Source organism: Bacillus rossius, chromosome 1 (genome assembly GCF_032445375.1).
Source record: "Bacillus rossius redtenbacheri isolate Brsri chromosome 1, Brsri_v3, whole genome shotgun sequence".
NCBI classification, from domain to species: Eukaryota; Metazoa; Arthropoda; class Insecta; order Phasmatodea; family Bacillidae; genus Bacillus; species Bacillus rossius.
Window position 1 is genome coordinate 354,571,186 of NC_086330.1, and position 576,716 is coordinate 355,147,901.

The 576,716-nt window shown below is 38.8% G+C and overlaps 6 protein-coding genes and 1 long non-coding RNA gene across 15 annotated transcripts in view; 5 read left to right on the top strand and 2 right to left on the bottom strand.

Moving 5' to 3' along the window:
* The first annotated feature begins 9,535 nt into the window (after positions 1–9,535).
* On the top strand, positions 9,536–18,473 carry LOC134528256 (uncharacterized). Its single transcript, XR_010074374.1, has 2 exons — positions 9,536–9,846; positions 17,405–18,473. It is a non-coding gene; the product is annotated as an uncharacterized LOC134528256 (long non-coding RNA).
* A 9,927-nt stretch (positions 18,474–28,400) lies between these two features.
* On the bottom strand, positions 28,401–346,093 carry LOC134528257 (uncharacterized). The gene is made up of 3 exons (XM_063361713.1): positions 344,930–346,093; positions 197,002–197,136; positions 28,401–41,821 (listed from the first exon to the last, which is right to left on the bottom strand). The coding sequence occupies exons 1-3, from the start codon at positions 345,653–345,655 to the stop codon at positions 41,753–41,755; spliced, it is 930 nt and encodes a 309-aa protein (XP_063217783.1). The 5' UTR covers positions 345,656–346,093; the 3' UTR covers positions 28,401–41,752.
* A 28,025-nt stretch (positions 346,094–374,118) lies between these two features.
* Positions 374,119–384,996, top strand: LOC134528258 (serine/threonine/tyrosine-interacting protein-like). Of its 2 annotated transcripts, none has more exons than XM_063361714.1 (4): positions 374,119–374,290; positions 376,362–376,609; positions 377,989–378,177; positions 378,577–384,996. In XM_063361714.1, exons 1-4 carry the CDS (start codon positions 374,231–374,233, stop codon positions 378,797–378,799), a joined length of 720 nt encoding a protein of 239 aa, XP_063217784.1. In that variant the 5' UTR covers positions 374,119–374,230; the 3' UTR covers positions 378,800–384,996. The 2 variants fall into 2 exon arrangements, with proteins under 2 accessions (XP_063217784.1, XP_063217785.1); XM_063361715.1 differs by lacking the exon at positions 374,119–374,290 and adding an exon at positions 374,297–374,566.
* Positions 384,997–386,245: 1,249 nt separating this feature from the next.
* On the bottom strand, positions 386,246–409,957 carry LOC134528260 (ecdysteroid-regulated 16 kDa protein). Its single transcript, XM_063361716.1, has 5 exons — positions 409,758–409,957; positions 409,483–409,572; positions 401,735–401,848; positions 398,674–398,846; positions 386,246–393,532 (listed from the first exon to the last, which is right to left on the bottom strand). Exons 2-5 carry the CDS (start codon positions 409,559–409,561, stop codon positions 393,449–393,451), a joined length of 450 nt encoding a protein of 149 aa, XP_063217786.1. The 5' UTR covers positions 409,562–409,572; positions 409,758–409,957; the 3' UTR covers positions 386,246–393,448.
* A 43,377-nt stretch (positions 409,958–453,334) lies between these two features.
* Positions 453,335–491,724, top strand: LOC134528261 (protein suppressor of forked). 5 transcript variants are annotated; one of them, XM_063361717.1, is made up of 4 exons: positions 468,912–469,098; positions 478,494–478,774; positions 485,146–485,227; positions 489,149–491,724. In XM_063361717.1, exon 4 carries the CDS (start codon positions 489,171–489,173, stop codon positions 491,358–491,360), a length of 2,190 nt encoding a protein of 729 aa, XP_063217787.1. In that variant the 5' UTR covers positions 468,912–469,098; positions 478,494–478,774; positions 485,146–485,227; positions 489,149–489,170; the 3' UTR covers positions 491,361–491,724. The 5 variants fall into 5 exon arrangements, with proteins under 5 accessions (XP_063217792.1, XP_063217787.1, XP_063217791.1 ...); XM_063361721.1 differs by having other exon boundaries at positions 478,494–478,678; XM_063361722.1 differs by lacking the exons at positions 468,912–469,098; positions 478,494–478,774 and adding an exon at positions 453,335–453,353.
* A 30,608-nt stretch (positions 491,725–522,332) lies between these two features.
* Positions 522,333–525,451, top strand: LOC134528264 (glutaredoxin-related protein 5, mitochondrial). The gene is made up of 2 exons (XM_063361739.1): positions 522,333–522,718; positions 523,629–525,451. The coding sequence occupies exons 1-2, from the start codon at positions 522,454–522,456 to the stop codon at positions 523,826–523,828; spliced, it is 465 nt and encodes a 154-aa protein (XP_063217809.1). The 5' UTR covers positions 522,333–522,453; the 3' UTR covers positions 523,829–525,451.
* A 2,286-nt stretch (positions 525,452–527,737) lies between these two features.
* LOC134528262 (echinoderm microtubule-associated protein-like 2) overlaps positions 527,738–576,716 on the top strand; it is a 253,916-nt gene continuing 204,937 nt past the window's right edge. For 2 of the 4 annotated variants that reach the window (XM_063361727.1, XM_063361724.1), the window contains exons 1-2: positions 527,738–527,870; positions 562,921–563,068. In XM_063361727.1, the coding sequence (XP_063217797.1) occupies positions 562,987–563,068 (82 nt within the window). In that variant the 5' untranslated portion in view covers positions 527,738–527,870; positions 562,921–562,986. The remainder of the gene's footprint in view (positions 527,871–562,920; positions 563,069–576,716) is intronic. The other 2 variants (XM_063361729.1, XM_063361731.1) reach the window with 2 other exon arrangements.

The following is a 576,716-nucleotide window of genomic DNA, read 5'->3' on the forward strand; positions in this document are numbered from 1 at the left end:
TCCGCGCTGCTCATGAGGCGCGTTTTCTCATCTCGCACTTCGCCGACAGTGAAACGTCACGGGTCGTCTCTGCAGTTGAGCTGCATTAGTTGTATCGCTGGACGTATTCAGTTTTACGAGTTTTTCTGGGACTTCACCAGCCAAACGTCATAGGCCGTGTAAGCGCATCTCCGGACCGCCGAACCTCACAGTCAGTACGAATACTCATAGGAACTTATTCCTCTTACGTGACGGACCGCGCACGCGCTGTACATCATTACAGAACAATCGTAACCGGAACCATAGCTACGGGATTACCTCCCCTGTTCGTGTCGGGACGTATTCTAAAGACGAGACTTATTTTCAGGAGTCCGGGTCGCGGCGGGGAGGGCGCTCATTCCGCGACGTGCCAGCCAGGCTGCGGCAGGTTCTCTATGCGAAAATAAAAGGGGCTCGTGGAAACGGACATCACCGAGTTATCCTTGGAGCTGCCTACCGTTCCTCCTTCCCACCTAAAATTCCCTCCAGGTCCCGTATTTCCGGTCCCGGCCACGTTGGCTTGAACTCACTCCTCACCGACGAGTGCTACACGGGCAAAACAGGACCATTTCGCAAACAGGAAATCAGGGACATAAAGCAGAGGGACGTCAACGTTATTGAACCTCACCAATCTAGTTAGGGATCAGCGTCCTATGCTGTGTAGGGCCAGTGGTACAGCAGGCCTTAGAGACCCCTAACATCATCACCACCACCGCCGTTCCTAGTGGGCCACGCAGGGGCTTTCGGACCTCACGACCCACCTCGTGGCTAACCACTGCGTTAGCCTGGCGCCCTCCCGGACATGTTTCTCCGCAAGAAAACAGCCTTCCCGCTAGGAACACCGCCGAGTCTCGAACACGAGAACCCGGGCGACGGCAATACCATGCTTTATGTTATTGGTTCAACAATGTTTTATGTTTTTAAATGACAAATTTGTTTTCATTATCATAGATCGACAAATTAAAATTATATGGTACTTAGAACATAACAAGAGTTCATTAACAGTTTTACAGCAATTGTAGTAATTCCCAAAAAATATTAAATACCAAAGTTTTTACGAGTTTAGCTAAAGGAGATTAACTCTTTATAGAAGCCAGGCATTACTAACATCAAATATTACATAATTTTTTATAATATGTTATAACCAAACCGAATTTTGATAATCAAACTACACACATTGTTGTTGCTTAAAGTTTGATTTAAAATTTAATTCTTAATAATTATATACTTACCCTGCACACCAATGAGCACACAGTTATATAATACCGCAAATATCCAGTTTCAGATTGGATTAGTGGACAAAATATCAGCAAATGTAAATAGGTAAAATGTTATTTAACCTAAATTGTTGTACTGGTGGATATTGTTCTGCATTTTGAAGTGCAGTTCGGTTAAGAATCTTTGCCTATATATTTAAAATAACAAACATATAGATACGATTGAACCTAAAAATTGTAACACTTCAGCTCATAACCTAGAATTAATTCATAAATTTAAAATTGTATTGCAAATTTTAAAAATTGTCATGGGTCCATCTCCAACAGGGTGGTGGATATGTGGCAGACATCGCTCGGTCACTTCACTGAAGATGAGATGGTTGCTTGTACTGCGCCAGCTATGTGGAAGAACAATCTTTAACTCTGTAGTTGGAGTGGACAGTCCGGCTAACTGGGGATGCATTCACGTCTGAGAACTCTTCAGCAGCAACTTTCAGAACTACTCATTGGTCCACATTTTTTTTTTGGGCTCTTGGATACACCCCTCCAATGACCAGCTTCGTTGCTCTAATACTAGGCGATTACTAGGACAGGATCGCTAGGTTATAAGACACAGCTCACAGTTCAGTTACTAACTGGCCAGCCTTTATTGCTGGCAAGGGTGCTGCGGAGTGCCACTACAGAACACAAACACACTATACAAAAAACACTAAAGGATTTGTTGACCAAAACTAACAACATCTACAAAATGAAATGGCTACGTTATGGTAAGATAACACAGATACAATTGATGGTGAATCGCCTCCTGACCGAGTCTGCCTTCGGTGGTGGCACATGTATGACTGACCAGAATGCTAATTCTGCACACATGGAGCGTTAATATGTGACATCACGAACACAGCTGCAGTGTGCTGCAGACAGGTTTAGGACCTCGCCTTTAATTAAGGGGCAAGAAGGTACAATAAAAACTAATATATAAATAATATCTCGTGTAATGCTAATAATATATATTCCTTGCCACCATAAAAGTCTGTAATTTGCCATGGACCATTCGATCTGTGTACTTACTGAAGGACATCACCTGAGCTGGAGAACGAAACTTTGCAGCCTAGATTGAACACTCACTGATCCACATGTTATGGGTTAGTGGGTATGGCGTAGCTAGGCTACACTCTCTCTCGTGTGAAGGCTTACTGGGAAAATATAATGACTGGGTAAAAACAGGATGTCAAGCTGGCCGAGCATCTAGTCACTGCGCGCCACCATGAGCTGGCTTCCTGGACAAGCATTCAGTGAACTGTAGAGAAGTTAAAGCTATGTTTTAAAGCTTAGTTGTGCAAAGTCAAAAAAATGTTTTATTTTATTCAATGTCTGTTGCTGCAAAAATATTATTTATAATAACTTGCTTAATAATGTGCGAACTGCGAGAGAGTACGTCGGTGCTTCACGCTGCCGTCACCCGACCTCTGTGAAAGGTCCGGGGGGTACCTGACGGGCGCTACGGGCGTCGCGATGCTCTTGTTGTCCGGAGGGGCGCCAGGCTAGCGGGTTGCTAGGCCGTTGATGTTGGGTCGTGGGTACTCTGCCCCCGCGTGCCCCGCCAGGTACACGGCTTGAATGTAACCTGAATGGTTCTCCCTTGGTTGTGAAGGCCGCTCGGCCGTGTGGAGGACGGGAGATTACGGAAAATGATCATATACAAGTTGGTGAGAATACATTTAATTTGGGAGTTTCACCAGGGGTCCATGTGGGTACACGGTACACTCTACAAGTCCGCTCCGCGCTTCAGTCCCGCTACAAAAATTCTCACCAACACTTGGCGACGTCTTGCGGTTACACAGTTAACAAGGGAAAAAAACACAACACTACGTGACAATGGTTACCGTGGCAGTCTCGCGGGACGTGGGTCGATGCTTGCTGGAGACGGCCAGCGCCGAAAGTTAACGGGTGCAAGGGGGGGGGGGGGTCGTCGATGAGCGCGGCTCCTAAGTTCGGCGAAACACTTACGTGAGTGATACGATACGCAGCGCAGTATCACGATGAAGACGGTCGGGATAGGCCCGGTTCCGCAAAATACGCACCGAGTCGACGTGGGCAGCGGTGAATTAACAAAAGGTTTTAAATTTAAAGATTTAGTACAGAATAAAAAATAATCAATGAAAGAAACTTGGATGCTGCCCACGGACACACGTCTGTTCCCGGCGCGGAGTGGTTGGAGACTGCCGAACATGGCCGCCTCGCAAGGAAGAGAAACTTTCTCTTCTTTGTGAGTCGGCACCAAAAAACTTATATTAATTGAATTTACTCTATTACCAGTTAAAACATGTTCCAGGTGCCCAATTAAAATGTAGCACCTGGTAATTGGGTGCTTAAGGCTTAACAATGGTTTTAATGTATTTAATTATTTAAATTGTGACATCAAGTTGGTGACTGTAAATTTACTAACATATTGCCCCACTGCGAATTGTTTTAGAGGGATTTCTCCTATTCTGACTTGATCATAGTCTCGGGCATTTTAATTAAGGCCAGTGGCCGCAGTGACATTTAATGAGGTTTGTTGTCTGCTCCGTGCGTGGTGTACTCACCCGGAGTGGCTACGACGCACTTATTACATGTCGGGTAATTAGTAATTTCGTACTAATGGCTTTTCGCTTAATTGATTTTGGGTTCGAGCCTCCGGAGTTCCGTACCTTTAAGTTTCATTACGTCTATTGGGGTCACCCCCGAGGCGCTCGCCTGACTCATTCCGGCTGGGCAAAGGGGCGCGCTCCGAAAACGGGATACGGTACTGGGGGTGCGGAGCACGGGCTTAACGGCCATGGTCAGTACGACGTCAAACCGATATCCTAGCCAATCGACTAATTAGTTTCAGCCCGCACGGGGCAGCCAGTAGGCAACACGTAACAAACAATCTTACTAACGCATCAATTTCTGGGACAGTCCTAAGATTCATGTAGCGTCGCCGGAATTATGGGTTCTGAGCCCAGCGTACTACTTAATTATAATTGTGAAGTGTAATTTTGCTCAGGATTCTAGTAGCTTATGTTAGGGTTTGTTTTTGTAATCATCGCATCATGTCCAAAGTGAATGACGTTACCGGGTAATAAAATCGTGAGTCGCCACTGAGTGAGTAGTCGCATGTGTGATGATTCGATTCGGGACAACCGTTACAGCCAGGACGGGCAGCACTATGTATAGGGCTGTGCCAGAATATATTAATAAGAAATCAGCCTTTTTTTCTTGTTCTTTTCAGGCGTCCCGAGTGGCCTAAACAGCTCGGGGAGCCCTACTGTGTCAAACCACTGCCTCCAGCCACAAGGCCGAACCTACCCAGCATGCAGAAGTGGCACACCTAATGTCTCCTTAGTTCCGCTTTGCTCCACCAGCTGACCTGTAGCGCTGCTTGTTCTGCGGTGGTATTTTAAGCTTTGTTGTTATGAACAACTCAACATAATAATCATTAAAATTTTCATTTAAATGTTAAAAATGCATTAATCTCCAGATATCGATACAGTATTAAATTGGATGTGTTTTTGTTGTATACGTTTGGGAATTATTTCATAAATTAGGTAAATTAGGTTACATAGTATTGTTTCCAAATTGGCATTGGTGGGAAGCCGGGAACTTCACTGTGAGCAAGGAGCATTGATTGTTAGTAAAGATAATAAGCGTATATTATTGTAATAGTGAAAATGCCTTACCATGTGTTGCACCTCGGTGCAAAACAAATTATCAGGCAAAGACGGACGAGAAAGTTGCGATATTCCGAGTTCCCAATGATGACAATGTTAGGCAATTGTGGCAGAAAGCAATTCCACGAGACAAGTTTGTCCTTAAAATATCCCATTATGTATGCGAAAACATTTTGTGGAAGACGACATTCTCACAAAAAAGGAACACAAAGATCAGTTCGGAAACATTGGAATAGTAAGTTGACGCCGACCGCCAATGCTCCTCTGTCGCATAGACCGCTATGCCTCATCAACGTCTTGCAAAAGCGTGTGCACCGAACGCGCCCGTGCGCGCAGCAAAGGGTAGTGCGTGCGACGAGGCGAACGCCATGCAACGAGTGCTGCGCCGGTGGAAGGATCCGGCCGGGTGTGGCATATTCTTCCGCCGCACTACAACAAATTATTTTAATTGTATTTTTCCACAGGGTTTTATTAAACATTATTTTTCATTAATTAATAAATCAGTCCTGTCAAAATTATGTCTCACTGTGCATTTTGTTCCGAACCTGGCCGGTTCAGTTTCCCACGAAATTCACACGTTTCCGTGGGAGGGCTGGCGGGGGAGGGGGGTCGCGCGCGGCGACACCGAGAGTGTCCTTCGAGAGCTCAACCAGGCCGGCAGCCTGCGCGCAACGCGGAACCATCAACCTTTGCTTTCACCGACATGTAGTTTTCAATAGTGTAATATCTTTTCAATCTTTTACGTACAGTTCCGCGGTCGGCCTCAATTTACCATGAGGTATTTAACTTAATTAAATCAGTGCTCCAAGATGAGTGTTCTACGTCATACGTAAGTACTGTGGGAAGTTTTCGTGAATTTACGTCGGCGCTTCACGCCCCAACTTAGCCTACAGGCTACTTAGTTTTGGCCCGCACGGGGCAGCCAGCAGGCGACGCGTGCCGTCGAATATAATAACGATTCAGTCCCTGGGACACATCTAGACATCACGTAGAGTCGCCGGAGACAAGGGCCTACGTGCCGCTAGCCCAGTTTATTAAGGGTTATGTATTAGTGAAATAGTTGCTCGTCAAAGTGTTATCTGTCACGTTAGGGTTTATGTATCACCGTTGTACGGCATTGTGCCGCCAAACATAATAACGATTCAGTCCCTGGGACACATCTAGGTATCACGCAGAGTCGCCGGAGACTCAGGCCTACGTGCCACTAGCCCAGTTTATTACGTGTTAGGTAATAATGAAGTGTATTGTTCGTCAAGATATTGTGCGCCATGTCAGAGTGTATTTTTGTAACTATCGCATCACGTGTACAAGTCCGCCCCTCACGCGCATTAAAATCGTGAGCGGCCATTGAGGAAGTGAGCTGCGCGTGTGACTAGTCGCGTCGGGCAAACCGTTACGGCCAGAACGGGCAGCACCATGTATTGGGCTCTGCTGTATTAAATTCACCAACTATCTTTCAGAAACTTTGTGTTATTCTTCAGGTGTCCCGAGTGGCCATAACAGCTCGGGGGGCCCTACTGCATTAACCCCTACCTCTAGCCACAAGGCCGAACCTTCCCTGAGATCACGAACCCGAGCAAAAATCACGTCTAAATAGTCAGAGGTAGCGGGGACGGCGTCAAAGTTAAAATTTATTATTTTTATGAATGTAGTCTAAAGATTAGTTATTTTTGTATAGGCCCGACTTTTTTAAAAATGGAATGTATGATGTCGAATTTTATTAATGACTAGCACAACCCTGATAATACCTGTTTTTAAGTAGTTCGACAATACACCATTATTTATTCAATACAAAATTTGCAAAACGAGTGCGGTCTCTTCCTTAAAAAAAATAATAAAAATCCCAAAATACTTTTATTCAGTGCTCTAAACTTTCCTTTGTTATTTGAAAAGGCGGAGATACGAAATTCCAACTCGTTTAGGAGTAATCGCCGTTTGTAATTTACATTACAATACCTGTGCATTCATGCGGTCGTAGCGTTATTTTGGCTTGCTGTGTATGTGCGTGTTTTTTTTGTTTTCGTCAACTTATAAAAATGTATATATTTTTTATTTGGATATTGTAATGCAATGTAAATAAAAATTTTAAAAAAGATTACGTCCCTACTATGCACCCAAGCTGAAGCGTCAACATTTGACAGGTTTTTTCCCCCCTTTCAGTATGTAGGTGTGTAGTGCCGACAAGTTACGTGCAATAACACGTAATTATGGAGTAGAGGGCCACCATGGAAATAAAAAAAGTAAAAAAAAAACAACATATTTTTACTTACATGATTTCTGATCATTCTGCAAAAACGGCATTGCGATATTTCCAGTAATTTGCATATAATTACCTTTTTTAAACGAGTGTTAATTTTAAGTTTTATAGATATTAACATATTAGGTTGCGGAAATGTGGCCCTATGCCCGATTATCACGTTACCTTGCGTCCTCCGGCGATGATTTTAAACTATTGTTTTAACGTTTATTATTTACCTCTTGTTTGTTTTTCACGAGAATTGACAAATTCATAATAACGCCTAGTGATATATCTACACCGCAAGACACCTAGCGCTAGAGTTGAATAGCGGACGTCGAACGAACTATGGAGACAGTAAGTTGTCACTTTTATCTGGCGAGTGTCCAGACCTCCCCTTCTTAGGGCCGGTATTATGACCTCCGGCTAAAGGTGGGTTTACGATAAAATTAAGAATTAAGACATAAGACTTGGTCGTGTACTTACCATATGACTCTATGTGAACTAGTGGAATGGTTTATGATTGTCCTGTGTGAATTTTGACGGGTCGTGTGCGAACCATATGACTTAAGATGCCGTCACCCGACCTCTGTGAAAGGTCCGGGGGGTACCTGACGGGCGCTACGGGCGTCGCGATGCTCTTTTTGTCCGGAGGGGCGCCAGGCTAGCGGGTTGCTAGGCCGTTGATGTTGGGTCGTGGGTACTCTGCCCCCGCGTGCCCCGCCAGGTACACGGCTTGAATGTAACCTGAATGGTTCTCCCTTGGTTGTGAAGGCCGCTCGGCCGTGTGGAGGACGGGAGATTATGGAAAATGATCGTATACGATTTGGTGAGAATACATTTAATTTGGGAGTTTCACCGGGGGTCCATGTGGGTACACGGTATGCTCCGCGGTTCAGTCCCGCAACAAAAATTCTCACCAACACTTGGCGACGTCTAGCAATTACACAGTTAATAAGAAAAAAACACAACACTACGTGACACTGAAATGGTTACCGTGGCAGTTTCGCGGGACGTGGGTCGATGCTCGCTGGAGACGGCCAGCGCCGAAAGTTAACGTGTGCAGGGGGGAAGGTGCTTGATGAGCGGGCTCCTAAGTTCGGCGAAACACTTACGTGAGTGATACGATACGCAGCGCAGTATCACGATGAAGACGGTCGGGATAGTCCCGGTTCCGCGAAATACGCGCGGAGTCGACGTGGGCAGCGATGAATTAATAAAAGGATTAAAATTTGAAGTTGTGGTGCAGAATAAAAATAATCAATGAAACAAACTTGAATGCTGCCCACGGACACACGTCTGTTCCCGGCGCGGAGTGGTTGGAGACTGCCGAACATGGCCGCCTCGCAAGGAAGAGAAACTTTCTCTTCTTTGTGAGTCGGCACCAAAAACTTATAATAATTTAATTGGTTACATGATAAGTAAAAAACATGCTCCAGGTGCTTGATTAAAATGTAGCACCTGGTAATTGGGTGCTTAAGGCTTAACAATGGTTTTAATGTATTTAATTATTCAAATTGTGACATCAAGTTGGCGACTAAATTTACTAACATATTGTCCCACTGCGAATTGTTTTAGAGGGATTTTTCCTAGTCTGACTTGATCATAGTCTCGGGCATTTTAATTAAGGCCAGTGGCCGCAGGGACTGTTAATGAGGTTTGTTGTCTGCTCCGTTCGTGGTGTACTCGTCCGGAGTGGCTACGACGCACTTATTACATGTCGGGTAATTAGTAATTTCGTACTAATGGCTTTTCGCTTAATTGAATTATGGGTATGAGCCTCCGGGGTTCCGTACTTTTAAGTTTCATTACGTTTATTGGGGTCACGCCCGAGGCGCTCGCCTGACTCATTCCGGCTGGGCAAAGGGGCGCGCTCCGAAAACGGGATACGGTACTGGGGGTGCGGAGCACGGGCTTAACGGCCATGGTCGGTACGACGTCAAAGACTTAACAGAAATGGTTATATTTTAATTTTTCGTTAAGACTTAAGGGAAGCGACCAATCACAACAAACCGGAACCTTTCAACCGGAAGTTTATGTCTTATTATTGGACCGAGCGAGGCAGTATTTTGGGTTAGAATTCGTATATTTGTCATTTTTAATCATCATCCATTTCGAAAATAGATATCCCATTTGTCAATAACCTATTTCAAACCTACTTCTTCCTTTCGAACAATGGCCGACCATGTGTTTTGTGTTGTGATTGGTTAGAAATAACGACTTCTATGTCAATCTTAAACTGGAAAATGTAGTTTTGACTTAATCGTGTGCTTGATGTTAAGTTATAATTCTTAAGGAAATCAATCGTAAACCCAGCTTAAGACCGTGGTTGGTAGCCAACAGATGCCAGATAGTTTCCGAAATTTCATAGGCTGAAATTAACATTAAGATTTAAATTGTGAACCGATTTCGTACAGATCGTGTGAATAGTCGTGCGCTCACTTTTTTTTTTAAATTATAAACACAGCCTTAAGGCTTTTGAAAGCCTTTGATCCTTTGAAACATAAAATCTTATATGTAAAACGGGTTAGGGATCATGGAATTGTTAGGAACATGCTCTAACACGCCCGAATTATCACAATCGTGCTACTTCGGCTTTTTTTAAGACCTATATATGCTCGTTGACCTATATCAACATGGCGATGACTATGGTTATCAAAAACACATAATTAAATGTTTTATGGTATGTACTTAATTTTCTATTTTTTTTTGTTAGTAGTCTTATGTTAGAGTTTAAGATGCTGTTTTTCTGTTCATAATACACAGGTTCTAAAATAATTTTGTTATTAAGCTGAGCACGGGAAACTAAGGTCCGTTAGTTTATCATTAATTTTTACAGTTAAATTAGGTGATGCTTATGAATCTAATTCAGTAATTATAAATAAGGTAAATCTGTATTGTACGGATTAGCGCCAAAAAAAATCGTACAAATATGAAATAACTTTCATTATATGCTCTTTTACGTCCTATTTTCAAAACTGCCTGCGGAGATTAAAAATTCCAATTACTTTTGGAGATATCGCCGTTCTTATTTTGCAATCGCCGTTCTTATTTTGCAATACAAGCCCTATGTAATCATTCAACAGACGCCATTTTATATTTTGCCGTGTGTGCGTGAATGCCTAAATAACAGAAATTTTCCATTAGGTAAGGTTAGTTACATGATAAATACTTCAAAATAAACGGAAATTAATAATAATATCAATTAATTTTACTTGTATAGTTTTAAGTATTTATAATGTAACTGACCTGACATAACAAAACGGGACAAAGGTAGATTAGGTCAGGTCAGCTACAGTATAAATACTTTGAATTTGAAACTGAACGGTCATTAAAAATAATAAAAATTAATTTTAATGGTTGTTTAGTTTTAAAGTATTTATAATGTAGCTGACCTGACCTAACAAACCGGGAAAAAGGATGAACAGTAGGAACTCACGTAATTTTCTTTTTACGTGATGTAGTCGTTCAACTACGTCGCGAAAAAAAAAAAAAAAATCATTCTTGTAAACAAGCAACAATGGTGAAACGCGGGAAGCCTACGATTCACTCATCCTTCTGGACATACCCGAATACTCACGTTGGCAAGCCTTTCAACAGACGAGAGGCGAACGCCCGATCGTGCATCTTCGGTTTTTTTTTTTTTTTTTTTGTTTATTGTAAATAAATATGCAACTCATGAAAACTAATGGTCAATTAGGTTGTTAGCTACATTATAAATACTTCAAAACATTGTGGATGGTTGATTTGGTTAGGATAGCTACATTAAAAATACTGTGAAATCATGTAAACGGTTTCCTAGCCCTGGATAGCTACATATTAAAATGTTATTTGCTAAGCAACCATAAAATGATTTTACAGTTTTTTTAATGTAGCTATACTTACCTAATATAACCAACCATATACAATGTTTTAAAGTATTTTTAATAACTTCTTGCTAATTTTAAGAAAAGAAGGCTTGCCAACGTGAGTATTCGGGTATGTCCAGAAAGATGTGTGAATCGTAGGCTTCCCGCTAAACGCCGCAGCAGTGCACAAAAGGAAATTAAAAAATTCAATATCTCCTAAAGTATTTGGAATTTCTGATCTCCGCCGGGTTTAATGAAAAGAGGATGTTAAAGAGCACAGAATAAAGGTATTTTCGGATTTTTAAATTTTTTTTAAAAAAAATCGCCAAAAAATGAATATTAAAAAATTCGATATCTCCAAAAGTAATTGGAATTTTTTATCTCCGCAGGCGGTTCTGAAAAGAGGACGTAAGATAGCATATAATGAAAGTTATTTCATATTTGTACGATTTTTTTTGGCGCTAATCCGTACAATACAGATTTACCATAAAGGATATTCATTTATTGCTTGAGCTTAATATTTTAGGAATTTTAGAATATTTTAGCTCAACATATATGTGGCTGCCCTTTAAATTTCTGTTGTAGGTACCCGCCACACTGGCTTGGGTAAGGTAATTCATTTTAAGTTCATAAATATATATATTTTTCAGGTAGCAATGTTTATATATGTTCACGTTAGCACACTGTTTCTTATTATGTGGTAGCAATTTACTTCAATTAAGAACATTTAAACTTTAAATATGCAAGAGCTGAATTATTTAGTTAAGTGGACTTACCAAAATTTTTAGTAATGTGTACAATGTATGCAAAATTGCATTTTCGGGACATTGTTTGCTTCACGATACCCTAATATTAACATCAACATGGCATTGTTTACATCACTGTCACCCCAGCATCCGGTAAATATGTAGAGTAGCGGTATTTGCGAAAACAAAATGCTAAAACTCCGAAAATACTTTTATTATATGCTCTTTCACTTCCTCTTTTCAAAACAACCGGCGGATATAAGAAATTCGAAATACTTTAGGAGATATTGAATTTTTTAATTTTGCAATACAAGACCTGTGCAACCATTCGACCAACGACATTTTTGTTATTTTGCCGTGTGTTCGTGAATGCGTAATTAATAAAATGGTCGATTAGGTCAGGTCAGTTACATTATTAATACTTTCAAACTAAGCCGACATTAAAAATAATGTGAATTAATTTTAATGGCTGTTTAGTTTTAAAATATTTATAATGTAACTGACCTGACCAAACAAACCGGGACAAAGGATGAACAGTAGGAACTAAAATGGTCGATTAGGTCAGGTCAGTTACATTATAAATACTTTTAAACTAAGCGGACATTAAAAATAATGTGAATTCATTTAAATGGTTGTTTATTTTAAAGTATTTATTCTGTAACTGACCAGACCAAACAAACCGGGACAAAGGATAAACAGTAGGAACTCACGTAATTTTTTTTTTTTACTTATTACTTGCACAAAAATATCCAAATAACAAAAATAAAACATTAACATTTGAAACGTTAAAAACTCACCTAAGTTAGAGGCGGGTACAATTCCTTTGCCATTAGTAGAAAATGATGTAGTCGTTCACCTACGTCGCGAAAAAAAAAAAATCATACTCGTAAACAAGAAACAATGGTGGCCGCATGAATGCACAGGTATTGTGATGAAAATTTAAAAATTTGATATCTCCTAAAGTATTTGGAATTTCTTATCTCCGCCGGGTTTAATGAAAAGAGGAAGTTAAAGAGCATAGAATAAAAGTATTTTTGGAATTTTTAATTTTTTTTAACAAATATCGCCCAACTATGAAAATTAAAAAATACATATGTAGAGTAGCGGTATTTGCGGAAAAAAGTGCTACAAATCCGAAAATACTTTTCTTATATGCTCTTTCACTTCCTGTTTTTAAAACAACAGGCGGAGATAAGAAATTCGAAATACTTTAGGAGATATCGAATTTTTTAATTTTGCAATAAAAGACCTGTGCAACCATTCGATCGCCGAAATTTTTGTTATTTTGCCGTGTGTAAGTTTTATTCCCCAGTGTTTGTACGCTAAGAATGTACAGGTCTTAATTACTTCAACACTTCCTTTTTGAAGACTTTAACCACATCTGTACTATATCACAGTGTAAACCTATAAAATATAATGTATTTAGCTGTCTCATCTCCATGCTTTATTATTTGGCGTGCAAAACTAACCTTCCCTTGGAAAATGAGACTTTTTATATTACCTTATAAATTGTTTTGACGTCAGCCGGGGCTTCGCCCCACGAGCCTGATCAACCTCCGTTCCCTTTCCCACCACCTTTCCTACCCGGCATTTGTATCGTGACGTACGTAGCCGTGTGAGATTCAAACTGTGCGCCACGAACTACAGCAAGAGGGCGCTTAGCTGCAGTGCGCCGCACCCCTATATGTATTAATAATTATTGTAATTCTTTTCGCCCCAAAATAGTGTCACGACGGCTATGCATGTGAGTGTCTTTTGTTTAATTAATTTATGATGTTTTGGTAATAAAATACGTGCAAGCATGGACAAGTATGCTCCCTAGGGGGCGATGGAGGAACTAGCATACAACATGATTTAAACTATTTTCTACCACATAAGTACTTAATAATTAAAGACGGTCTGGTCATGGATGTGATGTGCTAATTTTTATAAAGAGTTTATGTTATTTTCCATAATAACCCGGGGCACGCAATAGCTAAGATTTCAACGGTAATTGTGTTCGGCGCGAAGGGCGCCATGTTGCCTGCTGCAAGCCCTTGTCTCAGCCCAGTCTCCTTCTTCAGCCGGCCGAGAGCGGACGTCTCTGCAGACACCCTGAGGACATCACCGTTGTTTCACTGATAAGTAGTTCTGTTAAGTAATTTATTCAAATCGTTTTCATTCTATCCTCGGGGCCTCTCTCGGTCGGAGAGACTGTTTAGTTAATAATTCTTTACTCTCCGGAGTTTTTAGTCATCCGTGTAAGAAGTAGCTACTTGAGACGACCACGTGCGTGGTTCGCCTCCTCACCTAAATCGATTCGTGCCTCGGGCGTTTTATAACAGTATCAAGGAAGGATTGTGTAAGGGCGTTTAACGTGAGTAAATAAAAACCAACTTAATTGAGTCATGTGTCTTTGTTCGGGGGGGGGCCACGTGGGTCCTTAACCAGTCAGCGGCGTGTGGGATGCCCTAAGAGCCCACTGCGGTTAATTAGAAGCGTGCCCGACGCTGAGAGTGGGCTCGGTCAGAAACAGGTGCTGGATTAAACATCAGGAGGGCTAATATCTCGCCGCACACGGGCCACGTAACGCCCTGGGTTAGAGTTTCAAGCCGGGTCCACGTGCCCACTCACGTGGTGGCGCCCATTATTTTAACCAGTAATTTGAACCTTAACACCGGTACGCCCTCAGTTTTATACCAAAGAAAAGAAACTATTTCACCTGACATCGCAATGAATGCACACAACACATTCACCTAAGAGTAAACAAAATGTTCTCTGTAATTTTATAGTTCAGCAGCTTTTACAAATGAGTAGAATAAAAATACCAAAATACTTTTTTTTTTTCACTTCCTGACTTCACTTCCTACTTTACAAGATTTTATCAAGTATATTTTATTAACAAAATAATACATTTTATTTAATATAATGTTAAAATTCTTAGGTTTCAGATTTTCCAAAAATTAATAGTAAAATTACGAAAATACTTTTCTCGAACACTAGAAATGTTTCTGTATTCACCCAGAAAATAGCATTCATAAATTCCTATTTTTTTTCTGAGAAATCACAGGTTATAGCTTACATTACAATATCTGCATTGATGCAGTCGCTGCCATGTTTGGCTTTCCTGTGTGGGTCTGCAAATGTATGTTTTCGAGACTTTATTCAAATCATGAGAATGATCAATTAGATTAGGTTAGCTACAATCAAATATTTTCAAACACTGTGAATGGTTTGTTAGGTTAGTATAGCTTCATTAAAAACATTTTAAATAGTTGCTTAGGAATTACAAACTTGAGATTTAGCTTTTACAGAACTATTTTTAATGTAGCTATCTTAACCTAATCAACCATCGAAAATATTTCTAAATATTTTTTAATTGTTGGTTGACTATTCTCTAATTTCTCCATCACTTAATTCAATGAAAGATGATATGGACATCTTTCATTCACATTTTTGTCTTATAATATGTGCTGATGAAGTTGCTCCTGCATGAGGTGAACTTCGCAAAAATATTTTACAGTATTTTTAATGTAGCTATACTGACCTAACAAACTATCCACAATGTTGCTAAAAATATTATTAATGTAGATAACTCAATCTAATCGACTATTCTAACAATACCACAAATTTGTAATATTTACACCGAACATGCATGGACACAGCCTCAGAATAAACTCTTGTGAATGTTAGGTTTGCTGATCCTGTAATGCTCCATGTATAACAACATTTAAAAAAAGTGATTTCTGTGTATTACATGTATTGTAATGTTAACTATAAACAGTGATTACTCAGAAACCAGTTCGGAATTTGGAAAAACTGTTTACAGGGTAAATAGAAGACGTCTTTAGTGTTCAAAAAAGTATTTTCCTAATTATATTAATATTTTATGAAAAAGATACGATGTAAGAATATTGCCCATGATTAATTTATTGGCGACTAATATTATTCTTTCAGGGTGATTGAAAATGCTGGTTCTGGAGTTGTATGATAGGACTGTTTTGATAAAAGTACTGCAAATGAGAAGAATAAAAATTATGTGATATGTTTATTTAATCAGTACCATAGAGGGCAATAAGTACTTGCAGCAAGTACATCACTTGATATGTGACAAGTTCTGATTTTAAGATCCCTGACATTATTGAAGAAAGCTGTTTGCCAGCACAGTGCGATACCGCACTGATGAACGACAACGTTAAAAATATTGTAAACTTTAAGGTTCACAATTCTGTCTTACAAAATTCTTAGAAAACTGTAATGAAGTGAAAATGAGTATTTCTGAACGTCTTTTCATTTTATTTGCATAATATTATAATATTACAATGCACACAAAACCACTACTACAAACTGCTAGAACATTTAAAAACTATAAAGAACCACTTACATTCCTGATTATAAGACAGTAATCATTTACTTTCAATATTTCTCTTGTATATATGTTATTTAATTTACACCAAAAAAATTAGTTCTACCATTAATCTAGTGCAATATCAAAACATGCAGTACCGCAAAACACTAACCGTCACTTCTACAATAACAACAACACATTAATAATTCTTCACAATTTATAATTAAATTAACTGAATATAAAGAAACACAAACTTTCTTTCCCTTATAACCACTACACTCATTATAAAACATATCCAATGGATTTTTTTACTACTGAATAGGCTACCTATTCTAAACTTATTTAAACACTTATTATCAAGATATTCCATTCCACTTATTTTCAGTTAGTTACAATTATGTTAAAATTCTATTACCCCTCTACTACTCACACCACAAATAATATTTTCACTTCAAAACTCACAATATAATTTGATTTATTTTCATGAAAATATTCATAATTTACTAGTACCAATATTACATACTATATATATAGTTTAAGGTTGTTGTCATTGGCCAATTACAGTGATGTAATTCATATCTTGCCCCTGCATTTTTTTTCCGCCAAAAAAATCTCGCCCTGCTTAACAGTATAAGGATGTCTACTTGACCTGCACTATCAAATTACTGTTTTTGCTAGAATTCTCTGAACAAGTAATTTCACAAAAAATCATAACAGTATTCATCCCAGGAGTGACCAATTGTAGATACAACATTGCAGGGGGGCAGGTGTGCCCTCCATGCCGGGAGTGGAGCAATTTTGAGATAAAAACTAGGGTCAAATTCACAGTAAATGAACATACATTACTTTTTTCATAATTTTTTGAAATGGGTTTTTTAAAAGCCTTACAACCTCTGCATACCTTAGAAACATAATTCGCATAACTATTTTGTTATTTATTGTAATAATAATAAGGTTTTTGAGAATTAATTTGTATAGGTGCATTTTTTTGCCATTACATTAATTTTAATGAAACACTAAATTCTCTTTTGTGATGCTTAATTTGATATTGTGTGCATAACTGAATGTTCAGCAAAATTTATTTGAGAAAACATGTCGAAAGATTTGAATGGATAATGTAGATAGTACATTTAAAAGTAATATAGCAAAAGTATTTAGCATATACAGTGTGAAATGTAGTGTTGACCATCTGGTATGCATTGCTGTAAATATTAATTTTTTTTTTTTACATTTTTTGTCATTCACTTTGTCTCCAGAGTGCAATATGTAAGACACATTACTACATCTCCTGTACTTGTAAATTGCTTCTGTTTGTTGCAGGCATGTGAAGAAATTAGAACATTACCTTACAGTGAACTCCTTAGATACTCCATGGAAATGAAGAATTATTTTATCAATCTTGATTGTAACTGTGTATTTACATAGAATGTTATTTTATTGCAGTTTAAGTGATACATAGTAATTTAGAAAGATTAAATAAAAGTAAATTTCTGAAGGATAAAAAGAGTATGTTTTAAATAACATTACATTCCAGCAAGAAATGTCAATAATAAATAGCATCTCCGATGCTATTTATGAGAAAATATTATGCTTTTACATTTTTATATCATAGATATCTTTCAAATGCATTGGCAGTACGGTGTACAAGAAAGTGTAATATTTGATGCTTTGAAAAATAGTGTTTACATATTCAATGTGTCAATGTGCCACAGCACGTAATTGAAATTCGTTATAAACTATAAACATATATTTTAATCAAATAACATGTTTATTTTTATGTGGCATAGGCTGGAAGAAAAAATTCCACATTACTATGTACTATATATAAACTAAACTGACAAACGGGAAAGATATATAAATAACTCTTAAAAATGGCTAAACATGTACTTTGTTCAAACTGGCTTCAAGCAATTTATCTCCTTGTATGCAGTATGTATAATGAAATAAGAAAATATATACAACAATATTTTCATAAGCTACATAGCTGCTGACTTGGCATGTGGGAAGGTCTCACACCTGAATTATTGAATTTCTACAACTCTGTAATTTTTTCTGTGTGGTAATTCACTACCAATCTTCACATTTAACATAAATGCAACATCCTGTGTGTAATATAATTGTACAGAAGAAATGTTTTAGAATCATTTGAGTGTGATGGAGTAAATGTATTCTATATTATTCATACTGCTTCTAAGTAGAGGCTCTTGAAAGCCTGGGTGGTTTTACCATAGTATGTATTGACTTCCCTTAACTTATGCAATGAAAATTCACTTTTGATCTAGGTTTTATCAAAATTTAAGAAAATGCTAGCTTAGATGTGTGCTTGTGCTGAATTAAAAGGATTTTTGTTTACCATGTGTTTTGAGGAATTAAAAACCTGTTAACTTTATTTTAGTATGCCACACTTAGTTTGATTATATTTGCTTGATGTTAGTTAAAACAGTAATATTTATGACTTGATGTAGGCTTTTGGACATACGCCATTGCTTAGCACATGTATGTCTGCAGAAGAAAACTACAAAAAAACACAAATGACAAAAAACACAAATTAAGCAAAAATTGCTGTTGTCAGGATTTAACGCCACACAATATTCCACAACAGGAATATGGTCAACAACAAGGAAAAAACAATGAAAAATGGACTAACAGAAAAAAAAAACCACAAATGATGGCAGCACAAAAATTCCGAACCCAAAAAAAAATCAACACAACAGTTGAAACGAGACAAAAAACACAGCAAAACGAAAAGATGAAACAAACACAATATTTTTCCAAAAAAAAAAAAAAAAAAAGAGAAACGAAAAATCCCCCACAAATGATGACAGCACAAAAAATATTGAACCCAAAAAATTCAGCACAACAGTCAAAACGAGACAAAAACACGACCAAACGAAAAGACGAAACAAACACAACAGTTTTCTAAAACAGAAACAAGCGACGTTTCGGGAACTGCTATCTGCTCCCGTCCTCAGGCAGAGACGCACATGGTACGGAAACACAGGTGCGACTGAGAAGGGGCTGGAAAAATGAGGGTATTTATTAGAAAATGGACTACATCTTGCTCAGCCAATGGCAGACAAGCTGACTCATCATTGGCTGTGCACCATGGAGTTAAAGCGGATTGGTTATTGTAGGTTGAGTATTGGCTATTGTTTTGTGCTGCAGGGATGTTTCTCTCTTAATCAAAGGGATCCACATATTTTTTAATTCAATGCTCTGCTGGCTGAAAATATTTTTATTGCTAATAATGAAAGCTCATTCTTTGATTTTCCTTTTTATTTTATCGGGTTCCTGTATGAGTGGTGTGGAGTCTTCCCAGAGAATTTTGTGGCTATTTTCCCATGTATGTTCAGCAAGTCTGGATTTTAGGGTTTCACCCTTCTTGCAGTTGTTTTTGTGTTCTTTGATTCGGGTGGATAGAGCTCTGCCAGTTTCACCTATGTACACATGGCCACATTCACAGGGGATCTGATACACACAGTTGTGGGTTTGTAATTTTTCTGTGGCTGGTTTCACCTTTGTAACAATGCTTTTAATAGTAGATTTAGAACGGAAAGCTGTTTTGAGTCCATATTTGTTTCCCAGGCGTCTTATTTTTTCTGAAAGCCCTTGAACATACGGAATGACTAGAGTTCCTGCCGGTTTATCGGTTTCTGTGGGTTTGAGTGTTTTGTTGGATTTCATATGCTGTTTGATGGTGTTAGCAGGGTAACCATTGGCTATGAGTTCCTTTTTTATATGATTGTGTTCAACCGCAATAGTAAGTAATATTTATAGCACCTATAAATATCTTTGATTATAGTTCTTGTAAGATGTTTACAAAAATGTTCCTATACCCTAACAATACTTCTTTTGCCTTGAATTTGTAAAATATGAGATATGCTTACCCTGAATTGTAATAGGAAGTAATAAATGGTAGTGGAACTTCCACGGGTTATAAGTGTGGATATATTTGTTTTTTTGATATTAATATCAATTTATTTGTCATTAAAATATCAGATTTTTATAGGTATACACATAAAACATTACAGACATCACATGAAAGATTGTGTTGTCACTAAATAAAATTAACACAAACACCATTTACATGGATAGATTTTAACCACTTTTTTAGCTTAAGGCGGCCGCCTAGCTGGGAGTTCACCGTGGGCAGATGACAGTGGCTGAGGCTGGAACTTGTCCGCAGCTGTGGTCATGCCGCGGGGGTCCCAGCCATCCCCCCCCCTCCTCCTTCTTTTCCGAGATGAGTCACAGCCCGTAATAGGATGTTTCTAAACCTCCCACTACTGCGGCTCTCAAGCCACATGTTTTCTTCAACCTGCAGGCCATTGCTCTCACTTAGAGACATATCAGAGTCACGAAAAGTCCTAAACCTATTCAGTTTTTAAAGTTTGGGCACGTATTATGATAAATGTAATTTAGAGAATAAAATAAATTCCTAAAATTTCACCTCGCGAATCACTAAAAATTCATCAATCTAAATCTGTACGCTGTGCTCTATGACAGCAAAAATAAAAGTTTTATAAAACTGTCTCACACAGCCCTACCAAACGTTTGGTTCATATCACGACTCTTTTATTTTGGATATTAACCCACTGATCTTCAACCTGTCTTGGGTGTTCCCGTTCATGAAATCTAGACTGTTCGGTACCATTTTACCTCATCGTAATGTGAGATTGACCTACAGAACATTACCGACATTTCATAGAACTGTTCGAAATAAAGAATGAGAGAAACGCTTAATGTTTATCTGAAACTTAATATATTAGTTGTTTGTACAGTTATTTTACATTTTATTCATCCATGATTTGAAAATTTCTCTTGTAATAATTGTATAGATTTTATTTATTCTTAATACAAATTTAATCTATTAGGTAATTTAAGACATTTATTAAGTGAATTCATGTGTTAGTTATCCTAAATAAGTACACATTTAAAGACAAATTCAGTTCCTTTATAAATACAAAAAGCTGGTACATTTTTCTGTACTAATTCAACAAACGCACAAATATTCACATTTTATTCAAAGTTCCATTAAGAAAAATTTATGCATCATGATTATAATTATAACTTTTCACACAAAAGATTTAAATAAAATAAGGTTAATTAAATATGAAAACAAAACTAGAATAAAACCAAACTAAGAAATATCAACCTCGCCTTCACTTTAATTGTATCATAGTACATAACATGCAATTATAACCAGATAAAAACATATATTTCTATAATTTTGTATGTGCTGACATGACAATTTATATGCATCAATGGTACACATGTTGTACCAGTATAATAAATAGTTTTTAAAACAACGAGTCCTTTCAACAAGATAGCACAGAAATAAAACGAGTCCTTTCAACAAGATAGCACAGAAATAAAACGCGGCATTTAGCGAAGATATAAAATATTGCAATACATGACAATTTACTTTGGAAATTACTTAGATTGATTCAAATACCAAAGGAGACTGTAAAATGTTTTATATTCAAGCCATAAATAACATTAAAAAGCCATGCACTACAATCATGTAGGTTCTTGATGTGCACATGTACTGTTGATCCTTTAAACAATATGCAGATGATCACCCTCCATGTAAGGTAAAATGCAGTTTTAAATAAACTAATCCACCAAATGCACATTAACATGAGTTACAATCATTTGACAAAAAGGATCCCAAATTATCTAACTACAATACAACTTTGGTGGCTTGGTAGCAGCACTCGTATGGTTAGTTTTTATATTTTAATCTAGATATAAGCTCAAATATTGCTATATGTATAAACTTTTTGTTATGTGTAAACATCTTAGCTCTCGTATACAGCATTTGGTAGGAGTAATTCCGTGAAAATGGAACGGAAGTCAATGAACGAAAATGTGACACAAAGATGGCGGACCCAAGTGTAGCAACATAAACCCATATGGCGTATGTAGTCACTTTCGTAAACATTAGGGGAAACACCAAGCGCATTGGTGTTTCAAATGAAACTTTATGAAAGTGAAAATACCCTGGAAAATATTTGGTAAACTAAAATAGTCATAGTAAAAAGTGCTCTCAAGTTTAAAAATACCTAAGAAGACTGGCGTTACAATCATTATCATATTATAAATACACTCATCACTGACTAACTGACTGACTCTATAACGCTGTAAGAATTCTGTTTTCATGCGCTTACAGTGTAACATTTTTATCGCTTTTTGCTAACCTGTTCTTCGTATCATTGCTGATGAGTCCACGGCGCAAAGATAATATGCATGGTGGCATAGTGTCATATTCTGACGAAGCCAAAGATTTCAGCATTTTTCAGTGATAAACTAGAGAGCCATTACTTAGTTTGCCATGCTGACGAGTCTCGGTGTTAAAAGTATATTTATTGCATTAAAAAACAGATAATTAAGCCAATAGAAAGTTTAACTTCAATGACTACATTTTGGTGATGGGTAGGTAAGCCATTCCTGCTCATTATCGGTGAGTTAAGTATCTTAAATATAAATATACTTATCACTGAGTGACTGTGTTGACTGAATGAGTTTATTTGTATGATTCTGTTTGTGAGTTGATTTGTATAATTCTGTGCATAAATGATTGTGTGTTTTTCAAGGGCGCAACAACAGAGGGGGGGCAAGGGTATTTTGCCCCCCCTCTGAAACCTTGAAGTGGGGGCAAACGGGGGCAAAGAAAGTGCTGTGTAATCAATTTTTAGATAATAAAACTGCTTAAATAGCACCATTTTCCACCTTGAAATACAAATTTTCCCGGGGGAGAACCCCCGGACCCCCCGCTTCAATAGGGGGGATCGATGATTCTTTATAAAAAAGGTATATTGCCCCCCCTTTGGAAATTTAGTTGTTGCTCCCCTGGTGTTTTTATAAGTATGTATATTTATTATATCTTTTATTTTCTTTTTATAATTCAATGCATTTGATCTTCACTTATGTATGCCCATTATCTTCCCATGGTTCTTCCTTGATGGTTGGTATGACCTTTATACGCAATAAAATATTAAATATATTTTCAACATAATTTTTTTTTTACAAATTATTATAATCAATGAGAATGAAGATCCTGCTTCTAGAAAGCATCACTCAGCTTACAAAAGAAGAGGTGGCGGGCAAATCAAAGTCAGGAATCAGGGCGAAAATTTGTGTGTTAGATGCTGCCTCTCATCAATAATGCATCAATCAAATGACACCTAAACTATCAGTCACACATCATGTTGCTAATAGCGCATGACAGCAATGACATTTTGATGGACTTACGCCTCAACAATTGGAAGCTCTTCATACTGCCAACACTGTCTCACAGCAATGGGTCGAGCGAATGCCACCTAAAGAATACTGAGAATAAGTTAGATTCGAATCTGAGATTCGAAACTGAAAAATTACCGGATTGAACCATAATTATCGTACAAACCTTAAAAACACAGAAATTCGTTAGTGCAACAACGGCCTAAGTGAATTCCTAAAATTAATGCGTATAAAACCGGAAAAAAAATTATTTATGCATGTTCATGAACTTATACGTGTTAATAAAATGGTTTGCAAGACTGTTCTTCAAAATTAAATAAAGATATAAATGTATAATTAGGATAAGTAATATTCGAAAAAGATTCGAATTTGAAAACAAGCATAATTTTGATGTATAAAAATAAACTAGGCTATAGTGAAACATTCGGCTTGGTGCAAACATTTAAGGATTCCCTTGGTTACACCACACAACCTTCAGAATTGAGGGATATACCACCATTGTCCAGTTTTTTTGTTATTGATTTTTTTATAGACAAGTCTGGTCAAAATACACACATTTACCACAAAGGGGGGCTCGTGGTAAAACATGGTGCCATATCCCTCAATTCTGAAGGTTGTGTGGTGTAACTAAGGGTCTCCTTAAACATTTGCACCAAGCCGAATGTTGCTCTATAGCCTAGCATATTTTTATATAACAAAATTATGCTTGTTTTCAAATTCGAATCTCAGTTTAGAATATTACTTATCCTAATTAAACATTTATATATATATTTTTTTTTAATTTTGAAGAACGGTATTGCAAACCATTTTTTTAACACGTATAAGTTCATGAACACGCATATATAATTTTTTTCCCGGTCTTATACGCATTAATTTAAGGAATTTACTTAGGCTGTTGTTGCACGAAGGAATTTCAGGTATGTACGATAATTATGGTACGATCAGGTAATTTTTCAGATTCGAATCTAAATTATCCTCACTCTAAAGAATTAGTTGTTCATCATATTGCTCATGCTCATACAAAATTACCTTTCTTATTAAAATGACTATAATTTCTGGTAATTCCTACGTACGCTATTACAATAAACAAGGTGAAAGGCCAGTCATTTTATCTCATTGGCATCAATTTGGAGACCCTAGTATTTTAACACGGCCAAACTGTATGTGACTTTGTCATGACCAAGAGTGTTGTAAGACAAGTGAAGGTGTAAATTGAATCCACAGCAAAGGAGATTATTGAATGACCAGAGACAATTAACACATAATGCATTTCAATAGGTTCTTCACAGGGGCGCAACAATTAAATTTCCAAAGGTGGGGCAATATACCTTTATATAAAGAATCATCGATCCGCCCTATTGAAGCGGGGGGTCCGGGGGTCCTCCCCCGAGAAAATTTGTATTTCAAGGTGGAAAATGGTGCTATTTAAGCAGTTATATTATCTAAAAATTGATTACACAGCACTTTCTTTGCCCCCATTTGCCCCCACTTCAAGGTTTCAGAGGGGGGGCAAAATACCCTTGCCTCCTCCCCCCCCCCCCCCTGTTGTTGCGCCCCTGGTTGTTCATCAAAAACAAATTTCTCTCAAATATATTTTTATTTCATATATATCTCCAAAATTATTTTCAATGCACATTATTAAAATAAATTGAATTTTTAATAAATATTTTGTGTACTTATATTAAAGTCTCTTTATAGTCATCTTTTTTCAACGAACGCCATAGGCGCCTTACAACTAAGTAGTAGTAGTAGTGCGCTCGCTTTTTAACCTCTAGGAATGTGGTTATAATATCATCATTGGGAGGATTATGTTTTTTTTTACTTTTTAATAACATTTTAATATAATAATGTTGAATCAACTCTGTGAGGTGAAGGTTTATAGGAAGTATTTACAGACTGATTTAATTTGTTCAAGAATTTTTTTTATACAAACATATACTTAGTGTTATGAGTTTTAAAATGTTTCAAGTGAATATTTTAGTTATCCCATAAAAGTATAACTGCTAAAAGTGTGCGGAAACTTTAGAGCATTCACCTTTTCAGTGGATTTTTACAAGATGGGTAGGTAGTATTTTAATAAAATTCCTTGTCAAAAATTAGGTCGAAAGCTGGGGTTTTATCGAAGCTGTTTCTAATAGTTAAAAATTTCCGGTTGTTTAATGCTGCTATTAGAGATGAGTGGTATTAATGATAACCAGTATATACATCAATTATGAAACAATAACTGTTTCGGTATGCTTCAGAGTTTCTGATAAATGGTTATTAAAGAAAGAGAATCTAATTCTCAACTGTGCGGTAGCACACATAGCCCAATCTAGCGAGCAAATACAATTCTATAACTTGAACTCTTGTGTTGCCCCTAGGTATCGTGATATGTGCATTTCATTAGTGAAAGATTAGTTCTCTCTATCGACAGTATCGATTCTCAAACAGCAACAACTATTTTCTGAAATAAACTATACGTACCATGTGTTCCCTTCACTCATTTCTTGGTTATAAAATAATCGTTAAGTTCTTCAAGTAGCCTAATTAGTTTTTGAATTCAAGTTATAGCAAATCTTCAAAGTAACGTATTATACCAGCGTTCTCTGCCCTCGATCAACAGAAACAGTTCTATCTAGAGTTCTCTGCTCTCAATTAATAGAAGCAGTTCTGTGCACTCAATTGAAAGAAAAAGTTCTCTGCTCGCGATCAACATTTTAAACGATTCTCAGTTATTTAGCAACCATCAGGAGTGACAGTTTTTAGTTATTTCATAATGGCTTGGTTTTAACAGATAAAGAGTTTAAAGTTGTTTCATGTGTGCGTGAATAGGCTATAGCGTCTTCAAGTGAAAGTTAAGCGGAATATGAGCTAAATTAAATAAAATGCCAGTAGAAATTTCTTTGTAATTGTGCAAATAAATAAGGTGTTTGGATCAAATTATTTGTATTATCTGCAACTAAGACAAAATATTTTCTTTTGAATGAAAAAAAATATAGAAAAATGCAATCTCAGCCATAATTAAGTTTGCTGAAATGGTTTTGTAGACGCTCTTTGTAATTTAAATAGTGGATAATTGAAAACAGACCTTCATGCACAATAACTGATAACGTTAACCATCTAAATAAACAGTTTTACAATTGGAACCATAACTGCCATGACTGGTATTGTAAAATAATCATTTAGCTCATCTCTACCCCACATGAGGGGTAAATAAAAAAAAATTCAAGAAACAATTAATATTTATGAAAATGATTTGTGTAAACCCCTGCGTAATAACACTTGAAACAAAGTTTATTTATATATTTGTTCATAATTATAATTTGTTCTTTCCTTTTATACAAAATATTTCCATTTTATATTCTATTGAAATTTTCTTTCAAGCTTTATTATCAGTAGTAAATTATATGAAATTCTTTAAATACTGTTTTAATATGATTATATTCCTTAATCAGTTCATTAAAGAAACCTTTTAATCAGCTGTAAGAACCACTCTTCATTTTTTAAAATCTTTTTATGCTCGAACAACCTTCAGTATTGATATACGACGAAATAACCAACCTAACAGACAAAAAAAAATACGTTACAAGGCGGAGAACTCAGAGAGAAATGTTTTTCCCTGTGTGCGTGTGGTAGCAATTCAATTCAGCTTTGAGAAATCTGGATTCGATGACTCTGCAAATCGTTGAGAAATCTCGCGAAATCACAACTACTTCTATCTAACTAAACTCGAACTCCACTCCATATAATTAAGAGGTTCTGGATGAAGAGTTGTGCAGAGTACAAAAGAGTCTACCATGCGGGGGTTTCTACACCTAGGACTCGTGGTCCGCTTCATATTGTGATCCAGGTCTGGTTTGATGGCCTGGAACGCAAGCGCCCCTGGCGGCGAATGGATACCAACCACTCACAAAGGCTCCAGCAGCACCTAGGTACAATGAAAGCTCTTGACCGTCTTTCAAGTATCTGTATACAGGCTTGAAACTCGGCAGAGATATTCTTTATTACATACACATTAACTGAGCACGGGTTCCCCCCCCCCCCCCCCCCCCTAAAATCAGCCTCCAAGGCGGGTTACGGGACCGTTAAAGATTTTAGGGCTTTTCCACCACAACCCTACCTATTGGATCGGAAACACTCCAAAGTGAAAGAAGCATGGATTTTTAAAATTTTCAAAATTTTGTGTATTTAACCCCTTACCCCCTTTCCCCCCCCCCCCCCCCCCCAGGAACAAAGTGGACCCCGGAGCAAATTCCCACCATGCCCTGACCTCATGGACACACAAAAAGCATGGTTTTTACCCATAGCTCGAAATTAGTGGTTTTTTGACCCTCTGACACCCTCGCTCCCCCCATACCCGTAACACTAAGGTCTTAAGTTATTAAAATAATGTATTGTCATAGGTTCTTAATATGTATGCAAAATTTCAACACGTTCGGAAGTCTAACAGTGGGTAAAAATTTAATGGAAATATTTTATTACCTAGTCCATTCATATATACATACTGGTGAAACTAATAAAAGCGTGGTAAAAATAGAAAATTTTGTAGAATATTACAACGAATGCGATTCTTCTTTAATCATGTTATTAAATATATATGTTTGTTGCAGTTTTAACTGACTTCTTTTTGACGTGTAGCAGGAGGATGCAGGTTTGGTTGAAAGATGAAACTGTGTAAATATTTCAAATATGTTCATATTATTTTGAAATAACTACAGATGAGCCACAAATTTATTAATCAGTTAGCAGGAAAGAGCTTAATTATTCCTCGGTAGTTTAGTGTCCGTCCATTTGTTTCTGGGATATCTTGTCATTTATACCAGACTTACGAAATTTTCAGAAAAATTCAGGCATTACATTGGGGAGGAAAATGTTTTAACAAGGGTTTCAAACAATGAAAAAACCTTCAGAGATTTCAAAAATTACATCTTTGAAGGAAAATGCATACACAGTTTAGATGAATTTTCTAAAGAGTTTTATTTAATTTTTTTTAATTATTTACGAGATTCATAACCAGTTTCAAGCTATCAAAAAAACTTATAACAAATGCTTTAGGAGCCATGAAAGAGGGTTTTTAAAATTTCGAGGAAGGTTTAGTTGGTTTACACAAGTCTTTATTTCCATATATTACGATACAATCATTTTGTCAATAATCAAGTATAACAACACTGCATTGGCGAAGTCACGTGGAGCTAACGTACATTTAGGTGGATGATATGCTAAACCATATTGCATATTTATCATCAACGAAAGTGTACCAACCAAATTTACATAGAGTTACAGAAACAGTGAAGTACAATACAGCCAAATGTTTTTACGAGTGCAACATACAACCTACCACATTAACTTATTGTATTTGGTTCTTAGTAATATCGTGAAGTTGTTTCTTAGCAATAAAGATGACTCAAGAAGAGATGACAGTACGTAATTTATGTATCTTATCAAAGCAGTGCATGACATAAAACAGTTCACACAGACTGAATCCTTCACTAAAAAACTATGTAAGTTCACATCTTAACGCATTCATTCATTTTTGTGTCACAATAAGTCACAAGCATGGCTTAAACCATTGAGCTATCAAAAAGTATTTACATATTTTGCACACAATGACTTTATAAATAGTGCTTAGTACAACTGTGCAATACAGAAGCGTTTCTTTCAATTACACCTACTGATTAAAACTTTTTACAGTGGAATTAATATACGAGTTCGAAATAAAAATAAAAATTTAAACTCTTACTACTTTATAGTAATTTGTAAAAAATTATGGACCATTTCACGTAAAGTAGTACTTAAATTTTTTTTTATCTCAAATGAAAACTGTATTAATAATAATAAGCATCACTGCAATAAATCAAAAGACAATTTAAATATCTAGATAATTAATTACATTGAAATAAGGTCTCGATATGTCGTTTTATTATTAATTTCATAATTATTTCTCAAATGAATAACAACTGTTTCCGAGAAATTTTTATCTTCCAAACTTAATAAAAAAACGATTTTATTTAGCTGAGTTAGAAAAAAATGTACCAAACAGAAAGCAATATAAAATTTTTACACTATTGTACAATTTTCTTTAGAAGTGATTCCATAACCAATTAAAAATAATACAACTTTCCAATTTTCTTGTAAGTTATTACTGAATCGACTTTTTAAATAATACAATATATTTTTTTTTGGTTATGTACAAGATACGTCCATTAGGACGTATCCAAATCTATTATTTAGAATACAAAAATAAAAATTCTGAATTTTCAGTCGTTTGAAGTTATTGTTTATACAGATGAACCCTGCGTGGTACGGAAAAACTAAAGTCCGGAAGCGAATAAACTAATGAACCTATAACGAAGAAAATGTAACACGTGTAAGAATTAGATCTAGTTGAATTTATAACACTTGATTCTACGGGAACACGTGTTTAGTCAGTTTTCAAATACTTTGTGATGGCTTGATTTAGCTATACAATGTAAAATAAATTTTTACACCATCATTCACACATGAATATGAAGCATTTATTATTTGCAGTTTCAATCACTCGCTTATTGTTTCTTTGTGGCTCAAGTCACTGTACAAAGCTTTAACTAAACATACTCTTTTTAATACCACAGCTGAAAGCTACTTATACTTAAATACTAAGTAATAGTAACTATTAACATTTAAACAGTTATTCTGACATAGCTTTAGGGAAAATGTGGGCATCTCCATTACTCTATATAAAATAAATCTCAGCTATTTTTAGAACAAAAATAATTATTTATTAAGATATGACACGAAATCACAGATGGCAACCTAGTTTTCTTCAACATATTTCACAACACACACCGTAATATTTTTAATATGATATTTTTCGATTTATATATCAGGAATGCTCGCCCCAAGAAATTTTTGTGTGCATTTTTAACATGTAAGTCTTAACACTGGCTGCTATAATACTTAAAACGATTTAGGCTTGCGAGCAAAAGTTATTTACGTACATACATGTTTATAAGTAGCAGCAGAATAGTATAATTAAAACCAATTGCATAAAAAAATGGGAAAATTATAGTGTTTTAAATTTAAATAACTAAACAGTTTGGAACACGTAGCTATATCGAAACAAATAAGTACTATGAATATTTGTTACGTTTGTGAATGATTTTGAGGTTGTAGCTAGAATTAATAAATTACTCACATAATGCAATAATAAATACCAAATTTAGTGTTGCCTGTATTAAACAAGCTAATTTAAAGTTTGTGCAAGAAGTGTTCTGACCACATCATACAACACAGCACAACTAAATGCACCGAGGCATTCGCAAGAGAGAAAATACTCAAGCAAGGAAATAAGCTGCTACTTCATTAGAAACGCAAAATAATTACAAAGTTCACGGTTTTTTTTTTTGCCAGCAATAATAACTATTTTGAATCAACTCGCCCTAAATACCAGCACTGAAAAATAAATTTCCTGATCGTGATACCTGTAACTTCTATATCCTCTATTCTGAAGGCACCAGCATGTTTCTACAGTTCTGTTCGCTACTCAAAACAGTTACACGTTTTCTGATCCGCATATGAAAAGGCACGTTATCTAAAACAAAGTATCTAATGATTTTGCTGACACTAATGAGAGAGCACAAAATTCGCGAAAAACAAACATTAATAATCTAAATCGCGTGCATTTAAGCTATTCTCATTTTCGCCCATTTGGAATCATCTTGTTGATTTTACTCTGTCTATATTTTTTCTGTATGTTTCATTCTTTTTTCATAATATTTATAAAGTAAAAGTTTGATGAGTGTTTCAACACGTTATTTGTAGTTAACTTATTAAAAATAAATCACGTTTAAACTTGTGCGCGCATGATATTGAAGCGCCGGCAATGAATGGAAATTAAAAAACGAAATAAATGTATCACACATGTATAGGGCATATCATACGGCAAACTGTTTGCCTAAATTAACGACAGCACAAACTTCTAACTACATAACAAAATAACTGACGCTCATGAAACGTCAACAACATATAGGATTGCGCAGTTACATATGAATATATCTATAACATTGGCCTAAGTGCGACAAACAATTTGGGAGATTAAATTGTTTTTTTCAACCATCTTAGCTGTTAATTACTTTTAAGTTCATTAACGTTGGGATACGCTTCAAGAATTCACTCCGTTCAGCGTTTGTGTGTTTTAAATTGTCATTTATCAATTTATTTTACTTTTAGAATAACGTTTTCTCTTTATTATGGCCAAAAGATTACTAGGTTCTAGAAACTGAAAAAAATTATGTCGCATGTAATTAAATTATAACGCATTCCTGTAGTTACACACCAACGTATTTATAACAAATATTTCCCAGAAGTTAATGAATTCTCGACGGTGAGTACAGCACGTGTATTCTGAGATTATACATTATTGTACAAGCAATGCTGTTTTTTTTTTTATTGGATTCACTTAGATGTCAGGAGTACAACAGAAAGTTTATACATTTTTACTGGATGTAGTTATAGAGTTTTTCAGCAACATTTCCCGAATGCACACTTCTTAACGGGTTTTCACATACACACACACATACAGAACCACACGAATAGAATAAGCTGATTTGTTCTCGTGGCCTCGCGTTTGACGTCAAGCAGATAAGTAAGATGCTTTGCCAGCGCCACAAGCATTGGGACAGCGGGATGAGACACGACCTCAGCATCCAAGCATTGGTACATACTAAGAAACATGATCTATGTATGAATAGCACACGCACTTTCAAACGCAAGAGCCCAGCGCACCAGTGAACAGCACAGGTGTACATTTCAATAAACTGTCTATTTAGAGGGCGTCGCCGATTCTCACAGTATTGTCAACACCTTAGCACAGATGTACATTTCAATAAACCGTCCATTTAGAGGGCGTCGCCGATTCTCACAGTATTGTCAACGCCTTAGCACGGATGTACATTTCAATAAACCGTCCATTTAGAGTGCGTCGCCGATTCTCACAGTATTGTCAATGCCTTTTTTTTTCCTTCTCTCCTATGGCCCAGTTTCACACAGTTTGTAGAGTCTTGGAACGTTGGTAATTGTTAACTCGACGGTGTTGCGTCTCTGGGAAATAGATTGTTTCAGTCAATGGCGATCCTGGCCAGTCGCACGCGCCTTCATGCCGTTTGCGACGATGCGGCGCCAATGCGACACTGGCCTTGTAGAAAGATTAGTCCACGCCATCTTGAATTTTTTTTTGAAATGTCTCTTTTAGTTGAAGGGGTTGGGTGACGGGTTTATTTTATTCATACATTTATTAAGCGCCGGCCAACATACATAGTTCAAAATAGGCTGGCACTACACAAGTATAAAACAAAAAGAAATACAAACAATATAAGTACTAGAAAATAAATAAGGGGGAAGATAAGTGAAGTGTACACTTGGATTTCCAAGTAATCATTCACAACATAGTGAAAAGTGAATACAGTCAAAACAAAATAACCATTACAAAATATTACTCCTGAATTCACATTCATAATACATGTACTCATACGATATAAACTACGTAAATAAATAATTTATATTACTACAAGTGAATTACAATAGTTTTTACTACTAATAAGCAACTAAGGCTGCACTAATGCTCCAAGTATGATTCTTAAGGCTCGCCCTCACGAGCCAAATTGGTTGTTTCATTTTCTTGTCGTTACTATTAATAAAGGGTTTCTTCTCCGTAAATTTGTTACGATATATGTCTTGTATTTTTGTTGTTGTTGTTGTTGGGGCACAAATTTTCTCACCAGATACTTACAAATAGTAATTTTCAAGCTGGAAAATATCACGCTAGTTATCATAATTATGCGTGACGTTTTACAGACGAAACATAATGTTCAAGAGCGCTATCGTGATAGATGTACACGAAAAAAACCTCCTTCCCCCTCCATCCCTCCCCCCCCCCCCAAAAAAAAATTGTAATGACAAGAAAACACAACAGCCAAAATTAAAATATTCTTAAAATAACTCCCTTAAATCCATCGTGTCTCTTGGTATTTCTTGAAACACCACTTGCAAAACTGAAGTGCCATCACATTTCACCTTCATCCAATAGAATAAAATAAAAATTACATTTCGGCAAATTGATCACATAGCGATTTCATTCGCCAACTCTTTCCGCGTTATTTTATTTATTTATTTTAGTTTTACATCGCAGCCTGCAGTCGCCAGAAGAAAATAATTTGTTTCCAGCAGGCGGATAACGGTTGCGGGAAAGAAATGTATAATTTCCCCTCCCATCTAAATTCCACTCGTCCTGCTGCACGACGCAGTTCCGACGGCTATTTGATGGGGGAAGCCTGCTATCCACAGATAAGCCACACACACCCCCCTCCTTTCCGAACAGTTCCGAAAATATCCGAAGTCCGCCGCTCTCAACATCCAGACGAGGACAAACTATGAAAGCGGAACTCGCGTGCAAGTGCCGAAATCCCGGCACTTGGTGGACTCGTGTTTCACCCCGAACAACTCTCCTTTCGGACCATTCCTCTTTGTCCTGTATCATCCTGCTTGCTCAATGCACGGCTTGTTGCATCCCGCGCGTGTGTGTTCACGGGTATTCCCCTGCGTCTATGCAGGTTTCACCTGGGCCCAACTTAAGATACCTGTAATTTTAAGATAGGGGAGTTAGTCATGGCTCCCTTCAGTCGCTTCCGATCCTTGCACGAAGCACACTGTGCATGCGACCCTCTCCCTGCATGGCTTATCCCAGCACGACTAGTCGTATGGGCACACCTAGGTCCCTCCTTGACGCAGACTCCTCCAGGTTAGGAAAGAAAAAAAAAGAGTGATTTCACGTATTTTTCACGAGTTTTAGAGTATTGTAAGTGTTGCTTACCTTACGACTTTCCACTTTAGTCACGACCATCAATACGAGCTAAAAAAAAAATATATATATAACCTCCCTGGAGAAAACTGCATCAATAACGAAAATTTTATTCATGTACCACTCCTAACCTGACCTAAGTATTTCTTCTACAAAAAAAAGTTTATTTCCGAAGATGCACGAACGCGGATAATTCGGGATCGGTGCATGGGCATAGCCAAGAATTGATGAAAAAAAAAAGGGGGGGGGGGGGGGGAGTAAGTGATTTATAACAATATATTTTTGATAGACCTGTTTTGTGGTTCTGAGGGTTATGGAATGCATCCCCCGAAAATATTAAAAAAAAAACTATGCTTGAAATTTTTTTTAAAGACTATCTGATAACCCTTAAGTGCTTTTCCGAAATTTGAAATTATTACATAACATTTTTTCACTTACGGAAACATAATTCGTACATTAAGTACCATTGTTTATGATTTTGTGTCCTAATACGTGTTCAAAGACACGACTACTCTCATTTTGGATAGCCAATGGCCAAAAATGAGTACATACTTTGAGTCATAATGAGTTGCATTTATTATTGAAAATAAAATCTGGCTTTGGATGGGGTGCCACGGCCCCGCCCTGCCCCTCCCTAAATACTCCCTTGGCTAAGGCGAATAGTTGGTTTTCCCATGTGATGGCTTGGTGTTTGAAGAACCCCAAGATGGCGGGGGCACTAATCACTCAAGTCGTCTGCAACCATCTTTGTTTCCCGCGCGGTACAGCGGCGACCAAGTACGGGTCGCGCTTGGCTGTCCGCGCAGGTGGAAAGAACAACCCTCACGGCCGACCGGGTGGGGGGGGGGGGGGGGGGGAGGTGCAGTGCACCACCTGGCGCCTTGACGGCTGCAGGGTGGTGAGTGACGGCAACCCGACCATCGATCGGCTCCGTGCCTTGTCCAGTGCGGAGTACAGGCGGCATTCTGAGAGCGCTCAGTAGCGTTTCCTCTCGTCTAACCACCCTTGCCTACTCACTCCTCCCCGAACAGCTACCTGTTCACAGGAAATCGGGGACGCACCTCAACGCCGAAATACCATAACGCCGAAAACCATAACGCCGACAGCTAGAAAACTGCTGTGTACCACAACGCCGAAATACATTAACCCCGAAAAAATGTCATTGCAGGACTGCCACAAAGATTAGGTTAGGTAAGGTTAGCACACAAATTCATTCAGTTGTTTTTCATTTTGCTCCTGTGCCCCCCCCCCCCCCTCCCGCAGAAACATTTATCGGCGTTACTGTATTTCGGCGTTGTGGTACACAGCAGTTTTCTGGCTGTCGGCGTTGCGGTCAATTTGGCATTCGGCGTTATGGTATTCGGCGTTATTGTACGTTCGGCGTTGTGGTAACGACCCGCGCAAATCTGTAGGATTCGCAAGCGGGGCTCACAGAAATTCGGCGACCCCGAGATGGCGACCCCGAGAGATGTGCAAGTGGGTTTTACCCGACACAAGTCACCTCCTGATAGGGTGCTTGTCCGTTGTATACTGTCCATATTTTGGCCTATACCTATGCATGCAATAAACAGAAAACTTAAGCACATACACAAAATGTTTTCTATAAAACATAAGTTTTGACGTTTACGTTTTATCAACTCCGTTTCGCAAGCGTAAGCGAGCACACCCAGTGAGAGGCTTCTTAATTTCAAGAAGGAGGGGGGGTCCGGGTAAACCGGGTCAGCATGGAGCTGATTAACACAGAAACGTCACCACAGGAAAAATAAATCCAATGCAAACAACACACTGCATGGCGGAGATACACAAGAGTTCGGCGTTCAAGCAAAGAATTCGACACGCGTTCTGTCGCGAAGACGTGAATTTACTTCTTTCGATTTCGTCTCGTACAACACTCATTGACAGAAGTGACATTATTTAAGCTATTTGTGCTATAAATAATGTGTGTCACATGTGGTGTCAATTTTAAGCACTGGTAGAATCGAACCGTCAATTTGTGATCTGCTTTTAAATTAGTATATAAGTTAAATATATATATATAAGTTTTGGCAACTAAATTTATGTTTCGAGTGCTCATCATATTATCAAATCGAAATTTTTGTTTTGCAAAATTCCTATGAAGGTATACGTGGAACACAATAGTAATTTAAACCCATAGAGATTAACACTAAACAAATAGGAAATTTTGCTAAATCGAATTATTAAAAAAGATCCCTTTTAGCACAACCTACAGAAGTAGGTAGATTTCGAATTACCTATATCTTCTGGAAACTTCTGTAACCTTCTGAAACATTTTAAGAACTTAATGTACATAATATCTTTGTGTTCTCCATATTACAAAATTATTTAATAAAAAAATTTCCATTTTACACGCAGCGAAAATATGATTGTTTTCAACTCAATTCATCCAGCATCGAATAGCTTAGAACGGATTTCATATTATGCCAACTAAGGTAGTTATTAATTTTTTTTTTACCTTCTAATACTATTTTTCATACCTTGCACTAATAATGTAGTCGTATAAAATTTTGCTTTGCACCAGTTTATTTTATAGATAATATTAAGATGTTTTAAAGTAAATACGAACAAGAGTGCGTGTATTCCACGCGCAACATAAGTGAAACTTCTTGCTTATTATATATAGAGTTAAATTATTAGTAGTTTTTTATTGAACAAGAGATAATAATCGAGAATAGTAAGAATGCTGGTATGATCTCAAATGACCAATAAATTACTCTCGTACACGTTCACTGGTACTTTTTGGCGCCTCTTTTGGCGGTTTATTCCCACGTTTCCTTTAATACCTCTTATCTGCTTATGAATTTTTATAATTTTTAGGCATGATGTTAAATTAAGATCTCCAGCTGAATGAAATGAAAGAACAAATGAACATAAATTACACTTATAAAGCTAACCTCTTGAATCCACACGTCTTTCTTACATTTTCAATCACACTATTCACAAAAACAAAATAATAACACTTATAAAGTTAATTGTACGAATAAATAACTCTTTTACACACGAATAAAGGTAAATATGTATTGTACGGATTAGCGCCAAAAAAAATCGTACAAATATGAAATAACTTTCATTATATGCTATCTTACGTCCTCTTTTCAGAACCGCCTGCGGAGATAAAAAATTCCAAATACTTTTGGAGATATGGCCGTTCTTATTTTGCTATACCAGACGTGTGTAATAATTTGACCGTCGCCATTTTATATTTTGCCGTGTGCGCGTGAATGTCTAAATAACAGAAATTTTCCATTAGGTAAGGTTAGTTACATTATAAATACTTCAAAATAAACCGAAATTAAAAATAATATCAATTTATTTTACATGTTGTATAGTTTTAAGTATTTATAATGTAACTGACCTGACCTAACAAAATGGGACAAAGGTAGATTAGGTCAGGTCAGCTACATTATAAATACTTTGAAACTGAACAGACATTAAAAATAATAAAATTAATTTTATTGGTTGTTTAGTTTTAAAGTATTTATAATGTAGCTGACCTGACCTAACAAACCGGGAAAAAGGATGAACAGAATAAACTCACGTAAGTTTCTTTTTACATGATGTATTCGTTCGCGTGAGAGTCCTAAGATCCACATAAAGTTCTGCCATTCCCGATTACACCCGAATATTCACCTTCGGCCAACCTCGGGATTTATTTATTTTTGCGCAGGAAAAATGAATTGAAATATTAAAAGTGGTCGGATAGGTTAGCTACATTAAAAAAAAAAACTTTAAAACCATTTGGATGGTTAGTTAGGTTAGTATAGCTACATTAAAATAAACAGAGAAATATTAATAAATAAACCCGAGGTTGGCCGAAGGTGAATTGTTCGGGTGTAATCGGGAATGGCAGAACTTTATGTGCATCTTAGGTTTCTCCGTTCGGGAACATCGCAAAAAAAAAAAAAAAATGATACTTGTAAACAAGCAATCGTTATCGCCGCACGAGTGCACAGGATGAAAATTAAAAAATTCGATATCTCCAAAAGTATTTGGAATTTCTTATCTCAGCCGGATTTAATGAAAAGAGGAAGTTTAAGAGCACAGAATAAAGGTATTTTCGGATTTTTAAATTTTTTTTTAAAAAAAATCGCCAAAAAATGAAGATTAAAAAATTCGATATCTCCTAAAGTAATTGGAATTTTTTATCTCCGCAGGCGGTTCTGAAGAGAGGACGTAAGATAGCATATAATGAAAGTTATTTCATATTTGTACGATTTTTTTTGGCGCTAATCCGTACAATACATATTTACCCGAATAAATAGATTGTAGATACTTAAAATTAAATAAAATACTTATGGTTGCGTCAATCGTTAGCCGTTATGAAAACTGAGGACTAGACAAATACAAGCAGCGTTATATTACGAGAGTTCCGTGGCATCACTGCTGCGTCATTTCTACCTCTCTCCTGCCGTCTCCCCTTTCGGTCGTTACAACTGGCATGTAGCATGCTACGCTACGTGTCTAATTCCCCCCCCCTTTTTTTTTTCCCATTCCCATTCGACCGCTAGTGAATGCGTTGGAGTGGCGTCGTCACTGACTCACCCATCCTCCTCTCATTTCCCCCACCACGTATCTAACTATTCCCCTCATGCGATCGGAATTTTCGTAACCCTTGAAAATTGTAGCCCCCTCAGCAAAGAAGTTTCACTCCAAATTTTTTTAAAAAAATAATTTAAACCCTGGTTGTTACGGTAATAATTATTTTCATTAAAAATTGTTTCAGACATAGTTTTAGATAAAGTTTAGGAATCATACAATAAATTACAACTAATTTGATAGTACATCTATAAAAAAAAAAGAATGATTATTTTTTTTAACTTTCAAACCGTGTTATTTCCACACCTTACAGTAATGTTTGGTTACATAAAAAATTATTTGAACAAAAGTTTTAGGCATTATTTAGAACTGTTAAACAAAAATAAGAATGGATTGGATTGTGCACATGGTAGGGAAGTTTTATTAAATTTCTTATTTCAACCCCAGGTTTTTTCAATCCCTTGCAGTTATGGTTGATTGTGTCAAAAATATATTTAGACAAAAGTTTTTATTATTACACCTACGAGTTATAAAACGTTCAAAATAATGTGAGATTCGTCATATTATAGGAGTTAGATCGATTTTTCTGTTTTTCAAAAAATTGCCTCCATTTCTAGCCCTTTAGGCGGATATTGCCTATTAACGAACTGAACCGAGATTTTCTATTCCCATTTTTTTAATGTATCAGTTTGGAAGTATTTGTGAAAAATTACGGGAGTTATCGTGTCCATAAAAACGTTATATATATATATATATATATATATATATATATATATATATAAACATTTTAAGTTGACGATGGTTTTGGGGTCTATGGACCATGAAACGAAAAACAATATAAAAAGTTTCCGAAAGTCGCCCCATGGTAACGGCTATCAATGGGGCATAAAAAAAAACTTGGTTTCCCTAGGACTTAATTTAAGCTCTATTGTTTTTGTATCGCGTTTCGTTAAGTTAGGAATTTTTATAAATACACTATTAGGCTACTAAAAAATTCACGTACCGCAGCATGACAATTTAATTAAGATCAGAAAATAATTATTCTCTTTCACTTATATTTCATTCGCCTGTTCAGAAGATTGTAAAATTCACACACAAAAAATTGTTCACATTTACGTATGATATATTCCTCAAATATGTACAGCATTATAATGTAAATGAAACAGTTAAAGTTAGCGAAAAAATAAACGTTAATATATTTCCCTCATCAGTAATGAAATCAAATAACACATTCGTAAATGAACATATCTCTTAAAGAGATTTCTGCCAGTTTTTTTAAAAAATAATAAACCGTTCTATTCGACACAACACGAAGCACGATTTTGAGACTTTACTCGTTTTTGAGTCAGGCACCTCGATCCATGTTAGTCCTTCGCTCCCCCGAATTTCAGCAGTCAGCCGTTCTGCAAACTGGCAACCTCGTGCCAACCCCTCGTATTTCCGGCTCACAACAAAGCCTGCGTGCACTTTTTACATTTTCATCACGTACTAATTTAGAGCGCAGATTCCGTATGTAAATATGTAACTTCGGGTGGGCTAGTGGTTTTTTTATTGTTGTTTCCAGAGGAAATTATTTATTTTTATTTTTCATTTTTCTCGTTTCGAAACCCAAACACGTTCCGTTAGCCTGCCAAAACTGTTCTGGAATTTAGTGGGGTGTAGGGTGTGGTAGGGGGAAAAATGACAAATGATTCTCAGAGAATAAGTCATACAATATTTTTCAGCGTGTAGCTGACTATCGTATAGAAATAGAAAACAATTATTTTTTATGCGGTGAAGAAATTAACACTTAGATCCTGTTATATTTGGTTTAACTGACAAAATATTAGGCATTTAAGTTTTTATTTTTATTTTGTGATCTAATCGTAACACGCATAGTCACTTGTTTGTTACTCGCAAGCTCCCCAAAACCTAATTATAAACGCGATACTTAAATACTAAATGTAAGATAAAAACATCTTCATTTATTTTTTCAAAAATCGTTAGTTTTCCTGGGAATTGATTTTGGACATGTCCAAGGGACGTGACTAGAGGGGGGCAGACAGAGTTTGTACCCCGGGCTCCGCAAATGAGGGGGGGGGGGGAGGGAGGGGGCGCTAGACTGGCAGAGCAATTTTTACTATATATTTTAACTTGACTATCGTAGTGTTACAACACAAAACAAAATGTTGGACAGCAGATTAACTTAATTATTTGTATTGAAAGATACACATACGCGTGTTTGTCAAATATTTAAAAGCTGATAGTTTTCTTGCGATGTATTAAAAATGAAATGACTGCAAATAGCCTACATTTATTTGTTCACCATCTAAGTTGAATTAAAAATATTTTGAATTGTGAGATTAATATGTGTTGGCGATATGAAATATTTTTTTGGAAACGTTTGTAGTTTAATTGGTTTTAAGAAACGGCGGGAAAAGGGGGGGGGGGGCCGCTAACGCGAGTTCTTGTCCCAGATGGAAATAAGTCTAGTTACGTCCCTGCACATGTCCAATCTGAAATAATCCCGACCAATCACGAGATGCAGGCGATGCTGCGGTGGTTTCAACACGCTGCTATAGTATCAAAATCTTTTCACAAAAAAAAAAAATTACACGTCTATATTGATGACGGCTAGTAGGGGTAAGTGGGTGTGTCTACGTTGTCTGGCCAATCTCGAGAATAATTAAGAAAACATTAAAAGTGCTAAGCAGTGAAGCATATGGTGACCGAATGATTGTTCACATGCATGCTTTCAAAGACTCTACAGAAGTATTAGGTTATTTTTGAGGAATTTTCCGATTAAAAAAAAAGGGTCACACATGGAATGTCACGATAGGCCGAGGTGCGTGGCAGCATTATAATCGTGCAAACTTCCCCCCCCCATTCGCTTTCTTTCAACAACAGGCTACAAGTCTCGTTACAGGTGATGTCAGAATAATAAATGTGTTTTATTTTTCAATCGCGCGTGGTTTTCTTTCTTGAAGCTTCTGGCAGTAGGCAAGGCTTGAATTTGCGAGGGCGTTTTGTGAGGGGGGGGGGGGGGGGGGATAATTTTCTCAGGCGGTCGCTGGTTTTCACTCTTCTTCGGAGCCGTCAGGCAGCAAGGTAGCTTTGTCGCCACTCTGCAGGTCCGTGGTGATCTTCTGCAACAAACAAACGAACAAACAATCAACTTTTTTTAAAAATTAATAAAGATTTACGTATAGTCAAGATGAGGTCAATCACGACACAGTGGCGGACGCTGCAGAATAAGAGGGGGAGGAGAATAGTGGTATATATCCCCATACCCGATGTTAGAAAAATGTTTGACGTTACAACGTCTAATAAATCGATGAACGCCGGCTGCACGCACGAAAAAGTGTCCCGTTTCGCACATTGTACCGTTACGCGGTGTCCCGTTACGCCCATTGTTCCGTTACTCTGTGTACCGTTACGCACATTGTTCCGTTACGCTGTCGGCTAGTACAGTAATAATAGGTTATGTTACAATTGACTAAAAAACTATGGTGATTCATATAATTGATGATAGATATTTAGTAGTATAGGAAAGTATTTTCTGCGCCAGGATTCAGGATGTAGATTGTGATTGTCTCTCCGCCATCTTGGATTTTGACGTTACGGCAGCAATCTTTGACTCAAAATTCCTCAAAATTCCTCAAAATTCCTCAAAATTGACTCAAAATGACTCAAAATTTCCCGTTTTCGAGGGAAAATTTCCCGTTTTCAAGGGAAAATTTCCCGTTTTCGAGGGAAAAATTCCCGTTTCGAGGAAAAATTAGGATTTCGAAAAACCACAAATGTCTTTTGCCTTAGAAAGAACACAAATTCCTGATATAGGCTTAAGCATCCTTAACTACAGCCTCCGATAAGCCTCTTTTAGGATTATGACGTCACCGTTGCAATTTTCGTTACGCCCGCCATCTTGAAAATCCGCAATTTTTATGTTAGAAAATCGGGAAAATTTTTAAAAATCATTAAAAAAATAATTTGATCGAATTAAATAAAAATCTTAACAACCACTGTTGCAGTTATCGTCACGGTAGCCATCTTAGATTATAAAATTTTACATATTTCGTTACACCCGCCATCTTGGTTGAGTACCATGTCATTCTTACACTTTGTTACGACCACCATATTGGATCCTATTAATGTTGAAATTATCGTTATGGTCGCCATCTTAAAATGTAGACGCCATCTTGAAAATCCGTAATTTTAATGCTAGAGATTCGCGAAAAAATTTAAAAATCATTAAAAATTAATCAACATAATTAAATAATAAAAAATCCTTAAAACCACCGTTGCACTTTTTCGTGATGGCCGCCATCTTGAAATATCCCGCTTGAGATCACCATCTTGTTTTCGTCCGCTAGAGTAAGCTGATACCATGTTAGTATAATTATCTGGTCACCATACCTTTGTCCTCAACTGTTGACCTTGAACTTTGACCTTGACCTTGAAATTTGATTTTGACCTTGATATTTGCCCTTGACCTTGAAATTTGACCTTGACCTTGAAATTTGACTTTTGACCTTGATGAACATCATGGATCCGTCATTGTATGTTCAGTACATGCTACCAGGAGCTACCACATGCTAGCGGTCATTGCCATCATCATGATTTCGTCTGCTGGAGGACACCATCTTGTGTGTACTCGTCTTACCATCATGCTAGTTTTATTATAACCTGCTACAGTGCAGTAATCATTTATTACTGAGGTGCCCGACATCTTGAAATTTGGCCGCCATCTTGAAATCATGTAATTATTTAGCTAGAAATGCGGGGGAAATTCCAAAAGTCACCGAAAAAATCAATTATTAATTTTCAAATTGAATCGATGGATTCCTGTCCACGGTTCGATTCCTGACCAGTGACAGTTGTAACTAAATATTAAATAAATTTTAGATTCTGTTTTCCATTACCTTTCGCGGAGTTGATTAATCATTTGCTCTACGAAAATCAACTCAACTCAATATTCCTTACCAAAGAATTAATACAGTACCGCTATGCATTACATGAAAGTCTAATTTTTCAATAATCTGAATAACCTATAAGCTGTTCATGTACAAAGCCACACATATAGATCAATTGTCTTCAGTCCATGACACCGAGTCATATCATTATCAGACGTATAGGCTAGACATTTCAGGACCACATGACCTTCGCCGTTATCTAATTATATTCAATTAATCCATCGTGACATTTTTTATACATACTAAAGGACCAAGTGACCTTGAAATATATTTTAGTAACACCAAGAGGTTTTAAACTAGTAAATATTCAATCACTACATTTTGTACTACGCGCAATCAACAAAAGGAAAGCACCGACAACGAAAAGGCAGCACCGCCAACGAACAGACACCACATTTGGAAGCACCGACAACGAAAACACAACACCGCCAACAAAAAGGCAGCACATTTGGAAGCACCGTCAACAAAAATGCAGCACCGCCAACGAAAAGGCAGCTCAATTGGAAGCACCGACAACGTAAAGGCAGCACCAACAACGAAAAGGCAGCACCGCCAACAAAAAGGCAGCTCATTTGGAAGCACCGCCAACTAAAAGGCAGCACCGCCAACAAAAAGGCAGCACATTTGGAAGCACCGTCAACAAAAATGCAGCACCGCCAACGAAAAAGCAGCTCAATTGGAAGCACCGACAACGTAAAGGCAGCACCAACAACGAAAAGGCAGCACCGCCAGCAAAAAGGCAACTCAATTGGAAGCACCGACAACGAAAAGGCAGCTCATTTATCATTGGCTCCAATATTCATTGGCTTCAATATTCATTGGCACCAATATTAATTGGCTCCAATATTCATTGGCTCCAATATTCATTGACTCCAATATTCATTGGCTCTAATATTCATTGACTCCAATATTCATTGACTCCAATATTCATTGACACCAATATTCATTGACTCCAATATTCATTGGCTTCAATATTCATTGACTCCAATATTCATTGACTCCAATATTCATTGGCTCCAATATTCATTGGCTCCTATATTCATTGACGCCAATATTCATTTTCTCCAATAGTCATAGTCTCCAATATTCATTGGCTCCAATATTCATTGTCTCCATCAGTTATTGTCAACATCAGTCTTTTGGTTCCAAAAGTCTTTTCAAAAGGCTCCATCAGTCTTTTGGCTCCAACTGTCTGTTGGTTCCTATAGTCATTGACTCCAATAGTCATTGGCTCCAAAAGTCATTTGCTCCAATATTCATTGGCTACAATATTCATTGCTACAATATTCATTGGCATCATTATTAATGGGCTCCAATCGCTCCAAATGCTCCAAAAAGGCTCCAAAAGGCTCCAAAGTCTCCAAAATTTTCTAAATGGCTCCAAATTCTCCAAAGGCTCCAAAATGCTCCAAATGCTCCAAAAGGCTCCAAATGCTCCAAAAGGCTCCAAATGCTCTAAAGGCTCCAAATGCTTCAACAGCTTCAAATGGCTCCAAATGCTCCAAAAAGGCTCCAAATGCTCCAAAAGGCTCCAATACTTGTTGTCTCCAATATTCATTGGCTCCAATTTTCGCTGGCTCCAATATTCGTTGACTCCAATATTCGTTGGCTCCAATATTTATTGGCTCCAATATTCATTGGCTCCAATATTAATGGGCTCTAATATCAATTGGCTAAAATTGCTCCAAATGCTCCAACTGGCTCCAAATGGCTCCATCAGTCTTTTGACTCCAACAGTCTTTTGGCTCCAATATTCGTTGGCACCAATATTCATTGGCTCCAATATTCATTGACTCCAATATTCATTGACTCCAATATTCATTGACTCCAATAATCTTTGGCTCCAATAGACATTGGCTCCAATACACATAGACTCCAATAGTCATTGGCTCCAATATTCATTGTCTCCAACAGTCTTTTGGCTCCAAAAGTCATTGGCTCCAACAGTATTTTTGCTCCAAAAGTCATTGGCTTCTAAACTCATAGGCTCCAACTGCTTTTTGTCTCGTCAGCGCCAAATATATTTGGCTAGAATGCTACGAGTCTAAGAGACTATGAGCCGCAAGGCTACAAGTCTAAAATGATCTAGCTGGTTACGAGTTATACATGCATGCGAGGCTACAGAGCTACGAAGCTTCTAGAAATCAAGTTTAAGTGACTGCGAGGATACAGGACTACAAGTCTGCATGAGTACTTGACTACGAAGCTACTCATCTACAAGGCTCCAATTGACGCATCTGTCTTCGTCGGAATTTTCTCTTTTGCTCCATCTGCTCCAACAGCATTATGTTATAAGATTACAAGGCTACTTGATTACGTAGCTTCAAGTCTACGAGGCTCCATTGCATCATTACTACGAGACTACGAGCCATGAGGTTACGAGACTATGCGATTGCAAGTCTTAAAGGTTACGTGATCACGTGGCTATAGGACTACGAAGCTTCCAGAACGCATGGTCACGAGACTGCATGACTAATTGGTCGCGTGGCTACTTAAGAGGATTCATCATAGGGAAAATAATTCTGCTCTGCCTTTTCGGTAGTCTTCGTACGTGAAGTGGTGGGTGGAAGGTTGAGAAAGTCAGTGGGGAGCAAGGCAGGCGAGGATGAGCTGTAAAATCAGCGGGTGGTCTGGGATGCAGGGGGGTTTGAAAAGGTCTTACAATGGCTTGGGTAAAGTGGTTGAGGATGACCATGAAGTAGTAGTCGATGGGGGGGGGGGGGGGGAAGGTCCCAATGTTTCTATTTCCTTCGTCAGATTGTAGTTTTCTGTATCATCTGTAGTTACCGCCGCACAAAAAATAAATCTGTGAATCATTCAAAGCTTTCCATAAGGTATCTGTAATGCATGATGAAGTGATCAATAAAAAATAATCACATAAAATTTAAAAATTATATTCAAAATTTAAAAAAAATGTCAAAACATTGTTTTATAACATATTATTTAGATTAAATACATTTGCAGACCTTTTATAATAGAAACGGGTACAACACTTATCTTACAGATATACTTAAAAATCGGCTACACAGTTGTGAAAGTAAAAAATGCATATAAATAGATATAAAATTTTGTTGACTAAACAATTTTTAATAAAATCCATAGCTAGTGAAAAAAAACTTTGTGTACAATATACAAACCATACACTTTACATAACAATAACACAATCTATAGTTGTTCAAATTATCTGTGTTAAAGAATGTTTGTAAAAAATATGTCATTAACTTTTATTAAAATACCAGACACTTTTGCAATAAACCAAATAAAAATTAATCAATTATAATTATTTTGTAAACTTATTACCCTTTATTTTATTTGTTGAGAGATAAACATGAAACGGTAAATTATAAAACCATTACAGAATGGAAATTTTAACTGTTAAAGATATTAACATTATCAAACAACACTTTAAAATAAATTTCGCGCGCTTTCACGGTCATTGCTTTGCCTTTGGGTTCTAGCCGCGTCACATTGGAAGTTATTTCGGCGTTGCGGAGTGCATTGCAGCCTCTATCTTTAGGGAAGCAGCAGCAGTCGTTTCTTACCTACTGACAGTGACAGTAAGTAGTAGGTTACTGACGAACAGTAGGTAGTAGGTTACTGAGAGTAACAGTAGGTAAGAAGCGACTTCTACTGCTGCCCTGAAGATGGAGGCAGCAACGCACTCCGAAACGTCGGAAAGAACTTCCATTGTGACGCGGCTAGAACCCAGAAGACAATAACATTTATTAAAATGTTTCTAGTTGATTTGATTACTTAATTTATTTTAGTAAATTCTTGCTTATTACCATAATGTTCCTGATTTGTTATGAAGTCGCTATAAGTCTCGATTATCAATGACACCGACATCTTATCATGTTTATCATCTGCGAAACATTATAACATTTGCAAGAGGAATTACCTCACAAAATGTGCCAGCCAATTTCAAACTTACCATACATAGTTTATCAAATACAGACACAAATGCAGACTTATTAGTACCTAAAAATTAACACATGATCTTTATAAAAACATTCATTTTTCAATTATTGTTTTTATACATTCTAGATAAAATGGCTTCTTACATTAAGTACTGGTTGAAATACACTCAGCCGAGTTCACCGATGAAGAATATATCCCCCTAAATGCTTGATACAAAAATAAAAATGTTAACACTGACATTGGAATTATCTTTTATTAAAATGTAAATACGAATAATGTTAAAGGAATATATCGCACATATCTATCGAATATTGGATTATTTCATATATACAATTTTGAGACTGAATCTCTCCCCACACAATGCTGAAATATTAAGTTAGAACACATCAAACGTATACTTATTGCAAAATGAAACCTTTCTTACAAGCAGAAACACTTTCCCAAAATGTACATGTTAATAATTTATGCAAAACTTAATACAACGATTTTATATTTAGTGAAATTCTATCACATGCAATGTAGTAAGCACATAACTAATAATTTACACTATCGCACTGAAAATGTATGTATGTAGTTAAGAACTGAACAATGCAAAATATGACATACCCAAAAACAATACAGCAATATCATGCGTTTGTACTAAAGTATCAAATGCAAACGTCTTGTAAAGTTCAGGTGAGCGTAACATGTGGTATATTTATAATGACTTACATGAGACGATTTCATTATGAATGGTGATAAATCAAATTCAAAAACACAAATTTCTTCTTGTCTTCTTTGATTCGGGTTCATCATTGTTGGCAATAGCTTGTACACTTTTATTTCTTCTGGAATTTGATGGTTTCTTGACACTAAGTTTGTGTTGTCTTGCAGCAAATTCGTACATAGCCTTTGTAATATAGTCAGGATCTCGTATGGGCAACGACCGCGGTCGTCGCGGGTCTACAAGTTCTGGCAGCATACAGTTTAAGTAAAACTTTGTCAATTGCTGATCCATTTGATCCTTCCAGAACAGATCATCTCTGTTAATACGTGTGGTTTTAATTCAATTTGGATTCCAGAGCCCGAAGATACAGTAATTACGCCTTGTCACATGAATTTGCCCTTGAACTTGGTAGAAAAAATAGTGATTCTTATTAATGTTTGTAACAGTTTTTTTTGTCTCGAGATATGTTCCAAAATGTGCATTTTCTTTTAAGAATTAACTCATCAGGACTTAGAACTTCTGGCTTTACTTCAGAAGATGGACATTTTACTTCCACAATACCATCTCTTTCAATCAGTCCATCTGGGCTGGCCCCTAGAAATTGTATTTCTTCATCAACAAACAGTCCACATGCCTTTACTTGTAAATCACAAGTCTCTTCCAGCTTTTTCACTGCCACTTTTTCGTGATCTCTACCCCATATCATAGCATGTGTATCGAAATCCTCATACAACAATGTAGCCACCAATTTTTGGCATGAAGTATGTGGTTTACGCTTACAAATAGTGCCAAAATTAGAAGCTGTCAACAATTTTCTCCTAGTTTCTTTCCACAGACCGCACTCCCTTTGTAAAAGGGTACCATTCTGCAGTTTCTCACGCTCTTCAAATGTATAGGGTAAGGATTTTAAAAATCCTTCCTTAGCTAGGTTGTAACCTTCGTAAGTCATGTCTGGCTTTTGAGATTGGGCACATTCAAAGGGAAACCTTGAGGATTTAGAGCTGTAGGTGGTAATCTTGCGCACATACTGGTTATTAACATTTTGAGATTACAAGTGAATATAATGTCATATGTTGAGCGGACATAGGATTGAATTGTATATTTAGTTGTGAAGCCCTTTCTTAGCAAACATTATATAAAAGCTAGATTCAAGTTGAAATCTGTTAAATATGCTTTTATGGTATTAAAATGACATTAATTTGTGTAGCATAGGGTAGTAACATGTTATTATTATTGGTGACTATAAGATATGGATGGACGCTGTGATAGTGTGAGTATGCGGAATTCCCCCGACCTCATATAAATATTTACTACACCTTCACGGTTGTACTGAAATAAGCTAAATTAGTATAGTTTCAGGTACATTGCGTATCTATCACATTAATTTATAAGTTCTTTATTTATATAAAGTTCTCCGACTTTTCCACGTTTTCCTTGTTTATCTTGATGATGGACACAATGATTCAGCCACCTTGAAATAATTTTTTCTGTGTTTTGTTTTCAGATAGAATTCCTGAATAACATTTCATTGAAAACCAAATTTTTTTAGCAGCCACTTGCTCTGATTTTTGTAATGACTCCCAACATAGATATTGGTGGAAAATGTGTCTCATATTGTACATGTACACATGAGCAAGTGTGTGTTCTCTATCTCTCTCTAAAGCTATCAAATGTACATAATAGCAAAATAATAAATGTCAGCTGATATAATTTAAATATTTTTTATATAGATGTGTGTAAATAATGGTATTGTATTAACTTATAACAGTGGTAATATCTGATATTATTTTTTGCTAGCAAAATTATACTTGGTTGCAAATATGATGGTATTAACTTGTGCTATACATCTATATTTTTATAAGTATGACATGCGAACAACAAAAGAACACACATGTGTACAACCATAGAAACATATTATTAATTTTTAGTAATACCGGCATTAATATCAGGCCCATTATAGTTGCACAGATAATTTTTATAATTGATACGTCTCTGTATTTGTGTTTTACTGTGTTTACACGTAATACCGAGTACACACGCGTTAACATAAAATTATTCTGGTAAATGCAGTAATATCTATATGCAACAATTTATATCACTCTAACGTATGACAGTTCGATTTATCTTGTAAATAAGGTTTGTAGTTATTTTGAGCATTTAATTTAATATGAATTAATTTTGTTACCCTCGACTATTAATCTCATGGATGAACATGAAAATCAGTGTCTCTAGTTCTGCTGGTTTGCTACGAGTTACGGAAAAATAATAATGTGAAAAATATACTTTTTTCCAATGTGCCTTAGTAATGTTTTCATTTAAGTCAATAGTAATAATGATAATAATGAACTAAAGACATGAACACATATTTTAGTCTTCTGGTCTCTTAATTTTCAAGTCACTTTCATGGCATCCAAAAAGCCTCCTTTGAAATTCCAGGCTTACCTCATGAAAATGCAGATTGTAGAAACTTCACAATTCTGACTAATATAACATCAGACATCTACCTGAATAATAATACTCGAGCTTCTGAATCATCAACATCGTAAAATCAAAATAAAATGTCTTGCTGAACTACTCCTGAATTTATTGCAAATATATAAATATTGCGTGCACTAACCAAACTAGACCAGGTCATTTTTATAAAGTTCCTTTTCTTCTCCACATTCAAATTAAGTTAGCTTTCCAACAATGCTATATTGTGACGTCATTCTCTGAATAGATTTTCTCATGCATACTTGCAAAATTGGATGAAAAAATAGCCGTTATTAAAATAGCAGATTAAATGACTTAATCATGACATACCACATCTTCAAATTACATTTCCTATTGAAATTAGTGCCAAACAAAAACAATAAAATGTTAAATATGAATAACTATTGCTATGCTTAGTGGTAAATCAATGTAACAAGACGTGTACTAATTTAATGTTCGTATCATCTGTTTTATGAATCACATTATGTTTTATTTAAATTTTTGATAACTATGAAATATTTGCATTCAGGCCATATTTTCGGACTTATCTGTACGTCTACCCCGAACAGTACATTAAATAAGAAAGTATTATTCCTATCTTTTGTAAGAAGTATTAAATATTTCTAACATTAAAATTAACAAACTGATATATGTATTAATAATTATATGAGAGTGTATTTTAGTAACCTATGTTGTGTGAACCGCATGGGAAAGAGATCTAATAATTTAATGTAGGCTAGTATTCCAAGACACAAAAAAAGGGTTCAGGTGTTAAATCTGCTACATCTGTACACCAGCTTTATTCCTTATGCACATTGCCACTCCAGAACCCTTATTTTCAGGGGACGGATTTTGGTGTCCTATCCATGACATATATGTTGCACAAACTTCTGCGCAATCGCAGAGCTCATTTTTTTGATGATTTGGCGGGCCCGCGTCAGGCGGTATACACTCGATTTCGTTAATGTTGGGGGACATACCAAGCGTATTGGTTTGTCAGATGAATCTTTATGATAACAAAAATTTCCTAGAAAACATTTTATATACTTTAATATTGATAACAATCAATAATCCTTACTTATAACATACTTGAGAAAATTACAATACAAATCTTCAATACCCCCAGTTTCTTTTACGTTCAGGCCTATATATCTTGTCTCAGTAGCAGAGTGGTAACGTGCAAGACACACAGAAGCAAGAGTGATTGGTAAAACGTTGCAAACTCGACAGTGGGAAAATATTTTAATTGTTTTATAAAACGTATTACAAAATTTTGTACACTATAGTGCATGTAAAATAAATTTAATAATATTTTTTAAGTAATTGCTATTACATATATCACAGTCCATCGACGGGTTTTGTTACTTCACATAAGAAAGGTCTATGGCCCTTAGTTTTTTACTTTATGTATATATATATATATATATATATATATATATAATCAAAATAAAAATCATCACATGTATTTGTGCGCGTAAATAATTAATTTTGCATCTTCTGTGCTGTGAAATATTTTTCAGTTACGAAATGTTGATAAGAATTAAAATACTACAATAATACCAATCATCCTGTGTAAACCAGACACACTGATTTTTGTTTTCTTCCATTACTCTCATGTACCGTAAACACGAAACAAAATGCTGTAAAAAGACACGTCAAGTAGCGTGCTCGTTCTGCAATGCGTACGTAACTGTTTCTAGCCTCACGCAAGGCACCGTTTATTAAAACGGCTGCGATCTGTACTTTTACTGTTTACTGTAATTGTAATGTGTTTTGGGCACATTCTGTAATACGGCCTGGAGTTAGGTTATGGTTGCATCTCGACCTGGCAGTGATTATTTTACACAACCGAGAAAAACAAATAATAATGCTCTTTAATTTAATACATAATATTATAAACACACATTTTATAATCTTTTCTACCATAGTTGTCTCGAAAGTTTATTGTTCCAGCGAGCTGAGCTATGGGAGTAATTTGTCAAAACGCAAATTCCTTCACTCACTAGCATATTGATTGAATACTTAAAATTTAAGAAGTGTTTCCATACGTAGTACCTCTGGCCTGCACCTCTTTTTCCTGTATGCTGATAAAAACAATCTGGCTTTGCTAGACTTCCGAGCCATTGATAGCTACACTTCCTTCTTCTGACGAGTTGCGAACCTCATAGCCCAGGAAACAAAGGTTTCAACCTGTGAAAAATTTGTCCAAAGCTGAATTTTTGCACAGTGGTAGAGTCGACTATGCTTAATAACATACCGAAAGTTTACCGCTGTAGACCTTGTGCGTAACACTGAAAATTTGCAGTTAAGTCCTAGATGACAGCGATTTGCCGCAGGTCATTAAAATGCTTCCAATTTTCGCACTTTTAACCGTAGACTCTCGATAGCTATATGAAAATAATCTTAAAGCACTACTACTCACATTTATAATGAATAAAGTTCTAAAAGTTAATATTAAAGGTAAGAAAAAAATGTTAAATTAATCAAATAAGTTTTTTAACATCAGTCAAGGCAATAAAAAGACAATTCACTTAAACATAAAGGGTCTTACGCAAATATTTCTTTTACAAAAGTTGTTGTATAGTTCTTAAGCTTTACAGGGACATATCTCTCAAAAGTCTAGCTTAATTTATAGGATCACTAGAGACTCCCGAGCTTATCAATGTCGTCTACGCACTGCGACAGAGCCACAGCCGCAAGCGCTGTGGCCACTCTCACTCCCACGAAATCGAAGATTTTTAATCTTTGTAAAATTTGCTCCTAACTGAAATTTAAAACAGTGGTAACATTCAAGTTTTCTATCAACATTTGAAATGTTTACCTCCGCAAACCTTGCGCGGAACACCGAAAACGAGAAGTTAAGTCCTAAATAATACTTTATTGACCACTCAACAATATGGCACTATAACGTAATTACTATAGTATACTTTCAGAATAGCAAACCAAAACTTACTCAAAACATTATACTCAATGATTAAATTTAAAAATCTTTCACTACGTTTGACTAAATATGATATTTATTCAATAATATTAGAAGAGAGGTGTTCTGAAAAAAGGGCACAGATGAAAATACGTATTACAAAAAAACGTAGAGCCCGATGTGAAAACATTAAATAAAAGAAGTTGCAAAGTTCTTAAACTTTAAATTAGTTTATTTGTTGAGAGCCTGGTACAATGTGTCTGACCGCTAAAGCGATCCGAGCCGCGTAGTGTATACTACTGCGAGGTTGTCGAAGTAGGCTCGGGTCGGGACGAATTTCGCTGTAAAGAAACAAAGGTTTTTAATACATGGAAAATTATCCCAAAGAAGAAACTTTGTACAGTTGTAGAATGAACGTTTCTTAGTAACATATCAAAAGTTTACCGATGCAAACCTTGTGCGTCACGCCAAAAACGAGCAGTTAAGCCCAAAATGTCAATTTTTTGTAATGATCCACAATAATGGATATTGCAAATGCAGTTTATGGAGTAGACTAACAGTATGGAACCCAAAATAATCTAGAAACATTGCCCTATCTGAGGATAGTGATAAAAAGTACAAAGTTTAAACATCTTTCTATAAAATAGACAATTTAAATCATTAAAGTTAACGAATTCACTTTCATTCAATTTTTAGGAAATATAAATACATTTTACATAAACTTAAAGAGCCCAAAATGAAAATCGCTTAAAGTAAACGTTGTTGCATATTTATTCATCTTTAAATTGGTATATTTTTTAAGTGTCTTATACAATTAGTCTGACCGCTGAAGCGATCCGAGCCGCGTAGTGTATACTACTGCGATGTTGTCGAAGTAGGCTCGGGTCGGGACGAATTTCGCTGTAAAGAAACAAAGGTTTTTAATACATGGAAAATTATCCCAAAGAAGAAACTTTGTACAGTGTTAGAATGAACTTTTCTTAGTAACATATCAAAAGTTTACCGTTGCAAACCTTGTGCGTCACGCAAAAAACGAGCAGTTAAGCCCAAAATGTCAATTTTTTGCAACGATCCACAATAATGGATATTGCAAATGCAGTTTATGGAGTAGACTGACAGTATGGAACCCAAAATAATCTAGAAACATTGCCCTATCTGAGGATAGTAATAAAAAGTACACAGTTTTAACATCTTTATATAAAATAGACAATTTAAATCATTAAAGTTGATAAATTCATTTTCATTCAATTTTACGGAAAAGTTAATACATCTTACATAAATATAAAGAGCCCTACGTGAAAATCGCTTTCAATAAACGTTGTTGCATATTTATTCTTCTTTAAATTGGTATATTTGTTAAGGGATTCATACAATTTGTTTGACCCCTGAAGCTATCCGAGCCGTGTAGTGTGTACTGTGAGGTTGCCGAAGTCGGCTTGGGGTCGGGACGAATTTCGCTGTTAAGAAACATGGAAAATTATCCCAAAGCAGAAACTTTGTACAGTTTTAGAATAAACGTTTCTTAGTAACATGTCAAAAGTTTACCGATGATCCCTTGTGATTACACCAATAACGAGCAGTTAAGTCCTAAATGATAATTTCCCAAACGATCCACAAAATTGTGTTTCGTAAATAATTTAATAATTCTATTAATACTTTTTTTAAGTAGGCTCCCAGTATACAGCAAACTTGGTTTGTCCTCAAACGCCATACTACTACGGTAATAGGAATATGAAATCACTACAGACAAGATTTTGTTCCGTTTACTATGGTGAAACCAGAGCTAACCGAGAAATGACCGAACGTCCCGGAAAGTTGTGATATTTGACGATATTGCGCGAGTAGCACACCCGTACGTGACTACAGAGAATGGATAGTTTCCTTAACCGTTAGGATTTCTGGTACGAACACCCTCTCACAGGTAGGGTCATAAAATACGGTCAAACTCTTGCAAAAACACCCACTAGCAATCCAACAACGTCAGCTAGGCGCAGCACTCAAATACATTAACTTATTAAAAAAAACTGAATATGTAATGCTACCTATACGTTTTACAACACAACTCGTGTTTTATTTATTTTCTGGAAAAAAAACCTATTATTATAGGAATTATGTTGTAAAAGTGAAAAAAAAACTTAGAGTACATTTACGATGTATCGTTTTATTCAATTTTTATGTAGTAAACAGATTTTAAAGAAGTAAATATATAATTTTTCATTTTGTCGAATACAGGCTACATTAAAATTTTGCATTGTTCTGATCGAAAATAAAACAATGTATCAGAAATTAAAAAAAATTTGTTGCTAAAAAAATAATTTTTAATAATAAAATTTTTGAAACAATAAATCCATGCAGATATAAAACCAGAGGTCCTCTAGAGTTTTTCATTTACAAGTTCCAAGCATAAATCGTTTATTGTTAATTTTATTGTATCAAAAAACATTCATATAAGAAAAAAAAATGCATATCTCATTACATGTAACATACACCCTCTCATATGAATTAGCTATGTTTTAAGTAATCCCTAAATAAGACCCAGTTGAATGAGTGTCGCAGTACGCAGTGTGTCGCAATGCCGCGCTGGAACGGCGCGGCGGTGGCCGTGAGAGATCAGTACGGCCGCAGTACACTGCAACGCTCGGGCCGCTTTAATGAGCCAACTAATTACGTTAGACTCTTTATAAATATACTGTCTTAAAGCTAAAGGTATAACCAAAAATATTTATTTGGACATTTTTCGCATTGGGCTCTTCAAATTGGTGTAAATCGTATTTTTATCTGAGTGGCAAAGATAAAAAATAATATGTCATGAATTAATCGCTTAATATCACATCTTTAATATTAACAATTTATGCTTTTTACAACATTAATAGCTGTATTAGAGTCTCAAGATTATTTTGGTAGTTTTATGGACAGTCTAAATTAAAGACTGTACAAATGGGTAGCATTTTAATGGACTGATGTAAGTCGCTGTCATCTAGGACTTAAATGCAAATTTTCGGTGATACGCACAAGGTCTACAGCGGTAAACTTTCGGTATGTTATTAAGCATAGTCAAATCTAAAACTGTGCAAAAATTCAGCTTTGGACAAATTTTTCACAGGTTTGTGGCTTTTTAAGTCTTGGTTTCCTGGACTATCAGTTTTGGGACAGCTTCACAGCAGGTAGTAACCCCCACCCCCTGCACTCTTCCCTATTGTTGTTGTCAGGCTCGGGCAGAGTCCTGCGCCCAGCAGGGGTCAGCTTAGCAGCTCCACAGGGGGGAGGGCTCTCGCTGTCTACACCTCTTCTTCTCTTCTCTGCCTCCCACCATGTTTCCTGCGCGACGATCATCTTTTTCGCCCAGCAATGTGTGCATTACTTTAGAAATATATAATTTTCATCAAATATCTCAATTTCGACAGCGAAGACACAGAAAGAAATTTATTTTACAAGGTTAACACTATGTTTCCAATGAAAAATATTTATGAAATATTCCATTAGAACTTCTGAAAATCACCTTGAAAACAGCTCAGAAACCGTACTTTCAATGCGGGATAAAACTTATTTAATCCAAAAAATTTAAAAAAATTATTCACTAGGAACATTCTTTATACCTTTCTATATTTATCAAAATTTTTATTTCTTTTCAGTATTAAAATGACGCCATTGAGACTTGGAATCGCGAGACCCTGTAGCACACAATTTTAGCAGCTGTGATGAATCCTCTTAACGTCTTGTCTCTGACTACAATAGCAATATTCAGTGGTGAGAGTTAATTTATCTCATGCAAAGGTACTTGGTACAAGTAGTTCCGCTTTTCAACATCAGATAACGTCACGTGTTGCTTGCAGGTAAATAATATTTATTTCCTTTATGCGGGATGCGGGATGCTCACTATCGATCGCAAAAGAAGGATGACTTCGATAGTCTCCAAGGAGAAGGAAGTTCATCCTTCCTGCTAGTGCTTCTCAGATTTCTAATGGTCCGCCATCTTGGAATGCAACGTCACGGCGGACATCTTGGATGGGTGTGACCTTGACCTTTGACCGAAACCGCAGGATTGATCGCAAGCACACGGATTAACCATCAAAATATTGATAGGAATAACCAGGAGCACACGGAGAAAACCACTAAAATATTGACAAGAATAATCAGAAGCACACGGAGAAAAACGACACACGTTTTCTTTGATATCATAAAATTACAGGAAAAAAATATTTAATAAATAACAAATAAATTAATAAAAAATTTAAAATGGCAAAAAAATACAAAAAATACATAAAATTCTGGCTTGTACTAGAACTATATCTTTGCTTAACAATGAGAAGTTCACAAGCTAGCAGAATCTGTTTATGTATTTTTTGTATTTTTTTGCCATTTTAAATTTTTTTATTAATTTATTTGTTATTTATTAAATATTTTTTCCTGTAATTTTATGATATCAAAGAAAACGTGTGTCGTTTTTCTCCGTGTGCTTCTGATTATTCTTGTCAATATTTTAGTGGTTTTCTCCATGTGCTCCTGGTTATTCTTATCAATATTTTGATGGTTAATCCGTGTGCTTGCGATCAATCCTGCGGTTTCGGTCAAAGGTCAAGGTCACACCCATCCAAGATGTCCGCCGTGACGTTGCATTCCAAGATGGCGGACCATTAGAAATCTGAGAAGCACTAGCAGGAAGGATGAACTTCCTTCTCCTTGGAGACTATCGAAGCCATCCTTCTTTTGCGATCGATAGTGAGCATCCCGCATCCCGCATAAAGGAAATAAATATTATTTACCTGCAAGCAACACGTGACGTTATCTGATGTTAAAAACCGGAACTACTTGTACCAAGTACCTTTGCATGAGATAAATTAACTCTCACCACTGAATATTGCTATTGTAGTCAGAGACAAGACGTTAAGTAGCCACGCGACCAATTAGTCATGCAGTCTCGTGACCATGCGTTCTGGAAGCTTCGTAGTCCTATAGCCACGTGATCACGTAACCTTTAAGACTTGCAATCGCATAGTCTCGTAACCTCATGGCTCGTAGTCTCGTAGTAATGATGCAATGGAGCCTCGTAGACTTGAAGCTACGTAATCAAGTAGCCTTGTAATCTTATAACATAATGCTGTTGGAGCAGATGGAGCAAAAGAGAAAATTCCGACGAAGACAGATGCGTCAATTGGAGCCTTGTAGATGAGTAGCTTCGTAGTCAGGTACTCATGCAGACTTGTAGTCCTGTATCCTCGCAGTCACTTAAACTTGATTTCTAGAAGCTTCGTAGCTCTGTAGCCTCGCATGCATGTATAACTCGTAACCAGCTAGATCATTTTAGACTTGTAGCCTTGCGGCTCATAGTCTCTTAGACTCGTAGCATTCTAGCCAAATATATTTGGCGCCGACGAGACAAAAAGCAGTTGGAGCCTATGAGTTTAGAAGCCAATGACTTTTGGAGCAAAAATACTGTTGGAGCCAATGACTTTTGGAGCCAAAAGACTGTTGGAGACAATGAATATTGGAGCCAATGACTATTGGAGTCAATGTGTATTGGAGCCAATGTCTATTGGTGCCAAATACTATTGGAGTCAATGAATATTGGAGTCAATAAATATTGGAGTCAATGAATATTGGAGCCAATGAATATTGGTGCCAACGAATATTGGAGCCAAAAGACTGTTGGAGCCAAAAGACTGATGGAGCCTTTTGGAGCCAGTTGGAGCATTTGGAGCAATTTAGGCCAATTGATATTGGAGCCCATGAATATTGGAGCCAATGAATATTGGAGCCAATAAATATTGGAGCCAATAAATATTGGAGCCAACGAATATTGGAGTCAACGAATATTGGAGCCAGCAAAAATTGGAGCCAATGAATATTGGAGACAACGAGTATTGGAGCCTTTTGGAGCATTCAGAGCCTTTTGGAGCATTTGGAGCCTTTTTGGAGCATTTGGAGCATTTGGAGCCTTTTGGAGCATTTGGAGCATTTTGGAGCATTTGAAGCTGTTGAAGCATTTGGAGTCTATGGAGAATTTGGAGCCATTTAGAAAATTTTGGAGACTTTGGAGTCTTTTGGAGCCTTTTTGGAGCATTTGGAGCGATTGGAGCCCATTAATAATGAAGCCAATGAATATTGTAGCCAATGAATATTGTAGCCAATGAATATTAGAGCAAATGACTTTTGGAGCCAATGACTATTGGAGTCAATGACTATAGGAACCAACAGACAGTTGGAGCCAAAAGACTGATGGAGCCTTTTGAAAAGACTTTTGGAACCAAAAGACTGATGTTGACAATAACTGATGGAGACAATGAATATTGGAGACGATGACTATTGGAGGCAATGAATATTGGCGTCAATGAATATAGGAGCCAATGAATATTGGAGCCAATGAATATTGGAGTCAATGAATATTGGAGTCAATGAATATTGAAGCCAATGAATATTGGAGTCAATGAATATTGGAGCCAATGAATATTGGAGCCAAATAATATTGGAGCCAAGAATATTGGAGCCAATGAATATTGGTGCCAATGAATATTGAAGCCAATGAATATTGGAGCCAATGAATATTGGAGCCAATGATAAATGAGCTGCCTTTTCGTTGTCGGTGCTTCCAATTGAGTTGCCTTTTCGATGGCGGTGCTGCCTTTTAGTTGTCAGTGCTTCCAAATGAGCTGCCTTTTTGCTGGCGGTGCTGCCTTTTCGTTGTTGGTGCTGCCTTTACGTTGTCGGTGCTTCAAATTGAGCTGCCTTTTTGTTGGCGGTGCTGCCTTTTAGTTGTCGGTGCTTCCAAATGAGCTGCCTTTTTGTTGGCGGTGCTGCCTTTTCGTTGTTGGTGCTGCCTTTACGTTGTCGGTGCTTCCAATTGAGCTGCCTTTTCGTTGGCGGTGCTGCATTTTTGTTGACGGTGCTTCCAAATGTGCTGCCTTTTTGTTGGCGGTGTTGTGTTTTCGTTGTCGGTGCTTCCAAATGTGGTGTCTGTTCGTTGGCGGTGCTGCCTTTTCGTTGTCGGTGCTTTCCTTTTGTTGATTGCGCGTAGTACAAAATGTAGTGATTGAATATTTACTAGTTTAAAACCTCTTGGTGTTACTAAAATATATTTCAAGGTCACTTGGTCCTTTAGTATGTATAAAAAATGTCACGATGGATTAATTGAATATAATTAGATAACGGCGAAGGTCATGCGGTCCTGAAATGTCTAGCCTATACGTCTGATAATGATATGACTCGGTCTCATGGACTGAAGACAATTGATTTATATGTGTGGCTTTGTACATGAACAGCTTATAGGTTATTCAGATTATTGAAAAATTAGACTTTCATGTAATGCATAGCGGTACTGTATTAATTCGTTGGTAAGGAATATTGAGTTGAGTTGATTTTCGTAGAGCAAATGATTATAATTAACTCCGCGAAAGGTAATGGAAAACAGAATCTAAAATTTATTTAATATTTAGTTACAACTGTCACTGGTCAGGAATCGAACCGTGGACAGGAATCCATCGATTCAATTTGAAAATAATAATTGATTTTTTCGGTGACTTTTGGAATTTCCCCTGCATTTCTAGCTAAATAATTACATGATTTCAAGATGGCGGCCAAATTTCAAGATGTCGGGCACCTCAGTAATAAATGATTACTGCACTGTAGCAGGTTATAATAAAACTAGCATGATGGTAAGACGAGTACACACAAGATGGTGTCCTCCAGCAGACGAAATCATGATGATGGCAATGACCGCTAGCATGTGGTAGCTCCTGGTAGCATGTACTGAACATAAAATGACGGATCCATGATGTTCATCAAGGTCAAAAGTCATATTTCAAGGTCAAGGTCAAAGTTCAAGGTCAAGGTCAAATTTCAAGGTCAAGGTCAAAGTTCAAGGTCAAGGTCAAAGTTCAAGGTCAACAGTTGAGGACAAAGGTATGGTGACCAGATAAATATACTAACATGGTATCAGCATACTCTAGCGGACGAAAACAAGATGGTGATCTCCAGCGGGTGATTTCAAGATGGCGGCCGTCACGAAAAAGTGCAACGGTGGTTTTAAGGATTTTTTATTATTCAATTATGTTGATTAATTTTTAATGATTTTAAATTTTTTCGCGAATCTCTAGCATTAAAATTACGGATTTTCAAGATGGCGTCTACATTTTAAGATGGCGACCATAACGATAATTGCAACTATAATAGGATCCAATATGGTGGTCGTAACATATAGTGTAAGAATGACATGGTACTCAACCAAGATGGCGGGTGTAACGAAATATGTAAAATTTATATAATCCAAGATGGCTACCGTAACGATAACTGCAACAGTGGTTTTTAAGATTTTTATTTAATTCGATCAAATAATTTTTTTTAAGATTTTTAAAATTTTTCCCGATTTTCTAACATAAAAATTGCGGATTTTCAAGATGGCGGGCGTACCGAAAATTGCAACGGTGACGTCATAATCCTAAAAGAGGTTTATCGGAGGCTGTAGTTAAGGATGCTTAAGCCTATATCAGGAATTTGTGTTCTTTCTAAGGCAAAAGACATTTGTGGTTTTTCGAAATCCTAATTTTTCCTCGAAACGGGAATTTTTCCCTCGAAAACGGGAAATTTTGAGTCATTTTGAGTCAATTTTGAGGAATTTTGAGGAATTTTGAGTCAAAGATGGCCGCCGTGACGTCACAATCCAAGATGGCGGAGAGACAATCACAATCCACATCCTGAATCCTGGCGCAGAAAATACTTTCCTATACTACTATATTTGATTACAATTTATTTATATGAAAACTTGTTTATTATTATATTTAAACTTTATAGCTAAACGCCAGTTTTTAAAATTAATTACAAGTCATCTACACGTGAACTGTTTCGTCGACTATTTATAAAGTAAAGTGAAAAGTAAATGTGGTTTTCATTGCTTATCACAACAACAATTTCGGCAAAACAGGTTAATTATATTTGCATTTTAAAAATCTGATTACTAGTATAATTGAAAGTATTTATTCTTTTATTATTAAAATAAAAATGATTCAATTTTATTCATAAAGTATGCAATCATTTCATCAATGTTTTGTTATGACGTCACGTTAAACTATCGTCCGTAAACCGACTTTACAGACAACCAATTTTTTTAAATTAATAAAGATTTACGTATAGTCAAGATGAGGTCAATCACGACACAGTGGCGGACGCTGCAGAATAAGAGGGGGAGGAGAATAGTGGTATGTGTCCCCCTACCCGATATTAGAAAAAGAAAGTTTTTTGCAATACATCACTGAAGGAAATGTGTTAATTTGGGTGATTACAATACATGTAATTTCAACTGTGTGAGAACCAACCGTTGCCTACGGCTACTTCTATAGGTTTCATATGTATTTGTGTTTGTGCCGACAGTAATGTGAGTTTTTTTTAATACACGTGTTAAAAATTAGAAATTTTTTTTTTCACGTTATTTTCTTCATCACCCCTCCCCCCCCCCCCCCCACCAAAAACTTTTCTGTAACCGCCACTGTCAGGACAGGGACAGGTACACACACACACACACACACACACACACACACACACACACACACCAACACACACACTCACACACACAACGAGCACGGCGAAGAGAAACTACGCAAGGTAATCGACCTGAAAAATTAGCGATATTTCCTGTTACCAGCACAAACTACATTCACACTTGTGTACACAAGCAAGTCGGCTGGAGTGCACGTGATCGGGGTTATTGTTAAGTTTATTATTTGATTTTTTACGTTCACTGTTTCTTATAAATTTAGACATATTTTTGTGGGTTAAAATACATTTTTGATGACTGATGCAATGGTTTGAATTAGAAAGTTAGTGTTGATTCTTTGTATGTTTTTGTTCTATAATTTAATGTATAAATTATATATTAATTTCTATTCATAGTCAGAAAAAAAACATGAATTTTTGAAAGATGGGAACTAATAATATTGAAATAAAATTATTAATAGAATATTAGTTGAGTTATTTATATTTAGGTTCATTTGTTTTGTAATATTATTTGATGGTATCCTGTCAATCGGGGAGTATAAAGACTCTTTCTATATATACACACTTATGGTACAACGAGAACCCAGTTCAAGGGTATAATGGTGGGCAGTCCAGTCTTTCTCCGAATAGTAGCGCGAATTACCTAGGTCTCTGCCGATGACTTATGACAGGGCTATTCAATTAGTTAGTTCATCGAGGCATTTCGAAAAATAATTACAATGCTTCGTGGAATACACTTATATAAGATGGGTCTGAATTCAGCACCCCCTACCACCCCCCCCCCCCAAAAAAAAAAGTTGGGTGTCATTTATTGAGGAAAAAGAGTTGAGAACATACACACGACTTGTTTTTCCCGTGGCTGATACAGAGAAAGAAGTATTAAAAATGGACCATTCAGAGGTTTAATATATTTTTTTTAATTCAAAAAATTCTGTAGCCACGGTAAAACTTGTTTATTTTGTAAACTGATTTAACTGAAATCCTTTGGGGTAGCAAAAAGTCACAAATATGCATGAGAAACACGGAAGTAACGCACAATTATTTAATTGAAATCATTTTACGATAGCAGCGAGTTTTTGTCATGGTTGTGGAACTTCTTCAAATAAACATTACCCAGACGCTAAGAGTTTCAACGTAAATAATGTTTTATACTATTTGCAATAAATCAGCTATACCAGCTTTGGGAAGCACTTTGGACCATAAGTAGTATGCATCTTCTCAACTTATCTTTTCTTTATGAACCTGCAGAATTTTCTAGAAAAATACAAAATTATAGCTTAGATGAATGATTCTTGGTAGACTTTAAAAAAAAAAAAAAATTAATAGAATATGAGACCACGTAGTTTTGAGAAATATAGTTACCCTGATGTTAAGTCTGAAGAAAATAATACATATCATACACGTAACAATCTCACGCAAATTTGTCGAAAAATCTCTGTTGTAGAACTTTATAGCCTATACATATATGTCATTATTACTTTTAAGAAACCTTCTTACTGCTATAACACAAGCGAAAGTAAAACTTCAAGTTTTTGAAATCCTGCCATTGGAATCTGAGAAAAAATGTTCTCCATTGTCATAAATTTCAATCAAAATTACTTAGTTTGGCGTTGCGAAAAAGTTAATCAAAACCACCTCAGTAATTACTACACAGTTGCCGTCATACGGAACGGTATTGAAATGAAAAAAACTTGACGTTCATTGCAGCGAGACTGCGATGGAGGATCACGCAATTAGTTCCGCGGACGACCATCACAAGAACTCCCGTCTTCGGGAGGGAAAAGTTTCCGTTCGATCCCTCGGCGAATTTTATCGGCCACAAGGTCACCGCTCGTGCAGAGACGATGGAAATTACGTAAGAGGCTTATCTTTGCATTTCATCTGCGGGGAGAAATTTATTCAAAACAGCGCTAAGTGTGGAATTCCGCGCCTGGTTAATGGAACGTAGAATTTAACCTTCTTATCTGTTCCAACAGGCTAGCGGCAGCTAAATGGCTGGCAAAACAAGAGAGAGAGAGAGAGAGAGAGAGAGAGAGAGAGAGCAAAACTTCAGAGGATATCGGAATCCTCGATGAAAATGCTCGCAGCAGTAGCTAGAGGCCAGAATGATTTGCTGATTTAAATTAGGCTAAAGTTCAAATACTCATAACTACACAGAAAATATTTTTCTTCTGTACTACAAAAGATTTCTTTGGAAACCAGTTGCCAAGAAATAGTTTGTAATATTAAAAAAAAATACTGTAAATATTGACAGTTCCTATGGCTGTGGTTATTTTTGCATATGTATATGAAATGCGAAAATTGGCACATAATTTTATATTTTAACTGATGTTTCATTTAAGCATTATATTTTTAAACCATGGAAAAGATAATCGAATATTCAAAAATTTGATTTGATTGTGTTTAACCGGGCTTATTATTCAGGGAACGGTTTACAAAATAACTTTATTTATTGGAGGTACTGGGACAACACAAAGCATAAATGCCCGATTAAGAATCCGAACCCAGTATTACTGCGAACACTATTTTTTACTGATACAATAGTTTTCATGAAAATGTATATATTTACAAATATCTGTATGTTTACGTAAATATTTATGTTCCATTTACAAAAAAAAAAATTTAAATTACACTGTATAGAGAAGATTATTTATGGCGAGAAAACCAAACTTTGTATTTATTTGCAACATGGCTTTTCTTGTTGGCTCTGATCGGCAAAATAGTCTCGTTCAGAATAGCGCCAAGGACGCGATGCGATGAACTCGAATATTTTTATAACGTTCGACCATGATGACGTCACCGCGACATAAATGGTGGACGCGACAGACTCCTCAATTACAAATAGATTCCATTGCCATCTCGTCGCGGGCGCGACGTTACTGAAATGTGCGTCACAATTAAGTTTTCGGAAGAGGGTAAACTGGTGAGTTGGTAATAATATTATTTGCGTATTTATTAAGATTTTGTTTATTAAATTGATTTGCGGATTATCTAAAATGTGTTTACGCACAGTTATTTTTTTTTTCCAAATTACTATTACATTTGAATTAAACATGTTTCTAACAGACATGTCTAATAAATAAAATAAAAAAAACTTGCAATCGTTTATAGCTGTCTTATGTTTGTTTCGTATGTAAATGGCCCAATCTGTTATATATTTAATGATTTTTGTTTGTTACGCTACGAGGGTGTGAACCGCATGCTCACTATAAAGCTGGACTCACAACGATCCGTCACCTGTCCGTCCGTTAATCAGCCAATTAGATTTCCCGGAAACTTCTAACCATCCGTCCGTCAAAACCCTACCAAGCTTCAACATAAATACGCTTAAATTAGGAATAAGTTTGCAAGTGCTCCATCAATGTGTCATTCAGATTTACAAATTGTATATAGTAGCTACTATCACTGAAAGGTCTACTCATCACTAAAGCCAAAACAAAAAAAAAGGGTACTCATACCTATACATTTAATATTGTCCTCAAAAATATTAAAAAAATAAAAAAATAATAAAACTGCGGTGAAAAATTAAACTCATTTCATCCGAAGCACTGACAGCTTCTACAATTACTGAGATAACGAACTGTTTCATTCCACTGTGCTTAACCGTCGCTTTCAGCGGGTATCCCAGTATCCCAACTTACATTTGCCTTCGTTAACCCCCCCCCCCCCCAGTCCTATTTCCAAACGATAAATACCGACTGCAGGATTATGAGCACACAGATAAAACACGATTTATTGTTCCCAGCGGATACACTTTTTTTCGGTCCATAATTTAGAAGTGGAACCAGCGGATGAGACCGAGGAAGTATAGATTGGGATCAAAAAAAAAAAAATAATTTTCAGATGAATGCAAAATTGCTATCCATTTTCAAGAGTGAAATTGCATAATTAAAAAAATTGGTTGTCTGTAAGGTCGGTTTACGGACGATAGTTTAACGTGACAACGTCATAACAAAACATTGATGAAATGACTGCATACTTTTATGAATAAAATTGAATCATTTTTATTGAATTATCACTATTTTGTATGGATACAAAGAAAGAGTGAAATGAAATCTACAATTAAATATATAAATTTACTTTTATTTGCACTCATTAATTAAAATATGTTTATTACTTTAACGAACATATTATTTTAACTATAACTTTTATACATGTTTGCTACTTAACTTCTTCCAATCTGTGTTATTCTGTTAAGGATAGGACGATGATAGGAAAAGTAGAAAACGAATGGGAGTGTTTCAAGTTAAATGCGCCTCAAAAAAGTCAAATCGATGGTTGTTCCAATCGAGTGGAAAAGAGATAGATGTGGCGCAAGCGTACAATGTGCGTAACGGGACAATGAGTCATCCTTTTTCGTGCGTGCAGCCGGCGTTCATCGATTTATTAGACGTTGTCACGTCAAACAATTTAAAAAGTAAAAAAAAAAAAACTGTTTTAAAACATTCTTAAACGTCTTCAAGCATTCTTATGAAATTTACTGAAAATTATAAACTGCGTTCTATGTTTTCGGTCTTAACTGGAATGAGTGGGTGGTGGAGATGAAATTTATTGTTTACTGGATGTGCCCGTTTAATCATTCGCGTGGTCAGAAAAATTCACAGATAATTTAGATTTAAAAAAATAAACAACCATTTTTTTAATATGTACAATAACGTTTAAGTTATATCAAAGGAGAAAGTAGGAGAAAGTACAAAAACCAAGGGTAATTACTCGAGAATATGTTGCGTATAGCTGTCCATAGCTGAAAATCTTAGGTTGAAGTTGTAATTCCGCGTTGTAATATCTCACAGAAATAAATAATTGGTAAAATTATTGTTATATAATTATTTATATATCCTCGGAACGTTTGAGATATCACAATCAAATAAACACTAAATCAATCCTCTACTATCTAAATCTTATTTGAATTTCAAGTCATTTACATCAGCAGTTTTTTTGTAGAATAATTTCGTACAGACAGAGCAGCAATTTTTTTTTAACGTTAGACATCTATTTTGCTAACCGGGTACTATTTAATATGCAATGGTTCGGAAATCACAGACAGACACTTCGATTCCAGCTCTTCCGTTTGCATTACTCCTTGCGACCAAAAGAAGCCAAAGTATTTAGCTGCGGTGGTTAGCAATGAATGGTTATGTTTCTAAATACGTTAAAAATTGTTTAAAGTACAATATATAGTGTTCTATCAGCACTATAGAGCTTATTGTTATGATATATGTGAATTTTGACCATGTTATGTTTTTCGTATCTCAATATTTTTTGAAGTGACAACGTCTAATAAATCGATGAACGCCGGCTGCACGCACGAAAAAGGATGACTCATTGTCCCGTTACGCACATTTTCCCGTTACGCTTTGTCCCGTTACGCTCATATTACGCTTGCGCTGCATCTATCTCTCTTCCACTCGATTGGAACAACCATCGATATGACTTTTTCGAGGCACATTAAACTTGAAACACTCCCATTCGTTTCCTACTTTTCCTATCATCGTCCTCTCCTTAACAGAATAACACAGATTGGAAGAAGTTAAATAGCAAACATTTATAATAGTTATAGTTAAAATAATCTGATCGTCAAAATAATAAACATATTTGAATTAACGAGTGCAAATAAAAGTAAATTTATCGATTAAATTGTAGATTTCATTTCTCTCCTTCTTTCTATCCATACAAAAGAGTGATAATTCAATAAAAATGATACAATTTTATTCATAAAAGTATGCAATCATTTCATCAATGTTTTGTTATAACGTCACGTTAAACTATCGTCCGTAAACCGACTTTCAGACAACCAATTTTTTTCTTCAAATAACTTAATTTTATCGTAATCGTGAAATTCAATCTCATTGGTTGCCATTTGTTACGTTTTCATGCAACGTGGGAAACGTGAATATCTTGTGGGTCCGGATCCGTTTCCGTTTTTCCGTTTCGCGTCATATTAGAACGGTCGTCCAAAAAGCGCGGTTGAGACGCAACAAACTCCAGATACGCTATGCTTTCGTTGAAGCCTGCTTGAAGCCAACAGGAAAGCTTAAAATGAGGAGGCTCTTCTGATTATTTCCCCCCCTTACCAAAACGCTGTCTAGTTTAATTTACTTGAGATGCATTTATTGTTATCTAGGTGCACTCGAGTGTAAGCGATTCACAAGCGCGTGTTAACATTCTGAGATAGCTACAATGGCTTCGATCTGGGAACAGGAAGCTTAGCTCAGCGGGATTTATGGGGGATGAAGGAAGAGAAGGGGTTGGGGGTGGGGGGTTGCTAGCCCGTTATAGAGGTACAAAAGGAAGTTGTTTATAGCCCCCACCTTGCCCTATATTCGGGTACCAATCGATAGATGCATGCCAGACTTCACTGTGTTATCTCTCGCTTTGCAGGCTCTGCTGCGATATAAAGATACCAAAAAAAATAGACTGGCTGAGTTTGCATTTATTTTCTTATATTATTCCCCTGAACAGATACAGTGTTATATGTTTAGATATTCACAATAATTTTACTTTATTAGGTAGTGAAATTATGCCTCATTCATTGCCTTTTCTTACACTTCACCACTGTACTACCATACCTAGAAAGAAAACACAAATAAAACAAGTACAAAATGTAGGATGTTTTATAATCTAAAAAATATAAAATAACAAAATAAATAAATTGCTTCTGATAACACAAAAACATAATTAAACATAACTAACTATATTAAAAATTATGTTCACAGGCTTTCACGGCCATTGTCTGAAGTAGCTTGGCTTCTGGGTTGTAGCCGTGTTCTTGGCGTATAATTCACCGACGTTTCGGTCGACATTGCAGTCGCCATCATCAGGGCCTACTGTAGGTAATGCTCCCTGATGATGGCGACTGCAATGTCTACCGAAACGTCGTCGAATTATTCGCCAAGGACACGGCTAAACCCCAGAAGCCTAACTATATTAAGTTAGTTAAATAAAACTGCATGCTCGCTCACTGTTACATAGGCTAAGAAAATCCCAAATTTCAGGAAAACCACATTAAAAATTTTTCATTTGGTAGATTGCATTGAATTATTTTAATAACATTCAGTTACACATTTTAAAGATTCAAAAATTAAAATCAAAGTTATGCTTAATGGATCTAACGAAGTTGGTTTATTGGTTGCCTCCCATTTACTTTTCATGCCAGATAAACCGATAAAATAATAAATAATAAATTACTTTTGGAAATGTTTATTGCTCACATGAGGGTGGAATAGGTGTCCCTCTGGTTTACAATTGGATTGCAGACAAAACCGTAGCTGTGTGAAGGCTAACGCTAGTAGTTTGTTGAATAACTTGAAAGTACCTCGCTATTAAAAATCGTAAAGGAAGGCCATCATGAAATGAGAATGGTTAAACACATAAGCAAGAAAGAGATTAGTGTTGAAATTCAGTATAGGAACAATTGTTTAAATTTTTTACAACACTTTTTTTTAATACAACAATTATTTTAATATCCAAATGAAAAAGAAACTGAGGGGAAGGGGGAAAGGGTGCGTACAGGATCATTCTCATTTTTACTTCCGACTATTAACGTGGCAAAGATTGCACCCACCAACTACCAAACTTCTTACCTCCATTGTTGCTGTGGTAACACAAACATTTGCTAAAATTGATGGATGTCTAAAGAAGTGTCCTATTGAAACTTCCCAAATTAAATAAGGTACAACCTAGTCAAAAATATATTAAAAATACGACCAAAAGTACTTACATATACGGTTTGTGTTGGTCGTTTGTCTTATGTTCGTACATATCAGAGTCCCCCCACCAGTGGTGGTGTTAGCAAACATGGGCGAGAGGGGGAGGGGCTATAGGAAATCTCCATCCTTGGAGTTATGACAAAATTTGCGAGCTCTCGGTGAAGGCAGTATATTATTTTGGGTGCTACAAGGTGAACTGTAAGGAAGTGATGGATGTGGATAAAGATAACATAACGGTCCCAACTTCGTGTTGTTGAGGTAAGTTTTATTTTACTACAATTTTTTGAAGTGTAACATCTTAGCTCTCGGTATACGGTATTTGACAGGAGTAATTTCGTGAATGGAACGGAAGTTGGATGGAACGGAAGTGGGTAACCACGGTGCCACCATATCTGTGTCAGATGGCGCGAACCAAGTTCACAAAGCCAACGGGAAACTTTATAGTATTAACTGTTTAGTTAATTTTAACAAGATTGGCAGCATTTTAACTAAAATTACTTTTCGAAAATTAAGTCCAAAGCTGGTTTAATATAATTATATATATATATATATGTATGTATATATATATATATTTCCAAACCTTTTTCACTTTTACCGGAGCCGTTTCATTATATAGTTAAACAAATTTAGCAATACAAATCGAATGATTCAATAGTCGACATAGCTGCTCCGGCAGCGAATTCTACCGGTGGGTGAGGAAACTACTTACATGTGATTCGCGTCAAGAAAAGTAGGCACTTGAAAACACAATTTGCGTATATATTTACCATGCTCGGATTTATATGAAAGAATTTGACTTTGAATTTCGTGTCCGAGTTTCGTATTATAAGTTGACGTATTTGCAACATCCCCTCCCAAAATAAATCCCTGTACCCACCTCTTTGCTTTTTTTTTGTCGTGTGGGGGGGGGGGGGGAAAGAGGGGGGGAGCACGCATGGTGGTCAGGTGGTCTGATCACTCTTCTCCCACTAAAGGCGATCAGGGTTCGATTCCTGTCGTGGTCTAAAACTGGATGATTTTTCCTCCAGTGGTGAGCGTGGTGGAAGGCGACGGGAGCAATTTGGGTGGTTTTTTTTCCCTCGTGGTTCTCCCGTTTTACCTTGCCAATGCATTCCGCCCAATTCTGTGCATCTATTTTTCATCCAGCATCGGTAGAGGTCGGCCGAAATTCGCGTTATTTTCTAGCACGAGGATGAACTGCACACACTTCAACACGAATAATTTGGTGTCTATCGTCCATTCGCTCCTTATCGCATTTTATCTTTCTGCCAGATTGAATGTCATTGCACAGGGGGAAAAAAATTCTGTACTTTTACAAAATATTCCTTTGGAAACCAGTTTCCAAGAAATAGTTTGTAATACTACAAGAAATATATTGTATATTTGTACAACACCTGGCTATGGTTATTTTTGCATGTATGAAATACGTTTTCTCGATATAATACCGAGCATTTATTACGAAAATTGGCGTATAATTTTATATTTAAATTGGTGTTTCGATTAAGCATAAAATTTTAACTATGTAAAAGATAATAGATTATTCAAAAATTTGACTTCATTTGTTATATCATGTGTTATGTGCTTGTTCAGTTAATACTGGAAAACTATTCAGGGAACGTTTTACAAATAACTTTAATATTGGAGGTACTGGAAAAACACAATATTTTGTAGTTATACAGCTGTTTTCATTTGAATATACACATGTACAATATCTGTCATTTAAATGAATATTATTGTTCCATTTACAAAAAAAAAAAGCGAGATTCGTTTAAATTTCGTTAAGTTATTATTTTCTAGTTCTTTGAGTAGTTTCTAAACCAGCTATGATCTAATTAGAGACCGAACAAATTTACGTATAATTTCACGATAGGCTAAATTTTAAATATATAAACCTACTTTTAAGCTGCTTTTGCTATTGGCTCACTGTTCATATTGTCGACTCTGGGCCAATGAGAAACCCTGAACCAAAGAAGTATCGAACCACAGGCAAACAGTTGAGATTACTCACAAGTAGAGATCCGGAAATTTCGCGGATTCGTCTGGCCTCAGGATAGAATTCAAAGTCACAGGTGTGCTCAACCCATGTTTTTTTCCCATTGGTTTATTTCTTAGCGAGGACATTTATATCATTTTTATTTGGCACTACCTGATTCGCTTACTTCTCTCCTAGCCGGGCATCGTTGGCTCACGGTCGTAGAGGGGCGTGTCCAAATAACTGCCGTCCAATCACGAACACACAGCGAGAGTGTGAAGGTCTGCATTCTAACCTGCGATTAATGAATTCGCGAAATTACCGTATCTCTGCTCACAAGTCAGTAGCCAAATAACTGGAGTTATTTGCCCGAGTATATAGAGGAATGTGTAGTCTATCATTAAGGCCATCGAAACCGCGAATTTTTCAAGCCCCTTCTAATGATAGGATTCCCAGAAATTACGCGGATTGTTTTGGTCGCACGGGAGACTCCAAACATTTATAAGTTTGCATTTTCTTTGATGACTGGATCGCAAAATTGTTTGAAAATTCCCCTCTACTACTGTGGGCCAGCCAAGTAGCAGCTAGCAGCAGAGTGACCCAATCACATCAACCCATTCAAACTCCACGGTTAAGAATCAGCAACTAGTAAAGCTAATGTGGCTGGAATATACGCATGACCACGAATTTCAGTCTGACGCAAAAAAAAATCCGCTATATTTCCGGGCCTCTGTCTAATGGAATTTATTTCAGCCACTCTCCAAATTGTAACGCTATAACTATGCAGGCGTCTCTTCATTGGTCTCTAATGACTGTGATGTCGACGAGACATGAAAAAACTAATGCGTTCGTTCGTTCGTTCCTATTTTTGTCGTCGAGTGTTGTTGATTTCGCTACGCCGCGTTTGCAAATGGCCCTCCCATTGCGTGTTTCGCGTATGCAAATTAAACGCGCCACGCAATTTTACGTGCCTTTTGCGTTCGGCATCCCGCGCTCCGACCAACGATGGACGCTAATTGCCCTGTCGACGTCCGCCCCCGGAAATCCAGACACGTCACAATTACGTGAGCGAGAACCGTGCCAGTTCGTGTTAGCTGTGTCGACTACAGCTCCTGCCTCGCGATGTGACTGCGTCATGAAGAAGTCGGGAAGCCTTCTTTTCACAGACGAGAGAGCCAAACACCCGATCGTGCATCTTCGTTTTTTTTTTGTTCATTGCAACTCATGATGACTGCTACATTATAAATACTTTAAAACATGTGGACGGTTGATTTGGTTAGGATAGCTACATTAAAGATAACTGTGAAATCATGTAAACGGTTTCCTAGCCCTGGATAGCTACATATTAAAAAGTTATTTGGTAAACAACCATAAAATGATTTTACAGTATTTTTAATGTAGCTATACTTACCTAACATAACCGACCATCCACAACGTTTTAAAGTATTTATAATGTAGCTAACCTATCCTAATCGACCGCAAAATTTAATGCCACACCGGTTTATACAATGAGTAGGGACCGGAAAAATTCGCGGGTTCAATGACCTGCAGGATGAACTTCATAGTTCTACGTACACTCGGTCAAATGTCACCCACTCATTGGCTGCTGTCTTGTGAGGCGTCCCAACGTAGCAGCCTGTGATTCGATAAAGCTTTGGTTGGGTGTTTCTCATTGGCCCAGAGTCATCCAGGTGAGTTGTGAGCCAATAGCATAGGCAGCACTGAGGTATAACTATTTGTATTTTAGCCTATCGCGAAATGAATTCGCGAATTTTTCCGGTCTCTAACAATGAGTAGGGACCGGAAAAATTCGCGGGTTCAATAACCTGCAGGATGAACTCCATAGTTCTACGTACACTCGGTCAAATGTCACCCACTCATTGGCTGCTGTCGTGCGAGACGTCCCAGCGTAGCAGCCTGTGATTCGATTTAGCTTTGGTTGGGTGTTTCTCATTGGCCCCGCGTCATCCAGGTGAGTTATAAGCTAATAGCAGAGGCAGCACTGAGGTATAACTATCTATATTTTAGCCTATCGCGAAATGAATTCGCGAATTTTTCTGGTCTCTAACAATGAGATAGAACGGAAAAAAAGCGAGCATGAACTTCAGGGAACTTCGGGTGTGGCTCTCTCGTCTGTGAAATGAAGGCTTCCCTGAAGAAAGTCCCACCCGTCCGGGCACACATGCGTGTGAAGAGCTTCGGTAAAACCAACGCGATTTGAAAATGCTCAAGCTATCCCGAGTGTTGCCTGTTTACTGAACGTATTTAAGAATAAGCTGAGGCCCGATAAATAGTTCTGTTTTCGTAATTCGTTTCAAAACCCGTTTTTTTTATGAGTGAAAAGTTTTAAAAACGCGTGTAACTTTTAGCTATGAGACACTCAATGGATTTGCATGACACCTTTATCTTCATTTCTCCGCCATATAATGTAGGTAGTGTTTACCGCTCAAATCTCATAGTTGGCCTACGCATGACGAGAAGCCTTGCGCCTAGAGGCGACACCACGCTAGAAGCACCTGCGAGCGTCGCTCTTATCATCCCGCCTCATTAAAACAAGTACAACCCCCGACTAGACGGGCCGCTTGCTCGATCTCGCACGGCTGTTTTTTTTTCTTTTTCCTTTTTTGTCATTACAATAATTTAAATGTTATTTCTGAAATGTTGGCACGATAGCGCCCTTGCATTTGATTTTCTGTCACAAACATCTAAAACAGATGTTCATTAAGTGTATTACAATGGGCACAAATGCTCGAAATAATTATCACTCGCGCGACTGTGGAAAAATTTTGGGAGATGTGCTTTTGACTCCCCCCTCTCTTCTAAACTTTCGGTGTACGAATTTCGCCGCTAGATCGTTCTACTTGTCGAGCTATTCCAGTCCTGCGTGTTATTGTTTCTGCCCCGTCCAACACTCATTAGAGACAATCCTCTTGTCTCGTGTATTCTCCTGCGATATTGATGATGATGATGATGATGAGTCGTTATACCCATTACTGGGTGTCGTGCGCACGGACAAAGCCACGGCCTTCGATATTAATGCATGCAAATTGCGTGAATTGGGGGGGGGGGGGGGGGGCTGAATTGTATCCCCTTGGAAAGGATACCTTTCAGACTTATGGTGGCGGTAGTGTAGCTGGGTAGGAACTGGAAAGGTACCCTTTCCGATTTCTTAAAATGTTTCGGTTTTAATGCAAATATGCACTGGAAAGGTATCCCCTCGGAAAGGGTACCTTTCTGGATTTTCTGTACAATGACACAGCAGAAAATATACTGGAAAGGTACCCTTTCCGATTTCTTAAAATGTTTTAGTTTTAATGCTAATATGTACTGGAAAGGTATCCCCTCTGAAAGGGTACCTTTCAGGATTTTTTGTACAATGCCACAGCAGAAAATAAACTGGAAAGGTACCCTTTCCGATTTCTTAAAATGCATATTATTTTCTGCTTTAAAATCCTGAAAGTTATCCCCTTGGAAAGGTAACATTTCCAGTTTGCGACATGTTTGTGCTCGGAATGGTTAGGTTAGTTTAGTTTAGGTTAGGTTAGTTTAGTTTAGTTTAGGTTAGGTTAGTTTAGTTTAGGTTTGTTTAGGTTAGGTTAGTTTAGTTTAGGTTAGTTTAGGTTAGGTTAGTTTAGGTTAAGTTAGGTTAGATTAGGTTAGGTTAGTTTAGGTAAGGTTAGGTTAGAGGGGATAACTTTCACGATTTTAAAGCAGAAAATAATATGAATTTTAAGAAATCGGAAAGGGTACCTTTCCAGTTTATTTTCTGCTGTGTCATTGTACAGAAAATCCTGAAAGGTACCCTTTCTGAGGGATACCTTTCCAGTATATATTTGCATTAAAACTAAAACATTTTAAGAAATCGGAAAGGGTAACTTTCCAGTTTATTTTCTGCTGTGTCATTGCACAGAAAATCCTGAAAGGTACCCTTTCCAAGGGGATACAATTCTGTCGCCCCCAAATTGCAACCCGCAAGTCCGTGTCCAGGGTCTTACCTAGGCCCATCTCAACATATAGTTTTGAACTAAATTTAGGATAGGGTAGATATTCGTGGCATAAATCGCTGCCACGGCTGGCCGATTCCTGCACAAATCACACGATGCATGCGACACTCTCCCTGCATGGCTGATCCCAGCATGACCAGGCGTTATAGACGCACCAGGTGCCTCCCTAACCCAGACCCCTCCTACAAATACAATTAGTTTTAGTTAGTTCAGGAAGGGAAAACGTGTTAGTGTAATAGTTGATAGTGTACAAAGTTCGCCTGACTATTTTTACTGTAAAATCTGTTAGTTTGTTGACTCGCAGTAAACAAAGTGTCTTCAGTTCATCTAAATAATTTATGCGTATTTCATTGCTATTTTTAAAGCAATATTAGCCAAAGACACACCCTACATACCGACAATATGAACAAATATGTTAGTTTACAATGCTAATGTAATGAAAACAATACAATTACATTACAGAGCATTAAGTACTATAACTGCACTCAGTGAAAAAAAAAAAATGATATGCTTGGCTCGTGCGTTTAAATACAGTCCCGAGATGGAACACGTTTCGAAGTAGAAAAGAATCATTGAACGAGTAAAACGAGGTGTTGATGGGTTCCGCTGCTTTCTGTCACAACGATGCATTCGTGACGCTTTCATGTTGCCAAAATGTTTGTTGTATAACAGACAGCACACATGTTCCATCATTTAAATTTTTGACAGCTGAGGATCCATTAATCTCAGTTATGATCAGAGAATTGTTTTTCTTTTTTTTTGTTATGGTGTTTTCCCATCAGTATTGTTTCAAAGTTTGGAGGGGAGAGAAAGGGGGACAAGAGAATTGTGTTGTTTTGACGAGTCTAAAGCAAGAGGGCGAATAACTGAATGTTCTCTTTGTGTGGACGATGAAATCCGTGTGTTGTAAATGATGTAAATGACTGAACCTTCTTTTCCTTTGTGCAGCAATTAAATTTTTTAATTTTTTCCTCGGCTTGTCTTGATAATAAACGATTTAATTTGACTGACTTTGGGCTCTATATTACGTAAAATTACGGAATATTCATTTGATTATTTATACTTATTTTCTGTAAATTAATAACGTTTTGTCAGTTATTCGCAGGCTTAAACCCCATTCATTTTACTTCCTTGCATTTTGGCGGTATTTAGAGAGAAAACAACACTTGAATTACCCTAAATTTAAACTTAGATGGTTTATTACAATTAAAAAAAACCTATTATGTAGTGGGATTCTCAATAAACAATTTTCTGGAATGTCTCAATCATTTTTCATGCTCTTTCAGACGTTTTTAAACACGGATTACCTACTTTTTAACTAATAGGAAAAATTAGTTTCTTCATCATTTTGATAGTGAAAATTCATTTTTATATATACATACGTATATATAAGATATAGTTTATTTAAATACAAACATAGATATATAAAAATCTTATCTAGGTATAAAAAATGTGATTTATTTTACTTCCTATAATTATGTTTGTTTATTTCGTACCGCGTTGCAATCTCTGGAAGTTGATCCGATATTCTCGGTAATTGTTTTAATTTATTATATTTCTATACTTTGTAATATTTGTGTAACCAAGTGGTAGACTTCGTCACGTAAAATAAGTCCTTAAAATAACACAAATATAACAACTGTGCAAAACAAAGAGTATGTCTGCAACAAAAAAGAATTTTTAATACACCATTTACACATTCCATATCTAATATCATAAACGACTTTTTTTTTTTTTTAGCTCCCCTTGCCATTTATCCATTCCTTGCTTTAACGCATTAAATTTCATCTGATGGCCGTGACATAAAAACGCGCATATAAATGGCCTAAAAAGTTTTATTTTTGCAGTAAAACTCTGCGGCAATGTTAGCATTATTTTACACGCGGTGCTATTCCAGACACACTGTGAAACACAAAGAGATTCCTAACAGTTCCCAGAAATCCAATGGTACAAACACTCACAATTTACCGTTTCATTTGACTAAAAGCGGAAAAGGGAATTCTGTATAAACTGGGTTGGAAGATGGGGGAATAAGTAAACTGCGTGAACGAATCAGAGAGCACGTACGTACATGAAACTGTTTCGTGTATTCGAATCAAAACTTTTAACGATGGTGAAAAACGTTACAACAGTAAAAAAAAATGGACAGTGTAAAGCAAATGCTATGTTGCTGCAATAAAACTAAGGCGAAATTTAACAGTGTTATTTCGTGAAAGCTTTAACAGAGCTGATTTTATTTTTAATACCCTACAAATCACCATATTAAATAATTTTTTTAAAATATATTTGTCGTAGTCATTTGTGACTTTACCGATGTTGTTTTTATCACTACTCACTCTACAATTTCTCCCCAAACAACACTTCAGAACTTTTTTAAAATAGGGCAATACCAGCCAACAAAGTGGGTAGTGGTGCGGTCAGTAATAATGAGGAAAAAATAGTGAGCGAATCTTTCAGAACTAACCAGAGATGGACAACATATAACCTCGGTAACGAGAAAATTCACGTGTCCTCATGTTGGAAATACACTTGTAATACGAAACTCGTAACACGAAATTTACCTTAGAATTCTTTAAAATAATGCTGAGCGTGATTTCAACTAAAATTTCCTGACGCGATTCACACGTAGTTTCCACGCCCGCCGCTAGAATTCGCTTCCGGAACAGCTACGTGGGCGGGCGGTAGCGGCGCGGCGGTGTTGCTTCTCAGTTGTTGAGGCCGGTACTCCTCCTTCGCTCTGCTGCGAGGGGTTTACATACCCCCTCCGTCAGCTGCCGTTGCCATCAAGAATATATATATATATATATATATATAAAGCGCTAGTGCTGCCGGAATTCCGGCCAACATGACCGTCAGAACAGTCTGAAGTGTTCTAAGCGAAAGTCGGTGGAATTAACACTGGTCGGTATACTTCCCACGGATGAACGAAGCATTTAGGTGTGTGTCGGGTGGCGAACCCACCAGGGATAAAGACAGTTACCAGATTAGGAGGAAAAACTCCGTTAACAAATATGCAGAATGCACAATTATTGCAGAATATAGGCCCTACACGTTAAAATGTTTCATTTATATATTATTTGATGGTTTTGTTTACCGTCTTTATTGAGACTATTCAATAAGGAGGTTTCGCCAACATGGGAGCGACGTCTCTGTCATTCTTTACTTACTCTGTAGAGCTGGGCGCGTGCCTAATGGGGTAAAGCGCCTCGACGCGGCTCCAACTACAGAAAAGATGTATATGAAAGGCTGGGGGCACAGACTCTAAAAGCGCTAAGAGCGACAATGGCTTGCGCATCACACGACTCTTCGCCTCTACGCGCCAGATACCGAACTGGCGTGCAGTCCGTGTATCCTGGAATATTACACTTCCCTATACGACTTACAATACTGTGTTTATAACGTCAGTGAAAACACCCGTTTCAGCCTTTTCAGCTGACGATATCATGAAACGAAACTTGTCCAGACAAGTGGAACAGCTCTTAAATGATATTCGTAATCATAAATCTTGAACGTTTAGTAAGTTAGCGTGTTAATGCTTCGAGCTCTAAGCGACGTTTGGTGGCCCGGCCAGGCGGCCATCTTGAATAAATCTCAATGAATAATGTCAAAAAGAAATATACAATACTAATAACATACATATTAATAATATAATATGTAAAAATAATGTTGATTAAGTTCATTAAGGTTAAGATTTGTTTTCTAGGAGGTATTTACAGACATTTTAGTCGTTTGATAAAAAAATATATATATACGCTCATATACTTAGTGTTATTATGTGTGTTTTAAAATGTTTCGGGTTAGTATTTTAGCACTGCAACATAAGTATACCTTCTAACGATTGCATAACCTTTATAGTATTAACTAATTACTATATTTTAAAATATGTGCTGTATTTTAATAAAATTCCTGGTAGAAAAAGGTCCAATTAGAATTTTTTTCAAGTATTTTTCACTTTCATCCGGGCTGTTTCTAATAATTTAAAATTACCGGTTGTTTCGTGCTGATACGTGCACGTGATGGTGACAAGCAATTTTTTTACAATTCAAGCAGCGAAATTTAGCGGCGGTCGCAGAAGTAAGTGTGTAATTGGCATACAGAATTTTTGGTATTTTAAAAGTGAACATTTTATTTTTCTGTAAATTTATCACGCTCGGAATTAAAAAAAAATAATAATTCTAAGTTGAAATTCGTCTCCGAGTTGCGTATTATAGTGTTTATTTTGCAACTTGAACAAAACGAGAACACATTAATTTGCTCGTTTCCGAGGTTAGATGTTTACCTACACATCACTGGTGAGTATTGAAAGACTCGCATATTTATATCATAATATAAATCCAGTGTCCTGATGTTTGATTCAAGTCAACCGATTTAGATGAAAATTGGCATTTATGTGTAATTTTTTCCGACTTGAGAGATAGGATAGTTTTTATTTCGATTAATGGTCTTAATAATTTATAATTAATAATAAACTGATTACCAATGTTGATTGGTGTTTAAGCCCGGGAAACAGTGGGTACTTCGTCTCCATGACAACGTTGCGTGCTCGAGAGTCGGGAAACCATCGGTGCTATTCGTTTTTTCTTCGGTACATTACAAAGCATTGTATTAAGTTTTTGTCAAAATTAATTAATTTTTATTTTATTTCATTTATTATAACTGCAAATAAGAGATTTGGTCTCATTTTCCCCCCATTAATACAACTGTGCGAAGCCGGGTCAGGCAGCTAGTAAATATATATAGGCCTATATATATAGAGGCTATATATATACATAATTTCATCAATCCAGATAACAGTTTCTTAAGATATTCCCTTTAAAATCGAATTGACGTTCGATAACCCGATAAAGTCGCGTGACACGGAACGTGCAGAGAAATAAAGAGCTATACTGTTTAGTATGGTTCTCACGCGATGGTCAGCTGTTGAATGACAAGGAGGGGTGGGGTGATGGGGGCGGGGGTGGGGTTTACATCTAAACCCAAAAGCATCGCCGGTGGCATGCCCGCGGACCGGACAGGGCACGCTAATGAGCCGGGAATGGAGGGGAGGGGTGGGGGTAGGGAGGAGCGACAGCCCCTACTGCGTGTCACAACCCCAATTACCACCCTAATTAGCGACCGCGAGTGTGTCTCTCTCTCTCTCTTCCCTGGACAGTGGGCGGCGGGCCGCGAGACTCCAGAGAGACCACTGCTCTGTCCAGCGGCCCACCCCCTTCCCCCGCCCCTTGACGAGGTTGCAAATTGCGCTGCGCCTCACCCCTCCCTGGCCACGGAGGACGGAAGCCAGCGCTATCGGCGAGGGTCGCTGAGGAAGGTGGACGGGTCGCAAAGCCCTCTGATCAGCGCCAGACCAGAGCGGAGCCCACTTCAGGGACCCGCGCAGAGCTTCAGAGAATCCAGCGTGTTGTTAACAACTTGCTCGAGGTATCCAGGCGGTGTCTCTCCGCACGGAAAACATTCAAGGATTTTCTAAGGGCTCGATGAGTAGTTCAGTTTCAGTACTTCGTTTCTAAACTGTCTTATTAAAAATTTTTGACGTGACAACGTCTAATAAATCGATGAACGCCGGCTGCACGTACGAAAGGGATGACTCATTCTCCCGTTACACACATTGTCCCGTTACGTTGTGTCCCGTTACGCTCATTGTACGCTTGCGCCGCATCTATCTCTCTTCCACTCGATTGGAACAACCATCGATTTGACTTTTTCGAGGCACATTAAACTTGAAACACTCCCATTCGTTTCCTACTTTTCCTATCATCGTCCTATCCTTAACAGAATAACACAGACTGGAAGAAGTTAAATAGCAAACATGTATAGAAGTTATAGTTAAAATAATCTGTTCGTTAAAGTAATAAACATATTTGAATTAATGAGTGCAAAAAAAATTATCAATTAAATTGTAATTAGATTTCATTTCACTCATTCTTTGTATCCATACAAAATAGTGATAATTCAATAAAAATAATTCAATTTTATTCATAAAAGTATGCAATCATTTCATAAATGTTTTGTTATGACGTTGTCACGTTAAACTATCGTCCGTAAACCGACTTTACAGACAACCAATTTTTTTTGCTTGATTTCAGAGTACATTTTAGGCATGAAAACACTCCTTCCAGATTATTGAAAACACTCCGTAAACTTTCATTACTCCTGTATTTCAATTTCTCCGCCGTATAGTGCTGTCGATAGTTATCCTATGCACGAAGAGAAGAAGTCTGCGCCAGATACCGCGCTAGAAGCACCGGCGAGCGTCGCACTTCTTATCATACCGCCGCACCGACACAGACACACCCCATGACTAGGCGGGGCCATTTTGAATGCGCGGGCGAATGGACGACCAGATAGATACTTTCCATCCCCCACATCCTTCACCCCAACGTTAACTTAGATTAAATATTATTTATTATTTTAAAGCGTTTAAAGTCTTGTTGGCAGAGAGTTCATTAGAGATGTGGAGAAAAAACACAAAAGTAAACATCTAACGCTAATTTTGGAAGAATTGGCAATGGATCGCGTGGACCAAACGACGCAACCTGGATCCCGAGTCTCATGTTACCATGTTAGTGCCGCATCTTCGGATTTTTTTCTTTCGGAAGGGTAAATTTTCGCACGACTAGATGACTGTAAATAAAACAAAAGATGTTTTGGACATACGTAATTGTTGAGTGCACCGTATGTATTTACAAACCCCAATAACACACAAAGATAAATATACAAAAGCACAGAAATAAAGGCAAAATCAGACGATGTCAAAGTGTAAAAAAAAAAAAATTACAGCACAGACAGACACATTGGTCAAACAAAGACGAAACAGTAGCAGCAATAAGAGCAAATAAAGGGGAAAAAAAGACCATGGCTAACACAACGATTTTCTGTGCTTTCACAGGTCAATGCACATAATTTAACTTTTGTAACTATTTACAAAAATTTAAAGTAGCAATTTATTCAAGATATTAAAGTAAGGTTTTTATTGCTCCTTTTAAAGCTCACGTAAAATATTGAGCTGTTTGTGCGATAACTTTGTTACTAGCATCTAGCTGTGTATATTTATTTATTTTTCTTGTGTTGGTTTTCACGTGTGATTCGTATGATTTTTTTTTAACTTAGAAGAGTCGGGAGGAGTGCATATACGACATCCCTTCTCTCCCCTCTGAAGCACTCTCCCCCCTCCCACCCCATGGTTGTTGAACATCGACTCGGCCGAGCGCTGCTGCAGGCAGGTCCTAAAACGTCCGGCGCCGAAGGTCATGCAGTCAAAACGTGCGCCCGGCGCCGTTACTAGGCGTCGCGTCATGTCGCCCGCACTTAACCACCCTTCCCCCTCCCTTCCAACCACTCTCCCACCCACTCCTACATGGCTGCCGTGACGTCACACCCAGCCGGGAGAGGGGGGAAACCCCCTACCCCTCCTTCTCCACCGAGCGATAAATGGTCCATTACCAGCATCAGCACGGCGGCCGCGAGGAGGTAATCCAAGGATTAGAAGCATCTCCCTCTATACCCCTCCTCCCCCTAACCCAAACCGGCCTTGTTGCTGTCCGCACCGTGAACGTAAAGCAGAATTAGGTAAATAATAACATTCTGCGGGGTGTGGAGGGTGGGTAGCGCGCGTTCAGCCAATGGGGCTCGTACCAACCCCTCCTTGCCGCGGCACCTTATTTCCATAATGAAAGAGAGATGTAAAAAAAAAAAACAGGCAGTGGCTTAGCACGCACGGGTGCTCGTGCGACCATATAGCGGTCTCTAAAGTCCCTAAGTCAACCACGTGAATATGACACGGAATATTATATTTTCAAGAGTATATATACATTTTTTTTTTGGCTGACATCAAAAAGCTTATTAAAAGCTCAAATATCTCGGCAAATTTCATCTGCTAGAGTTTACTTGTATTTCCCAGCTAATTCGATTCGAATAAAACATTAACAATAATGACTGAAAAATTTATTATGTAGCACCTAAGTGTTAACACGTTATTAAGTTTTTTTCGAATAAACTAGTTATGGTGACCGGCTTCACACAGGTTGATACAGGTATTTAACAGACCAAGTTCTTTTTTTAAGAATAACTATATGAAACCTTTAACCTAAAATAATGTTATGTTCAAGCTAATATTTCCTTACCTGGCCTTTAATTTCCTTTAATGTCGATTTTTAACTATTTTCTTATTACACATACCAGGTATTTCCTCACTTTTTTGAGCTGTTAATTAAATTTCATCAACAATTAATATAAAATTTCCAGGCATAACACTTGAATAAATTTAATTATTTGTATCACCAGTAGTAATTACTACGGCATTACTATTTTTATCACTACATGATTTAGCAAACCATTTATTTTGTCGCAAACAAGTTAAACGCCATTACCATGCTGAAGTGCTGTTGATATCTTGGTTTAACAACACTTACTTCGTGATAACATTCTTACGATTCTTTCTAGTGAGTTCTTTTCAAGCTATTAAACAAACCTACAGCGCTTTCCTTTATTTATCTACGGTTTGTTTTTTGTTATCTAAGTGCTAACCCGAGTGACTCCAACTTTAGAGCAGACACTCACTCCGTATAATTATACAGCTACTAGATAAAACTCTCACACAGACTGACTGCCAGACAAAGCACAGCTTAAACCGGTGTGTCTAGAAGCATGACATTTTGCATAGGAGTTCCTTACATAATGTAGGTGAGTCCTAAGAAAGGATTTTTGAAAATTCATCCCCTAGAGGGTTAAATAAGGGATGCAAGTTTGCATGGAAGTTTGTCATTTTTCAAGTTATAAATATGGAAATTGTTGTTTCGGCTTCTGTTTATAAATAAAAGTCAATCGTATTAGCGTTTTCGGCAATTCATCAGAAATGAGGATCAAATACTTTCCCGTCGGGCACAAGGCTAGTTCATGCATAAAACATGAAGAGGTGAAACTTTAAGTGTTTTGAGGTGGTGAGTAACACTGAAGCGGAAATACTTATTTTTGCGTCATTCTAACTCGACTTTCCACACTAGATGAGCCATAGGAACACACTTATCAACTGGAGTGCATATGCGCTTACGAAAGGCTTTTTGTTTTGTGCCAATTGAGGGAAGAGTATAGAGAGTACAAGCATTGCGGTTGTACGAAGAGGTAAAATCAATTGCAAGTGGAAGAAGCGAGTTCTGTGGCTACTGACATTGGTTTAGCAGAGCTCTCAGCGGGTTTTACCCCACCCTCCTGCTTCCCACTCACTGAAATAAAATTTTCTGAGATTTACAAAGCTAATTTGTGGGTGCAATAAGAATGTCACTCCGTCAGACTTTGGCTTCCAACACCTTCCAATATTGTTGTGTCAAAGTTGGAGGGTTATGACGTCATCGAAAACACAGCCATGCTTGTTTGACAAGTTGGATGACTTGAGTTTCCATCGAATATTTAGCATATTTGACAGGTTTTAAAATATGTTTTGGATGATGGATGCGATTGCCGCATCAAAAATTTGCCTACCGAAAACGGAAATGACAATACTTTTTCCGTCAAAACGAATCTTAAAATGACGAAGAAAGCACGGGCAATTGAAGAGGTTATAACAGTAAAATTGATGAAATAATGATGATATGAACTTGTAAGCGAAATAAATCTTTGTGTAAAAAGTAAATCATTGACCTATAACTTAAAAAAAGGGTTGTCTGTAAAGTCGGTTTACGGACGATAATTTTACGTGATAACGTCATTATAGAAAACATTGATGAAAAATTGAATACTTTTTAATTGTCAAATATTATTTACAGTTTTTGCAAATTTAATATAAATAATTTGTTTAAATATAATCACGAACAATAAGTTAAAAAACCCGCCTAAACCTATTTAATATTATAGAAGATTTTCTCGCACGGTGGTTGGCCGGCTCGGCTCAGGCGGAACGTTACAATTTTTCGTGCGTGGAGCCGGCGTTCATCAATTTATAAGACGTTATCACGTCAAAAAATCACTGAACATTTATTGTATTATGGAACGAATATTATTGAAAGTTAAATGTATATATGTTTTAAAAACATGTATGCACAAATAACGTAACATGTTGCAAAATTCCATTCAAGCACTGTGATGAATTATTCAATTTCAAAATGATACAAAAAATTCACAGTTTGAAAAAGCTTGGACCAAAAATAAAATTTTATAGTGTGACACGATTTAAAACATATTTTAGGTTATCTGTTCCAATTTATTTGATGGAGAATATTTGAAGCTTTTTTCCTTCTAATACTTCTCTTTTAACTCAATTGTCAAATATATTTGGAGATAAATATTTGACAGTGTGTCAGGGCCATTAAGAATGTTTCCCAGAATCCACGGTATCTCTCCAATGTTTGGTTATGAAACTTACCATGGTTGTAAGGTATTTTTTATTTCATACATACAAGTATGAGTACCTATAGAATTCGTCATGTAACTTGTATAAAACTTTACCGTGCTCGAAAGAAGTACCACACTGTTAAAAAATACAGTAAATTTACAGACGTTTTAACGAAGGGTTTCGCCTCAAATAAAAGAACAGTTCATCGCAATTTCAGATAACCATTTCTTAGTATAAACCGTGTTTAAACTTTTGAGCTCTGTTTTTCTTTGTAAACAGGACAAACATTCACGTGGAAGACGTAAGCCTTACAAGTTTTTGAAGTTTTGCTAATGTACCAAGATTATTCTTGTAGATTCACGCTCAAAGTAAATGAACTTAGTATTCACAAATTTACGAAGATAACGTTAAATTTACTAAGATTCCTGGATAATTTGTAACCAGCGTGCTTCGTAAGTTTAAGGTGAACATTTTTAACAGTGCTGTGGTCAACAGTATTTGTGCACAACTATACTAGGTCTTCAAGAGTTTGTGAACAAGCATCACGTGTTGCTTTGAAGTCGAGGTTTGGAAAATTGGGTACTACTGGAACTGCTTTTGGCAACTGTCATAGCTGAGATAAAGCACACAACTCAAACTGTAAGTCTGCCGTTAGTTGGGTGGATAAACAGTTGTTTTGCAGTTAAAGCCTACACATTCATTATCGTCATCTGTGTCGTCCCGCTTTTTGTCTCCTCGTGTTTCTTACTTACCCCCTCCTTCCTTCGGTCCAGTTCTCCAGCACTTATTTCTTCTCCCTCGTATCTTCCTCTGTTGCCCACCGATCTACTCCACCTGTCCCCTTTCATCCATTATCCCAGCCTCAAGCTGTGTCCGATCTAATTCATCTTTCTTTTCGTGGTTTTTCCAAAAGTACTGCCCTTCCTGCTCTGTTCTTTTCAACGCCGTTACAACAATACAACACTTATTATCAACCTATCTAAACTCCACTCACTCATTTCCTCTTCCTTAAAAAAAATCATTTTGTAAGCAATAGTTTATATTCTGATTTATTCTTATTTTTTTATTAATGTCCAACTAGTTCAAGGAAGTTATTAGACCTACATTTAAAGGGATACGCTGATTAATAATAATAATAATAATTACTAATTTATAAGACAACTTTATTTTATTAAATGTGAGCTGTTCTTTCATTTTAGTTTTTTTAAAAAAAATCACTAGTATCATATCTGCATTAAAAAAAATAAAAGTAGGCTAGTTTTATTTTCTTGTGGTTAAGTGTTGGACAAAGTTAGGCAGTGCCAATACTTCAACACACATTGAAATAAGAAAAATTAATAATTAAGAAATAAAACTAATAATTATTTCTTGCACATATAAGTATAATCAACTTATACAATTTATGTTTACAAATATTTTGTATTATAAATTAAATCATAGTGGCAGTTCATTCCTATCCTTGAAACTCTATCTCACACACCAAGTTTGCTATTTAATTTTCTAGATTTGTCTAATTTTAGATGTAGTTTCGTATAAATATAAGTATCACTATAGCTATTTTGAATTTTATGTTTCATCTCAAATTTTTTTATCGGATATTCACTAAATATCATCGACCATAAAGGCACTCGAGTGTTCATATTCATGATCTCTTGCATGACCTTTCACAGCTCGGAATTAACGTTTAGTAAATATCTGGTGAGAAAAATTGTGGACCAACAAGAAATGCAAGAGAACTTATAAATGAACTTACAGGAAATTTAAAAATTCATAAAAAAATTACTTCCTAAAATTTTGATGATAGAATTGATAAAAAAATACTAGTTTCGGAACCGGCGAAGTCATTTGATTAATAATGACGACAGATCCTTCCTCCCGGAAGCCTCCAGCAGACTGACCTCCCACCACTAATTTCAAGTCAGATATTACATCAGCCAGTATTATGTCACGGCGGCCATTTTGTTTTCGTCTGATGGATGCCATCATCTTGGATATGAATTATTATTTTCGTTTGATAGAGGGCACTGCGACCATATTAGTTTAATTTTTACCCACCAGAGTGCAGTCTTTATTTATTGCCTTGACATTCGCCATCTTGTAGGCCGTCTTGGCCGCTATCTTGAAAATCTGTAATTTTTAAGGTAGAAATTCAGGATTTTTTTTTTAAAAACCAACGCATATATTACTTGTTAAAATAATGATTAATTCAATCCCATACAGTGCTTGGTGAGATCCTTGACTGATCCAAATAAAAGATAATTTCAGGTTAAAAACACTTATTTAATCAGTCATGTTAAAAATCCTAAAAGTGGCTTAAGGTCCTCATCTACCAACCTCCAGTAAGCTGATGATGATATAATGGCCACCATCTTGGAAATTTGTAATAATTAACCTAGAAATTCTGAAAATATTCCAAAATTCATCAAAAAACACTTATTAAAAAAATTATTGATTCGATCGATATCCATACTTGTTTTTGATTCTCAACCAGTGATGAGAGTAACTAGAGCTTAATATAAAATACAGTTTCCTATTACCTTTCGTGGGAAAATGACTCTATACAGGATACCTGTCCAACGAAAAAAAAATACATTGTTGCTGTGCCTAGCATGGAAGTCTAATTTTTCGATACTTGGAATATCTTCCAACCAGTTCATTCACAATGTTACGCGTATAGGCCAAGGGTCTTCGGACCACAAGGCCAGGCAATGTAAAATGTCAGGCGTATAGACCAGACATCTTCGAACCACAAGGACTTCTTTGTCGATAGCATATATAACATATTACAAGCACTTGAGACACAGGCTCCGAACTGTCTGAATTAAAGTATCGATAAAATCAATTACAAGACAATTAGATCAATGGAACATGTTTTATGCTTATTAAAGAACCAAGAATTCTGACAAATGTTTTATCAAGACCAAGAGGTTTTGAACCAGTAAATATTCAGAGCTGACTGCGGACTTAACTACACACATTTAACGAAAAGACACAATTACAACAAAAGAAAAGGACATACAATGGACACACAATACATGCAATGAACATGTAATACACACACTGGACATGCAATGGGCATGCAATAGACACACTGAACATGCAATGGACACACAATACACACACTGTATATGCAATGAACATACAATGCACACACTGTCACGCAATGATCACGCAATGCACACACTGGACACACATGCCGGACATGCTTTTTGACGAACATTCTTCTTGATAAGAGGGATACAATCTCATCTGAGGGATACGATACTACAGACTTGAATACGCGCATGTAACGAAAAGGGCGTACATTTACACGAAAATTCAACTCAGTAAGATGCATTCCTATCAGTAGGATACGATCGCCAATAAACGGTAAGCTCCAACTCCACAAACAGTCTTTGGCGCTAACTGCTTCAACGAAATTTGACTACAAGACTACAAGTCTACATGGCTACGAAGATACAATTCGACGAGGCTACAAGGCTATAAGACTTCGAGTCTAGATGGCTCCAACTGGCTACACGGCTATTAGGCTACTATTCTTCTTGGCTACGAAGCTACAAGTCTACGAGACTGCAAGGCTGCGAGACTACAAGTCAGCAAGGCTCCAACTGGCTACGAGACTACATGGCTATAAAGCTACTTGACTACGAAGCTATAAGTCTATGAGGCTACATGACTACAAGGTATTCGACTGAGTAATGAATCTTTTATTCAATGTATTGTACAGACAGTCTCTCTTTCATGTGAGATGTGGAATACTCACGACCGAAAGAGAAGTAGGGCTTTGTTAGACATCAAGGAGAATGAAGTTCGTCTTGCATGCCAGAGTTTCTCAGCTGTCTCAAGGCATGGTAATAGTCAGTAAATAAATATATTTGGTTTGATGTCCACCCGATAAAAAAAATTATTGTAAGTGCTGATATAATAACAGGAATTAGCTAAGTAAGGAAAACTCTGAATTAATTTGTTTTTACGAAAAAAATTACACGTAGAGATTTGTTTTCTCAGGAATAACCGGAAAACTTCGGAGAAAACAAACAGAAGTCTCGCTAGGAATGACCAGAAGCACTTGGAGAAACCAATAAAATATGGAAAGGAATAATCAGGAGCACACGGAGAAAACCAACAAAATACTGGCAAGAATAATCAGGAGCACACGGAGAAAACCAACAAAATACTGGCAAGAATAATCAGGAGCACACGGAAAACATTTCTGCCGTTTTTACTCCCTGGCTGCCAAGGTTGTATCGTGGATCTCTGGCTTCCGGGTCTTGATAACTGCAGCATTAAGGGGCCTCCCTAGTAGCATCAGAAGTTAGCGGAACACTATGTTTTTAAAATAATGATGGGACTTTATTAATCGACACTACGAATCTGAAAATTTTTCACCCACGAGAAGATAATACACGAATTGTCTGTATACTTTTACATTTTTGTTTTTTCTATCAAAATATGAAATAAAAAATCACCAACTTGTCCAACTTTGGGGCCATTTTATACTGCTTAGGAGAATGACAGAAAAAAAGTACAAGTCTAGAAAAAAAGATAATTTTTTTCTGAAGAAATTCATGTATTTAAAACATATAGTCATCGCTTTGAATTCCGAGATATCTTTTCCACAATTTCCGCAAATCCTGAAAGTTTTCCACCGTCTCGTGCTGCCGCTCGGCGAAGCCAGCTCGCAGGCCACAGCTCAGGTAGCGTGGTGGGGGAACCCGTGCCCGGAGGGGAGTCAGGTTACCTGTGTGTGTGTGCGTGCGTGAGAGGGAGACAACCCACAACTGGCACCGGTAAAAGATAATCCCCTGACCGAAAGAAATTCTCAGAATTGCTTTTAGTGTGCCTCGCCACAGTACCATGTGCTCGACTTACTCTGTGACTATATTCGTGTATCTCTAAAACATTGCTTTTGTTTAAACTACAAATATCCTAAAGCTTACCATACTAGATCATGTATTACTAAATAAAGTATTGAAACTAATCAATCAACACATTGAAAGTTGTCCTACAAACTATTTATTGGTGGCTTTACAGTCTCGCTAGCTAATTCGACAAAATTTATATTTAATTTTTAACATGAAAATACACTTCATTGTTTTTCCTTTTATTTTTAATAAAAATTCAAGAAACAATTATTATACCACCCAATATTTTTTAAAATTATTTTAGTTTTCCAAAATAATTTTACACATCTTACAATGCCGGGGAAAAATTTTATACTGGTATTAACCAAATGGTTAACTATTTACAAAAGTTTTGATACTTAAAAATGTAGGTTTTATATAAAATGTATTTTAAATTAAAAGAAAAATCGTATTTTGAAAACTAAATGTCATTTTGCTATGCTTTATGGTTAGATAGATATCTGATTGCCTGCACTGTTTTAAAAATGTTCATGGGATGATATATAAAAAAATAAAAACTAGGGAAGTTCTATATTAAATAAGCTAGTCAGAATTATGTAAATGTTCCTCCTGGCGCAGGAATCACGAGGAGGATTGAAGATGAGGTCAGTGACCGATCGCTCACATATGTAGTTATGGATGGTACGTTATTAATTACAAAATTCAAAAACCATTTTGAAGTTAAAAAGTATAATTAGTGGCAATGTTTAATAAAGATGACGTAAATTTTCAGATAAACTTATTTCTACAGCTCAATTAATTAATAAGGGCAGGAAATAATTTTTTTACAGCAATTATACAAAATTATTAAAAAAATTTAAACCACAATTAATTTATCCAAAAACCAAAATTAAGTAAATATTGCCCACACATTACAACATCCACGAAAGAACCTTGCAAATTATTTTTGTTATATGCATTATTTTGCATTCAAGTTCTTTATTTTTTTATACTTCACCTACTTATAATTGTTACATATTTGGCACATGGTCCGTCACGCCCAATTAAAGGGCCTGAATAAGTAGAACGCGTTTCTGATCAAATTGCACGCCTGTTACTTTACCTGCAACCCGGAGCGGTGTGAAATAAATTATTGTACATTCGTGACGTTGGCAATCAACTTAAATATTTATGAGTTAAAACCAAACATAACTATAACGGATAATCAAAGAAATTTTGAAATTTTGAAAGCTTGTTCTGTTTTTATATAGTACACAAAGCAGTTAAACCATAAATTATTTGTTGTTGAAAAAAAATAATCCTTAACCTTTCATGCTTTTTTTCATTAATTTTTATTACCAGATATTTCCGTTTAAGTAATACTTATATATATAACAATATAGCAATCTAGAAAAAAAATTAAGGTAGCCTTATTCCAAATATGTTATGATAGACGTTAGTTAACTAAGAATATAAATTCGCTTTACAACCACAGCTTGTACACAAGTAAAAAAAAACATGGTTCTACTTACAGGCCGTATTGAACGTAGGGTAGGTTTATGACAAATACAACAGCAATACACATATGGCTGAGTCTGCTTTCATGTACACTTTTTTTTTAAGTTATCACTTTTAAAGCGGGTAAAGGGTACCTATCAAGTAGCTTAGCACTACCCAAAGTGAATGTCGTGCTCCAGAAAATGTTCGAACTATGTAATATTTGTATCACTGTTGTGTTACAGACCTGCAACTTTGTTCAGTGCGCGATGTCACTCTCATGTAAAAATATGTCGTGTTTAGCGCAAACGTGTTCGAATGAATCCACATCGAGCTGCCAAAGAATACCTATCGATGTCGGCAACATACATAAGTATACAAACCAACGTTTACAAGTGTATTCATACGTAAGTATAAAACTGGCGGCGGGCCATGATGCAGTTGGTTCTTCGCGTTCAGTCCACTGACGGGATAAGAAGCGTCAAAGATCTTATATGGCTATTCTGTAAACTTGTATGTCATTTCACTGCCTGCTTTAGACAAACAACATCCATTACTTTTAGCTTTGGCTTGAAAAGAATTACTCCGGCCGGCTTTCTTATATTACTTATTTCAGCTCCTCGTGCGACCAGTGTGTATACCTAATTTGTCCGCGGCCTTATCTTTGGGTGAAAGTTATTTGTAAGGGAAGTTGTATCGGTAATGTTCATCATGTATTACATAACAATTCGACTTAGATACGCACATGTGTTTTTAAAATATATGTTTAATAACTTGCAATACAAAGTATGTGTTGAATTTCATGTATTGAATTTTTTTTTACATTATGTACGAACATAATAATCACAATATTTCATGAGAAATTTTTAAAACATTTTACAAAGTAATCTCTAATTTCTTCCACACCTCATGGTTAACCTTACTATTTTATTTCATGTTTCAGTTGATTTAAACTGTTTGGAATCATAATATGACGGACAATGAAGAATATTAGTTTCAGTAAATTTTATGAGAGGATTTACTTATTACATTAAATATACCTCAATTTTTACCTCAAAGGAAAATAGTTGCATATAATTAAATGATAAATATTTGTTTCCCATTAATATAGTTTATGAACATAACTTATTGTTATAATACCTACATTAGTTAAATTGTGTTTTTGTAATGCTCTCCTATTTCAGTAAAATTTTTGGGCAAATTGAATAGCATATAGTCGATCTTTAACATAAGCTTTTGGAATACATAAATATAATAAATTATGTTCTCGTGATTTTAACAATTAAATATTTCTTCGCATGAAAAAATTAATTAACTAAAAATATTTCAGTAATTTATACTTAAGGACTAAAAAATTTTATTTTTATAATATAATAATATTGTATGTATGTATACTTTTCTGAAAAAAGTAGATTCAAGAAAACAAATTTTCTTTTTTTTAATTTTGTTCTTGAACTTACTTGACAAGCGATATTGAACTTCAACTTTATACTTTCGGTATAGTACTTTTCGATTTATTTTCTCCAAACGGGAATTAAAAGTAAAGAATAAATAACATTTTCCTCTATAATTATTGCAGCCGTATACTGAAAAGTTTAACTTTCCTTTATTTGCATGACGCGGAGCTCCTAACTACACAAAATTTTTGTTATTTATTTTGAACGTTGTATTTATGATTCCTTACAAACTTAAATGAACCTCTTAACATTTAATTTCATCAAAAGTTATACAATATAAGTATCAAGTTAAAATATTTTTAAGTGTAGTTGTGGCTATTTTGTTGTTGAAAATGACACTCTTAAGAGTCAGTAATACCCCTGGAGAAGAAGTTATGCGAGAGGTGATGTAACTTCCATAATAACAGAAAAACGAAGCTACCTGAAATTGTATAAATTTTTGTGTGTGTGCATGCATGCCCAATAAACGCTTCCATTTTGAAAATATATATTTATTTTTTAAATTGTGCTTTAAAAAAATTAATAAAGTTCCCTTAAATCGACAATTTTGAGTAAAATAATTTTGCACTTCTGCAACTGGTAGATAAATTTTGCCAAACAAAGAGCAAAGTCAGTGAATTTTAAATAATGAATTACTTAACGGGAACTCTTAATTTTTTTTGTTAAGTCGTAATGATGGAAGGAGTAAAGTTCAACACCACCACTAGTGTCATGCTGATGTTCGTGGGCTACTCTCCGTCTGCATTCCTGAGTGTTGGTCAGACAGGGTGGTTGGGGGCGGGGGAAAGAGGAAGAGGGCACAGAGACAGGACAATAATAGCTGTCAGCTTTGAAGCGGAGGGAGGCTAGAGGTCTTTCCAGGTAGCAGCTTTGAATATTGAAAGGTAGCAGTAAAGGGCGGAATCATTGGTGTTAGATGTGCCAGTGTCTTGGTACACTTACAAGTTTTCAAGGTGTCGAACTAGCGTAAAGATACTTTCATCATAGTATGCAAAAATACCACTTGTAATAAAAAGCATCACCCCTTTAGTTTCAGATCAGCGTGCTGACCACTTGACTCCATGATGCGAAAGATTTTGTAAATTCTAATTACTAGGCGGAGTTATAAAGCAAATTTGGGAAAGGGGTGAATTTGGGGAGATGAGATTTATTAGATCATTAACAAATAATAATTAGCGGCGAAATGTACCACTTTTTATAATACATTATCTGTACGCTTCATAATAAAAAATAATAAAAATAATAAAAAACTAATTCCAATTTCATTTGCAAAATTTTCCTCTTAAATTACTATTGGTACTTTTTTTTTTTACATGACTAAGTATTCTGTATTATTTATAAAATCATTAACAAATAATAATTAGCGGAGAAATGTACCACTTTTTATAATAATAATAAAGGATAAAAACTAATTCCAATTTCATTTGCAATATTTTCCTCTTAAATGACTATTAGTACTTTGGTTGGGAAAAGACTGCGCATCACGAGATGCAGAAGCTGCCAAGCTAGAAATACAAGAAGCCATCAAAAGAGGACATGTTGATGAAAATGGAATTGCACTGTTGACGGTGGTTGTTGACGGCAGTTGGCCCAAACTTTCATATCGCACTAACTACAACTCTCTTTCAGGAATGGTAAGATATATCAAATTACGTCTTTACATTCTCATTTCAGTATTTTAGTCTCGACTTCAGTGTATTTCAGACGACGCCGCTGATTGGCGTGTTTTCTGGGAGATTTTCGCATACATTTTCCCCCCTTAATTTTGGAGCTGCTTTATTAACACATTTCACCTATATGGGTTTTCAAGCCTTAGATATCAAAACATACCCAAATATCTTCACTCTAGAGTATTATGACAAAACTATGAAGTTCTTATTGAACCTATGTATTAAAGTTATGATAAAACTATATGTAGTATGGTTGTTGCGGTACCAACTGTAGACATATTTTTCTGCAAAGTTCATTGTTGAAACTTTACATCTAATAAAAACATAATGTAAGTAATTGGATACCGGTATGAAATGCACACTGAGAGAAAGGTTTCATTAAGCGTACTAAATATGCGTTTGTATATGATGAAACGAATACATACATTGTTGCTCTAATAAAATATTTAATTGAGCACTACAATTACCAACTCAATGCTCAGCACTCATATGCTCTTGCCTCAGACTACATGTTAAAATGTTTATTGTCTCGTATCAATGAAATATAATATGCAAATAATATGTTTTGTTTCAGTATTCTTATGCATTTGATATTTTTCATTTTAAAAATATATTCGTATTAAAGTTTCCGGCAATTCTTTCACATATATCTATAAATATTAACATAAGAGTTATATCATGCGTTTTATGATTTTCTTATGTACTTAACAGTCTACAAGTATACTTATGGTTTCATTTTTGAAGATACTTTGATTACCATTCGAGATAACATAATGTTTCATAAATCCTAATTATTATTAAGTACAGGGCATTCTGCTAAAAATAAACCAACTATTTTTCTTCGTTTGATTTTTCAGGCAGCTTTCGTGGGTTTTTACATCAAAAAAGGAATACTTATAGGTGTCAAAAATAATTATTGCTCATTCTGTCACCGTGCAGAGGTGCGCAGTGAAACACCAAAGGAACATACCTGTTTCAAAAACTGGAATTCTAACCAGAGCTCTAGTAGTATGGAGGCAGCAATTATCGCCGAGGGGTTCCTTTCTAGTATGGACATGTACGGATGCATATATGCTAAAGTAATTGCAGATGGAGACTGTAGTATATACAAGTTGTCACACAAGTTGTGAGCGTCTAGTGAAACAAATGTATGGCTATTCGCCCAATACACCTCCTATACAGCATGGGAAGGTTAACGAAGAACGTGCACTCAGGGAGGTAGAAAATGAAACCGGGCTGAAAATAAGTCAGAGTGGACTTTTTGTACATGCTGATATTCCGTTCCTAGGAGCCACACCCGACGGATTACTGGACAACAGTTCAGGAATAGTAAAAGTGAAGCGTCAGTATGGTATAATGTCTGCGCACCCTACCGATGCCATAATGGCGGGAAAATTTAAAGCTGTGAAATTTTTGGAAGGAAATTACAGTATGAACCAATAACATAACTATTACTATCAAGTTCAAAGACAACTTCAGATCACAAAAAAATATTATTGTATTTTTTCCATTTGGACTCCTCTCGGGTTGCAAACCATTCCCGTAGAACGTGATGACAATTTCTGGGAGAACGAAATGAATGAAAAACTTTGTACATTTTACATGGAATGCCTTCTCCCCGAGATTGTTGATCCCCGCTTTCCACGCTCAATGCGAATTAGGAATCCCCAGAGCATCGAGGAAGCACAGAGAAATCGTTTGGCCAAAACTGCAAGAAAAAAATAATGAAAATCAAATGTCTTTGTAGAAGCCACGTGATTTTGTTTCATTGTATTTTAAATATGAAATTAGCTTACTTTTATTAAAAATAATAATAAATAAAATGTGCTCATCAAATACTACTGTATTCTGCATATCTTTTTAATGCATTATATGAACAACCACTTGTGTGTATAGCCACACAAACGCATTTCAGTTTTTTTTATGTCAGTTATTGTTAATATGCACTAGGAATAAATAATTATTATTCGTAGTTGTAGTATTGTTGCGGTTAACTGATGTAGAATAGCATTTCTTTTCTCATTGTGTGTTATATGTTTGTAAAATTGGCATAGCTTAATACTTTTAATTTAAACTTTTGCCAAGTGCTGGAAGCAAAGCGACCAATTTATTTGTCTATTAAGATATTAATTACTAGCTGCAGTACCCGGCGTTGCCCGGGCTGAACACAGGGTGAAGGGGACATTTTTCGAAATCAGATGTAGTTAGTAATTGTCTTCTTAATTTGAATGTCAAGTGTGCAACATAATTTATATCACTTTCAGATCTCGACAGACGTTCTGCCAGTGTATAATTATTTACCTGTATATAATCTGTATGTAATCTAGACTCTATAAAGCACTATAGAAAAAAACTGAAAAATAAGAGATTACTAATATTGAAAAGATTCCATTATCTAGCTAATGCTCGGCATGCATTGCAATGCCTCAATCAGTTTTGTTTCGTAATATGTTTGAAGTAGTTACACATATACAAATCATCTATCCATCTCTCTAAACATATATTTATCTCTATCTACATCTTTATATATCTATGTATCTCTCTATCGCTATTTATCTCTTTATATCTACATATATACATATATACCTCACACTATCTTTATCTTTTATGTATATATAAATCTCTATATAGCTCTATACATCTATATATCTCTTTATCTAACCCATTTAATTCTCTATAGCTCACTCTATCTCAACTTATCTCTGTCTCTCTCTATCTAACTATAAATATATATAGGATATATCTCTCTATCTCTGTCTATCTTTTATATTTAAATAAATTGTGTCATGCGTGCGCACTTATAAAACAAACAGACGAAGTGTTGTACAGGAATTAGCCTGTATATGAAGTGGTAATTGAAAAATCATAAAAAATTCAAAATATTTTCAAGGATAAATATATGAAATCGCACACAACCGCTGCGTAGGGAGCCGACCGCGCGCGGCATTTTATTTTGTGACATTGACTCCCCTCCCGCACCGCAGTGACGCCTAGCTAGCCGAGCGGGGTGTGGGCGGGGCGCGGGAGCAGTGGCAGGCGGTGGTGGGACCGCGAGCGTCAAGGGAGACACGACGACGACGGACAGTTGCTAGTTACTGAATTACAAAGAAAGAAAAATTAAAATATGTTGCTTAAATAATGTGGTTAATAAATAACGCGGTAAAAAGTAGCCCATGTTCATCAGGGATAATGTCGGCTTCTAATGGAAAAATAATTTTTCAAATTGGTCCAGTAGTTTCGGAGCCTATTCAATACAAACAAACAAATCTTTCCTCTTTATAATATTAGTATATATGTGGTTATGGTACTCAAAATTACCTGTTTTATATAACAGAAAATTTGCTATTTTCGTCTACGAGAACGTTCATTATGCTGAAAACTAACAGTACTCGTATTGGACATATTTTATTTGTGTTTTGTTTGTGACATTGCTTTTTATGACTCCTACATTTATAAGATTTTTTCCCGTTTATTTTGGTTGTGCCATACACATTTCTTACTCCTAGTATATAACTATTACAAAGGATTTACGAATTTGCCAACTTTACTACAAGATGTGGTTATTCTAACAATGATATGTATTTGTTTTACTGTGTACAGTTTAAATATTTGATCTATGAATTAACTATATTATGACTTCAAGATTTGTTTACTGTCAAAATAGGGTACCTATGTAATGTTTGGCAGATTTTTTGGGAATTTATATGGAAATGGATATGCTGACTTGTTTTTTTATTGTTAGGCTAAATTAATTTAAAGTGGCTATTACAATATTTAAAGTACTTTATATCAATACAAAAAATAAAATTTTTGCGATTGTGTTAACACGTTTCTATGTATAGGTTACTTAGATAGCCAATTCCTACCCTCTTTTTTTTAATATGGTATTCTTAGTGCGTACTCTTTATCCAAATAATTCTTTATAAAATAATTAATGATGCAATTAAATAACGAAGGTGAACGTAAAAAAAGGCAGTCAATGAAGTAAAGTTTATTGGCGTAAAGCTGGAAATAAATAAAATTTAAAAAATGTTTTCAAGTAAGCTAATGAGGGCTAGAAGTTTTTAGAAATCTCCCAGAGATCCTTTCGGTTAGGTAAGGTGCATAAGCTCATGGCGTGAACTGGGTTAAAAGCTGGTTTTCAAAATCTCAAAGAACACTAACTATAATAAAGCATTGCTACTCTAAAAATAAATATAGTCTTACAATTTATCAATGTTTTCTTTTGCACACACTGCTTTATTATTGAAAAACACATACCTCAACGACGAAGTTATTCAGACGTTTATTAATAGCAACACATACCACACTAAACTCAAAGAACGCTGATTTACATAGCGCCATGTAAGCTACAATGAAAATTATTAAAAATAAAATCAATATCATAAGAAAATAGCATTGCTTTTAGAAAAAAAATGTGTACATTACTAATTTTTAGAGTCACATATTATGGAATTTTTAAATAAATAAGCATAACATTCCATCAAAATAAAAAAAAGGACTAGCAATTTATGAAAATTTTAAGTTCTGTCAGTTTATATTTAACGTTTAGCAAATCATAAAATAAGAGCAATTTTTATGAGTAGGCTTTACGTCGTCTCGTTGACGGTGAGGTGATTATAGATGGTTACGCACAACTCTAATCAAGAACAGGGTTTGGAGAAATAATCGGCCACGGCTTGTGCTAAGGAATCAACCCAACATTTGTCTAGAGTAATTTATGGAAACCATGGAAAACTTAAAGCAGGATGGCTAGACTGAGAATCGAACCCGAGTCTCCCTAAATGCGAGTCAAATGTGTTACCGTTTGGACATCTCTCTCGGTATATAAATCCCTTCATCAATGTCTCACGCTGTGTCCAGCCCCTGCCCCTAGCTCCCGGCAGGACGACAACTGTCATTCATAATGGCCACTCAAGTTTGTAGGGGCAGACAACCGGTTTGAGGATGGCTGGTCAAGGAAGAAGTGGAGAGAAAGAAACAGAAGAAGCAAGTCTGCAAACTAGGTCCCCACCACCCCCTACCCCCCTGTCACATTCCAGTCCGCCACCCAGCCAGCCATACAGCCACGCTTCGGAGTTTACCTGAGTAGTGTTACTGACTCTTAAGTTTGAATGAAAGTGAGATATGATAAAATTATATTTGTAGTTAAAAACAGATAATTCATTTCAAATTCAATATTTTGTTACATGCATATTTCCAAATAAATTTGACAATATATTAAATTCTATGCATTTGAATCTATTCGTATATTCTGCAGCATTAATTCCTATAAGCAAATACTTATTACGTACAATGTACTTTTAGTCCTGTCGTATAGTTATGCAAAAAATTGTATCAAAAGTATTGTTTCTTCTATGCGGTTATGGTTTAAAAAGAAAAAAAAGTAATTTAATTTATTTTTAAATTCGGTTGTCAGTAAGAACACGTATTTAGTGTAATACGACATATATTATTCTGTTTATTAAAACATTACTATCGATAACTCCATTTTAGATTTATCTGTCTATGTTATATTTCAAATTGATTCTTTTTCTTCGGCTTATGACAGCAGCAAATTTTGTTTTATCGCATATGTAATGTTTTTATGTTTTGCATATTATAATTAATGAGTTAGTATTGTTGGCGGGTGAGGCTTTTTCACAAATGGACGCGTTCTTGGCGGCTAGCAGGTAGGACGCGTGTATTACGCAGGCTGGATAGGGAAGTACGACTGCGGGCGAGCTCCATGATAGAAGCAACGGGAGAAGTAGCACTCGGCTATTTGTATAGGTTGGGATAGCTGTGCGAATGGTAGAACAGATCACGGGACTATGGTGAGGAAAAAGGTCCCAAGCTCGACATCCCGACGATGAGACCGTTTACGAACTGTCGATGGATCATCAGGAAAGTTAACAACTTCTTCAGAAACTTGAGTCCCTCTTTCAAAATTCAGTTTAATACCTGGAGATGACTATATTCGGTGTTCTACCAAGCGAAGCATACTCTTAATTCATTACTAGTTGATGTTTAATATTTTGACGCAAAATAAAATTGTGAATCAGCTTACTTTGCTCATGCCAGGTTTTACAAGTTTTGTCAAAGTTAATTAAATGAATAAAAATTGTGTCCCTTTGTTACTGGCTACCCGCAAGAAATTATCATGGTGAATAATAATAATTTTAAGTCGACATGTAATATTTTGATTTTTATGGGATTGTGTTTTGGTAATGGTGTGTGTAACTGTCTTGTGTATTTTATTACATTCACTTCACGTAACGAATTGTCTGAACGTAATGTTATTGTTTGTTTGTTTTAATATTTCGTTTTATTGAACAAAGATACATAGTTTGCCACTTCGAGCGACTACAGAAATGACAATACAATTAGTTTACAGTGTTCCAAACATTTTAGTTTCCTCTACTGTACATGGGAATATTTTTTATGTTATGTTTACTGAAACAATTTTACGCGCTAAGTGAGATGTTGCGATTGAGTAGAAGGGAATATATGTCATAAAACCCTGCGTAATGTTATGAATTCCATTCATTCGTTTACTCTGTGATCCGGAGGGTCTAATGTTAAGGGGCCTCCCTAGTAAAAATGTTTAGCGCGGTGGGCCACTGGCCACGTGCTAATGCCAGTGGTTGGGCGTGGCGATATACCTGAGCCTGTCGCCTGCGCCGCGGTGGAGGGGGGAGAGGGCGTTTCAGCGAGGGGGGCGGAATAATGGGAGGGTTGTCATTGTGTGGACTTATACCTGCGTTATCTGCGAACAAGATCGTGGTAAGAAAGGTGACTGTTTTTCCCTTTCGCTACATTCAACCAAAAGATAATGTTCTCATATTGCCTTGCTTGCTTCCTGACAGTGTTTATTAACTTGAAACATTAAATTAGTGTTGCGATCCAGTCCATATCCATTAAATGCAAACAATCGTCAATTCTGTTTAAAACATTTATTTTTATTTTTTAATTATGTTCTACATAATTAATAGATTTACATACATTACAAAAAATTGTCACCAAAAATTGATGCGTTAGCTTGTGTTTTCAGAAAAAAAATTGTAAAAATTGTTATAATTAAAAAAAAATTTACAACGTTATACTTTAGAACTGACATTTGTGTGATGAATGGTTTTGCACGAACATTATGCTTTCATTCATAAAAGTCTTCCGCACCGCGACGAGAAATCACGTCCTACTAATAGATTGAGTAATAAAACTGGGAATAAAATGATGAAAATAATATTAAATATTTTTACTCTTAGACACAAATCAACTTTTGAAATCGCAATAACGACAAACAAATTTTTAACTTACTTCCTGAAGAAAAAGTGCATGTCAAACTCACTTTAAAATTCTGTAGAGAAAAAAATGTCAGGAACAAACAAGTGATCCCACCAACGACACATCGTCAACTTTGTATTCTAGGGTTCACGTCGTATTTAGTTACACTAAATATTACAGCATATTATTATTTTCTGGCACTTATTACATGTTTAGCATTTTATTTTTTTAATATTTTTTAATGACTTTAACGTTGCATAATATGATGAATAAATATACACGAATGAACTGGAATCCCGTTCCGAGTTACATACAGACTGTTTACGAGCAGTGTAAATTTCTTAGCTGTTGCAACAGCGGCCTACAGGTGGATTCAGACTGCAGGCTTAGTCAGTCATGCTGAATCCACCTGAGTTCAGATTTTATCGAAGACAAGTGCGGGTGGTATGTAAGAACTCAGTGTGCACTGACTGTTGTGCTCAAGGTGTCAGTGAAATGTATAGCTGGAATCACGGGCGAAAATCTGTAGGATTCCCTTGAGGCCCGCGCGATAACGTGAAGATTTTGCAAATCCAAGCGGGCCCCCTCCGATGGGCTTTTTTTTTATTTCAGGGAGGTTCGGGCCACCCTGAGATTCTCCCCTCCTCTCGGAATGTACACATGCAGCTGGAATTAATTTTTAGCCAAGTACGTCATTTGGTGCTGAATTTAGGCTGTCAAAGAAGATACGAAACATGGCTGCTTTGATAATTGACGATAACTCCTTTTTATTGTGAAATAGTACCCATCTACAACGAAATCCCTACATATACCACCACTACTGTTGGGGATTTTCTATACAAACTATCAAAATAATTTTGGTTTCGTCACTGTCACTAGCTGTTATTGTATCATACGAAAACATGTTTGTTTTGTGTATTAATTTACGGTATTCATCTCTGTCAAAAAAAATCCTTTTCGATAATAAAGTGTAAGCAAGGTAGAATATAAGGCTAATTTTAAAATAAAAATTTAATAAAGTATTTTTTGCTTGCAGTAGTTCAAATTTTTGAATTAATTTTGTTGTTTGTTAAAAAAACCCTTCTAAAATCAAAGAAACTACCTACTTCCTAAATAGTTAAATAGCGCTTTAAGAGTTCACACGCTTTTATAAATATTTAAACGCCAACATTTCAAATGTAGGTTTCACATAATGATAAAATCTTATCTATTTTCATGGTTACGCCTAATGGAAATAATACACAACAATTCGTCATAAATGTGTTTTATGCTTTTAATAACTACTCTACACATGAGCAAATTTCGATATACATAAAACTAAGGAACTCTGCATTACATTTTAAATCTGTGTACGACACTAACAGAAATTGAAGCATAAAATAACATTTTTATTTTTTAATTAATAAGTATTTCATCAACGTGAGCTATGCTTTCATCTCAATGAAGCCACGCTACATAGAGGAAGTGCACATGTATTCAGTCATAACAACAGACCCTGCGGATCACCGAGTAAACTAATGAATAGAATTCATAGCATTACCAGGGTTTTAAGACATATTTTCGCTTCTACTCAATCGCAACATCTCACTTAGCATGTATAATGATATTGTTTCAGTAAACATAACATAAGACATATTCGCCCCATGTACAGTAGAGGAAACTAAAATGTTTGGAACACTGTAAACTAATTGTATTGTCATTTCTGTAGTCGCTCGAAGCGGCAAACTATGTATTATTGTTCAATAAAACGAAATATTGAAACAAACAAACAATAACATTACGTTCAGACAATTCGTTTCGTGAAGTGAATGTAATAAAATACACAAGACAGTTTCTTATAAATACACACACCATTACCAACACACAATCCCATAAAAATCATATAATATTCCATGTCGACTTAAAATTATTATCTATTATTCACCATGATAATTTCTTGCGGGTAGCCAGCAGCAAAGGGACACAATTTTTATTCATTTAATTAACTTTGACCAATCTTGTAAAACCTGGCATGAGCAAAGTAAGCTAATTCACAATTTTATTTTGCGTCACAATATTAAACATCAACTAGTAATGAATTAAGAGTTTGCTTCGCTTGGTAGAACATCGAATATAGTCATCTCCAGGTATTAAACTGAATTTTGAAAGAGGGACTCAAGTTTCTGAACAAGTTGTTGACTTTCCTGATGATCCATCGACAGTTCGTAAACGGTCTCATCGTCGGGATGTCGATCTTGGGACCTTTTTCCTCACCATAGACCCGTGGTCTGTTCTACCATTCGCACAGCTATCCCAACCTATACAAATAGCCGAGTGCTACTACTCCCGTTGCTTCTATCATGGAGCTCGCCCGCAGTCGTACTTCCCTATCCAGCCTGCGTAATACACGCGTCCTACCTGCTAGCCGCCAAGAACGCGTCCATTTGTGAAAAAGCCTCACCCGCTAACAAATACTAACTCATTAATTATAATATGCAAAACATAAAAACATTACATATGCGATAAAACAAAATTTGCTGCTGTCATAAGCCGAAGAAAAAGAATCAAGTTGAAATACCTATAACATAGACAGATAAATCTAAAATAGAGTTATCGATAGTAATGTATGTCATATTACACTAAATACGTGTTCTTACTAACAACCGAATTTAAAAATAATATAAATTACTTTTTTTTCTTTTTCAACCATAACCGCATAGACGAAACAATAATTTTGATAAAACATTTTGTATAATTATACGACAGGACTAAAAGTACATTGTACGTAATAAGTATTTGCTTATAGGAATTAATGCTGCAGAATATACTAATAGATTCAAATGCATAGAATTTAATATATTTTGGAATTTATTTGGCAATATGCATGTACAAAAGATTGAATTTGAAATGAATTATCTATTTTTAACTACAAATATAATTTTATCATTTCTCACTTTCATTCAAACTTCAGAGTGTCATTTTCAACAACAAAATAGCCACAACTTCACTTAAAAATATTTTAACTTGATACTTATATTGTATAACTTTTGATGAAATTAAATGTTAAGAGTTTCATTTAAGTTCGAAAGGAAACATAAATATTACGTTCAAAATAAATAACAAACGTTTTGTCTAGTTAGGAGTTCCGCGTCATGCAAATAAAGGAAAGTTAAACTTTTCAGTATACGGCTGCAATAATTATAGAGGAAAATGCTATTTATTCATTACATTTAATTCCCGTTTGAAGAAGAATAAATCGAAAAGTGCTATACCGAAAGTATAAAGTTGAAGTTCAATATTGCTTGTCAAGTAAGTTCAAGATCAAAATAAAAAAGAAGAAAATTTGTTTTCTTGAATATATTTTTTTCAGAAAAGTATACATACATACAATATTTTTTAAAACTAAAATAAACGTTTTTAGTCCTTGAGTATAAATTTACTGAAATATTTTTTTAGTTAATTAATTTTTTCATGCGAAGAAATATTTAATTGTTAAAATCACGAGAACATAATTTATTACGTTTATGTATTCTAAAGCTTATGTTAAAGATTGACTATATGCTTTTCAATTTGCCCAAGAATTTTACTGCAATAGGAGAGCATTGCAAAAACACAATTTAACTAATAGGTAGGCCTATTATCACAATAAGTTATGTTCATAAACTATATTAAAGCGAAACAAATATTTATCATTTAATGATATGCAACTTTTTCCTTTGAGGTAAAAATTGAGGTATATTTAATGTAATAAGTAAATCCTCTCATAAAATTTACTGAAACTAATATTCTTCATTGTCCGTCATATTATGATTCCAAACAGTTCAAATCAACTGAAACATGAAATAAAATAGTAAGGTTAACCATGAGGTGTGGAAGAAATTAGAGAGTGCTTTGTAAAAAGTGTTAAAAATTTCTTATGAAATATTGTAATTATTATGTTCGTACATAATGTAATAAAAAATTCAATACATGAAATTCAACACATGGGTACTTTGTATTGCAAGTTATTAAACATACCTATATTTTAAAAACACATGTGCGTATCTAAGTCGAATTGTTATGTAATACATGATGAACAATAACATTACCAACACAACTTCCCTTCCAAATAACTTTCACACAAAGATAAGGCCGCGGACAAATTATACACACTGGTCGCACGAGGAGCTGAAATAAGTCTTATAAGAAAGCCGGCCGGAGTAATTCTTTTCAAGCCAAAGCTGAAAGTAATGGATGTTGTTTGTCTAAAGCAGGCAGTGAAATTACATACAAGTTTACAGAATAGCCATATAAGATCTTTGACGCTTCTTATCCCGTCAGTGGACTGTACGCGAAGAACCAACTGCATCATGGCCCGCCGCCAGTTATATACTTACGTATGAATACACTTGTAAACGATGGTTTGTATACTTATGTAGGTTGCCGACATCGATAGGTATTCTTTGGCAGCTCGATGTGGATTCATTCGAACACGTTTGCGCTAAACACGACATATTTTAACATAAGAGTGACATCGCGCACTGAAAAAAGTTGCAGGTCTGTAACGCAACAGTGATGCAAATATTACATAGTTCGAACATTTTCTGGAGCACGACATTCACTTTGGGTAATGCTAAGCTACTTGATAGGTACACTTTACCCGCTTTAAAAGTGATAGCTTAAAAAAAAGTGTACATGGAAGCAGACTCAGCCATATGTTTATTGCTGTTGTGTTTGTCATAAACCTAATAAGTTCAATACGGCCTGTAAGTAGAACCCATGTTTTTTTACGACTTGTGTACAAGCTGTGGTTGTAAAGCGAATTTATATTCTTAGTTAACAAACGTCTATCATAACAAATTTGGAATTAGGCTACCTTAATTTTTTTCTAGAACGAAAATATCTGGAAATAAAAATCAAGGAAAAAAGCATGAAAGATTACGGATTTTTTTTCCAACAACAAATAATTTATGGTTTAACTGCTTTGTGTACTATATAAAAACATAACAAGATTTCAAAATTTTACATTTTTTTTTTACTATCCGTTATAGTTATGTTTTGTTTTAACTCATAAATATTTAAGTTGATTGCCAACGTCACGAGTGTACAATAATTTATGTCACACTGCTCCGGGTTGCAGGTAAAGTAACAGGCGTGAAATTTGATTAGAAACGCGTTCATTTAATTCAGGCCCTTTAATTGGGCGTGACGGACAATGTGCCAAATATGTAACAATTATAAGTAGGTGAAGTATTAAACAAAAAGAACTTGAATGCAAAATAATGCATCTAAAAAAAATAATTTGCAAGGTTCTTTCATGGATGTTGTAATGTATGGGCAATATTTACTTAATTTTTGTTTTTGGATAAATTAATTGTGGTTTGTAAAATTTTAATAATTTTGAATAATTGCTGTAAAAAATTTATTTCCTGTCCTTATTAATTAATCGAGCTGTAGAAATAAGTTTATCTGAAAATTTACGTCATCTTCATTAAACATTGCCACTATTTATACTTTTTAACTTCCAAATGGTTTTTGAATTTTGTAATTAATAACGTACCATCCATTATTACATATGTGAGCGATCGGTCACTGACCTCATCTTCAATACTCCTCGTGACTCCTGCGCCAGGAGGAACATATATATACTCCTGACTAGCTTATTTAATATAGATCTTCCCTTGTTTTTATTTTTTATTTATCATTCCATGAACATTTTTAAAACAGAGAAGACCATCAGATATCTATCTAACCAAAAAGCATAGAAAAATAACATTTAGTTTTCAAAATATGATTTTTCTTTTAGTTTAAGATACATTTTATATAAACCTACATTTTTAAGTATGAAAACTTTTGTAAATAGTTAACCATTTGGTTAATACCAGTATAAATTTTTCTTCAGCGTTGTAAGATGTGTAAGATCATTTTGGAAAACTAAAATAATTAAAAAAAATATTGGGTAGTATAATAATTGTTTTTTGAATATTTATTAAAAATAGAAGGAAAACACTGAAGTGTATGTTCATGTTAAAAGTTAAATAAAATTTTTGTCGAATTAGCTAGCGAGACTGTAAAGCCACCAATAAATAGTTTGTAGGACAACTTTCAATGTGTTGATTGATTAGTTTCAATACTTTATTTCGTAATACATGATCTAGTATGGTAAGCTTTAGGATATTTGTAGTTTAAACAAAAGCAATGTTTTAGAGATACACGAATATAGTCACAGAGTAAGTCGAGCACATGGTACTGTGGCGAGGCACACTAAAAGCAATTCTGAGAATTTCTTTCGGTCATGGGATTATCTTTTACCGGTGCCGGTTGTGGGTTGTCTCCCTCTCACGCACGCACGCACACACAGGTAGCCTGCCTCCCCCCCCGGGCCAGGGTCCACCACCACGCTACCTGTGCTGTGGCTGCGAGCTGGCTTCGCCGAGCGGCAGCACGAGACGGTGGAAAACTTTCAAGATTTGCAGAAATTGCGGAAAAGATATCTCGGAATTCAAAGCGATGACTATATGTTTTAAATACATGAATTTCTTCAGAAAAAAATTACATTTTTTTCTAGACTTGTACTTTTTTTCTGTCATTCTCCTAAGCAGTATAAAATGGCCCCAAAGTTGGACAAGTTGGTGATTTTTTATTTCATATTTTGATAGAAAAAAACATAAATGTAAAAGTATACAGACATTTCGTGTAGTATCTTCTCGTGGGTGAAAAATTTTCAGATTCGTAGTGTCGATCAATAAAGTCCCATCATTATTTAAAAAACATAGTGTTCCGCTAACTTCTGAAGCTACTAGGGAGGCCCCTTAAGACTGAATACATGTGAACTTCCTCTATGTAGAGTGGCTTCATTGAGATGAAAGTAAAGCTCACGTTGATGAAATACTTATTAATTAAAAAATTAAAATGTTGTTTTATGCTTCAATTTCTGTTAGTGTCGTACACAGATTAAAAATGTAATGCAGAGTTCCTCAGTTTTATGTATATTGAAATTTGCTCATGTGTAGAGTAGTTATTAAAAGCATAAAAAACATATATGACGAATTATTGTGTATTATTTCCATTAGGCGTGACCATGAAAATAGATAAGATTTTATCATTATGTGAAATCTACATTTTAAATGTTGGCGTTTAAATATTTATGAAAGCGTGTGATCTTAAAGCACTATTTATCTATTAAGGAAGTAGGTAGTTTCTTTGATTTTAGAAGGGTTTTTTAAACAAACAACTAAATTAATTCAACAATTTGAACTACTGCAAGCAAAAAATACTTTATTCCATTTTTATTTTAAAATTAGCCATTGTATTCTACCTTGCTTACACTCTATTATCGAAAAATATATTTTTTTGACAGAGATGAATACCGTAAATTAATACACAAAACATACATGTTTTCGTATGATACAATAATAGCTAGTGACAGTGACGAAACCAAAATTATTTTGATAGTTTGTATAGAAAATCCCCAACAGTAGTGGTGGTATATTTAGGGATTTATTTGTAGATGGGTAAGTACTATTCCACAATAAAAAGGAGTTATCGTCAATTATCAAAGCAGCCATATTTCTTATCTTCTTTGACAGCCTAAATGCAGCACCAAATGACGTACTTGGCTAAAAATTAATTCCAGCTGCATGCGTAGATTCCGGGAGGAGGGGAGAATCTCGGGGTGGCCCGAACCTCCCTGAAATAAAAAAGTCCGTCTGAGGGGGCCCCGCTTGCATTTGCAAAATCTTCACGTTATCCCGTGGGCCTCATGGGAATCCTACAAATTTTCGCCCGTGATTCCAGCTATACATTTCACTGACACCTTGAGCACAACAGTCAGTGCACACTGAGTTCTTCCATACCACCCGCACTTGTCTTCGATAAAATCTGAACTCAGGTGGATTCAGCATGACTGACTAAGCCTGCAGTCTGAATCCACCTGTAGGCCGCTGTTGCAACAGCTTAGAAATTTACACTGCTCGTAGTGAACAGTCTGTATGTAACTCGAAACGTGATTCCAGTTCATTCGTGTATACTTATTCATCATATTATGCAACGTTAAAGTCATTAAAAAAATATGCAAAAATAAAATAAACTGCTAAACGTGTAATAAGAGCCAGAAAATAATAATATGCAGTAATATTTAGTGTAACTAAATACGACGTGAACCCTAGAATACAAAGTTGACGATGTGTCGTTGGTGGGAACACTTGTTTGTTCCTGACATTTTTTTTCTTTACAGAATTTAAAAGTAAGTTTGACATGCACTTTTTATTCAGGAAGTAAGTTAAAAATTTATTTGTCGTTATTGCGATTTAAAAAGTTGATTTGTGTCTAACATTAAAAATAATTAATATTATTTTCATCATTTTATTCCCAGTTTTATTACTCAATTATTAGTAGGACGTGATTTCTCGTCGCGGTGCGGAATACTTTTATGAATGAAAGCATAACTGTTCGTGCAAAACCATTCATCACACAAATGTCAGTTCGAAAGTATAATGTTGGAAATTTTTTTAATGATATAATTTTTGCATTTTTTCCCCCCTGAAAACACAAGCTAACACATCGATTGTTGGTGACAGCATTTTTTGTAATGTATGTAAATCTCTTAATTATGTAGAACGTTAATTAAAATAAAAATACATGTTTTAAACAGAATTGACGATTGTTTGCATTTCATGGATATGGACTGGATCGCAACACTAATTTAATGTTTCAAGTTAATAAACACTGTCAGGAAGCAAGCAAGGCAATATGACAACATTATCTTTTGGTTGAATGTAGCGAAAGGGAAAAACAGTCACCTTTCTTGCCACGATCTTGTTCGCAGATAACGCAGGTATAAGTAGCAAATGGACTCCACACAATGACAACCCTCCCATTATTCCGCCCCCCCTCGCTGAAACGCCCTCTCCCCCCTCCCCCGCGGCGCAGGCGACAGGCTCAGGTATATCGCCCCGCCCAACCACTGGCAGTAGCACGTGGCCAGTGGCCCACCGCGCTAAACATTTTTACTAGGGAGGCCCCTTAAGTTTAAGTTATTTTTCCTGCTAAGAAATAAATATTTTAGTTTTTTTTAAATACCTATACTTCTTAATTTTTTTACTGCAAATGGCACAATACTAAAAATCACAACAAAAATCGTATGAATGTTTTGGCTTTTGCATATTTGTCCAATTTGTTATTAATTCTGTGAAGTGAACAGAAACAGTTTTACCAGTTTCATTAACTCTAAAATAATAACTAAGATTTTTTAAATATAAAATGTATACAGTAACTCACTTTGCCTGACAGCATTTGTCATGTTAACAGTAATTCTTGCACTCCGGAAGTTATTTCTTTTTGCTTGAAGGCTGAAGTGGAATATTGATAGGCTCTGGTTTTCCAATTCTTTATCGACATTGTTTGCATTAGGTTTAGTTTTATTACTGCGTATAAATTGACTATTCAGTGCCAAATATAAATCCTATAAAGTTAAAACATATATACTTTTGATATTTAGATATTAAATCTAACATTTCCCACGAAAACTGTATGAGCGTAGCTTTCGAGAGAGCAGAGAGAAATACTAACAAACATTATATACCTTGACTGTCAGGGGCCAAAGCGTTTATTTGCCCCACCAACAACTCCCTCATTTATTGTCAAGAGGGAGTTCAGACCATTTGAACTAATAAGTAAAAGGTGCATTAAATATCATAAACATACAAATAATCTGTTTGGTCCTAATGGAGACTGACAACCTAACGAAAACTGCACTGTTTGTATGTAAAATTATTTTTCAAACTACAGATCATATTTCCAACCTACAGAGTTAAAATAAACTTTTCAATATGCGACTGTGTGTATATCTAAGGTAACTCAACACGGCTAAAACCCAGAAGCCAAGCTACTTCAACACAACATTAGGTTGGGGTAGGGGATTGGAGGCACGTAATTATTGACTACGTGGGCCAATGAACATCATCTAAATGTTTTATGAAATATTACTACAAAACAAACTGACTTTTTACTTCAGTACACTTTGAGATAAGTAGCTTAATGTTTCTTTGTTTTAGCAGAAACATAAAGATGTTTCACCTTTTCTTTTCTCCTGTTTCCCCCCCCCCCCCCACTCATTCTTGAGAGAAAAAAATCTTGATACATACAAAAAAAACTATCTATCTGACAAGTGGTAAAAATTACAATCACTCAACTAATTCCCGCTTGCCTCCGAGTGCGCCGAACTCTGCCTTCTCACCGCGCAGGAAGCGTGGGCGTGGAATGTTGAAGTTTCCTTTGGGAATAAGTATGTTACGGTGTGATTTTTCACCCCGAACGATTTCTCCTATAGTGCGCAACACCCGCACCACATACAAGACAAGCGGGTGGCAGGACGACTAGGCGATGCCATCACGCAATGGGGCCCCTGCCCCGCATAGCAACAGCCTTTAGCGACGGGGCGCACTGGGATTGGCTAACGATGATGACATTTTCCCAGCGCCTGGTATAAATAGGGGCCGCCCGGCGCGATACGACGATGATGGCTGGCTGACAGCCTGGCGGGAAACGACTAAAGTCGCCCCCGAAACAACCAGTGCCACCCAAAACCAATGCGCACAGCAATGTGCAAGCCCCCAACCCCCCGCATTGTAGACTCTTTTCTACTCTGTCCAACTCTTCTTCCGGAACCATCCTTCTGTTTCCCGTATTCAACCTGCTTGCCAATAATGCATGCATTTTTGCATCCCGCATGTAAGTGCCCAGGGTTTTCCCTATGTCTATGCAGGTTTTACCTGGACCCAACTTATCTAGTTTATAGTCTAGAATAGTCAGTGAGGGGAGTTAGTTATAGCGCCAATTTCTGCCATGGCTGGCCAATCCCCCTCCTAGCACACGATGCATGATACCCCTTCTGCATGGCTAACACCCTGCATGATTAGAGCGTATAGGCTTCGGCCTGAGACGCACTTAGAGTCTCTACCTAACCCAGACCCCTCCCAAAAACACTTAGTTTTAATTTAGGTTAGGGAAAAAAATTCGATACGACGAGAACTCCGCCTCCAACCCAAGAAGGAGGTGCTCCGCAGAAGGTTCCTGCCATCTCTGTCCGAGGCGGAAACTACTCACCGGAATCGAGCACGCCGTCACGCTGCCCAAAGAAGCTCCAACTACCAACTCCGACGCTATGTCCGAAGGTGGATCTCGGACTTAGAGCAGCGACCCAAATGTAGGTTGGACTCTGTTTTATTTAGGAAGAAAGGAACTTAGCCGCTGACAACGCAACGAGGTTGGGACTTAGCCGCAGAATAAGGTAAAGGTAAAACTCGCTAAGAAATTCGTCGAGAGCGAGTAGGAACTCGCTTGACGAGTTTTCTGTAAAAGTCGTACATTGGTCTTGTATTCCTTGGGAGAAGGTAATATCCCCTTGAAGGTTTAAAATGACGACTGAAGACTGTGTGTCTGACACACTCGCTGCCGAGTTGGAAATAGCGAGTGAGTGGGAGAGTCCGCTCAACCCACCGAAAATAAGTAAAACGTCGTCACGAAGTTAAACTAGTAGTGGGGCAGCGTTGACAAAAGGCAGAATACACAACGGGACTTAGACGGGTCAAACAACATCAAACTAACAACCTCTAAGGAAACACCCAAACATTACACAGAGATTTCTACACCGCTCCTTGGGCATTTCAGAGACGTTACTCTAACATAATAATACCAAGTGTTAGCAGGAGACATCAACAGCACGGAGTACCAGTCACCCTGAAGCCTGTTGGAGCCGGCATCACGCACGCAGTCCGATCCATTTCAAGGTCCGTTGCTTCCTACGCCAAAGGGGCGAGACGGAAGCCGGGAAAAAGACTTCGCCAACACTTCGGCAGCCATCCTGGGAGTCCTGGTGTGGAGCCCGAGTGACGAGGCGATTAGAAATACAAGTTCAAACACGATCACTCGCAGGGGTTTATAATCGTCAGTCACCAGTTGAGACTTGAATTAGACAAAGTAAAAAGTAAAAGTAATAGTCCTGAAATAGTGATGATTTTCTTGAGAAGTTATGGTTAAACAGGATTTCTGTTTAAAGCTGTATAAAACATTTGTACGAAATAAGAATTTGCTTGGTGGGCACAGCCAGTTCTATTTTGATTGTAGGCGTTTCGCCATTAAAATAATATTTCTAGTAGGCTGTGTGACCTGTTTAACTTTAAAACAATTTTCCATGTTGTAACATATTGGAAAGTAAAGCTAATAGAAATAATTTAAAAATACTTTTGTGAGATAAATCAGTGAGTTAATTTGGACAGAGGTCAAAGTAATTAAAGCTTGTAAATAAGATATAATCGTGTAAATATTATGTTATTGATAATTGGTTTTATTCTGTTTTCAGTATTTCCGCCAGGGGAGTGGAATAACTGTTGAACGACTGTGTCCAGTCTTCACTAAAAATGTTACCAAGTGCTTATGTTTGTTAATTGAAAGTTTTTTTTTTTTTTAAAAATAAAAACGTGCTTCACACAATACTTTTTAAGTTATACTCGCAATTCTTAAGCCTTCTCCTATTGCATCCTTAAACAGATGCCACAAGTATTTGCCTAACACTCAACATGTATTACTGCGAGACCACGTGTCCTCCGCTGTGGCTACTCTCAGCGGACACGCATGCTTACCGCACTATCCGAGGGGGCGCGGAAGACTACCATACTGGAAGACTAACATAAAAAAGGCGGAAAAGTACCATAACGGAAAACTGCCATAATTTAAAAAGGATGAGACGGAATTCTGCCATATTTTCTTATACACTCCATGGAATGAGTACAGCGGCATTGCTCTCGGAGTAGTGTATAGAATACTCGGTAGGTAGCGCTGTCAACCCTCTAGCTGTTTCTTAGGTTAACTTTTTCGAAGATGCCAGGTTGGAATACTACCATTATGGTAGTTTTCCAGTATGGTAGTCTTCCGTCGCCCCCTATCCGACACCGCGACGCACCAGTGAGACCGAGCTGGTGGCAGACGAACTTCCCCTCCGCCCTCTGCACAGGCGCTCCTCCACCCCCCCCCCCCCCCCCCCCTTTCTCACAAAGGCTTAGTCGATCGGCTGAAGAACACGTCGCGCGAGGGAGGGAGTCACCTATCGGCAGAATAAATGCGCACAAATGTGTTTCGTCATGAGACAATTCTGGGAGATTTTCCGCAGTGACCTATGTATTTCTTTATACCATTTTTAGCTGTATTATTATTTTTTTTCCTTATGAATTACCCATGAACCATAAAACAGCTGTGTAAAATCATACGTTCGGGATTTTTTTTTACCTATGTCCCGGACGGACTTTAAAAACCATTGTAATATTTGGAAACAGAATCATTCACTCTTTCTCTATCAGCACAAAAAAAATGATTTTTATGTGTTATGGGAAGCTGTACATTTTCATAAGCAAAAAGGCTTTGCAATTACGTCCTGAAGACAGACAGTCTTTATAGGCCTCTTAACTCCCTTACAGGATATTCATATTTTGAAAATTCCTTTCTTAGTGCTCACCTAAGTTAACATTAAGGAATTTCTATGACAATTTCATGCTTCTAGACTCACCGGTTTAAGCTGTGCGTTGTCTGTCAGTCTGTGTTAGAGTTTTACTAAGTAGATAATATGCAATAACACATAATATTAGAAGCAAAATAGTTTAGGATTCTGCCCCATTAAGCTCCACCTTTTAAAATCTCCTTCCTGCAAGAGCGACTTTGAGGGAGGCTTCCTGCTGGACTCACTATCTCCATGTTCCGACAAACGCAATTCCGACTCGCCGCCGCAGCAGCCGTGGCACGAACGTGGGTTTCCTTCCCACACCCGCCCTCCTCTTTGCCCTCGACCAGTTTGATTGAAATACCGGCCGCTAGGGGAGCCCCGGTGCCCGCGCCACGATGTGTACTCTGGTCTACCCCGCTGCCAACCCCTGTTCCCCCCTGCCGCACTTCCCCACTACCCCTTGCCAGTCCGAGCGAGCCCTGGTTGACGAGGGTCAACATTAATCTGCTTTACGCCCCCCCCCCCCTCCTTCCAACCCTGCCTCCACACCGTGACGGAGTACTGCCAGGAATTAGAGATCCCTGCCTGGGTGGACTTTTTCCTCACTCAATTCCTTCTTGCAAGCCGAGGTGCTTACACAAGACTCGACAGTCTAGACTCCCACAAAATGTCACGGGTTCAACGACCTGCCTGGGGAAACTTCCTCACTGCTGGTAGGTCAAGTCACGGCGATGCCTCATCGAGGCGTAACGACAAGTGCAGCGTTCAGGAATGAAATGCCCGATGATGGAGAGCAGCACCCCACTCACTCTTCACTCTTGGGCAAGCGTTCGTGAAACGATTCCACAGTTGCAGCATTTCTTTTTTTCTCTCGCAAAGTTGGAAACGACTAAGGGCGCGGTCACACTTAACGCCGAACTACTCCAGGTGAGCCATGTTTACGAACGCGAAAGTGTACGATCACTTGGCAGTTGGTATAAAATGTGTGCAACTCCCAAAACCGACTGTCTGCTGTAATAAAATGAATGTTTTGTGGATCATATTTATTTGCGCACCTGTACCTCTTTCAGGGAATAACCGTCAGCATAAATTTTAAAACAATAAAATATATACCTGTTAATTTTTTTTGTTGAATTATAATATTACACTTTCTCCATCTTGCCTTATTCGCATAGGACTGTTTATACTCTCAACGCTCAACAGCCAATCAGAGGCTTATGCTACTTTGTCAACCTGTTCAGGTTGAATGGGAAATTGCCTCGAACGAAACATGTTCAGACTGTGCGTAACCGCACGCAAAATTTGAACATGTTTACCTTAAGTAGTTCAGAGACCCGTGTAACCGCGCCCTACGAGTTCTCTATAAAAAAAACTTGAATCGTACTCAATTAGAATTTATTTTGAAAAATTTGTAAAGACATCGCCAATAGTGTTCGTGCGATTTTTTTAAAATGTATTGTGTACTTTTTGAATTAAAAAATAATTCGTTTCATTGAATTAATAAGTATGTACACTATTTTAAATAATAGTGCACTGCAGAGCAGCTTCGTTGTAGTTATCAAATAAATACCAAACCTAAAAGAGGATAGGTCTGTAGAACGCATCTGAGATACACTCGTTCTGCTGACCGCTACTCCTTGTGGACACAGGACGCCTCGGAAATGCGTACTTAATGTACACGATGGTGTTTGATGTGCTATTCTGCGCTTTATTGTTTAGCTTTATCATTCACGCGAATGACTCAATACTTCGTTTTTATCTTTCAGGTGGATTAGTGAACTGTGAAGTTTCACCTTTCAACGCGTTGACGGCCACTCACCTATTTCTTCAAAATAGAAACTTAATAATTTTGTCACGGAATGATAAAAATAATGGGTGCGTGTACTTATGTATGCGCGTTAGAAGTTATACTTACTTGGCGTAATAAAAAACTAACTTTAATTTTGCATGCGCGCGCACACACACACTATATATATATATATATATATATATATATATATATGTGTGTGTATATATAATAAACGGACTGGTGTGATATTATAAATACGGTTGTTAAAGAATATATTCAAAGAAATTAACAATTTTAAATAAATATTCAGTATTCAATACTGATGTAAACATGTGTATATTATTTTTTTAAATTAGTAAAACAATAAGGATAAATTTCAACTAATAATGAAAATCAATAAATATCCTGAATGTTTATTCTAATTTATCAATTTTAATTATATCTTAAATAATAAAATAATATACATAATAAATGGTTCTTGGTATATATATAACGTTGGTAAACTCCGACATAGTTTGACCATGAAAGTTGGCACCTATGAGTGCTTTTTTTTTTCTTCACAGAGAAGGTTTTTATGCTATCCGTTTTTCTATAGCTCGCCACTAAATGGCGCTGCAGAGCATTAATTTTTATTCCGTGCAACCGATCGCCATGAAAATTTGTATATTGTGATTTTTACTGTCCTTAATCCTCAATTACAACAAATAGTGATTGTGACTAATATTCACAATAAATAAATGTTTTTGACGACATGGACCAGTATTCAACGTCAATCACTGAAGTGTATGATTTAAAAGCACATTTATGATTTTTATTTATGTTACTTTTTTTTATCCTGTCAATTTTTGTTGCATGCTGCGCGCGCATCGTAAAAATTTATTCTCATCATTTTTTTCATAATTCACCGAAAAGGAGTATAACTTCAAAAAAATAATCTCATGTTATTAGATATGGTATCAAGTTTTCCGCGGATTCAAAGCAGTCTTGAAACAACGACGACGTCAGCCCTAGATATTTCGCACGTGGGGAAACTAGGCGGACGGTTCCTTGAGTCCTGTGCAGGATTTTCCAGGGGTAGCCTACTCTCCCTCTGCCCCAACCACCTAATTAATTTCTTCACCTCGGCACCTCTTATCGTCTGTAATAATCCCGAGGTGGAAGAAGGATAAACCCTGATTCATTCAATCAATTTTAATCTTCTTCACTGAGATATAGTTTCAGTCAGGGGCGGCTCCGGAACAGGCAGTCCAGGCAAATAATGCCCAAGGGCTCCACGCTGAACCGCTTTACTGATTATATTTTCTCGTGCAATGACGCGAATTCAACAGATCTGTAGCAACAATTTATTGTTCTTTAGAATTTTTTTAAAAAACTAACCCGAGTACTATTTTATCAGGAAAGAATATTTAAAATTCCCAAGCAAAAATGAGCAAACCCATAATCGAAATTCAAGTCAGCAGGTTGGCTTAAAATTGTTGTTTCAAAGAGATTAGATTAATCTTCAGTTTTTTCAGGGGAGAGCCACCGAAATTCTTTTTTCTGTGTGGGCTTCTCCTTTCGCCTCCCAGGCCCCTGATAGGGCCCCTCTCCAAAGTATTACAACTTCATAAGTATATGGGTCTAGGGCCGCTTTCAGTCCTCTGATTCAATTGGGTACACCTCCAAAGCACTGGACAGTTTGTTTCTCAGCAGAAGTAGATGAAGAATCTGGGCCAAACTAAGAAAACATAGGCATGGTGATAGTGGCCGGCTTGCTCGCTGCAAAGGAATCTCATTCAGTGGTCGGGATTTTTATTCTCAGGCAACCAACTTCTATCGGACGTACACTAACGTAAAAAAAAACTGTTGTAAACGCGTTATGAATCCTTTTTACGTGTAACATCTTAGCTCTCGGTATACGGTATTTGGTGGGAGTAATTTCGTGAATACGACGGAAGTAATGGAACGGAAATGTGTAACCACGGTGCTGCCATCTGTGGCGGATGGCGAGAACCAAAGTTCACAAAGCCAAATAGAAACTTTATACTTAGTATTAATTATTTAATTCAGTGGGAAGTAGTTTGATATTTTATGTCGATAATTAGCTCCAAAGACGGGATTTCGTAATTTTTCGTCGTTTTTAGCTTTTATTGGATCTGTTTCGTTATATAGTTTAAAATTTCTCTATGCAACATCGAATTATTCAATAAGTAGTCGAATGTAGCTGCTCCGTCAACGAATTCCAGCGACGGATGCGGAAAATACGCGTTATTCACGTAGTTGAAAACACAATGTGCGTATGTATTTACACTCTCGGAATTATGTGAAACCATTCTACGTAAAATTTCGTGTCCGAGATTCGTGTTATAAGTTTTAATGGCAACATGAGAACACGTGAATTAGCTTGTTACCGAGGTTAAATGGTAAAGATATCTCACAAGTGTGCTGAAAGTTTCGCTCGTTTTTTTATCTGTTACTTTAGGGAATATATCAAATTAAATAAGAAAAAAAAATATAACAGGAAGACTCAAACGTTACTGTATTTTCCGGTTTCTCCGCTGGTCTACCCGTGCTGTTAGGTTTGACTTTAATCCCGCTGGAGTTGTCGTCAAACTTTCATCGTGCTTGGAGACTCTGGCCCAGTTTTCTGGAGGTGTCGGGGCGAAACAACACGTGGCAGCAATACATGGGGCTTCGCTCCCAGAAACTTCTCGGTGACGCGGAGGCTGGTCGTGGAAGCCTCCCCCTTAAGGCTAAGATCCTGAGTTTCTCGCGAGCGGGCAAAGACACGCGTAGTTATCTACGTCCTCAACAGAGCGCACTAGCAGTACGGCTGAACGATGTAGCGACGCGCGGAAAACTGGAGGGGGGTGGGAAAGAGGATGCTGTTCTCAGAATTCTTATCGCCCAGCGGGGTGTCATGTTTACGACCAGAAGAGAAGAGGGGGGTGGGGGAAGGGTGTACTCTGCCTCGGCGAGCATTTAGATTTCCAATCCCTTTGCCTCTCTGGACTCTTGCAAGCAGGCTCGTTTACAGCTAACCACTATATTCAAATAAGTTGGCCAGTAATGAAATAATTTTTAACTGTTTACTACAACGGTTTTGCGCTTCTACAAATTTTCTTTCTTTACACATTTTGTCACAGGTGTTTGCATATGTGTATTACACAAACAGTTGAACGTTGACCATCTGATCTAATAGCATGACGTTATGTTGCAAAGCGGTATTATTTCTATATTTGATATCTGATTAGGACTATATTTTTCTGTCCAACTATATATATATATATATATATATATAGTTTGCAACCTTGCGTACTTCACTTGCCTTTGACGAATCCGGATAGGTTCAATGTTTAGCCAGCCGAAAAGGATGTTTAAATTTTATTTTTAAACGCATGTGAAATTAGTCCTTTTTTTTAACACTTCATCGCTGTCACGTGAATTTACGGCAACTTACATTATTATTGTACTTTTGTTTTGTAGTAACGATCGGTAGGCTAAATATGTACATGTGTTTGTTTAAACTTCGTTTTAAACATCCATAAATTAATTTTGACAATTTATTTATTGATACCAGTAAAATACAAAATAAATGATATTTATTTTACGACCTCTTGAATTATTTAAATGATATATAAAATATGACCAATAATTTTTCAAATGAAGACATATTTTCAACTTGAAGGACGCGAGAATTACACAGAATAATTTACTTGCGTATTGCATAGCATACTTCACGTCCATTTCTGACAGTCTTGCGAAGTCACTTCTAAAGTATGTACAAGTAGGCCTATATTCTTCAGACGAATTCGGACACGGCATTATAATCTTCCATTATATGTAGAAGACGTGTTCTTACATTTGCTTGGAGTTTAAAAATTATTTTTTTGAAATAATAAAGGCAATTTTAAAGTTTAACTCCATTGCAGAAACACGCAATATATTTGGTGGTTCTCTGCAAATGTATTTTGTGTTTTATTCTAGTTCGATAATGAAGTCAATCTGAATTTATTGCTTTTTTTAAGATTTGTTTATACATTAGATGTGTATAAATATAAAAATTTATGTAACAGGATGAATCTTAAATGGTTTGAACAGTTGTTGGTTTGTTCATTAGAAGCCTTTCTTTTTTACTGTTCAAGTTGGATTTCTTTATAACTGAAAAAAAATTATCACGTAACTAAAAAAAATGAATAAAAGAGCAAACTTCTGTTCGTATGTAGGTGTTAATTTTGCTACCGTTTAAATCATGTAAATAATGTAATACAATTTGTTCGATAAGTAGATTTAGAAGTAAGGCTACATATTTCAGTCGTTACCATGGTACGACTTCCGGAAAAGTCTTACATATATTTTTTTTACAGAAGGTACCGGAGCTTGCAGGTTGCGCAGAAAGGAATGGTATTGTTTGTGAGAGTTCTCTGTTGGCAGTAACACCTATGATATATGTTTGATGTTCTGTTTCCAACTCATCGTTAAAACTAAATTTTACAGACTGATTATTATCCTTTGATTTAAAATCTAAGTTATTTACAGTGTTTAAAATATGCTTTCTTGCGTTTAAGAATATTTTGTTTTGGTTGTATGATATTTGAGTCACCTGCAAAGATAATGAGATAGTTATTTTATACTGCTTCTTTCGCGGTTTTTTTTTTAATTTTAGTCTTGACAATGGGGAATCATAGATTATGCTTTATGTCATTAAGATCAAACTCTTCTATTTTTGTGCATTTTATAGTATTCCTAGTTTAGTTAATTTATCCAACAATATATTTATACAATCAAGGCCTTAGATGCTTTATAAAAAAAACTCAAGTGTTTCATAATCAGTTGCCGTGTATAGATTTATTTTGTAGAAAATAAGCAGTATGTGTTTTAGTGCTTAGAGTTGATGTAAAACCATGTATTAATTTTGAAAGTATTTTGTACTTTTCATGCTTAAAATTATCATACAATGTTCAAATATTTTTAGATATAAATAAGGACACCTGTATTTCGCGAATACATCACACATAACCGTAGCTTTTTTCTTAGAGGTTTGGTGAATTGCGGGCGTGCAGCAGTACGGTAACTACGTCCTCATTGGCCCCGTCGAGTGCGGGAAAACAGCCTTCACCGACCACAGCCAATAATTACAAGAAAAATCTACAGTGTTTTGTAAAATACCTTGACAAGAAATGTATTCGCGAAATACAGGTGTCCCTAGATATAAGACGTAATTGCCCTCGGACGATAATTTTATTTACTGGTATTATCACCTTTCTTATGCAGGAGAATAGTTTTTGTAGTCTTGTGATACTCATTCTGAAAGAATTCCAATAATGGAATATGTGTTTATTATAATAAATGGAGAAGTGTATATACAATTAGCAAATGGATCATTAAAAATATGAAAAGAAATTATAAAAAATTACAAATTACTCTACTGCACATAAATCCAGATTTTAAAAAGCCAAAATTACTATAACATTCAAAATATTACAGAGCGTGAAATGTATAAAACACGGACGCACGTTGTTGTCTAAATAAAATAAATAAAATACAAGTCTGCGGCCTTAAAAACCAAAGAAATAAAATGTTTCATAAATATTCAACGCTTGTAAGGGTACAACTATTAAACTGATAGGACAAAGTTTTTCTAGTAAGTATATCATACAGATTCCTAACCAGACACACGCGCGCGCGCGCACACACACACATACATATACATATACATATACATATACATATAAATATATATATAATTTGTGTTACACTTCAATAAATGTGGCCATGATTTACACCTAATAAATAAACAATGCAAACAAGCGAAACTCTACAGAGTATCGTCAAATACAATCTGGGCCAAAAGTAAATCAATATTTTAGTGCTCAATACAATTCGAAGGAAATTGAAGATTTTTTGTAGTATTATAAATGATCATACAAGGATTGATGATTTGGTTTTGTATTAATTTTGAGCGTAAAAATACCCCGAAAATATTGAATAAATTTTTCAGTTAAGCTGCATATAAACTGAACTGGTTTGCTAGCTATCTTGCCATCGTAAACATGACTATGAGTCTGATTGGCCATGTTGGTGATATGCACGATTTTCAAGGCTGTCTCCCGATATTATATATGTGTTTTATTTTTTATACAGAATGAAGCACGAATATGTTTTATATTTCTTGTGTGAGATACCAGTTGCAAAGACTTTGCAGTTTGATTTTATGGATAGTGAATCAGGGGTATAAAATAACTTCATTAATTTTTTCCCGATATCATATTTTTGACATTAGTATAATTTAATCACTCGCCAGGCAGAGAACCTTATTTGTTGTAATCATGAAAAAAATTATTTGTATTCAATATCAGCTAATAACTTACTATTGCTTATGTCATCAAATACATTTACAGTACTGTTCAATTTGTAAAAGCATGAGAAGTAAACAATAATTCGAATTTTTTATCAGATATAAAGCATCACTGTATCAAATTAAAAAAAAAAAAAGAGTTCTCGTCAGCCACACAATTTCTATCTCTCAAAATTCACACATCTGAAATTTTGCGTTTCTTTGAATGACTTTCTTGTGCCTGTATAATATATTCTGGCTCACGAATCGGTTGTCCCCTGGGACGACATGGATCAGCAAGCTCTAGCAACAAGCAGTTGTTAAAAAACCGCAACAATTTTGACTCCATTTTCTCAAGCCAGAAACAATCATTTCTCACAATTCTTTCTATTGAAATGCCTTTTGTTGTCCAAACGACATAATCACACCACTTTCTTCGTGTGATGTGCAATTGCCCTTGCACTTGATAGTTGTAATTGTGAGAGCGATTTATTACGTTAACTTCCTTTATTAAAATTAAAATATTAATGCAGGGGAAGATAAAAAAAAGAATGTACAATATTTACAGATAATATTTACACTTAATTATATACCGTACAGTCAAGTCATTTCAATGAAATAACGTTATTGATTGTAACTCCAACACTATATGTACAAGAAGAAGAAATATAGAGTATAAACAATCTACATCTAAAGATAATAACGCCGTTAGATATAAATCAATACATATATATTTTAAAATTTGAAAATATTAAACTGCTAAATTCTTCAAAAGCCTTCATGTTTGACGATAATTAAAGGCTCAGTTTACTTCTACGGAGGGAACATTAATTAATACTATATAGAACATAGGCGTCAATTAGCTTCTTTCCATTTCTTCGTGATCTTCATCTTCAAAACACAATAATTTACCGTCTCACACACTAGTTTTATCAATGACTGCTTCGAAGCAATTTTAATTCCCGCCAAAAATCCTCCGTGATAGTTGGGGCATCTAGCGCCCAATCTACAAACTCATCAGTAAAGTTTGGGCCTGACATCTAGCGGCGGAATGCTGAACTCACACATCATACGTTCGTTGGTTCAGCTACACGCGTCGGTTAAATCACAAGTTTTAAACTTCAGTAATTTAAATTCTGTGCGTTATGTCAACACTAACACTTGGATGATTTATTCAGTATACTTCATTTAAGTTGTGTGCAAAGCAAAAACCGCGTACTGTATTTATAAATACCTTATTTTTAGTTTTGAAACTTTCTTAATTCCAATTTAATAAGAAATAATGTTTTAAAAATATTTTTATCATTATATTTGCAAAATTCAAAGCTTCATTTACCAAACACCCAGCTACTTTTTTTTTAAATACAATACTTTTCGTAGGAGAATTAATTTCCCTGGTGGCTGCAAAACTACGGATCTTAGCCTTAAGCGCCGCCTATTTGGGACGAAGTTCCGGCTTCATCCGGCGGCTCCGGGCTCCCCTGAGCGCACTCCCGCCCGGACTGCTCTCGCTCTCGGGAGCTGACGCTAAATGAACTGGAACCAAGTTCTTGCCTCTTCGTCGAGATTCTCTTCGGCCGAGAAACGACAAGACGAGACGTCATCTCCTTCAAGGGGCCTGTCGTCCCTTCAAAAGTAAATTAATTGTACTAATTGACGTCGTCTCTCAAGCACAGTCAGGGCGAGGGGGTTACCGGTTCGCGTCCCTGGCAGGTCATTGATGTATGTGTTTTTTTTTTTTCAATTGTGAGGTCAGGTTAATTTTAAATTGTAAAACGTCAAATGGAGCAATTTTCGGGTAATTTTTATGGAAAATTATCATTTCTATATTTTTTTTCATGGAGTTTAATCTTTTTTTTTTTTTTAGTTTTAAAAAAGATAAATCTCATAATTTTGTGTTTACATTTTTCATCCTTCAAGGCCTTTCGGTCTGGAGTTTTATATCGTTAACACGTCTATAGCTCATGTTCATTTTGTCAGTGTTTTTCCCAGCATTCCGCGAGTTTCGCGACCCCTGTGGTCGCACCCCGCAGGCGAGAGTATCCTGCCAGTTCGCTCCGCACACCTGCACGGTTTCTGATGTGTGACATCTTGGCTCTCGGTATGCGGCGTTTGGTAGGAGTGCTTCCGTGGATGGAACGGAAGTCCCATGGAACGGAAACGTGCAATCACGGGTGCTGCCATCCGTGGCGGATCGCACGAACCAAATTTCACAAAGCCAAAGGGAAACATTATGGTATTAATAATAATCGCAGGCTTTCACGACCATTGTCTGAAGCAGGCTTGGCTTCTGGGTTGTATCCGCGGCCTTGGCGAATAATTCACTGACGTTTCGGTCGACATTGCAGTCGCCATCATCAGGGAGCAGTTACCTACTACAGTACTATAGTAGGTGACTGCTCCCTGATGATGGCAACTGCAATGTCGACCGAAACGTCGGTGAATTACGTATTCGCCAAGGACGCGGCTACAACCCAGAAGCCAAGCTACTTCATTATGGTATTAACCATTTAATTTAACATATGGGAATTGTTTCAATAAGATTTATTGTCGATTTTCAGGTCCAAAGCCGGGGTTTAGTATTTTACCAAGTTTTTTTTTCTTTCGCTTCTATCGGAGCCTTTTCAATAAATAGTTTAGAATTTCGTCTGCAAATGTAATGATTCGACAGTCGAAGTAGCTGCTCCGGCAGCGATTGTAGCGGCGGGTGCGGAAACTACGCGTGATTCGCGTCAAGAAATGTAGTTGAAAACACAATTTGCGTAGATATTTATCACGCTCGGAATTATTTCAAATAACCATAACTTAAGTCTAGTATCCGAGATTCGTGCTATAACTTTATTTGCAACGTGAGAACACATAAATTTGCTCATTACCGAGGTTAGATGTTACACATATCTGGCAAGTATACTGGAAGACTCGCTATATGTTTTGTTTTTCAAGATCTATTTTCAGCCAATTGCTGTTCTCCCGCTTGTGGCCGTTAGGGCCTATTTATAAACTACGCACGAACTCAAAATGCTAAATGTTTGACAATCGCTTTTTAGAGTACCAGTTTGTAAACTACGCAATGCACAGTAACACAACGCGGCCATATTCTAAGAGAAATGCTCTTTTTTTTTATTACATACATCACGTTTACACCTGTTAGAATTTCACACAGTGAAAGAAAATAACGGGTTTAAATAAAATTATTGACAATCTGTTTTGTTTTCTTGATGAATATGAATTATCAGAGATGCTCTGAGGTAAATATTTGTTTCCTACTTTGTTGTAATGTTAAGTTACAGGGTTGGCAGCTGTTGAGTAGTTGAGAAGAACCAGCGTGAAGCTTGGAAAGTGAAGTCGCGAGTGTGATTCCACGGCGACCTCCAGGTCAGTGCCTGTCGGGTCATCCTCACTGCGGGTCGGATATTCCTCACTGCGCGTCGGATATTCCTCACTGCGCGTCGGATATTCCTCACTGCCTGTCGGGTCATCCTCACTGCGCGTCGGATATTCCTCACTGCGCGTCGGATATTCCTCACTGCCTGTCGGGTCATCCTCACTGCGCGTCGGATATTCCTCACTGTGCGTCGGATATTCCTCACTGTCGGTTTCCCGTCTGTGGTTCGGCGCAGGGGGCTGTCTCTAGAAAGAAACTACGATGCGCTTATTGTACACTAAGGATTCTGTCTTGTGCCAACGTCAGAACGCCATTCACGTTCAGAGCCGACTTAAAAATAAATTCTAATAATGAGAATTGCGAATAAACTGTGATTTTACTCTCTTGTTATAATTATTTCGACTCGTAAAACATTTTAGTGTTGAGGAAAACACTTAACAATTTTTTTTTTTTTTAAATAAAGGTGCGAATCAAAAAATGTAACGTTCTAAGGTTTAAGTCCTTGTTTTTTTTAATCGCGCTCGTTAAAAGATCATAGTGTTTTGCACATGCTTGTCTAATACGAACGTATGTTAAAAATAATAAATAGGATGCATAACTGTCAAATAATGTGTAGCGCCTAAGTGTAAAGGAATGAAAGACCCCGGTAAAAGTTTATGTTTAAATACCAACATTTATGTTCATTTTTGTGTGACCAAGTGTGTTTGAATGTATCAGTTGATTCTTGAAGTTAATTGTACATTCCTATTTGAGTATTTGCGGTATTTGTAACCACCACTTCAAATAAAGATAATTTTTATGTATTGCATTAGATAGGCATTTATGTAAATTAATATCCCGATTTTACGAGCCAAAGAAGGTTATACACTTTTCTAGACCACCAACGAATACACCTTATGTCTCCAATGAAATCTTATGAAAATCCTTAATTATTATGTCATGAATATCAAGACACTAAAATACAAGTAAGACGTTACTTTATCAAAACGTATAAATGTATTAAAGAAACCTAGATCCTGCACCCGGAGAATTCTATTAACAATCTTGATCCTGAAATAATTCGGGAAAAACTAAATATCTTTGGTTTCATGCTGTGTGTTTGGTAGAGTGAGAATCATTAGTAACCGATTTCAGAACGAAAAAAAAAAAAGGAATATTTATCAGTTTAGTTCTATACGCCTTGGTTCGGCACACAAACTGTGGCGCGCGATATAGTCGCTCAATAGTTCCCACAAAATTATTCAAAACCATCATGTAGTGTTAGTTACTGGTTTTATAGTCTATTTTCTTCGACTGGATACTGTTACTGCTCTGCGCCAAAATGCCCATTTCTACCTATCTTCGCCATCTTCGTCATCATGTCTTGAGTACATGATATACTAAACCCAAGAAAATGACAAGTAAAATCCATCATTTTTAATTTAAATTCTACCCCTTGAACGTTAACGACTTTATTTCGGATTCTGTGTTGTTTCTTTTTTGCTTCTAACAATGTATTTTTTTATCATGCATTGGTGTTTTACGCCGGAGATCGGATTGCCACTGTACTCTAACAATCGAGTTCTAGGGTAAACTGCGCATGCATTCTCCGCCATGTTCCGTGCCAACCTGATTTTCATCTACAGCTCAATAAATAATAATCTACTCCAAGTCTACTCAGAAATACTGAAAAAAATATATAATGATTGGAAAGAACTATTTTAAATAAACCATATATAATACGTAACAATGCTGATTAATATCCAAATTCTTCGTGAGCGATCCCGTTTTATTTATTTTAAATTATCCTATCTTGTTCTCAGTCCGTATTCAAAATTTATATATCTATACATATTGCATGTACAGTTATGTGACCTGTGAAATGAATAGTAACAAAGTCTGCTTACTGTTCATTGGTTAGTCTGCTTAAAGTGCATTAATTCAATCCACTAAGAGTTTCAGGAAGAAACTAATATATTTATGTGGGATTTCAACGCCCTTTCCATTACTGAAAATTTAACGTGGCAGTGGTTTTCAGCACGAATCCAAAATCTTGAATTTTTAATAGTTGTCAATTAATATATGCATAAATACATTAAATGTAACCGTGGTTTGTCCTACGTGCCACTATGACCACACACACATACACAAACACACACACACACAATACCTTGAAATTGCGCGAGAGAAGTAGCAGGTCATTAGCTATTTATGTATAAAACAAAGAGAGACGTTACAAAACTGCATAAAAGCTCAATGTAATAGTCAACCAAAATAAAATTATCTTAAAATTACTTCATGACAAATGTACAGTAATATTCAAAGCTGAAAATTAATATAACATTGGCAGGTAGAGAAGTTATTCAAAATGTTATTTTTTTTTAAAAAAAAGAGCAATGATTTTGTCCTTATATGACGAATGCATATCGGACTCATTGTGTGTGCACTAAAAACCATGATTAATGACTATGCATGCGTACCCCTTAGGTACCACACAAAAATTATTTACAGTTTATGAAATTGTTTAACTAAAAAAAAAAACATATAAATTATACCTACATGAACAGGAAGATCGATAAGTCACGCTGAAGAAATCACAGACATTACTCTGAATCACAAAAATTTACATATAATTATACATACATTCTAATAATTCTGTCAAACATTCCGGCTACGCCATTGTTTGTGATTCAAAGTAATTATTGATTTCAGGGGAAACGTGTGTGATTTACGCAACGTGACTTTTCGAATTTTCCTGTTGATGCGCTACAAGCGAGTATATTTAAGCATCTTAACAGACTCCCTTTTCCCTTTCAACTCTCTGCGCCTCTCCGCACAGACAAACAGAAACCGGTAATGAATGCCGAGAAGTCTGGAGAAGCACTCATTTCAAGCCTGAGGAAATGCGAATCTGCGTCAGAACCCGATCCAGGGCGGAAAGGAATTACTCATTCGGAAAATTAACGAGCACGGGTCTTTCGCAAATATTCTACATAATTTCGGCGGTGCTGTTTGAGGAACAGAGGAAGCTGTTCCGGGAACAAACACAATGAATCTAGATGCTACAGAAAAAGTACAGATACAAACGGTAAAGATACCTAATTTTGTAATTCGATCGTTGACAAGATGAGTTCGAAGGTGCTCGAAACTATATAAAGTGTTAACACAGTAAATAAATACGGACTAATAAAACCCGGTGAATATAAATATATCAATATTACTCATTACTAGACTTTCGCAAAATGTTTTTCTTTAACTATAGAAATTAGATAATCTATGTTGCCAAATTAAAAAAATGTAAATTTCAACAATGGAATTTAATATTTTGCAAAAAACTAATTGAGTCCTATCCTTTTTTTTTTGTAACAAACTTACGTGAGGACAGTTACTGGACACAAACATCTGAACACTTGCTTTTTTTAATGTTTATTTTATTTTGATATTATAAACTATATTTGTTCAGTCAATGACGTATCTACAAAACATATAAAAAACAAACACTTGTTTTGCACTATTTGAACAAGACATTTTTCCTGGGTGCAGAGGAATTTTGTGATGTTTGAAGACGTTCAATATTTTAGAGCTGCTCTCTGGTCTCGACAGCTCCACCTGGCTTATTCGCTCCTCCCTTACTTCTCTCCCAACTTATCTCTTTCCTCCGCCCCTCCTTCCCTTTCCTTCGGATCCAAGGAGGCACACCATCGCATCACGTGTGGCCGTTCCTTTGGGAACGCAGCCATGCGAGGTTGGCAGCCGTGTGAAGCGCCGACGCGGCAGAAAGTCGATACCTTGACTCGACTCGATTATCGTCGACTCGGCAGGGCACGCCCATAGGAACAGGGAAACCAACTGCCTACTTTTTTTTTTTTTTTTGAGTTTTACATGCATAACTCAAAACATTCATTTAGGAAAGAAACACTTTAATATATATGTTGGCATGTAGTAAATTTTATAAATTAAAACAATTTAACGTAATATGGTTTTCCTTTACTCTTGAAAGTTTGATGTCACTTACGGTGAACAGAGTTAAACACTTAGCTGATGACGTTTTCGAGTTATCGCCCTAGCCGACGTATGTTTTTGTTTATCTTTACACGCTCCACGGTGCTTAAAAATTTAAATATAAATATATGTGCGTTTAATTTGTCGTATATTTGAACCATAAATTATTTTTGAGACGTCTCTTTGGGGCTCTTTCTCTTTGTGCACAATTTACTTTTTATTTGAATTACAAACAATATAATATCAAACAAATAATTGAAATAAATTTCCAAACACTGGAATGGTACAAAAAATTTACAAAACTTATTTGTCAACGCTACTACAAAGACATTACAATAATTTTATACACAGTTTTTGGGAAACGAATGAAATAATCCATAAAAACTTGTCAATATCAATATATTACATTTGAAAACATTTTGTCAACTTATATATTTTATTTATTTATAGTTTAATCTTTGCATTGATTACGTTCTTTTCCAACCATTTTTGAAATACGTTTGTGCAAAAACAAACATGTATGGCAAAAATTCTACAGATTCAAATATTGCTCTTTAATACATTTAAAGATAGAAGTAATCTTCCTAGTTCACTGCATATATGGCAGGTCGTACATTGAGACAACGTTTAAGACGAAATATGATTATAAACGTGCCTGAGTAATGGGAAATGCAATTTAATGCAATTTAACTATCCCGAGGGAAAGCAAACTACAGTCTCTGGGTTCACAGCGTCTTCATTTTACACGCAAACCGAATTCTTTGCTTGTTTCCGCCCCGTCGTCTCAACAGAACAAATGCGAATGGGTGTACAAACTTCACTCGCTCTTTTGTATCGCAATTTGAAAACAACCCCCACCCCTCTCCCTCTCACCTAAACCCCGGGAGCACATTGTAAGTTGACTCGCCTTGAAAGTGTTAACGCAAGCAGGATTGTTCTCCTAGCAGAATCTTTTCAGTGCGGAAGATTTCAAATTGCATTCACGACTTTATTTAGACAAATAAAAACAAGGAGTTTAGTTTTAAGTGTGGGAGGCAGAGAACACGCAACAAGAAAATGTTTGAGTTTTTAAAAGAGTAAATATTGAAAAACAATTTTTTTTGAAGTTGTAGTCATTCTTAAAAAAAAAAAAAAAATCATTTAAATCTCCAATGATTTTTACACTGAAAACAATTTGTTGCAACCATTCATTGTGAACTTCAGGCATTCATTTATATAACATATCAAAACGAGGAAAAAAATTAAAAAAAATACTATAATAAACTGTTATGACTGAAAATTTGGTTTAATTCACTATAGAAACATTTTTTGTTTAAATCTCTCTCACTCTTAGGCTAATACACCACGATGAAACATTTCTGCTTAATTCTTACGCATCCCTCATTTTGTAAGAGCGCTTAATAGCTACACCCTAAAAAAAATTAGTGTAAGTTTACGTTTCAGAGAAGAATGCACCAAGAATAAACAAAGGGTGCATGCAGTTCTGGATTGCGACTTCCGAGTTATGTGTTCCGTTGTGAACATGCTCACGGAAGGAAGAAGAGCGTGTTTGGCGTAGACTTAAAAAAATTGGTTGTCTGTAAAGTCGGTTTACGGACGATAGTTTAACGTGACAACGTCATAACACAACATTGATGAAATGATTTCATACTTTTATGAATAAAAATGAACCATTTTTATTAAATTATCTCTATTTTGTATTGATACAAAGACGGAGTGAATGAAATCTACAATTTAAGAGATAAATTTACTTTTATTTGCACTCATTAATTCAAATATGTTTATTACTTTAACGAACAGATTATTTTAACTATAACTTTTATACATGTTTGCTATTTAACTTCTTCCAGTCTGTGTTATTCTGTTAAGGATAGGACGATGATGGGAAAAGTAGGAAACTAATGGGAGTGTTGCAAGTTGAATGTGCCTCGAAAAAGTCAAATCGATAGTTGTTCCAATCGAGTGGAAGAGAGATAGATGCGGCGCAAGCGTACAATTAGCGTAACGGGACAATGTGCGTAACGGGACACTTTTTCATGCGTGCAGCCGGCGTTCATCGATTTATTAGACGTTGTCACGTCAAAAGTTTTTGAGAGATCAACTTCAAAGTAGTAAACTCATTTCCCGCAATTTTACAAAGATATCCGTAAACTTACGAAGATACCTGGATTATTTTGTAAGTAGTATTCTTCGTTTGGTTGGAGTTAAAATTTCTAACAATTGACGTTAAACGTGAAGGCAGGAGCGTACGTAAATTTAAATATCGTAGGGGAGGGGGAGGGGGAAGGCAATATACTTGTTTGCCTGTGTTTGCTTTCAAATTATTTCCTTTTGTTGTTGGCGGGAATTATTTAGTTTTTTTGATGTGTAACATCTTAGCCCTCGGTAGGAGTAGTTTCGTTCAAATGGAATGGAAGTCGATGAACGGAAATGTGACACAAAGATGGCGGACCTCCGTGTAGCAACATAAATCTAGAGACTGGAAAAATTCGCGCTTTGGATGACCTCTAGGATAGACTCCACAACCCCCTACACACTCAGGCAAATGCCACCTGCTCATTGGCTATTGACTCGTGACACCTGTCAACTGGGACGCTTGCGATTCGATACTTTTTTGGTTGAAGGTTTTTCATTGGCTCAAAGTCCTTCAGATAAACTGTGAGCCAATCAGAGAAGCAATATAAAGGTACAGTTGTTTGGATTATAGCATATCGTGAAATGAATCCGCGAATTTTTCCGGTCTCTACATAAAACCGTATGTAGTAACTTCAGTAAAAATTAGGGTACATGCCAAACGTATTGGTGTGCCAAATAAAAATTTATTTTAGTGGAAATACCCTGGAATATATTTGATAAACTAAATTAGTCATATAGTAAAAAGAAATCGCAGATTTAAAAATAACGTAGAAAAACTGGCATTACTGTAAAATTATAAGAATACATATGCTACCAACAAATCTCTTAGTACTGATGTCACAGTGGTATTACGAGCGATTGTTGATTTCAAGGAACATGGTTGAAGGCTCGTCACTATAATAATGTTGAATCAGATCAATAAGATTAAGGTTTTTGTAGGATGTATTTACATACTGGTTTCAGTCATTTAAGAAAAATCAAACATACAGATATATACGTGTTTTAAAATGTTTCAGGTTAATGTTGTAACCATAAAAACGTGACCACGGGGTCCCCATGTCTTGGTTACTTATTTTAATTAAGGTTATATAAATGCAAGTAGTTCACACCCTATGCATGTGAAAGATTTTAGTGGTCAATTGCAATATTATTTCTACTGCTTGAGAATTTACTATATCACGTTGCAAGCGAGATTGTTCAACTGATTTATTCCACAGCGAATGCGACTTCGTCCGACCGCTACAGCTCTGTCGTGCAAAGTCTCGTAGACAGCGTATACATTACCTAAGAATCTCGGTCTTATTTTCATCGCCTTGCGCATGCGCGGGTTGCAATGCCCCTATGAGTAAGCGTTATTCACGAGGTCTTTGAAAAAAAATTGGTTGTCTGTAAAGTCAGTTTACGGATGATAGTTTAACGTGACAACGTCATAACAAAACATTGATGAAATAATTGCATACTTTTATGAATAAAATTGAATCATTTTTATTGAATTATCACTATTTTGTATGGATACAAAGAAGGACTGAAATGAAATCTACAATTTAATTGATAAATTTACTTTTATTTGCACTCATTAATTCAAGTATGTTTATTAATTTAACGAAGAGATTATTTTAACTATAATTTTATACGTGTTTGCTATTTAACTTCTTCCAATCTGTGTTATTCTGTTAAGGATAGGACGATAATAGGAAAAATAGGAAACGAATGGGAGTGTTTCAAGGATGATGTGAAGGAAAATGGCTTACCCAACACCAAAATGCAGTCAAAAATAATATATTTGCGCCACGGACTCTGCAGCAATGCTAGGAGGAACGGGTTAGCAAAGAGCAATGAAAATGTTACATTGAAATGCATGAAAACAGAATTACGCCACGGACTCGGTCACAATGCTAGGAGGTTCAGGTAAGCAAATAGCAATATAAAATGAGCGTAAAGGGACACAGCGAAACGGGACAATGTGCGTAACGGGACACTTTTTCGTGCGTGCAGCCGGCGTTCATCGATTTATTAGACCTTGTTACGTCAAAAAAAAAAAACTAAAATTCGAGCCGTTGATCATCTGAAAGCCCGCGCCTCCATTTTTGGACGTGTCTCGTGGGTAGGAAGCGTAATTTCCGTTTCAGCTGCGTTCAGAACGTCAGCGCACGTAAGCCACGAGTTCTATTTCCACTTCGGCGAAGCACTTAAGCCGACCTGGATCAATTTAGCGCGGTTGAGGATCCGGGAGCTGGGCGGCGATAAGGGCCACACCTTCACGCACATTCAATGCCACGTCGTCTCTACGCGCAGGCAGGACACTGAACAGACATGCAATTGCTGCGATACGAATTATTTTTTCTCTTTTTTTTCTTCATTATTTACTCAGCCACACTATTTGTCCAGGAAATTTAACACCGTTCCTAGTCTCTTTATGCATTATACCGGCGGCATTTTAACTTAATTATTCATTATATATTAGACGTAATAAAATAAGAGTAGGGAGAGCGTAGGGGTACTGGATCAATGTAAACATAGAAATGTAAACACAGCGCCAGTACCCCTATGGGCGCCGCCATCTTGTTTCATGGGCGCCGCCATTGTTGTTGACATTGGTTACCAGGGCGCGCCACCGTCGCCGCCACTGGGCGCCGCCATTGTTGTTGACAGTGGTTACCAGGGCGCATCGGTAGGCCGCCATCTTAGTTCAGCCTTTAGTTACCGGAGCGCGCCACCATCGCTCCGAAGGCGGGAATTGTATACAAAAAACCTGGGCGCTGGGTGGATTCGATCCCGGGGACGCACCAACGTCGGGAGGCGTGCGCCTTGACCACTAGACCACGAAACCATATGAAGTATGGGGAATTAAATAACGAACATATGCCTTAAAGAAGCTATGCTTAAACCGCCATGTTTAAATGTCAAAAAACACGCTTAAAAGCCCCGCCACTCCACAACCGCCGCCAAGTTGTATGCTTAAAACAAATGACGCCATGATGTATGCTTAAAGCAAACCCCACACCATTAAGCTTAACCGCCATGTCTTAATAAAATATATGTCTATAACCCCCCACCCCAAGTATGCCTAAAACCCCCGCCATTATGCCAACCCGACATGTCTTAAAAAATGCAACCATACTAGCTATGCCTATAGACCCCACCACTCCACAATCGCTGCCATGTTTAAATTACAAAAAGCAACCCCCACCACTCCACAACCGTCATGTCTTTAAAAAATGCTTAAAGGCCCCGCCATACCAGCTATGCCTAAACAGTTAAATATCGAAAAAAAAAAACCAACCCCATACTAGCTATGTCTAAAGCACCATGTTTTTTTAAATTACAAAAAGTATGCTAAAACCAATTACCGCCATATTAGCTATGACTAAAACCCTTCACTCCGAGTATGCTTAATCACCATATTTAATTTTTAAAAAAATACCCGCCATACTAGATACGCCTAAACAGTTAACTTTCGAAAACAAGCCGCAATACCAGCTATGACTAAAGAAACATAACCTCAAAAATCCCGCGCAGAGAGAGCGAGATGTTGCCTGCTGGAGCGTCACTCGTAAACTGCGCAATTATAATCCCCACATCATATTATAAGCATAATAATGTCTTTAAAAACAACAGTGTGTGTGTGCAACATGCCAAGTAATAAGCATAGTTACTATTACGTAGAGTAAAATATATAATATTGCGTAAACATATTTAAATTTAATAATATTTTTACAGGTCAATGAGTTAGCGCCTTAGCGTTAAGTAATAAACATATTTAAAATAAGGGGCGAAGACCCAGAAAAAACAACACCGGAACACACCCCACCTACCCCGGCGACATGTAACAAAATAAATGTCGTGTAGGGAAGCATGTTCTCACACCGGGGGCCGCGATGCGTCTGCTGATGACTTGTTGACAAAACGCCGCTAGGGAAAGTGTTGACCGATGAGGCGCGGACCGGAGGGAAAATGAAATCTCCACTCCCGATCTCGCCCGCGAACGCTCCAGGGGGCAAAACAAAAGCCGGAGGGAAACCTACCGGATAACATCACGGTAATTAACCCAAGTCTTTACGGAAACGGGAAAACCTTTCCACGACACTAGGAAACGGTTGCCACACTTTTTATGAATTTTATTCACTAAATAAGTATCGGGGTACGCAGTTACCTGAATCTCAGGACCATAAAACCCGCCTTTAATTTCATTACCGTCCAAATCACTCAAATGAAACACACGTGGAAAAATATTCATAACTCTGACCACTCTGAAAACTTCGTGCGACCACCTGGGTTTGAATCCCTTCTCAAACACTGTCTTGTGTTTTGATATACGTACGTACGAACCCACGCGAGCCTTTAACCGTCTAGAATCTATTTTCTTAACATATCTGTAAACTGTTTGTATCAAAGAGTTATCCCTCACAGCATTCGGAGCCATGCCTATAGTGCGGTGGAACCTATTATTGTAGACAGAAAGTAATTTCGGTAAAAGTGTAAGCCACTTATAATTTCCTTGCGCCGAGAACTCACGGTAAAGCATATCCTTTAAAGTCCTATTAAAACGTTCTACAACAGACGCTTTGACTTCGCTATAACTAGAGTAGTGATTAATTGCATACTTTTGCATTAAGGCTTGAAAATGTTTATTGTAAAATTCCGCTCCAGCGACGCTTTGAATATTCTTAAAACTTCCCGCCTCATTTAAAATACTCTTCATGGCCGCGGTGACTAATATTCCCGTCTTTCGTTTAACTGGAACCGCATATGCACGTTTGCTATAGACATCTATAGCAGTAAGGATGTACTTGAAACCGCTATTTATCCTGCTGTACGGAATCATCTCCACCAAATCAATCTGTAATAAATCGCGAAGCCCATATGTCAACACAGGTCTACGAGGAAAAATTCTGCGAACACCGCGATGCAGTTCATTAGAAATCCCACGTTGCGCGACACTCATTTTACGATATATCCAGCTTCCTTCAACTCTTCAAGAATAGATATCACCTCGTTGCTATGTCCGGTATGGCCAGCAGCTTGCGAGGCCATTAGTAATCTGAGGCGAGCAATAAGTTGGTTCGGGTTGTCCCAATAGATAAATTGCTTTGTGCGTTGCAAATCCAATGTTTTTTGTAACAAGCCACTTCCTCGCTGAGATGAGTCAATATTCGGAAACAATCCTTTAATGATATCAAACTTTGCATGCGTTTCGCTTTTATAACGTTTTGTCGTAGGATCATTTTTTTTAAAATAAGCATTTGTAATATCTAGTAAATGTCCGTATTGTTTTAAGGCAGAATCGGAGTAGGTGTGCGGAACTCGGCGGAACAATAATTCGAATAAGCCGGGAGCAGGCTGTATCAATTCTTCGTTTACGCGAATTAAATTATTATCGTGAAAAAATACTTCCGTATCCCCTAAGAACCAATGGTTGTTGCGTTTATAGAGACCATAGGTCCCATCACCCGAGCGAAGGTTGTAGCTCCGTAAGTAAGACTGTAATTCACCCAATGAATCATTCATAACATTGCGACGTATACTAGTGTCAGAATCATAACCATCACTCATTACCGGTTCCGGCTTCACATCTGAAGACTCTTGTTTCGGAACAATATCACGTTGCGGGATCACAAACGACTGTCCAAGACTATCCAAACGCGAATTAACAGACTTGAACATTTCCTGATTAATCGCATCCCTCTCCATTCGCGCTCGCTTAGCCAAAATATATTTGGCACGTATGTTCCGTATGACATGATCTAATGCGTTTGCCTCGGCAGACATGACTGAAGATAACCATACGGCATAAAGCCTTTTTATATACAAAATGTCTAAGTTTTAGGAGGCGGCCTCTGAGGTGTGGGCCGCTTAGCAACAGTCCTCACAGTCGATGCAGAAACCAATCCATCAACACCATTCTTAACAACACCAATAGTACGAGCCAATTGAGAAACACGTTGCGAAATGTCAGCGCCACTAGCGGTAAGTTTCAATATCAGTTCCGCCAAGATACCGTTTACCTTTTCTATAATCGCATTCTCAAATAGATCGAGTTTATTCTCCAACAAAGTAACATACATATCACCCAACTTTGTTGGCAGTACCGACAGACGTGAATTGATTTGGTCCACAGACCGCTGCTCCTTCAACTCCATATTACGTAAAAACTCGATAATACCAACCTGCACATCCCGTACATTGACTAACGATGAATTGAGCTCCGTAAACCGACGCAACAGCTCCTCCGTCACCGTGCGAGTGATTACACTCGCGACAGAGTCGATATATTGTTTACTCGCGCCATCCCCAGCATCCTTTGGCATACCCACACGCTTTAAACGTTTTCCGCCCAAATCGCAATTCCCATCAAGATCGCGAGATATACACGAGTCAAGCTGACGTTTCAGAGGACCACCTCCAAACTTTGATACGCTGTAGGACATCCTTCAATGACTCGCAACAATAAAATGATCAAAACCACAACGATACCTGCCATTAAGTAAAGGATAATCCTTTACGATAACAAGAAAACCATGTTCATTTTTCCAACACAAGAAGCACATATCCATAAATGCGCGAAACTCCATATCACTGTTTACATGATCATCGTAGGCATGTCGCAAATTAAGCATATCCATGCGGAAAAGCACGATAACATTCGCATTATCACGAAGCAAATGTTTAGGTATTCTGCCATAAGTTTGACCTAGGTAAAAACAATCAACATGTGCGTGTCGACCCATAGAAAAATACTGTTGTATGATTCCTTGTTTCTCACACATTATATCGTCAAACACAAACACTGAATTGGCCCTGGCCTCGCTAGGAGGTACCACATCAGCATTTTCCGTATACGGGAAAAATCCCAAACCTTCCACCGCTCTAAGAACCGTAGCCAGCCGTTTATACTTTGGTTGGTGCAGCGATTTTGAATATAGATACACATTCTCGAACCGAAGACCGTTCGGTTCCTCGAGTAAACTAAGTAGGACACACGTTTTTCCGCATTCGGACGGACCGACAATTAAACATCTTATTGTCGACGGTAATAAAGAACCATGCCGCGACTCGCGAGCACTGGCTTCATCAGCCTGTGTAAGCCGCACAGGCAGCGACTCACGCTGTGGCACTACTTCCATTACGCAACTAAACAAAAAACTATAAAAACAGCATACTTATACCAACTGGAATCAGTATAGCGTTATGCGTTGTACACGAAAGAAGGTACAAAGAGGTGGAGGAATAATAAACTCTGTTATTAACAAGCTGCCAGTAGAAGTACATCTGCCAGGATATAATTACTGCGGTCCGGGAACGAAACTCGCCAAGAGGCTAGCACGCGGCGATACAGGAGTCAACTCCCTTGACGAGGCGTGTCGTCTGCACGATATTAGCTATTCTAAAAGTAATAACCAAAGTGACAGACATATAGCCGACGGTATATTAGCGAACCAAGCCGCACAAATAGCAAAGAACCCCGCAACGAAATTCGGTGAAAAGATTGCAGCGTGGGGAGTCAATAAGATAATGAGAGTAAAACGTAAGATTGGCGGCGGTGTTTCAACAAAGAAAAACCGCGCGAAAAAAGGCGGGCTACTACCTTTCATTTTCCCAGCGCTGGCAGCGCTAGGCAGTCTGATTGGCGGAGCGGCGGGTATAGCCAAGACCGTAAACAACGCACAGCACAATAGTAAAATGCGGGCGCTTGCAAAAAACGGTTCGGGCCTATACCTGCGTCCCTACCCAAAGTCAGGGGGAGGGGTCAAGCGGAGAAGAAGAAGGAAGAGGGGCGGGAAAAGGAAATGAGGATACTGAGTAACCTGCCAAAGTGAGCCCTTACCACCACAGACATAAAGACAGCAATTAGGAAATTAAAAATTCCACATTTTAGAAATGTGTTTATGAAGGATAAATTACCCACAAAACCATATCACAACGAGAGCGGTATTATTAATTTAGATACGAGTAAGGGGCCAGGAACGCATTGGGTAGCGTATGCCAAGGCCGGTCGTACGGTTCGGTACTACGATAGTTTTGGAGACCTGCCACCCCCTTTAGAAATGCAGCGATACCTGAGAGGCTGCAAAATAACATATAATTACGATAGACAGCAAAAGTTAAACTCATTCAACTGCGGACACTTGTGCATAAAGTTTCTCATCTCGGTATATAAGAGAACCGGCTTCGAAAGAACATGTCCATCACGCTAATACTAAGTGGAAACACATCGGAACTGTGTTCAACACAGTTCCCACCGATCGACGTAAGTGATGGGTTATGGCAGCTCGCTCTCGTGGATTTTACCGTATACAATTCCATCCCGAACGTGGACGAAAACAACCGAATGTTTAGGTACAAGCTGAAGAACGAAGAGATGACGCGAGAAATTAAATTACCAATAGGTTCCTACGAAGTCTTAGACATTGAAACATATATTAAACAACACCTACCCACAGACGTAATGTTTTCGTTGAAAGGTAATCCAAACACTCTACAATGCGTATTGCACAGCAATGCACAAATCGACTGCACCGGCGACTGTTCCCTAGCCCCGATGCTTGGATTCGAACCGGAAGTCTACGAGGCGAATAAAATTCACGAGTCGACCCAGCCCGTAAACGTGATGCCGGTAAACGTGATTAGAATCACGGCGAATATTATTGGCCACAGCTTCCTTAATGGAAAACCAAACAGTACGATACACGAATTTTCCCCGAACGTTCCTCCAGGATATAAGCTCAGTGATACGCCTCAAACACTCATTTACAGTCCGGTTACCGTGCAACAAATACGAGAGTTGGTTATTAGAGTGGTAGACCAGAACGGTAAATTAATCAACTTTAGAAACGAGGTGATTACACTACGCTTACATTTGAAAAAAGTATGGGCGTAAGATACTTTGGTTTGCATAAAGGGGCGGGGGTGAGCAAGCATAGAGCCAGTACGAAAGCAAACATCAAGCGGTTAACACCTGCCAACGTGAGGTTCCTAGAAAAATTAGGTTTCAAAGTATTTCCAAATGGAATATAGTATACTCGATGTGCAACATTCACCGCAGTTTGACGATGCAGTCTCAAAATGTGAAATGCACACGTACAAACCATACATTGCGGGACCGTACGAGCCAAGCTCCGAGATAGTTATAGCAATACAAAACTCTGACGTGTATACGCACATTGCTAAATCGTTTCTGCGAATTCGCGGTGCATTCACGAAACCAAACGGGCAGAAACCAGACAATGCAAAAATCGTAAACAATGGTATACTGCATATGATAAATCGAATATCATTCGAACTTAACGGTGTGACAATCGACGAGGTACGTGAAGTTGGAATTGTGACAACTGTGAAAAACTATTTATCGCGCACGCGTGATGAAAAATCCGTAAATAAGATGGCGGGATGGTGTCCGGACGGCGACTACAGTTTACCTCTTACAGCGCAAGGCGAGTTTGAAATATGCGTTCCGTTGAACCAGTTGCTAGGCTTTGCAGAAGACTATAAACAAATATTAATAAATTGTAAACAAACGCTCGTTATAATTACCGCAAACAGTTATATTAACGCTATAATGGACACAAGCGATCAGCCACAGCAAGTGACATTAAGTTTGCAATCTATCGACTGGCTTGTTCCGCATGTAACGGCAAGCCCCGCCCAGCGCACACGGCTGTTGAAAATGATTGAAAAAGGCCGCGACATAGATATGGCTTTCAGATCGTGGGGAGTAGAAGTTTACCCGAGTTTACAACCATCACAGAGCGTCAGTTGGGCTGTAAAATCTAGTTTCTCTAGCGAACGCCCTCGTTATATAATAGTGGCATTTCAAACCGGCAGGCATAATGTTCTAGCCGCAAACAAATCTAAATTCGACCATTGTAATTTACAAAATATCAAGGTCTATCTTAATTCCGAGGCGTATCCATATTCGGACCTAGCAATAAACTTTACGAATGGATACTACCTACTTGCATATAACATGTACTCGGACTTTCAAGCGAGCTACTACGGTAGACTAAATACGCCTCTACTTGACCCGGAGGGATTTAAAGATAAGGCCCCTCTCTTTGTATTCGACGTGTCACGTCAAAACGAAAAACTGACCTCAACCGTCATAGATTGTAAAATAGACATTACCGCAGCAAACAATATACCGCCGCTAACACAGGCATACGCAATTATTCTACACGATAGATTAGTATCGTACAACCCGAGGGATCAAAGTATTAAAATAATGAGCTAAACGCGATGTATGTTCAGTCGTGTCTCAGCCGCCATGGCGAAGTGTGTTAACCTCCAAGGCTTCTTCTCACAGCACGGGTTTATCGTTAAGGAAGTTAGCATCGCAGACGCGGAAGGGAACGTGATTACGCGCTCGTTTCAACCACCATTTGCGTGGGAACATTTAATTAGCAAACATCAACAAACAAACACGTGGCTCACCAACACCTTCCACAATCTGAAATGGGAAGACGGAATATTTCCCTACACAAGCCTGCCAAACATATTGACGGCACACCTGAGTGGAACTATAATGGTCGCCGGGGCTGAACAGAAACGTTGGCTAGCTAAACATTGTCGCAAACATGTGCGCATAGTGAACGTTCAAAGTGAATATGGCTGCCCATCATTAAAATTATTAGATAAAACGTACAGCAACAACCGCAGAGGCACAAGACCGGTATCGTCGCGCCACAACGCAGCGCTGCTCAGAGCATGGATGGTTGAAAACATTGCCGAGAGCAATGATAAGGCGGAAATGTCGGAGGAGGAGGGGTAGGCTTCAAGGTCACCGCAAGCGGCGAGATGTCGGTATAAATATAGCTCGGTGGTCCAGAGTAAACAACATCCCAATGTCTTCGTATCTAAATACCCAAGTAACAGATCATGCAATGAACTGTTCCGAATGCCGTGATTGCATAATACATTTAATTATTCATCTGGTAAATATTGTTTTAAATAGACACGCAGGTCCGTGCGTGAACAGTCGTGCAGAAACAGTGACGGTGTAAAGATGGCTAGCTTTAATCCCCGGAACACGTATCCAGATGTAACTCCAAGCGTAGGCAGTGTAGAGTATAGCGAGTGGAGTCAGGGCGCATTGAGACATGTTACGGAAGAATGTGACTCTACCGTGCACTCGAAACATATACACAACCCAAGACCGGAAGACCTGCCTCTAGAAGTGATTCCCTGCCCCGGCTTCGGCGAGTGCTGCATTAGTATGCTACGCACCGATACAACTCTACCCGCAACAAGTGAAGAGGTCTACGCACACGCCTTCGAGACGCAGCCGCCATTGCCCGCCTGCAGCCAGACTTCACCGCCGCCGCCGGTAGCGCCGAGACGCCGACGCCGCCCTTCCGCTCGCAGAGCGCGGGGCCTCGATGAGGGCGACCTGGGTCCAGCGGTGAGCAGTGACGAAAGAGTGTTAGACATTGCCAGAACCGCACTGCGCAAAGTACTTACAGACCTTTTAAAGAAAATATAATTTATTTCAATGTAATATCAATTATGCGTAATGCCATTTATGCGTTCAATTGTTTTCAATGTAACTTTTAATTTATACGTAAATTGATTTCAGTGAATTTTTTTTAATTTGCGTGTAATATCATTTAAACGTAAACACGTCTTCAATGTAATATCTTTATACGTAAATTGTTTTCACGTTTTGTATTATTTTATACGTAGTATTGTTTTATTTTATACGTCAACATTGTCTTCAGTGTAATAACTTTATACGTAAAATTGTTTATACATAAAAATTGTTTTCAATGTAATGTAATAAGTTTGTAACTCTATTCCAACAGGTGTGGGCTATTAAAAACAGAAAAAAAATTGTCTCGATATATTTTTCTTTCTACTTGACCCTGACAACCACACTAATGTGTTCACTCGTAACCATGCAAACCACATAATTAACTAATGTGTTTACTCGTGACCTTGCAAACCACATAAATATTTTTTTGAAAATGTCTTCACACTTGACCTTGCAAACCACACTAATGTGTTTACTCGTGACCTTGCAATGACCTTGCAAACAACTAATGTGTTCACACTAAATTTTGTCTTAAGACGGAAAAACGTGCGTGTGACGTACGTGTGGTGAAAGTGTGTCCAACCCGGACTGACATAGCTGGGCATGTATAAATACCGCCGTCGGGAGGTGAATGCTTGCATTTGATGTCGGCGCATGCTACGTGAGGTAAGTCTCCTCCGCTAGTGTTAATTCTACGTCTCTACACGGTCACTCCCGCTGGCTGGGCTGGGCGGACTCCCCTCCCCGACTGCCGGTTGGGCGGACTCCCACCCGACCGCGGGGCGGGCTCCCCTCCCTGACCGCGGGGCGGGGAAAGGCTCGTTGTCATGACAACACGGAGCGGAGGGGTGTGCGCTCAGTCGCGTTTACGGCGCGCGCAGAGTAACAAGTTCACAGTCATGTTTACAGCGACACATAGTTTGCGCTCAGTCACGCTTAAGGGCTTCACTCAAGACCCTTTCCTTTAATATTAACAAATGTTGTTTATGTTTCCAGACCATTATTTGTACCGCTGAACGTAACTTCCCGTCTATCCCCTCCTCGCCATGTCTACTCCCCCCGAGGCGAAGCGACCCCGTCCCAGTGAGGCTTCCACGTCGGGCGCTCGCGACAGCGCGCGGGCGTCCGGGGTGGAGCCGCGTGAAGCTGGCGACTTGCCTCCCCTGGAAAGTGTTATCCTGGACTCTGCTTTTGCTAACCGGATAGTGGACTTTCGGATCGGAAATGATGTTGAGTCTATTGATCCCGATTTGGACCGGTTTCTACAGAGATGTAGGGTTCCCTTTCTGGCCTTAACTTCCGTCTTGGTACGCCCTTTTAAAGTCTACATTTCACTCTCGGCTTCATTTGTTAAGGAATCTGTGGAGGGAGGCGAGAGTGAGACATTTCATTTTACAACACACTCAGCCGCGGTAATGCTCTCTGATGAGGTAGGGGAAATCTATGATTCAGTATTCATTCCGGAAGTCAATAGGAACGTTAGCGAATTCGCTGCTCGTGGCAGTGGGTGGGCTCTACAGCGATTGATTAACATGGATGTACATGTTTCAAGCTATAGGGCTTTCACCGTTGGCGCGCCGCACACGAAATTACCAACGTTTTTATCCAATAGGAAAGCTTGTGTCAATATTGTTTGTCCCGAGCAGCATTGCTTTCTGTATGCCGTTATGGCAGGTGTGATACCGGCGGAAGTCAATGTTAGCCGAGCCAGTTCGTATCCGGATCCACTTGTGGCTTTCAATACGTCTGGTTTGAGTTTCCCGTCCACTCTCCATCAGATTAAGACATTCGAGAGGAACAATAATATTTCCGTTAACGTTTATGCTTGCGCAGACAGTAAGGGGAGTATTGTTGATGAATGTTTTAGTGGCAAATCTGTATCCTCTATCCAGCCTCTTCGCGTATCCTCTGAGCGAAGAGCGAGACATGTGAACATTTTAGCGATTCGTTCTAGTGGCGCGGCAGAGCACCTACACTTTGTAACAATTAAGAGTCTGTCCAGATTATTGTATTCACAACTGTCTCGAGGTAATTGTAAGAAATGGATTTGCGAGCGCTGTCTTCAATACTTTACAAGTGAAGACAGGTTAACTTCACACACTATTCTCTGCAGCCAGCATCAAGCAGTGCGTTCCTGTTTCCCTACAGAGGAGAACAAATATTTACAGTTTACAAATATTGCAAAACAGGATCGCCTCGGCTTTATTGCGTACTGTGACACCGAGTCATACCTTAAGCCGATATCCACCTGTTTACCCGGTGATGAGACATCTAATACCACACGGGTAAACGAACATGTACCATACGCATGCAGCATTTTGTTAGTGTGTGGATACGATAGCTCTTTGACCAGGTATGTGCAATTCGAGGGTGATAGTTGTATTGCTGAAATGGTCGCCGAATTAGTTTCAATGACAAAGTGGGTATGTGATATATATTCAAAGGCTGTTCCTATTAAGACGCCGACTCCAGCCGTTTCTGCAAGGCTTGCGAGTCAAACACATTGCCATATCTGTAAGAAGGTATTGGCTGGGCAGAAGGTGCTCGATCACTGCCATTTGACTGGTGAAATACGTGGTTATGCCCATTCGAAATGCAACCTGGCTTACAGGATGCAAAAGAAACAGCTTGTCGCGGTATTCCATAATTTGCAAAATTATGATGCCCACTTTTTAATGAAGCATTTAGTTTCGCGGCGGATTGCACAGCCGGACGGCTCCTTTGTTGTGGAGAATCCCGGCGAGGTCAAAGTATTAGGCGTAACTCTAGAGAGTTACAAATGTATTACTAAATACATACCCGTCTCAGATAATGCGCAAGGGGGCGTGCGCGCTGTGCGTCTTCGATTTATTGATTCACTTAACTTTTTAAATTCATCTCTGGAAACTCTCGCTGGCAATCTCACGCCGGATCAGTTGAAACTCACCCGTTCAATGTTTCCAGATGACGCACAGTTTCAGTTAGCTACGCGTAAAGGTGTGTTTCCCTATGACTTTGTTAAGTCTAGTGGACATTTGCAGACTGCCTCGCTACCACCAAAGGATGCGTTCCATAACGTAATGAGTGGCACGGACGTGAGTGATCTGGACTATACTCACGCTCAAAAGGCTTGGGACGTATTCCATTGTGACACTTTGAAAGAGTACGCACTTAGTTACCTTAAGGTGGATACTTGTTTGCTGGCCGATATATTCGAATCTTTCCGTTTCGTTTGCCTACAACATTATTTGCTTGATCCCGCACATTACATTACCGCTCCCTCGCTCGCATGGGATGCACTATTAATTAAGACCGGTGTGCGTCTTGAACTTGTGACCGACCCGGACATATACCTCTTCCTAGAGTCTGCCGTTCGTGGAGGTATTACAAACGTAAGTCGACGTCACGCGAAAGCTAACAATGTGTACATGTCCAGTCACGACCCGAGCCTTCCGTCTTCATACATTTGTTATTTCGATGTTAACGCACTGTATGCTCACACAATGTTGGATAAGCTTCCTGTGGGTAATTTCCAATGGGTTCCCAGGGATGAGTATACGAGTTGGGATTTCAACACCATTGACATCGATGGTGATACATCATTTTTCGCGGAAGTAGATTTGACCTTTCCCGATGATTGTCACGATCGCCTATCAGAACTGCCTCTGGCCCCTGTGAATGGCGTACCGCCAAACGGGCGTATGAGTAAATTACTGTTAACTCTCGCGCCGCGTACTAAATATATTGTTCATGCCAAAACACTGCGGCACTACGTTCAGTATGGGGCGGTCATCGGCCAGGTTCACCGCGTGCTGCGGTTTGCGCAGGCGGCCTGGATGAGGGACTATATAGCCTTTAATGCTGAGCGTCGTGCCCAGGCTGCAAACCTCTTTGAGAAATCGTTTTTTAAATTACTGTCGAACTCTGTGTACGGAAAAAGTTTGGAAAATACGCGAAAGCATAAGGATATACGCATTGTTTCCCGATACGATTCCATTTATGGGGCGGCTGAGCTGATTGGTCGTCCGACATTCAAGGCTCGGCGAATCATCGATGAGAGTTTAGTCCTCATAGAGATGCTTAAAGGGACGATTACCTTTGATAAACCCTTGTACACAGGTGTCGCCATTTTAGATTTATCAAAATTAGTTCTCTACGATTTCCATTATAATTACATGCAAAAGAAATTCCCTCCACAGTCTCTGCATCTCCTGTACACGGATACGGATTCGTTAATTTACCATGTTGTGTGTGACGATATTTACGATTCGATTCGCCCCGATTTAGCTTCCCGTTTCGATACATCCAATTATGCTCCAGGTAATGAGCAACGCTTCCCCTTGGTTAATAAGGGTGTAACGGGGGTGATGAAGGATGAGGCCGCTGGCAATGTCATCACGGAGTTTGTTGGTTTTCGCCCGAAGCTTTACACGTTTAAGATGGAGGACGGTTCTTCTACGCGTAAGGCCAAGGGAGTCAAGGCCAGCGCACTGCGTTCACTCCTGTTTCCTCAATACCTGGAATGCTTGCTTCAAAATTCACGGGTTCTCGCGACCCAACACCATTTCCGATCGCGAGGCCACACTGTGTTTACGGAGCGAGTGACCAAGGTAGCATTGTCTTCAGGAGATGATAAGCGTTGGCTTTCTGAAGACGGTGTCAGCACTCTGCCTTGGGGACATAAGGACCTACGCATTTCCCCGGACCATGATTAGCCCTTTCCTATTGTTACGTTCAGCTATGCTGTCGTCTCCGAGTGATGGGGTGGCCTAGCGCTTCGATCCTCCCACCATTGCACGTGGAGAATAACCTATTGGTATGTCACAATACACAAGTAATTTAATTTACAAAAGTAATTTTATTTTATAAAAAGATATGTTAACGTAATTGTTTACGTGTTTTTTTAATGCTAGAATGGACTTAACGTAATTTTTTATCTGTTTATATATTTTAATTTTAAAGTTAGAATGTCTTTAACATAATTTATATAATTATTTTTTTAAAGTTAGAATGATCTTAACGTAATCTCTTTTACACAAGTAATTTGTTTAAGCTAGAATGGTTTTAACGTATTTTATACACACGTGATTTTAACGTATTTTATATAATATTTTTTAAAGTTAGAATGGTCTTAACGTATTTTGTTTTAAACATGTAATTTAATTTTACAAAGGTTGATGTAATTTATTTTATTTACGAATCTTACGTAATTTTTTATCTACACATGTTTATATATTTTAATTTACACAAGTAATTTATACAATTCTTGACGTAATTTATTTAAAAAAAGAAATGTTAACATATTTTATACAAACGTTAACGTATTTTCTGTTTACATATCTTGACGTATTCTCTTTTACACAAGTAATTATTTTCATGCATTTTACATTTATTTCTTTTACACAAGTAATTTATTTAAAAAATTTTTTAACATATTTTCTATTTCCAGTTCTTAACGTAATTCATTTCACCCCATATTTATTTTCTCTCTTTATACGCTTGGGGTATGCTGTAGCTACTGCGTATGTATTGTTCTGCAGATCTCCCCAACACGAGATGGCTGTATCGACATGTGATGTTTGTCAGCCATTATACCGAGAGAGCTATCTGAGCTGTTCTTTACGGAGGAGGGTGGGCCACAGCCACCGCGGGAACGTGAAGGCCGCAGCGATTGCTCGACCGAACGTCGAGGGATTTGTAGAGTTGGCGGGGCCTTCTGGGTTGGAGTTGTCCGCCACACATGTTTTAGAGCAAAAGTATAATAAAACCAACATTCTTTTTTACCCGTGTGTTGTCTACATTATTTCTTTTTTCCACCTCTGTGTATTCCTTGTGCTTGCTCCTTTCCTGTACGCAGCGATAGCCTGACCTTGTTTCTCTGTGGTAAACACTTTCACTCTCACCCAGCAGGTAAACACGTTCCTGGTCGCCAGCGCACGCTTCCAGCACGGTGTTTTTAATGCTTATCACATTGGCCTGTAAAATTTAAATATGGTTAACTCATTGTTTACGCAATATTTTAACTATGCTTATTTTACTCGACGTAATAGTAACTATGCTTATTACTTGGCATGTTGCACACACACACTGTTGTTTTTAAAGACATTATTATGCTTATAATATGATGTGGGGATTATAATTGCGCAGTTTACGAGTGACGCTCCAGCAGGCAACATCTCGCTCTCTCTGCGCGGGATTTTTGAGGTTATGTTTCTTTAGTCATAGCTGGTATTGCGGCTTGTTTTAGAAAGTTAACTGTTTAGGCGTATCTAGTATGGCGGGTATTTTTTTAAAAATTAAATATGGTGATTAAGCATACTCGGAGTGAAGGGTTTTAGTCATAGCTAATATGGCGGTAATTGGTTTTAACATACTTTTTGTAATTTAAAAAAACATAGTGCTTTAGACATAGCTAGTATGGGGTTGGTTTTTTTTTTTCGATATTTAACTGTTTAGGCATAGCTGGTATGGCGGGCCCTTTAAGCATTTTTTAAAGACATGACGGTTGTGGAGTGGTGGGGGTTGCTTTTTGTAATTTAAACATGGCAGCGATTGTGGAGTGGTGGGGTCTATAGGCATAGCTAGTATGGTTGCATTTTTTAAGACATGTCGGGTTGGCATAATGGCGGGGGTTTTAGGCATACTTGGGGTGGGGGTTATAGACATATATTTTATTAAGACATGGCGGTTAAGCTTAATGGTGTGGGGTTTGCTTTAAGCATACATCATGGCGTCATTTGTTTTAAGCATACAACTTGGCGGCGGTTGTGGAGTGGCGGGGCTTTTAAGCGTGTTTTTTGACATTTAAACATGGCGGTTTAAGCATAGCTTCTTTAAGGCATATGTTCGTTATTTAATTCCCCATACTTCATATGGTTTCGTGGTCTAGTGGTCAAGGCGCACGCCTCCCGACGTTGGTGCGTCCCTGGGATCGAATCCACCCAGCGCCCAGGTTTTTTGTATACAATTCCCGCCTTCGGAGCGATGGTGGCGCGCTCCGGTAACTAAAGGCTGAACTAAGATGGCGGCCTACCGATGCGCCCTGGTAACCACTGTCAACAACAATGGCGGCGCCCAGTGGCGGCGACGGTGGCGCGCCCTGGTAACCAATGTCAACAACAATGGCGGCGCCCATGAAACAAGATGGTGGCGCCCATAGGGGTACTGGCGCTGTGTTTACATTTCTATGTTTACATTGATCCAGTACCCCTACGCTCTCCCTACTAATAAGTACCGTGACTATTTTAAAGTCTTTTTTATAGAGCAAATAAATTTTAAGTAATTTAAGTTATTAAATTGATACGACTATATTTAAATTCATTACTAAGATTGAGAAAAAAAATTGCCTGGACATATCATACCAGAGCAAGAAAATCCCTTCCTTAATATTAGATAAATCTCAACATCAGTTAAATTACCCAAACAAAAAGTTGATATGGCGATGGTTCCGTTCTGAGCAGGATTCGAAATCTCTGTTCAGAAATGCATCAGTTACGATTAAATTATATTTTTTCCCGTCAATTTATTATTGTTACACATAGTAAAATAATAAACTGTTACATGTAATAAATAATAATATTTATAAAACTGGTGTAATTATTATTTTTCCAAATGCACGTGTCCAAAATATATGTGAGGCGGTTCCTCGACACGCATGTCCGAGCACCGTGACCCCAAGTAACGCCGTGGCGGAGAAAGCATTGGTGCACCTGGGGTCGTCATGGCGGAGGAAGTCCTGTATCGGGGAAATAAAATTTTTAACTCAAAAGGTTCTAATATATGATGAAGATTAATTACAAAAATATAATAACAAGCATAATGCTACAATTTTTGACGTGACAACGTCTAATAAATCGATGAACGCCGGCTGCACGCAAGAAAAAGTGTCCCGTTACGCACATTGTTCCGTTACGCTGTGTCCCGTTGGGCTCATTGTTCCGTTACGCTGTGTTCCTTTACGCTGTCGGTGAGTGCAGTAATAATAGGTTATGTTACAATTGACTAAAAAATTATGGTGATTCATATAATTGATTACAGTTTATTTATATGAAAACTTGTTCATAATTATATTTTAACTTCATAGCTAAACGCCAGTTTTTAAAATTAATTACAAGTCATCTACACGTGAACTGTTTCGTCGACTGTTTATTAAGTGAAGTGAAAAGTTAATGTGGTTTTCATTGGTTATTACAACAACAATTTCGGCAATAAAGGTTAATTATTCTTGCATTTTAAAAATCAGATTACTAGTATAATTTCAAGTATTTATTCTTCTATTATTAAAATAAAAATGATTCAATTTTATTCATAAAAGTATGCAATCATTTCATCAATGTTTTGTTATGACGTTGTCACGTTAAACTATCGTCCGTAAACCGACTTTACAGACAATCAATTTTTTAAGTTGTACTTATTTAGGTGCGTCATGAAAAAAATTATGAGAGTGAATTTTTACGATGCGCGCGAACCATGCAATTAAATTTTCATAGGATGAAAAAAAGGGTTACATAAAAATAAAAATACACTTATACGTTAGTTATTGATATTGAATTATGGTAAATATCATTAAAGCATTTATTTTTTGTGTGAATATTAGTGATAAAATTATGTTTATGAACTTGTTCAAATGTATTTATATAAATGAGGTTATGTTCCCGTATGTGCAATTTATTTTTACAGTAAATTATTACTTTATTATTAAAATAATAAATAAGAATAGACATTCAATACGTTTATAGATTTTCATTACTTATTAATATTTATCTAGATTTTTAAATTATATAATTAATTTTATAAATTGTTATATTAATACTGATTATATTTAGTTCTTAAATTTTACCAATTTTTTTAATATCCTTCCAGTTATTTTATTTACATTAATTGCATGCAAAATTAACGTTAGTTTTTTTATTGCGCCAAGTAAGCATAACTTTAAATCGCGTACATAAGTACACGCAACCATTATTTTTGTAAAGTTAAAACAGATTTTTTTTAATTGATAAATAACTCCCAGGAAATAGTTAAAACAAGTAAAAAAGTTAAATAAATAAACCCATGCAATTACCTGAGTGATTGAAGGCAATACAGATGTATTAATAATTAGTTTTTTTAATTAGTTCAGTGATGTCATCAACTTGGGAGTAAGTATGTGAAAAATCAGGTAAATCCACTAAATTGTTTGTACTTACACCTGGACGTAAAACAAGATAGACGTAGTTAACAGGGAAGCTTCAACGTTACCTTAACTTTGGTATGCATAATAATAGAAAATAATGTTCATTTCCTGACCGCACGAACTAAGTTACAGGGACAGTGGACATGAATGTCTGATGCGATGTGTATTTGGTGACAATTAGCTTACACGATATTTCCAACCACAAAGGCTGTATGGGTGCATGTAGAGTACTTGCACCTCAATATTCGTCCCAGTTGTTCGATACAAACAAATAATTGAGGCCATTGCTATTTATCCAGGAAAAGAAGGATCTACTGAAGATGCAAAAGTGAACATGAACCAAAAGTACCACAAATTGTATCATAATATGACAAAATAAGTCCGTGGTAGTGTATTTATACTCATTTGCCCCCCCCCCCCCAAAAAAAAGCATTAATGGCACTTGCCTCCTTTTCATGGCGAAACCAATATTTTACGTGCTTTAACAAAGTCATTTCTTGGTCTAGCCCTATTTTACGTGTAAAAAAATTAATTATACAAAATGCACAGTCGAGTTGTCGAAACCAAACTGTTAGGAAAAAAATCTTGCCTGCGACAAAAATTTTGTTTAAATAAACTGTACATGTTCGTCTAAGAAAGAAAAAAAAACTTTTCTGTCAGTGTGAATCATGATGGCGCAACAGCAGACTTGCTCTGGCAATCATCTAAAAATTGTGTAAGTTATTTTTTGGTTGCTTTAACACTTTTTTTCATAATTTTATTAATAAAAGATTAGCAAGTATAAAATGTAAGTGCTACATGCATAACTAGGCAATTGTCATTTGTATCACACAGTAAATACTGGCAATTATTATAAAATAAATATACACATGAATTTGTTCGTTACCGAGGTTAGAAGTTACACATCACTGACGAGTACTAGAAGACTCGCTGACGTAGGTACATATTTGCTTCCCAAATCAACTGCCAGAAAGGCTTGCCGTCTTTCAAAAATAAAATCTCTTAAAATTATAGTATTTTTTCTATTAGAAAATAAAAAGAATATATATTGCTATGCGTAGCATATTATTATGCTTCTTTAACACCGCCAGATCAAATAGATATTCAGTTTTTTGTGCCTTACAACTCTTATAAACATACATTTAAAAATAGGTACCATATAATCACATAGAATAACAACCAAAAACACATTTACACAAGATCTACACTGATACATATCAAAAACTTTACGACAGAACACTACATACAGATAGATAAAGATTCATATTAACTAATTGATACTTAGGTTTTTACAAAAATCTTAAACAGAAACTGAAATGGTGCATATAAAAAAAATATGTAAATTTAATAGTTTTAAATAACCTTTTTCTTAAGTTTTTTATCAATGAATGTTTCTATATTATTCAAAAAGAGTATAGTTACAAATGGTTTTAAAAGTGTCACTAATTCTATGATTGCAAGTTTTAATTCTTGATCCAACCCAGATATTATATTTGAAGTATCAAAAATGGTAATAATATAATAAAAACTGCATCACTGATTGAACGTCTAGTAAATACAAATTCAAATTAAATTTACATAGGAATTTAGCATATCAAAAATAATATAAATGCCTGAAATTTTTAAATAATAATTTAAGAACTTTATTCTTCATACTTTCAATTATATTCTAATTAAAATTAGTTGATGCAGAGAAAGTTATACATTAAATAAGACCTAAAGATCTTCATGTGTTGCTAATAGTATTATCTACATGTTGGTAAACAAAATCTTGGCATCCAATATAACTATAAGGACACCAAGTTTAATGTCATTACTTACTATGTGATAATTCTGATTAATTAAATTAGTTTTTTGACTAAAGGTTAAACAATAAATGCTATAGTATTTAGAGACGTTTGTTAACTTGAAAATCATATCCGGACAGCTGAAATATCTTGCTCAATAGTTTCACAAACATATTTCCCAATTATATTTTTTTTCATCAACATCTTAAACATATTAAAGAGTAGTTGAGATAAACTACTACTTTGCGGAACACCTAATACCATGAAATTGCATTTGCAAATTTGACTGCAAAGCGTCTATTTGTAAGATAATTAAAACATATGTACCACGCATTGCTTGACGAGGCGTAAAATTGACAATTTTTTAATCAGAAGATTATGTTGGAAAGTATCAAGAAAATATATACAGATATTTGGTTAAACACACAACCACCAATTGACTGATGCACACTTAATTAAAATATTTTTGTACAAAAGCAAATGTTTTAAATGTTTGTTTGAGCTTTATTTATAATATATTGAAATGATAATGCTACAGTTACTAAAAACTAAAACGCTACAAAACTACAAAAAAAAATATTTTTGCAAAACTCCGTTCCCCCGGAGAAACCCCCGGAATGGCCACCGCATGGGGAGCCCAAGAAAAGAAACGGGCTCCCCATTTGGAAGCCACCTGGAAGGTTTTTTTCTGTTCCACCCACCGTTTCTTTGGTAGCCTGACTTGTTACAAGGAATTGTATTCCTACCAGAGAAAATGCCACCATTTTGTCTGGGCAATCCGCCTTGGAGGAGCCGGGGCGCGAACCCGGGTCCTACAAGTCACAAGGCAGGCGCTCTACCCCAGAACCAGAGTGGTAGAGCGGTTACTAGCAGTCTTCTTAACACTGACATGATGTTATTCCACGAGTTTACTGTAGTGTCGTGTGTCATTCATTAACACGTGCAGTACGTGCAGTAACATCTAACCTCGGTAACGAACAAATTTATGTGTTCTTATGTTCTTCGTTCAGCATGAATTATGCAATTTCATAACAGTGAAATATAATTTGTATAACTAGTCTGGCATTTTTTTAGTTGATTTCCTGCAAACAAACTTATAGTCCCGCTGTACAATAATTATAAAGAAATATAGAATAGTAAAAAAATACGTAAGAGATTGCACTGTCGATGGTAAAGTTATTTTGAAATAAATGTTAGATATTAAAAGAGTGTGTTTAGTTAAAATATGTGTGTGCTTACAAGCATGAAGTTATTGTATAACATTTTATTTATTTGTTTTAAAGCCACAGAAAAGTTAACCTTGTTATATAACTTTTGGCTTCTTTTTTTTGTTTTGTTTTACCGTGCTTAATATGCGCAGCTAATACTAGAAAGCTATTCAAACTACTGTTTGCAAATAGGCATTTTCAAAATATAAAATTAAGTACTAAGTTCAAAGTAAAAGATACATTTTCAGACTGACATCGCCAGAATTTCAGGTAATGATATCTAGTATTGTCCTTTAATCGATCAGTTTGTGAAGACTAAGAATTTAGATTACATTTGTTTTATGAAATCTGCTTACTTTTTAATAAATATACACATTATTTGAATACAACTATATTTTATTGTAACTTGCAGTACTCCTGAGTACATACTTCTTGGTAATAGCTTACCTCAGGGTTAAGCAGGAGCATAAATCAGAGTTTAGCAGGAGCATTAATATTTTATTTTATACAATGAAACCTTCAGAAACTTAATTAAATCATAGGTATTATTAAACATGAACTTATTTGAGTACACAACCACAGAAAGTTTTTTTTTTTAATATTTGTGAACATCGCAGTGAAATCGCTATTTAATTATTTGTAATTTTAATTGTAACAAAAGTTGGAATACGGTATTTTATATATATTTTGGTTGTGCAATATTTATCTGTGTAATAGTATAAAAAATGTATTATATTTTAACTGTTACAGTGTCAAAAGTTAATTTAATGGTTGTGTATGTTTATTTCCGTCCAAAAAATATTTTGTACAAAGTAAAATATCCTTCAACAAGAGATTTCACTTTTCTTAAAATGTTTTTTTTTATTATTATGTTTGAACCTTTTCTTAGTTTAACAACTTCAGTAGATATAATATGAAATTAAATACTCCATATTATTAAGAAAAAAATGGGTGCGTGTACTTATGTAAGCGCGTGAGAAGTTATAATTCTTTGGCATCATTAAAAATAGTTTTTAATTGCATGCAAATAATTAATTACAATAAAATAATAAAAGGGCTGGAAAAATATAGTCAACACAGTCAATGAAGTACAGTTTAAATTTGAAAAATTAAATAAATAAATTTTAGAGAATAATAAATATATAAGACATAATTTGTACTAATATTATAAGGTTCTTAATTTTAAATATTTATTATTGATTATTTCATATTTTAAAAGAAAATAAATAAATTTAATAAAAAATTCAATAATTTAATTTATGTTTATTCATTTTTTTAATATTATATATTCTATTAATTTAATATTCACTTTTCATTTTTATCAAAAAGTTTTCATTAAATTTGTTCATTTATTTTTATAAATATTTATTATTTATCATATTTAATAATAAATATTAAAAATTAATATTTTAATTTAATATTTATTTTAATTTTTATAAAAAAAAATATTAAATGTTTTATTTAATTTACTTTTTTATTTTGTAAATATTAAATAACCAAAAATAAATATTTAACATTAATAATATTTAGTATTATTATATCAATAAATAATACGGATAGTTAACCTCAATTATATTGGATCACTTAAAAAGTATATAAGCACAATTTTTTTACTAATATTTACCAATAGTAAATTATATTAATCAAAATATTCAATTTAAATCACTACTGAATATAATTTATTAGCACATATATAATTCGCACTTGTATGAAACTAAAACACGTGTTGTAAATGTAGAAACTAGAAACATGTGGATAAACATTATAAATATGAAAACAGTGATCAGAGGCGACGGGCGTGCCAACATGCGCGACTAATAGAGGTTCTATTTCTATTTTGTTGGTAGCTTTTTTTCGAGACTTAATGAGCGCTTTAGCGGGCAGCTTCAACCTGTTAATTTTGTGTTACAGTGATGCGCGCGCATCTTAAAATTTCACTCTCATCACTTTTTTCATAACGCGCCTAAAGAAGTATAACTTCAAAATATGTACTTTTATTTTAAATACTTTTTTTTAAACGTACAGGTTTCAAATACCAAATAAAACAATAATTTGTTAATTTTTTTTAATGGTTCTTGCAATAGGGGAGATTAATTTTATATATATAGTAATCAGCAATGGTGTATGTCCTAAACTATATATATATATATATATATATATATATATATATATATATATAGGAAGCCTCAATAACAGACAAGAATACGAGCGAAAATCAGATAACATTTAAACATATAAAACATAGACAGCACAGAAAATTACGTAGAAAGAATTGGTAAAAAAAAAAATTATTACAGCACAGACGGACACAGTGTTCTAACAACGACGAGACATTAGCAACAAGAACAGTAAAGACGAAAAATACTTTGGACAACTCACAAAATCGAATTTTCAGTATTTTTACAAAAGATTATATTGGAAACCAGTTGCCAAGGAATTGTTTGCAATACTTAAAGAAAGATATTATAACTTTGTACATCACATGGAAATTGGTTATTTTTGCATATATGATTTGCATATGTGATTCATCACGATATACCTGAGTATTTCTTACAAAAATTAACTAATAATTTTATACTTTAATTAATATGTTCATTCGGCATAGTTTTTTTAACCATGGAAAAGATAATCGATAGAATATTAAACAATTTGGCTTTCTTTTGTTTTACCATCCTTAATATTCGCAGCTAATACTGGAAAGCTATTCAAACAACTCTTTGCAAATAACTTTAAATATTGGAGGTACTGGGGTAACACTATTTTGTAGTGATACAGTTATTTTCATGTAAATGTACAAATTAACAAAACCACAACCATGATAGCACAGACTAACACGGTATGTGTTTCCTAAGACAACCGTGGCGACGTTTCGGGAGAGATCTATTTAAGGCACAAACGTACGGAGGTTTCTTATGACATACAGTTTAATGAGTAATAGTGTAAGTCCGAAATTACACCTTAAATTTATTTACATATTATTTAAAATGTTGTTTGTCAGTTGAAATTTTATCCAATGAACTACACGGTTTTTGAAATTCACTTAGATACTAACTTTCTTTAAACAGATTTGTGTTTTGTTTTACGGGTATATTTGTTTTTAGTTCTGTTAACAAGGCACAGATATAAGTGCAGAGAAGCTTACTCAAAAGAGGAACTAGTTTCTGTAACAATAAGTGTCAAGAGCGTAGTAAAAAAAAAGGGGGGGGGGGGGGAGGTTACCAGATTTGCTTATACAAAAATATTTAATTTTACAAAAATTAAAATGCCAGGACTTTCAAAACCACTTAAGGGATCATCATCTAGCCTAAAAATGTATTTTCAAGCATTATCTTTGTAAAAGAGTTTCCGGAGGAGGGACTGGCTTCTGCCCTCCCCTTCCACAAATACTGGCTACAACCATGGTAAATGTGTAAACAAAATCACATGTAGTTACACGCACTACTACACGATATACTCAAAAGACGTGAATTAAAATTTTTGTGACGGTAATTTTTGATAGCTGTACTTATAATATTAGGTGTCAATAAATTTTCAAGACATGTGATGATAGCCTGCATGGAGTACTACAGACTGAAACTATGTAGATATTTGTACAGTTATCCAATGATCGTACACTCACGCCTGTAGCACGAGGCATCATTACTAGGCAAAATGAAGATGAGAAAAGTAAGTACACTATTGAAGTTTATGGACTGACTCGTAAGACACTATATTCGTATTCTAGAAAAAAACAGGTTCTAATCCCGGCTGGCCATTGTCATGCCGTTTGAACGTGAAACGTCTTAAAACTCACGCTGAAACATATGGGTACCAAAACAGATGAAAAGGTCTGTACCATCTTTTTTTTTAACATTTTCCTAACTATATAGGCTTCGTCCTGAGACGCTCTTAAGAGTCTTCCCTACCTAGACATCCCAATACACTTAATTTTAATTTAGGTTAGGAAAAAAATTTCTGTTCAGTGTAGCTCACGACTCGAACGTGATAGTGCGGTGATTCGTGTGTTTGTGTACAGAGAACCGATAACATTGGGAAATACAAACTGTACGTTCACCAAAAAACATTAATTTTGATATTATGCCTTTGGTATCTCATTTATCATATCACAGGCCAATGTTAAGCAAATTTTCCGTCAAATATTAATTTAAATGAATAGTAAGCTACCATTTAGTGTCTGTTTTGAATGAAAATATTTAGTATGTAGACAATGTATCGTTTTTATTGTTTTTATTTTTAATCATTACACTAAAAGCGACTCGCTGACATAGAAGTTTCACTTGAAAGCAACGGCCGTGAGTCTCGATACAGCCCCAAGTTTTTTTTCTACAAAATTTGTAGGATGGTTTCTTACTGTAGGTCATGGCTAATTCCTTTCACATTGTTACTCTACTGTGGCGTTGTGTTTTGCCGTCTGCATTGACCTCGCTATTACCCTAATCTGTTTGCGGACAAGCAAGCATTTCAGAATAAGAAGGAAAATAATATCGGAAATATGCTATTCCCCTGGTAAACCTACATAAAAATGATTTCAAGGCTTTCATAAATTAATATTCTGAAATGTTTTCACTTAACCAGCTCATTACAGTATTTCTAAATGATTTCGTAGTCATTGACGTAGTTAAAATATAGGCCTAATTTCACAACTACTTAATCAAAAAAACTTAAACAGCAAACGTAAATCGTTCTCAAGTAAAGTATTACAAATATTCCGTATTCACAGTACACAGGTTGGAAATACTGTGATTTTTTTATCCATTCTTAATTGCAATTGTTTTTTTCTGTACATCTATATGTTAAAATACTCTTCTAATAGTTTTCACAGCACATGCTAAAAACATAATGCTGGAATCACAATACCCTGTAAATGCCCCGACATGACAAAAGCACCACAGCCATTAAGAAGTAAAGTCGTAGTGAAGCCAGCCCACGAAATTTGAAACCCAACAGCCCATCAAAAACATAATGTGGGTATTATTAATGATATAGTAACGTAAACATTTTTTGTGATATAATTCATGCTTAAGTTTAGTTTATCGTTCGTTTGATAGACATTACATAAAAAAACTCAATTTAATTGCCACCTTAGTACTATAGATGGCTCTACACCTGATGGTGACAATATGTCGTGGCATTTTAAACATATGATATAATTCATGTAATTTTTTACTTACTCAATCGTCTGTTGTCAGGGAATTGTCATTTTCGGTCACTAGATTGCATTTCATTTCAACTAGTGACCTGGACTTAAAACATTTATTAGAATCACAAGACTTTGTATTCTGCTTATTTATACAAATTCTTTCTAAGATAATAGACATAATTTACTCATGTCGTTCAAATATTAGAACTGTATGGTCGCGTTTTAACTTATGGTTGTTTTCCATTAAGGCACTTTTGCGTCGCCCCCGGCGAAATATGATCATTATGGTAGTCATTCATTATGGCAGTCTTCCGTCGCAACTTTCCCAAACAGGAGGAACAGTGCCATAATGGAAAACTATCATAGTTTTATTTTTACAGAGCGTGGTTATAAGTATACAGTGCTGCTTCCTATACCTATTTTGGAAACGTTTGTATTAGTGCGCGATCTGTTGAGTTGATTTATGACTAGAACTACAGAAAGTCACCGTCAGAATCGCTATCTGTAACTTTTTAAGTTAACCTAAGGAACAGCTAGGGGGTTTACAACGCTACCTAGCGACGTATTCTATACATTACTTCGAGAGCAAAGCAGCTGTACTCATTCCATGGAGTGTATAAGAAAATTTGGCAGAAATCCGCCTCGCCCTTTGAACTTATGATACTTTTCCGCCTTTTTCAAAGAAGCCAGGGGAATTTTTTCAATAATGTTTTTTTTTTCAGTATGTTAGTCTTCCGTCACCCCCATCATGACGTGGCTAAGAAACATAAAGCCAGAGTCAGCTTGGGAAAAAAATAAACGCAAGCTAACATATAGGCGACGGCGAGCATGTGTACTGCTGCAGATCCTGAAAATACGTGTTTATAACTTCAGATTATTTCATAATATTCCGACCAGTGTTGCCAGGTCTACTGTTTTTGCAGTAGATCTCCTGCATTTTAAAAAATCTACTGTTCTACTGCTAAAAAGCGAAAAGTCAAGCAAATCTACTGCTTTTTCCTGCCTCAACAATTTTTTTATTAAAATTAACAAAAATGGCTTGAATTTTAACTAAAAAGTGTATATTTTTATGTTCTTGAGTTTTCTAGCCTGCAACAGTTCAAATTTTAGTGTCACACTGCGATATATCGATTTACTGCGAGATACATTTAAATCGAATCTCTGATAGTTACCTAAGGGACTTTCCCCTCGTTAGTGGTGTGTGGCTGTGGCATGAGCGTATCGTTTTCCGGGAGTTCCCTACCCCAGGCGCCCTTTTAAGTTGAGATAAAGCTGTCGTCACTCGTGACTCGTCTCGTCCGTCTGTTGTGTCGTCATCGTGTCGTGTCACTGTCGCCTGTCGGTACTCTGTTTATCAGTCATCAGATTTGTGTGCTTTGAAGTGAAACAGTTTATGTTACTGTTATTGTCTCGCGGTCGCCTGTAATAATTTCGGACGATGTGGTGTCACGGACATAGTGTGCCGTTGTTTATTACGAATGGATTTTGATATCGCTGAATTGATTATTAATTATTTGTTATGAGTAAAAAGGTGAAGTATTCTCAGAAGTACAAACGTGAGTGGGAAAACGAAGAGTTGTTTAAGGGTTGGTTACAGTCTAGCAAGAAAGGATGCGGTTTTGCATATTGTAAGTCATGTAACTGTGATATTAGCATTGCTTCTGGAGGTAAAGGTACATTAATTAGACATGTAGAGTCTGATAAACATGTGCAATGTGGAAAGGAACTTATTGGTCAAAAAACATTAACTTCATTTGCATCTCAAGCAACCAATTTAAGTAATAAAGTCAAAGAAGCTGAAATTCGTCTTTCTGCATTTGTAGCAGAACACAACATTTCATTTAATATAATGTCACTTGACACTCCTTATGAGATCAGTTTTCCCTGATTCTGAAATTGCAAAAAAAAAAAAAAAAAAAAATCAAGTGTGGCCGAACTAAAGCAACTGCCATTGTTAAACATGTTTTAGGGCAGGAAAGTAAGGAATTACTTTGCAATATATTGAGGGAAAATAAATTCTCGGTGATTGTTGATGAATCAACTGACACAAGTTCTACCAAACATTTATGTGTAGTCGTACGAGTGCATTCTGGAGAAGGGGTTGTAGTTGACACATTTTACGATCTCATTCCTGTGAGTGAAGCAAATGCTGTTAACTTGCTTAACAGCTTGGTACAGTCATTTGAGAAGGAAAATATTCCTTACAAAGAAAACCTAATCGGTTTCGCTGCTGATAACGCTAGTGTAATGATGGGTAAAAGACATTCATTATCTATTCTTTTGAAAAACGACATGCCCGACCTTTTTATAATGAGGTGTATTTGCCACTCATTCCATTTGTGTTCATCATATGCTTGTGCGAAGCTTCCAAGGGAACCGGAAGATTTGGTCCGTGATATTTTCAATTATTTTCATTCAAGTTCTAAACGTATTGAATCCTTCAAAGAATTTCAAAGTTTTGTGAATGTAAAGCCACATAAGCTGTTGCATCCAAGTCAGACAAGATGGTTATCCCTTGAGTTAGTTGTATCTCGGGTTTTGGAGCATTATGATGCCCTCATACTTTTTTTCACCCAGACTGCCTTTGAAGATAAGTTATTAGCATCAGATGCCATTCTTCAAAAATTAAAATCACCCTTCAACAAATTGTATCTTGAGTTTCTTCAGTTTGTTTTGCCTATGTTCAATATCCTGAACAAGCAAATGCAGAGTGAGCAACCACAAATTCAAAATTTGAGGCCGAGTGTAGTTTCTGTATTAAAAACTATCCTCGAGTGCTATGTTAAACCAGAAATTGTAAGATCCATAGATGTAGATAAAGTTGATTATAAAGATCCTAGAGTTTTTCTGCCATTGGAAAATGTCTATTTTGGGGCAAAATTTAATATTTCTTTGTCAAAAAAAAACTTTCTGAGCAGCATGTGAAACTGATCAAATTGCGTTGCCTAGATTTCTACATTGAATCTGTGAAACAGATTACAGATCGTTTTCCTTTCAATGATCCTATTTTCACTATGCTTGAAGTGCTAGATCCTACTAAAATATCAACTTGTCAATCTATTGCTCCACTGGCTTCCCTGTTTCCAAGATTAATAAAAGAAAATGAGATCCAACAACTCGATACAGAATAGCGATTGCTACGTAATACGGAAATTGGTGGTAGTAGTGGCAGTAAAGACACAGTACAAGATTTCTGGGATAGTGTCCGTAAAAAATCATACGCAGACTCCAACCAGGTATTTCCTCTACTAGCCAAATTTATTTGGAGTCTTTTGAGTCTACCCCATTCGAGTGCTACAGCGGAACGAGTGTTTTCAGCAGTGAATTTGATGAAAACGAAAACCAGGAACAGGCTATCTTCAAAGACAGTATGCGGTCTGTTACACACCAAGAGACTAGTTTCTAAATCCGAATGCTTTTCTTTTGATGTAACTAGTACAATAATTAAGAGAGTTCAAAACAAATGTATGACAGTGATGATGATGATGATGATGATGATAATAATGATGACGGACATTTTGGTAATTGAAGAAGGAGCAGGCTACAAACAACTTTTTGTTTTCATCACTTTTTTATAAGGTCAGTGAAAATAAAAAAAAATTCTTGTGGTTTGTGTATCTTAATATGTAATGTGTGTGAAACAAGTTTTTTTTTACTAATTTAAAAGTAAATGTGTGTAAAAATAGGTTTACTAAATTAATTGTAAAGGAAAGCTATATGTTTAGGATATCTACTTCTTTCTACTGTTTTTTCACGGTTCAATCTCCTGCTTTGGTGAATGGTAGACCTGGCAACACTGATTCCGACAGTGCACAACTCAAAATGAACAGTGAAGGTTTTAGTGCTATTTACTATACTGAGGTAAATTAAATGCGACGAAGAGTTGAAGTGAGAAATGTGATTATTTGTTGAAGAGATTCACAGACGTTACTAAAACAAATCGTAGCTACTATTTTAATATAAAAAAATTGCAATCATCTAAATTTTGTGTAAGGTATATTTCGGTTGATATGAAAACTTATTTTCATAATTTAATTAATAAATGGTTAGCAAGCATAACATGTAAGTGCTACATGAATAACTATGCATTTACACTTGTATCACACATATTATAAAATATAATTTTTTATATATAATATATTATAAAATATATATACACAGGTAGGACGTCAAAAAAATGCCCAGATTCGTATTATTTAGTGTATTTACAAAAAGAGAAAATATGAATTTGTTCGGTACAGAGGTTAGATGTTACACATCACTGACTAGTAATAAAACACTTGCTCACGTGTTTTTTTTAAATATCCTACACAGGTACATACTTGCGTACAAAATCAACTGCTAGAAATTAAAACGTTTTAATAACTACAGTCAACTCGTGGAATAGCATCATGTCAGTGTTAAGATGACTATAGATTGCCGCTCTACCCCTCTGGCTCTGGGGTAGAGCGCCTGACTTGTGACTTGTAGGACCCGGGTTCGCGGCTCGACTCCTCCAAGGCGGATTGCCTCAGGCAGATGGCGGCATCTGTCTGAAGGAACACAATCCCTTGCAACAAGTCACGCTACCAAAGAGACGGTGGGTGATAACAAAAAACCTTGCAGGGTGGCTTCCAAATGGAGAGCCAGTTTTTTTTCTTCTAGGGCTCCCCATCGGTGGTAATTCCGGGGGTTTCTCCGGGGTAGCGGAGTTTTGCAAAAATATTTATTAGTTTTGTACATTACATTAATTAGATTAATTTAATATAAACATAAGTATAATTTAGTATAATAATTGAGATAATTTTTAATCAGTAAATATGCTGAATGTTTATTGTAATTGTTAGTTTTCTTTTATTAATTTTCAATTGCAAATATTATACAATTTATATCACTAAAAATAGAAACTTTTTTATTTTTGCTAAATTTATCAAATTAGTAAGGTCCATGCAGTCATGACTACCTCCTGACAGTGACAAACAGACGAACACTACGATGAAACTAGAGAGATAATCTGGACATCACAACGACCACAGCGCAGATGAACACTGAATGCTTCCTAAGACCATACAGCTGCGAAGTTTCGGGACTGATATCCATGTACAAACTGTTTTTTTTTTAGAATGTAAACCTGCAATGACGTAGGTACGTCCAAACCAATGTTTTATGTCAATCTTCCCCATTGCAAAAAAAAAATCACTCAAAAGAAAAAAAAAGTCTTAACGTTCCGCCACTTTGCTCGGTATTTAAAATACCACAAATAAGAAATTATTAAGGCAATATTTGTCCACCTATTTCGTGAATAACATTTTTTTTTAAATTTTCTGCTTTGTGAGGAAAATAAGGTGGGGGTGAGTAAAGCCATTAATTATCTCTGCTAAATAAACGGGCGTGGGGGTGATTTATTGCTTTCTCCCGACCGGCCAGGCGAGCGTGCTAGCGAGCGTGTTTCCTCGAGCGTGAACTATTGGACATCGGGCACCGCGCCTGCGCAGTTGCGAGACCTTGATAATTTACAACGCCACGTTACATCCTGCGATAACACCAGAGGTCGATCGTGTGGAAGACTCGATTTATCGGGCTCAGAATGTAGTTATGAACTAGCTGTCAGGAGACGGCATCCTGCGAAGTTGTGGAAGTCACTTACTACTTACTAGTGGTGTTGAGTAGCGGCAAATTTTATTCCTGTGTCAAGCGGTGACCATAGACATGAAGTCGCGGCGACTTAGTCGCTCATAGTGACATCGTTATCCCGAAGTTTCGCAAACGGCATGTTATGGAGGGACATCAAAACAGAACCTCGTTTGTAATGTAGGTATGTGGGTGTGAGAGATTTAAGAAAACAATTTATTTCATTATTATGTTTTCGTTCTTGGAACTGGATGAACTAAGATTTTTAAGTTTTGTAATAAATTAAAAATTTTAAATTTAAATGAAGTATGCTCAGATAAACCTAATTAACTCATACTTTATTGCCACGATCAGTATAAGTTTTTCTAAACTGTCTTCTGTGATATTTCAGTAATTTATTGAAAAAAATTTAAAAAATAAAATATGTATCTTGGATATTTTATAATATATTCTTCACATTAATATAACAGTGTTTAACACATAGAAACTTTGTCATTTCGTGGTAGACGATAACGTTTAGGTTAAATTCACATGTTATTTTTGCAGAGAGTACGTCTATAGAGCGGCACCGTTACTCGTAGTGACAAGCGACCCGCGACACGCCTAGTGCTGCTCGAGTAGAGGGTGAAAGTGATATTTTCGCTGTCGCTTGTTGTGGCCAGGGGGTGCTGTCATAACTTAGAAACACATAACTTAGAATTTTCTAAGTTATGACAGTTATAAGTTATGACTTTCTACGTTATGACGTTTCTAAGTTGTGTGGTTCTGCGTTGTGTGTTTCTAAGTTATGATAGTTCTAAGTTGTGTGTTTATAAGTTGTGATAGTTCTAAGTTATGAGTTTCTACGTTATGACGTTTCTAAGTTGTGTGGTTCTGCGTTGCGTGTTTCTAAGTTGTGTGTTTCTAAGTTATGATCTTTCTAAGTTGTGTGTTTCCAAGTTACATGGATTTTTCCAAGTTTTCTAAGTTATGACAGTTCTAAGTTGTGACTTTCTAAGTTATGTGGTATTCCCTGTGGCCAGGACCTGCGACTTACAGTTGCGAGTCGCGACCGCTATACGTGACATGGCTGTCCGTACACCTTCCCGGCGTCATACTGCAACACCCGAAACATTGCGGAAATTGAGCTTGCCCACACTTGATGATGTTTAATAAGTATGAATTATAAATTATGTACTTAAGGACACTCGCTTCCATAAAATACTGCCATTTGAACCTATTTCCACAATGCAAACACTGTACTCCAACGTCTAACATGGCACCTTCACGCATTATCCATGTAATAATACAACAATAATAGCCACCGCCTGGGGTTTAGTCTATTTCTGAGTCTACGACTCATCTCTGTTCGAAAATAAAATACCAAACTCTGCACCATTTAGCAGGTAAACACTTTTCGTGAATTATTGACTCGAAAGTTTTAACCATTTTTTTTTTCAGAATATGTTTTTAGTACAGGATTGCACATTTGAAAAACTTCAGCTGAGTGTTTATTTAAGAGAAATAGACGATGTTTGTGCATATAGCGACTGCCAAGTTTTTAAAATTTCAGTTGTAATGTTAATTAATAGTTAAAACAATACATAAAACTACGTTGCTCGAAATATAAAAAAAAGAAGGCCAAAATTGACAGTTCTGTATTTACAATAGAAATTTCAAACTTGGTTTGTGAGAGTTTCGCTGAAAATAAAAGTGTACCTATCCGTATTCCTGTGAAGCGCGCGTGCAGCTGTTGAGATGCACTCTGCGACTACAAGACTTCATGACGGGGGTAACTCGCCACGGCCCGAGGAATGTGCGTTATTTCGGAAAGCGCCCTGCCAGGCAGGAGTGGCGGGCGGGCAAACTCTCGTCGCTTCCCCGGAGAACAAAAGCTTCGCGAGTGAAGAAGCGGGGAAGGGAAAACCGCAGATGTTCGCAGTTGTTCCAGCTGTCGCCCGCAGCGGGAGACAAGTGATCCCGTACAGTGTTGCCAAAACAGTTTCCAGAGATCACGCTCTTATAGTGCAGTTGGAACAGCTATTGTAATGAATCTGGACGTGATTTTGTTGGTGTTATGTTTTTTTTCAGGTAAATAAACGGCTGTGTTTACTGCCTCAGACCAACACCGGTTACAAAGGCCAGAGTCTTGCAACATCGTAGGAGCCTTCTTCTCAATGATGGTTCTGTTAACCTGCTCTAAAGTATATTATTTTGTTCTAAAGTATATTCAACTGCAAGTTGATGCTGTATGCCATTTCCAAGGCGAAATTTCTTCAAGATGTGATTAACATAATATTTCCTATTGTCAGAGTGGAGAATTTTTATTTTTATTTCTGTCTCTTTTCCACAAGTGCCTTGATTTCTTTAAGCTTATTTGTGACTTCAATTTTTGACCTTAGGAAGTAGCCAAATGTTTTCCTAGTCCTAGCCTGCACTAATAAATGTTGTTTATTCCACTGGATCACACAAGTCTGAGTGCATGAGCTCTAGTATGTAGGGCTCTCCTTGCTTATTTTGTGTTGAAAGGTTTTCTAGACTGTTTTCCTTTAAAACAGGAAATGCATTGTCCCTTTTCACTGGAAAAAGCTACATTTGTGGCCAAACCATTTTTAAGACGTTTCATGTTGAACTCACTGAAATGTCCCAGCTTTCGGTGATCGGTGCCAAAGTTCCTGCGTGGGTTTTTCAGTTATGAGATTTGCTTTCTCTGGTTTTAAAGGTATCATATCCGAATTGTAGATTCCTTCGATTTCTGATGCATTCAATTTTACATCACCTATGATTTTACAGCTTTATTCACGATATATTCGACAACCTTCTGCAGTAAATGCAACTACCATACCTTTATTAATCACTGAACTAACATACAGCGAATTTGTTGATAAATCTGGTACGTATGTAACATTTTTTATAGTCTGAGGCTTTTTTTTATTTCTCAGGCGCACATTTACATTTCCTATACCAAAGGCTAAATAATTTTTCATTAGTTGCACACGAAATATCTTGATATGGAAGTCTTTGTGATAACTAGCACCCAAGTATACATACCATTCACCACCACTTCTGTTCGCAGATAATGTTTTCAGAAATGACCTGTCACATCCTCTTGACTTATCCTTGCCTCATCTCTTTGGGCATTTTAAATGTAACCTTATTTTTGTTTTTGTTCACATATGTATCACCTATGGTAATCCGAAAAGCTATATTAAATTTATTACTTGACAAGTATGATGCATCACTGGAATGTCAATGGTCCCATGCAGGATACTTATATCCTATTGAAGAAGCTTGCTTTTCACAAACTCACTTGTTATGTCAGCTCCCGAGCTTTCCCATGCCATCACCATTGGGTCATACTCTGATGGTAAACCACTTAACATAATCTCACCATTAAACTCATCATCGATCGGCGAACTGATGTTTGCCAACTGCTGTGCAGGTAACCTAATAACTGTGACACACTCTTCCATGCTTTTGTAGCCCTCCATTTTTATCCCACACAATTGTCGCAACAGACCTAACCTCCGCGTGAGACACTTGTCTTCGCAGGCTCTCTGCAGTTTGTCCCAAGCTTCTCTAGAAGTCCTCGAAGAGCGTACATGTATGAGACGGCGTGATTGTGCCATAAGACAGAGTTTAGCCCTTGCATTTTGGTTCATTTGTCGCATCGATGTCCGGTGCACTTTCAGTTCAGGTACAAAAACCCCCTCTCCCACAAGTTCTCATGCGTCAAGTACAATTTCATCAAGAACTTCTATGTGCTGTAGTTGTTCGCGTCTTCTAATTTTTCAATTGATGGCAACGAACCGGAGCTTGTAATGCTGGTGGTTGTATGTCGCATAAAACAAGAGCTAACTTTAAATTTTGTTCCTTAAAACCAACAAAACATTGCAGATTACATATTTTTATTTGTTAATACAATTTATTGGTCTGAGCAAAGACACATTATAGTTCCTAACTTTAATTCAGCACTCATCAGAAAGTAATTAGCTCCATTCCTTTCCTATCAGCTGAAGGGAAAAAAACAGCCATATACAGTTACAATCATGCAAACATGGCCTCTCCCTGTGTATTCCAATATATTTATTTCCATAGAGCGTTACAACGTGGAGTTATAACTATAAAAGTTTGTGTGTGTAACTATACTGGGGAACGTGTTACTACCTCAACGCTAACAAACACAAAATTATATAAAAGAGCTATGATCGTTAAATGGATAAACAGGTTTGCATCAAACATAGCTACGAACCGTCCCGATTAAACAAGCATTCAAATAAAAAAAAACCGGATTGAAATCTGCCCATCCGTTTGGGAGCTACGATGCTACAGACACACAGACAGACAAAAACTTCAAACTTACAACGCCCCTCTTTTTGCGTCGGGGTTGATAACATACACTTGCTATAGACGGCATTTACGACACAACACAACATAACACAGCACAGTACAGTATAACACTTCGATAGGTATAATGCTTATACGGAGCTGGGTCATGTATACAGTACGTAATGCAACAAATTAAAATTCTTAAATTTAATGGTGAACACATCCTTCACAGACATTTTGACATAAGATCACATATGCATTCCATATGAAAATTTATACACTATATAAATAATCCAGCAACTAAGCTTAATTAGATATTTACTCATTCGTGAAAGTTGTATTTTTACACTTTTTATAGTAATTTTTAGCTAAACAAAAAAGAAAAATAATTATCATACATATATGTGGTAAAAATACACTTACAAGAGAGAAGATACTGCTGCCAAATATAATTTTGTGAAATTACACTTTTTTTTGCAGGTTAGGTTCCAAAAAAAAATTCTTAACTAGAGTTGTGGTTAGAAACGTGTTGAAGATAGTTGGTCACAAGATCGAATCGTGCCGATGGATTATTGGATCGAACCCGCGACTCTCGGCATCGGTGCTTCGGAAAGAGGGGGGGGGGGGGGGGGGGGAAGAACGTTGGCGCCGGGACGCCGAGGCGTTTAACCACCCCTCGGAGATGCGACGGCGGCGGCGGCTGTCCCAGCAAGTCTCTCGCGCTGATTGGTGGCATTGTACACACCCACAATGCATTGCGCGGCCGCAAGCAGCGAGAAACCAAGATTCATTGACTCCGAGTCAGACGCCCGAATAATCCCCATTTGTGCATCATATATATATATATATATATATATATATATATATATCACAAATGAGAATTATATATTTTTTTGAAGTGAAACTTCTTTGGGCGAGATAAGAGTAACATTTCAAGGCCGAATTTTAATGCAACGTTTTAGCGAAACATTGTTGTGAAACGTTTCTGACGCGAAAAGGAACACAGACCATCGCGTTCGCATTCCTCCTGTTCAACCAGCAGCGTAGAGAGCGCTGTTGAGACAATTCTTGCATTTCTCACATAGATAGCGCTACAATTCTACCATTTGGAACACGCCAAATTTTTGAACGAAATATGAAATCTTATGAATTTCAAATTTCGTTCAGAGATTTGGCGTGTTCCAAATGGCAGAATTGTTTGAAGAAACAGTAATACAGTTTTTTTTGGTGTATTTCAACAGTGAGTAATATTTATTGTTAGTTAATCATTATTGATTGATATCCTGAGCATCTATTTACGTGGGTAATCATTTTGTTAATTCATGTTTATTTACAAAATTGACTTCTTTCTTTCTCTCTTTCTCTCTTTCTCTCTCTGTCGTTTTATCCCTTAGATATACGTACGAGTCGAGGTGTGAATTGCCAAATAAGTTTTACTTCTATCACGTTGACTAACATTTTGCTGTTATAAAACTAACAGTTTTATTTTTGTAGCTCTGATACATAAATAAAATTACCCCAAAATTACGTATTTATTTATTTATTTTTGTTCTGAGTGGATAAGTTTTCACACTTCCAGGTGATACAAATTAAAATAAATGTTGTTTAGTTAAGCAACATTTAAAATACATTAATATTTTTAATGTGTATGAATTTTTGCAGAATATTTTTATATACAACTCAAAAAAACCTTTTATTGGGCGTACAGAATTAATTTTGTTAGACTTGAAATTTGGTTCGGCCAACAAAATATTATGCTCCAGAAAGTAAATATTTATTTCACATACATAGGCCCTACATACACACATGTATATTCACTCACACATACACACACAACAAACTTGTTTCGATCAAATCAAATCGCGGAGGACGGAGTTATGATGGAACGCTTCGGTGGAAGAAACTGAAACAGGCGTGAGTAAAAACCCACCAGCTTCAGGGGAAATTTCACATCGTCTTCAAATCGCAAAGCAAATATATAAAAACAAATTACGGGGATTTTCGCCCCCGTCGAGAAACGCCTTTGATGGGATACGAGTAGAGACCTGCAAAATTCGCGGATCCATTGACCTCTAGGATAGACTCCACAGTCCTTTAAATACTCGCGGAAATGACACCTGTTCATTGGCTACTGACGCGTGAGACGTCTCAACTATAGACTGTCCGTAATTCGGCACATTCTTGGTTTAGTGTTTCCCATTGGCTCACAGTTCCCCGGATAAAATGTGGGCCAATCGCAGAAGCGGTACGAAGGCATAGTTGTTTTGATGCTAGCCTATCGCGAAATGAATCCGCGAATTTTGCATGTCTCTATATACGAGTAATAAACCACTTGACCTTGCCATGGCCACTGGGAAAGTCTCTAAATTTATGGTAATTTGAATGAAAGCGTACTTATTATAAACGGAAACTTGGTCCGTAATAAAAAAAATATGAGAAAATCTTTCAGCACTCGCCAGTGATATGTAACATCTAACCTCGGAAACGAGGAAATTCATGTGTTCTCAGGTCTTAAATACACTTATAATACGAAACTCGGACACAAAATTTAACAAAAAATCCTTTAAAATAATGCCGAGCGTGATAAATATGCGGAAATTGTGTTTCAAACTATATTTTTCTTGATGCGAAACTCACGTAGTTTCCGCCCCCGCCGCTAGAATTCGCTGCTGAAGTAGCTACGTTGACTGTCGAGTCATTCCATTTGCAAGCAAAAATTTGAAACTAGTTAATGAAAAGTATCCGATAAAAACGATAAAAACGATAAAAACGAAAAAGACTTGAAAAAATAATTAAACCCCGACTTTGGGTCTGATTTTAGACAAGGAATTTTATTTAAATACCACCCATCTTGTTAAAACTACTATAATGTTTACTTTTGTATTTGTGACCTTTGGTTAGCGCCATCCGCCACAGATGGCAGCGCTGTGGTTACACATTTCCGTTCAATGCGACTTCCGTTCCATCCACGAAATTACTCCTACCAAATGCCGAATATCGAGAGATAAGATGTTACATGTCAAAAAAATTATCTGTTCCCTGGATTTTCGAAATATTTTAGGGAACAAATTTCTGTAACCGAAGCATTCTTTTGTGGTCTCAGTGGTTAGCGTACCTACCTCAATTATAGTTCTTAAGACGTGAGATCGACTCTCACTTAGGGCATGGTTGTATATTTTTTATAAAAACAATTTTAAAGACTCATTCTTAACTAATTATGCTACATGGCGTAAGGCGGAAAAGTAAATGCAATAATAAAAATAATGGCACTAAGGTACAGGAAAATTCAGTTTTCGTATTCCCAAGAGGTTATGTTAAAAGAAAAATTCCTTCAGAAACCCAGAATCAAAAGGAAAAAAAAAACTGAAAAAAGAAAGAAAGACCGAACTTATTAAATTAATTTAATCAGCACAACTAGAAGAAAAAAAAAGAATACAGCTCTACCGCAAAGAGGGTTTACGTTCCTCCTTCAGCCAGCGAGCTAACAAGCGTCCGCCGCAGGTTTACCCCGTTTAATTTGCTGTCCCGGCGTCCCTGGCGGGAGTATCGCGAAGTTCTTTCCCCCTCCCCTGCACTTCCATCCCACAACCCACCGTCTCCCGCTAATGCGCATGCGTGGGAGGTCGCTCCCCCGACCCTCCCCCCTCTCTCCTATCGACGCGTGTGCCAACCCCGCGCGGGATAATGAGCTCCGGAGAGACTGCCGTCTAATTGCGACTGCGCAGTTCCCGACAAAGCAGTTCTTCGCGGCGGTTGATGAGGACGACGCCTTGGGGCGACTCTCGCGGGAGCGGGAACAACGAAGCTGTTTCAAAAAATACAAAAAAAAAAAAAAAAAAAAAACAATTACAGGTAAACAGTTAACGCGGGAAGTCCCACAAAAGAGAATCGCATTCAGACGTTTCAAACTTCATTTTGATTCCATAACTTCGTGTTTGTGCTCATTTTTTTTTTAAAATAAATTTACAGTACGACTATCGTTAGTTGTTTATAAAGTGATTTGATATTTTTAATAAATATTAATTTAATAATTTTTAAAATAACTTAAAGGCCAATTTTTTTTTATGTCAACCCTAGCATGAAAAATCTTCATGCAGTCGTGCTCCATACAGTTTTAAATTAATCGTTTGTGAGTAGATTTTGTCGTGTATTACTTAAAAATTAGTAATTATGATTCACAAATCAACAAATTTACGGATTTCCCAAAAACCTGAAAAACTTATGTTTTTTTATTATTGTGGGAGGACCTATATTTTATTTATGAAACACTTAATAAACTATTAACGATAGTTATATTAAGAATTTACTAAAAAAAAAAATAATAATGAGCCGAAACACGACGCTATGGAAGCAAAATAATTTAGGATAGGTAGGTACCGCCCCCTTAAAGTCGGCGGATCGGAGCACACCCGGCGAGCGACGCTGGTTCTCCGGAGAATTGCGACCGGAGAGATTGATCCCCGATGTCATCTGTAGGCAGAAATTGAAAAATCCCTCTCTGTCGGCTCGGTGGAACGCGCCTCCTCAGGTAACCGACACCCCACGGGACGATTCCACCAGAATTGAAGATGACGCAGTTTTCTAAAACCTTTTTTTTTTTCGCTGCTAAAATTTTTTTTCACCTTACATACACGAAGGAGTCTGGTTAAAACAACCCAGAGCTCTTATTACTGATGCATACGTGGATTTACGAGTCATAAGTAGAGACCGGAAAAATTCGCGAATTCATTTCGCGATAGGCTAAAATACAAATAGTTATACCTCAGTGCTGCCTATGCTATTGGCTCACAACTCACCTGGATGACTCTGGGCCAATGAGAAACACCCAACCAAAGCTTTATCGAATCACAGGCTGCTACGTTGGGACGCCTCACAAGACAGCAGCCAATGAGTGGGTGACATTTGACCGAGTGTACGTAGAACTATGAAGTTCATCCCGCAGGTCATTGAACCCGCGAATTTTTCCGGTCCCTAGTCATAAGTTCACCTCACCAGAATAATTTTGGCTTAACTGTGGTATCAGCGACGTTTGAATGTAATGCGCGAATGTTTGTCTTTTTTTGAAGTGAAAACATCTTCAGCCGCGTTGAGCGATTTTTGGTAGGGGCAAAACTAATGGGTTCGCGTCACCGACATGCTAGTGACGTGTTGCGACAGACTGGCGAATCGCAGCGGCCTGTGTACATGTATACGCATATATACACTAATACATTGTATATACTCGACTGTATCATGTGCGTGTTGGACTCTTTTTTTACATGCTTTATATTAGCTTCACCTGTATGTTTGTCTGTCCGTCTGTAACTCTTTCGACTAAGAGTGAGTGGCTGATCACTGTCAAATGTCCCACCTATTTAATTACGTTCATTAGCCGAATGGTCTAAGGCGCGCGACTTCTGTGACGTCAGCTTTCGGATTCAGCGATCGTGGGTTCTACTCCCGGCCACGCCGAAAAAAAAAATTTTTTTTTTTCCCGGTTAATTCTAAGATTATATCCATACATCTAACTGTAAATGATTCGGAGAGACTTTACCATTTCTTTGTGACGTTGCAACTCCAAATAGTTACCTCAGATGGTAATAGGTAGTGTCGGTAACTCATTTCCCTATGATAATTATACATAAATATAGTTTAAAAAACTAAAAAAAACATGCTCTTAAAGAATATCAAACTAAAAAGTTAAAAATAAATATAGTTTAAAAAACTCAAAAAACATGCTTTTAAAGAATATCAAACTAAAAAGTTAAAAATAAATATAGTTTAAAAAACTAAAGAAAAATACTTTTAAAGATTATCAAACTAAAAAGTAAAAAATAATTTTAAAATTTAATTTATGACAATAGTATATAAGCAATACTAGTATAAATGAGAAAAAAGCATGGGGCGCTTAATATACAAAAAATATGGCACAAAGCGCCTCAAGCTTTTTTCTCATTTACGGTCTTCCAAAGATTCATAAACCCGACATGCCTCTGCGCCCGATCATCAGTTGTTGTAATTCCCCATGCCAGAAACTATCAAAATATCTCCTGAAAATTGTTGAGCCACTAGCAGGACAGACAGATACATTTGTCAAAGATTCTAATCATTTTATTTCTATAGTCAAAACACTGAAAATAGAAAACAATGATACCCTGGTGAGTTTTGATGTCCAAAGCCTCTTCACTAATGTGCCAGTAGCCGAAACACTCAGCATTGTCAAGGCGAAATTGGAAGCTGATCCAACCCTAAAGGACAGAACTATAATACCAATCCCATCCATCATGGAAATGATTACCCTCTGTGTCACCACAACATATTTCCAGTTCAAGGATATTTTCTACAAACAGACCGATGGCATGGCAATGGGCTCTTCTCTTTCACCATTTATGGCCAATATATTTATGGAAAACTTTGAGCAAGAAGCACTTAGCAAAAGTAATAGCCCTCCAAAAATCTGGCTCCGTTATGTGGATGATACCTTCACTGTCTGGCAACATGGACCTGAAACTTTGGAGGAATTTGTGAACCACCTCAACTCTCTGAGGCCATCAATAAAATTCACATATGAAAAAGAAACCAAAGGTAGCATTCCTTTCCTGGATGTACTAGTCAGCAGAAAAAACAACAGCCTGGAAACAAAAGTATACAGGAAACCTACGCACACAGGCCAATACCTTAATTTTGCATCCAACCATCCCAAAACAACAAAAACTGGCATAATTCACACACTAACCAACCGAGCTGAGATTATTTGTTCTGATGAGAAATCTATTGCGGTTGAACACAATCATATAAAAAAAGAACTCATAGCCAATGGTTACCCTGTCAACACCATCAAACAGCATTTGAAATCCAACAAAACACTCAAATCCACAGAAACTGAGAAACCTGCAGGAACCCTAGTTATTCCATATGTTCAAGGGCTTTCAGAAAAATAAGACGCCTAGGAAATAAATATGGACTTCAAACAGCATTCCGTTCTAAATCTACTATTAAAAGTATTGTTACCAAGGTGAAACCAGCCACAGAAAAATTAAAAACTCACAACTGTGTGTATCAAATCCCCTGTGAATGTGGCCACATGTACATAGGTGAAACTGGCAGAGCTCTATCCACCCGAATCAAAGAACACAAAAACAACTGCAAGAAGGGTGAAACCCTAAAATCCAGACTTGCTGAACATACATGGGAAAATAGCCACAAAATTCTCTGGGAAGACTCCACACCACTCATACAGGAATCCGATAAAATTAAAAGGAAAATCAAAGAATCAGCCTTCATTATTAGCAATAAAAATATTTTCAGCCAGCAGAGCATTGAATTAAAAAATATGTGGATCCCTTTGATAAAGAGAGAAACATCCCTGCAGCACAAAACAATAGCCAATACTCAACCCACCATAACCAATCCGCTTTAACTACATGGTGCACAGCCAATGGGGAGTCAGCTCGTCTGTCATTGGCTGAGCAAGATGTAGCCCTTTCTCTGATAAATACCCTCATTTTCCAGCCCCTATTGCATTCTTTACCGCGTGCTGGTCGGAGAAGGGTCAGCCTCTCTCTTTGCCTAGCCTGGCGTTCCTAAAAAGGAAGCTCAGGTCAGTGGCCAGTGCGTAAGGTGCTAGGTCGTTAGCTAGTTAGGACGCGGCGAACAGATAGGAATACCACGCTAGTTAGGTCGGACGATACGCCTGTTGTGTGCCCTGCTTTTTTCAAGGCGGGGCACCTACTTGCGATGAGTAGCAGCGACGAGGAGATGGAGGTCGGCACCGCGACGAAGCGCACGCATGAGGGCAGCGACTCAGAGACTGAACACTCTGTTCAGTCTAAAAAACCGTCAGGGCTCCAGCCCACCACAACCGAGGACGACAACAGTGGCTTCACCACTGTTGAGCGTAGACAACGCAGGCGTAATAGCGATGCGTCACAAGCGGTACCGACACCGCAACAACGGACACCGACTGACGAGGCTCCGCGCTACAAACGCGTACCATTCGTAATCCGCAACAGTCAGGCAATCGGCAGCTTGGGCCCTGCCTTCGCGCGACTCGGCATCAAAAATCGAATGACGCTGACGAAGCGTCAAGAAGTGCGCATAACTTTTGATGGCAAATTGGACCAAGACAAAGCGACCGCTTGGTTTAAGGCAAACGATGTGCCTTTCCACACTTTCTCCCAGCCCAGCGAGCGAGGGGAAAAAGTAGTGATAAAGAATTTGAGTAAATTCACGCCGGTTGATGCGATTTCTGAGGAGCTCACCGCGCTCGGGTTTAAAGTAAATTTCATCAAACAGCTCAGTCGGCGGCTAACAGACCGCAACTCAGGGCAAGAGTTTTTCGAGCCAACACCGTCATTCGTGGTGTGCGTGGCACCTAGCGCGCACGACATCTACGCCGTCAAACAACTATACTACACAAGTGGTATAAAGATTGAGCGGTACACGACTCGCGCGGAAGACGTCCCGCTCTGTAAGAGGTGTAGTTCCTTCGGACACACCACCGGAAACTGTTCAGAAGTACCTAAATGCATCAGGTGCGCGGGTTCGCATCCCCGCAGCGAATGCCCAGTCCCAGAGGAGGCACCAAAGGTGTGCTCGAACTGTAAAGAGACAGGCCACACCGCGGCCTGGCGACAGTGCCCCGCGTTTTTGAAGATCGTAGAGTCGCGGAGACAGGCCGCCGCGGAACAGGCAGCACAGAAAGCTGCGCGCACAGCCTCGCGAGCACAGCCGGCCGCACCGACGCGGGAAAGTTTCCCCCCTCCCCCCGCGCCCACCAGGGAACACGTGCACCGGGCAACAACAACAACAACAGAGCGCAGTCCGCGAAACGCACGGCCCAGCGAGCAGGCCAGCCAACCGGGCATAAATCAAACACAGGCAGTAGCTTCCACGTCATACGCGGCAGCTACGTCAGGCGTAAGCGCACCGCGGCGCACGGCAACGGAAATCGTGCAGGCTCGCGTCGAGAAGAGCCAGCAGCATAGAACAGAAACCGCGCCAGAAGCACAGCCAAATAATAATATCACTAGCCTCGCGGAACTCGCAGAGATCTTGCGCATGTGCGATTATTGGAATTTAGTGAAGGCACTCGAACCGTATTACGCACGCATCCGCTCCACCGAGAGCATTAAATACCGCCAAACCATTCTATTGGAAGCACTCGCGACAGTGCTCCAGTAAATGGCAGTAAACATGGGGAAAACACTACAACTCCTAAACTTTAATGCATGTGGTCTCCGCCTTCGGTCGTACGAGTTGGAACAGTGCCTTGTAATATATGGGATTGATGTGGCATTCATTACCGAGACTCACCTATCACCGCATCATCGATTTAATATTTGTGGTTACACCACTTACCGCACTGACCGCGCCACTCGTGGGGGCGGCACAGCCATATTAATTAAACACGGGATTCATCACCATCCGATAGAAATAACTGGCTTAGAGCACCTAGAGGCCACCAGCATAAATATTCGTAATAAAAATGCGCATGTGTGCATGTCGGCAGTATATAAACCCCCAGATAAGCCACTACTTTCTAGGGATTTAAATAAATTAATTAATCCACAGCAACACTTTTTCATCGCAGGCGATTTAAACAGCAAAAACGAAGACTGGGGATGCAAAAATACTAACCCAGCAGGCAGAAAATTATTAGATCATTCGGTAGCAAATAATTACGAAATTTTTGCTCCAGGCTCGCCAACTTGCTATCCAACGAATGGTGGCATGCCTGACATATTAGATATAGCTCTTACAAACATACCAGGTGCGCAGGTTATTTCAGAAAAATTAGATGAGCTTGACTCAGACCATTTTCCGGTACTTATTCAATTAACTTTTAATGCTCAATTTTGCGCAGCGATATTTAGCCGCACTTTTGGTATTCCCGACTGGGACAAATTTCGCGAAGACCTGGAATTAACTTTTACAGAAACTCCAGCGATAGACACAGCAGATGAGCTCGAAACTCACGTAAAACTTTTCACCGACACAATTACAGACGTGCGCAAAAAACACACGAAAATCGTGAATAAAAGAGAATTTACGCGACTAAATTACCCAGATGTAGACATGCTAATCGTTTTAAAACGGCAGGCGCGCAACACTTATCAACGAACGAGAACACCGCAAGCTAGGACTGAATACAATCGCCTTAAAGCTCAAGTCTCGCGAAAACTTAAAGATTTAAAAATAGAAAAATACGAAAACTTAATAACAGAGTGCGCAACTCAACCTCGGCAAATGTGGCGGCTCACACGCAATTTACGAGGGAAAAATAAATTTATCTCCACACCGGCCATTGTTACAAACGCGGGCATTAAATATGACGCGATAGATAAAGCAAATGCTATAGCAGACATTTTTGAAAAACAATTTTCACCAAACGAGGACATAAACGAGCCTCAGTTTACTAGGACCACGACAGTAGCTGTTAATAACTATTTACAAATCGTTCCACAAGCCGAGCCGGAACTCGTAACAATTAAAGAGCTCTTAGAAGCTATTCACTCGCGACCAAAAAATAAAGCAGGCGGACCTGACGGAATAAATTTTGATACTTTAAAGAAATTATCATTTCAGGCTATACAATACTTTCTTAAAATAATAAATGCTATTTTTATTCTTAAATCCTACCCAGCGTCATGGAAACTAGCTAAAGTTATCACCATTCCGAAACCGGGAAAAAATGCGTCACTACCACAAAACAGGCGACCTATTAGCCTCCTAAATAGCATGAGTAAAATTTTCGAAAAAATTTTACTCAAACGACTTCAACACCATTCGGACGAACACGAAGTCATTCCAGATAACCAATTTGGTTTTAGAAGGGGCTACTCTACCTCTCACCCCCTAATTAAGCTCATTGAAGAGGCCACTGACGGTTTTAACTCACGAGCGAAATTTACTGTCGCAACGATGCTAGACGCGGAAAAAGCTTTCGACAAAGTTTGGATACCTGGCTTAATTCAAAAATTAATTACATTTAACTTTCCAGACACGTATATTCATCTGGTGGCCCACTATTTATGGCGTCGAAAATTTTTTGTATCAATAGAGGGGGCGAAATCATCCACTCGGGAGCTGACAGCAGGTGTGCCGCAGGGGTCCCCACTCTCACCCTTTTTCTATAATGTTTACACAGCCGACATCCCGCGGGAACATGCCCACGTGCAATTATATGCAGACGACACTGCAATAATATATCAATCCCCGAATTTGAAGTTTGCTTTAACCAAAGTTCAGAGGCAGCTTACCTCACTCGAACAATGGTACACTCGCTGGCGCATTAAAATAAATGGAGCCAAGTCCACAACTTTAATTTTAACTAAAAAATACACCGCCCCCGACCGCGAATTAAAAATTTTTAATCAAGCCATACCATTTGTTAAATCGGCTAGATATTTAGGTTTAACTCTAGATACCAGGCTCACCTGGAAAGTTCACACCACTAAGGTGACACAGTTTGCGCGAGGCACTTTGCGCAGCCTATACTCAATGTTTAAGGCCCCCCAATTTCCTAGAAAGAAAAAATTACAGCTGTATTTACAAATAGTTCGCCCTCAATTATTATATGCTTGCGAAATCTGGGGCTATGCAGCAAAATGCCATATCGATAAAGTACAGGTCACTCAAAATAAATTTCTTAGAGCCATTGCAGATTGCGGCTGGTACACCAGCACACTAGAAATACACCAGCTACTCAAAGTAGAATATGTAGAGGAATATATAAAACGGCAAAACAGGTCTTTTTATGGCCAGCTCCCTGAACATGCCAATACTTATATGAATTCACTTCCGGACTACGACCCAGCTGCACAGCGACAGTTTAAAAAACCGCGACTTGCCTAAGCCAGGTTATACTAGAATCCACACATCCCATGTACGCAGGGCAACTTAGCAAACATAGCAGACGTTTCCCTCTGGCCCCGATGTGCCTGTCTACGTCCTGCGGTGCAAATAATCAACATTGGACTAGCCAATGATTGACATGCCCAGGACTCGTAAATATTGCGTCAACACTACTTTTGGCCCAGCGGGGCTCTATTTTATTGCGTCAACACTACCTTTGACCCAGCGGGGCTCTAATTATAAACCAGCGACAACTCGACCGCAGGCCCAAATTCCTTTAATTACCAAATCTTTCCTTCCCCCACCTCCTCCACTAGTCCTTGCTAGTTGTTTTCCCCAGCCATTATTAATTAATTCATTAATGTAACTTTCATTTTCTTGCTAATTTGAAATGGTCCGAAGCATGCAGGTGTAGGTTTTGACCCATGCAGCGGTCCACTGCCTGTGTGTTAGGGCTGACTCCGTATGCCTGAAGGGCGAGACCCGCCTGGCAGGCTTCACCTCCAGTGCCGGCCGCGTTTCGGAAGGCATGGGTTTTTGAATTGCGACAAAAAAAAAAAAAAAAAAAAACTGGACGAGGGCATCTCTCTGCTCGAACAATAATAGAATAGGATGACATTCATTTACTAATTTCACTCTCTATTTTTCAGGTTTAGACGACAACAGCCTGGGGGCTAACTACAGCAATACTGGTTTAGCCTAACTTTGACCGAACTATACTGGAACGCAATAGTTCGGTCCTTAAGGCGGCCAGGTGTTTACTAATCTATGTAATTTCTCCTACACATCGGTAAACTTACACGATGATATGCCTGCTTGGTCAGCCGGGTATGTGCGGCCTTGGAGCTATACACTACACTCACACAACGAGATTAATTAGGCCATTTTTGCGCACACTCCACACGCCTCTAAATACAGACATCACGACACTCTCATGCATCAGTTAGCCAACTAACTGAGGGGAAAGGGTGACCTCCCCCCGCCTGACACCTACACTATTAAAAATAGAGCCAAGCAACATGCGACAGCTATTTTACTTTTTCTGGACCGTGAGCCACCTTTAATCTTAAAATCACACACATCGCGCCCCGCCGACGTTTCCAATGATTCGATCAAAGTGACGGGGTTGCACTATTTATATTGGCGACCACATAGCGAGTTATGGGAACGTAATAGTTCCCGGTATCGCTGTCACACGCTCCCGGCCGAGCATATGAGGAAACGGCGAGCCCCTTCTCATTCTTTACCGCGTGCTGGTCGGAGAAGGGTCAGCCTCTCTCTTTGCCTAGCCTGGCGTTCCTAAAAAGGAAGCTCAGGTCAGTGGCCAGTGCGTAAGGTGCTAGGTTCGATAGGTAGCTAGGACGCGGCGAACAGATAGGAATACCACGCTAGTTAGGTCGGACGATACGCCTGTTGTGTGCCCTGCTTTTTTCAAGGCGGGGCACCTACTTGCGATGAGTAGTAGCGACGAGGAGATGGAGGTCGGCACCGCGACGAAGCGCACGCATGAGGGCAGCGACTCAGAGACTGAACACTCTGTTCAGTCTAAAAAACCGTCAGGGCTCCAGCCCACCACAACCGAGGACGACAACAGTGGCTTCACCACTGTTGAGCGTAGACAACGCAGGCGTAATAGCGATGCGTCACAAGCGGTACCGACACCGCAACAACGGACACCGACTGACGAGGCTCCGCGCTACAAACGCGTACCATTCGTAATCCGCAACAGTCAGGCAATCGGCAGCTTGGGCCCTGCCTTCGCGCGACTCGGCATCAAAAACCGAATGACGCTGACGAAGCGTCAAGAAGTGCGCATAACATTTGATGGCAAATTGGACCAAGACAAAGCGACCGCTTGGTTTAAAGCAAACGATGTGCCTTTCCACACTTTCTCCCAGCCCAGCGAGCGAGGGGAAAAAGTAGTGATAAAGAATTTGAGTAAATTCACGCCGGTTGATGCGATTTCTGAGGAGCTCACCGCGCTCGGGTTTAAAGTAAATTTCATCAAACAGCTCAGTCGGCGGCTAACAGACCGCAACTCAGGGCAAGAGTTTTTCGAGCCAACACCGTCATTCGTAGTGTGCGTGGCACCTAGCGCGCACGACATCTACGCCGTCAAACAACTATACTACACAAGTGGTATAAAGATTGAGCGGTACACGACTCGCGCGGAAGACGTCCCGCTCTGTAAGAGGTGTAGTTCCTTCGGACACACCACCGGAAACTGTTCAGAAGTACCTAAATGCATCAGGTGCGCGGGTTCGCATCCCCGCAGCGAATGCCCAGTCCCAGAGGAGGCACCAAAGGTGTGCTCGAACTGTAAAGAGACAGGCCACACCGCGGCCTGGCGACAGTGCCCCGCGTTTTTGAAGATTGTAGAGTCGCGTAGACAGGCCGCCGCGGAACAGGCAGCACAAAAAGCTGCGCGCACAGCCTCGCGAGCACAGCCGGCCGCACCGACGCGGGAAAGTTTCCCCCCTCCCCCCGCGCCCACCAGGGAACACGTGCACCGGGCAACAACAACAACAACAGAGCGCAGTCCGCGAAACGCACGGCCCAGCGAGCAGGCCAGCCAACCGGGCATAAATCAAACACAGGCAGTAGCTTCGACGTCATACGCGGCAGCTACGTCAGGCGTAAGCGCACCACGGCGCACGGCAACGGAAATCGTGCAGGCTCGCGTCGAGAAGAGCCAGCAGCATAGAACAGAAACCGCGCCAGAAGCACAGCCAAATAATAATATCACTAGCCTCGCGGAACTCGCAGAGATCTTGCGCATGTGCGATTATTGGAATTTAGTGAAGGCACTCGAACCGTATTACGCACGCATCCGCTCCACCGAGAGCATTAAATACCGCCAAACCATTCTATTGGAAGCACTTGCGACAGTGCTCCAGTAAATGGCAGTAAACATGGGGAAAACACTACAACTCCTAAACTTTAATGCATGTGGTCTCCGCCTTCGGTCGTACGAGTTGGAACAGTGCCTTGTAATATATGGGATTGATGTGGCATTCATTACCGAGACTCACCTATCACCGCATCATCGATTTAATATTTGTGGTTACACCACTTACCGCACTGACCGCGCCACTCGTGGGGGCGGCACAGCCATATTAATTAAACACGGGATTCATCACCATCCGATAGAAATAACTGGCTTAGAGCACCTAGAGGCCACCAGCATAAATATTCGTAATAAAAATGCGCATGTTTGCATGTCGGCAGTATATAAACCCCCAGATAAGCCACTACTTTCTAGGGATTTAAATAAATTAATTAATCCACAGCAACACTTTTTCATCGCAGGCGATTTAAACAGCAAAAACGAAGACTGGGGATGCAAAAATACTAACCCAGCAGGCAGAAAATTATTAGATCATTCGGTAGCAAATAATTACGAAATTTTTGCTCCAGGCTCGCCAACTTGCTATCCAACGAATGGTGGCATGCCTGACATATTAGATATAGCTCTTACAAACATACCAGGTGCGCAGGTTATTTCAGAAAAATTAGATGAGCTTGACTCAGACCATTTTCCGGTACTAATTCAATTAACTTTTAATGCTCAATTTTGCGCAGCGATATTTAGCCGCACTTTTGGTATTCCCGACTGGGACAAATTTCGCGAAGACCTGGAATTAACTTTTACAGAAACTCCAGCGATAGACACAGCAGATGAGCTCGAAACTCACGTAAAACTTTTCACCGACACAATTACAGACGTGCGCAAAAAACACACGACAATCGTGAATAAAAGAGAATTTACGCGAATAAATTACCCAGATGTAGACATGCTAATCGTTTTAAAACGGCAGGCGCGCAACACTTATCAACGAACGAGAACACCGCAAGCTAGGACTGAATACAATCGCCTTAAAGCTCAAGTCTCGCGAAAACTTAAAGATTTAAAAATAGAAAAATACGGAAACTTAATAACAGAGTGCGCAACTCAACCTCGGCAAATGTGGCGGCTCACACGCAATTTACGAGGGAAAAATAAATTTATCTCCACACCGGCCATTGTTACAAACGCGGGCATTAAATATGACGCGATAGATAAAGCAAATGCTATAGCAGACATTTTTGAAAAACAATTTTCACCAAACGAGGACATAAACGAGCCTCAGTTTACTAGGACCACGACAGTAGCTGTTAATAACTATTTACAAATCGTTCCACAAGCCGAGCCGGAACTCGTAACAATTAAAGAGCTCTTAGAAGCTATTCACTCGCGACCAAAAAATAAAGCAGGCGGACCTGACGGAATAAATTTTGATACTTTAAAGAAATTATCATTTCAGGCTATACAATACTTTCTTAAAATAATAAATGCTATTTTTATTCTTAAATCCTACCCAGCGTCATGGAAACTAGCTAAAGTTATCACCATTCCGAAACCGGGAAAAAATGCGTCACTACCACAAAACAGGCGACCTATTAGCCTCCTAAATAGCATGAGTAAAATTTTCGAAAAAATTTTACTCAAACGACTTCAACACCATTCGGACGAACACGAAGTCATTCCAGATAACCAATTTGGTTTTAGAAGGGGCCACTCTACCTCTCACCCCCTAATTAAGCTCATTGAAGAGGCCACTGACGGTTTTAACTCACGAGCGAAATTTACTGTCGCAACGATGCTAGACGCGGAAAAAGCTTTCGACAAAGTTTGGATACCTGGCTTAATTCAAAAATTAATTACATTTAACTTTCCAGACACGTATATTCATCTGGTGGCCCACTATTTATGGCGTCGAAAATTTTTTGTATCAATAGAGGGGGCGAAATCATCCACTCGGGAGCTGACAGCAGGTGTGCCGCAGGGGTCCCCACTCTCACCCTTTTTCTATAATGTTTACACAGCCGACATCCCGCGGGAACATGCCCACGTGCAATTATATGCAGACGACACTGCAATAATATATCAATCCCCGAATTTGAAGTTTGCTTTAACCAAAGTTCAGAGGCAGCTTACCTCACTCGAACAATGGTACACTCGCTGGCGCATTAAAATAAATGGAGCCAAGTCCACAACTTTAATTTTAACTAAAAAATACACCGCCCCCGACCGCGAATTAAAAATTTTTAATCAAGCCATACCATTTGTTAAATCGGCTAGATATTTAGGTTTAACTCTAGATACCAGGCTCACCTGGAAAGTTCACACCACTAAGGTGACACAGTTTGCGCGAGGCCCTTTGCGCAGCCTATACTCAATGTTTAAGGCCCCCCAATTTCCTAGAAAGAAAAAATTACAGCTGTATTTACAAATAGTTCGCCCACAATTATTATATGCTTGCGAAATCTGGGGCTATGCAGCAAAATGCCATATCGATAAAGTACAGGTCACTCAAAATAAATTTCTTAGAGCCATTGCAGATTGCGGCTGGTACACCAGCACACTAGAAGTACACCAGCTACTCAAAGTAGAATATGTAGAGGAATATATAAAACGGCAAAACAGGTCTTTTTATGGCCAGCTCCCTGAACATGCCAATACTTATATGAATTCACTTCCGGACTACGACCCAGCTGCACAGCGACAGTTTAAAAAACCGCGACTTGCCTAAGCCAGGTTATACTAGAATCCACACATCCCATGTACGCAGGGCAACTTAGCAAACATAGCAGACGTTTCTCTCTGGCCCCGATGTGCCTGTCTACGTCCTGCGGTGCAAATAATCAACATTGGACTAGCCAATGATTGACATGCCCAGGACTCGTAAATATTGCGTCAACACTACTTTTGGCCCAGTGGGGCTCTATTTTATTGCGTCAACACTACCTTTGTCCCAGCGGGGCTCTAATTATAAACCAGCGACAACTCGACCGCAGGCCCAAATTCCTTTAATTACCAAATCTTTCCTTCCCCCACCTCCTCCACTAGTCCTTGCTAGTTGTTTTCCCCAGCCATTATTAATTAATTCATTAATGTAACTTTCATTTTCTTGCTAATTCGAAATGGTCCGAAGCATGCAGGTGTAGGTTTTGACCCATGCAGCGGTCCACTGCCTGTGTGTTAGGGCTGACTCCGTATGCCTGAAGGGCGAGACCCGCCTGGCAGGCTTCACCTTCAGTGCCGGCCGCGTTTCGGAAGGCATGGGTTTTTGAATTGCGACAAAAAAAAAAAAAAAAAACTGGACGAGGGCATCTCTCTGCTCGAACAATAATAGAATAGGATGACATTCATTCACTAATTTCACTCTCTATTTTTCAGGTTTAGACGACAACAGCCTGGGGGCTAACTACAGCAATACTGGTTTAGCCTAACTTTGACCGAACTATACTGGAACGCAATAGTTCGGTCCTTAAGGCGGCCAGGTGTTTACTAATCTATGTAATTTCTCCTACACATCGGTAAACTTACACGATGATATGCCTGCTTGGTCAGCCGGGTATGTGCGGCCTTGGAGCTATACACTACACTCACACAACGAAATTAATTAGGCCTTTTTTGCGCACACTCCACACGCCTCTAAATACAGACATCACGACACTCTCATGCATCAGTTAGCCAACTAACTGAGGGGAAAGGGTGACCTCCCCCCGCCTGACACCTACACTATTAAAAATAGAGCCAAGCAACATGCGACAGCTATTTTACTTCTTCTGGACCGTGAGCCACCTTTAATCTTAAAATCACACACATCGGGCCCCGCCGACGTTTCCAATGATTCGATCAAAGTGACGGGGTTGCACTATTTATATTGGCGACCACATAGCGAGTTATGGGAACGTAATAGTTCCCGGTATCGCTGTCACACGCTCCCGGCCGAGCATATGAGGAAACGGCGGCAGCCCCTTCTCAGTCGCACCTGTGTTTCCGTACCATGTGCGTCTCTGCCTGAGGACGGGAGCAGATAGCAGTTCCCGAAACGTCGCTTGTTTCTGTTTAGGTAAAACTATTGTATTTGTTTGTTTTTTCGTTTTGTCATGTTTTTTTGTCTCGCTTCAACTGTTGTGCTGAATTATTTTGGGTTTCAATATTTTTGTGTTGTCATCATTTGTGGGGATTTTTTCGTTCTCTTAGTACATTTTTCTTTGTTTTTTCTTTGTTTGCTGACCATATTCCTGTTTCGGAATATTTTGTGGTGTTCATATCCTTGTTGACAACAGCAATTGTTTGCTTAATTTTGTGTGTTTTTTGTATCTTTTTTTGAGTATTTTTATTTTTATTTTTATTTATTTATTTTATTTATTAGTTTTTCTTCAACAGAAAAAGTTCTTAGCAATGGCGTATGTCCAAAAACTTACATCAAGTCACTAGTATACCTAGTTTCACTGGTTTTTTTCTCTCTCTCTTTCAAACGAGCAAAATCACGCTATCGTGGCTGAAGATGTTTTGCTTCCAAAACCTCGTTCATAGGTACTTCCCAGATAAGTAAAAGTTACTGGTATCGTCCATCCAGCACGAAACCACTCGCTAAAAATAATTTCCGAAGCGCGTAAAGAACAAGGCGTGAGGAGTGTGTGGGGGGTTGAATATTCCTCGGCCGAGGATGTGAGATATGGTCCTCGTGGCGCGTGACAGAGGGTAATCGAGAGGCGGTGTGTTCGCCTCGTCTCCCATTACGGCCCGCAGTTTAAGCCCCGGGCCGCATTAGCAGGCATGAATAGTTAATGCGAACCGCTCCGCACCCGTACGCACGAAAATAATTCCTCGGGAACGTTTCTCCCGCTGCACTTTAAAGCTCTTCCTTTCACATCGCATGCGCCGAAATGGAAGAAAATGGTTGAGGAGGGGAGGGGAGGATGGGAAAGCTTCTTGCCTACGCCATCTTTTGAATTCGTAATCTCACTAAGAACAGGCACAGAAGGGGGGGGGGGGGGGAGATATCATCGGAAGTCCGTTGCGACAGGGCGAGGGCCGAACCAAAATATTCAGATTAGTCGGAATAAATGCACGTCTCTAAGGGGCCCGCCTCGTCAGGGGTGTGTGTGTGTTAGTGAGGCGGGGCGATAAGTGCGACGCTCGCTGGTGCTTCTAGCGCGGTATAGCCTCTAAGCGCAAGGCTCTGAACTGCCGCGGGCAGTATTCTAGTCGTCACAGGATAACTGTGAAATTTGAGCGGTGACCGTAACATTATATTGCGAGGAAATTAATATAAAGGTGTAATGCAAGTCCCTTAAGTGCTTTCAAGAATCTGTACTAAGTTTTTTTACGCCTAAAAATTACTCTGAAAACATGCGTTTTATCAATTTTAACTTTTCTAAAAATACAGTTTAAAAACTTAATCCGAAATCAAAAGTACTTTTCGGCCCTCAGCGGACTCTTAAATGCTTTTCGTAAGCAGACCCCACTCGGATATATTGAGTAGTTTTGAAATCGCTTTGTTTTACCTGGAGCTCTGCACACCGTGTTTGTGCCAGGGTAGGCGAAGCCCTTAAGGCCCCCGCTTACCCGGGCGCGCATAGGGTGTGCAGAGTTTTAGGGTTTGAAAAATGCTCGAGATATCTGAGCGGGGTCTGTTTGCGAAAAGCATTTGAGAATTCGCTGAGGGCCGATAAGTAGTTTGAACTGTATTTTAAGAAGAGTTAAAATGGCTGAAAGACTTGTTATCGGAGTAATTTTCAGGCATAAACCAACCGATACAGATTCTTGAAAGCACTCAAGGGGACTTGCATTAGGCTACACGCTTATCTTCATTTCTCCGCCATATAATGTTACGGTAACCGCCTAATTCTCATAGTTGCCCTGTGCACAACGAGAAGACTGCGTGCCAGTTCACAGCCTTGCGCTTAGAGGCGGTACCGCTCTAGAAGCACCAGCGAGCTTCGTACTTATCAACCCGTCGCACTGAAACAGATACACCCCCTGACTAGGAGGGCCCCTTAAAGACATGCGTTTATTCCGACTAATCTGAATATTTTGGTTTCCACTTCTGACTATCAATCTTGCCTTCTTTGAATGATTCTTGCTATAAAGAAGATTGATTTAAATCATCATTTTGGACACACGCCACTCCTAGTTTGCCCAGCACAGATAATTTCCGTGGACGGGGTTAATCAGAACAGCATCGCAGCACAGACGAGCACAGTCGACGTCGACAAGAAAGTTGCCACGGAAACAGTGAATACAGACAAACAACAAATTTGGTCAACACAGAGACAGACAGAGGAATCCAATGATGATGCTAAACAGATCATCTGGTCAACGGACCGACAATTGTAGAAACGCACGTGCGAACCCAGCGGTGAATTAAAAAAAATTGGTTGCCTGTAAAGTCGGTTTACGGACGATATTTTAACGTGACAACGTCATAACAAAACATTGATGAAATGATTGCATACTTTTATGAATAAAATTGAATCAGTTTTATTGAATTATCACTATTTTGTATGGATACAAAGAAGGAGTGAAATGTAATCTACAATTTAATTGATAAATTTACTTTTATTTGCACTCATTAATTTAAATATGTTTATTACTTTAACGAAGAGATTATTTTAACTATAACTTTTATGCATGTTTGCTATTTAACTTCTTCCAATCTGTGTTATTCTGTTAAGGATAGGACGATGATAGGAAAAGTAGGAAACGAATGGGAGTGTTTCAAGTTTAATGTGCCTCGAAAAAGTCAAATCGATGGTTGTTCCAATCGAGTGGAAGAGAGATAGATGCGGCGCAAGCGTACAATGAGCGTAACGGGACACCGCGTAACGGTACAATGTGCGTAACGGGACACATTTTCGTCAAAAAAATGTATTGTGACAACACAACGACGACAACACCGACGATAACAACAAACGGTTTTTTTTCCCCCTGGGAAGCATACTGTGTTCTACATACAGGTAGATCAGCTACGACGGCGTGATTGTTTTAACGTGCTGGATTCGACGGCAACTACTCCCTGGTGGAGGGCTGGATCGCCAACACAGGCTCCCATAGCCGTTGGGGGAAATGGATCCGCCGTTTTAACGCGACTTGGAGGTTCGCGAGGAGGAGCTAGTCAGAGGCCGAGGCGACCCATCCCAGCATCGTTGCCGCACACCCCGGGCATCCGGCTAACCCGTGGCTGACTCAAAGGTACCTCCCCCCCCCCCCCCCCCCAAACCAGAGAGTATCACACGACGCTTTACCAAGTCCCTCACATCTCTGGGACGCCTCAGAAGACCCAGAGAGCCTGTGATCCGGCCGACGTGCGTAAATTCGTGAAAATGGAACTGAAATCACTGAACGGAAATGCGTGACCAAGATGATGGGCCCGCGTGTAGCAACGCAAAACCCGTATAAAGTCACTTTCGTAAACGTTTTGTGTGCCAAATGTAACTTAATGATATTGGAAATACCCTGGAATGTATTTAGCAAACTAAAATAGTCACAGTAAAACATGTATTACAAGTTTTAAAATACTTAAGAAAACTGGCATTACAACGATTGTAGTACATATTCTTCTTATAATTTCCAATAGGCTTAGTAGCACAGTGTAGAGTGTGCGTTTGTTCACCTCAAGAGGACGTGGTTCAAATCCATTACTTAGAAAAACTTTATTTTACTTTTTAAATAATATTATAAAATTATATATTAATGAATCAGCTCAAATATGTTTATTTTTGTTTGTAGGAAGTATTTAAAGACTCATTTCAGTCGTTCAAGCAAAAACAAATATACAATCATATACTTAGTGTTATAATATATGTGTTAGAAAATGTTTTAGGAAAATATTTATAAATTCTATAGAAGAATCACTTCTAATGTGTGCAGAAATTTTATATTATTAAATGTTTAAAGAATTTTAACAAGAAGAGCTTTTATCGGAGCCGTTTATGACAGTTAGAAATTTTTGGCTGTTTTGTGCTGCTTCGTTTACGATTCAGGCAGAAAATTATAGCGACTAAGCAGAAAGTAAGTGTGTGATTCGGACCCAGAAATTCTGGTAATTGAAATGCGGATATTTTATTGATCAGTATATTTATCATACTCGGTATAATCTTAAAAAAATCTACAATGAATTGCGTTTCCGGGTTGCGTGTTATAATTTTATTTGCAAAATGAACAACGCGAGAACACATGAGTTAGCTCGTTACCGAGGTTAGATGTTTACACATAAATGACGAGTACTGAGAGACTAGCTCTTTAATACTCTCATTTATGTTATGGGCAAAACAAACTTTCACAGAAGTTACACATAACCCTTGCAATACGGTATTAATACGGAACGTTTTTGAGGTTTGTATTGGACTATCGTCACTCACTCTCTGAGGTTATTTTGTATATTTATTATGAGTTAACTGCTGAAGTACCATGTTTCTGGCATAGATAAAAAAAAATATGAACACTAATTAATCGTTGATAGTTTGTTTTAAGGTGTCCAGGCATTTATTTCAAATCAACTAAAAATATGTTCAGCGCTTGAGTATCATCTCTACAGGTTATTAGCTCGGAATGGTTCCGCAGTTTGAACGTTGGCCACCCCTGCTGTAGGAAGAGCGCGTGGCCGGGGAAGTGAGTAGAGGAACACGGGCGGTTCGGACTCACCCCGATGGTCTGGCGCCGCAGCGTCTTCTGGCGGCGGCGCTTGACGGCGTAGCAGGCGCACACCGCGAACAGCAGCAGCAGCGTCACGGCGCCCAGGATCAGCGGCAGGATGAGGCTGTCCCGGCCGGCGTACCCCTGCGCACACGCAATCACGCCCGGCCTCACGAGAGCGCCCAAGAACAAGATGGCTGCCGACCGACCAAGATGGCGTCGTGTTCGTTAAGAAGTACGGGAGTCGTTGCGTGCAATCTTTACCACGTTGAAGGCTCCGTCACTCTGTCAAATATTTGTCTACGGCTATATTTGAAAATGCAGTTGGTGGGGTAGTATTGGACGGAAAATGGCTTTCAATTTCCACCATCAAATAAATTTGGACAGATATACTCAAATATGTTTTCAACCGTGTCTCACCATCAAAGTTTATTATTGGTCTCAGCTACCTCAAAACATTTCATTATCAGTGTCATTTTGAAATTCCATAATTATTTACAGTGGTTGATAGAATTTTTTTTAACTTGTCATGCTAATTGAGCTTTATAAAAAATTTTGAGCTATATAAATTTATTACATAATGACAATTCATGTTCGATGACTTTTTAAAGTTATAGGAACATAATTTCCCTTTCCACACATTAAATTATTTCGCACACGACGTTCATATATTAACATTAATTTAGTTATTTTACCTTTACGGGCATGTGTTCAACATTTTTAAAGATTCGTTGTGACGGAAACGTATGTCGTTTCCAATTTCGATAGGCATGATTCTGATTGACTGATTCCGTCCAACATCCAACATATTTTAGAACCCGTCCTTTATGCAAACTATTTATAGTCATGCAGCTCGTCAAACAAATATGACTGCGCTGGTGACCTTTCCCGTGAAATCTTAACCCTCCAACTTATATTGACACAACATACTGGAAGGTGTTGCAAGCGAAGATTTTACAGCGTGACAGGGCCTTAATACCTTCATTCAAAATCAGAACGACCCCCCCCCCCCCCTCCTTCTTCGAGGCATCTTTTTCCTACCGGGACAGCAAAACAGTTTTTGTTTATAATGAAGTTTAACGCTTATTCCTTGCAGATGTGTTGCTATGGTGCGTTTTCGACAGTACTCACTAAATGATGACATTCTTACGACCGTTTCAAGCGAATTATTTTCAAGCTATTACACAATTATCTTGCATATTAATCTTTATACATCTGCGGTTTGTTTTGCTATCTAATTTCTAACCAGATTACTTCAACTTCAGAACAGACACACACAACATAGATATACATCCATAATCATGCTCACGTGCTCATTATTGTAATAATCACACTATTGGAAAATATTCTTACTCTTCAATACGTTAAATGGGCAACATGTTCATACAATTCATTATCTAATTTAGTCGTAGTAACAGTTAAAATTATTAATTACAATTACAATGTACTTCAAAAAATGTTCTTACAAATATGTATTTTTTGATAAAATGAAATATTATATTCCAAATTATTGCTGAAACGCTTCATTTCAACTTTGGTGATACATAAAATAAGCTTTTGACGACACCATGAGGTTAAATACCGTGAACTGTATTTGGTATTAATTTATCCACATTTTTTATTATCTTTTTCATTTAAATCCTGACATAAAACGATACAATTAGTAAATACCTAAATTATTATTTATTATCTCATTAGATTATATTAGCAATTTTAGCAACTAAATACAATAATTCATTTCGAATTTTCATTAATTTTTTTTGAACGCTTTGGCATTTGATGTATGCGGTGTGTGATTTAATTTTCGACTTTACAAACTATTCGAACAAACGACGCTGACAGAACATTGCGTCCCAGTCATTTTACACAGTAAATAGGTATTTGATTACCAGAAAATTTTGTGACACCATTTCAACAAATTTTACTAGATGAATAGGTCAATTATGAAAGTGTTTCAGTTTTCAGTCTGAAAAAAAAAAAAAGGTCTGTGCACTAGCGTACGCGCGTGGCATGTGATTACAAAAATTCGAGTATGGCTTTTGAAAATATTTTCATTTCTAGATATTTGAACGCTTTGGTCGCGAGTGACGTAAACATGAAAATAATTGTGTGTATTTTTACAAAAGATTCTTTTGGAAACCAGTTAGAAGAAATAGTTTTTAATACTACAAGAAAAGTATTGTAACTTTACACAACACATGGCGATGGTTATTTTTAAATGTATTAAATACTTTTTTCAAATTAGACCCAGTATTTTTTTTCCGCAAATTGGTGAATAATATTATATTTCAATTGATTTTTCATTCAAGCTTAATACTTGAACCATGGAAAAGATAATCAAACATTCAACAATATGACTTTATTTTGACTTATCATGCTTATTAATGTGCGCAGTTAATACCGTGAAGCTATTCAGTGAACGATTTACAAATAACTTTAACCACTGGAGGTACAGGGACAACACAAACCATAAATGCCCGGGGTTAGTATCCGAACCCAGTATTACTGCGAACACTTTTTTTTTTAGTAACGATACAGTTGTTTCAATGTAAGTGTACAAATTTACAAACATCTGTCGTTTTACATTAATATTTCTGTTTCGTTTTAAAAATAATGAGGGGGGAGGAACTACAATGTAGGCTGGCGAGTGGTGCCAACGTGACGGCGAGAAGTCACGTGCCACGCCGCTAGTTCCAGCGGGCGCCTCGAGCTCTTTGCAGTTTAACGACTCGTCCTCGTTATCTGCGAGCGAATCCTGTGGGGGGGGGGGGGGGGGGGGGGGAGGGAACGCAGCAATGCCCCGCCTCTCATCCCTCCACCCCCCCCCCCCCCAACCCGTCGAAAAAACTGAGTTATGGATTGTCAGGGGGGTTGCCAGCTTCGAGGAGGGGACGCACCACAACGCCGAAAAGCCAAATTGACCACAACGCCGACAGCTAGAAAACTGCTGTGTACCACAACGCCGAATTACACAACGCCGAAATACGCTAACGTCGAAAAATGTCATTGCAGGACTGCCACAAAGGTTAGGTTAGGTTAGACTAGGTTAGGTTAGGTTAGGCTAGGCTAGGATAGGCTAGGTTAAGTTAGGTTAGGTTATATTACGCTAGGTTAGGTTAGGTAAGGTTCATTTAAGAAACACACACAAATTCATTCAGTTGTTATTTTGGCGTTGTGGTACACATCAGTTTTCTAGCAGTCGGCGTTGTGGTCAATTTTGACATTCGGCGTTATAGTATTTCGGCGTTGTGGTAACGACCCCTTCGAGGACGGTTGAAGTCACTTCCCGCACCTCCGCCACCCAACGCACAAAACGCTGCTCAAAAAAATTGTGCTTGATCACGCGTCATGATGGTTAAGTGCGATTAGGCCCCGCCATCTTGGATATTTGGATTTTTTTCCATCTTTTTTTTTTTTTTGTAATTATAATTTTGAAATATTTACCCCAATTTTTAGCATGTCAAGGCGTAGATCATATCTCCCAGGCCTTCTATACCTCGTTGGAACGAGTACACGTCGTTTTGCCTAAAGTAATTTAGCCTAAAATGTTCTTTAGGCAAAATGACTTTAGGCAAAACGACTTTAGGCAAAACGACTTTAGGCAAACTAACTTTAGCCCAAATGACTTTAGGCAAAACGACTTTAGGCAAAACGTTTTTTAGGCATTACAATTTTAGGCAAACCGAGAGAGACTATGCATTGCAAGGCGGTGGTTCTCTGCGGCGGTAGGAGTGGTGGAGGGGGGAGCTGAAGGGTAGTGACCTGGGTGCTGCGTCGACAATTGTACACACCCAGACGCCTTCAAAAACCTAATTGCGAAATAAAACTTCTAATCTCAAGTTCTCTTATATTTCATTCAATGTTTTGAACTTACGTTTGAACACATTTTGAATTTTTGATACAGAAATTTATCGAGAGATAGAAGTGTGATTAAGTGTGGTGAAACTGAAAATGTATTAATAAATATAAGAGTGATAAAAAAAATTGAGTTCAACGATATATAAGTGCTTAACTTCCATGGTCGTCAACCTAATCTACCTACATAAGAGACATTTCCACCACTGTTTAGGTCTTCTATGTAGTCTGCTGGCAGCGTCAGTATTCGACTCACGTGCGGTCGACTTGCTGACGGGCGGAAGCGACGCATCATTGTGTTCCGGGGGGGGGGGGGGGATGTCCGGGAGACTTGTGCCGCTGTTGCGCCCGAAGAGGAGAACATGCCGGCGCCAGCATAAAGCGCCGCTGCCAATATTTGCGAGGGCCGGTGTCGGACTGCGCTCGAGGGACTGCGCAGATAGCGCAGCGGTCGTCATTAAAGCCCTGGCATTCACACGATGACGCGCGCATCCAGTCCATTCCTCCTCCCCCTCCCCCCCCCCCTCAAACCAACCAGAGCAGACTTGTATTTTTGAGGTTATGACGTCCCCGGCGGGAATGATGAAGTCATATTCCCCTCACCCGCTCCGCCCCCTCTTCCCAATCGCCATTCAGCGTTCCCAGACTTCTGTGCGGCATTTGGAATGGATATTCAGTTTCTACAACCTACTTTCGGGAGGGTTTGGAGTCGAGCGATGATGACAAAAAAAAAATCGTCTGCTTTTCATTTTGAACCAAACGCCGACCGACATGAGCAAACTTGGGTTCTTTTTTTATTATTTTCCTCCCTCTCCTCACTTCTGTGAACCCCCACCACCCAGCTTAAATGTAAAAGGTCCGTCTGAACTCGCACGAACACCGCCTCTTCTGTGATCCGAGTTCTCGTTTGTCGGGAAGCCGCGAGGCCGCGCGACAGACGCAGGAAACTGTCCGTGCGTGCGGGAGGAAGAAAGAAACGTGTCTCCATTTCTTTACATCAGTTTGCTCGCGGTGCGTCGCCATTTTTTTCCCCCTGCCACTTCCGGTCTCGACTCCAAAGTAAAATGGCTGAGGGGGGTGGGGGTGGGGGGAGGAATACAACGCTGCTCACGTGATTAGATTTCCACCGAGCGCTCTGCGTGAGTGTTATAAAAATAAAATTCCGACAACACAAGAACTTCTATTAAATTGCGTTTGCAGCCAACTTTTTTTTTTTTTTTTTTTTTTTACGAATTTTCATGTTAATATATTTTGTTTGCAGTAGGCCCAAACGTGATAAAGAATGTGTTAATTCTAGTATTTCAAAAGACATGGTATCTTAAGACATGTTTTGAAAATCAATATGTTTATATACTTAATAGTATAAAAAAATTAAACTAGTCAGGGTTGAAGATGATGAAGCTGATTATGAAGATGAGTATGAAGATGATTGGGTGATCCCTTCCAGAAAATGACGTGGATCCCCAACCTTGGCCATGGAATGGTGGCCAATGTGTGGGCAGGACGGCCTAGGCGAGATGATTCTGCGATGGAATCGACATCCGCGGCACGGGATGTATGGGACAACATACCACCCAGCCCTGGGCCCGGGAAGTGAATTTCCAAATCCTAGGTTGACTCGCGTGCTGGCCCTTGAAGCGCGCTGGGATTGGTCACGTCACTGGCGGGGGAGGAGGAGGAGGGTGTTCACGGCTAGGGTCACCGTGGAAAGGGAGTCACGCTCTGGAGAATTTTTATGATGGTAACGTTGTTTTGATCTTGGAGGGGGAAGGGAAATAAATTTGTCATCATGACGTGGCTAAGGGACTCAAAGACAGAGTCTGCTTGAAAAAAAAAATGCAAGCTAACAAATGGGCGAGCGCGAGCATATATACTGCTGCAGATTCCGAAATAGACTTAGAAAAAGGTTATTTCAAGAGACTCCGATGATGCAAAATTCAAAAAGGTTAACAATGAAATGAACAGTTAAGGTTTTAGTTTAGTGATATTTAAAAGACTGAGGACACTAAATGCGACGGAGATTTTGAGTGAGAAATACAATTGTTAGGTGAATAGTTGCTCAGACGTTACTAAACAAGATTGTATCAGAAAAAAAATTTAAAAAAAAATTGTTGTCTGTAAAGTCGGTTTACGGACGATAGTTTAACGTGACAACATCATAACAAAACATTGATGAAATTATTGCATACTGTTATGAATAAAATTGAATAATTTTTATTGAATTATCACTATTTTGTATGGATACAAAGAAGGAGTGAATTGAAATCTACAATTTAATTGATAATTGATAAATTTACTTTTATTTGCACTCATTAATTCAAATATGTTTATAACTTTAACGAACAGATTATTTTACCTATAACTTTTATAAATATTTGCTATTTAACTTCTTCCAATCTGTGTTATTCTGTTAAGGATAGGACGATGATATGATGTAGTAGGAAACGAATGGGAGTGTTTCAAGGATGATGTAAAGGAAAATGGCTTACCCAACACCAAGATGCAGTCAAAAATAATATATTTGCGCCACGGGTTCTGCAGCAATGCTAGGAGGAACGGGTTAGCAAAGAGCAATGAAAATATTAGATTGAAATGCATGAAAACAGAATTACGCCACGGACTAGGTCGCAATGCTAGGAGGTTCAGGTTAGCAAAGAGCAATATAAAATGAGCGTAACGGGACACAGCGAAACGGGACAATGTGTGTAACGGGACATTTTTTCGTGCGTGCAGCCGGCGTTCATCGATTTATTATACGTTGTCACGTCAATAATCTCATCATGCATTTTTTTTTATAATTCGTGGTTTATTTTATATATAATTGATTCAAACTAATAATTAGTTTATTATCTGTCTTTTGATGTGTAAATGATTGAAAAACAAATGTTACATAAATCTGCATGAAAAACACAATATTCACAACGACTTTTATGACAGACATTTCATATAAAATTTCCCCTTTCATTTAGGTATGTTTGTAGTCAGAGTGGTAAATATTACCTTTGAATCACATGCTACATTGCAGTAGATATCTATAAAAACTCTTTTTTAACTAGTTATATTTCTGCTGCCATGTGTGACAGAAAATTTTGGGATGAAGGCAACTTACAGAAATTAATGAAATTATAATTTGTATACATATACACATAAAACCTCCTGTGTGTCATTACCATGGGCCAAGTAATTCATCACAGCTTAACATACATCAATTTTAGCCAGTGTAATCGTTAATTAATGTCTAAAAATAATTTTAGCAATTGTTGCTCATTGAGATGATTTTAAAATGTTGCATTATTTTACCCTGGGCTTGAACTGAGGGAACTCGCCTCAAGCGAGCCTCAGCAGCCACAGGCGATGAGGAGCCTGCGGCAAAACAATTATTTGAAAATGGGAATTTATGCGTTAAAATACTAAGTTTAGTATTAGTTATTCTAGAGTTTTGAACCCCGCATCTAACCATATAACATTCCTATTACTGTTAAAATTGAGTAGATGACTAACAATATGTTCTGTAAATAAGTACATGCATATATACAAACACACACATGTATATAGTTCAGGGAAGGAAAATTTGTACAAGAGTGAAAAAAAAGTCCCCTAACTGGGAGGAAATCCAACCCGTTAACTTCGGTTGATCAGCCAGCAGTTCTATGTAGGTTGTCCATACAAATTTTAAAATGATTTAAACATTTTGCAATTTTCTGAAATAAATAATGGAATGCTAGCCTCAACCACCCCCATTGCTGGCCTGGTTCTTGCTAGACTTTCTTTAGTTCAAACCGAATCTCGCATCCAATTTCAAGTAAATTCTCTGAATTTCCCTGACTAATTCCAGTTTTACTGACTTTACAGTACGTAAAATCGCTGCCCCTGTGACGTCCAGGGTTCGATTCCCGGCGAGCTGCATTTTGGATTATTGCGCCACGGACAAAATTTTTTATGTGTAATGTCTTAGCTCTCTCGGAGTACGGCATTTGGTAGGAGTAATTTCGTGAATGGAACGGAAGTAGCATGGAACGGAAATGTGTAACCACAGCGCTGCCATCTGTGGCTAATGGCGAGAGCCAAAGTTCACAAAGCAGAAACTGCGTGTGATTCGCGTCCAGAAAGTGTATTTGAAAACAGAATTAGCGTATATATTTATAACGCTCGGGATTATTTTAAAAATTCTGCGTTAAATGTTGCGTCAGTTTTTCGTATTATGAGTGTATTTTCAGCATGAAAACTCGTTACTGAGGTAAGAAGTTAGACATCACTAGCGAGTACTAAAAGATTAGCTCTAATTATTTTGTATGTTTTCTCGGGATGCTTTTGTTTCCCGCACATTTTCACTCTGTCGCTGTTCCACTGTAACCCCTATGTTCACCCTTATATTAGATTGTTATTACTCTCAGGAAATTACATAAAAAAAAACTTTGATACAACAACCGGAAAAAGGGGAGGAGTGAACTAGTCCTATAATGGAAAAAGACTCAGTACTCCAAGACTACAGAAATACAAATATTTATTTTATCAAACTCTTTGCAATTTCAGTCGGTTTCTTGACTGATTAACCGTTTGTAGTTACAAACTAGCGTTTCTTCGTTTGTTTATATTTTCTCCTTATTCAAAGGAAATTTTAATTTTATCCAGCACTGCCAAATTTTCATTGCTGATAACGAAGTATTCCATCTTAGGAAACATTAGAATTTTTCCCAATTATTCCCCCCCCCCCCCCTCCTCTTTTGAGCATTATACGCGACAAAACGTGACGCAAATTCTTCCTCCCATTTACAAAATGAAAACTTAATTTGCGTGTTGACACGACATGAATCATAACTACGACATTGAAGTAGAAACTCTGAATAAATTTCGATTATCGATTCCTTGGGTCCGACCTAATTTATTGGCTGGGAGTGGCGGTGGTCTTTGATGGAAGAGTTTCCCAGCCTCTCCAACTCGACAGAGAGCTCAGAGGCAAGAAGAGGAAATAAAAAAGTGGGAAAAAATAACTCGTAGAACATCGTAACAAGAGAAGGGAGAAAGTTCGAGAAAATAATACTTTCGGAAGTTGGCCGATATCGCTACACACTTATTTTGAAAGCTTTCACTTGTTTCCTTTAAGGACCCCATACACGTTCTGTTTGGACTGGATTGAGGATTTCTGCAATTACGACCAGTCCAGGTGTAACCTCCGGTTGAACAGCCTCTGCATGAAATATATATTAAAAAAATTAATGAGACTTTTTTGGTAATTTATCTCTCTCGGTTTGTTGCATTTTACAGTTTGTTTGGGGCGCCGTTTTGGTTAGGATATAATTACTTCAATAACTTTACTCGTAAGTTGGTACTATCACTTGTGTACGTATTTATCAGTAATTTTTATTATGTATTTTACTGGTAGTTTTAATTAAGTTTATAGTATTTTTTTATATTTGTGATATTATTTAGAACAAGGTCTTTGATTTTCATTTCACGCCATTGCCTTTTTTTGATTTTACGCTGGTGCCAATATTTTTGCGTGTGTTTACGATGTATGCCGCCCCGCTTCGTGAAGGAACGGAGGGGAAGTGAGCTGAATCGAACGAGAAGCCTAAGATGTACATCAAGTTCTGTCCCTGCCCAAACACGCCCGAATATTCACCTTCGGCCAACCTCGGGATTTGTTTTATTTGTGCGCAGGAAAAATGAATTCAAATATTAAAAGTGGTCGGTTTGGTTAGCTACATTAAAACACTTGAAAACACTATGGTCGGTTAGTTAGGTTAGTGTAGCTACATTATAATAAACAGAGAAATATAAATATATATATATATAAATAAACCCGAGGTTGGCCGAAGGTGAATATTCGGGCGTGTTCGGGCATGGACAGAACTTGATGTACATCTTAGGCTTCCCGAATCGAACAGCTGAACGAGCGGGGGAGGGGGAGGAGAGACTAAAAGAGTGCCGACCTAGATGCTGCCTGACGTGTGTGTGTTAACGCCCTTTGCAAGTCTGGACACGTCGAAGACAGACACGCCGACATCACCTCAAAGCAACAGGACACGGGTTCGCCAGGGTACTATGCACGCGGTGGGCAACGTGTAGAGACCGGAAAAATTCGCGGATTCATTTCACGATATGCTATAATCCAAACAACTGTACCTTTACATTGCTTCTCTGATTTGCTCACAGTTTATCTGAAGGACTTTGAGCCAATGAAAAACCTTCAACCAAAAAAGTATCGAATCACAAGCGTCCCAGTTGACAGGTGTCACGAGTCAATAGCCAATGAGCAGGTGGCATTTGCCTGAATGTGTAGGGGATTGTGGAGTCTATCCTAGAGGTCATCCAAAGCGCGAATTTTTCCAGTCTCTAGCAACGTGAAATGAAGACTTCGGCCAAGTAAGTGTCCAGCTGAGTCATCTCCTTGCCCGGATTCGAGTTTTTCAAGTAACTATGTACGTTTTCGACGGGAAGTTTACTGCTTATAAACAGTGACGTTTACGCTTTTCCAAGCCAAACTTTCAGTTCCATGTTTTTGAGTATGAAAGGCCTCGCCAGATATATACAGATACATAGATATAATAAACCCACAAGGACTTTCATGCAAAAACCATTGTTAAAATGGGAACTGATTTAATAGGGTTAAGTATAGAAAATTTAATATTTTGCTTGTAAGTATATTTTGTATCGTGGCCACATTAAAGATAAACTGGTGTTTGTAGTTTTTTTTAAATTAAGTATGATAAGCGTCGAATCTTATGTGCAGTTTTGCGCCCTTTTTGAAATTAAGATTATGAACAGTTTCAGCAATGTCATTTCTACAAAGAGAGTGGAAATTTTTTGCTGTTTGAGTAAAATTGAAACTTACTTAGAAATGGAGTTTTTTTTAATTAATATGCTTATTGACCGCTTCCTCGTCTTTCAGTCTATTTGGCCACTGTAGTGGACATAATGGTCAAAGTGTAGACACTGTAGTGGCTATAAGATGGATGTTAAATCTCTAGCAATTTTAGTTTTTGATTTTTTTTATCTATTATCAACTTTTTTGATAATTTTAGTTTTGATATTAACAGTTTTATTTTTAAAATTCATAGCACTTTTCTTAATACGACTGGTAAGCCACAGAACACACAATAATGGTACTACACGAGAATATTTGAAGTCTGCACATCTAGTTACAATTTGGCATTGATGCCAAAAATAGTGGACGATTCATATCTCCGGTCAGTTGAAACCTACTAAGATTTTAATTACATGACAAAATTACAAAAAATAAAAATAAAGTTTAGTTGATGTATCAAACATGAAAATTATATTTAAAGAAATGATGAATTGTGACTGAAAGGGTTAACGTAAGCTCTGATTTTTGGTTCAATCAATTTTCCCTACAACCTTTTTAACATCCTTCTGAGAGTACTGTAGGTGTCGCCGACCACGCGTTTGTATTTTGTTGTCAAATTTAGTAAATTTTTAGTAATGGTGTGGTTGTCGAGGCTCCCAGAGAGCTGCGGATGATGTGTGCTGGTATAGGTACAGTCACGACAAGCCACACGGGTGCTCGGTCCGAACTGACAGTTTGGACACAGGATCAGTCTTCTGGTCGCTGTTGATGTAGGATGTATCGTTCCATCGTAGGATATGATGGAAGAAACTTTGAATGTTGCAATTTCAGTTGTACTTTTAGTTAGAAAAAATGAAAAAAAAAAATAGCAACGCAACCAAAGAGTATAACAAAGATGTCTGCCACGACACTCAGCTGATGTACTGAGTTTTTTGGACTGACGGTGACGGTTTGGACTGGCGAGACGTGGTTCCTCCACATGGCAGTTCGGACGGACTGAGAGCTTTCGAGCCAACAGACCGATTTGAAGGGAAACCATCAGTTCGTCAGTCCATCAGTTCCTTACACACACACGGCAGTTCCAAATGTGCAGTTCCAACTGGTAAGTCCAAACTGACAGTTCAGACTGATCATGTGTGTGTTTGTGTGTGTGTGTATGGGGGGGGGGGGGGTATTTAGACCATTACCCTACTTCACACATGCCAGTTTCAATGTTACGCAGGCCAACAGTTACTATTAGATAGAAAATGCTACACTTAAAATATTTATTAAAGTTTTAAGGTATGGATTCGAGTCACAGTCATTTACAAAAAAAAAGTTCAACTCTCGTTGGTAATAAACAAGGGCTTAAAGTGGTTTTAAATCGCTTTTATTAGTGTCATGCCACCTCTATGTGATCTTATGAAAATAATATGTTTAACATTGTTTCAAATAAGAAAACATTTTTTTTTAACTTCGATGTTAACTTGACTGTTGTGTAATTTTATACCGCAGTTATGGTGGGTGAGGATTTTTTTTTTATTTTTAATTTTTTGTTGGATCAGGTATCGATAGATCAGGGAATGGCCACATTACATCTGCATGATTACACGGCAAGTGAGTATAAAGCTGTTTTTCCCCCCTTTATGTTGATTGAAAGCCGAAAAAATTGGCTGGAAGTGTAGTGTGTTTGCAATGGGAAGTCATTTTAGATTACTTTTATGGAAGTTATTGTTTTTAACGACGGATATTCTAATTCATGCTTACTAAACATCATCTGACGTTATCAAGCACCAATTGGCAATGTTTTGGGAAGAACAATGTGGCGAATACGAGTTATAAAAAGTGACTTCAAGTACGTCATTGTCTCCTGACAATTAACTCCGTGCGATAGATGATGCGCTTTTCAATTGTGATATAGTGATAGTATATTTAGTTTGGTTTATGGGGCTGTGTAGGCTGAGGTTTCAATAAGACCCCAATTTTATGGTTTTTATTGACGTGGCAACGTCTAATAAATCTATGAACGCCGGCTGCACGCACGAAAAAGTGTCCCGTTACGCACATTGTCCTGTTACGCTGTGTCCCGTTACGCTCATTGTACGCTTGCGCCGCATCTATCTCTCTTCCACTCAATTGGAACAACCATCGATTTGAATTTTTCGAGGTACATTTAACTTGAAACACTCCCATTCGTTCCCTACTTTTCCTATCATCGTCCTATCCTTAACAGAATAACACAGATTGGAAGAAGTTAAATAGCAAACATGTATAAAAGTTATAGTTAAAATAATCTCTTCGTTAAAGTAATAAACATGTTTGAATTAATGAGTGAAAATAAAAGTAAATTTAACAATTAAATTGTAGATTTCATTTCACGCCTTCTTTGTATCCATACAAACTACTGATAATTCAATAAAAATGATTCAATTTTATTCATAAAACTATGCAATCATTTCATCAATGTTTTGTTATGACGTTGTCACGTTAAACTATCGTCCGTAAACCGACATTACAGAAAACCAATTTTTTATTAAGGGTTGTACAAAAATAAATTTCAAAATCAGATAACTTGGCGTTAAAATGTGGCATCTGACGCACTGGATCGCGTCAAATCATTACGCTCGCCCCGTTCACAACACAAGCGCCGTAGCGAAAGCTAACCAACCCACGGAATAAACAGGTCGCCCGTCCCTGTAATTAGTTTAGGATTCCCAGCGATGATTTGATTGCTTCCGCCATTACGGCGCCCCGCCGCTGCCGATAAACCGTTTACAGTCGAAGCGGCGCGCTCGTGTGTGCTCGCGTTTTTCCGCGTGTGTTCGTGTGTTTTCGAGTGTGGTATCGGAACCGTGCTCATTCAAAATGTTCCGAAGCACGCAGGTGTACGGTCGGTCCCCTAGGAGTCTCTTCCTGTTGTGTTAGGTCTGATTCAGGTACGTCCGAGGGTCATGACACGCCTGGTAGGCCTCACCACCAGGACCGGTTGTGTTTCTGAAAGGCATGACATTTTGTATGGCACATTTAAAAAAAAGCTAATTAATATAAATGCTTGTTTCCCTATTTGCCTGTGACTTTTATACGCCGACATTTACTCTAATACCGTTATAATTAAAGTGGTAATTAGAGTAACTTATAACAGTATCTAAGTCCTAGTTACTAAGTAATAGTCTTCAGGAAAATATATAAAAATTATAAAAACCAAACAAAAAAATACAAAAACAAAGACAAAAATAATAAATTTTATTTTTAGTGTGCCCACGCCTTGGCTGTGAGCAGTGCATATCATAGAAACTTTATGTAAGTTTGTCTGCTTCACTTTATTCTCTAGTTCTAGGTTCTGACTGGCAGCGGAGTGAGTGGCCAGTGCGGACCACGCGTCCAAGCTCCCAACCCCTTGCATGGTAGAATCTCTTCTACTCTGTCCAACTCTTCATACACACCGTCCTCCATATCTGTATGACTTGATGTAAGCTTTTGGACATACACCATTGCTAAGCACATGTATGTCTGTTGAAGAAAACTACAAAAAACCCAAAAGACAAAAACACAAATTAAGAAAAAAATTGCTGTTGTCAACAGGATATAAACACCAATAATATTTCATAATAGGAATATGGTCAACAAACAAAGAAAAACAAACAAAATGGACTAAGAGAACGAAAAGAACAACACAAATGATGACAGAACAAAAATTTTGAACCCAAAAAAAAAATTCAGCACAACAGTTGAAACGAGACAAAAAATCGACAAAACGAAAAGACGAAACAAATACAATAGTTTTCCAAAACAGAAGAGAGCGATAAAACCCCCACTAATGATGACAGCACAAAAATATTGAACCCAAAAAAAAAATTCAGCACAACAGTTGAAATGAAACAAAAACACGACAAAACGAAAAGACGACACAAAGACAATAGTTTTCCAAAACAGAACCAAACGACGTTTCGGGAACTGCTATCTGCTCCCGTCCTCAGGCATAGACGCTCATGGTACGATTTTTCTTTGTTTTTCTTTGTTTGTTGACCATATTCCTATTATGAAATATTATGTAGTGTTTATATCTTGTTGACAAGAGAATTTTTTTGCTTAATTTGTGTTTTTGTCTTTTGGGTTTTTTGTAGTTTTCTTCTACAGACATACATGTGCTTAGCAATGGCGTATGTCCAAAAGCTTACATCAAGCCATCCACTCCCATTGCACAAATCTTTCAAAGATAATATCCATATCTGTATACTCCTACGCTGCGAATGCATGCCCTTGCATTCCGCATGTCTGTGCCCAGGGTTTTCCCTGTGTCTATGCAGGGTTGACCTGGGCCCAGCTTAGCATAGTTTTACGCTAGTTATAAGAAATGGCGCCAATTGCTGCCATGGCTGGCCAAACCCCGCACAGAGCACTCGATGCATGGGACCCTCTTCTAGCATTGCTAATCCCAGCATTATTAGGCGTATTATTAGATTATTTCCCGCATACTCTAGTTTGGCGGTGGTTATTCCAGGCGTGGGTTCGTTATTCCGATTACGTGCAATCGGTGGCTTGTTGGACAAAAAAAATCAGCCTCTAGTAAATTGCAGTACAGTGCTTGAAATGGAACTACCATCGAGATGTAAGACCATCAAACGTTAACGCTCTTTTGGTTTTTAAATAGTTATTTGGAAACTGGTTGCCCAAGTCATTATATGTTGCATCAGTACACCACATAATTTAATGATTTCAGTACATGCTAGGACTGGCATTAAACTTTCCTTTCGGCCATAAAAACCACGAAGCAAGGACTTGTTTAGTAGGGGAAAAAAATTTATAAACAATTAAATATGGTAATATTATGAATTTGTTAAACATACTATTCAAAACAAGGAATATTAGAAGCAAAATAATCTAGGATGCCTTCCCCTGAAAAAAATTAGGTTTTCCCAAAACCATACAAACGTGAGTTCATCAGGGTTTTGAAAACCTAATCGATAATAATATATACATAATATATAAATACATAAATAGTTTCAACACGAAGGCTACATACACACTGTTTTCCACAACTGCACACGAAATAATTTCATGCGTTCGGTACATACTAGGACTGACTTAAAAATGCGCGTTTAAGTTGATAAAAAAAATTAAATAAGGACTTTTTTTTAGTACAAAAAGGCCTTTTATAATCAATTAAATGATGCTATGTAATGAAGTTATGCAAAATCATGTGCAAAACCACGACATATTTTATACTTAAGGATACAATTCGCTAAGTGAAGCGGCTATATGTACCAATATGTTTTACCAGTCTACGTTGTTGCCGAATGAATCGGTGGAGTCCTCGTGTCACCATTAATAGTGTCCACCAGATGAGTCTGCATCCCGCAGTGGTCGGTTGGGGAATTAAGTTGAATGAAGGTGGAGGGGGGGGGAGGCGAAAGGACAAAGCCCGTCAACCAGCGACCCACGCCGCGAGTGGTCGATAGCGCGCCGCCTGTTGCCTGGCGGACCGCCGACTATCGATCAGTCGAGAGACCGCGCCAAGACGTCTGCGGTAGGCGCGTCGCGTCCTTCCCCCCACCACCCCCTCCAATTCCCCTATTTTACCCCTTCTCCCCTCCGCGGCCAAGGGTGCTGAATATTCATAGCTTCCGCCGCTCGAAAGGTGGTGCAGGAATAATGCCGCGAAGAGAGGGTGTGGAGGGTGATGAACTACGTCAGGGGAAATTATGGAGGGTTTGTTAAACGAAAAGGAAAAGAACAAAGGGGTGCAGGTTGGGGGGCTCGAGACACCAAAATAAAGAGCCCTTCGTGAATGGGACTGCGGACTGCGTGAAGTTGTTTTGATGGTCGAGCGGAGGGAACGCTAAGTGAGGACCGGAAGGGGTACGAGAGGGCGCAAGTGCGCGACACTGTAGCACTAATTATTCGCCTCCCTCCACATACTCCCACCTTTTCCTTCCTCTCCTCCTTTCTCCTTTTCGTTCGTGCCTTCAGGGAAAGCACTCCCGCGACTGCAACGAAACTCCATTAGGCGTTAAACGCGCCCGCGTCACTGCGAATTAACATCGGCGGACAAGTTTTTTTAAACTATACTTGGAGATGGAGTTTTGAGTAGATAATATCCAAAATTGAAGAGCTCTTGGCAAAAAAAAAACCGTAGTCAAAAAAATAATATATGTATATATATATTTTTAGGTAAAGCAACAAATGTTCATCCTTTGCTCATTGTTATTTAAGTGATGTGAAACTTATCCTGTAACACAAATTAACACTTCCTTACTGACCGTTGATATTTTAATCAACATTAATATGCCAATATACAATTAGACTTGAAATTTTCTTGGTTTTAGACTAAGGTTGGTTTATGCTAAAACAAATTCGTCAGTGTGTACAAAAATGAAAAGAATATTCTTTATTTATTGGTGATTACTGATAAAGGAAATCAGTTTAAAACCAACAAGTAAACAATATAGCTGTAAAACAAAGGATTGCCGATATGATAGGACAGCATATTTACTAATATTAAGGACAGTGTTTTTCTTTGTTAAAATACTGTTTACAATGGTTGAATTTGCTTATAATACCATGAACGAAGGTTATTTTTGCTGTAAACATGTGGACAATGTGTGTTTTTGCTGAACGCACCATATTTCAGAACCTTGTATCGTACATAATAGGGATGTTTTTACTTTTAAAAGTTGGTTACATGCATGCCCACAAGGGATCACAACATGATGGACCAATGAACGCACAATTGAATTTTTGTAACTATAGTTGTTTTTACCAAAAGCTCTACAGTTATTTTGCATCAATAATTATGAATTTTTGCAGATGATTATAATTTCATAAAAAAAAGTGGGTTCGTGCACTTATGTACGCAAGTTAGAAGTGATACTTACTTGACGTAATAAAAAACTAACTTCAATTTTGCATGAAAACGGTTTACAGAAATGAAATTAAAAAAAAAGGAAGAAAATAAAAGAAAGTAAATACGGTTTATAAAATATAAATTTAATTAAATTTTAAAAATTTAATGAATACTCAATAATCAAAATTAATATAAAAATGAGTATAAAATTAACTATTTAATTTAGTGAAATAATCGAGATAAATTTTAATTTCTATTAAAAATCAATAAATATGCTGAATATTAATCCATATATATTCATTTTAATTATCTACATTATTAATATAGGCTATTGTTATAATTTATAATTCAAATAAATTATATATAAGAGAAAATAACCTAATCTATATAAATACACTTGAAAAAGTAATTTCTATCACTGTTATTCACAATAAATATATGTTTTTAATTATTTAGACCAGTACTCAATATCAATCACTAAAGTATGTGATTGAAAATCACATACATAAGTTTGATTTGTATGCAGCTTTTTTATTCATCCTATAAAAATTTCGTTCAATGGTGCGCGAGCATCAAAAAAATCCACTCATCATTTTTTTTCATAACGCACCTAAAGAATAATTACCTCAAAAATTAGACGTTAAACTTCACAGGTAGAGGGATAAGATACTTTATAGGGTACATAAATATTTTAAACACACGTGCAAGTACACAAGCGCGCGGGCAATTGTACATGTGTGTGAGTACACAAGAGCACAGGCAAGTGTACATGTGTGTGAGTACACAAGCGCACAGACAAGTGTACAAGTGTGCGAGTACACAAGCGCACGGGAAAGTGTACAAGTGCGTGAGTACACAAGAGCACAGGCAAGTGTACAAGTGTGCGAGTACACAAGCGCACAGGCAAGTGTACAAGTGTGCGAGTACACAAGCGTACGGGAAAGTGTACAAGTGTGCGAGTACACAAGCGCACAGGCAAGTGCACAAGTGTGATAGTGTATAAGAATCATGCAAGTATCCGAGCGCGGATGTACGCGTGTTTTCAAACACGACATATAGCCCTACTGCCGCCGCCATCTGTGTGTTCGGCAGAATAATTTGATAACTGAAATAAGCTACAGAAATTCGCATTGCACTATTCGCTACCCTCTGAGCGTTACAGTTTCCGTTATGCTCTGATGACGTCATGGCCTCGACTTGTTCTACCTGTTGTAAAGTAAATATGACCATGGTTTATATTTATTAATGATTTTATCACTTCAGCAAGTGTTATTTAATGGTTTTAATAACCTTAAGGATCCCGTTCAGGTCATTATTTTATTTTTACGTTTAACACGGTTAAACTTGTAGACTTTTTGAGTGGCTTTACGCCCGTGGCTTTACGCCCGTGTCTCTGAATATTGGTCAGATACGAGCTTCAACTATCTTTATACCACACACACCCACCAACCCCCACATAAAATGAAAACATACACACGTTAAAAAAAAGTGAGTGAGGTTTTTCAGTACTCGCCAGTGATGCGTAAACCTCTAACTTCGTTAACGAGCAAACTCATGATTTCTCATTTTGTTCATGTTTCAAATAAACTGACACGCAAAATTTAAAGTAGAATTCTTTAAAACAATGCTGAGCGTGTTAAACAACCTGATAAATAAAATATTAGCTTTTAAAGTACACACACACATTTATAGACGCGAATAACACATTTACTTTCTGCGCCCGCCACTAGATTTCACTGCCTGAAACGTAAACGTTTTTTGCCACCAGCACGCGCAAATGACAGCACGAAAGCAACGGAAATTTTTAAACTATTTACAAACGGCATTGATAAAAGCGAGAAAATAAAACTTGAAAAATTCCTGATCCTCGGCTTTGGACCTGTTTTTCGACAAAAAATAATTATTACAATAATGTCCATATTTTAAAAATTCACTAAACCGTTAAAACTCTGATGTTTACAAACACGTTAGACGTTATGCATCTACAGAATTGTTAAAATATTAACTTGAAACATTTTAAAAAACATATTATAACACTAAGTATATGTTTAAGTTTTTTTCCTTACACAAGTGAAATACACTTGTAAATAATTACTACAAACAAATATTGACCTTAAGAGGCTGATTCACGTTATTATTATATAATATGCTATAATATCATAATGATATTAAAAAAGAAATTAGTTTACCTTTTACGTTCCTTATGGTGAACAAGCGCGCGCTCTAACACTGTGCTACCAAACCCGTTGACAGTTTTTAAGGAAAATATGTAATGCCAGATTTTTTTAATGTATTTTAAAACTTGAGATTACTTTTTACTATGACTATTTTAATATAATGTAAACATTTATAATTTATATGAAAATAAATTATAAATACGGGAACATAACCTCAATTACTTGAATACACTTGAAAAAGTTTTAAAAACAAAGTATTTCCCTGATATTCAGAAAAAAATATATACCGGTATATATTTTTAAATTATATGGGCTAGTATTCCCTGACAAGTTTTGTTCGCATGTGGCGTGCGCCTTCTTAAACGTTCCCTCTCATCATTTTTTTCCCCCGTAAAGTGCCTAAAGAAGTATTACTTCAATAACCAAAAGTGCTGAGCATGGTACGTTGCATGCCGCATGGCTCGTAAGGTAATACTCGATTTGCAGGAGCGTGGACCATCACTCTGCGACGATGATTTATGCCGGTGGCGCGGGGCGGAAAAATAAAAGCCGCAACGGCCAGGGAGGGATCCGCCATGGACGATTTATCACGTGACGACCAGACCGCGGTGACCCTCGACCTCCTCCTCCCCCGCACCCCCCACCCAACAACATCCCTCCGCCCCCTAGTTGCAACGACCGCAAGGATCAAACTGTCGGATCAACCGGGGATTTCACAAGAGACCGTCTCGTGTAGCAGCACATTCCCCCCTCCCCCCCTCCAAACCACCCCAAGAAACCGGAGCCGAGCGGAACACGCACGACCAAAAATTCAAACGTGCAAAAAAAGTTTTATTCGTTGTCGATCGCTAACATAGTTCTCGAAAGCATACACTGAGTGAAAGGTCTGTTTGCCTCAACAAAATATTTGTTTGTATATGGCGAAACAAAAATATATTTTGTTGATTCAAACAAATATTTTGTAGTAGGAAAGATTCTGTTGACCTAACCAAATGATTTTGTCAACTCAAATGTATGTTTGGTTAGGTGTAACAAATTATTTTTGTTACTTACCGATGTAAAGCCCCTCGTGCCTCAAAATTAGATTATTTTAAATTAATTAAAAGGAGCCTTGGAAACTGCTGGGTAAAAAAAAAAGTAAGAAAAATTAAGTTATTGACCAGAGGTGGCACGAGGTGGAGAACAAGATAATTTGGAACTCCCCGACACAAGCAACAGGGGAGCTGGTGGATCGTTTAAGGGACGAAGGTATATCATAAATAAATTAACACTACACAAGTAGCTTGGTCTATAGGTTCCCTGGTTTATTATTAAGGAATTTTGTGTTCGTATTATTCAAACCTGACACTAAAAATCTTAGTAATTAACAAAGTTAAAAAAGGGGGGGGGCAGGATTATTTAAAATAATACATATTACACCTTAACAAAAATTATTACATAATCAAAAATTTAAAAATTGCACCAAATTTGAATGTCCCAACAATTACATATATATATGAGTTTCCTCGATTTTACAGATTCTTGAGGGAAGCACTGTTCGCTGGTAGGCTATTCATTCAATTGATGTAGTTCGTAGCTAGAAGGTGGGGGGGGATGTTGATTTTACATTACCACCCGGGTCTTCAACAGATAACCTTGGGTCGCGGAAACATTTCTTCTGACGTGACCCGCAGTGGAGGTGCAGGACCACGAGCTGGGAGAAATTTGTCTCTCCAGCACTTCGACCCTGTCTGAAACCCAAATCAAATTCAAAACGAATTAGACTTGTTTCCAGACAGTCCTACACCGTCGGCGCAAAAGGCCAACAAACGGGAATGTGGGGGAAAAGGCCGGATCGTCACTCACCAGACAGGGAAGTTGACTTCTATTCACAGATGCGTCGCCAGCCAGGAACTGGATCCCGCGAATACGCGGCTGGGCGCGGTTGTTTTCTAATTTCAAAAAAAATTAAAAGACAAAAAATAACTATTACATTTTATACTACGCAGACGGACTAAACTACTTGAAAAAGATTATAGGGATAGCATCCCTCATTTAGGTGACTACATAGTCGGTTGCGGCCGGATGGACGTCTTGCAGAGGCTCGTCGACTCGCCGATAATCAAACGGTCCGTCTGCAGTCGCGGCGCGAAGTGTCCCGCGGAGAACCGCGTCTCGTAATTAAAAGTAAATCTTGAATCAAAAGTGGAGGGGAGGACTGGGAGTCCGGACCGAAAGGTCCCGAAGTTCCCCGAGTGAGGGCCATAAAAAAAACTCGGATTGAAATCTCCAAGTTGGTACCATTGGCCGACTTTAGCGCTCCCTGTGGAGGGCTGTCTGAAATTAAAAAAAAGGATCGACTCGCCCAAGGCGTCTGCTTAAACCAAGGGTTAAAGGGCGCAGTCTAGTGCTACACTCTGGCGGCCTACAGGGTAAGTTGGCTGGGTGGTTAGCGAGTTTGCCGCTAGGTGTCGCGGGGTGGTCCATCTTGGCACACACATTTTTTTTATGCAAGGCATCCTGGGAGACGGTCGCTGTCTGCTGGGGTTTCTGACCTGTCATTGGCCTTAGGCGAATTCTTAGAACCGAAAGAGGAGGGGGGGAGCAAAAGTGCAACGACGCTGAGAACAAGCGTCCATGACGTGCTTTTCGAGGAGAGAACCTAATACGTATTCGTGACCAGACTTACTTCTCTCAGCAGCTCTCTGAGAAGTAGCAGCTTGCAGCCCAGAAGCTGCTCTATGCAGTTTTGGTCATGCAGGGAATTAAAATTACAAACTCGGGACGTGACTGCAGGCGAGAGAAATTTCAACCGGGCTGACCATGTCCACATTAGACAGCAAAATATCAGAATGGCCCCCTGGGAAGGGGCGTCGGTCCACTGGCACAAAGTTTAAATCCGTGGCGTACACCGGCCTAACAAAAGTAAATCACCCCCATTAACAACCAGATAAATTTAAAAAAATAGAAACCCCAAAAAATTTTAAAATTATAGAAAAAATTAAAAAAAGTGACGAAACGCCTAATTTCCGGCACACCGAGTTTGGTTAAACTAACGAAATATTTTGTTCTACCAAGTAAATATTTGTTTTCGCCATATATAAACAAATATTTGTTTGATTCAAACAAACCTTTTTCTCTCTGTATGTTGTTCTGTCAACGGTAGTTTGCTAACACATCTTCATGAAACTGTAGGTGTTCGTAAACAAAATAATAATAATCATAATAATAATAATCCCCTTTGCAAGCGATATATGGTAAAAGGTGTAACCACTGGAACTACCGCGTTTACCATTGAGAACAGTTACTACTGAGAACTGTCGCATTTGAGACAAGTTAGATGACACGCACTTTACCAGAAATTAATAGAATCGCATGTAAAATGTAAATATCTTCACTCCCAAATTAATCACCTTTCTCCTGCTGCCAAAGGGATGAGTTTTCCCTCCTAATGAAAAACTGGTTCTTTCTCCGATAGTGAAAGCTGCTATTTGATAGCATTTCCTTAACGTTAATGAAAGTGTGGTACATATTTACCTTAACGAACAAACGATATAATTTTCTATCATCAGTGGATATAATTTTATTTCTCTAATTATGTTGATCTAAAAAAAAATGCTTTATGATTTGTTTTGAAAAGGCAGTCTTACGTGTATGTACTCCAACTTATTTACATAGCTTTACATAGCTTGTTCTGTAAGTAATTTTTTTTCTGAATTAATGCAATTTTAATTTCATCCTAAATTAGGGTAATAATGTAACTATAAAATTACTAACCGTAAATTGTGAAAATCCTTACTTTAATAATAGTTTTAGAAAATAATTATCTTTACGCTGGAAAATTAATTTCAATTTACTGAAAGTATAAATGACCGTGATCTTTAACACCAGTGCTTTTAATTTTTTTTTGTGCTAACAAAGATGTCTGCAGCAACGATGGGGCCAGTACTCGGAAATTAATGACGCCACTCTGACCCCTCTACAATCAACGAGCCCGTGATATCCGGCGAAAGACTTAATTTTCTCGTGATAAACCATCACTGTCATGTGCAAACCAAGTCTCCCCCTCCGCTTAAATCACCCTCCCACACACACACACGCGCGCGCGCACACACACACCCTCGGTCCAAATTACTCCTCCTCCCAATTACAACCCTTCCCTCTTGTGGTTGCGCTGCGATCGATTTCTTCGTTCGAACGATGGGCTTTAGTGGCGACGGACAAAACTCACTGATTAAAAAAAAAAAAAAAAGGCAGGCGTTTGAGCGAAATCAGCGTTACGATAAAGGTTACCGGTTGACAAGAAAAAAAATGAGGCTTGTTCCACCTTTTGTAACCCACCACAAGGTTCCAGGTTTATAAACTATATGTAAGTCGCAAAAAAAAAAAAAAAAAAAAGCAACGCAAGCGTCAGCCAACTTTCAACTTCTTGCGTTTTTCCACATTCCGTATTTAAGGATAAGTGTTCCGAAAACTTTTAAAACTTCGGATGTAATATATTTTATCACCTGCATCACTTTTTCACTTGCTAATATATCACACAGTGAACAAAAAAAAAAAAAAAAAAAAAAAAACGATTTTAACTCTAATCATCAAGAAATTCACATGTTTTCGTGAAAAAAAAAAATATTTATTAGAAACGAAGGTTTTTTTATACAGTTTTGCAGTTCAAGTTGTAGGTTTTCAGTGTCTTGCCAAATTGCGTGTCGAGTAAACAACCGCAGTTTTCTTGCGTGTGTTGCGTGTTGCATTTCTTGTTAAGTTTATAAACCCAACCTAATTTGTTATACATCCTCTTGAGCATCAAAAAGATATTCGCAAGTTACCACACAGTATAAACTTTATGACTTTTCAGAGAATAACACGCTTCAAATAAACTAAAGGTTTCTTCGTAGTTCCAAATAACTTGAATCTTAGTGGATACTATGCCGGATTCTGACTTCTTAGTTCTGTTTTCTGTTGTTAACAAGGTAACCACGCAACTGGAGTTAAGGAAGAATTTTTTTCGCTGTAGAATTAACAAGTTTATGATATTTTATCGCGAATTCATGTTCAAAATAATTTATCTCAAAGCCCGTAAATCTACGAAGATATCTGTAAATTTACAAAAAAATATTATGTAAGGTGTCACAATACGAGTTCGTTGTTTCATTTTTTTTTCTTGCGATTACCATTAATTAAAAGCTTTTCCTGTTAATTTATTTTGTTTGCACTCTTGCATTTTATGTTTCGTTACAAATTTTCTCACCAGGTACTTACCAAACGTTATTTTCTAGTTCAAAAATGTTTTGCAGTTGATCATTGTTCAGAACACTTGCCGTAACATTCTTACCGCTATTGTGTACTTTATTTAGTAAATAACTGTTGAGAAAATGGGAAACAATACATAAAATGTATTAGAGCTAACTATGATAATGTTACAGGAAAAGCTCCCCAAAAAAACTGAAAATGCAAGAAAATAAAAAAAAGTACTGTGTGATACAAGGTCTTAAAGCTGAAATTTTTCAATCAGATTAGCCTTGGTATTAAAAAAAGCACATTAGCGCACTCTCTGTGCAGGCATAGCTTATTAATCACTGAGCAGTAATTTTAATTTCAGTTTCCTGCTATATTCCGGGATGTTTCCTTACTATGTATGGCCTCACCCAAAATTCTTAATTTCTTTTGTTGTTGTATTATATGTCTCTATTGCCCCGTTGTCTAAGAGGTGTTATGAGGAATTGTCTCCACCGCTATCTTTAATTATTAATTTTCAAATCCACATCATGCTGTAGAGCTTCCGTATTGCATATTATGGCGTAGCATGTCGTGGAATTTCGATTCGAGCACTCGATGACGTCAACATTCGAGGACTAGGGTGATGATTATAACCATTGTATTTACCTTCATGAAACACTTCTTTATTTCTCCCAGCCATTCAATAGATTTTATATATACTCACACACACACGCACACAGAGAGAGAAAAAGGAATGGTATTTTATTCTGCTCACTAATGTCGATAAAATAACTCAAACTTAAATTTATACCAAAGAATTTAAAGCCTTTAGACATTATACAATTGCCTCATATAGTAAAAGGTTCGGTATCGTGAATTACTATAATTTTAATATAACTAGTAGTAATTTAATAGTTTTAAAAAACTATAGGTCAGATAATATCTCAATACCAGCAATAAAATAGAGCATGTAATCGTGCGGTATGAAGTTTTGAATAAAACCTTGGTCTGTAACTTTTTTTTTTTGTAAAACTTTTAGGATATAATACGTATAAAATAAATATTAGGATTCCAAAAAAAAAACCAAAAAAAACTAGAAACCTGAAGTGATAAAACCCATTTATAAAACATCACATGTTATTACATAATTGATTCAATTTACATCACCAGCATAAGCAAGATATTACAGATGCAAGATAATACCGGCAACTAACTTAAGGGGCGTATCTGTATTAGTGAAGCGGGTTGACAAGTGCGACGCTCTCTGGTGCTTCTAGCGCGTTGTCGCCTCTGAACTGGGGCGCAACTGTGAGATCTGAGCGGTGACCATAACATTGTGTGACGGATAAATGAAGATAAAGGTGTAATGCAAGGCCCTTGGGTGCTTTCAGGAATCTATACCAGACGTTTCATGTTAAAAATCATCTTGAAAACACGTGTTTTACACATTTTCCCTCTCCTAAAACTACGTAAATTTAAAAAAATGTGTGCGTATATTTATGTACGAGCGTTAGAAATTATGGTTTCTGGCATAATAAAAAACTAACTTTAATTTTGCATGAAAATAATTAAATCAATATATATGATGGAAGTTTATTCTAATTCGTTAATTTTAATTAGTTATTAAATAATAATGTAATTATTTATAATGCAAAGAAATAATACATACGGGAACAAAAACTCACTTATATAAATACATGTGGAAGTACACTTTAAAAAGTTTATAAACACAATTCATATAATTAATATTCCCAATATATAAATGTATTTTAATGAAACGGACCAGTATTCAATATCAATCACTAAAGAATAAGATTTAAAAGCACATTTATAAGTGTGATTTGTATGCAGCTTTTTTTTTATCATGTGAACATTTCGTTGCGTGTTGCGCGCGCATCGTAAAAAATTCACACTCATAATTGTTTTTCATAAAGTGCCTAAAGAATTTCAACTTCAAGGAAAAACAACTAAAGCATGGGAGAAGAACTACTCAACCACGAGGATATCTTGAGCAGATTTAAATCGAGTTTTCTTGACGTGACAACGTCTAATAAATCGATGAACGCCGGCTGCACGCACGAAAAAGTGTCCCGTTACGTACATTGTTCCGTTACGCTGTGTCCCGTTACGCTCATTGTTCCATTACGCTGAGTCCCGTTACGCTCATTGATCCGTTACGCTGTGTTCCGTTACGCTGTCGGCGAGTGCAGTAATAATAGGTTATGTTACAATTGACTAAAAAATTATGGTGATTCATATAATTGATGATAGATATTTAATTACAGTTTATTTGTATGAAAACTTGTTCATAATTATATTTAAACTTTATAGCTAAACGCCAGTTTTTAAAATTAATTACAAGTCATCTACACGTGAACTGTTTCGTCGACTGTTTATAAAGTGAAGTGAAAAGTTAATGTGGTTTTCATTGCTTATTACAACAACAATTTCGGCAATAAAGGTTAATTATTCTTGCATTTTAAAAATCTGATTACTAGTATAATTTCAAGTATTTATTCTTTTATTATTAAAATAAAAATGATTCAATTTTATTCATAAAAGGTATGCAATCATTTCATCAATGTATTGTTATGACGTTGTCACGTTAAACTATCGTCCGTAAACCGACTTTAAAGACAACCAATTCTTTTTCCCCCCTGAAGCCCTGCCCAGCGCGCGTCCAAGCAAGCGGCGACCTGCCGAAGGAGGGAAGGGGACAGTGACAGTATCAGTAACTGTGTTACGAGCTCGCCCCGGCGGCAAGACACGAGACGCGACACTTGTCACTCCGACGTAGCGCGAGCCGAGGCCGAGCCTGGTTTCAGAAACTTGGGAGGCGGGGCTCCGTAGTAGAGGATGGAGTTAATTACGTTATCGGGCGAGCTGCAGGCGGACGCCCCGTGAATCCTGTACACCCCTTGTCTTCCGGAAGAATGGGCTGCGTTCGGCGGCACTGCGTCACTTCCATCCCCTCCGCTCCACCCTTCACGAAGCTGTCGTGAGTTATTAACTCGCTCTCTCTCAGCCCTGCTGACGAACCACCCGTCTACGGGAAGAGCCTGTAGCATTGAGTTGACGTCAGTCCGCCGAGGGGGGAGTAAATGACGGAACAGGTACACCAAACCGGCTTTTTCCCGCGACTTCCTCCGCGTGGATGATGGGTATAAATACTGAATCTTACTGGATGGAAACAGTGTTCCTGAATGATGATACTTCTTAGTGTGTGAAATTTCCCTGTAAACTAAGAGGATGGTATCGTGCAAACATTAGAACTTATTTCCACTCCTTTAGGGCCGTAATTTCAAAAAATAATAATATATATATTCCTCCTCAGTGCGCACCCTTAGGGTACTCAGGGAATATTTCCTCCAAATTAAACATCTCTAGGCCTACCGGGTTAGGCTATGCGCTGTCAGTCAGTCACTGTTTAGACTGTTTAGAGGTATAAGAGATAACAAAAGAGCCAATTTTTACCATTAAATTTACATATCACGTTTGGCGTATTACTGTATATTAACATCCTTGGTTAGTTTTTATTCATATATTTCAAAATTTATTACTATACAAAATTACGATGTAAAAATAATATTCCCTAATTCAAAGATAATGAAGCGTGGCCGTCTGGTACATTGGAAATGAAATTACATTCTTCAATAGTTCACTTCAACGATTTGACTAAACAACGAAGTACATACTGAAGGTTCACAATTGAAACAAAAACGTTAACTTAATACCTACAGAGAGTCCTGCCGTTGTCTGAATCTCTATTTTATTCGTTATTCCCCCTCCCCTTCTACACCACATTAAAAAATATTAAATGACATTAATCAGGACTCATAGTACCAAAGAAAGAAATTTTTTATGCAATTACAATATTTTTCTATTTTAGTGGAGCACCTTCTCTAAGAAATTACCATTATTTAAATAGGAATACGAGCTGAAGGTAGATAAGTCTAAAGTGTGTTAGGTAATTTCAGGGGAGATGGTTGGCAGATTTGCAGTCAAAACTGCAGGAAGATAAAATGTCAGAATTTTTGAACACTTAAAAAAATTAAATATTTAAATATTTGTATAATGATCAATTAATAAACATGAAACTTTTTTATGGTGTTTTATATCGCAAGGATGACCGAGTATTAATTTTCTAACCTTAGTTTTTAAAAGAAGTGGCTTTTTCAATGTGGTAAACTAATTTTTCCCCACCCAGCATTTACAATCACCGCTTAATTTTTCTACCCAGTAGTTTCTTACTACAGTTATTCTTATTTATACAAAATATTTTATTACGAAAGTATTCATCGACAATTTGCACTCGTCATGGTGGTAGCAAACAATTAATTGGAGTCACTGGTACAAATATATAGTTGTTTTTTTGGCCAAACTTTTGCATATGTATATTTTAAATAACACTCCGAGCTATATTAAAAACTGAGCAAAGCTAAATGCTCTCGTCCGTTTATATCCTAGGACGGACGGAGAAAGAGAAAACCACAGATAAGAAACCTATTTATACATAAATGAGGCAATTAAACTAATTACAGTTATCAAATGTATTTTCTAATTTACTTTGACGGAAATCAAACTGTCATACATTTCAACATTTGTCGATAATCGCCGTTTCAACAACACGTGAACACAGTTTAACGTACATTTCCCTATACCTAGGGTGACCAAATCATAAACTTGTAAAAACGGGACACATCCAAGGAGGGTTTGGGGGCGATACCCTCCAGCTAAAGGGGGTCCGATGGGCCTCCATCGAGACGTAATCATTAATTTGAGACCTATAAATATGTTTCAATTTACCTATGAATATGTAATTTAATTTAAATTGTGAGGCGTATAATAAATAAAAACAACAATTTTGCAGTGAATACGTATTTATTATAAGTATTATGACATACTTCAAAACATAACTAAACAAGAACAAGATAACTAAAATTGTTAGTCAAAGTTATGTAAAAAATCTTTAGGATTTCAATTGGGGATATTTTCTTTCGTTCCAGCCAATTTTAAAACCTCTTTCTTTTCCAATATAAAGTTGTAAAAACTATCAGTCCATTTTTAAATTGTAGAGTACCTGCAAGATTGCAGAAATGGTATCCACTCCCATCTTGTTCCTTTCATCCGTCCATTGAACGTCCATAAGCGAAAAGATTCTTTCAGTATTACCATTATGGGCAGAGATCTCAAACACATACTGGCATATCTTCAAAAATTCAACTGTCGAGAAGAGGGGAAGACGGCCCGAGGAGAGGCGCGACAAAAGTGTATCATCAACCTAACGTAAATACTGGACATTTAGGCGTCCCGGGAGACTTTTTCGGTACCCCGTGTACTATCGTTAAAAAACGGGACAATCCCGTTTTTACGGGACGTTTGGTCACCCTATCTATACCTGACTGAACAAATTATCTCCAGAGTGATGTCACAAATTGTTAGGCAGAGATCGATGCGCACAAGCACACCGTTATAGTTTCACGATGACGGACGCGAGTGTGAAGGCAGTGTGCATGTCCCTCCCCTCTCCGTAAACCCGCCACAGCTGCGCTCTCGCCACACTGCTTGAGTCGAACGAACCGAATTCCAGTTTTCCTCGTATGACGGGCGTGCGGAGTGTTGCGATTTGGTCGGCAAGTTGACGGGTGAATGAATGGCGGACGGACGGACGCGACGGATTAACTGAGAGGGGTCGTTACCACAACGCCGAAATACCACAACGCCGAACGTACATAACACCGAATACCATAACGCCGAATGCCAAATTGACCGCAACGCCGACAGCTATAAAAATGCTGTGTACCACAACGCCGAAAAATGTTGCTGCGGGGAGGGGGGGCCACGGGAGCAAAATGAAAAACAACTGAATGAATTTGTGTGCTAACCTTACCTAACCTAACCTTTGTGGCAGTCCTGCAATGACATTTTTCGGGCGTTAATGTATTTCGGCGTTGTGGTACACAGCAGTTTTCTAGCTGTCAGCGTTGTTGTAGTCAATTTGGCATTCGGCGTTATGGTTTTCGGCGTTATTGTACGTTCGGCGTTGTGGTGCGTCCCAAACTGAAAGTCCATCTCAAGATGGCGCCGAAACTGCGTCCTGCTCTCGTTGCGTGTGCACGAGGCTCTCGAGTTGGGCGACAGCGGCACGGGTCGCACGCGTTGTTCCTTCCGTCGTCGCGTGACGCATGCCTCGCCAGAAATCGTTAACCGGAAGGTTGGGTCGGCGGAGGGGGCAGACGCTTGCTGGGGAGTGGGAGGGAGGGAGGAGGGGCTGCGGGCAAGCCGGCGACGGACGGCGGCACGCGTCACGGAGCCGTTGTGGCGCAGTGCACAGAAAAAAGCAGTGAGATGTAGTAGTGCGACTCTTGCAGTGGAAAACTGAAACCATGTTTCGCGCGACATGTGACGCTATCTGTTGGGTGGGCCCTGAAAACTATCAAACCCCCTCCTCCTCCCGCCCCCCTTGTGCGAGAGGTTTAAATCCAAAGTGTTACATTTATAATGATAATTTAACATATTGACGATTGATTGCTTAGTAAAATTGATTTAAAATGTACATTCCCCCCCCCCCTAACCTAACTAAAAACTAAGTGTGTTTGGGAGGGGTCCGGGTTAGGGAGGGACCTAAGTGCGTCTCAGGCCGAAACCTATCACGCCTTAGTCATGCTGGGAATAGCCATGCAGGGAGAGGGTCGCATGCATCGTGTGCTAGGAGGGGATTGGCCAGCCATGGCAGCGATTGTTGCCATGACTAACTCCCCTCACTCTTATCTCTAGTCTAAGCTACTAGTTAAGTTGGGCCCAGGTAAAACCTGCACAGACACATGGAAAACCCTGAAACTGTACATAATAACTTAATACTGTATTGTATTTTTAAATAAAAAAAAATGTTCTACGTAAATTAGTAGGAGATACAGTATTTCTGGTATGCCACAGCGCAAAATACGTAGGTTGCCAAAATAAAGTTAATTTATTTTCACTGGTTTGTTTGTCTGATTAACAGCTGATGCATTACTTCCCGCAACAAACGTAGCAAAGAGCTATGTTAGTATGTAGTATATTATGAAAGCTGCTATCTGGCGGGTGGGCCCGAGACTACTTCAGAGATGCTATGTCCCGGTCTCGGCAGCTGGGGTTTCTCCCCGCACGGCGCAGCGGCCGGCTCGATACGCCACGGCTGCTACTGCAAGCGTCGCACCATGCCCGAAGGGACTGCGGCGGTCGCCCAGGGCCGCCAATAGCAGGGGGTGACGAGGGGTAGGGAATCAACTTTGGGTCCCTAGCTTGTGTTTACCCTAACAGCAGAGAAAATCTTACAATTCTGTTATTTGAAAGCTCTGTCATACTGTAAAATATTATGCATCCAACCAGTGGCGTAGCCAGGATTTGTGTATGGGGGGGTGTTAAGAAGCATGCTCCCCCCCCCCCCGTATTAAAGCGGGGGGTCCGGGGGTCCTCCCCCGGGAAAATTTGGATTTTAAGGTGTAAAATAGTGGTATTTTAGCTGTTTTCGGTACTTAAATTTAAATATTGTAATGGTAAAATTCTTATTAATTTTAATATGAAATTTTTTGAGTGATGAATTAGAAATTTAATTAAATATTTAGGGCTAAGGGGGGGGGGGTTTGAACCCCTAAACCTCCCCCCCCCCTTGTCTACGCCCCTGCATCCGACCATATATATTTGACAATAGCATTTCTTGACGCGCATCACATGTATTATCCGCACCCACCGCTAGAATTCGCTACCAGAGCAGCTACATCGACTATCAAATCATTCGATTTGCACAGCGAACTTTTAAATTATATAATGAAAAAGGCTCATTTTAAGGCGACAAAAGATTTGAAAAAAAAAACTTAGCCCCGGCTTTATACCTGATTTCCGAAAAGCAATTTTATTGAAATGCTGCTACCCGTCTGGTTAAAACTCTTTAAACGGTTAATACGTTTGTATCCCTTTAAATTTGTCAACTTGGGTACGTGCCATCCGCCACAGATAGCAGCACCTTCTGTTAAACATTTCCGTTCCTTTAATTCCGTTCCATTCACGAAATTAGTCCTCAGCCAAAGGCCGTATAGCGAGAGCTAAGACGTTACGCATCAATAATTTAGTTATTTCTTTCGATGTTTCGAAGCAGAAGTTGCCTTCCCTGCCCATTGCTTGCGGGCAGAAAAGCGGAGTCCGTGGTATTCGCCGCCCGCACACGTCCAGTCATCCCTTCTTCTACTTCTTCTTCTGTCATAGCGAAATCGCCTTGCGCCGATTTTTCAGCTGTTCGCCTAATGACATCATCGTGGGCACTCGCAACTATTCGGCGCGGGAACGGAAAACTACACCAAGTGGACAGTCTTTCCTTCTCTTAATCTAAAACAATATCTAAAAATAAATGTATTTAAAAAAAAATATTAAAAGAAGTTAAAATATTTCAAATTCTTTCCAAAGAAAATTTTGTTAAAAAAAATGAAACACTTTTAAATTAAAATACTTACAAACAAACTGAAATTGGCTACAAGTTTAAGAAATAAATTTTATTTTTTTTTTCAATAAAATTATTTTGTTTATATTAAGTTATAAAAATAATTTTAAAAAAAACAAGTAACTAGAGATACTGGTTACAAATTATCAAATATGCAGTTTAGCCATGAATAATGAATGTCCATTTTTGGTTTGAGTAAATTTGTTTGGCAGTATTGACTGTCAACTACGGTTCTAAGTCACTCGGCTAAGAACAGAGGCTTAAGTAGACCGGAGCTGCAATATGACAATGGGCTGCGAAACATTTAGATACCGTTACGTGGTGCTCATATAAATCTGTGAAAGGTTGGAAGATCCGGGGGGGGGGGGGGGGGGTGGATGTGTTTGGAATCGAACGCACGACCCTCGCCGCATGAGCTAAGGCGTCCGCCTTAGTCATCACGGACACCAACAACATTTTTTTTTAGAAGTAATAATTTAAATACGACGTTTTACTACATATACTGAATAGAACATTTCAAGCCGAGAATTCATTACTTGGTGGACTGCAATTTTATTTTATATTCCCGGAGTTTAAGCTGGTACGTCCAGATCCCGAAATATGTCTTCTGCCGGGCGTCTATTATGTGCTCTCATAGATTTTTTTTATTAATGTTTATAAGAGATACAATATGTTAAATGGGAAAAGTTTATACCTCTGACAAACCGAATATTACATATGAATATTGGCTTTTTAAATTTTTATTGATCTGAATAAACTTCTCAGGATAAATATTCATTAGTATATTTACAAATAAATAACTAATTAACATCTTTTCGCGTTTCAAATCAAGTTTTTGATTGAAGAGAATAATGTAATACTTCTGATGTAGTACCTAATTAGTAAATATTTGTCTTGTTAAATCTCGGTTATTTTCTGTTTTAGCTTTATTTCAATGTAGGCTATTTTTAAACGATTTCAATATAGTCTAACCAACATAGCAAATTACCGTTATCTGGAGGTCCGATTCCGTTGTGCGATTAAAAAATTTGTCAGATCTGACGGACGAAAATATTTTTTTTTAAAAAGTTAAGTCACAGTAACCATGGTGACGCTAATTGCAGAGAACGACTGAAAGAAAACGAATTGGGAAACGTTGCCCAGACATCAACGGCGAATATTCGAGAGGAAATATGTAAATTTATTAGAGCTTTTTACGACCGTGATTTTTTTTACGAAGGGAAAGAGAACAGCCTCGCTCTTCGCCCTGATTCAAACGTGCTAAAATTGGAACCCCAATTTCGGACGTCATCCAAGGGCTTCCTGCTTCGCCAGTGACGTTCTAGTCCTGTTTTTTTTTTCTCTCTCCGCTCCAGAACTATTTTTTTCCCCTCCCACCTATCATCACATTTCCCTGAACCTCCCTGAGAGGGAAAAAAAAATTCTCATCACTGACACGTTTGTTACTCTACATAAAGAGTTGCCCTTGAAATGAGTAGTTGATGTTGGGAGGTTTCCGTATGCGTGTTTTTTTTTTTTTTTCATGTGATATGTCCTGTAGCAAGGATTTTATTTAGGGTAAAATGAGTGAGAGGAGTTGATTCAGGAGCATGTTCTGTAATCCCACCTCAGCCTATTGAAAATTCTCTTTTGGTAACACTTCTGTACTGAAAAATAAAATAAAAAGTGTATACTTTTACAATTATAAAAATACACAAGTTTATCAAGAAATTACGTGGTAAACTATAGTATAGTCTTTATTGTATAACAGTTTTAGTATTTCCGTAATATTACGGTGAAAGAGCCCCTCCTTTCCCCTAATTTACCAGAATATTACGGATTCCACTTACAACCCTTCCCCTCTAGCCATGACCCGGGTGTGATGAAACAAGGAACTTAGTTGCATCCGTATTAATGTTTATCGTCTCACCACATCGCATAATGAATACATTCATCCATTCGAACAGTCTTTCGATTGTATAAACGGTTGCATGCTGGGACCTGTTAGCTAATAGCAAACTATAACTTAGTTCAAGGAGGAGGGAAGGGGAAATGGGTGATTGGCTGCAACGTGTCTTAGAAGTGAAATTTCGCAGATAAGAGTGATATGAAATAGCCCAATGTAAGGTAAACAAGTATTTGAAACACATGTAACCATGCGTTGACTTTTTGTCCTTTAATCCACTTTTTTTTACCCCTTGCAGCAATTAATGACTTATGGTATCGACAATTGTTCCCTACAAAAGAATTAGACAGAATTTGGAAGGTTTGCAACAACTTTGTAATGTATTTTATACTGTCCCTTTTAAGGATGTGCCTATGTTATTTTCTCCTTCAGCCTCTTATTTTTTTTTACTCGAACTAATTTGTTGGTGTTATCAAAAAATAAAAACTTTCAAACAAACGTACGTACTTCAAATTAAAGGAGTTATAAAAATTTAACAGTTTCCCATTTATACTCCGGTGGTATGATTCTGCCCATTACCTAAATGGCCACACACATAATTTTTTATGTTTTAGTCTGGAAGTAATTTGTGCAAAATTACGGCAGTTAACGTGTCCGTAAAAATGGTTTTTATGTATATTATATGTGTACAAACTTTTGAGTTGAAGGTTTTGAGGTCTAGGGACCATGGAAATAAAAACCTTGAGGACGTTTTCTAGAAGTTGCTCCGTGGTAACGACAACAAAATGACGAGGACAGATTCGGGGGTGGTATTCTGAATGGTTTTGCTTCTAGTATTTCGTGTATTTGCACACGATATTAAGTAAGTTTACAATAACACTACATTCAATTGTTTAAAGCTTTTTATACTGAACAAGTTCTCATTAAATGTTTTTTTATGAAATTAAAGGCAAATTGTTTTAAGTTCAAGCATGAACTGAAAATATGGTATCATGTCGTATATAGTTTTGGGCTAATCGTTTGTAAAACAGCCTTCATCTTCAAACACTTTATTTTTAGTAATATCATCAGTAAATCAATAAAAATTATTTTTTCCCCAAAAACCACAGAAAACTTAGTTTTTCAGGGTTTCTGGAAAACCTAATTTGTATTGATTTATTAACGATATACTACAAATACATTGTTTGAAGTCGAAGGCTACATATGAAAGATTTATTCAAAACTATATACCACGCGATTTCATGCTTTCAGTGCATGTTAGGATTGGAATTAAAATTTTTAATTAAAATAATTTAAAAAAATAAATAAGGACTTGTTTTTTTTAAAGGCTTTTTATAAACCTTTTAACATGGTTGTTTTATGGATTTATATAAAATCGTGTGCAAATAGAATAAAAATATTAGCATCAAAATGATTTCGGATTACCATCGGCTTGTTTCCCTGCAAGTCGGAAAGCTTGCCGGACACGTCCATTTACCCCCTCCCTCCTACCCTGGAGAGGGTGGGTGTGAACGCGGTCGAGAGCACTGTTGAAATGGAGTTCTGCGCGGAAGGATATGGTTAGGGATGCTTGGGAAGGGGGGGGGGGGTAACTCCCCGACATTAAACAGTTAAATTCTCGCTACTCCCTCTCCCGCGTGTGGTCCCGGCGAAACACACTTCCCGAGACTATCTCGCCTCCGTCCATGTGTGTGCGTGTGCATCCTCGAGAGAGTGTGCATGTATGTGTCCGGGGAGAAGGGGGAAGGAGGACGTTTGGATTGCGGAGGAGTGTCTGGAAGACGAGGTTACTACTTAGCATCGGCCGCTATCTCTCTCTCTCTCTCTCTCTCTCTCTCTCTCTTCCCCACTCTCGCGCATGCCATGTGATCTCTTCAAACCAGCGCCAGCGGTCTCCCAAACGGCGGGTCGCGACCCCACCTGTAAACCTTTCCGCCGACCCACTAGTGGGGTCGCGACTCGATCCTAAAACTATCGGAAACCATCGAATAAACCGTCAGAAAAAAAAAATTCGAAACAAATCGAATTGTGTGCAAACACATATATATTTGTTAAATAAATAACTGTTTTGCTACAAAGTGCTTATATTTTGTCAACCATTTTCAAATCAGAACAAACACTGTTTATCAATAATCAATCGGTAGGCCTATCTTAAAAAAAAGCATATATATATATATATGCAATATTTGATGGTAAATTATATATATACAAGGAAGGGATACGATACAAATAAGGTTTTTTACTACGCTATGGAACGATAGACCGTGTAGGTATTCCTAAAAGGAAAGGTGGGTCGACAGCTAAAAAAAAGTTTGGGAACCACTGCTTAAAACAGTTTCCTTCTTTTACGATGCGCTCCCGCTAAGCTGAATGCTATTTGATCAGGTTTTCAAAAACGATGCTGGCCCTTGGTGGCATAAACTTAACACAGCACGACTTAAGGCACACATCCAGCCCGAGTGCCGAATATTTCTCCCACCCCCACCCCCACATTGCATGCACCATACCTGTTGATCCGCATGATTCTACACACGTTGTGAGGTGCATCCTGAAAAAAAAACACGTTAGAATGACTTTCAGTACTCTCCAGGTACGTGTAACATCTGACCTCGGTAACGAGTAGGTCCGCGTGTTCTCGTGTTGCAAATACACTTATAATACAAAAAAAAATTGGTTGTCTGTAAAGTCGGTTTACAGACGATAGTTTAACGTGACAACGTCATAACAAAACATTGATGAAATGATTGCATACTTTTATGAATAAAATTGAATAATTTTTATTGAATTGTGGCTATTTTGTATGGATACAAAGAAGGAGTGAAATGAAATCTACAATTGAATTGAAAAATTTACTTTTTTTTGCACTCATTATTTCAAATATGTTCATTACTTTAAATAACAGATTATTTTAACTATAACTTTAATACGTGTTTGCTATTTAACTTCTTCCAATTTGTGTTATTCTGTTAAATATAGGACGATGTTAGGAAAAGTAGGAAACGAATGGGAGTGTTTCAAGTTTAATGTGCCTCGATAAAGTCGAATCGATGGTTGTTCCAATCGAGTGGAAGAGAGATAGATGCGGTGCAAGCGTAAAATGAGCGTAACGGGACACCGCGTAACGGGACACTTTTTCGTCCGTGTAGCCGGCGTTCATCGATTTATTAGACGTTGTCACGTCAACAATTGGATACGAGTTTTAACGTGAAATTCTTTACAATAATGCCGAACGTGATACGTATAAGAACAACTACATTTCTTAACGCGAACCATAAGCAGTTTTCGGACCCACTGCTAGAATTCGTTGCCGGCGAAACTACGTCGACTATCGAATCATTAGATTTGCAGAGCGAAATGTTAAACTATTTAATGAAATTGCTCAGATAAAAGCGGAAAAGGCTTTAAAAAAACTAAACCCCGGCTATTTCAATAAAACTCCTTGAAAATCGTGTCCAAAGCCGAGGTTTAGTATTTTTTTTAAGTGTTTTTTTTCTCGCTTTTATCGGGTTATTTTAATTATATAGTTTATAATTTCGGTCTGCTGCCCCGGCAACGAATTCTAGCGGCTGTTGCGGAAACTACGTGTGATTCGCTTCAAGAAAGGTAGTTGAAAACACAATTTTGTTATTTTTGTCACGCTTGACATTATTTTTTTAAGAATTCTACATAAAGTTTCGTGTCCCAGTTACGAATAAGTTCATTTGCAACGTAAAATTTGCTCGTTACCGAGGTTAGAATGCTACACACCTTTCTCTCGCGAGTAGCAAAAGACTGGGTCATCTATATCTATTTTTTTTATTGACGCGACAACGTCTAATAAATCGATGAACGCTGGCTGCACGCACGAAAAAGTGTCCCGTTACACAAATTGTACCGTTGCGCTGTGTCCCGTTACGCTCATTGTACGCTTGCTACGCATTTATATCTCTTCCAATCGATTGGAACAACCATCGATTTGACTTTTTCGAGGCACGTTAAACTTGAAACACTCCCATTCGTTTCCTACTTTTCCTATCATCGTCCTATCCTTAACAGAATAACACAAATTGGAAGAAGTTAAATAGCAAACATGTATAAAAGTTATAGTTAAAATAATCTGTTCGTTAAATGAGTGCAAATAAAAGTAATTGTATCAATTAAATTGTAGATTTCATTTAAATCCTTCTTTGTATCCATACAAAATAGTGATAATTCAATAAAAATGATTCAATTTTATTCATAAAAGTATGCAATAATTTCATCAATGTTTTGTTATGACGTTGTCACGTTAAACTATCGTCCGTAAACCGACTTTACAGGTAACCAATTTTTTTCATGAAAATTTCGTCGTTAGAAACAGAGGAGAAGTTCACTCACTCCTCGGGTCTCTGCGAGCTCTGGTCGCAAGGACACGCCTCACGCCGCGACCAGAGTCGCCATATGTCGAGTCTCTTTGACGCGCCGCGCGCAAGTGTGTCCGCGGTGAAAACGTGACAGACGGTTTTTTTTTTTTTTTTTACCGCAGTTCAGTTCGTTCGCTGTGCGTCTCGGACCGCTCAGATGCCTCGATGCTGATGAATTAATAAAAAATTTCCTTTCTTGGCCGGTGGTTCGGAATCGGGGCATCCATCTGTCCAACTCACCGTGCCTCAGCTCCCAAGACCAGCGACGTTACGTCAAAAGAGCGACTTTTTTTTTTTTTTTTAATTTTGAAAAGGGTAACTTTTAGGGCCCCTGCTTACACTGTTATAAATGGCAGTAAAAATTCAACGGATATTTTTAACGAATAAGTATTTAACTCAAACGAAGAGTTCTTCGTGATTTCTTTATAACTGAGTATTCGTGGAAACTGCGCCGTATTTCGACTTCCGAGTTGTGGGTTTCATTCTAAACAGAGATAAAATCTCACGTAGAAAAAAAAAAGGATAGTATTCTTTCTGTAAACCGATTTTTGAATGTTTTGCTAATATACCTAGATTATTCTTCTGGATTCATGGTAAAAGAAAGTGAACTCCTGTGTCCGCAAGTTAGCGAAGATAGCCAGCCATAAATTTAAGTAGATCCCTAGATAATTTGTATTTTGCTTAACATTATTTCGTATTTTTTTTTCCACGTGATACTAAATGAATTCAAAATAAAACAATATGTAATCGTTTATAACAGTTTATTTTTACGAAACAAGTTCCTGTTGTTATGTCAGTCCTAGCACGTATTTAAATCCATAAATCATGTTGTATACCGTTTTTGAATCAGCGGTTTATATATTTACCATTCATTTTCTTTAAATCAATAGCTTATAATTAATTTTTTTATGAAAAAATAGAAACCTGACATTTTAGGAGTTTTGTGAAAACCTTTATTAGTTTAATGAATGGTATACTAGAAATAGTTTCAGGACGAAAACTACATACAGAGGGGAAAAAATATTTCTGTACTTTTACAAAACACTCATTTGGAAACCAGTCGCCAAGAAATGGTTTGTAATACTACAAGAAATATACTGTAGCTTTGTACAACATACGGCTATGTTTATTTTTGCATGTATGAATTACGAAAATTGGCACATAATTTTGTATTTTAATTATGTTTCATTCAAGCATAATTTTTTTGAAACCATGGAAAAGATAATAGAATCTTCAATAATTGGACTATTTTGTTTTATTAAGCTTATTAACGTGCGCAGTTAATACTGAAACGTGAGAAGATAATCAGTTGCGGTAGTATCAACAAATGAGTATTTTAATTATGATTTTCCGCGAAAGCTGTCCGGTAGCCTGTAAATCCTATTTCCCGCTCATAATTGAATTAAGTTATGATAGGTTACGCAAAATTTTTTGTGAACAATATTTAAGGAACCTAAAAACATGTTTTTAGTAATTTTTTGTGCATTTATAACGAGTGACTTATCTAGATATTTACTATGATTTATTTTTAAAGCAGGAATAACCTGCCTATAACAATTTTTTTGCCACTTTCTCATAGATAAATATATAAAGTTCCCAACTCGCTCTTTGGTTGATTTTTGCGTCCATAACTTTAAAGTATATAATCATTCCCTCATATACGCACGACCTCCACCTCATGCTAACGAGTCGCGAGTGTACTATGCGTTAGTTGTGAATCTGTAGTTTCGAAAACATGTAGGGCAAACGACCAATAGTCTATGTTACAACAGTTTTAATGTGGAACATCTTAGCTCTCGGCATAGGCATTGGTAGGAGTAATTTCGTGAATGCGACGGAAGTAATGGAACGGAAATGTGTAACAGACTACGCTGCTATGTATGGCTTATGACGCGAACAAAAGTTCACAAATCCAAAACCAAACTTTAAATATCACTGAACTGCCAAATGAATTATAACAAGATGGGCAGTATTTTAAAAACAATTCCTTATCGAAACTCAGGTCCAACGTCTTTTATTTTTTTGCTCTTATCGGAGTCGTTTTATAAAGTTTAAAATTTCGGCCTGCTATTCAAATGATTTGATAGTCGAATTAGCTGCTCCGGCAACGAATTCTAGCAGCGGGTGCGGAAAGTGCGTGTGATTTTCGTCAAGATATGTAGTTGGAAACACAATTGGCGTATAATATATTTATCACGTTCGGCATCATTTTTAAAGAATTCTAGGTTAATTTGCGTGACCGATTTTTCGTATTATCAGTGTATTTGCAACATGAGAACAGTACTGAGAGACTTGCTCACTTTTTTATTTGAATTATTATTTTTTTTTTATGTTGAACGCACAAGAACCCTGAAGTAAACCTGAGTTCCTGCTTCTTGAAACTGGTGGTCGATGGAATACAAGTCTGGGTTACATTGCGCGGTGATATTTCGATATTCATGTCCCGCCTTCCTCCAAAGGGATAAAAACAAAACAAAAACAAAATCTGAACTTCCTGCCTCGCTCGAGCTGTCAAGCCATAGATCGTTATCCCACCACGCGACAGCATCTGTCCACGTGATGCAGCTGTCTGGCTACGTGATGCAGCTGTCTGGCTCGCGCAAGCCGCCAGTGTTGCCATCCTAGTCGTTACCGAACTAAATATGGTTGTTTCAAAAAACAAATTAATCGGGAATATAATCACTTTATCGTCCGGTGGAATTTAGTGGTACTGCAACAAATCTTGATCGAAGGCTTTCGTGGCCTGAGTTCAATAACTGCTGTTTGTTTGTTTTTTTAGGCTGGGTTTTCCCCGACGTTTCGGGTTGCCTTTTTTCTACAATCTTCAAGGGTGGTTTATAATGATAAATAGTTTTTATTTTTATGAATTCACTTGTGCGTTTTTGTGTGTGTAGTCAGAGAAGCTGAAGAGATAGAGAGAGAATAGTAAATTTTCACTCTCTTATTAAATGTAAAAGGGAAACAGAGCATCACAAATAGATTTATTTAATAAGCATTTATTATTTGTTAGCGGGAGACGGTGAAGTGGGAAACCCCAAAACCGGGTGGTCAGCGCAATGTTGGTTAGACGTCCAAAACATTGGCTGAAGTGTAGTGTTTTCATTGTGAAAACATTTTCAAATGCCTATTTTTTTATTTATGAAAATTACTCTTTTTTTGACGACAATGATTCCAGTTCATACTTACTTAACTAGCCATCATTAGACGTTGCCAAGCACAATTTCCGCAATGTTTTGGGGGAACAATATGGAATTAAATTCACATTCACAGCATGCCTTCTCCTGAAAATTCCTAACTATAAATGCAGTAATAAAACGTTACAGAGTAAAGCTATAGAATTTATAATAAGAGATTACACACAGTTTGCTTATTTGTCGGCCAGCAAAACTTATTGAATCAGACTACTTTATATCTGTGATTTCTAAGATAGTAAAAGGCAATTGATTTCTTTCAAAACGTCCAGTGTTACACTCTGGTTGCCGGCAAAGTGTTTCGAAAACAACTAAAATCATGAAGGCTTCATCAACTCGAATACTCCTGAGTAAACCTGCATTACGTAAATCTTGTCATTTATCCAAGACTAAAATGATTTTTTTTTGATAATACGCATACAGCTGAATTAAATTAATTATGCTACTTTTAAATGCGAGACTTGTTCTTCGAATGTATAGCCTCGAAATAAATGTTGTTTAGGATATCACAAAATATTAGCCTGAAACCAATGCAAACTTATTTTTCGTTTGACAAACATACTATAAGCTATTATACTGGCATGTAAACCAATCTGCGTATCATTGCGTCCTGCCTGCAGATACTGCGGTGGCCAAACATGGAAATTAATCTGGTACATTTTATTTTCTTCCTGTCATATTTTTTTTAGGGTAAAATTTTCTGAATTAATTTTATTATAATTTTAGTTGGTTATAAAAAACAAGTGTAAATACGTGTGTGCAAACCTGATCTCTGTATTATCAGCTAAAGAAACTTACTTGTGTGGTGCGTACTCTGTACTTCTCAATGCTGGGAATATACTTATCATTAGTGAATTAACAACTCTCAATCGTGAGACAACGCCTTTCAATGTTGGTATTATGTATTTCTCTCAATTATGAGATAATACATCACAGGACTGTGAATAATTATAGCTTTTAGTGTTTCAGATAGATTCCCGATACTGTAGATATTATACGTATATACCTCTCAATACTACCACAATGGCAGGAATCTACTTCTCATTGCTGAGACTAAGGCTAGCTTGCAGAGTCGTGACTTAAGGCAATGTGAAATGTTCTTCCATTTGATTTACCTGCAAAGCTGGCGCCCTTAAAACCTCTTTATTATATTTCTTAAGAGCCCCGCCTGCATGAGCACGAATTCTATGAGCAAAACCTCCAGGAAAAAAAAATACGCGTGTTCAAGATATCCGAGCGGTGTTTGTTTACGAAACGTATTTAAGTCTATACTGAAGGCGGATGAGTAGTTCTGTTCCTGTATTTTGTTTTAAAATTGCATTTTTATAGGAGTGAACATGGCTTGAACGCGTGTTTTCAAAATCATTTATAGACATGAAACTCCCGGTACAGAATCTTGAAACCACTCGAGGGACTTTCATCGTCATTTCGCTATCATTTCATGTTACAGTTACCACTGAAATCATGGTTGTCCTCCGCATGACGAGAAGCCTGTGCGTGAGTTCATAGTCTTGCACTTAGAGGCGATAACGCGGCTCACTAACCTAATACACCCCTAACAAGGTGGACCATACTCACACTGCCGGAGACGTACCTAGTTCTGAACATGGAGGAGAAACTCTAATTGCCAACACTGAGACCTATATTTTTGAAGTAGTTTTTGGGCTATCCGCTAGATAGTAGCTTTCATAATATATTACTAACATATCTACATTGCGAGAAGTAATGCATAACCATGCATAAGGCAAACAAAACCAGAGAAAATTAATTCGCTTTAGCTTGGCATTCACATATTTTGTGGTGTGGCATACCAAAATATTTTGCATCTCCTACTCATTTATATAGAACATTCTTTATTATTACAAAACATCATTGTTTTTCGCAAAATTTAAATATATTTTAATACGCAATTAATCGCCAAGTAGTTAAATTAAAATTATAAACTTAAAACTTAACCACTATCCCGAGGTTTTTTTTTTTTTTTCGCTAGTAGCTATGAACCCATCCAACAGATAGCGTCACATGTCGCGCGAAACATGGATTCAGTTTCCACTGTAAGAGTCGCACTTCTAAGTCTCCTTCCTTGTTCTGTGGTTCTGAACGTTGCATCTTTGCACCTTTTTAATCTCCTCCATAGAGCAAGAAGGGAGATATAGAAGAAGTGCGACTATTGCAGTGGAAAATGAGACCATGTTTCGCACTACGTGTGACGCTATCTGTTGGGTGGGTCCGTAACTACTAGAAAAAAAAATTGTGCCAGATGTTGAAATCCAAAGTTTTAGTTTAATAAAGTTAATTTAACTACTTGATTAACTAATTGCTTAGTAAAAGAGATTTAAACTGTGCGAAAAAAAAACTTAATGGTGTTTCGTAATAAAAAAAAAAAGAATGTTCCATATAAATGAGTAGGAAATGCAAAATTTCTGGTATGCTCCACCACAAAATATGTGGCAACCATAATAAAGAGAATTAATTTTTCACTGGTTCGTGTACCTGATAAGCCTGCATTAATGTTCATAGTAAATACAGCCACGTGATAAATATATTATGAAAGCTACTATCTAGCGGGTGGGATCAAAAGTACTTAAAAAAAAATCTAGATCTCAGTCTCGGCAACTAAGAGTTTCTCCCCCCATAATCTCCTCGCTGGAGACTGTACCTCGCGAACGCAAGTGCGTGGAACTGAGCCGAGGCGGGACCTGCCCGCAAGAAGGACCCTGGTGCTATCGACCCCCCTACCACTACACAACCGCCAATACGCGCTCCCTCAGCTTGGTTCGGGCCGGGCCGAGCGAGGCGACTCCAACCCCCCCCCCCCCCCTTTTCCAATTCTCCGCGGCCCGCTAGTAATGTCAGAGTTCAGATGCGCGTGGCCTCTCGCAGGCTCGCCGGCATTTTGCACCCCGCGTTCCACATTGCACAGATGAAAATAAAAGTTATTCTGTAATTTAAAAAAAAAAGATTCCTCTGGAAACCAGTTCGCAAAAAAAAAATAGTTTTGTAATTCTACAAGAAAGATATTGTAAACTTTGTACAACACATGGATATTATCATGGGCGTAGTTCCGGGGGGGAAAAAAAGGGGGGGGGGGGGGGGGAGACAGAGGAGAACTGATTTCTGTCCGTTTAAGCAAAAACTAATATACATACAAATATTTAGTGTTATAATAGGTGTTTTAAGTTGTTTCAATTTTGTTTTAATGTAGCTATTGGACTATTAATTTTAGTTTGTAAAAAAAATACTTAAAATATAGTTCCGCTTTCGTAATGATATATGGATGCGTGTTGCCACACGTGGATCCGCCATTTTGAAGACTTTGGCCGTGTCTATAGCAGTTTCTGCAAGCACGCACATTAAATTTTAACTCAGCTAAAATTCCGTATATGCAATACTCGCTATTTTCATTGCATTTTTGGCGCATACTCAAATTTCACCCTCAATGCCCTTAAAAAGTATAACTTAAAAAAAACGAAGGCGATGATAATTCCGGTCTAGAGGAAAATGTCACAGGTTCAGTGTTGAGGCATTTACATTCGACGTGTTTGTTACTCTTATTGTTCTGGCTATCCCTGATAAATCAATAGTATCATCTTGTTTAACAGAATTATAGTAAGGTTTTTTAAAAAAGAAACGCTTTTACCTTTTTTTTTTCCATAAATGAATACTTTTTGTATGCTTATCACGCTCGGCATTATTTTAAAGAATTGTACGTTAAATTTAGGGTCCGAGATTTTTTTATAAGTTTATTTGCAACATGAGAACACGTATATATAGTCAAATACGGCATTACATATTAATTATGTATTCTAATATATTGGCCAGGAAAAGGCTCGATGGTTTTTATGCGTGATAATTATTCTTATCTCCGGACAAAGTGAAGTCTAGTTGTTATTATAACTCAGATGAAAGATACGTATACGGCGAAAATGATACCGAATCAAGTTTAGTTTGGTAATTGCATGAATTTTAAACGTCTCATCCCCATAAAGGTCATTAGAAAGGAATGAGGAATGAAACAGGGAGATGGCTGGGTAAGATAATAAATGAAAAGGTGAAGGCAGGGATGGGAAAGGAATACCTCTAGAAATACCCACGAGTTCACGGCAATTTCGGCTACGTTACCAGGATGTGCGATTTCAGCCTTTGGTTTAAGGTTAAGTCATCCAATCACTCGACCACCATAGCCCCACGGGTTAGAATGATTACTGTTCTCAAGACATGTTGGATTATTATATTTTCATGCAATTGAACGACCGCCTTAATCCTAACTTTCGAACCAGGGTTATTGAAGCGACGCTCTATTGCTGCATTTTTCGATACGCTTAAAAACGATAAAAAAAAATGTGAGCTGGTCTTTCGCCTGTGATGTGTAAACATACAACCTCGGTAACGAGCAAATTCATGTGTTTTCCTGTTGCAAATAAACTTATAAAACAAAACTCGGACGCTAAATTTAACGTAGAATTATTAAAAAAATAATGCCGAGCGTGATAAATATACAAAAAGTATTAATTTTAGGGAAAAAATTGTTAAAACGTTTCCTTTTTTTAATCCTTACTATAATTCTGATTTTTCTCAGGGCTAGCCAAACAATAGGAGTACCGAACACGTTAAATGTTAATGCCTCAACGCTGAACCCGTAACTTTTCCTCCTAGACCGGAATTACCATATCCTGCGTTTTTGAGGTTATACCTTTCTAGGCGCATTGAAAATGAAATTTTAGTATGCACCAGAAATGAAATGAAATAAGCTCGTATTACACAATGTAACGGGTTGGAAGTCTAATTGTACTTGCATGCAGAAACTGCTATGGACACGAGCCGAAGTTGTCAAGATGGCTAATCCATGTGTGACCTAATAAACCAGATGTATTTATTAACTTTCGTGAGCATTGGGGGATTCACTAAGCGTATTGGTGTGCCAAAGTAAACTATCCTGGAATATATTTTGTAAACTTGATTAGAAATAATAAGATATAATCGTGACTTTAAAAATACCTATAATTAATTAGCCAGGAAAATTGTGTTGAAACGAACTTGTCATCAAATGTATTTAACATTTAGTTGGTTCTCTAAAGCATTACGAACGTAGCGCTATCTTTAAAAAGCTTTTTTCTTCATTAAAAGTAGTATTTAAATAACTGCATTAAAAAAAGATTACATTAAACATATTAAAACGCACATTAAAACACGAAATTTATATTTGTGTATTTGGTTTTGCTTAAACTACGGAAATCAGTCTGTAAATACTTCCTACAAACAAACATTAACCTTTTAGAGCTGATTCAACATTTAAGATTTAACACTAAAAATTTAATCATGAAATTCTTTTATTCGACATGAGTAGTATATAATAGGGGCGCCGAGGACATGGCGCTGGCGCGTGGTGCCGGTGCCGGTGTCCGCCATCTTGGATTGTGACGTCACGGCGGCCATCTTGGAGGAGTGTAACGGGACATAGCGTAACGGGACAAGTTTGACCTTGACCTTTGACCCTCAAAATTCGCCAAAATTGGGCAAAAATTGCCCAAAATTCCTCAAAATTCGTCAAAATTTACATTTCTGTGAAAAAAAATTCCGCCAAAAATTCTCAAAAAATTCCACAATCCAAAAATTAGAATTTCTAAAAATCCACAAAAGTCGTTTTGCCCTAGAAAGAACCCAAATTCCTAAAAGCGGCTTAAAACTCCTAAGTGCTAGCCGCTCTAAGCCGCCGAGGTCATGACCTTGAAAACTAGGATGCCATGACAGCCATATTGGATGGTTGTGACCTTGACCTTGACCCCGGCGGCCATTTTGGATCCGCCATCTTGGATCCGCCATTTTGGATGACGTAATTGTGTGTTCTCGAAAATTCCGGTGATGTGATTGCCGCCATATTGGATGATGACGTCACCGGTGCAATTTTCGTTACGGCCGCCATCTTTAACTTTTTTATTTATTATCCCATTTTAATGAAATTTTTTTTTAAATTATAAAAAAATTCAAATAATAAAATTTTAATAAAAAATAAACTTTTACGACACGGAGTTCGAAATCCTCGGTTCGAACCCGGTGAGGGCAAAAAAAAATGGCGACCGATCCTTCCCTCACAGTGACTGCTGGCATACTGACTCCCACCACTTTTTTCATAGCATATATATCATCCGGCAGTATGACGTCATGTACGCCATCTTGAAATTTGGACGCCATCTTGAAAATCTTTATTTATTATCCGATTTTAATGAAAAAAATTCCAAAATTCATCAAAAAATTAACGTATTTGAATTCTGTTTGATTATATCGATGTACGTTTTTGGTTCGATTCCCGGCGAGATAAACGGTCGATCCTTCCTCCATGAAAGCTACCTAGACTGATCTACCACCACCAGTACCAAGGTACATATCATCAACTGGTATGACATCATGTCCGCCATCTTGTCTTCATCCGCTGGAGACTACCATCTTGTTTTCGTCTGCTAGAGTGTGCCGATACCATGTAGTATAATTATCTGGTCACTATACTTGTGTCCTCAACTGTTGACATTGAACATTGACCTTGAAATTTGACCTTGACCTTGAAATTTGACTTTGTCCTGGAAATTTGACTCTGTCCTTGTCGACCATCATGGATCCGACATTTTATGTTCAGTACATGCTACCAGAGGATACCACCTGCTAGAGTACGCCATCTTGTGTGTGTGTGTACTTGTATTATAGAGTACATTTCCATCTGGATAATTTTATTCTAACCCGCTACAGTGCAGTAATCATTTATTACCGAGGTGCCCCCGCCATCTTGAAATTTGACCGCCATCTTGAAATCATGTAATAATGTAGCTAGAAAAGCGGGAAAAAATCCAAAATTCATTAAATAAATCACTCATTAACTTACATATCGATTCGATCCGCTCCAGTCCTTGGTTCGATCCTCGATCGATGCAAAACATTTAATTTTATGAAAAAAAAGTAATAATTCCAATAAACCATGTTCAACATTCTTAAAGAGACTTTAAATCATCTACTACCATCATCCTATCAGACATCAAGACCACCATATTGGTAATTCATAATTGTAATGCTAGAGATTCGGGAAAAAATCCAAAATTCATTAAATAAATTTGTAATCCATATAATGATTGATTGGATCGACTAAGGTCCTTGGTTCGATCCCTAGCCGATACAAAACAACTTTAATTAAAAAAATACTAAAAAAGTGTTAGGTTTGAGAAAATAAAAACACCACAAGTTCTTTTAAAAAAATTTTATTACATAAATTCAATACACTACTACAAGTACAAAAAAACACTGACAAATTAGCAAAGCCTTTTGGATTCCTCGATTCAAACAGTCTTCTTATTGTACGGACTAAGCCTTTTACATGACTTTAAATGTCTATCCGATCCGGTCATCACCACAGCCACAGACGGACTGAAGTCCATATCACCAGGGTCTCACTTATATAGACTCATCAGCCGGTACAACACAAGAGTCAAAACAATAACCATGTTCATTATACGCGCACTTAACTTTCTCGGAGCATTTTTTATAATGAAGATGTAAGCTATCAAGACGTGAAATTAGTTTTTTGCACTTATTGCACTGAAATTGTATTCTTTTAACATTACTAGAACAACTGCTTCTTTCATGTCTGCGAGCATTTGAGGTGATAGTAAATGATGCGTCACAGTATTTGCACTGACGCAATGTACGCTCTTCATTAGTTGAAGAATCCATTGCTGATGATGAAACTTCGGATGATGGTGGAACAGCACATATCGAAGTCTCCTCCAGTGTTGTCAGAGGCGTTGCCAACGGGATCTGCTCCAACATCGTCGGCGCTGGCGTCATGGTTCCCGTAGTCGATGGTACATCCTCCATCGAGTTCGACGTTAAAGTCGGTAAAGATGCCATCGAAGTCTCAATAACAGGCAATTATACGACTTATGCACCAGAAGAAACAAACTAGGTGATCCGTACACCGTCGACGGCAGTAACAAACTGAGCGTCCTGCTGTCTAGGACTCGCTTATATACATGCACCGGATGGAATAATACGCTAGTCAAATCAAGAACAATTTATTATAATACTAGAGTCAAAACAACATTAAAAAAATAGAAGCACCATCAACAAAAAAAAGGCAGCACATTTGGAAGCACCGACAACGAAAAAGGCAGCACCATCATCGAAAAGGCCGCACATTTGTCATTGGCTCCAATATTCATTGGCTCCAATATTCATTGGTTCCAACAGTCTATTGATTCTATCAGTCTAGTGACTCCAATAGTCATTGACACCAACAGCCTTTTTCTTCATCAGCTCCAATGATATTTGGCTAGAATGCTACGAGTCTAAGAGACTATGAGGCTACAATTCTACGAGTGTACAAGACTCCTCCAACTACCTTCAAGTGTATAAAGCTCCAAATGCTCCAACAGCTCCAACACGCAATGTACGCAATGTACGCGCAATACACACAGTACACACACAGGAAACGGAACGTACACACAGTACACACAGGAAACGGAACGTACACACAGTACACACAGGAAACGGAACATACACACAGTACACACAGGAAACGGAACGTACACACAGTACACACAGGAAACGGAACGTACACACAGTACACACAGGAAACGGAACGTACACACAGTACACACAGGAAACGGAACGTACACACAGTACACACAGGAAACGGAACGTACACACAGTACACACAGGAAACGAAACGTACACACAGTACACACAGGAAACAGAACGTACACACAGTACACACAGGAAACGGAACGTACACACAATGACTACACTTCGTTCGCGCAGTATAAGCATTTAATGAGAACGAAGCACGTTTGGACGGAAATTCTATAAAACTAAAGCTCATTTAACGAAAAGGAGGCGCATTCTCTCGTTCATTCAACTTGGTAGGATGCAATCGTCAATGATAAGTTAGGATATAATCTCTCCAACAGTCTATGAATCCAACAGTTTATATTTCCATTAGCCATCGACTCCAACAGTCATTGACTCCAACAGTCATTGGCTCCAACAGTCATTTCCTTCAACAGCTCCAAATGGCTCCAACAGCTCCAAATGGATCCAAATGCTCCAAACGACCTCCAAATGCTTGACAGCTCCAAATGGCTCCAAATGCTCCAAACGGCCTCCAAATGGCTCCAACAGCCTCCAAATGCTTAACACATCTCCAAATGGCACCAAATGCTCCAAACGGCCTCCAAATGCTTGACAGCTCCAAATGTCTCCAGCAGCTCCAAATGCTCCAAATGTCTCCAGCAGCTCCAAATGCTCCAAATGGCTCCAACAGCTCCAACAGCTCCAAATGGCTCCAACAGCTCCAACAGCCTCCAAATGCTTAACTCAGCTCCAAATGGCTCCAAATGTTCCAAACGGCCTTCAAATGCTTGACAGCTCCAAATGCTCCAAATGGCTCCAACAGCTCCAAAAGGCTCCAAATGCTTCAAAAGACTCCAAATGCTCCAACAGCTCCAAATGGCTCCATCAGCTCCAACAGCTCCAAAAAAAAGGCTCCAAATGCTCCAACAGCCTCCAAATGCTTAACACAGCGCCAGATGCTTCAAAAGGCTCCAATTATCGCATCTGTCTTCGTCGGCATTTTCTCTTTTGCTCCCACTGCTCCAACAGCATTATGTTATATGATTCCATGGATACTTTGTTACGTAGCTACAGGTCTACGAGGTTCCAATGCATCATGTTTACGAAGCTTCCAGGACACGTGGCTACATCTGTTGATGACAGTCAGAACTACTTACATCAATTTGCTTTGCATTAGATAACCTAACTCTCACCACTGTGTGGTGCTATTGTAATCAGTTAGAGTCATGTAGTCTCGTAGTCATTAAAATAGGATAATAAATAAAAAAGATGGCGGCCGTAACGAAAATTGCACCGGTGACGTCATCATCCAATATGGCGGCAATCACATCACCGGAATTTTCGAGAACACACAATTACGTCATCCAAAATGGCGGATCCAAGATGGCGGATCCAAAATGGCCGCCGGGGTCAAGGTCAAGGTCACAACCATCCAAGATGGCGGTCATAATCCTAGATGACGTCAGAGGCTTATCGGAGGCTGTAGACAAGGATGCTTAAGCCTCTTTTAGGAATTTGGGTTCTTTCTAGGGCAAAACGACTTTTGATGATTTTTCGAAATTCTAATTTTTGGATTGTGGAATTTTTTGAGAATTTTTGGCGGAATTTTTTTCACAGAAATGTAAATTTTGACGAATTTTGAGGAATTTTGGGCAATTTTTGCCCAATTTTGGCGAAATTTGAGGGTCAAAGTTCAAGGTCAAACTTGTCCCGTTACGCTATGTCCCGTTACACTCCTCCAAGATGGCCGCCGTGACGTCACAATCCAATATGGCGGACACAGGCACCGGCACCACGCGCCAGCGCCATGTCCTCGGCGCCCCTATTATATACTACTGACATGACGTCGAAATATGTAGGCTAACAGTTTGTTGTGTCTCTACAGTATGATAAACGTTGCACAAGCTCTACATTTAAGTGATATTAAGGATTTTCAAAATTGTAATGCGAATTTTTAAAGTTGTAATTTTTTATGACTATATATTATAACGTAAAGTATTAAAGGGTAGTTGTATTATTAAAAAGTTTACTTTTGCACATCACTACGGTTAGTACATCCCCCTAAATTATAGGGAGTCAATAAAAACAGATGAATTATCATCTTTTCGAGAGTTCTAAGACTTCCACAGATGGTAGCATCGTGTTTAGGGACACATTTACGTTCCAATGGACTTCCGTCACATTCTCGAAATGCCGTACACCGAGAGATAAGATGTTTAATTATAAAAATTTCACATATAATTTAAAATTTTATATATATTTCCAATGGTGGAAGCGTGTTTTTGAAAAGCAATTTATTATGTATTTTTATAAAAAAATATTTTCTTCGAATTAAGATGTGCAAAATGGCGAATAATAGTTCACTGCTGAGACAGCTTATTATTGCCTTTATCACATACCAAACATGAAAGAGGACACGTACGTACGTACGTATAACATCTCGTCGGCAACGAAGTCGTCCTTACATGTGGATATACATAACATACAATTCAGGAAAATCGGGGGATGGAATCGTCCACGGCCTAGTGTAAGGAACAGTCCCTGCATTTGCCTGGAGAGATGTTAACATATATTCATCACACTCGGCATTATTTTAAAGAATTATGTGTTAAATTGCGTTTCAGAGTTTCGTGTTATAAGTGTATTTGTGACCTGAGAACACATGAATACGCTCGTTACCGAGGTTAGATGTCACACATCACTGGAGAGTACTGAAAGGATATCGCTTACTTTTTTTTAATTTAGGAAAATAACTTACGTTTTATTAAGGTGGTGAGTTATTTTCGTTAAGAAAATACATTACTTGCTATGATTTAAAAAAAAAAAAATCCTCTTTTTGACTGTCGGCACACCCAGCAAACCCATTCCGTAAGGTATAGAGACTGTATTTTTACTGGCCCTTTCGAATGCTTAAATGTATTTCGGTGTAAGCAACAGCCTATGACGAGTATAAAAAATTAAACTTAACGTGTGCTCAAGTTGTTTAGATATTCGTATTCGGGATAATTTATTAATTTCTCAGTCTGGATGCAGTAATAAAAATGTGAGAGAAAGTTTTACCATCTCTAGAAGAAAAAAACCAAAAGAAGAGAGACTGCAGACTGAATTCAGATCATTATCTGGTATCGTTAATGGAAATCATATCCACAGAATATTACCGTTCAACTTGCAAGTAAGGAACTTGTAGAAGCACTTTAAGTTCAATGCCCTGAGAAATATCTTCCTTCGTCACCTCAGAACATGCTCCATTCTTCCTCTAACTCTTTTTATTTAGCCACCAAAGTTTTTCTGGGTTTCACGGATTCATGGTAAGGGTCTTCGCGGTAATGAAAGGGCGTGGGATTATCGTCGCTCTTCCGCCGAGTAATGTGTCTGCTGCTTGGCGGGGAAGTTGGGGCGCGTAGTTCGAAGCTAGATGGATGAAGTTTCTTTTTCTACAGTAGTTTAGCACGGGGAGAAATAGCGTCTGCACCTAACCATCCTTAAGGCTTCTCGTCTCACCATCTGTAAGGGTCCTCGCCTCACACTCCTTAAAACTCCTTACCCCCCCCCCCCCTCCTTAAGGCTCCACACCTCACCCTCCTTAAGGCTCCTCACCTCACCCTCCTTAAGGCTCCTCACCTCACCCTCCTTAAGGCTCCTCGCATCACCCTCCTTAAGGCTCTTCGCATCACCCTCCTTAAGGCTCTTCGAATCACCCCCCTTAAGGCTCCTCACCTCACCCTCCTTAAGGCTCCTCACCTCACCCCCCTTAAGGCTCCTCACCTCACCCTCCTTAAGGCTCCTCACCTCACCCTCCTTAAGGCTCCTCGCCTCACCATTAAAAATGCTCCTCGTCTCACCCTCCTTAAGGCTCCTCGTCTCACCTTCCTTAAGGCTCCTCGCCTCACCCTCCTTAAGGCTCCTCGCCTCACCCTCCTTAAGGCTCTTCGCATCACTCTCCTTAAGGCTCTTCGAATCACCCCCCTTAAGGCTCCTCACCTCACCCTCCTTAAGGCTCCTCACCTCACCCCCCTTAAGGCTCCTCACCTCACCCTCCTTAAGGCTCCTCACCTCACCTCCTTAAGGCTCCTCGCCTCACCATTAAAAATGCTCCTCGTCTCACCCTCCTTAAGGCTCCTCGTCTCACCTTCCTTAAGGCTCCTCGCCTCACCCTCCTTAAGGCTCCTCGCCTCACCCTCCTTAAGGCTCCTCGCCTCACCCTCCTTAAGGCTCCTCGTCTCACCCTCCTTAAGGCTCCTCGCCTCACCCTCCTTAAGGCTCCTCGCCTCACCCTCCTTAAGGCTCCTCGCCTCACCCTCCTTAAGGCTCCTCGCCTCACCCTCCTTAAGGCTCCTCGCCTCACCCTCCTTAAGGCTCCTCGTCTCACCTTCCTTAAGGCTCCTCGCCTCACCCTCCTTAAGGCTCCTCGCCTCACCCTCCTTAAGGCTCCTCGCCTCACCCTCCTTAAGGCTCCTCGTCTCACCTTCCTTAAGGCTCCTCGCCTCACCCTCCTTAAGGCTCCTCGCCTCACCCTCCTTAAGGCTCCTCGCATCACCCTCCTTAAGGCTCTTCGCATCACCCTCCTTAAGGCTCTTCGAATCACCCCCCTTAAGGCTCCTCACCTCACCCTCCTTAAGGCTCCTCACCTCACCCCCCTTAAGGCTCCTCACCTCACCCTCCTTAAGGCTCCTCACCTCACCCTCCTTAAGGCTCCTCGCCTCACCATTAAAAATGCTCCTCGTCTCACCCTCCTTAAGGCTCCTCGTCTCACCTTCCTTAAGGCTCCTCGCCTCACCCTCCTTAAGGCTCCTCGCCTCACCCTCCTTAAGGCTCCTCGCCTCACCCTCCTTAAGGCTCCTCGCCTCACCATTTAAAATGCTCCTCGTCTCACCCTCCTTAAGGCTCCTCACCTCACCCTCCTTAAGGCTCCTCACCTCACCCTCCTTAAGGCTCCTCACCTCACCCCCCTTAAGGCTCCTCACCTCACCCTCCTTAAGGCTCCTTACCTCACCCTCCTTAAGGCTCCTCGCCTCGCCATTAAAAATGCTCCTCGTCTCACCCTCCTTAAGGCTCCTCGTCTCACCTTCCTTAAGGCTCCTCGCCTCACCCTCCTTAAGGCTCCTCGCCTCACCCTCCTTAAGGCTCCTCGCCTTACCATTAAAAATGCTCCTCGTCTCACCCTCCTTAAGGCTCCTCACCTCACCCTCCTTAAGGCTCCTCGCCTCACCCTCCTTAAGGCTCCTCGCCTCACCATTTAAAATGCTCCTCGTCTCACCCTCCTTAAGGCTCCTCGTCTCACCTTCCTTAAGGCTCCTCGCCTCACCCTCCTTAAGGCTCCTCGCCTCACCCTCCTTAAGGCTCCTCGCCTCACCCTCCTTAAGGCTCCTCGCCTCACCATTTAAAATGCTCCTCGTCTCACCCTCCTTAAGGCTCCTCGTCTCACCCTCCTTAAGGCTCCTCGCCTCACCCTCCTTAAGGCTCCTCGTCTCACCCTCCTTAAGGCTCCTCGCCTCACCCTCCTTAAGGCTCCTCGCCTCACCCTCCTTAAGGCTCCTCGCCTCACCCTCCTTAAGGCTCCTCGCCTCACCCTCCTTAAGGCTCCTCGCCTCACCATTTAAAATGCTCCTCGCCTCACCCTCCTTAAGGCTCCTCGCCTCACCCTCCTTAAGGCTCCTCGCCTCACCCTCCTTAAAGCTCCTCGCCTCACCATTTAAAATGCTCCTCGTCTCACCCTCCTTAAGGCTCCTCGCCTCACCCTCCGTAAGGCTCCTCGCCTCACCCTCCTTAAGGCTCCTCGCCTCACCCTCCTTAAGGCTCCTCGCCTCACCATTTAAAATGCTCCTCGTCTCACCCTCCTTAAGGCTCCTCACCTCAACCTCCTTAAGGCTCCTCGCCTCACCATTTAAAATGCTCCTCGCCTCACCCTCCTTAAGGCTCCTCGCCTCACCATTAAAAATGCTCCTCGTCTCACCCTCCTTAAGGCTCCTCGTCTCACCTTCCTTAAGGCTCCTCGCCTCACCCTCCTTAAGGCTCCTCGCCTCACCCTCCTTAAGGCTCCTCGCCTCACCCTCCTTAAGGCTCCTCGCCTCACCATTTAAAATGCTCCTCGTCTCACCCTCCTTAAGGCTCCTCGCCTCACCCTCCTTAAGGCTCCTCGCCTCACCATTTAAAATGCTCCTCGTCTCACCCTCCTTAAGGCTCCTCACCTCACCCTCCTTAAGGCTCCTCGCCTCACCCTCCTTAAGGCTCCTCGCCTCACCATTTAAAATGCTCCTCGTCTCACCCTCCTTAAGGCTCCTCGTCTCACCTTCCTTAAGGCTCCTCGCCTCACCCTCCTTAAGGCTCCTCGCCTCACCCTCCTTAAGGCTCCTCGCCTCACCCTCCTTAAGGCTCCTCGCCTCACCGTCCTTAAGGCTCCTCGCCTCACCCTCCTTAAGGCTCCTCGCCTCACCCTCCTTAAGGCTCCTCGCCTCACCCTCCTTAAGGCTCCTCGCCTCACCCTCCTTAAGGCTCCTCGCCTCACCCTCCTTAAGGCTCCTCGCCTCACCCTCCTTAAGGCTCCTCGTCTCACCCTCCTTAAGGCTCCTCGTCTCACCCTCCTTAAGGCTCCTCGTCTCACCCTCCTTAAGGCTCCTCGCCTCACCCTCCTTAAGGCTCCTCACCTCACCCCCCTTAAGGCTCCTCACCTCACCCTCCTTAAGGCTCCTCACCTCACCCTCCTTAAGGCTCCTCGCCTCACCATTTAAAATGCTCCTCGTCTCACCCTCCTTAAGGCTCCTCGTCTCACCTTCCTTAAGGCTCCTCGCCTCACCCTCCTTAAGGCTCCTCGCCTCACCCTCCTTAAGGCTCCTCGCCTCACCCTCCTTAAGGCTCCTCGCCTCACCATTTAAAATGCTCCTCGTCTCACCCTCCTTAAGGCTCCTCACCTCACCCTCCTTAAGGCTCCTCACCTCACCCTCCTTAAGGCTCCTCACCTCACCCCCCTTAAGGCTCCTCACCTCACCCTCCTTAAGGCTCCTTACCTCACCCTCCTTAAGGCTCCTCGCCTCACCATTAAAATGCTCCTCGTCTCACCCTCCTTAAGGCTCCTCGTCTCACCTTCCTTAAGGCTCCTCGCCTCACCCTCCTTAAGGCTCCTCGCCTCACCCTCCTTAAGGCTCCTCGCCTCACCCTCCTTAAGGCTCCTCGCCTCACCCTCCTTAAGGCTCCTCGCCTCACCCTCCTTAAGGCTCCTCGCCTCACCCTCCTTAAGGCTCCTCGCCTCACCATTTAAAATGCTCCTCGTCTCACCCTCCTTAAGGCTCCTCACCTCACCCTCCTTAAGGCTCCTCGCCTCACCCTCCTTAAGGCTCCTCGCCTCACCATTTAAAATGCTCCTCGTCTCACCCTCCTTAAGGCTCCTCGTCTCACCTTCCTTAAGGCTCCTCGCCTCACCCTCCTTAAGGCTCCTCGCCTCACCCTCCTTAAGGCTCCTCGCCTCACCCTCCTTAAGGCTCCTCGCCTCACCCTCCTTAAGGCTCCTCGCCTCACCCTCCTTAAGGCTCCTCGCCTCACCCTCCTTAAGGCTCCTCGCCTCACCCTCCTTAAGGCTCCTCGTCTCACCCTCCTTAAGGCTTCTCGCCTCACCCTCCTTAAGGCTCCTCGCCTCACCCTCCTTAAGGCTCCTCGTCTCACCCTCCTTAAGGCTCCTCGTCTCACCCTCCTTAAGGCTCCTCGTCTCACCCTCCTTAAGGCTCCTCGCCTCACCCTCCTTAAGGCTCCTCACCTCACCCCCCTTAAGGCTCCTCACCTCACCCTCCTTAAGGCTCCTCGCCTCACCATTTAAAATGCTCCTCGTCTCACCCTCCTTAAGGCTCCTCGTCTCACCTTCCTTAAGGCTCCTCGCCTCACCCTCCTAAAGGCTCCTCGCCTCACCCTCCTTAAGGCTCCTCGCCTCACCCTCCTTAAGGCTCCTCGCCTCACCCTCCTTAAGGCTCCTCGCCTCACCCTCCTTAAGGCTCCTCGTCTCACCCTCCTTAAGGCTCCTCGTCTCACCCTCCTTAAGGCTCCTCGCCTCACCCTCCTTAAGGCTCCTCGCCTCAACCTCCTTAAGGCTCCTCGCATCACCCTCCTTAAGGCTACTTGCATCACCCTCCTTAAGGCTTCTCACCTCACCATCCTTAAGGTTTCTTACCCGCCATGTTGAAGTTGGTCGGATACTTTTCTAATTGCAGATTTTTATGAATAAATCGTTATTGTGATTTGAAAGCTTTTCCAGCTGTGTAAACACAGAAAATTATCTTATAGAGGTAGAGGATGGTGATTACACAATATTTCATATAAAAATTATAACCATCAATGCTTGCTTCACTTGTTACAAATGTGTAACGTGTAGCGTATAGGACTATATCGTTTTTAAGTGTATCGAAAAATGCAGCAATAGAACGTCGCTTCAATAACCCTTGTTCGAGAGTGAGGATTAAGGCGGTCGTTCAATGCCAACATCTACTCCCCTTTGCCTTTTGAGTACTTCACTCCTGAGAGTTGCACTTTTCGTTACGCTCTGATGAATCAACGCTCGATTATTTAACTTCAGAGATAACCGTAACGTTGGCGCACGTGGATGTTTTCCGAGCCCGTCGCGGAAATAAGGCCATCGTCCTGTTCCGCAGATTGTAGAGGACGGCCCAACTCGTTTCAGGACACGAGTGTGTGTGTTTGTTGGGGGTGGGAGAGTGGAGGGTGTGACGCGTCGGTCAACATTTTGAGGTTATGGTGGCGCGCGCATTTATTTGCACGAGGGGAGAGGCTACCACGGGACGAGTTTCCGGCAGGAGCGTGGGGGGGGGGGGGGAAGGAGGGATTAGCTGGTTATCCCCGGGGGAGGGGAAGACGGGAAGTAGCTCCAACGGTCGTCGTTGTTTGAAGAGAGCAGCGCGCGCGGCTGATGGAAGAGAGCCGCGCGGACACACGTTCGGCCGGAAATCGAACAGCTGATTGTGTGTCCGGATTGGGTTGGGAACCCTGCGCGCATCACCTCGCCACACCTGGTTCGTTCCCGGTCCGCCCGAGCGCGCGCGCGACGCACGCGCCGCGTTCCGCGTTCCGCGTTCGGAATGGAGCAGGGGAGAGGTAGGTTTGTTTGCGCGGTGGTTAATGCGCGCTGCGCAAACGTCCGCCGTTTGGTTATGTTTCTGAACACACGATGTAATGGGAAATTTGCCATGCTGGTGAGTTCGCTCCAGCCCGTGGCCCCCATAAGGGTGGGGCTGGGTGGACCCCTGGGTCCAGGGCCCGGGCCTGAGAAAGGGGGGGGGGGGAGGGTCCGAGCCCAGCCCTGTTTATTTTTCTCAGTGTATAAAATAAATATGCATACTCGCTGTGGTTATTTCAAAGTAAAATAATTTTATAAATAAAGCTTGGTTTGGACTTATAAAATACTATCCATAATTTTACCCTGTATTTTCAGGTTAAATAACATTCTAAAAAAGAGTGTGAGTAATAAATAACCATGCAATTATAATGTAGCGCGTGACTGTAAAATTGTGGGGGAGGGGGAGGGGGGGTTGTCTCCGTTCCTGGGTCCATCAGGGCCCGTAATCGAATGTAGAGGCCATGCTAGAGCCGCGTCGAAGGTGAAAGAGTTCGCTGAAGTTTCGGTTGACACTGCAAGTTGCCATCTTCGCGGTAGCAGCCCTGAACGGGTAATGTAGACCGAAACGTCGATAAAACTCTTTAACCTCCAACACGGCTAGAACCAACAAACCAAAACAACTTTGAGACGAATGGCCGCGAATGCATTCGATCCACGCCAGGGTGATTTCCCAAACAAATAAAAGAGGACTAAGAGCTGTTGGAGCCTACCGTATATTGGCGAGATCGTATCACACCACATCAAATTTAGTCCATATGTGTTCCTTTTTTTCAAATACATGTCCTGTGTGTGTATTGCATCTTCGTTGATTGTGCTTCCGTTTTCGTTGAATGTGCTTCCAAGTGTGCTTCCTTTTCGATGATTGTGCTTCCAAATGTGCTTCCTTTTTGTATGTTTGTCCGCAAATGGGGTGAAAAGGCGGTTCGTTTTGTTTTATTATAAAAGTCATATCTCTGCAGCTAAATAATCGGAATGTAAGTAATTTTTATAAACAACAAAATCTACCAACTCTTTCTTACTACTTGCTGAAGTTCTACTTCTAAAGAGGTGGAAAATTTATAAATATAGATTTAACATTAAAAAAATACCTACAGATCAAATGAAACTTAATTTAAGACATGGAAAAATATTAAAAGCATGCCTTAAGCTACGTTCTCTTGTTACACGTTTTCCAAAATATCTCTTAATTTGTAACAGGGGTGAACCAAATGTTTTACATCACTTAATTATTAATAAAAAGATAAATTTAAATTATATTTAAACGTTGGTTGATTTTGAATATTTTAAGTTTCACACATGCGGTAAAAAAAAAGGGATGAATATGGCTGTATTTGGCTAACGGATATAGCCATACTTACAAAATCTATAGTTCTGAATTTTCACATAGGCATCCCTGCTGGAAAAGAGGAAAATTTTGGGGACTTTGTTCAAGTTGGCCTAATACTAAGATAAAGATAAGAAATATGATACATGTAATATACATTTCAATTAAAATTGCACTTGTTTCAAAAAATCTTAAAAGTTTGTAGTCATCTGAAATGAAGTGGAACTATTAAATTATTCTGAGAAAAACCAAAATTAATGAAAGTGTAATTGTAAACTATGGCATAATCTTAATTAAAACTATAAACGGAAGGTGTTTCATAACTTTTTTAAAATAGGTTACCTCATAAAATGAAAAGGAGTTGATTGAGATTTCATCACGGTAAAATATATCCTCGAATACACTAAAACGGTAGGTACAAAATCGCATACTTAATCTATATAAAAAAAAATTAAACAGACTTATGCATTAAAACTTCATAAAATATAATTTTTTATAGTTTTCGTTACAAATTAAATTTTATGTACACCTAAAAATGTACTCTGTCTATTTCTTTAGTAAAAACGTTTGGGATTAATTACAAGCTTTCTTACAACTGTAAAATATCAGTAGTGCCCTGACATTGCGTGAACAAAACAGCGGGTTATTAGCTAGTTACAAATAAAGTAGTTTGGTCAATGATGGGCCAAAATTTACCCTGGGAAGTAACTCATAATTTATATCATACAAAATAAATTATTTATTGGAAAATTTCAGTAACTTAAATATCAGCTAGTGTTTCATTCTTAATGTTAATGTTTACTCAATAAAAATGGTCGTCAAAATTTGTTTTTTTTTAAATGATTACCATGTGAACGAAAATAATGCCAAGTTAGATCGTTTTTAAAACCAAAATAATTGCAGTGATTTACGCGAATTGTTATCAGCGAAATCTGTAAAGACTAAAACGAATTACAACAATCATAAATAACGGCGCTGGCAGTGAAATGTACGTAAGCGGTTTTTAATTAAATTTGGTCAACGCGGCAGCGCCTTTTAAATCACTCCATAAATATAAACAGCGTCCTGTATTGCGAAATAGAGGGATTTTGTTTCGAGGACGAGAACCATATTTTTTAACAGCTTCATGTTTTATTAAGCATTATTTCCGACATTTTCTTCTTATATGTATTACAGACCACGTATTATAGTCATACATATTAAAGGTCACAATTATAAATCTTGGTTTGTTAAAACTCATAAATATATTTGAACTACTTTATTTATGAATTAAAAAAACCACACATTGGCAAAATAAAAAATATATTCCAAACACGCTTTACATTTAATGGCCTTCAGAGCGCAGATGTACGAAATCTTTAGGGGTTGAAACCGAAATAGTATTTCAGTTAACTAAAGGAACCTAATTGATTCAAGTAGGCCAAAGTGTGAATTAATTTATAAGGTATCTTACAAGTGTTAAATTTTCGTATTTCTGCTTATTAGACTTAACTGTTTTTATTTTTATTTTCATTGAACCATACAATTAAAATAATCTTTAAAAATAGTTCTGATCAACTTATAATTCTGTTTGAAAAATAAATTTAAAAATTACAGTTAATTTAAGAAATATTAACGCATATACATAATGTGTATAAAAAATTCAAAGAATATGAGTTCAAACTCATAAATCAGTAGGAAAATGCGAGTTATATAAAAAAAAGATTGGGGTGAATCCCTCGAAATTTATAACCAATTTTATATATATATTACAATGAAAAATACTACCTTTTTGGACATTTAATAACAGTCAAAATAATTAATGGCTTAATAAAGAAAATGAATATTCACTTTCCTTTCAAAATCGTTGGTTCAACCCAAAGGAAATATTTTTCAAGTGGATATTGCAGAGTATTAGAAATCAAAAGCACATGTATTTGTAGTAATTTATACTCAATTTTCGTGTTTTCCCAGCCAACTGTATTACGACTAGCAGCATTCCTCGAGGCCCATTCAGAGTCCACCCCAACGGTCCACGGCTGGACAAATAGCTGTTCTTTTCACTAAGCAACTAACTTGCACCGAACTGGGTACCTTTTTACTTAACCATACTGTACCGCAGTGCAGGTCTGTTGAGCGGGTAACCACTCTTAAAGGGGCAAAGCCATGAGCGAAGTCTTTTAAGGGTTTTACTTGCAAATTTATAAATGGCTCTCTTGCGTTTTACGTTCCGTCTAACAGCGGTAAAAAAAATGTCACGTGATCATTTTGTGAGAGCTTTTACAGGCTGGTAAATAATGTTTAGTAAAATATCTAGTGAGAAAATTCGTGACCCAAAAACAAATCCAAGAGATCTGTCGAAATAAATGTACAGGAACATCCCTTAATAATTATTATAAACGACAAAATAATGAACTAAACAAATAAAGTGTGTCTATTCGTATGTCACTTACACGTGGATACAGATTGTGATACGTGTATTTTGTCCACAATTGAACATATTTTAAAAAAAAAATCTACATTTAAAGAGAACTATCCTTGAAAGCAATTAAATTCAGTGTAACTCAAACATTGGCTGGAAAACTTTTGTTTATGAGGTGCAGAGTTTCAAGGTTATGTACAGAGGGTTAAATTTTGATCTCACCCACTGAGTTAGTTATTTAATTTTCTTGTGATCAGGTACTAGATATTAATTACGGGGCATTAGATCTCGCCATCTTGCAATTTCAAATATGTTGATACCGTTTGCAATAAATCTTCCGTGCTAAATTTTCTGAGTTGATATGGTGTTACACACTTGTTAAAGTCAACGTTTGTGAACTGGTGTGACTATCACGATAGTTGTAGTCACACGCTTTCCTCGCGGCGCTTACAGACTAGAGCTGGTTAGTTAATACATATTTGTAAAAAGGTGTAGTAGATCTAGAAGATATGATTTATTACTCTACAGGCTAAAACATTGGGATAGGTATTTAAAAAATCATAACTATAGCCAAAAGATGAAAAAATTCCGAGATAACGGATTTCAATTTCCCTTGAGGCATTTTCTCCTCATTTATTCTGATAACTCTCTTGCATTTTCTGTTGGTTAACAATTTTTTTTTCACCCCTGTTATATAATAAACGTTATTTTATAATTTTTTCCCGCCCCTTGCAGTAATTATTGGACGTTTAAAAACTTATTTCAGACGAAAGTTGTACATAATATTTTAAGGTTTTACAATAATAAAAAGCGGATTTAATAGTGTACATGGTACAGAAATTAATTTGTTTTATTTCTACACCATTTTTTTTCCAACATCTTGCAGGAAAAATTTTTCAAACAAAAGTTTTAGATTAAATTTATAACATTAACAAACAATATGAGAAAGACAGTTAAACATCTAAATATTACTAACACAGTACACCCTTAAGTCTGTATTTACTAACTTTCTTCAATTGTGAGGCCTTTATTTCATGTAGGACCACTGAACACTTTATGTTGAGGTCATATTACGTGAAACATTATTTGATGCAAGAAAGTGATGACAAGAAAATTAAATAAGCAACATGACATGCAAGAGAAGCGAGTCTTCCCGGTCATTATTTAATATTTACGTTGAACACGGCTAAACTTGTAGATTTTCTGAGTGGCTCAACTTTCGTAAAATAAAAATATATATTGCTTACTTTTCCCATAATTAGCTTCCAGAGTTGCGTTTTTAACGTTTTTGTGAAGTATGGATAAGGAGACCCAAATGAAATAAATAGTTGAAACTCTTAGGTTTAAAGTACCTCGTTATGCAGTTTAAAATTTATGGAGCCTTTTGAAATCCTAACAGTTTGGACAATTTTAAAACCAAACTATATCACAATCAAATTACCCAATCACATTTTCTTTAACATAAAAAGTTTCAGTTTTACATTCCATTTGGTTCTCTTTATCCATGCTGCACAAAAACATTAAAAATGCAACTTTGGCAACTTAATTTGCAAAAAAGGATGCGATTTTTTCCTTTTCATTTTGTGGAAGTTGGACCACGCAAAAAGTCTACAAGTTTAACCGTATTCAACTATTTAATATAAAATAATGACCTGGAAGGCAACCTCCAAGAGTCTAAAAGACCCCGAACCAATTGGAGACTGACAAGTCGAGTCATATGAAAGCTGGGATCGTTAGAAAATGTTGCGTCCCAAGTACCGTGCTGAATGGGACACCTCTGGATAATTTGACTGCGAATCCTTTCACCGATACCAAGACATATTTTCATGTACTTATTTTTTGGCGCAGTAACTCCAAATATGAAGCTAGGGGGCGCAGTGGTAAAATATTTTTAAAAAGCTGGACTCTGGTCACTGAAGTCCCGGATTTTAATCTTGGCCCGGCTTTCCTGATTTCTGTGTTCCGTTCTTTTCCCGGATTGACTCCAGCCAAATTATGGGAATTTTTTGTTAAAGGGGACGACATCATAAATTATTTTTCTTATTAAACTTTGTATTTTTAAGCATGGTTTCAAACAAATTCATAATATAACCATTTTTAATTATTTATGAAAGGTTCTTAATAAACGTATTTAAATAACTTAAAGAACTATGCCAGTCCTAGCATGAATTTAAAGCATGGAATCATGTAGTATACTGTTTTGGATTAACTTTTCGTATGAAGTCCTTTGTCATAAAACTCTTCATTTTAGTTAAATATCTGTACCTCTTAGGCATAAGACACTATGTCACATTAACAATATTTTTCATCACAGCGCTTAAAGAATTTTAAATAGTACCTCACTTATTTACTGAAATATATTTTCTACCCCAAATATATTAAATTTTGACGTATCGTAGATATTAGTGTTGTATGTCATTAGAAAGAACGTCATACGATGGTTAAAAAGTTAATTTTGCCCAAAGAGTGGACATAGTGTCTCATGCCTCCGAGGTACAGAATATCGTTTGTAAATAAATTAAAATTACGTTTTTTTAACTATGAGACATCCAGGTTCCTATGGTTTTGGGGAATCTGTGTTGTATCGTCGTGTGTTCCCGTCTCTGTAATGACCAAGCTGCCTACGGGGCATTTAACCCCCAAGTGGAAAGTAATGACCCTGGCCTCTCCAGGGTCATCGGACGTGACCTCGCTGTCCACGGACCTTGGGTGAAGGGAGGTTGAATGGAGCAGGGCCCTCCCTCCTCCCCTTGACGAAACCACGTCGCGTTGGACACGGGGGTTCAAGAATTTAATCTAGAAAGGAAAGAGAGTTTGTTGATGACGGAGGAGGGGGGGGGGGGCGGAGCGTCTTATAAGCCACAGCGTCGATCTGGGCTACTACCCACGGAGAAATACAGATTGAGGAGCTGTCTCCCAACATATTTTACCCGTTCTCAGGTCGTTAGGATGTGCACAGACGCATGCTAATGCCCTCCAGAGAAATAATATTGTTTTCTGTGATATGTAAAAGTTTGAGTGTATTAAGGGCAAGTGCACATATAAATTTATTTGTTTTTGTTGTTGTAATTTTGCAAAAACATACCCTAGAAACTAGGCACCACTATATTTTATTTTCAACCTATAAATATACCAGTAGGTATTTTGCAAAATACATTCCTATAAAATAAGTTATAAATATGAAGTTACAGGGTACGTTTTTCAAGCTCCAAAGAAATGTGTTAGAAGATACAGTTTTTTTTCATTGTAATTTAGTTTCCTGTGATGGACGAGCGCTTGATTTCTCACCAAATTAATTTTTTTTTTCTTCGCGTAACTTTAATTGTGCTTGTTTGAAACAGTTATATTTTTCTACTGTTTCGTTTGTGAACTTGGTTTTTGAAGAGTCGTTAACTAACATTCTGTTCACATCTGGAAACTGTAGGGGTTAAACATGCCGTAGCGAAGTCCAACATCTTTCATTCGAACAACGCTTGCCGACACCTGGAATCCGGGTTCTTGGATCTACAAAATTCACGTAACGAAAGCAACAAAACCAAAAACGAAAGCTCACGTAAGCTGGCGGTAACTTCACTTGTGGATGGGAACAATATTTACGTAAAAATGAACACCCAAGCTCGTCAAAATGTAGTTTTTAATCAACTGTCTGAATCCCTATAATTTTTATTCCAGATACGCAACGATATCACGTGATTAATTTCACCAACCAGGGTGGGCACGAAGACAGATGCATCAGTAAAATATTTTTTCAAAACTAATTTTTTTTTTGTTTTCAGTTTTTAGGCACTAATGGAGTGACTGGCAAACGCCCCAGATGGCCTCATCTCCTCTAAGGGCCGTATTCCAAGACATTCGGGTAAGGTAGCGAATAACCACTAAACCTTGTTGGGATACAATTAAAACCTAACTCGCGGATCGTATTCCAGAACGTGTCCAAACCCAATCCCTGTTAGGTAACGGAAAAGCAACCGTTTTAATAATCTGAGCCCTGCACTAGGCTAGAAACTGATTTCAATGCATTCTAGCGGACGTTTGGCAACCATCCATACATTTGCTATGCAAAATATCCCGCAGAAAGCAGCACTATCGTGGGAATTAAATTGTGTTATATTGATTTTCTCAAGTACTTTTAAAGTTGCGATATTTCTTGTTATAACCATTAAAGCGTACAAAATTTATTCCAGAATATAGTTTTCATGTCATCAAGTTTCATTTGGTACACCAGCACGCTTGCTACGTCTCCCGATGATCATAAAAATGACTATATACGAGTTAATGGCGCCAGATGCGATTCAGCCATCTGGAAAATCAACGAAAGAGTGTGCTCTGCGCATGCACGTATTTTGGCAACAGAACGGCAACGGATAGGACACCAAAATCGGTTGCTTAAAAATAAGGGACTGGCCGTGTCCTATCGAGCACTAGAAATATGGTTAGGGTACAGGTGTAGTGTATTTAACACCTAAACAATTATTTGTGTGTCTTGGAATACCGACCTAAGTGTAAGACACCAAACAACAAATTGGCACATGCAGTGGTTTCCTTGCAAACTAGATACTACGCATAATAAACGTAAAGTATTCTCCACGTCTCTTCATTACGTTAAAACAATCCTGTACCCATAGGTTCGAAGTATTGGTGCAAAGACAATTTAAATTATTTTTTTAATCCACATTTTACCTAAGTGCTCAATGAGGGACGGCCTGCAGATAATCCTAATATTACCCATTCCATAGACGTGTCTCCAAATTGAGACCAAAGATGGGCTGTGAAATGGCATTTTATAAATTTTAACAGGTATGTGAAAGAAGTAATAGCAACTTCTTGAGAGATATCGAATATAACCGTTATTGTGAAACGGCACATTGAAACGTTGATACTTTTCCCTCGTGAAATAAATTATCAGAATGTCGTTAACGGTAATTTATTAACGACTTCACAGCATCGCGTTAGTGAAAATAATGTTTGTATTTTTTATTAAGGTTGTGTATCTACAGCAGTTCCAGGTCATTATTTTATTTTTACATTTTGCACTTTTAAGCTTTTAGACGTTTTGAGTGGCCGAAATTCAAAAAAATAAAATATAAAGTGCATACTTTTTTCTTAATTAGATGGAAAAACTGAATTTTTATCGATTTTTTTTGCAGTATAAATATGAAAAACCGAATTAAATAAATTAATGCAGATATTTGGGTTTAAAGGCTTTTCTTTCAGAAAAATGTATTTCAATATGCTTAGCCATTAAAATCATAAAAATTTTGATGATTTTAAAAAGCTAGGTAAAATTATTTTTTTAAAGAAACTAAACCATATCACATAGCAGCCAGAAAATTTGACTTAAAACTTTAAAAGTTCTAGTTTAATATTCCTATTTATTCTCCTTATCAATGCTGCACAAAAGTTTTGTAATATGCAACGTTGCCAGCTAGTTATATTCATTTTGTGAAAGTTCTACCACTCAAAAAGTCGGCAAGTTTAACCGTGTGGAACATAAATATGAAATAACAACCTGGAACATACGCTCTTAACTAGTATCATAAACACAGTTATTGAAACTGGTATCCTGTCATGGAACGAACTGTGATATATTTAAATTTTTATTTTAAATTTCAACGCAATATATGTGTGCCAAAACAGTCTAAAATGTTTTTTTTCTGAAACAGCACAAACTATTTTGATGAAAATCACACAGTGGGAGATTTCAGGCTCGCAAAATTGATCTTCATATTTTCTTCCAAAAGAATAGCGCTTTGTTTTCCATTTTATTTTTTAACAATATATAATTTATAATATACAATAATCAATAAATGTAAGACCTTATCGTCAAATATTCTGTATCGTTTCAAGCCGCAATCTGTTAAAAATAACAAGCATATTTCACAAGTAGGAATCGGCAGCAAAAATAATAACAGACTGGTTCTTGGGAATCAGAGTTTTGCGCATCTCAGAGACCAAAAAAAAGTTGATTTTATTAGCATTGATTACTACACAGCCAATATCCACTATAATATAATAAACTTTATGAAGTATCTAGAAAACAACACCATTTTAAAAAAATGTAATATTAATTTTCTTTTGTTTTTAAGTTAACTGATAAATGAATTTTAATGTACGTTTACCAATCATTATATAATAAGAGGATTTGGTTCACTCATATTAGTCAGTGGGAAACGTACATTCAACAAGAAAAAATTAAGAAATCTGTAGCACATTTAAAAAATACTTAATTTTTTAATGTTTACCTAACCAAAGATGTGCTATCTATGGTGGATGGTGCGAATACACCAATACAAAAGGAAACGTTATACGTAGTATTAACTGTTTAATGATTTAAACAAAATGGGCAGTATTTTAATAAAATTCCTTGCAGAAAATTATGTCCAAAGCAGGGGTTTGGTATTTTTTTTTCAAGTCTTTTTCGCATTTATCGGAGCCGTTTCATTATATAGTTTAAAACTAAGGTCTGAAAGCAGAAGGATTCATAAGTCAACGTAGCTGCTCCGGCAGCGAATTCTAGTGGTTGGTGTGAAAACTACGTGAGATTCAAAAAAACAATTTGCTTATATTTATCACGTGTAACATTATTAAAAAATAAATTGTTTGTCTGTAAAGTCGGTTTACGGACGATAGTTTAACGTGACAACGTCATAACAAAACATTGATGAAATTATTGCATACTTTTATGAATAAAATTGAATCATTTTTACTGAATTATCACTATTTTGTATGGATACAAAAAAGGAGTGAAATGAAATCTACAATTTAATTGCACTCATTAATTCAAATATGTTTATTACTTTAACGAAGAGATTATTTTAACTATAACTTTTATACATGTTTGCTATTTAACTTCTTCCAATCTGTGTTATTCTGTTAAGGATAGGACGATGATAGGAAAAGTAGGAAACGAATGGGAGTGTTTCAAGTTTAAATGTGCCTCGAAAAAGTCAAATCGATGGTTGTTCCAATCGAGTGGAAGAGAGATAGATGCGACGCAAGCATACAATGAGCGTAACGGGACACAGCGTAACGGGACAATGTGCGTAACGGGACACTTTTTCGTGCGTGCAGCCGGCGTTCATCGATTTATTAGACGTTGTCACGTCAAAAAAAAAATTGTGCGCGTTAAATTTCCGTGTCTTGTGTTTCGTATTGTAGGAGAGTATTTGCAACGTGAGGAAGGCGTGGATTCGCTCGTTAGCGAGGTTAGATGTCACCGCATCCCTGGCGCGCATTATTTTCGGTCTCTTCTCGCCGTTTCAGCGGCCAGATGCTCGCGTCTCTTAAGACCCCGACACCCGCCGTTTAAACAGTCTGTCCCTCAAGTGTAGTTGCGGGCAGTGGTGAGAGGGTTGGTGGTGGAGGGGATGAAGGGGGGGGGTGAGTGGTGAGAGGGTACGGAAGGGCGTGGGTTGGGAAGGGGGAAGGGGGTGCCGCGAGGTAATTACAATGTTGTAACACGCCGCCGCCGAGTTAATTAAGCAGCGCGCGGTGAGGGTTGATGTCGGGTCGCTGGCTGCGAAGCTGTGGGGCGGTCCGCGGCCCTTTTAAGGGGCGGATACAAAATAAAAATATTTTTTTGGGGAGGGGATCTAGAAAAAAATTTTTAGAACTTTTCGTGTTAAAAAAAAAATTCACGTCAACATTAAAGGTTTTGAACAGTTTCATTATTATCATTCTCAACAACTGCCTTTGCGGTTTTGTGATGCCAGGTGTTGAAACGGTTAATCTTGCATCACCCAAAATAACATATGTACTGCTTTCACTTATTCAAATCTTCCCCTTCCCAACCCTCTTACGTTCGCCAATGACTGCCGTCCACCGGCGTGTGACAGCGTACAGCTAACACTTGGGTTGGAAATTTTTTCTTTCCCCCATTTATTTCATTGGGTTGTATTGTAATACGGCAACATGGGAAACACTGACCAATTATCATTGGCAAAGACAATTTACTGCATTGCTTTCAAGTTATTTTCACTCCACGCCGCTATAATTCATTCTTATCACGTAGGCCCTACTTAAAACTCAATGTAAAAAAAACGTAGTTACACTCCACGCCGCCAGGTTCGCTGACATCATTTCTCTCGCGTATTTCTTACGAGTAATTACTTTATATTAGTTTTAATTTAAATGGGAAATACAGGAACCGAGAGTCACCGTATTTTTTAATAGTTTTTTGGCCGTAACAATTGTTTTTGTATTTGTTTTAATTTGCTTCGTTAAAGCTCAGTATATAATATAAATAAAATAAAGTAAATAGTGACTGGTTGCTAAAAAAAAGAATTCTCTGTGAAGTTATTGGCGTTGAATATCGTATTTAATTTGAGTACGACTAATTCTGTCAATAGACGCTATGCTGTGCGTCTTTGAAAGGGTCTGATTGTGTTGTTATATCTGCATTAACAAAAGGAAAATTTTTGTATATTAAACAGTAAACAAAAATGGTTATGACTGAATAACTAATGCAACCAACATGGCGTATTTCTTTTCCTATGTCTCCCCCTTAGTTTAAGGTTTACTTGTGAGCAAATATTTATGACACACTTCCCCTGTGAAACTAACAATTTTTTCTTTCTGAATCCTTGCCGCAGAAATATGGGAATACGTTACGGAATCGCAGATAAAAGCCTAAGTGTATTGGCTCATGAGATTATCTCGTTCCTTTGATGTTCAGCTGTTCGTGCTGGTTAGTCGTGTGACCGTCCTCTCTCTCTTTCTATTTCTCTTTCTCTCTCTCTCTCTCTCTCTCTCTCTCTCTCTCGCGTTAGGCGCCGCTCCTTTGTGCCGTGAACACGATTTCCTTTTCCCTCCTCTTCCTCGCTCTGTTTGAGACGTCGCTCAAACAAAAGATAAAGAAAAAAAAAGAAGGATGAAACCAAATTCATTATCGTCCTTGGAGAGGGATCTCAAGAGCCGTGTCTTTCCGCAAGGACATATGAGCAACCTGTGTCAGTCGTGGGCAGTACTTGTAATGGTAGAGGATTTTAAATAACGATCCCTTAGTGCTTGTTACAATATAAAAACAATGTGAAAACACCTGAAAATCTGTTTAGGACCGTTTAGATTCCTGACAAACGTGAAACCATCTCATTAGTAGCTATATCAAATCTTCAAACTCAAATTTGTCTAAAATTTTAAAGTAATATGACATTAAATCTAAAGTTTTAACATCCCTCGAATTAACTCACTTTTGTATTTTTTTTTTGCAGCTGCCGAAAACAATATTTCACACGTGATGTATTGTAAGGCTGGCGAAAAAGTCCCGCTTTCACCTTCTACAGAGCACATTCCATTTCTCTTTCTCTTTTGAACTTCTCCCGATATCTCAAGGGTTTCCTTCTAAAATAGTTGTCTTTGGGATGGTGTTCGAAGCATCATACACATATGTACCTTTTCAAAGTTCCAACACATTTGAATGGATTAATGACGACCCACCATTATTAATTGTTTCCTCTTTACAAAACCGGTAGGATATGCAGAGTAAAATATGGTATTAAACTTCAAGAGTAAATATTAATATTGCAAGCCCATGATTGTAACCAAAATGGGACAAAACTTATAGCTGTGGTGATTGTGAGTTTATTTTAAGAAGTGATTATTGCTCGCTGGCTCTTTCTCTGCTTTTTTCTGCGTGTGGATTTGAACCACGCAGAAACTAAAAGTTCAGTACTTTTGCAAAAGATTACTTTAGAAACCAGTTTCCAATAAATAATATGTAATACTACAATAAATCTATTGTATTTTCGGACAACACATGGTTATGGTTATTTTTTGTATAAACGAAATACGTTTTCGAGATAATCAATGAATATTTCTTACGAAAATTGGAGCATAAATTTATAATTTTTATTGATGTTTCATTCAGTCTAGAATTTTGAAAAAATGGACAAGATAATCGAATATTAAACTATTGGACTTAATTTGTTGTATCGTGCATATTAATGTGCGTAGTTCATAATGGAAATCTATTTAGGGAATAGTTTACGAATAACTTTTTAACTATTGCAGGTACTGGGACTACGCAAAGAATAAATTCCTGGGTGATAATTGGAACCCAGTATCACTGCAAACACTATTTTGTAGTGATGCCGTTTTTTTCATGTCAATGTACTTTACAAATATCTGTTTTTTTACATGAATATTTTTGTTGCATTAAAAAAATATTACCGAGCAGTGATCTTCTGTATATTTTTGAGGTGCGCATGCAATAAATAGTGCACTATCAGTCTGTATAAAGAAACTATGGAATTTTTTTTCCTCGTGTGGAAATGGCAACTCTGAATTTTCCAGAAAATTTAATTAGCTAATGTAACGATGGTCTTCCGTCAATGTGAAATCACACACAATTCACATAAAATTCATGCGTATTTCACAAAAAATAAATCCCGACCACTGTAAGAGATTCCTTGCAGCAAGCATGCCGATCACTGTCACCACTCCATATTGTCTTCTTCGTGTGTATCACGTGGTAGTAAATTGAAACAAAACAAAAGTGTGCGTATACGTTATGTAAGAGTGTTCTAAGTTGTACTTAGAATTTTTTTATCTGATACACTGAATTATTTTTCAATTAATAGTTACAAAAATTATCTTTTTTTTTTGTAACTCTCAAAACAGAAAAAAATAATAATTACAGCACGATGTATACCGAGTAAACTACATGTGTGTATGTATTATATATATATGTAGGTATATATAAGCTGAAGTACCTGGTATTGCCCGAACTTTACGCAGAGTATAAAGACTTCTTTTTAGAGAGAGTAATTCAAATACAAAATGGTAATGTTTTATGAAAGAATTTTACTATAAGTTTTTTCCGGTATCAGATATACAATATTATGGAGAATATACGGGTTATCAATGTTGTAATCCCAGGATCATAACGTATTTTTAAACAAGTGATTATTTCTTTTTTTTTTCTATTACAGTTTAAAGTATGTATGCATTCTAGAATAGTTTTGCTACCACAAAGATTTATTTGGCACATCTATACGTTTGGTACGTCCCCTGATGTTCACGTAAGTTAATACATCCAGGTTATAGCCATATGTACGACTTCGGTGCGTGGGTATAGCAGAAAAGCGCATGCGCTTTAGATTTCATGATGTTGAACTTCCGTCCGTGGGGCGCGCGCACGTCATTGCGTTTACGCTACTTGCTAAACTTTCACCCTCGACGCGCCTAAACATGTATAATGTAAATAACATTTCTCATATTCAAAAGTAATAACAATATGAAGAGTTCATAAAGAAGAAAAAATGTAATAAAATACTTCATTTAAATTATAAGTGAGATATTAAAATGGCTTGGAATTTTTTTCTAAAGTACTACGTTCTATGTAGAGTATGGTGAACGTAAAAGCCGGCTCATAGCCTCTGGAGCGCTGGCTAGGCCTGCTGGAAGGAGATATACTCTAACCCTTCCGCTGCCCACTCTCTTGGAAGGGCGATGTTTATGCCCTGCGTCTTGCTGGGAGCCCGTCAATCTCCCCTCCCTTTTCCCTTCCCCCTTCCAAAAGTCCCATGCAAGGGAAGAATGGGTATGATGGGGAGAGGGCTATACCTCCTGCCGCTCGCTTCCTCCCCTTATACACAAACCCTTCGGGCATGCAATTAGAACACCCGGAAGAGACAAGGCTGGGGGATTTATAAGCCGGGAGACCACCCCCCCCCCCCCCTTTTTCCACGAGATGAAAGTGGCGCGTGGTAAGGGGGAGGGGTTCACATCACAGGACGTCCAGGCTACGAATGTCCAGGGATGAGGACCCAGCGTTGCCAACCGTACGGAAATTCCCATGCCAGCACGGAAATATTACGGTTTCAAGAAGCATGTGCCGAGTATTTATATTTGTACGGTCCGTGCATCAGAAGCACGGAAGTTTATATGCTACATGCGAATGGTAAATATTCACGAAGTTTAATGCAGAAACCTCGGGAGGGTAGTTTGTTTTACATTTAAACTGTCATTTTGTCAGTGTTAATGAAATAAATTCAGGTTTATTTAGTTGGTACTTAAGATGCGCGTGTGTTTATATAGCCATTTATTTTACAATTTTTTAATCATTTTTGTTTAGACAACTGTTTTACCGATACTTGCTTTTCTTGTCTAGTTTTAATCATTGAAATATTGTAACTAGAAAAGTTATTTACTCTTTTATTTTTATTTTAACCAACCTAGTTAGCTTAAAAAAAACTGTATATATAAACATTTATACACACACATTGGTGTTAGTATTCATTTTAAGGTGTGGAATATCGCAAAGTCGTAATTGTACATGTACATTTTATTTTTTGATTACATTTTTTTCCCAGCAGTTTTGTGAATTTACGTAAGTTTGGGAGTCGGCGCGGTAAATTTTACATGTTGAATACGGAACTTTCACAGTATGATGGTAACACTGGCGGACCATGAGGTCCAAGTTTCCAGACCGCTGCATGGTAGAGACATTCTGTCCCGTCCAACTCTTCCGCAAACCATCCTCTTGACCCTTTTTTTTCGCTCGCTCAATGCGTAGTATATCGCACCCCGCATGACTGCGCGCGGCTTTTCTCCTGGGTCCTTATGGCCTAACTTAACTAGTCGTGATCTTGGATCACTGAACACCTGGCGGTCCACGGCATCGTTCAACACGGCCCGCTTAAACAATCTCTCAAACAAGAAATATTATCCGGTTTATATACTATCGTTTGTAAGACATCCTTGTTTGCATATTATGTAGACTAACTTGTTAGCAAACACTTTTAGAGAGCTATAACTCTATCAAAGAACATATTGAGTACGATGATATCGTAAAGTAAGCTCCTTTTGATCGTTAAAAAAAATTAGTTGTCTGTAAAGTTGGTTTACGGACGATAGTTTAACGTGACAACGTCTAACATAACGTTGATGAAATTATTGCATACTTTTATGAATAAAATTAAATCATTTTTATTTTAATAATAAAAGAATAAATACTTGAAATAATACTAGTAATCAGATTTTTAAAATGCAAGAATAATTAACCTTTATTGCCGAAATTGTTGTAATAAGCAATGAAAACCACATTAACTTTTCACTTCACTTTATAAACAGTCGACGAAACAGTTCACGTGTAGACGACTTGTAATTAATTTTAAAAATTGGCGTTTAGCTATAAAGTTTAAATATAATTATGAACAATTTTTCATATAAATAAACTGTAATCAAATATCTATCATCAATTATATGACTCACCATAATTTTTTAGTCAACTGTAACATAACCTATTATTACTGCACTCGCCGCCAGCGTAACGGAACACAGCGTAACGGAACAATGTGCGTAACGGGACGCTTTTTCGTGCGTGCAGCCGGCGTTCATCAATTTATTAGACGTTGTCACGTCAATAAATAAACTCGTGAGAAAATGTTTTTTAATGACAGTTTTAGTTTACTTACATATCTACTTCACATTTTTCGCCATTCGGTTTCAAACACTTTTCGTAACGCGGCACCAGTTCAGTTTCTTTAACGCCTCTGCAAAGAGGTTCGCCTGTGAAGGCGCGGCGGTCGAGTGGTCAGAACACTCCCCCCACCAAGGGTTCGATTACCGGCGGGGTCGAACCCTTATTTTCACAAGTGGGGAAACGTGGCGGACGTTTGCCGTAGCCCCCAACAATTAATTCCGTAGCTGCTCCAGACCCCGTACCATCTCACCTCGCGCAATATCCAGACTGGCCGGATGGACAGGTCTGTCCCTCTGGTAGGGCAGCCGGCTCCTGCGAGAGTCAGCCCCTTTCCATCCATGCAGACCCTGCCTCAGGCGCGGAAACTAGATGTTTATTTTCATTTTCATTTTGTATCTGGCTCTTGGACTAGTTTCAAATACGATAACTGGCCCTCAAAAAGAGTAAAGTTGGCTATCACTTTTTGTCTCAGGTAGGAGAGCCTAGTTATGGCAATCGCCGCCATTGCTGGTCAATCCCCAATGAGCACACGGTGAATGCTACCCTCGAAGCCCCGCATGTTATGGCGCATAGACTTCGGCTGACACGCATGCAGAATGACATCCTTTAACTTGGAACCCTCCCAGCCCTTACTGTATCTCACCCTAAAAGTTTCGTCGGTAACGAGGTTTTTAATGAAGGAACAAATCCAGCATTTTCGTTCCAGGAAATTGGTGAACAATTCGACCATGGCTCACGGTAAGGGTTTTGACCAGAGAGAAAAAAATATTTTTCATATACGTGTATCTTGGAGGTAAATAATTCCATGCTCATTTTTTTTTTTGTGATATATAGTTGGCACCGTGTCCATGATGTAAATTTTTCGCTCAATGTATTTCAATAGAGCACTCATAGTATTATATCCGAAGTGCAGTTTTATAACTGCACTTTTTTTTTACAGATAACTTATTATTTCGAATTTTTTTTTTTGCCTAGTGAGGAAGTCCAAGAACAATGTATTTAATTTTCATAAAGAAATTCCTACTAATAGTGAAAAATATATATATTCTTTTTTTAATTCTAACACAATAATAAAGAGTGCAGTGCACATTTATCATTGGTCTTTAAAACGATATATGTCCACAAGTTAAGCCCCAAAGAGCTCAAGTGTCTTACGAAGATAGTTAACACTAGTCCAATTCTCTTGCGTAGAACTGAAGAAATATTTTTTGTACATAAACGTGCATATTTTGGAACCATATATGTACCTAGGAGGCATAAGACACTATGTTAAGAAACATAATTTTTATTAGAGCATTTAAAGAATTGTAGATGGTGCCTCACTTATTTACTCAACTATTTTATACTCAAAAAATTGTGAATTTTTGACATGTCGTAGATCTTAGTGTTGTACGCCACTAGAAAAAAAAACGTCAAACGGTGGTCGAGTTTATGGTTAAAAGTGTATTCCCCCAATAAAGGATACATTATACGTACGATGTACAGTCATATTTCATTTAAGAACACTAGCGATGTGTGTGAGAGAGAAAAAAAATCGCTTTGCGGAGTCGGCGTTAATTAATTGCCCCATCCGTGACAAGTTGATTCTCTTGTGCATGGAGCGGTCTGTACGCAGAAAAAGAGAGAACGATTTTTGACTCGCAGTCCGAGCCAGTCCTGTGTCGTTCACAGCTGTGACGTATCTGCCCTATGGTTGGTCGAGGGTCTCTGCTCTGTGGTTGGTCGAGGGTCCTCTCGTGGAGATATATCCACATCCGGGACAAGAACTGCAACTGACGCGCTGGAGTCAGTGTAGGTGTGTGTGTGTGTGTGTTTTGTGTGTGTTTAAGGGGGGAGGGGGGGGGTCCAGTAACAAATGACGTGGATAATCTGAGCGGGTCTGCACATAGCACTGGAAGTTAAATATTAATTTTTTTTTCTGACAGTAATTTTTAATTTAAAGTGAATATTTCTTAAAGCCAGCTGTAATGCTTTACGAATTGCCGATTCAGGATTCAATAATGTGGAGAATAGTGGAAGGAGGGGGGGGGGGTTACTTCCGATTCGTCTCATGATGCTGGCAATAACTTCAGAACTTTCGAACCCTCTTCTTCTATTTCGCTATTTCCCTTTCTCTTCCCCTCTCTTTCACTCTCTCTTTCTCTCTCTCTCTCTCTCTCTCTCTCTCTTCCTCTACCTTCCTCTTGAGCGTTTGAGATTTCCTCCTGTGGGGTTACCGCAAGGAAAAGTTTTTCAAACATCGTCCTCACACCTTGGAAGAACTGAAGATACGAATACGGGAGGAAATCCCCGCTATACCGTTCGAAAGGTGTCGAAAAGCGGTCGAAGAGTTCCGAAATCGCCTTCATTGATACATCGCAGCTGATGGCCACCATCTTACTGATGTGAACTTCAGAACTTGATTTTTAAAAAAAAACTGGGAATGTATACTGATTCCAATAAAATAAACCTCATTTCTGTAAGTTGCTCCTCTTTTTTTTTTAATTGTTCTTCAAAAACAATTACACAAATAGTTTCCCCACATTGAAAAACACGTGTCATGTAACTTGTTTATAATTTGACACTTCTCAGTAGTAGCACCAGTGGTCCCCATTTTCCCAAACGTCACTCGCAGCGTAACACGTGATCTTTGTGTATACGAACACTGACAGACAGTAAATTTACGGACTTTCCGACAAAGAACTCACCTCAAACAGACAAAGATTTCTTGTTATTTTAGATAACTTGATCTTCCTAAAAACTACGTCGTATATTGACTGCCGAATTCTGTTGACGTGACAACGTCAAATAAATCGATGAACGCCGGCTGCACGCACGAAACAGTGTCCCGTTACGCACATTGTCCCGTTAAGCTGTGTCCCGTTACGCTCATTGTACACTTGCGTAGCATCTATCTTTCTTCCACTAGATTGGAACAACCATCGATTTGACTTTTTCGAGGCACATTAAACTTTAAACACTCCCATTCGTTTCCTACTTTTTACATGCTTTATATTAACTTCACCTGTATGTTTGTTTGTCTGTCCGTCTGTAACTCTTTCGACTAAGAGTGAGTGGCTTATCACTGTAAAATGTCCCACCAATTTCATTACGTTCGTTAGCCGAGCGGTCTAAGGCGCGCGACTTCTGTGACGTCAGCTTTCGGATTCAGCGATTGTGGATTCTACTCCCGGCCACGCCGAAAAAAAAAATGTTTTTTTTTCCCCGGTAAATTCTAAGATTATATCCATACATCTAACTGTAAATGATTCGGAGAGACTTTACCATTTATTTGTGACGTTGCAACTCCAAATAGTTATCTAAGATGGTAATAGGTAGTGTCGGTAACTCATTTCCCTATGATAATTATACATAAATATAGTTTAAAAAACTAAAAAAACATGCTTTTAAAGAATATCAAAATAAAAAGTTAAAAATAAATATAGTTTAAAAAACTAAAAAAAAACATGCTTTTAAAGAATATCAAACTAAAAAGTTAAAAATTAATATAGTTAAAAAAAACTAAAGAAACATGCTTTTAAAGATTATCAAACTAAAAAGTAAAAAATAATTTTAAAATTTAATTTATGACAATAGTATATAAGCAATACTAGTATAAATGAGAAAAAAGCATGGGGCGCTTAATATACAAAAAATATGGCACAAAGCGCCTCAAGCTTTTTTCTCATTTATACTAGTATTGCTTATATACTATTGTCATAAATTAAATTTTAAAATTATTTTTTACTTTTTAGTTTGATAATCTTTAAAAGCATGTTTCTTTAGTTTTTTAAACTATATTTATCCTATAATCGTCCTATCCTTAACAGAATAACACAGATTGGAAGAAGTTAAATAGCAAACACGTATAAAAGTTATAGTTAAAATAATCTCTTCGTTAAAGTAATAAACATATTTGAATTAATGAGTGCAAATAAAAGTAAATTTATCAATTAAATTGTAGATTTAATTTCACTCCTTCTTTGTATCCATACAAAATAGTGATAATTCAATAAAAATGATTCAATTTTATTAATAAAAGTATGCAATCATTTTATTAATGTTTTGTTATGACGTTGTCACGTTAAACTATCGTCCGTAAACCGACTTTACAGACAACCAATTCTTTTTATAAGGTAAACACAAACGTAAAAAAAAAGGGGGGGGGTGTTGTTGCACGAGTCTAAACAAGTTATTGAATGTTTTGCTAATATACCATGAATATTCTTGTGGATTCATGTTTAACTTAAGTGAAATTAGTATCCGTAGAGTCACGAAGATCACTGGATAATTTGTAACCAGCTTTCTTCGTAAATCTAGGGTGAAATATTTTTTTAACAGTGTGCAAACAACGGCTTTCAGAACAACACTGGCGGAATGTTACGTAAGCCGCTGGTACTAATTTCGAGAACAGTTAAATTTTGATACAAATCACATGACTCAGACTATACATATATGAACACTTTATTTGTTTCCAAGGGGGTCTTGGAGCACTGAATGATGTTCATGTGCGGTGTATTTAAGAGAGGCAACCATCAGTGAATCTGGCGGGTTTTGAGGCTACGCCGGGGGGTTTCGAGCAGTTTTGAATAATTTTAGACCCCGAGCCCCCCCCCCCCCCCCCCTAGTGTCTTGTCCCGGCGATCGAGGCCTCTCCTAGGGGTCTGGGCCTCTGAAAAATTTCCGTGTGTGCTTTACTAAAAAAGGAGGCAGTAAAAGGTGAATCTGGCGGGAGTTGAGGCATCACCGTGGGTTCAATGTGATATTCGTTATTGTTTGTATACAAACATCAGAGTAATAAAACCCAGAAATACTTCTGCGGACTGCAGCTTAGGACCAGTAAGAAGGGTCCAGGGGGGGGGGGGAAGACAAAATCCCTGGGACCTGTATTTCCTCGGGGAGCCCAAACTACGACGTATCCTAGCTTCCGAGTTCTGTGTTCCGTTGTAAACACCATAAACATTCACGTGGGAAGAAGAAAAATAAAAAAAAGCCTAATTTTATTGTAGACTTGAAAAGTTGAGATGATCCTTATGAGTTTACTTTTGACAAAAGATAACAACACAGTATCGTAAAATAACGTGGATCCCTGGATAGTGTGTAACCAGTGTTCTTAAAATTAAGGTGAAAGTTTTTTTAGCAATGTAGGACGAAATTACAAGTCTATTGCTAATATACTGGAAACCATACAAGTTATACAAAACGCACAGGCACATTTAAAGTTATGACCATTGTAACTATTACAGTCTCAGGTTTTTTTTTTAATGGGGGAGAGGGAGGTTCGACAACATTTTCTTGCCTCCGGGCCCTTGATTTCTCTCGACGGCCCTGTGCAGGATTATTATTTCTTCTGGGGAATCAGGCCCTTTACGACAGGTTACTAGAGGGTCGATGACCCTCTGCCCCTCTCGTGACCACTAGTTGCAGGAAGCGCTTTTTTTCTTTCTTTTTATTATTTATCGTGTACGCTTCCCCGACCCCTCCCCCCTGCCGCGAACGACGCGCGATCGAACGATGGCTTCGCCGTCGGATCAGCTCGCCGGGCCGTGTTTCCTCGAACGCAAAAAAAAAAATAGGGGCATCATCGGGTCGCCGGTCGGCCGTCCATCACACGGCTGATCCGAGCCGTGCGCGACCGCGAGGACCTATCAGCGCGCGCCGTCATCCCGCGTGGGCGAAGCAGCCCGGCGACAGCTGGCGGGGTCCCTCGCGCGCGGAGGGGAGGTTCCAGCTCGGAGGTTGTCGCCCTGCCGTCGCGTCGGCGCCGCTCCGGCGACAGGGTGCGTGGCCGCCACGCTGGAAGAATCTGTTATTTGAAATTCGAAGAACAATTCATTCATTTCAGTTTAATTCTTCGTTGAAAACTCCGTAGATTTACTGTAATAGCTAACAGTACCAGTACAGTACCAGGCTGCGGAATGCTGCCATAACGTCCGGTTCTGAAGCTAGACTATTTAGTTCCTGAAGGTTTCATAATGGCTCGCGTCAACAAGCGTTCGAATATCTTGTCGTGTGCCACAATGATCTCAACAACATCGATGGAACAAAAGTTTCGTTAAATAGATCGCGATAGTAAAGTTTATCCTTCCTACTTATCCAATACAACAATAGAGATTGTAAAAATGAAAAAAAAAATATTGGGTGTATCTAGAGGACAATCCTGCATTTCAGAAAAATCAATTACGTTCTAGGAACTACGTCGTCAATTAAATGTTATCATTAATCCAGGGGCGTAGCCAGGGGGGGGGGGGTTAGGGGTTAAAACCCCCCCTTAACACCAAATCATTAATTAATTTCTTATTCGTCAATCTAACAAATTTCATATTAAAATTAATAAAATTTTTACCATTACTATATTTAAATTTAAGTACCGAAAACTGCTAAACTAGCACTATTTTACACCTAAAAATCCTAATTTTCCCGGGGGAGGACCCCCGGACCCCCCGCTTTAATACGGGGGGGGGGGGGGGGGGGCATGCTTCTTAACACCCCCCATACTCAAATCCTGGCTACGCCATTGCATTAATCTATATAAGAAGCAGCAATGGCTTAAATTTGGGTGTACATAAAAATTACTATAAAAATTTTAATTTACCATTTTTGGCATTGTTCTTCTCTCACGCGTTGTCATTGGATATCTCATATAAACTGAGTTCCACCTTGCGATAAGAAAGGGGGGGAAAAAAAATGGACCGGGATTGTATGTGTCGAAAAGAAAACTGGGATGTTTTTGACAATCTCATCTCATTTCACGGGAGCTTTCGGAAGGACGTAAAGGAGAGAGAGAGAGAGAGAGAGGAGAGGTCCAACGAGGATGTCGAGATGTAACGAAGGTGGAGATGAGAAACCACAACTGGGCTCCAAACAATACAATGACGCTTTTCCGCCCACATCGTCCATCCCCAAAATCCTTAAACACAACACCTTTTTTTTTTTTTTTTGTGAACTATGCGTTTCTCTTTTGTTCCCTTTTACTTCGAAAGAGGGGGTGGGGGGGAGGTTTATATCGTCACGAGAGGCCTTCGCGTGAACGACGCGATATGGGGATTGCAATTGCGACAAAGGATATCATCGCAGCCCGAGATATCGTTCTCGTCGCGGATATGAAAATAAATGTTTTATAACCCTCCTCTTCCTTCCCGATCATCAACGGCGGTCGTTGTCTTTCCCGCTCTGCCCTTTTACAACAAACTATCTCTCTCTCTCTCTCTCTCTCTCTCTTTCACTTACTCGCTGTTTATCTCTCTCTTGTTTTACAACCCCCCCCCCCCCCCCCCAAATCCTCTATTGAACAAAAAGATATCGGAGAGAGTCCGGTTGGAGCGCATGTGCCAAATAAGCCGGACTGTTGCCAGGCAACGACCGGACGATTTATCTTCCCAATATGGCGGTCATAATATCCAGTCAATGTTTTCTTATGTACAAAATAAAACTGTGTGTTTTTTTATTGTGGAGTAACATCTGTGATAAAGTATCTCCTTTTGGCTTTAACTCATTTTCCGACACCTCCACTCCCCACCCTCCTTTTCCAGTGCATAAAAAATAATTTCTTTATTGCTTCCCTCGTGCCTGAACGTTACACGTAGAAAAAATAAAATCTCACAACTAAAAATAAAAATTGAGAATAGATTTACAAAAAGTATTACATTGGCTAGCTCGTTGAGATTCGACGAAATACTTTGTAAAATCGTTCGTTCATAAATGCGTGTGTTTCAAAATCTCCTGTAAAGAATATATTTCACGCACATGTTAATTATATATATATATATATATATGCATTCTTTATTAGCTATGTTCATGACATTCTTTGCGTGGAATTTAGCAATCCCGACGAATGGTTTCGAAGCGACGCGTGCGAAAACAAAGGCGTTGGTCCTGCGTAAACGATGTGATTTATCGATATGAAAAGTCCCTGCTTACCCGGGCACACACACGAAAATTTTTCAGACGATGTGTGTTAACTATCACTCCTGGTAGCGAGTATTCAAAAATAAAATATTACAGCTCAGTCTCGACCTGGTGATGCTATTATTCCATAAAAATAAAGTAAAAAATAAATACTAGTCCGATTATGTGTTAATATTTTACATAGCTTATTTAATTATCAGTTTGGTAAATGTCTCGATGGCCGAGCGGTTTTCGGTTCCAATGTAATTTGTATAAAAAATTTAATTTAGCCAAGATGGAGGCCTCCGGAAGAACAGAAAAATCCAAGATGCTGTCGTAACGTCATCCAAGATGGCGGACACCAGCAGACGACAACAAAATGGCGGAAAATTCAAGAATTCAAAATGGCGGAAAAAAGGATGGCTACTGAGGTCAAGGTAAAGATCAAAGGTAAGTTCAAAGTCAAAGTCAATGTCAATGTCATCCTATATGGCTGCCTAACTATCTCCACATGCTCCTAAACTTGGAACATGTGCCAGTAATTACATTTGCGTACTAGTTATTATTATTTTTAAGTAAAATGTAGCTCATGTCCATCTGAAATAATGTAGTTTTTTAATAGTGAAAGAATTCTTGAAACCGGTCTAGTAGTTTTCGAGATTAGTTCAGAAAAAAAACTCACACACTATAATATTAGTATATATTATGTAATAACACAGTATTTTTTGACATACAAACTTTATTTTAAAAGTAAATGACTATATTATAGTACGTCAGAATATTTTTTTACCCGCCTAAATTGAATCGGTATTAAACTAGTTTATACTCGTAAATTAAGTAGACATGCGTACATACAGATGATAAAATTTTACTGATACTAAGAAAATTTGTAGATTTTAAGAACTTAAAAACCATTTAATTTTAGTTTTTAGTTCTAATAAATTAATACATTCTTGAATAATCGTTTGCTGAAGTTACATGTTTGATATCTTAACTAACAGATAAAGAAAGATAAGAGTTACTTGTTATGTAAAATTTAAAACTATTTAATACCTATCTAAAAGTTCATATAGTTTCTATTCAATTAAAATAAATAAAAAACGAAATAAAATAAAATTAAAAGTCGCTTTCGCAGTTGATAAAAAAAAGGTGGATCCAACTTCAAAGAATTTTTGCTACATAAAGAGCTTCATTTCTTTTTCCTCCTCTTTATTTCTCATATCTCTCACCTTCGCAGTCACTTTTTTTGCTACCCTTCGTTCTCTTGGTCTTCTTTTTTTTTTTTACTCTAGCGCAACCACTCAGCTACATTTCTCTCTGTGCCACATTTTACCCCCCTCCCCACTAAAAACTTACAGCACTACACTGCTCCTGCTTCTAGTTTTTGAATGCTGTTATTCTCTCATTCCATCGACTTCTCCGTTCGCGATGTTGGACTTAGCGCCACGCTGCTCGTAAAGATGGAGCAAACCACACGTTATGTTCGTTCTTTTAAAACGAATATTGTTGTTGAGTGCACTACGCAATATTCGTAGTTAAAACAAAAATACGTGTTCCCAACTTTAACGATTTGCTTGCTATTACAACGGTAAAACCATGAGTCATTGCTTGGGACAAGATTTTTATATTGTATTGAAATAAATTCGAAATAACAGCGAAAAGCTGGCGTGAAATTTGTAAAAAAATATATGTACGCAACGGATACGTAAAAATTTAACTTTCATTGGTTTCATGTTACGTATTTTTTCAACTCGGTTTTAATTTACTGAAGTTTGTTCTTTTTCCAATATACAAATGGTTGACAATTTATTATACTGTAAAAATGTATGATGTAGGTATCACAATCAAAATAAAATTTTGATTAAATAACCATTCTGAAACATGCAAGTCCCATATTTGCTGATTGGATAAAAAGAAAAAGAAGTTATGAAGGAAAACTAATGTTCGTGTGAATGTCGTCTGCAAATAAAGTCATCTGGAAAAAAGTGAATAATTTATCTATATCTTTTAGCGATTTCAAATCATTAATTTTACCACAATTATATAAATAACCTCAAAATCAAGCTTTGCATTCAACAAAAGTCAGACATCAGAAGAGAAGAGGCCACTGATTGGCCAGCAGCCCAAGCCACTCACAGAGGTCCAGCACCTATTGGCGAAACCAACCAGCCAACCAGAGAAAGGAAGGCTCTGATTGGTTCAAAGCTGCAGCCAATCATGTAACATTCCCCTCTCAGGTGAGAGTAATCAAAGGCAGGAGAATTTCCAAGGACCTTAGTAGGTGACTGCTCCCCTGATTATGGCGACTACAAAGTAGACCGAAACGTTGTTGAAATCTACGTCTTCGACGAGGCTACCACCCAGAAGCCAAGCAACTCGAGCATTTAAATAATTTTAAATTCACTATAATTTCAAATATTTCATCCAACAGTGTGATGCATTATTTCAACTTAAAGTTACAATTGCTCAGTTTGAGCAGGCTTAGTCCAATAGTAGACTTTGATAGCGTGATATTTGCTGCCAATTGTATTGTTAGCGACGAAACTTTGACAGGGTAACAGGGCCTTGAGCGTGGTGTCCAAAAACGCGATGCCACCGACGAACCAGAAGAACACGCAATTGCTCATCCAAGGAGCGAGGCGCACGCAGTGGTGGGAAAAAAAAAAAAAAAGAGACTTTGGCCTCGTACTCCATCATGGAGTTCGAGTCGATTGTCCTTGGTTTCCCGAAATAAATCCAGACAAGTTTTTGGAGTTATTTAAGGACGGTATTACAATACGTTCGGGTAAAGTAGCGAATAAGCACTGCTTCGTCGGGATACAACCGTAACCTAACTCACTAACTAACTCCCAGTAAGGAAACAAATCGCAAACGTTATAACAAACAGGGCCCTACGCGAGGCTAGAAACAAGTTTTAACGCATTCTAGCGGACACTTCACAACCATCGATACAATTGTTGCGGCAAAAATACTATAGATAGCATCACCATCGTACAAACATTTAACCGTATTTCTAATTTTCTCAAATACTTTTCAAGTTGCGATTAATTCTTGTTATGGTCATAAAAGTGTACATAATGTATTCCAAAATAGTTTCGCTATCATTGCATTTCATTTGGCACACCAACGCGCTTAGTACGTCCTCCGATGATCAAAAAATTGACTATATAAGAGTTAATGGCACGAGACTCGGGTTCCCCATCTGGATGAAATAAACGAAAAAAGTAAGTTTAGCTCATGCGCGGAATTTGGGCAACAGATCGGCAACGGATATGACACCAAAATCGGTTCCCTAAAAATAAGGGACTGGCCGTGTCCTATCGTGCACTAGAAATACGGTTAGGATACAGGTGTAGCATAATATACAACACCTGAACACTTATTTTTGTGTCTTGGAATACCGGCCTGAATGGATCACAACCGATTCCTGCCGCAATGTCCCTTGTCTTTGTCGTTGGGGGGGGGGGGGGGTTGCCGCCTATAATGACCTTGTTGAAAATAAAATAATATAAGCTTGATTTAAATAAAAACAAATTAACTAAATTAAGTACTGAGAAAACGTCAAGTTAAAAAATAATAACATAACTTTACATCGCATTTCCTTCTGTCCTTTTTTTTTTTTTTTTTTATAAAATGGATACAATCTAAGATCGAAAATGTATTTTGAAATGAATAGTTTCTCTGCGTGGAAATAAAAAAAAGTTCTTCTCCATGGTTTCTGCATCTTCCCCCCCCCCCCCCCCCCATGCGAGCTGGCGTGGAAAGCCTTCATTTCACAGACGAGAGAGCCACGCCCGAAGTTCCCCGAAGTTCATGCTCGCTTTTTTTTCCGTGCCACAACAGGTGTATTTATTTTGAGGAGGGGGGGGGGGGGTATATCCCGGGCATTTATTCTCCAAATGCGCGGGTTTATCTTATATGTCATTCTTAAAATTAGCAAGAAGTAATTAAAAAAATTATTCAGTAAATGAAGATAAAACGTTATCTGGTTACTTTGAGTCAAAAGAAGCATATGATAGGTTAGCTACATTATAAATACTTTAAAACATTGTGGATGGTTGGTTATATTTGGTAACTATAGCTACATTAAAAATACTGTAAATTCATTTTATGGTTGCTTAGCATATAACTTTTTAATATGTAGCTATCCAGCGCTAGGAAACCGTTTACATGATTTCACAGTATCTTTAATGTAGCTATCCTAATCAAATCAACCGTCCACAATGTTTTAACGTATTTATAATGTAGCTAACCTTCTCTAATTGACCGTTAGTATAGAGGCTTCGTAATTGTTATAAACATGTTAGATACAAAACGATTCAGTACTCTAAAAATCAATCAGAAATATTATAATTCCTTACCTGAAAATTACAAGTTGCGTAAAATTGCAAGGGGCCATTTTTATTTACAATGAACAAAAAAAAAAAAATCCGAAGATGCACGATTGGGCGTTTGGCTCTCTCGTCTGTGAAAAGAAGGCTTCCCGAGCTGGCGTTGCCAAGGCTGCTCAGCCCCGTGCGAAATTAAGGCCCTTGTCTACCTTCCTACCTCACTTTTCTCCCGGGGGGGCTTTCCAAATGTGAAAGGGTTAATGGCCTGCGCAGACTCGCCGGGCGCGCGAAGCACTTCGACTGCCGGGCATGCCGGAGAATGACTGGAGGGAGGGGGGTGGGGTGGTGAGTGGGGGGAGACGCGCGCGCGGTAAACACGCCGAGAGGCAAGGCTTTCATGATGAACCGTAGCATGATATTGTTTTGTGAAACAAGCGGGCAAGGAAGGGGGGGGGGGGGGGGGAGTTAGATCAGCCTCAAGACTTGCGGGAGCAAAAAAAAAAAAAACACTTTCCAACCTCCCCGTACCCTTTCCACAAGCGTTGTAAACTTCTCAATTTATCTTCATCACATCACATCACTTTTTTTTTAGTTTTCACACTTACTGCGGGCTGTTTACCGTGAAGTGCACTCTGCTTACCTCCGCGGATTACCTCATACTCGTTATTATTTATCCTCGTTGTTGCGTTGGTAACACATGCGTCGCAGCAGGGTCAGGCGGCCGAGGGGTGTGAGGGGGTTTCCTGTAAAATGGTCATTTTAATTTTTCAACAAAAAAAAGTTTTTTTTTTTAACAACTTCTGTTTGAGTTCATAATATTATGCAACATGTATGTTGATCGTTCAAGAAAAACTATCTAACTTATTACTGGAGACCGAGAAATTTCGCGGATTCGGTGACCTTGAAGATAGTATATATGAGCACTCGGACAAATGCCACGTGTTCATTGGCTTGTGGGTCGTTTCAACTGAGTCCCTGTGATACGCTACTTCTATGACTGAAATGTCTCTAATTGGCCCACAGTTCTCAAGATTTAGAGTTTAACAATGACAGAAGCAGCACAAAGGTATAATTATTTGAATTTTAGCATATCATGAAATGAATCCGCGAATTTTAATACAGATTTATTTTAATTTTATTTTTTCATGATTCAATGAACATTACTCGAAATGTATATTTGCCTAGTTTTGCAGTTATTTTCCGCGTACTCCACTTACCCTTGTGGTATTCTATAGGAATTGGGATGGATACAGTGCTTTGCCTCTTCAAGTGGTATTTGCCAGCCAAACAAATATTTTTCTTCTTTTTTTTTCACACGAATTTACGGCTATTTACTTTATTATTGTATCTCTGTTTCGTAGCTATGATCAATATGTAAGTGCATGTATTTGAAAAAGAAACTTAGTTTGAACCATGTTTACATTATTTCATATAAATATATTAATAACAGTAAAATTAAAAGTGAAAATGATTCTACAAGTCTTGAAATTACTTTTATTAAGTATCAAATTATCACAGAACAAAACTTTTTTTTTTTTTCCATCGTGGCAGCTTTTCAAGTACGCGAGAAGTATAAAGATTCGTTTTACTTGCTTTGCATTCATAATTCACGTCCTGTTTAATAAAGACCGATACCGAAGTCTGAGACTTGTCATCCTTTGGGCGGGTTTGGACACGATTGGGTCAACACTTCCTCGTGTTGATTGCTATTGGCTCAGCGTCGTCCAAGACTTTGCCAAGCGAGCTGCTGTCCAGTGACGATAGTAAAGCAGATGTGCGTGTAACAAACCACTGAACACAGACAATGCTACAGAATTGTAACTACGCAGCTAGTATGGAATTCGATTAGCAAAAGACACATGGCCATGCTGGTGAACTAGAAAAATCCTCGCGAATCATACATATTTGCAGTTTCTCGGAGAGGGGGGATTGGAATTTTTGTTGTGTTTGATGTTATTAATTTTGACAAGTTGCAGCTGTCCGTCGCAAAATGTGAACCAAGACACATGCGGTACGTGAATGTCAAGCGCCATGCTAAACAAGGGAGAGGGGGAGGGTGTGTGTGTGTGTGTGTGTGAGAGAGAGAGAGAGAATGATGGTGGGTAGAAGATAGAGTGATGAGAGATTGTCGTTTGAACTGGACGCCAACACCACGGCAACATGACATGAATTTTTTAAACATGTGCGAATATGTTCTACAGCGGGATTTTATTTTTCACATTTCCACCAAATGTGTGCACTCGGCTATTTTTACGCATTGCAAAAGAAAAAAAGAAGAAGAAAAAACGAGTAGGTGCTACAGAGTGGAAAGACCGGATAAATAATAAAAGCAAGTTCACTCACTCTTTAACAGATTATTCGGGCTCTAAAAAAAATGTACAAAGTAATATTAATAATTGATTACGGAAATACGCACAATGCTTTAGGCAAAGAGTAGCTGTCCTTTTTCAGTAGTACCCTGTACTTCAATTTGTTTTGTAAGTGGAACATAAATATCCATGTAGACTTACAGATATTTGTAAATTTGTACATTTAAATGAAAACTTACGTATCCCTACGAAATAGTGTTCGCAGTTATGCTGGGTTCAGATTCTTATCCGAGCATTAGCGATTTGTGTTTATCCAGTTCCTCACAAAGTTAAAGTTATTTGTAAACAGTTCCTTGAATAGGTTTCCAACGTTAACTGCGGACATTAATGAAGATAAAAAATAAATAAAATAAAATAAATTAACATTCAATTACCTTTAACATGGTCTCATCAACGGTTTACAAAAAAAAAACTTTAACTATTGGAGGCACTGGGACAACACAAAGCATAAATTCCTAGATAAGAATCCGAACCAAGTGTTACTGCGAACAATATTTTGTGGTGATACAAATGTTTACATGTAAATGTTAAAATTTAATTTCTGTAATTTTACATGAAAATTTTTGTTCCATTTACAAAGAAATTACAGTGAATAAATAAGGAAAAATTTTAATAAAAGGTAATGAATTTGATATTTAAAATTACAATATTATTGTTTGTGATTTTAATGGATTTTTATGTATTGTGTTTGTAGATTGGTTTATGTGGGGGTTAACTCGAGACTTGTCACTATCCGCGCAGGGAAATCGTTCAGCAGATTCTGCGGCCAATCAGAGGGCACGGAACCACGGCGAATAATCCGATCAAGGCCGTGCGGGACTGAATGGGGGAGGGGGGAGATGTAACAAAAGGTCCTGGTGCTATCGGCCCCGCGCCGGCAGCCGGCCCAACCGCGGGCGGGAGGGCTTTCAAAAGCGCGATCACGCTTCGATAACAAATGCTTGGATTCAGAAAAAACTTTGGATTTAGCACGAGATGTTTTTTTGAAGTGGGCATTCTATTACAGTCAATAGCGCGATCACTCTTCGATCAAAAAGCTTGGATTCAGAAAAAACTTTGGATTTACCGCGAGATGTTTTTTTGAGGTGGGCATTCTATTACAGTCAAAAGCGTGATCACGCTTCGATCACAAATGCTTGGATCCAGAAAAAACTTTGGATTTATCACGAGATGTTTTTTGAAGTGGGCATTCTATTACAGTCAATAGCGCGATCACTCTTCGATCAAAAAGCTTGGATTCAGAAAAAACTTTGGATTTACCGCGAGATGTTTTTTTGAAGTGGGCATTCTATTACAGTCAATAGCGCGATCACGCTTCGATCACAAATACTTGGATCCAGAAAAAACTTTGGTTTTACCACGAGATGTTTTTTGAAGTGGGCATTCTATTACAGTCAAAAGCGTGATCACGCTTCGATCACAAATGCTTGGATTCAGAAAAAACTTTGGATTTACCACGATATGTTTTTTTGAAGTGGGCATTCTATTACAGTCAATAGCGCGATCACGCTTCGGTGAAAACGCTTGGATTCAGAAAAAACTTTGGATTTAACACGAGATGTTTTTTTTTTTGAAATGGGCATTCTATTACAGTCAAACGCGATATCACGCTTCGATCACAAATGCTTGGATTCAGAAAAAACTTTGGATATACCATGAGATTTTTTTTGAAGTGGGCATTCTATTACAGTCAATAGCGCGATCACGCTTCGATCACAAATGCTTGGATTCAGAAAAAACTTTGGATTTATCACGAGATGTTTTTTTGAAGTGGGCATTCTCTACAGTCATTTAAGGAGACCGTTTTAAGTTTTATTACACGGCCGCCCGGGGATCGTCCTCGCGATTAAGAAACATGAGGGGCCCAACTGTTTGCGGACAGGTGCTGGCTCGTCTCTCGGTGCTCCCCGTTTCCCTTCTTCGCCGCCATCATTATAGATCCCCCCTTTCGTCGTTTCACCTTTCAAAAGGTCTCGAATGGCCTCGGTGTCGATGAAACTTTAAACTAGTAAACTGGTTGAATCCCAATTTTCTCTGCTCCAAATATCGAATTCGAATCCCAGAGAGTAGCTACCTCGAATACACCCCTCGAATCTGAATTAAGGCGTCAAGGGTTTAAAATAAAATAATTGATTATAAATTAAAAATATGAAGTATGGGATTGAATAATTCTACCCTTTAAACTATTGTTTCACAAACAAAGTTTCCAGAATCAATACATATTTCAATTTTGTTTATATGAGTACATGTTAAAAGTACAATATCTTAGGAAATGGTAACAGGAAATGTACGAAGAAAAAAATTGTCCTAGTAATCTTCGGAGGTTATCAATATTGAATTTTTAAATTTACTATATTTACCCACGGCGGAACGGAGGTGTATGCGTTTAGGGTGAGAGGTTGTTTGTGTGTGCAAAACACGTATTATCCTATTTATCTCCAAAAGGTTTGAACGATTTAGATACAGTTTTCTGTAAAAGTTTTGTGATTCATCGGCGATGGCTCTTAGATAGGTGTTGTGGTGTTAACTCGCCAGAGGGCGCTGTAATAAACATTTTTCTTCTTGCTTCTGTATATGAACAGCTGACAGTCTGATGATAGAGCAGAAGAACTTCGTCGGAAACTATGTGGAAGCATGTAGTTAGTAAATCATGTTTGAGATCTTCTTTTTTCATTTGAATCAAATAGTAAATAAATTCATAAAAAATTATACTTTAATAAATACATACACGGGGGTGCAATAAAAATCCAGTAAATTGAGAAGTACGGTGGTAAAATATAGGGGTATCATATTTTGTATAGGACACCAAACATACAGAATTACATAAATATACAGATATTTAGACAATAACCTAGGAATTCTCTAAAATGTTTAAAATAAAAAGCAAAATTTAAATTTTTGGAAAAAAAAAAACACGACGGATGTAAATACTGTAATCAAAAAGGATTAAATAATTTAAAAAAACTCTACTAAAAGGAAGTAACGAAAGATAAAAATAAAAATCATTTTAAAAGGGTTGATATGTTGCGAAAACTGTCATATAAACAACTATTTATGACTTTTCTTAGTGCTTCCTATCTTTAGGAACTTTTTTTTTTAACCCCACGCCATCAAGCAATATCACACGTTAACTCCGTCACCTACTCACTTCAGTTAGCCTGTGATCCCAACATTACTACTCTGCCGGCTGCAAAGAAAGGTTTCACAGAACTTGGAACCCTTTTTCGTCCGTCGAGGCTCCTGACTGTTCTACGGGGTGGGGGGGTGGAGAGGGTCGCGCATTATTCCCGCGCCAGATCTCTCGCCGCTCGAGTGGACCGCTAATTCTGGATTCCGTCCAGGGAATTGGATATCTCTTCGCCGCGAGTTTCCCCCCTCCCCTTGCCACACCCACCGATCATCACGCCGTCCCCCCTCCTCCTCCACGGACGACTGGAACTGCGGAGCGTCGAGTCACATCGTGACGACACCGGCCCGAGGCTAAAACCCCGCGAAGGATCAGCACGCGGACCAATGGGAGTCTCCCCTTGTGGTTCTTGCCCCAGCGCTCCCAGCCAGGGGTGCGTCTGAGTCAGCGAGGCTCGCTGGTGCTTCTAGCACGGGTTGGGAGGGGGGGGGGGGGGGTCGCCAGGCACTGTCAGGCTGCCAGCGCCTTCTCGATATGTTGTGCCAGATGAAGTTGGAGGCTTATAACTACAGACCCGGAAAATTCGCAGGTTCATTTCGTGTTATGCTAAAATTCAAATAATTATACCTTAGTGCTGCTTCTGTCATTGGTTCACTGTTAATCTGGAGGACTGAGGGCCAATTAGAGACCCTCACACATAGAAGTGTCGAATCGCAGGCCACCCAGTCGAGACGACTCACAAGTCAGCAGCCAATGAACAGTTGGCATTTGCCCGAGTGTGTAGAGGATATTGGAGTCTATCCTGGAGGTCATTGAACCCACGAATTTTCCGGGTCTCTACTTATAACGTCACCAGCGCAGCCATGCTTGTCTGACAAAAGTTTGAATGAACTCGAGTTTTCGTAAAATTTATATTGCACGTAGAACGGGTTCTAAAATATTTTTTTGGAAATTTTGGATGCAATCGGCCACTCTAGATCGTGCCCAGTGCAAACGGAAATGACATCATTTTCCATCACAACGATTTTTTTTTTTAAGGCGAAGTACAAATGGACGATTAAGGAGGTTATAAAAGTGAAATATTTTAAACCGTCGCAAATGTTCTCATTGGAAATCTTCTGTGTTCGTCAGTGTCATCGTCGTCGTGTTGTACATAATACTTGTTTATCTTCATCGTTGTTTTTATATGTTTGCTGCGTTGTACATATATGTTGTCGGCCTGCATTTAATGTCTCGTCGTTGTTAGCTCATTGTGTTCGTCTGTGTTGTTATATATTTTTATCCATGACTTAGTTCCTTCAACGGAATCCTCGTGCTGTATAATATTATATGTTGAATTTTTTTTGTCTATACTGTCATCGTTGTGTTATCCATAATACTTGTGTAGATTCATCGTTGGTTTTGTTTGTCCGACATCAGCTGATTCAGTCTTGTTTTCTGTGATTTTTTTATGATTGTATTTTTATTTATTTTTGATTTTCGAAATTTTTCCACGACAAACAGTGCAAAACTGCAATGGAGAATGGCCAAAAAAACTCCATCAAAACTAAATTTCCCATTGCGTGAATCATTTAAAAAAACGTATCTAAAGTGATGTTAATATTGTTACGATTTTCCAGCGGGTTCGTAAAGGATAGCCCAATTAAAGATTTTTATCACACACAGTTTTATTTATTACCACTACTTGTCACTTACAAATAATCTTCTAAATTGGCAGATAATTAATTACACGTAAAAAAAAGTCAATTCCCCAGTCACTCGTTTCACACACCTCGCTGGACCGCACTTCCGGCGCAACTCTGACCGCAGCACCCCTCGTGGGTCTCCGCCGCGGGACTCCGTCGCCGCACTTCGCCGCCGCCGTCACACCCTTCGCCGAGATCCCACACGACGACTCGCTCGCAACTTCACTCGGGACTCCGCCGCGCCCGCGACTCTATCGCCCGGAAACTCCACCGCGGGAAAACTCCCGACTCCACTGAACTCTCACTCCCTGCCCTGGAACCCTCGTCCAAGGACTTCGCCACTCTGCCGCACCTGCGGCACTATCGCCCGGAAACTCCGCCGCGGGAGAACTCCCCACTGAACTGCCTGACTCGAAGGTCGGCCCAACCTCTTTATATAGCCCTTGGGTTCCTGTCCAGAACAATCGGGCATGTCTCCGAGATATCGCGCGACCTTCGCCGTCGAAATGTCCAGAAACGCGTCGTAAGTCCTGTCGAAGGACGTGGCGGCTGCTCAAAGAACGCCGATAAACGCAACAAGCATCGGGTTCCCACAAAACGCGCCGATAAACATGTCTGAGTCCTTTTATTCTGCAGTGCGGCCTCTTTTAAGTAACTCGATCTGAGGCAGGTGCGCGCTGCGACGGTCAGGATGTCGCGCGATAATATGACACGAGATACCAGGGAGAGGATGCGGGTGGAAGGGGGGCGCAGACAGGCCGTACGAGCGCGGCGATGCCAAGCACTGCAGCCAAGCGCGATCGTAACAATATTAATGACGTATGTGAAATAATCGTATGTGTGGAAAGGAGAATATGGTTTTATAACATTAAAATATCACTGAAAGATTATTCTAAAATGTTGGGATGCGAAAGTTTGACAAAGTATGACAGAAGCTTCAAAGGTACAACCACCTGGCTATTGCACACTCGCGAGGCCACAACTTCTTCGTCGTCAGCAGCTGTGAAGATGGCTGTTGAGAGGTGAAAAAGGGAAGGGGGAATCCCCGGGGCTTGTGTTTACCCTGATAGTAGTTCAAAAATTAAAAGTATAACGTAATTCATTAGAAACCTTAACGTTAATACATCACACAATTAAAAAAATGTTTGCACCTTCAATTTACGAAGAACGTTGGTTACAGATTATCCAGGGATCTTCGTAAATTCACGGCTGTCTTCGTTATTTTGCGGACGCTGAGTTCACTTACGTTGAACATCAGTCCAAAAGAATATTATTGGTATGTTAAGAAAACATTCAAAAACTGGTTAAGTCTAAGTAAGATCAATCTTCTTTTGTACAAGTGTGTGTGTGTGTGTGTGTGTGTTCACTTTTTTTTTTTTTTTTTTTTTTTTTTTTAGAGCGAAACACACAACTCGAAAGTCGAAATTCGGTGTGAACACTGTTATTAGAAATTGCAGTAAATTGACGAAATTCAACGAATAATTTAACTCACATAAACGTAGAGTTCTCCGTGATTTAAAATAACTAAATCTTCGTGGAAACAGATCATGTTCACAGTTACAGCCAAGGTAACGTTTAGTCTTTAGACTTTAATTATTCGTGTGGTTTAAAATGTTGTAGGTTAAACAATAGGGAGGGGGCCCAAAAAAAATAGTGCGTGGAGTCCCTCCGCGCGGAAGAAGTGAAACTTTGTAATGTGGAAATGAAAATAGGAAGGGGTAGAAATTGATTTTTAGTGAAATCATATTGTTTCTTTAAGACAAACTTTATTAACATTAGCATTGTAAATGTATTTTCGACGATTTTAACGAAGATAGGAAATGGAGATCGATCGGATGATGTTGAACTTGCACTAGAAATATTGAAAAAAATAGAACTCGTTGCTAACGCTCGCGCTGGCCTGTTGACGTGGTTGGCACCCCCTGTGTCACACCACCACAAGTCAGACACCCGTCTGGGAACAGCCTTAAACACTCCACGTAAATTCTTAATCTTTTTCAAATTATTATTTTGCGGGCTGCTCCAATAAACCGGTGCCCCAAAATTCTTAAGTAAATTATTCAAAGACCTTTTGGAAAAGGAAGAGAACAGAGTAATAGTATTTAAAACGAAAAACACGTAATTACTTGAAATGCCAAAAACTTTAATAGGACTACTTGCGCATGAACATGGCAGGCAATTTAATTGAAGACAAAATCTCAAAAAGATTACAATAATACCTATACCTTTTGCCCTATAGAGCTACAGAGGCTTTTAATAGAGCCATTTTTTAGTATATACCAATAAATAAATACTGTAATAAACCCATAAATAAAATCAGACATTGATGAAAAGCTGCTCCAAAAATATATATATGTATATAAATAATGAATTACAATTATTTTTAAATAAAAGTTAATAAAAATAAATGTCACTCTAAAATGTCTTAATTACACCCGGGTGATTTTTAATTTTCGACGCTTCGCTTCGCATGATACAAGGTTCGTTAAAATTGGTACCACGATGGAACATACACTCGAAGTTGTGGGCAGGGTCTTTTTGCAGAAGTTATTTTTGAATTATTTACTCTTATTTTGGCAAAGTCCAAATCAACGCCCAGGGATTACAGGGGCAAAATTTCAGGGCCGGAATCACTTACTTGGACGAACGATGTACGTTGAATCACAACCCGGACCTCCTGGCCCGGAGTTTAGCGGGCTGTAATTTAGCAGAGGTGCTAAATGCTTCATATTAACTCTGCAATCAACGGAAAATGTAGCGTGAACTCTTCTTCTTCTTGGCGGCACCCGTGACGACGTAAGTATTCCCCAATGCTCAATACACGTCAGCTGATTTTATTGAAAAAGTATTCGCGAGCTTGCCCAGGCCCAATACCACGAGCCATCGCGCGCGTTACGCTCGAAGCGCACACCCGCCACACGGCGATCAGCTGACGACACTCCGCCTACAGCTCATTCTGTCTTTTTCTTTTTTCTTGACGTATTTCCCCCACCACCTTATAGCCTTGGAACAGTCCATTTGCATGCTCACAGCGGGGGAGCGTCGCACACAGTATTTTGATTGAAAGTCCAAAGCGTTATTATTAAACATTAAGAAACTAAACCATTAAAGTAAAAAATAACATAATATAAAAACATATTTAAAAATAAGATTTACAAAACTTATAACAAACCAAAAAAGGAAAGGGGCAAATATTAAAACTAAAATTACGTAACAGCCATAATTCAAAATTAATTAAAATAAATCTAAACTCAAGTGGCCATGCCGCCTATGGCCACACTGTAACAGGTATACTACGCGCATGCATTGGAGTGCCACGCATTCACTCTCGCTCTGTCTCTTTCTATTCTCCCTCCCCAGGAGCGTTGAACGTTTAACGCAACAGTGCTTTCATACCCCCTCCATGGTAGCGTTAAACGTTTAACGCAACCTTGTTGGAAGTCGCATTAGAAGCAGGGCCGGTCCTAGGTATAAGCAAGCTACGCGGCCGTGTAGGGCGCTGGTCAAAGGGGGGCGCCGAGCCGCCGAAGGCGGCAAACCCCCGGCCTTTCCATGGTACGTATTAGTACCTAGTTTACGTGACCTGGCCGGGAATTGAACCCGGATCGCCTTGGTGGAAGGCGATCGATCCAACCGCTCGGCCGCCGCGGCCCCAAATATAAAATAATAAGCACTAATATCAACAAGCAGTTAGAGTAGAGTGTTTCTTCATGGCATTACTTATTTTTTCTTGTTTAGTTTGCACATTCTCGTGACATACTACGAAGGTGTTTATGGTTTATCATTAACTTATGTACTACGCCCTCTAAAGTGTGACGTCTCGTCGGAACGAATTTGATGGGCCCAACTTCACATCACGCAAGACGCATGACGCAGCAGAGCACTGTAGAGCAGACGATATCTCTCTTTCTCACACATCTACACACACACCGCCAGGTGCCACACCCCTTTTCCAACGTGTCTGTTAGGTAATATGAACTCGTCCGTAAATAATACCTCGGCACGGCAGCGTGGGAATAGGATGATATTGACGTGAAATGGAAATGCCATTCCCGAATTTGTTGTGTCAACGGAGTTGTACGAATTGGTTGTGTGATGTTATATTTTATTGTGTTGCCTATAAACTAATAATGCTGTGCAGCTGTGGTTTTCGTGTTGATGTTCTTGTAATTATTTTTAATTAACATAATGTCGAGTAGTAAAAAAACATCTGGGTCATTCAACCGCAAAAGGAAATTACAACATGCGAAAGAAGATGAGAAGCAATAGAAAGCTTTACAGAGATTTTTTTCGGCTTCAACTTCCGTAAAGGAATTGGACAAACAAATTTTAGCCAAGCATGTTGGTGTCGGTGAAGAGTCGTCAGTGTCGGAGGCTGTCGCAAAAAACCGCCACTGCAGTCTGAAAGTTCTCCAGTTAAAGTGTTGTCGTTCATAACCAAAAATGGTTATATGGACACCTTCCCAAACATTTTTGTTGCGCTGAGAATTCTTCTGACTCTTCCGGTTTCAGTGGCCAGTGGTGAAAGAAGTTTTTCTAAGTTAAAACTGATAAAAACTTATTTAAGATATACTTTGTCTCAAGAGCGTTTGAGTGGGCTGGCAACAATGGCCATTGAAAATGAGTTGCTTAATGAAATGGACACCGATTTCATACTCAATGAATTCGCAAAAATGAAAGCCAGAAAAATCTCTTTTTAATGATTTATTTTTAGTTTTGCCATAGGTTCTTATAATGTGAGTGTAGTTATATTCATTTACATTCTCTATTTTATGTACAGTTATAACATAGGTGCGTTTTTTATTCTTGTAAAAATTGATGCAAGTTTGTAAATTATTTTATCTAATATCATTATTTAATTTATTAAAGTAGTGAGTGTATAAATAATATTACAGATAACCACGTTGTACTGCTTTGTAAACCAAAATTATCAAAAGCGCTTTTAATAAAGTTATCATTTTCGATTTTTTTTTTTAATTTTTTTGGGGGAGGGGGGGGGGGGGGCGCCAAAATGTTGTTCGCTTACACTTGAAAAATGTGTAGGGCCGGCCCTGATTAGAAGTTTCACTTCAAAATTGTTCGCCCCCGGGCTCATGGTTTCTCTCGACGGCCCTGGGCGAGCGATGACGAACTTCGCCTTCGTGCCACGACGCTGTCGATGAGCAGCTGAGAAACGATAGGTTCAGCGTCTGGGTTGGAGGCCCCTGCTGCTGGCTGGAGCTGCTGGGATCACTGGGCAACGGACAGTCTCAGCCAACGACCATTCACCTGGACGACTGGAAACTCGACGTTGTATTTTCATTGCCCCGCACGCAATCACCGACTGCACTGCCATCTATGGATCTACAAATGAATTAATGTGATAAAAAAATGCGTGACGAAGAATGTACTGAAAAAAAAATCTGTTGTCAAAGTGTTTTATTTTCAAGCTCAAACGGAGGCACCAGTTAACTGTAAGTCTCGCATAGTTGAGTATTAATAATATTAATTATAATAAACTTCTCAGGACTTGCTTATTGCCAGGATACTCGATACAATTTCTGAACGCTGAAAGAGGTGTTTTTTTTTCGTTATAAAAAACAGGTCTTCTTTACATTATGAATTATGAACTATATTATACCTGCTAATATCATTTTCTTCAGTTATTATAGAAACCATCACATGGTATCACATTACCGAAAAAAAATCCACATTTAACAAAAAAAATCTAATATTAATTTATGGTTTTTATTACCATTTATGGTTTTTATTACCCTCTCGGCTACCGGGTGCTTGCAGATGTTATTTTAGGTATTTCATCGATAAATATTTTTTTTTCTCAGAGGCTTAAAACGTGTGAATGAATTACAGCTTCAATTTGTCATAAATTAGCCCCGCCGACGCCGGTACTAGTATACTCGCGACCTTGGTACGTCCTAGAAGACAACGTAATTCGAGGGGTGTTCGCCATTGCGGGGGGGATGATTTGCGGCCGGCCACGGTTGATGAGGAGGAGGGCGGAGGGGTTTCTCCAGCGGGGCCGGGAACTACTTCCTTCCGCCGTCGGCAAGCACGCCCTCCGCGCGAGCCCCGGACTCCCTCGACGAATAGCGTGCGAGGTCTGGCGGCAGCCGCTCGCGTGATCTCGTGTGAGGGTCGATGGAGGCATCGCCCGTTGTGGTCGGAGGAATATCTTCTGGTGGCGCGCGCGCTCTGCGGCTCGCGATTGGAGAATTCGTAATGACAGTGAGGCACAGTTTATTTTTTTGACGTGAATACGTCTTTTAAAATTGCTTCCGTAGTGGGAGGCAATTAAAAAAAACGAATTATAACAAAATCGCTGAATACAGTTTGGTGTTGCAGCTATATATATATATATATATATATATATATATATATATATATATATATATATATATTCTCCATCCAAAAATTTAATTACCCCGCTGGATAGCTAAACGATCAAAGAATTCGTTACGCTAAGTGAGGACTGTGACGCATCGCTGCGTGGTGGAGGGGGGAAGCGCCGCCATTTTGAGGTCAATTTTCTGCGTTTCGAGATTTCCATTTAGTATAAATTTTGACTCTGAGAAGCTACGACGTTCGTTTGAGTTTCAATCGTCAGCTCTCGTCAAAATCTATCGATTGCGTATATAAGACATTAGTGTAAAATATTTACAGTGAATATATGTGGCGTTGAAATAAAAACAAATGATTATAACATACATAAAATAGCATATTTTATATTTTGTATAGAAAATATTACCTGTTACGTACAACACACGGCCGTGTCCATGACAGAGCAACACCCCATTTTTTGACAGACAAGAGCCAGGGCGCAGTCACACGGAACTCTGAACTCCAGCATCTCCATAAAATAATGTCACAGTTATACACAATTTGATGGTATCAACTGTAAGCGTTGCAGAGGGTTGGTTCAATGTCACAATTAAAGAGTATCTCAAACAGTTTTAGATAAGTGCATGCGCGAATGTTGCTTTGTTACTTTCTCGCTTGCAGCGCTAAAGAATGGCTCTTTCCCCAATTAGTAGAGGATGAACCTGTAAACTTTATATGGCAACAGGATAGAGCCCCTCCCCATTGGAATCTCTTTGTATGACAGTGGTTGAACTTTGAAGTCCCTGGCCGTTGGATTGGTCGTAATGGTAAAGATGACAGAGGTTTTTTTTTTCTCTCTGGCCTTCACGTTCATCTGACTTAACACCATGCGATTATTTTGGAAGCTTTATAAAATGTCGTATCTACGTTTCGCTGCTACCTAATGATTTGCCAGAGTTGATACACACAACTGAGGAGGCTATTGCTTCCATTACTCCGGACGTGTTAACCAATTGTGAGAGAAGAATTGGACTTTAGGTTGTATGTGTGCCGTATAACTAAAGATGTACATATTGAACATTTGTAGTGATGTGTTGAAAATCGTCTAAATAGTCTAATGTACCATTGAAACTAGGACATTCTTTTATGGACACCTTGTTCTTCAGGTAAACATGTTCAACGTTTGCGTGCGGTTACACACAGTCTTGACATCTTACGTTCGAGGCTATTTCTAAGTCAACCTAAACAGGATTGGCAAAGAAGTTGAGAACGAAATATCTTCTACATAAGCTTCTGATTCGCTGTTGAGTGTTGAGAGTGTAAACAATCCTTTGAAAAGAAACGCAAGACGGTGAAAGTTTCTAGCACAAGTTGGTGTTACTTTTTACCGACCCCAACATAAAAAGATCTTGGAAAAGACCATAAACACTACGTATTACGAAAAATTGGCCCCAAAACGGTAACTAGAAAAATTGCAACCAACATTTTCTGTGCAAATGATGTCTGAAATGAATAATTTTGTTTCGAAGCCTATTTTTCTGATGACGTCTTCTTACCTATTTTGTCAGCTGTCACTGACTTGTAAAGTGGCTAATATAACTAACTAAATAAAAACAATGCAGATTCATTTTCTATCTCTACTTACAGTGCCGTACAACCAATTGAGAAACCCACGTTTCTCAAGATACAAAACAAATAGGATCCACAACACATTCATTCGATGAAAATAGACAATCGTTTTTGGAGTTGAACACACTATATACCAACTGCCGTGTGATCGCACACTTTTGCGTTTGTAAACATGTTCTCCTGATGTTGCACGACGTTCCGTGTAACCGCGCCCTTAGAGAGAAATAATTTAGCATAGACTAATGACGAGTGTAGATTCCGCGCGCAAATTTTCTGTGATCCCAAAATTGAACGGCTTGATTGTCAATTGAACGGTCGAGAAACGTGCGAAGTGGCGTGGCGTTAAGAATTCAGTGAGTGAGCGAATGTGCAATCTTTGCCACGTTAATAATTGAAATCGAAATGACTATGACCTCCTATCCCATGGAGTTCTGAATTTTGAGGATACGACACACTGTGACGTGGTTTAAGTCACGCTATCGCCATATTGCCGCCCCTACAACATTGCGGTTATGTTTTATGACCAAATCTGATGATGATTAGTAAGTATGAACTATAATCTGCGTCATTAAACACAGTTACTTCCATGAATTGCAGTCATTTAAAACTGTTTCCACAATGCAAACACTACACTTCAGACAATTATTTCGGCGTCTAAAAAACATGGGGCACGCCACTAGCTTATAAAAAATGGGGTTCACCCGGTTACCATGTGATCATAAGACGGTTTATCTTTACCCACTTTTTCCATATCGATAACTAAACATGATTTTTATAATTAATTTCAATGATAATTCTTTGCTGATGTGTTGTAAACTATTTGTTAAGCAATACTCACTACATTGTGGTATTTTTTACGATTTTCCTAGCGAGTTCATTTCAAGTTATTTAACAAACTTTTAGCATTAGCCTTTGTACGATCGCGGGTTGTTCTGCTCATCAATATAATTTCTGACCAGAGTGACTTCCGCGTTTAGTACAGACACTCACTCCATGGTTTAGGTTATATAAATCTCGTGGTTTTGTATCTCGGGTTTAAATGCACTAAGTGCATATAAATATGTTCCGTGTCAAATTACTGGTTTACATTTAACGAATTAAACAAAGGAGTGTGTATATCAGTGTGTTGATTGTTTTTGGTAATTCTGTTGCGTGCAGTTGGAAGAAACATGCTCAGTGCAAATGTTGCCGGTGTTACTGAGCATTAGTCGTTGAAATTGTTTGTTTGTTTGAAACCACTCCAGCCATCGGCCACGGGGAAACAGCATATGACATGTGGGCGGACTACGCAAGGTATGATCCCGCAATGGCTAGCCATTGCCTTCCGCAGAACACGGGTTAAGGGACAAGGCGACAGCAAATCCTGATCTTGGGAGGAAAATGGTAATTCTAAAAATAAAAAAAGAGCCACTTTTCTGTAAGAAAATAAATTTCATCAAAATTTCCAAAATGTTAGTTTTATTTTTACTTCCAGGCATGTTTTCTAATCATTAAGGGAGCGTTGTGATACTTCAGGCAGTTTACCAGTAATTTACCATTTTAACTAGTCGGTAGGCTAAGTTATTTATTACAAAAACGCTTTTTTTTGTGAGACTAGTATGTTGGGTTCGTTAAGCTACATTAAAAAAAAATTATAAGTGTGGACGGTTGGTTTTGTTAGGTTAGCAAAATTAAAAAAAAAATCTGTATAATCATATGAACGATTGGTTAGGAATAACCAGCATAAAATGTAGCTAACTTAACCTATTTTCCTATTTTCCTATTTTATAGTACATTTAGTTAGCTAACCAACCTTTAACAAAATTTAAAATTAAATATATATAATGTGGGTAACCAAAACTAAACCAAATGTTCACACAATTTCAAAGTATTTTTAATGTCGCTTACCTAACCGAACCAACCATCCACACTACTATAAACTATTTTTAATGTAGCGGACTTAACCTGACCAATCATTATCACGATTATACTCTGTTTTAATGTACCTAACCTAGCATAACCACTCTTTAAAATTTTAAAATTCTGGTAAACATCTTGTATCACAACGCCCTCTTAGGTAATGATTGAGAAACATGTACAGGAAATTAAAAAAAAAAAGAATTTTGGAATTGTTACTATAATTTTTACGGAAAAGTGGCTCTCCTTCAGAATTACCATGGAAATTTACCACGCGTGAAAAGAAATCTTCGTTCCGGTCGGGAATAAACCTAAGACCTTTGACTCACCAGCCAGAACCTGTCAGACCACTGAGGCAACGGATCTAGTACTCATGTAAATACATCTCTGAAAAATTTCCCTGAACATATTTCCTGATAGGATTTTTTTTTGTGTGTCTAAAATTCTAGCTGTCTGGTACGCTGGGTAGTTTAATTAAATGTTTAAGCGTTGAATTTTTGAAACACTTTCGCAATTGTATGACAACTATCTCAAGAATTAAAGAAATAAATTAAATGTAGCTAAAATTACATGATGTAAAACAAAGTATTTCTGGTTTAATAATGCAAGAAAGAGAGGAAATCTGCTACAGCAAAAATGCTCAAAATTAATATATATATATATATATATATATATATATATACACACACACACACACACTTGTGCTACTTTACCAACGGAAGAGTTTTATTAGACTTGCGTTAAGGTTATGGAGAAATATATATATAGAATTATTTCAGTAATTATATATATATTGAATTATTTCAGTAATTATATATATATTTACTGAAATAATTCAAATTATTTTTTAATTACTTTCGTAAATGGAAGCTGATGGTGTACTGGTGACATAATATAACGAAATATTTTGTACAACAGTTTTAAAGTGAAAATAAAAAATAGAAAATTAGATTGAATGTCACAGCATAATTTAATTACGAACACGTTAGATAAATTACCATTCGTACGAGAAGCCGGAGAGGAATGAGGGGCAGCTTGCGTCCACGCATCGGCGAATGTGCGCCAGAAATTCCGCGAGGGGGATCTGGCATCGACGACGCTCGCGGCTGCACGAGACAAAAGAGATCGCAGTCACAGGGGCGAGATGCAGCTCCGCGAGGCTTGGGGAGCAACAGTCGTGATGACGCTGCTGCCAACTTCTACCGGGCACGGGGCAAAAAAAAAAAAAAAAAATTGCGACGAAGAGAGATAGAGACAGAGAGAGGAGATTCGGGTGAAGCGCAATTATACGGGAGTGAGCGGGAAACAAAACTCCCGCGTGCCTCATTTTTTTTTTTTTTGAGAACGGAGCCCGGGATTAAAACTCCGAAATCCCGACCGAACAAAGAAAAAAGAGACGACTGCAATCAACTTCCCTGTGATCATTTCCACTTTTTGATCATTCCACTTTGTGATCACGTCAGCGCCCGCCTCCGTCCTGGCAGGAGTCGCAGAGATAAGCTTAGGACCGTCGAAGGGGGAGGGGGAAAAAAAAAGAAACAAAACATTTATATATCTATGGAAAAAATATACATCATCAGTAAATTTTTTTTCTTTCATAGTGTAATTCCTTTTTGTTCCTTTCAGACTGCTAATACATCGGTGATTTATCACTGATAGATTTGAGTCACCGGTATTGCTGAAGACAAAATTCATTCGTCACAATTTATTTTTTTGCTTGTTACGTTATAATTTAAAACAGAAAAAAAATGTTTTGTTGCAAATCCAGAATTTTTCAGGTACACTCTATACCAAAAGTGCAGATGAACAACTACTCTGTAAAATGCTGTGTCTGAGAGAACAAATGAATGCCTTAGTTCGTGGTTCGATTACGATTCTTTTAAAGTATAAAAATAAACGTATTTTTTCTCAAGGTAAGCAATACATTTTTCTCTGAAAAATACAATATTTCGCAAACTAACATGTTTCATTGTTCCGTTTACGCACAGAAAAAAAATTAAGGGCCTAATTCTGCGTTATTTCTACAGCCAGTTCAATTGCCTGATCACGACAGCTAGTATCAGTTCCCGAAACGTAGCAACTGTTTTTTTCATATAAAAAACTGTGTTTGTCCGTGCTGTCGTCGTATGCAGATTATATGTTTAGATTCAACACACGGTATTTTTTTTTTGTAAATGGTACAGAAAAATACACGTAAAATTACAGATATTTAAAAACGTGAACATACATTAAAAAAACTGTATCACTACAAAATAGTACCCGGGTTTATACTTTGTGTTCTCCCAGTAGGTACCCTCCAATAGTTAAAGTTATTTGTAAACCGTTGTTTGAATAGATTTCCAGTGTGAACTGCCCACATAAATAACCATAGCACAAAATTTAAAAAAAATTACTGAATTTTCTACTATATGTTCCATGGTTTAAATAAAATTATCCTTGAATGAAATATCAATTAAAATATAAAATTAGGGGTCAATTTTCTTAAGAAATACTCAGTATTATCTTGAAAAAAAAAGGAGCTATATCATATATGCAAAAATAACCGCATAGCCATGTGGTTTGCAAAGTTACAATATCTTTCTTGTAGTATTACAAACTCTTGATTGGCAACTAGTTCCCAAAGGAAACTTTTATAAAAGTACAGAAAATTTTTTTCTGTGCACTGGGTCCGTATTTATTTACTATTCTTGTAGTAAATGTCTCGTTGTTGTCGACCTATTGTGTTCGTTTGTGGTGTCATTTTTATTTCTGACTGAGTTTTTTTCTCCATGGAATCCTCTGTGTTGTCTAAGGATGTAACATTTGAGATCAGCCGATACCATCTAGTTCTGCATCTCTGTTGTCCATTCCTGAGATTTTTTTATGTGTAACATCTTAGCTCTCGGTATACGGAATATGGTGGAAGTAATTTTGTAAATAATATGGAACTGAAATCGCGTGGAACTAACATGTTTAACCTAGGAGCTGCAGGTGGAGGTATGCGTCGCTACGGTTACGGCATCGCTGCAGCTCAACTGGTCGTTACCACAACGCCGAAAGTACAATAAAGCCGAATACCATAACGCCGAATGCCAAATTGACCACAACGCCGACAGCTAGAAAACTGCTGTGTACCACAACGCCGAAATACGGTAACGACGAAAAATGTTGCTGCGGGGAGGGGGGGCCACAGGAGCAAAATGAAAAACAACTGAAGGAATTTGTGTGCTAACCTTACCTAACCTAACCTTTGTGACAGTCCTGCAATGACATTTTTCGGCGTTAATGTATTTCGACGTTGTGGTACACAGCAGTTTTCTAGCTGTCGGCGTTGTAGTCAATTTGGCATTTCGGCGTTATGGTTTTCGGCGTTATTGTACGTTCGGCGTTGTGGTGCGTCCCCTAGCTCAACGCGTACAAGCCGCGGGAAGTCCAAAGCGCGGGAAGCCTACAACTCACATAGTTATAAGACCCTCTCGAGCAGTTCCGAAGTAAGTTCACAGACGTTCGCTGCTCGCTCGTGCAACTTCGGTAGTAATATTTTTTTTTTTAATATAAAAGTGCGGGTTAAACTTGTTTTGACTGATAGAATGACATCCTCATTGCTAGAATTTGAAAAAGAAATTTTATACATTTTCAGTGTAAATGAAGCAGCAAAAAAACAATTTAGGGGTGTTTGGTTACACAAGGAGTACGTGCTAATTTTTCATTATACATTTTCAGTGTAAATGAAGCAGAAAAAAACAATTTAGGGGTGTTTGGAAGGAGCACGTGTTAATTTTTCATAATATGAAAATAATATAATATTTTGAAATTTTTAGAATATTCTTAATTTTAGTTTTTTAATAATATTATAATTTAATAATGTTGAATCAGTTCAATAAAGTTAAGGTTTCTTTTTCGGATGTATTTACATACTGATCTCAGTTATTTAAGCAAATACAAACATAGAACCATATACTTAGTGTTATAATATGTGTTTTTAAAATGTTACCGGTTGAAATTTTAGAAATTCCATACAAGTATGAATTCTAACGTGTGCGGTTACGATGAATACGTGACTACAATGGAATCCTGTTACTATAAAAAGGGGGGGGGGGGGGTTTGTCTGTAAAGTCGGTTTACGGACGATAATTTTACGTGATAACGTCATAAGAAAACATTGATGAAAAATTGCATACTTTTTAATTTTCAAATATTATTTACAGTTTTTGCAAATTTAATTAAAATAATTTGTTTAAATATAATCACGAACAATTAGTTATAGAAATAAACTGAAATCAAATCAATTTCAATAAATTGTTAATTTGAAATGACTAAATTGGACAAATAAATCAAATTTTTTAAATTGCTGCTTTTAAAAAGCCCGTCTTACCTGATTGATATTATAGAAGATTTTCTCGTACGCTGGTTGGCCGATTATTGCACGCTCGGCTCAGGCGGAACGTGAAAATGAGTCATGCTTTTTTCGTGCGTGCAGCCGGCGTTCATCGATTTATGAGACGTTATCACGTCAAAAATTTGATCTTTAAATTGAAAGGTGATTCAATACATTCAGTTTCCGAGTTTCGCATTCTAAGTTCATTTTCAGAATGAGCAACATGAGAACACGTGAATTTGCTCGTTACCGAGGTTAGATGTTACGCATCTCTGGCGAGTACTGGAAGACTCGCTCAACTTATTTTCCTTCATTATCTAAATAAAGATAGTGTGTGAGAAATAAATCAAAGATTAGTTTTAAAACGATGGTTTCAAAACATCAGACTTGACGCACGTCTGCAAGCAGGGTGTAACCCCCCCCCCCCCTCCCCAAGATACATATCCCTCCTACCGATATTCTAAAAAATTCTATAAAAAATCTATAATTTTCAACAACACAAGGAAAGAATTTGAAATTAAAAAGCCAGCAAAGAGGTTACATTCCCCTCCTACTCTAAATGAAATGAAAGGCGTACGCTCCTGACCAATATGATGGCAAAATCTTGAAGTTAGGATATTTGTTTTCAAGGAAGCAGATAATATTAGGAGTGTTTTTATTGTGTTGATTGTCATTAAAATAGGTATTTTGTCTTTATGATTACTCACGTTTGATTACCAAATCAAGTCAATATGAAAGAATTAGTTAGTAGAACTTTTTTTTTCTCTCGGCAGTGGAACTTAAATCCAACGTGGTAGAGTTTGTACCAATTTAACTACACTTTTTTTTTTTTCGGCATCGGTGAGAAACCAGCTATGAAATAGCTTTCCGGACGTTTTTTTGACTCTCTATTAGGGCATGCCAGGCCGTCCGAGAATACACGGCATGGGCATGAAATACAAATACATGTCCGGAGAAATGACCATTAGCGAAGTGAGAGTTGGGTCCCCTCTACGACCCCTGGGTGGCAATAAATCCTCACTCCCGCCTTCTCCTGCTTCCTGGTCGAAATATATTTCTCACCCCCCCCCCCCCCCCTTGGTGAGTTTTCCCGGTGATTTGTGGGACAAACCATCCCCCCTCTCCCGACACGTTGGGGAGGGGGAAGGGTGGCATTGGTGCTAGCAAGCGTTGTGACGTCATGTGCCGCTCAACTTCGGAGTTTGCGAGAGCTTAGACGCTGTTGAAAAAGATAGGCATATAAACCATGGAGATGTTAATCTAATGGGGTGGGAGTCTGATTTAAATTGAAGTATCGTTAAAAAAAAATAATGACGTGAGTCTTGTAGAACAAATATTTTAACAACACATCAGCAAGAAATTAGTGTTTAACTTCATTACAACAAAAATAAAGTATCGTTATTAAGATGGGAAAGAAGGGAAGGGGTGTGTAGTTCTAATTTTGATTTCAATTATTAAAATTGCAAAGATTGCATACTCAAACTTCCAAATTTCTTGCCATCATTATGTATTCTGTATAAAGTTGTTGGACTAATTGATGTGATATTTGATATTAACATTCTACGCGGTATACTTTGGGTAGAAGGAGTACCTGACCTAGTCGTGCCTCGATGTTACTTTACCTAATTATGTTAACCTTTTGGTGGATGTGACGATTTTTAATTTGCAGCGAAGAGATTGTAAAAAAACTACCTCGATTAGCATCAACTGAACAACCAGTTCCAAGTGTTACAGTTGTGGCAAATCGTTTTAATTTTTCTGTTTGTTGAGGGGGAGGCTTTTAGCATTGCGCACCCTCACATTGATGAAAATAACTTGGAATGAAACGATCATTTCTTTTTTTTTTCATGCATCGAATGCTAATCCCTGTGTTTGGCATTTTTTAATAGTATTTATTTATTTATCGACTTACTTTATGTGGCAAAGTTAAGGCATGCCACCTTGTCTACCACTTAACCACGTGTTATATAATTAAATGTTAATAAGTTACAACAAAAATACATAACTAACCTCACCTAAATAAAATACAATAAACCTGAACATGTTAAACAACATACAAAATAAAATACAAACTAAGTAAACAAAACCGTTACTAGCAAATTATGAAACATGATTCACGTATATTAAGCTACACGTTACTGATATCACAATTAAAACATTTTTTAATAGTAAACACAGGACATAAATATATCTAAGAAAAAATATAATAAAACTCTTGCCAAATACATTAGAAACTAAAACTATTCATAGTTATATTTAAGTTTTAAAATGTTTAACCTATAACAAACAATTTAAATAACTGAACACACACACACACACATTTGTACAATGCTCATAAATATAATGATCACATCCATTTCTTATTCCACTTTTGCAATATTTTATTGTTTCATGAGATATTTTATAACATACGTCCTGACTTCATTGGCGTGTGAAGTGTCAAAAGTATCATGTTTTGGACTGATCTTGTAATCAACCTCATCATTAAACTGCAGGTAAAAGAAGAAAAAAATGTTTATTCTTTGGGGATAACTCTGGTATGCCCCTGAAACATATGTGGTACAGTTTAGCACAACCGTATGTGGGTTGCCGATCTTGCAGGCAACGGGTTGTATACCAGCTTCACACAGGGATGCCAACTTGGGGGTTTCCCCCCCAAATTTAGGGGGAACAAAGCCGTGATGGTTTTTTTTTTTTAGGGGGTAAATTTATTTAGAGGGATTTTTTTAGCCGGTACATTATTTAAGAAAATTTTTGAGGGCGTGAATTTAAAGTGTATATCATGAAAACAAAGTGAAGAAAAAACAGCAACACAAGTGGCGAAAATAATTTTAGCTCTCAAAAGGGTGTACAATTACAACTTTAGGGTTTTTTATTAGAAATCTAGGGGGATTTGAGGTTGATCCTAGGGGGAACACTCTGTAGGAGTTGGCATCCCTGGCTTCACATATGCTGTGACATTTTTTCATGCATCTTAAATTGCGCAATTTCGGCGATAGATAGATGTTAATCTCTTTAACTGCTTCTTGTCGTCTGGATCGAAGCCACTACCATGAGAAAAAAAATGTCCCCAAACGTTTCGGCATGCCTGTTTTGCAGCCACCATCAATGACGAGTAACAACTAGTTTATGTACTCTGTTATAACTTTATGGACTTTTCAACAAAGAACTAACCTGAAATAAAAGATGACCAGATATTCGTACAAACTACGCCTGTTTCCCACTTTCGAGTTTAATTTTTCTTTGTAAACAAGGTAAACACAAGAAATGGAAGTAATTTATTTTATTTTATCTTCCACCTGACATAAAAAATTAATGTTATCCTAGCAGAGGGCAATTTTATATTTTTATTATACATGATGTACATTAAAGAATGCCCCAGTTTCAATGGTATATTATAAAATTTTAATTTAGACTAGTTTTTTTTTTTTTTAACAAATGTTCAATGTGCACCTTTAGTTATACGGCACACATCCAACCTAAGACTAGTTCTTCCCACACTTTGTTTAACACGTCCGGAGTAATGGAAGCAATAGCCTCTTCAATTCTGTGTTTCAACTCTGGCAAATTATTAGGTAGCGGCGGAACGTAGACACGATCTTTTGTAAAGCCCCAAAGGAAAATAAATTTGCATGGCGTTATGTCAGGTGAACGTGGAGGCTAGCGGAAAAAAAAAAAGCTCTATCGTCTCGACCATTACGACCAATCCAACATCAGGGACTTTGACGATCAACCACTCTCATGCATAGAGATTCCAATTTGGGAGGGGCTCCATTCTGTTGTCAAATCAATTTACAGGTTCACCCTCTGCTCACTGGGTAAAGAGGCAATCTTTCGCGCTGCAAGCGAGAAAAAAAAACAAAGCAGTATTCGCGTATGCGTTTATCTACCTGTTTGAGTTACTCGCAATTGTGACTTTGAACCAACACTCTACAGCGCTTACAGTCGATAGTATTAACATTTATAACTGGGACTTTCTTTTATGGTCATCCTGTATATATATACTGCTTGTATGGACATGAAAATCGTCTCAAACTCGACAGTTCTAAAACCAGGATTTGCCCGTGCACATTTCCCGAATGTCACTTACAAAGCAACACACGATGTTTGTTTCGAACACTGTTGAGAAAACAACAGTGACAGATGGATGTGGACACTACTGGTGCTAGTTTTGAGTAATTTCAAATTTGAGACAAGTTATGTGACACAGACTACTTGTCTGACACAGAAACGGCATTTATACCTTTTTATCTCTCCGATCGCATCCATCTGCATTTACTTTTACTTGTGGTCGTTCGTAACTGAGAATATTATAGAGGTTAAACTCATTCAAAAATTGCTTATTGCTTGATATCAAACTAATTTATCATTATCCAAAATGAAGTTAGCAATATTCAATCCTTATTTTTTTGCTTGATACTTCTGTCACTTTGCTTGCTCGATTATGTAATTCTGCATGATAAAAAAAATTGCCGTTTGTTTCGACTTCTTTGTTTGAAAGAGTCTGTGCATTCTTCCGATAGTTTTATATTCTTCTACCCCTGACACACTCTGCTCGGGAGATACTTTTCCAGCACATGTTTCCTGTCCATGGCTGCGTCTTCGTCCCTGGCCACGTCTAGGCAGCGTCACACAGCATTTCCCAAACGTATAATTTATTTTTGCTGTTTCACTCGGTAGGCCTATCTCAGATTCGTGTCCTTTACACGCTAACAGGTGTCTTTAAAAATTTTCCTTTAGGGTCGTGTTTACCTTTCTGACAACCGAGAGTGATTTGCACTGCAGTATTTCATTTGAAAAATATACAATGTTCTCCTCGCTCAACAAAAATCTCACATAGTCCCCGTCTCTATTTTGGAAATAAAATATTTATTTTTTTATAATAGGCTAAACTTACATCGAAGGCTTTTGTGGCTGGATAATTTACATTTTTTGTTCTTACTTATTGACGTTACACAAAAGCTGTTAGAATATTTTTATTTAGTACCAGAAATTTGTGTCTTTATTTCTGTTTTTGTACTTTCTGATAAAAATAACAAATAAAGGCTACTTTATTTAGAAAAATGCGAGGGTCTCGTGAACACTTTTCCTGCGCAGGTGAAGGCAATTATATAACTCACAATTTCAGTAAGAATGACTTTGGCGTAGCATCTGTAACTATCGCGGTAAGAAAACTTGCACACGATACGGTAAATCATTTTTTATAGCTAATAAGGAATGTGACCCAATGGTGGCCCAGGTTCTCAAGGTGGCCCGCAGTTAGTTTTTCATGTTGGCACTGCCACTAGCCGCAATATGAGAATATCTTGTTGGATGGAGTCGCGATCTAGGTAGAGAAACGAGGAACTAAGCCTCTCGGTTGAACGGCCGCCATTTTGTGAGCCATCATTGGAGTTGCGCTGTTCACGCAGGCCCCGCTTGTTATTTTAAAGGTGAGTTTGAAACTTAAATAAAACTAGTTAATGTTTAGACATTTCATTGTTGTTATATAGTTTCGGAAATATCTTTTAATGGGTGTTATGGATATGTAAGCATACATAACATGTAAGTTTTATTTTTTTTCTCTACATTACTAAAATACTGTTGAAAACGTTGTCGTGGGATAGGTTCCTAAGGTGCCCATAGTGGGACACCTTGGGAACCTTGTTTGAAATTTGTTTTATAATTAGAATAATATAAATATAGATAGCTGTATAGAGCAAATATGAATTAAATTTAATTCTGCATTCCTTTAGATCCATAGATCCATAAATATTTAAAGGTTAAAAGTTATATCATTGTAAAAAAACAGTAATTTCAAGATTATGCTTATACCAGTTGACAAAACTGTTATTTTTTTATGTTAGAATCCAGTGCTAGTAGCCATTGTTGTAATATTTTGGGTTTCTATTTTAGGCCATCATGAAAATAAAGCTGGGAATATCATGGAAACAAGAGGAGCTCACGAAGGCTATGGACAGTGTTTTAAAAGACAAGGTGTCGGTAAGAAGCGCTGCCATCACACATGCCATCCCCAGGAGGACTCCACGAAATCGTATGTTGTCAGGTAGTCGTCAGAAAATTACAGGTAGGAAATCTGGTCTTTCTATTGACCAGGAGTTAGAGCTGAGCTAGCGGATCCCCAGATTAGCTGATGTAGGAATGCTACTCACTCCAAAAGTCTTGAAACGAACTGTGTTCAAGCTTTGTCAGCTTAGTTAAATAAAACATCAATCCTATCTCAGCACAGCATCGGCTGGAAAAAATGGCTTAGATTGTTCTTTCAAAGGCATCCAACTGTATCCAAAACGAAATCACAAAATCTTAACCCTGCAAGACCACAAAAATTAACAGATTTATTGCTAATTATCATTTTGACAAATTGAAAAATGTTATTCTAGAGCTCGTCACCCCATCTAATATCTGCAGTGGCTTTAGAGCAACTGGAATACATCCCTTTGATCCCAATGCCATCCCTGATGAGGCATTTGCACCAAGTGAACCCACTTTCCAACAACTCGTGCTCTTAGAAGTTATTCTTTCCATTCAACCACCAGAAAATGATGCTTTCTTCACACATGAAAATAGTACCAAAGAATAAATGGCTTTATCAGGGGAGCCATCTTGCAGTTGGAGTACAACATACTTGGAGACAAAACAAAAGTCATGTCAAAACACCCAAGAATGTAAAGGTGGAAGATCTTTCTCAGATTCAGATTACTCTGAGCATGATTCAAGCTCTGAAAATCTTGATGTTACCGATCATTCAGAGTCTGAACAGTTTCAGTTATCACCTACGATAACATAAATTTTGAGAACACCCAATTTCAAGAAAAAAAGGTATCATCAAAATTAAAGAAATATGCAAATCAATAAACTGCAGAGGTCAAAAGGTTATAGCTAGTCTTTTCCAAAATGCCACGACTGCATCCGAAAAGAACATCAATCAAATTACTTACAAGAAGAATGTGGGTAAAAGAAAAACAATTTCGAAGAGAAATGAGAACAAATCTGAAAACAAAGAGATGCATACTAAGACTAACGAGATTATTTCTGCAACCGAGGAAAAACATTCTAAGTCGAACATGATAAATTCAGAAGCGAAAAGTAAGAAGACCGATGTTAAAGAGAAAATTGATCTGAAAGAAACAAAAAAGAGAAATATATCAGTGACACATTATGAACTGCCCAGCACATCTTCTCAGAAGAAAAACCAGCCCATTTATTCCTGGTTTTGCCACCTATGAAAGACTGACAGAGTTGAAGATATGAGACTTTGCTATCTCTGCGTTTTGTGCACGAAGCATGTGAGTTATTGCTCGTAACGATGTAATACCAAATTTCCGTTGTATGTTTTGTCGAGATTCAGACTGAAAATTTATTCTGTAAATATGCATATTTTTGTGTTACACCTACAGACAATTAATTTAATATCTGTTGTTATTGATAAATAATGTTATTAGTAATGATTAATAAATTTTTATGCCTGTCGATCATATGTGATATGAATGAATATCCATTTGTTAGGTATTTAGTTGTCAAATCACTTTAGTTTTAGGTTTAATAGTCTAAAACCAGTATGGGCCACCTTAGGTAACTCATGGTGGGCCACCTTTGGTACCCGTGTTCCAAAGGTGGCCCATTTGCTGGTTCTTATATTTTTAATTTTTACTCGGTTGTGGTGACTAATACATGGTTGTAATTTTTGTATACTGTAAAAAATGAATCACAAACGTAAATAAAATTATTTAAAAATTTTAAAAACTAAAGAAAAATTAAGAAAATTACTGAAAGCTTAGGTATGGCCAGCATTGGGTCACCTACCTTATTCATAAACTTCTGAGCAGATTAAATCTGCACTGCCTGCATATTATCCTCTCAAACGAACAGCACTAACAGCACGTAGTTACGCTGGAGTGTCTCGTGTTTCCCAGGCAGTTCAAGGTTCGCCCGAAACCGCGAGCTCGAAACAAGATCTCTCCTATTTCGCCCCGGATAAATCATTAACGGCTCCGAAGAGCTGGGGGTTTGCTAAGTAGGCAACTTCCAAACTCTCGTTACGTCGCATCCATTAGCGCCAGACGCCTCCTCGACTTCTCCGGAGTCGGCTCGGGGAAGGGTAAATAAATCAGCCCTGAATCACACATTGGCGCGTTTTCAAGTAAGTTGTAGTAGGCCGTGGCCCGTACGCCATAGCAATTATCCACGCCACTAATATGATAACGTTGTTGAAATTTAGATATTTTAATAAGCACTAAAAAATTCTGACCCAAACATAATTTTCGACTGACAAATCATCATCGCGTTATCTTGCCAAGCTACTAATATTGTAAATGTGAAAGTACGGATGTTAGGATATTTGTTACTTAGTCACGTCGTTGCTACTGAATTGATTTGGAAGATTCTTGGAGGCAAAAATGTCTTATATATATAAAATAGGATGTTGCTATGTATGTATGAAATTGATGAACTCCGAGACCGTTTGACCGATCGCCATGAAAGTTGGCACATCGAAGTGGTTTTTTTTTCATGAAGAAGGTTTTTATGGTATCCATTTTTATTTTTTTGTAACGCACCGCTAGATGGTGCTGCAAATGCATCAACTTCTAAACTGTTCAACCGATCGCCATTGGTAAACAGAAAATCATAGATCATGGACATACAAAACAGTAACTGTGTGTCATTTCTCTATGTCCACCACAGTGTCATAAAGCGCTATCCATTTTGCTTTGACTCCCGAGAAATATATCAACAAGTGTTCAGCCCGAGCAACGCCGGGTACTGCAGCTAGTACTCTATATATCCTATATATCATCAACAGAGGGGCTATAAATATTTTTTTTTCAAAAGTCTAGCTCTTATGAGATTAAATTGGGTAAGTTTTTTATTTGGAAGGTTTGGCAGCCTGGGTTTCCGGTGGCCGCGTCTACCTCAGGTGTCGCGCGCGTCTGGCGTGACGGCTTCCAGTTATCATTGGTGACAGAAGCACAGATGAAGGCAACACAAGCCAATTAAATAAATATATTCTGTTGGCTCGTGGTTGGAGCGTCCAGCTGTAGATCCCAGGCTCGATGCCCAGCTGCGCCGAGGGTTAAAGGCCCCCGCCTACACGAGCACACAAACGGTGCAAGAAACTTCAGGATAAACCACGTCATTTTCAAACTGCTTCACATATTCCAGTCGGGTATGTTTTCGAAAGGCATTTAAGAATATGCCAACGACGGATGAGTAGCGCTTTTTACGTATTTCGATTTTAAGCTGATGTATTTTCAGAATTGGCTAAAAATGCGTATTTTAAGAATAATATTTAGATATGTAACATCCGGTACAGACTCTTGAAAGCACTCAAAAGGAATTGTATTACAGCATATATAGTGTAATGGTTACTGCTCAAATCTCGCAGAGGAGACACCGCGCTAGAAGCAACCAGCGCGGGTCGCACCCATCACCCCGCGCCATCAGACCGTTTGGACTGTTGGACAGTGGGAGTCCCCACAGTGGAGCCTGCCGGGTCTTCGTTCAGCTTCCTTCCAAAACATCTTCGCGATGTGGACTGATTATCGCGGACTGGCAGTCCGGATCCCAGGTGCTGTCGGGAGAAGTCAGCGCGGGCGGAACTCCCTTGTTTCAGCCTGTCAGTAGTCCGAACTGAAGGCGGGGACCGTACCCCCCTTATGGGCCGGTGGGCCGACAGAGGAGCGTCAGCGGTGAAATGACATAAATCACAATCAAGACGGCCCCGCGTCGCTCCAAGATTGCGTTGTAAATTACTCAACGTCGCATGACGCGGGCCCTAGGGCCTCGCCGGTGGAAAGGGGGGATGAGGGGGGGGGGAGAGAAGGTTGGATGTGTGACGGCGAAAGGAGAAGAAATGGAAGCTTACCCGAGGGTTAAAGTTTGATGCCCGGGGCGTCCTTCACCCCCTCTACTACCTACCTTCTCCCCCCCTCCCCTCCCTCAAGAGACGCCCGCGCACTTTATTGGCCGCGTCGCGACGCCCCTGCTGCAATCCTCGTAAAGTGACACCCTCCGCCCCTCCACTCCCCCCCCCTACCCAGCGCGGACGACCCCTGGCACGAGCGCACGCAACTGCTTCACCCGGTCCCGCGAAACACAGTTGAATTGGTCCATGCAAAAATGACTTTAGTCCATTTTTTTCCGTAATTCCAGTTTGAATATTAAACTTTATCTAAGAAGGTAGATACACATTTCTATGCCAAAAACACTTCAGTCCAATTCACTGTTACCATAGTAAAAGAGCATTAATTTCACTGTTCCATGCAGCAAGGGCTTCAGTCCCAGACTGAAGTCCCTTTTGCATGGAATAAAGTTTAGGAATTGTTGTTGTAGCGGCGCACTTTTTATATATTCTGTGCCATTATGTTTCCTAAACTGTTATTCAAAATGTTTAAAATTAAGTGTGCTCACTTCTAATGGATTATTTAAACACATTTTCTCCAGAAGTTAAGGAGATAAGGATATTTTTTGACAATTGTTCTGGGCAGAACATAAACCACTCATTGGCACGTTTGTTATTGGCTTTAACACACACGAGTCGCTTTAATAAAATAGAACAGTTCTTCCCTATCAGGCGTCATTCGTTTCTCCCCTGTGACCGAGATTATTCAATGATTAAAAGACAGCTGAGGAAGCATGACCGGTTATATTCATTAAGATAAATTACTGAATTAGTAATGAAGAGCAGTAAAAATAATAAGTTTATGGTGACAAATGTAAAATCGGAACACATATTACAAAAAATGGTGGTCTCAATATTATAAAACGTCTGTCTTTTCAGAAGAAACGCGCCCTAGATCAGTTCCGAAGGATGATAAGCAACAGTTTGGCATAAGTTCCTTCATGCATTTTTTATTTTAGTCAAGATATGTCTGGAACAATTGTTGCACGAAAATTTATCAATGGCATGGTACTACATACTTTTTGTTTGCTGCAAGCAATGACGACCCCAGATTTTCCACCATGCATTGCTTATCCAGAAGGGAAGGTCCCCATTAAAAAAAAAGAAACTAGATGACTTAAGAAAACTTCTGTCATATAACTGGCTAACAGCTGAAAACATTGATTTGGAAGTACAAGATAATTAACTGTATATAATTTATTTTTTAACACATTGTACTTGAGTAAATAAACTAATTTGTGGTAAAATATGACATATTGTAACTTCCTTATAACCATTTTATCTGATAAGAAACCATTGAAAATCATTTAAATACTAAAATAACTATAAAATAAAAATATATGTGTAATAAAACACTTTTCCGTGCAAAAAGGGCTTTAGTCCAACAATTATTTTTTTTTTCGACAAACTATGTACAATATCAGTAATATAGATAATTCATATAAGTGGTGACAGTATTAGGTACCATATAAAAAAAGTGTTATTGTATTATTAAAATCTTAAGGCACAGACAGTTTTTTGTATGTTTCTCAAATATACTTATTTAGGACTGAAGTCCTTTTTGCATGGACCGATTCAGTTCCGTTACTCCAGTCCGCGCGTGTCGTGGCGAAGGGAGGGGTGTTCCTGGCAGATCGCGCGGCAGAGATGATTAACGCTTTCTTGATCATGGTGAACAGCGTACCTTACATCAATGGTCAAGTCTAATTCACCAATAGAAATTATTAATAAAATACATTTTGGTTCACATGAAGATAAGTTGATTACTAAGAATCCTAACAGTTGCTCAATTCTATCAGCTCAAGAAAACAAATTAAACCAGATAATCCTTCAAAATGTCATTTTCATAATAATGACCAAGCATTAAACCAAATTCACTACAAACAGGTGTAAGTACTCGGACTTGAACTCAGTGTTTTCAAGAGCTAGACCTCTGGGATTAAGTAACCCAAGTTCATGATTAAATCAAACTTAACGCTAGTGAGTAGATCAAACATGCAAGAAACTCTTAGGTCATAAAGTTAAATCGTTGAACGTCTTTACAGGCAACGGTTTGAATCAAAGCATTAGTGTTTGAACAAAAATTTTAACAAAATTACAATTACTTGAATATAAGTCTTTAAAATGAACGTTAGTTTTAATTTCTGACAGTGATAAAAATACTCTCTGTTAAATAGACAGTATATTTAAGGAAAAATTATATTATCTCATTCAATTTGATATTTCCTGTCCTACATAAACGTGTTAAACAGCTCTCCACATTATCCAGGTCACGAGTTAGAGTCATCTGATTGATCCTGGAATCCAATCTTAGGACGATGCAGTGGTACAACGTTGAATTCTGCTGAGCTGGGCGGGTTATTGGGACGACTTTCCTTGCTTCCTTCCTTCTAGGTCCTGGATTCGCTCGGAACTGGTGACCCCATTGTCTTGAAATCGCCGCTTCTTCATATCTGTACACTTAAGTTTAACTGTCTTGCTGTGTTTATTCCAAATGGACAGTAGATCTGTTGTCTTCTTCGGTCGTAATCAGTAATTCCCGACATTGACGAATATTCTGGTTATCTTGTATAACTTTTCTATCGACGATTTACTTTCTTCTGAAAATGATTTAAAATCAGTCAAATATAATACCAACTTCATTAATGCCAACCGTAGGCACTTAAATCTACTCCAGAATAATATTCTATGAATTATAGTAAACTATTCACAAATTAGAAAAAAATATATTCTTGCTTTTAGGATGGTTCAATACAGACTGTTCTTTTCTTGTTTATTTACCTCGACGCCCAATCTTCAGATCTCTCATCAAACATAAGATAATCAAAATCTATGATTTGCTTCAAACTGTATTCTTTAAATAAACACATACTTATAAATTATTTTGTATCATTGATTTAAAACATGTATTCAACTTTTCAAAACAAACAAAACCTGGAAAATAAATAAACATATATCACACAAAAAGTCATAATTCATAGAGAGAAAAAACATTACAATGTACACTTTGTAAACTTTTGTATTTGTTTTGGAATCTCTAGGAAAATGTTTTTAAAATTATACCTAAACTTGGTGGCCATTTTGCTTTTATTAATTTTCCCCACGCGAAACCACTAAAGATAAATAAATACATCAACAGATTTCTGATCTAGGGTCACCGGCTTTGAAAATAGTTGACTCAGCCAATATCCAAATGTCACTGAAATACCTCTAATGTTCATCCTTTGCAATATTAGTCCTTTTTTTTTTTCAAAACTAAAAATTATGCGAGAATATTTTAACATTTATCCTTTAGACGCAGCACTTCAATGAATAACTTTAACCCCCCCCCCCCCCCCCCATCTTAAAGCCAGCCTGTGCTGATTAAATATGTACGGAATTTGTGTAGAGTTCTTGGCGTTTGTGAGGCGCTGGTTATAGGCGTATGTGTCTGTAAAACAATAAAGAATTAAGGGGTATTTGAACCCGCCTACTTGGATTCTTTCATGCCGTTGCTATAATTATAACCTTGAACTATTTATCCCAACATTTTAGCATGTCAAGGTATACATAAATCCCCCAGGCCTTCCATACATCTTTTCAACCACACATTTACAGTCAGTTGTACCTGATCAAACGGGCCATGACTTTGAAGTGCATCATCGAGGGAAGGAGGAGATGACGTTTCTGTATTCAGAAAGGAAAGATCTATGATGCATTGAAAATTTGCAAATAATTATAGTTCATTCGAAAATGATGAAATTCCCATGAGTTACGAGCGCATATCGTGCGTCCGTACCACTTAATCAATCCTCGTAGCAGCTCCTTCATACTGTTGGCTACTGTTTTCTGTAGGATAGTAGTGTTCTCTACTATAAGGCATTTTTATAATATTTGTTTATGCTTATTCACATTATTGTTGCTTGAACTTGGTTGATTAACCAATTGCTTTGATAAAATGTAATAATTTAACGTTTTAATGTTAAGATTTTTAAATAAAAATGATTACATATGATATCTTTATTTTCATACTGGCATCGAACCCAACACCTTGCGAGTTTACAGTTTTTGTTTGTAATTAACAACGGTGCATGCCGTATCTGGCATGAAGTATGAGCCGCGGTAAGCACTTCTCAACCTCTGCATCGTTTGCCATCACTACCATCTCAGTCGCTATCTAAAGCTGTATGTATTTCGAAAATTCGTGCACGGCGGCTATTTAAGAGAGATTATCATAGGGGATACACGAGTGTATTTTAAGTTGACCGTGTGGAATTTTAAAAGAAACTAAATGCATATCGGCCACTTCAACTAACGTTGTAATACATCTGTGTTTCAAATTCGAGTGCATGCATTTTTTTCTGAAACGTAATCAGTGTGCAGTAAGCGCGATCGTGTTGTCGTCACACGATCGCTACGTACGTGACTATTCGGCGTGATCGTCGTGCTCATCGTCGTACAATGAAACGATGTGTGACGAGTGTGCTGTTGTTAAAGAAAAATACATATTTTTCACGCGAGCGGGTCGACAGTGGCTTTGGATCACGAGGGAGTATGTCGGCGACTTTCATAGGTTCGACGAGGAAAACTTTTCATGGCGCGGGTAGACACTGCTACACCATGGTAGCGTACTGTTGCAGAGACGTTAGTGACGCTTTGCTATGTACTCTCGATTACCGACCGATACTATAGTACTTCTAGTATACGTCGTTGGCGACGTGTGTTCCCGTTATGACGATTCGCTAAATCGTAAGCTTTTCAGCGGATGCACTTGGGTACTTTGCACACGGGTGTCAGCTTTTTATGAAGGAAAGTTTTTCAAAGCCGTACAGTGTCTAGTTCGTATGTTACATAAGCCTTAGTACCCATGGTCGACCATTACATTTGAACAGGCTATCCGCTTACGGAAAGTGCCTGATGCTTCCGTTATTAAAATTCCACAATACTAGAAGTTCTCGCCATGATAACCGGCGTGACGGCACTGTATTTAGAGCACCACCGTCAACCGAAGTATCAGCTGTGTGCTGGCAAGCCACTAGAGGTAAACGAGATTTTATCTGTCATTGTTTGAGCGAGTTCCGACTGTACGATGTTCTATATTGTCAAGGTCAGGGCCTTATTTTTTTGCATAATAGGAACTTTGACGTACATACTTGGCTCCACGACGTTGCTGTGCCCTTTGTTATCCATATACGGCAACGTTGTGGGTTTTCCCCGCGTGGGTTCTGTCAATTAATAACAGTTAACATTTTATGTCGTATTGTTATTGCTTATTTGGGAATGAATATGAAGACAATTCAGGCATTCTTTGTATTATTACAAGGTAGTAGGTGACTAATTGAAGTGAGTCATTAAGCAATCATTAGTGCGGTGCTGGCATCAAACTGGATTATGAAGATATAAATGATGTCCCGGCTACGGTCCTGCGGGTCAGACGATCTTTGGACGGGACGGCGTGAACATCGGCTGAATCTTTCAACGTAAATAGTCAATAACGGATAGCTTCATAGCTTTAGCCTAATTCTTCTGTTTTCCCTCAAGGATTCGTCAAAACTTGTTTCGTTACTGAAATAAATATTTTGTTCGTTTTTATATTTCAGATAAACAATCATGTCCTGGACAAAGATCATGTTGTCAGTCTGCTTTGGTTTCTATGGGATCTTTGTCATCTGCGCCATCGCATCGAATCGAATATAGTGAAGTGGTATCATGTCGAAGAAAAGTGCATTGAAAATTATCGACCGGTAAGTTATTTTCTATCTCTTCCGGCACTCATATTGACAATTTGTTTAAGTGTACAACCGGTTGAACTCTTCAGCGGGGTGTGTGCCGTATGATGTTTGTATATCTATGTAAAGAATACGTGCATAAATATATAGATATTTGAAAACCACTTAATGTAGCCGATGGTTACTGCACATCAAATAATAGCCGTAGACGAAGGAAGTTTTGATGGCTATGAATTCAAGTAAGCATGCGGTGAGCGCGAGTTTTCGAGCTTCATCTCCCAGAGTAGATCCTAGCCTCTATATTCTTTATATTTGGAAGATCACGGGAACTTAGCAAAAATAAATATGTATATCTTTATGCTTTCAGTGCAAGGATTCCATCAAGCCCTGTTGCCGGCAGTGACAACTGGAAGATCCTTGCGATATATGAAGATTTTATTTGCAACCAATTGAGCGGAGGGATTTGTGAAACACTTAGTAAAATTAGAAATCTAGACGAGTATATAAAGTTGACGAAGAACCTTAACAGCAGCGATATCAGCGAACCTACTATTCTATATCGGAAGATTCTCGGGTTAAGCACCATGGATTCGATAGTGTTCTATGTGTTATACTTTTACGGTGCCTGTCTTTCCTTTCTCCAATTTCTGGTTATTGTCTACTATACCCGATTAGTTAGGACTTATGTACTTGTTCAATCTGATGACATCCCTCCTTGGAATTAGTATTACGATTGTTTCTATGCATGAGTTCTCTGTTCATCTCATTTTCCATCAAAACTGTTCGGAGGCTATCGAACATCGGTTCGGGTGGCATGACATTTGTGCATTTTAAGTAAAAGGTGTAAATCATAATTTGTATATTTTACGAGTAGTATCCTATTTGGGGCTCGAAATTAGTTCATTGCTAGTTTATGCTTTTTTTGTCATTGATCATGTATAATTTTCTAGATGTTTCTAGTACCCATCATTATTTATTACAATTTGTTTTGCATATATTAAGATAATGAACTGTTCGATCCAAAAAAACCGAATAATGTAATATTTTATCTGTAAGATCATCAAATAAAAACGATAAATGATATCTGTTGTTTTTTTCCTTCGTTTCTAGTCGATGTCTATGATAACCACGGTGTATACCGTATGTGATGTAGATTCAGACAAGTTGAAGTTGTACACTTGCGAAAACCCGTAGAAGTCGTTGAGCCATGCGTTCGCAGCTAAAAAAAATCTGTATAATGCATATCCCGATAGCTTTGCCGTGCACCGCGACACCCTGCTCGAAGTAGTGGATATTTTTGGAATAGCCATTACTGTTCAAAATCGCATTCTGCATATAGAATGCATCCTAGTGCCTAATGTTTTGGGTATTAGTTTGCTTTCACATTATACTCTGCAAAATCCCTACATTACGAAGGAGTATTGCCCAATATTTTAAACCTTTGGCGTTATGACGCGGCGACGTCTGGAGAATCCGTAATCCATATACGGCAACGAACAGCAGATCTCTCAATGGATTTTTACGAGCACATTGTTAAAATGTTATGACATATTGTTACTATTTATTTGGGCACGCATGCGCGCAAAATTCGATCACTCATTGAGCATTCATAGCTACAAGGAAAACTATGTGTGGTTAATAACAGTGCGTGACCTCCCTCGAAACTGAGAGGGTGTCTGAATTGTTGGTCGGGAAAACGTTAATTTATCTCCAGTTTAAAGATTGCGGTACTTCGGTGGCATTGTGTTATAGTGGCTTCAGTGATGTAGTGTTTCATAACATGTGGTTCTGTTCAAATACAGTGTTAGAGTTGACTGTTCAAAGAGCGGGAGTGGTCCTGACCATGCGGGGAAGGTGATTGTCGTCTGAGGTGTCGGAGCTGTTGCCGGCTCTGGTATCCGAGACATGATCCAACAGGTTCACAGAATGGGTGCAAGGATGCGAATATATAGCCTCTCCGCACCAAGTGGCAATCCTCTGCCTCCACGTGGACACTGCTGTTGTTGGCGGCGAATCGTGGTGACCATGTTGGGATGGGTAGCCTCAACCTCTGGTCATAGAATCGCCTTAACTGAAGAGGACAATACCGGGCGCAACCCTGCCGCAGTGCATCCTCAATTGCGTGTATGGGACCAGAAATGGTAGATTGGCTGAATCTGCGGGCAACAGCAGATGCGATTGAAACCTTTCTGGGGGGTTCGACTGCCGAGCCCTGGCGTCCCCGCCCCAAAGGACCCCATAGTGAATGGATCAGGCCTATGGTAATGGAAGGACTGAGTATGGCGCTGCGGTGTTGCATGCACCCGGGCTTAAAAAAGAGCTGTAAACCTCTCGACTAGGTGTGATACGTTCCCCTAGTTCAGTGGTCGGGGGAGGTACCGAGGTAACCCCGAGGCCCTCCTGCGCACGCACCGTGGTGTCATTCTAGTCAGGGCTTCCTGCGATCGCCGCCGGATGAGTTCTCGGCTGTAAATCTGCCGGGCCGAGGTACGGCAGGTTGGAGGGTAATCCGAGGAGATGAGGACATCCTGTGGAGTAACTCTGAAGAGTGGCAGTCGGTTAGCAGCTGGCGAACAGTCTGCCGAATCAACGCCAAGTTGGTAGTAGTACGGGAATAATACATAAAAGATTGAACGGTGTCCCACTGCAAAGCCCTGGATTCTGATTGGGTAGGACTCGTACTTGGTAGTGGTGCTCCGCTCGCTTGGAGCAGGCTCCAAGGGTTCCCTAGCCCGATGCGGAGTCGACGTTGTGAGCGACGACACAGCTCCAGTATTAGCCTGGATAGCTAACAGAGGTTGGATAGGCCTCCACCGTACCACGGGTTGACTGGATTGAGGGGTCCCAGTGTTATGTGGGAGATTGAGAAAGGCGCCAGCAGTGCTGAGAAAGTCTTAGGGCACAGGACACAGCCAACTGTCTGGTTAGCTGAGTGTGGTAGAGGGGTTGAGGGGGCGACTATGCTGGTTTGGGACCCCAGCCTGGTCGTCTCCAAAAGCTCTAATACCCTCCCAATCAACAATAGGGAGTGATCCCTAACAGTTCTGTATTATAAAAGCTCTGGAATGTCATAAAATAGAACTGGTACGATACTCCCACACTACCCTTCAAGGGCGCATATTGGGAGGGGAACGTTGAGAAATGCCGGCCGCAAGGTCGGAATATATCTGACTGTTCAAAGTAAGTAGATAATGAAATGCGGTTTACTCCGTTTTAACGCAATGGGGTAATATAAATAAAAATAAAAACAAAAGCACATATTCGTGATGTAATCTACAAGAGGGCCGCGCTAGCACGTGAGCGGTGACGTTCACACATGACTAGATTATTTGCTAGTGCAGTGTTGGTTTGGGCCTGGAAAAAATAATGAATTAAGTTTAGGTTTAGCCAGCATCTTGAAGCACACGCTGCTCAAGAAAGCAGTCTTCGTAGGTGCTCTTATTGTTGCGAGTATTGCCAACGTCCAGGCATATCTTTGAGACTGATCGCTTACATAAACGGAGTTGACGGATTTCGGCAACAAGGTATATAAAGTTCCGAATTCCAATGTGGATGTCAGCAGCCATTTGGGAGCGACGGAGTAAACATCGGCTAAACCTTCCAAAATGTAAGAAGTTGATAAAGCCTAGAATTTTCCTTCTTGTTCATAGCTTGAGCCATGATATTTCACATATACCGTCGAAATATGAGGGACCTTTCATAGTAATTGCATAAAAGTATCATTTGCTTTTGTTTCCATACAGGAGTCATCAAACGACCGAAACAATGATGAATATTTGTTTGTATGTGGTCCTGTTGGAATTCGTCTGGGCTTCTATCGTGGCAGAAGTTTTAGTGGAAGCACAGTGTCAAGTCGAGCCAGAAGCTGACAAGGACTGCATTGCAAATTATTCAAACGTAAGTCGTATATTACAATTTCTACCACTGATGTTAAAACACCGTCCAAGCCTAGAACCTCTGAAACTTCTCATTAAAGTGTTGAGCATTCCTCGTAAAGAGTGTGACGTGCCCCCATATTTGATTCCGTGGAGCACTATTTAAAGCGAGTGAGTGAAAGAGTGAATTTAATGTTGTTTTGTATGTTTCCAGTGCTCACATTCTACCAAGTCCTGCTGCCGCCAGGAATACCTCAGAGGTGGTGCAGACGTATACGAGTAGTTCATTTGTTTTCGTTTCGGAGAAGGCGTCTGTCAACCGCTCAGTAACATTAGCAATGTAGTTAATTATGCACAGTTGGTCAAGAAAATGAACAGTACCAATTTCTTCGAAAGATTTCGTCTGTTCGAGCAGAATTTTGAAGTAGAAATAAGTGATCCGAGTTAGATTACTCCCCATATGTGATTATGGGTACATATGGTGCCATGTTTATTTTGTTGTATGCGTTCACTATTTCCCTTTTTTTTGTTATCTTCAACTGGCTTGAGGCTTTCAAACCGAGGAGCTCCCGATGCGCCGGTTAGAAGGCAAACACTGTAGCCACTAAGCCATAGTATTGTATAATCTGTACCTGTGTCTGTACCTGTATCTGTATCTGGCATCCATGTATTATGAGCAGAAAGCGTAAAGCACAATTTGTAAATTTATACTGACCATGAATTCGGCGTTAAGGCCCGTACGATCTTGTGTCACTGACTGTACTAACAGGCTCAGGTCTGTGAGTGGCGCGAGAAAATGACTTATTATTTCACGCGGGCGAATACAACCATCGTGATAATCCCACCAGTTCACAAGTGTTTACTTCAGCAAGTAGCCAAAGTTATGTCTTACGCCAAGTAGACTCGAAAAATGTTTTAGCACAAAAGCTTTATTGCAAGCGGTATCAAAATATTTGGAATTGCAAGATGGCGAGGCCTAATTCCCCTTAGGAATAATAAATTTGTGTAGCTTGTGGTGAACGCAATGGTGAGTGCCGCCCTCTGCCCCTACAACTCCCCTCTTCTACCACACACCAGGGAGTATGATTGTAAATTGTCTCACTCTTAGTTGGCAGCACACTATTGCACAGACTGATACTGCCTGGCTCATTTAGCATTTAAAATCTGATCATTAAATACAAGGTTTCATAAATTTTTATTTTCCTATTTGTCGATATTTATAAGACCATAAAATAGTGTATATTAACAGTATTATTACAGTTGCAGCCATCCTGAAATAAAAAAATAATAATAATTCAATTCTAAACGCTAATTTTTTTTTTTCCACAAGGAATACTTGGTATTGTTTCGAAAAACGTATTTCATATATGCAATAATTACCATAAACATGTGTTGTACAAAGTTAAAATATCTTTCTTGTAGTATTATAAGCTATTTCTTGGCAAATGGTTTCTAAATGAATCTTTTGCAAAAAGTATAGAACTTTTTTTCTGTGCATTGCGCTGTATGCGATAACTATGTAGTGTTTGTCGTAGAACACTTAAAATAATATGTTTTATATCCAGGGTTTAATCATGCATTGATTACTGCATGGACAGGCTGCGCGGAGCTGCTTATTATCCAGTTGGTCTCCGCCATGTTTGCAGGGTACTTAAAGTGAAGTGTTTTCATTGTGGAAACAGTTTTAAAGGACTGTATTTTATTTAACTGATTGGTGCTTGACTTTTGGAATTCTAGTTCAAATTTATTAACCATCATCGGGTGTAGTCAAGCACTTATTTTAAAATTAATTTTTAATCAACTTCAGTGTGTGTGTGTTTGTGTGTGTGGTTGGCGTATACATTTTATGTGGTAAGTTAATTAGCTTAATATGTATGGTTCAATAATTATTTTTTAAAAGTAATACTAAGTAGTTTATATACGTTTTATTATTTTTGTAAATTATAATTTTTCTTGTTATCTATCTTTTTTTTTAGTTTCATATCTATATTATGTATTTTTCTCTGTAGATATCAGACCACCATTTAAGAGCACATATTTAAAAATAATTAATTTATAATACAATTTATTCTGTAGTTTGAGTGCGAGCTATTTTCCTAGTTTAGTCTTTTTTAATGAAACTTCTTTGTTTTTCTATTTAATTATTATTTTTATTTGTAAAAGTAATATAGTCTTTTTTTTTTTTTTGCTATATGTGGTTAAGTGTAAGACAAGGCAGTGTCCACGCCTTAACTTCTTCACATGTAAAAATAGGACGACTAGATAATTAAAATAAATTATGGCAATGCTGTAGGTGTTTGCAGTGGGGCGATGGTGGGGTGGGAAGAGACTTCAACTACGTCCCTGCATTACTTCTCCTGACCATTCCTAACTCCACTGTTACCCCTGCACTGTCACCGGAGTAATGGAAGGGCCCTAATTGTGCTAAAGTAACATGTTTCAATGGCATTAATAACGGAGTCAATTTATTTTTAGTTGGCTCGACTTGAAGGTTATGGTCACGTCAAAGTTTTTTAATAAATAATTGTCCGACATTCAAAGTCGACCTTGCAGAAGCCATGGTATGGGTAGCAACTTGAGAGATTATTTCATCAAACTGAACGCGGTTGAGAAAATCCACAAGACCAGTCAGTTTATTCAATGGTAGCGAAATCTTACAAACTTTACCACATAATAATTGTTATTGAATTTCAGTAAATTAACACTTATGAACCGATATAATTCAATATGTTGTTTTGTTTCTGCCACTAATTCCCACAAAGAAAAATAAGTTATATGCACTTTTAAAGTTAATTACTTTGGAAACCAGTTGCCAAGTAATAGAAAGATACTGTAAATTTGTACAACGCATGTCTATGGTTATTTGTGCATTTATGAAATACGTTTTTCTATATAATACTAAGTACTTATTACGAAAATTAGTGCATAATTTTATACTTTAATTGATGTTTCATTCAAGCACAAAATTTTAATCCATGGAAAAATGATCAAGAATCTAATAATGTGACATTATTTTGTCGTATTATGCTTATTAATGTGGGAAGTTAATACTGGAAAGCTATTCAGGGAACGGTTTACAAATGACATGGAAGTACTGGGACAACACAAGGCATAAACGTCCGGGTAAGAATCCGATATCATATTTTGTAATGATGCAGTTTTTTTAATGAAAATTTAAAAATTGTAAAGTATCTGTCATTTTACACGAAGATTTCTGGTTCCGTTCACAAAATATAATTGACAGTGAACGCAGCCTTCCTACAGACCTTAAATAAAAGCCAAGAGCCGAGTGGAAAGGAAGATATTGGGTCCTTGTAGTACCTTAACTTTCTTTCTGCCCTGTTGTTCCCGAACGGGAAAGGGGGGGGGGGAGGCGCTCTCTTGGGCCGGAGACGGCGGGGAGGGGAAGCTAATGAACCGGAAGAATGCGAGGAAACGTCAGGAGGCAGGATGAAAGACATCTCGCGCTGCCCCCTCGGAATTAGTTGTAGCTGACGCCGGGATATTGCCTGGGCGGAACTCTCTTCCCACATATACCCCTTACCACCCTCTTGACGCAAACTCCCCCTTGGACACCCCTCACACCTTCTGGCTGGGTTTAATTTGAGCTAGAGGCGCGCGGGCGATAATTTCACCCTCTCTTCTTCCGCTAGTTGGCAGCACTTGGTCTCAGGTGGGTGAAATAACAGTCCTCTCTTCTCGCCCCCAACCCCCCCCCCCCCCCTTCCTTCCTTCTTCCGACCACTCACACAGAACTCTAACTCCGCTGCGAACTGGGGAACTTGGCAGGCTTTAAATTGCTTTTCTGCCCAAACCGAAACGATCCTCTCACTTAAATGAGAGCGAGAAGTACAGCTGGCAGAACACAACGTTGGAAACAAAAATGTTTTCTTTGCTTTGGGATGTTTTTATTTTTATTTTTCCTGGTTTTGTTTCGAGAACAGCTGTGTTTTCTTCCTCATCTTCCGCAAGCAAGGAAACGCGACAGGAAAAAAAAAGTAGCCTCTTGTGCACAGACATTTAGAAGGAAAAATTTTTAGTAACTAAGATAAAGTGAGTTCATAAAAAAAATCATAAATAGTATGAAGCTGGTATGGCCGTACGATACAGGGCTCAAACAAGTATTATGGTAGAATTTTCGACGACCAAATTTATAATATTGGTTTGAGTAGAAACTACATATTTATATTTTTTCAGTTATTAATTTAAGAGGGGAAATTAGGGTAATATAATTTTCACAGTAAAAAAACACTATTAAAGAGTAGGTTTGTATGGCATAAGTTTATTAACTCGAACCTCCAGTCTGTTCCTTTAACAAGCTTCGGGAACCACTCCTCCACAGCGTCACTGCTCTATTCCTTTCTTAATACACTGCTCTAATGTTCCATTACACTATTGTTTCTCTGCTACCTTACTCTACTGCACCACTACTATCTTTATTCAATGCGCGCCTGCTTCATTTCTCTAATGCCCCACTTGTATTTTACCTTAGGATCGGGGTCAGATCCCGAACTACGTACATATATTTTACGGGTAAACAGTGAAGCTATAGTTCGACTAATCTACTGCTCTACTGCTCTAACGCTTCACTGCTATAAAGCTCCATTCCTCTTCTGCTCTACTGCAGCACTAGTCTACTGTTCTAATACACTATTGCTCTTGTGCTCTACGGCACCACTTCTTTCCTGCTCCTCCACTATTATCCTACTCCAATACCCTCATGCTCCACTTTTCTAGTGCTCTATCGCTCAACTGAGCCACCTTTCTACTTTTCTATGCCCCAATCCTCTACTGCTCTACTGCTCCCACAGTGCTGCCGTCTGTGACGTATGGCGCAAACCAAAGTTCACAAAGCCAAAGGGAAACTTTATAGTATTAACTGTTTAATGAATTTTAACAAATTACACTAATTAATAAAACTACTTGTCGAAAATCTGGTACAAAGCCGGGGTTTCGTATTTTTTAAAGGTTGTTTTTGCTTTTATCGGAGCCTTTTCATTATAGTTTAAAATTTCGTTCTGTAAATCGAATGATTCGATAGTTGACATAGCTGATCCGGAAGCGAATTCTAGCGACGGGTGCGGGAACTATGTGTGATTCGCGTCAAGAATTGTAATTTGAAAACACAAATGTCGTATATTTATCACGCTCGGCATTATTTTAAAGAATCCTAGGTTAAATTTCGTGTTCCAGTTTAGTATTACAGATGTATTTTCAACATGAAAACACATGAATTTGCTCGTAATCGAGGTTATATGTTAGATGTGTAACGTCTACTCTCAGTACTGAAAGACTCGCTCAAATTATATAAATAATTAAAGTGAACTGAGTTTGCGTGGATTTTAAAAACCGGGAAATAAAATATGAGTCTGTTAACACTTTTTTACATAATTTACTGGGCTGTTTATATTCAACGTTGAAGCGATCTATAAGATTTTTTTTTTGTGTGCTTTCGAAATAGGGCCGTTAAGAAACTTCCATGACCGAAAGTTTTCCCAGTTTCCGTGGAGGCGACCAAATGCTACCTCGCAAGGAGAAATAAAAAAAAAAATATGAAGATCCAGCCCCGCAAATCCTCGAGCTAACTGCCAGCCCCTGGATCGCCGACCTCGCTGGAGGTCTGACGGGCGACCTCTTTGGCCCTGCGACCTCTTTGAGAGAACCTCGCCGGCGTTGCCAGATCGCGCGGATCCAGGGTGTCCGCTTTACGGGGAGTCAGAGGGGAAAAATCAGGGTCAATTTCGTGTAAGTTTAAAATTGGTCTCGGAAAGTCAGGGATTCGCTTGGAATCCTATTAAAGTAATGAAAATTCCCCAGTGACAGTAATTTGGCAGACTCCAGTCTGCCATCGCTCAAAATGTAAAAGCATTTTTTCTCAAAATTTTTGGTAGTGCATAGTATTATTACACACTTTAAAATGGCGTACGCAAGGTACTGTTTGAAATATGCCAGCTATAAGGATGGTGGAGGCAATTTTTTTAATTTTTTTTTTCAAAATGTTTTAAAGTTTTTGTAAGTTATTTAACAAAAGAAATTGGTAAAATACATAATTTTGATCTTCTAAAGTCAAGTAAAAGACAGGGATATTTTTTAACATATTTGTGTTGATATTCTGTTTGTTTTTTTACAAGATTGGTATTTAAGGCGATTCATCCAAGTCAATTTTTCTTGCACGTAGTTATATTGAGTGTCTAAGTAATAAAAATTTAAAAAGGAAAAGGACTTCCACAGAGTACAACCTAGCAGGCCCAATGAAGTAGTTTTTAATTTTAAAAAAAAAAGTAGAGTAACGTTAAAATGTATGTTGCTAGTAAGACCATTTTACCGTGTTTAAACTCTAAACTGTTACAACTACATTTTAAGGGTAGAAGTGAAATACCTAAGTAATTCGTTTTTGTCATATATTTACTTAACTTACCTGTTGTTATCGATCCAAATAAACCGTAATAAATGGAGTCCGCACGAGAGCAAGCATAAATTTCCGATTGTGTCGAGATGTATTCAATTTGATTACATAATATAAAATTTTAGCTATGTATAAAATATATATGTTAGAAAATTTTAAAAAAATTAAAACATTAACTATTCAAGGCTAAAGTGATTTAAGGACAATCCAATACCCTGAAACTACGTATCTGTAAAATACCACGCGGAAAATTTTTTCCTAAGTAGAATTAACTATAAACTTTACTTAACTGCAGGATTAAACCTTTTCGAAAAAAGACCAAATAATCAATTATAATTTTTTTTAAGTCCTACATCTCCCAGCATAAAAATTATTAATATTTTTTCCTTATATAATGTTTATAATACTTATACGTCAAGAGTATTTCTCACGAAATTTCACTAACATGCTGTTACGAGTGGGGAAAATGGTTCGTAGGGATGGCTCAATTAATTTCACACAGTTTTATTTGCCACTAATATTTACATTGCTAATTAATGTCTGTTCACAAATCACTAAGTATCTGTCCAGTCAGCAGTTCGCACTCCTCGCTGGAGCTAGACTCGACAGTGGTTCGCCTCTTACCTCGCGCCTGTCCACACACACACACACAGTCTCGCGCCACTCGGTCACACACGCACGGTCCCGTCGCTTCAAGAAAAAAAAAAGGGGGGGAGGACTCTCGTCCTCCTCGCCGAACTCGCACTCCACTCAAATCGCCAGTTTGAACTCCCGCGGAGGCCGGCGTCGAGGCTTTTATACCTGTTGGGTCGTCTTTCTGGAATGGACTGGAGTGGCCGAGCCGATCGGACGCCCGAAACATACAGAACCGCGTCGGAGCCACGTCGTTCCACGCGGCGGCCACGGTAAACCCCACAAGATTCCCACGCCACTAAGAGGGTATATGACGGCGCGACGCCGAGGAAGTGATGGAGCGCGGGCAGGGGGGTGGCGGGGTCGGGCCGCTAGGGAACCAAACATAACTTAGAAACACACAACTTAGAACAGTCATAACTTAGAAACCAGAAAAAATCCACGTAACTTAGAACTGTCATAAGTTAGAACGATCATAACCTAGAAACACATAACTTAGCAACACACAATGTAGAAACACACAACTTAGAAACGTCATAACGTAGAAAGTCATAACTTACAGCCATCCCAACTTAGAAACACACAACTTAGAACTGTCATAACTTAGAAACACGTAACTTAGAAACACGCAACGCAGAACCACACAACTTAGAAACGTCACAATGTAGAACTATCACAACTTAGAAACACACGACTTAGAACTGTCATAACTTAGAAAGTCATAACTTACAGCCATCACAACTTAGAAACACACAACTTAGAACAGGCATAACTTAGAAGATTCTATATTGTGTGTTTCTAAGTTATGTTTTTCTAAGTTGTGTGTTTCTAAGTTGTGACAGCACCCCGGGCCGCTATAATCTCCGACGGTATGCGCGCGTGACGTCAGTGGCCGTGCGGGCTCCCAGGGCCAGACTACCGCTCGGGTGCCTGGCACGCGTCGCGGCCCTGCCTTTTCCAATTATTTCATTGGGGCGAGTGCGCACTGAATATCACGTTTGCCAATATTTCATGCGAAGCCAAATATTCTACGTTTTAATCGTTACTGGAGGTAACATACGTAGGAATGTTCTAAATATTTGATGCAAATAATAGTCATTATGTTGTAAATTTTTTTTTTTTTGTGCACGCACAAGACGGTACGCCATGAATGTTTTTATATATATGAAATAATTTAACTTAAATTTAAATGAAATTGAGATATTAATTGTCCCTTCTGTGTTTACGTCTTAGTATAATTGATTTGAGTTAAATTAATTTGGCCACCTTTAATCTACATATAGAAAGGTATTTAAGTTCCAGTTTTTATGCATAAAAATTAACAATTCTCCATTACACAAATCATAGAAAAGGAGGAGTATAAGACTTTCATCAAAACTGAATCAAAAGGATGTTATTTACGGAAATCCTGCACGAACATATAAAGAGAGAGGAAAGCCATAATAATTTCAACAGTTTTTTTTTGACAAAATTTATATTTACCGATTAACATTAAAAATTGGCCTTCGTTACGACAGAAATCACTCATATTATTTTCAAAGGCCATACCATAGTTTCCACTGAAAGTATTATGACAGTAGTTGTAGTCATTCCCAAAAAATGAATTTAATACTAAACGCCAATGACTTCAAAATAAACTTATTTTGTAGCAGGCAAACACTATTACCTCAGGCGTCCCACAATATTACAATATATTGCTATGTTTTAACGAAGTAAAATTTTGAAAAAAAAACAACAGAATATCGTTAAGCTGGAGTCACAATGACACGGCGTTCACGACACAACAAATCAGACAAACCATCATACAACGTTCTAACATGACAGATTTATGTCGTATTCTTACAATAAATACCATGACAACATTAACACGACAAATTTTTTTTGACTGTCGGAAAATCTTTCCAAGCCAAATACGTTTATAAAATGCAGTATATAATTCGTTAAAAACAGCGAAGAAGAGAAAAAGAACATGCTATCTCAGCCCACGCTTTTTTCTCTTTTTGGCTGATTTCTGTAGTCCTTCAACCTAATGTCATACAAAATACCATTAGCCTGAACTTCATTAATTTAAAGTCCTTCGCTGAACTCGTCCATTCTTAAATCAAATTTTGACCTATGTACAATAATAACATTGATCATAAACAAAATATTATCCGTTTCTATAAATAGACGAAGGCACACTACAAATGTGAAAATGTAGCCACACGTAAAAGTAAATTTCGTTTTTCATCATAAATATTTTTTAAGTTTTATTTTTGTAAGGTTTCCGTTTGGCTTTCCGTCGTAAGGCACTGCACGACAGAATTAGAAATAGAATCTATTTCTTGCGGGCCGTCGGGGCGCGTATTTAATCGTGATGACGTCACGGTGACCTTGTATGTCATTGGCTGCTGAGCGTGTCATGCCTGTCGCGTAGTGTCCGACGTGGCATTAAAACTCCATCTTTATAGCCTAAAAACGTTTTAAACCAATATGACGTCTTTCTGTTCCCCTATCTGCCTTAGAATGCATCCAAAGACCACGTGGTGTCGATGCACAAGTCTTTCCGGGAGTGGAATGACTTTAAAAGCACATTAATGCATTTGGGTGAAAGAACGCAGTGAGCTTCAACACAGCATTGGCGCGCGCATGGAGGTTAACGGAACAAAAAGCCTTTGTAGCCCTGTTGCGACGGACATGACTCGCTGCTGATAGGCTGGCCGCAGTATTATCACGTCCGGTTGGTCTACCTGATAAGCAGTCTCGATATCGCAGGAATTATTTCCAAAGGGCGCAGTTTATACACTCTGTTCTTGCTAACATTTCCCCCCAATCTCTTTACTCTCTCTCTCTCTTTCTCTTCAAGACCTTAAAAGTTGTGAAAAATGCTGTTTACACCATGAAGGTAAGGCGTGTGTAATCTTTATCATGTTATTATGAACGACACCTACCCCCCTTTGCCATGTCGATAGCAAATTATTTTTGATGTGTAAACATCTTACCTCTCGGTATACGGCATTTGGTAGGAGTCATTTCTGTGAATGGTGCGGAAGTCTCGTGGAACGGAAATGTGTCACAGAGATGGCGGACCCACGTGTAGCAACATAAACCCGTATATAGTCACTTTCGTAAACATTAGGGTACATACCAAATGTATTGGTGTGTCAAATTAAAAATATTGATGATAGTGAAACTACTCTGGAATATATTTAACGAACTAAAATAGTCATAGTAAAAAGTAATCTTAAGTTTAAATACCTACCTAATAGAACTGGCTTTTCACTGGTACTAATGCATAATCTTCTAACTTCTCAGTTGACTTAGTATTTGCGGACCTCCGTAGCGTAGTCGGGCGTAGTTCGAAGGCGTGGGTAAGGCATGGGTGTGAATTTGTAAACGTTTAAATTGTCATCGATTTGTCAACGTCAATAAAACCGTCACACGAAACTGTCGAACTTTAAGAAATAATAAGTAAATAAAGGGGGGATGGTTGGCTGGTTGGTGATCAATATATCCAGCCATCCGAACATTTAATATATATATATATATATATATATATATATATATATATATATATATATACCGCACAGCGGTAGAGCGCGCGCTTGTTAACCTCAAGGGATGAGTTTCAAAGCCTCGTCACTGGGGATTTTTTTACTTTGTTAAAGTAACATCATAATATAATAATATTGAACCAGCTCAATAAGATTGATATTTGTTTGTAGGAAGTATTTACAGAACAAACATACAAACATATACTTAGTGTTATAATGTGTGTTTTAAAATGTTTCCTGTTATTATTTCAGTGATACCATAGAAGTTTAACTTCTAACGTATGCGGGAACTTTAGAGTATTAACTGATTAATGAATTTAAAAAAAAGATGGACGATATTGTAAGAAATTTCTTTGTTGAAATTAAGGTTCAAAGCCGGGGTTTATGATTTTTTTCAAGTCTTTTTTCGGTTTTATTGTAGCCGTTTCAAATAGTTTAAAATTTTCCGTTTGTTTCATGCTGCTACCTGCGGGCACCATTGGACCCCCTCGGGTGGGGCCTCGTGTTGTGTGGTTGGGGGGGGGGGGGATTGCCCCCGAAATTTTCGGGACTTTGGAAATTGATCTTGTGGTGCATTTCGAGGAATATGTATAAAATTTAATTCAATATAACCTAAAAAATAGAAAATAAAATTACATTTAAAAAAAACTAGAAAACACGTTTTCTATGTTGTATGAATTAGAAAGTATAAAATGATCTTTTGACTTAAAGTAGGTAATTTGTTCAGCAGCGACAGAATGAACTACAACTCTGTATAACGTATTATTTTAACAGGAATCAACTAATAAACCAAACAACTATAATGAAATAAATACGTAGGGTGTCCTCTTCTTTCATTTTCATAATGACTCCATCCTAACGAATAGACAGTGATAGAAAATTTATGACAACTGATTCAAGTTTTTTTTTATTACACCAAGTAGGTGTGACTTCTAACGCGCGTACATAAGTACACAAACCCATTTTAATTTATTGTCAGGTTTTTCTAACACTACGAGGTTATTTTTTTTTAGTTCGTGTTCATTACACATACATTACGGAAATATCAGTAAATATACCATATGAACATTCCTTTAAAACTCCTCTACGACCTACGACTTCTTCCGTGACTGTCATTGCACTAGACCGGGCTTAAATTTGTGTCTAGCTCACACGCTCTCCTTCGTTCTATCTCTCTATCTCTCTCACACACACCCCCACACACACACATCCGGAAACCTAGAGGCTTCAAGTCGTGGCCTGAAAGACGAAAGAAAGCGGGCGTGATCGGGGAGCTAAGTCAGAAACGTGCCGTGGGGGGGCCCGGATCAGAATTTCCGCTTCTCAATTCATGTCGCCTTTACTCCTTATTCCCCCGCTCCGAACTATAATAAATTTCTTCGTCGCTGTTGGGGCTCCTGCCGAAAGTGATCAGTAAAATTGCACGTCCTTCAACGGCATCATCTCCGTCTTGAAATGTTTAAAGATTATATTATCTTTGAAATATTCATGCAATGGGAGTGCATGACTTGATGTAAGCTTTTGGACATACGCCATTGCTAAACACATGTATGTCTGTAGAAGAAAACTACAAAAAACCAAAAGACAAAGACACAAAATAAGCAAAAAAAAATTGCTGTTGTCAACAGGATATATACACCCCATAATATTCCATAACAGGAATATGGTCAACAAACAGATAAAAACAAAGAAAATTGGACTAAGAGAACGAAAAAACGAAAAACGAAAAAAAAAAAAAAAAAAACACACACACACAAATGATGAATTGAACCCCAAAAAATTCAGCATAACAGTTGAAACGAAACAAAAACACAACGAAACTAAAAGACGAAACAAACACAATAGTTTTCCAAAACAGAACCAAGCGACGTTTCGGGAACTGCTATCTGCCCCCGTCCTCAGACAGAGACGCACATGGTACGAAAACACAGGTGCGACTTTAAATATTATATGTTCGCACTTACATTAGAATTTTTCAATTAATTTTTTATTTATTCTACTGCCATCCACAACGTACCGGTAGAATTTTTTTTTGTATGTTTTACATCTTAGCTCTCGGTATACGGCATTCAGTAGGAGTAACTTCGTGAATGGAACGGAAGTCGCATGGAACGGAAATGTGCAACCACGGTGCTACCATCTGTGGAGGATGGAGCGAACCAAAGTTCACAAAGCCCAAGGGAAACTTTATAGCATTAACTGATCAATGAATTTTAAGGATGTCAGCCGTTTTCGTCGTCCTTTCTACTAGTTGCAAGGATCCGCACAGAGTCTCCGAAGCAGTATTTCGTGAAAGTACGGGTCACTTGCGTCCTTTCGTAGATCCTTGAGGCCTTTGGGGAGTTTTTGGCGCTATGCTTTGGAAAAAAAATTGTAACGAAAGCAAGGGCGTAGTAAGGGAGTGGCAGAAAGGGGCTAGGGCCCCTCCTCTAAAGCTTATTTTCTCGCAATAATGCTGAAACTTATTAAGCAGCTTAAAATGACTTGATGTGTGGTTCAATTTATGGCCAATAAATATGCAAAATTAAAGAGAAACTTTCTCTTTAAACACATATAATAACACCATGATATTCATTGGTATTGTAAGAATTTAAAATTTTAAAAACATTAAGGTTCCTCAAGTAGTTTCAAAATGCATTTTCAAAGATCATATTTCTATAGAAAAAAATCCCCTTCCCCCCTCCACCAAGATACCAGAAACATGCGTATCAAAAATATATTCTTATAGCTTCCTTCAACTCCACTCCTGCACAAAATCCGGGCTACGCCCATGAACGGAACTATAATGCTTAATCAGCTTATGTTTAACTATGACTGTGAAATGATTAGCTTTAACGTGTAAAAATCGACAATCGGCTGAAAACATAACGTGAAAAATTTTCAATCCTAAAAAAAAAAAATGACTGTTGATACACCAGTATATGTAAGCGTCGAAAGAATTCGAATGTCCTTTCGTGGTTAGCTCCGAGCAGGATGTAAGTAAAATGATCCTTTGGTTAAGGCTGCAATCAAATGTTTGTATTTCCGGTTATAATCCTGTGAAAGATTTTCTGAACAGTAAATCTGACAATTTTAAATATTCTTTCCCTGTAAGCGTATTATTCCAAATACGCTAGAAGTTTATATATTTATGGTGAGGTAACAATACTGTTAAAAAATTTCACCTCAAGTTTACGAAGAACGTTTGTTACAAAAATGGCTATCTTCATAAATTTTCGGACACTGGGTTCACTTACTTTGGACATGAATCCAAAAGAATATTTTTGGCATATTAATAAAACATTGAAAAACTAGTTAATTCTACAGCAAGAACACGCTTTTTTTTTGTCTGTGCGTGTGTTTTCCTTTGTTTAGAACGAAACATACAACTCGGGAATCGAAATACGGCATAGTTTCTATAAAAGATAAGTTATTTGAAATAACAAAAAAACTTTTCGTTCGAGTTAAATTCTTCCTTGAAAAATCCATATATTTACTTTAATTTCTTGTATAGGTCTATAGTATATTCAGAAGTCAACAGACAAAGTCTGGCTGTAGGTTCATAATAAGTGGTTGATGAATAATAAATCTTTGTGATTCCCAAGGCTTGTATACGCCTTTGAAGTTGGAGCTAACACAACTGGTTTGTTGAAAATAATAGAGAATTATTTTAGATAGAACCTTAAAGTCAAGATACGTAATGTTTAGTTGAACAAAGTTCTACAACCACAGATAAGCTTGTTTTTGACGTAATACTATTTCAATTAATTAATTGGTGGTAACATCCATACTTTCTATAAATTTTGTGACGTGCTATGAACCCCAAGTATTTCAATGGAATCATTTTACTACAGAAACAAGACTTGCTGTAGCTGTCCAACTTTGTTCAGTTAAACAGGACCCAGGCGATTAGTGTTACATCTTAAACACAATCAAAAAGTTTTTCATTTCCATCTTAAAGACGTATAGTAGTTTTGTGAAGCATTTTACACCTTTAGCTGTTTATAGTTTTTAGCTTACAATTTTTATGATCTCAGGATCTCTTGATTTTCGATTTCATTCGCTAGTTTCTTCGAAAGCTCTCAGGTGGAAGCGCTACACGCTGACATTACTAAATATAAGAACAACTTCGGTTAACGTGATAACAAATAAGTACCTCGATTATATTAACATATGGGTAATTTTAATTTATGAGAATATTTAATATCCAGTTAGTTCTAAGACCATCGTATTAATGCTTATATCACTTAAATCACTTATATAATATAGATATTTTAACTAAAATAATATAGATTCTATTTTTTTTTTGTTATATGTAGCATGAAATAAAAGCTTTGGATGTATTCATCTAAATTAATGTATGCTATCTTGTAATTTTGGAAAATATGGTGCACTCTTCTGTTATATAGGTACATATAGGTATATAGGTATATAAAGTACATTTCGGCTCAGCGTACAGGCATAGGAAGATTTCGAAGTTTATATTTCGTCTGGAACATTCCGGTAACTCCTAAAAGTTTTTGAAACTTCCTGAGCATTCTGGACATTTTTTTACAAAGCACCATATAGGGCCTACTTATATTCTATAATGTTCCAAAATAATCGATCGTACATTAAAATTTTCGAATATTCAATGCAGACAACAGTTTTCAGATGTTTCCTTTTCCAGTCATCCATCGTTTTCATAAAAATTTCTATAATATTCTTAATAACAATGATATGGCCTGGCGTAGGTAGGTAGGTTCTGTGCTATGCCGCTGATGGAAATGTCTATAAAATTAACATACCCATTTTATTCCTTTACGCTAATCATTAAACAAATATTTTCGCCCTTTGCGCCAAGATCTGAAGATATGAAAAGAATTTCAGACAAAAGATTCTGGTAATATTTGGAATTGGACTCTGTGTCTAATAAGGACGTCAATAATATTTGTTTTGCAGTTCTTAAAGATCATATTTAGACGGTTTGAAACAGCTTGGAACAGATATGATACCGTAAATACGAAGAACGTAGTGGGTTTATTTATCCATCCCTAGATCTTAAGAAACCTTTTAAACAACGTTTTTGTACTAACCTCAGGACATAAAATAATGAAATTAATTTTAAGTTTTTCAATATTAACTTTTTTTCCATTTCTACCTTCCGATTTTACCCGTTACGAACTAGATCGATATTTTCCATCTCTATATTTCATGTATCAATGGATGTCATTTGTCTAAAATTATGGCAGTTATAACGTCCGAAATGATAGTTATATGCATAATTTGGTGTCTAGGGACCATGAAACGAAAAACTATGTAAGTAGAAGTTTTCCGAAGTACGATGTAAAAGGATGTCTTTCTTTAAATCTTCCTAAGAAGATAAACCAAGGGCACACTTAAAACTAAAAATGTTTTTATCCTTAAACAACGTGCATTATGCAAATATTCTGAGAGAAATGAAACTAGCAATGGTTTTCAGAGTTATTAGTTTTGTAGCCTGGGAAAAAAATACTCATATAATATATAAATTATTGTTCTTTAAAAATAGAGTAAGATTATTGATCTAACTAAAATTAGCTTTAAATACTTTGGGTATTAGAGAATTAATTACTAAAAAAGAGGCAAATTATTATCTCACTTTCTTATCAGTTAGGTTTGTATGTCAGACTCAGTTGGTTCGCGTTTAAGTACCTAAACTCTTTTGCAAGCATTTTTAAATCTCCTTTCATCCTATTGTGATTGTGTTTAATAAAAATATGTGAAAATTAAAATAGTCATGAACCCATAATTATTTCTGTATAATGTTTCGTGTCATATGTGTAACATGCGTTCAGTAGTCATAAAAATGTTTTATATTAAATAATTAAGAGCTAGAATCAACAGTCATGTATTTAGTTCACGAACAAATTATTTCTTATCGAAGTTGAGTACCTGAAAACCAAAGAATGCTTTATATCTACATACTCGTCTCCTTACCAATACATTCCACTCGTAATTAATTCGAAAATTCAACGTCCCATTACATTTGCGTAATAACATTACTGCATGAATATCTCATAAGCAATATGAAAATCATGGAACCTATAACAGAGTAAATCTCTTCCAAAATTACGTAAGGGTGTTTAAATTCTCATGAACTCTCCTTCTCTAAGGTAAATCTTTCATAACACACACACACACACACACACACATATATATATATATATATATATATATATATATACATACACACACACATATATATGTAAGTGTATATTTACGTAAATAATTTTTAAAAAAATCAGTGTAAATATGATGGTAAATTTGCGGAAACTTTTCCACTTGGCCCAGTGAATTCATCCCGTTTATTACCGTTTCTAAAGCTTGCTGATGTATGTATCTATTCCAGTGAACTGATAGTGAAGAAACCCTGTGATTAAACCAGTCGGTAAAAAAACTAGTCGGCTGAATTGTCAGTAACTTCATTCCACTGATTAGAATGCCGATCCCAGATCGGGAGTGTTAGCCACCGACTGTGCGCAGGGCAGTGGCGTACACAGAAAAAGGGGGGGGGGGCATCCTCCTCCCCCCCCCCCCCAACACCGAAAACCTAAAAAAACCTAAAAAGAAAATCCATCTTTCCCAAAGCCAAAAGGTGAAGTAACCAGCATGCAAAGCGGTGCAGGCTGGTACGCACCGTCCACTGGAAGTAGGCGGACGGGTCTGCGAAGGGCCAGCGGGGCTGCCACCGGGGCTGGTACGAGCCGCGCCTCTTGGGGTCGCCCGTCGGCCTCACGACGCGGTGCACGTTGGGGTCGGCGGTGGTCGTGGAGGTCGTGGTGGTCGGCGGCGTCGACGGCGGGGCGGGGGCGGGCGTCGTGCCGGCGCTCCCCGGGTCCGCGGCGTCGCCGCCGCCCCACGAGGCGGTGGTCGCGGTCATCTGGGAGGTGGGGGCGGCGCTGGAGGCGGTGCCCTCGTCGTCGCTGCGGTTGCTGACGCCGCCGCCGCCCGCCACCGGGGAGGTGGTCAGCGTGTTGAGGTTGTCCTCGGAGGTGGTGATGTCCGCTGCGGCGGCGGCGGCGGCGGCGGCGGCGGTGGTGGTGGAGGAGGAGGAGGAGGTAGGTGGCTCGGGAGCCCTCGACGTCTCTGGTGGCGGGGCCGGGCGGCTCGCCGCGGCGAACGGCGCGAACCTCCGCAGCGACTCGGGCACGCGGATGATGTCCGCCGACACGAGCAAGGGCAGCGCGATGGACGCGGCGACGGCGGCCGAGCCCAGCACGAGGATGGCGACGACGGCGGTGGTGGTGCGGCTGCGGCGGCGGCGCGGCTTGCGGCTGACGTGGTGGCCCGACGAGTCCACGTCCTGCTGCGGCAGGATGGTGTACTGGAGCGAGTTCTCGCCGTGACGCACCGTCTTGTACATGGCTGGTCGCGGGCTGTCTCTAGCTGGTCCACCGCCTCTCTTCAGGTCCTCCGGGCTCGACGGTCCTCGCAGACTGGGAACAACCTCGTTGAATCGCCGCTGCTGCAACCGCGCATCACCTTCCGCTTCGGCGGCGACAAGAGTCTCCCATCAGCCGGTTCCTCCCCTGAGAAAACCAGAAACGGGCTGCACTTTTAAACCAGGTGGATAATATATATATATTTTTTTGTATTCAAGCGAATATAATGCTCGACATTTTTCACCGTTTCCGAAAAGGAAAAAAAAAAAATTGCCGTGACAGTTCCCTAAATCCTCCCGCACGACACGTCACGCAACGCCAACTTCACAACTCGCATCCTCGGCTGCAGTCTGAAACGCCGGCGGAGGCTAGGTGCTCGCGGCCGAGTGTGAGGTTATGTTGCCCGCTCGCACGTACAGCTGATATCGCACTGTGGCCGAGGAGGGCTGGTACGGCTGCGCCGCGCAGGGGTGGATGGGCGGAGGGGGCAGAGGGACGCAGTAAGCCGGTAGAGGGGAGGAGGGAAGGAACTTTGCGGGCAAAGCCCGCGCATGCGCAGCGGCGGCGCCGAGCGACCCCGTCGCCTGGCGGTGCGGCTCGCCCCCGAGACACGCACGCGGGGGGCTGAATCAATAAGGCTCACCGCTCCCTGCCCGTAGACTACCGCGTCGCCCTTTCGTGCAGTCTGGGGGAGGGGGGGTGCGGAAGCAGGGTTTTGCAACAAACGGTTCTCGATGTCGGGCTATGTCACAAGTGAGGTTCGTCGCGGCGAGAGAAGAATGTACTAATGCGTTGCCTACGTCTGTTACCGTCTCCATATGTTAGCTTCGAAAAAAAAAAGCGATTCCTACCGTAATGTTTGAGAATGGTGTGTGTTAATACCAAACTAACACATTTATATAAACGTCGCAGAAACGTTAAAGTATTTCAATAAGAAAACGTTACATTTATCAAATGACCTGAAACGTTGTGTGGTTTAGAGGAAAAAATACTTCTTGCCATTTTTTTGTTAAAAAAAAACTAGTAGCCTTATATAAATTTTGAATCGGTTTTTGTCATTATTATAACAATTATAGGAACTTAATAAAATAATATATCTGCAATGAATTAATTAATTATGAATTCTTTTTTTAATTACAATGTTAATTCATAGAGCTTGTATGAAAAAATACTTTTGTTCTTAGTCCTAAAAAAATTCTCACTTAATTCAATAAAAAAAAATATCGATAGGAAAAAAAAGTAGTTCAGTGCGTAGTATTTCTGGTTCGATTCACGAATAGCACATGGTTCCCGTGCGGAGCGGCGCGGCGAGGTGTAGGACGACGGACTCGCAGAACCCGGAAGGTCCAGAGTTCGATTCCCGGGACATCCGTCGTGATTTCCTGGTTTTCAAGAAATAACCCCAGGCACGTGTCCTTGCAACAGGCCACAGCCGGGTTTTTTTTTTTACCAATGCTCCTGATATGTGTCTTCTTTGGTTGTCGATGAAACTTTAGGGCTCAAAAAAAATTTAAAAAATATAAATAATAATTAATCTCTATCGTAGATTTTTTTTTAAAATTAACTTTCCCTTTTTAGGGTTTCTCACACTGTAAAATTTTTCGGTCTTATTAAATTCGACAAACTGCAGTTTGATTTTACTTTCATAAATCTCTTAAAATAGTTTAATAAATGACTATTGGAGTAGTAAGACTGAGATTCACACCATAAAGTGCAATAAAATCGTTAAATATAATCAAATGTACATTTGAACTGTGATTGTTCTAACAGTAGTAAAACATTTATCACATAGAGTAGATCTATGCAAAATTATCCCAGGATTAAACGGCATTATTTTCTTAACAATTGTGATTACCTTACAATTCACTCAATAAAACTCTTACATTGACTGACATACTACTCACAGCTTAAACTGGTGGGTCTAGAAGCATGCAATTTTTTCATGGGAAGTAGTATAGAAAAGGGGGTCCGAGCCCAGGCTTCCTCAGGAGGATTGGGAGAATTGGGTTTTCGACTCTGGATCGTAAAGTCACGACGGCCATCTTGGATTGTAAATTCCTCAACATGACTCACAAATGACTTTAAATGACTCAAAATTTAAAAAAAAAAAAAAAAAACTATTTCGAGGAAAAAATTCCCGTTTTATTCCTCAAAATTTTTTTTTAATTTGGTATTCGAAAAACCTCAAAAGACTTTTGCCTTATAAAGAACACAAATGCCTAAAAATGGCTTAAGAGTCCTAAGAGCAAGCCGCCAAAAGCTGCTAATATCAGGACCTTGACCTTCGACATTGACCTAGACTTTAGACCTTGAAATTGACCTTTGATCAAAACATTTGACCTTGACCTTTGACCTTGACTTTTTACACTGAAATTGACCTTTTTCCTAAACATTTGACCGGGACCTTTGACCTTGACCCTGGTGGCCATCTTGGATCCACCATCTTGGATCCATCATTTTGTTTTCTAGACTCTCCGCCATTTGGTTTTCTAGAACTTCCCACCATCTATGAATCGATTGCCCCACTCCCTAATGTTGTAATTTTCGTTACGTCCACCGTATTGAAAATCCGTTTTTTTATGCTAGAAAACGGGGATAATATTTAAAATTTATAAAAAGTGATAAACTTTAAATTAAAATAATCCGCCATCTTGGATTATGACGTCACGGACGCCATATTCAAAATCTGTAATTATTATCGGATTTTAATGGGAAAAGATTTAATTTATAAAACATTTAATGAATCAAAATTTAATAAAATATTATTTTAAAAACGCACTTACATCATGGAGTACTCCAGTTCGAACCCGGTGAGGACAAAAAATAAATTGGCAACCGATCCTTCCTTCACAGAAGCCACAGACTAATGCCATGGTATATATATACCATGGCATTAGTCTGTGGCTTCTGTGAAGGAAGGATCGGTTGCCAATTTATTTTTTGTCCTCACCGGGTTCGAACTGGAGTACTCCATGATGTAAGTGCGTTTTTAAAATAATATTTTATTAAATTTTGATTCATTAAATGTTTTATAAATTAAATCTTTTCCCATTAAAATCCGATAATAATTACAGATTTTGAATATGGCGTCCGTGACGTCATAATCCAAGATGGCGGATTATTTTAATTTAAAGTTTATGGCAATATATATATATATATATATATATCCAGCTAGTATGATGTCACATCTCCCATCTTGTTTTGGTCTGTTGGTGGCCGCCATCTTGTTTTCGTCTGCTAGAGTGCACTGCCAACATGTTAATTTAATTTTTACCAGCTAGAGTGCAGTAATTATATTTTATTACTGTGGCGTTCACCATATTGAAATTTGGCAGACATCTCGGAAATTCGTAATTATTTAGCTATAAATTCGGGAAAATTTCCAAATTTCATCAAAAATCAGCTATTAATATACTGGTCGATTCGATTAGTTACTGTCCTCGGTTCGATCTCTGGGCGATGCAAATATTTTAATTTTATGTAAAAAGTAATAATTAAAATAAATCAAGTTCAAAATCATAAAAGAAGCTTAAATTCCTCTACTACCCGCCTCCAGTAAGGTGATATGACCACCATCTTGGAAATTCGTAATAATTAACCTATAAATTCGGGAAAAATTCCAAAACCATCGAAAAATCACTTATTAAAATAACGATTATCGCAATAAATATCCGTTCGTGATTTGATTATCGGCAAGTGATAAGGATAACTAAAGTTGAAAATAATTATTTTAATTCTGTTTCCCGTTATATTTCGTGGAGTTTATTAATCATTCACTCTACGAAAAACAACACTAGACAAAATACCTGCCCAACGAATTAAATATGTTGTCACGCTGCCTAACATGGAAGTCTATTTTTTATACATGAAATACATTCCAATCAGTTCATGTACAATGCTAAACGTATATGCCAATTGTCTTCGCACCCCTAGACCAGGTAATGAACAATAACAGACGTATAGACCAGACATTTCCGAACCTCAAGACCTTCTTCGTCGTTAGCTAATATAACATATTTCCAGCAGTCAAGACAAAGTCTTTGAACTGTCAGACCTAAAGTATCGATAAAATCAACTAAAAGCATTTAGATCAACGGAACATGTTTTACGCTTACCAAAGGACCAAGAATACCTTTAAAAAGTTTTATCAAAACCAAGAGGTTTCGAACTAGTAAATATTCAGAGCTACTACAGATTTGACTACGAAAATTTAACGAAAAAACACATTCAACGAAAGAACACAGAGTACACACACGGTACGCACAGTAAACACACTGTACATACAGGACAAGGAATGAATACACAGTACACACACTGTACACACAGTACGCACTGACAGTACAAACAGTACACGCAATGAACGCACAGTACACATAGTACATTCAGTACACACACTGGACGAACAGTCCACACACTGGTCACACAGTACACACATTAGACACGCAGTACACTCAGTACACAAAGGACGCACAGTATACAGAGCACACACACTGGATACACAGTACATACACTGGACACGCAATGGACATACAGTACACACACAGTATGTGGATTTTTGTGTGTATATTGCAGGGGGGGGGGGAAGAGGGAAGCTGCAATGACGTCATCGCTTTTACGGTCGCCCGAGCTACAGTGTCTTACAGATCTTTGTGCCTTTCCGTGGAGCCAAATCACTGCCGACAGTGGAGAAAATCTTGGTTAAGTTCTTTAAAATATTTCCCGTGAATCCATTTTATCTCTGCTGTGTTTGTATAGGAAAAAATTAATTACATTATATTAATTGTGTGGTAAATTTTTCATACAACTGTATAAAGATTGATACCTAATTGCCATAACTTATTACCAACAAAAAAAAATTCGCTGATCGGGAGAGCTTTGAGCGAGTGATAAAAAAAAAAGACAGCAGACGTGAAGAGGCTGAGTATTTTTTTTTTTCCGGCGTGAAGCGACGTGCGCATGTGTCGTGTTGTCCGACATGTTCTCCAGCCCTTCCCACGCTCCGCGGCGCAGCGCTGCCAACATTCCCACCGTAAAACACGCCCGGCGGCGCGGGTGCGCGGATTAAAGCGAGCGAGACCGCGGGGGAAGCGGTCAGGGATTATGAAGTCGAGAATCCTACCCCCCCCCCCCCTTCCCACCCTGTAGGGTACAAACACTCTGGAACAATGCAGCGTTTCTGCTAACGCGCGTGGAAAATAAGATTTCAGGGGCTTTAGCCTGTTTTCGTGTGACCGGAAAGGTAAGGGGGGAAGGGTGAAAATAAATAAGTGCAGTCCTACAAGGTTTAACGCATGTTAATGTTGATAATATATATCTCTCTCGTGAGTATGATTCTGGAGTGTTAGGGGCTACGTGAAATCGTGTTGCCTCGATGGGAAAAAAAAAGTTTTTATTTCTTTTTAGTGTGTGGGGGGGGGGGGGGGGTTGATGGTTGAAGAGGGAATTCGATCCATCTTCCCTAATTTAAACCTCGGCTTCGCTCGCCATTTTTAATTTTTAGATAGGGTTTTTTTTTTTTTTTTTTTTTTTTGCTGACTCCAAAATTTCTTGAAGAAATTTTTCGGGGAAAAAAAGGGGGAACTATAAATGTAATTTTGTAAATAAATTTCAGCTGTGAAAAAAAAAATGTTACTGTGTTGGTTACGACGCAATTGATCAAGGAATAAATATTTATTACTAAATCTTACTGGGCTCTTCTTTTTTTTAGTACTATCAGATAATTTGGCATGTTTTAAAGTTTCGTGGGCTTACGTGACCGTTGTCTTGGCGTTTCTTGGCTTGTGGGTTTCAGGTGCGTTTCGGTCAATATTGCAGTCGCCATCGTCAGGATGACGGTCTCCTACTGACTTACCCAGATGATTGCGACTGCAATATCGACTGAATTCTTCACTTTTGACGTAACTAAAACACCTCAAGCCAAGAAATTCCAACTGAACATATCTGGAGGGGGAGGGGGGAGTTGTTTATTAAGGCGATTTTAAAATCAACAGTGTCAGTCACTCAGGGCTACAGCTATTCGTAGAAATATATTCGGGTGACAGCTCCAACGCGGGAGCCAATGTTTTTGGAATAAGGAGTACCAATTAATGCTAGCTCACCCTACAATATATAATTATTCATCCTAAAAGCTATTAATACTTGTCTCGCCGCGATGTCATGTACGAAATATAAGATAAGTTTAGTAATTAAAGCTAAATTTCGTGTTCACAGATAAAAAGTTTATGGACACTGAAACATTACTTTATATTCACGTTAAAATTAGGATTAATACCCAGACAAAATCTTTTGCTCGTAAATGTCCTCTTTTTGTAGCCTCGTTAACAGTTCGGGCGGGATTTCCAATACAACTGTCTTGGTTTATTTAAGAAATAAAAAAAAGCATCCAATACGTGTCCAAAACAGATTCGTGAAAACGATTTATTGTGACAGATGAGAATCAGATGAATTATGTGTCTGTTGATTAAGAATATTACAATTTTTGTTTGCATTCACTTTGTTTGTATTACCTTGCAGTCTTTCTTTCTCCGCCTGAATTAAATGTTTGTATTAAACTTGATTTCCTGCGTTGCACATCTGAATGCATACTAATCTTTAATTTTTTGTCCTTGCTAAAAAAAACTATGCACAGCATGAAATACTTTACGTAACATTGTACTGTCAAAACATTACCACTCTCATTTTTGCGGTCGTGTCATTTTGTGTGTGCTACTCAGCTGGTTATCATACTCAAAAAAATACTTAGAAATTGAATTCAGTGTTCCAAAACATTTTGCAATGGCCAAATAATAATTGTAGTTTCAGGCTGCGGTATGTAAGCCCTCTCCTTTCCGCTTCTCTTGCCATAAGGAGTACTCAAGACGGCAAATGAATATAATCATTTTTGTTAACCATTTCCATTACTTTGGTTTTGTTTCATAATTTGTTTCTGTCACACAGCGAGTATGATCATTATCTCCGGCGCGGTTTAAGTGTTGTTGACAACACGGCAGTGGTCTTCTCAAGGCGAACGCAATGAGTTATATTTTAATTCCACGTTTAATATTTTTTTGCTTATAATTAATTGTGTTTTATCTTTTGAATGACGTTAAAATTTGCAGGTAAAAAAAATATGTTACTAATTTTGCTTCTCTCGCACTTCACATCTATTCGCTCCTGCCTACGCTATTAAAAAAGTTAATTCCCCCCCCCCCTCCTTCCTCGATGGAAGCTTTTATCATAACTGGTCTCTCCCTCGCACTTTAAAACATTCAGCCAAGTGACGAAGAGTCGTCTCTTAACATTTTTTCAACCTTAATTAACTTCTTTTAGCGCGTTTTTTTGCTCTCACTGCTTCGGAAGTGCTACGTGTAAATTGGACAGAAATATTTTAGGGAATGCATTAAATAACTGTTTAAAAACTGTATTTTGATTAAAAACATTCGTGCAATTGGCATTTGACAGCTCTAGATAAGTAAATAACTTTTTTTATTTACAAAACTAACAATATGTCTACATATTTTTTTTATCTTTACCAGCATGGTTAACATAAATTACATGCCTCACTATGCTACTACTATACCGAAACTAAAAGTGAGATAAAATATATACTGTAAATTTATATTATTGTAAAATATATTCTCATTTCTAATGTTTATTTTAGTTCCACTTAGCTTAAGATATTTAATCATGTCTTCGTAAGAAAAAATAAGCGGAATGTATAGTCACGCTATAGTAATACCTAGGATTCGGTATTGCGTTTTGCAGTTTGGCCTGATTGCATTTAAAATAAAAATTTTAAAAATTTCCTTGGAATTAAATTAAGCATATTTTCGTCAATAATGCTTTAATTGGGCTTAGTGGCTTGTATGCATGCGCCGAGAAATATGAAGAACTCAATCTGATATTAGTGGCCATCCGCTTGAAACATAGTATTATATGAAATTTACATAGTGGAGCCTGTTTAATAATATCAGACCACAAAAACATTTAAAAAAAAACATTGCAAGCTATTATGTATTCCCTTTCAAACCAAATTATTATATTAATTAACACATTAATTAACTATAGAAAAATATTTAGTCTTTAAGTTAGAGACTACTGAGACAAAATTTATCTTAAGTAAGGATTTAGCGTCTCTTAAATTATATTATTACGTATCCTTAAGTAATTTTGCACATTTCTTCAGGCTATCGTACATAAACAGCGATGTCATATCCATATCGATACATACGTTGTTGGGAAACTCAACTTAAATATTTCGTGAGAAAAAACATATGGCTTGTATGCCATTATAGCTAATCTCAATTTATAAAAACGATATTCCAACTTAAAATTCAGTTTTATAATAATTTATGTCAGTGCAGACTATCGAAAAGTATTTGAAACATCACTAAAATTTCCGGGATACATTACACTAATTAATTCTTCGCACTATTACCGAAAATTAAATGATACATAATATAAATAAATACGATAAATATATCATTTGAATGATACCACATATAATGAATCACATATAAAATTTGTATCTTCCAATATAAGGGTATATTTTTGCCAACTAGTTGAGAAATATGACTTAATGAATAAAAGCAATTGTCTTGTAACTACCTAGTGCATTGTAATGATTTGTTGCATTATTTATGATTTATCATTTTGCTTATAACTCACGACGTGTTATGAGGGATAGTTAAAGCAAGACATGTAGGTAGAGGTACGGAAATTTTCGCGCATTCATTTAGTCGCAAGTCTGAATGCAAACCCTTCACACCCTCGCACTATGTTCGTGATTGGACCGCAGTTTATCTGGACACGCCCTTATACGACCGCGAGCCAACGATGTCCAGCTAGGAGAGAAGTAAAACCAATCAGGTAGTGCCAATTAACAAGGATAAAAAAAGTTCTCGCTAAGAATTCAACCAACTGGGAAAGCAAACATTTGTTGCTCACACCCCTATGACTTTGAATTCTACCATGTGGCCAGACGTATCCACGAATTTATATATATATATATATATATAAGTTATTTTTATATGGTGAATAAGAATCACTTGTTTACATTTAACGTAATGCATTACATCATTAAATTAACTTTACACGACTGACATGACTATAAGCGGGAGCAGAATTATAACTTATAAAGAACTATAGAAATAGAAATAATCGAAGACTGGATAAGAAAATTACAGCAACTTAGCTACATAAGGTTGGCGAGAGATTGTTTTGTAAGGATTATTTTTAATCCTCAGTGGGTTACAATAACGTATTTCCTCTTCATTTTAGCACCGACATGCCTCATGCACATAAATGGCAGAAATTATTGTTTTTTTTGTTTGTTTTTTGTCAGGTAGTCTATATTTAAAACCAGTTAAATTAGCACACGTGTTTCTTTAAGTGTGTCTTTCATACAAACTTGACCTCTTTGTTTCATGTATCTAATAACATATATATTTATTGACTTAAGAACAAATCATTAAAAACAATTAAATACAAACCAAGAATATATAATGCACAGTTTTCTGTTAACGTAGTTCTAGAAGTTTACTATTCCCTGAGATTTTAGTGTGACTTTTTTTTTTTAATTCAAATACTATAAGGGGGAAATTACACCACAAAAATCCTGGCTTCGGCCTTGGACACAGTTTGCTGGTTGCACTCAATATTGGGACAGACTCCTTGCACCTCGGATAATGTCTGTGACGTCAGCCTCTTATAACAGCATGCAGAAGTTTCAGTGGTAATGAAACAATGTCCGGAACGTAGGCAATATTTCATGCACACGGACGTTCTTAGAATATTCTTGAGGCTCAGTCTCACACGCCACGTTGGATATTTAATTTTCTTATCATTAATATTAACTAGCAAATGTTCTAGGAATTTATTCCGATACCTATCTTGCGCTTTATTTTTCGTCTCAAAATTTTTTCAACATAGACTTATTCTTACTAAATACGACGTTCTTTAAATGATTCATGCAATTGTGAATTTTGATTTAATACAATTTTTTTTAGACATTCGCCATTGCAGTTTTGAACTGTTTGTCATCGGAAAAATTTAAAAAATGCAAAATAAGAAATAAAAATGAAAACATAAACCCACAGAGAACAAGCTGATGTCGAACAAATGGATACAACGACGAAACTAAACAGGTATTAAGGCACGCTCAAACCAACGCCGAAGGCGGGACCCTGCGACTGCTCATCAGTACATCGTAGATTGTGTTAGATGATGATGTTGATGCAAGAAACTGACATCTTCAGATGAAGAAATACTGTTACTTGCAGTTGCCCATGACGAAGATGTCAACAAACGAAACACACGGCAGTGGGTTCATCCAATAAATGTTGATCGTGGAAAATATGGAGAATTTGCAACACATTATGCCACAATTGATTGCTGATGAACATAGCTTCTACATTTACTTCAGAATGACAAAAGATAGTTTTTACCACATTCTTGGTCACATTGAAAAAGAAATTTGCAAGGAACATACCAACTTCCGAGAACCAATCACGCCTGAACAACGCTTAGCAATCACCTTAAGGTAAGATCTACTTCTACACCGAGAGAAAGGTATGTTTGAGTCAACAATATGTGTTTGTATACGGCGAAACAAATGTGTGGTGTTAGTGACAACATATTTAGCTAACTTAAGTGTGAAAGGAAAACGAAATACGATCAATTGCTGTAGGTTTTTATAATATGCTATCATTGCTGAAATATATAATAGACTCAATAATCTGCAATATAAAAAGTAAATGCAAATGGAAATTCTTCTATGTCAAAATACAATGTTTACAAATAATGCTGTAACTCCACACATAGTGCATAACGGTAATACATGCATGCACATTGTACACAAAATATATAAAGCACGGTCAAAATGTAAAAAAAAAACTATGCCCAAGGCCCAAGACATGTTGTTTCTATATGACATGTCTGATGCTGGTAACTCATAGTCGCCACTACCAACACTTGCGACAGATGAACTAGTCTCGGCTGTAGGCCACTCTGACGGACTGTGGAAGATTGATGAAGGAATTTTGATTTTCGAAATGATGTGTAAACATTGATGTTCCTGGACGTGTTCCACTTTTTGCTGCATGAGTAACTCAGCTATTTTCATTTTTGTCACTGCCTGTCTGTATGGAGAAAATGTTTCCACAGTTTTTGCATACCCGAGAAACAGATACTCAATAGCACTATATTCTCTCTTCACACGTTTGTTATCCAAGTATTCAATAACATTATCAACAGAGGTGGAAGTGCATGGTTTTTCCTTCAATGGTCTCTTGCACCCGGAAGTAGTAATTCCTTGTTGAGGTATGCCAGGCACTGAGTTACTACTGTTAGGTTGCCGACATTCACTGTCGATTGTTCACACGGTGTATGGCATGCAGGTTCGTCCTCATGTTCACTTTGGCTTTCGTCTTCATTTTCGGTAAAAGTTTTCGTTTCATCAGGTTGACATATAGAGACATATTGTGACACATTTGACAAGGTCTTTGCAAATGACAAAAACGGTCGGAAGAAAGACATGGATTTGGCCCAATGCCTATGTTGGTAGTTTTTTTTTATAGCTGACTGACCTGTTGTTGTTTTCAAGCTCTTCAGATACTTTGCATACGTATCCCGGAGATTTTTCCACTTTCTTTTTAACTCTGTTCCTAAAACATAAAGAAACAAATGACATTGTTATATACTTCACAATTAAGTAAATATAGTTTATATTCTAAAATAATATTGCACAGCATTTATTATTATATTATTTTCTCAATGAACAACATTAACGAGACATATGCTCATTTATATTAAGGTGGACAGGAATGCATTATTGTTACAAACAGTTATCTTTGTATGTATATTGTATACATAGTGAACAACTATTTTTACTTTTCATTTTCAGGTTTCTTGCAGCTGGTGACATGTTCAAGACAATTGGACACAGTTACAGAGTTGGGTTTACAACTGTTAGTGCTATTGTAAAAGAAGTATGTGCTGCTATTTGTGGGAAATTGCAACCTTTATATTTGCCGGAACCAACTACAGAGATTTGGGAAAAATCTGCCCGTGGATTCATGAATGATTGTCAATTTCCGAATTGCGTAGGAAGTATCGATGGAAAACATGTCACTGTAAAGTGTCCTACGAAAAGTGGATCCACAAACTTCTGTTATTTGAAGAAGTTTTTCAGTAGTACTGTTGGCTATTGTTGGGGCTGACTATAGCCTATAGGTTCATATGTGTGGAAGCAGGGGGATTTGTAAAAAACAGTGATGGCGGAATATTTGCAGAATCGTCATTTGGGAAAAAACTAGAGGCTGAGCAATTACATCTTCCTGATGACACTACTTAATGCGACCATTTCCATGTTTGAAGTAGGTCCTACATAATATATACAATGCATCTAACTCTTTCTCTCTCTATCTATATACATATATATCTCCCTCTATATCTCTCTATCTCTCTTTTCAATATACACACAAATATATATATATGTATATATATATATATGTCAGGCTATATCAATGAAAATACGAAAAAATATATATGTTTTACCTATTTATATTATATCTATCTTTTTTACGTATCACATGCGTGACATAGGTATATAAAAACACGCGCATATTCGAATGCAACGTTATGTCGAAATTCCAAAGCAATAGGTGAAGAACTTTCGAAGATTTAAGATTTTTAACTAATGAACATTTACATTTTTATTTATATAGATTTTTAATTCTTGAATTTTTTTCCGTGACAAACAAGGCAAAACTGCAAAGGCGAAATGTCCAAAAAAAATCATAATTTTACTTAATGTAATCCAAAAAACAGTAAAAAATCAGGTAAGTGTTCATAATAATTAACACTTGCGTGACCTCTTTTATCATCTTGAAAACAACGTTTAGTAAATATTTGGTGAGAACATTTTTAATCCAAACATAAATCCAAGATACCTATCGGAATAAACGGAAAATCTCTTGATTTATAGTGAATACAATAAATAGGGTTACGTAACGATCTCGGCGAGAGAGATGTGTCATCCATGTAGGATGTTTAAAAAAAGATTTTATTTTTTTCTTTTACTGGATCATCATTGGTGACCTGTGGGTGCGTCATGAAGCTGATACGGAGGCGTATCATCTGCCCGCAGCTCTTGTCACCCGAGACTTTCGCTATCGCAGCGAATCTTTTGAAGCGCACCGAGCTGCATCGGTTTCCGTGCCACGACCCGGTCAGATGAACGAGCGGCTAGCTACGTCACTGACCACTCCACTCGTAGCAACTGCGCGGCGCACCTCACGTCGGGGACTACGACACTCCAGTCCATCGAGGGTGAGTGTTCCTGTTCTGCAGCCTGCTCGACATTTTTCCCGTCTGGACTTGGCAAACAGAGACTATGTATTGCAGGCTTTACCGTGGAGCGAATTGCAGGAAGACTTATCCCTAACAAGTTTTTGACGTGACAACGTCTAATAAATCGATGAACGCCGGCTGCACGCACGAAATAGTGTCCTGTTACGCACATTGTCCCGTTATGCTGTGTCCCGTTACGCTCATTGTACGCTTGCGCCGCATCTATCTCTCTTCCACTCGGTTGGAACAACCATCGATTTGACTTTTTTCGGGGCACATTAAACTTGAAACACTCCCATTCGTTTCCTACTTTTCCTATCATCGTCCTATCCTTAACAGAATAACACAGATTGGAAGAAGTTAAATAGCGAACATGTATAAAAGTTATAGTTAAAATAATCTCTTCGTTAAAGTAATAAACATATTTGAATTAATGAGTGCAAATAAAAGTAAATTTATCAATTAAATTATATATTTCATTTCACTCCTTCTTTGTATCCATACAAAATAGTGATAATTCATTAAAAATTATTCAATTTTATTCATAAAAGTATGCAATCATTTCATCAATGTTTTGTTATGACGTCACGTTAAACTATCGTCCGTAAACCGACTTTACAGACAACCATTTTTTTTTTTTTTTTCGTTGTGTGGTTTCTCGGCCCCTATACCGTGGCCAACTAACCATATACTTAACTATTTATCCACGTGTAGGCTTGTATCATTTTAAGGACACGATAACTACCGTTATTACGCACAAAATTACTGCCAGACTGTTATGTAAAAATATGGAGACAGAATATCTCGATCGAATTAGTTTACTGGCGAAATTTATTTGAGGATACTGGAAAAAAATCACTGTGACTCCCATAACATGAAGTTACTAGTTACTTGTAAGGTGCCCGTTGAAAAATCGTGAATTTAAAAGTCACTGAAAAAAAAAATGCTGAAACTATCAGCCTCGTCAGAATATGACGCTATGCCCCCATGCATATTATATTTGCGCCATGGACTCGGCAGCAATGCTAGAAAATGTTACATTGTAAGCGCATGAGAACAGAATTCATACAGCTTTACAGAGTCAGTGATGAGCGTATTTATATTATTTATCTTTCCCCCCCCCCCCCCCCAAACGTTTTCCCAACCCTTTCCCCCGAGCCGAAGCTACTGAACATTAAATGTGTTTCGTTACGATGCTGAGAACAACATTTTAATAGCTCACGTGTTGAGATAATGCATTTGATTCCAACATTAACAGCCTGTGGGACAGTTACGATTAAGATTAAACTACTGAGTACAGTGAAGTTTTTCATTTGCATACAATCTGTACATCAAACACTGAGAAACTGAGACATTGTTATAACGCTGGTTACTGTAGATTTTCTATCAAGCCAAAAATATATGACACTACATCACACGGGTAAGTCTTACTGACGATACAACAGGATGTCCAAGATTAATGAGAACAATACACGAGACCTAAAATGTAAACTCAATCATCATGAATAATATAAAGACATCTTATTCCATTTAATGTGCCTCGAAAAATTCAAATTAATGGTTGTTCCAATCGAGTGGAAGAGAGATAGATGCGGCGCAGGCGTAAAATGAGCGTAACGGGACACAGCGTAACGGAACAATGTGCGTAACGGGACACTTTTTCGTGCGTGCAGCCGGCGTTCATCGATTTATTAGACGTTGTCACGTCAAAAAAAATGTATATACATGCCTCTTTACTCTTGCAGCATGTCTCACCTTATTCCGCGCATAGTGTGTGTGTTCAACGCGCGATAGTCGATGTGCGTGGCGGCTTGTCAAGTCTTCTCTGTAATGGCCGCGGGTAATCGCTGTGAAAGCGAGCGTGCAGAGAGAGCGCCTATTATTCAATTGGATAAACAAACGTGCCTGCCGACAGGCCCACTCCGCGCTGTTTCAGTCCGTGGAACAAAGAGATTAGGGAAATATACAGATGGAGCATAAGGTCCGATTCTAGGCGGGGGGGGGGGGGGGGGGAGGGGGGTGAAGCCAAAAGAGGGGGGATATCAGTGTACTACACGTACCAATATGGCGTCCGTTTGTTCACAAATGTATCAGCTTCATCTGTATTGCAGGTTAGATTGGAGAAAAATGTCAACTTATAAAAGGGTCTCCGGCGGGATGCAGGGTGCGGTGCCGGTGCCGGGTCCGCCATCTTGGGTTGTACCTAAACGGCGGCCATCTTGGATGACCTTGACCTTTTACCTTGGCCCTTGACATTTTACCTTGGCCTTTACCCCTACGGTCATCTTGGATTCCGCAATTTTTAATTCTAGAACTTTAGGCCATTTTGTTTTCTAGATCATTTATCCATCTTGACTTCGAGTACCCCAATCCCTAACGTTGTACTTTACATTATGGTCCCCATATTGATTTCTTGAAACGTTGCAATTTTCGTTACGTTCGCCATTTTGGATTCTATCAATGTTGCACTTTTTGTTACGGCCGCCATCTTGAAAATCTGTAATATTTAAGCCAAAAAATCGAGAAAAGTTTTAAAAGTTATAAATAATTCAAATAATAAAATTTTAATAAAAAAAATCATTTATGTCATGGGGTCCTCGGTTCGAACCTGGTGAGGGCAAAAAATTATGATGATGGATCTTTCTTCCACGGAAGCCACCAGCAGACTGACCCCCACCACTAATGCCAAGGCAGATATTACATCAGCCATTATGACATCATGGCATTCATATTGTTTTCGTCTGCTAGAGAGTGCTGCTGCCATCATGTTTTCGTCTGCTAGAGTGTGCTGCTGCCATCTTGTTAAGACAATAAAAGTGGCAGATTCGAAAAATAAAACAACAAATAAACAAATCAATAATTTATTAAATTATTTTTACAATAACTAAAACAAACAAATTACCTACTTCTAGCATTTCTCGATTTCTGCATCTGCCACCCATTAATTAAAGCTAGATGGGAAGCCCCATCACTTGACACATGATCGTCCATTTATTCTTTTGAGTATTTTCTCCACTAAGTGTCAGGATACATTGGAGGCTGAATTTCTTCGGCATAGAAGCCACCACGAATAGGCGTGTGGTCCAAATCTTCTAAGTAGTAGGTCCTAGGCTCCAATTCATGAACGCGTGACACACGGAAATATCGACCGTCAACGTGTACTTGAAACCTTTATTCATTCGGGAATATGGTATCATCTCAACAACGTCCGTCTGGAATAAATCATTAAGTTCGCGAACTAAAACTTTGCATCGAAGGTATTTACGTCTTGCAGGAGAGTGAAGTTCACGTGTGATTCCGGTTTGACTCACTGTATGTAGCCAGCTTCCCTCAGTTCTTCTAGTATGGAGATTATTTCGTTGATGCGCGAATAGTCTCAATTATTAAGCGAAGCCAACAGCAGTCTCAGACGATTGATCAATTCGTTTGGGTCGTTACAATACACCACTTTCTAGTTTTTTTAAATCTTCACCATGTACAGCTAGTGCACTTAAGAGATTTATGAGAATTTCGATTTTTTTTTCATGATTGTCTTTATACATATATGTCACTTTTCGAATCGTTATCGCGAAAATGCGCATGAGTTAGTTCGAGAAGTTTTTTGAACTGTTACCTGACTTGATGTAGGCTTTTGGACATACGCCATTGCTTAGCACATGTATGTCTGCAGAAGAAAACTACAAAAAAACACAAATGACAAAAATCACAAATTAAGCAAAAATTGCTGTTGTCAGGATTTAACGCCACACAATATTCCACAACAGGAATATGGTCAACAAACAAGGAAAAAACAAAGAAATGGACTAACAGAACGAAAAAAAAAAAAACCACAAATGATGACAGCACAAAAATTCCTAACCCAAAAAAATTCAACACAACAGTTGAAACGAGACAAAAACCACAGCAAAACGAAAAGACGAAACAAACACAATAGTTTTCCAAAAAAACAAAAAACACAAAGAGAAACGAAAAAAAACCCACAAATGATGACAGCACAAAAAATATTGAACCCAAAAAATTCAGCAAAACAGTCAAAACGAGACAAAAACACGACCAAACGAGAAGACGAAACAAACACAACAGTTTTCTAAAACAGAAACAAGCGACGTTTCGGGAACTGCTATCTGCTCCCGTCCTCAGGCAGAGACGCACATGGTACGGAAACACAGGTGCGACCCAAAGATTCAAAGATAATATGTACTGTTACCTGTCGCGAAAGAATCATAATTAAATTACGGCACTTATTTACCAACAATAACACTATGAACAGGTGTTAAAAATGCATCGCGAAATCTACTTGCCTAAATTTAACGCATTGGAATTAAATTTGGAAGCAATTTCACACAGTTGGTGTGCACAGTCGTGTGCGTGGCCTGCTACGCACTTGCTTGTGTTTTTTAATTGCGAATCCAGTTTTATGCTCCCCACCCGTGTTCTCCCTCCGTGGTAGGTATGGCCCTTCGAAACACTGAGCGGATATGTTTCAGTGCTGCTAACCTCACTGCCTTGTAAAATATTGGAACTCGTTTTATTAACAAAATGTATTTGTTTTAAGATATTTACTGGAAACAGATAAATATTTTTTTTTTAAATAAAGGGAAATGAAAAAAAGACTATTATAGTAGTACATTTGATAAAAGAAAACTAATTAATGATCATCGTCTGCTCACGAAATTATACTTTTATCTCCGTCAGGTATAGTTTTTAGTTTTCCCTGGCGATTAGTGTTTCACTCATTATGCGAAATTAAAAATTGACATAGCCTTTAAAAACACATTAATACTGGATAATTTTATTTTTATACAAACAAGAAATTTATAATTTGACTTATAATTTGACTTGTAAGTTACTTTACTATGAAAAAAAAATCACTATAATCTCGGACAGCAATGCAACACAGTATTGTTCATAACAGTTTAACTTCGCGTAAGTAAATCCGACTAGCTACAATCTTACGTAGCGATATTGTGTACACAAGCTCAGTATTAGTATTAAGTATAGTTCGCTCTACGTTTAACGTTTGGTTTATACTGTGTTATATCACGGATATGTTTCTGGCCAACCAGAAGCTCTAAAGGTAGGTCTACTACTACATCATTTGAGAATTTTATTTTATACTCCATTATAAAAATCATGGTTTGATTTGATTGTGCCAATTATTACGTATTTTCTTTCGTTTATTACGTTCGCACGATGGAGTTACGCTGTAAATAGCATTTTATGAAGAATTTTTTATAGCATTTAATTTCGATATTCCTGTGCTATTAAGTATTTTTTTCTATAAAAACTAGTTTTGTCCTTTTTTCATTACACATTACTATATATAGCAGTTTTAATTGCTCGAAGGCTTAAAAAAAACCATTGTGAACAAACGAATTGGATAATTGGGTTAATTTTATGTCCATTGTAGGTAACTGTGCATGTTTAGTGTTGTGTAGAAGCTTATTGCTATAACTATCCATGTGTATATGCTAAAGTTGTTTGTTAATTTATACTGTTACGATTTACCTGCGGGTTCGTAAAGGATAGCCCAATTAAAGATTTTTATCACACACAGTTTTATTTATTACCACTACTTGTCACTTACAAATAATCTTCTAAATTGGCAGATAATTAATTACACGTAAAGAAACGTCCATTCCCCAGTCACTCGTTTCACACATCTCGCTGGGCCGCACTTCCGGCGCAACTCTCGCCGCAGCGCCCCTCGTGGGTCTCCGCCGCGGGACTCCGTCGCCGCACTCCGCCGCCGCCGTCACACCCTTCGCCGAGATCCCACACGACGACTCGCTCGCAACTTCACTCGGGACTCCGCCGCGCCCGCGACTCTATCGTCCGGAAACTCCCGACTCCGCAGAACTCACTCACTCCCTGCCCTGGAACCTTCGTCCAAGGACTTCGCCACTCTGCCGCACCCGCGGCACTATCGCCCAGAAACTCCGCCGCGGGAGAACTCCCGACTCCACTCACTCACTCAGACTCCGACTCTCTCACTGGCGTCCTCGGGCCTACCTCCTTATATAACCCTTGGGTTCCCGTCCAGAACAATCGGGTATGTCTCCGAGATATCGCGCGACCTTCGCCGTCGAAATGTCCAGAAACGCGTCGTGAGTCCTGTCGAAGGACGCGGCGGCTGCTCAAAGAACGCCGATAAACGCAACAAGCATTGGGTTCCCACAAAACGCGCCGATAAACATGTCTGAATCCTTTTATTCCGCAGTGCGGCCTCTTTTAAGTAACTCGATCTGAGGCAGGTGCGCGCTGCGACGGTCAGGATGTTGCGAGACAGTATGACACGAGATACCAAGGAGAGGATGCAGGTGGAAGGGGGCGCAGACAGGCCGAACGAGCGCGGCGATGCCAAGCACTGCAGCCAAGCGCGATCGTAACAATACGTACAAAAGAAAATGAGCACAGATACAAAAAGGTAGATGGTCAGTAGTCGAATGTGAATGGCTAGGTAAGCTATAAAATGCATTGAAGTGACAGGCGAATATTCTACAAATGACATACTGGTTCCATTTACATTACGTTTTAGTGAAAGTTTTTGATGTGTAACATCTTAGCTCTCGGTATATGGCCTTTTAGGAGTCATTTCGTGAATGAAACGGAAATCGCATGAAACGGTAATGTGTACCAACGGCGCTGCTTTCTGTGGCGGATGGTGTGAACCAAAGTTCACAAAGCCAAAGGGAAACTCTATAGTATTAACAGTTTAATGAATTTTTACAATATGGGCATTATTTCATTCCAATTCCTGGTCGAAAATAAAGCCGGGGTGTAGTAATTTTTTAAAGCTTTTTCGGTTTATTCCTAGCCGTTTCCTTATATAGCTTTTTTTTGTCTGCAAATGGAATGACTCAATTCAATAGTCAACGTAGCTGCTCCGGCAGCGATTTATAGCGGCGGGTGCGGAAACCTCGTGTGATTCGCGTGCAGAAATGTAGTTGAAAACACAATTTGTGTACATTTATCATGCTCGGAATTATTTTAATGAATTCTACGTGCAATTTCGTATCCTAGTTTCGTAATATATTTGCAAAATTAGGACACATGCATTTTCTCGTTACCGAGATTAGATGTTGATACATCACTGCCGAGTACGAATAGACTCGCTCACAATTTTTTTTATTAATAAGAAATGTAAGCTACATAAACGTTAAGCTTTTTTTTCTTTTCGTAGATCAGTACTTAATTGACAAAAAAAATAAGTTTACTGAAAAATCAGCACGCGTGGCAACACTGTTATGTTTCTGCGATTGCAGCGGTGTTGGCTGGTGGTTTGGTGAGGGGAGGGTGTTGGAGTCGATATCAAGTATCGATTCTTCCCCTGCGCCCGAATAGTCTCACCCCGGCACCTGAGCTAAAGGTGACTCACCCGTGCTCCCCTGCCGGCGAGCGGTACAACCGGCCACTGGGTGTCGGGGGGGGGGGGGGGGATAGTAGATTGGTTAGGGGAAGGGGGCAGGCAGGGAAGTTTGGCCCTTTGCACGCAGGAAGCGCGCTCATGGCTTCCAGCGTCTGATACGGTCTGTTTCTCCTGCCGTGGCAACATCTACCCTTGAGTAGAATAACCGTTAGCGCGTAATGCTACGGTTGTAACTTCCTTTCTCCCAAAACTCTCCTTTCGCCTTCTAGGGTGAAAAACAAAAACACGCAAACAATAATTAACATAAGTATTTACCTTGAAACATGGTAAAGTTTTCAAAGTATTTATAAATAAAGTTTGCATAAGAAATTAATAAAGGCGCAGTTCGTGTGCGCGCTGTAGATTTTTTCGTGAAAACGTCGGGATAAAATCGTAACAACTGTTTCGTATTAATATGTAATTTAATTATCAATCGTAACAATGACGCATGCGCGTACACTGGTACGATGACGTCACAGGCAAAACAAATGATGCGTGACAAACACTTGGGCTCAACCATTGTTGGCGTATTATTAGTCACGCAGTTATTAGCGATTCCAATCTGACGGTATTTTTTCACACAATAAAGTTCAACCGACAATTTCTGTAACGAACTAATAGACATTTTCACGTAGAAAAAAAAAAGTACTATTTTATAACTACGGTAACCATTAGACGTTGCAAAAGTCAGGTCAATACTTCATAAAAATAATAATGCCAGTCGTGAATTTTTTAAGTGAAACTTCTTTATAGCCAGCAGGGTAACTCGAGAAGATGTGTTCTTCAGAGCGTAACGAAAGTGTAACGCTCAGGGGGCAACGAAAAGTGCAAAGATCGGGAAGGTTTTTTTTTTTAACGTTATAGCACACTTGCATATTTGCACATTTGTATGCAAATTATGCACTCGCATAATTACGCACTTGTGTACTTGCACAATCGAATATACTCCCGTATTCGCATATTGGAACATTTGTACACTTTCTTATAAGTAAATCCTAATATCTGTATCTGTGACTTCACCACTGGTGGCGGCTAAGCACCTTTTTTTGAAGTGAAAACTTCTTTAGCCGCGTTGAGCGATTGTTGGTAGGGGCAAAACTTATAGGTTCGCGTCACCGACATGCTAGTGACGTGTTGCGCCAGACTGGCGAATCGCAGCGGCACAAAGTTTTAAGTTTTCACTTCTGTTGACAGTCCCCATGGCTGGCTATTTTTTTTATTCCTTGTTTTTATTGCCTGTACCTTGTATTTAGATTTATAAATTATTACTTAATATACATAAAAATAATATTTACCATTAAAAAATCATGATATTCATAAATATAATACGCGTATTAAAAGTGATTTTCTTTTAAATTTTGTTTATAAAAGTGCTACATTAAATTCAACAAAAAACAATGGAGTTAGATTGTTTAATAAACTCCCATCTAATATAAAAATGATAAATAGTCCTAAATTGTTTAAAAACACTTATTTAAATTTATTTTAAATGGATCATATTATAGTGTATCTGACTATATGAATATGGCATAATCATGTTAAATTGTGGTGTATCTCTCCATTGTAATATAATAGTAGATGTATGTATTTGTAATATTTGTATAATGTACCTTTTTTTAAATATTTATATGTGTGTATTCTTTTTTTTTTGCACAAAGATGGGACGAGTAATATAGCATGTATTTTTTTTTTTTTGCTATTTTATAACAATAAAAATAAAAGAAAAGACTACATTCAAGAATTCAGATCGTTCGTGTGACTAACAGTAAAATTTTCCTCAACTTTTAACACACGATAGAAAATAAAGTGCACACAAACTGTAGGATTATTGACTTCTGAAAAGAGAGTCCAGTGGTGTTAATCTTTATCCCCCCCCCCTTTCCCCTTCCCAGGACATTTTAGCGTGATCAATAGAGATACGTAAATTTCGCGCATTCATTTAGTCGCAAGTTAGAATGCAAACCTTCACACTCTCGCACTGTGTTCATGATTGGACCGCAGTTATCTGGACACGCCCCTCTGCGACCGTGATCCAACGATGCCCAGCTAGGAGAGAAGTAAGCCAATCAGCTAGTGCCAATTAACAAGTATAAAACTGTTCTCACTAAGAAATCAACCAATGGATAAGCAAACATCGGTTTAACACACCTATGACTTTGAATTCTATCCTGAGGTCAGACGAATTCGCGAAATTTCCGGGTCTCTAGTGATCACGAAACACATGTTGACATCTGCAAACTGTTACTAAAAGCCATAAATCAGTATGAAATTAACATTTCTTGCAATGAGAACATTTGTGATGAATCTTTGTGACCAGTTGTCAAGGGGGTATGTGATGGAGTGATGGAGTGGATAGCTTGCCTATTATTCCCGTAAAAAGGCCTATGTCAAAATCTAAATTCGCTCATTACAGCGATGCACCTCCACCAAAACCCATTGGCTTCATGAAATTAAATAATTTAAACTAGTATTAAATGTTATGGACTGTACGCTTAAAGTTTTTAAAAAAACTCAAAAGAATATATTTTTGTAATTCTTAAGAAAATGTCTGAAAAATAAGTAAAAATATATTATATTTAGCAAATATTTGCAAATGCAAAATCATGTAGCATCTTGTTTTTATTACTTTTATCAAATAGCCTGTGTCATTATTTAAGTGCAAATTATTACAAACCAATTGATTTTATTGGGAAAAGGGGGGGGGGGGGGAAATTAAGTCACCATAAGGTACACATTTTAACTTTGACATGTCTTTACGAGAAAAATAAAAGATCCTTCCTAATTTCTCTCAAAGTAAGTTTTTTCTCACTTCGTTCTACATTATTAGGCCCCTATTTAAAAGTGTTATAGAACTACTTTCTTGCACAAGGAAAGGATAACCTTTACAGAGTAGGTAAAAGTACTTAACATTTTTTTTTCAGTATGTGTTTGTTATCATATTCACAATATTTAAAAGCTATGTTGAGCTTGTCTGTGTGTGGCCATCTATTCATAAGTAATAGATGCCGACCTCTGTGGTGCAATCCATGGCTCGTTGGTCTGGGTTGCCAGGGGTCCCCGGTTCAAATCTGAACCCAGGCATCAATGTTTGTGTTGTCCTGCACATATTTTTACCCTCACAGGCTCTCAATATATGGATTTAAATGGGACGTGAAACGCTCTTCCATCAGGAACATATTTAAAAGAGTAAAAAATATTTATTTACATTGTGTGCAGGGGGTGGGGTAGGCAGTGGTATGAATTTTGGATCCGGGCCTGCTGTTTTGAGTTTTCCATTGTTTATGAAATCACTTTAGACTAATCTATTTAAGGTCCATGCATTGTAGTGGAGCATGGAGAGATTTGGGCAGACAACTATTATTTCTAGAGCCTATGATGGTGATTGATATGTAGGCAGGGCCGCAACTAGAGTCTCTGGCACCCGGGGCATGAATGGATTCATGCGCCCCCCCCCCCCTCTTTTTTGCATATACCACACCAATAAAGCGGGGGGTCCGGGGGCCCTCCCACGGAAAAATGGTGCTATTTAAGCATTTTCCATGCCTACATGTAACAGTTTCTGTGCTACTGTAACTTCCATGCATGAACCCACTATGTCCATAAAGTAGTCCGTATAATCAATAGACTTGTTCATTAAATATGTTGAGACGTTATATTGTAAATCAGATTAGACATTCCTGGCATGCAAGTTAAAAAAAAAACTTGTTACCAGTTGTAGTAGGAATTACAAGGCAAGCGATTTCGGCGCCCCCACAGCCTAGCGCCCGGGGCGTATGCCCCGCTTGCTCCCCCCTAGTTGCGGCCCTGTATGTAGGATTTATTGTATTAACTTTTGAGCTTTGTAACAATTACCTAAATAAGTAGCTTTTTTTTATAGGTGCATACCAAGAAATGGCTGACAGAAAAAAACTTTCTTGAGCACAGTTTCGTAAAAGAAAGGCCGAGAAAGAAAAATCAGCACTGAAGCAAGAAGGCTCATTTCTGAAGTACTTACATCGTGAAATTTCAGACAAAGAGCATGAAAATTCAGATAAAGACTGTCAATATTCAGATAAACATAGTGAGCATTTAGACAAATGTTCTGAAAATTCGGACAAACCCATTGTGGAATATACGAAGAAACCTAGTGTTAACACTGGAGGAAGTAGTAGAATTAATGTAGGAAATGAGGCTGCTGTCTTAGAAACCAAAGAAACTACAGCATTTGAAAATGAAAATGAAGAAATTTGTCACGCAGTTCATGATGAACAGAGTTAAGAAATGATAGAATACCGTACCAGTTTTTCAATAGACTTTTGTGATCCTGCCACATGGGGAAAGTGTGATGATCGGTTGCGTCAAATTTTGGTAGAACATGGACCCGAACAAGTTAAAGAGTTCACATTTCCGCTATATGGCAACAGAAGAAGGGTTTCAGTTGTTCACTACAAAATGCGACTAATCAATGGCGAATCTCTTCATCGTCCATGGCTTCAATACTCGCCTTCAAAGGATGCAGTGTTCTGCTTCTGCTGCGTAATATTTTTGAAAACAGGGCGATCTGTTTTAACCGGTACCGGTGTAAATGATTGGAAAAATTTGTCTGCTATCTTGGCAAGCCACATAAAGACTGAAGATCATATGACAAACTTTCAAGAATGGAAAGAACTAGAGACCAGATTGAAGAGAAGGAAAACTATTGATGAAGATCATTTGCGCCTTTCAACAAGAAGAAAAGTTCTGGCATCAAGTCTTAGAAAGACTCATTGCATTAGTAAGGGTGCTTGGAGCACAAAACTTAGCATTTCGAGGTACACAAGAAAAGTTGTTTTCCTATGGGAATGGAAACTTTCTCAAATTTGTGGAATACCTACCTGGCTTTGTTTGATCCTATAATGCATGAGCACCTCCCAAAAGTTCGTGATAAGGAGACTCACATTTATTACCTGGGAAATATATACCATATAAAATGAATTGATCCAAATTTTGAGTAATGCTGTCCAGGAAAAATCCTATCTGCTGTCCAAGGTGTTAAATACTTTTCTATTGTGCTTGACTGTACACCCGACGTGAGCCATATTGAGCAGATGACAATCATTTTTCGATTTGTTTTGATAACAGATGCTGAACGGTCTGAAATAAAAGAACATTTTTTTGGGATTCGTGCCTGTTTCAGATACTACTGGTGCTGGTTTGACCACAAAAATTCTTGAGAAGTTTGCGGATTTGAACCTACTAATAGAAAATTTGCGTGGTCAAGGATATGACAATGGAAGTAATACGAAGGGCAAAAACATTGGTCTTCAGCGACGGATATTAGACATGAATCCACGAGCCCTTTTTGTACCCTGTAGTGCTCATTCACTAAATCTCGTGATAAACGATGCTGCTAAATGTTGTCTGGCTGCGACTTCTTTCTTTTGTTTTGTTCAGAGCTTGTACATGTTTTTCTCTTCTTCAACTCAATGCTGGGAAATACTGATGCGCCACCTGCCATCTCTTGCATTGAAACCTCTGAGCGATACACGATGGGAAAGTCGGATCGACGCTTTAAAACCACTCCATTATCAGCTAGGGGAAGTGTATGATGCCCTTACCGACATTGCTGAAGACACCAACCTCACAGGATCTCATGGAAACATTTCACGAGTTGAGGCTGAAGGACTGGCAAAAAGTATAGGGAATTTTTAATTTGTGGTGTCCCTTGTTGTCTGGTATAATTTACTGTACGAAATCAACATAACCAGCAAACTACTCCAGTCGAAGAACTTCGATTTATCTGCTGCCACAAAACAACTCCATATAACTCAGTTGTTCCTTGAAAACTGCAGAAGTGATGAAGGATTCTAAAAAATGTTAGTCGATGCAACAGAAATTGCAGAAAAACTTGAAATTCCAGCTTCATTTGCATCGGAGTCCAGCCCTGCTCGCTTGAGAAGAAAGAAAAAACACTTTTCGTATGAGGCAGAAGATGAACCAATACAAAATGCAAAAGACCAGTTCAAGGTGAATTTTTATTTTGCAATTATTGATATTTCAATAAACTCAATAAATGAACATTTTAGCCAGCATCAAGAAATCTCATTACTATTTGGGTTTCTTTACATCAGCTCTTTAGAGGAAAATACTACCCAGTATGTTCTAGATGAATGTTTGAAGCTAGGTTTTTCGCCTAGGGCGCCAATTTACCTTGCACCGGCCCTGCACGCAATTCACATTACACTCTTACCCAGCACACCACAGCACTAGCAGGAGACGAGCACAGTATAGGCCAGCCCAGGACCCAGGAGTAGAGGTGGGTCGAAAAGTATCAACCTGATACTTTGGCACTGATACGCGCCTGTATCAGGAACGGCAAACGAGTACACTTGAAAAGTATCAAGTACTTTAGTATCAGTTCAGAATTCGCCTGGAACAACACCACGGCCAATGTGCGCAGAACCCGATCGCAGATGACGGTCACTTGGGCGGAACTTGTGAAAGGGGAGGGAGCAGGAACGAACGACGAATAAGGGATAAAGAAGGGAAATAATGTAGGGGAGGAAGCGCAGGGGAAGGCGTTGAAGGAGAGGCGCAAAGCGAAATTGTTACGAGTTGTGTGGTTATTGTCCCACATCAAAGTACGCTCAAAGTGCACAGTCTCGTTCAATAATAAAACTGATGAAATTTTAATATTAAAAAGTACATTAATACAAGATATAATATTTATATTTGTGCACCTAACAGCTATGAAAATGCAAATAAATTCTCAGTTGACACTAATAACAGATGTAATCAACATTAGGACTTTTTTTCCGAAAACAATTAGTAACTAGTGTTTTCATACATTAAAAGATTACGATTTTATCAAAAATAAAAAATAAAAAAAACAGATACGTACATTAGTGAGCATACTATATCAATGTTTACGTTTCAAATGTTTCTTCAGATTAGTCGATGATGATTTATAACTCAGTTTTTGTTTACACAAATTACAACTAGCAAACTCATTATTTTCCGTAAAAAAAATTCCACACAAATAAAGTATTTTTCCTGCACTTATCCATTCCTTATTTCACTATAAAGATACTAACTACAAAGCATGACAGCCCGCAACAATGTACATGGTGGTAATTAATACACGGCCAGACGAACTGCAGTGAATTTGAAATGATTGATACTGGCTGTATCAGGCGGGCATGAGAGTAACAGCGGTAGAGAATTACCGGGCGTGATAAATAATGTATCAGAGACACCGATACCTTTTTAAGCTGGTGATGACGGCACGGAGGATGTGTACCCTGTAACGAGAATGCTGATACCTTGTCGGTTCCTGGGACCGCTACAGCTCTGATACAAAAGTATCAGAGATTTGTAACTAGGTACATTACTGTATTAGTATCAGGTTGGAACAGATACCGAAAATTGCTGTAACAACCCACCTCTACCCAGGAGTGATGCATCGGGGCTTTTGGACAGAAACATACCATAAGAAAAGGTTTTTCCCCTTGTGTTTCACATAAAGTGGTAGTTCCCACTTCCCAGAGAAGCCATATTCACAGCTAGAGGGTTTCCAGTTAGTGTTGCCAACTAAAAATTAAAAAAAAAAATACCAAAAAATATGCACATGAATATGATGAATACTTTTATAATATCGGTTGAATATATCGTAGTTATAAAACTATTTACTTGCTTCGATAATATCGAGACAAAATATCGAATAGTTCGATATATTCTATATATATTTGCATCTCTAGTACGCGGTAGTGGGGAACGTGGTTGTATGCTCGTTGGTGGTTGTTTTGAGTAGTAGTGTGCGAGGTGTTTACAAAATACAGACAAAACTTTATAATTTCTGTTAATGTTTCCACTAGCTGAGTATATGTGCTCAGTGAATGACGTGATTAAAGAATGCAAGGATGTACGTTTGATAATAATTTCCCAATGCTAAATAATAGTTTCAAGGTTTTTTGTTTTGTTTTTGTGCTGTACTTAGTTCCACTTTTCCGTGATAAGTGTTTTAGCGAGTGATTATGTGTAAATATAATTAATTATTGCACAGAAATTATGGCTTTATGCATTCTGAATTTTTGTGGCTGAAGTCACCGGGTGACGCTTTTTTTTTTTACTTTCTAACCTAAGAAAATAGTGAAGAACGTGCGGTTCCATCTCGTGAACGATTATTTGAGCTTTTGAAGTATGGAAATTCAATGTTGCTCTTAGGATTTAGTTGAAAATAGATTTTACTCTCTTTGTAATGAAATCCCGCTCAAAATAGCATAATTCCCTACTCCCCCCCCCCCCCCCCCCTTTTTTCCTCAAAAACAATTCTCGCGCGCAAACAAGTATTCAATATCGGCGAATAGTTTTGCTACTGGTGAAAATCGAAATAGATTTGAAATGTAGCTAAAGAATTTGGTTACTTACGGCAATCGCTATTTAAAAAAAAAAGTGATTCAGGAAGAAAGCCTCTAGTTTTAAAATTGATAAAAATTACTAAAAAAAAGTATACTTCGTCACATGTTTCCCAATCATTCTCTAAGAGGCCATTGTGATACTTTATTCATTTTACTAGTAGTTTACTGTTTTAACTTCTCGTTAGGTTTATATAGTACAAATAATGTGATGTGAGAATGTTCAGTTTGGTTAGGTTAGCTACATTAAAAATACTTTAACTTGGAAGGTTGGTTATAACTACATTAAAAATATGTTAAAATAGTGTAAACAATTGGTTAGGTAGGGCTAACTGCATATAAATTACTTTAAAATAGTTTTGGTTAAGTTATTTTAGGTGCATTAAAAATTCTCTAAAAATTCCTTGATCCATTGGTTAGGAACTACCAACTCCATTTAGCTAAATTTACTTAACCTATCTGTCATTTATTTTTTATTGTAATTATTAAGTATGTAATACAACTAACCTTACCACTGATTAAAACAGTACACTATATGTTCGTAAACTACTTGAAATTTCAAAACACCTTCTTGAAGAATAGTTAATAAAATTCATTTTGGTATCTTTATTTTATGGAAGAAAAAGCTTTCCTGCAGAATTTCCAGTGAACATGGATTTTCTTCTTTTTTTTTTTAAGTATTAACTTATTTTACCAGTAATGGTTTTGAGGTAAATATTACATGAGCGTCTTTTCCAAAAAAAAATTGGAATTTTTTTTTTTTTAGTATAATAATATTACATTCTGTGAATGGCTCCTGCAATTGGGAAGATGGATTCGAGAAGTAGTTTTGGACACACACCATTGCTGATTACGCTATATTTCATAAGAAACCTTAAGTAACAGACACAGATAAATACGTATGCAAACACACAGAAAACAAGCCAAAAAAAGGCAATGTCAAAAAATTATTACAGCACAAATGGAGACAGTGGGCTAACAATACAAGACAGTAGCAACAAGAGCAGTAAATAAAGACATAAAATGACCTTGGACAACACAAAAATAACACAGAGATGCACAGGCCAACCCAGCGATGTGCTGTCATTGGGGTGTTCAGAATATCTGTTTTGTCACATCGCTGTGGGTTCACCTGTGCATCTCTATGTTATTGTTGTCTTGTCCAAGGTCTTTTTTGTCTTTATTTATTGTTCTAATTTCTGCTGTCTTGTGGGTTTAAGCCCACGGTGTCCGTCTGGGCTATGTTTTTAATTTTTGGCATCACCTAATTTTAGCTTGTTTTCGGTGCGTTTTTTTTTTTAAATTTATCTTTCTTGTCTGTTATTGAAGTTTATGACGTACAGTGTACCCAGCAAATATGTATGCCCAAAAATACATCTTTTACTATTAATTTTGCTTATGTAATTGTTTTGCAAAGGAACATTTTTAGATTCCCACTAGCATCTGTAATACTCGATAGAGGGTAGCGCAATGACTAGTTTCATGATCACTCTACTTATGAGTTAATCTCGGGTGTTGATGTCCTGACTCGATGATCGTAAATGTTGGAAAGTGACGTAAGGTGCTGACGTGTTGCAGCACGGCCCGGCTGCAGCGATGGAGAGGCCGCCCCCCGTCCAGAGGAGCAGTGGTGCAGCGGCGGGGTGGATCTACGACATGCGACGGGAGGTCCAGGAAGTGGTCCCGGGGGTGTACCTTGGGCCGTACTACGCCGCCTCTAGGAGCAAGCTGGCGGAGCTGCAGGCGCTCGGAATCACTCACATCGTGTGCGTCCGGAACGACATGGAAGCACACCTCATCAAGCCTCACTTTCCCGACGACATCAAGTGAGGGAACTTTTTTGGTTGGGATAGACAGACACTGGATGGATTTTTTTTTTTTTTTTCACGAAAACCTGGCATTGTCAATCCATTCCAGTCATTGGCAGGAGGGTAAAAGTTCCGATCCTGGTGGCATGATCCTGCATACGTTGATCCTGTGTGATACATGATGCTTGCTGTTTCAATTTAGTACGTCGAAATATACTAAACATATTAAAAACCTTGTGATATACCAATGAATTATGTTAAATATAAAAGAAAAATTTTCCACACATTGTGACATTATTTGTATTGTGATATTAGAGTTTTTTTTTTACTAGGATCTTTCAACCATCTAAATTAAAACAGTAAGCATCATCTACCACAGGATCAATAATTAAACAGGCAGGGACATACGGACATACTAGAAGGGGGCAGATGGAGCTTGCACTCCAGACACTGCATTTGGGGGTGCTAAACTGGCAGAGTAATTTTTGCTATAGATATTTACTTGAATATCGTAGTGTTAGAACCACAAAAAAAATATATATATGTCGGAGGGTAGAAGAACTGAATTATTTTTTGAAATATACATACATGTATATCATCAAATATTTAAAAACTGGAATTTTTTGTGTACTATCCTACTACCAATGTATTAAGATTGAAGTTACTGCAAAAAAATTTATTTATTTGCCATCTGAGTTGAATCAGAAATATTTGGAATAGTGCAGGTAATTAATATATGATGGCAATATGATGTGTTGCCGGAAAAGGTTTTGGTTCGTTAAGGGGGGGGGGGGGAAGAAGAGTTTTAGCCCCGGGTAGAAACTAGTCTAGTTATGTCCCTGTTTACAGGATCATGCCATCAGGCAAGGGATAAACTTGGCCATGCTATACGGAGTTTACCAGCATTAGATGTGTTCCGTATATTTGTATAGTGAAGGTCTTTCATCCAGCATGTTCGGGACCAAAGCCATGCCAGATTATCGAATGTCTATATAGTTCTAACGGAAATACCCAAGAAATATCCTTGCAAAGTACAATGGAATTTAAAACATTTTTAATAAGAAGAAAATACTGATGAAAAAATCACTACAGGAATTCACTCGTGAAATGCAAGCCTCTATAAAATAGGGAACACCACAAAATTAAAACCAGCAGTGATGATAAACTTTAAACGAACTAAAAATGCTGGCTGCGCAGTAATGCAACCGGGTGGCAGAGGTCAAGCCTGAATCCACCCGGAAAAAAAAATCTGATAATGAGCTGCTCGTTTGGTGGGTGATCACAGAATGAGCTGAACCATAGAATGCAAAATTAAAGATCTTTCACAGTATTGGGTCTCTTAACATTACCATTTTTTTTTTAATGGAAACAGTTTATTGTTACATGGCTGTTTGCAGATACCTGGTGTTGAACATCAGAGACACAGTCACGGAGAACATCATCCAGTACTTCCCGAAGGTGCGGAAGTTCGTGGACGAGAGCATCGCGGCGAACGGGAAGACCTTGGTTCACGGCAACGCCGGGTGCTCACGGAGTGCAGCGCTGGTTCTCGCCTACGTGATGGAGAAATACGGACTGACAATTTCGTAAGTACATCTTCATCCCGTCTTTAAGTCTTTTTATCTTGTGGGAATAAATTTTGTACTTTACGGTGAAACCACTCCATAAAGTACCTCACTATAAAGGATTTCTCACTTTAAAGTACATATTTGCAGGTCCCAACAATGTTTTACATTCAGTAACAGTTAGTATAAAGTACTTCTTGGTTAAGTGCCAAGAAGGTGGGTTTTTTTTTTCCAGGTACGTTGTAATGAGATTTCACTGTATGTATTTAGAATTCTTTGATTCCTTCCGGCAGCTTTAGACTAGATACTATGCCAGGTATGTAGATGGGGGAGCTGGATTTTCTTTATTTGTTTCAGAAAATTTCAAATTTTTTTTTTTTTTTCCCCCCCTCCAATCGTCAGGACTGTAACTATTTGCAGGGAAGCATTTGCGAAGGTCCAGAGGCACAGGTTCTGCATCAGGCCCAACGAGGGGTTCATGGCGCAGCTGTCGGAGTACGAGCCCATCTACAAGGCGCAGCGCACGCTGCGCAACGGGCAGTGCTCGACGGACAAGTGGCGGGCCAAGCGACGCATCGACGAGGTGGAGGAGCAGTCCGCCGAGCCGGTCCACCTGTCCCAGCGCATGGACGTGAACAGCTGATGGCCGTGATTCACGGTGATGTTTACCCCCCCGGCGGGTCGCGCGGTGCTGCGAACGGGAGCAAGACGCGCTGCATCGTGTTCGTCGTCTTCCCGTACGAACATTTCATTCGCTTGCAGTGGTTGCGCTATGCGAGATATTTTTTATGAGCAGTGCAATGGAAAGTGTGCTTACTTATAAAATGTAAGTCACAGCCATGTGTGGAACTTGGATTTTTTTTTTCAAGTTTGAGGGTTTTGATATCCGTAGTAGATTTCTTCAGATTCCTACTCTGCTATCTGAATATTTTCTTACTGTGAGACCAGCATATCATGAATTCAGTGTTGACAATTATGCGTGAGACTTGACTGTTAATGCACATGTTACTCGTAGGTGTATGTATATTTTATACCTCTTTGTTTAAAGATTTTTATAATATTTTTTAAGTTGCAGAATTTATACTCCAGAAGAAATATTTTGTGTTTGGACAGTGTTGATAGTAGTCGTAGTTGTTCTCAGTAGTTAAGAACCAATTAATAAGAATGATAATTTGTTTTAAGTGTGGCTTTTAACTAAAAACATTCAAAGAGCTGTTCAGTTTTTATTCTAAGCGTGCACATTTGTAAGTGTACATTTTTTACCAGCTTCTGCATCAAATATTAAAAAAATATACATATTCTAAATGTTTGAATTTGTGAGTATGAGACAACTTGCAGGTTGCAACATATATCAGTGAATATAGTCTTTTGCAGATGTTTTTGTAGAAACAATTTTTAATATTGAGCTTCAAGCTATGTATTAATAAGTATGTAAATGTACTTTCAAAGATTTTACTTTATTTCCAAATGAGTTTGTCAGTAGAAACTTTTTTTTTAAGTTCTGAATCATCAAACTTCTAAGGCTGTTCAGTATTAGGTAATATTTCTGTTGGCCATTAAAAATATAATAAATAGCGCATGTTACCAAATAGTACATTCTTATCTTGATATGTATGTACTATTGCTTAGTTAGACTACAAACTAGAAAGAATGATTTTTGTGGTAAAGTATTTTGAGCTGAATTTTTTCTATTTAAAGAAATGTCTGATAAACTGCATTTTCTGTAGTGAGTTCATACTCTCTTTTTTGACAGAAATTTTAACCAACTAAATATCATATAAATGAAGAGAGTGTCCACAAATAATTTTAAGAATTCACATGCTGGCATTCTGAATGTGTATGAGTGTTGGATCATGAATCTTAGACATCTCTCTGAGCTTTGTATCACCGAATGACACAATTTTAGATTCTAAAAATGCAGCCCTGTAGTCCTGCTTCTACCGCTACAATTGACAACATGGCAATGCTTTGGCTGGTTTCTTCATTACTTGATGCATCAGCTGCAAAAAGGAAGGCCCCGTGTCTTGTGTTGATTGGGTGTTGAGGGGAAGACCACTCAAGGCTTGTCAACTTAAGAGCTTTCTTCAAGAGAATTTAGGATGTAAGCAAAACCTAGGGTGTTCTTCAGGTCACCGAAATCTCATAAAAAGTAAGAAAACTGGGGGACTGACACGAAAATGTCAGATACATATTAACAGTAATGTTGCTGGAAGACATGATACTTCAATTTTCAACAACCCTTTTGCTTACTTACATTTTTTGTAGACGCCATTTTTTTCCAGTTTATATGGGAACGTTAAACGTAAATAATTTGAGAATGGGAGAATGTATACTGGAAATAAATGTAAAAATTATCTCTGAAAAGATTTAAGTTTTTTAACCTAACAAATTTATTTGTGCCTGTGAATAGTATATCAATGTCGTATTACATTTGTTTATGTTTAATTAAGCTTATTTTGTACGTTCCCATTCGTTTTGTAATGTAATCTTAATAATATTTGAATAAATTTATAATTTAAGGATGTCCAAGCTTAGCTCAAAAGAGGTGAAATGAAAAACTTTAGTGCATTATGCTCATACTACTAATGTTGTGAGTTACAAGATAATTTTAAATGAAAATTTTCAAACAATAGTAATCATAAGAAAGATAACTTAGGTCTTAATACAAAAAAAAATTATTTTCATTGCCCAAGAAAATGCATTGTTTTGATGGATGCACATCTCACCAACTGCAGACAAATAATATCACATCCGTTTGGTCGTTGTGGCTTACTGCAGACGTGTGATGGCAGTAATTCGTGGAAATTGACATAAGTCAAGAGAGGTGCAGGGTTGCTTTGAAAACCTGTTGCTTGTCATTTCAACTGTGGTGAAAGGTTAAACGGGCTATTGTCGCTATGTACTTTTAACAACTGTCAAAAAAAAGAGAATCTTCCATGAACTGCAGTCTAATTGCTTTGTGTGCATACATGAGTCACATGTTTTATTTTCTCCTCTCTCCATGCCCTCGTCTTAAAAATATTAGTATGCATAATAAAGTTGGAATGTCTTGGTATTTCCTTCTGTACACCAAGCTATCTATGAGCATCATGTTTTGACAGATATCTTACAGGATGTCTACTGGTCATGTAAGTCATGAAAAAGTAAAGAAACTGAAGGTCTGGTCATGGAAGTCAGGAAAAGGCAAGGAAACTGAAGGACTGGTCATGTAAGTAAGGAAACTGCAGATCTGTTCACGAAAGTCAGGTAATAAGCCCTAAATAAGCAGTAATGGTGTGGAAGCAACAAAAATTTAATTTCAAGTAGATTTTTGCCTACTTATATTTTTTTTATGCCTCTGTTCAGTTTATAGTGACATGCATAAATTATCTCTAAAAATATTTTAGCCTTTTTAACTTAAAAATCTTTTGTATTGCATATGCTTGTGTTCAATTTTGGTTATGTACTGTATACAGATTTACAAATCACTCTTTGATATAAAAAAAGGTGTTAAAATGTTCTAAAAAAAGTCTTTAAATTAATTTGCTAGGTGTTTGTAGACACCTTTTCGTATTTTTACCATTTCTTGAACTACACTTTGTATTCTTTACAAAAAAAATTTTTTCCCACCCAAGTTTTATTGAAGATTTAAGTCTGTCCTGAAGATGGATTGTCACATGGTGCAGACACAGAAAGCTACCTCTGTTCGTGGCATTTTTATGCAGAATACTTTTGATAAATATTTCTGAATGTTTTATGATTTGAAATTATGATTGCCAAACACCTAATTACAGTCAAACCAAATATTATCTTTTCTTGTTTCAATGATTCAACTCAAATTGAAAAAAAAAACTGATTTTTCACTGATCATATTTTTTACTACTCGAAAGACAGTGTGTGGTCATATGTGGCATTATTTTATAGTTCTGTTTGTGTGCATTTGTCTACCATTTTGGGAACAATCCAAAATGAATATATTTAAGTACGCCAGCCCCTCAAAGTAACGCTGTTAGATTACCGTCATTTTGAAGTGGCGCAATCATATATTAAAAGAAGCTGTTTTCTTTTACGTAAATTTTCATTTCAGTGCGTGCACAATGGCAATAGCATTTATGTATCATTAAATACAAGGCAACGAATTAATACTTTGATGAATCAACAAATAATATTTTTCTTTTCCTTAATAGCTATTTGCTTGCGTACACGGCACCCGTGTGTTCAGCAAACATTTAGTTTACGCCATCCCACGTCAGTAGCAGCTCTGGAGAACGAAGCTAGAAGATTTCGGGGATAGTTTAACTCACACCTACTAGAATGCGCTAGTGACAAATTGTGGCAGACACACATTTAGTAAACAACAGTGTCGAGAATTACTTTAAAAGGTAAAATAATTTTTCTAATTATAATGCTAAGTTGAGCATTTAAAATTCTTATTTGAACTTAAATAATATTATTATTTTGTAACTCAGAAATTTAGTCAGCGCCTTAGGAATGCTGTGCCCAAGCCCTGTTACATAAACAATGTGGTACCTGAATTTTTTAAATTTAATTTTAGGTTGTTTAGTTTTAAAAAATGTACTTCATATTTATATACACAAATACATATATACATATGTATACAAATATATACATATTTATAAAATATATACATATGTATACAATAATATACATATATACACACACATTATATATATATATATAGTAAATTATTTTTAATGGGAGTAGTGTCTGGATTAAAATCGTAGCCAGCAGGCATGAATTATTTTGATAAACATACTCTTACGGGTGCTCTGTTTTCCTCGAACAAATTACAGCGTTTCTTCACAGGGCAGGTGTACTGTAACCATGGAGTAGTGCATGCAATAATTTTTTTTGTAAAACTTTCAAGACTAGTGTATTAGGCATAGTTTATACAGGATGAGTCTTTTAAATGAGGCCTCGTGGAACACATGTGAAAAGAAAGAGTGCTTGAGTAAACAAAGTACAGTGAGAGCTAGAGGTGGTGCTGGAAAATGTCCTCCCTTCGAGGTAGTTGTCACACTGTACTTACTGTATTTACTCACCCATTCGTTGCACGCCGAGTTCCAGGGGGCCTCTTTCAAAAAAGACTTGCCCTGTACAAGCCAGACTGACCTTTCTAACAATTTAAAAAAAGAAAAAAAAAATGTATTAATATTTTCTGTGAATAAATTATTATTCCTGCATGTAAGTATACTACATGGTGAAAAAGCTCGAGATTTATTTGTTTGTTTGCACTCACACCATGCACGAGAATCACCAAGATAAGTGTTTACTGTTTACCATGCAATGTGTTGCATGTCCTCCAGTATTAGACTGAAATATGGCTAATAGTTCATAGGATAACTTTTATTTTGTACTTATTGTATAGTAATTTATGTACGTTGTTTGTAATGCAAAATAATCATATTCACCCCCAGATACATTTTTTTTTTGTTCTGAAGGATGTACTGTTAACAGCATAATACTTGTAATTTACTTTTGGTAACTTATTAATTATCTGTATGTTAATTGCCCTTGCACATCTGAGTACCATAGCAGAAAGTCAGGAGAATCTCTGTTAAATGGGATTGTGCTTTTTGTCACGAACATAGTATAGTTTTTATGTAATTTGCTAACATTATGACATATTTGATGCCTCAATACAGATCAAAATTTAAACTGTTCTAACTTTATTGAGAGCAGTGCATCATATTACATATCTATATTGGTTTATAAATTTTCTTGCATGATAAGTCTCTTACACTGCAATGTAATTTTCCTCGCCCATAATTATGGCCAGTTAGTTGACCTCAGTGTAAAGTTGTAAACTGTGAATATTTGTATGTGTTGTGTTTTTTTCTTGTGGGTTAGCCTCGCTGTCAATAACGATATGCATTGACAACTAGGTTTTCAACTCTGAAATGCCATGGCATTCATTCCTGCTTGACTGCCTTTTTTTGTGTGTGAGAGATTCATACATAGAGCAATCAGTCATTTTTATAGTCCCCTCTAAAAAAACTTTTAAGTCAAAGATTAGAGCTGGACCAATCACTTGATTTTTTTCGCCAAATTCTTTTGGCCATTTAGGATATTTTATCTCTCATCTCACTAGAAAAACTTTATAAGCCTAGCATGTCTTCTAGGTTAAAATAAGTAATGGACTGCAGATTGCATAAGCTAATGTTTAATAGGAATTTGTTTTTTCACGGGCTGAAAAGGTATAGGTTAGCAATGGTGCAATACTTATGTGTCTTACATACAATAAATGGCACTTTAAGTTATGTAATATACTTTTCACATTTGGGTGGGGAGGGAGGAAATTTTTTCCATTCCGTCCAGTTCATTTGTGCCCCTAAAGGGGCATACTTGATATAATTTTTTACCCTTCAAGGTCATCATCTATCCTAATGACATCTAAATGAGCTCATATTATATCCAGGTGGATTAATGATGTTCAGCCTTTAAAAAAATTAATCTTGTTTTGATGCTATTAAAAGACGTGTACAAACTGTCAAAAATACTAACATTTGGTTTAAAAAAAACTGAATAAACAATGCTAAGAAGTGTGTATAGCTGGTCATCATTATAAGACAATAATTCCTAATATTGGCCCAGCTCTATTGACAGTTAAACAATTTTAGAGTGCAATGTATGCCTTGCAAGATGTCATGAAAGTAGATTGTTGAACGTCAAATGTTTTCTCAGTTTTAATTTTATGAATTGTGCAAGGGTATGCTAGACTGATAGTTGTTATTAGTTGATTTTTAATGCGAAACTGCCGTTACTTTTTTATTTTGTTTTGTAAATATGTAATTTTCTACTAAAAAAGATTATGAAATAAAGTACACTGCCCGAAACTTAGTTTAATATGTTTGTAATTTGTTTCAAACAACTACAATTACAATATAAAGTGAGTGTTCACCTTAACCACACAATTCACTCACTTGGGGGACAAAAAACTTGTGTGCCAAATTTGTCAAATTTATATATAGATATCAAGTAACAAAATTTTGACTGCTGCTCTTTAATGCAAAAAATTTTTTCATCAAATGTACTATATTTAAATTAAAAGCTAAAAAATTGATTGCTGTTACAATGAATATTATATACACACACAAGCACATTTATTTTAATATACTGGATGTTCTAAATATTTACAATTTACAAATGTTTGGGTATTTTTTAACTGTTGATTGAGCAGAAACAGTTGGGTCTGCATAAAAATTCAAAAGGACCTTTCTTTTAGGTAATTTGACAAGGAATGTTTTTTTGTTTATACGTAGTATTTTTTTATGACAAATATTTCACTAAATATGTATAGGCCGCCATTTTCCAAGACAGCAGACTTTCCCCAAAGAAAACTATAGAATTTTAGCAAACAACAGATGTATATCCTGAAAACCTGGAAACCTGGAGCTAAATTAATTTATGTTGTAATTATTTCCTTATCAGGCCAGGATTTTTTTGTTCCTACAAGAAACTACTTACTGAAACAAGAAAAAACTTCCGATGTCTACTACACGCACACAAATTTATGTTGCAGATGTGTTGATTTTGGCCAATCACAGTTTTATTTATATATATATATATATTATATTATATATATATATAATAAAACTTTCTAGCATTTTGAACACGTTTTCATTTTTTTCGATTGTGTCTTTTATTTATCCCGAATCTTAAGCACTAAAGGCTGTGACATGAAGTAGTCTTACTTCCAGGCACATGCGGACTTCTTTGAACATCCCTTGGTGCTTTGAGGCTGGCATGGGGACTGGACTACCTACCTCGATGTGTTCGATGATGAAGCGATGCCTGCTGAAAGATGCATAATGCAGCAGGGCAAGTGGAGCTAAATGACAACCTTAATAGTGCATGCAAATGCTGTGTACGGTTTTCGATTCAACCAATGTAACTGTGGTGATGAACCTTATCTGTTATTTTGGATTTAAATTAAAACAACCTGTTGTTGCCCTAAAAGGCATTTATATTCAAATTTATGATGAAATATATTCATAAAGACAATAATATAAATATATTATTATAAATATATAAAATAATTATATTGATTGCCAAACATAATGCATAAAAAACTGCTAAGACATTCAAGGAACTTAGAAATGTATTTATTTATAGATAAATTTCTCAACATTGCATCAACATAAGTGAACAAGACATCTCAAAAATGGTATATAGGTAAGTCAGATACAAATGTGAAGTTAGCCAATATTATGGAAAATTGTCCTATGTATCCATACAATTGTTAAATATATAGTTCTTTGAACGATTATAGAAAAATATATATATAAATTTACACTCTTAAACAATAGTGTTCTCACATATTACAACTGCCGTATTTACTCGCATATAGGTCACACCCATAAGTTGAGGTCTTGAATTTGGTATTTAAGATTCCCCCCATATAGGTCGCACCGGTAATTTAATGACGCGAACGGCCGGCGCGCCGTGCACGAAAGAGTTAATGGGTACTGTAAAACTCCGCTACTACGAGAGCTGATAATGGCGTAATAAATTGTAACAAAGTACTTGTAATAACCGAATATAGAAAATTGAAGACAAGTTAGATTCCTGACTTCTTAAAATGTCATGATTTTTTATATATACAGCGGTTTTTGTTTTAAACGTGCGATTGGTCTGACGCGTGAGGAAGTTCGCGACACAGATAAGATAGTGGCTGGGGAAACCATTGCTTCTCCCCTTCCCTTTTTCTACTTGTTTGCCATCCAGGTGCAACATCACCCTTCGTTTACCAATTTTTTTGTGTGTTTGATTTCTTGTTATGAAAATTTGCTTGGTTAATTAACTACGTGTACATTGTAAATAAATTTGCCTATACCTATATACTAAACTTCTTTTTCGCATTTAAAACAAAATATTGCAAAAAAAATTCCTCAAAAATTTTTCTTCACATATAGGTCGCACTTCATTTTCCCCCCATCAAATCTGGTAAAATTTCCGTGACCTATATGCTAGTAAATACAGTATATTTACCCAATCTAAAATAAACATTAAAACTATAAAACTCTTAAACCAGCAGGTTGATTACAGATATTTTAGTCTAAGACATCATAACTACAATGCCTTATTCTTATGACAGGGAGCTAAGAAAGCGATTAATTACACTTATCATCATAAAAGTAGCGCCTTACATAGGGCATCTTAACTGTGATGCTATAACCTCATATAATTTACAGTAGTTGGTGTTACTGATGCTTCGATTTTGTTAACTTTTGGAAGCCTTGTGGTCTAGTTACTATGGCAAAACACTATTCAACTGATCAACAACCGCACATTACTATGTGGATTCTCGTATGTAGTTATAATTAACGAGTTCACATCAGTATGCAAATACATCCAAAAAAACCTCTTTCAATTATATTGTATGTCACATCACAATGTTTTAGGATAAATATGTACACAAATAATTGGCTCCTGGGAAATAAGACTAATAATAACTAAAATGAAATGTTGCTTAGGTTAGCTACATTAAGTATAAAGTATTTCTTACATACTAGTACATATTGTTAAAGTATCTGACTTTACAAATCATTTTTTCACTGAAGTTATTAAATTAGCCTTATTTTCCAGAAACTGCTACTATACAAAATTACAATTTTGTGAACCTATACTAAGTTTATGTGATCCAATTTAGCTTTATACGGCTTGTGAACTAAATAAAAATCCTAATTAAATGCTCAGTACCTATAAGTTCACCAGTACGGCTAAGTACTGTATTATAGTTTCTAGTGATATGTTCTGAATATTAAGTTAATTGAGTCTTGAAAATACAGTTTGTCTACAGTGATGAAATTACTATGATGTAAAGCACAACATGAAGCTATGTCACAAGATGTAAACATCGTTGCCCGATTATTCTCTGTCCATGTATACTTTGCTGATAATTCAATCTATGTTCAAACATTCATACAATGACCAATAAAAATTTCTAGTGAAAAACACAATCATCCTAAAGCACATACGTCTCATAACTGTGTTGAGGCACACTACGCCTCATTATTTTTTGGTCCTAATAGTTACTTATAAGTTATTTTGTTTATATTTATTTTTGGCCAGTTTTATTCGGTCAAACTATTACTGCAGTTTTAGTCCATTTTCTTACGAAACAGCTGGTTTGTAAATGCAAATTAGGTGTGATTTTGAGAGACTATTTTGAGAAGAGGAGTATGTTCAGCAAGTGTATCTTCAGCAACAACCGTATGCTTTTTGCGGGGCTGCATGTGATTCAGGAAACCACAGCGGTGGGCGCCCGAGTCAACTGGCGTGCGGCAGCAGAAGACAATGTGCGTGCCTTGGGAAGGTGTGCGGGGCGATGGAATGGTCAGTGAGGCCTAACTGCTACCGGGAGCACCTGGCCTTGGACCACGAGCGGTCTGTCGCCTGCATGCGTCGCTGTAGTGAGGTGGGTTCATCCAGAGTTCTAGGCCCCTTAAGAAAAAGAATTTGGTCCAAACTGCCAAATTTTCTTAAAAGAAGTAGTTTGCCTATTTGATGAGATGGCGTTATAAAAATATAATAGTAATTTACAGCCCAGTTACCTTCATTTTTTTGATTTTAGCTGCCGTGGAAACCAAGTGTGGCAGTATTTTGGATGGTGTCATGGTTTGCTCACGAATTCAGTATAATTTCAAGTTTGACAGTAATTTTAACAGAATCGTAATTTGGTCACGAAAGCAGTATAATACTAGGGCCTAGGCAGTAGGTTGACAATGGCGAGAAAAATCCTCGTAACTACGAGAACTCGTAATAGCTGAGTTAGATTCTTGACTCTTCCGAAAATGTATTAATTTCACACCACATCTTGAAAACGGTGCACTGTAGTGAAAAAAAAGAAATTATAATTAAAGATGTAGCAAATTAAATTATGAATAGAAAAGGTCTATTGGAATTTTTTTGTATCTGCAACGGTTTTTGTTTCAATCACAAATTAAAGACGCAGCGAAGATAACCACTGTCACTGTCGCAGTGCAAGGAAATACCAGAGTTCATAGTGGCTGATGTCGCATACCACATAAGTTACTCCTCAGTTGTTTTTATTTGTCTTTAACCCATACGCACATGCACACGTAAATTTGACACACATATTTTGTAAATAATGATCTGATTTGTTAACATTTTCACAGTAAGGTTCACGCTCCAGTAGTATTCTATTAATAGAAAAGAAGTCTTTGTGTAACGCATACCCGTGTGTCCCCTTTATTACTACAGTAGAAAGGGGCGGCACTTGCATACTCCTTCCTCTCCCCTTTAGCCATCCTCGTAACACTACAAGACAAAAATATTTGGAGGGTACGCTCTGACGCTATCGTGATATGACCAGAAAGTTTCCACAATTCAAAGATGGATTGCTTCAATACATGGGCAAATTGTAGAAAATTGGTCGCAGTGTTATACGTGAAATGTTGCCATTATTAGCGTCGGAATATGCACGCAAAAATAATTTTGTTGGGGCACAGTTCAAACGGGTAGTATTTGGAATACACGCTTAATGCGTCGCAAAAACCTGTCGAGATAGACCCGAAGATTGCTTGTGTTGCCAGTTCACGGACATAGAAATGGAGGGGGATAGGTCACGCTCGCTCACACATATAATTTTTGGATTTCCCCTTGTACCGAAAGCCAGACAACAGACAGCCGTGAAGCCAGAGCGCTAAAACACGTGAAGCGGAGGGGGAGAGATATGGAGAGAGAGAGATAGCTTGTTTGTCATTGGAGTCCTGCCCACTTCCTTCCCTTCCTACCCTGGTCACTACCTGCCAGTAGCTAGTGATCCAGTCCGCCGACAGCTGCGCAAGCACGCTCTTTCTCACTGGTAGTCTTTGAGTTTACTGCGTGAACTTTTTTTTTCTTTCAACCAGCATAGTTTTTCCTTGTTTGGAGATGTCATTTAAATGAACTAATAATTATGAAAGGGCCAACAAAGAAGAACTCGTAATTACCAATTTAATTTAGTATGGTATGCTTAGTCAAACTAATGGTGCATTAAAAAACTGATGTGACTTCGAAGTTCTCGTAGTATCCCGTACTCGTAGTAGCGAGGTTTCACTATATACTGTTATTAATCCCTTAGGCTTGTTTGTATTCATTTCTTCTACTTACAAAACGGCAACTATGTAAAATGGTGGATAGCAAAGTTAGAATTATAAATACATATACACATTTACATTACACTTACACTTTTTTACATCACAAGCCATTACTCTTGGTTAGAGCTTTGTTTTACAACAGTACTTAACACACTACATACCTAAAAAAATATACTTTCTTCTACATTTACAATTTTTTTTGTTTACTTAATATTTGAACCTATAAAAAAACTCTTGTCTAGCTATAAAACTATTTCTACAATTGTCTCACTAGCATAATGGTAATATTGGCACTTCAGCTATCTATCGATAGTTTTGTAATGTGAATCTTCTTTAAGCCACATGTATATCATATACAGAAAAAATAAACATTGTTCCTGCAATGTTTAAAATCCTTTGGCCTGCAAGTATGGATATGGTTGGAATGGGTTGCAATTAAATGTATTTTATCTGGCAGGAGATAACATACTATCCATGTGATAACGTACACATACTAATACTAATACAAGCATTAAACAAAATTTGAAATGCTTAATAATATTTTTTGACCAATATTTATGTTAAAAAATATACTTGTTTCAAAATGTCAGCATCACAGTATACAGCAGTAAAAAAACTTAAAACTAGCCTGCTAGGCAAATGCAAAACAACAAAATGGTATACAGTGAAATAATTTCAAAATTGCTGGAATCACAATGCCATGATAGACATGATAGAACAGGCCCACTCAGTAGCCAATTAAAGTCACAGTCACCTTGATAACACGATGAAAGACGTGTTCCCACAGTCCGCAAGAAGTACATTCTATTTCTAATTTCATTGTCTTGCAGCATTGGGAAAGCAAAATGGAAACCTTACAAAACTAAACCTAAAACATGTTTACCTACCTGGTAGATCTTTATGCTGTAAACAAAATTTTGTTTGACGTGCGTACACTTTCACACTTCTAGTGTGCCTTCAACTGTTTATTACATTTTTTTTTTTTTTTAATTTTTAACATAGCTAACACCAGAATAATTTTCTGAGCCTTATCAACATATTTATAGTTAGCTTCCTTGAATCTAAAATAAACTTAATCCCACTTGTGCAAGAGACTACTAAATGTTATATGATATGCTCTTCAGGTATCAACAGGAAATAAAAAATTCCTATAGCTCATTCTATACTGCATTTGCCGACAGCCATTCCAGAGTTTGTCGTGTTGATGTTGTCCTGGTATTTTGACCCCACGCTGTTAACTCTATCATGCTGGAACGATGTACAAACTATAATAGGATTTGTCATGTTGTGTACATTGTGACTCCAGCTTTACAGATCTACAAGAGTATTGTCAGTTGTGAACCACTTGGTTCTCATAAATTGATGTGCAAAGTGAGTCTAGGGTCCACAAGAATTCAAAACATTGAATATAAATTGAATCTCAAATCAACATTTTAAATGGAATAATTTTTGGAATAATTCAATTGCCCTATAGTCCTATAGATAAAGCAAGTGGGAAAGATATATTCAGTGGTTACAATTTCTTTTCTACAGCTTACAGCATATTGCATACATGCTCTTTATATGTCAAAAATAATCTGTGATTATGATTTATATATATCTAATTATTATTTTACTGTGAATTGTGAAAAACATAGTTTCACTGTATGTTTAAATTCAATAAAAAATTAAAGGGGTGATCTTGATGGGAAATTTTTTAACAGTTTGACCCCTCAGGTGTTAAGATATTGAATAAACAGTCAAATATATTTTAAAACAGTCCAATGATTGAAGCTTTTCATTTGGATAACTTTAAAAATTCAAATAAACATCACGGAATTCTTTCCTTACAAGTAAGGTTTTAGCAGATGCACAAGCAACTAAAACTTTGTTGTCGAGTTTGCAGGCTGAGTGTAAGGCATACCGTATTTATCCGCAAAAGGGTAAACCCTCCCCTTTCGGACATAAAAATCTAACATTTTCACCGCAAGGGTCGCCCTAGAATAACAATCGCATCATATATCTGTCTTTACTAGTTTTATGGAGACAATTTAAGTGTTTGTGTTCAGTGTTTCAACTGGTGCACTTCCCCCCCCCCTATTTCATATTTAAGCCCCTTAATTCCCCAAATAACTAACAAAACGACAAAGGAGAAGACTGCTACTTTTATATCCATGTTTCCATTTCCCAGCAAGTGACTCTTTGTTAGTTTCTTCTATAAAACTAGCACTCACGTTACCGGCAAACTTGTGTGCGGCTGGAGGAATATAAAACATATACACACCAACGATGGCTGCAGTTTTGTCAAGGAATGTTCAGTTGAAAGCACGGGAAATTGCATGCAAAAACAAATGTACGCCAGCATGAGCGCAAGCAAAGCACCACCCCGCAAATTTCCAGTAATGTAGGCTGTCTGGCAACCTCACACACAGTAAAAGGGCCTATGCAGAAACTTCAGTAAACTTAAGTCTCTATGCCTACAAAATGAGTGTCACTATTTTAGACACCAGCACAATAGATTTTCAGAAACTACTAATCCAGATAATAATTATTTTGTATTAAATTTCTTTTGTATCTTTAAATAGTGTGTATGTCTATACCTTGTCTAGTTTGGATACAGAATGCTGCACTTATAACATTGTCTTTTATATGTACTTTATTTGGTACTGCGAAACATTTAAATAGAGAAAGGGGGGAAAGGCAGTTTAAACTGTACTATTTTATGATTACAATTAAATTTTAATGATTTAACTAATGTTTCTAATTCTTTAATCTTAATCTTCAAAACTAGGCACTATCAAATCAGAAAAACTTGAATGTAGGGAGAAAAAATATGTTTAACGTTAAACTACACTAATAACAATCAAACACAAACCAGGAACACATACATACTTGTTGGTAGTTAAATTATAATGCTAGGATATTTTGATGCTTTAGTCCACCAGCTGATATGGAATGCTTCGAAGTCCTGTCTACATGTTTTCTTTCAGTGAAAAGACGTTAATCAAATGGATATCCCTATTGTAATGTTTTCAGCTGAAATAGTTTTTGATCGAGATATGAGTTAGCTGGTACACACTATGACTTAGAAAGACAGTAGTCAATTAATGTACAGTAGTAACGAACACAATGATATGTGGTGTTAAGTACAGTGTTCACATCCTAACAAGTAATGGAATCCACGAAGGTAATTTTAGAAGAGACCGCACTCATCTGATTCTCGCTGGTATGATGCAGCAAACAATATCCTCTTCTTTCTCATTTTGTAGTTCCCACTTTACTTTAACCTGTACCTGCAAAACAATACAAACAAATGGTAGGACCAATAACAATAAATGTGATGTCTTACATACCTAAGAAAATAAAGACAAAATTTCTTCAGACATACCTATTTCAATTTACAATGCTGACAAAATCATCAAGGAATTGTACAGACACACATAAACACGGCTCGTGATGATATTGCTCAATGCTCAAATTACCCTCTTCTTATGAATCAAAAACTACCAACTCCAATTCAAACACAAAAAAAATTCTAAGCTCGTGCTATTTTCCCACATAAATTTTTTTGTATATTGACCAAATAATATAGAACTCATTACCGGAAATCGCCTTCAGCGATCTTAGCAAGAGTTGTTGCATACTTAGGACTGAAGGAGATTTGTTAATGATAATGAATCCAGTAAATATTAAAACAATTGGAGTATATTTGTGTAAATGGATTTGAAGAAATATTTTTATGGCTACAATGTCTCTAATTAATATACCAATATTTTCATGTGTGATAATATTGTCTGCTTTTGAAGGTATATGTGTTCTCGCAGCATGTACCATGATGTTAAATATGTTAAATAATCATTGAAATCATTAGACTGATACTGCATGGCAAAATCAGCACAACATGAGCTTTTTATTACTGTAATAATTACTGAGTGCGAAATAATGCAAAATTGTTCTATTCATTACAAAAAATACATATAATCATATGCTTTTAAACTTGTTTCACTTTGTAATGTTTTCCATGCAAAAGTATCAAAGAATATGAAATGCTTGTTGATCAAATAACAATAATTTACTAAACGGAGCTATACACAACAATTTAAAAAATAAATGTGTGATTATTTTTTAGGTACCACTGCTTCCATTAAGCATTGTCAGAGAGATTATGTTAAGAATAGTGTGATTACGAACAAATTACAGAATTATTTTTTTTTGTTAGAATTCTCACACATGCTTTCAACAATAATATTTATCCTAGTCATAAGTACCGTATTTACTTGCATATAGGTTGCACCCATAATTTGAGGTCTTGAATTTGGTATTTAAGATTCCCCCCATATAGGTCGCACTGGTAATTCATTACACATACGCATTGCACCACAGTAAAAAATTTTTAAAAAAGGGCAGCAAATTGATGGAAATTTACCGTCAATAGTGCGCCGTGCGCGGAGAAAGGTCATTGTACTCAGTCAGCTGTTTTAATGGCGCGGCATAGCCACCGGCTGGCTCTCTCTGTTCTCTGAGTTGCGCATGCGCAGTATAACTCACTCAACGCTCCGCCCAGACTCGTGACCTTCTATCGGCAGCCAGCCAATAGATGCGAGCTTAGCGGAAAAAAATATAAGCTCCACCTCCCGTGTACCAGTTTTGTCCAGTTCTAATTCCAGTTTATTGGTATACGCACCAGTTTTCTCGCTGCCGTGACATGTTCAAGTTTACGTTCATCTTGATGTCTTGATACCAATAAATAATTAATTACGATCCCCAGAAATAAATTGTTAGTTTAAAAAATATGCGTCAACTGTACAATACTTCCGAAATTATAAAATACGTACCTATAAAACAGTTACCAAGACTCCGCTCATTTTATCTTGTGAAGTTTGTCTCGTACCATTATTTTGGCTAAGTTGTGACATAAATACAGTATCAGAACTTAACAATCATCCACGTTTATACATTCGTGTGTTTACGTTTTTCCCTCGTGCATTTTAGATTGTCTCCTGCTATAATTACTCTGACTTTTACACGCCTAGGCTTAAATTATTACATGTTTAGAAATAAAAGCAACTTTTCATGTTATAAAATATGTATATTTTGCGATTTAAAATGTTCATTGCCGACTATAAACGTTACGTTTTACACTATGTTTTTAGGCCTACTAGCTAATCTTATTTACTCTTAAAGTACCCACGTTATTTTCTGGTTGTTTATGGTTGTTACGTGACGTAAATAGTGGGATGGATTCGATTTTTAAGACATAATTCGCGTGAAAATATTGTATTGGACTAAATGGGAACTAAACGGGACCTGAAGAATATAGTGCAAATAACGGGAAAACGCAAATAACGGTAACGTAAATAAGGGGTTTCGTTGTATGTGTACATTGTAAATAAATTTGCTTATACCTATATAAACTTATTTTTTAAAAGCAAAATATTGCAAAAAAAAATTACTCAAAAATTGTAAAAAAACTTCATTTTCCCCCCATCAAATCTGGTAAAATTGCTGTTACATATATGCGAGTAAATACGGTAATTAAAATTATGTAATTTCCCTCCACCTATCTGAACAAAGTTTTATTTATACAACTCGCACAAAGCAGTGCTAGTTTCAATGGTTTCCATGTTTCTTCATGCCTAAAAGGCATTCTCTTGAATTGTAACTAAATTAATCGAATGAAAGAACTGAAATGTGTGGAAATGTTACCTAACTGTGCATATTAATGTGAAATAACCGAAATAATCTGTAATGATACAAATGGAAATTAAATACATCAGCATATACCGAAATAAATCGGAAACCTAATTCAACAAACAAAATCACTTGGAAATGAAATACATATATCCACATATAACGAAATGAAATGGAAACCTAATACAACAAACAAAATCACTTGATACAATACAAATAAAATGATTTGTACATAAATGTAATTAAATAAATAAAATTAAGTAAAATTACATGAAAAAGCATCAAAAGAACCCATTTATAACGAAATAAGTGTACTTTAATAGAATCTAATTTCAATGATTAAATTCTTGAATTGTAACAAAATAAATCGAAGGAAAGAAATGAAATGTGTGGAAATTTTACCTAACCATACATATAAATGTGAAATAACCGAAATAATCTACGATACAAATGGAAATGAAATACATCAACATATACCAAAATGAATAGGAAACCTAATATAACAAACAAAATCATTTGATACAATACAAATGAAATTACCGTATTTACTCGCATATAGGTCGCCATCGCAGACAGGTCGCACCCATAATTTGAGGTCTTGAATTTGGTATTTAAGATTCCCCCCATATAGGTCGCACCGGTAATTCATTACCGCGCCGTGCGCAGTGCGCGGAGAAAGGTCATTGTACTCGATCAGCTGCTGTTACGGCGCGCCTGCTGGCTCTTTGTTCACTGAGCTGCGCATGCGCAGTATAACTCACTCAACGCTCCGCCCAGACTCGTGACGTTCCTTCAGCAGCCAGCCAATAGATGCGAGCTTAGCAGAAAAAAATATAAGCTCCACCTCCCGTGTACCAGTTTTATCCAGTTCTAATACCATTTATTGGTATACGCACCAGTTTTCTCGCTGCCATGACATGTTCAAGTTTACGTCCATCTTGATGTCTTGATACCAATAATTAATTAATTACGATCCCCAGAAATAAATTGTTAGTTTAAAAAATATGCGTCAACTGTACAATACTTCCGAAATTATAAAATACATATAAAACAGTTACCAAGACTCCGCTCATTTTATCTTGTGAAGTTTGTCTCGTACCAGTATTTCGGCTAAGTTGTGACATAAATACAGTATCAGAAATTAACAATCAGCCACGTTCATACATTCGTGAGTTTACGTTTTTCCCTCGTGCATTTTAGATTGTCTCCTGCTATAATTACTCTGACTTTTACACGCCTAGGCTTAAATTATTACATGTTTAGAAATAAAAGCAACTTTTCATGTTATAAAATATGTATATTTTGCGATTTAAAATGTTCATTGGCGACTATAAACGTTACGTTTTTCACGATGTTTTTAGTGTTTTTAGGCCTACTAACTAATCTTATCTACTCTTAAAGTACCCACTGTATTTTCTGGTTGTTTATGGTTGTTACGTGACGTAAATAGCGGGATGGATTCGATTTTTGAGTCTTAATTTGCTTGAAAGTATTGTATTGGACTAAATGGGAACTAAACGGGACCTGAAGAATATAGTGCAAATAACGGGAAAACGCAAATAACGGTAACGTAAATAAGGGGTTTCGTTTTATGTGTATATTGTAAATAAATTTGCTTATACCTATATAGACTTCTTTTTCGCATTTTAAAGCAAAATATTGCAAAAAAAATTTCTCAGAAATTTAAAAAAATTTTTTTTTCACATATAGGTCGCACTTCATTTTTTCCCCATCAAATCTGGTAAAATTGCCGCGACCTATATGCGAGTAAATACGGTATTTGTACCCAAATGTAATTAAATAAATAAAATGAAGTAAAATTACATGGAATATACATATACTTCTATAGTATTTGCAAGAGACATAAAAAAATTTATATGCACAAAATACTTGAAATAACTTTTAGTTTAGCTGTATTTATTTAATTGAAACTTTTTAACTAAAACTTGGATTATTTTATAGGTTTATTGTAATAAAAAATTGGTGTGGACAGATTTTCAATGCAAGTCATGTAAAACATGAGAAGGCATAAAATTAATATATTTTGTTAACCATTATAAAAAATTTTTCAAAGTAAGTTAATAAGTATGTAATAAAAAAAATGTGAATAAACTGTATACACTACAAAGTAAAACCATGATAGATTCTTCCAACCAGGTCATTAACGATGGGTGGGAACATCATTACGGTTTCAGAATACTGTGGAAGAAATCTATAGCCTATGAAAGAAACCATACCATGGAAAAGTAATCCCGTTCCACAGTATTTCAGTGGTTTTTGTTATTACAATGCTGAGAGCAAGTTCCAAGCATTTTATCGTCTGAAAACTGCTTCTTTTGAGATTATATTGCCAATACGAATTTTGACTGTCTCTAACCACAGCCTACCTATGGATAGGGGTTTCGGACCATTGTCCTGCTGAATGCAAAACCAGCGTTAAAACAGTCGCACCCAGGGCCGTCATGAGGGAAGAGCAAAGTCGAGTCTCGAGAATTGTTTTTAACGCTCGGGTTTACCATGATAGGATGAAAAATAATTAAAAGTATATTTGTTAATAGAATTCATAGAAAAACCTTACAAGTGACTGTGCACTGGGGAAATATCACTAAACTAAGATTTTCTTTATAACTGAGGGGTTTTAAAAGTTGTGTCTCAAAAATTACGAAGCGGGCCCCGACAGAATTCCACACCCCGGGCCCTTGGCCTCTCTCGGAGGCCCGGTGGCCACGGATGGCAAACGTACCGACGGATAGTACTTCTTGACGGGCAGTTGTGCAGTGTAGTTGTACGTGGTGCCGGCGCTGAGAGGGCACTGGAGAGAAGTCTTGCAGGCGTCTCCGTCCGGCAGGGAGAAGGGCACGGGGATGCCCTGCACTATGCCGTGCACTACCGCCTTCACGGACTGCACCGCCTCGTCTGGAAACGCCACTGCCACTCTCCGCACAACTCGCCTCGCAGTAACACTCGCGGGCACGCATACTGGCACTCCATAGCGCGGCTCAGGGCTTAAACTGCAGTACAGAGCAAATGGTGCCCAATGTCGCCGCATTGATACTACCCAGCTTGTTAACACTAAAAATTCTTATTTTGTATACCATCAGTAAAAATTATAACAAGTTTTAATTTGGCTATTTTTTGATTTTTCTAAGATCATAAAACAGTGTATATTGCAAGTACTGTTACAGTTGTGGTAATTCTGAAAAAAAGAAAAAAAATATTCAATGTTAAAAATAATTATTATTTCAAATGAAAAACTATGTTCAGCAGACATTTTGATAGTAATAACAAGACGTTCCATTCAATTATTTGATTTTTGTTCAAACAGTCAAAAATTTTAAAACTGAAAAATATGAAAAAATTTAAATTATTTATTGACAAAAATGGTTTAAGACGGCATCTTTCAGTTGCACCTTCTTAGATGTAAAAATTTATTACTATTTTTATTAGATTATGTTCTTGATGAAATGCAAGAAGAAAATGTATTCCTAAAATTCTCATTCCAAATTTTCCTTTAGAAAAATACATTTCAGATACATTTTAAAATATTTTCATTACAGTATTAAGTTTTCTCTAAAACATTTATGCTCTATGGGTTTCATCTGGCAACAGAACATACACCGAAACAAGAACAGCGCTAATGGCAGAAATTGTGCATTGGAAAGAGAGAGTGAATGCCCATTTAAATTCACATTGCAAACTAAGTATGAAAACATGCTAGCCATCCAAATAACTTAAACTAAGATAAATTTTCAGGAAATTAAAAGATTCTCCTAGGTCAGGGGTCGGCAACCTGCGGCTCGCGAGCCACATGCGGCTCTTTGGATGTGAAGCTGCGGCTCTTTAGTTCCGTACCAGAAATACTGCATCACCAGGTCATTTATACAGAAAATACTTTTTTATTACAAACCAGTAGTAAGCCTGGTTTTTTTTCCACGCTTGTTATATTTTACTAAACAATATGTCATCAAGCAGTTAAATTATCAATTTGTCATCCGCCCGAGGTTTTCGTTTTACTAGTACTTACGGGCAGTGCTGTTAGTAAGTGTTTAATTGTTTTAATTTTTTACTAATATAATAAGTAATTATCTAATAAGACCATATATATTATCTAATTTGTTGTGAAAAAACACTACTTATATATGAATAAATTTTTCTTATGAATAAATAGATAAGTTTTTTTATAAAACAACTTTATTATGCAAGTACTATTTATTGTTGGCAAGAAAAATTTTTGTGGCTCTTTAAAACCTTTGAAATTTTGTAAATTGTAATTTTTGGCTCTTCCGACTCAAAAGGTTGCCGACCCCTGTCCTAGGTGGCTCTGTGTTCACTAGTTCGAGATGCTTGTGTGCTGAGGATCTCAGTTTACATCCCAACTCCCCAGAATGACTCAAATTTATCGTATTAGCACCAATACGATACTCAACAAAGTTTAAATACAAAGTTTACTGCAACAAAGTTTAAATACCTGAAATAAAAATAATATTTAAGAAAAGGATATTTAATTCATTTGTGAAAAATATTTGTCACATTTCACTGACCAAACAGTTAATTTAACGCACACGTTTATTATTCAATGTTTACTGGCCTTTTGACTTCACTGATTTATACAGTGACTCTCAAGTCTCGCGGATGATAACTAAACAGACTCCGCATGTTGGTTCGTAATCACCAAATGCGGTACGTGTTTTGTTAGAGCATGGAGAATACCTCAAGTGTCTGTGAGTGTTAGTAAGCAGCCCACTGAGGACCTCAATACAGTGAAAGGTCTTTCATCCAGTACATTTGAGACCATGGCCATACTAGGTCAGTGATTTTGCCGGATTACCAAACGTTAATATATAGTTTTAAAGGGAAAAACAAATAACATTGAAAATAGATCACAATATTATTTAAAATAAAGTGTTTGGTATCAAGTTGCGTCTGTGATTTCACCTTTCAAAAAATAATAATGGAAATGTTGTACCCGTGAAATGTAATCCCCTAGAACACAGGCAACACAGTACTGAAATGAAAACTGACAATAACTATAAACTCTGAACTAACTAAAACTACAGCAGTACAGTATTTTGACCTGACAGCCAAGATAAACAGCAGGAATCCGCCGGAAAAAATGCAAACGGTTCAATTGTTGCTAGATTAATGTGTCCCAGGTACGTAGCCAGGGGGGAAGTCCATGGGGTCTTGGACCCCTTCCTTCCAGAATTTCAATGGGGAAAAAAAACAACCAATAAGAAAATTACAGCAAATTAGCTACATAAGGTTACAGAGAGATTATTTTGGAAGAATTATTGGAAACCTTAGTGGGCTACAACAACGTATTTTCTCTCCATTACAGCCGACGTGCCTAATACACGGAAGCGGTAAGAATTGTGTTTCCAAGTACATTTAGTGCAGGTTTGCACACTTGTTACTGTAAGCAAGTCTTGTATAGAAACTTAAAATCAAACAATTGACTTAAAAATTAATTAAAATTAAATAAATATTAAATTATATAATGTTCAGTTATATTTTATGAAGATCATAACTTATATTTATATGTATAACATTAGAGTCCTAAAAGTCTACTCTGTTCCCTGAGATTTTAGTATGAAAAAAAAATATGTATAAAGAAAACTCATGAAAATATTATTATGCTTATAATAGAAACACCCCCCCCCCCCCCCCCATTTTTTTTTCCTTCAAACAATTCCTGGCTATGGCACTGTGAGTCTAGCCATAGAAAGTAGGATTTAAAACCAGTCACTGTACAAGTAAACATCTAAGGAGGTCATAAAGTAAAAATAAGTACGTAATGGGCATACTTGTTGTAAATGTAATGTGGAGGGTGACATTTGTGCGCTTCCTCAAGACACATTCGTGGTTGTTGTCACTGCAGCCAGACACTTCTACTACGGAGAAGCTCCCAATTTTTGAACCTGGAAGCAAAGTTACGGATGCAAATATTTCAGTTGTAACAATACAGAAACAGCAAATGCTCGTCAAAGGTAAAACCAAAATTCAGAATTTATTCCAACACGCAAATATTCATAACTTACCTACATAGCTACTTTAAACAGCTTTACAATAGTACACTGCAGTTAAATAGGTCATAGCAGCCAGCCACTTAATAAAACTTATCCCTTTAACCTTTTTTTTTTTAGTTTTTTTTAAATATTGTTTTACTGTATATACTTACATATATTGTAAAGGTTTGATTTTTTTTTCCTTCCTAATTTTTAACACCAAGCTCACATTAGTAGTATTTCTTTTATTCTCAGTCTTACAAAATTATTATTTTTTATTTTGTTACAAAATTTAAATATTACATACATAAAAAGCTTTTGCATAATTTTCCATTTAAAGTAAATTATTCTTTCCTAGAGGTATTCAGATAGGTTTTACATACTAAAAATATTGTGGTAATTTACTACTAGACTACAGTTAAGTAGTTCAGATATACAGCCAAGTGAATACACAGAGGGAGAACCGGTGAAGATATCTCCCTCCCCCCCTCCTAAACCAAGGAAAAATTAATAAAATCATCATTTCCACCAACAAACAACAAAAGGAATGAATATGAATGAAAGCAAACAACAGACAAGAAGGTTCTATACCTCCTTCCAACCCCAACCCCCTTTCCTAACATCAAAAGAAATTCTGTATATACGCCAGCATACAGTTGATCCAACCTAACACACTATCTAAGACTGTATGGAAGAAGTGACTCAACCATAACAACGACTAGTGACAAACATCTGTAAAGAATTTATCAAAATGGTTATGTGTACATAGAATGTATAAATACAGGCTTTTTTTTTTGTCACAAAGTACATTAAAAATTATTACTAGTTTTAGAGAACTAATTGACGTCGTCCCGACCATGGTCTCTAAGCCCGTGCTCCGCACCGCTAGTACCTGATCCCATTTTCGGAGCGCACACCCAGCCCAGCGGGAATGAATTAGGCGAGCGCCTCGGGCGTGAACCCAATAGACGTAAAGAAACTTAAGGGCACGGAACCCCGGGGGCTCGAACCCAAAAAAAAAATTAAGGGAAAAGACATTAGGACAAAATTACTAATTACCAGACATTAGACAAGTGCGTCGTAGCCACTCTGTGCGAGCACCGCACGCACGGAGCAGACAACGAACCTCATCAACATTCACCGCGGCCACTGGCCTTAATTAAAGTGTCCGTGACAATGATCAAGACGGATTAGGAGAAATTCCACTAATACAGTTCACAGGGAGACAATATGTTAATAAATTTACAGTCGCCAACTTGATGCCACAATTCAAATAGGCCTAATTAAATACTCTAAAACAATTGCTAAGCCTTAAGCATGCAATTACCAGGTGCACCTTTTAATTGGGCACCTGGAACGTGTTTTTAGCTTATAATAGAGCAAATTAAGTTAATGTAATTTTTTGGTGCCGGCTCACAAAGGAGGTGAAAGTTTCCCTCCCTTGCAAGGCGGCCATGTTCTGCAGTCTCCAAACACTCCGCGCTGGGTTAAGATGTGTGTCCGTGAGCAACCTTCCACTTTGTTATACCGATCGTTCATTCTGTAGTCACGTTAATGTCTAAAACTTTTCTTTTACTTAATTGCTGCTCATGTCAACTCGGCGTGTTTTTGCGGACCGGGGCTTATCTCGACCGTTTTCCTTAGTGATTTCGCACCGCGTCTGGGACCGCGCAACTTACGGCACTGGCCGACTCCAGCCAACACGCTTTCACTAAGACCGCCACGCATACGCCTGCCTGCTGTGACCTCAAGTAAGTGTAAGGTGTAATTCAGGATCACGCTCACTGAGCCCCCTAAGACAGTTAACTTTCGGTACTGGCCGTCTCCAGAACATTAGTAACTGCGCCCCGCGAGACTGCCTCAGCAGATTCATTGTGCTATATTAGAGTAGTGTTTTGTTCTGTAATCAGCGAGTGTTAATGTAACTGTACAACGGCTCAGACACCGCATAGCGCATTCGCATAGTGTTTGTAGCAGTTCTGCCACCGCGTAGAGTACGCATAGGGAGTACCGAGTACCCATGTGTACCACCGGAGAAGTCCGTTAATTAAACCCATATCCATAACCGGTGTCGCTCACGATTATTTCACGCCACCCCCGTCCTCCACACGGCTGAACTGCCTCAGGGAAATTCAGGTTAGATTTCAAGCCGTGTACTACCTGGCGGGGCACGTGGGAGCAAAGTACCCACGACCCATCACCAATGGCCTAGTGTTCCACTAGCCTGGCGCCCCCCGGACAACAGCAGCACCGCAACGCCCAACAGGTACTTCCCGGGCCTTCTACAGAGGCCGGGTGACGGCATAATAAGTAAAGAAAATAGTGATTTCTTTGGAATATGTCTTGTATCTGGTTACACATATCTATGCCCCTCTACTTCTCAAGAGTACATGTGGAGTGACCACAAAATACAATGAAGGGTAATTCTGCAGAATAGCGGCTTCTGATTATTAAAGCTAAACTCACAATGATTCATCACGACAGTCCATTTCCCAACTGTCCATCAATCAAGAGACCTCAAGCCAATCAGATGTCCCGAAAAATTCCATCCACACACCCATCAAAAGATTCCTAACTTTAGACAGAATGGATAAAAATTATAACCTCAAAAATATTTGCAAGGTATTGTCGAAAACCTTTAATATCTTAAGAAAGTTTTGAATTTTGTTTAGTTGTTTCCATTAAATATTTTAACTTACTATTAAACACATTTTAAAGTATATAGAAGTAAAACTTAAATATATTACTAATAAATATCAGTGGGGGAAAAATGAGTTTAATGGTTGAAAAGTTTTTAATTTTCCTGATCATCAATCTAATCTAGCTTTACAAGAGAATTTTAACCACTTTTTAAGCTCTCTAGTCTGTTGGCAGCATCAAAGTGGCAACATATTTGACACACGTGCAGATCATTGTGAATGGCTTGGCTTGTTGATGGAAGGGGACAGACGGACGCGACGGATCATTAAGGGTTCACCTTGAAGTAAATAATAAAAATTTAAGTACAGGCATTCCATAGTAACGGGTGTTACGTCCGGACAACAAAAAAAGTCAATATTAAATAAACTAAAAATGTTAAGAAATCATTTAACATACCTGTTAATAGCACTTTGCTAAATGAATATAAGTATTGCTGTAGAAGCAGTTTATTAGCATATCAAATGCAAAATAAAGTATGGAAAAAATGGTAACGGGTGTTACAGCAAATGGACATCTTACTTTAGTTCAGAGTGATTAATCTCAAAACTCTGTGAACTGAAATTAAAAAAAAATTGGAAAAAAATTATGAATCCAAGCCAAGCTTATAGGCTTCGCACTGATATCAAGAAGTTGTTTGTAGACAAACTATTAACCAATCCATTAGTAAAATAGTAAAGTAACGGGTGTTACAAGGTTAGTAACGGGTGTTACACATCCTAAGTACCCATGGATATTGTCCAAGTTATAGGTCCAAGATGACAAAATAATGAAATAAAAGTAAGGTGTAACTTTTCTATTCGCTAAAAAATATGTTTAATCTCAAAATAAGCATACATATTTACTTTTAGTTCTCACAGCTTAAACTAAATATATTTATATTCATCTACTCATTCTTTTAAACATAACTTATCTAATATTTTCCCAATTTCAACATCATTGTGTATGTATACTATTTGGTTGGTTTGGTTATTTACTAATTAAGTACTTAAATTAAATGAACACATATAATATCCTCCTAATGACAATTTTCATTAGCCTAGTTCACAAGATTTCTGAAATATCACTGATGACATGCTCAAGTTTCCATTAAAAATTACACAATAGCAAAACAGAATTATAAACTGACTTATTACTACAAGTAAATGTCTACCTAAACTCTTTCAAACACATCTACTTTTTTTTCAAATTTGTACAGAATTGTGAAAATAGCCTTTGGCTGTAAGTTTGAGTTTGGTAATTTACTAATTACTTGATTGAAATGTACATATGTAATGTCTCCATCATCGGCAATAAAGATAGTTTTATCTGGTTCACGAGATTTCAAAAACATCACTGACAAACACTTTTCATCATCTACGCTTCCTTGAGAAATTGCAGCATATCTATATACAGTTCCTTCTGAATTATTGCGACCTCGCAAGCTTGGAACATTTATTAGAAAAAAAAAACATACCAGACTGTATATCTCCTGGGCTAGCAATAGGAAAAGTTTCTATAAACTGGCAACTTTCAGGATTGTCCTCACTGCTTGAATCTGATTACATATCATTGTAATGGAGACGACACCCAACCTCTGTCAGCACAGATACAGATGGTTCAAAATCAGATTCATCAATTTCAGCTCTAATCGTCTTTTGACATCAAACTTGATGATGTTTTCCCAACTAGAATGTTATTAAAATCGTACTGAAGTGATGACTTGCTTGAATTTGTGGAATTGGAAAAACACTTTTCCAGTAGTTATGTTACCTAGTCGTTGGAAATTAGAATGGCAACAAGAGCTTAAGGAAACACAGAGCAATGTATAACACATATTTAGTACGGCATGTACAGAGATTTATTCACACATTATACAAACACATATAATCCTCATACATTAATATAAATTTTCTTATTATGTTGGCTGTTACACATTACTGCTACAATTCATGTTCCAGCGATTACCAACAAAACACCTGAAATAAATTTATACAAAATTACGTACCATTCACTACTTTTTAAACATTTTCTCATAACCACACGAATTATTCCTCAATAAATAATTCTAACTGGACCCTTTTCTTTTAGTTATAATTACAAATTCTTTTTAATACAAAATACTTAAACCTTCACTAACAGATCAAAATTAGATATTGTTTTAACAGTACCAGAGACTTAGGAACGAGATATTTCTAACACAATTTAAATTTCAACACTTCTCCCCAAATAAAATTGGCTAAAATCTTCAGTGTCGTTTAAGTGATAGCGGCGAGTGTTTTTTTTTTTTATTTCCGTTGATCCTTGACCTGATCACCCCAGTCGGACCGGAAACATCGACGGAGCGAATTTCTTTATTCTACCTCTGCCGCCGTGCTGATTCCCTGATACTTGCACATTTTCGCCGGCTCTTAATTCACATTATTTGGTAATAAAACGAACACTATACTAGTGCAGAGAATTGGAGACAAATCACCTAACATGCTGTTGCTTGAAATTATTTTAAAACAGTTTTTCATTAAAATTTTACCTCCTTGTTTATGTTCATAGGTAGTCTTAAACGCCACGACTGATAGTCCCGCTAATGCCACTGCACTACGCCCTTAACGTTTTAATCAAGTAGTAGCACCTTTTATTTTCACCGTATTAATAGAACGAGAAAATATATTTTTTTCTTTTTAAAGTATTGCTGAGCAGAACTCCGTTATGCTCCTAGTCGCAAACCACTTCATGACCCTCGGCGGAATTTTCTATGTTCCCCTTGGTCATTTTACTGCAAAGTCCGACACATACTTTTTACTTCCGAAGTCCCGTGCCAACTTGCAAATTGTTACTGGGCTACCACTGAATTATTACCAAGTCCGTAACTGACTTGTATAATTTGCGGCCTCTCTTACCGCCTTTTTCGGCATCCGTGCGCAGCTTGAAGACCTCAGCGGGCAGCCTTCCGGCGTCGATGATCGAAGGTGCGGGTCGTGGTCACCGCATTATTCACGCAGCCGGTTGAGAGAAGACTCTGTGGAACTCGTGCTAGCAGCCTGCTTATATACTCGCTGCGCTCCATACTAAAACAGCGAGGAATATTCTGGACATCCTGAATCGGAAACGCGGCTCGGAAACTTCCGACCACGTCCACGTGCTCCGATCAAAGGCGATTCGGCACGAGTGGACCCGAGGATCTGCTATCCAACGCGCATCAATTGAAATTCGCGCGCCGAGTCCGTGCAGTGTATGTCGGGTGGTATCCCACTAGCCCACAGGGGCGAGTTTCCTCGTTACGCAGTACCAACCTGCGTAACAGTTATTTAGTACAGTTTCATTCTGTAACACCTCTGTCTTGTCAACATAAAAACTTAATATTCCAGTAACTTTCCTGTTTACGTGATCATGGAAATCTCTAGCAGTTTCAATGTGAATTCTTCTGTCTCGTTTTACTGTCATCCACACATGTCGTTTGACTGTAGATATTATATTAGTGTTCCCAGCAAAATAAACTAAGAGGTATTAAGGACTAAAGACAAGACATAAAAAAGAAGTTTCATGTTACTACCTAGTTTTAATTGAAACACACAACTAACTTTGGCATACACAGCCAGGAGAGTGTTACACTTTCTTTTACACATATTACTTAAAAAAATCCAAGGCAAGCTACTTTACTATAATTACATTTATAATTTAAATAGCTTGTGAAAGTTTATCAGGCAGTTATTGTGGGACAGTATGGCAGATAAAATTCCAACTAACCATTTAAAACAAGAATTGGTTTCATAACACATCTACAAAATTCTTTTTGGATAAGTTTTTGTTTTCCAGTACAATAATATGGTACCTGAACAATTTCTGTACACAAAATCAACATGTTAATAGCGCTTGTAACACCCGTTAACAATGCTACGTAACACCCATTACCATATTTTTACTCCTTAAATTTTAATATTAATATTTTCTTTGGTAATCAAAATGCTACTGAGAGCCATAATCTCACTTTTGTTAGACATTAATTTTATAAGTGTTATGGTTTAGTTATTATGTAAACTTTTATATGTTTTTGGTAACAGGTGTTACACAGATGATATCAAAATAAACTTGAGCTATATTGAAGCAATTTTAATTATCTTACTATTATTGAGAATGCTGCAGCAAAGTATAAACTTTCAACAAGGTCACTGCACTAAAATCAAAGGCATCAGCTGATTATCAATATTAAAAACAATATTGCCAACTTAATTAACAATTTTACTCTTGATTCCCCACACAGATAAACAAAGTTAAACTGTAGAAAACAAAAGAAATAATTAATGAATCAAAATAATTTTTTGGACAATGGACTGTGAGACTTTTTTCTACAGTATTATGTGAATAAACATTGTTTATAATTTTTTTACATTTTTTTCACTTAGGCTCATTTTGGTATGGAATGGCCCAGTTAATGGTTAGGATAGGTCACCTTCATAAAAAATTAGTAATGCTTAATACAAATGTAGCTGAACAAACCTAACCCAACCTTCACTTTAATAATTATTTACCTTTTTTTTCCCCAGAAGCATATAACCTTCACAATGATATAGGGTGAACTGCAGAGTAGGCTACAGAAAGGATTTAAAAAATACGGGAGAGACCTTAAAAGAAAGTTGCATAATGTGTGAAAGCTATTAAGAGAGGAAAAAGCAGCTCATTTCTGGTGAAGACGGGGAGAAATTGGAATGACTTTGATGGGAGGATATCAGAGGTTAGAGAGGCGAGGACAGTCTAGAGAAGATTGAGAGCGTTTAGGGAAACTGTGAGCGACAGGAGTAGGAAACTAACAAAACATTTAAAAAGTAATTAAACTTCATCTACATGTGTACAAATAATTACTACGTTACACATACCACAATCATCTGCATGAGTTGCACTTACTGTCACCCAGATCAGAGGGAAAAACACCAAACATAGGTTCATCCTGAACATTTCTGCATTCACTGTGAACAAGAACCACATACAATGTTCCAGTACAGTTACTTATATCAAATACTAATCTATAAGTCAGCTCCGACAAGCCCCAATTTCGTAAAAATAATAAACAAAACCAAACTGAACATAACCTAACCTGACTTAATGTCACCTTTTTCGACTGAAAAAGTTAAAAATGACCTTAATTACTTACCTTTTTTCGACTGAAATAATAAAAAAATTTACCTAAATTAACCTAACTTCAAATAATATAGTCACGTCCGGAGGCAGAGTACAATTATTTACAATAAGCCACTAAGCAAATAAGATAAAATGAGATAAGTTTAGATAAACATCGGGGAATAACACAAGTTCTAGTGCTCCATGGGAATCCATCTTTTCAAAGACGAGAGAGCAAAACGTCCGATCGTGCATCTTCGGTTTTTATTTTGTTCATTGTAAATAAATATGATGGTGTTGATAAAAGGATACTAATGGTCAATTAGGTTAGGTTAGCTACATTATAAATACTTTAAAACATTGTGGACGGTTGATTTGGTTAGGATAGCTACATAAAAGATACGGAAAAAAAGCATGAACATCGGGGAACTTCGGGTTTTGGCTCTCTCGTCTGTGAAAAAAAGGCTTCCAATGCTCCATACAATCTCACTCTTACCAACAATAATAGTTATTGACTTGTGTCAATGTCAATTATTAGAGTATTAGGCCGAACATATGCCTCTGGATTTAGCAACATGCAACTTCTGGCTTTCCATAAAATTAAAAAGTTATACCACCGCCCGGCGATCCCGTGGAGAAGTCTACAACTCACGTAGTTTCGGTTCCCTGCAAGAATTTCCAAAGATTTCCGAAGTTTTGTGTTTTGGTATTAATGCCACTTCAGCCGCTAAATCAGAAGTTTCCAATGAAAACAAGCATGTCGTGACTGACTTAACATAACCTAACCCTTCGATTTTTTTAATTTCAATTTTTGAGAGAAATCCGAAGTTGCACGAACGTGGTAGGGAACCGAAACTACGTGAGTTGTAGGCTTCCCGATCCCGTGACTGAGAACCGTGTTGAACTTAGTGATGCGGAAAAAATTTACAATAATTTAATTATGAGATTGGTACAGGAAGGTGCCATGTTAGCCCAGATGTATAACCCAAGAGACCACAAAACAATTAAGCCGTTCGTCAAACCAGGTACTCTTAACAGGCCACATGCATACTTAACAATTCATTTTCTTTCGTGAAAATTATGACTTTACATAACTCTTACGGAAATTAAAAACACTGGTACTCATACAGGTACCTAACACACAGCACGGAGCACAATCACTAACTTTACTTATTTGGGTGTGATGCGAGGGTACATTCTGCTAATGGGGAATGATACTAGCTGGGTGGAGACCGGGCTTTACTATCATAGGATGTACAATGTCAGACACCCCCCTTACCCTCGAGTTTCACGGTCTTGCTCTGTGATCGGTTACTCTCGGTGTGATGGCCGCCTCTAATATGGCCTGCATCCTGAAGACGGATTATTCCACAATGAGCACCCAGTCGCGGGGTCGCCGGACGTGGCCCTTGGGATGCTTCCCGTATGGTACACTGCCCACTGCCATGTACCCTAGGTATTGGCGCAATCGCTGCGGCCATCTGGTGACCTCTACCTCTGCTGCCACTTCTGGGTGCTAAAAAAGGTTGTTGCTGATGGATGTCGATGCCTGATCCTCCGGGTCCCCCAGCGAGATGTTAGTGGGTGGATTTTTGCCCACAGCTTTCACTTGTGGGATCCTCGCCCCCTCGCCATAGACAGGATGGGGGTGACATCTTTGTTGACCCGGTCTCCTGGACTAGTCCCATGATTTGTCCACTCAGATGCTGAAGCTTGCATCGGCAAGTGACTCCAAATGGCCCAAGGCATCACATACCTGTGGTCTAGGCGATTTGGGTTTTTCATCTTCTGGCTCTATCATGAAAGGTACCGGCCCTTGTTCGTCCTCTGTGTTTAGTTCCCCATACTCCTGTTAAACGTCCACAGTAGTGAGCATTTGCAACCATGCAACCATCATCATCACCAGTGTCGTCTCGGTGCAGTGTTTGTTCGGGATCCGAACTCTCGTCTGGTCCTTGTGCCGACAATGATAGTAGTAGTAGGTTTCTAAGGTCGCGAGGAAGTCGCTGCAATGGCGTAGCCACCATGATGCGTTTCCGATCATAGCATCCGCATCGTCTTCGACTCCCTGTCGAGTATCATTCATGTCTGCGAGTTGTCGTAGCTGTCTGTTTTGGGAGCATCTTGGGTGTGGCATTTGCTCCGAACTTGTGTCAGCTTGTCCAGGTTCGAGGCTGGGGCTCCGACTCTCATTTACTTCCGCCACTGGTGGTGTCAGTTCACCTGTTTCCCTTTTGGATGCTGTTCCGTCTGGCGACATCCCAGTGTCTGGCATCCTAAGTAACACTTCCCCCGGCAGAATAGCAATGTGCCGGTAATCGCTGTGGTTTTTTTCACATGGTGGCCATCCAATTGTACCAGGTAGGTCGTACAGTCGAGCTTCTGCTGAACTGTATAGAGAACTCTCCAGTGTTGTGCTAAGCCTGCACAGTAACTCCGAGGTGCTAGTGACAACAGATGCACTCTTGCGAACACTTGGTCACCTGTCCACACATCTGGTGGGAGATGATTAGTCACCGACATTACCTCCTGCATATATGTGGGCTGCTGTTTTCGCACCCTCTCGTGGTCCTTGGCTCGTCACTGAAGTCGCTATTCTGTCTCTTACACCAGGTGGGGAGTGCCATTTATTGCTGACTCGCCGAGCAATGGCAATTTGTGGCCTTGCACCATCTCGGCAGGAGTCATTTCGGTGGTTGCATTTACCTAGTGGTAGCGGCACAACAGTTCATTGACGAAGTGAATAACCCTTCAGCAATATCTATATCCGCTCCGAGATGTATCCTCAGATGTACCTTCAGGTCCTGGTTTCGGTGTTCTGTGGGATTCGCTCTTCGATGATAAGCGAGCATTGTATATTGCTCAATTTGTTGGCTATCGCACCATGCCCTTCATTGTCATCCCAGGTACTGATTGGGATTGTCCGAGAGAATGGACTGTAGATAACCCCAGAGCAGCAGAAACTCTCGCATCAGGATGTTGATGATCATAGAAGTCCATAAGTTTTCTGTACGAATATGCCTCTGATCACCTCAGGAACATATCTGTGACTACTAGGACGAAACTTTTCCCTCGGGGTGCCCGTGCATATGGGTCCATTACGTCCATGGCTATTTTTGAAAAGCCGTAATGGGCTCTCAAGGGACTTGTTTTTCCCGTCCTGTCTCCATGATTTTCGTGATTGACAGCTCACACATCACGAGTGATGCCAGGCGAATGATAGTGCTGACAGACAGCGCATCAGGTTTGGTCCGTACAGGGATGGCTGGTCAAATCGTAGTCATAAAAGAACCCGAGTACTGTCTCCCGGGCCTTGGATGGAACATATGTATTCCACTTCTCATTATCACCAGGTGTACAGTTTAACACTTGCCGCCACCCGGCTTCTGTAGAAGGCCCGGGAAGTACCTGATGGGCCCAACGGGCATCGCGATGCTGCTGTTGTCCGGGGGGCGCCAGGCTAGTGAGACACTAGGCCGTTGATGGTGGGTCGTGGGTACTCTGCCCCCGTGTGCCCCGCCAGGTACGCAGCTTGTAGTCTACCCTGAAATCCCCTGAGGGCGCTCGGCCGTGTGGAGGACGAGGTGGCGCGAAATAATTGTAAGCGACACTGGTTACGTTGATTTACGTTTAATTAACGGACTTCTCCGGTGCTACACATGGATATGCAGTACTCCCTATGTGTACGCTACACGGTGTCAGAACCACTACAAACACTATGCTAATGTGCTTTGCAGCGTCTGAGTCGTTGTACAGTTACATGAACAAACGATACTTACAGAACAAAACACGACACTAATATCGCATTGACGTCCCTCGCCCTGCGACCCCTAAGTCCCTGTTGCGAATTGTCCTGAAACTGGCCAAAATTTGCCCGTGTAGCTCCAGTCGGAGAGAAGGTGGAGTTCAGGCCAACGTGGCCGGGACCGTGAAACATGGAACTGGGAGGGAAACTTGTATAGGTTAGAGGAAATGAAGAGGGTTTTAAGAAGAAGACGTTGCTGTCCGTTTTCACGAGATACTTTATTCCGTCGAAGCCCTATCGCAGCCTGACCGACACGTTGCAGGACAAACGTTCTCCCTCACCGCGACCCGGACTCCCGGAAATACACTGGTAGCAACTTAAACGCGACTCGATGTGACTGCGGAGGCAGTCCCGTGACGAAACGTGCTGGTTACGAAAGTTCAGACGTGCAAAGTAACTCATACGCGGTCTGATACGACTACGGAGACAGTCCTGTGACGAATATGCTGGTTGCGAGAATTCAGCAGTACAAAATAACTCGGACGCAGCCTGACACGACTGCGGAGGCAGTCCCGTGACGAACTTGCTGGTTACGAGAATTATACAGTACTGTGCGCGCGACTCGAGCGGAGCGGAGCGAGCGAGAGCACGTCTGCTCGGCTCGGAGTCTGGCTAGCCACTGCCTCCCCCGCCCGCGCGCCGTTACGCACGGGCCGCGGAGGAGGGGAAGGGTAAATAGGCCGGCGTGGGAGAAACGCGACTCGCGGCGGGCCAGGTTGCGGTTTACATATTATGAACACAGCACTTGAAAATAAATACAAAATTACTTAAGGGTTAAGACAACATTATAGGTAATTATCCAAAAACGTAAACATAAGTTATTCATAATTCCGCAATGTTACAAATTATACAAAACGTAGACGCTCGTGATTATTTCCAATAGAAACTTAATGACACAATAATTATAAGAAAGTAGAAAATATTTTCAAAACACATGGTCTTCTGTGGACGTTTCAGGGCGCACGCGGGTGCGTCCCTGATTGTAGACACTGCACTTCACTGAGGTTGCACTAATGGTAAAAATACCTCCCCTTAGGCCCACGTTAGTGGACAGGTACGGCCTCTACGTCTAGGAGGGCACGACAACTGTCGTCAACACAATGAATTCGCCGCGGCAGTCTCGCAGGACGCTGTTACGAGTGTTCTGGAGACGGCCAGTACCGAAAGTCTTAGGGTGGCTCAGTGAGTGTGACTTCAAATTACACTTGTGGTTGTAGCCGGCAGGCATATGCGCGGCAGTTTATCGAAAGTGTGTTGGCTGGAGTCGGTCAGTGCCGTACGTGGTGTGGTCCACGACGTGGTGCAGAACCACTAACGAAGGGGGTCGGAATAAGCCCGGGCCCGCAAAATACACGCCGAGTCGACGTGAGCAGCTATGTAATAAAAGAAAAGGTTTTGATATTAAAATGACTACAGAATCAATGATTGTTGAAACAAAGTGAAAGGCTGCTCACGGACATACGTCTTGACCTGGCGCGGAGTGGTTGGAGACTGCCGAATATGGCCGCCACACAAGGGAGGGAAAGTTTCACCTCCTTTGTGAGTCGGCGCCAAAAACTTATATTAACTTAATTTGCTCTATTATAAGCTAAAAACACGTTCCAGGTGCCCAATTAAAAGGTAGCACCTGGTAATTGGGTGCTTAAGGCTTAACAATTGTTTTACAGTATTTTATTATTTGAATTGTGGCATCAAGTTGGCGACTGAAAATTTATTAACATATTGTCTCACTGTGAATTGTTTTAGTGTGAGTTCTCCTAATCCGTCACGGACACTTTAATTAAGGCCAGTGGCCGCGAGGAATGTTAATGAGGTTTGTTGTCTGTTCCGTGTGTGCGATGCTCGCACGGAGTGGCTACGACGCACTTGTTTAATATCTGGTAATTAGTAATTTTGTCCTAATGGCTTTTCCCTTAATTGTTTTATGGGTTCGAGCCCCCGGGGTTTCATGCCCTTAAGTTTCTTTACGTCTATTGGGGTCACACCTGAGACGCTCGCCTGACTCATTCCCGCTGGCCTGGGGGTGTGCTCCAAAAATGGGATCAGGTACTAGCGGTGCGGATCACGGGCTTAGAGGCCATGGTCTGTACGACGTCACGCTATGCTGTCTTGTATGCACCTTTTCTCTGAAGGTCCAGCGGCCACCTGCTGACGCAGCTTGTTGGCTTCGGCGAGGTCCTCTAAGCCTCGAGCACGCGTCGGTGTACCTCTGCAGAGGTGCAAAGTGGGTCATACTCCCCTTGCGCGTCGGTGGTAATTCGTGCACATGTTGGGTCTGGGTCATTTTGTTTATTTGCCCTTTTGTAGTGAAAGCCTATAAGCTTAGTGGCGAGGAGGGCCATAACATGGCTGGGACTGCGGAAAGGTGTTTGGGAGCAGGTTTAATTACTGGAAATACATTATATCAGTTTACGATTTACGTTTACATTTAATTAGGCCAAATATAAATACTAATGAACAGTAAGACAGCAAGACAGACTATGTTTACGATTAAGTGACAAGGAAAATACACGACGAATTATTTAGGTGGACGAGCCATCCATCAAGGCCAAGAAAAACGCAAGTGACACCTGCTTAACAGTGCGTGGTCCCTATACGGGCCATAAAAAGGAGCGTTGTGTCCCTACAAGACAGACGCCTCAAATACAGAAATGTTACATTAAATGAGAATTCAAAGGCAAAAATACGTGAACAACAAAATAATGCGCGCAAGAGAGTTACATGCTGTTACAATAAATTACGTACATCGACGCCTCAGGGGAGAACAGTTATTACAAGTTGAAAGTTAATAAACTTAAGTTAATAAGTTAATCCAAACATAATTTTCTAGGTGGCGACCGAAAGGGAATTTAAACAAGACAACCTATTATTTCACGTTACATTAGGGCAAGGGCCACCGCCTCACTCGCAAAAAAGAATAACACTTACATTCTTCCCCCCGAGGTCGCTCTCGCACGTCATTACAATAATTAAAGACTAACAGACTACATGCCGAATTAAACTGACAATGTAGCTACTCAAGCTAGTACTGAAATAGACCAGACGAGACGAGACGAGACAAGCAAACCAAGCTAACAAGACCGAATTACAACCTGACAGCAGCTTATATTAAATCGGCGCGTCACAGCGCGCATGCGCCAACCCCAGGAGGGGAGGCGAGGAGAAATCAAGCACACACTAGGAGGGAGAAGGAGGGGGGAAGATGCGCCTACACCCGCGCTGACGCGCGAAGTTTGATGGTAGCGGACCTGACCGCTACAATAGTATGCAGCCATGTCAGACACATGTCAGTGCATAGCGTGAAGTTTTCCCTTCCAGGTGTGGGTGGTACTTCTTCATCGCCCACATGACTGCTAGGCACTCTTGCTCATTACAGTGATAATGATGCTCTGCCTGGCCAAACTTTTCGCTACCATAATCAATGACCTTATGATTCCCCCGGAAATCCACATGAAACAATACTGGTATCCCCCCTCCCCCGCAGAGTTAGCTCGCTACTGTCTGTAAATATAGGCATCTCTCGGGGAATCGACTCGGGACAGCATGTGGCACAGGGTGAATGTGGTATTAACCTAGTCGAAGGCCCTCTGGACTGTGGCATCCCATTTATAGTGGTACTGAGGGAAAATAGAGTCAGTAAGTGGTGAAATCATTTTATGATAACTCAGGGAGATAATATCGCAGCCAGTTGATAAGCCCTACGAATTACTGCAGTTGTTTGTGGGTCTGTAGAACCTCAGTCTCAGTGATCTTGTGCAGGTGTCCGGGCTGGGGGCAGTTGCCTTCCTTACTCACTACATGTCCCAGGAATTCCATCTCCTTTGTTCCTAGATGACATTTTGGTATTGAAGCCATGAGATGTTGGGAGGATAATGCCTCTAACATGGGCGATGTGTGTTGTGGTCTTCCCACGTCTCAGAGAATATAATGACATCATACAGATAGACTATAGCAAACTGTCCTACATAGCCCTCCAGTATTTATGTCATCATCTCCTGAAAGGTGGTTGGGGTGCATTTCAATTCAAAAAGCATTGCTCTAAAATGAAATATTCGCCAATCCAGTATGGTGAACGCTGTCTTTTCTCAGTCCGCACAGCATATGGGCAACTGCCAACAGCCTGCATTGATGTCAAGTGTACTAAACACTCTCTCCCAAACTAAACCCACTATGGTGGCCTCGACACTGATCTGTGGGGGTGGAGAGCTGACTGTTATGGCATTAAACAGCCAGAAGTCAGTGAAGAAATGCAATGAACCATCTTTCTTCGATGCTAGCACGACTCACGAGTTGTAAGGGCTGTTAGAAGACTCAATGACACGATCTCGCAGCATTTCCGAGACCTGTTCCCATATGGCATGTCGTTCCTTAAATCAATATCCCTGAGGGGGCTCACAAACAGTTCTGTAATTGGTAGTCGGAATCCTGTACACTGCCATTGTGGGCCGTTGCAATGGGTTGGCCATGCCAAATGACACATTTTGCTGCTCGCGCAACACATCGTTGACCACTGCCTGGTGCTGGGGAGGAACATCGTGATGGAATTGCTCTAATGTCAATATCTCGCCAGGCGACTCAGGTGCGAAACCAGTGGCATAGACAATGTGGCACTCATGTGTTACCACATGGACACAGGCTGGTTTTATTTTTACCACCACATCGTGTTTCGCTAACTATGGCTCACCTAACACAATGTCCTTGTGCAAATCCTCTATTACAAGGGCTGAAACTGTATTGGTCAAGTCCTGCACAATTATCTCCAGATCCATGGAGTCCAGCATCATGCCTGGATGGGTGCTGGTGGCCAGGCACAGCTTAGCTCAGTATGGTTGCAGCGCACCAGGTGGTGTGATGTCTGGATTCACAAACGCATGAATGGTGCCAGTGTCAATAAGCTGTGCAACGGTTTTGCCATTCACCTCCTCCAGAATGCGGAAAAGCTGATCTTGAGGTCGAGATAGCTGGCCCAGGGTTGGTGTTCAGCCGTCCACAGCTTCCATTGATGGATCAGTTGGTGCGGGGGTGGGTTTACTAATGTTGTTGGTTGTTGACGTTGTGGTGGCTGCCGTGGGCATTCTTGATGCCAGTGGTAAGTTCCAGCAGGACACCCGCCTGACACTGTGGTGATCGATCATAACTCCATTTATGTAGGTCATTATGTCGCTCCCATGGCTGCTGGTTGGCCAGTGTATTAGACTCATTATCAATGGCATGTTGCTACCTAGGTGGAGAGATTAGTCAGCATGCCCTGTCCAGTTGGTTCGCAACCAAGTGGCTCCATATTTGAGGAATTGCTGTCCGTTCTCCTCGTGCTCATAGGTTGTCATCGAAATGCTCTCTGCAAGTTGCTCTCGGTGGCCATGGCTTGTTACACGAACTCCTCCACTGAGGCAGGTTGGCAACAGTTCATAAATGGCTGTAGCTAATCACCGAGCAGCAGGGTCACCGCCGGGAGAGCGGCTGTCAATTCGATGTAAGGGAGATGCGCTGGACAGCCGTATCTTATGTGCAATAAAATTGTCCATGGGCTCACCATCTTGTTGTGTCTCCCTGTAAAACTTGGACAAACATTGTACCAAGGCTTGAACGGTGTCGAAACAATGCATAAAAGCATCCACGAACTCAGGCCACAGCATATAAAACTGAACTATAGACCACACCAATGCCAGGCCGTGTCCTGCAGCTGCTCACATGTGTACTCCACTCACTTATCTGTTGTTATGTCTGTTCTGACTAAACGCACATTGCACTGTTTCAAGATGGTACAGTGGTCTTCATGTGAAAATCCATTTAACTTCGTCAATGTCAATTGTCCTGGGCTCGACACTATTCGTGCCACTACCAACATGTCTGGATCAGCTGGCAACCCAGGTATGAGTCTGTTTTCACATCGACTAGCTTAGTACGTGTAGGTTGCTGAGTTATTATCGGGGTTGGCTGCATAGGAGGTAATAGCCCTGATTCATACTTCCCTGTTCCCTCTGAGTAACATTGTATTTTTCTTGTATTACCATCCGTTTCCTGTTTGGATGTTACCGGAGCACATCAGCACGTGTTGAGCTACTGCACCTCACCCGTCAGTATGTCCATGTCTTTAGGCAAAAGAGAGTGGTGGCACATGCAGGTCATTGGCTGCAGTAGCATATTGCTGGTGGTCGCGATGCTTGTATTGTGGTGACCAGTCGCCGAGGCACTGATGTCAGCATGCGAACACGTGGGTTACGGTGTGCTGCCATCTGTCAGTCTTGACACATGGGAACATGTGGGAGGTTCGAGAAGTAGGTCAGGTGGGAGTGGGCCACTCCACAAGGAAGGGCTAATGGAGGGGGAGGAGATGAGTGAATTGAGGAGGAAGAATGGTGAGGAGAGAGAGCAGTAGGAGGATAAATCTCACTAGTGTTGAAACTTAAGACGCCTGGGCTGCGTATCGATTCTGAGCATTATTAGCACCTATGTCCAGTGTTGCTGTCACAACATTATAGTGGCGCGGAGGGTCAAAAGCCTATAATGTCGTAGCATCGTCCCATGACGAAGAGCAATAAGGTCCTAGAGGGTTACCTCGAATAGTCCACTTGTCATGTCTACACTTTCCCACTATATCCACCTTTCTCCGTCGCTGTCTTAACTCTTTCTGTATCTTCTGTTGCTCGCCACACATATGGGTGCCAAATACCACCGCCCGGCGGTCCCGTTACTGTGAACCGGGTTGAACTTAGTGATGCCAAAGTCATTTATAATAATTTAAATATGAGATTGATCCAGGAGGGCATCAGGTTGGCTCGGACGTCTAACCCAAGTGTTGGTGTGATTCGCCGATCCCAGTGTGGCTCACTAAGCTCGGTGGCTGCACCTGTTGGTGAAGTTCCTACTAACTAACAACATCCTTAAGTGCTCCCTTCTCTGAATAGGTAGTTGATTCCTAAGTAGGTTAGGAGGCGAACTACTGAATGAAAGAAACATTTTGGCGGGCATGGTTTTATTCACACAAGCCAAAGGACAGGTACTAATCCTGAGATGGTATTTTACAAATTACACTGGAAACAATGTTAAATAATGTTGCACTTCATGTTACTCGTCTACGCCCCCTGGCGGCAGACCTGCTATAGAAAGATTACGATCCGTATCAGTCGGCCCTGAACTCTTTTTAAAACTCCACGGCACAGTCGCGCCTCGAAAGAGAATTTACAGTGGTAGGGTTAAGCCCTGCATCGCAAACTGGTCCAGGTATTCGTGGTGAATTAAGTACTCAAGGTTTTGGGTGATTAATAAGAGTTACTGACACGCAGATCTCAGTGATGTAAGAGTTGCAGCTTTCCCACATGACGGTCACCTATACCTTGTACTTTTAACTCCTGAAGACTGCCACAAAGGGGAGCGGTGAGAAAGGGGAAGGACAGCACCCTCGCGTACCACATCCTTAAAGCACTAATAAATGTTTTACATAAAAACTTAAAATTCCTTATTCCCTATGTGGGAAATGACTGACAGAAGGTCTAAATATGTGTTTATTATTTCTATGGTAATTTTTAACTTGAAAAACGCCAGTCAAACCAGAGACTGTTCATCGCTTGTGGGCTGCTCTGTTACCTGGAGCCCGACTATTGATGTATTTTTAATACACTCAGTGAGCGTTACATATTAAATCTGGCCTGGGGCCGCAAAATATATTAAGATGTTTGTACAATCAGGTAATCTTAAGTGATCACACACATACTTAATGATGCACTTTATTTTATGAATATTATGACTTTACGTGACTCTTACGGGAATTAAATACACTGGTACGCATACAGGTGCTTAACACACGGCATGGAGCACTTACTTAGTTATGGACACAATCACTAACTTGACTCGTGCAGAAGTGATTCGAGAGTGTGTTCTGTCAGCGAGGACTGGTACTGGTGGAGTTTACTATCATAGGAGGTACGACATCAGTGCGTACAGGGGCGCAACAACTAAATTTCCAGAGGGGGGGGGGGGCAATATACCTTTTAATAAAGAATCATCGATCCCTCCTATTGAAGCGGGCTCCGGGGGTCCTCCCCCGGGAAAAATTGTATTTCAAGGTGGAAAATGGTGCTATTTAAGCAGTTTTATTATTTAAAAATTGATTACACAGCACTTTCTTTGCCCCCGTTTGCCCCCACTTCAAGGTTTTAGAGGGGGGGGGGGGCAAAATACCCTTTGCCCCCCCCCCCCTGTTGTTGCACCCCTGATGTGCGCACGAAGGTATTTCAAATCCAGGCGATTCGTAACTCACATTTAACAATAACAAAAGCAAAAGTTTTACAATTCAATTTACAGATTATGGCGGTAAATTTGTTGTGTTATTTTTAATGTTCGAGATGCCTAACACACTGGGTAAGCATCACAGATCTTGAACAAAACTCCCAAACGTGCTGTTTATTAATCTTAGGATTTTTTTCTTCTGTAGTAAAACATCTAATGGGAAATATAAATACAATTTAATCGTGTTTTTCAATATTACAACTCACAAAGATAATTTTTTTTCTATTCATTTTGTTAGAATATTCATAAAATGTAAGAATATTTTGTCATTCCTAAAATGTAAAAGAAATACGTTATTTCTGGTCAAGTTTTTTGTTGATTAATTAGGATACTATGTTAGTCTATTTACACATTTTCAAACATTCTTTGATTTCATCTCTAGTTGTGTAACTATATTGTCTGAAAAAATTACTTGTGAATATTGAGTGATATATATTTTTTTGTTTGTTTGTGGGGATTCGATTTGATGGTACTATTGTTGATACCGATTCCATAACAATAATGATGATGTCGCCAAGATGACATTACTTAACTCAATATGTGCTGAAACTCAGGGAGATCTCTGGGGTGTGACATCTCACATGACCTCTAGGCAATAGTGTGTTGGCCAGACAGAGTTATCCCAGGGTGTTATAGACCTCAGGATGTCATGCTAACTGATGAGGAAATGGGGTGTGACCACAGGGTTAATTGCACTAGCACACGATTGCTGTAGGCTGTTTTGATGTGAGGGTTTATTCATGTAGAGCAGGCCTACTCATACAAATACACATCTCCAGATCTGTGGCCTGAACAGACACATATCTCGTTGTTGCATGCTGCGAGATCGTAAGATATACTCGTGTACCGGAGGTGAGGGCACTATTTAGGTGCACATGAAGGTTAACACTGAAGCACGTGTGATGTGCCGATGTGGGTTTATTCTTTATTCAAAGAATACCAAACAGGTACCCACAAGGGTTGCCCACTAAAGAACGTATGCATTGCAGACATGGATATAAACAAACACTCTTACGTGTATTATATTCACTAATCAGTTCTTGAGCTGACACAACAAAAACACTGCAGAGCTGACGTACATGGGCATTTGGGACTGGACGACGACAAAGGAGCTTCACGTCAGACTCGCTCCATCACTGTCTCGATAAAACTATCAGTTCACTGTATTCTGCTTTGTGGAACAATCATAGTCCTTGCAGCAGTCTTTGAGCACATTTTATTTTAATCGGTGCATATTATTTGTTATTAAATAATAAAACAATTAATGATAAAAAATAGTTTCATCACTAGGAGCATCACCGAATAGTAGTAAACTGATTGGCTGGAATTTTCAACTTGCAGGAAAACTTGCAAGAAATATTGCTCATGACAAAAAAAAAGGAAAAAACTAGAACTTACATGAAAATTTCCAGCTGACTAAAACTACAACATTCCATGTAACATCCCGAAGAATATTCCATTGTGGCCTAGGAATTCAACTTTTTTTTCGTTGGGGAGGAGGGTCCATCGTTGATTAATAAAAAAAATTGATCAATAGTAACTTATACTAACTTACAACTTATACCATTTCTAACTACAGGTCCTTGCTCCTTATTTTTCCACCTCAGAAGGGGGGAAACAGCTTCTCCCACCCCCTCGTGACAATGGATACGCCTTTGATTGTGCTCGACCCACTTTTTGAAGTTATACTTCTTTAGGCGCGTTATGAAAAAATGATGAGAGTTAATTTTTAGGATGTGCGCGCAGCATGCAACAGAAATTGACAAGATAAGAAAAGGCTACATACAAAAATGAATTATATGTGAGTTTTAAATCATAAACTTTAGGCCTAATCATTGATTTTAATATTATCTTTGAAAGATTTGTGCAATGGGAATGCATGACTTGATGTAAGTTTCTGGACATAAGCCATTGCTAAGCACTTTTTCTGTAGAAGAAAACTAAAAAATAAACATAAATAAATAAATAAAAATACCCAAAAGACAAAAAACACAAAATAAGCAAAAATTGTTGTTGTCAACAGGATATAAACACCACAAAATATTTCGTAACAGGAATATGGTCAACAAACAAAGAAAAACAAAGAAAAATGTACTAAGAGAACGAAAAAAAAACCCACAAATGATGACGACACAAAAATATTGAACCCAAAAAAATTCAGCACAACGGTTGAAACGAGATAAAAACAAGACAAAACGAAAAGACGAAACAAACACAATAATTTTCCAAAACAGAAGAGAACGATAAAAACCCCCACAAATGACAGCACAAAAATATTGAACCAAAAAAAAAATTCAGCACAACAGTTGAAACGAGACAAAAACACGACAAAACGAAAAGACGAAACAAACACAATAGTTTTTCCAAAACAGAAACAAGCGACGTTTCGGGAACTGCTATCTGCTCCCATCCTCAGGCAGAGACGCACATGGTACGAAAACACAGGTGCGACTCTTGAGTCGCAAGTGTTACATCTCTGTTACTAGAAACATCATTCAAACATTTGATATTTAATTGCCAGTTATTCCTGATATTACTTTTAAAATATTTTCTCGAATTCGTCTTTTAAGGGCGGACGCATAGCTGTAATGTTCAGGAGTGGGGTGCTCGATGGAATGATGAAAAGAGGAAAAGGGGAAGGGGGAATAGCGAATAAAGAATAGAGTCAGGTTATTCGTTGCATAGGAGCATCGCCGCATAGTCATCTGATTGGCTGGAATGTTCAACTTGTAGGAAATCTTCCCTGGAATATTGCTCATGACAAAAACCGAAAACTTCCACGTGAATGGCCAGTTGACCACAACATTATACAGAACAGTGTGAGCCACCATTGTTTGGTTTTATTGTTCAAGTGAATTATTAAATGTTGGTTTTATAGGGCTTTTTTTTAAGCAAATCTCGTCACTAGATATGAGCTACATGGTATATGCTATTTAAAAAAAAAGGTGTAGATATTTATATAATTAAAATTTATACATGGCTTACTGCTTTGTGGTCTTTTACTATAAATCATTGTTTGAGTTTACACAGCTGGTAAATGCATACAAATTGTTTTCATAAAAATTGGGAAGTGCCAAAAATATTAAAACTTTTAAAAACATGGTGGGTGAAGCCAAGCCTTAAGGGTGACGCTGGCTGGCGCATCAGATGCCGCATCGCCTCTACACTCAGAGCAGCGAACTCCCATGCATAATCCTTTCATCGCTTTTGTCGTGTTGCCAAATGCACTAAAATTTATGTACATATATACATATGTAAATAAGTTATATATATAATTTTTATATACATAAAAGTTATATAAGCTGTTTTCACGATTAATTAGTTTAATCTTTATTTGCTTATATATATATTATATATATGCACATATAGCCTATACATATATACAATTATATATATTACTTTTCTTTAGAATTGTGGAGAATAACACTTTACTTAAAAGAAAACCAGCCTCTCCCCCAACCCCCTTCCCAACCAATTAGTCTCCTTTCTTTCCTCTGGTCCTAATAACATGCGATCAAGATTGAACCCACGACATCCCGAATGTAAAACCGGTCACTCTATCGCAGGATGACTGTAACTTCATAATGAAGGAAGCAATTTGTTTTTTTGTTTTTTTGAAAAATTACAATTTAGTCACATTTTATAGTTTTTAATGGAGATGAGTGAACAAAGTTTTATAATGAGCGAGTTATTACAGCGAACTAATCGAGTTGTTAAATATAGTGCATAAGCTCCGTTTTTTAGAAACGTGAGCTATGAATTCCCCCTTATCAGGGCGCTGATAAAAATTACTGCTACGCTTCGGCTGAACGCCAAGCAAGGCTGTATTTCTAAAAGCAATATTTGGAACTGGGGGTGAGGTTTTACTACGGATCTCTTCCCCAGAGTCGAATCCCGGCAAATTTTTTTTTTATGGTAAGAAGAGACCAAGTTTATATACCACACAGGCATACAAGTGTGTAACTTATACGTGTAAACTTATTAATGTACATATATTTCATGTGTGTATGTCATATTTGAATTAAATAAAAATAAAAACTCCATCTCCATAAACGGGAGAAGGAAGTTTTGAGTAGCACATCCTTCCCCCTCACAACCTTACGGTATCCACAACTGCCCTTTCCCTATGATGATTTTACGTTCAAACTCACACAATAATGTATTATGTTTCGAAGTAAAGTTTCAAAGTGTGAACACATCGTAATGAGATAAATTAAAATGTTTTAATACATATTTTTGTTGTGTCAATGAGTTTGACAAAACCAAATATCGCATTAGGGACAACTTGGGAACTGATAAAAAAATATGCGAGACAAGTGATTGCAGCGAACCTGCCGGCGTGGAGTGTGCCTACGTTTTTAAATGAGTAAAACCAATTACAGTAATGGTATCTAGCGGCAATGTAGTTTAAAATAGCTTGAAAAAATTCAGTAAAGTGTCTCGAGATTCGCTAATGCTATTTAGTCAGAGTTTCCCATTATGTCGTATTACGATATTTGACCTAACCTATTTCCTGTTTACAACAAAAACGGAGCGAGTTGGCGCTGAATGGCAGGACCTGGGTTCTAATTCAGGTCCTATGATACTGATTTCAGTTTTTCGTGTTTTCATTTCCCTAAATCTCTCCGGGCAGATTGTTGGGAGTGGTTCCTAACTTAACTATAGGCCATGGTCGACTCCTTTGCAGAAAACTCGTGATTTATATGTTGCGTGCTTCAGTTTATGATGACCTGGACGATGAGTCATTTAATCGATTAAAAAGCAAATGAAAATAGGGAATAGCGTATCAATGTAGGGGGAAAAAAAGGTCAAGACCAATTTCATCGTACGAATATTTTTTGTACAGAAGTTAATAATAATAAAAAAGCGTGGTTGGTATTCCTGTGGCATAGCGATGGATCGTCCCGTGATCCCTCTCCCGCCTTATTTTCCCTCGGAACGCCACTACTGCTAACCCCTCGGGCTCTCAGCAAAGCATGCCACATGTTAAAAAAATAATAATAACCAAAGATCGTGCACGCCCCCCGTAAGACAGTGAGGCAGAGCTTTCGAGGCGGTTAACGTCGCCATACTTCACCACGCGCTTGCAAACGTCACAGGCCATGTGGAAAAAAAAAAATTATTTATTGAAAACATGCCGATCAAGCTTTGAACAACTCTTGCAAATGTAACTTAAGACACTATCGCACCTCTTAATGAAACGTGTGAGGCATGGACGTTTCAACAACATATGTTGACATTTATGGTTATCATTTAACTGTTCATACTATTAGTCTTTAAACATATATAGGTCTATTTATGGGCAATAGCCAATCATCAACTAATATAATCGTATGTCACTATCCATATCCGTAAAATAGCTGACACTCTGTGGGTAACACATATCTCTAGAACTATTAATAGATATTGCTGTAACAGCATTAATTATGCTGATATTCAGTAATTGCTCGAGTTTACGTAATTTTTCTGGTATTTTGTCACCACTGGATGTTGTTTTCAGATGTTTATAAGAGAATTTAAGTTGATAGAAGAAACTTTAATAATTATATAACCCTAGAATGTTTTTACTGTCCGCTTAGCGTTTTTATTGTGTTTTAAATATGTTAATGCTCAAAAGCGCTTATAATACCAACAGTGTCTCACGAAATCATGGTTAATATAGTATAAAATGAGAAATCGTACTATTATTAGTACTGTTAAACCACGAAAGAGGGCTATTATACAAGAATATTAATTGTTATCGGTACTTAATTCTATCTCACATCATTGTAGTAGTTTACGAAATAAACCATGGAGTACTATAGAATAAAGTCGAATTTAAGAACAAATAATATGCAAAAAATGGCTCTATTTTTCTAGGCAACTTTTTTCGGTGCGATATATGTATTTTTTTTTTCGTCTTCCGCCGAAATAACTTGAAGAAAATAACAACATAAACACATAACCATACCTTAAAGGCGCAGCCATGCCAGAAGACGAAAATAATTTTGGTAGGAGTGTTATAACCGTTGCTACAGGCGAAAAAGGAAAACAAGGGAATTTAGAAGATGTGCCAGAAATTGCTGCGGAAGAAATAATTTGTCAAAGAAATTTGACTACCAACACAAATAAAAGTGAGTACGGCTATGAAACAATATCAAAAGAAAAGGATCATGGTAAATGCGTAAATTATTCAAGTGTTTCTTCTTTTGACAATGACATTTCATTTAAACCAATAAGAAATTATGATAATTTTTTTCCGTGTTTGAAAAGTGTACATGATATTAATCGGACCTCTCGTCATATTTCCTTACGAAAACGTTTAAGTGATGGAAGTTGGAAGAAAGTGTGGGTGTGTTATGTGTGCAGAAAAGAGTTTAAGCATTTTTACACACTTTCTCGGCATGTTCCTATACATACAGGCGAGAGAAACTACAAATGTAGCACATGCGGGAAATCTTTTCGACAACTCAGCACATTGACTCAGCATCGAGCGATTCACAGTGGTGCTAAGCCTTATACGTGTGAAGTATGTAATAAAACCTTCAACAGAGTTTCAACCCTTATTTCGCACCGTAAGACGCACACGGGAGAAAAATCTCACACGTGCCAGTACTGTGGCAAAGGTTTTTATCAGAAAGGAAATTTGCGAAATCACGTGTTTACTCACACAAATGAGAGGCCGTACAAGTGCGACATATGCAGTAAAGGTTTTAATCAGAAGTCTAACCTCATGTGTCACATGGACGCTGCGCACGCGTGTCGTCAGGTGCTACGGTGTAAAGTGTGTCTGAAGGAGTTCAAAAGAAGAACGACTCTGCACGAACACGAATTAAGCCACAGAGAGAGAATTTTTAACGTCAGAACTCAAAGTCACGATTTGCAGCTGATCAAGGAAATCGTCGATTTGAAAAGAGAGATGAAGGTGCTCAGCGAACAGGATAAGTCGACAATATCCCGCATGCTTGGGAATAATGTGACCTTCTGCAACAACACGACGTCATTTGCCATCATAATCTGCCCCATAGACACCGAAGAAATGAGGATTGTGCGCGCAGCGAACAAGACGCCCTTTGCTCTGCTAAAATCGGCTAAAGGCATTCCTATGTTGATGAAGGTGATCCAGGTGCCCGATGGCAAAGAGATGTTGTATCCCGCTTCTGCTATGGACCTAAAGATGATGGGAGAGTTTTACACCACAGTGCCGGCTTACAGGCAGTTCGCTGGTTCGAATACCGTTTGTGCTGTGCAGTTCAAGGTGCCTATAGTAGCGACCATAACCGAGACTTTGGATGCGAATGGTCAATCTAAAATAATGGTTAAGTCTCCAGGACCCGACAAAAATTGTGGAAAACGCTCGCCCCCAAGAAAAGACAAAATGAACTATCTGCAGTTTGGTGTAGAAGCTGACGATAAAAATGTGACTCTCTCAGAGACAAAAGATGTGTTTGACGTTTCTGACTGTGCCATCTTAGAAGAAAATGCACGAACTTCTGATACAGAATTACTTACCGAACACGATGCAGGAAATTCACCCAATGACAGCTTCCTTCCTGACAACGATCTTGTGTCTGAGATGTCAAATGCATCTCAGACAGATACATTTTCAAATCAATGTGAATTATAGGAGTTAGTATTTTATATATTGCACGTGTGGAATGTAATTTTCTTCCAAATATTTTTTTTGTTGTTGTTTGTTTCAAGGTTTGCACGCATTAGGTATTTCTTGGTACCAATATTGTCATTCTGAGGTTTAAAATTTTCATTTAACTTAAAGATAAAAATGTTTTTAAAAAAATAGTGTGTGTGCGTGTGTAAGTCAGACATTAACAAAAGACAACGTTAAAATCTGGATGATACTTTCCTGATAGTATTTAATAAGCCATTTACCTATACAAGGAATGATAATTAACTTTCATTTTTTGAAAATAACATGCAGCTTGAGACTACAGTCAAATCAGTACGTTTGACAAGGTAGGTACTCTTTGTGTGACTTTAAAACACATTTTAAAAATTAAAATGAGAATTTACTTAATAAATTTCTATCGTGCATCGATCTCGTAAAAATGTTGATATATTTAGATATTGCCAAATGTCTATTCATTCAGGGCTGCACATGAAATAGAAAGTAACTTACACCCAAGAAAACCAATTTAAACATTTCATTTTTATTGAGACGTAGAACATGTTCATTTTATTTGTTTGAAGAATTATTGTCAGCTTATTTGCGTGATCAAGTTATGTTTAATTTAATTTATATGCAGGAACGACCTGAAATTTTTTTTCCAGACGCGTGAATCATGATCTGATGCTCATTTTACAAAAGTAAAGGTTTGTAACTAACAAGTAAAACGTTGCCAGTTTGCCATAAGTGTTTCACAAAAGCTCTTGTAAACTTGTAATGAAAAGTGAATTTTCACAAGTTTACAAGTTTTTAAATTGTAAACTACCTACTAAAAATTTTGGATTAACAATTGTAGCTAATAAACTTGTAGCTGACACTTGTTATATACTTGTAATTTTCTGCCTACCTCAAAAGGTAGGTAGATTGCAATTACAAGTTTACTAACAATTCTCCTATAAAAATGGTGTGATCTAATTATTCCCTTACTGAGTTAAAATTAAAATTACAGATGAATTAAAATCGTAAAAAAAATCATGCCAGAGCTAAACAGACTGTAACAGTACATTGATTAAATAAAGTTATGTTTCCCAATCTTTTTAGTTACAAGTGTTACGTCACCATGTCTTTAGTTATAAGTGTGCCAACTATGCCTTTGTGAAATGGGCCCCTTATGCCACGTCAAGGCATCCAACACGAGAAAGAAAGCTCATGGTCGTGTTAATACTTTTAACAGTCGAGTATTAATTTTCTCTTCAACCATCTGTGAATTCATTCTCTCACCATAATAATTTCTTAGCTTGGCCTTATTTTAGATAAGGGCAGATATGGGCAGATCCAGGGGCGGATCCAGGGACAACTCCAGGAGTTTATCCAGGGGCGGATTCAGGGGCGGCTCCATGGGCGGGCAAACCTGGCAGTTACTCAGAGCTCTGCACCCCGCGGTGCTTTTAATTTTTATGTATTTCTGTTTGTTTAGTGTTCTGTTAAAAATATGGACATTAACGGGAAAAGGAATATTTAAGTTTTATTATCTTGTAACATAATGCGTGGGTCAATACCTATTTCCATTAATGATTTAGAATCAGGGAAAAAAATCTTTCAAAAATTTTGTTGCCACATATAAGGATGTGATTATGCCAGATATTTGATCTTAAGTATTCAAAAAACTGACCCGAGGATAATTTATAAAAAAAGAATATCAAAATAGCCTCAAATAAATTAGCAAAATCATTTTCGAAATTGAAGTTCCAGATTGGTTTTAAAAAAGTATGCAAGAGTAAATTTACCAAATTAGTGCGGGAGAGGGCCTTCAAAAAATTAAGTACCCCAGGGCATCGCTAAGTCTAGGGCCGGCACTGATACTTAAGATATGTCAAGCCGCCTAAGAGTGTTTAAAAATTCTATACTAAGGTTTTTCGATAAGTAATTAAAATTCGTAGGTCGAAGGTGCCTTTTCCTATTCGGGAGTCGATTATTTGAGTATTACTATTTAAAATTAATTTTAACTCGAATGGTATTAATATCAAACAGCATACTTAATTTCAGTCACCACTTTAAACATTTCACTTATAAGTTTGCTAGTCAGAGCTATAATTAAAATTACTTATTGATTGCCAATATTTACATCACTAACAAATAATCTTCTAAAAATGCCTAATAATCAATTACACTTAAAAATGTTTATTCCCCAGTCACTCGGTTTTTACACACCGCACACCTCGCTGGGCCGCACCTCTTGCGAAACTGTCGCCGCAGCACTCCTCGTGGACCTCCGTCGCCGCAGCACTCCTCGTGGACCTCCGTCGCCGCACTCCGCCTCCGCCGTCGCACTTCCCTTCGCCGAGGATCAACTCGACGCTTCGCTCGGAACTTCGCTGGGGACTCTCGCCACACCCGCGGCACTATCGCCCGGACTATCGCCCCGAAACTCCGCCACACCCGTGGCACTATCGCCCAGATCAACTCTCCTCTCGGAGGCCGGCGTACTGGGCTTATACATGTTCGTAACAATATTTATACTACCCCAATGTTCCCTATATGCCCAAGCTTGTCTGAGCAAAGCCTAGTTAAACATGGTCGCTTTTTTGAGCAAACAATTCGATTTATAGCTAAGCCATAGTTCATTTTGAATGGAATTTTTTGTCTTAGTGAGATTGTACGTTACACAACTATAAATGGAAAATAATATATAATTGGTTTAATGGCTCGTCGACATCATCAGAGAAAAATATCTCCATTTATAAACCGGCTTTAACTCTCGTTTAGATCTTATCCGTAGTGTGGACATACTAACAGTTTTGGGCCTTCTTATTTATTTGACCCATGCTGCCATTTAAAATTCTTGATAATAATGCTGGTAATCTAGTAGGACTATTGGTGCTACGAGGTGTTTTATAATTGTTGTATAATCATTTTATATTGTAAATTCTATAAATAAATACTAGCTAAACATAGCTATAAGCACACCATGGATTGCAAATTCTATTAAAACCATGTTAAATTATCCTATAATTATCTAGATATATAAAATAGGATGTTGGTATGTATGTATTACATCGATAAACTCTGACACCGAATGTGACCGATCGCAATGAAAGTTGTCACATCGAAGTGTTTTTTCAATGGAGACGATTTTTATGCTAACCATTTTTTTGTAACTCGCCACTTTATATTTTTATATATGTGTGTGTGTGTGTGTGTGTATATATATATATATATATATATATATATATATATATATATATATATATATAAAACTTGTCGTAGCCACGGATATCACCCCCCGTAATTTAGCTGGTTATGTCCTATTCTCGAGTCGGGGTTCAGGCCTTGTGGCAGGGGGAAATTATCACTACCCGTGCTACAATGAAAGTTCGTCAGTTTGTGATAAAACGTTTTACTTAGTCTTTCACACACTCCCTTTACATGGGCTGCGCGCGGCTCAACACCCGTTCTCTCCGCGGAGTGAAGCTCGGCTACACGTGTTTCGGTGGGCAGGCGCCGATTGCGGGCTGCCCCCGTGGTCTCGCGATACGTGCGTTTGAAGAACTTATTATGCCCCTCCTGAATGATAGCGAAAAACAAAGTCAGTCTGATTGCCAGCGCCGAAAACCTGAAGTCCGTCTCGTTGCGGTACGCCCGTGTCCGCTGATACGCGCAATTTCTGAATTCACGGAAACAAGAAAAGCCCTTATATACAATTTAACTATTTACAGAAACGATAAGCTGCGTAACCCGCGTGGTCGTGAAGTCGCAATTCCCCTTGGCACGATCTCACCCGTCGGTGCTCTTGGCTCTGCGTCTCACCGTGCGACCGCCTCGTCCAGCCGCCAGATGCCAACTGCGTCGTTGCCCTGCGACTCTCGTCCCTAGACACATCTTTCCTATCCGGCCGCCAGACTCCGACTCCCTCCACTCATGCCGCGCGTCAGCCTCTCCGACCGACCTCCCCCCACTCCGCGACACGCGCAGCGCTCGGAGAGATTCCGGGTGTTGGCCTCGGCTTCGTCGCCCGGTGACAGCAATTAACATAAATGTCACATAGTATTTAGAAAGACATATAACAATAATGAAATTACAAAAATTGCGGAAAAATAATACATGACCCATTATTAAATATAAAAGTACGTTCTTAATATACAAATTAAAGTGTCACACTGCACGGGCAGGGGTGGTTCAGGAGTTGGCGCAGCATAGCGGACTTTATGAGCAAGGGAGACACTTGGGTAGACGTCAACATATATATACATATATACACATACATGTGTGTGTGTGTCCAACTATATCTCATACAATGTCCTCATCAGAATCTTCGTTATCTTTATCTTCATATCTATGTTTCAACCAAAACATCCGTCATCAGAACCAACATCGTCATACTGAAGCAAACTTTAATCAATTTCCATTGTTCCTCTTCGTATCTCAACTGCATCAGCCAAAGTTATTATTTATTCTTCTTGAATTCCCATCATTAGAGACATTTTCAGGCTATCTTCAGCCTGAAAGCGGAACAAGACTGGCATTTGCGCCATTAGAGACATTTGTCAGGGACGAACCTGCGTTGCTTAACGTCGAGATTTACTGGCATATACTCCCTGGTGTGAGCTGAGTCCTACTGCAGGAGCTCCCTAGTGCCATAGGGAAATGAATACACCATTTCAGTGCCGTCTGGAAGCGTCGTGGAAGGGCTATGCCGAGAGGTTTGTGGAGATTCATCCTAGCCTCGGCAACACCACAACCCCTAGCTCATTCAGAAACCAATAGCTTCCCTGCTGGCTGAGCCCCTCCAACAGGTAGTAAATGTGCCTATCCAGACCGCTCACATCTCTGAGTCACTGCAGAACAATCGGACCATGATCTGGCCGAGGATCTATACAAACTCTGCCAGCTACCCAGACTAGTACAGAAGCAGTCACCATTAGAGTCAAATATATACGATGAGATCGATGGGATGAATGGGTGAGGGAAACTGGAACACCCTGGAAAAAAAAAACCACCACATTATTCCCCATGTTGTGTAATATTTTCTCGCGGTGCTTACAGACTAGACCCTGTTGCATACGCCTCTGCCTATAAATGCAAAAATACCTTCACAATGTAAAAAAAAAAAAAAAATTGCAAGGATTTTAATACTTGAACAACGATTTTATTTAACATTGGTTTAACTGAGCTAAACTTTAACAAATTTTTAGAACACAAAAAAAAAAACTAGACACACGAACATGAATTATTCGGGCGAGTTGTCAAGGAAGTTGAGATGGTTGGAGAAGTGAGGTTCTCCCAGGAGGATCGCAGGATGGGCCAAAACAGTTTTGAAGTCTACAAAAAGTGTGGCATAAAAATTGAATACAAAAAATAATTATACAGTATCACCTTATATTTCCGGCCCAAGACTTTATTGTCAGAGAATATAGCTTTTAAGCATTTGGCCCCTGCATCCCCCAGTAAATTCGTGCTTGTCCAAATGTTATTGCTGGATATCTTCGATATTTTCAGGATGCTAATAGATTGCAGAAATGCAGCAGTGGCAACCACGAAAGTAGACACGGACTTCCTGGTTAATGTCTCACAACGAACACACTGCTGGTTTTCAGCTGCACCCACCCCTAAGTACCCCACCAGCTTAGTGTTATAAAAACTATGACAGAGGTGCGCATGAAGGAAAGACGCAGCTTTTGGTTTCACCACATTTTTATATTTCCATATGTCTCTGCAAGAGGCCATCGAGATTCCAGTGACGATGCAGGGCATATTTATTGTATGTTATTAATTATACCTGTTGCTGCTTCGGTCTTCAGGGGATCTCTCAAACTACCTACCTAACAATTAATTTCGTGTATATCTGTGGTGCCGAAAGATGGGGGGTTTTGGCCTTTAAGGGTAACTCTAGCCCAAATGTTTTCAAAAGACATATAATTTTTTTTCTATAACAGTTAACAGTTTGTTTTAGATATTTCTGGGTGGGATTTGTAGCATTTACCTCTAGCTGAGAAGGCACTTTCTAACTTATTATGGCTTTTGCAGGTTGTCAGTACAGAGACTTTTGTTTACACGTTAATGGAACAGCTGTTTTACTGCTCCAAATCTTTACACAGCAATATCATATTTACGATAATTAGGTAATTAATATGTTTGTACACTTGATGCAAAAATTTGAAAGTTTAACTGCAATGCTCTTTAATATTTTTACTCAAGTTAACATGTTATACATATATATACTCAAATTATTATTTTGGCATAATATTGGCCCAACCGTTTTATTAGATTAATTTTACTTTACTTTTAGTAACAATGTGACGCCGACCGCCAACGCTCCTCTATGTCGCATAGACTGCTATGCCTCATCAACGTCTAACAAAAGCATGTGCACCTAACGCGCTCGGTCGCGCACCGGAGTGTAGGAAGTGCAACAGGGCGAACGCCACGCAATTAGTGCCACGTCGGCGGAGGAGACCGGCCGGGTGTGGCATATCCCTCCGCTGAACTACAAGAGTGTCTATGTATTTTTTTCACAGGAACGTATTAGACTTTATTTTCATTGTTTAACATTTTATATTTTCCAAAATTATGTTTCACTGTGCGCCTTGTCCCGAACCTGGCCGGTTCAGTTTCCCGCGACAATCACGCGTTTTGCGCGGGAGGGCTGGCGGGGAGGGGGGTCGCGCGCGGTGAGAGCGGCAGTATCCTTCCAGAGCTCACAGAGGCTGGCAGCCTCCGTGCATCACGGGACCAGCATTTTATTTATTTTCACTGACATGTAGTTTACCATAATTAATCAATTATTAAAATCTTTTACTTCAGTCACATGGTCGGTCTTGATTTACCGTGTGGTATGTAACTTAATTATTAATGCTCCAAGACGAGCACGCTACGACATATGTAAGTACTGTGTAAGGACTGTGAGATGGTCCGTCGGCGCACGCGATATCCTAGCCAGTCGGCTACTTAGTTTTAGCCTGCACGAGGCAGCCAGTAGGCAATACGTAACCAACTTTCTAACGCATCAGTGTCTGGGACAGTTTCAGGACTCATGTAGTGTCACCGGAGTAGCGGGCCTACGCGATCCTAGCCTAGTGTAATACGTAAATGATATTGTGAAGTGTAATCTTGCTTAGGGTTCTAGTTGTGTCATGTTAGGGTTCGTTTATGTAATCAGCATGTCGTGTCAGAACTGAATGACCTTATCGTGTAATAAAATCACGAGCCGCCACTGAGAGAGTGGCCACGCATGTAACGATTCGTTTCGGGACAACCGTTACGGCCAGGAGGGGTAGCACCATGTAAAGGGCTGTGCCGGATTAAATTAATAAGTTATAACACGGTGTTTTCTTGGACTATCAGGCGTCCCGAGTGGCCTAAACAGCTCGGGGGGCCCTGCTGCGTTGAACCTCTGCCTCCCGCCACAAGGCCGAACCTACCCTGAGATTCCGGACAGTACATAATACTCCTAAATTCACACCGAGGTAGCGGGGTTCGTGTCAAATGCTTAATTTGTATTTATGTTATGTTTATTCAAAAATTACTTAAAGAGTAACTAAATGATTTTAACCAATATTATTAGTTTCAGCTGTTATGTTACTGTAAGAAGAAAATGCCACGATTCTATAAAAGGAAACTTGGTGTATGCAGGTATGCTGATTACTCAGAAGATAAACTTAAGCAGGGCCTTAGTGCCATTCACAATGGAAGAAGAAAACAGAGAGCAGCTTCTTAGCATTATAATATCCCAAGGAGTGTCATTCAAAACAAACTGAAGGGGATATTCTACAAACCACCAGGATGATCGCCTGTTTTTTTCTTCATGCGAAGAAGAGAAATTACATCGAAAAGCTACCCGAATTTGGTTATTCTATTAATGAGCAAGATCTGAGATTCATTCTGAAAATCTATCTTGATAAACATGGCTGGACAGTAAATAAGTTTATAAATAACTTGCCAGAGTTGACAGTAAGACGGTGCACCAACATCAAAAAGGCCTGTGCTGCTGTTTACAATGATATTTTGAATGATTACTTATTCAATAATTTGGAAATTTCACTTCAAAATGTACTTCCTCAGAACATCTAGAACTTCAATCAAACAAATTTAAGAGATGACCCTGTATCAAGAAAAGTTATCTGTAAGTGAGGAACCAAATATGTGGAGAGGGAAATGAATTTCGCAAAATCGTGATTGTCAAACTTATAACTGAAGATTAAGAAGGTTCATCTGTAGATTGTATGTTCAAGAGAAGTAAATGTTGGTAATGGCTGGAAAAGGAGAATGTTTTACTTTACAAGTGGTGCAATGTGAAAGCTAAAATATTTTCCACAAAATTGTTAAATAAAATAGGAGTTTATTTAGTGCCTGAACTCAACAGTTATTTATGACTTTTTAGCCATGTACCATAATTATGATAGTCATAAGAGAACATTTGCTTGAAACTTGAGTGTTTATTAAATTAATTTATTGGTGTGTGTATTTAATTGTAAGTTTTATCTCAACTATAAAAGCATTACATGGACGTTAAAGTTTGTAATTAGCAGTATAGTTAAGTTAGATTAAAGTAACCCCAACATGGGGCTTACTTAGGCCAAAGTTTCCAGAATACATTGTTGTGAATGTATAATGTATTTGGGCCAAAGTCACCCCAAGACTGGATAAATTTGGCCCAAAACATTGATAAACCTCATAAATACAAGTTGACGTCCCTCGGCTTCTGGTCCCTATTTCCCTGTTTGCTTGTAATGTCCGTTATGCCCGTACTGCTCTCGTCGGAGAGGTGTGGGTCCAGGCCGACGTGGCCGGGACCTGGAAATGCGGGACCTGGAGGGATGGTGAGGTAGTGTGACAGGTTGATCGAAAGGACCACTCGCTGTTAATCGGTTCACGAGCTCTTTTATTGCGTTCAGAGAGCTTGCCGCGGCCTGGCGGATCCGTCGCGGGTTGCGCGCCTCTCCCACGATGACCCGGACTCCCGGTGACCGTCTCGTACGGCCCACTCGTCCCGACGCGTACCGGCTTTTATCCACGTAACTAAGTTCCTGATAGTCAACTATGTTGTAATGGCACGTGACGCGTGCGCGGCCCCTACGTACTGACTCGTAATGTCGGCGATGGTTCGGCAAGGGGTAACTACGCCCCACACTAAGACACGTGATGCGTGCGCGGTTCTTACGTACTGACTCGTAACGTCTGCGAAAGTCCTGCGACGCGTAAAGAAGCTTACGCGTCCCGTAATGCGTGATGCGTGTCGTAACTTACGTACTCGCAACTCAGGCACCCACTCGCGTGGGCGGCTCGTCGTGGGCAGCACGGCTGCTGCGAAAGATGCTCGTCCTACGGCTGAGTCGCCGGACCGTGAGCTCGACACCCGTCTCGCGATCAGCGCGGAGCGGAGCGCACGTCCGCCGCTGCTCGAGTCCTGAGTTCAACTACTGCTCTCCCCCGCTCGTCCGCGGACCGTCGCGCGCGGGCGGCGGGGGAGTGGAGGGGAAATCGGCCTGCGTGGGAGAGCGCCACCCCTCGCGACGCGGATGAGCGCCAGGCCGCGCTTACATACAGACACTGCGATACGTTTACAAGAATTACACGATAGTTGCCGATAGTTAATACATACATAACAGTTACACTATTTACACCCTTAAACAAAGTCACTGTCATTTAGAAAGAAACATATATACACGGAAATATTTACATAAAAACACTGGCGTGCTAGGGCGCACGCGGGTGCGTCCCTAGCCGATGCACACACTGGGGTTCACTGGGGTTCACTGGGGGGGAAAACAGCCCCCCTCAGGCCCGCGTCGGTGGCCAGGTACGGCCTCTGTATCTGGGAGGGTACGACGACTGTCGTCAAAGTATATTTTCTAGTTTTATTATCTAATATCTTATTTAATTAAGGTATTCCAAGAAACATAAATAAGGGTTTAGGTGTTGAATGTGCTACACACGTACCTTAACCATATTACTAGTGCCGTCGTCCGGGTTCTCATGTTCGAGGCCGGGTGTGGATCCTAGCGGGGAAACTGGCTCTTAATGAAAATGTGTCCGGGAGGGCACCAGGCTAGCCCTGTGTCTAACCAAAAGTTGGGTCGGTGGGTGCGAATGCCCCTGCGTGGCCCGCCAGGACCATCGGCGATGGTTGCGGCCCTGTGCAGCATAACACGCTGATTCCTGGCTGGGTTAGGGAGACTCACATTAACACACACAAATTCGGTTTTGTACTGTCGGTGACACATCGCGCACGGAGTGTGCGGAGTGGACATTTAATCGGTTCGAACAGTTACAATTACAGTTTAGATTTACACGACATACATTGAATTACCCTACGAAATTACATTAAATTAACACTGAGTGCTCTGACGCACTGTCACTAATCTTAAACCCTCACGCCAGTGGAGGTTAAGGGGTAGGTCGATTGGAGGCGGCCAATCCCGAAAATGACTAATGCGGTGGTACCCGGGTCCACCTGTGTGGACAGCGGCTCACAGTTAAATTAGTCGCAAGTTCTTTGAATCGTTGTTTCCGGTGCCTGTGCACTCGACGTTTAACAAAATGTCATTGGTAGCGGAAGTCGGCCCGTGCCGTATGGCGAACTGCCCTGCGTAATGTTTAGTGCGGGGAATTTATAATTAAGCGGTTGTGTTAGGCCCTACACCGTAAAAATTACCGGGGACGCATGAGGAGTTTATGCAACGAGAAGGATTTGAGTTAATGACTATAGTTACCAGCAGTTAATTTCAGTGTAGACAAAGGATGATGACTCCCCATGGAACACACGTCCGCCCCGGTCTGCGAGTCGCTCGGTACTGGCGTCTGGCCTTGGCGCGATAGGAGGCCTCAGCGTTCTCTCACGCCAAAGTTTCTAAAGTTCCGTTATTCGGAAATTATTTCAATAACATTAGATTGCGAGTGGCTCTAAATTCATACATTAAATAATAAAGATTAACCTAATTTGCAGATACTCTCTAAGAACTAGATTTAACAAGTTTACATAAATTAAGTTTAATTAATACGAGTCACACCAGAGACTGTTCGTCACTTGTTGACTGCTCCAGTGGCGAGTTATGCACAAAAAACAGGAGGTCATAATTACGTTACACAATACTCTAATTAATTTAGGCTGAAGGCCGCAAGGGAGACACTCTCAAATGTATTCACGTAATTAAACACGTGAGTGACCCGGGCATTCCTACGTCGCACTTTCCTTGGGCAGGGTTTTTAATAAAAAGTGACATTACTATTAATTTGTGTCTGATTTCTAATGAACTGGGGTCGAGGTGGCTGATTAATTAAGACATGCCTCTTGGTTCTACCTGGTCCTCAGGGGCTCGCCTGACTCGGGTGGGCCATTGCTAGGTGTGCGTTCTGTTAGCGGGGTCGGATACTGGCGGTTAAAGGTCGGGCTTTGGGGTGGCCTTCGGCCGGACGACGTCACTAGTGCACAATAAGACACTGCCCGTCCTTTATTTTAAGGCACCAGATTTTGGGTTTTATCTATTGCTGTTCTGTTGCCCAAATCACCGCATGCACAGAGTTCGTTTTCGTTGATTTCATCCAGTTGGCTGAACCGCTTTGGCACCGTTAACTCGTATATAGTCATTTCTGTGATCATCGCTGGACATACCAAGCATGTTGGTGTGCCAGATGAAATTTTGTGATATCGAAAATATCCTGAAATACATTTTGTATTGTCGTACTAGGGCTGTAAGGGAACGAACCAATTAAATGTCGGAGTGGGCGCCACCACGTGATGTGGCCACGTGGACCCGGCGGAGACTCCCTTCAGGGCGTGACGTGACCCGTGTAGGGCTAGGCCCGGTTCCCTTAGCAAGCGATATCGCTCCAGTGGGCTCTTAAGGCATCCCACACTCCTCGAGGTTCAGGAGCAGGGACACGTGGTCACTCGACTAAAAATCACAAGTTCGACATACTCCTTTTATTTCAGCAACGTTACAACTCGTACCCAATTGCACTACACCTACATACACTCAATGAAACTGTTAATAACGCCAACGGCGGGAGAGAATCAGTTTACAGGCTGACCAGGTCACCTCGTGGCCTGGCCTCGTGAGTTTAGAACGTGGTTCATGGTTAAAAGTTCGAAATTAACTTAAATATTTATTAAAACGAGTCGGCTACCCGGAGTAGTCCTCACAGATATAAAAAGTTTTTAAGAATTATCAAAAGTCCAGCGGATGTTAAGAGATCAGTTGATTAAGAAAAATATGAAGTTGTGCAGTGCTCACCAAGCATCCTACCCCGGGTGACAAACGGAAGCGACTGAAGAGGCCAGGGCAGCATGGCGGCCGGAAAGCGCTGGATTTACCGTTAGCCTCTCCTGTTATTTATTACCGCTTATTTAACTAAAACAAATACACTAAAATTCTATAATAAAATTATTACAAGGTTTCCTTGATTATTTATGTTGAGTATTATTTTAATTGGGATTATGGTTCAAACTGGTTGCGGGTAGTTCCATTGCCTGCCGCGTGGGGCGCTGCGCCGTCCTTACCAACCAGCACTGCAAACATAATCCTTAGGGAAAATTATTTAAAGAAAAGACAGGTAGCAATTACGTAGACATTAAAATTGAAATATAAAATAAAAGGGGTCGTGGCACAGACTCTAATCTCGCCTCTTGTTGGCAGCCTCACACGCACGCACACACACACACACCTGCACACGGAATGGGAGGTTTGAAATAGAGGGTGGTGATGGGATGAGAGGGGTGTCGACGGCGTGAGGCACATCGGGCTTAGGGAGGGTGTAGCCCCGGTCGACGTCAGTACACTTAATGGTCATAAAAAAAATAATGTCAATTTTTAAAGTACTTGAGAAAATTAAAATTATACCCTTTTAATTCGCGCGATAGCGCTCTTATCTGTCGGATATTTGGTGTAGCAAATGTATCCATGGTTGTCAAACATACACTAGAATGCATTGAAATCAGTTTCTAGCCTCGTGAAGGACACAGTTTATTTTAATAGTTACTTTTTCGTTACCTAATAGGAATTGGGTTTGGACACGTTCTGGAATACGGTCTGAAAATTAGTTTACTGTTGTATCCCAACAAGAATTTGCTTATTTGCTACCCTTCCTTATTGTCTTGGAATACCGCTCTTAATCTTGTAAACATTAAAATTGTTTTGAGATAAAAAAAATTATATTAACAGAGTATAAAGTGAAAATGAGGTTTATACATGTTAACGCTGCAGTAGTTAAATATTTTTTTCCCATAAATCCATGCGAATGACAGATTAATTTTCACAGCAGCTTTTTCAATTATCACGTCTTGTTAAATATTTTAAGTGTATCATTAATTAAATGCAAAAAAAAATATTTAAAAAATTGTTTAAGTTAATCAGAATTGTTGATTTATTTTTTAAAAATCTACCACGTGATTGCAGGAATTATTATAACTATATATATCGCACTCTACCTATATTTAAACAATGGTTATGACGTCTGTCAACGAAGTGTACACTGTTTTGTGACGTGGAGGAAAAGAAAAGCGATTTTACGATTCAAGGTGCTTGTTAAAAGTAGGTCTTTCGCAATTCATAACGGATCTTGCCTACTGTTGTCAACGAGGTACCAGCTGCTATTTACTATAATACAGGTACGTTTTATTATATTTCGTAGTCATTTGAGGGTATTTGACAAAACAGCAGAAAGTTATTTCTATTGTGTCTTCCCCTTAACATTTGATCGACAAAAAGCACTTGTAAAATATTAATAATAGTTACTATTACTGTCATATATTTAATTAATATCATTATGAAATATCAGTATTTTCCAATTGCAAATAAGGTTTATTTGTTCTATACAGATTGAAAGGTTTACATGTGGAATTTTCGAAATATATCACGAATACATTATGATGGGTTGTTCAGGTCGGATGCTTGGTAACCCACCTACTTAATAATGCTAAAGGATGATAAGTCCTCTCTGCTATTACGATAGCTAAATCTCTGAAGGGTTAAATTCTAGTTTACTTAAGGTTTCACTGGAAGTGAAGTAGACTTTCCAAAAAAAATTATTTAATATCTACCTACTTTTGTGATGGAGAGCATTTTTGTTCCATTTAAATTTTTTTGCGAAACGTTAAAGGTGTATTTTTTCGTCAGTAGGTTAATTTTGTGTGTGGTTTAGTACTAAATCAGCATTTTTTAATTCATACAGATTTATAAGAAAACTATATTGGGGAGGGCTATAAACCATGAAAATTACAATGTTCGGTAAATCTGTATTGTACGGATTAGCGCCAAAAAAAATCGTACAAATATGAAATAACTTTCATTATATGCTCTTTTATGTCCTCTTTTCAAAACCGCCTGCGGAGATTAAAAATTCCAATTACTTTTGGAGATATCGCCGTTCTTATTTTGCAATACAAGCCCTATGTAATCATTCAACAGGCGCCATTTTATATTTTGCCGTGTGTGCGTGAATGCATAAATAACAGAAATTTTCCATTAGGTAAGGTTAGTTATATGATAAATACTTCAAAATAAACGGAAATTAAAAATAATATCAATTAATTTTACTTGTATAGTTTTAAGTATTTATAATGTAACTGACCTGACCTAACAAAACGGGACAAAGGTAGATTAGGTCAGGTCAGCTACAGTATAAATACTTTGAAACTGAACGGACATTAAAAATAATAAAAATTAATTTTAATGGTTGTTTAGTTTTAAAGTATTTATAATGTAGCTGACCTGACCTAACAAACCGGGAAAAAGGATGAACAGTAGGAACTCACGTAATTTTCTTTTTACGTGATGTAGTCGTTCAACTACGTCGCGAAAAAAAAAAAATATCATACTTGTAAACAAGCAACAATGGGAACGCGGGAAGCCTACGATTCACTCATCCTTTTGGACATACCCGAATACTCACGTTGGCAAGCCTTCTTTCAACAGACGAGAGGCGAACGCCCGATCGTGCATCTTCGGTTTTTTTTTTTTTTTTGTTTATTGTAAATAAATATGCAACTCTAGAAAACTAATGGTCAATTAGGTATTGTTAGCTATATTATAAATACTTGAAAACATTGTGGATGGTTGATTTGGTTAGGATAGCTACATTAAAAATACTGTGAAATCATGTTAACGGTTTCCTAGCGCTGGATAGCTACATATTAAAAAGTTATTTGCTAAGCAACCATAAAATGATTTTACAGTTATTTTAATGTAGCTATACTTACCTAATATAACCAACCATCCACAGTGTTTTAAAGTATTTTTAATTACTTCTTGCTAATTTTAAGAAAAGAAGTCTTGCCAACGTGAGTATTCGGGTATGTCCAGAAGGATGTGTGAATCGTAGGCTTCCCGCTGAACTCCGCATCAGTGCACATCACAAAAATTAAAAAATTCCATATCTCCTAAAGTATTTGGAATTTCTGATCTCCGCCGGGTTTAATGAAAAGAGGAAGTTAAAGAGCACAGAATAAAGGTATTTTCGGATTTTTTAAAAAAATTTTTAAAAAAATCGCCAAAAAATGAATATTAAAAAATTCGATATCTCCAAAAGTAATTGGAATTTTTAATCTCCGCAGGCGGTTCTGAAAAGAGGACGTAAGATAGCATACAATGAAAGTTATTTCATATTTTTACGATTTTTTTTGGCGCTAATCCGTACAATACAGATTTACCCAATGTTCTAGTGTAGGTGCTTGCTCTTATGGAGAAAAAAAAAAATTACAAAAATTGGGATTTTGTTACTACGTATGTTTCTTAACTATCCCCTAAAACAGCTTTTTGAAAGTTATTTGATACCTAGAGGAACTTGATAGTGGGGAGGGCAATGAAGACCTGGGAAAACCATTGAGGGGGAAAAAATAGTTTTGGCCCCACCCGTAACGTACTGACATTAAAATTTTGTACCTTGAAAATAGCCTCGACTACACTACATACCTAGGATCTGTGGAGAACCATACAATCGAGTTGCAGCTATTATCAAGAAAACTGTTGGGCAATCTCTCGTGTAAATTTGTCATGGCACTGCTATTAAAGCACAACATGGTGGAGCTATAAATTTAGCAGTAAAATTCTCACATCGTGTCTTTTCCGTAAATAAACTAATAAAAATTGAAAAATATGTTTTTCAAACACTAAAGACATTCCTCTATTTATCCTGTAAACCGCGTTTCTTACTTCCTAGTTGTTTCTGAGAAATTACGTTAGGTAGCCTAAGCAGTGAAGCTGCCGTCGCTGTGTTGTGCTTTAATTACGTTGCCGATCCTATGATTTTCCATACATAAAGAACATGTATATTTTTGATTTGAATATTGTAATGCACTGTAACATAAATAATAACTTTAAAAAAATTTACGTGATTCCCTATTGTGCATCCAAACCCAAGCATCAATCCATAACAGGAATTTTGTTAGTAGTATGGAGGTGCGAAGTGCTGACTTGATCCATGTGATAGCATATAACCTGACGTGTAAAAGGAATTGTCATTGAGTGTATCAAACCTAATAATACAGGATGTATGTATGTGCTGTCTATACATTTAATATTTGACTTTGGATGATCTTAGCTTGTTTTCTGTATGTTTGTATATTCAGCTTTCTTTGTCCGTTCATGTTTTCTCTCTGACATACAATGTAAATTAGTATTGACGTATGTTTTAATTATAGTAATTCTTAATAATAGCCCTTTACAAATAGTATGTATTTCAAAATTAAGAACTCATTTTTTGAAACTAAATACCGTGATACTTTTATGGTATTTTAATTATGACGTTGACATACCCAAAAACTTATCTTCACTTAACATGAGGCAATTGTGTGATATCCCAGGCCTAATATTATTTAGCCTTCTTGGAAGAATCACAGCAACACGCAAGAAAAGGATAAATAATAACCCGGAATGCAAGTAAAAGGAACCAAAGAATTAACCTATTTCAGTGGGGGTAGAGATAATCCTTATAATAAATAATGCATGTGAGCATTGGTCATAAAATATGTACCTACTGTGCTATGAAGTCTGTGAAATATTTATTCACGTGGTTATAACTGCCGAAAACTAAAATAAAACACAGTTTCAAAAAAACTTGAACCGCTGATAGATGCTTCACTGTCAATACTAACCTTGAATTGTTTTGGAAAAGAGGTTTTACTAAAACTGACAGTAAATAAAATGTTTATAAATACTTGAAAGAGAGTATTTGTTGTAATTGCTTAAAAATATATTGTTGGTAAAATCAACTTCTTTAAAAGAGAAATTGAACCCCAAGGTTACTTTTGTTTTTAGTGCAAACTATGATTTAGTCAATGTCTAGCAAAATCTGTGGCTGGTCTTGTCAAAATGAGACATTAAAATTATTATTTTCTAAAATTTTCAGTCATGGATCAAGTCACAAAATTCGTTGAGCCTGGACGTCAGTTTGCCAAGGACTCTATTCGGTTGGTGAAAAGATGCACCAAACCAGACCGAAAAGGTAATTTTTTAATTTGCTTTTTCTTTATTTTGATATATAGATATATCATTCACACATATGTATTTATCACTAATTTCATCAGCATGTATGTGTGTATGACTTGATGAAAAAATAACTACGAGGGTCATTGAATAAGTAACGAGACAAATCAATGTAGCTCAAAAATGGTTAATTATAAAATGTGAAACTTTCAAAAGTTTAAGTTGGCATCCTTGCAATGACTTCTGATCAGCTGTTCGATATGATTTTGTAAACATAACCTATAAATCAGTCAGTTCAAGATGTCAAGTCTGGTTGAGAATTGCACAGCATGTGATTAGAATTTTAGTCGCAGAAGGTTTTAAAGGTAGTGATATACATGCAAGGATGTTAAAAGTGTATGGAAACAATTGTTTAAAGTATTTAGACATTTACAAGTGGGTAGAACAATTTAAAAGTGGTCGATAAAGTATCAGTGATGAGCAGTGTAGTGGTCGACCAGTCGAAGTTGCCACTTCCTCCTATGAATCTTGCATTGATGTGATAATCCGAGACAACAGAAGAATCTCTTTTGAAATTATAGCTGCAAAAGTGTGTGCAAGTGTTGGAACTGTCCATAACATCATTCAAAATAAACTACAATACAAAAAAAACCTATGCGAGATGGGTGCCAAGACAACTTACGAACACCCACAAAGAAACAAGGCTTCAAATCAGTAAACTTTTTTTTTTAATATAAATTTGTAACGGGCGATGAGATATGGATTCACTATTACGAGCCCGAGTTGGAGAGACAAAGCCTTGACTGGAAACACACAAGTTCTACAACACGGAAAAAATTCAAAGAACCAGCCATCTGCTGGTAAAATGCCTACACTTTTCTGGGACTCACAAGGCTCTATTTTATGTTAATTTCTTGAATACCAATGAACAAATTACAGTCAATATTACACTGATATAGTGGAAAACAAATAAAAACCTGCAATTTGCACTAACAATTTTGGTCTTTTGAAAAAAGGTGTGATTTTGCTTCACGACAATGACCGGCCGCATACAGCACAGATAATGCTAGAATATATTCAAAAACTGGGCTGGGAGATTCTTCCACACCCTCCTTACTGTCCAGATCTCGCTACCTCAAGCTTTCATATGTTTGGTCCCCTTAAGGAAGCTCTACATGGCAAAAAAATGTGGCTCTAAAGAAAGGAGTCAAGATTCAGTCTGTCTGATTGAGAAAGCCAAAAGAATTTTATGCCAGGGCATGTGCAACTTAAAGGGAACAATGGGAAAAGTGTATAAGTGTTTGGGGAAGTGGGATTAGGTTTAAAATTAGGTCAAATTTTATTTTGATTAGGTAAATAAACCATTTTTGAGTTACATTGATTTGTCTCTTTATTGATTAAATAACCCTCGTATGTTAAAAACATGTAGGCTTACAAATTACAAATATATTTCTTTTAAATTCCAGCTTATTTTTTGAATGTGTAAACAAACTTAAACCCACTTAATTCCACGTATTCGTATAATTTGTACATTGCTGGGGGTATAAAATGGCAACATGGTTTTTTTGTTTAGAACCATCTGTCAAATATTGAATTCTGGAGTTTGTAAAAAAATTTCATAAGTGGTCTTGTTTTCTCTTCCTGCAGAATTCCAGAAGATTGCTGTCGCAACAGCCATTGGCTTTTGTGTCATGGGCTTCATCGGTTTTTTCGTGAAGCTCATTCATATTCCAATCAACAATATTATTGTGTAAGTATCAGGGTTAACCTATTTAATTCACAATGGTTTAAACCATGGTTTAAATCAAGTGGTTTTTGTAAAAAAAAAAAATAATAATGTAGTTTTAAATAGACTATCTTAATAAATTTTAATGAAAGTTCTAATTCCACTCTTATAAGAATAATGTGTTGAATCTGAGTTATTAACGAGAATTAAGTTAAAGAGACAAAATATTTCTATTACGTTGTCAGACAACATAATAAGTTAACGTGGGAGCATGCATAACTCCAGTAATCGGGTACAACAATGAAGATGAATACATAATTGGAAGGCGAATCTAACGCGGCTCTGGTCAAGTAAAGTACCCGATACTCAGCTACAGCTGATCATAAGTCCATTATTTATAATAGATAAAACAGTAAACTTTCTTAGTGTATACAAGAACACATCCCTCGTGATTACAATTTGTCAATAAAAATTTTAACATATTACGTTAATGTAGTAGTACAATCAGAAATAATAACAAAAGAACATTGAAGTGTATACAATTTATGAACCAGGTGAGTTACTTGCCCTATACATTGGGCGAACGAGTCAAACATGGGAAAAGTAATAATACTAAAGTGGCATCTTACAGCCTTATAAGGCAGAGATAAGGAATCGACAAGTGCCTATCTGGGTCGCTATCATGGGTGTCAAAAGCAGCACAAGACAGAACTAACAGTTTAACAAAGATAAACTATAAACATTTAGGTGAAACAAAATTTTGACTGTGGTGGCCACAAGGAAAGTTAACAAAATAGGAACCATGCACTACAGCAACGTTAAATAGTTTACTTGCACCCATGATCGGTTTCGCAGCACTGTCATCCACAACTATATCACTTGTTCAAAGACCAACTGGTAATAAGAAAGGCACATGGGGCATGAGATTAAAAAGGCTTTACAAAATATTACTCCATGAGCACAAAATAGTTCTCTGTAAAGGGAGAGGTGGCTAAGATGTAAAAGAGGAGGTGGTAGGGGAAAAGGAGAACACAAGACGCACCAAGCCGAGATTTTCCAATGGTAGCCGATGCCCAGAACTAGAGGGCAACGAAACAGTCTTTGAATTTTGCTACATTTTTCATACTAAGGCAAATATTATAATAGTTTGTCTTCCAGAATTCAAATCCAAAATGTTGTGTCCATGATCAATTACTTGACCTTGTTCAGAGTTTGGTACCATATGTCAGCTTTAACTAAATTATAGGTGATTTAGTTGTTAATTGAGTAGTGAATAACACTATGTAAATATTTAGTGTGCATAGAAAATTTATGTATAAATAAACACAAACCTAACTTAATTTAGTTGAGTAAAGTAACACCCTAAAAATTAAGGTTACAGTAGGTTACCGAACTGTACCTATGATGGCATTTCAATGGCCAATAAACGAAGCTGACTGTGTGTGTTTTTCTTAACACCAATGCGTGTTTAGTTATTTTATGGTCCTTATTGCCTTTTTTTTAGCAACAGGAAAATTATCTACTTTTGCACACATGCACATGGTTCGTTCCCTGTGTAAAGAATTTGTTCTTTAAAAGTAGGTAAGATAAACATGATTTGGGTGAATGTAAAACTCGGAGAGAACAAGAGCAGTGAACCAGCCAGTCTGAATCATTCGTAAACTGACTCATGATTTTGGGAGTCACAGTAATCAGTAAGTTCAGCATGCACGTATTCAAAAGAGCAAACAATAACTGATAAAAGAAAAAAGGGTAACATTAAAAGGGGTGGAAGTGGGGGTTATACACTCAATAAGTATTGTGATGTTCATATGTGAGAACTTATAAACCTGATCATGCTCATTTCTTGTACAGCTAGACATTTAGAATTTCAGCTATCCAATCCGACCAGATTGCGATTACCAGCCAGGTGACAAGACCAGACGGCTAGATGTGACAAACATTCAAATGGGTGAATGAGTTATGACTCTTGAGATGTGCCGGAACTCATTGCGGGTGGTCAGAACTAAAAGAACAAGATGAATCAAGTCTTGTCAATTAAACCGTTTGGGCCATCACTAGTGGTGACTAGAGATCCCATTTAACCTTTCCTTTGAACTGACCATCCATTATTGGTAGTATTTTAGGTTCTATTACCATTGGTATGGACTCAAGTCTTAATAAATACTCTGGTAAACGTAACCTGTTCATTATTTGCTGACTTATTATTTTATAGTTTATTGGATCCATTAGTTTTTTTTTTTTTGTGCTGTTCAAGTAATGTCTTGTCTATAATACCTATAGTTTGGTAACAATTGTTTTTGTTTATGGTTTTAATTGACAATTGAGTCCTTCTATGTATAAATAGAAGCAGCACAAAGCTAAAATTGTTTTAATTCTAGCCTGTTGTGAAATTAATCTAAATTTTTATTAACCTCTGTGGTTATGTTCATTTTGTCTGAACAATTTAACTTTTGATGATTAGTTTTCTCTTTTTGATTTATAGTTTATAGACAGTGTTGTATAAGATCAATAATTATACTAATACTGTTAAGACAAGTTTTTAAAATGGAAACCATACAGACCATTAATAGCTTATAAAATGTAACAACCATAAATTTTTTTTTACTTTAATTGTATTTTGTATGTGCACAACCCAGCTTTAACGCAAATAATCTTGAAACCGAGCCTTTTTTAGTTAACATTAAAAAATATTTGTTCTCTTTAAAAAAAAATAGCTTCTATTTATGACTTTAAAATTTAGTTTGTCCGTCTTTGTGCATGATGTTTTTATTTTTATTCAGCTATTTCAACACACAAATAATTAGTGATGTGTCCCTTTTTTATGTTTCAGGGGTTCATAGAGCTGTTAGCGGTCCACAAGATTGATTTTTATTGTTTGTGTGTACGTTTTTTATGATTAAATTCCTTGTAACAATATCTTAATTTAACCTATTTTTTTTAGTGTGTGTTCAAATAAAAATGTTTATATGTGCTTGATATAATGAAAACTTATACCATTTAATTTTCATGAAAATTGTGATGAAAGTCACAAGATTGGTTTTTATTTGCATTGCTGTCTTCATTTCACTGAGATTTGTATTTTTTTTTATCAGTTGTTTTAATGAGCCTTGAATTTACATCCAAAGAAACATTTATTTAAAAAAAATCTACACGTAAGTGTTTATATCCTTGTTGACAACAGCAATTTTTTGCTTAATTTTGTGTTTTTTTTTTGTCTTATTTGGGTATTTTTTTATTTTTTATTTTTTCTTCAACAGAAAAAGTTCTTGGCAATGGCGTATGTCCAAAAACTTACATCAAGTCATGCACTCCCATTGCACAAATATTTCAAAGATAACAGGTAAGAGGGAATTGAACGTAAAAGTATTTTCCTTGCACACGACAAACAATGCAGTATCAGCTAGTGGCAAATAAGCCTCCAGTCGTGCTTGACAATAATTGTAACAGTCACTGCAACATTTGTGCAGTTGTAGACTGTAAGAGCGACAGTTGATTCTCATTTCTACCTTCACTTAATTTTTACAAAGTCTTTGGGGTAGAGGCATGGTGAAGTAAGCATTTCTGCTTCTGGGCTACTTCCTCGTCTGCATGAAGCAACTCTGCTATCTCCTCTCTTCCGGCTCTTTCGACCCTTTGAACAGATATTACCACAGCCATGTATTGCTGCCAGGATGAGCAAATGCTGCTCCATACTCTACTGCGTTTGACCTCGTTTGAGCATTTTTTATTTGCAAATATTATATGTAGTTCTTTAAGCAATAGTTGGTTATTCTGTTCGACTGTAACTGTAGCAAAAAATTAAGAAAAAAGGCACAATATTTGAAAAAGTCTGAGAATATTCGGCATTGGCATGTAAGTTGAGAAATCTGCATTAATATTTGTACTTGACGTATTTTGTGTGAACAAAAAATAGCGCTTTCAATATGTTCAAATTTTCTGGACAAAGACCAGTCATTGAAGGGAAACAATCTTTAGTGAAAGGTGAATGATTAGTGAAACTGATGTAGTTAGTAATATCTGGATAAGGGATTAGAATTAATATAACCTATTTTTAACCTGCAGCAAAAGTGTTTGCGATCGAACAGCTAAAACTTGAATGGGGATTATTGTGCGCTATCACACACATACTGTTTCTCGAAATGAGTCTAGTCAAAAACACTTATTGCAATGTTAGAAAAAGCTGTGTCTGGTTTTTTTTTCTTTTCATTTTATTTAGTTTCAATTGGGTAGGTCAAAATCAATTTGCCTCTCCATGGGACTGCACTGGAGCTTGCAACAACGACCAACCCGGAAATACCTGTCACTCCACGAGCCATGTCGAGTCAGCTGATGGGGAAGTATAGTATGAAGACCCATGCATGTACCTACTTGCAGAAGTGCGAAACGTGCCTGGCATGTACATGAAATACCAGCCGATGAATTGGCTGAGCGAACTGGTAAACTACTGTGAGGTACAGCCCAGAACTGGTGAAACACCTGGGGGCGGTTAGGCATGATCTGGCTGGAGTTCACAGAACGTTTTACGTACCGTTGGATGGGGTGAATGGCCCAATATTATTAAAAAGATTTATTTTATTATTTTGAAAAAAAATTCAAGATTGATTCACAATGTTTCTCTCTGACATTGTGTAGATATATATCTGCTAACATTTCCCATTGCCATTTGTAATTTTTTTATGTTTACATGTTGGTAGCCATTTTTTTTATATGAAAAGCTGATTTTTGCGGCCATATTGGAGTGCTGATACTTTTGTCTGCAAAGTATAATAGTTTCTTCAAAATTTAAGGTAGGTTTTTTCTATTATGTCTTCTATATCTAAGTAATAAGTCAATATAGCTAAGCTACAAAAACCACCAACTAGAATTATTTTATAACACATTTTTTGATGTTTTGTCAAAATTGTACTTTTTAACATGACGTCTAATAAATCGAATGCTGGCTGCATGCACGAAAAGTGTCCCGTTACGCTGTCGTTGAGTGCAGTAATATTAGGTTATGTTACAATTGACTAAAAAATTATGGTGATTCATATAATTGATATATATTTGATTACAGTTTATTTATATGAAAACTTGTTCATAATTATATTTAAACTTTATAGCTAAATGCCAGTTTTTAAAATTATCTAAAGGTCTTCTACATGTGAACTGTTTCGTCGACTGTTTATATAGTGAAGTGAAAAGTTAATGTGGTTTTTGTTGCTTATTACAACAAATTCAGCAATAAAGGTTAATTATTCTTGCATTTTAAAAATCTGATAACTAGTATAATTTCAAGTATTTATTCTTTTATTTTTAAAATAAAAATGATTCAATTTTATTCATAAAAGTATGCAATCATTTCATCAATGTTTTGTTATGACGTCACATTAAACTATAGTCCATAAACCGACTTTACAGACAACCAATTTTTTTTGGGGGTGACTTTGGCTTGGGCCAATGGAAGTAGGCAATACATCAACTATTCACCAGAAAACCTGGCAAGATGTTTGGATGCAATCAAAAGTGGAATGCCTCAACGTTTGGCCAGTGAAACATTTGGGATACCGAGGAGAACCCTTAAAAATAACTGAAAGTTCAGTCGTCTCCATGTACTGTTACTATTACTAGTTTAGGAGGGCAAACAATTGTTTTGGCTGACAAAGAGGAAAGTTTTGTCACCCACATTTTGACACTTACTGAATATGGATTTCCAATCAATGAGCTTGAACTAAGGTTTATTGTTGCTGGTTATCTAAATAAACAAGGAAGGAAGGTCTCAAAGTTTAAAAACAATATTCCAGGATACGGTTGGTCTAAAGGTTTTCTTAAGCGGCACAAAATCCTTACATCTAGGTTTGCAGAAAATATAAAGAGGGTGAGAGCAGCAACTACTGTTGAAGGATTAAGTGAGTTTATCGAAAACTTGGGCTAAGACTGCGCGCCAGTCCTGTGCCTGGTGCTTAGAGGCTGTGTGGCGTGTGATGTACGAGCCAATGTCGTCCTTAGCGCCCCCACGCTTCAGAAAAAATAATAAATTTAGAAGAAACATCCACATCCCTTATCAACCAGATAAAATTAGAAAAATAAAATTTCCAAAATTAATTTAAAATTATAGTAAAAATTTAAAGGTGTCGAAATGCCTTATTTCCGGCACAATGCCGACCGCCAATGCTCCTCTATGTCGCATAGACTGCTATGCCTCAACGTCTCGCAAAGGCGTGTGCAACGAGGCGAACGCCAGGCAACAAGTGCTACGTCGGCGGAAGGATCCGGCTGGGTGTGGCATATCTCTCAGCCGAACTAAGTACTACAAATGTAATTATGTATATTTTTCCACAGGTTTTTAGTAGACATTATTTTCATTATTTAATATTTCATTCCTTTCAAAATTATGTTTCACTGTGCGCCTTGTCCCGAACCTGGCCGGTTCAGTTTCCCGTGAAATTCACACGTTTCCGCGGGAGGGCTGGCGGGCGAGGGGCGTCGCGCGCGGTGAGAGTGGCAGTGTCCTTCAGGAGCTCAGAGAGGCCGGCAGCTCCGCGCAACTTTGGAACCAGCAACTTTCGTTATCACCGACATGTAGTTTCAATAGTCGTAATCTTTTTCAATCTTTTTCGTACAGTTCCGTGGTCGGCCTCAATTTACCATGTGGTATTTCACATAAATTAATCAGTGCTCCAAGACGAGTGTTCAGCATAATACGTAAGTACTGTGGGGAGTCTATGAGACGTTACGTCGGCGCTTCACGCAACAACCTAGCTTACCGGCTAAATAGTTTCAGCCCGCACGGGGCAGCCAGCAGGCGACACGTGCCACCAAACTTATTAACGAGTCAATATCTGGGACAAGTCTAAGAGTCATGTAGAGTCACCGGAGTTACGGACCTACGTGTCATTAGCCCAGTGTAATATGTTGACGCCGTCCCCGCTACCTCTGACTATTTAGACGTGATTTTTGCTCGGGTTCGTGATCTCAGGGAAGGTCCGGCCTTGTGGCTAGAGGTAAGGGTTAACGCAGTAGGGCCCCCCGAGCTGTTATGGCCACTCGGTACGCCTGAAGAATAACACAAAGTTTCTGGAAGATATTTGGTGAATTTAATACAGCACAGCCCAATACATGGTGCTGCCCATTCTGGCTGTAACGGTTTGCCCGACGCGACTAGTCACACGCGCAGCTCACTTCCTCAGTGGCGGCTCACGATTTTAATGCGCGTGAGGGGCGGACTTGTACACGTGATGCGATAGTTACAAAAATACACTCTGACATGACGAACGATATCTTGACGAACAATACACTTCACTATTACCTAACACTTAATAAACTGGGCTAGTGGCACGTAGGCCCGTGTCTCCGGCGACTCTACGTGATACCTAGATGTGTCCCAGGGACTGAATCGTTATTACGTTCGACGGCACGTGTCGCCTGCTGGCTGCCCCGTGCGGGCCAAAACTAAGTAGCCTGTAGGCTAAGTTGGGGCGTGAAGCACCGACGTAAATTATCGTAAACTTCCCACAGTACTTACGTATGACGTAGAACACTCATCTTGGAGCACTGATTTAATTAAGATAAATACCTCATGGTAGATTGAGGCCGACCGCGGAACTGTACGTAAAAGTTTGAAAAGATATTACACTATTGAAAACTACATGTCGGTGAAAGCAAAGGTTGATGGTTCCGCGTTGCGCGCAGGCTGCCGGCCTGTTAGAGCTCATATCGGACACTGCCTGTGTCGCCGCGCGCGACCCCCCTCCCCCGCCAGCCCTTCCGCGGAAACGTGTGAATTTCGCGGGAAACTGAACCGGCCAGGTTCGGGACAAATCGCACAGTGAAACATGATTTTGCAAGGACTGAAATATTAATTGATGAAAAATAATGTTTAATAAAACCTGTGAAAAAATATACATAAATTAATTTGTTGTAGTGCGGCGGAGGGATATGCCACACCCGGCCTGATCCTTCCGCCGGCGCAGCACTCGTTGCATGGCGTTCGCCTCGTCGCACGAACTACACTTTGCTGCACCCGCTTTTGCGAGACGTTGATGAGGCATAGCAGTCTATGCGACATAGAGGAGCATTGGCGGTCGGCGTCAATGTAGTAGTGAAGTGTTTTTAGTCGTCAGGGTAACTGACTGTGCCGCACGCTATCGTGCCACCAAACTTACTAACGAGTCAATATCTGGGACAAGTCTAAGAGTCAGGTAGAGTCGCCGGAGTTACGGGCCTACGTGTCATTAACCCAGTGTAATAGTGAAGTGTGTTGTCAGTTAGGGTTTAGTATGTCATGTTAGGGTTTATTCTGTAACCGCCGCATCATGTGCAAGAGTACGTCCTTCACACGTAGTAAAATCGTGATCCGCCACAGGAAGTGGCTGCGCGTGTGACTATTCAATTCGGGACAACCGTTGCGGTCAGGACGGGCAGCACTATGTATAGGGCTGTGCCGTAATAATTTCATCAGGCATCAATCAGTAACTTTGTGTTCTTTTCAGGCGTCCCGAGTAGCCATAACAGCTCGGGGGGCCCTGCTGCGTTAACCCCTACCTCTAGCCACGAGGCCGAACCTTCCCTGAGATCACGAACCGTATAAAAATCACGTAACAATCAATGGAGGTAAAGGGGACGGCATCACCTGCCACAAGATCATTCCACAGGGTCAAACACTTACAAGACTGGCCGACTCCAGTGTAACATATCATAAACTCAGTGGCATGTATAGGTGGTTCACGGTCAACACAGGGTCCCTGGCAGTTAAGGCCACTCAGGACGCCCTAATTTGTGAATGAAAAAGATGGTTGCGAATTCTAGATTTATTCATAACTGCACGACACTGTACACAGTGCTGTTCAGGTCCCTAGCTTGTCGTGTGCTTCAGCAGGAGCTCGTCGCGACAGTCTTTAAATATGGCACAGGTTGCATGAGCAGGGTGACACAGTTACACACAAAGTTACACAGTATTTACAAAATGTTACATTAAGTTACACTCAGACAGATTTGAGAGCATCATCGGATGTGTGGAATAAGCAGAGGGCCCTTAGCGACATAGTACGAATGATGACAACAGTTACAAGGCACTACAGGATAATTACATAAGTTACACTAGAGATGTAGGGCATCGAAAATTTTGTACGTGGTTACTTGAAATCCACACAGCTAGGATAATATGGGATTGCTGACACTGTGGTCCATTACTTCATCTGAGATGCAATTTACACTGGTTACACAATTACACAAATTTCACTAACACCATCTGTATAAAACCTGGGCTGAGAACCTCTACAAGTGGTCCACCTCGTGGACATTATAATGCCCTCCTTCAATGTTCCCGAAGCAGTTAAGGCCACGAGGTGTGGTCAGGATAACGCACGAGATGAAAAGAATAAACTAAAATACAGTAAACTAGTAAACAGAAACGATGTCTGCAAAGCCGAGGTTGAAATGGTTATGTTTATGAAGCAGCTGATGGCTGGACATCGAAGGCGATGGTGGCTCTGTGAGCGCGAGCGCGTCCACTGCGATTATGGCTGCGAGACGACTGGCGTTACCTCAAGAGGCATGTTGCTGCCTGAGGTTGAGCTCGCGCATAAAAGTGTGCAGAGACTGTGAGATAGGTCACACTATGATCTGCCGTCACCCGGCCTCTGTAGAGGGCCCGGGAAGTACATGACGGGCGCTACGGGCGTCGCGGTGCTGCTGTTGTCCGGGGGGGCGCCAGGGTAGTGAGACACTAGGCCATTGATGGTGGGTCATGGTACTCTGCCCCCGCGTACCCCGCCAGGTACGTGGCTTGAAGTCTATCCTGAAATCCCTTGAGGCCGCTCGGCCGTGTGGAGGACGGGGTGACACTGGTTCTGTTGATTTACGTTTAATTAACTGACTTCTCCGGTGGTACGCATGGGTACGCGGTACTCCATATGCGTACTCTACACGGTGGCAGAACCGCTACAAACACTACGCGAAACAGTTACATGAACATACATTACTTACAGAACAAAACACGACACTAATATCACACTATGAATTTGCCGCGGCAGTCTCGCGGGGCGCGGTTGCGAGTGTTCTGGAGACGGCCAGTGCCGAAACTCTTAGGGTGGCTCAGTGAGCGTGGCCTTAAATTACACTTACTTGTGGTTGCATTCGGCAGGCGTATGCGCGGTGGTTTATCGAAAGCGTGTTGGCTGGAGTCGGCCAGTGCCGTACGTAGCATGGTCCGCGACGCGGTGCGGAACCAATAACGAAGGCGGTCGGGATAAGCCCGGGTCCGCAAAATACACGCCGAGTCGACGTGAGCAGCTGTGAAATAAAAGAAAAGGTTTAAGTATTAAAATAACTGCAGAATGACCGATCGGTGAAGCAAAGTGAAAGGCTGCTCACGGACACACGTCTTGACCTGGCGCGGAGTGGTTGGAGACTGCCGAACATGGCTGCTTCGCAAGGGAGGAAAAGTTTTACCTCCTTTGTGAGTCGGCGCCAAAAACTTACATTAACATAATTTGCTCTGTTATAAGCTAAAAACACGTTCCAGGTGCAATTAAAAGGTAGCACCTGGTAATTGGATGCTTAAGGCTTAACAATTGTTTTAGAGTACCATTTAATTATTCGAATTGTGGCATCAAGTTGGCGACTGTAAATTTATTAACATATTGTCTCACTGTGAACTTTGACGTCGACCCAAGTGTCTCCTCGGCTCCTTCAGGCCGTTATGCCTCGTCAACGTCCTCTCTTGCATTGCTAGTGCAACCTAAGTGTAGTGCTACGAGCAGGGACGCACCCGCGTGCACCCTGGAATGTCCAAAACCGATCTTGTGTGTTGTAAATAATTTCTAATGTCCTTTTCTTTTTAATACTTTTCATTTCGGGATTTCTGTATATATTTTTAAGTGCTTATGCTGTGTCATATCATGTAGATTGGCAAGCCTGGCGCACCGCGCGAGTCGCGTCTTCCCCGCCGGCCCGTTTCCCCTTCCTCACCACCGCAGCCCGCGCGGGCGGGCAGCGGAGTGTCAGTCAGTTGCCTACTGGGAGTCACACGGAGCGGACCTGCTTCGCTCCGCCCCGCGAGAAGTAGCACGTTTGTCTACCGACGTGGTCGTCCAGGCTGTGACAGGATTCCTCGCGATAAACCTCGTTAACAAGATCGTGTCTTCGTAACTCCGCAACTAACTCTGCTCGAGACGCACGCCGTGCACGTCTGGACCTTCCTACTCTCTTAATCTGTATATATCGTTATAGAGTCGTCTACGCATACTTCACGAGTCGCGTACGTGCTACGAAGCGCCGCTGATCTTTTCGTAACCGGTACGATTCACTACAGGACCGCATTCGCTGTTACGCCGGTTCTCATTTTGTCTCCAAGTGTTTGTTTCCGGGAGTCTGGGTCGCGGCAGAGGAGGATGCTCGTTTCGCGACAGGAGTCTTCACGGAATAAAAGAGCTCGTGAACACGGACAGCATCGTATTATCCTTGTTACCATCTACCATTCCTTCCACATACGCAAAGTTCCCTCCTGGTCTCTTACTTTCCGGTCCGGCCACAGTGGCCTGAACTCACTCCCTCACCGACGAGAGCTACACGGGCAAATCAGGACAGTTCACCACAGGGAATTAGGGACCATAGGCCGAGGGACGTCAATTTTATTAGTGGGATTTCTCCTAATCCGACTTGATCATTGTCATGGGCACTTTAATTAAGGCCAGTGGCCGTGGTGAATGTTAATGAGGTTTGTTGTCTGCTCCGTGCTTTCGGTGCTCGCACGGAGTGGTTACGACGCACTTGTCTAATGTCTGGTAATTAGTAATTTTGTCCAAATGGCTTTTCCCTTAATTGTTTTATGGGTTCGAGCCCCCAGGGGTTCCGTGCCCTTAAGTTTCTTTACGTCTATTGGGGTCTCGCCTGAGGCGCTCGTCTGACTCATTCCCACTGGCCTGGGGGTGCGCTCAGAAAATGGGATCGGGTACTAGCGGTGCGGAGCACGGGCTTAGAGGCCATGGTCGATACGACGTCAGATCGAAGACTTAGTCGCACATTGAATTACAGTTAAATAGTGATAGACATTGATGCCAACTGCCGGTGCTCCCTCTGGTTCGCACAGGCCGTTATGTCACAATAACACTTACTCTTAAGTGCATCGACCACGCTCGAGCATGATATCCGCCGAGTGGGTGAAAGTGCACCGCGACGAACACCAAGGCGACGACAGCGCCCGGCCGGGTGTGGCAATGCGCTAAACTAAAGAAGTAATTATTCTTTTAAATCAAAAACAACCAAATTAATAACAATTAAAAGATAATTAATTCAAGGGAAATTATGTCCAATTGTTCAATAATCATATATTGTGAAATATGTCATTTAAGTCCAAAACTGGTCGGAGCTGTTTTCCCGTGCTTCACGTGTCTCGGCGCGAGGTCGTAGGGCGATCTCGCGCCAGTTACCGTCGGGAGCTCGCAGGGGTCGGTCGCTCCGCTCACACAGAGCCTTCAGATTTCGCGCCTCATACAAGTCTCAGCAATAGTGTGCTGTCGCCCGGGTTCTCGTGTTCGAGACTCGGCGGTGTTCCTAGCGGGAAGGCTGTTCGGTTGTGGGGAAACGTGTCCGGGAGGGCGCCAGGCTAACGCGGGGGTTAGCCACGAGGTGGGTCGTGAGGTTCGAAGGCCCCTGCGTGGCTCACTAGGAACTGCGGCGGTGGTGATGATGCTTCTCGTGTTCGAGACTCGGCGGTGTTCCTAGCGGGAAGGCTGTTCGGTTGTGGGGAAACGTGTCCGGGAGGGCGCCAGGCTAACGCGGGGGTTAGCCACGAGGTGGGTCGTGAGGTTCGAAGGCCCCTGCGTGGCTCACTAGGAACTGCGGCGGTGGTGATGATGCTAGGGATCCCTGATGCCTGTTGCCCCACTGGCCCTACACAGCATAGGATGCTGATCCCTAACTGGATTGGTGGGGTTTAGAAATAATATACTCGGTTTGCACTGTTGTTCGCACTTCACGCACAGAGTGTGTGGAGTGGATTTTAATTACTTTGGCAAATTACATGGCACTTACAATCACACGAATTCCCTAACATAAAGTACATTGTCCATTACACACGAGGCGCTCTGACGCGCCGTCACTAACGTTATGCCCTCACGCCAGTTGCAGCTGAGGGAGAGTGTTCGATTAGAATCGGCTAATCCCGTAATTGGTAAGCTGCGAAGCCCAGGCCCACCTGCGTGGACCGCGGCTTGCTATTAAATTAAGAACACATCTATGCTTTGATGTAGCTAGTGCCTGTGCACTAAGCAATTAAATAAAGTTCTGTGGTGGCGGGAGTCGGTCCGTGCCGTATATTGCACAGCCCCACGTAATGCTGTGTGTGGGGCGTGTTAAATTGACGCGGCTGGGTTAGGCCCTACACCGGAAAAGGACCGGGCGCACACGGGGAGTATTTAAAAAAGGTTTCGGTTGTGACTATAATTACCAGATTGAAGTTCGATGAATGCGAAAGATGATGGCTCCCCGTGGGACGTGCGTTCGTTCCGGTCCGCGAGTCGCGCTGTACTGGCATCTGGCCCTGGCGCGAGGGGAGAGGTGAGCTCCCTGTCGCGCCAGAGTTTCTAAAGTTCCGTTATTCGTAAAAATCTATATAATTAACTAAATTTAAGTGGCACTAAATTCACATAATAAAACATAATGATTAATTTAATATCTATATATGTTTTATAAATGACATTTACTAAGTTCGTCTAAAATAAGTTTGAATATTAGAGTCAAGCTGGAGACTGTCTGTTTCTTGATAACTACTCCAGTGGCGAATGATAATGCTAATTTGGGGCGGTTTGAGTTACGTCACATATTTCACTCCTGAATTTAGGCTGAAGGCCGCAAGGGTTGCACTCACAGCTGTTCTAGTAGAAATTTACACGTGAGTGACCCGGGCTCTCCTACATCGCACTTGTGTTGCATGGTGTTATTGATTAAATGTGGCGGGTTCATTAAGGTTTAGTGAATTTACTGTGTAACAGATTTAGTTTGTCTTGCCAATTAATGAAGGGCGTTGAAATACCTAAGTATCGCGGCGCTCGCCTGACTCGGGTGGGCCATGGCTAGGGGCGCGTTCCGTTAGTGGGGTTGGATACTGGCGGTTGTAGGTCGGGCTTTAGGGTGGCCTTCGGCCGGACGATGTTAAGTGTAAGTTCTTCAAATTTTTTTACCAGCTCTGCGCCGACCCCACTCAGTCGCACGTCATTTCGTGCGACTCGTTACTTAATCATTTATTCCCAACAGGGAGATTTTCAACTCTTTACGTAATTTTCCTGTCCAGAGTATAAGGACAGCGTAAATAGGTCTTACACAGTTTTCAGGCTTCGAAGCCAAGTGATCATTATCGTCAAAGGCTCCTAGCCAGCCTCGTGTTTCGAGTTCTAACTCGTTAATCTACGTATCTAACTTTCATCTTATTTAAATGTGTAACTACTAACGTGCCATCTAACCACGTAATAACTGTTTAATTAGTGACTGTGACTTGTATGTTTTCATCTAACTGGGCCTACGTACTTTTCGGGACTTTAATGTTTTGCAACAGGTTAGATTGCAAATAACTTTAGAACATTTGTTTGTATATTGTGTTTTACATTGACGCCGTCCACGTTGCCTGATCTGAATTTACGTAAATTTACACTAGTGGGTTAATTTTGAATCTCAAGGGTGGGGTTCCTGGCCTCGTGGCTGCAGGCAGGGATGCGGCGACAAAGGACTCCCCGGGCTGTTATGGCCTCCCAGGACGCCTTATTAATGAAACACACACGTATTTGTAGCCGTTTTATTGCGTAGCACAGTCTACACGCCACACGTTCACGTAACTGGCCGCTTCATCGTCGACCTAAGCTCCGCGCACGATGAACCTGTTATGGCTTCTGCGAGAGTACTCGGACGCGACGTGGGGTGGGTGGGCGATCGGCCCCGCAAATTACTTATGAAAACACATGACACTATAAGGACGGCAGGTCCCGCGAATTTACTTATGAAAACACATTACACTAAAAGAGCGGTAGGTCCCGCGAATTTACTTATGAAAACACATTACACTGAAAGGGCGGTGATTAGTCCCGCACAGGAGGATATGCACCTGCAGCTAGTTCGCGGGGTGGCGAAGGCCACGTTAAGCTGGGAACGGACACGGTGGAATCTGGTACGATATCACACACGTGGCCGTGGCACGTCCCAGTAGATGACTCGTCCGAATGTTTATGGTCGCGTTTGGCGCAGTGCCGCCCTGCGTGGGCAAAGAGCTATGTCCCGAGGTGGGACGTTATAGCGTGAGGCGCAGGTGCCACGGAGGATCACCTAATTGCTTACGTAAAATATAAAAATCCCTGATGGGATACACATTTTATTAATAGACCGCGCGAAGTTGCTAACGGCCGAGGTGGGCCGACCGGGGAGCTGATATAAAACGGTTTGGCTATAATTACCTATTGCAGTTACAAGATGTTGGCGCGAAAGTTGAAGGCTCCCCGTGCGTGGGCTGCCGGCCCGGGCGAGTGCTGGATGGCGACTGACTAACCTCCCTGGCCGCCGGGCCAGGGAGGGGGGAAATTCCGCGGGAAAACTGCGGAGCGTGGGAAGATGACTTCGGCCAGCGTTGTGAATTATAACCCTTTATAAACTGATTATTACATTAACATTGATTATTGATGGTTTTAGATTTATTAGTTTCTGTTTATATTCTCGAATGCATGAATAAACAATGCGCAGTGCCACACCCGGCCGGGCGCTTTGCACACGTAGGAGGCCGTGACTGACGTCACGCCGTTCGGGGCACTGCACTACGTTGCGCGCACGGGCGCGTTCGAGGCGCGGCACTGATCAGGTGTTGAGGACACATAACGGTCTGTGCTTTCAGAGGGAGCACTGACGGCGGCGTCAACATGTTAACATCAATGTCTGCATAAGCTATTGCAGCATAGTAGCTCCGCGACTATCCGCCGCATCTTTCACGTTGATAACGGCCACAGTATAAGTCCACACATACCATTTTGCCACCTATCCTGGTCGCGCGCATCGTCTACGCATAGAGACACGCGTGCCGCGACGGTCAGACAACAGACGCTGCCAGTACTTGGACCAGTGTGTGTAACAGTTGACGCCGACCGCCGGTGCTCCCTCTGGTTCGCACAGGCCGTTATGCCACAACAACACTTACTCTTAAGTGCGCCGAACACGCCCGAGCGTGATGTCCGTCGAGTGTGTGAAAGTGTGCCGCAACGAACACCAAAGCGACGTCAGCGCCCGGCCGGGTGTGGCAATGCGCCTAATTCATTAGATAATTATTCTGTCAAATTAAAACAACTAAATTAATAACAATTTAAAAGAGGATTCATGTAAGGGAAATTATGTCTAATTGTTTTATAAGCATATATTGTGTAACTCGTCTTTAAGTTCAAAACTGGCCGGGTCGGTTTTCCCGCGTTCCACGTGGTTAGGCGCGAGGCCGCAGGGCGGTCTCGCGCTCAGTTACCGTTGGGAGCTCGCAGGGGTCGGGCGCTCCGCGAACATCGGGCCATCAACTTTAGCATCTCTTCAACATTTCAGCAATAGTGTAAGTTTTGTAAATCTTTTAATCAGCTCGGCGCTGACCCCAACCCAGTCGCACGATATTTCGTGCGACTCTTAATTTATTAAATTCTTCCCATCAGGGAACTTTATTTTCATACGTAATTCCATGTCCAGTTTAAGGACCGCGTAGTAGTAGTAGTACGCAATTTTCGGCTCATTAGCCAATTAATCGTCATCGTCGTAGATCCTCCGTAATAAGTGTTGAGAATAATACTGACTAACTTTCGTCTCTTAACTTTCTCCATTTTGATAGTGCAAAGTGTAACGTGTATTTTAAGTGACTAGCTTTCCAATTCAAGGGACTTAGCATGTACGTCGCCCACTGGCGTTATTACGTAAATTCAAAGTCATTAATATCCCGTCGCAGGCTAGACTGCATACCACCCTGAACACGGGTTTTCCTCTATATGTTAACACGTCTGCAAAGGTCGTTGCAAAATCAATTCCGTAACTTTCTGTTGAATCTCACATAGAGACAAGTGTCCACCGGTTCAGCCCGTTGATATAAGTTTGCAACCTATCCTGGCCCCATGCACCGTTCGCATTCCTAGATACGCGTGTCACAGCGGTCCGACAACGGACGCGGCCAGTACCGGGACCAATCAATATATCAATGCTGAATAAAGTGCAGTGTTTCGTAATCCGTTTACTAGTCATTTACAAGGCGTCCTGGGTGGCCTGAACAGCCTAGGGAAGTTCCGAGTCACGGCGCACTCCTGCCTGCAGCCACGAGGCCGAACCCCCGTTAAAACCCCTGAGATCTTTTACAACGTTAATATTTAATTAAAAAACTAAAACAGGCAGCGGGAGTGGCGTCACGGTTCTTAATAAAGTGCAGTGTCGTGTCAATCAGTTTACTATTTATTTATAAGGCGTCCTGGGTGGCCTGAACAGCCCGGATAAATTTCGAACCGCGACGCGCTCCTGCATGCAGCCACGAGGCCGAACCCCCGTTATTACCCCTGAGATCACTTTTCAAATAAATAAGTACTTAAAAAACTGAGACAGGCAGCGGGAGTGGGGTCAACATATTAGAGTTCTTTAAAAATGAGTAAATAAATAGTTAACAATTATTTTTTATGTTAAAACTCGGTGGATGAATACACAAATTTGAAACGATTGACACGCAGGAATCTATTGATAGGTTGGTGGTGCGGGCCATTCATTGCACACCACACAATGCCGTCGTCCGGGGTCTCGGGCTCGAGTCCCGGTGTGGCTCCTAGTGGGAAAAGGCGGTTCTTGATCTGTGTTGTCCGGGTGGGCGCCAGACTAGCTCGTTTCTAGTCGTGAATTTGGGGTCGTGGATGTATGTGCCCCTGCGTGGCCCACTAGGGCCGGCGGCGGTGTTGCGTGAGATGATTTTAAATAAGAGACGTGGAGTTGAGGTGGTGGTGTCATACCTTTTATTCAGAGGAGCGAGTCGTACACAATACAACACTCTACAGAGGTCCCCGGGGGGTTTTTACTTGTTATTCCGTGGCGCCGTATTGTTTGTGTTCCGCGTTACGTGGCCTCGGATGCTGTTATGTCTCAGACGTCTCACTGGGTACGCAGGTAACGTAATTTCGTAACACAAAGGCGGGACACAAAATACACTGAATTAAGGGGGCGCGTACAGGTTACGTGGCACTCGTTACTCGGGTAACGTAAGTTAGCAATACAAAATACGGGATACAAAAATACACTGAATTAAGGGGGTGCGCACAAGTTACGTGGCACTCGTTACTCGGGTAACGTAAGTTAGCAATACAAAACACGGGATACAAAAATACACTAAATTAAGGGGGCGCGCACAAGTTACGTGGCACTCGTTACTCGGGTAACGTAAGTTAGCAGTACAAAATACGGGATACAAAAATACACTGAATTAAGGGGGCGGGCGATTGGAGACGGCCAATCCCGTATGCAAATGTCTCGGCGCGGGTGTTGTGCCCACTGTGGTGAAACACGCACCGCAATTAAGTTTGTCCAAGTTCCCTTGTGGGTTTGTGGTCAGCGCCGTGCGCGTGACCTTAAATAAAGTTCTGTACGTTGCGGGAGACGGCCCGTGCCGTATGCTGAAGAGCAGCCCCGCTGACCAAGTGTGGTGCGGGGTGTCCTTAAGTTGATGCGGCCGGATTAGGTCCTGGACCGAAAAAAGGGACCGGGTACTCACGGAGAGGTTAAGTAATAAAAGGGGTTTGGTTAATTAGTGGCTATATTTACCGGACGTTACTTTCAATGTAGACAAAGGATGTTGCCTCTCCGTGGGACGTAGGTCCGCCCCGGTCCATGAGCTGCGCTGAACTGCCGAACTGGCATGTTCGTCCGAGGGAGGCTCGGCCTCTCTCGCGCCAGGCGTGACCTCATTACGCTAGACTCCAAACGGGTGTGTCTGGAAGAGATTTTATTGTCGCTAAAATCCTAATTTAATGTTTCAGGAGGAATGGGTACGGTTCTTCTCTTGTCTACTCAGGTTTCCGCGGTTTTGCCTTTAATTGCTGTTCGGCTCGCCTGACTCGGGTGGGCCATGGCCAGGGGTGTGTTCCGTTAGCGGGAGCGTATACTGGCGGGTGCAGGTCGGGCTCTGGGGTGGTCGTCGGCCAGACGACGTCAACTTTACACTGCACACATTTGAGGACGGGAGGGAGTGGCAATGGAACGACAATAGGTCATAATGGTCAATTCGAGCCAAATGAGCACCGACGGAGGTTGTCATATTTTTTAAAGCAATTGCAAAAGGGGCTAAAGCATTTACATAAATTGAATTGGGTATGTGTTTTTATTAAGGCAAGTGTATGATTTAATTTTATCTCAACACAATGATTTTCTATGTGCTTTTTAGAGCGAGGTGATACTGTTTCAGCTATTGTGTCATTACATTTCGGCAGTCTTCGTCAAACCACGGTCCAAAGAAGAAACTATGTTCCATGGGGAGTCTTTAACTTTGCATACTGATGACTTATTTCTGTTAATTCTAATTCATCACACCCAAACTATTTATTTAGTATTTCCCAAATGTCCAGGGGTCCTTTTGCAGTGCAGGGCCCAATCTGACTGTTATTAATTTCACCCCATAACATGATCATGTTACGAGGTTAGCAATAACTTACTGGAATGATTGACTTAAGAAGAGCCCTATTCGTGGCTGTGACAGCCGAGCCAGATTTGTTGTACTTGTTGAACTTACAGCATTGGCTACCTTCAATCAAAACCACCTTTTAAGATTGGCATTAGGACCAGCGATTAGCATAATATGTACTATTTCTTAAAGAAAATTACTCCACTTGTTGACACATGCTAGGTATGTCTGTGTAGTGCAAATTAGGTGTCAATGAAACAATTTGTCCCGAAAACCTTCTACATTAATTTTTTAGTTTTAATTTGCTATCCTCAAAAATCAGCACAGTATACTGGCGAAGGACTGTGCAGTTACATTTAGTTATATATTCTTAGCCTTTGAGTCTGGTGATACGCAGATGCCATCGATCCACGAAACAAGCATTAGCTTAGACTTCGAGCTTGACTGGTGCCTTTCCGGACAATTTTAGCAATCCAGCACCAGTAACATAACTAGGCTCGTCGCGGATTTTTTACCCCAACTATGGGTAATGGCAAGGCATTTGAACTCCCTACCGGAATTAATTTATCGAATCATTCCCTTAGAGGATGTTTTCCGATATCGTCAAGAATACGGTCCCTGAGAAGCCAAGAGTAAAAAAATATGCCCTTTAGTGCTTTTATTTGCAAACATTTTAAAAGGGAATGTGTTTTTGGGTAGTCGTTTGTTTGTATAACTGTATCCAAGCTTGTCGTTTACTTTTGTTATACCGGTTATCATGGCGATATGATTGCTATGTGTTTTGTTGAACAATTGATTTCTTGAAATAATTAATCCTCGTAATTGAAAAAGGTTAAAGTTTGATTGTACTTTATTTGGTTTTTGTTTGTCATTTTTTGCAACGTATTTTTAGTGAAGTAAACGTAAGTAACAGTGCTTTTACTTTTAGGTTATGTGTGTGTCACTTTTAAACCATTAAAACTAATTAAAATGTTTCTCTTTATTTGGTTGTTGTTAATATTTAAGGAAATTTTACGTTTACATTACACGGGTTGTTCATTACTTGGTGGATTGATATATTTTGGCGCCACAAGATCTGCAATTACGATAACGCGCGTAGTTTATTCCGTCACTATTGAAATAAATATTACCTCACATATTATGTATTGACGCATAGTTACAATAAGTCCCGTTCTACAATGTGACCTAAACGTAAAAATGGAAACAAATCCGGACCCGCATATTATTTCATTATCAGTCTGTTGCTTCTACAATGCACGAAACCATAATAAAACAGCTACCAATGTCATTTAAATGCACGGTTATAAAAAATTGATTTAATTTTTAAAAAATTTAAAATTTGAGAACAAAAATTATCATATTTTACATATTAAATAAAATAGATCACAAGGTAATGGTGGAACACTAGATATCCTTTTACTTGAAACAATTTTTCACCTATTTAAATTGTGCACAAGCATGGCTATCAACACTGCTAAATACTCTGCTTCTATTGGTCGCACGGAGTAACGTCACTAGAAGAGCTGAGCATTGCCGAGTTTACCCGAGCTGGTTTGTGTCTGCAGGTGTGCCATTGTAGATACTCTATTCCATGAGATGCATCTTTGTTTACGTGATTAATTTCCATTTATTATGTCATTGTAGAATGGGCCCAACAAATTTGATAGGTGTACCCTTTCTTTGTGATATACAGTAAAACCCTTATATAGTGAACTACTTGTTTACCAAAAACCTTATAAAAACTTTGCTAAGTCCATGTCAGAACTGTACCCAACATAAGGAACTTTCGCCTCTATATAACAAACTTTTTTTTTCCCCTCTATATTGTAAACTCTTTTATAACAAAAGGACAGAAATATCAATTAACATTATTTTTCTTTCAAATTGTCAGATTTTATGACTATTTTATTAATTATGTTAAATGAACAAACAACTTTAAAAAATATAATGAAACAATATGAATTAAAAATAGTCTTAAAAATATTTCAACATTCTCAAAGAAAAATCAAACATGGAACACTGCAAAACTATGTTTCAAATGCTGAAGATTGCGGGAAATTGGAAAATGAACAAGAAGAATACATGATTAGAAGTGACACATTTCTTGAATCAAGTATATCAATCATATCAATGCCTATTTTGTGCTAATTGACACAATTTAATGACAGTTGAGAACTTGACATGTCTCTAATATGGATAATAAAACTTCTATAATTTATTTTATTTCAAAGTTTAGTTAATTTTTGTATAAAATGCATGGCAATTTTTGTGACAGTCATATTCAACAAATGTGTCCATGAGTCATATTCAACACATGCATCCATGAATTCTGACTTTATAAAGAACTCCTTTATAACAAAAACACATTAATTAAGTCCCTTCAGTTCTGTTATTTAGTGGCTTTACTGTAGTGTTTAGAAATGTTGCTGTAGATCTACATACATTAAAAAATATTATGGTATAGTTTTGCCTTTATTGAATCTCTGTTCTTCCATTTTTAGCAAAAAAAAAAAAAAATTAATTTAAAATATGTGATTTAAGTACTTAATGAAAAAGCAACTAAGTGCTATCTAACTGAATATACTTAACAGATTTTAGTAATGTACTTTACTCTAAAGTATAGCAGTTAGTGACATTAAAAGTAATTCTGTATGAGCTACAATTGAGTGGCTTACTATTTGTGTTTATAATTAGGTACAAATCAGTCACTTTTATCTGAAATACTTTCAAAGCAAGGGCAATGAATACACTGTGCTGTCTATTTCCATTAATTATATAAATTAGTTAGGCCTATTTACTGTATAGAACGGTGATTTCCAATCAAAATGCAAATTAAATATACCAAAAAAAAAATTCTTAATTTTATACTGTCTTCAGTCGTTTACTCAATATTTTGAAATTAATACTTTGCTCTGAGAAATTAAATGGTAAAGTCAGTAAGAAACAACATGGCATACACTATCATAAAGCATAATTTGATTAAGTAAGGTATATTTTGTAATTGTGGCATTTGAGGGCTTTAAAACATTTAAGGGGGGTGGGGGACTTAATAAAATTTATTATTAAGCATTTTTTTATTTTGTTGGATTATCTTACTGAAGCATTTTCTGAAATTCTGATTGAATTCTAATAAACTTTTTAGTGGGAAAGGAAGTGAAGACCAAGGAAATTGTGGAGTACTCTTCATTAGAATTGAGAAAATTGAAGTTTAAAAGTCCTTAAAATTCCTTAACATAAGAATGAAAAAGAACCTGAAAACGCACCAAAGGCAGTGTTGAAGCGGTTGCAGGTAGACAGGAATGGCCGCAGCGATTATTTACTCCACTCAGGGCCGGTGCACGGTAAATTGGCGCCCTAGGCGAAAAACCTTTATTGCCCCCCCCCCCCCCCCCCGGCCGGACACCCCCAAAAAAATGACCATGCCTCAAAAAAATACATCACGTTAGCCTAATATTCTGTCAACAATCAAATGTAAGTAGGCTTGTGTTTTTTTTTTTTTTTTTTTTTTTACTTATTACAAATCATAAACAGGTCACCGTGGACATTAAATAATTACTTATATCAATATAAACATTCCATACTGTTACAAAAATCAATTTTCATCTAGTTTCAATAATTGTTAAACATATTATATCAGCTGTTATGTGTCGTGCTGCGCCGCCCCCAGCTACTTGGCGCCCTAGGCAGTTGCCTAGTTCGCCTATATGGACGCGCCGGCCCTGACTCCACTTGCAGTCTGGGAAGCAGTATAGATACCGCAGAATTATGAATTATGATATATTTAAGCAAACATACAATTTTCCTCATTTTCACAGCCCTTCACAACTAGGGAGTTTTTTCAGAACAAACCAAAATTTAAAATACTCTTTTTTTTTCCTCAAGATTTTCAACAATGAAAAATGTGTTTACCATATTTTCAATTTGGCTAACCGGTTCTAACCAGTGATTTCCTAGGTCTGGAATCACGTAGCATTTTCAGATAAATCGCAGCAAATAGTAAAGGGATACACAATAAACATGAGCACAAGACTCGACTTTTATAAAAATTCACTATTCTTAAATCAGTGAATTAGGTAGTAAAATAAGTCCTGTCAAAAACTGTAATTAAATAAAATTAAAATAAATACTGTTGAAAAGTTAGTGCAAACCAACAAAAAATGGAATCAATAAGAACAATAAAAATCAGTAAGAATATAATGGTGCACCATGTATGATTTGTAAATATGGAGGATATGTACCTTTGAAAAGAAACACTTTTAAAATATAAACATTTGCATGTAAAAAAAAAGCTTGATATCACAATATGCTACAGAGATAATCACTTATAAATGTAGATGCAGGAAAAAATTATTGTAGTTGTTAATTAGCCTTCTTTCGAAGGAGTCACTAAAATACACAATTACCTTCGTCTCAGGCGAGGAAATGTGTGCGAGTTGGAGGTTGTGTGGGTTGCCTTAAGATCTCACAAGTCTGCAGGTCGTTCCGTTTGCGTTGTGTGCAAGTTGCATTCCTTTTCACAGCAGTGTGTTTTTGATCTGTAGCATTGGAAGGAAGTAGGTGAGCGTCACTCCCCTAAGTGCAGTTCCCATACTGTCTCCATGCCTGTTTCTTTCTTTAAATGACACTCGTATCAACAACTGAACCAAAGCCTGCTTCCCACTAGACCTCCTTGTCAGAATATTACCATTTTTGAAGATGGTGTGAAATATCTATAGTATTTAACTGGTCATCACATGGCAGTTGTATAAACTTTGGTTTATGCTGTTTATTCACACACCACATGAATTCTGCTAGGTTTAGTACTGAAAGCAACAAATATTTGAGTCCCAGTCAGTATCATTTGAAGCAATAGTCTAAACTGTGGCATACCAAAAAAAGGTAATCTGTCCTTGTTCTGAACCAAGTAGGAGACTTGAAAATCCTTTGAATTAAAACAACTGTGATGTAGACCTACTTGACTTGATAAGGAATAGTTTGCCAGTCTCCCAGTAAGCCTGAGTTTTGGTTTGAATGTGAGTTGCTTATTTAACACGTAAGTTTGTATGTACACACAATGTTTCCTTGTAATGAATGTGAATTTGTGACAGATGCTGTACTAATATTTTTATGTAGTACTATGTACTTGGATGGTAGGTACTAACAATAAAAACTATATTACAAATAAGATTACTCTTGATTAATAGTTAATTTATTAATTCTTAGTAGCAAAACTATAATCAAAATAAATGCCATTGACTAGTGGCGAAAACTATAATCAAAATGATTGCCATTGACTAGTGGCGAATAATGTTAGTTTGGTTTAGCGGTGTATTTAAAAAAAATTAGAACTTGTGCGTATAAAATATTGGCATTAAAATATTATTGACACTTAACACACTGGCATGTAGACCTGCAGAAATAGCCATAGGCAATTCGGCTTTTTACATATTTTGTATTTGCAGGTTGCTATAGTAACATATAGTCTTCACTGATATTTTATCAATTTTTTTCCTAACTTTTTGGATGGGGGGAGGGGGTTTATTAATACCATCTTCCTCGCATCCACCACTGCCATTGACTTGGTTTGCAATAAACTATTGAAGGCAGAAGGCACTATGTCCGTAGGCTATATATCTGCATTGAGATATATTTTGTTAAACGTTACATTGACAGAGAGGTGACTACAGAGATGCTAACATACGTAACATAAACAGGGTTGCTGCAGACAGGAAAAATTTGAAAAACAGGGATATCTCAGGTAATAAGAAAGGTGTCTTGAAAACGAATAACATAGGGAAATTGACAGTATCCTAGTACAAACTACAAAACAGCAGCCTATCAGTAATTTTGCATGCAATATTTAAACCTTGATGTCTTAAAACTGAATAGTTTTTTTTATCATAAATTAATTTGTTATTAATAATCAGTATTTGATTTTTGTTATCATTAATTAATCATTAAGTTATACTAACAAGTTTGTATTAATTGAAGCACAGTCAAATTTCTATCACCTTTCTCATTAACACGATCAGTACTGTGTGTTTCAAAGTTTGATCAAAAATTTCACTAGATAAGTTTTCTTTTTTGGACTGGCAGTATTGTGTAGCTATACAGTGTGGATGAAAGTTAAATTCAGTTGCCTTGAGGGCAGTGCCTGCCTGTATGTAGTGTCAACCTCTGAGAGTATCTGGTTCATTTTTGTTAGTCCTTTCAGTTTTATGTTTTATCTATTGTGTTGTGCCTATAAAGTTAACTAGCCTTAACTGTAGATAGGCATGTTACAAATAAAATAAAAAATAATAAAATAAATCGGTGCTTGTACTACTATGAGAACATAACCTGACTTATATAAATACACTCCAAAAAGTTTATAAACACAATTTCTATCACTAATATTCAAAATAAATAAATAAATAATGTTTTTAATTAGGTGTATGGACCAGTAATCACTATCAGTCACTAAAGTATATGATTTAAAAGCACATGTGTGTGTGTGTACATATATATATTAATTATAAGTAGCCCATTTTCATCCTGTTGCATGCTGCATGCGCATCTTAAAAATCCATTCTCATTATTTTTTTTCATTATGTGCCAAAGAAGTATAACATTACCTCACTTATATTTACAATAAATAAATGTCTGCATTTGCTTGGAGTGGGTTCGGGATTCTTGGGGAATTCAAGATCAGGAAAGTCCCACCAGGAGTCTAACACGGATCCTTTGAAACTGGAGTCCATCGGGCTACCTCGCTCAATCACATGAGGACATGCAAGTGGTCATTTCGCTCTCCCCCAACCAGTGCAGTCTGGTTTCGATTTCCCAGCGGAGCTAAAACATGGTGTCCATATTCTGGAAAGTGAGGGAAGATCAAATTGGTTAGTGAAAATGAGGGCATTTTCTTGTAAAACCCTAGATTGGTCAAGGAAATAAGTCAATGTTGTGCTACAGTCTGCCACAATCAAGACTGTGAAACAATTTATTTTTTTCATATAGGGCTCTAGTGCTTAGTCCTACATGCTTGAAAATGGTGTAAATCTGATTTATTTTATTTAAGTGGTAAATTTGGCAGACTTTGCAATGAGCCAGTGGGTTTTTTGAGTCACTCCCTTTTATTCATCCCATGGAATCTCCATTCTCATTGCACCACCCATCACCATCTCTAACGAGCTTGGTGTGTGTGAGTCATCATCGCTGAAGCGACGTCATCAAACTCTCTCAGACATCAGTTTGGAGAACTGTGCAGCTGATAATTTGTGTGGTGCCTTTTATTTGTTAGCTGTCATGTGGATTAATAATTGATTCCTTATAGATAGCGACCTGTAAAATTCACGATTTAAAATCCCTAAAGGATAGACTCCATGATCCTCTATGCACTCGTGCATATTACATCTGCTGATTGGTTACCGACTCGTAACACCTGTTGACTGGAATAATCGTGATTCGCTAACTCTTCTGTTAAATATTTTTCATTGGCCCAGAGTCCTTCAGATAAACTGTGGCCCAATCACAGAAGCAAAATTATGTCAAAAGTATTTGGACTCTATCCATTGCGAAATGAATCCGCGAATTATACAGGTCTCTACTTATAGAAAATAAATTTCCAGCAATAATCAAGGTTGATGAAAATATTTTAATATTTTTTACAAACAAATTTAAAGCTGCCATTGGTTATTTAGCAACCTGCATATCTGCATATCTGAAGCCATAAAAACTGATTACAGACAGATAAAGTTCTACCTGCAACATATCACATTATTACTTTTTTTTTTGCTACCTTTTCACTTGAAAATACCACCTGTGGAAATATAGCAGCAATAAGACATCTAAACTTTTTATACTTTTCCATAAAGAATTATTTTCAAAAGATTGTTTTTTTAGTGCAGGTACATCATTTAGGGTACAAAACTTTGGTAGTTTTTTATTTGTATTCTATTGTTTTTAATAAATTATATACTTAATATGACTAAACAAGTGAATTATTTGTATGGAAAACTAGAATTTGTCAGGAATTAATTCCTTATATTGCCAATACGGCATTTCAAATAAATTAGTGATTGTAATTATTGCTTGGAATGTTTTTTTTTGGAAAAATTGGACATATGTTCAGGGTGTCTGCATTCTGGACAGTCAGGGAACTTGAAATTGGTCAGTGAAAGTCAGGGAGTCAGCCTTAAGAGGGCGATAAAGGGCTTCATTTAGAGCTGTTTTAGTGGTCAATGCGACGGCAAGTAGAGGTCAAACCAGTTAATGCAGATGAATGAGATTTTTACACATCATTGAGGAAAGGTATGATGACTGATCCGAGTTGTCAGAATGTGGTTAATGTTGTTATTAATAAGCAAAATTAATTAGTAAAAAGGTTTATATTAGCACAAATTTGACAACTTGCAGAAAATAAAGTAATCGGAATAACAAAAAAGTAAAAACTGAACGATTTACATGTAACATTCTTTTATAGTATATGATTTTTGGAAATAATTATCTGCATACAATTGCGAATTACTTGCACATGCGTAAGTCACTGCACATTCATGTTTGAGCCGATAATTTGCCACTTCACTGTTTGGAGATAGGACACTTTTATTCCATCCCTTCAGCAAGACCCGCGTGCTGTAGATAATCCTCGCCATATGAGTGGTCGGGTTCCGGCTGTTATCTGCGACTTTTTGACGAATGTGTGGAAGGGGTGTAGAGGAAGGTCTGGTATTTGATAACACATGTCTTGTCGGGTTACTCTGCATTTCTCTTGTCATTGAATTCGCGTCCACCTCATTTACATTATTCTTAGAGTATTCTTTGCACATATATATTTTATAGTACCGTTTATTTACAAATATTTAACTGGATTGTGGATACACAATTAATAATTTTTAGTTGCTTTTAGGTTACTTGGCATACATCTTATTTTCAATCAAATAATAATAGTTGTATAAAAATTAAATGAACTAAATATACCGTGGGATATTACTTTGCAAGGCATTTATTGGGGGATAAGTTTTACAGATTTTGCAGTTCCAACACTTATAAGCACAGCACAAAATACGAATAATTACACAAAACTGTAAAGCTGATTTGTAAACAAAATACATAAGGTACAATAGATTACCTTGCGGTTACATACAAATTGATAATATACATAAAAATATTACAAGTTTTCAAAGCTATCATGTTGTTTCATTACGTAGCATATAAAGTATCTCTTGTTTGGATCCCATTTAACACTAAAATGTATTTTATATATAATGTATCACATATATAACACATGTATATTTCATGAATAGTAGTTACTGAAGTAAAAAGGTTTTTCCTTTATTACAAAATAAAATACACAATATAAACTATTCATAACGTAATTTCTTCTTGCTTTTAGCATTCTCAGATGTAGTTTCTGCAATTGGCGTACTTTCTTCAGTCTTTGTTCTTTCCTTTAACCTTAAATCAAGGTAAAAAACACATGGTTTTTATTAATAACACTGCCTGAAGCAATACACTGAAAACGACCCATGAATACTATAAATAATTTGTGTACTTACTTACTTTTCTCTCTCCAATTTGCTAGATTTTTACCTCTATTCCATTTTCTTCGCACAGACAAATGCAATTTACCACGAGCATTACCTTTTACAAAACATGCGTTTGTTTTCGCCATTTATAAATGAACATCCATTCATATATCCCGAGCTAACACAGCGACAGCAAGGAAAACTAAATCCGACTGCCTTGCAGTGCCACCCCACCCCTTTCAGTCCTTATTGTGGGACTGAGGAGTGTCGCCTATGGCGAGGGACTCGGAGCAATATCAGTCTAACGCACAATATCAGGCGCACATATTACGCTTCAAGCAGCTGGAATTTCTAGTAGCTATTTATCCCTTAACACCCAAATTGTGGAAGATTTTTTTTTTACAAATCTCTTATAGCTACTATAAAAAGATACTGTAAAAATTATAGAGAGAACTAGGCCAGCTAAGGAAATAGTGAAAACTGGATTTTTTCCCCTCATTTAATTCTGAAAATTGCAAAATGTTTTTTTTTTTTTTAAATAGAAAATTTACATTTTCCATGGAAAAGTCAGGGTCAGTTTTATTACAAATTTGTGTAAATACCTTTATGTTGAAGAGTATTAAAATAAGTTTTGTATTTGCACTGCTAATTTTATTTATTTAGTTGGAAGAAATCCTCAGGTAGTTTTTTTTTTTGTTTCTTTATTTCCTCCTGTTTAGCATCTTGGTACTGGGTAGATACTGTTGCCCTTCCTATACCTCTCTCAGTCATAACGTTACTGCAGGCCTACCACACTGCATTTTTTTTTCCAGATGAGACAGTGAGATATACTGCTCCTTTCGACTGATGCTTAAGCAAAAATCACATCCTGCAGGAGAATTCTATGAAGCAATTCTACAAAGCAATTTAATTGTTTCAATGGATTCCTCATATTTCTATACCATACATAAAGTGGTTTTTCTGTGAAGAGCATACATGCACTTTTCAAACTGAACAGGTGCATGATCATAGAAAACCATACTTCATTTTTAATTTACTTGCGAAGATACTAATGGTAGATTTGTAAGGAATATTGATTAAGTATATATGAAAGGTAAGCATATAATTTTTCTCAAACTCTCTTTCAGATTGATGATTCTGCTCAGAATGGTCTTTGAAAGACTAGAGAGATAAAAGACTTTCTTTGATTAAAAAAAAATTTTTAATGCCACTTGAATTGGTTGAAGTGTGGTGCAAAATGGAAGAACTTTGTATCATCACAATCTTTATGTGATAAAAATAAAAGCATAACATTTTTCTTTTTAATTTTATTTGGTTTTTGGAAAGGGTTTAATTACAATGCATGCAATGATAGTCTTAAAACTCATTCACCATTTATTAATTGATTTGAACTGTGAAAACAGGTGATTCTGTTGGGAGTAAATCGCACCATATGTTTCTAAATTTAGCAACTACGTGAAGTATTTTTAAGCAGAACTATTGATGATGTATTTTTTCTGCCCACCTGGAGAGTATAATACATGACATTTGCTACATGTTATAATGAAGTTTTTGTTGCAGCTCTTGTGACATTAACCAAGGTACAGATTTTATTTTATTAAAATGCCAAGCTATTAATAACATAGAGTTTTAGCCACTTTGATTATGTTAATTTTGAATATAATAAATTTCTTCATTATACATTCAATTTGGTATAACAGAAAAAACTTAGTACATTATTATAGTATTTAGATTATTTGGAATCAACTCGAAACTTCTGAAGAAATGGGTTAAACTCCTTGTAACAATTTGGCATTGAACAAGACTTGAGAAAAATTTTATCTTTTACGAATATTGTTTATTGGATTATGTTCTGTAGCTGATGGAATGCTCCTAAGAGAAATGTTAACTTTGAAAAATATTTGTGAATATTCTAAAATAAATATATATGTATACACTCTGGTGAAATTTAGTTCTAGTTAAATTAATGCAAAATAGTCTCAAATCCACAGGTAAATTACAAAGCAACTCACTGTGATTAATATAAATTAATGTGACAACTTTAGGAAGAATACGAGTCAAGAACTTAACTGATTAGCATTTAATGTAGGTATTTACTGTTTTGAAATGCAGTGACATAGGTAAAAGTTTTGTACCACGTTTCCAAGTTTATCCCTTGATCCGGTTTACACTGAGGTAAAGATTTGAAAGAAAGTAATAATTAGGCCAGCACATACATTACAAAAGATAACTAGATTCAGCAATTTTTACACTGAGTTTTTACAATACCCTTAAAACAGTTTAGGATACACATACATACTTATGTTTAAACTTACTGCTTGATTTATAATACAAAGTATATATAGTCATAAACAAAGAAAAACAATTCAGATACATCTACTTTAGGATTGTATAAATTGTAGAATAATTTATGCCATTTGGTTAACAAACAAGTTATTATTTCTTATTTAATGATGATGAATGAAACAGAAGCTAAAAAGCTTATCTGTTTAATGTTCGGGATTGTCTTGTGTTTGATATTGTCTTACAGTTGAGATTACCTTCAGTTGCGTGAGATTGGAGGTTTCTTGAATTGTAGATTATATTTTCGGGTAGATATTTATTTTGATCAGTAAGGAAATGTTTTTCCTTTGATTCTGAGTTTCTGATTGTTTTTAGACAAATCTGATAAACCCATCACTACTTATATTGTTTTTAGTAGTAGTAGTAGTAGTAGTAGTATTTATTTTTTGTTTAGGTACATGTTCCAAATAAGTTGATAACATAATATGTGGTTAGACAAATGAAGAATACTCACGACTAGAACAATTTTTCAAATAAATAGTGCAGTAGTTTCGTAGCTGCAAATTTTTTTTTTAGTAAGGTTGGTCCACAAAGATTTGTATGATTTAGGGCGCGGGGGGGGGGGGGGGGGGGTTGTCGGTGCCATTTTTAGAATATGGCTTTATTTTTGTTTACTTTAACTATATATAAGGATGTTTTATTTAGTAAATATGAATGCACTGTATTCAAAAGTTCAGTGTCGCATATCCAAGTTTATTCCTTAAACTGACATGATCCAGTATACATTGATTCTATAGTAGATTATACTTGCTGTTTTAATTAAAAGATCCTAGACATAAAAACTTGTTATAATAGTCAGTGACTTGAGAAGATTTATAACTAACCAACCTCATGGTAGGTGCCTGGTCTGATATTTAGGGTCTGAAGTCTTGAACTCTTCGATCTTCACAAGTAAGTCTAGCTCCTGATTCACAAGGCTAGAGGGTCTTGTGACCATTAGGTCTAGTCTTTGTCGAAGTGTCTCCAGCAAGGAAAATTTAAGACGATGCTTAAAGATTGTTCTCAGGTGCCATTATTATGACATCACCTTGGTTTTATGGTTATTTCTGCAGGTTCATCACTATAGCGCTTTTGCATTTGTTGTTTGATTGCAAATTTTGCCACCAGTTGTGAACTTAAACAATTATTTTCCAACTGTAAAATGTTATGCAATGTATAACTATAAACATTGCGTGTCTATTTACCTTTATTGGATAACCCTTTATTAATATGTGGCAACAGAATTTGTGACAAAATTTACAGGCGAAGCCCATAAATAATAGTACTTCAGGACAAGAAAACAAAGTAACCAACATGGCATGTCAGACAGACCCATTCCAGTTTATTATGTCGTATTAACATTAAACATTGTTGTAAATATTTTGTGTGGCCAAACTGTTCCAAAATGTGTGTTTGTGTACGTCTGGACCAGAGCTGTGGCGGATTACTGAATAGACAGATAACATAAATCTATTACTACATACAGTAACATGATTTCACTGTGGGCTTGGAACGAAAATAAAGATAAAATCCTGTAAAAGGAACAGTTCATAAATAATGTATTTAATTTTACGAAACGTTCAATATAAAATTCAATACATGTACTTCCAGCTTTATACTGGAGGGTAGAAAAGTAATCCATGAACAATTTTAAAGATGTCTATTTGTTTGTTGACAAACACATTTTTTTTAGATGATTGATAATATAAACTGCAGTTAAAGAAGTAACAGTTAATCAAAGTTTTACTGTATATAATTTGTGTGCTTGTGTGTATAATACTTTTTGCATAGTTAGCTTACTTATTTAGTTTTAAAGGCAATGCTGTTAGCTACTTCATGGTATGGTTTTATTTAAATTAAATTATTTTAGCCAGCCTTTCAAAATTCAAAAAATTATGAGGATTCGGCAGTTAAGTAAAATATTTTTAAAAAATATTAATATTATGTCATGTATTAGTCAGTAGCATTGTCTTCAAACTTATAGAGAGTCAGTGATGTAGTCAATTTAATTCTCATTATAGGTAATAGACTAAAATTTTTAAAATACAACTTTGACAGCTATGCTATGTAAATATAATTTTATATTTTTCTAATTTTGTGTATGTTAGCCACATTTCAAAAGTTTATAATTTTACAATGTTTTACATTTTAATAAAATAATTACCTGGAATGGGACAACTCGCCTGTACATATTTTTTCCCAGGTTTATACGAAACTGTATAATGTAATATTATTTTATCAAGAAGTAACTAACACCAGAAATATTTATGGACAGCTTTGGGGCTGTTTTAAAATCAATGTAGAATTATTTTTTAACTCCCTTTAGTAAGTACACTGCCGTAGTTTGAAAATTAACTTTTTTAAATTGGAAGTCAATAAAATTATTAACTAATGGATCTTTTTTTTTTTTTTTGTATATTCAATCGGTGGTGCTTACTGTGGTTTGACCCAATTTTTTAAACCCTTCAGCGTAATGAATCACAATGGAAACTTTTTTATTTTTCGAAGTTCCCATAATATTAGTATGTAATTCAAAATAGTTTATAAGTTTTTCTTTCCAGGTATGATATTGCATCTGAAATTAACATTAACAATATTGGTAATATATTGTCTTGTTTTGCACTATCTCAGTGTGTCTTTCAGAATGTGCGACAGACAGAATTTGTGAAATGAGATCTTAAGGATCAGTAATAATTATATTACAATCCTTGCTCCCATTGTCTTGAATCTGGACTTAAAGGGTTTGTTTCAAAACAAATGCTTCTGTTTGAACTAGTAATAAATTTATTTTCTATGGTACAATCTTTTCTTTATTTTTGTGCATGAGTGTAAGACACTTTGCACAAGTAGATGTAACTATTGAAAATACAGTACTTAATAAATATTTACATTTCTTTTGAAATCTATAGTTTTATTGTGGATAAAATTTATGGTTTACTTTTATGTTATCAATATTTCCCATCCTGGCCTTGGTATTTGTATTGACTTACATATACTCATTAAGTTTTTGGTCATAAAAAAATGTTGGGGATTAAATAAAATTAATTAATATAATGTTGGTTTATTATTTCTCTTTCCCGTTTGCCATGCTTTGACCACACTGAAAATTTTCTAGGTGTTTAAGTTGTACCTATAGTAGCATACATACTGACTGTAACTATCAAATAAAATGGTGATTAAAAGGTACTACTATGAAATTCATTCTGTGTGGTTTTATTACTACAGTGCTCCTAAATTGAATTGGTGTGGGTTTTTTAAGGTTTAAAATTTAATTAGTACAGCATAGTATTAATTTTTATTCATACTGTAAAACAATTGTAATATTTTTTTTTCATATTTTTTATCTCTAAGTGTTGTTGCAATTTTTTTTTGCAGGGAAAAAATATTTTAATAGATTCTGACAGTGGTGCTTTTATCGAAGGCATTTTTCCTCATGTAATCTTAATTACCTTTAATGTGTGTACAAGTAAACTTAAATGTTTTGATGAATAAATCCAATATAAGTTAATTGATCTTTTTTTACCATTTTTTCCTGTGGTTATACCTTTAAAATAATGTGTTCTCTATTTTTTTTTCTTTTCAAGTTTTGATTTTAAACCTTGTTTACTTTGTTTGGAAATAACTTTTTTTCTATTAATGCAAGAGTTAATATATTTAACATTAAAGCTCAAAATTAGACCCAAACATCATCAGACAGATTCATTTTGTTAAGTTCGTCAAGCTGTCAAGGAACACAAATATTTCTCAACGAGCAAAATTTAATTTTTGCAGTTGATTGCTGTGTGTATGTGTTATTGCAGATATGCATGACTGAATGCCTTACTATCTACAACTTTTTTACAGATTTCTTAATTGGACATAATGTAAAAATATATAGTTATTCCAATCTCGGTTATAAGGGAAAACATTCCCTTCACCACCCAATTAAATCTGGTATTTAACACCAGACTTTAATTGAATATTGGTTGTGTTAATTGAATAACTAGTGGCAATGGAAACTGTGAGGAGTGCTAGGTTGGTACTGCAACGAGTGCGAGGTTGGCAGCAGTTGATATGTAACATGGCGATGAATAAAGGCTGATGTTAATGTATAAGAAGTGTTTTATCATTACTCACTAGCTTACATGGCACAGTTGGTAGGATTCGAACCTAAAACAAGCAAGGTCATCATGAGGGTGGGGCAGGTGAGGGGGACGGGGGCAAAAAACCCCGACCCAGGTTCCAGGGAAACATTTTTGAAATAAAATAATTTTTTTTTTGCCAGAGTTAACCCTGATAATAGGAAGAAAATTACAAACTGTTACGGATATAATTCATTGGAAACCGTACAAGTTATGCGATTCGCACAATTCTCGTTATGGTCACTGTAACGTTTAGAGCCTTTATATTAAAAAAAAAAAAAGTTGGGCTTTGAAAAGTTTTACATTAAGTAATGGGGAGAGACACTGACAAAATTATTTTTTCCTGGGCACTTAGTTTCTATCGATGGCCGTGGAAACAAGAGCCATTGCAGAATCAGGTTTGTGGTCTAAAGTTCAGAATAGGTGAATGGACAGAGTGAGTTTACATTTAGGCAGACACCAATTAAGTGTTGAAAGTGCATCAGTCATCATCCATCATGTTTGATCTGTTGGCATCATTCACAATTGATACTGCTTTCGGTGTGTTACGATGGAATGATGTAAAATGGGAGTGTGTATGTTGTGTAAAGTAATATTTAAAATATGAAAATAAACTCATTTTTTCTTGGTGCTCTAAAATTCTTGAAAATTTTTTAAGTATTTGTATTTATGTACATGGTGTTGGTAAACATGGTGCATGAGATTTTTTTTAATGCAAAATTTAAAATTTACATTTTGTGTATTATCACATTTACATGAATATAGTACTACTGTTATAGTACAATGAATATAGTAGGTACACTGTTTTCATTCTGTCTGGAAAAGCATCATCATACGGCAATAATCTGATCACTTTCGCAAGTAACTGAATAGAGACAAAAAAATTTCCTGTGTCACCAAGTAATGAGGTCCGAATGTTATGTTTCCAAAGGTGTGTCCAACCATTTTATAAAGCAACTGGTTTTATATTTTACATGTTCACATCCAGGACATATTTTTAAGGCAGAAATGTTTGTTTCAGGTCTGTTGATTTTCACTGGTTTCAAAGCAATGCAAAATGTTGCAATTGGCAAGAAGAATAGGAATAGTTTAACTAAATAACAGTAAGTTATTTACATTTTATAACTTTAGTTTTGAGTTTAAAATGGTCTTTTGTGATGTTGTATTTTGGGTTGTACTAAGTATTAAGGCCACATCAATCTAGAATTTCTTCCTATTTCAACATTTCTTAAATCATTTATGATTGCTATTTGTTTTTTATTCACATTCAAAACAATATTTCCATGCATTAATATTTTAATTATTGATGAAACAAAAAAATACATTTTTTCTATTATTTAAGATGATTAATTTAGACAATATTTGAGAAATTAATGCTGCTGTCATTGCATGGAGTCCATACACTTAGCTGCGCTTATGCCACTGTTGCAAGAAAGAGGATGGGGAAGAGATATTAGAATGATTGACTTGCCTGAGTTTTTTTTTTTTTTTTTTTTTTTTTTTTTTTTTTACCCCTCCTCCCATTGTATCTGAACTTACAACCTCCAAGTGTAGGTATTCTGTATCTCGTGCTTTACTTTATGATGTCTCATTTTCTGTCCTGCAGAATTTAAAACCATGGGACAAAAAGGTCTTTATCGCATTACTGCACTGCTGGGATTTTTAGTTAGCTCAGTGTTCATTGTTATTTACTGTTTACATTTTCATTACAGTGTTTCTTGTTTTGTAGCTGATTTTATTTACACTTGCTGTACCTGACTATACGTTGCTGTGGCTCAGTCTGGTTCAATGGAAAATACAGAAAAGAGACAGCACAAAATTTTTGTGTAATTTCTTTGAATTAGGTACACATATATAGAGTATCTCTATCTCTCTTATCTCTCTCAATCTATCTATATTCATCCATCTATAAATCTCACTGTATTTTTCGGTATATAAATCTATATCTATATATCTGTTTATATCTATATCTCAATCTTCCTATCAATATCTCTCGACATAACTATAGATCTGTATATTTTAATCTGTCTCTATATCTTTATCGCTTTATGTTTATATCTTTCTATATATTTAAAGAACAGAACATTTATATATATATATATTTTTTTTATCTATCATTTTACCTGTCACAAGTGTGATATAGTATAAAAAATATTCAAATGCAACGTTGTGTTAAAATTTCAAAGCAATCCGTGAAGAACATTTGGAAATTTAAGATTTTGAATGAATAAACATTTACATTTTAATTTACATAGATATACAGCTGTACCCTTCCATGCATTGTTATGGCTCAGTCTGTTTAAATGGAAATGAAAGAAAAGAGAAAGCTCACACATTTCTAATATGTTCAATTTTACCATTTCAAGGCCGAATTTTAATGCGTTTTCATAAAACAATGTTTTGAAACGTTTCTATCGCCAGAGAGGTATAAAGAGAGCACCTACGAGTCAAGGTTCAAATTGCTAAAGAAGTTTCACTCCTGTGACATGTACTGTTTTACATGTGCTTTTTTTTTTTTTTTTTTTTAATTATGCACGTATACAACGTTTTGTCAAAATTTCAAAATGGTTGGTGAAGAACTTTAGGGGATTTTGGGTTATAAAAAGAGAACATTTACATTTTTATTTATATAGATTTCAGTGGTGCATTGCCGAAATGGTTTAGTGAAGACAGATCTGAATCACTGATGCAATGTGTTATCAGAAACTTCTTCAGAGAGTAACACTCATCTGTATTTTTTTTTTCTTTTTATGGAACAGCAGTTTTTTTTAAATATCATTGTACTCTATATTAATTTCATTAGGTATTCCCACTAAAACTATATTGAGTTTCGACAATCTGGCTTAATCTTGGTCCCTAACGTGCTCTATTGAAAACCTTCCACCGTCCATTATTCAAACTGAGCTCCCCCTTTTGTTCATGAAACTGCTGGTCAGCAAGATCCAAGGACCTTTCCTTTCATCTTTCTGTAAAGGGCATCACTAAAGCTCTTTTGCAATTGTTATTTGGTTGAAAATTTTTGTCACCAGATATCTGATAAACATTATTTTGTGAACTGTAAAGTGTCATGTAATTATTCATAGTTGTAAACACTTGTGTATAATTTTACAGCTATTTGATAACACTTTGGTAAATGATATAAACAGACAAATTTTGTTGCGAAACATAAAATGGTAGAGAACTATCGTGATAAATTTTTCAGGCATAGCCCTTAGTAAATAATAATAACAAGAAAATGAAATGTCTGTGGTTCATTATAGAGATTCATGACTTGGTATCAGAAGTAGGGTTAAGGTAACAAATATTAAAATCCTGTTTTTCTTTCTTTCGTGTCCTTTTTGGGTTGAAGTATAGTGAGGAACATTTCCATAAGCTTACTCTGAACATACATTGCTTGAAACTGCCCGTCTTTCTATTGCATTGGTTCATCTCGCTCCTCCTTCGTTAAACTTGTAATGCAACCAAACCAACACATGCCATCATTCAAGAGAGAAGGTTTTAGATCGATCGAGATGTTACATGAATAAAGAACATTAGCTATCATACTTGCACATGCACCAGCAGCTGCAAAAATGATTGTTTCTGTATGTTTTTTTCTGCCAAGATTTTTGAATTGTATTACAATATCAGTTAAAAATTTAACAGTGGTAATGACAATTTTTGGCAACAAATTGTGTGAAAGTAAAGATAGTATCAGTACATAACAGTCCACTGTCAGGGTTTACCAGTTGTGCTGCAATTGGGTAGTAAAAGATCGTTAAAAGGAATGCTTGAAATATCATAATCATGTGCATATTTTAATCTGTTTTACTACTATTGCATCTTGCAATAGTGTTCGATATAATTGTGAAAATCAGTACATTTTATGTGTGTCCAATAAATAAAAATTGTCACCTACAAGTAGTAGCATTTCCTTGAAAATTTACAGTACATGGTAAATCGTATGGTGATTAGATGCTGCAGATTGCCATATTTTACCTGTGCTTCAAAATATGTTTATCTGTTTGAAAGTAAAAATTCTTCTGCCTTCTATTTTGCAATACATGTTCATTTAAATCTTCCAGATTATGCATCAGTATAACAGACTATAAACATTTTAAGTGTTTGTGGGTTGATAAATCCACTAAAAAGAATTATATTTCATGAACCCTCTTTGTTGCACGGTAATCTTGGCTTTACTTTAAACCAGGATATTTCATAGATGCTTCACAATTCTGTGTACTATGAATAATAAGTGCCCTTGATTCAATGTTGATTTTAAAAAAGGCCAAAAAATGTGATGTTGAGGATAAGTTGGAACATAACTGAGAGGCTAGAATGGAAATTTTTTTTTTATGTTGCATACCGCTGACAAAATTCAGAAGCGTTTCTCAACTGCAGTAATTTAATATTATAATGTGTGCTAGGGTATAAGGAGTTAGTTTCTTTAGATTTATAAAATGTTGGAAAACCTTTCAAATTTTTGAAACACACACAAGAATAGATCTGAAAAGAACAATGTTCAGTGTTCAAAGTATTTATTTTTAAACTTTGCCAATTATTTTTCTAACATTTTTAAAGCATCAGGTATTAAAATGTAAACCTTGGGAATGGATTCTTAAATGATAACATACCTTCTATGCTGTAGTGCAATAAAAAGGTGCTCTTGAAACCTCGTTTTCACTGATTATGCTAAGAAGCTATTACATTAAAATGAAAGATCTATGCTTGACACCCACAAAAGCAAAGATGGGCTAAATCAAAGTATGTAGTTCAGCTTTGTAGCTTTCCTTACCGGTATGTTGCAGTGGACTCCAAATAACTCTAAGAATTTAATGAAATGTGTTTTATTTTTCTAGTACCTCATTTTTTCTAGAAATGTTTCAAAACATACTTTTAGGCAAACTTTTTATGTTATGGCTAATAACAAAACAATGTAAAAATTAGTATGTCAGTTAAATGTTTTTTTTTTTTTTTCCCCATCTTGCTCATACATGTTACAGTCTGCATGTTTCAGCTAACAGGTGTATTTTCTTTTCTTTTAGGTATCCTGCTGCATTCAGCCAAATGTTTGACAAACAGTCTGCCATCATGACCAACGAAAAAATCGAAATAGATTGGGGGAACGAGAAGTTGTTCAAGGCCCAGAAGCAAATAGAAGACAACCAGTACGACCTTGAAGCATGGAGTCTCCTTGCACGAGAAGCGCAAGGGAAGTGGATTGACGATGTGCGGCCCATGTACGAGAAACTGGTCTCTACATTCCCAAGCACGGGACGTTATTGGAAGATATACATTGAACAGGAGATGAAAACTAGACATTTTGAAAAAGTTGAAAAATTATTTCAAAGATGTCTCATGAAAGTGTTGAATATTGAATTGTGGAAGCTGTATTTAACTTACGTAAAAGAAACCAAGTCCATCTTGCCATCTTACAAAGAGAAAATGGCACAAGCATATGACTTTGCTTTGGAAAAAATCGGGATGGACATTCAGTCGTACTCCATTTGGAATGACTACGTGAACTTCCTAAAAGGCGTGGAAGCGATAGGCTCATATGCAGAAAATCAGAAGATCAGTGCTGTTAGGAAAGTGTATCAGCGAGGAGTGATCAATCCTATGGTGAATATTGAACAATTCTGGAAAGACTACATGAACTTTGAGCAAAACATCAATCCTATTATCGCGGAAAAGATGGCCATGGAACGAAGCAGGGATTACATGAATGCACGACGCGTTGCCAAGGAGTTTGAAGCTGTGACGAGAGGGTTGAACAGAAATGCCCCAAGCACCCCACCGACTGGTCACATGGAAGAGTTGAAGCAAGTTGACCTATGGAAAAAGTACATTGCCTGGGAAAAATCAAACCCATTGAGAACTGAAGACACGACCCTGATAACCCGGCGTGTTATGTTTGCCTATGAACAGTGCCTGCTGTGTTTGGGGCATCATCCGGACATATGGTATGAGGCAGCACAGTTTTTGGAGCAGAGCTCCAAACTGCTGACGGAGAAAGGAGATGTTAATGCGGCCAAGTTGTTCAGTGATGAGGCTGCCACTATTTACGAACGTGCCACTGCCTCCCTTCTGAGTAAAAATATGCTTTTGTACTTTGCTTATGCTGACTTCGAAGAAGGCCGTCTGAAGTACGAAAAGGTTCACCAGATCTACAGTCGTTTCCTGGACATTCCAGACATAGATCCCACTTTGGCCTACGTGCAGTACATGAAGTTTGCTCGCAGGGCTGAAGGTATTAAAGCAGCAAGGACGGTCTTCAAAAGAGCGAGGGAAGATGTGAGATCAAAGTACCATGTTTTTGTTGCAGCTGCATTGATGGAATACTATTGTAGCAAAGACAAAAACATTGCTTTCAGAATATTTGAGTTGGGCTTGAAAAAGTTTTCTGATAATCCAGACTACATTTTATGTTACATTGATTATTTGTCTCACCTGAATGAAGATAACAATACTCGTGTTTTATTTGAGAGAGTACTGTCATCTGGGAACCTAGAACCGGAAAAGTCAGTGGAAATTTGGAACAGATTCCTTGAATTTGAGTCGAACATCGGAGATCTTGCAAGTATCGTTAAAGTTGAGAAAAGAAGGAGCACTGTTCTGCAGCAGATAAAGGAATTCGAAGGCAAAGAAACTGCTCAGTTGGTGGACAGGTACAAATTCTTGGACCTGTATCCTTGCTCTGCCACAGAGTTGAAGTCTATCGGCTACAACGAGGTTGCGAAGACATCCATAAAATTCCACTCTCTGTCCACTGCAGTGCTGGACACAGGCGAAGACTCAGTGAATGTTCCCAAACCTGATGTGACCATGATGATACCTTTCAAGCCCAAGTCCCACACTGTTCCTGGAGATCATCCTGTCCCAGGAGGTGTGTTCCCTCAGCCTCCGGCGGTGGCACAGTTGTGTACGCTTCTCCCGCCTCCGGACTGTTTCCAAGGTCCCTTTGTGTCTGTCGACATGCTCATGGACGTGTTCAACAAGATACAGTTGCCCGAGACACCGCTGCTGCCTACCGGGGAGAACGATAATGACATTAAACTTTTTGATCTTGCAAAGTCAATACACTGGATTGTGGACGATAGTCAGGACGGTTCTTTGTCGATTTCGTCCGGGCTGAATCATAAACGGCGGCGGCGTGCTCTCAACGACAGGGGCGATGACAGTGAAGATGATGACATGGCTGGAGCACCACCGATAAATGATATTTACAGAGCTAGACAGCAGAAACGTGTTAAGTGATGTCAGAAATCGAGTTTGGACCATGTGGAAAATCATTTCGTGTAGTGGGCGTGCAAAGTGTGAATGATGATGCTAGAGTTACGATGAGTGCATTTGAAACCTTTTAAAGTTTTATTAATGAAATACTATAAAAACAATTTTAAAAGAAATCATTCTCTTTTCTTGTGCATTTGTGGTAAACTCAGGCTTGTCAGCACATCTGCCAGTTTTATCAGTCAAAAAAATTTTTTTATCACAGATTTTTATTTTGCAGGAATTTGAAACTGACATTGCTGTGTGAGATTATGTGAGTCATTGATCATATAACTAGTTCCAAATGTTGTCATTATTGTGCAAGGAAAATTAAATGTTTTCATTACATTCATACTACATTTTTTATGAAAATCTTTCAAAAAGAATTTAATTTTTTACTTGGGTTCTGTTGTCGGATAAAAATATCTATGAAATTTATAACTAAGGAATTTCTATGTTTCTGCAGACAAATATTCTAATTTTGCTGAATGTGGTATCAGTAATTTATTGAATTTTCTGTGTCTTAAATTAAATATACTAAATTAATTTGAGGTTTTAGTAATTTATTCAAACTTATTTTGTTTACAAAAAATATTTTGTAATTATTACTTAAGATGAAAAAAAAATTCTCCATAATTTTGTAGTTAGTGTCCTACTAAGTAACATTATCTGACAGAAAATTAAGATTTTCAAATGGTTTTCAGTAAATTTCAGGAAATATACATATTTTTTAAACTGTTTTCAGCATTTACATATTACAATATAAGTGTCCAGCTAACAAATACCATACCTGTAAGTTTGTATGAAAAGTTTATAATCTAGTGTTTTTGGTATTGTATATAAAATTATAGAGCGAAAAAAAATTTAGGTATCAAATGGCAGATTCATTGTATGAATTGGTTAGTTGTATGATGTTCATGATTTAAGTCTTATGTTTTATGAGGTGTAATATCCAACACAAAGTGTAATTCTCCATAAAAGTTATTTATTTTAACGTAGCATATTTTTTTAGCTTTTTGTACACAACTTCTAGAAACAAGCAGTTTTAATTTTGTTTAGGGTTTGAATGTGTGTACTTCAGTTTTGGAAATTTTTAAGGCCTAGTGAGGCTAATATTTGTTAGTTGCAACCAAAAATTTTAATTTGCTCTAATGTTTCTGTTACAAATGTTCAAAGTTTTACCGTTATTACATCATATTTCTTTAAAAACATTCACTTTTTTAATACTGTGCAATGCTTTTTTTTTTAATTAGTAACTATTTTAAGTTATTTGAATGAATGTTATTTGTACATTGTGGTGGATACCTATCGGCAAGTAAGAGGTGGTTAATGTGGTTATTATTGTTCTCTGGCCTTTTTTTGCATTTGGTTTGTGAATTAGATCAGTGAAGATAGTCCCTGCGCAGAAGAAAGCACGTGTAAATGCTTCTGTTTGTGTGGTAAATTTGAAGGCAATTATGTGTGACAGTTTTGAAACTTCCATTTGAAGGATGGATTATAATGTGTGCACGCCTCAAGTGCAAAGTGGAAAGCATTCATCGCAGCAGCCAAAGAGGATACCGAGAGAATTTTGGTTTTGACTGGTCTGGGACATAATTGTTTGCAGTCAAATGATGCTGGTACTTGATACCTCTGGAACACAGCTGCAGTTATAACTGTCTAGTTTTGATCCATCAAACATTAACACTACACATAATTTGGAGAAATTAGTTTATTTCAGTTTTTATTTATAATATTTAGCAACATTTAAGTGTTACCAAGAAGAAATTTTGGTTTTCATGTTAATGTAATTTAAACTAAGAGGTTTTTTGTTTATGTTTAAAATCATTTTTGTAGACCTTAGCAATTTTTTTTACCACCATTATGTTTTAAATTATGTGTCTGTCATTTGGCAAAGAAATAGTGATATGGTATACCGTTGTTTAGTTACATGATTTTATTTTCATGGTGCACTTATATTGTAAGTGTAAATTATAAGTCCATTCCAGGAAAGGTATTTATGATTTCGGGCTTTTGATTTTGTTTTAAAAATTGATGATTATCACAACAGGATAGAATTAAGACCTAAGTGGGTTTTTTATATCACTTAATTGTATTATCATATTTCAAGGATATTTTTTGAAAGGTAAGCAGTAACAATTGGGAAAATTGGTATCTAAGAGTTTATCTTATTAAAATCAGAAATAATAAAAATACTGGTGTTTTGAACATATTTAGAGCAGTATTCCAAGACATTCGGGTAAGATAAGCACTACCTTGTTGGGATACAACTGTAACCTAACTCGCAGACCGTATTCCAGAATGTATCCAAACCCAATTCCTATTAGGTAATAAAAAAGTAACTGTTTTAATAAACTGTAACCTGCATGAGGCTAGAAACTGATTTCAATGCATTGTAGCGGACGTTAGGCAACCATTGATACATTTGTTATGCCAAAAATCATACAAATAGCAGCTCTGTCGTACAAATTAAGTGGTTTAATTTTAATTTTCTCAAGCTCTTTATAGTTGTGATTATTTGTTTTTATGACTATTAAAGTGTAGAAAATGTATTCCAGGATAGTTTAACTATCACAAAAGTTTCATTTGGCACACCAACACCCTTGGTACATTTCCGGATGATCACAAAAATTGCTATATGTACCTATATGAGTTAATTGATGCTAGTTGCAGTTCAACCATCTGGACGAAATCAACGAAAACTGCAACATAACGGCAACGGATAGGACACCAAAATACGTTCCCTAAAAACAAGGGACTGACTGTGTCCTATCATGCACTAGGAATATTGTTAGGATACCTAATCCCTTATTTTTATGTCTTGGAATACCGACCTAAAACGTACTATTAGTGCATACAGATAACTTGTTTGTTGTGCAGAGATATTGCTTACAAGAAGGTCAGCAATTAGGGAGGTATATTTCTTTATGGGCTCATTTGTAATTAGATATTTAAATAAGTTCAATTTTTAAACTGTTTTAGGGTTTTAACCCCAAAATGCAAATCTTGGTTATAATTTCTAATTTTATCCACTATGTTTTAGGAAAATTATATTTAGGCCTATATATATCTTGTAAAAAAATTAGACATATTTATGAAAAAAATTATGTCTAAAATGAGATCCAACTTTACAAATATGGCTATTGAGTTAGCCAAAATGAGAAAAAATTAATTGGGCCACAGTGCCTAATAAGGCAGTGTTTTACAGTTCATAAGAAAATAAGAGGTTTAGCAATAAAATTTAATTTGGAAGATCACAGTTTTGAAAGGTGGTAGCCCAGACGTTAGATAAAAATAACGATTAACATAAAAACTAACAAAAATTGACCACAAATTAGATAATTCTGCACCTAATGAAATAGTTTTTAGCTAGATATGTATGAGGTGTAAAGTGTTTAACAAAAACTGACTGCTTCACTGCACGTAAACCCTAATAACTAATACAGGTGCAGTAAATTACAATTTTTTTCTGCTTATGAGAAGATGAGATGCTTGATCGAGGTGAAATGCAAATTGTCCAAATACAAAAAATTGATTTAACATCAAAGATAGTGACAGTGGTGCACAAATGGCTCGTCAAATCATGCAGTTCTTCCTGTGTTTTATCGCATACAAGAAGATAATTCATTTTAATGCCAGGAACAGTTATATTTGGACAATTAAGTGTGCTCTAGCTCAAATGATTTGTTGGAAGGGAAGATATAAGCAGGTATGTACAGATCTATGTATATAAACATGAAAAGAAGAAAAAATATATTTTGAACAGATTGGCTTGTCATGGTGTGCCTCATGAAGCCTGGCATAAAGTGCCCGGTAACTAGTTTTTTAAAAACATTGATGTAAATAATAATTTTGTATTTGATGCAGCTAGGGAGCTTCTGCAAGTTGACGTCAGCCGGGGCTACGCCCCATGAGCCTAGTCAGTCTCCGTTTCCTCAACATTCCTCTCCCCTTCCCCGGCATTTGTACCGCCATGTACGTAGTCGTGTGTTTGAATTGCGCGCCACGAACTACCACAAGAGGGCGCTTAGAAGCAGTGCGGCGATCCCTAAAATTGCTATGTTAATATTAATTGTAAGCCTTTTTGTTGTTTTCATCCATCTTCGCCCCAGTGCTGTGTAGTTTACTTGTGTTTCTTTAATTTAAATAAGTTACCTTAAATAACTATAGACGTTGCCCGGGCGGACCCGAACAGGCACGGACTTGGACGAGGATAGGAATGCTTTTATATGAATTATCATTAAATAAGTAAATAGTAACAAACTTTCCATTGTCAGTAATTTTTATATATTTTTAATGTTTATCTGTAATTTACTCAACTTTCGCCGGGGCACGGAGTCGTAGAATATAGTAACGGTAATTGTGTTGGCGCGAAGGGCGCCATGTTGCCACCTGCGAGCGATGAGCTCAGCCCAGTCCATCTTCATCACTGACCGAGAGCAGACGCGCCAGCACCCCGGGGACCTCAACCTTTGTTCATCTCTGACCAAGTAATTTCTGTATCGTTAATTCTTTTTAAATCGCTTTCGTTCGTCATCCTCGGGGCAGCTCTCGGTCAGCGGGCTGTTTAATTAATTAATTGTCTCAGTCGAGTTTTTTCATCACCGTGTAATAAGTATACTTTGCAGCATGGCCACGTGTGTGGACCATGCCCTCACCTAAACCGATTCGTGCCTCAGGCTTTTTAACCGTGTAATGTGTAACGTGTAACGGGCGTGTAGAGAGACGTGTTAGTGAAATTAAATCTGGAGAATAAATATAAAGTGAGTACTTATTTAATCACGTGGTGAGTGAGTCTAGGAGTGTGGCGTGCCCGACGCCTAGAGCGGGCCAGGTCTGGGTAGCTAGGATAGAAAGGGCTGGTAACTCGTCCCCACTTGGGCTACGTCACGCCCTGAGTGAGAGACTCCGCCGGGTCCACGTGCCCTTCCACGTGGTGGCGCCCATAGTTAACATCTCGAAATCACCGGCAATGCGCGATCAGCCCTCAAATGGCGCCCAAGAGCGTGGGGCGAGTTACATCTTCCGCGAAAACCAGACCTGTACGAGCGTGTGAGATAGGCGGTTGTTACGCGGAGCGCGCGGAACTAAAGTTCGCGCTGGAACTATTGTTCGCGCGGAGCGCATAGCGGGACTCTGGCGCGCCGGCCACGTGACCAGCCGGGCGCGCGCTTCCAGGAATTCGCTGCGAGCAGCCAGGTGGCCGCATTCCTCGCGACAACAGCAGCCGGGCCAGGTCAGTGTGTGTGTGTACCGCCATCCGCGTCGCGTCGCGTAGCGAAGGGAAGAGGGACAATCGACCGGCCTCACCACCACACGACCATGTCGGACAACCACGGACTTGACAAAAATCCGGGCGCGATTAAGGCAAGTGAGTTGTTTCAAAAGAATAGCTTATATTGTGTTATGTGCGCGCGACCGCGCCAGGTGAGCGGGACGGCGATTTCTTCGTGGACGGACACGTGCGTGTGCGTAGGACAGTATGAAGCGCAGCCGAACCACGAGCAGGCAGAACGGGCGGATCAGTTTGAGGCGGGACCCGGGAAGTGCACGGATGCGGAGTGTGAGGGCAAGACGCGGGAGGGAGGCTGGTGCCGGAACTGTCGCGCGTTCAAGCACACGGCGTGTTTCGCGAAGTCCGAAATAATCTCCTTTCAAGACGGGTGGTACACGTGCCAGTGGTGCCACCACGTGAGAATAGCGGGCCCGTCAGGCCGCAGCCCGGTGAGAGACGCCGCCGACACACCACGGAGCAGGGTACCTCTCATAGGACACGTGGAGCTACCGGAATTTGCGGGCAGAACCAGCGACGATCCGCGGAGATTTGTACACGCGTGTCGGGAACGCCTGAATCGCTACGGAGTGCCGGAGTGTGAGTGGGCGAACAGGGTGAGCACCGCGCTCAAAGGCGACGCCAAGACGTGGTGGCAGATCGTCCAGGAGTATGACATGCCGTGGACCGAGTTCGCGAGATTGTTCGAGGCCAGATTCGCGGACGTGAAGACAGAGATGAGAGTGCGGACGGAGCTGTATTGTCTCGAGCAAGGCGCGACGGAGGCGGCGGAGGCGTTTATCATGAAAAAAATACGTCTGTACAAGCGGCTGTTTCCCGGAGAAGAACCTACCGGAGTGCTGGAGCGGGTAGTTGAGCTGATGCGCCCGGAATTTCGCCCGTATTTATGCCCGATGACGCGGCGTCTGGCAGAGGAGTTCGTCCAACAGGCGCGCGTCTTAGAGCAGGACCTACGAGCTGTCAGACCGACCAGGATCCACGCCACCCTGAGCACCAAGCAGGAAGACACGACGCCCGCCGACACCAAGGCGCTGGTGCCCTACACGGCGCCCACCCGAGACCAAGCTAGGCGCGACGAACCCGGACCGAGCGGCCACGCGCAGCTGACATGGCGGAGATGGACTACCGGCGGCAGCCCACCACCTCAGTGCCACACGTGTCCACCAGGCACGTTCCATTGGCACGAGAACTGCCCGGTGAGGAACAAGTTCCGGCCTGACTTCGCGGCGCAGCAGCCGTCGGGAAACGGACGGCAGGGGGCGGCGCGCTAAGACAGCCCACCTCCCCCGCCTCACCTAACAACAACAGACCTACGGCGGCGGGGCCTCTCCTGGGTCACGTGGGAGCGGCGGAGGCCGACCTGTTGCGCATTCCGGTGGTTGTCAACGGGCGCGCAGTCCACGCGCTTGTTGACACCGCCGCCAGCCACAACTGTGTGGCGGCACGCGTGATTGGCCGTGACAACTTCGAGCACCACCCGGGCCAACTCCAGCTGGCTACCACGGGGGACGCCTGCTACACCCAGGGCGTCGCGACGCTGGAGGTGGACGTGCGGGACCAACGGTCCGTCACGACGGCGCTGGTGGTGGAGCAGTTACGTGATGACGTCATTCTGGGGCTACCCTGGCTCTACGAGCAGCACGCAGCCATCGACATCCGGGCCGGCTGCGTCCACGTCGGCACCCAGGGGCGGCGGACCATCCACGGGCTGGGTAAGCCTACTCCACCAGCAGTAAACCAGGTCAGTCTCGACGAGTTCCAGCACGGAGTTCCCCCCGAGTTTCGTGCTACCATCCAGCAGGTCCTCGACCACCAGTGTAATGTGTTTGCGTCCGCGGACCCGCTGAAACGTACCACCATAGCTGAGCATGCCATCCCGACCCATCCTCACGAGCCAATGTTTATCCCACCCGGTAGCTACGGCCACGTTGGTAAACAGACCATCCTAGACCAGGTTCAGGACATGTTGCATGACGGGATAATTGAGCCTAGCGAAAGTCCGTATAATTTCCAGGTCGTGTTGGCAGAAAAAAAAGACGGGAAACTACGCTTCTGTGTCAATTTCAAACCTATCAATAGAGTGACAATTAATGCCCCACCCCCCCTGCTGAACATAGCCGACACACTTTCAGGCCTGGGTAACGCCAAGATATTTTCTTCCCTCGACCTAAAATCTGGGTATTGGCAGGTGCCGATACGTCCGGCGGACCGACCCAAGACGGCGTTCACAGCCCCGGACGGGCGGAGATTTCAGTTTTGCGCGATGCCATTCGGCCTACAGGACGCCCCCGCTACCTTCCAAGGGATGATGACACGGGTCTTAGACAACTACTCGGGCAAGTTTGCGGCCGCGTATCTGGACGACATAATTGTTTGGTCTCAGACGTGGGAAGAACATGCGCATCATTTAGCATTAGTCTTGGAACGCCTGGCGAGCCATGGTCTTACATGCAATCGCGAAAAATGCCACCTGGGGACCACAGAACTAGATTTCCTGGGCTTAGTGGTTAACGCGGACGGAAACCGACCCACGGAAAAACAGCTGAGTGTAATTATCAACAAGGAGCCCCCACGCACGCGCAAGCAACTGCAAAAGTTCTTGGGGCTAGCTAACTGGCTGCGAGCCTTCGTCCCAGAGTTCTCGGTAGTAGCGGCGCCGATGACAGAACAGCTGTCACCCAAACGTCCGTTCAGGTGGACCGTGGAAGCCCAAAACGCTCTTGACGAGCTAAAACGCAGATTTCAACAGTGCCATTTACTCGCGCGGCTGGACCCAGGCAGACCCCTGATCGTACAAACAGACGCGAGCGAGAAGGGCATCGGGGCCATCCTGTTACAACTCGGCGACAACGGCGAACCTCGGGTGATTGAATATGCAAGCGCCAAGTTCGGCGACGTCGAGCAGCGGTATAGCGTGAACGAGCGTGAGTGTCTAGGCGTAGTTTGGGCCCTCAGACGCTACCGCCCACACCTGGAGGGGCAGAAATTCGTACTGAGAACGGACAGCCAATGTCTCAAATGGCTGGCCACGATGCAGGGGCGACGTTCGAAGCTGACGCGTTGGGCCATGCTTCTACAGGCCTTAGATTTCGAAGTCGAGCATGTACCGGGAAAACAGAACGAACTAGCGGACGAGCTGTCGCGAAATCCGGACGTCACCGTCACAGCCTGTGACGATGCGGAGTGGGAGGAGCTTTTGCCACCGCCCAGCGGGCGCATACCCAGGACCCCGCGCACCCCGACAACCCAAGCCGCATTGTGTGCCCTAAACCTTGACGTCACACCGACATTACCGCCAGGCGCGGAGCTTGATGACTTAGACGCCTACGTGCGAGCGGCCCAACTCACGGACACAGACACACAGGAGATCGTGCGCCGTTGCGGGAGCGGAGAATGTGAAGGCTACCGTGTATTGGACGGGACACTGCAGGCGCGACCTAAGGGGACAGCTGGCCAATGGCGGACGTTCGCGCCAGCCGCCACCCGCCGGGAGGTGTTTGACATGTATCACGTGAACAGGCTAGCCGGACACCCCGGCGCAGACCAGACGCGACACGATCTGCGGGAACAGTTCTACTGGCCAGGGGTAAACAAGTTTGTACGGGACTGCGTGAGGAGATGTAAACATTGCCAGAGGCACAAGGCGCGCCGCACCGACGGGACAGCCCAGCAGGTACCCAGGCAGCCCACTGAGCCATTCCATACAGTCGCCATAGACCTAATGGGACCATATCCCCGCACGCCCCGAGGGAAAAGATTTTTGTTGGTGGTGACAGACTGCTACACGCGTTGGGTGGAGGCCTACCCCCTTGCGAACATCCGCGCCGGCACCATTGCACGCAGCCTGGAAACGGAGTTTTTTCCTAGGTGGGGGTACCCCCGGGTCCTGTTGTCGGACAATGCCACCCAATTTGTCGGGCGCCGGTGGGCGCAGCTGGGGAGAAAATGGCGGGTAATCCTACACACCACCCCCGTGTACCACCCCCGCGCGAACCCCACGGAACGACGCAACCAAGAGGTGAAGGTTCAACTGCGGTTGAGGCTCGCGGATGACCACGCCCAATGGGACACGCACATCCCGGACGTTCTGTACTGCATCCGGCGACGGGTGAACGCGGCAACCGGCGAAACACCAGCCACCATGGTCCAGGGGCGGAACCTCACCCTCCCCGGGGAATATCACGTGCGGCAACAACAAACGGACCCGGACGTAGAGAGCCCCGAAGGACGCCTGAGGCGATTGGCCGAGACGCACGATAGGGCGCGACGTAACCAGGCAGCTTACCAAGCACAACGCACACCCGAGACGACCCGCCCGCCCCCTGAACTGAAACCAGGCCAGCTGGTTTACGCGAGGCTCCACCCCCTCTCCTCCGGCCGACGCAACTTCTGCGCCGGCCTGGCGCCGAAGTGGTTTGGCCCGGTGGCGGTGGTCAAGGCGGGGCCCACGGCGGTCGTGATAAAGTTACCCTCAGGCCGGGCCGCGAAATATCACCGGGACGATGTGCGCTTGGCACAGGAAGAGACGGAGGCGGCGGACGGGGCGGAAGAGACGGAAACGAGACGTGACGGAGCAGGGACGCGGCAGGAAGAGACGGAGGCGGCGGACGAGGCGGAGACGGGGCAGGAAGAGACGGAGGCGGCGGACGAGGCGGCTGTTCGAAGACTCGGGGAGTGACGTCTCGCCTTTCAGGGGATTTCTCAGGGACACGCCCGGAGTGACGGAGGGCCAGTCGACATCCCAACCACTGATAAGGTGGCCGGAGGAAGTAGAGAGTAGGCCGGGTTCGCCGGACGAGCCATTATGGCCGCTGCATTACTCGTTGGCAGACTCCACGTTCAGGGTGACAGTAACCGAACCGCAGGAAGACGAAACACCGCGGGAAGAGAGGGGAGACCGGGCGTCACAAGACCCAGTTCTGGCTCCGCGATACACGCTACGACCCCGAGGGATCGCGAGGAAGCACAGCTGTTGTTGATAAGGGGGCGACCACGCCCACAGGCGACCCAGCGGAAACGTCGACATGACCGGCTATTCGAGGGGGGGGCAATTGACGTCAGCCGGGGCTACGCCCCATGAGCCTAGTCAGTCTCCGTTTCCTCAACATTCCTCTCCCCTTCCCCGGCATTTGTACCGCCATGTACGTAGTCGTGTGTTTGAATTGCGCGCCACGAACTACCACAAGAGGGCGCTTAGAAGCAGTGCGGCGATCCCTAAAATTGCTATGTTAATATTAATTGTAAGCCTTTTTGTTGTTTTCATCCATCTTCGCCCCAGTGCTGTGTAGTTTACTTGTGTTTCTTTAATTTAAATAAGTTACCTTAAATAACTATAGACGTTGCCCGGGCGGACCCGAACAGGCACGGACTTGGACGAGGATAGGAATGCTTTTATATGAATTATCATTAAATAAGTAAATAGTAACAAACTTTCCATTGTCAGTAATTTTTATATATTTTTAATGTTTATCTGTAATTTACTCAACTTTCGCCGGGGCACGGAGTCGTAGAATATAGTAACGGTAATTGTGTTGGCGCGAAGGGCGCCATGTTGCCACCTGCGAGCGATGAGCTCAGCCCAGTCCATCTTCATCACTGACCGAGAGCAGACGCGCCAGCACCCCGGGGACCTCAACCTTTGTTCATCTCTGACCAAGTAATTTCTGTATCGTTAATTCTTTTTAAATCGCTTTCGTTCGTCATCCTCGGGGCAGCTCTCGGTCAGCGGGCTGTTTAATTAATTAATTGTCTCAGTCGAGTTTTTTCATCACCGTGTAATAAGTATACTTTGCAGCATGGCCACGTGTGTGGACCATGCCCTCACCTAAACCGATTCGTGCCTCAGGCTTTTTAACCGTGTAATGTGTAACGTGTAACGGGCGTGTAGAGAGACGTGTTAGTGAAATTAAATCTGGAGAATAAATATAAAGTGAGTACTTATTTAATCACGTGGTGAGTGAGTCTAGGAGTGTGGCGTGCCCGACGCCTAGAGCGGGCCAGGTCTGGGTAGCTAGGATAGAAAGGGCTGGTAACTCGTCCCCACTTGGGCTACGTCACGCCCTGAGTGAGAGACTCCGCCGGGTCCACGTGCCCTTCCACGTGGTGGCGCCCATAGTTAACATCTCGAAATCACCGGCAATGCGCGATCAGCCCTCAAAGTTATGAAAAATTTACGATATTTTGGTGATGCAATATTAGCTTTTACAACGCCTGGAACAAAAAGCTACTCACGAAATGAACATTTTGAGATTGATAATGTAACAGTCCAAACCCCTTGTTGGCCTAAGTTTTTTTAAATACCCAAATTCTAATATTTTCTTAACCCCCTGCCTGTACACGAAAAAAAATATTCATGTATCCACCAGTGTGAATGTTTCTGAAAAGATTATTACTGCTGTTCATGATGATAAAACCTTTCTTTAAATTTTAAATAATAGACACATTTATACTGACTGGTTTAATTTCTGGTACTCAGCTCTAGCTTTGATGGGTTTAATGTGCAGGCTTGTTATGTGGCGATATAAGTTCAAAAGTCTCGCCCTGTCTATTTTGTGTCATTCTCAAGGTGGCGGAGAAGTTCCAAAGTAGCTGCCGTAGTGCATGATTTCATTATTGTGATTTAAAAAAAAAAATCTAGGCATCAATATGAAACATTTATTTTGTGGAGTTATGTTGTAAAGTATAGTTACCTAATATTTGTGTAGATAATGAAGATTTTTATGAATAAGTGGTTTTTAAATTCAGTGTTCTGTGATCCGGTGTTTTTCAGTTTCTACACATGCTGTAATCTGGCACTGATCAAGCAAAAGCTATAACTCTGCAGAACTTATAAATTTGTGAATACTGTGCAATTTTTTTTATTAAAGGAAAACTCAAAATCAAGGATGCAACATAATGGAGGTGTTTCAAAACATTAGAACACACGTGTATTTTTGTTTTGCCATAGAGCATTTTGATTTTAATATCATTGTACTGTATATTATAATTTTTTCTTTGTTATTCCCTTTAAAACTGTATTGGCATTGGATAATCTGACACGGCGGTTGTCCTGAACCTTCCGGATTTTTATTACAGTAAAATGGAAGCAGAGACGGATCATGTAAACGGAGACATCTCATGGAACAGAGTATCTACGATGGTATGCATGCTGACAGACCTGTATAGATTACCTCGGAAATGCCCTGCTCTTCCATTTACGTTACTTCATGCGACTAGTAGAAGCAGAGTATATTTGGCCACAGCAGTAGCCATGGTTGTTTATCTTTTAAATTAGTTAAGGATATTGAAGCATCCCTGGATGTCATCCGATGGTGGTGTCATCTATTAGAGGTGTTTGCAACCTGCATACGACTAATGAGGGACAGGTGGTAGGCTGCAGTCAGTATCATAGGCCATTCATGATTACTGTTGACTGCCATCTATTAGTTTTAGAACTTAACATTAACCATTGATAGCATCCTGCACTGCAAAGGTTTTTAATGTTTCTTTAGGGGTTTGGTGCAACATCAAGTTGGTAGTAGCTCATTTTATGGGCTCGTAGCTGCATGGCATCTGCTTGAACTTTGTAGGGAAGCTGACAGAGGTAGTTGGAATGAGGGACTTGACTATTTGCCCCCTCCTTTCTGTGGCCTTCGTTGATGTTTCAGGTCCATTGCACTTGGCTGAGGTCAGCACACAGGGCTTCAGTCCCAGGGCTGACTCCTGCATGGGCCACTGCATGTCTTCTTGTGGGTAGCTGGGGGTGCTCTTGAGATTGGAGTCATTGGGTGGGTTTATTTTCTGCCTCAATGATTGAAGGTTAGACTTTTCTCAGTAACCCATGTTCCTTTGGGCTGGTAGGGATCTTCGTTCCAGTTAGACCTTGGCTTGCACGATGTGTTGCTAGGAGTCTTGTCTCCAAGGCTTCATAAGTGATTTCACCTTTGCGATTTCCCCTTTCTTCCGCTACTGAAACCTACCACATGAGTTGGTTTGGTTCAGTGGGGTTGCTCCTAGGTGGAGCACTGGACAGTTTTGGGCAGTACTTACTTACACTAAGTTAAGCTTCTGTTTGTGGTCGTGCTCTCTGTTGATCAGGTCGATGGCAGGCATAGTTTACTTTCTGGGGTGCCCCAGGTTTCTAGACCATCTCGCCTCACGGCATTGGCTTGAATGCGGAATTCTAATTGATACTCTGGTGGTGGGTGCCTCAAAAATAGCTGTAGGTTGGATCGAACGAGCTCAAGTAAGGCAGTGAGAATCCCGATGTCTCTTTGGGGTGAAGCCATTCAAAGAGTTTCTTTTTCTGGAGAAAGAAACCTTCGACTGATGTACTTATGTCCATAAAGTCAAATTCCCATCCTGTCTGTAGCAGCTCCTTCTGGCAAAATGCACCCACCTAGAAAGCTACTGGATTCAAAAGAAACATCCAAGCATGTGATTAGTTTACTAATTGATCCAAATGGTTTATTAACTTGTGTAACTGTGACCTAGAATCGGTATTGGATTGGTATTTGTCTCCTGCAGAAACTACCTCTGGTATTGATCACTCTCACCCAAGGAAATCCGTTCTGATTCAGTTGCTACCAGGTGTTGGTGTGTCTCACGCACCGCAGGGCCTTCAACTTTCTGCAACATCCATACATAGTAAGTGTTTACTTAATTATCATTTTCTGTTCTACCCACACGACCCATTTCATAAATCTGTCGCTTTAACTTGATGCTGGCGGTATGTCGGATACAGGCCGTGCCTGCACAGCTTCAGCAGCCTGCTGGTCAACCGGTAAAACTGGTGGTGTGTTGCGATGCGGCACCTCGTCGGTAGCATCGACAGCTGGGGGCTGCTTGTAAGTGCAACATTGTGGCTGTTTTGGGATGCGTGACCGCGCCTGTAGCCTTATCGGCTGTTGGAGTGGGCTCGCTATGCGTCGGCGATCTGGTGTCTGACATGAAATGAGCAGTGCGGCCCGGCGGCACCGGAGCTGACTATTGGGCCATGGTGTGTGTGTGTCCTGGTGGCCAACTGGATGGATCATCGTTGTGACATGGCACCGCAAACAGCAGCCTTCTCGGCAAATTGGGGCGGCGGCATGTTGGAGAAGGTGCGTGCCAGCACTTCACCAGGGACCTGCTAGATTCTATGGCAAAAGTGAAACAACCCGACATTCCGGCAACCTACTTGACCTAACCCACTGCACATGGAATGTTTGTGCGCCGGTCGTGTTTGATGCTAGCGAACCAAGCCACTGCAGTTCTTCACCCCTCGGTGTATGTAGCTGTGTGAGTCACTCCCTGGAGCCCTACAACCTTTGTTCTACATTTTTATCTCGGAAATAACATAAGCTTCTGCAAATTACTTTTTTTAATTGGCTCTGAGGCTAGCCTCTCAGTTTGGAAGCTTTGTAGAGTTTGAATACGTAGCAATAACATGTAACTTTGCCGCAATTGTCAGTTAAAAATTTAATCTAAGAATTATGTATTTTAACCAATATTTTTTATTAGGTGTTGCCGTCGTCCGGGGTCTCGGGCTCGAGTCCCGGTGTGGCTCCTAGTGGGAAAAGGCGGCTCTTGATACATATTGTCCGGGTGGGCGCCAGACTAGCTCGGCTCTAGTCGTGAATTTGGGGTCGTGGATGTATGTGCCCCTGCGTGCCCATACAGCACACAATGTTTCAGTAACATGTCTGTGATATTGCAGTAACATTACTATGTTTCGAATAGATTACATTTCATCTGTCATGTTTCTGGAATATTTCATAAACATTTCATTGGACACATAGTACTCATGTCTATAAATGAAGTTTCAGATACATTTCAGCAAGATTCGTTTGGCAATATTACATTGTGGTTGATTCTGAAATGTATCTGAGACATTATATTGAAACTTCCCATCATGCTTGTTGGCACTGAAGTTTAGAAATCTTTGTCTTTGTGTATTATTTCTTGTTTTGGCGCAGTATTTTGGTACTTGGATTTTTATATGTGGTGAATAAATTGTAAGTTTTAACATTATTTATTTCATGTTAGTTTACTTTTTTTTTTGTTTTTACTTTCGCACTTAAGCAAGTACCGGTATAGAAACATTCTTTTATGCGTCTTCGAAATGTGTAAAGCTGTAGGTTAAGGAATGTCTTTTTTTGTCGGTATGCTTATTATGCTCAAACATTCCCGTGCCATATTTATATGTGCGCTGTTTTCAGTCTGATTTTTTAATTTATGTGATGCATTAACAGGATATTCGCGATTTAATAAAATTGCGAAAGCATCTAACAAGTTTTCTACTTACTGTAGCTATATATGGTCGTTGACTGTAGAACACGAATGCTAATGTATGGGTTATTTATTATCTTAAGTTAAAAATCACACAAATATAGGCTTATAGGTTCCTAAATATTTTGGTTTTAATAGCATTTGATTAAACCAATTTATTTTATTCAGTTATCACCTTCGGGCTTTTATAATATACTTAAGTAAATATTTTTCATAACCTATAATATGTAGTTAAGGGTAATTAATGTTTATTTACTGTGCACAACACATAAATTAATTATGTTGTGTTTATTTTAATATAAATATTGAAGTGTTTAATTTGAAATAATTTACAATTCTACTGGTTAAGTAATTATTTTTATTATGTTATGTTCTGCACTCTGTAGTACTTACATCGTATGTTGTAGGCCTACGTATTACTATTAATGGAAATTTAATAAAGCCTGCTATTATATCTGGCTTGTCATAAATGTAATTTATTGTAAGTGATTGCACTAGGCCTACACATATAATTAGACAGCGGTTTCATTAATTGCCATTTCGCTTAACAAAGTTATTTCTGCAATCTGGCCTTCATTTTATTGGTGGGCTGGAATTGCAGCGCAAAATAATTGAAATAAATTTTGTCCTTTACCGTAGAGAAGGTACAAGTCTTCGAGTTGTGTTGTACTAAGCATAAGCATCATTGGTTTTTCTATTTAAATTAGTTTTTCTTATGCTAAATTATGGTAGTAACCAAGTATGTTTGATTTGGAGAGTTTGACAAAACCTAATTCCATCCATTATATGACAATAAAGGAAACACATTAAATGATGATTTATTAGATTACATGTGTATAGTTATGTAGTGGTAGCAATTTAAATAATGAAAATAAACATTAAATGTGCACTACAAAGGATAATATTGAGAATCTGCTCAAAAAATTACTAGAAATTTTAGAGTATTATTGCACAAAAACATGGGCTGAATTGTAATGATGTAACATCACAGGCACTGTTCACACAGACACTTATTAGGAAATCATTAGGATTTAAATTTAAGTTTTCTTTTAAAACTTTGCTTAAAATGTGTTATTATACAATGTCATGGGCCTCTTTGCATTAACCAGACACCATTAAATTGATTATTAGGAATGTAAATAGCATGTTAAGAAATTCCCAGTGAAGAAGTATTCCTGCTTAATAAGTTTGAAAAAAAAAATGCATAGGTTGCAATACCAATTTGTCTATTTTAAGATGCTTTCAGTTTTGAAATATATCATTGGCATCAGAAACTTTTTTTTTCTGTTTGCATGGTAATTTAAAAATAAATAATGTAACAACTTAGTGTCTATATGTTTAAAAATCTCACATACATGTCATAATTGACCTGAAACAAGTTAAAAATAATTGTTTTTTTTTCTTCTTCTTTTTTTTCAGCAAAAATCTCCAAGAACATCTGCATAGAGAGTCAGTTAAAAGTTTCATGTATTGTATATATTATATATATATACAGTGTTGTTAAAAGTACTCGGAAAAAGTAATTGGGCTCAATTACAATTACTGTGGTGACAATGTAACTAATTACAAGTAAAAATTACTTTACATAAAAGTAATCAGTAAAATTACAATTACAATTACTTTCCACTACCATTTTATAACTGACTTACGATTCAATTTTTTACACACTGTTACATTAATAAACATACATATATGTTTTGTTAAAAAAAATTATTTCATGTAATGATTAAATATATTATCTTTAATTAAATGAATAATATTTGAGGACAAACATGCTTCAATAACATCAAAAGACTTCATACAAGTAGCTACCTGTAATAAAAGTAACACTCTTTAAATTCTGGAATTGACCTTACAAAACAATTGCATTTTAAAGTTCTCATCAAATATATTCCCTCTCTTGATGGCAAAAACATCTTTACCAACAGTAAAAAGACGCTCAACGGGAGCACTTGACGGCAGTGATGTGTTAAATTTTAAAAATGCAGATTTTAGGATAGGGTAAAAGTTGGATACACTGCAAGTCATTAGCACTACAAGCGTAAAATTATAAACTTTACTAATACAAAAATGTATGTTCTTCTTGTTCTTAACTGTATTCATTATACGTTCCGAGAATAAAAGTAACGGCAAGTAAATATAAAGTATCGATTACCTTAATGTAACGATTACAATTAATGTTATGTATTCCGATTACAAGTACGAATTACATTTTTTTAATGTAATTCGTTACAAGTATAAATTACTTGAAAAGTAATCGTTACAAGTAATCCGATTACTTGTAATTCGTTACTTAACAACACTGTATATATATATATATATATATATATATATATATATATATATATATATATATATATATATATATAGTTTTTTTTATTAAAGTCTACTTCTTAGACTACGTTGTTATTTGTTATTGAAAATACCCCTTTGCATCTTTGCCTCTATTGTTAAGTATTCAAATGGAAAGAACCTGGTTTGACCTGGTGTGGCTTTCTGATTATGGTTATACATGGTTCTTAACTTACTTCAGGTGCATTCTTGGCTGGTTTCATAACATAGATCATAGAAGTTACAATCCAAAAGTGCTCATTTATGATACTCAAAAACAAACTTGAAGTGGCCATAACACATTGGGTTGTGAAAATTATATTTTAAAATGCTCAGTAATCATGTCTCCTATGCAAGTGGGGTTTGGTTGTTATGGATTAAGTAAATATTAGCATACTTTCTGTGCTGAGCATAAGGAGATCACATCCAGATAGCTTGGGGAGCCTCAATTTAATTTATTCATTACATGATGACATTGTCATTGTATTTAATAATGGAACCTTTGTGCATTAGCTTGTCCCTTTTTCCCCATGTACTGATGTAGATGCATGCCTACCTGCCACTATATCACATTCAAATTCCCCATTAAAATAAAATGCAATGGACTGGAACCATGGACACCAATGCTGGGCTACCTATTACATTCATGTAAGTTTCATTCACTTTGCAAGCATACTGAAGACTTATTAAAATTTTACTTTTATAACCATAATTTGTTTTTAGAATAATAAAATAGTTTGTAAAATTAATGTTAGGCAAGTCTGGTACGCTGACCTGGGAAAACATCTGATGTCTTTATTAATTAAATTATTTCTTTAACTTGGTTCATATATATATATATATATATATATATATATATATATATATATATAAATTATAAATTATAAATTAAGCTCAGTAGGGTGGAGAATATGGTTTCATTAATTTACCTGAATTGTTGGATTTTGTCGGCAGGCCTTTTTAATCTTACATTAGAAATTATAAGTAAATTTTTAATTATTGTACAAGCCAAATTATTAAGTAATATAATCAATTATCATTACATTAAAAACGACAAAAATTTACATTCTATGCCCTACCAGAGTAATTTCAAACAAAATAATATTACAATATCTATTTTTTTATATAATCAAAAAATGACACATTACTATGGACAAGCAAAACTTGACGAAAACAAGAAGATACGAACAAGATCATATCAATCCACCGATTAACACTTTCTAAGGGTGTGGTCAAGGGGCATTATGCAAAAAGTGATCAAGAGGAAGTGTACGAGGGAATGCTGTGATGAATTGGAACACAGTCACTGCACTTCACTTCAACTAGCTGACCAATGCAGCTGTAACATTATGGTATCTGTTAAAGTGCAATACTCTTTTAAATTATAAATATACCCTCAGTCATCCTAATTTACAGAGGTATTTTGGGTCACATGATACATTTTATATGTATTTCAGAACATTTATGGAAATATTTCGGTTAAATGTTTCAGAAATATTGATGGGACATTAGTGGAAACATTTCAGAAACATTACCATTTGATGTTGCAGGGAGGTTTCATTGAAACATTTCAGAAACATTACCATTTGATGTTGCAGGGAGGTTTCATTGAAATATTTCACAGGGCGGACATTTAGACGTTTCTGAAATATATCCGAGATGTTTCAGGTAGGTTGCGAAATGTTTCAAACATGTTACAATGTTTCAAAAGTTATATTTCTGAAACATATCTGTAACATTTTGTGCTGTATGGGTGGCCCACTAGGGCCGGCGGCGGTGTTGCGTGAGATGATGTTGAAATAAGAGACGTGGAGTTGAGGTGGCGGTGTCGTACCTTTTATTCATAGGAGCGAGTCGTACACAATACAACACTCTACAGAGGTCCCGGGGGGGGGGGGGGGGGGGTTTTACTCGTTATTCCGTGGCGCCGTATTGTTTGGGTTCCGCGTTACGTGGGCCTCGGACGCTGTTACGTCTCATACGTCTCACTGGGTGCGCGGGTAACGTAATTTCGTAACACAAAGGCGGGACACAAAAGTACACTGAATTAAGGGGGTGCGCACAAGTTACGTGGCACTCGTTACTCGGGTAACGTAAGTTAGTAATACAAAATACGGGACACAAAAATACACTGAATTAAAGGGGCGCGCACAAGTTACGTGGCACTCGTTACTCGGGTAACGTAAGTTAGTAATACAAAATACGGGACACAAAAATACACTGAATTAAGGGGGCGCGCACAAGTTACGTGGCACTCGTTACTCGGGTAACGTAAGTTGGTAATACAAAATCCGGGAAACAAAATACACTGAATTAAGGGGTGGACGGTTGGAGACGGCCAATCCCGTATACGAATGTCTCTGCGCGGGTGTTGTGCCCACTGTGGTGAAACACGCACCGCAATTAAGTTTGTCCAAGCTCCCTTGCGGGTTTGTGGTCAGCGCCGTGCGCGTGACCTTAAGTAAAGTTCTGTGAGTTGCGGGAGGCGGCCCGTGCCGTATACTGAAGATCAACCCCGCTGACCAAGTGTGGTGCGGGGTGTCTTTAAACTGATGCGGTCTGATTAGGTGATTAGGTCCTGGACCGAAAAAGGGGACCGGGTACTCACGGAGAGGTTAAGTAAAAAAAAGGGGTTCTGTTAATTAGTGACTATATTTACCGGACGTTACTTTCGATGAAGACAAAGGCTGTTGCCCCTCCGTGGGACGTAGGTCCGCCCCGGTCCGTGAGCTGTGCTGAACTGCCGAACTGGCATGGCGTCCGAGGGAGGCTCGGCCTCTCTTGCGCCAGGTTTGACCTCTTTACGCTTGACTCTAAATGGGTGTGTCTGGAAGAGACTTTATTGTCGCTAAAATCCTAATTTAATGTTCCAGGAGGAATGGGTACGGTTCTTCTCTTGTCTACTCAGGTTTTCGCGGGTTTGCCTTTAATCGCTTGACGCCGTCCCCGCTACCTCTGATTATTTAGACGTGATTTTGTTAGGTTCGTGTTCTCAGGGAAGGTTCGGCCTTGTGGCTAGAGGTAGGGGTCAACGCAGTAGGGCCCCCCGAGCTGTTATGGCCGCTCGGGACGCCTGAATAATAACACAAAACTTCTTCGGATAGTTGGTGAATTTAATTCAGCACAGCCCAATACATGGTGCTGCCCGTTCTGGCCGTAACGGTTTGCCCGACGCGACTAGTCACACGCGCAGCTCACTTCCTCAGTGGCGGCTCACGATTCTTATGCGCGTGAGGGGCAGACTCGTATACGTGACGCGAAAGTTACAAAAGACACTCTGACATGGCACACGATAGTTTGAAGCACAATACACTACACTAATACCTAGCTCTGGATAAACTGGGCTAGCAACACGTAGGCCCGTGTCTCCGGCGACCCTACGTGGTGTCTAGGTGTGTCCCAGGGACTGAATCGTTATTAAGTTTGGTGGCGCACTGCCGTACGACGGTGATACATAAGCCCTGACATGACGAATTACACTTATGCGAACACTATTCCATTAACATATTACACTTGATGAACTGGGCTAGCAGCACGTAGGCCCGTGCCTCCGGCGACTCTACGTGGTGTCTAGGTGTGTCCCAGGGACTGAATCGTTATTAAGTTTGATGGCACGTGTCGCCTGCTGGCTGCCCCGTGCGGGCCAAAACTAAGTAGCCTGTAGGCTAGGTTGGGCGTGAAGCGCCGACGTAAAACCACATACTCTCCCCACAGTACTTACGTATGACGTGAAACACTCATCTCGGAGCACTGATTGAATTAAGTTAAGTACCTCATGGTAAATTTAGGCCGACCGCGGAACTGTACAAAAGGTTGAAAAGAAATTACACTATGGAAAACTACATGTCGGTGAATGCAAAGTTTGAAGGTTCCGCGTTGCGCGCAGGCTGCCGGCCTGGTTGAGCTCTCGAAGGACACTAGCGGTGTCGCCGCGCACGACCCCCCTCCCCCGCCAGCCCTCCCGCGGAAACGTGTGAATTTCGCGGGAAACTGAACCGGCCAGGTTCGGGACAAATCGCACCGTGAAGCATGATTTTGCAAAGACTTAATTATTAATTAATAAAAAAATAATGTTTAATAAAATCCTGTGGAAAAACATAATTATAACAATTTGTTGTAGTGCGGCGGAAGGATATGCCACACCCGGCCGGATCCTTGCGCCGGTGTAGCACTCGTTGTATGGCGTTCGCCTCGTCGCACGAACTGCACTTTGCTGCGCGCACGGGCGCGTTCGGTGCACACGCTGTTGCGAGACGTTGATTAGGCATAGCGGTCTATGCGACAGAGGAGCATTGGCGGTCGGCGTCAAATGCCCCCCCTTCTCTGAGACCGCTATGTGCATCAACGCCTCGCTTCATACGCTGAGCACTTCACTGACGTTCGCCGCACTGCGAGCCCTACACTACGCGGCGGAGTGGATGGTGTGTTGTGATGTAAACATTCTGCCCTGAATACCTTTCCCACTCAATGAATGCTAAGGGGTTACGCCCTGACCCGTGTCCTTTCCCCCCCTGGGACTGGGCAGCGACGTGCGCCTCTTCTAGCTCAATATGGTGACAAGTGGGTGGGGGGGTCAGTGTGGTCGGGGTGTGGCAGGGTGGTGGAATGGATGACGTGGGCGGGGGGGATGATAGGGGTCCGGCCACGAGTGTTGGCACCCCTGGATCGCCCCTTTCGGGCCGCGCCCGGGTGGAGTAGCTCGACGGGGACCTGGACCACTCGTAATCCGCCAGGTAGGCCGGGGGTCGGCGGGCCCTCTGTGGTCGTGTGGTGGGGACTGTGCTGGTAGGGGTCTCCACTGTGCAGAGTGTGGTAGGTTCCCTCGTGTCCGGTTGGGTGGTCGGGCAGCTCGCCTCCACGGCGGGGACAGGAGCGAACTCTACCGGCTCACTCGTCCGCGCAGCACGTCCTGACCGGGGCCCGACGTCTGCGGGTGGGGCGCCTATCCCTACTGTCCGGCTCCTCCTCTTCCTCCTCGGGCTCGTCCATGGATACCCGGAACGTGGCGTCCGCCAGGCTGAGGTCCACCGGCCACAGTGGCTCGTCGTCCTCCTCCTCACAGACCTCCTCCCCCTCCTCGTCAGGAAACCAGACCAACGGATTCCCCACATCCTCGGGGACGTGCGGAACTGTGGCCAGCGGCACCGGGGACCTGCTCGGGGTGTCCCGGAGGTCGGGTTGGTTGCACTCATGTGCCTGATCGGGGCTACCCACGTCTGTGTCGCCCGTGTGCATGTCCCCCCGGGTGGTGGGTTCAGGTGCTGCTCCTTCCCGCGGCGTATCTGTGGCTTCCTGGAGTGTGGGGGATGGTGAAGAGGGGGTCGTTGGGCCAACTCTGACCCCGTGCGCGACTACGCGCAGGTCGTCCCGGTGCACTTTAGCGGGCCGCCCCCTTGGCGTCCGGACCGCATAGGATGAGGGGCCCGTCCTCCACAGGACCTCCCGCGGCTCCGACCATCGGGGCGCCAACCCCGCACAAAAGTTACGCGCCCCGGACGACAAGTGGTGCTGCCTGACATATACCAGCTGACCTGGCTGGATGGGGGGTGGGGGGTGACTACTCATGGGCGTGTGGGCCGCCAGGAATTGGGCCTGCCGTTGTCTAGCGTGCTCCCTCCCCTCCTCATGATTGGGGCGCGCAACCGTGCCCATGGCGACATCGGCCACCCTGATTTCCCCGGGCAAAGCCAAGTTCTTCCCGTACAGGAGCTCGGCAGGGGAATGACCGGTGACAGCGTTGGTGCGGCGCCGGAGGCAATACAACAGCTTCGGCAGGTGGACGTCCCATTTGGAGTGGTCGTCCCCCAACCTCAGCCGCAGCTGCGCCTTGACCTCCTGGTTCCGCCTCTCAGTGGGGTTGGCCTGGGGATGGTAAATGGGGGTGGTGTGGTGGTCGAGACCCCAACGGCGACAGTCAACTCTCCAGCGCCTCCCGCTGAACTGACAGCCGTTGTCCGTCAACAGCACGCGCGCGAAACCATACCGCGGGAATATCTCGTGGTCCAGCAGGGCGGCTATGGTTCCGGCGCGCACGTTGGACACCGGGAAGGCCTTGACCCACCGGGTGAAAATGTCTGTGATGACGACCAAGAACCTCCTTCCCCGGGTGGTCCGCGGGTAGGGCCCCATTATGTGCAGGGCCAGGGTGTGAAACGGGTCGCGGGGCCGTCGGGGGCGCTGCTGCTCCACCCCGTCAGACCGCCTCGTCTTCCTCTGCTGGCACTGCTGGCAGCGCCGCACCAGGTCCCGTACGTCCCGCGTCATTCCCGGCCAATGGAAGGTCTTACGGATGTCTAACTGGGTTTGGTGCGCACCTGGGTGTCCCGCCAGCTCGTGCGTGTGGTGGAAGCCCATGACCTGCTCGCGGGCACCGAGCGGCACATGAAGGCGCCAGGCGTCCATGTCCCCTGGTACCCGGGTCTCCAACACCCCGTCCACGCACCTGTGCTAGGGGTGAACCTGCTCCCCACATGACCGCACCTCGGCCTGTGTGGGGTCGTCTGTCCGCTGGGCCTGTTTCACGAATTCCACTAATCCGCTCAGGGTCTCCACAGGCAAGACGGCGGGATGATCGGGGGCCCTTGGGATGTGGAATAAAGTTGCGGGCGCCTCCCCTGGAGTGACCGGCGGCGCGACTCCCCCTGGCGGCAACAGCCCCTCCCAGTCCTGGTCATCCTGAAACGTGTTGTGTGGGTCGGGATGGCGCGACAACTGGTCGGCGAACTGGTTGTCCCGTCCAGGGACGTGCTCGACCGCGAAGTCGAAGTTCTGGAGCATCAACGCCCACCTCGTGAACTTCGACTTGCGGCCCTGGGCGGAGTCCAGCCAGCGGAGACACTGGCTGTCCGTCCGCAGCGTGAACCGGCGGCCCTCCAGGTGGTGGCGGTAGCGGCGCATAGCCCAAACGACGGCCATGCACTCCTGCTCGTTCACATGGTACCGCCGTTCGGGCTGGCCGAACTTGGCGCTGGCGTACTCCACCACCCGGCGCACGCCTTTGTCCCCCACCTGGTATAGGACGGCCCCCATCCCCTCCTGACTGGCGTCTGTCTGAAGGAACAGGGGAAGGTCAGGCTGCAGACGGGCGAGCTGGTGGCACTCGCGGAACTGCCGTTTCACCGCATCCAGGGCAGCGTCCGCTTCGCTGGTCCACTGAAACCGGAGCTTGGGTGACAGCAAGTCCGTCATCGGGGCGGTGACGCTGGCAAAATGCGGAATGAACGAGCGCAGCCAGTTGAGAAGGCCCATCAACTTCTGCAGCTGCTTGCGGGTTCGAGGGGCGGGTTTGGACTCAATAAGGTTCAGGTGCTTTGGCAGAGGGCGGCAACCCTCCGCGTCCACCATGTGCCCTAGGTACTCCAGTTCAGCCGCGCCCACGTGGCATTTCTGGGGGGCGCACGTGAGGCCGTGTCTGGCCAGCCGCTCAAGGACCAGGCCGAGGTGCCGGGCGTGGTCCTCCCACGACCGTGACCAGATGATGACGTCATCCAGGTACGCGGCGGCGAACTCGCCCGCGTACCCGTCCAACACACGCACCATCATGGCCTGGAAGGTCGCGGGGGCGTCCATCAGCCCGAACAGCATGGCACAGAACTGGAAACGCCGGCCGTCAGGGGCAGTGAACGCGGTCTTCGGGCGGTCCTCTGGACGTACCGGCACCTGCCAGTACCCGGACTTGAGGTCCAGGGACGTGAAGATGCGGGCGTCGCCCAGCCCTGCCAAAGCGTCTGTTATGTTGATGAGCGGTGGTGGGGCGGGTATGGTTACTGAATTGACTGGTTTGAAATTCACACAAAAATGCATGGAGCCATCTTTCTTGTTCGCCATGACAATCTGGCAGTTGTATGGCGACTCACTGGGTTCGATGACTCCATCGCGTAACATTTCCGTGATCTGGGTCTGGATGACGTGCCTTTCAGTGGGTCCGAACCCGTATGGTTTTACGAACTGGGGTTGGTGAGGTCGGGTGGGGATGGTGTGTTCCGTGGTTGTGGTACGGCGGAGCATATCTGTGGCCACAAACACCTGTGGCTGTTGAGACAAGACATTGTTTATGAGCTCTACATGGGCAGCGGGCACACCGTTCCTCAAGTCCGCGAGCGTGATGGGTGTCCCCTGCTCGGCGGGTGGCCGATAGCCCAGGCTGTAAACTGTGCGCCGCTCGTGGTGGCCAACGTGCAACCTCCCCTCCCTGACTTCCACAGTGGCGTCCTCCTGCGCCAGCCAAGGCAGACCTAGGATCAGCGTTTCCCGTAGTCCCTCTACTACTAGTGCTGTTGTGTGACTAACATGGTCCCTGATGGAGAGGGTGATGTTCGAGCGGCCGACAATACGCGCTGTCGCCCCCTGCGTCGCTAACTGTACCTCCTCCGCCCCTGAGTCAATGTCCCGTACGCTCGAGCATTGAGCCGACACATACGTGTGGCTGGCGGCCGTGTCGACAAGAGCATGCACTGGCTGTCCATCCATCCTGACGGGAATCCGGAGTAAATGCCCCGCCCCAGGTCCCAACTGCCCTAATTGGAACGACTCACCACACTGCTCCCGGGGCGCTGCCGCTGCCGTCAGGCGGTCCGCAGGTGCTGCCGGTGTCGCCGGGGCCACCTGGTGTCCGGTACTGCTCGCCGACGACCCGGTGCAGGCCGCTGACGAGTCGGGTGCACCGCGCCCGTCCGTCCTGACGGGGCGTGCCGGTGTGTCAGCGGACACCGCAGGTGCTGCCGGTGTCGCCGGGGCCACCTGGTGTCCAGTACTGCTCGCCGACGACCCGGTGCAGGCCGCTGACGAGTCGGGTGCACCGCGCCCGTCCGTCCTGACGGGGCGTGCCGGTCTGTCAGCGGACACCGCAGGTGCTGCCGGTGTCGCCGGGGCCACCTGGTGTCCGGTACTGCTCGCCGACGACCCGGTGCAGGCCGCTGACGAGTCGGGTGCACCGCGCCCGTCCGTCCTGACGGGGCGTGCCGGTGTGTCAGCGGACACCGCAGGTGCTGCCGGTGTCGCCGGGGCCACCTGGTGTCCGGTGCGGCTCGCCGACGACCCGGTGCAGGCCGCTGACGAGTCGGGTGCGCCGCGCCCGTCCGTCCTGATGGGGCGTGCCGGTGTGTCAGCGGACACCGCAGGTGCTGCCGGTGTCGCCGGGGCCACCTGGTGTCCGGTGCGGCTCGCCGACGACCCGGTGCAGGCCGCTGTAGAGTCGGGTGCGCCGCGCCCGTCCGTCCTGACGGGGCGTGCCGGTGTGTCAGCGGACACCGCAGGTGATGCCGGTGTCGCCGGGGCCACCTGGTGTCCGGTGCGTCTCGCCGACGACCCGGTGCAGGCCGCTGACGAGTCGGGTGCACCGCGCCCGTCCGTCCTGACGGAGCGTGCCGGTGTGTCAGCGGACACCGCAGGTGCTGCCGGTGTCGCCGGGGCCACCTGGTGTCCGGTGCGGCTCGCCGACGACCCGGTGCAGGCCGCTGACGAGTCGGGTGCGCCGCGCCCGTCCGTCCTGACGGGGCGCGCCGGGGTGACAGTGGAGGCCGGGCTAGGGTTCCAGGGACAGTGGCCAGCCATGGCACTACCCCCTAGCGGGCGTTTCCCGACGTGTGACCGCCCGCCCCACGGGCTTGCCAGACAGCTGCCCGCGTGGGACAGACGTCGTGCCAGTGGTACCGCTCCTCACGGCAGTACTTGCAGCGCGGAGCCCCCTGGTTTGGTGCCCCGGTGTTCTCCCTGGGTGCGGCACGTCGGGACGGCTGCTCCCCCTGTTGCCTCGGCACTGGCTCCATGTACGGTACCAGAGCCCTGGAGACCTCGGGGGCCGCCAACATCGGTGGCGACGCTCCTGGCCGTCGGGTGGGCGGCTCGCGGCTGCGGCGGACAACTTGCACGTCGCGCTCCACCTCGTTCGCCAACCGCACGAACGTCTCCAGTCCCTTGTCGGTGGCGGCCCTAAGGAATGGCCGCAGTTCGGGCAGCATCAGCTGGACGACTACCCCTAGCATGCTGCTGTCGTCCTCCCCTTCCGCCAGCCGTCGGTGGAGCCGCGCCTTACACCTGATGAAGGCCTCCGCGCTCTCCCCCGCCTCCTGAGGCCGGCAGAACAGTGACTGTTGACACCGGGCCCGGGCACGGGCGTCGTTGAAACGCTCCTCCAGTCCGTTGGCGAAGTCGCCCCACTCCATACCGTATTCTCCGGCTGTGGTCCACCAGTCAATGGCACACCCCCTCGAATGATCGCACGCCTTCTCCGTCCACTCATCTGTAGGAACCGCGTATCGTGCCAGCCTGTCTCGGCATGTCCGTAGGAACTTTGCGGGGTCCTCGTGCTCCTGCCCTCCGAACACCGGCAGTTTGAGGGTGCCGCCGGGGCGCGGTGCGATAGGGGCCGCCGGCATCGCTGACGGTCTGTCCAGCGCAAGTTCGCACGCGCTGCACATGAACAGCCCATTCCTGAAGTTGAGGAACTCCCGGGCCTCGGTGCACGCGCGGTGCCTCACGGTGCCGCACTGGTGGCAGAACGCCACCTCATCGGGCCGCCGATGACATCCCCTCGCGCCGCACTTCATTGTCGACGTCGGCCCTGGTTTCCTGTCGTCAACGTCTGTTTTGTACTTTCTCTCTGTGTCGCAGGTACAGGTGGCGAAAATCCCTGCCGCGGCATGATTTATTGGCAACCCTGGCAGAAGGCATGCGTGACATACCCCTTCCATGTCTATGCTTACCGCTCCGTCACGGCTCATGTTCGTGCTCATGTTCGGCGCGTAGCAGCTGCGCCACCTGATCCGTGTGTGAGGCGCGCGGACTTCCGCTCCCACAGCCGTTATCTCGCCTGGCGCATCACTTGATGCGCGTCTGGCGTGTAACTTGACGCGCGCCTATCGCCAGGTGCCCGCTCCTTTGGCTGTCTGCGCGTCGCGTCCGTTTCCGCGCGATTCCTGACTTCCTAGGCGAGACCTTACTGGTACACTAATTTGAAACACAAAATTTGAAAAATTTGAGAAAAAATTTGAAAAATTTGAAACAAAATTTGGAAGTTAATTTTTAGAAAATGAAAGCCACACTAGTCGGGCGCCAATTTGACGCCGTCCCCGCTACCTCTGATTATTTAGACGTGATTTTGTTAGGTTCGTGTTCTCAGGGAAGGTTCGGCCTTGTGGCTAGAGGTAGGGGTCAACGCAGTAGGGCCCCCCGAGCTGTTATGGCCGCTCGGGACGCCTGAATAATAACACAAAACTTCTTCGGATAGTTGGTGAATTTAATTCAGCACAGCCCAATACATGGTGCTGCCCGTTCTGGCCGTAACGGTTTGCCCGACGCGACTAGTCACACGCGCAGCTCACTTCCTCAGTGGCGGCTCACGATTCTTATGCGCGTGAGGGGCAGACTCGTATACGTGACGCGAAAGTTACAAAAGACACTCTGACATGGCACACGATAGTTTGAAGCACAATACACTACACTAATACCTAGCTCTGGATAAACTGGGCTAGCAACACGTAGGCCCGTGTCTCCGGCGACCCTACGTGGTGTCTAGGTGTGTCCCAGGGACTGAATCGTTATTAAGTTTGGTGGCGCACTGCCGTACGACGGTGATACATAAGCCCTGACATGACGAATTACACTTATGCGAACACTATTCCACTAACATATTACACTTGATGAACTGGGCTAGCAGCACATAGGCCCGTGCCTCCGGCGACTCTACGTGGTGTCTAGGTGTGTCCCAGGGACTGAATCGTTATTAAGTTTGATGGCACGTGTCGCCTGCTGGCTGCCCCGTGCGGGCCAAAACTAAGTAGCCTGTAGGCTAGGTTGGGCGTGAAGCGCCGACGTAAAACCAAATACTCTCCCCACAGTACTTACGTATGACGTGGAACACTCATCTCGGAGCACTGATTGAATTAAGTTAAGTACCTCATGGTAAATTTAGGCCGACCGCGGAACTGTACAAAAGGTTGAAAAGAAATTACACTATGGAAAACTACATGTCGGTGAATGCAAAGTTTGAAGGTTCCGCGTTGCGCGCAGGCTGCCGGCCTGGTTGAGCTCTCGAAGGACACTAGCGGTGTCGCCGCGCACGACCCCCCTCCCCCGCCAGCCCTCCCGCGGAAACGTGTGAATTTCGCGGGAAACTGAACCGGCCAGGTTCGGGACAAATCGCACCGTGAAACATGATTTTGCAAAGACTTAATTATTAATTAATAAAAAATAATGTTTAATAAAATCCTGTGGAAAAACATAATTATAACAATTTGTTGTAGTGCGGCGGAAGGATATGCCACACCCGGCCGGATCCTTGCGCCGGTGTAGCACTCGTTGTATGGCGTTCGCCTCGTCGCACGAACTGCACTTTGCTGCGCGCACGGGCGCGTTCGGTGCACACGCTGTTGCGAGACGTTGATGAGGCATAGCGGTCTTTGCGACAGGGGAGCATTGGCGGTCGGCGTCACGCTGTTCGGCTCGCCTGACTCGGGTGGGTCATGGCCAGGGGTGTGTTCCGTTAGCGGGAACGTATACTGGCGGGTGCAGGTCGGGCTCTGGGGGGGTCGTCGGCCGGACGACGTCAGTGTTATTCAGCGAATGTGCCGATAATATGAGGGCTCAGGCTCGATATCTGCTAGGATTTTTTTTTTACTTTTTCATTTCAATATTAAATTATTATTTGCAGAAATTAAATATATTAATCAGTTAAACTACATAATCAGGTTAGATTCTGAATAAAATAATTTACGAAAATTCTAGCTTGTAATTATGTACTCTGCTTTTATTTAGTATCAGAAGAAACATTACATTTTTCCATTTTACTATAAAATGATACATTTTTAACATAAATTTAATAAATTCAAACCATTAAAAAATTTATGGTAAATAATACCTTTGCTATATTAAAATTTTAACTGACAATTGCTGTAAAATTGCGAGTTATTTCTATGTATTCAAACCCTACAAAGCTTCCAAATAAATTAAAAACCTTTCAATTTACCCGACGTATAAAATGAAACGGCTTTTTAAAAATATATACTTATTTTTATATGAAACACTAATCAAATTGCAATGAAAGGGAACCTACTACTAGCGCGGTTTGTTTGCATGCCGCCGCTAGCTTCACTAAGCGGACGGAGAATGAAGTTGCCAGTCTTATATAACCATCTAGTTATACAACCGTGCTGTTTACAAAAAAATTCATTATTGGTTATGTGAGCTGAAGTTGGATTTTTATAAAGTGAAATGTCGTTTATTGTTAGGAATGTTGTGACGAGTTTAGTGCATAAAAGTTTTTCAACACAATTGAAAAATGTTTCAGTTTTATATAGCACAAACAACAAGGTTGATATTGATGCATTGGTTAAGAATAATAAAGTTGTCGTATTTATGAAAGGTGTTCCTGAGGAACCGAAATGTGGATTTAGTAATGCTGTAGTTCAGATATTGAGAATGCATGGCGTGAAGTATGATGCGCATGACGTTTTAAAAAATGACGATCTTAGGCAAGGTAGGCATCTTTCTCACACTTCTAGTAGTTTACAGTTAGGTTTAGGAATATTGTTCAATGTTATTTCAAAATCCAAAACCAATTAGAGTATAAAACGGTCTTGTCCCTGGCCGTAACGTACTGACATTACAAATACCTTTTTGTTTGAAAACAGCCTCGGTTAAACTGTATTCCTATTGATCTCTGGAGAACCACAGGATCGAGTTGCATCTAGTGGCAAGTAAACAGTATGGTGGCGACAATAGGATCAGGGATATATCTCGTGGATCGCGGTCTCGGCTACGTGCAACTCAAATTTACGTCAATCTTTTTAATGGCCTTTACATGTGAGGTATTTGAAATATGAGAGTGCAGCTCTATAGAATTACTCAATAAATCCATTCTCAAAACAACTTTTTTCGAAGTATTACAGTATTTGTTATGTAGCAAACTTAACCTCACCACTCGTTACACAATAGTTAACTACTGGTTAATTATTCAAATATTACAACACACTCTTAGGAAATGATTCAGAAACATGTTAGGAATTTTATAAAAACATTCAATTTAATTTTAATATTTTGATTTGTAAATTGTTTTTTGTTATCAGTGAAATTTTTCTTATATTAAAAATCCCCAATTTTTGTAGCCCTGTTTTCAATCAAATTATTGATATTCAATTGTAAAGTTGTCATTTTTTTTACATTAGTTATAAAAAGTTAGAACTTACATGTTTACTTAGATACTTTTTTATTTATTATTTATTAAATGTCTAAAATTCTGACTGACATTTTATACCTAATTAATTTAAATTTTATTAAGTTGAACCTTTTTTCTAGCTTTTGCATCCTCAAACCCAAGTGTGCCCCTTGCACAGCTACACCGTGGTTGCCCAGAACAGTTTTAGTAAATGCAGTTTTTGGTGTTTCAGGCATCAAAACGTACTCGAACTGGCCGACCATCCCGCAGGTGTTCATCGGTGGGGAGTTTGTGGGCGGTTGCGACATCCTGCTCCAGATGCACCAGAACGGGGAGCTCGTCGAGGAACTGGAGAAAGCTGGCATCCAGTCGGCGCTGCTGGAGAAGGCGATACAAGAAGAAGAGGGCAAGAAGTCTGGAGAGGCCAAATAGCATCTGCGGGAAGGACAGCATCTGGAATGTCTACTTACCTGTTAGTTCTGTATTTTGTAGGTTTTAATTCTTTTTAATGTTTACACTCAGAACATGCAACTGGTTTGCAAATTATTTGTAAAAAAAAAACTAATTATTTTGTTGTGTTTTGTATTAATTTTTTATCCTCAAAATGATTTTCAAGTAACCTTCCTACTTACTTTTACTTTATTGTGTGTGTTGTTTCGTAGCAGCTACGTATAGTTAATAAACATTATTTACAGTTAACACTTATTTTATTGATGCTCATAACATTTAATTGTAAAGATAAATATTATTAATGTGACGAATATACTTTTTTTTTTGTAGCATTCCTTTGCATTTAGCTTTCCATATTCCCTACAAAGTTTAGAGTTTACGTTTCAAACTCCTAATGTTGAAAAATTAAAATTAGAATATTTTTATTAATAAAACATAGTTCACTGGTAAATGTGCTTAAATTTTTGCAACTAAGGGATCATATTTTCTTTACCACTTTTACATGTAAATTACTAAATAGTCAAAGAATGGCTAACTTAATGGTTTACATATATATTCAGTATTAAATCAAATGAACCAAGCCTGTTAATTATTTTTTTTATGAATGCAGGTTGTGTATGTTGATTTGAACATGTTAGCATCAAATCAGTTATATTACCTTCATAAGAAGAACAACATAATTAATACACCTATGTTTTTAAGTTCAACTGTCTCCTGGCCTGTTTTAGGTATCACTCCAATCTTTCGAAGCAATATCGTTTCATATTGAAGAGTGAATTGTGGCATTGGGGTTTTAAGTGTGCAGTTTATTTTCAAAATATTAAAGAAGGTTTATGAACATCATAAAAGTAAACTCACTTTACGTGATTTTTTTTTAAATAATTCTAACACCAATAAATTATTTTGAAAAGAAAAAAAAAAGGTAATCCCATTTAACCCTATTGGAGAGCCTTCCCGAGAAGACAGAAATGGGATGTCATAAAATAATTGGTTTTATTTGCAAAAACATTACATAGTGGCAGTGCTGCCAAAGTATCACTGGTTTTCCGTGTTTGTTACTGATTTAGACTTACAGTTATGGAATTAAGGGGCATTTGTTATTACAGAACTATAGAAACTTAATTACACTTATAAAACATAGTGTACCTACCAGCATTTTGTTTGAGATATCATGCACATATAGTAGGTTGACTGTTGGCTGCATATGTGGCACAAAATTGTTGTGAAATCCAGTTTAGATAGATCTAGTTAAGTTTTTTAGATGTGCTTTTAAAGACAAATTTACCTCTAAGGAAAGTCAAGAATCCAAGCACATAAAACTTACATCATCAAATGATAATTAGAAACTAGACCTTTTGTAAAGTTGAGTCTATAAATCCTAATTCTTATTGTAAATATTTTTTATAAAGTTTTTTTTGTATTTTGTAATTTTAAAACTATTCAAAGGATGGATTAGCTTGTTTACTGTTTATGTTTGTTAATTATTTTGTAGAGTTTAGTATTTGGCATAAATGTTATCACACTTTTTTGCTGTATGTGATTTTTTTAGTATGCATATATGTGCCTGGAGTTTGTAGGGATTAAATTTTTTAAAAATGAGTAAAATAGTTGACTCATTTTGCAATAGGATCTGAAATCTTTCAACCTCGTGTACCAGCATATTGCACAACATTATAGTATTTTATCCAAACACACAAATGCAGTTTTCAAGTCTGCCCTACTCCACTCAAACATTCATTCAAGGTGTGTTTTGAGTCCTTGTTAAAATCACAGTACAAAAATATCAGTCTGCTGAAAAGATATGGACTCCAAAGACAATATCAAGGACCCATCAATTCAGTCACTTCTGTGAACTTTACCTAGGACTATCTATGGACAAATAAGATCATTTATGACTAGAAGAGTTCTGGCTGTTTATAAAGACAAAAAAGATTTGTCAGACTATCATGATGAAAATATCCTTAAGTGACATTTCTTGGGGAAATCTCTTAAGCAGTGTGGAATTAATTTACTAATGTACTCCTTCGAATACTACCTACTATTAGCATTGGCTAGCAAGGCCAATTAAAAAAAAACACCAAACTTCAGAAGGCACACAGACTAACATTGAATTACTACAACAAGAGTGATGGGGCTCAATAATTGTGACATTACAAAACAGTTGGTTTGCCAGAAGATTTTTTTTATTATTGAAAACCGTATTTCAGGATGAAATATCTGAGGAAAATATACATCTCCCTTACAAGAAAATCAAATTTGGATCAAGAGGAAGATCTGTATGTCCTAACATACAAAGTTCTTTGATTCCTTGCACAAGATATGCTTGGAATTCTTGGAACACATCTACAGAAAGGACAGTGACTCAGATAAGATCAAGTGAGATTAACTGGTTAAAAGTAACTAAGGAGCACCTTTAGGAAGTAGACATAATAAATTATGGAGCATTTGGATCACTAGTAACTAAACACAAATTCACGGAATTCTATCTTGTACCAGGAAAACTGGTAAAAGATATAACTAAAAAAAATATATATATTATTTCATAAAGTGAAAACCATTAGGCCAAATAACAAGTTTAAGGTTTTGAATGGGTACTATTAATAATAATTATTATTACATCAAATATATTCTTTCTTAATGGCACTTGGTACAAAACAACACAAGTGTGTTCTGTTTTCTGCTCACAGTTAGTGCTTAAAAATATTGAAATTTCTATTGGTTTTTACACAAATTCTCTGTTGACAAATCAATTAAGACATCTTTTAACTGTGTTCATCATTTCAAAAAGGAACAATTAAAATCAAAATGTGCAGTGAATGGGCTATTTTAAAGTATAACCTCGGAGTTTTCTTTTTATTGCTTGCCACTTGAAAAATAATATTTAGCTTTTTTTATAAGTGTATGTAAAATCAGGGTAGCCAGTGTATGGACAATAAAATAATTGTTTTAGTCACATCATTGTGATATAGCTTCTGATTGGTTACTTAACAGTTTTCTTATTGCAGTAGCATGGCCTTGGTACAAAAAATTTCTTTTGAAGTGCACACTTTGGAATGTATAGTGTATTGCAGCTATTTTTAACAGTTTAATTCCTTGCTAAGAGTTTTTTTTCTGGCTTTAGAATGTATGTTTAACTATTTTCCCATAATAAGTTGTAATTTGGAACAAGGCTGTATTAAAATTGTTGACAGGAGTTATTGTCAAAAGCAGATTTCCAGAATGTCCACATGTAAGCACAGAGGCGGGTCCACCCCAGGAGGTTAAAAGATGCACTGGATAAAATATTTTAAGTAAATTTTTTGGGGTATTTCTTTATTTTAAACACTTATCTAAGATGGGTGTGTTACTACTAATAAATAAGTCTGGAACTAAAATCTAGACTTAGTTTCAATCTTAATAACAGGGAATTTTTCTGAAGGAGCATCACTGGCCCCTTGGTTGTAGTGGGGAGGGGATATCTCAGAGTCCCGGTGCCCTATTCCCCTTCCTTCACTACTAGATGTCAATCTTGTATCCACTCCTCGCAGCAACATACACAAAATTTCATTTTGGGAAGGAAGGGGAGGGATAGAACCACTTTGCTCGCTGTTTGCTTTCAATTTTTTTTTTCCCTTTCGTTGGTGAGAATGATAGTTTGTTATATATTTTTGTGTGATATCGGAAGAAAGACTCTCTTCCCCCCCCCAACCCTGTTCTGCGTACGTCCTTGGTCCTTGGTCAATGGGTATGCACTGCAAAACCGGGCTTGAAGAACGGCAAGATGTTTTTCGCGCGAGTAGTAGCGGCACAATTACCTGAAACTTGTTTCTCCTTCCCCTCCCGCGGTTGTTCGGCAGACCTGACTTCCCCCTTCTACGTGTGTTTTGTCGGGAGGAGGGGAGAGATCGCAAGCGACAATGCTGGCGTTGCTGTTGCCATCGCCATACGGCCAGTAGTTGTGCTCTGTGCGTGAGGTTTTATGTAGGACTGTGCGCGATTATTTCGTTTCGGTGTACGCGGGTTCGCGATTTGAATTTTTGAATGGGTGAGCATCCACATAAATTACCTTTAACTTTTTTATAAACATAAAAACACTGTGTATAATCGAGGTTTCAAGCTTTGTTATAAAGTAAGCGAAACTATTTTTTTTTCTTATTGAATGTTCTACGCGGTTGACAAATTACTTGCTGAGCACCCACACTGATTTTTTTGTCAGCCTAAATAGTTTGGGATCGTACAGAATTGGAACGTGAAACCCTAAAACTAGCGCTTAAGCATAATTAATATGCCTAAATGCATTTTTTTTTTAAATTTTCGATGTATTTGAAAAAATCTATGCATTTATTTTTCTTACAATCATCTGTAACTTGAGCACTGAAAACGTTATAATTAGCCCATGGTATTGGCTATATTTCGATGAAGTTTAGTTAGTATGACAAGTTTTTTTTTTAATGTTATGCAGATATCAATTCTAAATTGAATTTAAATCATGATTGAAGAAAACATTATTTTACTTATATCCTTTCTTCCAACGTCTTAGAAATATATTAAATGATCAGACTGCTTTTTTTTCTTCATGTAAACGTAGTCTCGTCTCATGCCTAAGTTTCAGCTGTTTCTTCATCATTAGAAAGATAAATGTTTAGTTTGCACTTATAAGTGATAAGATTGCAAACTACAGTCTTCTCTGTAGAGATTTTGCGTGCTTAAGCATTTAGTTCGGCCAGTATATAATATTTTCCTGAGATTTGCTATGAGGGCGTATATGGAATAGGAACTGTCGTAAGAAATGAAAGTTATTACTTTGAAAAAATAGAAATAAAAACAACAGGTCTAAATATTATCACGCCTATTTAAAACTTAACTTGGAATCAACATTAAATTTGCTGAAGTGGCAGCATTGGATTTTTTATCTTGATGTGTGTGGGACATGCCAAGGCGTAATGTTACTGTTATCACTAAGTTAATGACAACCACCACTCGGTTGTGTATCATTAGAGCACCCAAATTGTGCGTGGTACCACGCAGCTCTCCCCCCCCCCCCCCTCTCCCTGGGGAGCTGTGTACACAACAGTAGTATCAAGCAATCATTAAACATTATAATTTTTCCCCCTTCCAACCAAATAACAAGCTGCATCTTAGTTAACAATTTTAAAACTGTACCCGGCAGAGCAAATACTCGCGCCATAATATCGAAACAAGTATAAAACAATCAAGCACGTAACGACAGGGTATACTGTAAAAGTTTGACACATTTCTGTAATGTTACAGAAATTTAATGTACAGAAGTTGGTTGTCTTTGTACAACAATCTTCCCTGACCATATTTTTGGCCACACCATTTTGATCTCCTTACCCTCCATCCTTGACCTTCCTATTTGTAACCAGTAGCGGATCCAGGGCTCAAGCCCCCTCCAAAAGCATTTGGGTCCACTATTGTTTTAGTGTTTGCCTTGATAAAGCCTAGCCTCAGCTGGATCAAGCCCCTCCCAAACCAAAATCCTGGATCCGCCACTGTTTGTAACACATTGTCATTGTTGATCTGTAAACGGTGTTTGTAAACAACTTCGTATGATGATTTGCAATTATTGATTGCTGTAGTTCATATACCCGAAGGAGGAAAAAAAAACTTAGGTACCGGTTATTTCAGCGCAGTGGCTGTGCCACCTTCGTTGCACGCCCTTATGTGCGCAGTAAAACATTTCTAGGGCCCAGCATAGACTATTTAAGCAGTAATGGCTCTTGCTGCCAGTACAAGTGTCGAAAACGTGTCTCGTGGCGGAGCGCATTTGACGAGTTTGTCGAGGTTGTATAATCTCGCGTGTTCAGTACCTATGTCAGTTTTAGTGATATATTCGTGACTTTAAAATATTGGAAGAAAAAAAAATAATGTTCGTCCAAGTATAACTTAATTTAATAATTTCAATCAACGTGTGTGTCTGTGAATAATTGATTAAAAAACAAGCGCACACGTCGATTATAAGTATTGGCTGGTTTTGGACTTTTCTGATGGCACATTTTGTTTACACGGCGTTGGATTTGCGAGCTTGGTGTGGTTATACCTCACACTGTGGGAATTAAAACCAGTTTTATAAACTACGTAATGGACGCAACAACGCAGCCAACATAAGATTTGTTTAATTTTTTTTTAATTTTTCACATTCATGCCTTACTCGGGACTCGAACCCAAGACCCCTGCGCACCGTAAGCAAGAGTGCATCCGGTTACGCTACAGAGGACTAAAGTACGGAGGTATAATTCTATGATGTGGGTGTCTGTTCTGAAGTTAAAGTTAACTGTTTAGCAATTGGATAGAAAAATTAATCGTAGCTGCATAAAGACTAATATGCTGGAAGTTTGTTTATTAGTTTAAAAATATCTCTCTAGGAAGAATCGTAAAAATGCCATCATGTTGTGACTATTGTTAAACATGATTACACATCTGAAAGTAATTAGTAGTCACTGTCGTTTTTAAAGCAAAAAAATTACCTGACGTTACCAGTTATTCAACTTGAAATTTTTAACTACGCCTATAGCACCCAAATTACTTCCCCTGTTTTTTTTTTTTTTTTTTTTTTTTTTTTAATTTGTTCGTGTTTATCATAAAAACAGAAAGTGTGAATGTCATTTTTTTTTTTTTTCACTATGCGAAAGTTTAACAAGTGAAAATGTAATGTATGTAATAATAAAAACATGTATTCTTCTTCTGTGTGCATAACGCGTCTGCGTCTTTGAAAGTTTTCAGAACGCTTCCCTTCCAATGTGATGGCGGAAACACAAGCCGTAATGTAAGAAGTTGAAAGGTGACTGATGCTTGCGTTTGCCTTTTTTGCGTCTTGCGTACTTTATAAACGAGTCTTGGAAAACGTCGTTGTTGAACTTCTTTGCGTTTTGCGTGTATTCTTGCGTAGTTTATAAACCCGGCCTTAAAGATTCGTTCTTCTTGTTTACTAATCGTGTTCTACACTTCTACTTAGTTTTTTCCATACTGAGTTAAAATAAAAATTGCAGATGAAGTAGAATCATGAACGAATTTAAGCAATAATACAATACATACTACAGTATATAAGTTAAATTAAGTTGTGTTGCCATATCTTGTTAGTTACAAGTTTATGTTGCTAAATATTTTAAAATACATGTTTAGTTATGTTGCTAAATATTGTTAAGATATATGCTTGGTTTATTTTATTTTTTTATTTATTTATTTGTATTCCATTGAACCTTCTTTTGGTAGAAACCATAAGGCTATGGAACATGTCATTTGCATATTTACAGTTATACATATACATACATTTTTACATGTACACAGTTTTAAATACACATACATATTTAGTTTTACATACATATAACTTTGAAGTAAAACAAATAGTGATAAAAAAATTTCAGATAATCTGGATTACAAATATTAGGTACATTGTTTCTTTTATACATCCCCATGGACATGATATGTCAAGCGATTTCTTATATTTATTAAGTAAGAAAAAAAATTATGCAGGATTTAGGGTATAAGGATATTGATGTTAGGCATTGTAGCTATACAGGGGAGTCTGGCTGTAACAAGAATGTTTCTCCTCTTTCAGCAGTATACTCCATAAATTCTTTTAAACTGTAAAATTGATTGCATATAAGTGTATTTTTTATGGTAGCTTTATATTTGTCTATGTTGCTGATTTCCATTATTTTGTAAGGTAAGCTATTAAATAGTATTCTGCCAATGTGCTCTATTCCTATTTCAAATTGAGTAGTGGTTGTGTTGCCAAATCTTGTAAGTAACGGGTTTGGTAGCCTAACTTGCCAATTTTTCTTATAAGAGTAGTTATAAACTAACGAAACTTTTCACACACGACTGAAATTTTTACTTGTCCGTGACAACTTTAGAGAATCAGTGTGAAACACGTGTTCGTTACAACTTGTGATCACCAGAGCGTATTTTTGTACAATGGTTAAAAAGAAGACTCGTACCCTCTTACCTTCGTGATACGGGCCCCTGGTGGGTCGCCCCCCGTCCTTGGGGACTAGACGTTGTGACAGGCGGGTGGTCTGCGTGACCCACTATTGTGGCCGGAGCCCCCCATATGGCTGCCTGAGTCACCGGCACAATAATTACCTCCGCGGCCACCAAACAAAACTGCCTTTTTCTGGCTTTTCGGCCAGATTCATTTTTGTCGACGTTGCGCAGCACGCATATCTCTTAAATCCACCCTACACGAGAAACCTACTATTCACTAACCCCGAGCCAGACGCCAAAATAACCCGCGTTCGTTGTATTTTCAAAAATCTTTTCTGCGTAAAAGGTAAAGGTTTAGGTAGAGTTTGGTCTTGCCACATAAATAATACGTAAAATAATTGTCAGGTAACGTCAGTGTAGTGGTTTTCCCCAGGAGGTTTTCTTGGCAAGATTATTAAACGATGGTTTACCGTCGCCTTCTGTGAGTTTCTTACTATCTGTGTATTTGCAACAGGAGGACACATGAAATTTCTCGTTACCGAGGTTGGATGTTACACATCTGTGGCGAGTAATGAAGGACTCCCTCACATTTTTTTTTGCTCAAATGAATAGAAAGAAGATTCGTTAGGTAATTTACTACGCGTCGGTTTTTTCACTCCGCATTCTATAAGAGTATTAAATTAAGCAACAAGCTTTTAACCAAAAAAACTTTCCCCGCTAAGTTATTAACTTCCTTGGGTCGGAAACGAGAAGCGAGAGCAGGAAGCATTCGCGTCGTCAAACGCCGAGGTTTAAATGCCGTGTCAAATTGGGCAATTTCCGCGTGCAATCGTCGGGAGAGGAGCTGTCGGAGAGACAATGCCTCTCGTAGAATTCGACCGAATGTAATTACGCGGCGAGTTGAACAGCATCGCGCGACTTAAAGACTGTGACGTTCCTTTCGCCTCCTGCGGAAGTTACGAGAATTTCTACCGCACGAACACGTCCGTTTCACTTCTCTTCTCGTTTCTTTCGGAACTTGCTCGTCACAACGCATGACGAAAGGTTTTTTTCTTTCTTTTTCCTTCGCATCGAGAGAGTTTTGGTGCTCTAAAACGAATTTTTAAAATATTGAAAATAGGTCCCCTTTGTCAAAGTTCCTCACTGTTGTCTGAAGTATAAGCCTACGCACAAATAAATTGTAAGGCTTTCATTGGGCGAGTGTTTTTAGCCACTTAAAAATGAAAAACTGGAACTGAAGAGCGAGTCTTAATTTTAGACGCGGGCACAACACGACTCACGTACTTAAATAACCTATGTATGCCCTAATATACCTACACTGAAAAGACCTTTTCGTCACGTGTTCAAATTTCAATAGCAAAATGGTGTAAGTTTGTTTTTATAATAAATAAAAAAAATCACACTTTCTAAGCCAATAACACTGAAGGTCAAATACTGGGTATTAATATCAAATACACAAAACGAGTACTCTTAACCATTTTCCAAAATTCGACATCTTATAAGAGAGGTAAGAAATTATGTATAGTTAACACGCATAAAATATCTTCTAGCTGTGGTACCCGTCGTTTAAGTGTTAGATTTCTATTAAGTCTCAAGCATTCACTCCATTTATTTATTTATTTACTATCATTTTTTTTGGTGGCGAAGTTGAGGCGATATCCCTTTTTGTTACAATCATACATTGAAATAAAAAAAAGCATAAGATATACATATTTGATGATAAAATAGGTAACAAGATAAAATAAGTAACACGATGAAAAGCAGAATTAAGCTTTGACTAAATTTTCAAAGATTTGAGGTTAACATTTGAACAGTTGACCAATAAGTTAATATACAGGTAACTAAAAATTAAGCATAGGCATAATATGCTGGAAAGTAATTAACAGTTAAAAAATTCTGCGTTGTCAAAACAAGATATTAGGTAGTAGGTATTACATTAAAACAAGTCATTCACACATTCACACACAGATTCAAGAGTAGGTGCTCTAAATAGGTTTTTTTTTCAGTCTCTGTTTTAAATTAGCTAGGTTTTTTGATATAGCTACCTGTATAGCTATGAAAATGTCTGTATTCGCAGACACATCGCCACTTGATGGTATGAAAAATAAAATACCTAAATCACTTATGTCATAAATTTTAAACTAAATTATTATGCAAACGAAATGATTATTGACATTTAAACATAGACATTTGGCTAATCCCTATTGATATCACTACTGTGGTCCGTGTCACCAAGAGTTATCATTGTAAATGGGTTTTAATGACTTTTCTATAAGGAACTACGAGTTGTGACGGGATAAAATGTACCATATGATTTTATTCTAATATATTGGAAACCTCTGTTTATAAATTTGGCTGTAAAGAACTAATTGTGTTACCAACATTCAGTCTTTAAAACTTTCGCATGTATAGGCAGGCTATATTAGTAATATACACACAAACATTGGCTTTACTCAAAAACTTGTTGACTGCGTACAATCATACTGCAAATAAACAATTTTTGATCACATAAATATTTTCAATTATCTTGATATTTTACATGCTCTTTAAACGTATTATAAGCACTCTTATCTTACTCCTTATCAACATGTGAAAGTTTGACAATTTGGATGTTTCTTACTATATCACGACCTTGCTATCTAATCGATTTGGATAAGATTTAAAACTGGTATAACCCATATACTGGATTAACACATAAGCTCTGTATACTTACCATTACAAAATTTAACCTCTAATAGGATGAAATTGGGGTATGTTTGGTTCTATAGAGAGAAATATTCATATCACTGAATCTACTTAAGTGGGAGTTAAGAAACTCATAAAGAGTTACATGCTAGCTAGTTTCTTAAAAATTGACCGCAAATTATTTGAAAAGTGTGTAATTTTTATTTTATGACAGTAAAATGTTATCTCCGAAGATGATAATTCGGGAGTTAAAATGACGACCTTTTTAAAAAAATACAACTACCAATTGCTTCGTATCATTCTAAATTTCAGGCTAGTGTTAAAATATATGTTATGAATAATACACACAATATCTATACCATTTTCTTCCCCCTTTTATGAAATTACACCCTTAATGGCTTATAACCGGGTTATAATGGGTTATTTGTTTTAAACAACAATATTCATATCAAGTATCGACTATATGTGAAAGTAAGAAACTGAGTATGAATTACAAACATAAAGATTTATGTAATGAATTTTTTTTTTAATTTTTCGACATTCTACCGCTAAGTTGGTTAAATGAGAGTAATTTGAGGCTTCTAATAAAATATCGTATATATAAAGCTTATGGAGCAGTAAGAAATATGTATTTGATTAACGAATCCTACCATAATGAACACATGTTTTGATTTTTAGACTTAATTACGTCTGAATGTTTTTATAAATTTATTGAATTGATGAAAGGATTTCTGGAATAAAATATATAGTGCTTTTCATCCAGTGAAATAAAATCCTTTAAAAAATCATTAATATTGTTACGAACGTGACATTGGCCGCGCACGCCTGGAAGATAACAAGGATTGTCGTTTCCCCCCCCCCCCCTCCTTCCCATCACTCCCCGCGCGGCGCCCTGCCTTTGACACGTAACTGACACCTGACAGCTGCGGAGTTACGCGAGCCGCCGACACGTGTTTCGAGAGATTTCTGCCAGGCTATCCCATTTCTGACACCAAAATGTTACGATGTACCGCGGGTTCGTAAAGGATAGCCCAATTAATAGATTTTACTACACAGTTTTATTTATTGCCACTACTTATGTCACTTACAAATAATCTTCTAAAATGGATTAATTACGCTTAAAGAAATGTCTATTCCCCAGTCATTCGTTTCTTACGATCCGCTGGGCCGCACCTCTGGCGCAACTCTCGCCGCAGCACCCCTCGTGGATCTCCGCCGCGGTACTACGTCGCCGCACTCCGCCGCCGCTGACGCACTTGCTTTCGCCGAGGATCCACTCGACGCCTCGCTCGCAACTTCGCTCGGGACTCCGCCTCATCCGCGAAACTATCGCCCGGATTGAACTCTTCGCCCTGGAACCTTCTTCCAAGGACATCGCCACTCTGCCGCACTATCGCCCCGGAAGCTCCGCCGCGGGAAGGCTGCTGAGGCCGACGTCCTCTTTTTATATATCAGCCGCCATTTCTGGAACTCACGAGCGCGGCCGGGGCCAGTCGCGTGATTTCGCGCCGACCCGACGGCAGAAATGAAATCTCTCGAAACACTTGTCGGCGGCTCGCGTAACTCCACATCTGTCAGGTTTCAGTTACGTGTCAAAGACAGGGCGCCGCGCGGGGAGAGGTGGGTAGGAAGAGGGGGGGGGGGAGCCACAATCCTTATTATCTTCCAGGCGCGCGCGGCGCATATCATGTTGCGGCAGCCGCCAGCCAACTCTGCACCTGCACGTGTCCCGGCCTTGCTCTCGTTCGTAACAGTATTTTAATTGCTGGATTTTATTTAAAATCAGTGTCGTATAATTTTTTAAATATTTAATTTTTTTTAAATAAAAATATTGTTAATAGTTGTAGTGTGCAGCGATTATTTTGACAAAAAAATATTAATTTTTAACGCGTATTCCGATATCTATAGTACGGTAAAATATGATTAACTTTAGCTTTAGAAATCTGGGCATAAATATACAGCTTGAGATTAAACGCCCATATACTTGTAGTAGGTACTTTTTGTTGCAGTTTCGTTCATTTGTGATATCTTTGAAATCTAATCGGAAAGCATTAAAGTGCATTCTTCGCATATGACATAACTAACGAGGCAACTAGTGGAATTACATTATAAACATTACATGAGTTTTCATGGTTTCGTATTATAAAAACGTTCAAAGATTTCATTGCCTCATATAATCATAGGCGCCGACTATGGGGGGGCAGGAGGGGCGGTTGCCCCCCCACTGAACAGATAAGAGGGGCGTCGCCCCTCCTCGTTGGTCACAAAAATTATTAGTTACATTCTTGAAGTGTAACATAACTAGAACTTTCAGAATAATTTTAAGGTAAGGTGATTGTCAATCAAAGTTTACGTTTTACGACTCATGGTGGTCACGCTATAGACATGGTGCATATCACATGGGCTCCGATTACGACCACAGGATCACTGCGTTGGCAGGATGTGCTGCTATCGGGTGTCACTTATCGGCATAATTTGTGCTCGGACGTTTTACCGCCTTTCACATGCTATCAGGTGTCACTTTCGCTTTCGGTATCTTTTGCTTTCAAATGTTACAACCCTTTACGTTCACGACTGCTATCAGTTGGAACATCAATTTATTTTGTTTTTAAATGTTGCCTTCCCTGCGGTTTGTATTTACCGATGCCGAGTATTTCAATGTTTTTATTGTGAGTGAAAACATGCCAATGTGCACGTTAGAATTTATAAAGTTTTAAGGTGTGTAATATAATTGACTTATTCACTTTAACTGTGGTGCATTATGTGGAAGTACATAAAAAAACTGCCCAGTGATAAAACTGTACAACACACAGATCTGACTGTTACCGACAGCAATCAGCAGACAACTTCTGCCTCATCAACAAAGGAGAAGGAAGAAGCACAAGTTCCTGTTACTGGTGAAGGTGGTGAAGAACGAAAAAAGACTTTCGGAACAAAAAAAGAAGGTAATCGACATTTTATTAGAGACTGGGAAAATAAATTTGCTTGGCTTGAATATGACAATAATAAGGATAAGGTATTTTGTAAAATATGTAAAACTATTTACTCTCAGAATAAGTGTGTGAATAAAACTTTTAGTGCAGCTTTTGTGGAACTAGGATTCTGCAATTGGAAAAAAGCGATTGAGAAATTCAATGAACATGAGAAGTCTCGGTTTCACAGGGAATGCACGGAGGCAGATTTTCATTCTCAAGCTGGTACTAATGTGCTCAAACAATTGTCCACAAAAAAAGCTAAAGAAATGGATGAGGCCCGAATTGCTTTGGGTAAAATTATAGGCAGTGTGCGGTTTCTAGCAACTCAAGGATTGGCAATTCGGGGTCACAATGACGAGTCATCAAATATCCTGAAACTACTGAAATTAAGAGCTGAGGACAGCATGGAACTAGATGCTTGGTTACAAAGAGATGGTTATAAATGGATTTCTCACGACATCGTTAACGAAATATTGTCTATTTTGTCACATGCAGTGGTGAATAAGCTTGTTTTCGAGATTAAAGAGAACCAACATTTTTCATTGATAGTCGATGAAACAACTGACTGTACAACTAAGGAACAAGTGTCATTTTGTGTACGAACAGTAGATACAAATCTTGAAATTCAAGAACTTTTTTTAGGATTCTACGAAACCCCCGACACTACAGCTCAAACCTTATTCAACATAACAAACGATGTTCTAGTTCGTCTTCAGTTACCAGTGTCGGACCTCAGAGGTCAGTGTTTTGATGGAGCCAGTAATGTAGCAGGTGTTCATTCAGGTCTGCAGAAGAAAATTAGAGAATTAGAAAATCGAGCCTTATTTGTCCATTGTCAAGCTCACTCTCTTAATCTAGTTACTCAAGATAGCATCAAGAATGTTCCAACTGCTAGAGATGCAATGAACTTACTGCGTGAGATTATTGGGTTTATTAAGCATTCCCCAAAACGCCTTGAGTGGTTTAAAAGGTTTCAAGAAGAACACAGCAAGAATTTAAGGCCACTATGTCCTACAAGATGGGTTATGCGTTACTGTTCTCTTCAGACTCTTTTGTCTAACTACAGTAATGTTATAGCCTTTCTAGACGAATTTTCTAGTCAAGATTCCAGCGAGGCTGCCACCAAAGCTTCCGGATTTCTCAGATATCTGGAAAAATCAGATACACTGGTAATGCTTGAACTGTTGTGTTTAATTTTCCAGCATCTTTCTGCCGCAAACAAATCATTACAAGGCAAAATGCTGCATATGAAAGATTCGTGCCACATTCTGTGTGTTTTGGAGGACACAGTAAAACAGCTGCGAGAGCAGTTTGATGCATTTTGGTCAAAAGTTGATCACAACTCAAAGGCTTTGAATTTAGAGCCTCCACGAGAAAATAGAAAAAGAAAATTGCCAGCAAGATATGATGGTCCTACTCCACCTCATGAATTCACTCCTAAAGAAAATTATAGGCAGATATACATTGAAGTCATGGATAATATACTATCAGGTCTCAAAACCAGATTTGATGTTGAAGCAAGGAAATTGCTGACCTCTGTGGAACATTTTCTTTTGACCCCTTCTTTTCCAGCTGACGAAGTTGTAGCATTTTATGGAAACGACTTCAACAGCAAACGGCTAGAAATGCATCGCGATATGTTCCATGATGTCCTGAAGGGGCAAAATTTAAAATCCCCTGCAAACTTCAAAGATGTGGTTGACATCTTAAAATCTGATGGTATGCAGCATATGAAAGACTATTTTGATGAACTTCACAAGCTTGTACGAATCATCATGGTTATTCCAATTACTACATGTGAAAGTGAACGATCATTTTCGATGCTACGTAGATTAAAAAACTACTTAAGATCTACTATGACAGAGGCGAGATTGAACCATATAGCCCTTCTGAATGCCCATTCAAGTACTGCCAATTGTTTGGATTTGAATGAAATCGCGACATCTTTCATTTTGAAGAATCCGATTCGGCAAAACACATTTTCGTGTAAGTGATGACTGTTCTTACTGTATTTACAAATCAAACTTTTTATGTTATTTACATGTGTTTTTGGTGTAATGGAATAATTTCAAATTAACAAGCCAACACTTGTTGAGATCCGAACTTTAATGAATGAATGTTGGTAATTGTGTGTTACCTGCTATGTTGTAAATAAATTGTAGCTTGTTCTTAATGCATTTTCCATTCTACACCCACTGACTCAAAATTATGGTAAATTATTATCAAGTCTAAATGAGAATGTTCAAATTTTATTATGGATATGGTTTTTATACTTCAAAAACGTGTCGTTATATCGAATTTGTAACTTAAAATTACAACTTATAACGAAAATGGTTGGAAAGTAAGCCTATTTAATTTATGCATGCAACAATCACACACGACAGTGAAAGATAGATACAGCAATAGCATATCACTAAAAGTGCCCCACAATATGAGACTTGCCCCTTGCCCCCCCTCTGAAAACTAGAAGTCGGCGCCTATGCATATAATAACGATATTTCACCGGATATTAATCGCTAGCATTTATAAAACTAAACCGAGTATGTTTTATCAAAAAACATCGAAGTTTATTAAGACACCATTGTAGAAATTAAAGGCCCATGATTGGCTTAAAAACGTTGGTTTAGAGAGTTTATTTTTCAAAATTTCTGTTACTCCATATCCAAAATTTAAGTTAGGTAAATTTTAAACAGTCTATAGGTAATTACCTACAGATATGACGAAAGGCCTATAGAAATACATTTGATTTTGGGTTTTAAACAATGCATTTTTTTTACTAATGTTAATAGTGTTCAAACAATTTGAAAAAATGTTTCATTTTTTCGCGAACTAAAAAAAAAAAAATCACAGAAGGATATTTATTGTTTTTTTTTTTTTAGATTTTTTTTTAACTTACTCTTATCAATATATGCAGTATTGTTTTACGTACACATTTTTGTAGCAGTTGATCAACGTTATTGTGCTTAATATGTACTTTTTATTAGGATCGTGACGAGAGCCAATATTTTTAATCACGAAATTTGCGTTTTTATAACACCATAGAATCTTGTCTGTAGCTGTAGACCACTCGAACTTCACCACATACTAGCCTCCTTCAGCATACGAGCAGGCCTGCCAACTGCTCAACCCGCAGCCCTGCAGAGAGAGCGCTGGTACTATATAAGTAGTACCAGTCAGTAGTACTAGTACCAGCGCTCTCTCTGCAGAGCTGCGGGTTGGGCGGTTGGCAGGCCTGCTCGTGTGATGGAGGAGGGGAACAATGGAGGAAGAGCCGGCCTGTGGCGTGCGTGAGTGCAGGTGTGGCGGCGCGCGGCGTGTTTCTGCGATGTTACTGCAGTGGTGGGGGTGTTTGTTGTCTGGTGAGGGGGCGAGAGGAGGATTAAGTCAGTATCCGGGTGACTCGAGAGTTTATGGGTTTAAACTGAATACCTCCCAGTCATGCAGGGAGTCGGAATTTTTTTTAATTTTTTTTTGACGTGACAGCGTCTAATAAATCGATGAACGCCGGCTGCACGCACGAAAAAGGACGACTCATTGTCCCGTTACGCTGTGTCCCGTAACGCCCATTGTACGCTTGCGCCGCATCTATCTCTCTTCCACTCGATTGGAACAACCATCGATTTGACTTTTTTGAGGCACATTAAACTCTAAACACTCCCATTCATTTCCTACTTTTCTTATCATCGTCCTATCCTTGATCAGAATAACACAGATTGGAAGAAATTAAATAGCAAACATGTATAAACGTTATAGTTAAAATAATCTGTTCGTTAAAGTAATAAACATATTTGAATTAAAGAGTGCAAATAAAAGTAAATTTATCAATTAAATTGTAGATTTCATTTCACTCCTTTGTATCCATACAAAATAGTGATAATTCAATAAAAATTAATCTATTTTATTCATGAAAGTATGCAATCATTTCATTAATGTTTTGTTATGACGTTGTCACGTTAAACTGTCGTCCGTAAACCGACTTTACGGACAACCAATTTTTTTTTATAATAATTGTCCCTTCAATAGCTATTTTAATACATTTTTGACGTCTTGAAAGGTCATTAGTAAATATTTGGGTTTTATCACATTTCTTATAGTACTAAAGCTTAAAAGAAAATTACATAATGTAGGTCATCAGTAGCACTAAAAATTAAAATAGAATATATTTTTAGTAAAAAAAAAAAGGACCTACTTCAAATATTAAGTGCTATCTGGAGTGTATATTTTATTTTCGTTGTAGAAAATTTGGTGCTTGTGAGTAATAAACAAGAAATATATTTATTTAATTATTTACTCGTGTACCACTAGACTAGCTATAATCAATCATGTATCAATAGCTATTATGTTGATATAATACCCTGCTGTATTTTTTTTAATGTTTTTAGCAGCACCTGTCAAAATAATATCTCACCTTATCTTGAACAGAGTATACATTCGACGATTCCCCCCCCCCCCCCCCCCCCCCCCCCACGCCAGATGGCTGTTTAGCCCATCTGTTGTGAAAACCGCGGTGGAGAACAAGTTAGATCTTTTCGGGAGGTGAGGACAAGAGTGGAGCGTAAGCTAGAAATTTATTTCGTTTGAGCAGAAGGGGGGAAGGGTACAACTACTAATCTTAAATTTCATTTATTACGATTATACTCATTATTACGATGTTTCAGCCTACGGTGTAAATCATATGTGTTTATTGAAATGCTTTGTAAAAGTAAATTACCATGATAGCTTATTATTCACATTTAAAAGATTGTTCATTATTGTTGATTTACGGTTGTTATTTTTTTATTAATTTATTCCAAGTTATTGGGTCTGGTCCTTGACAAGGGGGGGGGAGGGGGGAGGCTATCACTGTGATCGCCTACTTTCTTGGTAGAATTAGTTTAATGTTGAGAAAGTAAGCATTAGCGCGTAGAGTAAATTTGCTTAAAATGGCGGCGTTAAAAGATTTAGAGTGCCAGCGTCTCTGGCCTTAGCGCAATATATGTGTGCATGTGTGTATATATATATATATTTATTTATATATATATTTATATATATATATTTATATATGTATCTATATATTTATATATTTATATATTTATATATTTATATATTTGGTTGTCATTTCTTGAGTTTCCCTACGTTGTGGAAGCAGCAGACGCGATAGTGAAATGTTCCAGGAGAACATATTAGTGAAATGTTCCGTGCCATTGTAGAACGGGCCTAAGCATTTCTGCCGCAGCGTCTTTTAACTGAATATTCTTTCGAGCGCTTTTATCAGGGTTAACATTAACAACGCACATCTCTCAAGAGTGCATTTATCGAAATCGAACACGTAAACAATCGATGTAGAAGAAGTCACCGAGCAGGAACTAGGCATGGGAAGCCTACGATGTACATTCTGTATTGCACAGACCCGAACAAGCCCGAATATCTACCTTCGGCCAACGTTTAATGTAGCTATACTAACCTAACATAACCAACCATCCACAATTTTGTAAAGTAATAAACAAAAAAACTGACGAAGTTGGCCGAAGGTAGATATTCGGGCTTGTTCGGGTCTGTGCAATACAGAATGTACATCATAGGCTCTTCACTAGACATCGCTTCGGTTGAACACCTGCCGCAGGTCGGCTTGCATAGCCATGGCTGGTACAGATGGTTATCTCTCATACTGTGATCATTGACAGTGCGTACAGCTCTCACGGTAGCCGGATCTTTTTTAAAAAATGGCGGCCGTAGCGGATCGTGACCGTCTTCATTTGATTAGCCTGCAAAGACTTTGCGTAACTGAAAACCGATCTTAAAAATTGGTTCAAATAGAGAATCATTAATTATAATGCAGCCAAGCTGTATGTTAGAAACAATAACATTAACGTAAATAAGATGAATGATGAATTATTATGCCAGTAATTTTGATGAAAAATTTAAAATAAGGATTCATAGAGAGAACCCAAGTATATAGGATATTGGGGTATAACTCCTTTTACGGAAAAAGACGCCATATTGGTTTCAACGGTTTGTTTGCCATAATTGTTTTTATCGTTAAATGTTGAATTTTTTTTGGTTTGATTTCGTTAAGACAGAAACCACACATTGAAATATTTTCAAAAACCATAACATATAAGGCACGTTGACAGTAATAACTACTACATTTGTATTAATAAAAATGAATTCCATACTAAACTTTAATTACTTGACTGGGGTAAACTATAGGTAGCAGACTGTAATTATCTTCAGCCATTTCCTTCAAGTATATACTGTGCTTTTAACGAAACCAAATGTTTAAAATCAAACAACCTATTATTATGACCTAAAATATGTTGAAACCAAGATAGCTTATTTCGGCTCCTTTCTATTCCCCTTAACATCGTTACATTGAGAAAAGACAATATGTCCTCTGTGTCCATTTACCTTTCAAAATTCGTCTTGTTGACAACATTTTGTCGTTTTCTAAATCTTAACATTGGACTAAAGCTGGGCTAATAAACTACGCTAGGAACGCAACGACGAAACAGCGCAAAAAGCAACCAACGCAAGAAAGTCCTAGTTGTTTGTATAGCACACAAGTTGCAGACGTCACCAACCCTGTAACTTAAAAATGTGAAACAATAGAAAATATTTTTACCCTGGGTTCCTTTTTAAAATTAATATTTATTATAAAAATTATCAATAATTTTATTTTAAAAAGTGATTTTCTATCATTGTGTGAAATTTTAATAAGTGTAAACATAATGTATGTAATATAAAAACCATCGTGGGCTTCTATGCACATAACGTCTGGGTCGTTAAAGGTTCTTCTCTTCAAATATAGGCGTTATCTTTAAAAGATTTGTGCAATGGGAGCGCATGACTTGATGTAAGTTTTTGGACATACGCCATTGCGTTGAGAACGCCAGCCAAAACGCAATAAAGTTGTTAGTTGAACAGAAATTACGTAGTTTATAATTCGATACTCTAAAATGTGATTTCTGAACATTTCGCGTCTTGCGTTTGACACGGAAGCGAGACGGATCACCTAAACGGAGATATTTCACGGACGGATTAGATCGGATATGCCCAGCTCTTCCGTTTATGCGACTCCGTGCGACCATTAGAAGCCGAGTATTTGGTTTTGTTGGTAGCCATGTGTGTTTTATAAATAAGTTAAAAATAGTTCAAAGTAAATAACACGTAGTGTTATATTATTACTTTGTGGTTTATTATATCCAGTTACTTTTTATTTAATTAATGTTTCGTAACCGTGAAAGTCAGTCTCATTTATTGCCAGATGTTGCACTGTGGAAACAGCAGACGCGACTTGCCAGATGTTGCATTGTGGAAACAGCAGACGCGACAGTGAAATGTTCTCGGAGATCCGCCCCCGTTCACGTGATCCGTTTCCGCGTCGTTGTAGAACGGGTCTTGGTAGTAGGAAGGAGCTGGTATAAACAGGTGCTCCGCAGGCCGTGTCTAATTCTCGGATGGAGCAGTCATCTCTCCCGGAGGACGCAGGCAGGCGGGAACGGGAGGTTGGTTGCCGCGGGTAAAGGGCTGCTGAAGAATGGGCGCATTGTCCATTGTGTGGGGGCGAGCTACCGCGCAGGGCTGCGCCCCCTCCCCCCTGTACCATGTGGCGGTGCCGACACGCCAGGTGCTTGCCAGGGGGGAAAGGGTGCATACGGGAGGGTGGACTAACTCGGGCAACAGCTGTCAGGGGTGATGTTGAAGATTTTTTTTTCCTAATATAACTAAAACTAAGTTTATTTTGGAGGGTTCCGGGTTAGGGAGAGAGAGACTAAGTGCGTCTCAGGCCGAAGCCCATACGCTCTAATCATGCAGGGCATTAGCCATGCAGAAGGGGTATCATGCATCATGTGCTAGGAGGGGGATTGGCCAGCCATGGCAGCGATTGGCGCCATGAATATCTCCCCTCACTTACTATGCTAGACTAAAACTAGATTATTTGTACCCAGGTAAAACCTGCATAGACACAGGGAAAACCGTGGGCACTTACATGCGGGATGCAAAATTTCATGCATTAATATCAAGCAGGTTGGCTACAGGAAACAGAAGGATGTTTCTGGAAGAAGAGTTGGACAGAATAGAAAAGAGTCTACCATGCGGGGGGGGGGGGAGGGGGGTCTTGGACATTGCTGTCCGCATTGATTTGAGTGGCAGTGGTTGTTTCGGGGGCGACTTTTGTCGTTTCCCGCCGGGCTGCCAGCCAGCCCGAGATCCACCCCTCCCCCCACAACCCCTTTCCTGATTACTTCCAAAACAAATGGAAATCCAGCGAGCAAAGTGTTTCTGTCTGTTCCAAGTCTGTGTGGTATTCGAATTTCCCGCTCTACGGACCACAGTGGCGCTGTTGGGGACGTCGCCTGGGGAAACTTGCTGAACACATGACGCGTCCGTGGTCAGTTTGTGTCGCGTGGGCCTCCGCGAATTCGTTGTAATTACATATAAGTGCGACGCAATGCTAGAAGCACCGGCGAGCTTCGCACTTATCCCGTTTTCATTAACACAAGTACACCCCTGGCTAGGCGGGCTCGTGAATTGCTGCGCTCTTAATATGGGTGCTTATACATGAGTATTTTATCGCTGTTATTAAGGCCATGCTGTGCCGTCCTCTTATGTATTATTTGTGTGTACGCCATTCTTTGCCACATGGTGGACCTTATGTTAACCCCACATTGACGAATGAGGTCGGAAGACTTTGGTCGGCCGGCTTTTGCTTACTTGCAGTCACAGTCAGGCAAGGAAAAACCTAAGCAAAAACTCCGCTTGTTAATCAAATTGATGAATACGTTCCTTTGCCTCAGATAAGATAGTGTATGTGATCCTTAACTGACTGTACACGCCTCCTCCTTGATGATATACTTGATGAGCGGAATATTTACTTTTAACGAAGAATTTTGGCGGGCGCGGGCGGTTGTATTTGGATAGTTTGTTGATGTGTCAGTCTGTTGCATAAAACCTTATTATGAAAATATGACCGTGAGGGCAAGTGATAACAGATAACCGCCTTACCAACGAGTTCAGCGAATAAACAATGATTTATGCTATTTAATTCTTAGCATTGGAGTTCATGGGTTTTGGGCACGCGCTATAATAATTTTCCACTCGTGCTATTTTTTTTTACCATTTTACATTTCATCCTGTTGAAAAAAAAAAATGCCATTCTTAGTGTTAGTACCTACCTTATTTGTATTTAAATTGATTTATTATAATTATTGATGTGTTTATTGAGTTTAGTTTTATGTTTAATGGACGTGATTCTTTTGTCACACTGGTTCATTATCCCTGCTTTGTGACACATTTTAACGAACGGAACTCAACCAAACATACTAGCAGACTGACGAGCCGTGGGAACTACCACGCAGATGACTTGATAATGTAAAATAAAAGGGGGGGGGGGGGGTTGTCTGTAAAGTCGGTTTACGGACGATAATTTTACGTGATAACGTCATATCAAATTTTTTAAATTGCTGCTTTTAAAAAGCCCGCCTTAACCTGTTTGATATTATAGAAGATTTTCTCGCACGGTGGTTAGCCGGTTCTTGTACGCTTGGCTCAGGCGGAACGTAACAATGAGTCATGCTTTTTCGTGAGTGCAGCCGGCGTTCATCGATTTATAAGACGTTATTACGTCAAAAAGGACGATTAAAGAACTTTGAAACTAACTGTAAAAAAATTACAGTCGTAAGTTAGGGAAACGTTCACTTTAACTACTTTGTATTCTCGTGCTGTGCTTTGTGATTTTCACATTATGATATAATTATATTCCCCAATAAACTTTCTGTACTCTAAATTAAGAAAAAATAATTAGGAGATTTTTTAATGCGTTGTCATAACTCTGAACATACCGTTACAAGATTATACAGTTGATTACAATTTATTAAAACCCCAAATAGTTTTTCACTCGCAACCATTGGGCGAAACATTTTAATTATATTATGAGCAAGATTGATTTCAGGAAATTTACTTAGCTAACTCTTCGAGACTGCAAAATTTAAGTCTCTTTCATATCTTACTGATAGTTTTGTAAATTATTAAATTTAAAAAAAGGTTTGGTTATAAATATCGTACTGAAAGTATTGTAAATTATTAATTTGAAAAAAGAAAGGGTTGATATTTATCTCCATGGCACTATTCCAATCGGATAACATTTAAAAACAACTGGATTTCCTAATAACAGCATCATGGTGATTTTTTTTTACCAACCAAGCCGTTGTTATAAACAATGAAATGTAGGTGAAAAAACAACTAAGATGGCAGCACTGCCGGTACGACGCGGTCTCCCCCTGCATTGTCTTTGTGCAAGTAGTCCAGCTCCCCCTCCCCTCCCCCTCCCCCACCCCCTCCCCCACTCCCTCCCCTTCCTCCCCCACTCCCTCCCCTTCCTCCTCGCATGTTACTTCCGGCTGTCGGCCGACATACCGCCGACTCACGCCTACTTCTTGGCGCGGCGTCGCTTCCGGTCCCTACCTCCCAGCGCGTTCGCCCGTGCCGCGACGTGCTTGGATTCGAAGTAGTACGTTAGTTTCCTCCGAAACTGATGGTGACCGAGGGGGTGGCCATGCACGCATCATTACTACTACATGGACGGGGGAGTAGTTCGCTGTTGGCGGGGTAGGGTCTAGGGTGGTTTGTCAGGATCATGGCCCCCACAAGGGTGGGGCTGGGTGGACCCCTGGGTCCAGGGCCCAGCCCTGTTTCATTTTAAACGTTCAACTATTATAATTTTTTTACAAACTAGAAAAAAAAACATATTGAATATTTAACAAATAAAACTTAGTTTGGACTTGTAAAATAGTAACCATAATTATACCCTGTATTTTCAAGTTAAATAACATTCTAAAAAGAGCGTTGGTAAGAAATAACCATGCAATTATAATGTAGCACGGGGAGGGGGGGGGGGACCCGTCTCCTATCCTGGGTCCAGGGCCCGTAATCGAATGTGGGGCCCATGGTCAGGATACTTGGAGGCAGCCATAACTAGAGACCCGAAATATTCGCGTGTTCAATGACCTCCAGGATAGACTCCAATATCCTCTACACACTCGGGCAAATGCCACCTGTTCATTGGCTGCTGACTTGTGAGTCGTCTCGACTGAGTGTCTGTGATTCGACACTTCTATGAGTGAGGGTCTCTAATTGGCCCTCAGTCATCCAGATTAACAGTGAACCAATGGCAGAAGCAGCACTAAGGTATAATTATTTGAATTTTAGCATAACACGAAATGAACCCGCGAATTTTTCAGGTTTATAGCCATAACTGAGAAAACGAATAAACGTTTAAATAACGCCTGAAAAGGAACCGATGTTTTAAGTTTTTTTTAAAAATATTATATTAATATTTCTGCATATTACGTGCACAAGTACATTTAGGCCTAGACCGCCTAGTGAGATAGGTGACATGTGTCCATTACCCGCAAGTGCGAAAACCCTTGGGACCACAGAATCATACATATTTGCAGTACAGCCGAAACGTGGGATCGAGCGAAGTGTGTGGTTGGTGTCTGCGTTGTGGTTGGTTTAACTAGGTTCAGAGGACTTCGCTTGATGGCGACGAAAATTCAAATTCACACTTAACCAATATCAGGCGCGGTCATGTCGCCATCCAGGCAATGTTTTCTTAGGTGTTTGCAATATGGCGTTTGTAAGGCAGAAAAGTGACCAGCTACGTCACAGCATACCGTCGCCTGACGATTCTCAACTCTACGAGTGTATCCCAACCGTGGATCCAGTCCGGAGGATCCCGGTATAGCTAGTCCAGTACCACCTATGTGAAAGTACGTTTGCTGGATACAGTGTTGCACAGTTTTCGTACCTGAAGTACATATGTTGGAAATAGCTCCCGAGTTCGTTATGTAAACAGTTCTCGTTTCTGCGTTCTGTGGTATATTCGTTAATGACATTTGTTTTGAGCTTTGCGAAATAACTGTTAAGAGTATTTTTGAAAACTCAATAAGCTATTTTATTAATATAAAAAGTTTTTACTAATTTGCAACAATTATAGAGTGTATATTTATGGAAATTAATATTTGTTAATTCAAAAGGCAACACGCATTTATTTTTAGTTACACTCACGTACCGTGGGACGTTTTTTGTTGAAAATGTGTTGTCTTTCAGTCAATGTGGTAATGAAGGGTTATTGTAATGTTGCACACCCGGCCATTGTGAGAAGTTTCGTGGGCGAGAGGTGCGTTCATATTGTCGTCCGGGGGAAACGTGGGCTTATCTCCCACTCGCAGAAGTCTCGGAGACTTGGATGCACGTGCAGACAAGCAGTCGCCTTCCGCGTGGCAACCCTGATGAACAATGGCTCGTCGCGTCTCCCGCGTGGAAACGTCGGCTCGCTCATTGAAATCAGACGTTAGAGATGAATTTTTCCTACCGACGCATAGCCTAAGGACTTTTATGGCGGCATTACAAGACGTTCGGGTAATGTAGCGAGTAAGCACTGTCTTGTTGGGACACAACCGTAACCTAACTCGCGGGCCGTATTCCAGAATGTGCCCAAACCGTATCTCAGTAAGGGATCAGATCGGCATCAGTTTTAATAAACGGTGCCCTGCGCGAGGCTAGAAACGGGTTTCAACGCATTCTAGTGGACGTTTGGCAACCATCGATACACTTGTTAAGGAAAAAATTTTATAGATGGCAGCACAGCAAGAATTAAATGGTGTCATTGTTGTTTTCTCAAGTACTTTTTACGTTGCGATTATTTATTGTTATGACTTAAAGTGTACAAAATGTATTCTATTCCAGGATAATTTAGCTACCATAAAGTTTCATTTGGCACACCAAAACGTTTGATACGTCCCCATGTATTCACGAAATTGAATGTATACGAGTTATGGTGCCAGACGCGGGTTCGCCATCTGGACGAAATCAAAGAAACAGTGAGCTTTGCGCATGCGCAGATTTGGGAAACAAGATAAGTCATGGATAGGACATTAAAATCTGTTCCCTAAAAATAAGGGACTGACCGTGTCCTATCGTGTAGCATATTCAACACCTAAGCACTTATTCCTGTGCAGTGCTGTAGGAAGTTCCGTGTTGGTGATTGGCCGGGGGACCCCCACCAGTTAGATCGGCTAACTGGAGTGGCGGTGAGCATTAGAGGCTCGTAAGAGTGCTGAGATCCCGAGTGTCCTAGTTGATCTCGTAGGTGTGGCGATATCTCGTCCTTTTGATGTTATCTCTGTGCTTTAGTTTGGTTTTTTTATGATGCCAAGACGTATAACTTCTTATAAAGCAGGGGTGGCGAACCTTTATTGGTGAATGTGCCATTTTTATGGAAATGACGTGCCATCAAAGAATCTTGACTCAGTGATAATGATGGATAAAATAAATGTTTGCTATTTTATGTTTATTTAAATAAAATAGAAAGGTTAGAAGCTAAATATATTATATAGGCCCGTATTTGTTATTTTAAGCGATCAAGTACACAATTCTTTAATTATTGGCGTGCCCGAATTATTTTGTCGTGGTGCCACCGACTGGCACGTGTGCCATTGGTTCATCATCCGTGTTATAGGGTGTCCTTTTTAAGAAAAAAAAACAAAGTAAATAAATTAGAAATTATTTAGAAGCTTTGTGGTTTGGCGTACCAGCCAGGTGGCCACCTTTTCCCAGGACCTCAAGCTCTCTACGTGAGCCGAGCTCAGATAATATGACGGCCTTGGACCCTCCTCGTGACGTCAGCGAAAGGGCGTGCCCCGGGGCCGTGACGCAACCCCGCCGGAGCGCATTGCGCATTCCGCGCGCGCATCGCGTCTGCGCATGCGCAGAAGCGAGCATTCGGGCGGCCGAGCAGCCACCACCAGTGCTGGTCGTGGAGGATTTTTTTTTTTTTTTTTTTAATGGAACTACCCGCAACACAAGGATAACCTTCAAAAGGTTTAAACCAAAATAAAGTAAAACTCATTATTTATCTCAAATAAATATAATTATGAAGAGCATAGACTTATAACCTCAAATGTGTTACATCTAATCGTCCACGTATCCACTATCAGGGTGTCCACATTCTGTAAAGTCAGGGAAAATCTAGAAAAAATGTCAGAAAAATCCTGTAAATGTCGTGGAAATTCCCCCAATGTTAGTGATTTGAAGGGAAAATGTGAGCGTGACAGCATTTTTTTTTTTTTTTTGGATGGTGGTTTAGTGCAAAGAAAATAGCGTATACATGGTTCTGTTTGAGCTGGGTTGGTAATTTGTGTAATGGAATCTCAGGGGAAAAGTCACGGAAATTTTACTGCAGATTTGTGTGGACGTCTTAATTCACTCTCGTGCGAAAATAAAACGAGGTTCTAGAAATTTCTCTCATTGAAAAGAATATGATAAATTTGTAAGTTGCAGATAGTGTGTGCTATTTGGGCAAATTAAATGCCAGTATAATATTTCTATCCTACTGTGCGATGGTGGTTTTCCATATGTATTTTCCTTTACCACGCTTGTGTTCTTATAGCACACGCAGCTAACTAGATTGGTGCACGTACGTGACCATTTAGGCTTCACTCGTCTCTCTTCCAAGGTCTTGATGTTTCGTGCGCTATCGCAAGCTCACTAAAAATGCGAGCTGTTTTGTTTCCATTCGTGTCCGTACCTGTCGCTTTGACGATGCGCGGTCGCGGACGGTTGTATTTTGATAGTTTGTTGATGCGTCTGTTTGTTACATAAAACCTTATTATGAAAATATGACCGTGATGTCAAGCGATAACAGATAACCGCCTTTATCAGCGAGTTCAGCGAATAAACAAAGGATTTACGCTCTTTAATTCCTAGGATTGGATTGCATTGGTTTTGAGCACGTGCTGTAATAATTTTTCACACGTGCTTAAATTAAATCCAGTTTTGTCCTTTTTTTTTTTTTTTACTCTTTATCCTGTTATAACGTGCTTTTTTTTTAACTGTTAGTACCTAACTAAGTTGTTTTAAAATTCTGTCTGTGATCTGGCAATTTTCAAACTAATTTATTACACGGTATTCTCTGTGCTATATGTTCATTTAATTTTTGACATCGTCTGATTTTGGATTTGTTTCATCCTTTTTTTTTGTCTGTTCTTGAGTTTTCTCTGTGACATAAACTTTGAACCAGCAATGGCGAACGTAAAAAAATTGGATGTCTGTAAAGTCGGTTTACGGACGATAGTTTAACGTGACAACGTCATAACAAAACATTGATGAAATTATTGCATACTTTTATGAATAAAATTGAATCATTTTTATTTATCACTATTTTGTATGGATACAAAGAAGGAGTGAAATGAAATCTACAATTTAATTGATAAATTTACTTTTATTTGCACTCATTAATTCAAATATGTGTATTACTTTAACGAAGAGATTATTTTAACTATAACTTTTATACATGTTTGCTATTTAACTTCTCCCAATCTGTGTTATTCTGTTAAGGATAGGACGATGATAGGAAAAGTAGGAAACGAATGGGTGTGTTTCAAGTTTAATGTGCCTCGGAAAAGTCAAATCGATGGTTGTTCCAATCGAGTGGAAGAGAGATAGATGCGGCGCAAGCGTACGATGAGCGTAACGGGACAAAGCGTAACGGGACAATGTGCGCAACGAGACAATGAGTCATACTTGTTCGTGGGCGCAGCCGGCGTTCATCGATTTATTTGACGTTGTCACGTCAAAAAAAAAATAATTTTTTCCCCATTGCAAGAATCGTTCAAAGATTTTATTAGAACGTATACGTTGAAAAGCAGGCGGGCAGGCGCTTCGTCGAATAGCGACGTCATTCGAACAAACGGAAATCAACTGAAGAGGTTCGAGAACTACCAGTCGAAAATTGGCAACGTCAGTAACGCTATTACTGGGCGAAAGGGCGCAGCGGCGAAAATATTGGGCTTAGGATCAAGAGGGCTTGGGTTCAAATCCCGGTGCATCAATCCTGAAATAGGTTTTTTCCCCGTGGTTTCCCTTAAGTCACTTCTTGCAAATGCTGGGATGGATCCTTGCCTTAGGGCACCGGGAATATTTTCTCCAATTTCCTTGTAGGTTTCCTTGACACGATGACTTCCCTCCGATTTACGCCGAAAACAATCGAAAGCTAAAAACATTACACATATCAAGCTGAATTCACTTTAATCTGCTACTGGTTTCTGAATGCTCCTCTACGGACATTGCAACATGTCCGCAGACGACTTGTAATCGAGGGATCGCTATTAATAAACGGCTTTTTTTGAAGTTTAGTAGTATGTTTTGGTTCCTCCGGGCACAGGCGTCAGGGTGAGGAGCCAAGGAGCCGACCGCTATCTTGGATTGTGATTGTGTGTTTTCTTGTAACAGAACTAAACTACCTTTAGCTTTTTTCTTAACCTAACTAAAACAAAGTACTTTGTAGCAGGGTCCTGGGTTAGGGAGGGACCTAGGTGCGTCTATAACGCCTGGTCAGGCTGGGATCAGTCACGCAGGGAGAGGGTCGCATGCATCGTGTGCTCTGTGCGGGGATTGGCCAGCCACGGCAGCGACTTGGTGCCATGACTAACTCCCCTATCTTAAAAACTAGATTAAAACTATGTTAAGTTTGGGCCCAGGTAAAAGCTGCACAGAAACAGAGAAAACCCTGGGCGCATTCATGCGGAGAAGGAGAATTCGGGAGACAGAGGATGGTCTGGATGAAGAGTTGTTCAGAGTTGAAGTCTTCCCATCAGGGGCGTAACCGGGGGGGAGGGGGGGGTTTAGGGGTTCGAACCCCCCCCGCCCCTTAGCACCAAATCTTTATTTAAATTTCTTATTCGTCACTCAAACAAATTTCATATTAAAAATTAATAAGATTTTTACCATTACAATGTTTAAATTTAAGTACCGAAAACTGCTAAAATAGCACTATTTTACACCTTAAAATCCAAATTTCCCGTGGGAGGACCCCTGGACCCCCCCCCCCCGCTTTAATAGGGTTGGGGGGGGGGGCATGCTTCTTAACACCCCCCATACACAAATCCTGGCTACGCTACTGCTTCCCATGCGGGGGTTAGAGGCACTGGAGCACGCAAGCGCCCCCTCGCGATGGGTTGCTGTACTCACCCCCCACAGCAGCTCCTAAACTCTAAGGAAAGAAGGGACCAACAATTAACTGATAAACTAGACTCTTCATTAGATAATATACTATTTGACACTATGCAGTACGCCCTACAGAGGACACCTCATTTACGTTTTCAACAGTAAAAAAAAAAATAAAACATAATGTGCGAAGGAAATTTTCAGTACCCGCCAGTGATGTATTAACATCTGACCTCGGTAACGAGCAAATTCGCGTGTTCTAATGTTGCAGATGCACTTATAACACGAAACTCGGACACTAAATTTAACGTAGAATTCTTTAAAATAAAGCCGAGCGTGATAAATACACGCAAATTCTCTTGCCGCTAATCACACGTAGTTCACGCACCCGCCGCTAGAATTCGCTGCCGGAGAAGCTACGTTGACCATTGAATCATTATTTTGATTAGCAGACCGAAATTTTAAACTGTATAATGAAACGGCTCCGATAAAAGTAAAAAATATATATATAAAAATATCAACCCCGGATTATATTTGGTTTTCGACAAGGATTGTTTTAAAATACTGTCCATATTGTTAAAATACTAAAACGTTTCACTATTGTAATTGTGAACTTTGGTTCGCGCCCTCCGCTACAGATGGCAGCACCGTGGTTGTCACACATTGCGCCTGCTAAATGCCGTATGCCTACACCGATGGGCAAGGATGTTACGTGGATGATTGTGAACGCGGATTCGAACCGCACGACTCGGGGCGAGTGAAGCACGTGACTCCGCAGCGGGTGTGTGCCGGGAGGTCGCGCTGAGCAGTCGGCGGTCAGCGGACCGTTAGCCCGCGGCCCCGCCGCATTCCTGCCGGCTCCCACACGAGGGCGTAACGGCGCGCACCTGATCCGCGCTGCCCCCCCCCCCCACCCCCCCTACCTCCTCCACCGCTTCTCTGCCCAGGGCGTGGCCTTTTGCAGGGCCCGAATATTAGTGGTAGGCCTGGAGGTTGTGGAAAAGCTCCCAGAGAAAATGTGGGTACGGGGGTCCTTACCGCAATTTGTCTCACTGACTATGGGCCAATGGAAAACACTGAACAAATCGTCGGCTTACTTCTAAAACCTCGTGACTCCATTTCAGCCAATTTTACAGAACTTATGAGCTTTTGGAGCACGGTTTCGACTGACAAATATACGAGGTTTTGTAATTTGTGAGTAGAAAAGGGACTAAGGACTTACGAGGTTTTATCAGCCTATGCACTAAGAAAAAATGAAAAAAAGAATACACCAAACACATCCGGAATATAAAACTGGGAAAATCTGGACGTAACGAGGTTTTATAAGTAAGCCGACGAAGTGCAGTATCGAATCGCAAGCATCCCAGTAATCAGGTCTCGCAAGTTTATCCTAGAAGGCACTGAACAACCGAATTTTTCCAGTCCTTGGCAATAATGCATGCCCGAGCCAGCCGTTTTCTTCCTTGTAGATTGGCGACAGCTGAATAGCTGTGATTCGTGTAATCACAATGTAAAAGGTTGCTGAAAGTAACTCAACCAATAACGGCATTGTTTCAACTCTCAGATAGTCTCGAAATCTTTCAGTGAAAAATTCATGCCCTTTGTATAGGTCATGTTTCACATTAAATCTTGGATTGCGTTAAGATTTCGCTTTTGGCACGGTGCTGCATTCCTTGCTTCGCATTACGCCATCCAGCGAGCGGTATTTAGAGGAGGGGGGGGGGGTAAGGGGTTTGGAGGAAAGAATCCAACCGGCAAAAAGCACCAAGAAATCGTAAACTTGAACGAAGTTCGTGCTTTAGTTCTTGCTATCTTTACTACTTCTCTCTCTCTCTCTCTCTGTTTGGATCTTGATGGTTGAAGCCGGTTTCTACACTTTTTCTCAGGCCTGGTTGAAGTGATACATCCCTGACAGTTATAGTGTCCATAAAATTTATATATATATATACTAGCTGCCCGACCCGGCTTCGCACGGCTATACTAATGGAAAAAAATTAAGCCATATCTCCCATTTACAGTAATGGTAAATAAAAAAAAATTCAGTCAAAATTTATTACAATGCTGTATAATGTACTGGAGAGAAAATGAATAGCACCGATGGTTTCCCGACTCGTGCACGCAACGTACAACTGATGTACCCGTACTTCGCTACGGCAATCTACAGGCAGATCACTCTTGCGCCGCTCATTATACATGCCCCTCCTTGAGGGTACGCCACTGCCGCGCGATGCCCGTTGCCATGGAGACGCAGAAGGCATGAACAATGCAAAATCCTGTTCTCATGCAGACAAAGTACCCACTGTTGCCTGGTTTTAACCACCCATGGGATCTAATTTTCGGAAAATGTCATCCTGCGTAACATAAGGAACATTACTGTGAAGTTTCAAGTCTGTAAAAAATATTTACTTGAAAAAAAGGGCAATAAAAAAACAAATTAAACACAGAGAGAGGAAAAAAAAATAGTTTAGGTTTGCGATTTAAAGTGATAAAAAGTATTTAAATACTAATTGAACTCTTATGAGGGTACTGATTGCTTCGTTGTTAATATCACACGGGTGTTTTTTACTTGTATGGGAAAATTCTGAATGATAAGGCATCTAGTGCGTGGCAACAATGTTAATATGCAATAGGAAATAAACTTCTAGCGCCTGCGGCATTGTCAACACACACTTCATACGTGTACTGCATGTTGTATCTAACCCCCTCCAACGCATTTGATTCTACATTGGACTTTGAGTAAGGATCCCTAATTTTATTGATAATATAATATAATATAGCCTATAGCCTTCCTCGATAAATGTACTATCCAACACTGAAAGAATTTTTCAAATCGGACCAGTGGTTCCTGAGATTAGCGCGTTCAAACAAACAATACAAACTCTTCAGCTGTATAATATTAGTATAGATAGTGGGGATATGTTGTGGGGCAATTGTTTTCCATTACCAAAAAAACTGATATACAATTTTCATGTAGCAGTTCATCAAATGTGTGACTAAGACAAGTACAGATTCACACCCAAGCGTCACCTGGGACTCGAACCCAGAACCCCTCGTATCAAAATGCCTGCACTGCGATCGTCGGCAACCGAGTGAACATCTTGGCCTTTGGCGGAAAAAAAAATATTTTTTGGGCTCTAGCAGCGAACCATCCTATAGCGTCCCTGTCCTTAGTTTGCAGTGTTTTCTTTATAAACTTTATAAAAGTAAAACATAAAAAATATATATTAACTGTTGTATTTTTTAAAAGAAAAAAATTGGAATGAGAATGTTTGAAACACATTTTCTATTTCATTGACAGCATCGTCTTATATTAAATTTTTACTTCTAAGGAGACGTAACTGAAAGGCGCCATTTTCGTTTCAACCTTTTTGTCAACAAAAGTTTAATATAATTCAACCGAATGGCTTGTCATTATTAATGATCGTCTGCTACAATAGCTTCTCCTGTGTAATAATAATTGGTGTTAAACATGGAATTTTGTTTATTTTCTTTCAGAATGATTAAAACACTGGTAATACTGTCAGTAGACACTGTTTTGTGGTTTTAGAAAAATCTATAAATAGTCCTAAAATAATATTGAAATTCATTATAGTTAACAAAAAATAATAATTTTAGTGTTAACAAGTCGTGTACTATCATTCTGGCAACAGTGTGCGTCATTTACTCTGTAATGCAATCTGGCAACAGTGTGCATCATTTCCTCTGTAATGGAATCTGGCAACAGTGGGTGCAATTTACTCTGTACTGCAATCGGTCAACAATGGGTGCCAGTTACTCTATACTGCAATATAGCAGTGAGTGCCATTTACTCTGTACTGCAGTCTAAGCATGAGACACACTGTGGTATTTACCTAGTGATTACGGGGAAAAGCCAGGATGGATTGATGTACCGGGAATCGAACCCAGTGTGCGAGTCCATCGCGCGGTTGCGAACCACCATCCCCCCCCCCCCCCCCGTCTCCCGGGGGATCTGTTTCCTCCCTCGACCACGTGACTGAGGGGAGCGTGGGAGAAGCCTTGCGGAGACTGAAGGTCCGTCAAGGTCAGTGGCAGTTGCGGTCCGCTGGTCGGGATTCGAACCGGTCCACAGGAGCGGAGAAGCTGCCGGAGGCAATCTTGCCAATCCTCGACGGATGAACCACATTCCTGCCACTCAACCACTCTCGCGTGAAGGCTCACAGCCAGTTTCAGCATCCTGCTCTTCGATCTGCTATCCATCAATCTTTAGCCCAAGAATTGTTGGCCTCCGCATTGAATTATTGTGATTGGCGTGCCGACAGTAGACATGCACCTGAAAGAAACTCTGCCAATCACCAAACACAGGCGATGCTACCGTGTTTTACCCGTTTTCGCGAAAAAAAAATACACGCCCCTTGTAATTGGATCAAAAGGTGGTAATTAATAATATCTAATAGAAAGTGTTTTTTTCTTAATTGGGGTATAATTACATTAAGGAGATTGGGCTTTGGGTTCGAATCCCCGTAGAACAGTATCTTCTTCAATGGTGGGACATACGATCCGCGAAGGCGATTCTACAAAACACGTAACATGTTGGACATACTCCATTGCTGGTTTATGTTGGTTTTCCGTGCTGTCGTTGTGGTCGTTCAGATTATATGTTTATTTTCATCACTGCGTTCGTCTATCGCCGAGTTGTTCGGAGTTGTTGATTTTCTGTATTTCCTGTTCTGAATGCAACTGTCTTGTCGTTGTATGCCCGCTGTGGTACGTCTGTGCTGTCCTCTTTTTCTCTTTTTTTACTAAATTCCTATTCCTTTTTTTTACGGAATTCTCTGTATTGACTAAGCATGTAACATTTGACATCGGCTAGTATTGTTTTAGTTTTCCGTGTGTTTATGTATAAATCTCCGTTGTTCATTCCAAACTTGTATCAGATCACCGTATCTATATCATCGTCGGTTTATTGAAAATGATACAATGGTCACCGTATCCCGCGAGGAGTATGTCTTTCGCCGCCGCGTCAACGGGGAAGACGCTGTGTAACTGTCACAGACAGAGTGGACGAGTTGTTTCCCGATCGTTATTCCTCACCATCACCACGCGATCTGTGGAGAACCATTCCAGTAGTTTCCGTTTGCAATTCCCGTGATCACGTGGTTCATTCTTACACAGAAACAGTTGTGCGTATATGAAGATAGCGGTATGTGTTTTTAAACGTTCAAGCGCTTCTCAACTCTTTCATTTAAACTTGAACCCTAACGACTCTTTTGAAGAGGGAAAGGGGGGGGGGGAAACCTTTTCATCCACCATCTTAGATATCTTCTAGTCCTACAACTTAATGCGGATGTATGGAAATGTAGCTGGCGGCAGCCAACTACATGTGGACAAACAGCTAGCACTCTCATGATACAAAACTAGAGGGTGACACGCTTCGATGATACACATCGAGCTGCTTTGTCAGTGGGCGGCTGTATCATGGTCGCGTGACAAATTCCGCTACAGATAATCTGACACGCCTTTAGAAGGTTTATTTTTATTTTTAGTTTCTCTGTAAGGGGCCCCATTCTCCAGTTTACCCGAATCTTGACCGGGATAGTAAACTGAACGATCAAATGAACTGAACTCAATTTTTTTTGTCCATTTACTTTTTCCTTCAGTGGTGCCAGTTCTCGAGAAAAATGAGTGAGAGTCGTTAATTTTTTTTGTTACTGATGCACGATTTGAATAGGGGCTCAATTACTTTTAACTTATCCACGAGTGCATCGTACGCGGCAGCCTTTTTTAAAATTTAAAACAGTAGTTAAGTACTGTCCGACTAAACGCTCGCCCCAGCGAACCATAACTGAGGTAACTGAGCTGTGGACGGTAACTCGATTTTTTTAAACCAAACTAAAACAAAGTGTGTTTGGGAGGGTTCCGGGTTAGGGAGGGAGACTAAATGCGTCTCAGGCCGAAGCCCATACGCTCTAATCATGCAGGGTGTTAGCCATGCAGGAGGGATAGCATGCATCGTGTGCTAGGAGGGGGATTGGCCAGCCATGGCAGCGATTGGCGCCATGACTATACTAGACTAAAACTAGATAAGTTGGGCCCAGGTAAAACCTGCATATACACAGGGAAAACCCTGGGCTCTGACATGCGGGATGCAAAAATTTCATGCATTAATTAATATAGAGCAGAATGCTTACGGGAAACAGAAGGATGGTTCTGGAAGAAGAGTTGGACAGAGTAGAAAAGAGTCTACCATGCGGGAGGTCGGGGGCTTGGAGATTGCTGTCCGCATTGGTTTGGGTGGCACTGGTTGTTTCGGGGGCGACGTTTTGTTGTTTCCCGCCGGGCTGCCAGCCAGCCCTAGGTCGGTAACTCAACCACCCCGATATGTACCCACGAAGTGTTTAAAATCGACACGATAGTGCTGCTATAGCTAGAACGTTCTTGTATAAATTAATAGAGAACGTTAATACTTGTAATTAAATAATAATTGAAATGTTTTTGACGGATTCAAATGTAAGAATTAAATAATAAATAGGGGTAAAGAAACAATGTTATGGTTTTTTAAATGTGGGTTTTTTTTCAACGGTAATGTGTTAAAACCCGATCGCTTCTATAATAACTGAAGAAAATGAAATTGGTAGGTATAATGTAGTCCATAACGTAATGTTTTTAAAACGACAAAATCCCTTTCAGCGTTCTCAAATTGTATCGAGCATCCTGGTCAATAAACAAGTCTTGAGGCGTTTATTACTATTAATACTCTACTATGTGAGAATGATCGTTTATCTAGGGCCTACGGTCGAGCTTTTAAAAAACCGTTGACATTAGATTTTTTTTTCCTTCAATACATTCTACCGTCACGCACTTTCGTTCACGTTACTTCAGTTGTATGTTCATAGACGGCAGTGTGGTCGGTGATTGTATGCGGGTACAGGAAAACAACGCTGAGTTTCCAGTTTTTCAGCTACGTTGTCTTCGGAACTTATGTCCCGGGGCTCAGGCCGAATACTTGAGGTTTCGCCAGACCGAACTCCGCAGTTACGTAAGTCGATCGTTCATACATGACGTCATACGCGGCTGCTTTGAAGTCGTTTACAGAGTCGAATAACGATCGTTAAATCGAGTTAAGGAATTCGTGCCAGGAAAACTGTGCTACTAGTTATCAGTCATTTGATGCGAGGTTATCGGAGCACAACTACGATATCGCACATAGTGCACATTCCAAAGTCCTTACCACTGTGGAAGAATTATCTCAAACTAGAGAAAATTATAACTTATTTTAATTTTTCCATGCTAACTTTTCTTTATTTATCGGTAAAACTATCATTTAGATGTTTAGTCTATGTATGCATGCGATTAGTATTTACTCGAAAAAAAATCGGAATACTCATAAGACTGCAATAAGGTATGCCAGCGATTTCTTCCGTGTGATTGGCTGCTGTCTGCAAGAGAAGCCATTACCTTATTTAGCCTAAACATCAGGATTCGTTTACTTCCGCACTGAGTTGCTGTGATTCGTGTGCCTACAGTTGACGAGTTTATGAAAGGAGCTCAACCAATCACGAAAAACAAAATTATGCTACAGGGTTTCAACGTGCAGTTAGTGTAGTACGTAATCGTTTTCCGAAATATAGCAGGCTCCTAAAGATGTGTAGTTTGCTACTCTGTTAAAAATGTTGAAAATTTCGATAGACAATTGAAATGTCACTCTTACACCATTGTTAAGAGTTTTAAAGTGTAGGAGTTCTGAAAATGCAGCAGGCAGAAGTTACGTACTATTGTGAATGTTAATGTTTCGCTTACTGAGGGAAAAAAAATCATATAAATTAAAAGGAAAAAAAAACGGATTTGCTTAGTTGGTTTCTGCGCACCTTCAAAAATAGGCAAAATCAGTCGAAGAATAAGTTCTCATAGTGTTAGCAGTTTTTTTCCCCAATGTCTTTGATCGTACTTTTGAAAATCCATATTGTTTATCAAACTCTCTAGAGGTAAGAACCCACCCGTAAAGTAAAATTTAAAAAATGAAACTCTTTCTGACATTTTTTAACATTGAAATATAGGTGTGTGTGTGTGTATATATATATATATATATATATATATATATATATATATTTATTTATTCCGCTAACACTAATGGAAACCTATTCTTCGACTGGGTTTGCCTATTTTTGAAGGTGCAGAGAAACAAAATAAGAAAATCCTATCCGCTGTTTTCCTCTCTATCTCCCTCTCCCTCTCCCTCTCCCTCTCCCTCTCCCTCTCCCTCTCCCTCTCCCTCTCCCTCTCCCTCTCCCTCTCCCTCTCCCTCTCCCTCCCCCCCTCCCTCCCCCCCAAAGTTTATATTTTGTAAATCAACATTCGTAACGGGTTGCGGCACGCCACTTCTGCCTCCGGCCTAGGTGAGCTCTTGCATGTTGCGTCGCCGGCGGCGGCGCGCGCGTGTGTCCGCGTGTGTCCGCGTGTGTCCGCGTGTGTCCGCGTGTGTCCGCGTGTGTCCGCTGCCGCGCGCCCGCAGCCTCGCCACGCCCCTCCTCGCTTGCCCCGCAGGAGGATGTCCAGCCGCCCGCCGCCCGCGGTGACGTCTCCTCGCCGGTAGCTCCTCCGCGCTGCAGGATGCGGCTCAACGGCCGGCCGGGCAGCTCCAGCGTGGGGTCGGGCAGCGAGCAGGGGTCCTCGGCCACGGCGGCCGAACTGGGTGAGTCCCGCCTCGTTTGTCGCGCGAGTGTTTCAGTGCGGGGACGCACCACAACGCCGAAATGCCAAATTGACCACAACGCTGACAGCTAGAAAACTGCTGTGTACCATAACGCTGAATTACCACAACGCCGAAATACACTAACGCCGAAAAATGTCATTGCAGGACTGCCACATAGGTTAGGTTAGACTAGGCTAGGCTAGGTTTAAGTTAGGTTATATTACGCTAGGTTAGGTTAGGTTTGATTGTGGTATTTCGGCGTTAAGGTACATTTAAGAAACACACACAAATTCATTTAGTTGTTATTTCGGCGTTGTGGTACACAGCAGTTTTCTAGCTGTCGGCGTTGTGGTCAATTTTGACATTCGGCGTTACGGTATTTCGGCGTTGTGGTAACGACCCTTTCAGTACTCGCCATTCATGTGCAACATCTAACCTAGGTAACAAGCAAATTCATGTGTTCTCGTGTTACAAATACTTACATGGACACGAAATATAACGTAGAATTCTTTAAAATAATGCCGATCGTGAAAAAATATACGCAAATTGTGTTTTCAACTACACGTCTGAATGTGAATCACACGTAATTTACGCACCCGCCGCTAGAATACGCTGCCGGGCGGCAGCTACGTCGACTATCGAATCATTCGAATAGCACCGAAATTTAAAAATATATATATATATATAATGGAACGTCTCCAATGAAAAAAAAAAATACTTTGGACCTGATTTTCGACTAAGAATTTCATTAAAATACTGAATATCTTTTGTTGAAAATTTTTCACACAGTTAATACTTTATAAAGTCTCCCTTTGTCTTTGTGAACTTTTGTTTGGCGCCATCCGCCGCAGATGGCAGAGCCGAAAGTTGTTACTCATTTCCGTTCCTTCACTTCCGTCGCATTCACGAAATTACTCCAACCAAAATGCCGTGTACCCAGAGCTCAGATGTTACACGCTTAAAGAAAATGAAAAGGGGGGGGGGGGGGGGGGGGGGGGGGGCTGAGGGGTCTTCACCCGGTTGCCACGTAACCGCCTCTCTGACCGGAAGGCGCTCGCGGTGTGGGGTGACCGGCCGCTAGGGAAACGCGTCAGCCACGCGGGGAGCGGCGCATCTGCAACGTCCGCCCGTGGCTACCGGGGCTCGCTTTCCGCGCCGGGGGGTTGTGGGCGGCTGGGCCGTTGGAGAGGGGGAGAGGGGATCCCCGCTCTCTCGCCGTCGTCGCAGCGTGTCCGCGTCTTGGCCGGCGAGGAAGCCCTTCCGGCGACGCCCCCAGCGCCGTCGTTCCAGGGTCGCTACGTGCCTGGAAAGACCTGCGACAATAATTAAAAGGATAATTTGAAAACTGCCCGTATGAACATGAAATTGCTTGGACAAATCGTCGCCTGAGAATTGGCGTGTTCTATGTCCATTGAAGTCGGAACTGAGATATAAGCATTTGAAAGTTCAAACAAGTATGAATATCTTGCCCATAGAACAAAATAATATTTGTCTTAAATTAAGAACAAACATTTTTATGTGCGTAGACGTGTGTGGATATAGTACAAATGAATACTAATATTAATTTAGTGTCCATAGCATAAAAAACCTAAAAAGTGGACATAGAACAATCCAATACTCAGGCGGCGAAATGTCAGGAAAATTTATAATTGACAGGTGTAGGGAATTAATATATATATACATTCCCGGGGGGAAAAAGGGGAGGGGGGAAAATAACTGAATTACAAAAGGAAACGTGAGAATCTATGAATGATAGGGGTAAATGTCGAAATGTGAAGTCATCGAGAAATAAGAAGGTAAATCACGAAATGCCTTGGAAAATATGGAAATGTAAGGAGGAACATTTATAAATAACGGCAAGAAAGAGTCTCCATAGATAACAATGGGGGAATCTGTAAATGGGAGTGGTAAATCCAGAAATGTGAGGAAAATGCCAGCCAAAACAGAGGATGGTTTGATGAAACTACCAATGTTCACTGCAAATTTTTCATTTGGAACATACATATTTTACTTTATAACCAAGGGGTTATATTTCCAGAAACAATATGTTTTCCTTTTAAGTTTTTGAGTGTTAGTAAAATAATTTTAATTGTAACTGTGGGGGTAATTATTGTTATTAAATGAAACCAAAATCGAACTGTTAGACAGTAAACGAACATTACAACCTTTCGGTTTGAATGTGTCGGGAAACACGTGTGCAAAATTGCCATTCTAGCCAACACACGAGTGGTGCAAAGACTAGTTACACGCATTTGGCTGAGGTTTTTGATATAATTCACGCTTTGTTGAGCTTAAAGCCCTTGTAATACAGCGGGAAATATGTTAACATTGTCTAACATTTTAACATGGCATCACTTTTTTCTTTTTCTTTTAAAAATGAAGTTTCTTTCGTTAAGTTAGAAATCAAACATAAGACTTTAAAGACCATGAAATATTGTCTGTTCACAGTATTATTCTTGCAGTTGTAGTCATTCCCAAAAGTGAATTAAGTACTAAACGCTAGTGACTTCACAATGTATAAACTAATACTAGCAGCTAATCATCATAAATTGCAGGTATTCCGTTAATTTATATACTATGATTTAACCTAGCCAACTTTTGAAAATCAAATGTAAGTATATTGTACGGCCTAAAAACTGTTGAAACAAAGATGTCGTATTCCGGTTTCCATCCCTCCCCCTAATTCCGATCTCCCAGCGCGAACCGCGCGTCGCCGTGCTGTTACGTAACACGCACGGAGAGTTTGGCTCAGCCATTGTTCTCCGCCGCGAAGATTTCTCTCGCTCTCGTTTCACATACTTTTACTCCGTCCGCCCGTGGGAACGGACTGGCTGTTAGGGACGGATGTTGTTGGCAAAGCTAGTACATTTGGCCGGGATCTCCTCCTACTTTCTCGCGCCGTGCGTCAGAGCATGGGTGAGCACAGGTAGGTAGGAAGTTAGGGAGTGGTTTCTTTTTGTAGCATGGTCTGTGTTTCGTGGTTGGCGGGGCTGCTGTCAGGCACATGTCCACTGTTGGCACACCAATCACAGCCATCCAGCGCGGAAGCAAACCCTCCTTGAATGGCCCTGTCAAATTCGCGAAAAATACAGGCCTCTAGTTGTATAGAATAGCTGACAAAACTCGAGCATTTAGCATTTAACTTCATTGTAGCAAATTATTTTTTTTCTAGCCATAAAAATGGGGGGGGGGGGGGGGCGTGGTCTGTCTCATTTTGACTTTCATTTGTTAACACAATGATAATTACACACACCCACACCCTAACTTCTCACAGGGACGCACTCAGTGTGGTAGATTTTGGGTGGTGTGGATTACCTTCCATTTTGGACATAGGCCATTGCTGGTTATGCTGTATGTCATAAGAAACCTCAATAAAGGACAAGAAAGATGAATAAATATAAAAATTATGAACATGCGAACACGCAGACAACAAGCTAAAATCAGCCGATGTCAAAAAATTAAATATATAAACAGCACAGAAAATTCCGTTGAAGGAATTGGACAAAAAATAATTACAGCACAGATGGACACAATGGGCTAAAAAATACAAGATAGTAGCAACGAGGACAGTAAATAAAGACAAAAACGACACAGCGACAAACAGAAAAACCCAACGATGATACTAAACAGATAATGTGGACAACACAAAGACGCACAGACGAACCCAGCAGGCTTCCTATGACATACAGTGTAACCAGCAGTGGCGTATGCAGGGCCGCAACTAGGGGGGAGCAAGCGGGGCATACGCCCCGGGCGCAAAGCTGTGGGGGCGCCGAAATCGCTTGCATTGTAATTCCTTCCTACTACAACTGGTAACTGGTAAAAAGTTTTTTAACTTGTATGCCAGGATTGTCTAATCTGATTTACAATATAACGTCTCCACATAGCACCATTTTTCCGTGGGAGGGCCCCCGGACCCCCCGCTTTATTGGTGTGGTATGTGCAAAAAAGAGGGGGGGGGGGGAAGGAATGAATCCATTCATGCCCCGGGTGCCAGAGACTCTAGTTGCGGCCCTGGGCGTATGTCCATAATAACATCTTGAACCAATCTTCTCCATTGCAAGATCATTCAAAGAACGGATTTCCTGCCAGTATAAAGGGAATTATAAAATTTTGAAAAATAACAGCTTCATTAAAAGGTTAGTTTAATATATTTAGACATTTGAAAAGTTCATTATCAACTTTATAAAGTAGATTAATTATCTTTAATCGCTTGGCTTCTGGGTTGTAGCTGCGTCCAGGGTTTTTTTTAGTCCCAGTGCGTGTTGGGTTTGTGTGTGTGTGTGTGTGTGTGGGGGGGGGGGGGGGGGGGAAGCCACTCAAACTAGACCGCCAAGAATTTCTAATCTCCACATATATATTTAATCTAGAGATGGGTCCTGGAAGCTGGAAATACGGAACGTTAATTAATCTACCGCACAGAGATAAGTGTTTGTTTGCCTCAACCAAATATTTGTTCGCATTTGAGGAAAAAATGTATCGAGTTGATTCAGACAAAATGTTGTAGTAGAAAAGGTTTTGTTGAACGAACACTTATTTTGTTTCAAATTAAATGTATATTTTGCTAAGTATACAACGTTAATTGTTACTGCACGTCGAGTTTGTTTTGGCCAACAATATTAATTTTATTATTTATTTATTTATTTATTTATGTCAGGGGGCTTATTCGGAAAAGCGTGCAAACATGCTAAAAACGTCCATGCACGAGGTAGGAGTCAAACTCATGACTCCGGGTTTTAAAAGTAATCTGCGTTGACCCCTATACAGCTACCGGTAATTCTTATCACGCTACATACCTTCTAGCGAACACCGCCGTTACGCAAACTGGTTCTAGAATACTTGTTTGAACTCTAGGAGAAGGGAGGGGGGAGGGGGTCATTCTTAAATATAATCGTAATCTCGCGTATGGTTAGTTCTATTTGAAGCCCGCGTTCACGGTTGCCTGAGATGACGTCTTTAATGATTACTGAGCAAAAAAAATAAAGTAGGTAAGTCGCATTTAGTGACTGTGCGAAATGTCGGGTAAAAAAAATTGCATAACATTCGACCTTCAGAGTTGATTGCCATTCGTTACGCTGGTGTGATAACCGGTTTTACTCATAAGGTCGTATTTAAATAGGAAAATTTCTACCGCAAATCTTGTCTTCAAATTAGTGGTATTAAACTGACCGCCCTTGGAAAAAAAAATTTGTAATGAATAAACATGATTTTTTTTTTATCACGTGACCAACCCTCGGGGATACAAAACGCGAATAAAGGGCGAAGTAATCAATCAATAAGTTTTGTACTTAAATAAATATCACAAAGTAGGTTTTTGTGTCGTCAATGCGACCATACGTGTGCATTTTCATTGCAAACGTGTAACCATAGATTAACAAAAATATGTGTATGAGTGAGTTTTCGTACTCACCAATGATGTGTAAAAATGTAACCTCGGTAACGAGCAAATTTATGTGTTCTCATGTTCTTCATGCTGCAAATAAACCTAATCTATAATACGAAATTCGGACACAAAATTTAACGTAGAATTCTTAAAAATAATTCCGAGTCTGATAAATAAACTGATAAATAAAATATTCGCTTTTCAAATACCAAAATTTCTGGATTCGAATCACACACGTGCTTTCTGTTCCCGCCGCTAGAATTCGCTGCCTACTCGTAAAGGTTGCCTGCCACCATTCAACGCAGATAGCAGCAGCTAGGGATCAGCGAATTGAATATTTTCCAATATCAGTTATGGCAGGTGTAGTTCCGATTAAATAACTGGTCTATTTAAATGGTTAACGTTATCAGTTATTGATCATGAAGGTCTGTTTTCAGTCATTCACTAAGAGTGACTAAAATATCGTTACAGCCATCAAAATTATGACAATGTAATAATACCTATTTCTTTTTCATTCAAAATAAATTAATATTTTGTCGTTGTAGTAGATGTAATTTTGATCTAAGCACATTATTTATTTACATAATTGCGAAGAAATTTCCACTGACTGAATGAATGACACATTTTAAATAATTTAGCTCATATTAGACGAGCAAACGATATAGCATATTAATAAAATACTGCCCATCTGGTTAAAATTCACTCATCTATTAATACTATAAAGTTTCCACGCACGGTAGAAGTGATACTTTTATGGCATTACTAAAATATTAACCTGAAATATTTTAAAACACATATTTTAACACTCAGTGGGCCTATATGTCTGCGTATTTGTTTTTGCTTAAACGACTGAAATCAGTTTGTAAATACAAACAAAGTTGAACATTATTGAGCTGATTAAACATTATAATATTATTAAAATACCTCTAGTGACGAGATTCCATTCGAAACACGTTCCTTGCGGTAAATATGCACGCGCTGTGCTAGCTATTAATCCGAAAGGAAATCTGGAAGGAGACTATGTATTGTAATCATTGTAATGTTAATTTTCTTAGATAGTATAAAAGTTGAGATTACTTTTTACTGTGACTATTTTAGTATACCAAATATATTCCAGGGTAGTTTCACGATCATAAAGTTTTATTTGACACTCCAATACCTTTGGTATGTACCTTAATGTTTACGAAAGTGACTATATACGGGTTTATGTTGCTACACGTGGGTCTGCCATTTTTGTGACACATTTCTGTTCATTGACTTCCATTCCATTTTCGCGAAATCACTCCTACCAAATTCCGTATACCGAGAGCTAAGATGCTTACACATAAATAACGTTCCTACAGCAATACAGGGAATACAGGGGTACCCAAGCCTACCTGGGTGTTGAATGTCAGTGTGAAACGGGAGTAATAAACGCAACAATAACGACAAATATAAGTGTAAAGGAAATTTCTTGGATGTGACAAAGAGACGGGAGTAGTATATTAACAATTTACAATACAAAAAAAGATATGAGAAACGTAGACTCGACTTATAACAAGTTGAGACAAATATCCACCAGGTTACATAGCATTGCAATACAAAACTAATTTGACCTAAACACAATAAATATTTGATGCGAAATAATTTTTCTGTAATGACACGAGCATTGGGAATTAGAACCTAATAATAGCATTTAAACATATTTATTTACAATCTTCCAAGTATTGGACAACTGTATGAAAGCGTTTATCTAAGAGAAGTGGGTTTTTTTTTTGGGGGGGGGGGGGGGGGGGTGAGGTTGGAAAGGCTATTATTATAAAGTTTAACTCCGTTGCAGAACACACTAGCTCTGGAAGTATTTTTTTTATTGACGTGACGTCTAATAAATCGATGAACGCCGGCTGCACGCACGAAAAAGTGTCCCATAACGCACATTGTCCCGTTACGCTGTGTCCCGTTACGCTCATTGTACGCTTGCGCCGCATCTATCTCTCTTCCACTCTATTGGAACAACCACCGATTTGACTTTTTCGAGGCACATAAAACTTGAAACACTCCCATTCGTTTCCTACTTTTCCTATCATCGACCTATCCTTAACAGAATAACACAGATTGGAATAAGTTAAATAGTAAACATGCATAAAAGTTATAGTTAAAATAATCTCTTCGTTAAAGTAATAAACATATTTGAATTAAGTGCAAATAAAAGTAAATTTATCAATTAAATTGTAGATTTCATTTCACTCCTTCTTTGTATCCATACAAAATAGTGATAATTCAATAAAAATGATTCAATTTTATTCATAAAAGTATGCAATCATTTCATCAATGTTTTGTTATGACGTTGTCACGTTAAACTATCGTCCGTATACCGACTTTACGGACAGCCAATTTTTTTTATATATATATTTTTTGCTTGCATATAGGTCTAGACCGCCTAGTGGGATCACTTGTGTCGTTTACTCCCACGTGCAACCTTCCCCCTCTCCCCTCCACTCGGCTAATCCTTCAGATCCGCGACGGCGGGCGGACGCGGTCATGGAGGGTGAATTCGACGCCGGCATACATGGCGAAGATTGTGCGTGATCGTCGACGCCCAAACGGGGACCCAAGCGCTTTCTCCCCCTGCGGGCCGGTGCGAAGGCGGCAACGGACTTTCTCAAGGTCAACCAGCCCTCCGGCTCGTTTAGACCTCCCCCCTCCCCCCCTACCCATCTCCGAGTACAGCACGGGCAACTCGCAAGGCCGGACGCACACAGACACGACGTGATAGTAGTCGACTTTACATGTATCTATAGCTCATCTCATACTTAGACTGCAGTGCGCGTTTGAATTGGCTTTTCACTTTCTTCTTCGCTAAGCGGATGGGTTTCCTTCAAGGAGAAGGATGGGAAGTTGCCAGACCTTACTGTATGACCGTGTGGCGGACATAGAGAAATGACTCAAACTCGCTGTTTGTGTGTCTACGATCCACAGCCTATGATTATCTATTATAAAACAATTTACTCCTTACTCACTCCCTTAGGGATGAAATTTCATAATTATATATAGTCTATATGTCACTATCCGGCCCATAAACAATCTGTTCATTAACAGCTATAGGCTTAAAAAAAAATATTTTTTTTTTTTTTGAAGTAGTAGGCCACAAATTTATATGTTATTTTTTATTGTAAATTTACCTAACGATACAGTGAAATTAACTGACATTTGTGTTAAATATCCCTATCCCTCTTTCGTAAAATATATTATAAATGTTAAAATGTGTTTGTCTTTTTTTCCCTTCATTCACGCAGAAACTGATCGACATATTATTATAACTTTCTTATTCCAGTGCACGATTAGCGCTGTCCTTGTTTCGGTGAGCTGTGTTGCCAGATTCACGCCATAGAGCGCAAAGGTTTCAGACACAACTTTGCAATGTAATGAAAATTGGTTTGATTTATCGGAAAAAATTGTATTTTGTAAGATTAAATTTGGAATGAGAATTGTGCAAGTACTTTTTCCCCTGGTGTATTTCATCAAGAGAATTATCTGATAATTTGCATTGATTTATATCTAAGGAGAGGTAATTGAAAGACACCATCTTGGTTTCAACCTTTTTTTATTAACATTTTGGTTATATAATGTAATTTTAAGAAGTTTGGCTCTTTTCAGTATTGCAAATACGTACTTTCATGAAATAATGCCTTGTTATTAATAGTGATTGACTGTTACAAAATATAATTGGTGTTTAGGATTAAATAATTTTTTTCTGACAGAATGACCTCAGCTGTAATAATACAGTCAGAAGAAACTACTTTATGGTCGTATAAAAATCAAGAAACAGTATGATTAAAAATTATATATTAAGATGGTATACAAAAATAATACTTTTAATTTTAACAACCCGGTAGTATCAATCTTGTAATAGTTTTCGCCATTTACCCTGTACTACAATCTAAGCGTGAGGCAGAATATATAGTATCACTATTCTAACAGTTTTCGCCATTTACCCTGCACTACAGTCTAGGCGTGAAACAGACTATATATATATATATATATATATATATATATAATATATACTTATGTACTACTTGGTTGTTAAAATTAAAAGTATTATTTTATATACCATCGTCAGACACTATTAATAACAAGGCATTTCATGAAAGTACGTATTTGCAATACTGAAAAGAGCAAAACTTCTTAAAATTACATTATATTAAAAAAAAAAAGTTAACAAAAACTGTTGAAACCAAGATGGGGGTCTTTCAATTACCTTTCCTTAGAGATAAATGAATGGAAATTATCAGATAATGCTCTTGATACATAATATACATATATGCATACACACAAGCAATGCACGCAGAATCAGACGCGGCACGGCGCCACAGAACTGTCGCGGTCAGACACGAGGCGACAACATGACGAATCACTGCTCCAGCCTCGTCGCGAGCAGACTGATGGCTGCAGTGCTCTGCGCATGCGCGAATACGAAAAAAAAAAAATATATTCACAAATGCATGCCGTAGTGTGTTCATAGCCAACTAGTTACTGACTGTTTTTCATTTTAAATTTAATTTTAGTAAATATTCACTTGTAAAGTAATTTAATTGAATTTTCCTCAATATTGTAAGCTGGATGCAGATTGTTTAGTATGTTTTATTACAGGAAAGACCTATTCTCGTAATCCTTATTCGAAGGAGTATCATAACAGTTTCATTTCAAGAATACGTGAAGAAATAACGTGACTAAATACAGGGTGTAAGCTGTCGCGGCGTGTCGCGTCCTGGGCGATACTGTGTGCGTCCGGCCTGGAACGTCGCAGCTGCCGGCTGATTGGCGAATGAGGCGTTCCGGGCGCGGAGCGCGTCAGGCTGCTCGTGGCAGTCGATCTCACCGCTGGGGGCGGGGTATGTTTCTTCCCTTGAAAATTATAACGTCCTGAATTCGAAAGTACACGTCGAACAATCGTAAGTAAGAAATGCATTCCAAATAATTAAAAAAAAAAAAAAAAAAAAGCTTTGTTATATATGACAAGTGTTCATTGAAAGGGCTTAAACGTATGTGTGACGAAAACCCAAGTCATATTGATATTTCTTGTCTTCTCTTTTGTTTAACGGCAATTCAAAAATTTTTATTTCGATATCTCCCTTGCAATTTTTGTTTGTTTTGGTTTTGCTGCGTATATAGTTAACAGGTATTCACTTAGTGTAATATAATGGATGTAAAATTGCTCACAAATTATAATAGGTAATCACGAAGATTTTCGCGAGTTTTTACACCCATGCTAATTAAACTAGGTGAATATCTGTTGAACATATTTGTGGCACAACAACAAATGCAAAGGAGGTATATAGTTAATATTTTATAAATAGTATTTAAATAAACGTAATGATGGGAAAATAATAATTAAATGGCGTGTGAGGCCGAACCTTAATTTTCATCTTAAGACGGAAAAAAAATAAAGAGCTATAGGTATTGCAGAGCAAGTAGTTTTTTTTTCCGTTTTGAGAGTAAACGTTATTTTATAAAATGAACGAAATTGACATGACTGTTGTGCTGCAAAAAAAAAAAAAAAAAAAAAACAGGTCCTTGAATAGTTGAGGTAACTACACGAAGGCACGTAATGTGCTCTTGAATGAGCTTACTTGAAATTCCTCCTAGCATTAACCGACATCGTAACAAAAATCTACGGGGTTCTACGTTTGTGCGTTTTTTTTAAATTCAAGGCCATGCAAGCTTTAACCGAAAATACCTACTCTGGATACCAGCACCCTCTTTTTTTTGTAGGCCTACCACTTTTAATCTGGGAGGATCGGCTAATCGTTCAAGTAGGCTTGACCCGGTGAAAGGGGGGAGGGGTGCGAGGGGTTACAGACTCCCACAAACGTCTTGAAGCCAGACAACCGCATGAAGAAGCCACTCGAAGAAGGTATATCTCGTCTACCGTAAACGCATGCCGTACTGGGACCTACATACGTGAACCTAACTAACCACACTTTTACGAACCGCGTCTGCAACATGGCTGTCACTCCTTCTTCAACTCTGGCATATCATTAAGTAGCGGTGGAACGTAGACACTATCTTTCATAAAACCCCAAAGGAAAAATAAATCGCATGGCGTTGTGTCAGGTGAACGTGGAGGCCAGTGAAGTAAGCTCTGTCGTCTCGACTATTATGGCCAATCCAACAGTAAGGCCCGAATTCAGAGTTGACCTTCGAAAGCGCATCCAACTCTCATTCATCTGGCAGACTCTCCACCTCTCATACTTCAGAAACGCCTTTCGAATGACTGCCAGCTGAAAGCTTGTTCCCATCCACTTTCAGTGAAGATCTGGCAACATGGCACAACAATTTTCTTAGCTCAAGTACTTGGAGTGTGTGTGGAAAAGCGCCCTATTTCATTTCGATTGTCTTTTGTTTGCTCTCCCACTGAAAATAATATTTTGTTTGGATTGGGTTAGGGTTACCAGACACTGATAATAAAAAAGGATGACATTCATCTCGCAAAAGGAGGACATTTCACTATAAAGGAGGACAATATATATATATATTTTAAAAAAAGCCATGAATTAATTACAATGGAGTACGATATTTTACAATGTTTTGGCATTTAATACAGTTTCAGTATAAAGAATCAAACAAACTACGCATATACAGCATATTGAAAACACGTGCTTCTGCATGTGCTGCTACCTGTCAAGCTTCGACGTTCAACCACTCTCGTACAAATAGATTCCAATGGGGAGGGCTCTATCCTGAATTACAGATTCACCCTCAGCAAATTGTAGAACACAAAATGCTTTACGCTCAGGAGTAGCCATTTTGCGTATGTGGCGCTGCAAGCGAGAAAACAAAAAATGTCGTTCTCGCGCATGCGCGTATCTAAAACTGTCGAATTTCTCTTTAAGTGTAACCTTGAAACAAAACGCTACAACGCTTACAGTTGATACTACCGAAAATTATAACTGGGACATTATTTTATGGCCATCACTTGAACGATGAAACAAAACAACGGAAGTTTCACAACTGAAGGATCTGAAATGTACCAAAACATGGCGACTAGTTACGATTGTAACATTCATTCCGCTTTGTCAAAACGCTAACCCTTTTAGGCCGGCGTCTCTTGTATTTCTGTCGCTTCGGCTAAATCTTCCGCAGGTTCTTTATTTTTACTGAGTATTATTTTGGCCACTTTTCTCAAAAGCGCACAGTGCTTGTATCTCAAGAATGCACTAATTTAAAAAAAATCAAAATCAAACATGTAAACAACTGATCCGGAAGAAATCACGAGAGTGGAAAACTGGCAACCGCATCGTGTGACACCGGCCTCATGACCCTGCCTATATACCCGGGCACACATACGCGATTTGAAAACTACTCAAGTTGTCCGAGTGGCGTTTGTTTTCGAAAATAATTTCGAGAACACGCTGAGGTTGGAATGGGTAATCCTGTTTCCGTATTTCGTTTTTAAACTGTAAATTTTAGAAGGGTGAAAATGGGTAAAACGCGTGTATTTAGGCGTGATAAAACCCGGTACAAATACGCAAGGAATTCGCAGTACATCCTTTATCTTCATTTCTCTGCCGTAAAATGTTAAGATTGCCGCACAGATCTCATGACGAGAGAAGACTCGTGCGCCAGTACACGGGCTTGCGCTTAGAGGCGATTACCGCGCTGGAAGCACCTGGGAGCGTCGCACCTATCGTCCCGCCACACCGACACTCCTGGCCTGGCGACGTATCCCCGAATTCCATTCCACGGCTCGCGCTGAACTTGAACTTATCGCCGGATCGGCGATAAGATACGGGTGATCGGCGTGGCATCTCCGCCCCCCGGTCGCAGTTACGTCCTCGCTGGGATGCTGACGGCGGTGCGGGCCCGCTGGGATGACTTCAGGGGAAGCCCGCGCCGGGCGGCGAGCAGAAGTCGCGGCGTCGCGAGGCGAGGAGGTGCAAGAACTCGCGCACCAGGTACGGCAACACGTGGCTCCAGGGTTGGTCCGCCTTCTCGCATTCGCCCGGCCTAGTCCTCGTGGTCTGTCCCGAGCTGACTGCGCTGCAGTATGGCTGACTTCTTGCAGTTCCACACCAGCAAGTTATCTTTTTACAATAATATATCGTTATCCCCTCCCCCTACTGTCTGCCAACACATTATTTTCCTTCTTTTTGTTTCCTCCCGTAGCTGAGCCGATTTAATAAGGGCAGCCTTATTTTCACAGACGAGAGAGCCAAACGTCCGATCGTGCATCTTCGGTTTTTTTTTGGTTCATTGTAAATAAATATGGCGGTGTTGATAAAATTA

Excerpts from the sequence above, each read along its gene's own strand:
- LOC134528257 (XM_063361713.1), bottom strand. The coding sequence starts at position 345,655 with ATGTACAAGACGGTGCGTCACGGCGAGAACTCGCTCCAGTACACCATC. Across the intron at positions 197,137-344,929 it reads CCGCCTACTTCCAGTGGACG|GGGTACGCCGGCCGGGACAG; the intron begins GTGCGTACCAGC and ends GCGTGTGCGCAG. Across the intron at positions 41,822-197,001 it reads TGCGGCGCCAGACCATCGGG|AAGATCACCACGGACCTGCA; the intron begins GTGAGTCCGAAC and ends TGTTTGTTGCAG.
- LOC134528258 (XM_063361714.1), top strand. The coding sequence starts at position 374,231 with ATGTTTCCACTAGCTGAGTATATGTGCTCAGTGAATGACGTGATTAAA. Across the intron at positions 376,610-377,988 it reads CACTTTCCCGACGACATCAA|ATACCTGGTGTTGAACATCA; the intron begins GTGAGGGAACTT and ends GGCTGTTTGCAG. Across the intron at positions 378,178-378,576 it reads AAATACGGACTGACAATTTC|GGAAGCATTTGCGAAGGTCC; the intron begins GTAAGTACATCT and ends AACTATTTGCAG.
- LOC134528260 (XM_063361716.1), bottom strand. The coding sequence starts at position 409,561 with ATGTTCAGGATGAACCTATGTTTGGTGTTTTTCCCTCTGATCTGGGTG. Across the intron at positions 401,849-409,482 it reads AACTCATGCAGATGATTGTG|GTTCAAAAATTGGGAGCTTC; the intron begins GTATGTGTAACG and ends CTTTGCTTCCAG. Across the intron at positions 398,847-401,734 it reads CCACATTACATTTACAACAA|ACGAGGCGGTGCAGTCCGTG; the intron begins GTATGCCCATTA and ends TGGCGTTTCCAG.
- LOC134528261 (XM_063361722.1), top strand. The coding sequence starts at position 489,171 with ATGTTTGACAAACAGTCTGCCATCATGACCAACGAAAAAATCGAAATA.
- LOC134528264 (XM_063361739.1), top strand. The coding sequence starts at position 522,454 with ATGTCGTTTATTGTTAGGAATGTTGTGACGAGTTTAGTGCATAAAAGT. Across the intron at positions 522,719-523,628 it reads AAATGACGATCTTAGGCAAG|GCATCAAAACGTACTCGAAC; the intron begins GTAGGCATCTTT and ends TTGGTGTTTCAG.